This window comes from Leucoraja erinacea, chromosome 12, assembly GCF_028641065.1.
Source record: "Leucoraja erinacea ecotype New England chromosome 12, Leri_hhj_1, whole genome shotgun sequence".
NCBI lineage: Eukaryota > Metazoa > Chordata > Chondrichthyes > Rajiformes > Rajidae > Leucoraja > Leucoraja erinaceus.
In genome coordinates, this window is record NC_073388.1 from 19,953,922 (window position 1) to 20,493,715 (window position 539,794).

The 539,794-nt window shown below is 41.5% G+C and overlaps 9 protein-coding genes and 1 long non-coding RNA gene across 24 annotated transcripts; 6 read left to right on the forward strand and 4 right to left on the reverse strand.

The window, feature by feature from the left end:
* The first annotated feature begins 5,133 nt into the window (after window positions 1-5,133).
* Window positions 5,134-106,713, forward strand: LOC129702128 (protein Shroom4-like). Of its 5 annotated transcripts, none has more exons than XM_055643720.1 (10): window positions 5,301-5,802; window positions 38,101-38,252; window positions 71,265-71,396; window positions 77,280-79,695; window positions 87,093-87,157; window positions 88,500-90,437; window positions 95,112-95,630; window positions 99,493-99,670; window positions 99,878-100,150; window positions 105,707-106,713. In XM_055643720.1, exons 1-10 carry the CDS (start codon window positions 5,677-5,679, stop codon window positions 105,980-105,982), a joined length of 6,075 nt encoding a protein of 2,024 aa, XP_055499695.1. In that variant the 5' UTR covers window positions 5,301-5,676; the 3' UTR covers window positions 105,983-106,713. The 5 variants fall into 5 exon arrangements, with proteins under 5 accessions (XP_055499697.1, XP_055499695.1, XP_055499696.1 ...); XM_055643721.1 differs by having other exon boundaries at window positions 5,350-5,802; window positions 88,500-90,281; XM_055643722.1 differs by lacking the exon at window positions 38,101-38,252 and having other exon boundaries at window positions 5,134-5,802.
* LOC129702131 (uncharacterized) lies at window positions 102,403-123,103 on the reverse strand. The gene is made up of 3 exons (XR_008724333.1): window positions 122,976-123,103; window positions 105,739-105,895; window positions 102,403-104,927 (listed from the first exon to the last, which is right to left on the reverse strand). It is a non-coding gene; the product is annotated as an uncharacterized LOC129702131 (long non-coding RNA).
* Window positions 123,104-123,118: 15 nt separating this feature from the next.
* On the forward strand, window positions 123,119-188,035 carry LOC129702130 (H(+)/Cl(-) exchange transporter 5-like). Of its 4 annotated transcripts, XM_055643726.1 has the most exons (14): window positions 123,119-123,299; window positions 137,779-137,860; window positions 152,723-152,886; window positions 160,784-160,935; window positions 164,411-164,510; window positions 167,275-167,462; window positions 168,291-168,413; window positions 170,817-171,023; window positions 174,233-174,313; window positions 175,700-176,245; window positions 178,820-179,006; window positions 180,322-180,720; window positions 183,279-183,495; window positions 184,412-188,035. In XM_055643726.1, exons 3-14 carry the CDS (start codon window positions 152,739-152,741, stop codon window positions 184,500-184,502), a joined length of 2,439 nt encoding a protein of 812 aa, XP_055499701.1. In that variant the 5' UTR covers window positions 123,119-123,299; window positions 137,779-137,860; window positions 152,723-152,738; the 3' UTR covers window positions 184,503-188,035. The 4 variants fall into 4 exon arrangements, with proteins under 4 accessions (XP_055499701.1, XP_055499700.1, XP_055499702.1 ...); XM_055643725.1 differs by lacking the exon at window positions 137,779-137,860; XM_055643727.1 differs by lacking the exons at window positions 123,119-123,299; window positions 137,779-137,860 and adding an exon at window positions 123,319-123,734.
* A 1,135-nt stretch (window positions 188,036-189,170) lies between these two features.
* LOC129702132 (tumor necrosis factor ligand superfamily member 10-like) lies at window positions 189,171-214,811 on the reverse strand. The gene is made up of 5 exons (XM_055643730.1): window positions 214,500-214,811; window positions 198,327-198,482; window positions 197,056-197,092; window positions 196,862-196,972; window positions 189,171-190,879 (listed from the first exon to the last, which is right to left on the reverse strand). Exons 1-5 carry the CDS (start codon window positions 214,683-214,685, stop codon window positions 190,428-190,430), a joined length of 942 nt encoding a protein of 313 aa, XP_055499705.1. The 5' UTR covers window positions 214,686-214,811; the 3' UTR covers window positions 189,171-190,427.
* A 12,228-nt stretch (window positions 214,812-227,039) lies between these two features.
* Window positions 227,040-291,373, reverse strand: si:dkey-171c9.3 (uncharacterized). 3 transcript variants are annotated; one of them, XM_055643732.1, is made up of 8 exons: window positions 291,180-291,373; window positions 276,156-276,288; window positions 269,895-270,011; window positions 263,551-267,203; window positions 243,839-243,934; window positions 241,859-241,990; window positions 234,537-237,833; window positions 227,040-230,725 (listed from the first exon to the last, which is right to left on the reverse strand). In XM_055643732.1, exons 5-8 carry the CDS (start codon window positions 243,932-243,934, stop codon window positions 230,645-230,647), a joined length of 3,606 nt encoding a protein of 1,201 aa, XP_055499707.1. In that variant the 5' UTR covers window positions 263,551-267,203; window positions 269,895-270,011; window positions 276,156-276,288; window positions 291,180-291,373; the 3' UTR covers window positions 227,040-230,644. The 3 variants fall into 3 exon arrangements, with proteins under 3 accessions (XP_055499707.1, XP_055499708.1, XP_055499706.1); XM_055643733.1 differs by lacking the exon at window positions 291,180-291,373 and having other exon boundaries at window positions 263,551-267,200; window positions 276,156-277,233; XM_055643731.1 differs by lacking the exons at window positions 263,551-267,203; window positions 269,895-270,011; window positions 276,156-276,288; window positions 291,180-291,373 and having other exon boundaries at window positions 243,839-245,674.
* Window positions 268,503-287,335, forward strand: ccnb3 (cyclin B3). The gene is made up of 12 exons (XM_055643734.1): window positions 268,503-268,786; window positions 269,931-270,025; window positions 271,564-271,647; window positions 271,782-271,903; window positions 275,926-276,040; window positions 277,249-277,347; window positions 278,812-278,904; window positions 280,760-280,897; window positions 282,294-282,449; window positions 283,540-283,689; window positions 284,298-284,428; window positions 285,867-287,335. Exons 2-12 carry the CDS (start codon window positions 269,954-269,956, stop codon window positions 285,943-285,945), a joined length of 1,239 nt encoding a protein of 412 aa, XP_055499709.1. The 5' UTR covers window positions 268,503-268,786; window positions 269,931-269,953; the 3' UTR covers window positions 285,946-287,335.
* Window positions 291,374-291,442: 69 nt separating the features above from the next.
* mars2 (methionyl-tRNA synthetase 2, mitochondrial) lies at window positions 291,443-301,523 on the forward strand. Of its 2 annotated transcripts, XR_008724334.1 has the most exons (4): window positions 291,443-291,778; window positions 296,751-297,085; window positions 297,858-299,116; window positions 299,215-301,523. XR_008724334.1 is itself a non-coding variant. In XM_055643735.1 (3 exons), the coding sequence occupies exons 1-3, from the start codon at window positions 291,484-291,486 to the stop codon at window positions 299,058-299,060; spliced, it is 1,833 nt and encodes a 610-aa protein (XP_055499710.1). In that variant the 5' UTR covers window positions 291,443-291,483; the 3' UTR covers window positions 299,061-299,142. The 2 variants fall into 2 exon arrangements, 1 of the variants encoding a protein (XP_055499710.1); XM_055643735.1 differs by lacking the exon at window positions 299,215-301,523 and having other exon boundaries at window positions 297,858-299,142.
* Window positions 301,524-311,823: 10,300 nt separating this feature from the next.
* rab33a (RAB33A, member RAS oncogene family) lies at window positions 311,824-327,180 on the forward strand. The gene is made up of 2 exons (XM_055643737.1): window positions 311,824-312,575; window positions 324,560-327,180. Exons 1-2 carry the CDS (start codon window positions 312,321-312,323, stop codon window positions 325,001-325,003), a joined length of 699 nt encoding a protein of 232 aa, XP_055499712.1. The 5' UTR covers window positions 311,824-312,320; the 3' UTR covers window positions 325,004-327,180.
* Window positions 327,181-329,372: 2,192 nt separating this feature from the next.
* si:ch73-335m24.2 (protein eva-1 homolog C) lies at window positions 329,373-350,201 on the forward strand. Of its 3 annotated transcripts, XM_055643738.1 has the most exons (8): window positions 330,168-330,655; window positions 334,987-335,186; window positions 336,901-337,024; window positions 340,177-340,329; window positions 343,423-343,566; window positions 343,657-343,728; window positions 344,110-344,202; window positions 345,696-350,201. In XM_055643738.1, the coding sequence occupies exons 1-8, from the start codon at window positions 330,553-330,555 to the stop codon at window positions 346,061-346,063; spliced, it is 1,257 nt and encodes a 418-aa protein (XP_055499713.1). In that variant the 5' UTR covers window positions 330,168-330,552; the 3' UTR covers window positions 346,064-350,201. The 3 variants fall into 3 exon arrangements, with proteins under 3 accessions (XP_055499715.1, XP_055499713.1, XP_055499714.1); XM_055643740.1 differs by lacking the exon at window positions 343,423-343,566 and having other exon boundaries at window positions 329,373-330,655; XM_055643739.1 differs by lacking the exon at window positions 344,110-344,202 and having other exon boundaries at window positions 330,173-330,655.
* Window positions 350,202-353,816: 3,615 nt separating this feature from the next.
* Window positions 353,817-405,201, reverse strand: ocrl (OCRL inositol polyphosphate-5-phosphatase). 3 transcript variants are annotated; one of them, XM_055643743.1, is made up of 23 exons: window positions 405,044-405,201; window positions 398,619-398,698; window positions 387,367-387,458; window positions 386,065-386,103; window positions 384,305-384,412; window positions 383,306-383,422; window positions 381,424-381,532; window positions 380,122-380,286; window positions 378,990-379,091; window positions 378,745-378,859; window positions 377,845-377,961; window positions 377,397-377,584; window positions 375,972-376,083; window positions 375,067-375,176; window positions 369,641-369,776; window positions 367,379-367,489; window positions 366,834-366,999; window positions 365,944-366,179; window positions 362,279-362,395; window positions 361,032-361,116; window positions 359,099-359,226; window positions 358,083-358,194; window positions 353,817-356,825 (listed from the first exon to the last, which is right to left on the reverse strand). In XM_055643743.1, the coding sequence occupies exons 1-23, from the start codon at window positions 405,092-405,094 to the stop codon at window positions 356,707-356,709; spliced, it is 2,715 nt and encodes a 904-aa protein (XP_055499718.1). In that variant the 5' UTR covers window positions 405,095-405,201; the 3' UTR covers window positions 353,817-356,706. The 3 variants fall into 3 exon arrangements, with proteins under 3 accessions (XP_055499718.1, XP_055499717.1, XP_055499716.1); XM_055643742.1 differs by having other exon boundaries at window positions 383,315-383,422; window positions 387,367-387,479; XM_055643741.1 differs by having other exon boundaries at window positions 387,367-387,479.
* Between the last annotated feature and the right edge of the window lie 134,593 nt (window positions 405,202-539,794).

A 539,794-nucleotide genomic window follows, 5' to 3' on the forward strand; every position in this document is an offset into this window, starting at 1 on the left:
AACGTCACCTATTCCTTCTTTCCAAGGATGCTGTCTCACCCACTCTGAGCTACTCCAGCTTTTTGTGTCTATCTCCATTACCCTGCCTTCTCCCCATGACCCCTTCTTTTATTTTGCCATTGAAATGGGGTTGAGGTCACCCAGACGTTGTTTGTGAAAGTTGCAGAAAAACCAATAACTTCAACTACAGAGTTTGTGCAACATTGTGGGTTTTCCTTGTGTAACGTCACACTGAAACTGACTTGTGGTTTCAACACAGTGTTGCCCATTGATATGTTAATAAATGCCAGAGGACGGTGGGTATATGGAATGAGCTGCCAGATGAAGTAGTTAAGGCACGTACAATAACACCATTCAAAAGACATTTGGACAGCTACATGGATTTGAAAGATATAGAGGGATATGGGCCAGCTGCAGGCAATTGGGACTAGATTGTATGCGGTATCTTGGTCAACATGGGCCAACGGGAGTGTCTGCATGCTGTATGAACTTAGGACTCCATTGTAAGTTTTTGCAGATGTCAGATCAGCAGAAGTGATCTTTGCAGCCACCTCTCAAGGGCATCACAATACAAACAACACTCTTCCACCTACTAGGGAGTTTTGCAACTGAATTAATGTTGGAGGTGGATGAGGGGGAACAGGAGGAAGAGTGCTCCTAAGGACTTCACTTATGTTGTTCAATTTTCAGACAATTTGCTTCCATTTTATTATTCTCTCTTTTTCAGGGAAGGAAATGAGGCGGAGAATGATGGAGCTATACAGGCCCTTCGTCCCAACTTCTTCATGATGACCAACATGCATTCAGGACCAGTCCCATTTGCTTGTATTTGGCCCATTTCCCTCTAATCCTTCCCATCCATAAATCTGTCCAAATGTCTATCGAAAGTGGCAAATGTATCTGCTTCTGTAGCGTCCTCTTGCAGCTTGTTCCAGATACGTACTACCCTCTGAGCGAAAAAAGTTGACCCTGAGTTCAAGGGCAATTAAGATGGAAAACAAACGCCAAAAATATCACATCCCATGAATGAGAAAATTAAAAAATAACAAGACCTCCAGCAACAGACGACTTATTTTTAATTAAATTACAACATCAACAATCTTTGTTTGGATAGTGAAAATTCCAGGGGAATTACAGCCCTTTTGTCTACAGCTGGCAGTCGAGGACGATGTCCTCTGGAAGACTCCAAACCTAATTGTCTTGGTGTCATTGTGACAACGCATGTAAATCTCTCAATCGTGTTTGTTATCTTACCTCCACCAGCCCCACATCCTGACAGCAGAAACAACAGAATTGTGTCAGAAAGGTTCTGCTTCATATTATCAATGATAGTTTAGCATTCATAATACGATATACCATAGTGAAATTCTTTGTTTTGCATACCATACACAAAGCATGCAAAGAATATGCAAAAATGATGCTGACATTGTTTCAAAGCGTTCAATGTCGTCAAAATGGTCCCTCTTCGTTCTCGATGCCCCCCCCCCCTCCCACCCCCCCCCCCCCCCACCCTCCCCCCCTACAGCCCCCCAGCAGGTCACCCACGCCGGGTACCTTTATGTTCTTGGTGACACTCCCAAGTGTAATGCTGAATAACTCAAGGTGCATTGTATACAAATGACAGAGTCAAGAGTCAAGAGTGCTTTATTGTCCCATGTACCGAAACGGAACAATGAAATTCTTACATGCAGTAGCACAACAGGTTTATAACAGTACTTAATAGATAATATAATAAACTAAACATTATAAAGTTAAATAAATAAATAATCTAACATGGTGCAAAAAACCCCAAAACAAAGCCCAGTCCCTAGTGCAACAAAGGCAGTTTGTCATCGTTGGGAAGAAGCTGTTCCTGACTCTGAATGTTACAGCTTTCAGACTCTTAAAAGCTTCTTCCTGGTGACAGGAGTGAAATGAGCGCATGGCCAGGATGGTGAGGGTCTTTGATGATGCTGGCTGCCTTCTGAGACAGCACCTCCTTTATGCTGGACCTTGATGTTGGATCGGGCAGTTCACCACTTTTTATTTTCTCCTTCGTTCCTGGGCATTCAAGTTATGGACCAGGCCATAATGCAACCAGTTAATTTGCTCACACAAGGATCTTCCCAGTTTCATTTCCTGACCCATGCTATCAACCAATTTTATAAAAAGATCATTAATACTTTTGGTTTCCTCAAAATCAGGGAAGGAAATAATTTCTATTCCAAGATTTTTCAAAGCCTTTCATGTGGCATCTCTGGTTTCAACAGGATATGCGCAGCAATGCTTCTTCATGTTAGCCATATGTTTACTGAGATTCATTGTCCTGCATTCATCCTTTTTCACCCAACCTGCCCCCTTCCTGGGCACTTTCATCTGCAACTGCTGAAGATGTAACACCTGTCCCCACTCTTCCTCTCTCACTTCCATCCAAAGTCCCCAGGAGCACTTTATGAGACAGAGTGTCATGTGCATCTTCTTCAACCTTGTCTTGCATTTGATGCTCCCGATCTGGCCTGCTTTACATTGACGGGGCCAAGCCTAGACGAGGCGACTGTTTCACCAAACACTAGAGCTCTGTCCACCAAGGCCTGCTGGATCCCTTATTAATCTAAGGGCTAGATCCCTCAACTTTCCTTTCCATTCCCACACTGACCTTTCTGTCCTTGGCCTCCCCCAGTGTGAGACCACACACAAAAGGGAAGAACAGCATCTCATATTCCGCTTGGGTAACTTACAACCCAATGGCATGGACATTGAGTTATTTGAACATTAATACCCCTATCACCCCCTCTCTTCCCCATGCCTCCCTCACTCCAGTGCCCATCCATCCTCCCCACCATCACCATGATCCCCCCATCACTCATCTCCCATCCCCTTATGTCATACTTCCTTTTATTCCCTTTCCCCTCATCCCTATCCCTCCCTCTGGTTAATATTTCACTCCTCTCCCTTCAATACCTGACACCCTTTTGTCTCTGTTTCACCTTGAGCCTTTGTGTCTGCTAATCAGTCCCTTGACCTGTACCCACCTATCACTTGCCAGTCTTTGCCCTAACCCATTCTCTCTATTACAGTTTTCTCTCCCCAACTCCATCAATCTGAAGTAGGATCCCAACCCAAAATGTCATCTGTCCATTTCCTCCACAGATGCTGCTTGACCCTTTGAGTTTCTCTAGCAGTTTGTGCATTGATCAAGATTCCAGCATCTGTGGTTTCTTGTCCTACGTAGTTATAAATATGTTGTAAAATGCAGAAAATATACTGTACGTTGGATTTATTGTCCAGTTTTTCAACTTATTAGAATGAATAAATGTTTGATATTTACTTGGCAGGTCAGGAAGTATCTGTGGAAAGAAAAAATAATTCATATTTCAGGCCCAGGACACTTCAGTGAATAAAGTGTTCACTGTCTTTCCAAGAATGCTACCTGACCAGCTGAGTGTTGCCAATATTTTCAATTTTTTAATTTCAGGTTTCCAAAAAAATGTACATGTGGTTGAGAGGGAAAAATAGATCACCCATGATTGAACGGCGAAATAGACTCAATGGGCTGAATGGCCTACTTCTACTCCTTTGCCCTATGGCCTGATGCATACAACGAGCATGCGCATAGAATTTCATTGCTGAAGCCAATCTGATCTTCACCTGATATCACCTAAGCAAATTTTTTCAAATATGAGAACTAAATACTGGCCAGGAACAAGAATCCTGGCTGATTTTTCCATTCCTCTCTACCTGTGCCAAGGTTAAATCATATCATGATAGTGGTTATGCAAGCCGAGATAAATTGATTCAGTGCAGACTTGTAAATCTGGCACTAAGAGCTCAGTCGCATATTACGTGACTTACACAGTTTATACATAAACATTCTAACGCTGCTAGACAATGCAAGGGGCAATTATATTTTGAGTTCAGAAACCTATTTAGTCTTTACCAAAATTACAGAAATCCAAATATCTGCTTGAGTAATTGGATATTACTGAATAGCATGGTAATGTGAAGCTCTGACTGACCATGGAAAGAAAAAAGCGGTGGGGGGGGGGGGGTTGTAAGATGCCTTTTACTATTAATTCCTCATAGGATTTACAGAACAAAGTGCTAAGGGTTATAATATTTCATATGAGTTTATAGGGCGATCCCCATTACCCCAAACTAGTTTGAGAGTAAAAACTACATGGGCATATTGTAATGATTCACACTTTCTCACAATAAGTAAACTGGTTTGCAACAATATTTTATTGTTTTTCTAGAGTTTTCCTAATGTGCGCTGAATTCTAAACCCTTATGTGTTTTGTCAGAGGGTAAGCAGCCTATGTTTACCTATGTTAACCGATGTTTCCAGCAAGCATAACCAAAAAAGTGCAGATGCTGGAAATCTGAAATACAAAGTAAAATAAAAATTTAAACAACAGAAAATGCTGAAAATACTCAGCAAGTCTGGAGTCATATGCAGAGAGAGAAGGGTCTTCATCTTTTAATGCAAAATGCAAAAAAAAATCACATCTTTATGTGTGAAATAGAATGGCCAGATTTATTTACAAATCTATACTGGTGAAGCAGACTGATAATCATGTGACAGAGATTAGTTTGCTATTAATCCAATCTGTTTTAAAACCAGAGCCAAACATTGTACGGCCAGTAACAATATGTGTACTTTCATATACTTTATCATAATACCAAGCACTTAAAAAGTAACAGTACATTTCTTTGAAAGTACACGTCATTATTGTGTAAGCAACATCAACCACAATCTTCAGCCACAGATAAAATTGAAGAACGGCTATCTCCACTGTATGTTGTCACATTTCTTCTTGAGCTTGAGTTTAGTTTATTGTCACTTGGTTCTGCTGGAGGCTCTTTATATTTTATTCTCCACAAAGGTCCATCAGATAAATATAAATTCTAGTCTGCACAGATTGCTTCCAAAATAAATGAGTGAATAACAGCCAACATCTTCAACTCTAAAGGTTTTGGTGATATTTTTGTAGCTGGGGTAAATATTGGATGAAAACCAAATCTAGATTAGTTATGGCACTCCCTCGTCCATGCTGGAGGTTCTTGAAACATGAACAGTGTGATAAAGTAATGATTGGTGTGCCCATTCAGCACAAAGACTTCAATTTCAGAATAGGATTTTTTTTTTTAAATGCTAGGCAGTGGAACTGTTAGCCTTTTAAAGGATAGAACAGACTTGATGGGCCGACTGGCCCCATTGTGTGGCACACGGTTTCATGAAAATAAAACAAAGGTAAAACTGCAACAAAGGAAAATTCAAAGTGAGAAACCAACTCTGCGTATTTAAAGAGACAAAAAAAACTTTATAACATTTTCAAATTTGTTCTGAGATTGAAGGCACGTGCTTTTCGGTCGAAGGATTAAGCAATTTTATGAATCCGATTACTTCCAGATTTCCTTGGGACGGGTGACACGACAAACGAGTTAAAGCGGTGAAGTGGAGAAGGGCTTGCACCGGAATCCCAGACCCTTCCCTACTGCTACATTGGCTCGCCTCTCGCAGGAGGGAAGCTGATGATTTGCTGGGCTGGTTGTCAATTCCGGAGCAGGCAGTTGGGGGAGAGGGCGAGTTGTGTTCCAATGTCATTTCCGTAATGGATGTAAAGTAGTAGTTTGTAGGGGGGAAAAAAGAATAAAAAATCAATGGGAATGTGATGGAACCCCGAGCAATCACAGATTATGGAGCGCAGCAGAGAGGCGGTTAGCATCTGCCAACACATTCATGTTCAGTTACAAGGTGGAGCTCCATGGGGTTTTACCCTAAAAGGGGGACTGGAACATGGAGAGCCCCTCACCATCTCAAAGGTAAAGACAAAACTTTGAGACTTTGCTCCCGTTAGACAAAGTGTCCGTGATTTAGCTCCTTGCTGAAAGCGTGCAAGGAGTTCACTCCTGCGTTGTTCGACCACGTTTTGACTTGTCTGGGGTAGTGGAGTTCGGGGGAGGGGAGGGGATGGCGAGTTGAGAGTGGGGGATACTTTACATCGGAGTGCAAACTATGCGTAAGTGATCGGCATACATGCATGCATGGCTGTCCGCAACAGCCCGCTGTTGGAGGGGAATTTGGGGAATGCACTTTAAATTGCTTTGGAAAAGAAAAGTAATCTAATTTCTGTACAAAGTCCGCTTGTTTAAAAGGAGCAGCTAGGAAGTATGTTTTTAAAACTGACTGCATAGCTGACTTTGCTAAGGTGTATTTGCGGAGGTGGTGAAGGATGTTTCCTTTTATTGATTTGCAGGTTTTCTTCATTCTAAATGTGTTGCATTGCGGTGATATTGCAATGGGATTGTTTACCGTTTTGGTAAACTTCCTATAAGGTTTATTACTCAGCGTGGGGAGTAGAGGGGCTGGAGCTGGAGCCAGACGGCTGATGTTTTACTGTGTAAATGATTAACGATCCTTCTCCATTGAAGCTCCCCGCAGTTCCTTCACAACTAAACCAGGCAGTAAGTAAGCAAACAACGACTGTGGTTCACAGAGCAGTCAGGACACTGCTTCGCCTAATACATAAGCGATACGTTAATTCCCTCCTTTTAGTTAAACTTTCTGCTGCATTGTTGCTGATTAACCCCTTTGCCCCTCCCCCATCGCCGTGCCGTTCCAGTTGAAGTTCAGTCCCTGATGTGCGGTGATTTCATCTCGGCAGTCAAAAGCCTTTACAAGCTGTTTGAGTTAACATCCCCAGAAGATAAAACCCAATGCTGTGTAAAGGGAGAGATAATATGCCTCTATGATCTACATCGCTACATCTTGAATTAAAGAGAGGCAATTTGGTGAGAGAAAAAAACACTTTACAACCACTGACTATCGGGGGCCAAAGCGGAGTTAAATTAAAGTTTCAACTTGTTCAGAACTTTTGGCTGGATGATTTTTATGCCCCCATCCCCTCCCGAATTCATAAGCGCCTGCTGGACCTATCTGTCGGCCAATAACTTTTTCTTTTTTTTATGAGATTTGTCCATTCTTAGTCAGACCTGCATTTAATGCCCACCTCTAAATACCATTGAAAAATTGGTGGTGTGCCAACTATTCAACTGCTGAAAGACCATGTGGTGAATGAATCCCCATAGCGCAGAGATTCCAAGATTTTGACCCAGTGAACCAGTCACATCTATATGCTGCCTTGTACTTTCATTCGTTCGAGATTCAGAAAGGAAACATGCCCTTCGGCCCATCGAGTCTATGCTGACCATCAGTCCCGCATTCAAGCAAGTTCCATATTATCTCACTTTTGCATCTATTCCCTGCGCATTAGGAGCAAATTTTACAGAGGACAATTAATCTACAAACCTCGCTTGCCGGGGGAAACCGGAGCACCTAGTGGAAACACATGTGAAGATTGTGCAAACTCCATAAAGACAGTAACCGAGATAACAGGATCGAACCTGGGTCCTTGGTGCTATGAGACCGCAGCTGTGTGTCACTGTGCCAACCTAATTCAAATTAATTTGGTTATTCCATTATTGCACTTTAATTGTATTTGAATAACTTCAGATGGCACAACAGTCTTTGCACCATTCTGCTCTTTTGCATTGGCTATATTTATCATTACCATGTATGCTGTTTGCTCTGAGCATCATCTGAACAAGGAATTTCATTCCCCCGCTGGTGTGTTTGACAATAAACTAACCTGAATCTGATGACGGAAGGAGATTATGATTCCTAATCAAGTTGATCTGTGAATTGGAAAGGAACCTCAGATTGTGGTGCATGCATACATCTACCATTCTCTATCTTCAAGGCAGTAAAGATTCTGTACTTGGGAGATACTGTAACAAAAATACATTAAAGAGTCATACTGCATCATAAGACTATGTACAATGCAGTCATGGTATTCTGCAAAAGGAGGGAGTGGATGGTCAGTGCAGGGGGTGGCGTACCAATCAAGAAGTCTGTTTTATCGATGTGCCGCTGAGTATATTGGCCTTTGGTCATTTAGGCAAGTAGAAGGTATTCCACCACACACCTGGTTTGTTTTGTTAGAAATGGCTTGTAACGTCAAATTAGTGTCTGTGAGATCCCCAGTCTCTGACCTTTTAAAGCAGAGGTAGATCTTGTTAGGTTTCTGGTCAGTGGTGACACCTTGGATGTGAAGGCATGTGACAAAGATATAGCTGTACAAATGTAATGGAGACATGGTTGTCTTGGAGAGATTCTCGATCTCTTCGTATTACTATCATGCCAGGGGAACCAACCCAGAAACAATGAGTGTAGAAGGCAAGTTAGGCACAGCACCAGACTTAACTAAAAGTGAGTTGTGGTGACAATGTAGCACAAGACAACATGCAATACAGTAATTGGAGTGTGCAGTAGACAGCTGTATGACTGCGTAGCCAGTGGATCACATCAAAGCTCTGCAATCCTGGCATGCCAAGGATGCTTGTGACAATTAAACAATTGGAGGTGAGAAGGTTCCAAGAATACCCCGATCTGGCATGTGAGTACTGGAAGCTGGGATCAAGTGTATCCCTGGAGGAGTTTCAAGAATTAAGGAGCAAAGGTAAAAAGGGGCCAGGAGATGGCTCTGGTCGTTAGCATTAAGGGCAATCCCAAGATATTTTATAAATACATAAGGGTAACTAGAGAGAGGGTGGGATCCCTCAGGAACAAAGCGATCAACTTTGTGTGGAGCCACAGAAGATGAGGGCCATGAGGTCCTTAATGAGTATTTCTCCTCTATATTTACCAAGGAGAAAGACAAGAGGATGGAGGAACTTGGGACAGTTAATGGAAGTGGCTTGAGAGCAGTCGGGGTTACCGTCAATGAGGTTCTGAAAGGTACTATCGTGTATGACGTGTGTATGACTGCAGAAACCAAATTTTGTTTGAACCTCAATGAGGTTCAAATGACAACAAATAAATTGTGTCATTGTATTGTATCATTGTATGAAGGTAGACAGATCTCCAGGGTCTGATCATATATATCTGAGGACATTGTGGGAAACCAGAGCGGAAATTGAGGAAGCCCTGGTTGAAATTTACAAGTTGTCTTTAAATACAGGAGAGGTGCCAGAAGACTGGAGGGTGGCAAGTGTTGCGCCTCTATTCAAGAAGGGCTGCAGGGAAATTGCTGGGAACTATACTGCACTACTTTGACAAAAGGAAGCAACTGACAGAAAGGCGTTTTCTTGTAAATTAGGAAAATGTGTTTTTCTTTCAGCTCTGTGATGGAATTTCTTACTTCTCTGGAATAAATATTTTCAAATTGTACTTAGAGAAGACTTTGTTCACCATTGTGTAGAGCGTATCTCAAATACCCTAAAACACGCAACAAGTCAATTTTGACAAAGTTGTCAGTTGCTTCCTTTTGTCTAGTTGGGGCAGTATAGTCCAATGACCTTAACATCTGTAGTTGGAAAGTTACTGGAAAGTATTGTGAGGGATAGGATATACAGGCATTTAGAGGGACAAGGGCTGATTAAGGATAGTCACCATGGTTTTATACGTGGGAGGTTGCATCTCCCAAATCTGAGTTTTTTGAAGACCAAAAAGGTTGATGAGGGCAGAGTTGTAGATGATGTATATATGGACTTCGGCAAAGCATTCGACAAGGTTCTGCATGGCAGACTGCTCTGGAAGATTAGATCGCATGGAATTGAAGGGGAGATAGCTGAAGGAATAGAAAATTGGCAACATGGATGGAAATAGAGGGTGATGGTGGAAGGTTGCTTCTCTGACTGTTGATCTGTGACTTGTGGTGTGCCTCGGGGTTTGGTGCTGAGCCGGTTACTGTTTGTCATCTATATCAATGATTTGGATGAGAACATACACGGCAAGATTAGCAAGTTTGCAGATGTTACAAAAATGGATGGTTTTGCAGATAGTGAAGATAGTTGTGAAAAATTGCAGCAGGATCTTGATTGATTGGCCAGGTGGCCTGAGGAATGGTTGATGGAATTTAATACAGAGAAGTGTGAGGTGTTACATTTTGGAAAGTCTAACATGGGCAGGACTTGCACAGCGAATGGTAGGGCTCTGGGGAGTGTTGTAGAGCAGAGGGTTCTAGGAGTGCATGTGCATGGTTCCTTGAAAGTGGAGTCTCGGGCAGATAGGGTGGTCAAAAAGGATTTTGGTACATTGGCCTTCATCAGTCAGACTGTTAAGTATAGAAGTTGGGAGGTCATGTTGTAGTTGTATAAGACGTTGGTGAGGCCGCATTTGGACTATAGTGTTCAGCTTTTGTCACTGCTATCGGAAGGATGTTGTCGATCTAGAGCGAGTGCAGAGATGATTTACGAGGAGGTTTTGTCAGGACTTGACAGCCTGAGCTATGTGGACAGATTTGGCAAACTACGACTTTATTCCCAGGAGTACAGGAGTCTAATGGGTGATCTTACAGAGGTGTAGAAAATCATGAGGGGAATTAATAGTGTGAATATACAGAGTCTTTTAACCAAGATTGGGGAATCGGGAACCAGAGGAAGGTATCTGGAATGGAATACTTTATGGTCTCATGTGACTAGGCACAGTGAAATTCTTTGCTGCATACCCAAAATATATACAAATAGCAGCCACTTACGGCGCTGAAACAAGGAGCTGGAGTAACTCAGTGGATCAGACAACACTTCTGGAGGACATGAATAGGTGATGTTTTGAGTCAGGATCCTTCAGGCTGATTGTAGACGGGCTGGGAGTGAGATGGGGCAGGACAAAGCTTGACAGATGATAGGTGGAAACGGATGAGGAGGGGGTTTGATAGGCAGATGGTTGGGCAAAGGCGGAGATGAAAAAACAGAAGTTGTGAGACAAAAGGATTGAAGAGTTGTGAATTGTGAGAGGAAAGAATGTAGGTGGGAGGGGGGGGAAATAACTGGAGCACAGGGGTTTTCTTTTGGGGGTGGGGGATATAGTTACCTAAAATTAGAGAAATGTCTATGGGAATAGGACGAGGAGTTAAAATGTTTAGTAACCAGGAGGCCTTGGCGGATACAGCGCGTGTTTGACAAAATGGTCGCCAAGTCTACGCTTGGTCTTGCCAATGTACAGGAAGCCACATCAGGAAGATTGATTGATCAGTAGATGAGGTGCATTTGGAGTTTCATCTCACCTGGAAGGACTCCTGGGGTCCTTGGATGGAGGGGAGGGAAGAGGTATAGAAACAGGTGTTGCATCTTCTCTGGTTTGGGTGGGAAGGGGTGCATAAATCAAGGAGTGGTCTCTGTAGAAGGCAGAAAGTGGTGGGGATGGGAAGTGACTGGAGGTGGAATCGTGCTGGTGGTGATGGAAATGTCGGAGAATAATGCGTTAGATGCAAGGACTGGTGGGGTGAAACGTGAGGACCAGGATGTGGAAACTAGTGGGCCCAGAGGACATGGGTTTCAGTTGGGAGGGGAAAGATTTAATAGGAACCTGAGGGGCAACTTTTTCACTTGGGGGGGGGGGGGGGGGGGGGGGGGTGAACTGCTTGGCGCAGGTACAATGTAATAAGATTTAAAAGACACTTGGAGAGGTAAACGGGTAGGCCAAATGTGGGTACATGGGATTCACTTATATAGGGCATCTTAAATCGGCATGGACGATTTGGCTAAAGTGTTTGATTAAGAGCTGCATGACTCGATGACTGACAAAACTGGAGCTATAAAAACACAACAGTCACAACACCCATTTCCCACAATTCCACAAACACTTGAATGCTACGACTCACTTCACAGGCATTTCACTGTAGACAATCAACGTTCTGCATGTCTAAGGGACAAGGTGTTAAATTCGTGCAGACTGCACCAAGAGCTCAGGTTGCTTTTGATGGCCAGAGGGTGAATGTAATGATTTGCACCTTTGATGTCCTATTTGAACTTGAATTCAGCTACTTCCTCCTTAATTCTCTCCACCAACATTTCTTCCCCACCTGGCTGTATTCAGCTGCTGCTGATTTGTTCATCCACTCCTTTGTTGCCTCCACGCATAGCTCTGACAGTGATCTCTTGAACGGCCTCTTATATTGTACTCCATGTAAACCTGAGCTTGTGCATAATGTCACAGGGGACACATAGCCCACCGCTTGCCAATGTTTGATTGAGCTGCAGCTGAGGCAAAAGCAAGTGATGAGTTTGAATTTCTTTGTCCCCGTTTAAGAGCTTTGCCAAGAATATTGCTATTTCAATGCACCAACAACTACTTGCTGTTATAGAGCATTTTATAAAAACAGCAAAGAAGCTTTATCAGGCAGAAATTGATACAAGGACTGATGGTAAAGAGCTACCTAAAATATATTAAAAGTGGAATTTGTTTAGAATGGTAAAGAACAGAATCTTTTGATCGGAAATTATGGAACCCAGACAGTTCTGGCCACCAGTGTGGAGGAATGGAGGGAAAATCGGGGAGGTGTCAGACTTGATTGGGGGATTACAGAGATCTCGGGGATTGGAGAAGGTTATAGAGATAGGGAGGTCCAAGACCAGGAAGGGACTTGAAAAGACAGAAGGGAATTCTGAAAATGAAAATTTTTGGGAGCAGGTCAGTAAGACAGTGATGTTGGTGAGCAGGGCACCACCTGGGATTGAATAAATCTTCTCCATAATCTTTCTCCTTGTGAACCCTCTTGTCCCTTAATGGCTTTGAATAACCCCAATAATATTTAATGGTTTAGTCTGCTGCCTATGAATTTCACTTATTGAAACCATAATATAAATATTAGTGAATAATAAACAGATTTCATTAGGCCAAGCTTTGTGAACTGAGGAATTTGAAATTATGCTTTTTACTGACCCAATTTTCTTTGTTCCATCACGCGAAGCCACGTCTTTGACTGACTCAGCCCAAACATCAGAATTCCCAAACTAACTATGTGCCTCTAAACAACTTCCACTTTTTAAGATACTCTTAGTACAGTGCCCTCCATATTATTTGGGCCAAACACCCATCATTTATTTATTTATTTGCCTCTGTACTCTACAATTTGAGATTTGTAATTGAACAAATCACATGTGGTTAAAGTGCACATTGTCAGATTTTATTAAATTATTTTTACACATTTTGGTTTCACCATGTAGAAATTACAGCTGTGTTTACACATAGTTTCTCTCCCCCCATGTCAGGGCACAATAATGTTTGGGGCACATGGCTTCACAGATGTTTGTAATTGCTCAGGTGTGTTTAAATGCCTCCTTAATGCAGGTATAAGAGAGCTCTCAGCCCTAGTCTTTCCTCCAGTCTTTCCATCACCTTTGGAAACATTTATTGCTATTTATCAACACAAGGACCAAAGTTGTGACAATGAAAGTCAAAGAAGCCATTATGAGACTGAGAAACAAGAATAAAACTGTTAGAGACATCAGCCAAACCTTAGGCTTACCAAAATCAACAGTTTGAAACATCGTTAAAAAGAATGAGAGCACTAGTGAGCTTACTAACTGCAAAGGGACTGGCAGGCCAAGGAAGACCTCCACAGCTGATGACAGAAGAATTATCTCTATAATTTAAAAAAATCCCCAAACACCTGTCCGACAGATCAGAAACACTCTTCAGGGGCCGGGTGTGGATTTGCCAATGACCCCCACTGTCCGCAGAAAGCTTCATGAACAGAAATACAGAGACTACACTGCAAGATGCAAACCACTGGTTAGCCGCATAAATAGATGACCAGGTTACAATTTGCAAAAAAGTACTTAAAAGAGCAACCACAGTTCTGGAAAAAAAGGTCTTGTGGACATATGAAACAAATATTAACTTATATTAGAGTGATGGCAAAAGCAAAGTATGGAGGAGAGAAGGAACTGCCCAAGATCTAAAGCATACCACCTCATCTGTGAAACGGTGGTAGGGGTGTTATGCCCTGGGCATGTATGCTGCCCTAATTTGACAAAAGGAAGCAACTGACAAATTTGTCAAATTTGAGTTATTGCTTGTTTTAAGGTATTTGAGATATGCTCTACACAATGGCGAACAAAATAAGTCTTCTCTGAGTACAATTTGAAAATATTTATACCAGAGAAGTAAGAAATTCCATCACAGAGAGCTGAAAGAAAAGCATGTTTTCCTCATTTACAAGAAAACGTCTTTCTGTCAGTTGCTTCATTTGTCAAAGTAGGGCATGTATGGCTGCTGAAGGTACTGGCTCGCTTTCTTCATTGACGATACAACTGCTGATGGTAGTAGTATAATGAATTCTGAAGTTTATAGACACATCAAATCTGGTCAAGTTCAAACAAATGCCTCAAAACTCATTGGTCAGTGGTTCATTCTACAGCAAGACAATTATCCCAAACATACTGCTAAAGCAACAAAGAAGTTTTTCAAAGCTAAAAATATGGCAAATTCTTGAGTGGCCAAGACAATCACCAGATCTGAACCCAATTGAGCATGCCTTTTATGTGCTGAAGAGAAAACTGAAGGGGACTAGCCCCCAAAACAAGCAAAAGCTAAAGATGGCAGCAATACAGGCCTGGTAGAGCATCACCAGAGAAGATACCCAGCAACTGGTGATGTCCATGAATCGCAAACTTCAAGCAATCATTACATGCAAAGGATATGCAACAAAAAAAACTAAACATGACTACTTTCATTTACATGACATTGCTGTGGCCCAAACATTATCCTGCCCTGAAATGGGGGGAACTATGTATAAACACTGCTGTAATTTCTACATGGTGAAACCAAAATGTATAAAAATGGCCATCATTAAAATATGGCAATGTGCACTTTTTCTATTACAAATCTCAAATTGTGGAGTACAGAGGCAAATAAATAAATGATGGGTCCCAAACATTATGGAGGGCACTGTATTTAGTTCCTTTGATGAAAACTTGGTAACCTGCCCTCAAATATCCCGCATGTTATAAATCAGCACTGTTTCTCAAAACATTTCACTTTTTTATAAAACAGTGAAATAAATGCCTGTTGGATCCATAGTGGTAACGCTCGATTCTCAAAATAAATTATGAGAATCTGATGCAATTATTCCAAAAGCAAAAGCAAAGATGCTAGCAATCTACCAGCAGGATACTTTGTGGAAGATTTTACAATTAAAATGTGATGTAATTAAGGACATTGACGCTTCCCCACAGTAAGATGGAGGGAGCATTTAGGGGGAATTTTGCGGGTGCGGGGATGGGGAGAGAGAGCAGTGTTGATGATCAATTTATGGTGGAGGAGGGGAACCCCCCGTTCCCTGATAGGAGGACTTTGAGAACCATTGGCTATAGAGGATGGGAGTGTGTCCTTACTTTTTTTGGGGAGTCATTTAACATTTGAAATACTATCAAATCCTGAACTGTAAAATGGAGTTGGGGGGAAAAAAACAAATCTGTTTGAGGAGATAGACAGCAGAGCAGGCAGGCAGGCGTGCCATAAAAAAAAAGACAAGTGGAACTCCTGAATTTACACAGAATACTGTATCTGAGGAGACAAATAACTAGGTGCTGTTGAAACACTGTATGTAGTTTTGGATACGTTTGTGGGAAGGATTTGGAACATGGCAAAGCAAGGTGCAGTTTGGATCAAGCTGATGTTTACTATGGATCAGAGGAGAACGCCCTCTCTGTCGAGTCGTAAAAAAAGTATTTTCCAATAACTGGATTCCCCAGATGAAATGAAATACTTTCAGCAGTTGTCACTGTTATAATGTAGGAAATGACAGGCAATTTTGACCCAGCAAGCTTCCACAAACATCTGTGCGATAATGGCAAGGTTTTATGTTTTAGTGATTTGTTGAACATCCACAATGGCCATCGAACAGCTGAGAGAACTAACATAGCTGTGGTTTAATGTCTCCCCTAAAGGTTACACCATAAAAATGGCATTTCTAATAATGCAGTATTTCTTCAGTACAGCATTAGAAAGGCTGTATAGAAGTTTCTGCAGAAGTACCTGAATCTATAACCACTTAACTCTGGGGTGAGAGAGGTGCGGAGACTTTAAATCTCGACCGCCGGTTTGCGGCCTACACCAACTTAAAGCCGCGGTCTCCGGTGAGGAAGAGCCGATCCTGGACTGACTCTGGACTCTAGTCCTGTCCACGGGGGGGGGGGGGGGAAATGGAGGAGGACTGGCCAAATGTTGTGCCTTCCACCACAGTGATGAATGCTGTGGTGGATGTATGTGTTACATTTTTATTGTGGTTGTGTGTTCTTTATTATTGTATCGCTGCTGACAACCCAAATTCCACCGACCCTGGTTGTGTGGCAAATAAATTATATCTAAATTCGATCTTCTGAGATGGAGTCAATGGATTTGAAGGAAAATAGGTTGTTCTGGGGAGTTCCTAAATGTTAAGTTCCTCAATACTATGAAAAGTTTGAGAAAGTAAATGTAGATTAACAGGATAACAAAATGATGTGGTACAAGATTATGATGACAACAAGAAGAGTTAAACAGGAGGTTAGAAAAAGGTTATTCATCAAGTAAGGTGGCACAGTGGTGTAGCGGGTAGTGCTGCTGCCTACTGCTCTAGACCTCCATTGCTGATTGTGTGGAGTCTGCATGTTCTCCCTGTGTCTGCGTGGGTATTGCCCACAAGTTCTGTTTCCTCAAGCATCCCAAAGGCTTGCTAGTTGAAGTGTGTGCTGATTGATGCAAATTACCCCTGGAGTAGATGGCTGGTGGAGATTCAGTGTGGAACAGATGAGCATGTGAAAAAGATTAGGGTAGAAGTTAATAAATGGGGGAATTGATAGGATTGCTCAGTTGACAGACTAAATGGGCCTAATGCCCTCGTATATTGTGAAAATATGCAAACGGGCCTCATTGCAATTAACCTTTTTAAAAGAGAATTTTCACACTAAAAATATTTTAAGAAAGGAAAAAAGTATTGGGCGAGAGATTAGTGCCTGTTAATTGTGAGGAGCAGATATCGTGGTTAGATGGTGGATGGTGCTGAATTATCTACTGTAGACAATAGGTGCAGGAGAAGGCCATTTGGCCCTGCGAGCTAGCACTGCCATTCAATGTGATCATGGCTGATCATCCCCAATCAGTACCTCGTTCCTGCCTTCTCCCCATATCCCCTGACTCAGCTATTTTTACGAGCCCTATCTAGCTCTCTCTAACTGAAAGCATCCAAGCAATGAACCTGCCTCCACCGCCTCTCTGAGGCAGCCGCCGCAGAGAATTTGGCGCCACAGCGAGCTTTGCGCACTCTCTCTGAGAAAAAGGCCGGTTTTCGGAGCTTTTCGGTTTCTGGAACACCGTTCTAAAAGGCTTACTCCTTATTCTTGAACCTGTGGAGAAAGTTCTGGACTCACAGGATAACACATGATGTGGAACAAGATTATGATGCCAACAAGAAGTGTCCAAAGGAGGTTAAAAACCTTGTATGTTTGGCACAGTAGATACCGGGTAGTGCTGCTGCCTCTCTAGACCTCCTTCTAAACCTCCAGAGTGTACAAGCCCAAATTACCCCTGCTGCTCCATGTGAAAAAGATTAGGGTAGAAGTTAATAAATGGCTCTCAGCATATGACAGTACCCTCCATCCCGGGAATTAACCTTGTAAACCTATGCTGCACTCCCTCAATAGCAAAAATGTCCTTCCTCAAATTAGGGGACCAAAACTGCACACAATACTCCAGGTGTGGTCTCACTAGGGCTCTGTACAAATGCAGAAGGACCTCTTTGCTCCTATATTCGATTTTCCTCGTGTTTTAAGAAAGGAAAACATGCCATTGGCTTTCTGTCAATGCCTGCTATAGAGATCGTGGTTAGATGGTTGGTGCTTACTTTAGACAATAGACAGATGAACAAGGACCCCCTAGATCCATTCAATGTGATACTGATCCCCCAATCAGTTCCCTGCTTCTCGCCATTTCCCCTGATAGTAATCTGCCTTCCTGCCTAAAAGTGAATCGTAGATGGCAATTTTACCACTGATAACTGTGAATTTTGATAAACATTGAGTAAAATACAATACCATTTGTGCCAAACAAATGCCTGTTTAAATTATGTAATTTGCAGCTGATAGTGAACCATTGACACTCTCCGTTTAATGATTGTTGATCTCACAGGTCTACGTCTCGCTGTTCCTCTGCCAATTTCCATTTTGTTATTGCGTTTTCCAAATATATTTCTAGTTAGGTTTTCACCTAAAGAGTGGAAACTCATATCGTGTTGAATATCCTGGTGGATTAATCATGCTCCGAGATATTATTGTAGGTGAAACTACACCTGTTTGAACGTATAGAGCTGATGAACAATCTTGCCCAGATCCCTATACTTCAACTTTCCAACTTGACGCCATTTAGAGAAATCATCGAAAATAGGCCTAAAAGTGAATCGTAGAGGCAATTTTACCACTGATAACGTGAATTTTGATAAACAGCAAAATACAATACCATTTTGCCATCAATGCCTGTTTAAATGATGTAATTTGCAGCTGATAGTCAACCATGACACTCCCGTTTTAATGATTGTTGATCCCCCAGGTCTACGTCTCGCTGTTCCTCTGCCAATTTCCATTTTGTTATTGCCCCCCCCCAAATATCCCTTGAGTTATAGAGAAACCTAAAAAGTGGAAACTCATTTAAGAACATGAAATCTTTGTACATGACAATAGTAATGGATGATAAAATTCCCGGGAAGTTTGTCTGGTTTATCCCAAAATTATTTACAGCTTATTTATTTGCACCTTACAATAATTAGCCAGTTCTCCAGTTTTTTTTTTCACATAATATACCGCCACAGAAGACTGTTGTCTTCTATGCAAGTTAAGCATAGATTTAGAAATGTAGCAAACATTCAGTTTCACGTCGTTCCTGAAATGGTGAGATTACCAAGCATGTTCAGTTGTTTAGTTCATGTGAACCAAGGTACAGTACAAAGCTTTTTGTTGCATGCTAACCAGTCAGTCCATGATTACAATCAAGCTGTCCACAGTGTACAGATACACAATAAAGGGAATGATGTTTAGTGCAAGATAAAGTCCAATGAAAGATAGTTCAAGGGTTTCCAATGAAGCAGATAATAGCTCAGGACTGCTCTCTAATTATTGATAGGATGGTTCAATTGTTGGATAACAGCTGGAAAGAAACTCCCTGAATCTGGAGGTAGATACAAAATGCTGAGGTAACTCAGCAGGACAGGTAACATCTCCGGAGAGATGACCCACAATATCACCCATTCCTTCTCTTCAGAGATACTGTCTGTTGCGCTGTGCTACTCCAGCATTTTGTGTCCATCTTCGTTGTAAACCAGTATCTGCAGTTCCTTCTTGGTTCTTGGTTCTTGGTCCTCCAAAATATTCCAAATGGAATTTAAACTTCCTACACACCGAAATCTGGAGGTATGTGTTTTCACACTTCTGTACCTCTTGTCTGATGGGAGAGGAGAAGACGGAATGATCGGGGGTGAGTCTTCCTTGATTATGCTGGTGGCCTTGCCGATGCTTAAGTTTGTTAAGTTAAGTAGTGTGAAGTTTAAATGGAGTCAATTGGTTTACTTGCTTGTCGGGGTGATTAAACAAGTCCTGGTTTTATTGATTGAGTATCTTATGGTTAAACTGATATGCATAACCTTGGATCTAAAACCTCTTTACAAAGACCAAGATAGAGTGGATATGTTGTGGATATTTTCAGTAGTGGGAGAGGCTCGGACCAGAGGGCATAATCTCAGAATAAAAGGGCGTACTTTTGGATAAGAAATAGGAGGAATTTCTTTTGCCAGACAGCGGTGTGGAATTCATTGCCACAGACAGCTCTGGAGGCCAAGTAATGGGGTATTTTTAAAGCAGAGAATAATATGTTCTTGATTAGTGTGGGTGTCATAGGTTACAGGGAGAAGGCAGGAGAATGTGGTTGAGAGGAGGAAAATAGGTCCTAAATAAAAGTCTTTTATCTTTGGTACCTTTCTCTTAAATCTTCAGAATAGCTTCTCTAAGGTTATGACATCCTTTCTGAAATGTTGTGCCCACATTTGGCCAGCTAGATGTAAGCAAAGCATCCTTATTTTTGTGATCTGTAACTCTGTCTAAAGCCTGAATTTTTTGCCCACGGTTACCACTGACCAACATACCAAAAATATACTTGTGTTTTTCTGAACTGCCAATAGTGGCTTTGTGGTAAGTGTTATTCTAATTTAAAGTGGTGAGTTGGAAGATTGTGCACAGCTATTGCATAATATAATGAAGTCACATGAGAAAGGTGAAGGGGAGAATCATTCACGAGTCGAGAGTTAAATGTTTAATTTTCATATCTACTGACTGGAACAATGTTTTTACTTGCTGCAGCAGCACAGCAGGTTTGTAAACGCAATACACAGAGATAATAAATAATAACAAAAATTCAATAATTTAATAACTCCCAATATTAGCACAAAAACCCACCTCAAGGCTTCAGTACAACCAAAGACATTCTTTGGGTCATAGTTGAGGTTAGTGTTGAAGAGCCTGATGGCTGTTGAGAAGAAAGACTAATGGTCACAGTTTTCAGGCCTTCATTTCAGGCCTTCAAGTTTTCATACCTTCTTCCTGATGTTGGGGTGAAATGAGAGCATGGCCAGGGGGGGTTTATTGATAATACTGGCCATCTTTTGAGGCAGCGCCTCTTATTGATCACATCAATGGTGAGGAGGTCAATACCTGTGATTGATCGGATGTGTCTATCACCCTCTGTAATCTCCTTTGTTCCAGGCCACTCCAGTTGGTAAACCAGGCTGTGATGCAACCAGTCAATATGCTCTCTACCGTACACCGATAACAGATCAAGAAAATATTTGTTGACTCACTGAATTTCTTTAATCTTCTTACGAACTAGAGCTTTTGATGAGCTTTCTTTATGATTGCACGAATGTGCATGACCCAGGCAAGTTTTAGACGTTAGAGATGCTGCGTGGAAACAGGCCCTTCAGCCCACCGAGTCTGTGCTAAACAGCGATAATCCCGTATGCCAACACTACTCTACACACTGGGGATAACTTACAATTTTTACCAATTTTGTAGTGGGTGGAAACCGGAGCACCTGGCCAAAACCTAATCAGTCACAGGGAGAACGTATAAACTCCGTACAGGCAGCATCCGTAGTCGGGATTGAACCCAGGTCTCTGGTACTGTAAAGGGCCTGTCCCACTTGGCACCGTAATTATGTGACCTCGTGGTCGCGTTGAGGCGCGACGGTCCCACGAAGGTCGCGTGCAAATTCATTCGACCACACAGCCATCTGGAGCGCGCGACGCCATTTGAAGATGGACGCAAAATGCAGTAGTAACTCAACGGGACCGGCAGCATCTCTGGAGAGAAGGAGTGGGTGATGTTTCGTGTCGAGACTCTTCTTCAGTCTGAGAGTAGAAGTGGGGGCGGATCCAGACCATAACGGCCGTGAGCCCCAGGCCGAGCTCGGCGATCGTTTGCCTGCTTCTGCTGCTGTTGAAGGTGAGATGTTGTGTCGCGCCAGGGTCTTGGGCCTATCCCACTTTGGCCGTCAGTTCCGCAACAGGCCATTGGTGCACGAAGATTTTGTTCGCTACAAACATTTAAGAGCCCCGCGCGATGTCACGCACAACTATATACCCTTCCCCGCTTCTCAGTGGGACCGGCCCAGAGCGGCCATATGATGCATGTGCGCCTCAACGCAATCACGAGGTTGCGTAATTTGCGTGTTAAGGACACACAAGTGGGACAGGCCCTTAAGACAGCAATTCTACCATTAAATTGTTATGCATATTTTCAGAGATATGCCCTCCCATGAGAATTTTAAGTTGTTAACTCTCTCCATCGCCAACCCATTGATGAAGTTTCTGGATCCTCTGCTTTCTGCTTCTAAAGTCACCAATCAGCTCCTTGGTCTTGGTGACATTGAGAGCAAGGTTGATGTGCTGGCACCATTCAATCAGATTATCACACTCGCTCCTGCAGTCTGACTCATCATTACCGGTTATTCATTCAACAAAGGTAGTATCATCAGTGAATTTAAAGAGGATGTTGGAACTGGTTTTGGCTACATAGAAACATAGAAAATAGGTGCAGGAGTAGGCCATTCGGTCCTTCGAGCCTGCACGGCCATTCAATATGATCATGGCTGATCATCCAACTCAGTATCCTGTACCTGCCTTCTCTCCATACCCCCTGATCCCTTTAGCCACAAGGGCCACATCTAACTCTTAAATATAGCCAATGAACTGGCCTCAACTACCTTCTGTGGCAGAGAATTCCAGAGATTCACCACTCTCTTTGTGAAAGATGTTTTCCTCATCTCGGTCCTAAAGGATTTCCCCCTTATCTTTAAACTGTGACCCCTTGTTCTGGACTTCCCCAACATCGGGAACAATCTTCCTGCATCTAGCCTGTCCAACCCCTTAAGAATTTTGTAAGTTTCTATAAGATCCCCCCTCAATCTTCTAAATTTTAGCGAGTACAAGCCGAGTCTATCCAGTCTTTCTTCATATGGAAGTCCTGACATCCCAGGAATCTGTCTGGTGAACCTTCTCTGTACTCCCTCCATGACAAGAATGTCTTTCCTCAGATTAGGAGACCAAAACTGTACGCAATACTCCAGGTGTGGTCTCACCAAAACCCTGTACAACTGCAGTAGAACCTCCCTGCTCCTATACTCAAATCTTTTTGCTATGAATGCTAACACACCATTCGCTTTCTTCACTGCCTGCTGCACCTGCATGCCTACTTTCAATGACTGGTGTACCATGACACCCAGGCCTCGTTGCATCTCCCCCTTTCCTAATCAGCCACCATTCAGATAATAGTCTACTTTCCTGTTTTTGCCACCAAAGTGGATAACCTCACATGTATCCACATTATACTGCATCTGCCATGCATTTGCCCACTCACCCAGCCTATCCAAGTCACCTTGCAGCCTCCTAGCATCCTCCTCACAGCTAACACTGCCCCCCAGCTTCGTGTCATCCGCAAACTTGGAGATGTTGCATTCAATTCCCTCGTCCAAATCATTAATATATATTGTAAATAGCTGGGGTCCCAGCATTGAGCCTTGCGGTACCCCACTAGTCACTGCCTGCCATTGTGAAAAGGACCCGTTTACTCCTACTCTTTGCTTCCTGTCTGCCAGCCGTTTCCCTATCCACATCAATACTGAACCCCCAATACCGTGTGCTTTAAGTTTGTATACTAATCTCTTATATGGGACCTTGTCGAAAGCCTTCTGAAAGTCCAGATATAACACATCCACTGGTTCTCCCCTATCCACTCTACTAGTTACATCCTCAAAAAATTCTATAAGATTCGTCAGACATGATTTACCTTTCATAAATCCATGCTGACTTTGTCCAATGATTTCACCACTTTCCAAATGTGCTGCTATCCCATCTTTAATAACTGATTCTAGCAGTTTCCCCACTACCGATGTTGGACTAACTGGTCTGTAATTCCCCATTTTCTCTCTCCCTCCCTTTTTTTTAAAAGTGGGGTTACATTAGCTACCCTCCAATCCTCAGGAACTACTCCAGAATCTAAAGACTTTTGAAAAATTATCACTAATGCATCCACTATTTCTGGGGCTACTTCCTTAAGTACTCTGGTATGCAGCCTCTCTGGCCCTGGGGATTTATCGGCCTTTAATCCATTCAATTTACCTAATACCACTTCCTGGCTAACTTGGATTTCACTCAGTTCCTCCATCTCATTTGACCCCCGGTCCCCTGCTATTTCTGGCAGATTATTTATGTCTTCCTTAGTGAAGACGGAACCAAAGTAGTTATTCAATTGTTCTGCCATGTCCTTGTTCCCCATGATCAATTCACCTGTTTCTGACTGCAAGGGACCTACATTTGTTTTAACTAATCTTTTTCTCTTCACATATCTATAAAAACATCTGCAGTCAGTGTTATGTTCCCTGCCAGTTTTTTTTTTCGGTAAGCCCTTTCCGGATTAAGCGCTGTTTCCGCTGGACTCTGAATTTCTCCCACATTCGGTAGGAGCTTTTTCTGGCTAATTTGTATGCGTCATCTTTTGTTTTGATACTATCCCGATTTCCCTTGTTTTGGAGAGCACTACCAGCCAGGGGATATTCTTTTGCCAAACTGGGATGAACAAACCGGCGCTCGCCCACGGCCGTCTTTAAAGCCCCCATTGCTATCCGCGTCAACCCTTTAAGAATCGCCGACCAGGTAGGGTCTAAGACCCAAAGTTACCTTTCTTTTACAGGACCCTCGTCATCACATAGAATGAACAGAGCCACTGAGCACACAGCCCTGAATTGCTCCTGACGAACATTTATGTTGCAATTTGATTTGATTGTGGTCTGCCATGATTCCCCAGTCTCAGAAGGTGGATTGAGGCTTTTAGCCCCTGCTTCAGAACAATGTAAACTTTTTGAAGATCCGCCCTCGCTACCTTACCTAAGCATCAACATAAAAAAAAGCCAGTTATCTTCCATTGCGGATTAATTAGTCCGAAAAAAGTGTCCGACCCAATCCACCTATCAAGTTGTCTGGTCCCCAAATGTGGCTTTTTTTTTATAGTACATACGTTCTGTGAGGAATTTGGTGATGGAGCTTTGCTACAAGTAACCCAAAACTATATATCTATCTATCTATCAAAAACTGCGTCGCATTGAGTTGAAGTGCTCCTGTGTCACGAAGAAAGCCCAAACGGCTGGGCTCCACATGTCAGGCGGGCAGCATCTGTGCAGAGAGAAACAGTAAATACTTTGTGTCCATGACATTTTTTTTATCAGATCTTCTCTGAATCTTTCATAGGTCTGTTTCTCTTTCTCTGCAGCAGCTGTCTGATCTGCTGACTATTTCCAGTGTTTCCTCTTTATCCAGTGTCTGCTTAGTTTTGCTCTTTTTTTTTGTTTTGTTATTGCACCATCTCCCTCCAGTGCCATAATGGTATCTTTGATCAATACTGTCCCTCCTTACTGTTCAGCTGGTGGCACTTTCAACGGAGCTAGTTGGTTGGAAATTCAAGTCTCACTCCAGAGATTTGAGCACAAAAATCTGAATGCGTGAGAAGAAAGTTCTGATTAATCACAGGAACCCATAAAAATCCTCATTGCCAATGGGGAACTTCCGCTTGTGTCTTCTTTCAAATTCATACAATGCAGATGTCAATCCCCCTTTTCCTCTCTAGTCTTGGAACATTATGATTCACGGTAAATAGTGCACCCATCTCATTTACTTTAATGTGGCAGTTTCCATTTTTATATTTTAAAACAAAAATGTACGAAGAAGAAAAGAGCCTGTGATTTCTTGGTGGTTCTGAGGTCAATAGGTGCAGGAGTAGGCCATTCGGCCCTTCGAGCCAGCACCACCATTCACAGTGATCATGGCTGATCATCCACAATCAGTACCCCGTTCCTGCCTTCTCCCCATATCCCCTGATTCTGCGATCTTTAATAGTTCTATCTAACTCTCTCCTGAAAGCATCCAGAGAATTGGCCTCCACTGCCTTTTGAGGCAGATAATTTCACAGATTCATAACCGTCTGTGTGAAAAGGTTTTCCCTCATCTCCGTTCTAAATGGCCCACCCCTTATTCTTAAACTGTGGCCCCTGGTTCTGGACGCCCCAACATCGGAACACGTTTCCTGTCTCTAGTGTGTCCAAACCCTAAATAATCTTGTATTTCAATAAGATCCCCTTCAATAAGCCCAGCCGTTCCATTTTATTAACATATGACAGTCCCACTCTTGGGACTGCTCCCAGGTCTGCTTGACCTGAGGAGGGCCAAGTAACACCTACACCTTAATGCCAGAATATATTCACTCTGTTTATGTACAAGAGATCAGATAGATTAGGCACCATTGTATGAATGTACATAGTGTTGCAAATGAGATTAATGATCTATAGATTCAAATATTCACACGGAGCTATGAAATTGTGGCAAAAATCACAGGGATGATTTAAAGGGATCTGAGTTAATATTCTTGGATGCAAGAAGATAAAATGGAAAAGGGCTATGAGAAGAATATGCATTTTTCACAACTATCGGATATTCAAAGTACATTTGTAATGTAGGAAATGTAGCTCCATATTGAGTACAAAAAAACTAACATGAAGGGCAACCTGACAATCTGGTAATCTGATTTAACAAAAAACAATAGAGAATAATTCTCAAGATCATAACATGCTGATGATGCGTGAGAGACAATAATAAGGTAAGACATTGAGAATTATTCCCTGCTGTTTAGTAAAGGACAGTCGCAGTATATTCTCAATCTACCTGATGGGCTAGACTGGGCTCAATTGAAAGGAGCAATTCTGATGTTCCTTAATGCTGTATGGTTTCATCAACCATAGCATTTTCTTCCCAAGTCTCTGGAGTGAAACCTGTACTGATAACCATCCAACTGGGAGGTAAGCGTGCAACCAACTGAGTGATGGCTGAAACTGGTAAGCCTGCATACCTTGCCATTCCTTCTCTGCATGCAGTGCATCAGCTGTTCTACTTGGAGCTGAGAAGATTTGAAAGGGGCATTATAAAGTCCAAAACTATTTAAATGAATTACATAAAAATGAGCTAATCCTGTTTCCAGTGGCTGAACTGTGAATAACTGGAGGACAGGGATGAAAGATGATGGCAAAAAAATTTCTGAACATGCAGGCTTTCTTTGAGTAGTGAGGAGCTGTGGATGCTGGTTTATATCGAAGATAGACACAAAATGCTTGAGTAATTCAGCAGTTCAGACAGCATCTCTGGAGAAAAGGAATAGGTTTCAAAGGTCTTTTACCGTCACGTGTACCAATTAAGGTACAGTGATATGCAAATTACTGGGGTTTCCGGCCACAAGTGCCACCTATTCCTTTTCTCCAGAGATGCTGCCTGACTTGCTGAGTTATTCCAGCTTTTAATGTTTATCTGCAGACTTTCTTTTGTGGGTCAAACAATGCAGGACCATGAAACCTGACAGGATGTTGGAAACCAGGTCAGCAACATATTCGAGAAGAGAATAAGATAAATTGGAGAATGAGAGTACTGTGATTCTGATGGACAGTTGGAGACTTTAGCTAGTTGGGGTTTCTCTTCAGAAGAGCCAAGTCGGATTTAATGCCCAAATTAAAACCAAAAATTGCCAGAAATAGTCAGCAGGTTATTCAACGACTATATGGAGAGAAAGAGTTTATAATGTTTCCAGGCTCAAAGGTTCATCAGAGCTAGGAAGGAGAGAAAACAAGTTAGTTTTGAGTTACATAGAAGGTGGGAGAAAGATGGATAGGACAACAAATATGTTTGAGAGGGAGAGGCTGGGAATGCTGATGGAATAAGCAATTGATGAAGTTACCTGATTGATAGATTTATGGGGGCAGTTAAAGAGAGAGAACATGGATGTATAAACTATGAAACGAGTGCCTGTAGAAAGAAATAACACAATCAAAGGAACATGTGTAAAATTCAGAGGTAAAGGATATTCCCAGCAGGTTACAGGGAGAAAATCTGAGCCAAGATTGTACATGGATGACCTGCAGCAGAATAGACTAGTCCTGGTAAAATAGAAAGAGTGAGTTATATAAAGTTTGCAGAACATGGTATCATATCTGATAGGCTGCCCTTAATGATGATCAAGTGCTGCTCTGAGTTTTTGTTGGGCTTCGTTATAACAGTGTAAGAGGGCACAGCTATATTGCACAGAGTGCCAGTGGGCTTGAGCAGTAAGGTAACAGGCAGAACCTTGCAGAAGGCCCGGTAGCTTACATGCAGGTGCCCTTAAGGCATGATCAAGTGCTGGGCTCCTTCTTCCAGAGTTTTTTGTTTGGGCTTCCATTATAACAGTTAGTAAGAGGCTGCACAGCTATATTGCACAGAGCGCCAGTGGGCTTGAGCAGTAAGGTAACAGGCAGAACCTTGCAGAAGGCCCGGTAGCTTACATGCAGGTGCTCTGCAAAGCACTCACCAATTTGTAGGTACACAAAAATGCTGGAGAAACTCAGCGGGTGCAGCAGCATCTATGGAGCGAAGGAAATGGGCGACGTTTCAGGCCGAAACCCTTCTTCCAGCATCTGCAGTTCCTTCTTGAACACTCACCAATTTGTGTTTGATATCTCCAATGAAGATGAGACCATGTTAGCACTGAGTGCCGGGGTTGTAAACTAAATTCCACGGAAATCCAGCGAATTTGGATTGCTGCTTTGCCGCACCTGGAAGGACTGTGGTTCCCAGCGCTGGGCCCCGACTCCCGTGGTGGGAAGCGAAGAGATCGAAGAGAGTTGACAGCTCTCGTGTGGTATGGGAGCCCCCAAGTGTGACCAGAAAGAGGGGAGAGGTTGGTGGAGATTGAATTTATGCAATGGCTGGGGAGGAGGCTGCCTTTTTGGCGCTCATTCTATAAAAATACTGTAAAAAATCTTTTGAGTAAAAAGCTACTGAAAATTCTGATTCTGATGCGAAAGAGGAGTCAATCAATGCACTGACTCGTGTTTGGATATGTTTCCAAGGGATCAGGAACCATCAAGTGTTTGGCTTCAAAAATGACCGGGATCTCGTCTGTTGGAGGTAATCACAGTTATGTGCATGCTCATACATTTTACAGACAGTAGGAATGAGAATTTTGTCATTTGCATTCTTGATTTCGATATCAAAAACAATTATAGCAGGCTTATTCCAACCTGAGATCAACAAACTCGATTCAGCCCAAGGATGGAATCTTTTTTGTTTATATCTTTTGCTTAATACCGTCTTTGTTCAGACTATCCCTGCTAAAGAAGACAAGATTTTTTTTCAGTCTCATGAAGCAAATAATGGGGCATCTGTTGTAGACGCAAAAAGCTGGAGTAACTCAGCGGGACAGGCAGCGACTCCGGATAGAATGAATGGGTGATGTTTCGGTTCGAGATCCTTCTTCAGCCTAAAGTATATATTGACAAAGCTATGAAAATGGAGTTCCGAGATTGAAATAGATGTCATTGAAAATGCAGAGTTAGAATATTATTGTGGTGATAAGAGACGAGGGTTATTGTTGGGCACTCGGGCCAAGTGATAAATGATGAGGATGTTCGTAGAGATTTGAGATCTTGGAACAAGGGAAGAGAAGGTACCCACAGGGGGCAAAGGTTTTGTTGAAGTATCAGATATTTTGTTTGATCTCCCCATCTATAAATTTGTTCAAGCTAAGTTTTCAATACTGTTCACAATATGGTTGTGGATGGAGTCTGTGTGACATTCTGAAGAGAATTAATCTTGCAATGATATTCTCGTGCTCTTATTTTCCTCCCTTCAGAAACAAAGCCTTCTTAATTTTTAAGTGTTTTTGTATATAAATGAGCACAACTGTGTGTTTTATTATGCTGTTGCTACCTTGTATACCATTTATTACTTTAAAGTGAAAGTTTATTGAAATATTAGATTTTTTTTGTCGGGCTATATTCTTAGCTTCTAATTCTGATTCACCTGAATTTAGCAGAAGTAGAGATGTAATGAACACGTTTGGGTGAATCGGAGTTAGATTCCACTTTGTTGTCCCACTCGCAACAGTCCATCGCCCTTGGAGATTGAACGGTTAATAAGAAAATTCAAGATACCAAACCTGAATATTTTTTTTTCACATTTTTGAAGTATTTCACTAAACTATGTAGTGAAAATTGTTAGTTGCTCAGCAGAATCATTTTCAGGTGCCTAATTAAAAGTTGTGGGGGGGAAAAAAAGCCTTTTTAAAGAATAGTGCAACCTTCCTTTGTGAGGTGAAATAATGCAATTTCTGGCCAAAAATGCCTTTTTGTGGAAAGTGCATGTTTGATTTTACACATGTGTATCTGTGTATATCCTTACATTTTTCATTGTATTATCAGTCATTTGGATTGTTGATGGGTCTAGATTTTTGGAATGAGTAATTATGAGTGCTACTCAAATGGTAACTACCATTTATTTATTCAGTTAATCTGGTTCTTTTGCCTTGGTCTATAGTGGTGTACAAAATAACAGAATGGGTTCCATTTTGGTCACCCCATTACAGGGAGGATGTGGCGGCTTTGGAAAAGGTGCAGAGATTTACCAGAATGATGCCTGGATTAAGGGATTTTAGCTAGATGGAGAGGTTGGACAGACTTGGATTTTCTTTGTAATGCCAGAGGTTATGGGTAGATCTGATAGAAGTATATAACATTATGAGAGGCACAGAGTAGACGGTTAAAACCATTTGGCTCGGATATTGTGGACTGAAGAGCCTGTTCCTGTGCTCTACTGAGTTAGTCCAGCACTTTGTGTCTGTATTCTATGTTCTCTAAAGTAATTTGAGATAAGAGAACATTTGGGCTTTTGTCTCTACAGTCCAACTTGCTCTAATTATTTAAGGTGCACCCACTTATAGAAAAATAGGAAAAAGGAGCAGTTGTATTCCATTCGGCCCCAAGAGCCTGCTATATTATTCAGTATGATCAGAGAGAGCGTCATGAGTATTTAATTTGCATATATATCAATAATAGAACAATAAAATTCTTACATGATGGTCACTGGGAAGAAGCTATCCTTGAACCTAGTGGTCATAGTTTTTTGGACTCCTGTACCTTCTTTCTGACAGTAGTGAAATGAGAGCGTGGCCAGGGTGGTGCCTGGTTGTGCCCGCTCCTCCATCTCAATACAATATCCTTACACTTTTCTCCATATCAGGGCTCTCGCTTAACTTTTTTTCCCTGTTGCCAGCCAGGCAACCTTGACAGCTTTTCAGGTTGCCAAATGACAATTTAGGTGGTCATTAAAGACGGTTTGCATGAAGCGTGTGATAATGTGCTTGGACGAAGTGCGTAGTTACCAGTAGGAATTATGTTCAATGAAGCATTCACATATTATGTTGAAGAAGGAACTGCAGATGCTGGAAAATCGAAGGTAACCAAAAGTGCTGGAGAAACTCAGCAGGTGCAGCCGCATCTATGGAGCGAAGGAAATAGGCAACGTTTCAGGCCAAAACCCATCAGTCTGAAGAAGGGTTTCGGTCCGAAACGTTGCCCATTTCCTTCGCTCCATGGATGCTGCTGCATCCGCTGAGTTTCTCCAGCACTTTTGTCTACATTCACATATTATTTCTGCTTCAAATAAAGTCACAAACTAAACATATTCACCAATCAAGACATTATATATACCGCAATGACATGCAGCAAAATTGCAATACAATACCTCAACTCTTTTTACACATTGCAATTGATGCAAGCATGGTTTCTGTGAAGGACCGAAAATTACCGTGAAATGGCCATAGCATGGGCCGTTATTGCTATTGGCACAGAAACACTCAGCTTCCCACATAATTTATCCATAACAAAATTGCAAGGCAATTTCTAAAGGCATTTTATGATAATTGCTGTTACAACCGACTATACCCATCTGACAGGTTAAACATTACACTAACTGATAAGAGCAGGCCAAAGGACATAACTGCAGCAAATGTTCTTTTGGTAATATGTTTAAAGGTGTCAAAACAAATAATAACATTGGGTATTAAAACACATTTGATTGCATTCCGTTATCAAACATAGTCAATGTTCGCTCTGAGGACCATGAAGCACAATAGGGTCAGGGTGTGTGTGAATCAGTGCGGGGTGGATAGATGGCGGTGGGGGGGGTTTGAGAAGGCAATCGGTGTGGAATGGATGGATTGAGGCAGGTGAATTAGTATGTGTTGGTTGGAGTTTGTAAAATTGTGAGGGGAGATGTCAGTGGTGTTAAATGGGGGGTCAGTACGGAAGGATGGGGGGGGGGCAGTACAGGATGAATGGGGGTAGACAAAAATGCTGGAGAAATTCAGCGGGTGAGGCAGCATCTATGGAGCTAAGGAAATATGCAAAGTTCCGGGTCGAGGCCCTTTTTTCAAACTGTTCCCCCCCCCATTCTTCTTGAAATGGATGGTTTGGGGGGGGGGGGGGGAGTGGTCAGCACAGGTTGAATGGGGGGGGGATCATACAGGATGAATTGGGGGGGGCGGTCAGGACAGTGTGGATTGGAGGGTCTGTGCAGGATGAATGGGGGATCACTACAGGATGACTGAGGGGATCAGTATAGGATGAATGGGGGATCAGCACGGAATGAATGAGGGGATCAGTACAGGATGCATGAGGGGATCAGTACAGGATGAATAGGGGGTAAAAGATGAATGGGGGAGATCACTATAGGTTGTATGGGGGATTGGTGCAGGGTAAATGGTGGGTGGGTCAGTGCGGGATGAATGGGGGGGATCAGTGCAGTATGAATGGGGGGAGAAGTGCAGGATGGATGGGAAGGGGGTCAGTACAGGATGAATTGGGGGACCAGTGATGGATGGATGGGGTGGGGAGAAGAATCAATGAATGTAGGTAGGGTGATGAATAGATACAGGGGGGGGGGGGGGGGGTAGATGGGGGGGGGGAAATGGGGATGTCAGTGAGGACTGAATAGAGGAGGGAATGGGAATCAGTGCGTATGGAGAGGAGGGGTCCCAGGATAAGAGGGGTGGAGGGGGGTGTACGAGAGAGAGAGTCCTCAGACAACATCGCCCTGCTCCCTTGGCAGTCCCGGTCCAATGTCAAAGTGCCGCCGCCTCCACCCACCGCCTCCCGACGGATGGACCGAGCGGTGGCAGGAGCTTTAGGATCAATGCTTCAAAGGAGGCCTCCCTGGCCTCCTCTCGGCCTCGACGGGCAGGAGGGGTTGTATTGAAAGTGCCGTTGGCGGATTACCTTCGGCTGCTGCTTACAAATCCGCCAATGGCGCTTTCACAACCCCTCCCGCACGCCGAGGCCGGGAGGAGGGAGAGAGGGAGGTTCCTTCCGCCTGGCGGGGTGCGGGAGGAGGAGGCGATGGAGTCGCTGTCGCGGCCGCTGTTCTCACTGTTCGGAGCCGGTCATTCGCTCCAATCCTTCACCACCACGCACCTAGTATCTTTGCCCCACAATCAAAGATACTAGATGAATACAACAGCCGCCGCTGCCGACACGAAATGTCACGTTCCTATTCTCCAGAGATGCTGCCTGACCCGCGGAGTTACTCCAGTTTTTTGTGTCTATCGGTATAAACCAGTATGTGATTGCCAAGCCGGGCAAAATGAGTCGGCATTTAGGTTGCCCGGCTGCACTTTGGGTGGTCAATGGCACCCAGGCAACCGTTAATTTCGAGCCCTGCATATCACCTTGGTGTCTTTTGTATCTGGAAATATATTAACCTCCTTAACGATATTGGGGTCTTCGTACATACCTTGTTTACCCATTGGGTATGTCAAGAATCAGACCCATTCTTTCCCTCATTGTTTCCAGCCTGTTCACCTCTCTTGCTTCCATCGGTGGGTAATTGCCTGCCGTTAAAATTCTGATTGCTTTTAAATAAATCAAATTATAAAGACAAAGCATTGTGCCTGACAAAGGGCCATGATCAGGATGGAGCAATGAACACAAGTAAGAAAGGAAAATCTTGCTTGTGATTCTTGGGGAGGAGGTAGAGGCAGGTGCGGGACTGTGAGATTATAAAGGTAAGATCTCTTGAGGAGATGAGGTCCGTGAGAGGGAGACAATGGCATGATGTTCAACGGTGGGGTCAAGGTCCAGCTTTGTACATTTAATTATTCCCAGCTGGGATTCAACCTGATTCTGTGGATCCATAGTCCTGACTCCTGGGTGCTCCCATGCTGTGTGATTAATATACATTTCCCAATTATTCACCCTGAAATATCTATACTCCTTTGCTTTCCAAAGTGTGCACATGTTGCCATTTACTATGATAAGTAATCCAAGTATGTCCCAGAAAATGAAGACCAAGTATGGTTATAAATTTGGATTAAGTTCTGTTTGTGCGGCTTAGTCGATAGTGCCTATTCTTGAATACATGCTTCTTCAAATCAAGGCTATCCAAGACAATTTTTTCCCTTTGTGTGGGTTGAGTACATAGCAAAGATCGATTAACATTACGTCACAGCACAGGACTGTCAGCAGATCTGCTTGTGGCAACTCCATGCTGAGCAATCCAAAATTTAAACCCCACAATTTATCATCTACCCTCTATTTCAAATGTTTATCCACTTTTTTCTATTATGTCCACAGATCTGTTAACAATCCTTGCTGCAAAGAATTTTATCGTCCAATATTCCAATGTAGAAGTGACGTCATTCAGTTAATGAAAGTATTGTATTAATGAGTTTTTATCACTGATTTGCTAACCAATATTATTGGGTGTTAAGGTCATGAATAAGGGTGAATAAGGAGTAAGCTATTTAGAACGGAGACGAGGAAACACTTTTTCTCACGGAGAGTGGCGAGTCTGTGGAATTCTTTGCCTCAGAGGGTGGTGGAGACGGGTCCTCTGGATGCTTTCAAGAGAGAGCTAGATAGGGTTCTTAAAGCTAGCGAAGTCGGGGGATGTGGGGAGAACGCAGGAATGGGGTACTGATTGGGGATGATCAGCCATGATCACATTGAATGGCAGTGCTGGCTCGAAGGCTCGAAGGGCTGAATGCCCTACTCCTGCACCTATTGTCTATTGTCCAATGTCATAAGAATTAAAATCAGGAGCAGCCAATATAGCATTTCAAGGCTGCTCTATAATTCCAGAGATCTGATCTTTGGCCTTGACCCCACTTTCCTTCCCAGATTCCATAGCTCCAGATTTCAATTTAATATGACACACTGAACTAAATACAGTTTTGAAAAATATTACTTGCATTTCAAGACTTGCATGCTAATGAAAGCCATGAATGACAATTATGCTCTAGGTGTAAGAGTGAAGTTTTTTCAGCCAATATATTTTATACTAGTTCAGTTTTTCTATACTTCCCCTCCAATTTATGTTTAGATGTATATTTATGTTTCACTTATCAAGATGTCAGTGGTTGAGATGGAATACGTAAGGCAGTTTATGTTGAGAATTGTTTGTCTGAAGTTTAATTTAAAAAAAAAAGAAGCAGAACCTATGACAGACAATTCACAAGACCATCACTCAGTTGGGTGCTACTACTTTTTATTATGGCTTTGGAAACTGCGAGAAATGCAGATGAGCATGGATCCAGTAGAGATGAGGGTTCATTAGAGAAGATAGGAGGTTGTGGGGTGGGATGGAGAAAGATGGATATTGATGGAGAGGTAGCGGGTATGGGCATTTCCTCATAAAAAGTTGGGGGAAATGCCTCCGACTTGCCTGGCAGAGAATGGACGTCATGGACCACCTGCCAGTGATGCAGGTTTTGTTGGGCTCTTGAATTAAAGTTGGAAGAGGGCACAACACAACACCGCCTGCTGCAATGACTAAGCCTGTCCAGTTTGCGGGCACGTGTGCACTAGATGTTAGGGTTAGTGGTGACTATCGAGCATAGAACATTATTTGACATCAGCACACATGGGTAGGGATCATCATGCTTGTGTGCTTCCTATACACCGCACAACCCTGAGCAAAAATCTGGAACAACCTGATTAGCTTTTTGATAAAATTCTATCACATTACGTATGAAAACAATGTTCCACGTTGAGAGAGGTTGAGGGGTCAAAGCTTTCTGGTGGGTGATGATCTGAAGTGACATTGGATTGCAGTGTCATGGTCCAGAGAAAGATGAAAGGAATTGGTGGTTATTTATAGTTAGCTAAAGTTGTCGTGGGTAAATAGCAGTCCTGCTGTTATCAGCAGGATTTAATGACAACATCAGGATTTGAATAGAAAAAGGAAATCCACAGATTTAGATAGCACTATATCCGCGAATGAGAGCATATTGAGGAAACCCAGTTGAATAATTCCAAGAAATAGGTCAATGAAAGGAGTCCCAGAGAATTACTCATAATAGAAGACACAAAGTGCTGGAGTAACTCAGCAGATCAGATAGTATCCATGGACAATGTGAGTAGGACACGCCAGGAATCTTCTTCCGACTGTTGTGTGGGGTGGGGGGGGAGGAAATCTGGAAGAGTGGAGGAACAGGGCAAAGTGTAGTAGGTAATGGGGTGAGGGGCAAATTGGATAAAGGCTAGAGGACAAAACAGATGATGTAACACAAAAGGATTGAAGGATTGCGAATTGTGAGCCCTGGAGTTGGTCACAATAGTAACCGAACACTGAAATAAATTAAAAATAATAGCTTGATTTATAAAACTACCTAACAAGAAATAATGGTGGTAAGGATGACTAGTAAAGAGCTCTAGGCCAGACTGTAATTATTCAGGTTGAACTAGGGGGACAGATGTGAGAACAAGGGTCAGTGTTGCTAGAAAGGGCAGTTAACTGTGTACAGCAGAGATGGTTATTGGCTGTTGCAACAGCATTTCATGCAAAGAAAACTAGAAAATGGATGGAGCACGTGCAGCCTCCCCTCGGGAGAGAACAGCAACAGTGGCAACTAGCCAGTCTGAAAGAGACAAAAAAGAATCTCAAAGTAGAAATGTTGTTAAGGTCGTAAAGCTGGCTGATGAGAGAAACAGAATAACAGAGATAGTATGTGATTGGTTGGACGTCATTAGAAAATAACCTAGTCATCTGAAAGTTCCAAGATTAAAAAACAAAGAACGACCGATGTGTAGGAAGGAACTGCAGATGTTGGTTTAAATCGAAGTTAAACACAAAATGCTGGAGTAACTCAGTGGGACAGGCAGCATCTCTGGAGATAAAGGATAGGTGGCATTTCAAGCTGAAACATCACCTATCCTTTATTTCCAGAGATGCTGCCAGGCTCGCTGAGTTACTCTAGCACTTTGTGTCTATCTTTAGTTCCAAGATTAAATCTGGTTCTCCAATATTATGGAGTCAGTACCATGGTTGTAAACTCCTTTAGAAGTTATTGTTTAGTTTAATATACTAACTACTCTCATGTTGCGAATGTCTTAAAATTCCAGGCACTCCCTGACTTGTGTAAAGGTTGTGTTCCGTGATCCCTTACGTAAATCAGAATTTGCACAAGTAGAAATCACCATCCCCAACCTCATCTCTTGCCCGAAATAACTTACTGAACATATCAAGTCAAGTCACATTTATTTATATAGCACATTTAAAAAACAATTCTCGTTGGCCAAAGTGCTTTACATTTGTTATAAGAAACAAACTACATACATATATACATGTAGCCCTCACTCAGAGGACGTCAGGAAAGGTTTGGGAGTATAGATAAATAAGTCTTTAGTCTTGACTTAAAAGAGTCGATGGAGGGGGCAGTTCTGATGGGAAAGGGGATGCTGTTCCACAGTCTAGGGGCTGCAACCGCAAAGGTACGGTCGCCCCTGAGCTTATGTCTAGACCGTGGGATATTCAGCAACCCCAAGTCGGCCGATCTGAGGGGCCTGGAGGTGGAGTGGTGGGTGAGAAGACTTTTTATGTTGGTGGGGGCAAGCCCAATGAGGGCTTTGTAGACATGGAGGAGAATCTTGAAGTTTATACGGAACCACACAGGGAGCCAGTGGAGAGAGGCCAGGATCGGGATGATGTCCCTTTTTCGGGTGCCCGTCAGGAGTCTCGCTGCGGTGTTTTGGACCAGTTGCAGGCGGGACAGGGAAGATTGGCTGATGCCAGTGTAAAGGGAGTTGCAGTAATCTAGGCGGGAGGAGATGAATGTGTGGATGATCTTTTCCAGGTCATCAAACTGGAGGAATTTTTTTATTTTAGCTATCATCCGAAGCTGAAAGAAGCTAGCTTTTACCACGGCATTGACTTGTTTGTCAAATTTCAGTGCTGAGTCAAATATCACGCCAAGGTTTTTGACGTGAGGTTTGAGTTGTGGGGTAAGGCTTCCAAGGCTGCCTGCTATCATTTTGATTGAGTCCGAGGGGCCGAGAAGGATGACCTCAGACTTACTCTTGTTTAGTTGGAGGAAGTTTTGGGCCATCCAAAACTTTATATCCTCGAGGCAGTGGGTAAGGTTAAACGGATTTGATTGGTTTTTGGGCTTCAGGGGGAGATAGAGTTGGGTATCGTCTGCGTAGCAATGGAAGGAAATTCCGTGCCTTTCAATGACTTGGCCTAAGGGGAGCATATACAGGGAGAAGAGAATGGGGCCAAGGATGGAACCTTGTTAACTGCCTTGGAGGTGTCCGGCTACATCTGGGGCCATTCCGAATAACCACCACAGCCATTGTTGGGCTTGTGTTCCGTCTTGCCGTTGAGACACTTTCTGCAGCATGCGGCCTTCTGGGTAAGCTTGATTCCAATGTAAACTTGAGTGACCATAGTTGTGGATATTAAGAACTGCCTTGATTGCACTCGGGACTGAGAACAGAATTGTTTACGTCGATGCGAGTTTACATGAATTCGAGGAGTGTCGGTATTCAGTTGTACAGGGATTACCGCACTCTGCCAATTTTTATATTTTTGAAATTTACCACACTTATTTGGAATTTTATAATCTACTTTTTAGATTGAAGATGGAGGGAAAGCTGCTTTGTCGAAGAAGCTACAGGTCGGCGATGAAATTATAAACATCAGTGGCTCCCCACTATATGGCTCCAGGCAGGAGGCACTCATCCTTATTAAAGGATCTTTCAGAGCACTGAAGATGGTGGTGAAAAGGTTGGAATCATTCCATTAAATTAGAAATCTGATTGATATCTGCTATTCTGTTCACACTTAATTTGCGAAGTTTGAGTTTAGTTTTGGATTTTTAGAGATACAGCATTGAAACAGGCCCTTTGGCCCACCAATTCTGCGCTGACCTGTGATGATTTCCCCCCCCCCCCCCCCCCCCCCCCCCCCCCCCCCCCCCCCCCCCCCCCCCCCCACTAGCTATTGTACAGACTAGGGACAATTTTACAGAAGCCCATTAACATACAAACCTTTATGTCTTTGGAATTTGGCTGGAAACCAGAGCGCCAGAGAAAGCCCACGCGGTCACAGGGAGAACATACTAACTGCGTACAGACAGCACCCGTAGTCTGGATTGAACCCAGATTCTCTGGCAGCAACTCTACCGCTGCACCATTGTGTCGCCCTTTAATGTGGAAGTTTGCTTGTCTGTATTATAAAGCATAAAAGTAAATGATATATGTGTGTGCTAACCAGTCTAATTTTTTTTGGAGGTTTTCATTTTGGTTGCGTTTCTTTTTTAAGTCTCATTCCTCTGATGTGGCCAATAACTTTGCATGCGTTCCTATTCCAGGCAGCCCCACCCATACATCATGCATTCTGTGAATCTACAGTTGTATATGTGGTCGCTTGGTATTAACTAATACGAGATCTTCATGATGGGTCAGTCTGATATTTTCTTCTGTCATGCCCGTACTGAATTGTCCTCGGCAGGAGCCTGATGGCGGTGTTAAATGAAGGAGAGAACCAATTAGTCTTGGTAATGATGGCCAAGAAAATAGAAGATTGTTATAAAAATTCACCTCGTTTATCAATGTTGTGCGGGAGAGAAAATCTGCCATTCTTGATATTCAAAGGCATTACCTTTGTCAAATTGCCTGTCATAATATCATGGTGTAAATTATTGGCCAGGAATTCAACTAAACCATTCTGGTAAATATTCTGTCACAATAACAGATCAGAGACTGGATATCCTGTGGTGAGCAACATGCCACCACCCACAACATGCAAATAGACTGAATGATGGAATGCTCCACATGCCTGGATGAGAGCAATTCAATCAACACTGAAGAAGCTCGGCCAAAAGCTTTTGCTTGACTACCACCTCATTCATTGCACCATCTGTGTATTGTAGCTGCCATCTACAAAATGCACTGTTGCCATTCATCCAGACTATTCTGCCAACACTACCCAAATCTATAACTATAACCACGACCAAAAAGGACAAGGGCAGCAGACGCACGAAAACACTATGACTTATAGTTTCTTCTGCAAGTTGAATGTCATTTTTGACTTGGAAATATTTTGTCGCACCTTGTTCATTGTGGGGTCAACATCCCAGAAGTATAGCATCGTGAGAGAACCTTCAATGCTTCAAAAAGGTGCCTTATCATCTCGGGGATAGTGGTTATGAGCAGTAAATGCTCTGCTTACCAGTAATTCCCACATCCTGATGAGTGAATAGATGAAAATGACAGTTCAAGATCCTGGATAGACACAAAATTCTGGTTGGAGTAGCGGGTCAGGCAGTGTCTCTGGAGAAAAGGAATAGATGATATTTCGGGTCGAGACTCGTTTTCTCCAGGGATGTTGCCTGACCCGCTGAGTTACTCCAGCATTTTATGTCTATCTTTAGTGAAAACCAGGATCTCCCATTCCTTCCTATGCAGTTTGAGATCCTAGCTTACTGCTTTGATTTTTTAGAAATTGATTGTCATAGATTATTGGAGAGCATGGAGATTGCATGAGGATTGGGGATATTTTCTGATTGTGGCGGAAGGTTATTTAATGCTGTGGTCTGAAGCTCTGTGATCAGAATATCTCCTGTGAGGATTGAGTTATGGAGCACTGAGTATCTAACAGTGCCTGAAAAAGAACCTGGAGAAATAGTGTACGTTTAAGTAATGAGTAATCAATAGCCCTGTCTGAAGACAGTGAAGATGGCAGTGTGTGTGTGTGTGTGTGCACTGCTGGTAGGATAAGTGGAGAAATTGGCCAGAGAAAATAATCTGTGTTCGTGGGAATGGGCTGATAATTTATGAAAATCCATGAAGATTTTTCTCTGCAATGCCAAGATTTCTATTCATGACTTCAGTTGTCAGTAATTTTGTTCTAATAATTTTAACTGAATTGTGGGAAAGTGTAAAGATTAGTTTATATTGGGGCTGGGAGAATTATTCTCGTCTACAAGTTGTGCAACTTCTTTGAGGGGGTAGGTAGCTTTTCGTGTTGTGGCACATGTGGGTTTGCTCCAGTGATCTCTCCCTTCCTCGCACATTGCCATTCTTTGCCATGAGAAGATGGTAAACTGGACATTTGGAAGAGAGTCCTGCATCTGCTCCCTCGCAGATGATATGTGACATGAATTTGCCAATAAATAATGTTTACAATGCACTTAACTCATTGCGAACATGAGTTCCCAGCATGGCCTCTCCCAATTCTACTTCTGTAATTTTCTCCAGCTGTGCAGCCCTGTTAGCAGCCTCTGTTCTGCTGAGTCTGGCTTGCCTTGCAGTTCCTTGCCCACTCGAATGGGAAATCAGCTGCAAAATCACATTCGTAGACAACGTTTCTGAACTTTGCTGTATCGCTTATTTGTTATCCCCTCCCCTACTTTGAGTTCTTTGTACTTTGATCACTTTCAAAGTGCATTTGGTTTTGTGCAGTACAAAAGCAGATGTATGAGCAATGAGATGCATTGAGCTGCTAACAAGCCGGCTTTATGATATACTACTTGGCCATGTGTGAAGCTATTATCTACCAGCCTGCCTGATGCTGTGCATGGACGAGTTGTGCTGTAGGAAATTGATTACTAAAGGGCCTGTCCCACTTGCGTGTCCTTGGCACGCAAATTACACAACCTTGTGGTCGCGTTGAGGCGCCCAGGCATCGTATGGCCGCGTGTGGCCGGTCCCACTTAGAAACGCGGAGGGGTATGTAGTTGTGCGCGACACCGCGCGGGGCTCCGAAATATTTGTAGTGAACGAAATCTTCACGTGCCAATGGCCTGTCGCGGAACTGACGGCCAAAGTGGGACAGGCCCAAGACCCTGGCGCGACGCAACGTCTTGCCTTCAACAGCAGCAGAAGCAGGCAAACGATCGCCGAACTCGGCCTGGGGCTCACGGCCGTTGCGATCCGGATCCGCCCCCACTTCTACTCCCAGAGCGGGGCCAAGAAAATTGAAGATAGACACAAAATGCCGGAGTAACTCAGCGGTACCGGCAGCATCTCTGGAGAGAAGCATTGGGTGATGTTTCGGGTCAGGACCCTTCTTTTCAGACTGAAGAAGAGTCTCGACACAATGTCACCCATTGCTTCTCTCCAGAGATGCTGCCGGTTCCGCTGAGTTACTCCAGCTTTGTGTCCATCTTCAAATGACGTCACGGGCTCCAGACGGCTGTGCGTACGCATGAAATCGCGCCTGACTTCGCGGGACCGTCTCGGCTCAACGCAACCACGAGGCCGTGTAATTTGCTTGCCAAGGACACGTAAGTGGAATAGGCCCTTAAGGGTGTCAAAGGTTATGGGGAGAAGGCAGGAGAATGGGGTTCAGAGGGAAAGATAATTCAGCCATGATTGAATGACAGAGTAGACTCGATGGGCCAAATGGCCTAATTCTGCTCCTATGACGTATGAACTTATGAGCGTGCAGTTACTACAGCAATGATTAGCACATTTTGTGTGTGCCGAGTTAATTTTTAGTATCTTGGCTTATACACTTAATCATCAAGAGATCTGCTCGGCTTTGGTAGTAAATTGTCAACAAGAAGCTTAAAGTCTAATTAGCTCGTAAACCAGCTCTTGGGGTGAGGGTTTGATACTTTATTTGTCAGCTCAGCTGGCCACTACAAAGAGATGCCATTCGATACTTTAAAAGCCCCATGGTGATGGTGCAGAATGTTCAGCAGGGGGCCACCTATCACAACTTGAGCTGGGAAGTTGGTGACAAACCCATATTATGCAGGGCCCAGCCATGATGCTCAGTCTCTGCAATTGTTGGTGTTTTCACAGTGCTCTCAACTAATCACCAACTCTATGCTTAAGAGTTCTGTTAATAGTTACGCTGTCATTCCCACAGTGAGCTGGTGGGTAAAAGAATTGCCTCGAGGAATGGTTCTTTTCCTCTGCTGAATCGACTGATTATGGTCAAAAACAGATTTTGGCTGTTACAGCTGACTTCACTCTCCCAGCGAGAGGACTCAATCACGTTTCTCATTCCTGGAGTTTATCCAGTAATCCAGCCTGCTTTATTGCATGGTGGGCTAAAACTCGATTGGACTCAGTTGAGGTGATCCTTTGCAGTTGAAAAACTGTTTGCAGTCCTTGTCGAGGCTCACGGATGAAGGATGGCAAGTTGTGGCTGTGGAATTACACACGGCATAGAAACATAAAGTCCTTAAAGCACTTTGAGGAGAGGCGATATTTTGAAAGCGTGGCTCACAAATTACTTGGCTGCTTACGTAGCTCAGCCCGAAGTTTCGTCATATTTCATCCATGTGCGCTGTGCCAGTTGCCACAGTGATGCTAAGCTTTTAGAAGGCAAATTAGTTCCTTGAAAGAAGAGGAACGTTGGCATCTGTGGGGTGTGTGCTGAAGATGGGACAAAGGGATTTTGTGAAAAAATACTGTTATAGTGTTGAATGGCCAAGTGGCTTATTTCTCTGTTGTAAATGCCTGCAAATCTTTCTTGGGAAAACGTAACATCTGTAACGAATGACGAGTGGCTGGTAATGTTACCTCTTCAACACAGATATGATGTAAATTGAAGTGATAATGGCCTAGATTTTACTGAGTGGAGGCTGATGATGAATTGCCATTTAGATTCCCATTCAAATACTGACCTTTCTGACTCGGGCCTGCTCCACTGCCAGAATGCGACCACACATAGACTGGAGAATCCCATTCATATACTAACCTTGCAGTCCTGGGCCTCCATTACCAGGGTGAGACCACATGCAAACTGGAGGATCTCATTCCTATTTCCATACTGACCTTTCTGGCCTGGGCCCTCTTCTATTGCCAGTGTGAGGCCACACACAAACTGGAAGCCACGTGCTCTAATCTACCCTGTGCGGTGCTTAGTTTGGATTTTTACAAGTATTCATAATTTAAAAAAACAGGTCTGTAGTAGTGCAAGAGGTGATCTGTGGTGTTCCATTGCTGAGGTAGGGTTTAGTTTGTTCAAGATCCGATTGTTGTCAGAGAGTGGTAGTTCCTGAAGCTGTTGGTGTGGGACATCGGGCTTCTGTACCACTTACGGCGAAAAGAGGGCATTGCCCTGATGGTGGGGGATTCTTAATGACAGATGCTGCCTTCTTCAGACAGTGCCTCCAGCAGATGCATTCTATAGTAGGGAGGGCTGTGCCCATGATAAACCAGGCCGGGTGCACCACCCACAGAGTCTCTGGCATTCTTGTACGTTGGAATTGCCATACCAGGCCATGATGTAAGCTGTCAGGATACTTTCAACTGTGCATCTGTAGAAGTTTGGTGACATGCCCAACCTCTTTAACCTTAAGAGACGCACAAAAAGCTGGAGCAACTCGGCGGGACTGGCAGCATCTCTGGAGAGAAGGAATGGGTGACGTTTTGGGTCGAGACCCTTCCTCAGACTCTGGTTAGTTGAGGGAGACGGTGGGCCAAAGGGCTTGTTTCCACACTAAGTCCATGTCCGTCAGCGATCCCAGTACACTAGAACTATCCCACACACTAGGGACAATTTACCATTTTTTTACCAAAGCCAATTAACCTACAAACCTATACATATTTGTAGTTTGGGAGAAAACCAGAGCACCCAGGGAAAACTCACGGGGTCACAGGGAGAATGCACAAACTGCATACAGAACCCAGGTCTCTGGTGCAGTAAGGCTGCAACTCGACTGCTGCGCCACTGTGCAACCCAAATGGGAAACAGCAGAATGGTGCAAAGATTATTGTGCAATGTGCAGTAACACACCATCGTGCATTAACACAACAACGTGCAGTAACACACCATCGTGCATTAACACAACAATGTGCAGTAACACACCATCGTGCATTAACACAACAATGTGCAGTAACACACCATCGTGCATTAACACAACAATGTGCAGTAACACACCATCGTGCATTAACACAACAACCAAACATTGCACTGTGTTGTGTTACTGCACATTGCCCAACAATCTTTGCACCATTCTGCTGTTTCCCATTTGTTGCTGTATTTGTCATATCTATTATTGCGCATGTACAGTTTACTCCATGAGCTTCATGCAAGCAAGGAATGTCATTGGACCTTGCTGTATATGACAATAAACTAATCTGAAACAAAACTCAGCTCGAGTTTTTAATTTAACTTCTAGTCCATTCACCTGTCAGCCCATTATTTGCTGTCATGCACTAACTCCCAGTTAAATGCACTTCAAATTTAGCATTGGCAGCATCCAGCCGTGAAACCCTCAATAATATCAGTGAACCTTTAATCCTGTTCTCTTGCTAATTCCCAAATGTAATCATTCCACAATGGCATCTTAATCTACCTCAATATTTCTGCCTCTATGCCTCTTTCCTTCTGTAAGATTGACCTTGAGTCTATCCTCTTTGACCACACTTTTGGGACTCTCCTCTTAATATTGTGATATGTGACTTGAACTATTTTTACTTGTTCATGTATTTGTGAAGTCACGTTGAAATGTTGCTATTTTAAGGTGCTATGTAAATGCAAGTTGTTAGAGTTCAAAATCTGGAAAGTGCTTTATTTATCTTCTGTGCTCACATCTGGAAGATTTGACATCAGAGCTGTGATCCAAACTAGGATTCAATTTTTTGTTGTTTTTTAATATGGACCATAATCTTATGGCAGATGTGTTTTCACTCTTAGCCTGTCATCCCACTAAGATTGAAACAAAATTGGATCTTTACCTCTTTATTACAACTTTGGATTCAAACAAACTGCCAGCTTCACTTTGAAGTTCCACAAAATGGAATTGGGTGTTGGAAGATTTTAAGCACAAGGCATGCTTGGCTTTAAACTCTGCTTCAAAAGGCCAGAACTTGAAATCTTTGATTTAGTTGAGGAAAGGCAGGAGGGAGATGAAGTGTAGCAAAGCCTTAACATGGGCTGGTTGGGCCAAATGGCCAGTATTGTGCTGTAAATCCTATTATTCTGTAATGCTTTGGAATAGAATTGAAACCATTTAAAAATATATGCATCAAAAATCAGATGAAATAGTGGGTACACAAAAATGCTGGAGAAACTCAGCGGGTGCAGCAGCATCTATGGAGCGAAGGAAATGGGTAACGTTTCGGGCCGAAACCCTTCTTCAGACTGAAATGGTGGCTTTGGTTCGAAGTCGGCCTGGCTGGTAGTTTGTAATTGATTACAGGTGCACAACCTTTTATCCGAAGATCCAAATAACGAAAACCTCCGAGTTGCAGACATTTTTTCAGTCCTTGAAGAAAGGTCCTTGAAAACGTTCACCGAGGACGGCCCGCAGAGGTGACAGCAGAACCTCCGGTCGGTCCTCGAAGAAAGGGGAACTAAATCCCCATTCATAAAAGAGAAGGTGACGGTATATTGCGCGGGAGGGTTAATAATTGACAATCTGCTGCTGTCTGCCCGCTGAGTTTAAAAAGTTCCCACGGTAGACTCACGATACACAGTGTATCGTGAGTCTTGCGTGGGAACTTTTTAACTCAGCGGGCAGGGAGCAGCAGATTGTCGCTCCTTTCAGTTTCACCCCACCTACAGCCCTCTGCTTCCCGGCCATGTGTGTGACCCCTTCCCTCCCCTCTCCAGCTCCCCGCCCATTGCACCGGCGTGGGGGCTTTGCACTGTCTTCAAGTCGGCGATGCCAGCAGGTCAGTGCCAGTCACCGGACACGTCAGGACCAACGGGACACCGACCCCCAGGCCCACTGCAAGCACGGAGATCCCAGAGACCCACAGCCAGCAGCAGCCCAGCCCCGTTCCAACTCCAGAGGAAAACTGCAAACTAGCGAGAGACATCAGGACCACCAGAAGCCGCTCCCCGATGGGCCGCTACGGCGACAAGTGGCAGTTCGCCCACAGCCCGAGCTGTGCCCCCTCATCGGGACACCGACCCTCAGGCCCACTGCAAGCACGGAGATCCCAGATCAGCAACTCCAGCCCACCCCCAGTATGGGGCAGAAGTTGATGGTGTGCAAGGTATGTCTTGGTCTTGGGGTGGCGCAGCTCGGGCTGTGGGCGAACTGCCACTTGTCGCCGTAGCGGCCCATCGGGGAGCGGATTCCTCTGGAGTTGGAGGGGAAGGGGGGTATTGTGCTGTTTGATCGCTCCCTGCTATCCCAGGGACAGGGAGACAGGACGTTCACCGAGGGCGGCCTGCAGAGGTGACAGCGGAACCTCCGGTCGGTCCTCGACGAAAGGCGAACTAAATCCCCATTCATGAAAGAGAAGGTGAGGGTACATTGCGTGGGAGAGTAGGAATCCCGAGACAAAGGAGTGAGCGTTCACCGAGGGTGGCCCGCAGAGGTGACAGCGGAACCTCCGGTCGGTCCTGGAAGAGAAGGGAACTAAATCACCTTCATAAAAGAGAAGTGGAGCGTATATTGCCCGGGAGGGTATATCGCCTACCTGGAAGAAACCGGACATTTTTTCCAGGATGTCGTCTGCACACCAAAGCTCATGTTTGGCGCCAAACGCACGTCACCTCTGCTGTACACGGATATAAGAGTGTGAAAATGTCGCCTAAGGGCATGTAGCCCCGCTAGGGTGACATGAGTGCGAGAGGTGATTCAATGCCTCGGTCACATTTACAAATTCAGGAATTCATTCAACACACTGCATTTCATACTGACATTTATTCTGCAAGAAAAAACTACATTGAAGACTCAAACTCGCGACTGAGGAACTGCCGGGATCAAGGCGCCAACTCGCGACCTTGCGGATATGAGCCGAACACTCTACCACTGAGCCAGCCATTAAAATCTACGCTAAAAAATTTCCATTCCGAAGGCCGACAAATTCCGAATTACGAAAAGTGTCTGGTCCCAAGGCTGTCGGATAAAAGGTTGTGCACCTGTACTAATAACGAGCTTGTGACAAAGTGTTTCCGTTACTATTTTTCACCCCCTCCTTTCTCCACATCTCCTCCCTAGCCACTCGGTTCTTCACTTCTTTCCTGCCCCCAATGGTTTCTTGGAATAATTGTTGCTTTCATTTCATTGGAAAAATGCTGATTTTCTTTAGGAATGTGTTTAAATAGATGAGATTCCTGGATGCCATTCAGCAGTATTCAGATATAAAGTTACTATCATGGCAGTAAAAGCAATTTGGGTAGTATGCCTTTACATAAAAAATACTAATGCTTGAAAGACTAGGCAGTCAGGCAGCACCTACAGAGGGTCAAAGACAATGTTTCAGCTCAAAAGCCTTTCATTAAAACTCGGAAGGCTGCCAACCCAAGATATTGACTTTAGTAATTTCTCCTGTTATGCTGCCCGACCTGCTGAATATTTCCAGCATTTGTGTCTTTATTGGAGAGTCTGAAATCTGCAGTTTTTTGCTTTATTATATCCTTCACTTTTGCAACATCCCAAAGACCAGGTTTGACATTTTTCTGCGTCTCCTTATCGAATTTCCCCCCGATGTTTTTGCTTGTTGCTGGACTTCCATCTTTCTTAAAGCATTTTGTTACCAGAGCCATATCAATATTTGTTGTTGCATGAATTTTTAACGGGCACCCCTTTGGGCAATGGTGACTCTTTCATTGTAAATAATAAGAGTGTGATTGTTGAAGAATTGCTACAGTGAGACTTTCCTGTGGTAGTAATTGCAATAACCGTGTACGAGAGTAATGCGCCAGCAGGAAGTCCAGAACAGTTACACCCATTAAACAATCAGCTAATTGAGTTTGGCTGCTTCATATTAAGAAGCATTTTGCAGGGGAGAAGTTTTTCTAAGTTTGCGATTTATTTGGAGGCTTGGATTTGTGCTCGAGAGGCACTAAACCTGGGCAAAGGTGTCTCGGGTGAGTTTAATCTGTTTGAAGTTGCAGTGAGTTTCATTAACCTTTCAATGAGCATTGTTCACCCTTGAGGTAACTGTATTTAGTACCTTAATGTTCAAAATTAGCACATCGAGTTATATTTAAAAAATGTGATTTTAAACATAAAGAAATTATGACATTTTGGGGTGGAGAATAGCTTGGTTGAATCACACAGCACTGTGGTGTGAGTGAACTAGATTTTAGGAGAATAAAATGTACAGCTCAATGCCCAGACAGCGCTGTGAGAAGATCCTCTAATTCAATGAAATACCGGGGAGTATCCAGCGTTGAAGGGACAGTATGTAACGTGAGTTGGCAACAGGAGGGGAGGAAGAGAAATGCATGCTATTTAAACACTGAGTTACGCTCTAATAAGCTATTAATTTAGTCTCGAACATGTTTGGAACTAGTTTTGTTCCTTTTCCTCCCCAGCCCCCAATACTGTCTTCAATCCCCACCACACACACCTCCTCATGACTTTGTGAATTGGAATGTGTTGAAAGAGTGGAATTTAAGTCGGCAATTGGATTTTTTTTTAAATTCAGTCTTAAGGAGCTTGGGTTCTGCTTTTATGCTTTTGTTGCTTAGATTCTCAATTTAAATAGAACGGTTTAGTGTAGTCTCTCTCTTCACAATTTTTAGCACAATCAGATTAACCAATATTTTCTGTATCAGTTTCCTGTTATAAATGATGTAAAACAACCTTTAGAAGAGTATTAAGGCACAAAGCAACATTATGATTATGCCCCTCAGTTGGTACATATCCGAGTGTGAATCCACAAAATGCGGGAAATATTTAGCATATCAAGCATTGCTTTGGAGAGGGGATACACAGTTTAAGTCTTAACTCTTCAGCTTTTCACCTAAAATTCGATAACGTTTTATGTAAAGTTTCTTTTTTAAGCATAGCGTTGGGGTAGCCAGGCAGGTAGGTAAGAACTGTGGGGGCAAATCAGATAAACCAGAGTATGAACATTTAACTTCCATGTGGCCAATGAAGATTTTAAATTAATTTTTCCACCAAGAAAAATTCTGAAATAGAAACTTATTTTAATTCCTGGGGGAGAAGTGTGTAAGAGCATGCATTGTGCATGGCTGGGAGTGGCAGCTGGCAAGCTTAGGCAATTTTAACAGCTGGACAGCATGATCAAACAGCCAGGGAATTGGCATCAATAGCCGATTGCTATGAAAATTGAATACAGCCAGATTTTATCCCAGAGAACACAGGGCAGTGGGCCTGGCTCATGGTTAATGCTCTAGGATGGGAATCTAATGGAATCTGGAATAACCTGGAACCTGGATATAAATCTAGTGGAACCTTGCGTCCTGTAAGGAAAATAATATATACCTACCACCTAAAATTCCATCATCTTATTCTTCTGGTTGCTGGAAGTTGCAGGTTTTGGCTGATGGGGAATCCTCCATTGCTCCCCAAAGTGAACTTTGGATTGAAAGAGCTGATTGGGCTCTGATCATCTAATTACATCAGATATTTCAACAGGCCCTCCGAGGTTGGGATGGGTGTTCCAAATCTGAGGAAGGACATTATTGCCATAGAGGGAGTGCAGAGAAGGTTCACCAGACTGATTCCTGGGATGTCAGGACTGTCTTATGAAGAAAGACTGGATAGACTTGGTTTATACTCTCTAGAATTTAGGAGATTGAGAGGGGATCTTATAGAAACTTACAAAATTCTTAAGGGGTTGGACAGGCTAGATGCAGGAAGATTGTTCCCGATGTTGGGGAAGTCCAGGACAAGGGGTCACAGCTTGAGGATAAGGGGGAAATCCTTTGAAACCGAGATGAGGAGAACTTTTTTCACACAGAGAGTGGTGAATCTCTGGAACTCTCTGCCACAGAGGGTAGTTGAGGCCAGTTCATTGGCTATATTTAAGAGGGAGTTGGATGTGGCCCTTGTGGCCAAGGGGATCAGAGGGTATGGAGAGAAGGCAGGTACGGGATACTGAGTTGGATGATCAGCATGATCATATTGAATGGCGGTGCAGGCTCGAAGGGCCGAATGGCCTACTCCTGCACCTAATTTCTATGTTTCTATGTTTCCTGCCGCTGTAGTTTAAGATTTAAAATGGAGACTATTCTCTTATCCTGTTCTGTCAACCTTCTCTCTCCTGTTCTCTCAAGTAAATCTGTCAACCTTTTAAGGTCGGCTGCATGCATACTTCCAAATCTCCACTGATGTAGTTTATCGCCTTCTGAAGTGGCATAGAAAGCTTTATAATCGTTACAACTATAATAATGGACAGTTGTTTCAAGAAGGTGATTCCTCGCCATCATACTGGGGCAGGTAGAGTTTGGCCCTTTACTGGGGATACTAGTTGTAGAAATATTGAAGGGTGGCGAGATAAAACGGATCATTGAATTTCATATGATAAACGTATAATAAGTTTGCAGATAAGTACTGATCACATCAAATTCGTATGTTCTAAGTGAAGTGCCTTAAGGGCCTGTCCCACTTTCATGTCCCAATTCACGACCTCTGCCGAGTTTGCCCTTGACGTACTCGCAGCATGGTCGTCACGAGGGCATAGGTAGGTCGTGATGCTAGTCGTAGGTACTCGTGGCATCAAGTAGGTCGGGGCGTTTTTCTAGCCTGATGAAAAATGTCCATGAGTTAAAGGTCGTGAAAGTGGGTGGGACAGGCCCTTTAGTCTTGCAGTAGGTTCAGCTGGTTATGGTCCATCTCTTCTGATTGTCTGAATCAATGTTTTTTCTCACGGTGTGAGCCATGATTACAAGTCACAAAATGCCTTCCTGCTGACCTCACACTTCCTGTCCTCTGTGGTTTAGTCCCCCAGACTACAACCAGTAAGGAGGGATTGGATTTGGCAGAGAACAGCCTCTGTACTGAATGAGCTAATTTAATAGACCTGTGAAGAACAATGAACCTGACAGGTTTGTTTTAACCAAAAATGAAAAAATTGTCGCAATTGTTAAAATAGAGCAGCTTGCTGTGCAGAGGGCGAGCATTAGTCACTTGGTCAATGGCTTCATGCATCGCTATGAAGGGTGAATCTGAAATAAATGGTCTGTTGTCTAGACATCGCCTTCTAGAGTTAGTTCCACTTTAACCTTTTAACAGCTTTCAGCTTAGAATAGTAGCTGCAAGTGATAAATTTAAGTTTTGAGAGCTAGTTTCACAGAGATATTCATGTATCCTGCACTTGTTCTACATGGACCAAACAAGAAATTAGTGTCACGATAGCTCTGTCATTTTGAAAGGAAAGTTTATTTGTGTTATAATTATTTTTCTTTTCTAGTTTAAGATTGCATAGGCAGTTCTCTATTGCAATTGGATTTGAGTACATGAGGAGCACTGGTTTGCTCAATACGAGGAGCACTGTGAAACTGAATTGTAAGTCTAGTGCAGACATCTGGCCTTTCTACCTCAGAAGGAATATGCTTTTGATAGAGGATGTGCAATGAAGTTTACAACGTTATCATGGAGTGGCAGATTTATTGTATGAAGAGAGAATAAGCATTTTATACAGAATAGATCTTTAATGTCAGCCTCGCTGTGACCGCTGAAAACCAACGCAGAATAACTCCCTGGAGCTGGATTAACTCCCTGGAGTAACTCTTGCTTCTTTGTTTCCTGGAGCAGCCAGCATCTCTGGATAGAAGAGATTCGGTGACGTTTTGGGTAGAGACCCTTCTTTAGATTTCCTCTTTTTTTGTGTTTTTAGTTTAATTTAAAGATACAGCGTGGAAACGGGCCCTTCGGCCCACCGAGTCCACACAGACCACCCGTACACTAGTTCTATCCTAGTTCTATCCCCCACATTAGCGACGTAAGTCAGGTGTCAAGAGTGTTTTATTCTCTCATGTCCCAGTTAGAACAATGAAATCCTTACTTGCAGCAGCGCAACAGAATATGTAAACATAGTACTCTGTAAACAGTGTTATAAATGAGAAAACAAAACAGTGTATATTTATATATGAATATGTAACTATATACATATATGTGTGTATAATATATATACCCACACACACAATTTCCCTCCTGGGATTAATAAAGTTCTATCGTATAGTATCGTGTGTGTAGGGAAAACTGCAGGTGCTGGTTTAAACTGATAGACACAAAAAGCTGGAGTAACTCAACAGGTCAGACAGAATCTCTGGACAAAAGGAAAATATGCAATATTTCTCTCCCCATCATCTACCCATCCATCCCGTACTGACCCCCCCCCCCGCAATTCAACCCCCACTGACATCCCCGTGCCCTCTCTTCACAATTTTACCTACATCAACCAACACACACTAATTCCCCTACCTCAATCCATACATCCCGCATCGATTCCCTTCTCAACCCATTCTTCCCCCCCCCCCCCCCCCCCAGAAACCCTGGCTGGCCGCTGCAGAAGGCCGGGCGCTCCATTGATAAAGTTGGCGATACGTCAACTCGTTGATCGCCTGCCTGCAAACTGTCAACATAAGCAGACCCTGATAGTGTCAATACTCACATTCGGCCGGCCGGCCGCAGGTGTGAGGTGTTGCACTTTCAGAGGTTGAATGTGAGGAAGAGTATACAGTTGATGGCAAGATTCTGAACAGTATTGATGGTCAGAGGGATCTTGGAGTCCGGGTTCATAACTCGCTGAAGGTGTCAGCGCATAGAAGGGCAGGGAATAGAGGTATATGGATTATGTACAGCCAGAAGCGACAAGTTTAAGCATGCTTCATGTTTTGGCACGAACGATGTGGACAAAAGGGCTCGTTCCTGTGTTGTACTGTTCTATGTTCTAAAAGCATTTTATGGTCAAATCTCAATATTACCTTGCAAGGAAAGAATTATTTAATAGAATGGCAGATTATGCAAGCAAATATAGTGTAATTTTCTTTCTAAATTCTAAGAATGATAACTTTTTGTGTAGTTAAACCCTTTAATAATAATAATATTACATGAATATAAAGAGTGAATGGGGAAAATACTGAATGATCACCTTCAATTGCTTACAACAAGACATGGACAACACACCCAGTTTTCAATCTTCTAATTGAAATGACAATAAGAACCATTTAGACAATACAGTGAAATATATTAGTTAATTGAAATTGAGTTTTTTTTTTAGGGAAAGAGTATACTGCTATAATTATTTTTTAACTCATTTTGCGATTAACAGTAGGACATCTAAACAAGAATGGTCTAACATCATTAGACTCCAGCTGTTTCTTTTGAAAGAACACTACTTGTTCTCAGGATGAAAATTATTTAGCCTGCAGATGATTGCATCCAGTTTCAGAAAAATAATTACCAGAAGGTCTTGCAGATAAATATAGAAGAGAACCATTTATTTTAATTTGTACATTGAGAAAAATCTACCCACAAGTCGCAGCTGGTGTTTAGATCACTTCAAGGCATTCACATCCTCAACTGCATTTAGAAGTTCATCTGACATTGATTTTTAAATTTGTTATTCACCAGTCTCAATGCACAGTTTTGTACTGTTAAGATTTAACCTAAAGCATTTTTTAAGGCTGAGCTCTTTGACATTGAAGTTCTGAGGTCATTCAAACTTCATCATGATTCTGTCCTCCAGAGTTTGTATCTAGGTGACCATACTGTTGGTGTGATATTCTCCAATTTGTACTATTTTAACCTGGCAATGTTTGTTGAGGATTGTGTTGCCTTGCTGATTACAATCTGTGTCTTTAACCATTGATATAATGTATACGACAGTTTTTCATGGAGTTCCACGATCATCCATATTCAGTGCCCTGCACTTGTTTTTATTGCATTTCACCTGTAATAGACTGTCTCTTGTTTGTTAACTTTATCTTCAAGTTTAACCATTTTGCAGTGTGTGTATGATTTCCTGCCCTTCAAGTTGGTCGGGAATTTCTTTCCCCCTTGGTAAAACTGTAAATGGCAAAACTATCACTTTAAAATTTCAGTCTATTACTCAGCTCTGATAAGTTATGCATTACATAATTTATTCCTGGTCTCAGTAACAGAGGTTCGGCACAGTATTTCTATAAATAGTTGAATGTGTAATTATTCTTGAAGGGATTACTGGACATTGCATTCTTCAATTCATTGTGAGTCTGCAGCAATCATTGGGCTCAGAATATATTGAAGTATTGTCAAGATATTTAATTTTCTAATATTAACACATGACCCTTGATCCATTTTGTAGCTGTTTCCAGTTTACTTGAAAGTAAATTATTTGGCTGCTGATTTTTGGTTTTTGTTGTAATTTTAAGTAATTATTGTGGTTCCACTGTGAGAGGCAAGGTTTCTTGAATAAGATGCTCCATTTTTGGCCCTAACTGTGGTCAGGTGGACCTGAAAGATCTCTTGGGTCTATTCCAAAAATGAGATGTGGGTGTATAGGAAGGAACTGCAGATGCTGATTTAAACCGAATATTTGCATAAAAAGCTGGTGTAACTCAGTGGGTCAGACAGCATCTCTGGAGAAAAGGAATAGGTGACTTTTCGGGTCAAAATCCTTCTTCAGACCATTATCCTTGCTTGCAGCCAATATTAATGCCTCAATCAACACCATTGAAAGGTGATTACGTTTCTATTTGTGGGACCCTGTGGTATGTAATTTGGCCACTTTCTTGTATCACAACCCTGTAGACCCTCCATGAGTTGTAATTTGATTTGTAATGTCACAGTGTGAAGAAAAACCACAATAGAAGTACATATCTTTCTTTTGTTATCCGTAGCCAGTTATTGTGCTAATAATGTAAACTAACTAGTTCCTTGTGTAGGGTTGTTTTGAGTACTTTCAATGTAACTAATGATATCTAAAAGAGCTGCAAATATGTTTTAAGTTTAATTTCTTTGTTTTCTTTTGATTTGGAGAATTTTAGAACTCCAGTCTGCTGCCCTAGATTGTTCCTGAGGGCTTTGAGGAAAGGAAAGTTCTTCCCTTTCCTCCATTTGGTGTGTTTCCATAGCTTTTAATGGAGTTCTATTTTCTATTCCATTCTTTTGTCTTTTTTCATGCCTTCACATCTAAGGTTAAGAAAAATGTAAAGAAATAATATATTGTAAATAATTCCAATACACTTTGGATTGTGGATCTGAAAGTATTAATTTCATGCGATTAATAAATTGTAATTTTGATCAATTACTTTAATTAATTAAAAATATATCATGCCAAGTAGTGTGAGAAAGTGTAATTTCATCAGATGGCTCCACAAACTATATGCTGCACTCTGTATATTTTCCTTCACTGCCTATTGTACTTGGGTTTGGCTTGATTGTATTTATGTATTATTTGATTGGATAGTAAGCAAAACAAAGCTTTTCCCTGTACCTCGGTACATATGACAACAATAGGCCTAAACCTAGCCATTGCCTCGGCCTTTTCTTTATTTCATCCAGCCACGACCCATTTTGCTCTCCTTAACGCCTACCTCAAACCAACCCAACATTAACATAGAAACATAGAAAATAGTTGCAGGAGAAGGCCATTCGGCCCTTCGAGCCAGCACCACCATTAACCTTCAGCTTATCGTCTTTTCTACTCCACATGTTTAAAACTCGGCTGCTCTATTTTGTTTAACACCAAGTCTTACTGTACTACATTGGCGTCTGTCTTTGTCATCATGAGCGTCAATTGACAAGGTCACAAGACCAACTGCATTAACCATCGACTAAAGATTTGTCTTTGTACTAGTCTGCATTTCAAAAAGTAAAGGTTTCCCCAAAGCAACTCTGTGATAAATGATTAGCTTCCTGAATGTAAAAAAAAATTATGCTAACAAGTCCGATGTCTCTTTCATGCCCCATTCTGTACATTAAACTATTAATATAATTGAGTATACACCAAATCAAACTGGTGAATTTGGTAACTGGATTTGTATGAGTAAAATGCCATTAACTTCAAACTTGAGCAATTTTACTGTTCAGGTTCTGGAGATGTTGTCGCATTTATGATCAATGCCATACAATAAGAGCCAAAAATGTAATTCCAAAAGCATGATGTGAATATGATAAACAGCATAATGTGGGCTATTTATCTTTTGGCTAGGAACTAAACATGGTAATCGTCTGACTGGTTTCCATCTAATCTGATTCATCAGTAATGGGAGAAAACTACATATTAATAAGTGTGCATTTATATGGCCTCTTTAGAGAATGTCCCAGTGAGAGCGAGGATGGTGGGGGTGAGTTGCAAGGAGTGCAGGGGTAATGATATGGACATCAAAGAGATAAAGGAATGAACATCTAACTAAAGCTGCTTGGGAGTGGTTAATTGAACGCTTGGCTCTTTTTTTAAAGAAAACTTGCAGTTGGAGAGGGAAATTTCTGGAAGAATCTTCAGTACTCTGGTGGAATAATAATTGGAAGACAATAGATAGAGTTGTGGAAAAAGTCTGAACTTGGCATGCAAAAATATAAATAATATGGGAGGCAGGAAATTGTATAGTAATTTATAGAGATGGAAGGGAAGCGTTTTTCTCTTGCAAAGATAGAGGATGGTCAAATAAGGTCATAAATGATAGGAGCAGAATTAAGCCATTCGGCCCATCAAGTCTACTCTGCCGTTCAATCTTGGCTGATCTATCTCTAACTCCTAACCCCATTCTCCTGTCTTCTTCCCATAACCCATGACACCCGTACTAATCAAGTCTGAAGAAGGGTTTCGGCCCGAAACGTTACCTATTTCCTTCGCTCCATAGATGCTGCTGCACCCGCTGAGTTTCTCCAGCTTTTTTGTGTACCTAAGAATCTATCTATCTCTGCCATAAAAATTTGCATTGACTGCCTCCACACCCTTCTGTTGCAAAGAATTCCACAGAATAAGTCATCAGTTTACTAGAAAGATAAAATAGAACTAGGAGGGTTATGAGGTGTGATTGCAGGGGAAGAAAGAGGGAGGTGCAAATTCTACCGAGGCAGAGAGAAGTCTTTGTGGAAACGTGTTGGTGGGCTTGAAGAAAGGAACGTTCTGGCAGAGAGAGAGAGACACACAAAAAGTTGGAGTAACTCAGCGGAACAGGTAGCATCTCTGGAGAGAAGGAATGGGTGCCATTCAGGTCGAGACCCTTCTTCAGACTGGTTAGGGATAACGGAAAGGAGAAATATAGACGATGATGTGAGAATGACTGTGCTGTAGCGCTCGCCATGTTCAATGCATTTAGCCACTGTAGTGCCAGAGCACTGATTTAACAAGAACATTCATGTGGCACCGATCGACTGAAGAGGCTGCAAACCTTCCAACATTGACTCCTGCATTTGTCTGTAGAAACAACATGTTTTAAGAATGAAGATGGTTATTGGTTTACCATCACTCTTAACTGCTACAATTTTTGTGGTAAGATCCAATTAGCCAATGGATTTGTTAAATTCCTTCCATAGTCCTATGTTATTACTTTACAAAATCCCCACTTCCTTCCGGTATGTTCATGGTAATCTGATTAGTTTGCCATACGCATTGACATTGTATAATATTTTAGAAACTCTGGAAAAATAGAAGTTCATAAGAAATCAGAACAGGAGTAGGTCATTCCAAAATTCAAGCCTGTTTTACCCTTAAATAAAATCAAGGCTGATCAAACTTTACTGTAGCCCATTTTCCTGCCCAAAGCCCATGCCAATTGATTTCTTCCCTGATTTAAAAAAAAAAGTAGATCAGTTTTGAATAAATTATAAGATTCAATTTCCATTGCATTATGGACAAGGTATTCCAAAGACTCTCGTCCCTTTAAAATTATTTTTTCTCTCTTTGATTTTAATGGGCATTTGCTAATTAAATGACAACACAGACGGCCATACTCTCCCACGGGGAGAAATGTTCTCATGGCTGGAAAAAATAACATCCTAAGAATCTCGTGTTTCATTACGATTGTCTCCCATTCTTCTAAATTCCACTGAATGCAGAACCGATCTGTTGAGCCTTTCCTCCTGAGATTATCCTTCCTCATTTGAAGTACCTTTGATTCTCTGAACTGCATCGAGTGATAAGAACACTGACAGAAAAGAAAGGACATAGCTGACTGGTTTTCAATTCTGATAGTGCAATTAACAACTTTTAATAAAATGTTATGCTGGAATGGAGGGATATGGATCATTTGCACACAGAAATTAGTTTAACCTGGCATCATGTTCGACACATTGTGGGCTATAGGGCCAATTCCTGTGTGTTCTAATGCCTCTACCGTAGACAATATAGAAAATCCAACATGTCGCCAATGATTCTTATCAATTTCTACAGAAGGCATCAACCAGGATGCATCACAGCTTGGTATGCAAACTGCTCTGTCCAAGATCGCAAGAAATTGCAACTCAGACTGTCACTCAAACCAGCTTTTCCTTCCTCCCCCATTGACTCCATCCACACTGCACATTTCCTCAGGAAAGCAGCCAACATAATCAAGGACCACTTGTACCCTAGTCATTCTGTCTTCTCCCCCTCATCGAATGCAAAGTATGTGTTCACAATTTCCCAATCTACATCGTTGTGGCCCTTGCACTTTTTCATCTGCACTTTCTCTTTGGCTATTACATAATCTGCACTCTGTTTTCTTTCTTCTAATGTGCTACCTGTCGCACACATGTACGTCCTGATTTTTTTGCCTTTGAGGCAAAGTGGCAAAGCTTAGGTATTAAGGGCTGAGTCGCTTGCAAAGGTACCCAGCCTTTGATCTGCTCTTATCACAATGTTATTCATGTGGCTGATCCACTTGAGTTTTGATCAGATAAAAAAATGTTAGTGTAGAGATACAGTGTGGAAACAGGCCCTTTGGCCCACCGAGTTTGCGCCGACTAGTGATCCCTGCACACTTACAATATCATAGAAACATAGAAATTAGGTGCAGGAGTAGGCCATTCGGCCCTTCGAGCCTGCACCGCCATTCAATATGATCATGGCTGATCATCCAACTCAGTATCCCGTACCTGCCTTCTCTCCATACTCTGATGATCCCCTTAGCCACAAGGGCCACATCTAACTCCCTCTTAAATATAGCCAATGAACTGGCCTCGACTACCCTCTGTGGCAGAGAGTTCCAGAGATTCACCACTTTCTGTGTGAAAAAAGTTCTTCTCATCTCGGTTTTAAAGGATTTCCCCCTTATCCTTAAACTGTGACCCCTTGTCCTGGACTTCCCCAACATCGGGAACAATCTTCCTGCAACTAGCCTGTCCAAGCCCTTAAGAATTTTGTAAGTTTCTATAAGATCCCCTCTCAATCTCCTAAATTCTAGAGAGTATAAACCAAGTCTATCCAGTCTTTCTTCATAAGACAGTCCTGACATCCCAGGAATCAGTCTGGTGAACCTTCTCTGCACTCCCTCTATGGCAATAATGTCCTTCCTCATAGTTGGAGACCAAAACTGTACGCAATACTCCAGGTGTGGTCTCACCAAGACCCTGTACAACTGCAGTAGAACCTCCCTGCTCCTATACTCAAATCCTTTTGCTATGAAAGCTAACATACCATTCGCTTTCTTCACTGCCTGCTGCACCTGCATGCCTACTTTCAATGACTGGTATACCATGACACCCAGGTCTCGCTGCATCTCCCCTTTTCCTAGTCGGCCACCATTTAGATAATAGTCTGCTTTCCTGTTTTTGCCACCAAAATGGATAACCTCACATTTATCCACATTATACTGCATCTGCCAAACATTTGCCCACTCACCCAGCCTATCCAAGTCACCTTGCAGTATCCTAGCATCCTCCTCACAGCTAACACTGCCCCCCAGCTTAGTGTCATCCACAAACTTGGAGATATTGCCTTCAATTCCCTCATCCAGATCATTAATATATATTGTAAATAGCTGGGGTCCCAGCACTGAGCCTTGTGATACCCCACTAGTCACTGCCTGCCATTGTGAAAAGGACCCGTTTACTCCTACTCTTTGCTTCCTGTTTGCCAGCCAGTTCTCTATCCACATCAATACTGAACCCCCAATGCCGTGTGCTTTAAGTTTGTATACTAATCTCTTATGTGGGACCTTGTCGAAAACCTTCTGGAAGTCCAGATACCACCACAGACATGATTTACCTTTCGTAAATCCATGCTGACTTTGTCCAATGATTTCACCACTTTCCAAATGTGCTGCTATCCCATCTTTAATAACTGACTCTAGCAGTTTCCCCACAATATCCTATACACACTGCGAACTATTTACAATTGTGTGAAACCAATTAACCTGCAAACCTGTACGGCTTTGGAATATGGGAGGAAACCGGAGAAAACCCATGTAGGTCACGGGGAGAACGTACAAACTCCGTACAGACAAGCACCCGTAGTCAGGAACGAAGCAGGGTCTCTGGCGTTGTAAGGCAACAACTCTATCACTGCATTATCATGCCGCCCGTAAATGATGGGATCATGGTAATGGTAATAATAACACTGAATGTAGAAGATGGCCATTGACTGGAATATCTGTGATGTGAATGATTTGCCATTTATCAGCCCGTGTCTATATGTGTGCAGGCATGGATTACTTCATTAACAAAGGAGACAAAAATGAAATTGAGTATTGTGCAATCATTGGGGAACATTCCCACCTCTTCTGTTATGATGGAATGCCATTGATGTTGCTCAAGAAGGCTGGGCCTAGGACACAGCCTGAGGAGCTCTTGCACTGATGTCCACGAGCTATGAAGACAAACAACAGCTTTCTTTGTGAGGGGTATATTTCTAACTGTCGGAGTGTTTTTCCTTTGCCCATCAATTTTAAATCTACCTTAAATCAACACTCAGTCAAATACTGCCTTGATGTCAAAGGTAGTAATTCTTGCCCTGCCTCACCTTGTATCTTGTTCTGCTTCTGACTTGCCTTTTTACACTCATTGAACCAGGTCAATCATCTGAATTAATAGTAATGCTAGAATGAGGAATTCAGTGAACTAAGGACTTCTGTTTATTGATAACCAAAATGAGGTCGTATGCACTGAGAAGGCAGCCATTTATTCCGCTCATCAGGACTTGATTTTGCCCCAGATTCCAGGGGCAAGATGAAAGGTGATTATTCAACAGCTGTGCTGTTTTATTCTCTGGCTGTTTGGTGGATCTGTATCACAGAGCTTTGGCTTGGCAATCTTACCCAGCTGAAATAAGTGGGAAAATGCTCAATATAAACATTTTTAAGGAATTGCACAAATTTATTCCTTTTGGATATGTTTAACTGTCTTAGACCATTGAAATGTGGACTCTGTTTAGTACTTAGCAACCTAGATTTTTGGTTTGGCGAACAGCTGTGTCTATTAACTGCTAAGTCCTTGTACTGAGGAAAGCCCCTGTTTGAACAGAGTTCAAGAATGTATTCTCCATGGTTTGTATGAACTCTCATTTAATTTTGGGTTGAGTTTGATTTTCATACCCTTGGGAGAAAGAGGAAACTGAATTTCTGCCTTTTCTTGGGGCTCTGTGCAGGGTTAGGGAAGAAGCACAGATTGCTATTTGGTTTATTTATCTGTGAAGCTCAGATGTTTAATTCTGGTTTGCTTGTATATCCTACGGCCCATGATTTTTATTTCTCTATTGATCAAGTCAATTTGTTTGATGGTTGCTATTCCCCACAATTGATGGTGTTCGAAGCTTTGAAACTAATTGGGACCCTGGTTCCTGCGTTCCTGAGACACTCTCATTTTCCACGCTCCCTTAAACCTCGCGTGTTCACCAGAATATTTATTATACTACTTTATTTAATAGGATACAATGTGAAAACAGGCCCTTCGGCCCACTGACTCCACGCCAGCCATTGGTCACCTGTACACTAGTTCCATGCTGCCCCTGCACACTAGGGCCCAATAAACCTACCTAGCCGCACGTCTTTGGGACGTAGGAGGAAACCAGAGCACCCGGAGGAAGCTTGCAAGGTCACTACTCTGCTGCCCAAGTTTTTGTAATGTCATGTACTTGCTATGTAACATTTAAAACATTGAATCCATGCTTTTTAAAAAAAAAAATCGGGCACATTTATATTCTTTCTCATCTAAAGGCAACAGACTTATGACAAGGAATGATACTTTAGGCTATTTTAAATGATCTTTTCCTGGCTCTTGCACTTAAGATAAGGCAGCTAACAGATTATGGTTAAACTTGTGTAGGAAAGAACTGCAGATGCTGGTTTACACCGAAGATAGAAACACAGGGTTAAACTTGAGAGTTTATAGTTAGTACCATTTGTCTTTTGGAGTAGCAGTGATTAAAGAAGTAAATGAAACGTCCAAAATGTCTCTTTATTTCTTCACATCCATCATGTTTTAAAGTTATCTTATATTAATCTGGATGGTTGCTGTAACATTTTGAGGTAAGATGATGTTTCCTGAAGTGAACGTATTAGCTGGTTTAACTTAAGTGTTCATGTCACGGCACTTTGGGAATTATCAGGCCTTGTAAATGCAGTGGAAGAGAAGCGTGGAATGGAAGTGGAGGATTACACTGAGATCCCCATATTTAATGATGGCATGATTTAAAGTGATTTGAGTTATAGTGCGGCTGTTGCCTGTACTTTTTAAAGTAATTTTGCAGATAATACGTTGTTGAATGGAAATAAAGTTGGAATAATGGAACTATAATGAGTGAAATTAATAAATCAGAAATATGCAAGATTGCAAATGTTAGTCTAAAGGCAGCCAGCCCCCCCTCATGATTTGTGCATTTTAGTTATTTTTAAATATTCCTTTCGTTAGATCCAGACCAGGACTGCTGGCCTGGGGCCACAGCCTAATTGAACTCAAGCCTCAGTTCCTTTTGACTCTGATGACAGCAGCCCTCACCATTTCTTACATTCTTCTGGGCGACAGGAAGGGGTTGCATTTATAAAACTTTTCACGCTTAAAAAAAAATCTTTTCCGGACATTGTTTCCTTGCTTTTTCTAGCCGGGTTCCTGTATTACAATAGGAATTTACCAAAAAAAAAAGGGGCTCTAAAACGATCATTATCTGATTTGGAACCAAATGCGATGAAAGGGTGAAATGGACTCAATTTAAAAACAGTGAGGGAAACTCTTTTGTTGTATACACAATGATTGGCTGAAACAAGCTTGCAAAAAAAAACGTTGATTGTTCTGCAAGTTTCCCGTTTGCTGCCCTATGTTGTTCAAATTGAAAGACCAGTTACCCAGTCCAATTGTTGCTGCATTATTTTGCTGTTTTTATTATTCCTGTCTGGCGAGTGGTTGAACGGCTATCTCCCGAATTTGACAGCATCAGATCACACATCCTCTTGTCTTATATTGAAATCCTATCAATATAATACAATAGTTGTCGGGGTGTGAAATTCAATACGTTTCAGTGGAAAAGTGCAAGAGATAATGGCGTCTACGATTTAAGAGGCGTGTGAGTGGGTGACACAGCAAGGAACAGGCTGGAATCTTAATGGAAATTTGCTGCATTGCCACTGTAAGTAGCGCAAAAATGCCAGAGAATTTTAGTGCTAATAGCGTCCAGGTACCAACACAAAATATCAACTGTACTTCCATCTGAATTGTGTGGCTCCTATTAAGTTTTAAGATTAATATTTTCAAATTAATAAATCTAAATCTAAATGTTTTACTCACTTTTTAAAAAGCCACACAAAGCATGTTTAATGAGTTATATGCCTGAAGTATTTTAAGTTAAATGATTGCTGTCATCAGTGTGTTTGTAAGGGTTGGGTTATTTACCACTTTTCCTGCCATTGTTAACCATCTACATGTATTATTATGTACATCGTACTACAAGCCTTGGGTTGTAGCCCGATGGAGCCTTTTTCTGATGTACATTAAGGCAGTGTTCTTGCGGTAACAACTGTATCACTGGTGATGTTATTTGAAGTGATAAATTAAGGGTATCACTCACAAATGTGCACACCACTGAGGTCTATTAGTTTGTGCATTATTTCTCATTGTACAGATGCCAAGGCTTTTAATTATTTTAGCATTCTTTCGGATAAGCGGTTAACATGAACAGTTATGGTTGTCAAAAACATTGAACTCGTTGTCTGTGCTGAACTAGTCAAGAATCATAGGTAAAATAGAGTCAATATATTAGAAAAAGTTAAAAATTCTGGATAGTCAGGTGCTCTTGAAAGCACAACATTGAGTAATCCTTTCCAACAATTATGATTTTTGTACGTTCTACTTCTTTAAGAGATGAAGTGTGTGTTAGTTTTAACTTTCAATCCAATAATGGTATTGTGTGCTCTATTTTGCTCCACAATTCCTTGCTCAGAAAGAGCAAAAAATGCTGTTGATAAGAATTGATCATAGTTGATCAATGCTATTATTATAATGAAATATATTAACATAGTTTAAACCTTTTTATTAATCTTTGGAGAAAAAAGTTTGCTATACTTGTCTGGTCTATCTGCGACACCAGTCCAATAATAATGTAGTTCACTCCTAACTGTACCCTACAGAGGACTGTAAGCCTGTAACTGTATTAGAAAATATTCAAAATTAATTCCACCACCTCAGAACAGTATTGGCTTTCCAGAAATTTCACATCTTTATCAAGGATCGTAGGGTGGAATGTTTAGACCAGCCACTGTCTCATAGCACCAGAGTTCCGGATTCAGTCCTGCTCTCGGGTGCTGTATGTGTGGAGTTTGCATGTTTTTGTTTGATGCAGCAGTTTCCACTGGGTGTTCTAATTACCTTCCACATCCAAGGTTGTGCAGGTAGATAAGTTAATCAGCTGTTGTAAATTGCCCCAAATTTATAGATGTATGGCAGGATCTGAAGAAGGTGATGGAAAATGTGGGGAGAATTTTAAAAATTGAATTAATGTAGAATTTTGGTAAATAGGTGTTTAATGGTCTGCACAGACCCCGTGGGCCAAAGGGGCGTTTCCATGCTGCACTCTCTACACTCTTATGAACATCATTCAAATAAGTTGCACATTCGTTCATTATCATTGCCACCAGTAGTCTCTAGCCTTGTGTTAGAAAGTGTTTGAAGTACACAGGAGCTGCCACAAGAAAGACACAGACCTTGTTTCCCCACACATGGTTTATGATCATTTCTGTGTTGTCAGTGTAGATTGATTGTACTGCTATTTGAGATTATTGTGGCATCGTGTTGTGAAAGATTTCAATCCACAAAAGTATCAGTCTGGGCCCAATAAAATAATAATGAAACCTTTACAGTAGATTTTAATGTAATCTTTTCAACATCTGTAAATTTTTAAACCGCAACAATCTCTAAACTAGACAAGTTGATGAAAAAAAATTGCGGGATGGCATAAAGCAAGGATATTCAGGGTAATCAAAATAATGAAGTTAATCATCTTCAAGGTAATCAAGATAAAGGAACTTGATTGAACTAAATTAAATGGATTTATTGTGCGGTGTCGATGGATTGTTGATGAGGGTAGAATATTTGATGTGTATATATATTCTAGCAAGATATGTCCCACATGGCAGTTTAATCAAGAAAGTTTTTAAAAGCAAATTTCAATTTGGGGGCATAATCCTCAATGCATTTATAAAAAACCTGGATGATCATTTGCAGAGGCATAATTATAGAATCGTGGATCACGAGGTGGGAAGTGGAACTAACTTAAAGTACATTTTTTGTTAGCCTGGGCATTACAGAGTTAAATAGTTTTGTGCCATAAATTCTGAATCTAACGCATGAAACTAAACCAAGTAGTGTCAAGATCAAAATTTCTCAAGGTAATTACACTTCAGCCACTCGAGATAACCTCATGCTTTCACCAATTGCTTGTTCACAAAATAAATCTGGCAATACCACAAGTTGGGCTCACGTGACCTTTACTTTTGCTGGCATTGATATTGAAAATAATGAAATGTTAGCGGGCACCTCGCCCCTCTGGGCCTCTTTACAATTTGCAAGACGCAACCTAAGAGTGATTCTTCTTGGAGGATTTACCTCTAACAACAGACAAAAAGTTTGATGATAATCAGATCATAGCTCACTTGATCAGTGTCCCCTTCACTTCCTTAACCATTCATTCCCTTAACCGCTAGCCCATTCTAGCCACTACTTGTACCAGCCATTAAAAAAAGGCACAGCAACGTATCAAAACTGCTTCAAAGGTAGTCTTCAAATCCACGGTGTAACAGGATAAGGGTGGCAGATGTTTAGGATGACCACCATTATGTTCTTCTCCAGATCAATATCTCCCTGACTTGGGAATGTAATTTTCCCTTAATCATTGATTGAAAATATTGGAAATCCCTTTGTGATGGTTCTGTACCTTTAGCACAAGGACTGCGGAGGTGGAAGATGATGGGTCATAACTACTTTCTCAAGGGCTTTTGAGTGGTGGTCTTGACATTTCTTTTTACATGGGCATGTAAGAAATGTGAAGAAGAGTAGAAATAGTCCATTCTGCCCATTGAACCTGCTCTGTTGCTCAACAAGATTCCTGATGTAACGGGTTTTTTTCTGGCTCTGTCTACAATTCCCTTGTTTTGATTTTACTATTTTAAAATCTATCTGTTTAATTTTTGTTTGTAGCCAATGACGGAATCTTCTCTGGCCCCATCTTGTGATTTTTCTTTGCTCAGGCCAATTCCTTATTTTCACAAGTTAGTGACTTTTATTTTTGGGTATGTTTGAGATATCTGTTGGAGTTGTGGTTGATTTTCTAACTTACCATGAATTAATATCTATTGTGAAAAGTTGTGCTGACTGAGGTTTTTTTTATGCCATGCTTAATTTTCTTTCACTTTTCTTTGCGGCAAAAGAGAATTGGGCAATAAACTGTTTGCAAATAGTGTGACTAATTGGAGACACAAGAAACTAGAAATGCTGGGATCTTGAGCAAAAAAAAGGAACTGCTGGGGGGTCTCAGTGGGTCAGCCTACCCTTCAGACAGGTGGAGTTGGGTGGAAAAAGCAGGAGAAGAGAGGTAGGGCTGGGGCAAAGCCTGGTAAGGATACAGGTGATGGGGTGGTGAATGGATGTATGGAATAAATGACAAAGTCTAGAATTGAAAAGGAGGCAAAGGAATGGCAGCTAAGAAAAGAAGAGGAATAAAATGTAAAGGCAGATAGAGGGATATGGGTGGAATGGGATAGGGGGCAGGGAAAAGAGGTGGGGGATAAAAGTGAAAAAGGTATTCAGAGATGGAAGGTGAACACACTGAGGAGAGGAAAAGAACAGAATAACTGGGGTGGTGGGAGAAATAGTGGGAAGCATGACTAATTATTTGGCGTCAAATGACTTTGTAACGATTTTTTTTATCATTTCTGTACTCCTGAAGCTGCTTTAACTTGGCCTTGGGCCTGTGAATGCTGGCAGCCCCAAACTGAGTCCAGTCGATTCTCTTGATTTAGTGACTCCAATGCACCATAAAAAGGATAGTGCCACATTGTAGCTTGAGCAGTTCAAATCTTGGCATATTCATCCTCTCTCCCAACTTAATTCCCACCTCCTATCCCAGTTACCAAAGGGTCCTTAAAGGCTAATTTGGAGAAGCTCTTTTAGTCTCGATGAACAACAAGTTGGTGCCATAAGTCAAAATGTAGTTGAAACTTCACAGGCAGTGAGAAAATTACCAAGGAGAAGTAAGATTGGATGTTCTTGGGAATAGGGGGGAAAAATACTATGTCAATTTTTGTTCTTCATAACAGTTAAACGATCGACAAATAACACTGATTAAATCGGAGCAATCTGTCCCAAAATGTAAACTGCAGGGCAAATGTTTTTGTGCACACTCCCTGAGGGAGTTTAAGAATTCTTGTTATGCTGCTATTTCAACATTGATCACAAAAAAAACAATGTGCTTCTTCTTTTTATGGATAGGAGAATTACAGGAAATAGTTTGAGTTGGGCAGCTGAAATATCCTGTGCGTAAAGCTTGAAAGAGGCCAGAAACCTTCACTGTTTTCTTAAGCTTTGCATTAACATAGAACTTCCAAACTCACGCAATCTTTTCCCCAGCTTAGAGTGAGATATTCTTCCAAGGTTTTGTCTTAAAATAACATATTACTGTTGCACATCATGGGTTTTTTTTTTTTTACTGTTCCGTTAAACAATTTCAATTTTAAATGAGGCCCGATGATAGGATTGAGACATTTTATATTGAGAAATAATAGGGTTAACCTGAGCAGATGGTAATATCTCCAGCATAACTAACAATACTGATAATATAACTATCTTCTCTACTTCGCTAACTGTGGGATCATTGCACATGAATGAGGATCTATTATTCTGTCATTGGAATACAAAGACTCTTGCAGATATTACTACATCCAATAAGCTATGAAAACATGTTTAGGATGTGCATGGGCACAGTTCTTCCAAAATCTGGCAGAGGAGAATCAAATATATATTCCTTAATTTTTGCTGTGGCTGCATATAACCTTTGGAAATGACGGGGTTTTTTGAGAAAGCATTTAGTTCAGTATAAGTAAGAGGAATGGAGCACTTATGGAGGTGATGGACATTTAAAAAACTGGATAGGCTGCCCTAAGACATGGCATGCAATTCTATTTCTCCTACTTTTCAAGGGAAGTGAAGGTCTTGGAGATGAGAGCCAAGTGTGTTTAATTGTCATATATATTGACCACAGCGCAATTAAATTCTTACTTGATACAGCTTCACAGTCCTGTTAATGTAATAACACACAAATTAAAGTACAATGAATATTAATACAATGAATTAATAATCAATCATACCAGGTAACCAGACCATAATAGTGTAAAACCAAATTACACAGTGCAACCAAAACAAAGTTCAGGTTATTGACATTTAATGCAATTTTCTGAGCAAAGATGATGATCGCAATCAGTAGAGATATAGGAAAAGCTTTTACGTAAGGAATGGTTAAAACTGATTCCTGAGTTGCTGCTGAAACGTGGGTGAAACTTGCCCTGAGGCATAAATAGAAATTAACAATCCAGTTTATTTGCAATATCTGGCCCAGCAATTCTCTCCATCCGGGGCCATGTTTTATGTTGCTTTGTACAGATGTCTCAACTTTGGTTCCTTGGATTACAAGCTTTAAGCACGGAGGAAACATTAGAACTGTATTTTACAATAAATATCAAAATGGATTGTAGATTCTTCAAAATTGTGAATTTTTTTTTTAAAGTAATCGACATCAAACATTTGACCCTTTTTTAATGGCTTGTGATTGTTGCAATAAATAACTTTGAAGCTTTTTGACATATGTGCTGCCGAGCTCAATAACAACTTGTAAGCATCACCTCTTACTTGTTTACATTTATCTTCAAGAACACAAACTTCTTTGCATTTGGATATTCAGCCAATTCTTCAAATGCCTTAACGCTGTAAATTATCTATGTCTCAATTATGTCCTCCTTCATTACTAATTTGGAAGTACATTTGATGGAAACATCAAATGGAAAATACATGTTTGATATTTAGTCATTATTGCACACTATTATTTGTACTCCAATACAACACTTTGGGTTCCCATTTGGCTTAGCTAATCTTTTAATGTTTTCTAATATACATCCTTTACCTCTGTTAACATTCACTTCCACTCCAATTCATTTATAATTAGTTTGGTTGCCACTGGTATTTAAAAGCTGACACATGTATAAGTAGGCTTTTGTTTTGCTTTATTTACCTCTATCTCTTTGATCACCCAACAAACTCTGGATTTGTTTGTTGTTCCTATGCTCCTCGTTGGACTATGTATCAATTGTATGTGAATACCCTTCTTTCAAGGCAATCCATTTCTTTGCTGCTGTTTTGCTGGTCAATTACTGGTTCCAGTTGACTTTGGTCAGATCCACTCTTGTCTTTTTGAAACGGCCCTTCCTCCAAATAGTGCTTTTCCTTTTCTAGAGCTAACCTAAATCTTGTGATGTTATGACCATTATCTCCCAAGTGTTCCTCTACCGGGACTTGGTGTGCTTGACCGCTGAGTTACTCCAGCATTTTGTGTCTATCTTCGGTTTAAACCAGCATCTACAGTTCCTTCCGACACACTCCAGAAAACTATCCTGGTCAGACATTCATTATTCTGTGCTTCCAAATATAAGTTTGACAATCTACTTTTTCACATGTCTCTTTTAGCTGACACAGATATGTAACAAATTTTCTTTGTCAAGGAGATTTTGAACTGAAGGCCTGTGTATATATAAAACATTGCGAAAACTAGCCCTATTCGTGATTCATTGAACAAATGTGGTGTTGCAATATGGTACAGAGTTATGAGGATCATAAAGTTGCATGATCTCGGTGAAAGTCCTATTTGGCTCTTTTGTATGGGACAATTAACTTCAGTAGACATTGGAGAGGAGGAGGCAAAACCACTTGGGTTCCTTTCTCTAACCCTCAGTCCAGTGACTCTCAATGAAAAGTTGAGGTCCATTGCTTTAAATTCTAGAACAGTCATTAAATTGCACATGAATAATGAATCTGGGTGATGTGTCAAAGTGCCAGAGCATTCAGAGAGTTTTCAGTTGCGATGGGGTTTTTGGGAAGGTGTTAAAATTGCAGTGGACTAAAAAGTTAGTTAAGGAAACAGCATTAATACATTTTGAATGTAACTTTAAGATGTGTAGATATTACCAAAATACTTGTTGCCTGTTTAGTGTAATCTAGCTTCTGTTACATACGACACTTGGTAAACAGAATGTGTTTCCATTAATAAAGCATCTTTCTTGTTTTCAGAATGCCTTGAATTGTTCACAGTAATTTAAGTATCTTTAATGTGTAATAAGATCATGTGATAGGAGTAGAATTAGGCCATTCGGTCCATCAAGTCTACTCCGCAATTCAATCATGGCTGATCTATCTCTCCCTCCTAACCCCATTCTTCTGCCTTCTCCTTATAACCTCTCAAACCTGTACTAATCAAAAATCTATCTATCTGTGCCTTAAAAATATCCACTGGAGGGCCTCTTTTGTGGCATAGAATTCCACAGATTCACCGCCCTCTGACTAAAGAAATTTCTCCTCATCTCCTTCCTAAAAGAACATCCTTGAATTCTGAGGCTATGACCTCCAGTCCTAGACTTTCCCACTAGTGGAAACTTCATTGTTTTATAAGCAGATAGATCTACAAATACTATTGACCGTTCCATTATCTTGTAGCTACAGCTTACATTTATGCCTTTTTTTTCTTTTAGGAGAAGTGGTCCAGGGATAAGACCTTACACATGGCACCTGGCCAAGTTATCGGAGACGCAACCTGAGGCTACTATGATGCCCTATTCATCAGGGTCTTTAAGTCTGTCGTGGCATTCGGGATATGACTCCAGGTGAGTTTCTGGACTGTTATTGCATGTGGCAGTTAGCATTACTAATACGATGGGAACAAGATGTGTGAAAGGTACCAGTCAAGCTCATTTTTGTCTCGAGACATCGGAAAATCTTTAACTCGGATCAGGATCAATTCGGCTAATCCATGCTAGCATGTTTATTGAAGGACTATAGAAAACCTAAGTGCCTCTGGGCTTGTATGGGTAAAGTCATTCTGAACTTCTATTTGTGATTGACCTTTGGAGACCTATGTTATGCGTGACCATGAGAATGTTGTTTTAAGGTCAGATTAAATTTGACTATAATGACCTGCTTGGATGAAGAACATGACTTGGGTGTTGTACTGGGAGTGGCCAGCACTTGTAAAATCAAATGCTAGTATGAAACATATTTTGCAATAGAGAAGAGAAAGTCGAGTAAATATTAAAACAGCAAGAGTATGGAAGTGCTGAAAATTGCATTCTGTTCTATTGTTTGTATGTTTGTGATTTGTTCTTTGTCACTATTGCTGACCTGACAGGAATCATTGTATTTGTTGTAATTATGCTGGGCCCCTGGCGTCTACAATGTCAGTCTAGAAAAGTATTTTGCTGGAATGGATGTTGATGGACCGCTGTTAATGCTTCTGGTTTTAGCTTGTACACTACATTAAGCATTTTGAATTGACAGTGCTGTTCTTTAATATAAATAGGAGTACAATTAATTTAATTGTTTAATTTCATTCCCCCACGGTGGGTAAATATTTATTGTGCAGTTCCTTAAACAATTTTATGGTTTTATTGAGGTACTTCCAGTACTATTTTCTTTTGCGCTGGTGAGATATCGCTCTGTTTTTGGTATAGTAACACTGTAAACATACACAAGGACAGAAGAAATCACCAGCTGGTTCCTCGTATATCTCTTTCAGCAATGATAAAACATAATCAGAACTATCAACGTTCCAGCTCACAGAGGAAGAGATCGAATTGAATTTGAGGAAGGAGATTCTTGCTATTGAGGGAGTGCAGCGTAGGTTTACCAGGTTAATTCCCGGGATGGTGGGACTGTCATATGCTGAGAGAATGGAGCAGCTGGGCTTGTACACTCTGGAGTTTAGAAGGAAGAGAGGGTATCTCATTGAAGCATATAAGATTGTTAAGAGTTTGGACACGCTAGAGGCAGGAAACATGTTCCCGATGTTGGGGGAGTCCAGAACCAGGGGCCACAGTTTAAGAATAAGGAGTAAGCCATTTAGAACAGAGACGAGGAAACACATTTTCTCACAGAGAGTGGTGAGACTGTGGAATTCTCTGCCTCAGAGGGAGATGGAGGCGGGTTTTCTGAATGCTTTCAAGAGAGAGCTAGATAGGGCTCTTAAAAATAACGGAGTCAGGGGATATGGGGAGAAGGCAGGAACAGGGTATTGATTGGGGATGATCAGCCATGATCACATTGAATGCCGGTATTGGCTCGAAGGGCTGAATGGCCTACTCCTGCACCTATTGTATATTGTCTATTGAATTCTGATTATCCCAAGGCCAAAAATATAGAGGTGAACAGGATTCCACTCGCAGAATAGACTGTTTAGTCCAGCTGGTCGAATCTCCTGTCATATGCACAAGTACGGTGAAGAACAGGTACAATAAAAATCTTGCTTGCAGCAACATCATTGGCACTTAGACACGGACAAAATTAAAAAAGTCTGCAAAATCATTAATTCAGTGCTAAAAATAATTAGAGGAAACAAGTGCAAGAGGTGGTCCATGGTGTTCAGTTGCTGAAGTAAGATTAGAGTTGTAAAGGACAGACAGCATCTCTGGAGAGAAGGAATGGGTGACATTTCGGATCTCGACCCGAAAAAGTACCCATTCCTTCTCTCCAGAGATCTAAATAAATAAACTTAAATTTATTTCCTCATTGGATTTGTTCCAGGTTATTTTAAAATGTTTATAGAGAGAGTGTTTATTTGGCCGATGCACCAGAAATGGACTGGAACAATGAAATCCTTACTTGCTGCAGCATTACAGGCACATTAGCCACAACAGTAACAAAAATAAATATACAATAAAATGCCAGTTATCCTAAGTAAACACGCCATGAAAGTGCAAAACCCAAAGCATGTATCATCGAGCAACTAAACATGTACACATTCTGTAGTGGTTCAGAGTCTTTGGTAGGACGTTGCAAGGTAGTTCAAGAACCTGATAGTTGATGGAAGGAAGCTATCCCTCCCATCAACCATCAGGAGCTGATAGTTCCCAGGCTCCTGTACCATCCACATTGTGGCAGTGAGAAGAGAGTGTGGTCAGGACTGTGTGAGTCTTTGATGATATTAGCTGACCTTGTGGCTGCGCTTCCTGGAGATTCCTTCAGTGGTGGAGAGGTCAGTACTTTGGATGGACCAGGCAAAGTCCACCACTTTCTGCAGCTTCCTCCATTCTTGAGCTTTTGAATTTCCAAACCAGGTCATGATGCAAACAGTCAGCATGTTCCCCACCGTACACTTCTACAAGTTCAATAGAATATACAACTACTTGCCAAAATGCCACAAACATCTGAGGAAGTAGCATTGGTGAGCTTTCTTTATCATTGCATCATTGTACTGGGCCCATTGTGATCTCTTCATCAGAGATGTGTATGCCTGGGAACCTGAAGCCGTTGACTTTATTCACCATCATCCTGCCAATGAAGACTGGTGTAGACAAAAGTGCTGGAGAAACAGTGGGTGCAGCAGCATCTATGGAGGGAAGGAAATAGGCAACGTTTCGGGCTTCTTCAGACTGGGGTATTGACTCTCGGCTTTCCCTTCCTGAAGTCGGCAATCAGCTCCCAGGTTTTGCTATCATTGAGACTAAGATTGTTCGTTCTGGCACCACTCCACTAGATTGTCAATCTCCCTCCTGTATTCTGACTTGTCATTACCCATTTTTCATCCATTGACTATGGTGTTGTCGGCAAATGTATTTTCCCTTCAATTCCCTCTCTTATTCTCCCTGTATCTCCCTGTACCTTCCTTCCTCAGTTTTCGCTTCTTTTGACTGTAGAGATACAGTGCGGAAACAGGTCCTTCAGCCCTCCGAGTCCGCTCCAACCAGCAATCCCCGCATATTAACGCTACCTTACACACACTAGGGACAATTTACAATTATACCAAGCCAATTAACCTACAAACCTGTACGCCATTGGAGTGTGGGAGGAAACGGGAGATCCCGGAGAAAATCCACGCAGATCAAAGTGAGAACGTACAAATTCCATACAGACAAGTACCTGTAGTCCGAATCGAACCCGGGTCCCTGGAGCTATAACTCTACCGCTGCGCCACCATGCCGCTTCTTGCTAAGCAAAATTTTGTACATTGAAAAGGTGGGTTAAATCCATTGAAATTTTTTGTACATTGTAATCTTGTGCTATTCATATGGCGAGAAACATCTTTGTAAATCAATGACAAGTGTCTCAAACAGTTACTGGTGTCATAGGACATATTCTTAAATCACACCTTTTAAGTGAAGTAATGGCAATAAAGAGTTGTCCATTTAAAACACAGCTGATTCAGTTTTCTCTGCGGGAAATAAGTCTTTGGAACTCAATGGCCAGTAAAAGCAGAGATCTGGGAGATTTTTAAGGCAGAAGTAGATAAATTCTTGATACACTGCGGCTAAGAGGTGGGTAGTAGGCAAGGCTGCGAAGTTGCTTACAATAGACAATAGGTGCAGGAGTAGGCCATTCGGCCCTTCGAGCCAGCAATGACATTCAATGTGATCATTGCTGATCATCTCCAATCAGTACCCCATTCCTGCCTTCTCCCCATATCCCCTGACTCCGCTATGTTTAAGAGCCCTATCTAGCTCTCTCTTGAAAGTATCCAGAGAACTCGCCTCCACTACCATCTGAGGCAGAGAATTCCACAGACTCATCACTCCCTGTAAGAAAAAGTGTTTCCTCGTCTCCGTTCTAAATGGCTTACTCCTTATTCTTAAACTGGTGCCCCTGGTTCTGGACTCCCCCAACATCGGGAACATGTTTCCTGCCTCTAGCATATCCAGACCCTTAACAATCTTATATGTTTCAACCAAACCCTTAACAATCTTGTATGTTTACAATTGGTTCAGTCAGAACCATATTGAGCGGCAGAGGCTATATGCTTGCTCCTCCTAATTCATATGGTATGTAGATCAACTGATTATTTATTGCATGTTTATTTTTGTTATTGAACCTGATGTGCCTGTAAAGCTGCAGCAAGTAAGAATTTCATTGTTCCAGTTCCTGTCCGGCGTTTCTGAGACATAAACACTTTTGAACTATTGATGTTCATCTGTAACACCATGTACAACTTGTTCGCTATGGGAACTGGTCATCTGAACAAAATTAGATTCCATGTGCTGAAAGGAAATGCTTCAGATTGTACCGACACATCCCCTCCCCCACCACCTGTTTGGAAGGAAAGTTTTGTGGAGCTAAAGTTCATTCTGAATCTTTCCCATTTTTGAGATCTAGCAAACATCTATTTGGTGAAGCTATATATTAATGTTACATATTAGCCATTTAGCCATTGCTTGTTTAATATCTACCTAATGTAACCAAATCACCAACCTACTTGCATTTCAACTCCACATTTTTCTTTTATTGACATTTAATTAATTGACTTCTATCTTAATAGGGAGCACTTTCACATTATTATCTTTCTTCCTATTAACTACAAGAATGTTTATTCCTTCTCATTGCACAACACTGGGTCAAAATTAGCCTGTTCCTTAGGTTCAAGGATGCTTTTATTGTCTCATGTGCGAAGTGCTAACACAGTGAAATACGTTATTCTTACAAACAGTCTGGTATTGCCATAACACCAAACCTCGATTGGCAAGTGTACAAAAATAGTCCACTAAGCCCGCATGCAAGAGACGCCATGTTTTGGCACAATTTTCAAAGTCCAGTTCTTATGAGTGGTGCCTGTTCCGGGCAAGTCCCAGGCTGTTACTGGCCTCCAGCCATCTCCTTCCCAGTACGCCATGTCCCTCCTCTTGCCTGTCCACCTTTATTCCCCGGGGTTTCTTCTCGCAGCCTACCATGAAGGTAGACAAAAATGCTGGAGAAACTCAGCGGGTGAGGCAGCATCAATGGAACGAAGGAATAGGTGACGTTTCGGGTTGAGACCCGAAAGAGTCTGAAGAAGAATCTCGACCTGAAACATCACCTATTCCTTCGCTGCATAGATGCTGCCTCACCCGCTGAGCATCTCCAGCATTTTCGTCCCTCCTCGCCCATCATTGTCATTTTCAGCTGCCTCCTCCTGGTCTCTGGTCTTCATGGGATGAGCAACGGTGAACTACCCCTTTCAGGCCAGCAGTTGGCCGCGTTCAACAAGGAGGGGACCAGCTCGCGGAGTGTCCCTGAAACCGCGATTCACCGGTCCAGGCCTTGAGCTCAACCGGTCAAACAAGGCCCATGACCTCCTGGGAACCTTGAGCCATGCGCTCCTCCACGTGCTGATCTGCGAACCACTCTATGTGCACTCTATGATTTCCTGTTAATGTGGTTTGCGAATTAAATTACATTTAAATGGCCCATGATTATTTTATTATTTTTGATACAGGTGCAATGGACAATGACTTGACACCAATCTAATATCATGATTTATACTATGCTTTCTATTATTCCTTTTTTCAAAAAAAAATCCATGCTGACTGTCCTGGATTAACGTTTGCTGCTTTTGATGATGTTTAAGGTTGCATGTCCCATGAACATTTGTATACAATGGGTTAGCCTCAGGGATAAACTTTGTATCTGCAGCCATGGAGCAGAAAATGGTGATGTAAGCATACAAAATGAGGCGGGTACAAAATGCTTGTTACAAACCAAAATATAATTTTGTGGCATTTAAAAGTCCATTTTCTTCTATCTTCCAGTGACTTTCCTATGCAGTGGGATCAACTAGCTCTCCGTCACAACTTGGATCAAAGGAGCTCATTCGGAAGTATGGACAGCCTTGACCAACCTAACCAAAGTTGTGACCAAAGCACATATCCTAACAAAAGAGATTCTGCCTACAGCTCATTTTCTGCAAGTTCTAACACCTCTGACTACACTGTCTCGTCATCAATTAAGACAGATGAGTCTGCTTCCATGGACAGTATATTGCATGGTTTGGGACCATGGCTACCAACAAGGTATGGGGACACCCAGTACCAGCAAAGTGGAAGTGAGGTTGGGGAGCCACCAGCTGAGGAACAGCTATGTTCACACTGTGGGAAGGGGTCATCTGAAAGAGACAACCTACCACCATCCCATGTACGTGAAGCGAATGCTCCAGGCTCTACCAGCTCAGCCCCTCCACCACCGCCTGTTCGCAGGGAAAGTTTTGTGGCAACCAAAGCTCGCTCTGCATCTGTGTGTGTGACGAGTTCTGAGGCATTTAGAACAACAAACTTGTTGCTGCATCGTGGTAGGTGGACTTCTGAAACCTTGTTATCAACAAGGAATAGGGATTCTGTGGGAGACTGTTGTGTTCCTAATAGCTCTACTGGCACTTCCCAGCACTGTAGTAAATCCGTGTCAAGTCATTGTCCAGTAGAATGTTGCTGTCAGTTGAGGGAACAACCAAGGCACAACTGTCATCCTCACAGGCAAGGTGAAGAAATTATTTCTCATGAAAATACAACATATCCTGGAAAATCCAATCGGTCTTTAATGGGGCAGTTGGAATTATGCAACTTAATTGATCCGTCATTAGTTGCCCGTCAATACCAGAACTTAAATCAAACTGATCCGTGTGAAAGATTGACTTTGAATTTGCATAGACACAGTGCACCTGAGAAGTTATTGTCAGTGCAACTGCATTCACCAATGATTTCGGACGGTAATAAAAATGGTTTGGGAATATTGTGTAATCAGGAAAGAGGTGAATGGCCCAATAGTATGCCTTTACCTCAGGATGGATATCAGTCCAATGTTGGGCTTCCTTATAAAGCTTTGAACAAAATTGATTCGACATTTGAAAAGCGGATAAAAGAGAATCCTTTGAAGTCTGAATGCAAACTGAAGGGAAATCAACACTATGTTGGTGCCTCTACTTGCGGTCACTGTTTAGATAGTCAAGACCTTTCTTCTTGCAAGACTCAACACAGTCGAACAAGTTGCAGAGGTGTATCTGTTGGAATGATAGTACCACCAATACCATCTGATCCAATGAGTGAAGTTGGAAGTGCATCCTCAAGTAGTAATATTGTAGAAACTGAGGCAGATTTGGAAGAAATCAAGAACGAAACTGTCCGAAATGCCCGGGTATCAAGTTCCAGAGCAGCCAGAATGCGACGCAAAAGTGACCGCTTTGCCACAAATTTGCGGAATGAAATACAAATGAAGAAAGCTCAGCTCCATAAGCAATGTGGTGCTGCACTACTGCAGATGGAGGAAGCTTCCGAAGAAATGAGTGAGCCAAGTGAGAAGCCATCCACTTTCTATACTTGTATAATAGATAAGTCTGAGGCCAACGACATAGCAGAGGAAACTACTAGTATGAAGCCACAGACAACCAGTCGCAATAAAAACCTGGATAACGTGCCAGAAGATCATAATACTGGAAGTTTGCATTTCTGTTCATTGACCAGCAATTCCAATATTTCACCAGACAAATGCAAAACAGAAATAGATTCAGTATCCCAAAGCTTTGAACAGAAGACTGCACAGGAATCTTGGGGAGGTGACCTCAGGAGTTGGACATCTGAAAATAAGCTGGAGTGTCAAAGTAAGGTGATGAAGGCAAGTGGGGCAGATGAGATGAAACAGTGTACAATGGCATCGTTGCAAGAACCAGATACCTCTCCATTAATGCCCTTTGCAGAGAGGAGAAAATTCTTTGAAGAAACTAGTAAAAGCTACTCGGGATCTGATTCTTGCAATTTTATAGCTCTAAAGAATAAATCAAATTCCATAGGAAGGTCGAAAGGTCAGCATTTATACAGTAAGTTGCACATGCTTCCATGTGATGATCTGATGCAGTCTGATGAGGCCACCTTCCAAGTCTCTACAGGCAGTGTCAGCCAATGCTCTGAGAAACATCCAGCTTGTTCATCTCAAGACTCGGAACAACAAAAACACTACACTCGAGTGAAACAACGTGAACAGACATGTGAACATTTAAAGCCACTCAAACCAAATATTTCAAGCACTTTGAAAGACCATTGTGTGTCTCATATTCAACAGATGCAACCCCCCACCAAAGGTCCATCAATATGTTATCAGGATTGTCATTCAGATGATGGTCACCTCGAAGAACCTCGATCTACCACAAGACTCAAACAGGTGCCACCCACTTTACCCAAGGTAGGCCATTTATATTAATTATTAATTTAAGTGCCAATTTTTCTGCTGGAATTTTTTTTCCCAGTGTGTAAACTATCTGATTTTGTTGGTTTTGTTAACAACGATAAAACTGTTATAGAGCATGTTGAAGAAGCAAATTTATCCAGATTTTTTAACTTTTCATATGAGAAGCATTGTGCTGTTCAATCTGTTTCATTTCATGTTGAATCAAAGCTTGTTGGCTGTAAAACTGTGGACATGAGAAAAGACCAAAGTGTACAGTATTTGTGTATCTAGGAACCTATTTGACTTCCTGGTTTATTCAGGTGTTATATTTTCAACTTGGGCAGCTAAGATTAGAGGGCAGAATTCTGATGTAATCAATATTGATAATACCTGGGATATGCTGATGCCAGCCTGGTTAACACACACAAGATATCGCACATACAGTGCATTCAGAAAGTATTCAGACCCCTTCACTTTTTCCACATTTTGTTACGTTACAGCCTTATTTTAAAATGGATTCGATTCATTTCTTTTATCATCAATCTACACACAATACCCCAGAATGAAGAAGCGAAAACAGGTGTTTAGAAATTTTTGCCAAGTAATTAAAAATAAATATCACATTTGCTATGACACTAAAAATTGAGCTCGGGTTCATCCTGTTTCCATTGATTATCCTTGAGATGTTTCTACAGCTTGATTGGAGTCCACCAGTGGTAAATTAAATTGATTGGACATGATTTGGAAAGGCACACACCTGTCTATATAAGGTCCCACAGTTGACAGTGCATGTCAGAGCAAAAACCAAGCCATGAAGACGAAGGAATTGTCCATAGTCCTCCGAGACAAGAGTGTGTCGAGACACAGATCTGGGGAAGGGTATAAAACAATTTCTGCAGCATTGCAGGTCCCGAAGAGCACAGTGGCCTCCGTCATTCTTAAATGGAAGAACTTTGGAACCACCAGGACTCTTCATAGAGCTGGCCGCCCGGCCAAACTGAGCAATCGGGGGAGAAGGCCCTTGGTCAGGGAGGTGACCAAGAACCCGATGGGTCACTCTGAATGCGCTCCAGAGTTCCTCGGTGGAGATGGGAGAATCTTCCAGAAGGACTACTATATCTGCAGCACTCCACCAATCAGGCCTTTATGGTAGAGTGGCCAGACGGAAGCCACTCCTCAATAAAAGGCACATGACAGCCCGCTTGGAATTTGCCAAAAGGCACCTAAAGGACTCTCAAACCATGAGAAACAAGATTCTCTGGTCTCATGAAACCAATCTTGGACTTTGGCCTAAATGCCAAGCGTCACGTCTGGAGGAAACCAGACACCGCCCCTCACCTGGCCAATAACATACCTATGGTGAAGCATGATGGTGGCAGCATCATGCTGTGGGGATGTTTTTCAGTGGCAGGAACTGGGAGACTAGTCCGGATTGAGGGATAGATGAACAGAGCAAAAGTACAGAGAGATTCTTGATGAAAACCTGCTCCAGAGCATTCTGGACCTCAGACTGGGGAGGAGGTTCACCTTCCAACAGGACAATGACCCTAAACACACAGCCAAGATAACGCAGGAGTGGCTTTGTGACAAGTCTGTGAATGTCCTTTAGTGGCCCAGCCAGAGCCCAGACTTGAACCCGATCGAACATCACTGGAGGGACCTGAAAATAGCTGTGTATCGATGCTCCCCATCCAACCTGACAGAGCTTGAGAGGGTCTGCAGAGAAAAATGGGAGAAATTACCCAAATGCAGGTGTGCCAAGCTTGTAGCGTCATACCCAAGAAGACTTGAGACTGTAATCGCTGCCAAAGCTGCCTCAACAAAGTACTGAGTAAAGGGTCTGAATACTTATGTAAATGTGATATTTCAGTTATTTCTTTTTGCATTTATTTTGCAAAAATGTCTAAACGCATGTTTTCACTTTTTTATTATGGGGTATTGATGTGTGTAGATTGATGATAATAAAAACCTGAATTTAATTCATTTTTGAATTTGGCTGTAATGTAACAAAATGTGGAGAAAGTGAAGGGGTCTGAATACTTTCTGAATGCACTATATGTTGTTGATTAACTTTCAATTTTAAACATGGTATTGAGTTTGGTACATATTGATTAAGCCTTTCAAAGAAACAACTGCATGGGTGGCATATGTGTGACTGCATATTTCAGTTCTTTTAAAAGACGTTCAGTGTCCACTTTTACCTCTATTATTCTAATTAGTTTCCTTACCCCGATAGATAGATAGATCGAGTAATATTACTAATGCAACTATGGAGGGGTTTAGATGCAGGCCGTGATGCAACCAGTCAGTGTGCTCTCTAATATACACCTGCTGAAGTTCGATAGTATATTCAGCGACATACTAATTGTCCTCCATCTTCTAAGAAATTAAAAGCAACATGCAGGCCCACCAACTGAGCTGCTGTGGAATGAGCACCCTAAATCACAACTTGAACAAGATTTTTTTTAATTGATGCCGTTTATATTACTCTGTCTTTTGTCGATAAAATATTAATTTTTAATTGCGACTTTCTTCCATTAATGGTCCCTTTTCGTTGCTCCTCTTATTGCATCCATTTTATTTTCAGTGTTGATTCGCCATTCTCATTTTATTGCTTTAGTAGCCATATGCAATAATCCCCAAATGCTGGAATCAATCAGCAACTTGTGCAGTATCTTGAGGGAGTAAACAAAACTAACACACAATAGACAATATACAATAAACAATAGGTGCAGGAGTAGGTCATTCGGCCCTTCGAGCCAGCATTGCTATTCAATATGATCATGGCTGATCATTCACAATCAGCATCCTGTTCCTGCCTTCTCGTCATATCCCCCGACTCTGCTATCTTCAAGAGCTCTATCTAACTCTCTCTTGAAAGTATCCCGATAATTGGCCTCCACTGCCTTCTGAGGCAGATAATTCCACAGATTCACAACTCTCTGGGCGAAAACGTTTTTCCTCATCTCTGTTCCAAATGGCCCACCCCTATTCTTAAACTGTGGCCCTGGTTCTGGATTAACATTCAGATCGTCATCCTTTGTCAGACAGCATCTGATCAGTTGTCTTCCACTATAAACAACAGCTCTATTTCAGCAGCTCGGATGCTGCCTGATTTGCTGACTGCTTCCAGCTTTTACTGTTTTCAAGCCTCCTCAAAGCTAGATTGGCTCAAATAAATAGGTTCATACAGCAAAACTACAGGGAGAAATACCTCAGACCAGACAATTCAGTTATCCTTGCTCTAAATTTTGCTGCCTCCTGAGTTTCTTGACCTGCCTTGGTTGCATACCACCCCACACCAGAAGATGAACTGTTTATTAAGATTTCCTTAAAATTCATAGACGATGAATCAAAATGGATGAGGGTATTGTAACTTCCTTTACAAATGATGATTGTTAGTACATAATTCCATGTACGCTCTGTTCAATTCTGTGTCTGAATTTGAATCATTTCCTTTTCCAGTAAGTAACTCCTAGCAATGGAATGCAACTGTCGGGCCCAAAGAAAGTAAAATACGGAAAGGAAGCTATGACTGTCATGCTGAAGTCTTGCAATGTATTGCATGGATTCTAGCAAACAGAGAAATAGCATCTGAGGCAGTAATTCAGTTAAACGTTGAAAGTACTTGAACAAAATAATTGCATCAAAGTTGCTATGAGGATCTCTGGTTAATGTAATTCGCGAGTTCTTGCAAATTTGCCCACGACTCATACTCATACCATGGCCTACACAAGATCGTAGGAGGTCTTTGTAACTCTCCTTCATGCTCGAGAGTAGTCCCCGTGAACTCGAGGCCTCAGCTAGGTCGTGGCGTATTTTTCAACATGTTGAAAAATGCCCGCGGGTAAAAAAAAAAGGTTTTCATGCTACATTATTCCATCGGGTCCAACATAACTTGGGAACTCAAACAACATGCTGCATGTCAACTGAGTGAGAAATGAGTCAAATTTTGATGCATTTCTAACCCAAAAAATGAAAAAAAAAATTAATTTTGTTGCCCTTCAAGGATCTTGGCAATCCATGATCCACACATCAAAACTTATTTGCCTTAATTTCTTGGCTTCTCTAAACTTCTCCATGGTAAAAACAGATGAAAATATTCATTTAATATCTATCCTCCTCCTGTGGCCTAATGCATAGACAGCCATACTGATCTTTAGCAGGACCCATTCTCTTCTAAACCATCCTTTATTCTTCATATAGATGTAGAATCTCTTTGGATTTTCCCTTACCTTCGCTACCAGATGCGCAAACTCATGCTTTTTTTCCTTATACTCATCAAGATATTTACTTAATCCCATCTGCCTAAACCTGATGTATGCCTGCTCCTCAGTCCAAAGTCTCAATATCTCTGATGAAGCAACATGCCTTCTTAAACATGCCTGTCTTGCCCTTCACCCTAACAGGAGAATGCTGCCCCTAAACTCCTCAGCATTGTACTTTTAAAGCATCCCAGTTGCCAGACATCCCTTTAATTGCAAACAGTTTCATCCAGTTGACTTCTGCAAGTTCCCACCTATTGCTAAAGTGGATGAGAAGGTGGTGGGGGAGGTTTGAGGGGTGGTTGAGGGTAGATGAGGTGGTATGTTCCTTCTGTCATTTATGCTCGGCTTCTAGGCGGTTTTGATGCATGATCGCAAAGAGCCTAATACCATCCTTAATTGTCCTTCCCACATTGAGCAGCCTGGAATCAGAGAGATATTGTGGAATATTGAATGTCTTCAATGAGACTTAAATTATTTTTTCAGTTCACTGGTAGCATCCTCCCATATCGGAGCTTGATAGGGTGTAGGGTTGGGCATGGAACAATGTGCCACCTTGGTATTTTCAATCAAAAATAATTTGGATCTTGTTGCAGAGGATGATGGTCCAGAAGAGGATTTAAGGATTTGAGTATAGGAGCAGGGAGGTTCTACTGCAGTTGTACAGGGTCTTGGTGAGACCACACCTGGAGTATTGCGTACAGTTTTGGTCTCCAAATCTGAGGAAGGACATTATTGCTATAGAGGGAGTGCAGAGAAGGTTCACCAGACTGATTCCTGGGATGTCAGGACTGTCTTATGAAGAAAGACTGGATAGACTTGGTTTATACTCTCTAGAATTTAGGAGATTGAGAGGGGATCTTATAGAAACTTATTCTTAACATTCTTAAGGGGTTGGACAGGCTAGATGCAGGAAGATTGCTCCCGATGTTGGGGAAGTCCAGGACAAGGGGTCACAGCTTAAGGATAAGGGGGAAATCCTTTAAAACTGAGATGAGAAGAACTTTTTTCACACAGAGAGTGGTGAATCTCTGGAACTCTCTGCCACAGAGGGTAGTCGAGGCCAGTTCATTGGCTATATTTAAGAGGGAGTTAGATGTGGCCCTTGTGGCTAAGGGGATCAGAGGGTATGGAGAGAAGGCAGGTACGGGATACTGAGTTGGATGATCAGCCATGATCATATGGAATGGCGGTGCAGGCTCGAAGGGCCGAATGGCCTACTCCTGCACCTAATTTCTATGTTTCTATGCAAGAGGATATTGACATTGGTTTGTTGATCTTTTTAGTGAACGGCAGATTTTGGGGGTTTTTTGGTGTGTTGAAATGCCTGCTATAGGTGGTCAAGGTGTGAAACACTGAGTAGGTAAGCGATCATGGCTAACATCTTCAGCATCAACACAGTCATTATATTCCAATCTCTGATCTGGGAGGACATTGCCAGTAAACGTTGAATTTTGTACCTTGATCTTCAAGGACCCTTTCCTCAGTTGACCACAGACTGCACTGGCACTTTAATGATCCTCGCCTTCAATGTTTGCCTTCACTGAGAGATGGCACTCAAGAAGTGTGAAGTTGTCTTGTTTTCTAGAGTGTAGCTATGTGCCTTCTGTCACAGGTCAGTGTCATGTAATCAGAACAGGTTGGTAGAGGATCCTAGACTTGTGAATGTTGCGTGCAAGGCCCATCCCCTCATTAGCTTTGGTGAACCTATCAGTGATGTTTTGGAGCTTATTCTCCAAGTGCACACACGCAGGCATTGTCTACATCCTGTATCTACATGGCTGAGAATCAGATGACCTTGATTCTGGAATGTTTTTGCCACCAGCTCCAGGCTCAAGAGAGTTTGTTGGAGGAGAGGTGCAATATTGCAGCAAGAAAATTTGAGAAAAGTGCAGGGGCAATGACTTGGTCTTGTTTGAGTCCAACCTCACGTGGATGGTTCTGTTGTAGACCTAAAGGGACACAGTGCTGGAGTAACACGGCAGGTCAGGCAGCATCTCTGTAGAATGGATGGATGGATACAAGACCCTTCCTCAGACTCTTCAGGGACTGAAGAAGGGTGTCGGATCGAAACATCACCTATCTATGTTCTCCAGAGATGCTGCCTGACCTGCTGAGTTACGTCAGCACTTTGTGTCTTTTTGTGTATTAATCAGTATCTACAGTTCTTTGTCTTTCTATTGTAGACCTGTTAATTAGTATCTCGCATTTTTTTGTGAAGAAAATATAAGATGGAAATGAATTTCTTTCAAGCGTTAAGAGTTTTATTGTCATGTGTCCCAGATACGACGATGAAATTCTTGCTTGCTGCAGCACAACAGACTATGTAAACATAATATGATACAGGAGATAAAAGTTCAGTGTGTCTATATGCCATAGACCATATATATATACAATAAATAAATAAACAGATAAAGTGCAATAGGCTGTTATTGTTCAGAGTTCATTTGATGGCGAGTTTAATGGTCTGATAGTTGTGGGGAAGAAGCTGTTCCTGAACCTGGATATTCCAGATTTCAAGCTCCTGTGCCTTCTTCCCGATGGCAACGGAGAGATGAGTGTGTGGCCAGGATGGTGGGGTCTTTGATGCTGTTGGCAGCCTTTTTGAGGCAGCGACTGCGATAGATCCCTTTGATGGTGGGGAGATCGGAGCCGATGATGGACTGGGCAGTGGTCACAACTTTCTGCAATCTTTTCCGCTCCTGGACAGTCAAGTTACCGAACTAAGCCACGATGCAACCAGTCAGCATGTACTGTGCACCTGTAGAAGTTTGAGAGACCTATTTGTCCATGTGCATCTGAGTCGGGGTAAAATAAATAAAACTGCAATAAAGAACTTGTCCAAAAAGTAGAGGGTGACAATGCTGGAACTGAGATGCTATTCAACCGGGCAGTCATTAAATGACATGTTGGAGTATATATTTAATACAGTCCACCATTTAGTTCTGCACTGCAATGATTCTTTTTTCCAAGTTCCACAAACCCAACCCAGTCATTGTCAGGTATTTACTTTAGTTGCTAATTAAGGAAACTGGCTCCACTTGAGCTACCAAGAGTAAATCCAAGACATTGCTGATGTGTTTTCCAACTGTGCTGTAAATAGGACTGCGGATGTTTCGTTGTACTGATTGACACTCTTCGTTGCAGGGATATCCGGTGGAAAAACTGGATCTGATTGAGATAATAAACAGGAAGTTTTCTTCACCAGAAAGGTAGGAGTTAGTGACTAATTCCACAGAATGTCTTCATTCTTAGCACATGGCTTAATTTGACAATTTATACACACCGTGTTTGTGACATTGGATTTTCAGGAGTGTTGCTGAATGTCCCCTTCCTTAAGACAGACATAGTTTAATAATCAAATTGTTTGACTCGTGTACCCTCCCAGTTTTCAAGTGTCCATCATCAAAGATCCAGCACTGAGGCTAACGACTCCTGGTAATAAGCAATTAGCCGACTGATAAAACAGATACAAAATGATATACTAATCCAGGACATTTTATATTTAATTTATCACAATTGTATCATAAGCCCATGTTGTTATTTGTAAATGCAGTATCCAGCACACTTTGTGTTTTGAAAAATGCACTGTACCATTTTTGGTATCCCTCAAAGCATTTCTTCTTTTGTATTTACATTCGCCTGTTAACCTATCACGCCTGTGCCAACTCTGACCTTTCACATCCGATCCATTACCCCAATTATTTCCTGTAACCAATTTTCAATCGCATAATGTTCCCTGAATCACCTGTCCCATGTTTATACCAGTGGCAATTTTCAGCAGTCAATTAACCTACTAACCAGCACATCTTTTGAGATGTAAGAGGAAATTGGAGAAGACCCATGCAATTACAGAAAGATTCTGCAAAATTAACACAGGATTGACCCAGTCACTAGAATTGTTTAACAGCAGCACTGATGACTGAGCCAGTGGCAAACCCTTTCTTCAGCTGTTCCCATTACTAGAATTGTACTTGCTTCCTTCTCCCACTTGTTACTGTGCTACCACTTTCACAATTACTATCCCATAGCCATTCCTTAGTTACACTCTTTCTCTTATCTGTTACTAATATGGTTGAGCACATAGCCTTTCCAATTTATTGTAAACCTTTCCAATCAAATTCACAACAGGGTTAATATCTAGCTTATTGTAATTGATAAAATAAATAAAATGTACAGAGTTCAAGTGAAAGATGATAATGAAGAAGGAACCAACACAATATTAGATGGGAATAAAATGAGGGACCACAATGAATATAGAGACCTAGTTATATTACACTATTTGTGTCCTGTTACTGCACCTCTTTTAATAGGGATGTAGAATATTGCCAATCACTGATGTTTGGTTCACACTTTCCAGAGTCTCCCTCTGTCTTCTGCCCGACTGCCTTCGCTCACTCACTTATACACCCCTTTTAGTAGATTTTACCGATTATTGAACATGCATGCATGTTTTATTAAATAATAGCATGGCAAAGCAACACAAAATATGCATTGTATGTAATTCTTAAGAAAATATTTGAACACATCACATTAATATTTGGTATTTTTCAGAGAAACAAAGATACAATGTGTAAGCAGCGTGCAAGAGGCACATTCTGAATCCAAGTCAAAAGGGAATCTCAAGGATGAGTGGAATACATTGCCAAGGGAATCCAAGCAGGAAAGTTCTTTGGAGACACCCAGCCCATCTGCTGCACTGCCTTTGCCTTATCCTGCATACTCCGCACACGCTCCCCAAAGTGAAGTTGGCTGCAATTGTACCGGCCAAGATATTGATTGCGAATCACCTACTGTATTGAGAAAGTTTGAAGGAGAGAAACGTGCCTCACATGATTTTGAAGCATGTAGACATGATGATTTATCTACCAACAAAAAAAAGAAAAATCCTCCACCACTGAGACCTCCACCACCAGACCTGGAGAAATACAGATTGCAGAAACTGTCTCAGCATGAAACAATCGATTTGGGAAAACAACAGTCTCAAACACAATTGCAACATAGCACATCAGATTTGGAATCGCACCAATCTAGGAACTTGTCTCAGCATGAACTGCCATTTTCAGACAAGTTCCAATTCAAGAAACCACCTCGATGTGAATTGGAGAATTTTGAAAAGGGCAAGAAAATATCGCAATGTGAATTACCAGATTTGGAAAATTCCCAGACCAGGAAACCATCCCATCATGAATTGGAGGATTTGGAAAAGTACCAGTTCCAAAAAGTGCCCCAGCATGAGTTGTCAGATTTGGATATTTTACAGCCCCGGAAATCACCTGCACGTGAATCGACAAATGTGAATAGGTACAGATCTCGGAGTCTGGGACAACACGAATTGCCAGATACAGACAAGATTCTACCACAAAAACTGTCCCAGCACGAATTATCAGATGTGGGCAGATATCCATCCAGGAAATTGTCCCAGCACGGATTGATAGATATGGAGAGCTATCCACCCAGACAACTGTCCCAGCACGAATTGACATATCTGGACAGTTACCCACCACGGAAACTATCCCTCCATGAATTGCCGGATATAGACAGGTACCCACCCTGGAAACTATCCCAGCATGAATTGCCGGATATAGACAGGTACCCACCCAGGAAGCAGTCCCAGCATGAGTTGCAAGACATGGATAGATATCCACCTCGGAAACTGTCCTACCATGAATTGCCGGATATAGACAGATATCAATTCTGGAAACTATCTCAGCACGAATTGCCAGATATTGACAGATATGCACCCCAGAAACTGTCCCAGCATGAATTGCCAGCTGTGAACAGATATGCACCCCAGAAACTGTCCCAGTATGAATTGCCAGATGTGGACAGGTATCCAGCCAGGAAACTGTCTCAGCACGAATTACCGGATATGGACAAGCATCCAGCCCGGAAATTGTGCCAACATGAATTATCAAATGTAGGCCATATTCCACCCAGGGAACTGTGCCAACATGCATTACCAGATATGGACAAATACCAGAGCCGAAAGCTGTCAACACACGAATTGCAAGATTTACACAAATACCAGCACCGGAAGCTGTCTCTGCATGAATTGCCAGAAATGGAAAAGTACCAGTTTCGAAAACTATCTCTGCACGAATTGCCAGACTTGGATAAATATCGGTTACAGAGAGGTGCTCAGTATGAATTGGATCCTGTGTTAATCTCACAGCCCGCATCTATGATTTGGAAAAAGTCTGAACCAATCACTGAGAGGGAAACATGGACTTATTCAGACCCATCTACAAACGCTGGATCTGCTGGGAACATTGCAACACGATATTCTCATCCATCACAAATGTGTGCAGATTACTCAATGGGCTTTGAATACAGGTATCCAAGATCCAATTTCATTAATCCAAGATGTTTAGGACCTTCCACTTTAGTTCCTGTTCCAGGCGAACATATGATCTCTTCCTTGTATAATTATAAGTCAAATAGGCCAGCGATGAAATTGGCAGTGCCCCTGGAGAGTGATGTCACATCAAGGTAATTTCATAACATCTAATGGTGAACATTGCGGAAAACCGTTTGAAACTAAAGTGGACGTTTTGCCACAGAAGGATAAGATGATTATTTGTTATCAGGATATCGGAACATTACTTGTAGTCATGATATTGTCAGATGCCTGTTATTTCCACTAAAATCATCTTCTTGGAACGATAACATTCTGACATATGCATCAGTAAATCCCATTCACATTGCAAGCTTTAGCCTCTACTGCCCATTTGTTACTTTATTAAGGTCAAAAGTGGGAAATTGCAAAATTGTAGCCCCGTGCTACCATGTAGCCCTCCATTAGAAAAAAGTGCATGTTCCCACGCTTTAAGAGGCTGCCAGTTAATTGTCATGCAGGTTCTTTGATTTACAGACCAACTAATAGTGCAGATATTTCACCTGCAGAAGTTGAATAGATATCCAAATTTGAATTTCACTGGAAGTAAAAATTGGAGGGTGTGATCTTGTCTTCGTGGCTTGTTTTGTTGACCAGATGTGACAATTGTTCAGAAGCTAAGAAAAAGGCAGAATCGTCTACCTCTCCAATTTATACTGGAAAAACATTCTGGTACAGATATCCAGTGAAAACAAAACTCTGCTTGCCTATGGTACCTCACTGACAAACATTAGGACAAATAGTTATGCCCCAGTGAGTCAGTTTTAAGTGGGTGAAAATGGTTAAAAAGAGAAAGCATCTGTCTACTTTAAAAGTCCATATTTCTTTGGTGAGCAGGGATGCTACTTATCAGTACATGGCAAGTTTTAATATTTGTTGAAAAACGACATGGGCTTATGTAATCGATTTAATAAGGGGTGGCATTCCCAGAATGAGAGCTTTTAACATACACCTTTGTAACTCGTAATTTTTGAAATCTGAAGAGCAAAAGTCTCGCTTTCAGGAACAAGCAAAACATTAAGCAAAATTAAGGATTGTTCTGTATTTGTTATTCAGTTTGGAGCATCTTAAAGTAAACGCACTGGGAATTTCCCCATTATTTTAAATCCAGTTCACTCTGCTAGTCCAAAACCATTGGTTGCTGATGGGTGTGGCCTGCCAGCTGCTTAGTGACACCTTGTCCAAATCTCCAGTATTCATTTATGAAGCTTGTGTATAGTCTGTTCAAGCCTGGAACATAAAACTGCTGCATTTGGTCCTGTTCACATGCACATTTCATGACAGGAATCAGCAATTAAGAACAAAACTCAAGACTTGTTATTTTCCACTTGTTTTTCCTGCTCCCATGGATGCTCTGGCCAACTGTAGCATTCCAACTGCTTCCTTGGCAGAGATTAGTTAACTTGGGGATTTTTATGGTTTGTTTGGCCTAGTGCCACACCACATGTACATTGACTCATTCTGAACTATCAAGAGACATGAATTAGATTGGCCTTAAATGATGCTATGAAGTAGGACATTGTCTTAGCAATTCTGCGGCTGATAAGGTCTTAAAATGAATGTGCATGATGAGGCACAGAAAGTAATGCGCGCAATGTCACGTGATGTAAAAAGTGCACAATTTAATAGTGTTGCTTTTGGATGGGAAGATTTTAAATAGATGAGCTGTTCTGTTTAAAATTTCATTTGAAAGCCCATATTGCGATTATACCACAAAGAACTGGATTTTAAAAGCATTTAAACGCGACCAAGATCTGTGTTTGAAAAGTAGTTTAATGTTGAGAGCTGCTGCAATTAAAATATCTTTGCTAGTTTGAGAAACAAAGTTCCTAGCCTCCATTTCGCAGATCAATTAACTTGATATAAATTGAAATGTACTCGTTTTTAAACTTAAACAAACCACCGTGGAAGCTGGAAATCTGAAATAAATACTGAAAATGCTGTATGTCAGGAGACATGCTTGGTTAGAAGCAAAGTAAACATTTCAAATTGAACCTTCTTCAACTGATGGATGTTTCACAGATCTTATTTGTTCTGAGCTTCCCCGTCAGTAGGTCCCTAACCTCCGGCAAGCACACATGCCACACATATTCTCTGCATCCAACAACTTGATTTACCCCAATGTTTTTCTGCTTCTGACGCAACTTCAGCACTGTTTTCCTTTCCAGAGATGCAGTCTGGCCCGTTGAAAATGTTCAACATTTCCTGTTTTTACGTTGAGGATCTGTGTTATAGTCTCTTTGTAGAACTGAAAACAAGTTTTTCCTAATCTTCAGCTACAGTATCATGAATCTAGCTCCCAGAATATCACTGAGACCGACAACTAGATTGATTGCCATTCTTCATAAATGGGCCACAGCAGAGAGAGCTGTTCTTGTGGCAGCAGAGTGGTATCGTAGTTGGTGTCCAAGTGTTATTCCTGACCTTGGATGCTTTCTGTATAGAGTTTTCACGTTCCCTCTGTAGCTGTGGCTTTTCCTCCACCTGCACCCTGTTCTTCTTCCCCTCTTAAAGAGCTACAATCAATTAACCCAGAGTGTATTTTAATGGCAAAGCACCTCAAAGGGGTGTTGATGGAGAATAAAGTTCAAGGAAATTAGGAGATCTAATTGAATTCCTCCCCAGGAAGCCAGGGTGGACCCAGTGGACAAAATGGCCTCCTGTGAGGTTATAAGTGTAATGATTATGCTGTATTTGATGGTGTATTTTATACAGCATATCTAAAAGTAGAAAATATTATTCTCCAGCGAATAACTTATTTAACACGTAAAGGATAACTGATAATAATATTCAACTGCCTTTAGTGGGTATTAAGAGGACATTTAGTTGTGATAGTTTAAAATGCATTGCATGCAAAAACACAATTGGTGGTGCCACTTGTAGTCTCTGATAGGAGTGTCCAAACTCATTTAATAATGGTCACTGAAGAGATGCTATAACTAGAATTCCAAATGTTTATGCTCGGGAGTCGAGGGCTGGGGACTGGAATCGTGACTCGAGACGAGGAGAATGGGTGCCACTGACTAATGAAATGCACAATCCCATTACTGATATGTGTAGGAAAGAACTGCAGATGCTGGTTTAAATTGAAGGTAGACACAAAATGCTGGAGTAACTCAGTGGAACGGTGGGAGATGTTGCCTGCCCCACTGAGTTACTCCAGCATTTTGTGTCTACCTCCCATTACTGATATAATCTGTTTTAGTGCTGCCTGAACATACCATACTGGGAAGAAAATTAGGTCATTATTTTTCAATATAGAAGACATGGGAGGAGAGGGCATTGGAGCCCTTGCCTGGAAGAAGGTATGTGCTGCACATTCCCACGCACGTTGGCCTGATCTCGGGGCTTGGTTCCCAGAATGGGATTTAAACCCGAGTCCTTTTACTGTTACAGTGCTCCATCCTGGAACTGAGGCTGCTGGGTGGAAGTTATCCTTGCAAGTGCTTTGAAAAGTTGCACGAGGAATGGCCACTGACACACTGTTGGATGTTAATGTCCAGTGACCAAGTAGTAGGCAACTTCAAGTGTAGGGGAAGTAGGTGGTAAAGAAAGGAAAATGGCAAAGGGAAATAAAATGGGATTCCCTTTGTGGTTAAATTAGCTTCAAGATTTCCTAACCCATTTGCCCACAGTCTGCTAAGGCAGCTCAACAAAGTCCTGTTAGATATGTGCTAGATTTAGTCCATTGCTTTATGGGATAATAACAATTCTATCACATAACCATATAACAATTACAGCACGGAAACAGGCCATCTTGACCCTTCTAGTCCATGCCGAACACGTATTTTCCCCTAGTCCCATACACCTGCATTCAGACCATAACCCTCCATACCTTTCCCGTCCATGTAACTATCTAATTTATTTTTAAATGATAAAAACAAACCTGCCTCCACCACCTTCACTGGAAGCTCATTCCACACAGCCACCGCTCTCTGAGTAAAGAAGTTCCCCCTCATGTTACCCCTAAACTTCTGTCCCTTAATTCTCAAATCATGTCCCCTTGTTTGAATCTTCCCTACTCTCAGTGGGAAAAGCTTATCCACGTCAACTCTGTCTATCCCTCTCATCATTTTAAAGACCTCTATCAAGTCCCCCCCTTAACCTTCTGCGCTCCAAATAATAAAGCCCTAACTTATTCAACCTTTCTCTGTAACTTAGTTGCTGAAACCCAGGCAACATTCTAGTAAATCTCCTCTGTACTCTCTCTATTTTGTTGACATCCTTCCTATAACTAGGCGACCAAAATTGTACACCATACTCCAAAATTGGCCTCACCAATGCCTTGTACAATTTTAATATTACATCCCAACTTCTATACTCATGTATATTCAGTATATGAAGAAATACTGAGTTGGCTAGGCTAGGACTATTCTCTAAAGTTTTGGAGAATGAAAAGCAACCTCATTGAAGCATAACAAATTAATGTAGTTGACAGGCCAGATGTAGTGGTGATGTTTCCCCTGGCAGAGTAGTGTAGAACTAGGCATCACAGATTTAAAATAACAGGATAAACTATTTAGGACTGAAAAGAGGATATATTTTTTTAAATCCTCAACCTGTGGTAGCTTCATCATTGATTGCAATAAAACTGATATCAATCTTGTTATTTGACGAATTGAGGGATAGCAGCATTGGCAAAAAAAAAATAATCTTGAGATAGAAGATCAGACATGAATTTGATTTAATAGTAGAGCATATTTGAGGAACCAAATGAACCTGCTCCCGCTTCTTTAGTTAAGGTCTTAAATGTTTTTTTCTTCCTTTAGAACTCAAAAATTAATGGATTCAACGGGAGTGGGGACATCCAGCGGGGGAAGAAACTGGCCATTTGAACGAGAGCATCTCTACCACCCAGACAACATGCCATCTGCAAAGAATGAGGTGGATCTAGGCTGTCAACGATGTGGAGAGTCATACTCCAGTATTGTCAGCAGACAAGATGAAAGGTGGGAAGATTCAGAAATTTACGTTAAACCTGTCACCAAATCGCAAAGAAACATTATCCAAAGCCCCTCTTGGGATCCTGGTGAGGGAATTGAGACTGTGAGGTGCTGTCCGGATATGAAGTGCAGACCTCCCACTGAGTTCACTTCTGAGGAGTTACTGAGAGATATTGCTGGGAAAGACCAATCTCTGGCAGATATTCTGGATCCAAACTCGAAGATGAAGAGTGCTGTGGACATGATGGGTGGAATCTTTCCAGAAAGCAAAGAGGAGCTGTCACGGGCACGTGAGCGCAAGAAACGGAATCCACTACAGCTGAGCCTGAATGTTAACTCTGAGAAGTAAGTGCCTTCCTGATCTTGCTGATTCCATGTGCTTTCCTTCGAACTTGGTAAAATTCTGAGCCAATATTCTGTCTGCTGGGGTAGGTGATCCTACTTGAAATTGCTTTTTGCGCACAACAGGTCTATGAAACTGGATAACTGGGAAGAATATCAAGCTTATGAATAGTAGGTGAAGGCATATTTGGGTTAATCGGCAATTGCATTCCAATAATGGTAAAGACGTACACAGGAATTATTGCCACCAGCACAATATACCACTATGATGCTGGTGACAAGGACTCTGTATCTCAGCCAGGGTTATGATAAAGTTTTTATACGAGTGCTGACAACAGGGTGATTTACCAGCTAGGCCAAGCAATTAAATATAGAACCCAAAACAGTGCAGCACAGGAACAGGCCCTCAGGCCCACAATGACTGTGCCGAATATGTTGCTAATTTAAACAGCACATCTGCCTGCTCATGGTCCATATTCCCCACCCCATTCCCTGCCTGTTCATGTATCTGTCTAAATGCCAACTCTGCTATTGCATTTCCACCAACACCTCCTTTAGTAGCTCATTCTTGACACCGACCATTCTCTGTGTAAAACAAAAACTTGCCTCACAAATGGTCTTTACATTTCCTCCCTCTAATATTAAACCGATACCCAGTGATATGACTTCCACCCGAGGGAAAAAGATTCTGACTATCTTCCCTCTGACTCATAATATGATCTAAAAAAAATGATCAAGTTGGTCAGATATGACCTCTATGTAAAGCCATGCTCACTATCATTAATAAGTATTTGCTTTTCCAGAAGCGAGTAGAACCTATCCCTAAAAATCTTCTCCAATCATTTCCCAATTACTGATGTAAGGCTACCATCCTATAATTTTCTGATTTGTCCCCATTGACCTTAAGCGACGAAACAACACTGGCCATTCCCCAGTCCTCTGGAGCCTCGCTTGCAGGTATAGAGTAAACGTGGATCTCTGTCAGAACCCAGGTAATCTCCTCTCTTGCTTTCTCAATAAGTATTTGTGCACCAGTACAACTAGTTTAACATAGGATAAGCCACGCCAGACCCTCGACTTATCTACCTGATGTTCTTCAAGAAACCCAACAACTGGGGAAAAAGCACAGAGAATTTGACAACTATTTTATTAGGATCCCATATTCCACGTTAAGACTACATAAGCAATTTGTCATTTGATGATCTTCGATGATATATAACAATGTCCTTTATAGATTTGTAAAAGGATTATAATGGTCAGTATGGGCTTGCTTTTATTTTAATATAGTTAATAGAAATTTATTCATGAAAAACCATGTCCATGTGGATTGGTGGCGCGGTGGTAGAGCTGCAGCCTCGCAGCGTCAGACTTGGGTTCGATCCCGACCATGGGTACTGTCTGTGTTGAGTTTTCTCCGGGTGCTCTGGTTTCCTCCCACAATCCAAAGATTTGTAGGTTAATTGGCTTCTGTAAATTGCCCCTAGTGTGTAGGACATAAAACTAGTGTACAGGGGATTGATGGTCGGCATGGACCCAGAGGGCCAAAGTGTCTGTTTCCACATGGTATCTCTAAACTAAACTAAATACATACCAGCCTTGAAGCATGATTGGGAAATCCATTCAGTAGTGCATTATCCATTGTGTTGCTCTAATTATGTATCTATGTGGATAATTGTGGGAATTATTGAAGAATTGGATAATATACTGGCTTAGTGCACATATATTTTTACACCCAGAATATAAGGGGCTGACTTTGAATCTCAAGTCCTTTCAAAATCACTAACATTCTACATCATTGGATATTTGTACCTAAATACACATTGTTAAATTTGCCTTGGGTTCACTAAGTGCACCTTCAAAGAGCAGTCGCACTGCTTCCCACATTATTTAGAGCTAGACAGACTAGGCAGTCAAATCTAAAACTCCAACCACACCCAGAAGGAAATGGCTAAAAATGTGCATTTGACATCTAATGATGGCAAGCAAACACTAGAATATAACAAATGTGACAACACTTGAAAATAGTACTTCCCTGGTAGCCCACGTTGGTTGTACTGGGTCACTATCATTATGTCTGCTAAGGTCAGCATCTCCGTGCAGCTAAAGGAATTGGTAATCAGAATCTTCATCATTTTAAACTCAATTCTAAATAAATTTCCTGGTCTTGTCTGCACATGTTGTGTAAGAACAGGAGGAATCTAAATCAATTGTAGATTACTACATTTGACAGAAATAGCACGAGTAAGTTGTTAGTAAACACTAAGCCCACAACAGAAGCTTTTATGGCTCCCGGAGAATTTTTTCCTTTAATTAGTATTAAGGAAAAAGGACAAAGTAAATTAGTATTTAGTTAGTATTAAGGAAAAAGGACAAATTAAAGGAAAACATTCTCCTTGGGTTTCCTTAATACAAATTATTATTAATTTGCAATATTTCATTTATTTCTCTGCATACTTAAAAATAGTTCTCAGAAGCCAATTTTTAGACACTTCTTGACGTCCCGTTTTCTGTCCCGTATCAGTACGTGGTAAATGTGAGCCATCCCAGGTCAAACATACCAGAAGTATTCAAGGTGGAATGGTAAGATTGTGCACACACTACAAGCTGGTAACAAACACATGGCACTTGTTTTATTGGTAGTCTTTTCTTAGCTGAAGACAAAATTGGTATAAATTAGTAGGACCTTCAAAATCATGAGCTGATAGGCTGTGTTTTTTTTTGCCATTCTTAATTGGACACCTACATGTGGTGAACTGGTGAAGATCATAGAGTCACAGATGTATGCATGGCTAGGGCCTGTTTCTCTGTTTCATGCTGTAGTACCAATTTAAGATGACTTTTAAAGGGTATGGAGAGAAGGCAGGTACTGTTATTGTACACAGGCCATGATCATGATATATGAATGGCCGTGCAGGCTCGAAGGGCCGAATGGCCTACTCCTGGACCTAATTTCTATGTTTCTATGTTTCATGCTGTATACCAAGATGACTTTTAAACGCTGTTATTGTACACGCTTCCTCTTGCAACTCACTCCATAAACCCACCATCCTTCCCATCTCATCATAAATGCATGCCCTCTAGTATTAGATGCCCTTACCTAAAAACTGGGACCATCCACCTTATCTATACCCTATTCAAGTTCACCCCTCAACCTCCTATGCTCCAAGGAAAACAGTCCAAGTTTATCCAGACTTTCATTATAACTCAAGCTCTCTAGACCTTGTAACATCCTCGCAAATACCCACAAAGCACTGAGATATATTTCTAGAGCTACGGAATTCAAAAGAATGATGAAAGCTGAAGCTAGTCAGGGCCTTGTTCAGGCATAGTTGAATTTATATTTACATTCTATAAACATGGAATCACTGAGGAAGGCACAGAAAGATTTTATGAGGTATTGGGATTTTGAGATTACAGCTTTCAGGATACAAATGAAAAAAACAGGAAGAATGGAAACCTGACATGTCTTTGAAGTTTATGAATATGTTGGTTAGAGTAAATGTGAAAATTTTCAGCTTACGGCAGAATTTAAATGTAGGAGTTTAAAACCAGATGAAATTGAGAAATAAAGAGAGAGTGTGCTTAAAATATAGAGTTAGCGACCACAGAAAACAAATAGCTTGGGAATTTTAAAAAGGAATTATATGTGATAACAGAAGTTGCGTTGATAAAATGAAGTGAGTTGGATGGTATGGGATGAAATATGCATAATTTAAATCTCACCATAGATCAATTTGGACTGTTGAATTCTATGTAATGTTATGTAGTCATAGATTTTTGAGGGAAGTGCATTTAAGTCAGAATTTTAGTTCCAATTTGCTCATTGCAAAGAGGAAAGTGGTAACTGGTTCTGTATTCAATACAGGGTTTCAGTACAGGCTACGTCTCCAACTCCAACAGTTGGCTCAACGACTTGCTCCACCTACTATAGCACATCAACTGCTAAGGCCGAGCTGTTGAATAAGATGAAGGACCTTCCCAAAATGGCTGAAGAATGTTTGGAGGAGGCAGAGGAAGAAGATAATAAGTTGATGGAAAAGAAGGTAATGAACTTTTCCTTGATTTGGATTTGTCTCGGACAATGAGGAGAAGTAGATCCAATACAAGCTCTAATATAGTGAACTGCTGTTATGTTGCTTCATGTCGGTATCCATGCTGCTTTTGCTAAGGAACAACATTTGCCACTTGGACAAATTGTGTTGGGAGTATGCACTTTTCCACTCAATATTTTTTCTCCTCTATTTTCACAGCACCAATTAATCTGCAGTCTGAGCAGAAAACTTAGTGTGTTGCATGAAGCCCAGAAGAGCCTCTTGGAAGACATCAGTGCAAACTGTGCCCTGGGGGCAGAAGCTGAAAGAATGGTGAACAGTGTCTGCAAACCCAATGAATTTGATAAGTACCGTATGTTCATTGGGGATCTGGATAAGGTGGTAAATCTGTTACTGTCGCTCTCTGGTCGACTTGCAAGAGTAGAAAATGCCTTGAATAATTTGGATCCTGAGACAAATGAGGAAGAGCGGGTATGTGGTTTCAGTTAATATTAATTGCTCGTTGGGCTCTTTGTGAATATTCAAAATATTATTTGTAGAAAAGTTATGTTTGCATTACAGCTCGGCACCAATTTGCATCCATCCCCATGTGCAAGTCTAATTTTATAGCCACAACCTGTTAACCTAGCTGATGTCTACTGCAATATTACATAAGAATTAAGGGCAGTAGACCATCTCATTACAATTTTGTCTGATTTTCGACACATTTGCAATTTCCCCCCATATTCCTTAATGTCCTGAAATCTAATTATGACTCTTTTAAATAAACAAGATTGTTTTACATGCATAGCACTAATGTGGAGAATTTCAAAAAATGTCCATATTCTGAGTGAAGAATTTCATCTCTTTTCAGTCCTTAATGGCATCCCCCTTATTCTGAAATACTGACCGCTGGTTCCACACTCCTCAGCCAGGGAAACACCTTTCTTGTATCCAGCCGGCTGAGTCCTGTAAAACTATTGTAAGTTCCAATGAGATTGCCTCTCCTTCTAAGGAGAATCTAGGCTTTGCAGGGCACTCATTTTTCTGTTGCTAGCCGGGCAACCTCGGCAGCTTTTTAGGTTGCCAAATGACAGTTTAGGTGGTCATCTAAGACGGCTTGCATAACGCGTGCGATAATGTGCTCAGACGAAGTGCATAGTTACCAGTTGGAATTATACTCAATGAAGCATTCACATATTATTTCTCAAACAATCAATTTTTATTTATATAGTACATTTAAATCAACTCGTGTTGAACCAAAGAATTTGGATTGCCAAACATCCATAGAGATAAAAAGAAAAACACATCACACTATAGAATTTAACATGAACGCCCCCCCCACAGCGGACTCAACGTTTTCTACTGTGAGGGAAGGCAGTAAAAGTTCAGTCCTGCTTCAAATAAAGTCACAAACTAAACATTCACCAATCAAGACATGTTATATACCACAATGACATGTGGCAAAATTATAATACAATATCTCAACTCTTTTTACACATTGCAATGAATGCAATTTCTATTATTTCTTTCCACTTCCAAACAAAAATGTGATTGGATTATTCAGCGTATGATCAACCTCGGTGAGACCAAGAGCAGGCTTGGTGATCGCTTCGCACAACACCTCCACTCAGTTCGCATTAACCAACCTGATCCCCCTCCCATTCCAAATCCGACCTTCCTGTCCTGGGCCTCCTCCATGGCCAGAGTGAGGCCCACCTCATATTTCACTTGGGTAGTTTACACCCCAGCGGTATGAACATTGGCTTCTCCAATTTCAGGTAGTCCTTGCTTTCTCCCTCCTTCCCCTCCCATTCCCAGCTCTCCCACAGCCTACTGTCTCCGTCTCATCCTTTCTGTTTCCTGCCCCGCCCCTCTGACATCAGTTTGAAGAAGGGTCTGGACCTGAAACGTCGCCTATGCCTTCGCTCGATAGATGCTGCCTCACCTGCTGATTTTCTCCAGCGTTTTTGTCTGCCAACGGGATCCCACCACTGGCCACATCTTCCCATCTTCTCCCGTCGGCTTTCCGCAGAGACTGTTCCCTCCGTAACGCCCTGGTCAATTCGTCCCTTCCCACCCATACTACCCCCTCTCCTGGCACTATCCCTTGCAACCGCAGGAAATGCTACACTTGTCGCTTTACCTCCCTCCTTGACTCCATTCAAGGACCCAAGCAGTCATTCCAGGTGCGGCAGAAGTTCACCTGCATCTCCTTCAACCTCATCTATTGCATCCGATGCTCTAGGTGTCAGCTGCTCTACATCGGTGAGACCAAGCGTAGGCTTGGCAATCGCTTCGCCCAACACCTCCGCTCAGTTCGCAATAAACAACCTGATCTCCCGGAGGCACAGCACTTCAACTCCCCCTCCCCCCACCCCATTCCGAATCCGATCTTTCTTTCCTGGGCCTCCTCCATGGCCAGAGTGAGGCCCACCATAAATTGGAGGAGCAGCGCCTCATATTTCACTTGGGCAGTTTACACCCCAGTGGTATGAACATTGACTTCTCCAATTTCAGGTAGTCCCTGCTTTCTCCTCCCCTTCCCAGCTCTCCCTCAGCCCACTGTCTCCACCTCTCCTTCTTTTTTCTTTTTCCCCCCCCCCCCCCCCCCCCCACCCTCACATCAGTTTTGAAGAAGGGTCTCGACCCGAAACGTCGCCTATTTCCTTCGCTCCATAGATGCTGCCTCACCCGCTGAGTTTCTCCAGCATTTTTGTCTGTTTAGTTCTGTTATCCTACTTTCCTCACCCACTTCCTACATTAGGGGCAATTTTACAGATACAAGTTAACCTACAAAGCCAATGGGTCTTTGGGATGTGGGAGGACCCCATATGCTTGCAGGGAGAGTGTGCAAATTCAACACAGAGGGTGCCTGAGGACAGGATCGAACACAGATCTCTGGTGTGTGAGGCAGCACGTCTACCAGCTATGGCACAATATTTTGTTTTCCAACATACAAAAAATTATACGTTGATAACTTTGGTTACTAAAAAAAAGAAACTATCAATTTTCAGACTTAAATCTCTAAGTGACACTATGTCCCCCTTTACAGCTACTGTATGTTTAATTCAGTTCAAGACTATTGGCCATAAAGTTGCTGCGTAAAAGTGCTAGAGACCCGGAATTGATCCTGAATATTGGTGCTGTCTGTATGGATTTTGCTTCTTTTCCCTTTGATCACGTGGGTTTTCTCCGGGTGCTCTTGTTTCCTTCCATATTCCAAAGATGTGCAGGAACCTTTTTCAGACCCAACCCAAAACGTAATATTTATGTTGCTAATGTGTGGGATAGAACTAGTGTGCGGGTGGTCGGTGGTCGGCGTGGACTCGGTGGGCCGAAGGGCCTGTTTCCACACTGTATCTTTAAATTAAACTAAAAACACTAAAACCAGAGGGAGTCTAAAGAAGGGCCTCTACCCAAAACGTCATCCAATTTCTTCTATCCAGAGATGCTGGCTGCTCCATGGAGTTCCCCCGCACAATTAAAGCATGGAATAGTCTTCACCCTACCATAGTTACCCAACCAGATGCAACTAAATTTAAGGTAGCTCATTTTTTCCCCAAGAACCCTTTTTGCTTAAGTCCAAGTCAAGAGTTTTATTGTATGTGTCCCAGATAGGACAATGAAATTCTAGAACAACAGAATATGTAAACATAATACAGAACAGGAGATAAAAGTTCAGTGTGTCTATATACCATAGACCATATATATGCACAATAAATAAACAGATACAGTTCAATAGGCTGTTATTGTTTGGAGTTTGGTGGTGGATCCTTCACCACTTCCAGTTTAAATTCCATTTGGAATATTTTTGGAGTAACTCTTGCACCCTGAAGCAGGAGTTACTCCAGCTCCAGGGAGTGTTTCTGCGTTGGTTTTCAGTGGTCGCGGCGAGGTGGCGACCAGACAGCAATAGGGGCCAGATCTCCCACAATGCAAAGGGAGGGAGAAAGTGCCCGGCAACAACCAGCTGCTGTGGCAGTGCGCATGCGCGGGGCGGCCAATTATGTGCTGGCCGTGGTTGTGCGCATGTGCAGGGGGAGGATGTGCAGACCATGGCAGTGCGCATGTGCAAGGCGGCCGGCCGTGCAGGCGGATGAGGAGCAGCCGGAGAGCGGAGACCTGGCTAAAGTTCATAGAGCGGAGCCCGGAGGCCCAGACACGGATGGCGGGCGGAGACAAGAGAGATAGAGAGGGGGGCCCTGCTCAGAGTTGAATGGCAGGTGTCCCTGGTGCTTGCCAAGCCAGGCAAAATGGCACGGCTTTTAGGTTGCCTGGCAGGACTTTAGGTGGCAATTGGCACCCGGGAAACCGTTAATTATGAGCCCTGCTTAGTCTACTGGATTTCTCTTTAAATGGCAAAACCGTACACAACATTTCGGGTGTGTTTCCTGTTTCTCCCCCTCACTCCTTTTAGAAGTTTACACTAACAGAGGCTGCACTCATCTTTGATGAGATAATAAACCCAGGCATCATCAGTTGGCTTGGGTGGTTGTCAAAGATCCCATCATCATAATCAAATCATGGAACTCTGACACAGAATGTGGTCATTTTTCCCCTCAGATCCAGGCAAGCTACTTCGGAACAATTTAATCCATCCCATGCCCCCAAATCTTCTCTGTATCTCTATAAATAATTTTCCATTTAATTCGCTCAGTCTGCATATTTAAGTATTTCTTTGTTTCCTTATTCTATCTTTGCATTCGTGTCCACTGGTCCATGAACCATCACAAAGGAATAGTTTCTCTACATTCACCTTATCAAAACTCATCAGGATGTTGTACACATCCATCAAGCTGTCTTTCTTCAACCTTCCAACAAACAAACAAAGTGTCTCTCGTCTAACTTGGTATCTGAAATACCTTATCCATGGAATATTTCCTCCAACCTTGTGATGCCCTTCAACCTGTCCCAAAATTTGTTGACCAGAATTGAAGTGTTGTGGCCTGTCCATTTTTAATAATATAAACATTCAATAAAATTCCTCTGTTTTTGCTCTGTGCCCTCTTGCAGTTAACTTCTATCTTCCTCACCTACATTGAAGTATATATCAATAAAGGCAGTACGAACATTGATCCTTGCTGATCATCAATGTTTACCATGGTCTGGTCTTAAAATCAATCATTTGCCATGACTGCTTTCTTTTACCTTTCATTTTACATTTATTTTACCTTTCCTCATGAAAAAATTGCCATCAGATGCATCAGACATGATTTGCTCATTAGAAACCAAAATTGCTGGAAAGGTTCTGCAGATCAGGCAGCATCTGTGGGAAGAGAAACGGTCAATGTTTCTGGTCATAGTCTTAGAGCCATACAGGACGGAAATGTATCCTTTGGCCCAACTCCATGCAGATCAAGATGCCCCTCCTAAGCTAGTCCCATTTGCACACATTTAGCACATATCCTTCTACACCTTGTTTAAGAGGGAACTGCAGATGCTGGAGAATCGAAGGTTACACAAAAAAGCTGGAGAAACGTTGCCTATTTCCTTCGCTCCATAGATGCTGCTGCACCCGCTGAGTTTCTCCAGCTTTTTTGTGTATCCTTCTACACCTTTCTCCATGTACCTGTTCAAGTGAATTTTAATGCTTTAATATACGTGTATTCCATATACGTACCAACCTTTTAGTGAAAAAGTTGACCCTATTAAATCTTTCACCGCTCACCTTAAATCCTTCATCAGAACAACCTGTTCAGATCCCCATACGGGGAACAAAAAAATTTGATTACTAGCCCCTGATTTTACACCTTTGCCCCTGCATTTGTTTTATTACCAAGTAAACAAAGTGAAAACGAATGTGTGTAGACATTGCGCAAGAACTGATTAGTTGTGATGTACTGTATGTTATAAACGCACAGCTTGCTGGCTTTCACTGTGCATGCACACACAAATAATAATGAGACTGGAAAATGCCGAAGGATTGCTAATTTCTGTGAAGGTGTTTTCTAGCAAGATGTAGTGACTATGTAACAAAGAGAAATGCAAAAATAAAATGAAGATAGACAATTTTAACTGACCAGCACAATGCCTTTTAACTTGCAGCATGCACTGAATGAAAAGAAAAAACAACTCACAGCACAACTTGAAGAGGCTAAAGAGCTGAAAGAACATGTGGATCACAGGGAGCGAGTCGTCCATGATATTCTGGTCAAGCATTTGTCGGAAGATGAGCTCCAGGATTACACTCATTTTGTAAAGATGAAATCTGCTCTCATCATCGAGCAGCGAGAGCTGGAAGATAAAATCAAGCTTGGTGAAGAGCAGCTCAAATGTCTGAGAGAAAGCTTATCTCTCGGAGTATACAAAGACAACATCTGAAATATAGTTCACAAAATAAAATTTGGCCCATAACTAACCGCAAACCTGTCATATTCCAAAGCAATGGATTCATTATCCAAATGTGTTAATAACCAGTGGCATGAAATGCAGAATTTCTTTGTGATTGATGATTGTGAACTTCAGCCTTACTTATCATATTTGGTGCAAATAACTTGCGTGAAAATAAGGAAGTGTTAACGTTCACACAGTTGGTCATAAGTGCAACCCTGGATCACAGGGATTTAGGATGGTGCCGTGTTATTTTAGCATCTGGTATTGAATGATGTGTTTAGATAGGGCACCTTAAAGACCACAAATAGCTTAGAGTTCATAGTTGTTAGGGAGAAAGTCACCTTGGATTCCTGATTCTGATTATTATCCAGTATGGCTTCTGGAAAAAAGAAACATTGTTGGCTGAGAATCATACTGAGCTTGAGTATGATGGGTTTTTTCAGTTAGTTTGCTTGTTTAACATTTGGACTTGTATATGTAAAGTGGTGAATTGAGCAAAGCACTCTAGGGCTGCCAGTGCAATGTTAAGAAGTGTGCCTTTAGAAGAAAATTACAAGGGGATCATAATTATTTTGACAGTAAATTGAGTTGAATTTGGGATAATTCAAAATGACTCCTAGTTCAAGCTTTTAATCATTTTCTGGAGTTCAGTACTGTGTATGCTGAAAATTGCATACGAAGAATATTCGTCCTTGGTTACTATTAAAGTGAATGGTATTTGTAAAAATTATTATTATTTTTTTTTTTTACAAATTCCACTTTTGTAGTTGTTTAAATTTATTTTCTGGTTCAGTATCCACTATAAGCTGCTAAGTTAACATTGCATGGGTCACTTAGCAAATGCTTGATAAACCCAATCATGGAGACAACTTATTTATTGGGATTTATACGTTATTATTCTTGAAGGGGAATTGATGCCATTTTTTGGTGAGGGGAATAATCCAGGTTGCCCATAAAGTATTTAGTTTCAGTTTCACAGTCGGAAGCATTATAATATTGCTATATGCAAATCTCACCCAAAGCTTTGTGATGCTGCTTTAAGGCAATAAGTTAAATATATAACAATCAAATTAAAATGTTTTTAATTTATTCACATGGGTAATTAGTAAAGTCAGTGTTCAGCACACAAATGAGTAAGACAAACAATGGAACCTTTGGCTTCAGCAGGATGACAAGAAAGCGGAAAAGCATCTACGTTTTATTAGGCAGTCAGCTTTGCTGCAAGGTGTGCACGTTAGCTAGGGACAGGATTGGGTTCTACTCCATTAATTTTCCTGGGTAATGAAGCCCGTAGAGAAACAGTGGGATTTGGTCAAAATACTGTGGGCAACTCATACCCAGGGGCATAGGAAATGAGCAAAGTGAAGCTTCTGATTTAAAAAATGACACTTCTAGGTTAAAAATATGAGTGAAATTGCTAATTAATCGCAGGCAGCAGAGCCATGATTTATCTAGAAAATCATTGCAAATTTTGAAGTTCATTGGCAGATTCACAGGTTAAGATAGAATGGGAACACGATTGTCTCATCCCAAATGTCATTAACATACTTGGGAAATATAATAGAACAGTGTGCTTGTGGCATCCATAGGTTAGTGTGTTAGCATTACATTAATAATTGTTTTAATTCCCATAATAACTAAACATAGTTCTTTCAGCAACTTATTAAATGTGGTGATTAGAAATGGTCAGGTGTGCGAGTTGTGTTGTGGTTGAGTTCAGCAGATGCGGAGTAGACCGTACAGATATCAGACTAGCAGTTATTTGTCATCAATATCAATTTCTGTCACAATAAATATCAAGATATTAATTTCATTGCCAGCAGGATTTGAAGATGAAGTAAAAGGTATGTGGGGATGGATGCTTGACGGGTATTATTGGAATAAAGTAGCAGTACAAACTCTTCTTGAAAATGAATGTTATGTTAAAATTAGTAAAGCTTGCATTCAAAAACTGTAATTGTTGAATTTCTACTCAAATATATACTGTTTTTTGTACTTTTGACTGCAGTCCACAGTAGTCCATGAGACTTATTATCAGGGTGTCGCAATCAGTATTTTGTTCATTAGATAAATCTTCAGTATTGTGAAAGTGCAGATTGAATGTTTTCAGGATTTCATTTGAAATTTGGCATTGAAGCAAATTTCTTTCCTGAACGAATGGCCCTGATAGATAATCAAGGCACAGGTTACAGATTTGCCAGAGATCTGCCAAATGTATTCCTGAAGTCTGAATTTTATTGTTTCATGTTTTCCCCAACATAAGTCAACCAGACCAAAAGACATGTCAGACCATTGCTCTATGCCACAGCTTGAGTCCCATTCAGACAAATTAGGACTGATTAGTCAGGAAATTGAAGTATGCATTAATGATTGATGATTAGAAAGTTAATTGTGAGAGCAAGATGCAGGGAAGGGCATATCGGTAGCAGCGGATATGTTATTGTGGCAAGGTTTATGCTGGGCTGGGAGAAAACATTCCTATTTCCTTCAGCCACACAAAGTTAACCTGATGAAAGTTTTATGCCTTCGATCTGGGTCCAGAAATCTGGTCTGTTCATCTTAAAAAGAATCTGGATAAAAATGGAGCCTCCTGGTGTCCTTTAAAAATATGTAAGAATTCAACCACTGCCCAAGATCACATTGGTAACTCTGGCCACCACTCGGTATTCATTAAACCAGAACTGAAGCCTAATTGATGAAAGTCTTTACACACTATGAGAAGCTGAGCGACCATTTCCTGTTACTATTAGATAAATATTTAAATTGTATGCCGTTTATCAATATTTTCATTTCACCACGTTCTTTATTTTCAGTATTTCACCACGTTCTTTATTTTCAGCATTTTGTTTTGAGTAATGTGTGGGATTTCTTTGTCCTGTATGGCCTTAAAGATATCACAAAGCAGAAAAATAATGTATCTAATCCTGTGCCACTGATTACGGATTAGAAATCACCGGCAATATTACAAGGCCAGTGCTTTATATTTTAAGTTGAATTTTTTTTTTTACCCGTCTTGAATTCTAATTCAGAATGTTACCAATTTAAAGATGTTAATCCCCCAATGATGTATGAGAATACCACACAAACATTAACTTAACCAACTCTGCTCTGTCGTTCTCTTCCAATTTTCCCTCACTTTCTCTCTTCTGTTTGGTCGCAATTAAGGATGGGAGAAACTGAAGAGGCTGGATATTGAAAATCTCATTTGGGACATGTGGGGTTCCCTGGAGCAGATATTCTAAGTTGCGCACCAACCTGGGTCCATGGAGATGCTTCAGTTAAAAACTGAAGATGTCTGTAACCAACCCAGCCCATCCCAAAACGACATAATATCTCTGGTCCACCAGGTGGCGAAACTGCTCTTTTTAAGTAGCAAACTGCAAATGTACATTCCCCCTTGAGAGTACAAATGTTTTGCAAGTGCATTTCAACACCATGTTTGTGAGTAGTCTGTGGGGAAAATTTGGATCTACCGCACAGGAAAATTACACATTATAATGTCCTTTTCATTATTTAAATCGTAACTCAGAATTGTGTCCTTTTACTCATTCACCAAAGATGACTCAGAATGTTGTAGGACTTTCCAGTGTAACTACAAGAATTCTCACACCATTCATAATCTCTAAAGACAAAGAAGGAAACTATTTGACCCATTGCATCAATATCAGCTCTTGGATTTAGCCCATCAAGCCTATTTCCCCATTTGTTTCACTTTCACATGTCTATCGACTCCTAATTCTCCTGCACTGCACACTGGGGGTTATTTACAGTAACCAATTAGCACAGTTTGGAATTTGGGAGGAAACTGGGAAAACTTGTTTGTGTATTCTTACAAAATACTTAATTGCTTATTCTAAAAGCTGCACCCTCGTGCAAAAACAATGGGTTCATATCTATTTCCTGCATTTACATATTTCTTGGACTGCTGGAGATCTCTGCAATCCAGAATTTAGAGTAGCGTGGGATTAGTGGAACAGATTTCTAAAGTTGGGTACTTTCTTTGGGTTTCTATTGGAAAGCGAGCTCCTTATTGAGACATGTACCCCATTAAATCTTAATGTAAATTGAATCCTAAAATACTAAAACTATGATTGTGATAACTTAAAATAAAATGTTATTTCCACTCCGTTTCAATAATCACCTAATTTATTATTTTTCTTTCATTTTATTCTTGTCTTGTTTCATCATAAAAGCATCCTATCTAACCTATTTTTTCCTCCAAAAAGTCACTCGTTTTACTACTATTTTACTACTCTTAGCTTTGCATTTATTTAATTACAAGTATCTATTTTGAATTTAGAAACCATATTCATTAAAGCCATTAAACCTGCCATGGAGATTTTGAATCCTAGAAAATCCAAGATTTATTTAGACACAAATGGAACATGCCAAATGGACAAGGTGAAATCATGGCAGCTTGGGCAGACCCACAAGAAGATTAGTTATAGCCAGTGGACCAATGTTTAAAGGTTTGCAAACTGAATTTTGCACATTGCACTCATCAGGCTGTGATATTATTATGAAAAAAGACTGAGATTGCATTCTGCCAGTACAGAAACAAAAATCTTTCTGAATAAAGAGTGATTAAAAGACACTGTCCATTTTGTGACACACATTATTCCTGACTAGATAGGTTTTACCAATTTCATAATATTACATAATTTGCAATCCCATTGCAGCCTGATGAATTAATACGGTTTAAATTTATATATAGTGGAGCATTCCAATAATATTGCTGTGTTATTCCAATCCCCAGACCAGGGTGAAAGTCCTTCTAATCAAACCAATCTTTAGGAGTTTGACAGTTCCAAAAAGTATGTTTTTCATTATCATTTGATCAAGTTGTAGCCAGGATTTTTATTCATCAAGTGACCTCCCTTGTGAAAGTACTGTGTTTGCAGTTGATTGTGATGGGGAAGTGGCAGGACAGTGCTTTGGATTTGCTATGGATGGAGTTTGATGGTGCTAAAAAGTATTAAAGGAAATCCTTCTATTGTACATCAGCAGAACTTTCCATGACAGCTTGGAATTTGAATCATAAATTGTGGCAGCTAATCCCAGACATTTCATAAGTGAGGACCTCTAAAATGTAACTATATCTGTGCAAAATTATCCCCACCACCACCTTGTTTGGGGGGGGGGGGGGGGGATGCTGAGTAATCTTGGTATTGAAAATAGATTTTTTTTACACTGAGCATCTTCTTGCTGCTCTTTCAATTAGTGTTTTGATGCTATTGTCTTAGAAGTGTCATTGTGATGCCTTTAACCAGTTCTGAGGAAAGTTGATTTGATAGTGTTAGGACTGTGAGGGGATTCGGAATTCTGGAATACCGATTGGGATTGGTATTGCTGGGTTGTCGGCAGTGGTTGTGCAATGTATGGGATGTTGTAAAGTAGAAATATTACATCTTGTGTGGGGAGGAAATTGTAACATAAAAATCAGAGGAAAACCATTAGGTTTCAGATCAAGACTATTGGGTTGTCAGGGCTCGATACAACATGTGGGTTTGTCGAGAAGGATAGGAATAGTAAATTAAAGGTGGAATAAAAATTTGGTGCTTATAGATTGCCCAAATGCTACAGATTAAAGCCATCAAAAGAGATTATTTTGGAAAATTTGTTCATGACATTTTCTTGTAATTTATCCCAGTCCGATATCCAGTATTAATTAGGAGGCAACAAAATACACAGTTTCATGAATGTGCAGCACTGCATCATGAAGCTGAACCTTTGCACAAATCCAAAGTACATGAAGCGTTTACCAAATTAAAGCTGAAGATTGCACATCATCCAAAAGGAGAGTGCAGTGATTTTGGAATCTACTAAAAAAATATAAAGGTTTAACTGAAGAATGTATAAAAACTGTGAATAATTTATTTTTTTTACTGTATATAACAGATCCCAATTTGATTAATGAGAAATGTTTGAATAGATCTGCAATCCAAACATTTTGTTTCTTTGTATTGCTTTGAAAAACAAAAAACAAACAAAAATGTAGATAGTTGAAATAATAGAAACAAAACAGTAAATTGATAGGTCTCTGCCTCTTTATTACACATATTGGCTATTGGCAAAAATTCACGAGTCAAATGTGATGCAAATTGATTTAATCTTTGTGTGATATTTAGCTTGAGAATATCTAAATGCAATTGTAATATCTATTTTACATAAACACCTGATTAAACAGCTTTATATTGTATATACATTATGATTCATTGTGAATTGTGTTTAAACTTTTAAAACAACTTAGTAGAATATTAGTCCTCATGGAGGGAAAATGCAAATGTCAGCAAGGACAAAGATATTCATGTAGTCTTATTTAAAAGAAAAACCCAAATCTGGTATTTTTCTGTGATCCTGTTAAGATTGAACTATTCATTTGAAAAGTTAGATTTTGAATCTTTAAATGTAATTCATAACTATAAAATAGCTTACCCCTAGTTATTTTAGATAATTCCTGTTTATTTCATTCCTGCATTTATGTAGCCAAATCTATAAAACATTTAGACATGAAGAGAGTTATGTACCTTAACCTTGCTGGCTCAGAACTTAAGTTTCAATAAATGAATCCATCCTTGTTCAAAAAAGTTCTCCAAATTTCAATTACCATCTGTTCACTGGCTAATAATTTTCTCAATCAATGCCCAATTTTCCTATCTACTTAAATTCAATGTTACATTGTCTTGCTATGTACATAATAAATGGACAGAAAGTGCTTGGCAATCAAATGAACACTGGGAACTATTACTGTTAAGTACAACATTGTATCTTCAGTTTGGAGATCTTTGAACAAATTTATCGGCATAAACTGATTTCTGTCATCGACGATATCAGCAAGGTTTACTTCATGGTTCACTACATTTAAAACTTTGGTCAGAAGTGACTGAGAGCAACATTACAGAATATCATCTAAAGTATGTTTCTTCAAACATTTGATTTTGTTTTGACACTTTAACCAAATTAATTCTTTAATATGCAAATTTATGTATTTTAGTTTTGTAATTAGTTTCTTTAGAACGTTTCTTTCAAAGTAAATTTCAAGATATATGCCAATCTTGATAGGTATGAGACAAAGAAACATTATGGATATATAGTAAATAATGTACATGTACAAGCTGTCCTATGGAAGATTAAATTCTTATTTTGAAAAATTTAGTGGAACATCTTGGAATGAGCTCTGTAATTTGTGGATGTTTCCTAAATACCAATAAAATTCTGCTACATTGTTAAGCCTGTGGTTGACACACTTGTCCATATTCTTTAGAATGCATCAAAGCATGTTAAATGTTTCTTCACATATAGTTTCTTTAACAAAGTAATACGACTAGCATGTATAAAGTGCAACCCCAAATCCAAAAGGTTCATTGATGTCTGAAGTTTACCAAATGCAATTAGATTATACATTTGCTTTGATAAACAAGCTGGTCAAAATTTCCAATCTGGATGACAAATAGTAAACCAGGCATCAAATTGTCTGAATTGTAACAATAGTTTCTCTCATTTATATATATTATTTTTTTAATATATATTTTCATATTTAATTTTTTTAAATATATTTATATACTCACAAATTTGGTCCAGTTTGTCACTATTGTAACACTGTCTATTTTCAGTTTGTATACATAATACCTGTAGTTCAGTGTCCTATACCTTCAGTATAATCCCCTCTGTAGATCTTCAATCATGAGGCATCAATGTCAGAAAATCATGGAAACCACTAGGTGGCAATATGCCACCAGATGAATTATGATTTTTCAAATGAACTGCATTACTTTTGGAGATTATTTTTCTCTTAGGGAATATGTGGATTTTTAAAATTTTGAATCTGCACTAGAATTCATATCAATTATTTTAGTGACTTGGATAATAATATGAATCTTTCACTCGGGGAAATGTAACCAATTTGACAGTAGTTGCCTGATCTGCTGACTCTTTTCCATCAGGTCTTCAAAATATTAACAAGGCAGAAGGGCCAAGACCTTCTAGAATATCATAATGGGCATGATATGTAATCTACCAATGAACACAGCAGACCTTGCAACTATGCACGAGGATGTTGCCAGGACAAGAGGGTGTGAGCTACAGGGAGAGGTTGAATAGGCTTAGTCTCTATTGGTTGGAGTGCAGGAGGATGAGGGGTGATCTTATAGAGGTATAAAATCATAACTCCATAAATTCTGGTGTGATATTTTTGATATATTTACAAAATTATTCAAGATAAAACTGGAGCCTAACACTGAAATTATTATACTTGGAGTAACGGGAGACGGGAATAAATTAAACGCATTTCAAAATTCATTTTTTAATTATGGGTTAATAATAGCAAAAAAACTTATACTCAAATTTTGGAAAAACACACCCATACCAACGCTTAAAATGCGGATTATAAATATGTTGGACACAGCACATCTTGAAGAAATGCGATTCCTCCTAACAGATAAACCAGACCAATTCTTAACGAGTTGGTCTCCATTTATTGACTTCTTGGAAGCATATGGTGCAACAAAATCGTAAAAAACAATTGTTTCAGGTCTGGGTGAAAGATGGTCAAGAATATAAATACTTATAGGGTGATTTCACTAAAGGTCACTGGAGCGTAGATCCGCACCCACGTGACCAAAAATCTCAAGTGGAGGACATGCTAGACTTCCGGTACATGTTAGTGGATGGGAAAACACGCACTTTCCCACCCGTTAAAAACATAGAAAACGGCCAGGTTTTGATCTGCAATTTATTGTGCCAGTCGGGGTGACCGTGAGGCACAGCTACCTAGATTTACAGGGGAAAAAAAGATAGAAACTAAGGTAAATTAAAGAGGGAGCTGAAGGTGCCAATCCAGCGGAAGTGAACAGCGGACATTTGCCGTGGAGATTTAAAGGTCCAAAATATCGGGAATTATCGCGTTTGCTCGCTGAATTATCGCGTTTGCTCGCTGAAATTCAGCGAGCAAACGCGATAATTCGCGATATTTTGGACCTTTAAATCTCCACGGCAAATGTCCGCTGTTTACTTCCGCTGGATAGGCACCTTCAGCTCCCTCTTTAATTTACCTTCTTTTCTTTTTTTCTGTAAATCTAGGTAGCTGTGCCTCACGGTCACCCCGACTGGCACAATAAATTGCAGATCAAAACCTGGCCGTTTTCTATGTTTTTAACGGGTGGGAAAGTGCGTGTTTTCCCATCCACTAACACTAACAATTTAGCATGTCCTCCACTTGAGATTTTTGATCACGTGGGTGCGGATCTACGCTCCAGTGACCTTTAGTGAAATCACCCTATATCCTATCTCCTATTTTCTACTCTCTCTCTTTTTTACTTCTCTCCCTCACTCTCTTTTTGTTTTTTTTCTCACACACTACACATCACATGTTTTTTCTACTCTCTATTGCCTACTCTTTTTTTCTCTCTCATTTAAATAAATACATAAATAATGAGGCTGTACATAGAATGTAACATGCCAACATATATTTGGCACCTGAAAACAGGTACCACTGTATTGTACTTCTAATAAATAAAACAATAAATAAGTAAAAAGAATAAAAATAAAAATCATGAGAGGAATAGATTGGGTAGATGCATGGAGTCTCTTGCCCATAGTAGGGGAATCCAGGACATAGGGTCAAGTTATCGTGTCAGTTTCAGTTATTTCTTTTTAATGACTTTGCAAAAAGTTCTAAAGATCTGTTTTCCATTTTTTATTATGAGGTATTGTGGGTAGATTGATGATTTGAAATAAAATGATTTAATGCGTTTTAGAATAAGGCTGTAACATAACAAAATGTGGAAAAAGTGTGTGTGTGTGTGTGAGATCATGCCTATTCATTGCTCTTCCATATGTTAAATGGCGCTTCGATATTTTTATAGCTGCATTCATCAAGGCAAGTAGATGGTATTCTTTAATGCTACTGATATGTATCTTTTAAATGGCAGAAATCTTTTGGGCGTGACAGGATATCCATAGAGTTAACCATATAACCATATAACAATTACAGCACGGAAACAGGCCATCTCGACCCTTCTAGTCCGAGCCGAACACGTATTGTCCCCTAGTCCCATATACCTGCGCTCAGACCATAACCCTCCATTCCTTTCCCGTCCATATAACTATCCAATTTATTTTTAAATTTTAAAAACGAACCTGCCTCCACCACCTTCACTGGAAGCTCATTCCACACATCCATCACTCTCTGAGTAAAGAGGTTCCCCCTCATGTTACCCCTAAACTTCTGTCCCTTAATTCTCAAGTCATGTCCCCTTGTTTGAATCTTCCCTACTCTCAGTGGGGAAAAGCTTATCCATGTCAACTCTGTCTATCCCTCTCATCATTTTAAAGACCTCTATCAAGTCCCCCCTTAACCTTCTGCGCTCCAAAGAATAAAGCTTTGGAGAATAATAACTTGTTCAACCTTTCTCTGTAACTTAGTTGCTGAAACCCAGGCAACATTCTAGTAGATCTCCTCTGTACTCTCTCTATTTTGTTGACATCCTTCCTATAATTAGGCGACCAAAATTGTACACCATACTCCAGAATTGGCCTCACCAATGCCTCGTGCAATTTTAACATTACATCCCAACTTCTATACTCAATGCTCTGATTTATAAAGGCCAGCACACCAAAAACTTTCTTTACCACCCTATCTACATGAGATTCCACTTTCAGGGAACTGTGCACAGTTATTCCCAGATCCCTCTGTTCACCTGCATCCTTCAATTCCCTACCATTTACCATGTACGTCCTATTTTGATTTGTCCTGCCAAGATGTAGCAGCTCACACTTATCAGCATTAAACTCCATCTGCCATCTTTCAGCCCACTCTTCCAACTGGCATAAATCTCTCTGTAGACATTGAAAATCTACTTCATTATCCACAGCCCCACCTATCTTAGTATCATCTGCATACTTACTAATCCAATTTACCACACCATCATCCAGATCATTGATGTACGACAAACAACAGTGGACCCAATACAGATCCCTGTGGCACCACACTAGTCACTGGCCTCCAACCTGACAAACAACCATCCACCATTACTCTATGGCATCTCCCATTCAGCCACTGTTGAATCCATCTTGCTACTCCACTATTAATACCCAACAATTGAACCTTCTTAACCAACCTTCCGTGAGGAACCTTGTCAAAGGCCTTACTGAAGTCCATATATACAACATCCACTGCTTTACCCGCATCAATTTCCCGAGTAACCTCTTCAAAAAATTCAAGAAGATTAGTCAAACATGACCTTCCAGGCACAAATCCATGTTGACTGTTCCTAATCAGACCCTGTTTATCCAGATGCTTATATATATTATCTCTTAAGTATCCTTTCCATTAATTTGCCCACCACTGACGTCAAACTAACAGGTCTATAATTGCTAGGTTTACTCTTAGACCCCTTTTTAAACAATGGAACAACATGCGCAGTACGCCAATCCTCCGGCACTATTCCCGTTTCTAATGACATTTGAAATATTTCTGTCATAGCCCCTGCTATTTCTACACTAACTTCCCTCAATGCCCTAGGGAATATCCTGTCCGGACCTGGAGACTTATCCACTTTTATATTTCTCAAAAGTGTCAGTACTTCCTCTTCTTTGATCCTCATAGTTTCCATAGCTACTATACTTGTTTCCCTTACCTCACATAATTCAATATCCTTCTCCTTGGTGAATACCGAAGAAAAGAAACTGTTCAATATCTCCCCCATCTCTTTTGGCTCTGCAGATAGTTGTCCACTCTAACTCTCTAATGGACCAATTTTATCCCTCGTTATCCTTTTGCTATTAATATAGCGGTAGAAACCCTTCGGATTTACTTTTACCTTACTTGCCAAAGCAACCTCATATCTTCTTTTAGTTTTTCTAATTTCTTTCTTAAGATTCTTTTTACATTTTTTATACTCCTCAAGCACCTCATTTACTCCATGCTGCCTATAATTATTGTAGATCTCCCTCTTTTTCTGAACCAAGTGTCCAATTTCCCTTGAAAACCATGGCTCTTTACAATTTTTACGATTTCCTTTCAACCGAACAGGGACATAAAGATTCTGTACTCTTAAAATTTCACCTTTAAATGTACTCCATTTCTCTTCCACATCTTTCCCATAAAACAAACTGTCCCAATTTACTCCTTTTAAATCCTTTAGCATCTCCTCAAAGTTAGCCTTTCTCCAATCAAAAATCTCAACCCTAGGTCCAGTTTTGTCCCTCTCCATAATTATATTGAAATGTTACTTGTTACTTTCTACTTTGTAGCCCATGCTAAATTTTGTTCAGTTCTTGTTTCATGCAGGCATTGACTGCTTTATTTGCTGAGGAGCTGCAAATGGAATTGAACATTGAGCAATAATCGTTGTTAAACATTCCCAGCTCTGATCTCCCAATCTCATACCACCAGGGGGTGCCGACGATGTCTGTCTTTTCGGGGTTTTTTTGTTATTTTTAGTGTGTTTTAAAAGTTTCTGTTAATGTTCTCTGGTTTGTTTTATGTGGGGGAGGGGGAACTTTTTTCTCAATCTCTTACCTTGCAGGAAATACGATTGTTTTCCCGATCGTATCTCCAATATCGTGGAGCTGGAGGCCTTGCTTGGGACTGATTTTGAGCCCCACCGCGGGGACGTGGATTTACCATTGAAGCTCGCGATCCCTTGCCTGGGATCAACACTCCAACCGTGGCCTGTGGACTTTAACACCGAGAAGCTCGCAGTCTCGGGTAGATACCGATATCGGGAAGCTCCAATGACACAGAAGGTACGACCAGCCCTGACCCGGGGTCAGATCGCCCGGCGCGGGGGAGCTGAGTTTCCATCCCCCCCCAATGCAGGTGCTTGATCGCCCCGATGAAGAGGGCCTGACCACCGTCTACGGGGGCTAAGATCGTCTCGTCAACGGAAGGCTCGAGGTCCCCGACCGCAGGAGAATAAAGAAGAGAAGAGATTTAACTTTTTTTCGCCTTCCATCACAGTGAGGAATGTGGAGGATTCACTGTGGTGGATGTTTATGTTAAAATGTATTTTGTGTGTTAATGCTTTTTATTGGTATGACTATGGCAAATGAAATTCCACGTATGTTGCAAAACATCCTTGGCTAATATAGTATTATTATGATGCAAGAAACATGGTTGTATGGATTAAATTAAGCAGGAAGAAGTTGGGCCCAGACGCTGCTCTTAAGAAATCCTACAGCCATGCATTCCTCAGCCATCTTTGTTAGTGCAGGGTATTTGGAGTGTTTTCCCTTAGATTTGCCAATGCTGCCAAAAGGAGCAGTCACTGGCAATGGCTGAAGAGAAAATATGCTGTCTGGGCTGCCACATGACCATCTAGAGGCTAACCATAAGTCACACACCCAGGTCTGATCACACTGCGGTGGGCCTGCCTCGACTGAGGGTGTCTTGTGATAAAAGGCCGAAACACCCAGTGACGTTGAGGTACACAACTGAAGATGTGTCTGATTGGTAGCAAAATCACCTAGTGGTCATCCCCAAGAATGTCAATTGTAGTGAAAAACCTTAGGGATTGTAACATCCAGTCCTACTAATCAATCTCAATTTTACAGAGCGCTTTGATGCCACATTTCATCAAATGCTACCTTCATGTCAAGGTTCCTTAACACTGGAAGTCAGTTTTGGACCATGTTTTGACCAATACTTTGATGCAGTCATAAGTCAATTGGTCCAGACAAAACCAAAATTGGGTGTTGCTGAGCAGGTTATTGGTGAATAAACACTGCTTGATGGTAATGTCAACGAGACCTTGCTTGTACCAAAAAAAAAACTGCTGGAGGAACACACTGGTTAAGCACCATCTGTGGAAAGAAATGGTCAGACTATGTTTTGGGTTGGGACCCTTTCGGAGGAGAGGGGAGATCATTATTTGAAATGGCAAGGGGGACAGGGTGAGGCAAGAGCTACTAAGGCAAGGAGGGGCTGACTGGCAGGAGTCAGGTGAAGAAAATTTGGATAGAGATCGTTACGAAGGCTGGAGGTGCTTTGTTGATAATTGAAGGTAGAGAAATAAGCAGTAATAAGTCAATTTGGATTAAAAAGCAAAAAGTAAAGCAGAAAATCTGAATAAATCAGGAAATGTTTTAGAGAGCTCACCTGTTGGGCAGGAATAAACAGTAAATGTTTCAGTATATGACCCTTTGCCACAATTGGTAAAATTTCTTTCTTTTTTAAAAAAAAGGTATTTTTAGTTTGCAGAGCAAAGGGGTAGGGAAAATTAAGGGAATGGCTATGATGGAGTGAAGATTAAGAGAAAATAAATGATAAGAGAGTGTTGGAGTTCTGGTACTAGCAACTAATCTCTGCACAAGGGACAACAGAGAAGAAAGGAAAGAAATGCTGTACATATGACATCCAGAGCATAGTAATTGCTGGAAATCACAAAGAAAGGAGATTGCAGGGGTAGTCCGGCTGGTGATGCAGCATCCATGGGGCAAGAAAAACGTGCATCAGATCTGGCAAAACAAAAAATGGCAGGTGCTTGGAATCTGAAACTGAAACAGAAAATGTGAAAACTCTCAAAGTGCCAGACAGCGCTCACACAAATATTGAGAAAGTGTTTCTGAAATCAAGTTACTGACACCTCGGATCATTGACTCCTTTTTGGGTCATTGACACAAAATGCCGTCCTTGCCCTCTCCCCTCCATCTGTTGAACAATTCCAGCATTCCATTCTTTTGCAACAGACCTCGAGTTTTTAAGCAATCGAGTTAGGTTGGATGCTGAAAATTGTTGAATACAATGTTGAGCCCCAAGAGATGCAGAGGGCTAAATTGTAAGATGAGATATAGCACTCAAGCTTACACTGAGGTTTGTTGAAACAATGCAAGTGGTTGGACTGAGAAGGACAATAAAAGTGATAGGCAACTGGAGGTTCGGAGTCAGCTTTGTACATGGATGGAGGTCTTCTATTTCACAATTGCCACAGAGCCTTTAGCTCTACCATGTTCACCATCAAGTACTGTACCCATCTCCCATCTATCTTAACCCCATTTATCAAAGGTTTAAAGTCAGTGGGTTGGGAAAATAGATTAAATGCTGAAAGCACTGATAGCCATTTAAGGCAATTTCATAATTTATAAAGGTATGTTTTTAAGAAATAAAGACTTTCCAGGAAGAATGATCTATGCATTGATATTAAGGAAGCAATAGATTAAAACAAAGGCTATATATTTAGCAGAGCAGAAAATTGGGAACATAAGAGAAATTAGTAAAGAACTAAAAAAATAAAGAGGAAGGAAGTAAGAACAAGTTAACAAAAGATCTTTACTGGCAGTAAGAGGCTCTACAAATATTGAAGAAAGAGAAAAACAGGAAGTGCGTAGCTTAAGTAGATGTTTGTGCCCTTGAGGGTGAGATAAGGAAATTAATAATGGGAAATGAGGAAATAGCAGGCTCTGACCAAATATTTTCAATCTGTCTTCACATGAGAAACCGGAAGAATACCAATAAAAACAAATCTGAGAGTGAATGGGATGGAGGAACTTAAGGTTGTCACTGAAGAAAAGGTACTTGGGTTTAATAATGGGACTAAAGGCTGACAATGCCTAGATATGATGGTCTGCATCTCAGGTTCTTAAAATAAGTGGTTGTGAGATGGTGGATACTTTGTTCATGATCTATCAAAATTATATAGGTTCTAAAAAGGTCCCTCCAAAAGCACCCCTATTTGAGAAAGGAGGGAGACGGAAAGCGGGAAACTAAGTTAACAAGAGTCTTGGAAAAGATAAATATGGATTAGGGAGACTGCAACCTAGTTAAAGTTCATTGAGTGAGCGGAGTTTGAAAATAGTTATAATAGATAGTATACTAGAAGGGTGAAAAATGTGTTTACGTTCCCCAGAGGATAAATAACCACATTTGAAGAAGGACACAATATCTGAGAAAGCAGACAAAAGATTTAGATTACCAGAAAATGGAGTGTTTGGTGTTTTAGTAATACGAGATGGGTCTGTCTTGTGGACCAAGATTAGTTTGCATAAAATGAGGAAAATAGGAGATATTGATGGGAATCAAGAGTGGGGCTAAATATAGGATTTAGCTGGGCCTAGTGGGAGGGTGGGAAATGGTAGAGATAGTGCATAGGATAGTTTCAATCTTAGTGACAAAAAAAATGATGAGCTTCTAGCACACATTATGGAGGTGAGAGTATTGGAGGCAAGGGAGAAGAGTTTAAAACATATTTACATTAAAGAAGTCTTGGATTATCTTTAAAGTACAAAATAATCACAAAATTGTGATTATCTATATCAAGCACCTCTAGGGGTCCGCTGCCTCTGCTCGTGGTATTTTTTAACTCGATATTAGAGGCCATTCCCAAACCAAATCCACAACTCGCTGGCATGCCCAATCCTTGACTTCTGAAGCAGACAATCTACTCCAAGACAGTGGTGACATTAGCTAAAAAGACACAAAGTGCATAAGTTACTCAACGAGTCAGGCAACATTCCTGGAGAACATAAATAGATGGTGTTTCAGGTTGGGATCTTTCTTCAGAATCTGACTCCAGAGATCCTCCAGCATTGTGTAACTTTCTTTGTAAACCAGCATTCCTCGTATCTCTGTATGAGGTTAGCAGGTGGGAGGGAAATAGAGATATGGAAGGGCAAGATGTGAACATGACAGATCAAAGCTGACCATGGTCAAGGAAATTATCAAGCAATCAAATCCGAGAAGGGTCACGACCTGAAACATCACCCACTCCTTCTCTTCAGCGATGCTGCCTGTCCCTCTGAGTTATTCCAGCATTTTGTGTCTATCTTCGGTGTAAATCAGCATCTACAGTTTCTTCCTACACATCTCGGAAATGTAGAATGGTTCATTGTTGGCTGAGTGGAATGCAACAATGACAAGGCATCCAATCAGTAAAATTAATCCAGGAGGACAGTGAAACTAGTCGGAGAACTACTGTGGGGGGGGAGGGACGCAGAGAGAGGGAATGCAAGGGTTACTTGAAGTTAGACAAATCAAGAGTCATACCGCTGGGTTGTCTGCTGCCCAAGCGAAATATGAGGCGCTGTTCCTCCAGTTTGCCTGGTTTACGAGGCCCAGTAACTATGGTGATTCCGGGTGCGTTATCACTTCCGGGGCAGATAGGGGCTGTGATGTGTCAGCGCTTGAAGCCGGCGGAGGGGCTGAGTGGCAGACGTGGGGTCTCGGCCTGCGACCGCTGATCGGGCCGCAATGTACCCGCTCAACCCGCCCTCCTGGCCCGTTGACGCCGGCCTCTGAGCGCCATCCCACCCGGGGAAGAGCCGGGGCAACGGGGCAGAACAGGTTGGGAGGCTCCGGCTCAGCTGACAGGTGGGTGACTCACTTCTTTCTCACCGCCCACCTGGGATCATGTTTGCTCATTTACCTTTAATTTTTTTTAATAGATAACGGGTTTAATTCTAGTCATCTGTTGACGTGCCCGAGCTGCTTGTACGTTCGGTCGATTTAATGCGCCTGAGTCTGTATCAATAAAGGTGTAGTGGCCAGTTATATTGTTGCCTTTTAAATAAAAACTTTGTCTTATTTTCCAAAGCCTTTTTTTAAATTGATGTTTTCACCAGGAACCAACATTTGTGCAACGTATCAGTCTTTAAAGTGCTGGTCTCATATGTTAGCGTGTTATTTGAGCCGTTTAGGCAGGCAGGGAAGTGACTTGCTCAAGACTTATCATGTGATTTATTTTCTCCTGTTTTACATGGGGCATTTTGTTGATCCATATGCTGCGTTTTTGACGGCAGTGACCCAGTGAGTATAGGTCGTCTCACATGGGAATGTTACGTTTTAAGTTATTTTTAAACGGTTTTGCGATTTGATTTATGATACTTACAAGAGCTCGGTTTGGACACTTTTGAATCGGCGATCGCATTGCTGCTGTATTGTACAGAGTGAAAAGAGACGTGTTTGGCTCTTATTGGGACTCTTGATGTACCTACATTTGAGGAGGAAAGATTCCTGCTTTTGGTTTGGATAAAACTGCTGGGTAAATTGTGGAAATTTTCCTGTAAATTATTAGGAGGCTCATTCCCAGCTGGACGTGGGATAAGTATTTATTTTGATTCTCTACTGAGTTGAATTTGCCACTGATGGAATATAGCTTTTTATGTAATTGCCAAGGTTGAAGGATTTCCATTTTTACCAAGTAAGCATTATGACACAAATTTGAAAGTGTTCCTAATGAGACATTAAAAGAACCTGATAGTTTTAACTCAATTTTATGGTGAACATGTTTGGTAACAATTATGATTATGGTAGCTATTTTGGAGTCGATGTGGATGAGGCACTGCAGCACAAACCAGGCTTGACAATCCTAGCATCTGACCAAATAGAATCTTTGGTGCAGGTGCAGGTTGAGAGGTACAAGGCCAAATGGCCTTATTACTTTTTCAAAGAATAATTAAACTGATTAAAAATTAGTACAATTAGAACAATCATTTTCTTTCCTTGGTAGTTTTACCTCACCAACAAAATTATAATTGGTGATTATATAACGTATATATTAATTAACTTAAACACTAAACTCACCTCTATAAATATATATAAAACAAATTGAATTATAAGAAGGATTGGTTGAGTTAACAAAGAGAAAAATTTGAAATTCAGATGTGGTAAATTTAAGTCTGCAATAAACTCTGTTTTAAAATAATTTTTATCCAGAGAATGGTTGAATATGGAGTTACAAGGATTAGTTGAGACGAACAGCATAAAAGTATTTAAAGGGAAGCCAGTAAAACAGGAAAAAGGAACAATTCCACTTGTTGGCCAAGGTTATGGTTCTGTGATATCTCAATTCATTAGAAAGTGGTATGATGCAAATCTTCCTTTGGCCTGAATGAGGAATGTCTTGCATCTTTTCTATCCAGGTATTTGTTCAAATGTCTTTTAAATGTTGTTATTGTCCCTGTTTCAACTACTACCTCTGGTATCTGTTTCATATACCCACCAACACTTGTGTGGGGAAATAAAAAATAACCCTCGGATTCCTCGTAAATATTTCCCCTCGTCTTACACCAATATCTTCTATTTCTTGATCCCCTAACTTGGGATAAAGCTCTATTCCCCTTATGATTTTATATGCCTGTAAAATATCACTCCTCGGCCTCCTGTGCTCCAAGGAATAAAGTGCTAACCTACCCCACCGCTCACTATAGCTAAGATCCTCGAGTCCTGGCAACAGCCTCGTAAATCTTCTCTATCTTTTCATGCTTAAAGCAAATTTCCTATGGCAAGGTGACCAAAACTGAACACAATACTCCAAGTGTGGCCCTATTAATGTATTGTACACAATGTCCCAATTTCTATACCCAATTCTCTAACTGATGAAAGTCAATGTACCAAAGCCTTTTCACAACAGTACCAGCCTGTGACATCACTTTCAGTGAAATATGTATTTGTACTCCTAGATCGCTCTGCGATACAACATTCTCCAGAGGCCTACCATTCACACTGATGCCTGCCATTGTTTGACTTCCTAAAATGCAAGGCATCACACTTAATAGAATTAAGTTCCATTACTCATCCTGGGGCCCACTTCCCCAAATCGTGGGGAAGTGGTCTGCAGGATCAAGATCGTGTTGTAATTCTTGATAACCATCTACAAACATTGTCTATGATACCACCTACTTTAGTGCTCTCTGCAAATTTATTAATCATGCACTTTAAATTCTCACCGAGATCATTGATATAGATGACAAACAGCAATGGGCCAACCACTGATCCCTGGGGCACACCACTAATCAGAAGATGGGTCCCAACCCGAAACATCACCTATTCGTGTTCTCCAGGGTTTATTTCTGACCCACTTTGTTACTCCAGCATTTTGTGTCTTTCGTTGCTAAACCAGAACCTGCAGTTCCTTGTTTCTGCTAGTCACAGACCTTAAGTCTGTAAAATAATTTTCTGCCAGCTCCATTTGCTACCTTCCATGAGGCCAATTCTGTTTCCAATTAGCTAGCTCTCCTTTGATTCCATGTGATCTAACCTTCCAAAGCAACCTATCGTGTGGAGCCTTAGCGAAGGCTTTGCTAGAATCTATATATGGCTTTGCCCTTGTCAACATTTTATATTACTTTTTTTTCATTAGTGAGATATGATATATCCCACATACAAAACCATGCTGACTCTCTCTAATCAACCCCTGTCTTTCCAAATGCATGTAAACATAGAAACATAGAAAATAGGTGCAGGAGTAGGCCATTCGGCACTTCGAGCCTGCACCGCCATTCAATATGATCATGGCTGATCATACAACTCAGTATCCTGTACCTGCCTTCTCTCCATACCCCCTGATCCCTTTAGCCACAAGGGCCACATCTAACTCCCTCTTAAATATAGCCAATGAACTGGCCTCAACTACCTTCTGTGGCAAAGAATTCCAGAGATTCACCACTCTCTGTGTGAAAAATGTTTTCCTCATCTCGGTCCTAAAAGATTTCCCCCTTATCCTTAAACTGTGACCCCCTTGTTCTGAACTTCCTCAACATGGGGAACAATCTTCCTGCATCTAGCCTGTCCAACCCCTTAAGAATTTTGTACGCTTCTATAAGATCCCCCCTCAATTTTCTAAATTCTAGCGAGTACAAGCTGAGTCTATCCAGTCCTTCTTCATATGAAAGTCCTGACATCCCAGGAATCAGTCTGGTGAACCTTCTCTGTCCTCCCTCTATGGCAAGAATGTCTTTCCTCAGATTAGGAGACCAAAACTGTACGCAATGCTCCAGGTGTGGTCTCACCAAAACCCTGTACAACTGCAGTAGAACCTCCCTGCTCCTATACTCAAATCCTCTTGCTATGAATGCTAACATACCATTCGCTTTCTTCACTGCCTGCTGCACCTGCATGCCTACTTTTAATGACTGGTGTACCATGATACCCAGGTCTCGTTGCATCTCCCCTTTTCCTAATCGGCCACCATTCAGATAATAGTCTACTTTCCTGTTTTTGCCACCAAAGTGGATAACCTCACATTTATCCACATTATACTGCATCTGCCATGCATTTGCCCACTCACCCAGCTTATCCAAGTCACCTTGCAGCCTCCTAGCATCCTCCTCACAGCTAACACTGCACCTCAGCTTCATGTCATCCGCAAAGTTGGAGATGTTGCATTTAATTCCCTCATACAAATCATTAATATATATTGTAAATAGCTGGGGTCCCAGCACTGAACCTTGCGGTACCCCACTAGTCACTGCCTGCCATTGTGAGAAGGACCCGTTTACTCCTACTCTTTGCTTCCTGTCTGCCAGCCAGTTCTCTATCCACATCAATACTGAACCCCCAATACCGTGTGGTTTAAGTTTGTATACTAATCTCTTATGTGGGGCCTTGTCGAAAGCCTTCTGAAAGTCCAGATAAGTCCTTATCCACTCTCCTAGTTACATCCTCGAAGAAATTCTATAACCATAACCATATAACCATATAACAATTACAGCACAGAAACAGGCCATCTCGGCCCTACAAGTCCATGCCGAACAAATTTTTTTCCCCTTAGTCCCACCTGCCTGCACTCGTACCATAACCCTCCATTCCCTTCTCATCCATATGCCTATCCAATTTATTTTTAAATGATACCAATGAACCTGCCTCCACCACTTCCACTGGGAGCTCATTCCACACCGCCACCACTCTCTGCGTAAAGAAGTTCCCCCTCATATTACCCCTAAACTTCTGTCCCTTAATTCTGAAGTCATGTCCTCTTGTTTGAATCTTCCCTATTCTCAAAGGGAAAAGCTTGTCCACATCAACTCTGTCTATATAAGATTCGCCAGACATGATTTACCTTTCATAAATCCATGTTGACTTTATCCAATGATTTCACCACTTTCCAAATGTGCTGCTATCCCATCTTTAATAACTGATTCGAGCAGTTTCCTCACTACCGATGTTAGACTAAATGGTCTGTAATTCCCCGTTTTCTCTCTCCCTCCCTTTTTAAAAAGTGGGGTTACATTAGCTACCCTCCAATCCTCAGGAACTACTCCAGAATCTAAAGAGTTTTGAAAAATTATCACTAATGCATCCACTATTTCTGGGGCTACTTCCTTAAGTACTCTGGGATGCAGCCTCTCTGGCCCTGGGGATTTATCGGCCTTTAATGCATTCAATTTACCTAACACCACTTCCCGGCTAACCTGGATTTCACTCAGTTCCTCCATCTCATTTGACCCCGGTCCCCTGCTATTTCTGGCAGATTATTTATGCCTTCCTTAGTGAAGACAGAACCAAAGTAGTTATTCAATTGGTCTGCCATGTCCTTGTTCCCCATGATCAATTCACCTGTTTCTGACTGCAAGGGTCCTACATTTGTTTTAACTAATCTTTTTCTCTTCACATATCTATAAAAACTTTTGCAGTCAGTTTTTATGTTCCCTGCCAGTTTTCTTTCATAATCTATTTTCCCTTTCCTAATTAAGCCCTTTTTGTCCCTCTGCTGGATTCTGAATTTCTCCCAGTCCTCCCTACCAGGCTGCTTTTTCTGGCTAATTTGTATGCTTCATCTTTTGTTTTGATACTATGTAGAGTGTATGTAATTTGTATGCTTCATCTTTTGTATTGACACTATGTAGAGTTGAAAGGTGCAGTTTCACCACTGTTAGGTCCTTACCAATATGAACTATTTGATGCTATTGCAAAACTGAGATTTGCATAATTGGTAGGGACGGTCAAAGTTCTCAAAGCTTTCAACCAATGGAATTTTTTCCAGCCATTCTATGGTCTTCTGTGGTTGACGGATTGCTGTGATTTGCCAAAGCTCTATTACATGTGTACTGTGTGCTTAGTAAATAGAAGAAATAACTAGATGAACATTGGTCTTGTTCCTTTTAAAGACGTCTGTGTGCACTTTTGTAAATAAATAGTTCTTTAGCTAATATTCTTGGGTATAATACTTTTACCCTCTGAAAATGGTAGTGTTATTGGTCTATTCAGGAACTCAAAAGGAGACATTTAGTATGCATCACTCTCCTGAGCATTCTAGAAAGTTAGTGTCCGTGGGCATCATGTAAAGCTCTTGCTCGTACAATACTGGTAACCGAAGGAGAAAAATCAAGAAATACTAACTTCCAAACTATGATGCAGTTTTGTCATGATTTATAACCATATTATATATATATTTATAACCGTATTATGGAAGCTGGAACCAGGTCAAGTCCAGTCAAGTTGAGATTATTGTATATATGCACAAGTACAGTAAGGTACATATCTATCTATATACTTTTAAAACTATGTGTGTGTGTGTCATTTTGCCTGTGAAATGTATCTACTTGTATTGTGCACACTTGAATGATAAGTAGATAACAGATCAATTATTGGTTCAGAACTTCCACATTTGAACTGTCTGGGAAAAGTGTGAGGAGTAAAACTTTAAGCTAGAGGCTATCGCTTGTTTGAAGGAGGGAACAATTTAAACAGTTTGGCATTTCTGAAAATATTCTTATCACATTGAAAATACGCTTTGCAATGCCAAGCCTTAGTGTTTACTATTTAAATACTTGTTGCATCATTGTTAAATGCACCTGCGACAAATGAATTTGTTGTATTATTTTTACTACTTAAATTGGTTTTAAAATGCCCATAAGCTATATCAATGATGCATCACTGGGATATGTGGCCAGTTATCCTAGATCAAAATGCATAAACTAGATTGAAATATATCTCCATTGTTTTACATATTTTTCTTTTTCTACGCTACCGTGTTAGCACTACTGTGTCATAATTCCAGAGATCCGAGTTTGATCCTGACCTTAAGCGCTGCTGTGTGGGTTGCATGTTTTTCCCATGATTGCATTGGTTTCCACCAGTTTTGTCCTATATTCAAAAGACATAGGATGGGTTATGATGGGTAAGGTGGAAACAATTTGGTGCACATGCGAGAAATAATAAATTGCAGGGTTACAGGAAAAATAAGGGGTGGTGGGATGGGACTGATGGGTTGCTGTGTTGGGAGAGCCATGGAACTGATGATTGAATCACCTCCACAAAGTCCTAATAAGCAAAAGAGCATGGAAGAACACAGAACACCACAATCTACCTTGCCAATCTTGGTTGTATATCCTGACTTCACCCACTGTGCTATTAATGTTACGTATGGAACATTACAATAATATATAGAGTGTACATAGTGGGCTCTTTACTGTAAGCAAGAAAATTATTATTCAAGGACTGGGATAATCCATATCATCTTCAAAGGTGGAAATGAGACTTACTAAACATCTGGAAACCATAAGAATTTATTGAAACAAAATATTTTGCATTATTATAATAAAGCAGATCTTTAGTAGAGCTTTAAAACTTTTAAAAATGTCTCGCATTATCCCTTCAGATCTGTCCTTCCAAAAAGATTTGGGGTACTTTTGGAGAGAGCATTGGCAGAATGAAGCAGCAGTGACTGCCAAACTATTAATAGGAGTATTATCTCATCATGGCTGAAGAAGAATACACAAAAGCTGTTTTGAAATAATTACCTCTTGTAAAATCAATTTCCACATTCAAGATTTGATTGAAAGATACAGCATGGAAATGGCCCATTGAATCCACACTGACAGTGGCTGACATTATTTGAAAGTACTTATCTGATGACACAGCCTGGCCGATGGAAAATTTATGATTTCCTGGTTCCGTTTAAAGAGCTGGCATGTAAGATTTCAGTAGGGCTGGGACTTTCCAAGCTGAGATAAAAATGGAAATGGAAAGGTGTGCATGAAAGGGGAATTGTATCAGGTGCATTGATAAACTTGAATTTCCCGTTTTAAGGTTGCATTTCCTGCATAGTTAAGAAATAATTGAGGTGAGGTGCTGCATTTCGGGATGTCGAACAAGGGAAGGACCAACACAGTAAAGGGTAGGCCTCTGGGTAGTGTTGTAGAGCAGAGAGATCTGGGAGTACAGGTGCATGGTTCCTTGAAGGTTGAGTCGAAGGTAGATAAGGTGGTGAAAAAGGCTTTTGGCACTTTGGCCTTCATCAGTCAGAGTATTGAGTATAGAAGTTGGGAGGTCATGTTGCAGTTGTATATGACGTTGGTGAGACCACATTTAGAATATTGTGTTCAGTTCTGGGCACCATGTTACAGGAAAGATATTGTCAAGTTTGAAAGGGTTCAGAAAAGATTTACGAGGATGTTGCCAGGACTAGAGGGCGTGAACTATGGGGAGAGGTTGAGTAGGCTGGGTCTCTATTCCATGGTGCTGGAGGCGTACAAAATCATGAGAGGAATAGATCGGGCAGATGCACAGAGTCTCTTGCCCAGAGTAGGATAATCGAGGACCAGATGACATTGGTTCAAGGTCAAGTCAAGTCACTTTTATTTCTATAGCACATTTAAAAAACAACTCTCGTTGACCAAAGTGCTTTACGTTGGTGGAGGTACTAACGTTATACAACAGTGGTTCATAGATTAAGTACATACATAAATACATACATAGAGCCCTCCCTCAGAGGATATCAAGAAAGGCTTGACAGTAAAGATGAGTTTTAAGTCTCAGCTGTCGATGGAGGGGGCAGTTCTGATGGGAAGAGGGATGCTGTTCCACAGTCTAGGAGCTGCAACCACAAAGGCACGGTCGCCCCAGAGATTATGCCTAGACGCGGGATGTTCAGTAACTACGTCAGCCGATCTGAGGGACCTAGAGGTGGTGTGGCGGGTAAGCAGACTTTTGATGTAGGTGGGGGCAAGTCCGTTAAGTGCTTTCTAAACATAAAGAAGGATCTTGAAATTTATTCGGAACCGCACAGGGAGCTAGTGGAGAGAGGCTAGAATCGGGGTGATGTGGTCCCTTCTTCGGGTGCCTGTCAGAAGTCTCACTGCGGCGTTTTGGACCAGTTGCAGGCGGGACAGGGATGATTGGCTGATGCCAGTGTAAAGGGAGTTGCAGTAATCGAGGCGGGAGGAGATAAACGATTAATAGGAATCCGAGGGATAACCTTTTCACACAAAGGGCGGTGGGTGTATGGAACAAGCTGCCAGAGGAGACAGTTGAGGCTGGGACTATCCCATCGTTTAAGAGACAGTTAGACAGGTACATGGATAGGACAGGTTTGGAGGGATAGGGACCAAGCGTAGACAAGTGGGACTCGTGTAGCTGGGACAATGTTGGCCAGTGGGGGCAAGTTAGGCTGAAGGGCCTGTTTCCACACTGTATCACTCTATGACTCTAACTCAGTATCACTGGTGGAACTCGTATCAACGGCGGAACTCGTGTTTCAACACGTTGAAAGATTTCCACGAGTCAAATATACTCTTGAAGGAAAATGTTGATACTTTTAAACTCGTTGTAATACCGTAGTAGCCCGTGAGTTTACCGTGGGTTTGGCCTGAGTTAATACCGGGCGGGACGCGTGAAAAGTGACCATACTGAGGGAATTCCCACGTATATGAAGCAGAGAGAAGCGTTAGTTCTACATGGCTCTGCCCAACTTTTGAGAATGGATTCGGTGGTTTGTACCCACTCCCCCTCCCTGCCCACTCACCCACCAAGCCAGCCAGCTGGACCCCTCCTCGTTACAGCGGCGGAAGTGGCATTCCTAAGCGAATGGGGCAGAGAGCTGGGATGGGAGCAGGGCAGATGAGGCGCATCAAAGGAACAAACAAGTTGATGCCTGCAAGGGGCAGGCAGCAGAGGTCTTGTGCCCCAGCGAGGTAGACCGCTCTTCCCCCTGCTAATGCACACACATAAAGGGAGAGATGAGAGCAGAGAATGATCCCAGCCTAACCCAAGAGCCTTGTCACTCCAGACAGATGGCCATAGTGGATGTAGGATCGTGTTAATGTGCGGGGATGGCTGGTCAGCGCGGACTCGGTGGTCCGAAGGGCCTGTTTCCGCTCTGTATTTCTAAACTAAACTAAACTAACAGGGGAGAACACTGGACCTTCTTGGTCAGTTTATTATTTTACACTTATATACATTACACAGAGTGTGAAATAAAGCCGGAAGGCGAGGTCATGCAAGAAATGGAGGAAAACGGGAGACGATTTTATTCAGCAACTCCGTTCTGGCAGAACATCTATCCTGTGTTAAGAAACCTAACTTTCAGGGAATCTACATCTTGAGTTCAACTTCTACCTGAATTTAATCGATTTACAAAAGCTTTGAACTTCTCCCTGCAGTTCATTTCTGAAACACCTTTACGTTTTGCACTTTTTTTGACAGCCGAGTACTTTAAATGCCATTTATTGCATTGTAGCAATGATGGGCGACGATTTGATAAAAGGTTAAACCTGTTTTTTTGGTTTGCAAACACAGCGGTTAATTACATGACATGTCACTTACGCACAGCACCGCCCTTGGAAACAATACGAGGTATGTTACCTGTGGTTGGAGTTTGCAAACAAATGAATGGGTTGTCACAATTTGTTCATTTATGTGGGGAACGCATATGATCAGAATCTGAGAATCGAGTGGCGTCCCAGACAAGCATGCAGCTACATAAAAGACACGGAGAAGCTGATCATCGGGGCAGTCCTGTCCATGGTCATGGGAGGCTTTTTATAGTAACAAAAAACTGCATGACATTCTTTTTTAGCCTTGTGATGATTTTTCCACACGTCGGTAGTCGTTGTTGGCTCAAGAGTAACTCCGGAGAGAAACTTGGTACATCGCAGAAACGAGAAGTAAACGGCAAACTTAGACATACACGTAGGAACTCGTTTAAACTCGTGAACATAAACATAGAATCTGATAGACGACCACGAGTTTGATTTTTTTATTTCGTGGGTGGACTCGCGCCGTGAGACAGGGCTATAAAAGTGGAGGGAGCGCTTCAGGATTGGTAGGATGCATTCTTTTACTAATAGATTCAGATTTTAGTTGTCCTTTAAATTGGATAATTGAGAATAAACTTTCAAGATGTATCAATGCTCGGGTTAAAAAAATGGTTACCCATTGCCAATGAATTTCTGTGTCGCTAATTCATACTTTAGTATAGTGTTTTGTGCATTAAAGTCCACACATAGCTTGATGTACGGACGTCACAAACAAAGGTGACCATCTTCACTATGGACACACAGTCTCGACAGAGTTTCAAATCATGGCCGTTTACTTCATCTTTTTAACTGTGTCTAATTAGTCTCTTTTCATTTTCTTTGTTCACCAAGTTGAACGTCCTTGAATAAGCCTCTTTCAATTCCATTACATTTTTCAAGTAAATGGGAACTTGCAAGTGTCTTCGTTATGCATGTCTCTTTGAACACCTGGAACAGTCTGTTTCAGTCTCATTCAGACCTTCTGCTCAACTCTTTTTTTCCCCCCCATTATATTGGTGACTGGATTGGTGCTGCTTTCTGCTCTTGATTGTGCTCAATAATCTCACTGCTTTTACTGGCAGTTTCCACCTTGTTCTCTCATTCATCCAGTCCATTTTTGACTCTTCCCTTTGCTTGCTTGACATCCTTGTCTCCATCTCAGGATGGATTAACTACCATAATGTCTAACTCTCATAGTATTTTTTTCCCATCGGAAATGTCCTCATTCTTCAGGGAACGGGGGTTGCCCTCCCCTACTATAGATGAGGCTCTCACCAGGATCTCTTCAATACCCCGTAACACTGCTCTCTTTCCCCATCCTCCCACTCGCAACAAGGGCAGAGTCCCCCTAGTCCTCACCTTTCACCCCACTAGTCGTCACATACAACATCATTTACGACACCTCCAAACGTGATCCCACCACTCGCCACATCTTCCCATCTCCCCCCCTGTCTGCTTTCCGCAAAGACCGCTCCCTCCGTAACTCCCTGGTCAATTCTTCCCTTCCCTCCCGCACCACCCCCTCCCCGGGCACTTTCCCTTGCAACCGCAAGAGATGCTACACTTGTCGTTTTACCTCCCCCCTCAACTCCATTCAAGGACCCAAGCAATCGTTCCAGGTGCGACAGAGGTTCACCTGCATCTCCTCCAACCTCATCTATTGCATCTGCTGCTCTAGACATCAGCTGATCTACATCGGTGAGACCAAGCGTAGGCTTGGCGATCGTTTCGCTGAAAACCTCCGCTCGGTCCGCATTAACCAACCTGATCTCCCGGTGGCTCAGCACTTCAACTCCCCCTCCCATTCCGAATCCGACCTTTCTGTCCTGGGCCTCCTCCATGACCAGAGTGAGCACCACCGGAAATTGGAGGAGCAGCACCTCATATTGCGCTTGGGCAGAGTGCACCCTAATTGCATAAACATTGACCTCTAATTTCCGGTAGCCCTTGCTGTCTCCTCCTCTTCTCCTCCCCTTCTCAACTCTCCCTCAGCCCTCCGACTCCTCTTACTTTCTCTTTTCTTCTCTCCCCCCCCCAACAACAGTCTGAAGAAGGGTTTTGGCCCTAAACGTTGCCTATTTCCTTCGCTCCATAGATGCTATTGCACCCTCTGAGTTTCTCCAGCACTTTTGTCTACTTTTTTTCCCATCCTGTTTTCTGCAAGTACTCTAATCTATTCTCCCAGTTTTTCCACCTGTTCCATATCTGTTCTGACAATGACTTTCCACAGTGTTGTCTTTAAGATGTCCGTTTACCATAACTGTGGCTTTCCCTCAACTATAAGTAAACAGGATCTTGACTGTGACATAGAAACATAGAAAATAGGTGCAGGAGCAGGCCATTTGGCCCTTCGAGCCTGCACCGCCATTCAATATGATCATGGCTGATCATCCAACTCGGTATCCTGTACCTGCCTTCTCTCCATACCCCCTGATCCCTTTAGCCACAAGGGCCACATCTAACTCCCTCTTAAATATAGCCAATGAACTGGCCTCAACTACCTTCTGTGGCAGAGAGTTCCAAAGATTCACCACTATCTGTGTGAAAAATGCTTTTCTTATCTCGGTCCTAAAGGATTTCCCCTTTATCCTTAAACTGTGACCCCTTGTCCTGGACTTCCCCAACATTGGGAACAATCTTCCTGCATCTAGCCTGTCCAACCCCTTAAGAATTTTGTAAGTCCCTATAAGATCTCCCCTCAATCTTCTAAATTCTAGCGAGTACAAGCCAAGTCTATCCAGTCTTTTTTCATATGAAAGTCCTGACATCCCAGGAATCAGTCTGGTGAACCTTCTCTGTACAACCTCTATGGCAAGAATGTCTTTCCTCAGATTTGGAATCCTCTTTTCCCCTCCTTTTCCTGCACTTTTGTTATCTCCCAGTCAGAACAAGGATAAAGTGCCTCTCACTTTCCTCATTAGCCTCCATAATTACAGCAGGCTCCTACCACTGGACACAGTCCTCCCTTCCTCACTCATTTTCAGCATTCCGATAGAACTATTCCCTCAGTGACTCCTTTGGTTCCATCTTCCATATCTAGCACCCACTTGTTCTTATAGTGCTTTCCATTATAAATAGCAGGAGATGCAATAACTGCCCTTTTACAATGCACAAACAACATGGAGTAGGGAAAGCAGCCTTGCTGACTCCAGTTGTGATTGGGAAGCTTTCAATTTCCCATGCATTAATTTGGAATGTGCCATAATTGGATACAACTTGTAGTGTAGTTGTATCCAAATAAAACACATCATATTCTGAGATGCAAGACCTTGTGCTGAGGGACACGATGATGCTTAGTTGAGCCAGTGTAAAGGCTGTATGTGGAAACGCTACAATATAGGGTCTCCTCACCACTTGACATTGAGGAACTGGGGCCTGTGTAGTAACTGGGACTGAAAAAAATCGATGCCATGTTAAAATATGAATATAGTAAGCAAGCATAAGGACATGCTTGGTTAAGGAAATAAAGATAATGCAATCTCCTGTATATGTTATGAATAGAATATTCATTTTGGAGGGAATAAAATGTATTAGCGCTAAGAAGATGGTGGACAAACGTACATTGTTTTATAAGGAATACCGGTGGCTGGGGGGTGACCTGAAAAAAAGCTTATCAAATTATGAGGGGCATATATTGGGTAGACGGTCAGAACCTTTTTCTCAAGGTGGAAATGAAAAAGATGAGAGAAGTTTAAAGGAGCCGTGTAGGGCAAGTTTTATTACATAGAGAATGGTGGATGCCAGGAATACGCTGCCAGGGGCGGTGATGGAGGCAGTTTCAATTGTGTCATGTAAGAAGCTTTTGTATAGGGACGTGAATGTGCAGGGAATGGAGGGATATTGAATGGAGGGATATGGATATGCCCCCTGCAGCAGGCAGAGAGGATTAGTTTAACTTGGCATCATGTTTCGGTGTGGACTTTGCGCACCAAAGGCCCTGCTGGTTACAATGATAACATGCCTGGGGTATGAGAGAAATCTGTAGTTCAGGGTACTAAATATACAGAGCAAAGCTTGACCTTGTTAACTCTTGGAACAAGAATTTATTTTTTGATTATAATCACTTATACATGTAATTTCCTTTTTCAAATTGTAAGATTTCCCTACCCCCTCTTTCTTGGTGTCTGAAGCATTATACATTTGGGCATTTTCTTCATTTGTTGAATGATGACAAGCACCCTGTTTAAAGGATCAGATTGTGATGTTATTGGTTCAGGGTTATGACAATACTGGCAGATCATTAGATTATCCTATAGTAAACTGACTGTGTTAACGTGATCCTAAACCAGAAAATGAAACGGTTAACTTTTATGTCAGTCTAGCACACAAGCTTGAAGTGCTAGTACTTGCAAGGTTATATGCCGCACTTCCAAAACTATAGAAATGAGTCTATTAATCATCTACATGTTGAGTGAATAATGTTAATCACGGTGCTTGAGGAAGGCAACAACTATATAGTACTTTTCAAGGAAGTACCGAAGAAAATGAGAAGAAAAATGTATTTAACATTTTCTGGAGCATTTTCTGAATCATTGTCCCTGGGGATTTTACAGCAACAGTGACAAAGATGTGGAAGTAATTCATCGTAAAACTTGGATAAAAAAGGCAAAAGAAGAAGTTTCCTCGAACAAAGTAGTAAGTATACGTAAGTTAATAATTATCCTTGTGTAAAACTAATTAAATAATTTTCAGAAGTAAGTCAGTGCATTGGTAATTTTGATCATGAACAATGGTGCAATGAGGAAGTTAGTGGTCAGAAAATGGAAATTCCCCACTTGATAAAACTACCCCATTAACTACTAGTAAATGGTTTTGGCCATCTTGTGATCATGGAAGGAGATAAGAAAATACAATTTATTTTCTTTCGCTGATAGCTATTGTCTAAATATATGAACTTTAGTACATATTTGAACCAAAAATATACATCAAACTGATTTTGGAATTTTACATTGTATATGTTTCACTGCTATTTTGAACTCTGGATTGGTTTCATATAATTGATCACTTGGAATAAGTAAAACAAAATACTTAATGTCTAAAGTATTGTTGAAATTGTGACCACATATTTCTATGTCAATAAAATGTTCCTATGCATCTGTCCTTAAAATTGAGAAAGAGAAAAAAAACATGAAGTTAATGTTAAAGACTTGGCACAAGATGAGTTTCCATGATAATCCCTGTGTGTGAATTAGCTTTAAGTAACTTTATTTTTTCTCTATAATATGCAACAATGAACTCAAATTACAAAGACCGAAGGAACTGCAGATGCTGGAATCTTCAGCAAAGCACAAAGTTGGCAAGTCGGGCAGCATCTGTGGAGGGAATGGACAGGTGATGTTTTGAGTCAGGGTCTAAATAAGTCCGACATAAGCATCAAATGTCCTTTCCCGCCAGATGCATAACCAAATCCCTGAAAAAGTTACATTATTTTCTTGGAATTGATAGATTCTTTTATGGGGAGCATAAGCTTAGCAAAGAGTGGGTTTGAAAGAAAGCCCATTAAAATGGAGAGACAAGGAACTGCAGATGTTAGAATCATGAGCAAAAAATAAAGTGCAAGAGGGACTCGGCATGTGAGGCTGAATCTGTGGTGGGAAAGTTCAGACAATGATGAGGACTCTTCAGACTGATTTGATGACATTTCATGAATCAGTATGAAGAAAGGTTCCAACCCAAAACTCTCTCTGACTATTCCCTCCTTTGATGCTGCCTGATCTGTTGCGTTCCTCCAGCACTTTGGTATTTGCCCAGTATAAAAATATTTCATTTTCAAATATCTAAAGAGGTGAAGGTTACCTCCTTTATCAATCTGCAGTTCCCTTATGAGAAGAGTTTTTTACTCGTGAGTGGGAAGTGAATATTGTTGAGATATACCAACTGTAGCAACTTTAAATTATTAATAAGTTTTAACAATTTGTCATGGCTATTGATAACACAGTTATTAGATATTATATTTTAATTTTGGTTTTGTTTCCTCTGAGGATTAATTTGTTTTAGAATTGTTGAAATGTAAATTAAAAATGGTGCTTTAGAACTGGTAGATTACTATATTAGTTAACTTTTCTGTTAAATATAATTACCACAAAGGAACATTTTGTCTCTGACATGAGTATTTCTATCAGCTTTTCTTGAACTGAGTACACAAATGAGAGTCATGTGTCTGCCTAATGCAATATCCAAGCAATTACTCACTGTGGTTCAGTTGTAGTCCAGTCTCATGACCATTATTTTACTTTGTGTGTGAGTAATTGCCCAACACAGTGAATGGAGCAAGCACATTGCTGATTGAGATATAATTTTGGCCAAATCATTGGTTAAAAATAAACTGTAAGGAACCAACTTCTGGAGAGATCTGAATGAATCATTGCTTATTCTAATTCCTCTCCTAATGATTGTTTCGTAAGTTTCTGATTCAAAACAGTTATTTTAGATATTCCAGTATTTAAATACACCAAAGCACGATATGATATTAACACTTTGCATTTTAATTGTATTTAAATTTTAACTGCAATATCTCCTTAAATTCTGCTGATACAACATTTACTCCATGTTCGGTGGGCGGCGCGACTCTCGTCAGCAGCGGCCTCTGCAGTCCGTCTGTCTGTTTATTATTTTTGTCTTGTTTCTATGTAGTTTTTCCTCTATGTAGCTCTGAACTGAAATTTCATTGGCATGCTTTAGTGTGTAAATATTATGGAAGTTAGAATGATTGATTGGATTAGCTATTGGTTAGAATAGAACAATACCCGGAGTAAGAAATGACCTAACAGAGAAACAAAATCTATGTGCTTTATCTTCGATTTAAACCAGCATCTGCAGTTCCTTCCTGCACATTCTATATGATTTAGTTAGGAGTAGGAAAGGCTCCATCACATTACAGAAAATCAAATAATGGACTATTAGCCACAATTACGAAGGATTTCAAGACTCTACAGATAATATTACAGCAAGGATGAAATGTGGAAGTTTTCATACTGTGAAAAAATTATTTCTGATTCAAGAAGTCCAGCCAGAGGGGATGTGTTGTTAGATTTAAAATATGGAAGTGGAAGCAGTCTGCATATGAAAACTTCCAGATTTTCGTGATCATAAGTTTCATAGAATTGGAGAAATAAAGCAGAAGTTTATTTAGCCATTGGAGTAAATGCTAACTATAACAGAGAGATCCCATCAGTCACATCACACCCTTTCCTTGTAACTTTGTAATTTATTCAGATATGTCATTTCTCTTTTGAAAGCACTGATCAATTCTGTTTCTATCACCATTTCCTTGTATTCTTATTATATCTTTGGCCAAAAGTGTTAATATTTGTTCCCTGCCTTGAACTATCTGTCATATAGTCACAGTGTTACAGTGTGAAAACAGGCCCCAGTCCCACCTTGGCCCAACTTGCAGGTGCACAACCACCGAAGTTCCAACAAAACCTCCGAATAGCGACCATCCTACCCCAGAAAACGTTCCCGACCTGCCTGTGATTGTCCTCGAATAAATCCCCATTCATAACAGAGAAGGTGAGGGTATATTGCGCTAGGGTCCATAATACAATCTGTCTGCAATGTTCCCACGGTCATAACACGTTGCGATAGTAGAACCTCAGCGCAGGCTCAATTGTCGCTACACCCCACCTCATCTGGCAGCTCCTTCCCAGCTCCCCGCCATACGGCGCGGGGGGTTTGCACTGTCTACGTCGGAGCTATTTTCAGTGTGAAACGGAGTTGCCCCTCCCCCCGATTGATGGTGTGAAAGGTGCTATCTTGAAATCTTGTGACGTCTCCCCCACCCCCCTCACCTGGGAACTGTGGGGTTGTTTGCAAGAGGGAGGGGGCAAGGGCGGTACAGTGTCCTCTGGTAGACCACAAAATGACTGCAAGCAGAAAGACTCAGCGGGTCTAGGCCAGCATCTAACTCCAGAGGAACCCGAGAAAGGGGGCGCATCTGGGGCTTGAGACCCACTTGTCTTCGGCTCTAGTTCTCAATCTCCCCCCCTCTTGAGCAAGAGACTGCATGTGTACCCGATCTATTCCTCTACTGATTTTTATACACCTCTATAAGATTACCCCTCATCCTCCTGTACTCCAAGGAATAGATCGTTAGGCCGGGAGGGGACTCTGTTGGTCCTGACTGTCCCGAGACTCCACAGCCAGCAGCCCCGCTCCAACTCGTCTTCTTAGCCTGCTCAATCTCCCCATTAGCTCCCGCGTACTAAGATTATCTCTCAGAGAATGATCCCAGCCTAACCCTCCCTTTTCTCTCCGATTCTGCAAGAAAAAACTACATTGAAGACTCAAACTCGCGATCCGCAAACTCGCGACCTTGCGGATATGAGCCGAGCACTCTACCACTGAGCCAGCCATTAAAATCTACGCTAAAATATTTCCATTCCGAAGACCAACAAATTCTGAATTACGAAAAGTGTCTGGTCCCAAGCACGGATAAAATTCCAGCTAAATGTTGTGATAGTACAACAACTACCTCATCTGGCAGCTTTCCTACACCTACCACAGGTGCCCCTCCGATTTCTAAAACTGAACACAATTGTCTCTAACATGAGGAGAAACTCAACAGCATCTATGGAGAGAAGGATTATGCAACCCCTCAACAGACTGCATGTCCCAACTATCTTTACTCACCTCTATAAGCTCTGACTGATGAGGCCTGCCAATCTCCCAAAAGCCTTTTGGCAACATCCTCGTAAATCTTTGCACCACCTTGACCCCCTGATGCCCAAAACTTTCTCTAAATGAGGCCTCAAAACATTTATGTACCTCATACTTCCCAAATCCTTTTGGACAACTTTACCTACCCCTGATGCCACTCAATGGAAATAGCATTCTTCTGCTTAACCTGTTTCTGCGGTCATGATTCTGTACACCTCCATCAACCCAACTATAGGGAACTATAGGGCACCAAGGAAAACGCCACAGCCTCTCTTTTTAACCTTACAGTTAGAATCTCTCATCCCACCCATCATTCAGTAAGTATTTACTGTATTATCTGGTGGCTTCCTGTCTTTCCTAAAATGCAGTGACTTGTATTGACCATGTGCTCCAATTCTGGCTGATTTAAGAACCTCTGGATCAGACATGCTTTACTATCCACTGTCTCAATGCACCTTTCCACACTCCATAATTTATGCACTGGGTACTTTATTCCTGCACAATTTTTAGATCTGTGCAATTTTATTCTCGTGTCATATCACACTTCTCCTGTTAAATTTAATCAGCCCCGTGTCTACCGATTCAGTCAACCTATTAATGCCTTGTGTTATCTGTTCTGTTCCCCATGCAGTATAACACATTCTGAGCTTCATGTTATCCAGAAATTTGGAAACTTTACCCTATGCACCCATGATCTGCACTGTAGATGCAAAAAAGACAATGGTTCTGGCACCGACCTCTGGGATATACCACGCTACCTTCCAATCTATGGGGGGGAAAACTATCACTGCTCTCTGTTTTGCACCTTTAAGCCAACTTCATAGTCATGCTGTTGTTACCCTTTAATTTCATGAATATCAGTTTTGTTGTCCCAACAGTTTTATGTTGGAGATGCACAAAAAAAAGCTGGAGAGACTCAGCGGGTGCAGCAGTATCTATGGAGCGAAGGAAATAGGCAACATTTCGGGCCAAAACCCTTCTTCAGAACCCGTCTGAAGAAGGGTTTCAGCCCGAAACGTTGCCTATTTCCTTCGCTCCATAGATGCTGCTGCACCCGCTGAGTTTCTCCAGCTTTTTTTTGTGTACCTCCGATTTTCCAGCATCTGCAGTTCCTTCTTAAACAGTTTTATGTTGGATCTTACCAATCACTTTCTAAAAATCCACACGGACCAGTTCCAATGATTTTTTTCATTAACTTTCTTATTTATCTCTTCAAAAGTTTTAGATTGCCTAACCAATCAATTATTCTTGCCTTTAACAAATCTATGCTTGATTATCAACTTAAACTTCTCCAAATGCCTTATTAATATTTTCCTGATTTATTTTCAGAATCTTCCCATAACTAAAGTTACAGTGACTGGCCTGCATGTCCTTCCATCACTTTTATAACAAAGGTATAACTTGCCATTTTTCCATGCACTGTACCTTTCCTAGAGCAGTTTTCACCCCCTCCCTTATCTCGACTATGCCTCTTTTCTTGAAATTCTGACATGCTCTTATCTAATAAGGAATACAAAATATTATGTAGTATTGCTGCTCTGGCTTCTGTCTCTATGCCTAGATAACTTCCTTTATCTGTAATTCATCCCAACACATCTCTAGTTACCCATTTATTATTTACATTCTAGATTTTTTTTTACATTAGCTGCAATTCATTTCTCATTTTCACTTTGCTCATATCTTCTTTTTTGGTCTCTTATGAGAATGCTACATTCAGCCTGGTTTTGATTGGCACTGTTTACCCAATAGACAACTCACACTTTTTTTTTCTTCCTTCATTTGCTGCTCTATTTCCATCATCAATCGGGGACCTTCGGCTTTGATTTCACCCCATGTGAAAAGTACCTAGCCTGTCCTGAACAAATACGCCTTAAAGGTTATAGTTGTTTTGTACAGTTTTGCCTATCTTCTTATTTCTCCTTTCCCTTCTCTGTAATTAATCATGGCCTTACGATTTGATGATCACTGCTCCCCATATTATCTCCCGTTAATATGCGGTCCATTTAGTTCACATCAGTCCACAAAATCAAATGCAACAATGCTTCCTTTACAGTTGTGTCAGGAAGTTAATAATCGAGGGAGCTTTCTTGAATTTATTTGAGACATATTGCCCCTCACTTCAATATTAATTGAAATTGACCACTATTAACACTGAACTATTGCACATTTCTGTAATTTTCAAGTAAATTTTGCATCTCTCACTGCTTTTATCCCCGATGAAGATTAAAGAACCATCCGTACATTCTGCGTTGGATGTCTGTTCTAGCTGGAATGTGGGAATGGGAACCCACATTAACAGGGAGAGCATGCAAACTCAGCACAGACAGTACTAAAGGCCAGGTTTGAGCCCATGTCATTGATTTTTTTTATTATTTTGAAAAACGTTTTCTATATTTGGCAAGTAATGAAGATGATATCCCTGTCATATGGTCAAATATTAAACTGAGATTTGTGTAGGAGTTCCTTGGGAAGAGAAAGTATTCAGTTGTAAGAGGACATGAGCGATGGGTTTTCCTATTTTTTGCCTTGATAATTTCATATCTATCTTAACTCCTTTCTTAAAGATTGTAACAATGTTGGCATTTCTTTTTACCCTGTACCAGGTATGGAGAGCCTGAGGAACTTGTGCAACAAGCGGTTCTTGTTGCACATAAATTGCCCCCCCCCCCCCAACTGTAATAATTATTCTTTTGTCCCTTTTCTGAAGTACGATGGAATTCTCAAAGGAAAAGCTTGTGATCAACTCTGTCTACATTTTAAAGACCTCTATCAGGTCCCCCCTTAAATTGTGCGCTCCAGAAATAAAGACCTAACTTATTTTATCTCTGTAACTTAGTTGTTGAAACCCAGATTCTGATTCCTCTGCTTCTTTTTTTTTGACATCCTTCCTTAGGGGACCAAAATTTACTTTTGGTCTCACCAATGCCTTGTACAATTTTAACATTACATCCTTTGTTTTATTTTTCTATACTTTCTTAAAGATTTAACAATTTTTTCTTTTTTACCAGGTATGGAAGCCTGAGGAACTACAAGTTCTCTTTGCAAAAATTGCCCCCCCCCCCCCCCTCCAACTGTAAACTTTTTTTACATAGAGACCGGACTTGACGACAAACAGGGACTATAAATTCTTTACAGCCCAGATGTGATTTGCTTTTTCTAGTTTAGACACTGGAGTCATTGTTTTTTTTTTTCTTTTTAGGTTTTTTATAAATACAAGTTCTCTTTTAAACACTTAACTAAACACTTTACATAGAGACCGGGGAGGTCTATACTCAATGTGTATTTTGACACTGGACTCATATTTAGGTTATACTTGTTATTAATGTAATCCTGATCCCTATGTATCAATATCATTGTTATGTTTATCAATTTTTTGTTTTTTGTTTTTGAAATAAACTAATACAAAGATTTTAAAAGAAAATAAAGAAAGAGGTTCTCCTTCCAGACTGTCGGGGAATGCATTCAAAAGTACCATCTGTGACAATTGACTGGTGTTTCAGATAGCTTTCATCCATTTGATCCTGCTTTATTTAAATGCTACCAAATGGCACAGACAATAACGTGCACACTAATGCCGAGTTGGAGGTTTTGCTAAGATTGGACCTCGCCACATCCTTGACATCAAAGCAGAACTTGACCATGTGTGGCATCAAAGAGCCCTGAACAATTGGTTGTCAATAGGGGACCAAGGAGAAATCACTCCAATGGTGGAAGTCGTATCCTATTGCAACTAGCTATAACTGTGATTGGTGGTCATCCAGCCTCAAGATAGCATTGCAGGAGCTCCTCATGAGTGATGATTTTTGCTGTTGTTTGCCATGATAATTTCATATCTATCTTAACTCCCTTCTTAAAGATTGCAACAGTGTTGACATTTCTCAAGCACTGGACTTTTCTTGTTACACTGTACTGTATCAGATTTGAAGATTCAAACTTTGCCGAACTATTTTCAGCTACCTGAATTTGCATTATCAGTTCAAATGTTCATTATAATCACACAGAAGAGATATGCATTTGGACATACGGACATACGGGATAATCAGCATGGTTTTGTACGTGGGAGATTGTGTCATATAAATCTGTGCTTTTTAAAGAAGTAACCAAAAAGGATGACGAGGGCAAAGCTGTCGATGTCGACTTTCTAAACTTCAGTGAGGCCTTTCAGGTTCTGCAAGGTAGGCTGCCCTGGACGGTTACATTGCATGGGATCCAGGGAGAGCCTGCCAAATGGATAAAGAATTTGCTTTATGGAAGGAAGCAGAGGGGATGGTTCAGAGTATAGTCCTGTAACTAGCGGTGTGCCTCGGGGATGGTGCTAGGCCATTGCAGTTCGTGATGAGAATTTTCTGAGAATGTACAAGGCATGATTTATAAGTTTGCAGATAACACTGAAGTGGATGGTATTGTAATGAAAATGTTATCAAAAATTATAGCAAAATCTTGATGAGCTAGCCAAGTGCACTGAGGAATGGCTAATTAAGTTTATTGCAGATGAGTGTGAGGTGCTGCATTTTGGGAAGTCAAAGCAGAACAGGACCGTCACAGTTAATGGCAGGACCATGGGAAGTGTCGTAGAGCAGAGGTATCTAGGAGTGCGGGTACATAGTTCACAGGTAGATAGGGTGGTCAATAAGGCTTTAGGTATATTGGCCTCCATCAGTCAGGGTATTGTGCATAGAAGTTGGGATGTTATGTTATAGTTGTACAACACGTGGGTGAGCGTGCATTTGGAGTATTGTGTTCAGTTTTAGTCACCTTGCTACAGGAAGGATGTAAATAAGCTGGAAAGATTACAGAGGAGATTTACGAGGGTGTTGCCAGGACTCATGGGCCGGAGCTACAGGGGGAGGTTGGACTCTATTCCTCGGCGCGCATGAGCACTGAGTGGTGATGTTATAGAGGTTTATAAATGGATGCAATCTTTTCACCAGAGTAGAGGTATTAAGAACCAGAGGACAAAGGTTTAAGGGAAAATATTAAATAGGAACCTGCATGGCAACTTTTTCACTCAGAAGGTGGTAGTTATACACTGCCAGAGGAGGCATGTAGAGGCACTTGGTTGGCATGGACAAGTCAGGTCGAAGTGCCTGTTTTTTTGCTGTATGACTGATTTTACGACAAAATCTAAGCAAAGTTCTGTCTGTCTAAGCCAGTGGTGTCAAACTACAGACCCGCGAGCCGGATTCGGCCCTGCGAAGGGATCCAATCCGGCCCGCGGGATGATTTGGGGGGAAAAAAAGTATATTCACAACCATTTATCATGTATCTGTACGGCAGCCAGACGGTTGCCCCGAGCAACAGCCGTCAAAGATGCAAGATGGCGGCCGGGTGCTCCCATCCTCCAATCCGTGATTGGCCCCCGTTTGCCAAGGGGACGGTTGCCCCTGGCAACCAGTGTCAAACAGACAAGATGGCGGCGCTGAGCTCACCTTGTCCTCAGGCTGGCTGACTGACGTTCGAGCGTGCACGACTAATCCGGCCCGCATGAAGTCGCATATTGCCCAATCCAGCCCGTGACCTAAAATGAGTATGACACCCCTGGTCTAAGCATAAATAAATTTAACTAAAATTCCAACTACTGCGGGAAAAATAATCGGTTATTACTGGTTGGAACACTACCAAGATAAAAGAGAGTGGAAGGTTAATCTTGGAAGAAAAATCGATAACCGACATTGATCCATGTCCTTGTAACACAATAGAAATCCCCCTTTATGTCGAAGTAATCACATTTTGAAAGGTTTGTTTACTTGTAAAGTGCTTTGGGACTTTAGTTACTGGAAACCAAACCGACTATTCTTCAACATGATTGTATTTCACTGCATGTACTTTGTTTTAGGAACGTAATGTTCTGCCAGACGCACATCCATGTTTTAAATGATCACCTGGAGCGGATTTCTTAATATAATGTAGGTTTTATAGAGAACACAATCTGGCTAAGAGGGTGAAAACTGGACAGTAAACCTGGTTATTCCAGCTGCCTCTTAACTTTTATAAATTTCTTGGAATTGACCTGGTTTAGTTTTGCTGCGTATTGAAGTCTCATAAGAGATGTAACTCATCGTATGCTTTTGTAGTGTGCCGTCAGAAGAAAATGATCCACACTAGGTATGAGAAAGGAGTGGTTAAATAATTTTATAGCATCATATCTGAAAGGCTATCCTGAAAATTTGTGGTCTGTAGGATTTTAGATTTTTAATTAAAAGTTCTGTTCTTAATTTTAAAATGTACCAAAACATTTTATGCAGTTATCACTTATTTTAGTTTGAATGATTTTCCAAGAAATAAGAAAAGATATGTGTCGGTTTACCTCAACTTACTTCCCTTTCCTTGAGTGCTGGAATTGGCTGCTTCAGGTTCATAACCAGTGAAATCATTCTTTAAATATATGCACTGCATTGAATTACACCTGCTGCTCTAATGCAAGAGGGTATCACAGCTAAGCATAACCTCTTAATTGATAGTCTTTCAAACATATTCCTGCAAAGTCCTGCTGTCTGTGCAGTTTGAGAATATCTGGGCTAAATGTAGTTTATTGCCATTTTTTTGTAAACACATAAATCATTAAACAAACGACTGATCCCAGAATTTTTCAGGTCTACATAACCTAATGTGATGCCTCATATTGTAGTGAGCCTTGGAGACATGTGGGGGGAAGGGGGAGTTGTGTGGGGGTGGTGGTGGGGGGGGGGGGGGGGGGGGGGGGGGGGGGTGTGTGGGGGGGGGGGGGGGGGGGGGGGGGGGGGGGGGGGGGGGGGGGGGGGGGGGGGGGGGGGGGGGGGGGGGGGGGGGGGGGGGGGGGGGGGGGGGGGGGGGGGGGGAGGGGGGGGGGGGGGGGGGGGCATTGTGGAGGGGACACACGTGTGGGCAGAGGGGGTGGGGGTGAGGCGATGGGTGTTGGGGTATGGGTGGGCAGAGGGGTTTTGGGGGAGAGGGGTATGTGGACGGGGGGGTGTGGGGGGGGGGGTGTGTGGGGGGGGGGGTTGTGAGGGGGTGCGCGGTGCGGGAGGGTTTTTTGGTTTTGCGGTGTGGGGGCGGGTGGGAATTGGGGGCAGGGGGAGAGAGCTCGGAGAAAAGACGGGGGAAGAGCTTTGGGGAGAGTGCGCGGTATTACAGGGGAGGGGGGCAGGAGCCAGCGAGGGGGACCAGAGGAGAAGGGGTTGGGGTGCGATGGGGACTCACAGTGGGCGTTGTTCGCTTCACTGGTCGTTCTATACCGGGAGTCTCCGCATTCCGTTTGGCGACATCGTGCCATCTCCGACTCCCGCGCTGGCTGGGCTGGGCCAGGCCGGGTCTGATCGGGTCATCCAGAGCCTCCCGCGGCTGAAGTAAACACGCGGGGGGGGGGGGGGGGTTGTGAGAGGTTTTTGGAAGGGAGGGGTGTGTGGGAGGGAGGGGTTTGTGGGGGTTGGGGTGTGAGGGGAGGGGTGTGTGGGAGGGAGGGGTTTGGGGGGTTGGGGTGTGAGGGGGAGGGGTGTGGGGCAGGAGGGCAGAGAGCTCAGAGAAAAGACAGGGAAGAGCCATGGGGGAGTGTGTGGTATTACGGGGAGGGGGGGCAGGAGCCAGCAAGGAGGTCCAGAGGGGAAAGGGTTGGGGGTGCGATGGGGACTCACAGCGGGCGATGGTCGCTTTGCTGGGCCTTCTCCTCAGCACGGCTTGCGGACTCAATCAGCATGGCTTGTGGACTCAGCCCAGCCTCCGGGGCTTTATTCTTCTCGCCCCATCCGGTGATTAACAGCGGGTGCCGGAAGGGGCGTTACCTTCATGGTGATTGACAGGAGAGAAGGCCAATCTGCTGATCTCACGATTTTTTTAAACCTTCATAACTTTTGTTATTACTTTCGGAACAAAACATAGTGCACTTGAAACGGAGGAGAAAGGCGAGTAAGGTGGCGGAAAAATCCTAGCGATATAGGGTACCGTTTTTGCGCAAATTTTAAAAATGCGCAAATCGGAAGAGGACAACGATAGTTTTAGTAATAGTATAGATTCTGCCATGATTTTTAGGCTCTACTGTTTACTTTAAAAAATGTAAAAATTATTTGGTACAGCAGTTTTAGATGAAAATAATGTATGCATTAATGAAGGAAGGACACATTACCTTAAAAGCAGTGCCGAAAAGATTCAGTCGGTCAATTCCTTTGACAAAATTGTCTTTCGACCCAAACTGGAGTAAATTCAGAACCAAGCTTCTAGTTTCAAAGGAGAAATGATCTTCATGAAATATTCAAGATTATGAGGAGACAAAACTGATTAGAGACTAAACAAAACAAGTGCTGGAGAAACGTATTGGGTCAGGCAACATCTCTGGAGGGCATGGACAGGTGATGTTTCTTGTCGGGGCCCTTCTTCAGACTGATTGTGGTAAGGGGGGGGGGGGGGGGAAGACAGTTGGAAAAGAGGAGGGGCAGGTCAAAGCCTTGAGAGTTACAGGTGGATACAGATGAGGGAGGTTTTTAACAGGCATATGGTTGGCCAAAGACCAGAGGTGAAAGGACCAAAGGTGTGAATAAGGATAGATGAGGTGCAAATTGTACAGCCAAAGGAAGAACTACAGGTAGAAGGAAAGAGGAGAAATGGGCACAAATCTAGTTGGGGCTCTGGGAAGAGAGGTTGGGTGGAGGAGTTGGAGGTGGAGGAGGAGGTGGTTGTTGTTTGTGGGCTAGTTACCTAAACTTGGTGAATTTGAAAACTACCCAAGTGAAATGTGAGATGTTGTTTCTCCAGTTTGCATGTTTGGCAAAGGAGGAGGCGCAGGACAGAAAGGTTTATATGGATATGAGAATGGGAGTTACAGTGGTTAGTAACCAGGAGATCCAGCTGGCCTTGGCAGACTGAGTGCAAGTCTATGGTGAAACAGTCGTTGAGCCTGTGTTTGGTATCACATTGGTACCAGTAAAGAAGTTCACATTGGGAACACCAAATCCAGTAGAGGAGGTGCACGTAAACCTCTGTTTCTCCTGGAAGGAATGCTGGGGTCTCTGGATGAAGGTGAGGGAGGAGGTATAATAGACGGTTATTACATCCCCTGCAGCTGCAGGGGAATTTACTTGGGGAGAGGGTAGTTTGGGTGAATAGGGATGAGTGAACCAAGGAGTTTCAGAGGGAGCAGTCTCTGCAGAAGGCAGAAAGGATAGGGATGGGAAGGGTGTGGAATCATGTTGAAGGTGGCGGAAATGTCAGAGAATGATGTGTTGGATGCGGAAGCTAGTGAGGTTAAGGGTAAGGACAAGGGGAACTCTATCCTTGTTTCCCCTGGGGGAGGTGGAGTGAGAGCAGAAGTACAGGACACAGAGAAGACACGAGTCACAGGCTGGGCCTACCGATTCCAGCTCTTGGGTACTATAACATATTTTACCTGGTGGAGAAATGTGAAACAAGGATGTGGATCATCCACTGGTCCCAAAAATGGGAAGATGACTTTTTTATTAAATGGTGGTTGATTGAAAGTTGTAGGTTTTTAGTAGACCCCGAGTCTCCTTGTACTTGAATCACTAGAAGTTGATTCAAGTTGATAATGAAGACAAACTTTTATCCTTTATTACAAAATGAGTTAAGTACAATAATAAAGATCTGTAAGATTTATGTTTAGTTCTACGGACATACACAAAGAATATTTTGTATAGGTTGGTTTCCCTATGTAATGGATGAGATCATAATAATCCAGTAACATTCACTTAATAGATTCCTAGGATGTTTTTTTTTCCTTAATAGGGAAGTTTAAGATGGACTCTGCACTCTCTTGTGTTTAGAAGAATGAGAGGTGAACTTGTTGGACCATACCGTGCCCTCCATAACTTTTGGGACAAAGACCCATCATTTATTTATTTGTCTCTGTACTCCACAATTTGAGATTTGTAATAGAAAAAAATCGCATGTGGTTAAAGTGCACATTGTCAGATTTTATTAAAGACCATTTTTATACATTTTGGTTTTGCCATGTAGAAATTACAGCTGATTTCATACATAGTTCCCCCCCCCCCTCCATTTCAGGGCACCATAATGTTTGGGACACTTGGCTTCACAGGCATTTGTATTTGCTCCGTTGTGTTTAATTGCCTCCTTAATGCAGGTATAAGAGAGCTCTCAGCGCGTAGTCTTTCCTCCAATCTTTCCATCACCTTTGGAAACTTTATTGCTGTTTATCAACATGAGGACCAAAGTTGTGCCAATGAAAGTCAAAGAAGCCATTATGAGACTGAGAAACAAGAATAAAGCTGTTAGAGACATCAGCCAAACCTTAAGGGCCTGTCCCACTTTTATGCAATTTTTTCGGCGGCTTGCCGGCACCTGTCATAGTCGCAGCAGGTTGCCAAAAACTTTCAACATATTATAAATCTAGCGGCGACCAGAAAAAGGTACGACTCTTTGGGTGACTACTAACCACCAAACAGGTGTCACTCCATGACATGTGCAGCACCTCTCCACTCTTTCAGTCCGGGTAAAACATCGCAACCCAAAACATCAATTGTTCGCATTTGCTGCCTGGCCCACTGAGATCTTCTAGCAATTTGTCTTTTGCGCAAAACCTGAAGATCCCAGTCAAAGCAATGAAAGAACCCAACTCTGCCTGGAAATGGTTACAATCCCATTCTGCTCTGGGGGAAAAAAAATCAAATTTTCAGTTGCTCAGTGGTAAGGAAAAAGCACATTTGAGCTTCTAGGTTTATGGTGTTAAATACAATTTGGTAATGAAATTAGACTTTATCAAAAAATATAGTGAGCTGTGCAATGAAGCATAAGTATTAAGACAACGCACCAGAAATGCTTGGAAAGTAGTTTTGAAATTGTGTGCTGAAGTGTCCCTAATTGTTTTCAAATCATTAGTCTTTTGCTTTGTAGGTTTTAACAGACAAAAATGGCCAGTGAACGATTTTACCGAAGGGGGAGTATTAATAGCCTCCAGAGCAACACAAGTGATGAAGATATGGTGGAGATCGCAGGAGAACCTCTGGACTTTTCTTTGGCAGATGATGTTCCTCCACTGGACAGGGAGCCAGAAAAAGGTATTAAACTATGAAACCTGCAGATATTTCAGTGATGGCGTGTGTTGGAGACGAAGATAGACACAATGTGCAGGAGTAATTCAGCAGGACAGGCAGCATTTCTGGGGAAAAAATATGAGTGACATTTTGGGTCAGGACCCTTCTCGAGTCTGAAGAAGGGCCCCAACCTGAAATGTCACCCATCCTTCTCCTCCAGAGAAACTGCCTGACATGCAGAGTTAATTCAGCATTTTTTGTCTACCTTCTGCTTGACCACTGCTTTTTTCCAAATTTATTTGTGCCAAATTGCATCTAATCTTTCCAGTGTATTGGTGCCATTAGCCATACCTAGAGGAGAAAATGATTTTGCTCAAGTAACCACTCTTGAATACTTTCACTGGAGCAGAATTAAAGTTTAGAACGAACAATAAATTGCTAGTGACAACAGTTTACTAATCTGGAACATAAAACCATGGTGTGTTAGAAATTAGCACAGACCAGCTACACATTGAAAGAATGGTGACCTTTCTACTTCACATAAATGTTAATTCTGCTCATGTGTCTAATGGCTGCATTTGACCATGCATTACCCTTAGAAAAGTATGTCATTTTTGCAAAAGCCTATCGTGCAGGTTGTGGATATCTTTGGAGAAGTGAAGAAATTAACTTCCTGTCCTCCCTTCTCTTTTCATGTATGTTGTGTGACTTGCGGTGTGGTTCCAGTATTTTCTGTTAATATTTATAAGTTTCACCTTGTTTTATTGTTTAGGTTTAAGTTTGTAATGTCACATGTACCAAGGTACAGTGAAAAGTTTTTATTTGCATGCTATCCAATTTAATCAGATAATACTATACATGAATGTAATCAAGCCAAACACATGTACAAAGGGTAGAGCAAAGCGAAAGATACCAGAATGCAGAATATGGTTCAGCATTACAGCGTAACAGTTCCACAGATAAAGTCAATGTCTGCAATGAGATAAGTTGGAAAATTGGGACTGCACCCTAGCTTATGGAAGGATTGTTCATAAGCCTGATAACGGAGGAGAGGAAGCTGATCCTGATTAGGGCATGCTTGCAAAAGTATGCATTTGAAATACCGAAAGCAACTGGCAAATAGTCAGGAATAGTTAATGTGCAACACTGCAAAACTGCCTCAGCACATACTGAAGTAACTGGTTGTGAATGACATTGGGAAAAGTCTAGGAACTAATCAGTTACCAAAAGTCCTTATCAGTTATTTGTATTTATAGTTGTTTATTGCTAATAACTAATGTTTTTTCTCTGGGTCACCTTCAGGGAATGTTTGAGAACAGATGGTTGATGACTTGTATGAATCAGTAAAAACATTGCCCAGTATTCAAAGGCATGCTTCATTTGGTAATACTGAATTTAATTTTTAACCAGTTAATACTCCTTTAATGGCAAAGTCCAGTCTCAGTAGTATGCATTGAACTACTAAGTGGAATAGGTGTAGCTGAAAGGTGATCCCCACATGAAATGAATGAAGCAAAGACCCAGTGGCACCACAAAGATTTCAACAAGAACTGAAAATTATATCACCTGAAAAGGGTGGGGGGGGGGGGAGGAGGGGTGCCAGAAGCAACGCTGGTAAGTAAATAATTTTAAAATAAACCTACCTTAGTTATGTTTGTGCTGCCAGCCTGGAACCTGTTTAAGTGGGTTTTCCAAGTGTTTCTGATGAGTGATCTCCGTCGGAGCAATGCAAACATCAGGTAGACCCACCAAAAATTGGGTAGACAGCCCTTGAGTTGGCACCCAAAGCTTTGTGCTCAAATCTGAAGTTGGATCTGATCCTGCTACTTTCCGTCTCTACCTTAAGGGTGTCACCAACTAGTGAGGACATATTAGGATACATTTGCATATAGCTGCCAGCAGGCCCTATCTGACTGGAGACTGTCTCGTTTTAGTGTATTATTATTATTGGCATTGGCATCTAAACTGCCAAAAGGCACAGGCTCCAGCTTAGAGCACGGACATTATTTCTTGCTTCATTTCATGTCGCCGGCTGATGAGGTAAATGAACAAGTGCCCCTGCTGGGTCGCTTGCTCCTACCTGTTTTGTCTCTGTGTCTTCCACCTTCCCTCCCTCTTGCTTTTATGTTTCAAGTTCATGATCTTTAACTCTATTCCTGCCTCCACTGCTTTTGCCTGACCCACTGCATATTTGCAGCATTTTCTCCTTCTCATTAAGCCTACAGGATTTCTTTTCACTGTAGAGTCAGGCAACAGAAACAGGTTCTCAGCCCAACCTATTCCTGACAACCAAGATGTCCCATCTAAACAAGTTCGACATCCTGGTGTTTGGTCCATATCCCTCGCAATCTTTCCTATTCATGTGCCTACAGTTTTAGCTGAAAAGGACTGTTTATGCAATTTACCCTGCATAAAATTGAGATTGGAGAATATAGGGTTGAGAAGAACAGTGCCATGTAAACCAGTTTCTAAGTTGTTCTACCAAAGCAAGTTGATCCTTTCAGATTCGTTTTCGGTGACCCTATTCAAAAATGTGGATTTATGTAATGATACCTGGAGGATATAACTAAACTTTTATTAAATATGTTTTATAAATTGGAAATCAAAAGAAATTACCGTTTTAATAACATTGCAATACTTCCTCAGGAGACAAAGAAAAGCCAGGCTTATTCAAGTTGGCACCGATGGGCTCTTTCAAAAGTGCAGGAGGATGAGGGATGAGTTTATAGAGGTGTATAAAATCATAGTGGAATAGTTAGGGTAAATGCACAGAGTCTTTTACCCAGAGTAGGGGAATCAAGAACCAGAGAACATAAGGTGAGGGATGGAAAGAATTAATAGGAATTTTGAGGGGCAACTTTTTTTACACAAAGGGTGGTAGATATACGGAACGTTTAAAATACATTTGGATAGGTACATGAATAGGATATATTTAGAGGGATATGGGCCACATGCAGATAGGTGAGACTAGAGTCCCCATGCTAAATGGGCATGTTGGTCAGTGTGGGCAAGTTGGGCCGAAGGGCCTGTTTACACACTGTATGACTATGACTATTGAACTTGAAATTGAGTATAGAAGCTGGTATGTAATGTTGAAATTGTACAGGGCATTGGTGAGACCAAATCTGGGGTGTGGTGTACAATTTTGGTCGCCCAATTATGGGAGGGATGTCAGCGGAGTGGAGAGAGTACAGAGGAGATTTACTAGAGTATTGCCTGGGTTTCAACAACTAGGTTACAGAGATAGGTTGAATAAGTTAGGTCTTTATTCTCTGGAGCGCAGAAGGTTAAGGGGGGGACCTGATAGAGGTCTTTGAAATGATGAGAGGGATAGACAGAGTTGATGTGGACAAGCTTTTCCCTTTGAGAATAGGGAAGATTCAAACAAGAGGACATGACTTCAGAATTAAAGGACAGAAGTTTAGGGGTAACATGAGGGGGAACTTCTTTACCAGTGTAGCGGTGTGGAATGAGCTTCCAGTGGAAGTGGTGGCGGCAGGTTCGTTGGTAACATTTAAAAATAAATTGGATAGGCATATGGATGAGAAGGGAATGGAGGGTTATGGTATGAGTGCAGGCAGGTGGGACTAGGGGAAAAAAAAAAAAATTGTTCGGCACGGACTTGTAGGGCCGAGATGGCCTGTTTCCATGCTGTAATTGTTATATGGTTATATGGTTAAATCATAGAATGATGCAGCACAGCAATAGATCCATTGGCCGACCATGTCTGTCCATCCATTGAACCCATCTACACATATCCTAGTTACCCATATAAGTCCATTGCCTTCAATGCCTTGGAAATTGAAGTATTCACCTGGGTGTTTTTTAGATATGCTCAGACAATCTGCCTCCATCTATTTAGATGATGCGTTCCAGATTTGTGTGTGCGTGCGTGCATAAGTAAAAGGGAGAGGTGGATATTTGCCTCTCTCATCATCCCCCCCACTCCTTATCCTTTTGTATCACTAAATTCCATTCTATCTTGAGTGCCCAACAAGATGTTTCAATTGGGAGGCACCCCTATGTCTGCCTTCCGCAAAGACTGCTCCCTCCGCAACTCCCTTGTCAATTCTTCCCTTCCCTCCCGTACCACCCCCTCCCCGGGCACTTTCCGTTGCAACCGCAAGAAATGCAACACCTGTCCCTTCACCTCTCCCCTCGACTCCATTCAAGGACCCAAGCAGTCGTTCCAGGTGCTACAAAGGTTCACCTGTATCTCCTCCAACTTCATCTGCATCCGCTGCTCTAGATGTCAGCTGATTTACATCGGGGGAGACTAAGCGGAGGTTGGGCGATCGTTTCGCCGATCACCTCCGCTCAGTCCGCAATAACCTACCTGAATTCCCGGTGGCTCAGCACTTCAACTCCCCCTCGCATTCCCAATCCGATCTCTCTGTCCTGGGTCTCCCCCATTCCCAGAGTGAGCAACACCGGAAATTGGAGGAACAGCACCTCATATTCCGCCTGGGTTGCTTGCGTCCGGATGGCATGAAAGTTGAATTCTCCCAGTTTTGCTAGCCCTTGCTGTCTCCTCCCCTTCCATAACCCTCGAGCTGTCTCCTCCCATCCCCCTGCCCTCGGGCTCCTCCTCCTCCCTTTTTCCTTCCTTCTCCTCCCCACCCCCCATCAGTCTGAAGAAGGGTGTCGGCCCGAAACGGCGCCCATTTCCTTCGCTCCATAGATGCTGCTGCACCCGCTGAGTTTCTCCAGCGTTTTTGTGTACCCAAGATGTTTCAATTACTAGGAATGCCTTTGCTTATTTCACTGAAAGGGGAGTAATTTCGTAGGATTTGCAATGAGAGGTTTAGATCAATTCATTGACTGTAAAGGGATTACAGAAGCTCGATGTACAAGCAGGAGAGTAATTCTGACTTATTAACAGAACTATTGGTAAGTTATGTAATTTACTTAATTAGCCTTCATAATCATTTTGTAAGTCGCAGGAACAAGATTTCCATTAACTCCACTGGTTTAAGGATTTAATTAAAATCATGCCTAGTTTCCAGAAGAATGGTATAAATTAAAACATCCCGTACTTTATTTCCAACTGCTCCAAATTAAGGATCTTTTGGTGCCAAGCATTTGGCTTGCAAAAATGTATTTTCAAAGGGATAGAGTTGAAACACATTTGATTTCATAAAATAAGATGTATCTGCAACTAATTCACTGACAAAAATAGTTTCACATTCATTTGTCTCCCTGTTTTCTGAAGCTACATAATTAGAATGTGAACATGAAACAACATATAGATTTCAAGAGGAAATTGAAGACTGTTTTCAAATTGCTAACGTTTTTGCTGTTTTCACGTAAACTCAGCAATCAATTTTCTCTTTAGGGAAGTATGGCATAGCTTTCAATAATTGAACAGAACATATTGAAACCCTTTACACAGTACTTGACAGATTTTATGGTTTACTGAAAACAACTAATTAGTTTAATAACCAAAACTTTTTCTGATAAATAATCAAACAGCGTAATGTAATTCAAAATTTACAAGAACGTGAAAAATGTCAGAATCTTAGCTGCCTTTTCACAGATAAAGTACTTACAAATCAAAATGGCATGTGATTGTGGAAAATAATTGAATCGAGCAATGCTTCTATAAAGAGCTCAGATTAGAAAAGTATTCTGTATTTGTCTTGAAAACTGAAAGAATTGCACAAAAAAAATTAATATAGTTCAAATTCCCAGCCTGACAAAGGTGAAATGGGCAAAATGTTAGTTGTGGAGAAATGCAGAGAATGAGAGTTTTTTTTAAAACACGACATTGAATGCAAAGGCAGTGAAATCTGGATCAAGACACAAAGTGCTGGAGAAACGTAGCAGATCAGGTAGCTTCTCTGGCAAACATGGATAGGTGACATTTTGGGTTGGGATCCTCCTTTAGACCGATTGGAGGGATGGAGGAGGGGCAGGACGAAGCCTGGAAGGTAATAGATTGATACAGGTAAGGGTGATTTTTGATAGGCAGATGGTAGACAAAGGCCAGAGATGAAAAGGCAGAATGTGTGAGACAAAAGGATTGTTGGGTTGTGAGTTGTGAAGCTAGAGGAAGGAATGTAGGTGAAAGTGGAGATGGAGGGGAGAAATAGGTGAGAGTCTAGGTGGAGCATAGGTGAGGGTGGTGCAATGGAGGGGAAGGGGGAGCAGGGGGATGGTTATGTAGTTACATAAGATTAGAGAATTCTATGTTCATACTGTTTAGTTGTAAGCTACCCAAGCGGAATATAAGCTACCCAAGTGGAATATTGTTCCTCTAGTTTGTATGTGGCCTCACACTGACACTGACAATGCACGAGGTCCAGGACAGAAAGGCCAGCATGGGAATGGGAAGGGGAGTTAAAATGGTTAGCCACCAGGAGGTCGAGTAGTCTTGTGTCAGCCAAGTAGCCGAAACGGCCACTGAGACTATGCTTAGTCTCACCAATGTACAGCAGGCCACATCAGAAACACCAGATGTAGTAGATGAGGCTAGAGGAGGTGCATGTGAACCTCTATCTAACCTGGATGGACTGATGGGATCCTTGGATGGAGGTGAGGGAGGAGGTAATGGGCTGCAGATCTTTTGCAATTACAGAGGAAAGTACTTCAGGTGCCTCTCCAGTTTTGAAAGTTACAACGGAACTTGATTCTATCGGGCCTTCAGTTTGTGTGTTCCAGATTTTAACAGCTCTCTACCCAAAGAGATTTATCTCTGTTTCCAACTGTTTTCTTTGACCATTTAATTTAAATCCATGGCCTCTGGTTTCTGATTCATTTGGGTGAGAGAATGTATATTTCTGACTTCTGGCATCGGTCACATCTCAAAATTGTCTGCAAGTTTCTTCCATTTTCAGGCAGGTTCTTTTCAGCATACAAGAATGTATTCCATATGGATCGGGTAACTTGTTAACTAGGAACCTATTTAGCACCTGTCTATTTTTATCCTGCCTGTTCATTTAGCCTCCACTTCCATGTACGACTTTACTGTTATCCTCGTCTGTGAACACACACGCAAGGTACACATTTATTGTCTTCTGCCCAACAAAACTATTTCATGCCCTCAACCTCCATAATGATGTGTTACAGACATAAGATTCTTTAGGTGGAGGAAGTTTAATGCATTGGGGCTTAAGTATCCATTTGGTGTTGTTTGTGTTATTGATTCTCCATGAGCAATATCTATTATGAAGATGCTAAGGCAGGATACTGTTTCAATATTGTTTCAATGAGTTACAACAGATATACAATTACTTTCTCTAGAATTCTGCTTCTATCTGACACCAGTCACCAACCATTCCCCTCCCCCAACCCCACTTTTGCTTTAACGAGCAAGGGCTGTTCTAAGAAACCCATTATCTAAGGAATCAAGAAAGTCTAAACTCTCTGGAATGTTTTACATTTGTAAGCACTTGGATGAGAATACAGGCATTCGTGTTTGTGTGGTGGCCAGTCACTATTTATTTTATTTGTCTGTCAGTAATTTGCAATGAGAATTTTATTCAACCACAGTGAACTAGAAATGTATTAAGCCTGCACATATTGAAAAGCAAAAAACTGCTGTTGCTGGGAAACTGAAGTAACACAAAAAAAATGTCAGAAATACTCAGCAGATGAGCAATGTTTATGTGGAGAGGCAAAGTTCACACTTTAGGAACTTTGATCATAGTCATACCCTTAGTTCCTTTCCTTGCTTAACATTTGTGACATATGTTCCTAATCTTGTCTCTGCAGCCTCGTAAATTTTATCTGTGCACATCTGTATTTAGAGTAGGCCCCTTCTATCCAGGTGGCTCAGCAGTGGCATGAACCAGCACAATGCACTGAAACACTATATGGTGTAGCCAGACTGGGAAATGTAGTATCTATCTTCAAATTACAAGATTCTTTCTGCCACGGTTTTAATAATGTACACATTTTATATTCATTTGTTCCTGTACAGAACACACAATCTATAATGGAGCAGGAATGAATGGTGCAAGGAAGATAATGGATTTTTTTGATGAACCAGTTCCTGGTGTGGGGACATATGAAGATTTCAATACGATCGACTGGGTCCGTGAGAAATCCAGGGACAGAGACAGACACAGAGAGGTATGTTAAAATCTCTTCTTAAAGTCAAACAGCATATGAATCACCTAACAGTCGCTTATAATGAGATGTATTAAATTTAGAAACACTATCAGAATTTATCTTTTTTTTAAATCAGTCTTTCCTTTAATCCGTTCTTTGAGTTCCTCCCAACCAGGAGACAATATCTTTTTGGATTTTGCCATTTATTGCTGTGCAGTCAGTAATTAGGATGCAAGCTGATATTCTGTTTTGAGTATTTAATATTTCATGTGTGACATTATGACTTGGTTAGCTTAGGGAAATTATTTGTTCCTGCTCAAGAGAAATTTGTACAAAACGTGAATTTAAAGATTTATATAACCAGAATATAAAGTATCAGCCATCAGCCTGTATTTGTATGGGCTTATTTAGTTCAGTATTAGTTTTGTAAAGGAACAGCAAGAACTTTGAGAATTATATATTTAGCCCTTGTTGTTTTTAACTCTACCTCTTAAAGTGATCTGTTACAATTCTTTCCTCCCACCACAATTATTATCCACAATTTTGCCATTGCTGAAAATGCTGGATTTTTTCCTTCATTGTATCATACTGCTGAAGCCAGCAGTTTAGCTCAGATCTCACAACTGGACTTGTTTCAAAATGGCAAACTTCCTTATTTCTGTGAACCGTGAGGTAAAAAATTATTTCTGTAACCTGACAACTTGCTGTAAATTTTCTTTTGTTATGAAAACAATTCATCACTGTCTGATGCATAATGTATAATATTATCGGCACTGTTTTAATTGTTGTTATGGGAAATCAATGCGGATAGAAATTAGATCGTAAACAAATGAACCATGATTTGAAGAGTAGTGACGATATGTAATTTTTACTGGCTTGATTTGGCTCTTATTATATATGAGCCCTTTCTCCTTGTTTACTCTCAAGCTAATTGTTGACTGCCAAAGAGCTTGCCACAGCTCCTCGACAGCCAGTAGCAACGAGAAGGCAAGAATGAAACACATTGCAGTTCCAATAATTATTTCTCATGGCAAAATAATCTGTCTAGACATGAACATTTCAGAAACGGGATGAAATTTCCTTCTAGAACACATTTTACTTGTAGACACAAGGAACTTCAGATGCTGGGATCTTGATCAAAACATGGTGCTGGAGAAACTCAGGAGTCGGGCAGCATCCATGGAGGGAATGGATGGATGATGTTTTGGGTCAGGACCTTTCTTCAGACTCATTATTTGGGTTAGGCAGGGATAGCCAATGGATACCTTTTTTTTTCTCTTCAGGTAAAAGTTCGTATAGTGTGTCCCTGATTTAAGAAAAGCTAAATACCATAAATGCAAATCAAAAAGTTTTTGTTTGCACTAGCAATTTGATTACATTCTTTTAGTGCTCACCCAAGTATATTTTAGAGAGGGGAAATTTTCCGCATTCCAGAGATAAACTAGTATGAAGCCGAGAAAAGGTGCAAAATCAGTTTGCTGTTTGAAGTTCATGAGCCCTGGGGTGAAGATGTAACATTGTCAGAATTAATTTCAGCTCCAGAGGTTTTTGATACAAAGGAGGCAATGTGTTTCTTTTAAATCAGATAAGTTCCAATAACTGTACATGAGGGAATGGTAGAGGGCAAAGGAATAAAAGATGTGGAATGTGAGAGATGAAGTGTAATTATGAGGGTGAGATAGGGAAGGACGAATGTGAACAAACACATGGAGAGGAAGATTGAGAGTAAATGCAGTGTTCAAGTAAATAATAGAAACAGCATAGAATAAGTCTCATTGAGGGTGTATAATTCAAAACATATTAACAAATCTGTTAATTGTTTATGGCATTCTTGCATAATGTAACATGGCATTTAAAACTCCTAAATTAGGGAGTCGAGTATCTAATTTTTAGGATGGTCACACTTCTACTTTTAGACGAGCAAAGCCAGAATATCAATGCCATTTGAGTATAATGATTTTAGTGACTGGCCTTCCAAAAAAAATTTAAAGCATTAATTAAATGGTTGTTTTACCCAGCTAGGTATTTAATTAATCACAAGGAGTAAAATACAATTTGTTTATTGTTAAGGTAGGAAAAGGTAATTTTAACAATTAATCTAAGTGGCAGTGGACCAGATAAATTGGTGTCTCATCTCTACTGACTCCACTTTTGTGTGCATGAATCCTGTTCTTCTCCATGGATTTGATAGTATGTGTAACTTTAAACAATATTTGGAACTGAGGCTTAATTAATCAATTGAAGAATTCTTTCTGTGCTGGAGATCTCATACATTGAGCAGCATTGCAATAAACCATAATCCTAACACGTCCCACCTAAGAGGGTAACATGAATTCAATTTAGATGTTATATAGGTGTTATGCTGTAGAAGTTAGATGTACTAAAAAGTGGAGTTATGCATTTTGGAAGTAGGAATAAAGGCATAGACTGTTTTCTAAATGGGAAGAGAATCCATAATCGGAGATGCAAATGGGACTTGGGAGTGCTGGTGCAGGATTCCCCAAATTTGCAATAATTTGCAAATTGAATCGGTAGTATGGAAGGCAAACGCAATGCTAGGATTTATTTCAAGAGGACTGGGATACAAAAACAGGGATGTAATGCTGAGGCTCTATGGCGCTGGTCAGGTCACATTTGGAGTATTGTGAGCAACTTTAGGCACCATATCTGAGGAAGGATGTGCTGGCTCTAGAGAGGATCCGGAGGAGGTTTACAAGAATGATCCCAGGAATTAATGGGCTCACATGTGATGAGCATTTGATGACACTTGGCCTGTACTCGCTGTAATTTAGAAGGATGAGGGGGACCTCATTGGAACCTACCGAATGGTGAGAAGCTTGAATAGAGTAGATGTGGAGAGGATGTTTCCACTAGTGGGAGAGTCTAGGACCAGAGGTCATCACCACAGAATTAAAGGACCTTCCTTTTGGAAAGATATAAAGAAGAATATTTTTAGTCGGAGGGTGGTGAATCTGTGGAATTCATTGCCACAGAAGGCTGTGGAGGCAAATCAATGGATATTTTTTTAAAGCAGAGATGGATAAATTCTTGATTAGTATGGGTGTCAGAGGTTATGGGGAGAAAGCAGGAGTATGGGGTTAGGAGGAAGAGATAGATCAGCCATGATTGAATGGTGGAGTAGACTTGATGGGCTGAATTACTTAATTCTGCTCCTATCACTTATGACCTTATGGCCTTATGAGATGTTGGCTCAAAAGAAAAGTAAGAGACTTAGTGGATTCAGAAAAGTACTATCACAGCCAAGCGCTTCAATTTCAACCTGATAACAACAAACCATGAGTTATCTTTCATATTAACAGATTTCGACAGTTGTCCTAACATTTCCTAACAGATTCCTAACATTTGTGTTAAATTTACAAAACAAAATTACAATAGGAAGCAGGGACAACATCCATTCACATGCAGTGTCATGATTAACTTGGGTAGGAAGCTTTAAAAAAACAATTGCTTTTAATGTTTCTGCTTTTCTTTCTAGATTGCAAGCAAGAGTAAGGAATCATTGTGTGCACTCATTAAAGGCTTGAGTGATGCTTTCTCCGGTTGGCTGGTAATGCTTCTGGTTGGGCTTATGGCAGGTATAAAGAAGAATGCTTTTTTTGTTGTTGCAAATAATTACATCAAGAGGCTTTGATTATGGGATCCTTTGTTTTCTTGACACGATGGGGACTGGATCACTAGTTCTAATTAAAAGACAATTAGTTTAAAGCATCAACTGTTAGTTGGTGGATAAGTTATCTATCCTACTGATGCAAAATAATGAAAGTAATGTAAAAATATCGATACATCCAGAGCATTTAAATTATGATGTAAATTGACATGTGTAAAATTCACTTCCCTTGCATTGATAATCACTGAGCTTCCATTTTGAGCTGCTCACGATGCAGTAGTGTTCATACTCACCATTGCAATACGAATGCTTTAGAGTAGCACAATAAAAGGATCATAAGATTCACCATTCTCTATCTTATTAATTTGCAATTATTTTCATATCATTAAATGAAGCTAAATTCCAGATTCCCAAACCACCTGCTAATTCCAAAGTCTCCTAGCACCCTTTAAAAAGCTGCCTCAATATTACTATTTTATATAAACCTGCAAACACTTCAAGCAATTATCAGTTAGAATTATAACTAAAGAATGAATATATGAATGAAGTAATGTTGGAGAGTTTGCCTTGATACATCAACATTTTGTTAATTTATTTCTATCTTTATTTCGATGAACATTATTGATAACTTTTACAAATGCCTTAATTGTTCTGTATCCACCTCTACAATATCTCAGTTTGACTGAAATTCTCTTAACCTCCATTACAAACTCATCTCTTATATATCTTAGAAATCGTCTCATTATTAATCTACCTGCAGGAAGCCCTTTTATTTATTTTTATCCATTTTTCTCTTTTAGCCATTTACATTTTTTTTCTAAACATTGTATGTACTTCTGAATGTTTATGTTACTTTCCCTATAAAAATGACATTGTTTAAAATGTAATTTAAAACTTGTTTCTCCATTTATCAGTAAAATGTTAGCCTTTAAAATACTTGGAGGCCCAAGATATTGCAGATACTGAAATTTTGAGCAAAAGAACATACTGCTGGAGGAAGTCAGAGGGTCAGGCAGCTCCTGTGGAGGGAAATTGGCAGAATGTTTTGGGGGTCGGGTCCCTTATTCAGACTGACGGAGTAGAAGGGAGATAGCTGATAGAAAGAGGTGAGAGGGATGAGTGGGCCAATAGATGGATCCAGGTAAGGAGAGAAGAATTTGTAGATGTCAGGTGCGGAGCTAAACTTGATTACGGTACCAAGGCTGAAGGTGATCAGTAGATAGGACAAAAGGGTGCAAATAGTGGAATTGGATAAGAGTAGGGAATGAAATGTAGAACTGGAGGGTCGGTGAGTTTGCAGAAAACGGGTGGAGGTTGGTGATGAGAAAAAAAAAATGGGGGACGCGGAGTAGGAAGGGGTGGGTGACAAGCAGTGTACGAGCTGCGGGGGAAGGAACTTAGTGACAGGTTAGAGAGTAGAAACAAAGGTGTGCATGTATATGAGGGGTGTGGGGGGCATGCTGGGTAGGTGAGAAGATTGGGATGGACATAATTTCCTGATATTAGAGAATTCAATATTCGTGCTGTTGGATTGTAGGTTACTAAAACAGAATATGAGGTTTCTGCACGGCCTCACTCTGGCTGTGGAGGAAGCTGAGGCCAGACAGGAATTAATGTTGCCAGCAACCAGGAGCTCGAGCAGGCCCAGTGGACAGAGCACAGGTGATCGGCCAAGAGATTGTTAGTCAATGTAGAGGAAGCTATGTCAAGAGCACCAAATACAATTGACTTCACCAAATACTTGCACTCTTTCTGCCAACGCCAGCTGAAACTCCTGATTGTTAGTCACTTCGTTTTCCCTTTCCATTCCCCTCCCTACCTCTCAGTTCTCTGCCTCCTCCATTGGCAGATTGAGGCCACATGCAAACAAGAAGCACACCACCTTTTATTCCATTTGGGTGGCCAACTATCCAGTGTCATGGACATTGAATTCTCTTGTTTCAGGTAAACCACCTGCACTGTCCTCATCTAGCCATCTATCTCCCCTACCCCGTGAGCACTTTTTTCTACTAGCACCACCACTGTCGCACTGTTCCTACCCCCTCTCTATCTTCATATCACTCACCCCTCACTACTACAACCCCTAGTTTTCTTCAACCTTTCCATTCCCTTGTGACCACCATCACGCCCCCCAATTCCACATTTCACTTACATTTCTGATCAGATTCTACCATTTGCACCCTTTTGGCTTCTCCACTTATCATCTCCGGCCTCAGTTACTATCTCCATCCTTATTTCCACCACCTGACTCAACTGCCAATCATTCCCTCCTAACCTGAATTAACCCTTCCTTCTTGAATCCACCTGAATTCAGCTCTTGCCCCACCCCTTCTCCTCTTACTACCAGCAATATCCTCTCTACTCATCATTCTACTGTAGGGTACCGACCCAAAACAACATCTGTCCATTTCCCTCCACCGATGCTGCCTGACCCACTGAGTTCCTCCAGCAGTTGTGTATTTTTACCCCTTAAATGCTTAATTTCTCAGTAGCGTATTCTGGACATGCTTCATTTGATGATTAGATATTTCAATTGCTGAAGCATGATTTTTTTTTCTTCTCATTTTTGATCCATTAAATTAAAAAAAAATCCATTTAATGCTTTTCCAGTCAAATATGGTTTTCTTTCAAACTAAATTCTGAGAAACTGTATGGTGGAGGGAAGAGACTGATGAAAGAGCTAATATTAGCAGTTTCCTTAAAAGTAATCGTGTCCTCCGTTATCTTACCAGGTACCATTGCCGGTTTGATCGATATGACTTCCAACTGGATGACAGATCTAAAAGAAGGGGTCTGCCTAGTAGGATTCTGGTATAATCATGAACACTGTTGTTGGACATCTGATGAGATCACTTTTGAACAGCGAGATAAATGCCCAGAGTGGAAGACATGGTCTGAACTGTTCGTTAACCAGTCTAATGTAATTCGATATTTACTTACTTTTTTTTACTGTTATCATCCTTTGACTGTTATCCAAAGATTATTTCACCATCTAAGTTTGAGTATTTTTTTAATTTCTTTCAAAATGCCTTTAATAAATGCTCAAAGTTTCTTGGTGGTTATTGAGGAACTAGGCTAGTGGTTGGTTTTAATAATCTCTCTCCTGGGGACTAAAAGGTGATTTGGTTATCAAACTTTCTGAAACAGCCACTGTTTCTACACACAAAGACAATGCTTACAGTATTACAAATGAATGGGCAATGAAAACTAAAATAGTGTTTCTGGAGCTTACAAGTAACCCTAGTTGGCAGTGTTGTATCATAATAGAGTTGGGTCAACTCATTCTCTCAAAATTAATTCCCTAATAGACCACCTTGAGATCAAACTTTAACTCTTCATAATGTCTAGCCTCTACGTTATAAGTGATACCTGGGTGAAATAAATTATAATAATTGAAATATAATATAGAAACATTTTCTGATTGGTTAATTGGCAGTAACCAAATGTCCCATTATCCTAATAAATCTGCATGATCTTTGGGTGAATGCCAAGGAGGTTGTAATAATCAAAAATATGATGCGGCTTTTTAATTGAATGTGAATGGAAAACATCATAATTGACAAACAAATACTCCTTATTGTAATATGATTAGTGTTTATATTTTCACTTAATGAAAAGGTTATGGAAATATGTTAAATTTGATCATCATTTCTGACACTGTACTGATTTTGACATTAAATTTTTGATGATCCTGTTGAACAAATGCATGAAAAATGTAGTATTACTTACATTAATGTGTCTGTTCTAGGGGGCTGGTGCCTATATATTAAACTACTTCTTGTACGTCAGTTGGGCCCTAGCTTTCGCTTTCCTGGCTGTGTCCTTGGTGCGAGTCTTTGCACCTTATGCCTGTGGTTCTGGAATTCCAGAGGTACGTGTGAGAAGTTGACTTTCAAGAAAAAAATGTGACCTTTACCACAGTTATACAGCTCACAACTAAAATGCGTATTTAACATCATGATGTAGTTTGTCGCCCCCTTGTGAATTTCATGTGTTCTTCAACTACACTATTTGATAGAGTGACCAACCCTCTTTGAAATGCCAACACTTCCTCTGTTATTCTTTGTTTAGCTAGTTATACTTATTGATTCTTTTATTTCAGGGGAAAATAAAATCCCAAGATATCTTTACAGTTGGAGAGAGCTAGATCTCTCAATTAATGGGAAATTTGATAAAATATGAGTGTTCAATGCTAAGTGCTTACCTCATTTAAAATGTAGGGCATGTGCATTGGTTTATAATCTTTTACCATAAAAAGTAATAAACTGGTGATGTAGTCAGACAGCTTAATGCACATTGCAGCAATAAAAAAAGTTATTGATGGATGACAGAGGAAATTATAGTATCAACCTACTTAATACAAGAGAACACAAAATGATATGTTGACTTAGAGAATCTATTGAACCTTCTATCACAGAAACCATGCTGTCAGCTCACCATATCGACCATCAAATACCCATCTATACAAATCCCATTTGCCCAATTTTGATCCCTAGTCTTCTTTGCCATGCTGAATCAAGTCCTTGTCTAAATACATCTTAAATGTTGCAAGAATCCTCGTCTCCATCACTGATTCAAGCAGTGGACTCCAGATGAAATCATTATCTGGCTGGAAATATTCTTCCTCAAACCCCCTCTAAATTTCTTGTCCCTCACTAAACTTATGTCCTCTCATTTTAAGCATCTCTGCAATGGATAATATTTTCTTATTTTCACCCTATCAATGCCCCTCATACTTTGGCATACTTCTATCATGTCTACCATCGGCCATCTCTGCTCCAAGGAACACAAATCCAGCCTATCGGTTCTATCCTCCTAATTGAAATGTTCATCATAGGCAACATCCTGGTGAATTTCCTCTGCCTCCAATGCAGTTATATCCTTCCTGTAGTGTGGTGACCAGGACTGCGTACAGTAATCTAGCTGGGGCATAGGCAGTGGTTTTATAAAATTATTACATTATGTGTCCCAGCTAATGAAGGCAATTAAAGTTTTTCCTTCTTCACCACCATATATACGTGTCGGTCCCTCTGCTCCTCAAGACCCCCTAAGGCTGTAGTCTTCATTATGCATGTCTTTTCTTTATGATTCCTTCCAAAATACTTAAAATAAGCATTTTGTAGCCTTAAATTCCATCTGAAATTGGTCTATTCATCTTCCTAACTGATCAACGTCTCCCTAAAACCCTAAGACTATTCTCCTCATTGTCAACAGCGACACTAAGTTTTGTGCCATCTGTAAACTTGCTGATAGTACCTCCTTTGTTCATGTCAAGATCATTAATGGATATACCAAACAATAAACTTCCAACATTGATTCCTGTCATACACACTGGTTACCGGCTTCCAACAATCCTCCACCATCATTCTATGTCTCCAGATATTAAGCTAATTTGGGTGCATTTTGCTAACTTGCCTTGGATTTCATGGGCTCTTGTCTTTTGGGCCAGATACCATGCAGGATCTTGTCAAAGACCTTAATGAAATACACATGGACTGCATCAACAACATTACCCTCATCAATACACTTTGTTACCTGTTCAAAAAGTTCAGTCATTTGGTCAAATGGGATCTTCTCCCTAACAGAGCCACGTTGAACATTCTTGATCGTTTCCTTTCTTTCCAAGTTTTCCTCTCCCTCCATTTTTTTTCCAATAACATGCATACCTCTCATGTTAGTCATTGCACTGTAATACCAGGCTTATCCCTGCTGCCCCCCCCCCCCCCTACCCCCTTCAGTAAAGATACCATATCTGCGGTGTGGATTTCTTAAGGTGTTTGACAAGATCCTCCATTACAGGCCAGTAATTAGCTGTTGGTTAGAAAACCAAGAATCAGCCAGTGAGAAACTAAAACATGAAATGAACTTGCTGCATGCTGTTCATTAATTTCAACTAGCAGAAATTATGGAGGCCAGCTATCTAGCAGAATTTCTTTTCTAAAGGAATCTTTGTGTCTCAAAGCCTGTGACAGCAAGCTTTGCAGGGTTTACTCCTGGACAGAATATGGAGCCACAACATTTATCTGTTAGTAAGGTATCGAATAGTGTAACTGCTGATTGAATCGGTCCACTATTGAAAAGCAACAGACAATGCATTTAACTGTTTTGGGAAATGCTTCTCTGCACCGTTTATGAATTATTTAACACGTATCATTGAGGCCAGAACTTTTCACTGTACCCTGTCCAGTACATGTGACAATAATAAACTAAAGCTGAATCCTTTTGTATTTAAATTTTTAATAATGAATGCAATTATTCTGTAATTTGCTTTCAGATTAAAACCATATTAAGTGGTTTTATCATTAGAGGCTACCTAGGAAAGTGGACCTTGATTATTAAAACTATAACGCTGGTTTTGGCTGTGTCGTCAGGCCTCAGCCTTGGGAAAGAAGGTCCTCTTGTACATGTGGCCTGCTGCTGTGGCAATATTGTCTGTCATCTCTTTACGAAATATCGGAAAAATGAAGCCAAGAGGAGAGAGGTAAGCAGATTTTGTTTGTAATTGGAATTATTTCAGCAATGTTGTTCTAGTTTTCATCATTGCTGCCATAACATGAACCATAAAATGGTAACAATGACAGAGAAGTGATTTATAAACAAAACAAGTTGAAAGAAATTTAGTGGAAAAGGGGATGTGGTGAGCCAGTGGATGAAGAGGCCACAAAGGGATTTGAATGTGAGGCTGTGAGTTCCACTCATTCAGGAGCAGTGGGGGCAATTTAAGTCAACGCAATAAGAATGATTACTTAATGACAGGTGTTTCGGGGCAGAAAATGGACAATAAGTTCAAATTAGCTGGAGATTCTTTAGGATTGAAGCAAATTAGAAGATTGTTGGAAAAATTCACTGGCGAATTAAAAAGCAGTGGCAAGCCCTTGCACATACTTGCACAAAACAATGAAAATAGTTGATACGAGTTGGATAAAATTTTACTTTTCAAAGAAAATCAAAAAGAAATGTGCATGGTATGAACATTAATAAAATAGGCCCATCTTGAGATAAATAAATATAATCTCAGAGGACTCGGTCGTAAGCCATGTGATGAATGGTCATTAAGTTTGTTTTTCTCTCTTTATATCTGCCTGACCTGCTGAGTTTTGTTGCCATTTTGTCATTTTATTTAATATTTACGGCATCTTCAATTTTGTTCACCTTTTGAGTACATTACGTCGGAGATATACATTAAATAAAACCTGTTATGTTATATTTACCGGATTTTAAATCACATTTTATGAATGTTAAGGACAGTGAAAAAGGAGCCAAGAAACGCTCTCCCAAAGAGCTTCCATTAATCTCCCTGTTGTGCTCTTTACCAATAGCCCTATAATTTTCTCCTTTTGTGATTCAATCCCTTTTTGATTGCTGTTATCAAATCTGTTTTACCATGATTGCAGACAACGCATTCTAAATAATAACAGTTCACTGAATAAGGTTTGCTCATAGGCTTTTACTGATTTGTCTTTAATATGTGTCTTTTGCTGCTTGATTGTCATATTAAGGAAAATGCTTTCTTCCCATCGATCCTGACAACCCTGCTCATAATTTTGAAAACTTTAAGTTTACCTTCTCTGTTCAATAGAGAACAACCTTAGCATCTGTAGCATCTCCAGATTATTGATGCATTTTGTCTACTGTACCATTCTAGTAAGTAGGCTGTGAATTCTGCCAAAATTATGACATTCTTTATCATCTACTTGTTAGAATAGATTACAGTGCTATAGTTAAGAGCCATTGTTTCCCTGAACTTAGAGTATAAATCCATTGTCTTTGAATTGAATGGCATGATTTAACGCCAAGGATCCCATATCATTTTTTTTATCAACCAACTTCTCAATTTGTTCCGCACTTCAAAAGATAAGTGTATATTAGTTTCTGTTTGAGCACCCCTTTGTTCTTGCAGAATTAATTCTTATTGCCTTCTTCCGTAATAGATTGTTTATCACTTCATGAAATGTCGTCAACTGGGCGTTTCCCCATTTCACACCTACAGCAACCCAAAGTCTGCTGCTATTCTCCTCACTCTTTGCTATGTTGCTAAGTTTTGTGTCATTGAATCATTTCAAAATTTTGTTCTGTACTTTCGAGGCCTGGTCACTAATATTTGTTAATAAAGAGCACATGTCTAACATGCCCCGTTAGGTGTGTGTGTGTGTGTGTGTGTATATATAGCAAGTCAGCTTGTGCAGAAAGAAATAGAGTTAATCCTGCAGGTTAATGACATTTTATCAGACTTAAGAAAAGTTTAAAATGAAATCCGATTCAGCATAGCAAAGGTAGAGATGAGGTGTTGCATTTTGGGATGTCGAACAAGGGCAGGACCTACACAGTAAATGGTAGGCCTCTGAGTAGTATTTTAGAGCAGAGTGATCTCAGCGTACAGGTGCATGGTTCCTTGAATGTCGAGTCGCAGGTGGAATAGGTGGTCAAAAAGGCTTTTGCCACTTTGGAGTTCATCAGTCAGAGCATTTAGTATAGAAGTTTTGAGGTCATGTTGCAGTTGTATAAGACGTTGGCGAGACCGCATTTGGAATATTGTGTTCAGTTTTGGGCACTATGTTATAGGAAAGGCATTGCCAAGCTTGAAAAGGTTCAGAAAAGATTTGCAAGGATGTTGCTGGGACTAGAGGGTGTGAGCTATAGGGAGGGGTGGAGTAGGCTGGGTCTCTATTCCATGGAGCGCAGGTGGATGAGGGGTGATCTTATAGAGGTCCACAAAATCATGAGAGGAATAGATCAGGTAGATGAAAGAAGTCTCTTGCCCAGAGTAGGGGAATTGAGGACCAGAGGACATAGGTTCATGGTGGACATAGGTGAAGGGGAAAAGATTTAATAGGAATCTGAGGGGTGACTTTTTCACAAAAAGGGTGGTGGGAGTATGGAACAAGCTGCCAAAAGAGGTAGTTGAGGCTGGGACTATCCCATTGTTTAAGAAACAGTTAGATAGGTGCATGAATAGAACATGTTTGGAAGGATATGGACCAAGCGCAGGTAAGTGGGACTAGTGTGGCTGGGACATTGTTGGCCGGTGTGGGCAAGTTGGGCCGAAGGGCCAGTTTCCACAATGTATCATTCTTTGACTCTATGAGATAGGGAAAGAATAAAAGATGTGATGTGATAAAAAGAGTAGATGTGTGATATTGTGGAAACCAGGAGAGATTGAATGTTGAAGGAGAGTGGTAAAGGTATGTCCTGAGGAGGGATATGTAGGAGAATTCTGAAATGACTAAAGAAGTAGTGAATGACAGAAATGTAAGTTACAAAACTAGAATGACTAATTTGATTATCTGGAATTGTACAATGAAGTGTAGAGTTTTGTAAGCTGCAATGTGCCACTGGAGGTAGCCAAACTGCTGTAGCCTAAATATATGTTAAGTTTAATTAGGATTGTGTACAAAATCAATGACAAAGAATGAGATGGCCGTAAAATGACAAGAGAATCAGAAACCCCAGATCTCCAGTTACAGTTGCTTTTCATAAATCAGCTATTAGCTCCTACTATCTGCTGTCTTTTTGGCAGCCAATTTTGTACCAACTCGGTCACAACTCTTTTCACTTCAATTAAAACATCAACCATGCAACAAATCAAATGGCTTTTCATACCCCAATATATACATCTGCATTTATGAGAATGAGTGTGTTCCATTTTTTCTGTGAGTTCACACTGTTAACATGTTAAACTTTGTTTTCAAGGTACTATCAGCAGCTGCAGCAGCAGGTGTCTCTGTAGCCTTTGGTGCCCCCATTGGAGGAGTTTTATTTAGCCTTGAAGAGGTAGGAGATTTTGTTAGACCATCATTGTAATTATTGGGTCATAATAATCTTTCGTTAATAAAGAACCTGTAACAGTCAGGCAAAGTAGATTTGTACCACAATTAGGGCATAATTCAACAGTGTAATGGACAATAGACAATAGGTGCAGGAGTAGGCCATTCGGCCCTTCGAGCCAGCACCGCCATTCAATGTGATGATCATGGCTGATCATCCACAATCAGTACCCCATTCCTGCCTTCTCCCCATATCCCCTGACACAGCAGTCTTTAAGAGCCCTATCTAGCTCTTGAAAGTATCCAGAGAACCGACCTCCACTGCCCTCTGAGGCAGATAATTCCACAGCCTCATAACTCACTGTGGAAAAAGTGTTTCCTCATCTCCGTTCTAAATTTCTTACCACTTATTCTTAAACTGTGGCCCCTGGTTCTGGACTTCCCCCAATATCGGGAACATGATTCCTGCCTCTAGCGTGTCCAAACCCTTAATATTCTTATATGTTTCAATAAGATCCCCTCTCATCCTTCTAAATTCCAGAGTATACCAGCCACTCCATTCTCGCAGCATATGACAATCCCGCCATCCCGGGAATTAACCTTGTGAACCTACGCTGCACTCCCTCAGCATACAGCATGGAAACAGACCCTTTGGCCCAACTAATTCATGCCAACCAAGATGCCCCATCTAAGTTTGTCCCATTTGCCTGCATTTGGCTCTTGATCCTCTAAGTCTTTCCTATCCATGTACCTATCCAATAGTCTTTTAAAAGTTGTTATTCTTCCTGCCCCAACTACTTCCCACATGCCATCACTGTGTGATTAAGTTGCTGCTCAGGTTCCTATTAACCCTTCCATCTTAAACCTATGCCCTCTCGTTCTTGATATTCCCATAGGACAAAGACTCTGAGTATTCCCCTCGTGATTTTTTTGTACATCCATAAGATCACCCCATGGCTTTCTGTGCTCTAAACAATGAAGTCCTAACCTGCCCAGTCCCTCCTTACAGTCCATAGCTTTGAATCATGGCAATATTCTTGAAAATCTTCTCTGCACCCTTTCCAGCTTAATGGCTTCTTTCCTATTGCAGGGTAGCGAAAACTGAACATTCAAAGTGCGGCCTCACAACATCTTGTATAACTTTATAGAACACCGATCACCATACAAATCTGTCCACTAAACATATTCATCGTCACAAAGTTTTGTGTCTTTCTTATTGCTGCAAAACAACCAAAATAAACCACAGGGGTTGCTGGACCACAGAATATTGGACTAGAGACTTCCATTCTGTACTCGTAGTTGTGCATCATAGAGTAGTTATTACAGAATATTTTAATATGTGCCAATGAAATAATCCCTCCCCCCTTTGACATTGTTTATTTTTTTTTTCTAGGTCAGCTATTACTTCCCTCTCAAGACTTTATGGAGGTCATTTTTTGCTGCACTGGTCGCAGCCTTCACATTACGTTCAATAAATCCATTTCGTAATAGCGGCCTTGTGCTATTCTTTGTCGAATTCCACAGACCCTGGCATTTGTTGGAATTAATTCCATTCATACTTTTGGGAATCTTCGGAGGACTGTGGGGAGCTTTTTTTATACGTGCAAATATTGCCTGGTGCAAAAGGCGCAAGACCACTGTGTTAGGGAGGTATCCCGTTCTCGAGGTCCTTATTGTGACGGCCATCACAGGTATCATAGCTTTTCCGAATAACTTCACTAGAATGAGTACCAGTGGGCTCATTTCAGAACTATTCAATGACTGTGGACTACTGGACTCTTCACCACTCTGTGACTATGTTAATGAAGCCAACAGCACAAAAACAATTGATAACCTGCCAGATCGTGCAGCAGGTAAAGGTGTCTATGCAACAATATGGCAGCTGGCTCTAGCTCTGCTGTTTAAAATCTTCATCACAATATTCACATTTGGTATAAAGGTACGGGAAACATTTTTGCAATGTTCTTAAGATACTGAGGAAGTAATGGCACTTAAATTATTTTTTTCCTGTGTTTTGAAAATGCATCATTGTGTACAACAGCATGTACAGAATATCATGAAGGCTGGAACGTGTTTTGATTATTGCATCCAGTGAATGCACTGCTTCAGTGTGAATTGCTGTTTATTCCATTACTGGACAAATTTTTCCATGACCCAATTTTGCTACGACCCGACAGAGCTGTATCAGTACAATTTGGGAAGAAGTTACAAGGCAGCAATCCAAAGCAGCTCCACTGGATATTCCTTCTCTCTCTCCCCAAAGCCATTTTCCAATTTATGGGTGTTCAGTAAACCGAGATAAGCCAATTGAACAATCGAGTGGCCCAACTCTATTTCTGGAATGAGATATTAAATCAAGGCCATTTTCAATGCTTGCTAGATATTGAAGATCACATGGTACTATTTGACATCGAGAAGGGGAGCTTTCCTGGTGTCTATTCCAATATTAGCCCGCAAAGACCACCTCTGTGATATTGTCGTTAATGTTGCATGCAGAACCCCTCTGTTATAAATTATAGTTTATAATTTTGCATGCAGAACCCCTCTGTTATAAGTTGGGCACACAATTGGAAATCCCTTCAATCATTGATGCCCACTGGGTCAGTGTTCTTCACTGTACCTAGTGCTTCCTGAAACCTGTTGTCTATGTTTGACCTAGGGTGGGATAAGGTTATCAAAACTCATAGAGCAGCATGTAATATTACTACTAATGTAAAATAATACAAAGAACTTAACAGGATATTAGATTGACCAAAAGATTGCATGGTATAGGATTATATCAAAATGTTACAATCATAGTAAAGTACCATTCAACCCTGTAGCTTTTGTACTCAAAATCTTACACAGGTCTTCTAACAAACTAATTTCAACTCCTATTAACTTTAAATCTGATTTGGATGTTATTCGGCCTGGTGTTGACGTGGCTCGTAATGGGTCGATCAGACCTAGGTTTATTTTCAAACCACTACATTGGGCTTATAATAAAAGGGAATGACGCCCATGGCAATTATGTGATGCAGACCCATACTTTTATGATTGTCAATTGTATGCTCAGTTTATTCCTTATAAATCATGAACCCCAAATGCAGTTGGTCTTATATCTTCAATTTTTACTGAAAGATTATTGTAGTGGGGGAGAATGCTGAGCTCATCTGTGCCTGAAGTACCAATCATAAAGACATTCATTAGATAGTCAGACTGTGGACAAAACAAACAATGTAAATTGTGTCATTGAGGTAGTTGAGGCCAGTTCATTGGCTATATTTAATTAGCTTAGATGAGTTAGATGTGGCCCTTGTGGCTAAAGGGATCAGGGGGTATGGAGAGAAGGCAGGTACAGGATACTGAGTTGGATGGTCAGCCATGATCATCCAGGAGTAGGCCGAATGGCCTAATCCTGCACCTAATATCTATGTTTCTATGTCTTTGATTAAAACTTGTTTGTGATTGAAAAGGACTTTTCTTTCCAGCTTTCTTTTTCCATGTTCAACACGTTTTCTTAAAAATAGTTATTTTAAAAAGTTTCCATGATCTCTCGTAGTGTGCTGGATAAAACTTTGATTATTTTTCCCGTGCTGTCGATCAATCAGGAGTTCAGTGCACATCATTTTGAAGGCTGTGTCTGAAGCTCATATTTTAGTCTTATTAAAATCTGCTGTTTTGTCTTTGAGTGTTCTGGAATGACTATGCCACCCTTTTTTCTCATCTTCCAGCACCACTCTTCATACAAATCATCTGAAGCCAATTTGAGTGCATTTAATTTTTTGTAGCATGATTTGTATTCTTTTGGGCTCTGTGTTTTCGCAGATGTAATATTGTGAAGGGTGATTTGCTCCATAGCTTTTAAAATCTTGCTCTAACTAAATTAAGTGTGTTCATTCGCAGTATTTGAGTATTTGAGATAGGTGGTCAAAATAGGACGCGAGTTTGCAAATTAAGGTGATATGATCATATATGATCAATGTATTGTCACGAACAAAGGAGATCAAATTAAATAGAAGCAATTATTGCGTGTTAAATTAATGGAAAGGCTATTTACTGAGAATGTAATTTACATATTCAGCTGAGACATACAAAGATAATAAATAAATTATTCCTATTTCAAAAGCCTTTTTCCCATCTGGAAATCAGCTTCTGTATTTAATATATTCCCATTTATAATGTATTTATAAATGCAATACAGTTAATTTATATTTCATGAATTGAGCTTTCCATGCATTGAATCCATTAAGAACAGTAGTAGCGTGGTGGATAGAAAAAAGCAAAGATAATTAAGTGATTTTAGGTTGTAAAAGGAAAAGACCACCGTTAAAATACATTGCAAGCTTCACTGGTGCTATCAATACTTCTATTTGCTTTGATTTGATGGAAAGAAAGGTTGCTGCGTCCAACTGGAAATCTGCTGTATGATTGCAAAATGAGTTCCAATACTCAGTTGAGTCTGAAAATATAAAAGCAAGAGCTTGATGTGTTAATTCTGTATATCATAACTTATTATGCCATATTTATTCAGGTTCCCTCGGGACTCTTCATACCGAGTATGGCAGTAGGAGCGATAGCTGGAAGACTTCTAGGAGTAGGAATGGAACAACTGGCCTACTATCACCGTGACTGGGTCATCTTTAAAGGGTGGTGCAATCCTGGAGCTGACTGCATCACTCCTGGATTGTACGCCATGGTTGGTGCTGCTGCTTGTCTAGGTAAGAAAAAGAGTTTTGAAGTTGATATTTCGTAGTTAAATGATTATAGTTCTTTGCCTCCATAGCATAATAATGTACTCACTTTCCTGGTAGAATGGCTGATATTTTTAATTCCTTATAAGTAAGGTAAAATTAATTGTTGTGGTTCATTTTATTGCAAAATGTCTCATTAATTATTACTTCTGGCTTGTACGTTGTAAGTGTGTAGTTATTCAGTTCCGTATCGTGGTATAGTGCTGTGGATATTGCAGCAATTTCAAGTTCAAATTTTGACAATTGGGGGTCTTTCAACAGGCAATTCACAAAAGATCATTTTTAAACACCACACTTAAGCTCGGATCAGTTTCTAAATTCAACACTATATTAAAGACCCACAACACACTTTATGTATATGACAGCAGTAATTGTCTAACTGCAATTATGGACTAAATCACATTGCCCATAATTTCTAACATAATTCTGGTGTTACTCTTTTGGTTCCTCTCAGCCCTTACCAGTCTTTCTCACTTACAGCAAATTGACTTAATCTGTTGGTTTAGTGCTTAAAGTTTCCTCTGACAGCTCCATATCTAGAGTGAAGGATCCATTGGTGGATGTAGTGTATATTTTATACCTTCTACATGAGCTCTTCCTTACAATATGAAGGTAATGAATTAATGCTGCCTTTAGGGTTAGCATGATCTGTCCTTTTTCTTTTGGGAAAAAAAAAGATTCTTCACTCACTCTAGAATTCCTTATACCATCTGAATACAAATTGTTGTAATAATGACCAACAGAAGCATTGATTGAATCAGTGGTGGAGGCAGGTTCATTAGTATCATTTAAAAATAAATTGGATAGGCATATGGATGAGAAGGGAATGGAGGGTTATGGTACGAATGCAGGCAGGTGGGACTAAGGGGAAAAAATTTGTTCGGCATGGACTTGTAGGGCCGAGATGGCCTGTTTCCGTGCTGTAATTGTTATATGGTTATATGGTTAAATGACCTATGACCTGGGCATGCGCAATCTGAATACCAAACTCGCTTATTCTGGCATCTTTTAAGTTTATGTAGAATATTTAATGAAGGATAATAAAGACTGCTAGCAATAAAAATTGGGGGTACATGACTATATTGGAGTGCGCGTGCGGTTGGAGTAGTGATCAACATACATACCCATTCTGCACCTTATACCATCTGAATACAAATTGTTGTAATAATGACCAACAGAAGCATTGATTGAATCATAAAAATCTTGAAAAGTCATTAAGGAAGAAAATGCTGAAGTTGATTTTTAAGTGTCCTGTTTAATATCTAGAATTCTGTTTTTGCAGGTGGTGTGACCAGGATGACTGTATCCTTGGTGGTTATAATGTTTGAACTAACGGGTGGATTGGAGTATATTGTCCCATTGATGGCTGCTGCAATGACCAGTAAATGGGTGTCCGATGCAATTGGGAGAGAGGGCATCTATGAAGCACATATTCGACTGAATGGTTATCCATTCCTGGAGGCAAAAGAAGAATTTACGCATAAGACATTAGCAATGGATGTTATGAGACCTCGGCGCAATGACCCCCCTTTGACAAGTCTAACTCAGGATGGAATGAAGGTGGAAGACATAGAGGCAATTATTAATGAAACAACCTACAGTGGATTTCCTGTCATAGTGTCAAAAGAATCTCAGCGACTTGTTGGTTTTGTCCTCAGAAGAGATTTAATCATTTCAATTGGTGAGAATTTGGACGTACAAAACACTGCAATATTTGTAGGTTTTAATAAATGTTCACATTTTAAAAGGGGTAAATGAGTAAACGTTTCTGATCAATGACCTTACCAATGAAAGGTAATTGAATGAACAGTATGTCTAGATGCTGCCTGACCTGTTGAGTTTTTCCACCATGCAGTTTGATTTTGGATTTCCTGTAGGTGCAGTATCTTATATTTAAAAGAAGTACTTCAGTTCACCTTGTCTACTAACACCAGATATGGTGAATTCAGAGGGAACGGTGACATTTTAATTTTAACTTTTACAAATCAATATCAGATAGGGAATGATCGATCTATCATTTTACCAATCATACATTTTCCCCCAAAGTAGTGTTTACAAAATATTGTACAATGCCTTTTGAACAGTTATCAAGTATTGATGAAGGGCATCCTCCTAATACAGGGTATTCAGTGAGGTGGTAATTTGCTGTAGTACATCACAGTATCAGATAATACCATTGTGGAACTACATTGTATGTGTATTATCAGGCATTGATAAAACTGAGATACGTGGCATTGCATCGACTATTGAAGGGGCAATAGACAAACACAATTTTAACACATATAGCAGATTAATCTGCAGTCATGTTTACCCACTGTATTATTGATTAGTGGGGATACAGTGTGCTTATTTTTATTCAAAAGAACAATGGTCGAAAATGCACCACAGGAAATTCTCCGCCATTCGGCACCCACGGGAATGGGGGTGTAAGTTGCAGGAATATGCCAGGTACATGAGAATTGCTCAAAAAACTGTACACTACACACTAGTATTCTATGCATTTGCTTTTTCAAATAAATTGCCAAACTATGTCATATCCTTACCCTTTTAAATGACTGTTTTACATTGTAATTCTATATTTTACGGTAAAATAAGTTATTATAATTGTAGTCCACAATTTGAGATTTGTAATAGAAAAAATTACATGTGGTTAAAGTGCACATTGTTAGATTTTATTAAAGGGTATTTTTATACATTTTGACTTCACCATGTAGAAATTACATCTGTATTTAGACATAGTCCCCCCATTTCAGGACACCATAATGTTTAGGACACATGGCTTCACAGGTGTTTGTAATTGCTCAGGTGTGTTTCATTACCTCCCTAATGCAGGTATAAGAGAGCTCTCAGCACCTAGTCTTTCCATCACCTTTGGAAACTTTTATTGTTGTTTATCAACAAGAGGACCAAAGTTGTGCCAATGAAAGTCAAATAAGCCATTCTGAGACTGAGAAACAAGAGTAAAGAGACATCAGCCAAACCTTAGGTTTACCAAAATCAACTGTTTGGAACATCATTGAGAAGAAAGAGAGCACTGGTGAGCTTACTAATCGCAAAGGGACTGACAGGCCAAGGAAGACCTCCACAGCTGATGACAGAAGAATTCTCTTTATAATAAAGAAAAATCCCCAAACACCTATCTGAAACTCTTCAGGAGTCAGGTGTGGATTTGTCAAAGACCACTGTCCGCAAAAGACTTCATGAACAGAAATGCAGAAGCTAACTGTGACATACAAACCACTGGTTAGCTGCAAAAATAGGATGGCCAGGTTACAGTTTGCCAAGAAGTACTTAAAAGAGCAACCACAGTTCTGGAAAAATGTCTGTGGACAGATGAGAGTGATGGCAAGAGCAACGTATGGAGGAGAGAAGGAACTGCTCAAAATCCAAAGCATATCACCTCATCTGTGAAACATGGTGGTGGAGGGGGTTATGGCCTGGGCATGTATGGCTGCTGAAGGTACTGGCTCACTTATCTTCATTGATGATCCAACTGCTGATGGTAGTAGCACAATGAAATCCTATGTGTATAGACACATCCAATCTGCTCAAGTTCAAACAAATGCCTCAAATCACATTGGCTGGCGGTTCATTCTACAGCAAGACAATGATCCCAAACATACTGCTAATAAAGCATAAGCTAAAGATGGCTGGCCTGGCAGAGCATCACCAGAGAAGATAACCAGCAACTGGTGATGTCCATGAATCGCAGACTGCAAGCAGTCATTGCAAGCAAAGGGTATGCAACAATATACTAAACATGACTACTTTCATTTACATGACATTACTGTGTCCCGCACATTATGGTGCCCTGAAATGGAGGGATTATATATAACACTGCTGTAATTTCTACATGGTGAAACCAAAATGTATAAAAATGGTCTTTATTAAAATCTGACAATGTGCACTTTAACCACATGAGATTTTTTTCTATTACAAATCTCAAATTATATAGTACAGAGGCAAATAAATAAATGATGACTCTTTGTCCCAAACATTATGGAGGGCACTGTAGATAAATATTCTGCACCTTTTTATTTTGGTAATTTGAATACGTTTCTGGTGTTATTTTATTAAGTACAATAAATATGTGTCTATGTTCAGCATGCTATGAAACTAAAACTTTTAGATTATCTAGTTATTGCAAATCCAGATGTTGCAATTGTAACTGGTAATAGATTGATACAGAAGAAACAGGAAAAATGTCTTAACATGTTTTGGTTGTACATCTGGTTACAGAAAATGGAAGGCAGCGACAAGATGGGATTGTAAGCACGTCCATTATTTATTTTACTGAACACCCTCCTGTGCAACTTCCAGACAATCCTGCTGCACTCAAACTGCGTACCATACTAGATTTGAGTCCATTTACAGTGACGGACCATACACCTATGGAAATAGTGATTGATATATTTTGCAAGCTGGGCTTAAGACAGTGTCTTGTTACCCACAATGGGTAAGTGTTACATTTATTTTATCAAAAGGAACAAAGCACATAAGCATTCCACTGTTAAATCTGTCTCCAACAGAGGTCTTCAATTTGTATTTAAAAGAAAAGCATTTTTTGTGTCTTTTGAATACATTTCAATAAACTGCCTTCAATCAAAATTAAATAGCTTGTTTAAACAATTGCTGTGATTATATACAATTACTTTAGCAAATTGCATTAATTCTCATGTTAAACCAACACTTCCATGAATTGTTATCAAGAATATTTTGGATTTATTTAAAAAAAAAATGCTTTTGGTGAAAATATATCAGAAAATATATCCACCCACTGCATTGTCACAAATTGTGATACATTCTGATAGGATACATTATACAGGGTATCTGTAGAACGAGGTAAGAATTATTGGAGACATCGATTTATTTAGTTATCTGAGAAAGTAGAGGCATTAACGTGCTTTCTTGGGAATAGTCAATGTGATTGGACCAGGATAAATTGTTGGTTATATTTATGCCTCGGAACTTGAAGGTCTCAATATGTTATGGAACAGTACAGCACAAGAACAAGCCCATCAACCCACATTGTCTGCGTGAAACATGATGCCAAGACTATCACTTATCTACCTGCACATAATTCATTGTCCTCCATTTCCTGCATATCCATTTGTTTATCTAACTGCTATCATTATATAATATTTGTAGCTATCATTATACGACCATGAAACATAGGAGCAGAATTAAGCCATTCAACCCATTGAGTCTATTCCATCATTCAATCATGGTTGATCTATATTTCCCTTTCACCCCCATTCTTCTGTCATCTCCCCATGACTGTTGATACATTTTGACGTATTATAATAGCAACATTAAATGCAGCAATCTATCATTTTCAGGAAACAGTACTAACTGCTTCTCTTCTATTACAGACGACTCCTTGGCATTATCACCAAAAAAGATATATTGAAGCATATTGCTCAGATGGCAAACCAAGATCCGGACTCCATTATGTTTAATTAAAATAAAACTCTGTTCATACTAATGGGGATTACAGAGAGAACATTTTTATTTGTGGTAACATGCTATGACTGGTTTTGGCATCTTACCTTAATTTCCGTCTGAAGAGAGATGGTCATAGCACATGTTCAATGAGCACCTGACTTTCAATTGCACTACATGATCTACAAAATAGTCTCTGGAGTGTTTTTTTTGATCAGCACTGTGGAAGTACGTGGTAATTGAATGAAGAATTGGATTAATTGTTGTTTTACTTCTGCAGTTTGTTATTAAATTTAATTGTAACAAGGGCGTTGTCATGCCCAAGGTGCATGCATTGTTTGGGCTTTACCAGCAGAAAACCAAAATGACGAATTGTTGGATGTGCCTGAGATTAGACTATCTCAACTTTGTCTTGTATTGTAATGAAGTATGAGTATTTTGACAAACCCTGTTCTGTGAGATTAATAGAAACCATTTATCCCCTTCGAAATTATCTGAAAAACAATGGCATGTAAATGAATCGCCGATAAAATGGCATTCAATTTAAATGGCATTGCAATGAATCACCAATAAACTAATTGCACGTTATTATTGCCCACCACCCCTCACTCCAGTGCAATAGGGTAATCATGGCAGCAATCATGTGGCATCCACATGTCATCTATCTCAGTTTTAACTTAAATGTTTACATGGCTACAAAATGGGAATAGTCTCATCCTGTACAGCTAAATCTCAATTAATTAATCTGCAGGGTGTTATATGGGAAATTTCTCTAATAATCTATATGTATTAAAATAAACAGATCAGTAACTCACTGCACTTGTTTTAAGGGACTGATTTGTGTATGGGGGAAAAAACACTGATCTCCACAAAACAATCTGAATATTACAGAAAATAGAATTGTTTTGTTTGGAGGAAAGCAACTCTTTTCTTTGTTATGTAGCTGATGGAGTGGGATACCACACCTAGATTCTCCCTGTCCTAACCAAAATAGCGCTGAACTGCTAGGTTTATATTGCAATGCAATGGTTCTTTATACCCAAGTCAGTTCTCATTGATGCTTGCTTCAGGACAATGTTGACTTTGGGTGCACCTGTCTTTATTTATTTGACTTTGAGCCACCTCAGTTCTCCATTATAAGGTAACCCCCTTCCCCAATGTCCCTTTTCTCTCTCCTGGTCCACCAAGATCCAGGCTGACGTACCCTTTTCAAATTCCTCTGCTTCCCCTCCCCTTCCATCACTCATTTCATTCTCCTCCTCCACCCATTCCATGTGTCAACTACCCAGACACTCCTCCAACTGGGTCTCTTTAGCCCCCCACTGTCCCCATGTGCCCGGCCTATCTCCCTTGTTTGGTTTCTTGCTTCCTTATCTATCGGATTCCATCATCTGCAATCTTTTGTTGCCTCCACCTATCACCTCAACTGCTAATTCCTTCTCCCTCCTGATTCCATCTGCTAATCCACACCTCCTCACTGGAATCTGCCTAACCCTTCTCGACTCTTGACCCACCCCTTCCTCCTTACTCTGGCTATCTCCCCTCGGCTCCTTCACTTCAGATGAAGTGTCCAGACCTATAACGTTGACTATCCACATGCAGCTCAACCTGAGTTCCTCCAGCAGATTGCTCATGGATCCAGATTCCAGCATCTGTGTCTCCTTTACTAACTGGAAACATTGGTGTGGGAATGTATAACATAGAGCTTGTCCACATAATAAATTATTTCTGACTTCTTTGACAATGCATATTACTCGGAGCATTACAGCTGCATTAGAGGTGTAGTTAAAGGTCTGTGTAGGAATTGGTTGGGACCTGTAAAGGCACAATTAGCAGTCTGTGGCTGGCCTTTCCCCACGGATGTTGCAGCTAAGATGGGTTATAGTAAACTGGGTGGAATTAAGTGCTTTTCCACACATCCAACATGGGACAGATATTTTTGTCTGAAATCTTTGTATCTTGCAGATCTCGCATCATTTTTTCATGTATCAATTTACCAGGTTTGATGGAAACTGATCACTTTTTTGAGAATAGTTGATAAAAATTACCAACATGTTTTACAAAAACAATTTTACTTTATCTTTAGGATTTGCTTCACTTATCACGGGTTTTTCGTTGTATAATTCTAGGCTGTTATGTTTACTTCTAAAAAAGAACTGTTTAATTGAAGTAAATATCAAAACTTGCTCATCCCTATAGAGCATCCTCCAACACCAAGGACACTATGGTTATGGCGTTGTTAATATAACAGGATTTCTTCAACTGAAGCAAATTGAGAATCGTATATCTCCTATGCATCTGCTAGTGTAATATTCTTTATATCTTTCTCAGTAGGGAGATTGAAACCCAAAGTGCCACATCCAGATTGAAATATCTAGATATGGCATTTTGAAATATCTGTGCTACTAAACTGATTATTTTAAGGTAATCATTTTTCAGCCTACCAAAATGGCAATCATTGGAAGATGATTTTCAGCATTTTCAATGTAAAGTTACCAATTGAAGAAAGCTGGAAGTAAAATTGATGGGTTGAGTTTTAGTGAGGCAGTGAGGGAGGTAGATCTTGCAAGAGTACAGGATAAGGCTACCCATGATTTGGCAGTAATTGTCCAATTTGTTATTTCAAGTGGCCATCCAGATTTCTAGTGGATGCATTTGAGGCGCAGTGTTGCTGCAGTAGGGTTTGACAGTAGTTTAAGTTGGAGTGAACTTCCGGAGGATTCAAAATCACAACACGATGAACAGCATACAAAGGTAGTTTGTTCGGTTGATGGTTGTCACTCTACAAATGTAAATTTAAACCTGATGCTCAGATTCTGTCAATGAAAAAATGATAATACATAGGAGACGTGGTGCAAATGGAGATTATTTTTAGCCTTTGATGTTGACATTACAATATAAATCCAAATCTCTCTAAATGTTAGGTTTGGTACAATGGTAGCATTTCTTTTCTCTGAGTCAGTAAGTCATGAAGTCAAGTCCCATTCTGAAGATTTAAGCTCGGTCTTACCCAGGACTTGAGTGCCAGTATCATGGGAATTGTATGCTGTTACAGGTATCAAGCTTGGGATGAGAGATTAAACTCTGCTTTCCCACATCAATAACACTGTGCAATATTTAATCCAGTTCAGCCTCTGACTCGTCTCAAATTAGCAAACTGTTTTCCAGCATCCAGTCAGGTTTTACTGATAATTATATGTCAGAGAGTAAAAATGAATTCAACATTTTATGGTGTTTATCACCATTTAGTTTTCCACTCAAACCTAGCCAATTGTTTTCCAGCACATCCAGTTAAATCCCAAACTGATAAATTTGTACCATGGTCATTAAATGAAGCCAGTTGGAAATGGCCATAGAACTAGTAACTATTCTGTTTAATCTTATTTGCTTTCTAATGTATTGCCATTGCTGAGAATCTCCGAAGACTTAAATGCTGGTAATTGTAACATTGGTTCTCTGAGGTAATTTATTACATTTGTCTTTTTCACCTTTTCAAATCAAACTTAAGTAATTTCTTGTACTGGTTATATAATTGAATAAAAATTATTCTTGTATTTTGTTCAATACTTTTTTTTTTCCTGAACTGGCACAATGAAACTGACCCGAAACGTCACCCATTCATTCTCTCCAGAGATGCTGCCTGACCCGCTGAGTTACTCCAGCTTTTTGTGTCTATCTTTGGTTTAAACCAGCATCTGCAGTTCCTTCTTAATCAATGAAACTGATTGCTAACATTCATCAGTGGAAGTGTTAGGTATGTAGTAAACACAGGAGCTGATTCTGACAGATGCCATGTGAGTGATAAGCAATTAACTTAATATTTAACACCCTGCAAAGACATAGATATATGATTTTCAAAGGAAATGTAATAATTATTTTTGATACACTCAGAACCTTGACTTGAACATGCTAAATCTTTGTGAATCAAATTCAAAAATATATAATTGCCTGGTCCTATATTGATATAATAAACACAAAATACCAGAAATACTCAGTCGGAGTAGGCATCGTCAATTGAAAGAGTCCCTGCATCAAACTGTTAAATCTTATTTTTGTCAGAACTGGAAGAAGTTGGTAGGGTAGGTTTTTCAGACTGTAGGTTAAATAGGGAGCACAAAAGTCATGAAACTGGATGGGGGGGGTTGGAGGAAATCTTCAATTATGGAAACGTTTTGCCAGATGGACAGCAAATGCCCAGAGATGGATACTGGGGAAATGGAACAGAGTGATGTAAAAGCAAGTTGAGACGGTTGATGGGCATAGATATTTTTCCATAGCCCTTTTGCAGAATTAGGTGGGTAAAAGGACTGGAAGGGACCACATGAAGGAAAAGCAAGAGCAAAAATTGAAAGGTAAGGTTGGATAAATCTTCCATTTGAAGTGGAAAACAGGAACCACTAACATAGTTCTGACAGTATCAAGAAAGGGGGGGGGGGGAGAACCAAAAAAAGTTTAATCTACCCCATGAAAATGTTTCATATACCCCACGATGGGACCTACACAACAATATCTCTCAATTGATGGTTGAGAATGAGTAGATCATCTGAAAAGAATTGTGAATATTCAGCCAGAATGTTGGTGGTAGTTGGAGGATAGTTTAGATCGATTCAAGTACAATATTTGGCTCTCATTGCAGTGTGCTGCGTTATAACGAAGCAGAATGGGGAAAATAAATAAATCATTGCTGGACACAGTAAATGAGATTTATTTTATAGCAGCATACATATGTACAAATGTTTGGAAGGGAAAGCTTCCTGTTGCCATCTCAACAGTTTCTGCAATTTGGCATATTTATGTCAAAAATATTTAACAGTGCAATTATCTTATTTTTAGCCATATCCTTATCACTTTCCAGCAGTTGCAACTATGTTTTGAAGCATGTGTTTTTAACCTTCAGAGGAGTTTAGAGATACAGCATGGAAACTAGCCCTTCGGCCCACTGAGTCCATGCCAACCATCGATCAAAGGTTCACATTAGCTCAATGTCATCCCACATTCACATCCGTTCCCTACGCACTAGGGGCAATTTCCAGTGACCAATTAACCTGCTTGTCTTTGGGGTGTGGGGGGAAACCCAAAGTCACGGAGACCATGTAAACTCCAGACAGTGGAGCACCCAAGGTTAGTATCAATCCCGGGTCTCTGGCACTGTGAGGCAGCAGCTCTACCCACTGCGTTACTGTCCAACCACATCAACCCCAAGGACTGTTGCCCCATGTTCTATTCTGAATGGTGAGTTCCCCCTTTTTCCCTACTATCCACTGATAATGCCTCTGGCTCATTTGCAGTGGGAATTATCCCAATTTACCATACCAAATACGCCTGTTTTTTGAGAGTGGAAGTTTAGATGCATATCAGGAGTCTTGGCGTTTCCACAAAAGTGGGGGAGGGTATCAAACAAGAGGACATGACTTGAGAATTATGGGACAGAAGTTTAGGGGTAATATGAGAGTGAACTTCTTTACTCAGAGAGTGGTAGCAGTGTGGAATGAGCTTCCAGTGGAAGTGGTGGAGGCAGGTTCGTTGGTATCATTTAAAAATAAATTGGATAGGCATATGGATGAGAAGGGAATGGAGGGTTATGGTATGAGTGCAGGCAGGTGGGACTAAGGGGGAAAAAATTTGTTCGGCACGGACTTGTAGGGCCGAGATGGCCTGTTTCTGTGCTGTAATTGTTATATGGTTATATTCAGCTTTCTAATTGCTACAACTGAAAACTACCAGGTGTATGCTGTAGATAGCAAGCATCTTTCTCTGCTGAGGCATAGCATTCATTTAACATGTTTTACTCAACTGATGAAGTAAAGATCTTTTGGGCAATTCTCAAGCTAACTAAGGGTTAGGAGGAGTAGGGCCAATAAAACTGATTGAATAGTAATTGTTTGATACAATTAATTAATTTTGAACAGGTAGCTCTTTATAAAACTACTTACTATGTATTCTATCTCACACATCCAGTCTAAAGGATCCAAAATAGCTAGATTGCACATTATAATGTAGCAAGTTTCTGTCAGAGACGGTTACAAATATTTCATCATCAGCATCTAATTCAAAAAGTCCTCCTTGGTAGATGGAATTCAAACCATACTCTGCATTCGCTGCCCAACATTTTGTTCCCACACTTTTCATGAGCAGGATCGGTGAAGGGTAGGATGCAGACGTCTTGTATATGCATTGTACAAGTGGTTGCTCATTAGGTTTGGCAGGTTGGTCCTCAAGATCAAATGCATCTTTCTGGGGATATCTGAAGTAAGTCTGGGAATAAATGTAATATCGACCCTTTTGACTGGCTTGCAATTTTCCATGGTTGATTGTCATGTTGCGGATGTAAGATAACCCATCTCTAATACCCCATTTCACAATGTGGCGGCATGATGTGTCCAGAAAGTTGGGTAAACCTGTCAAAGAAATAATTTGAAAGATGCAGTTTCAAATAAGTTTCTTGCTTTTTCTATAATTCAGCATAGTTAATTTTAATAAAACAAGTAAATGGCAGACCAGTTAAACAGGTACTTTGTTTGTGTCTTCCTTAGTGAAGACAAAAGCAATCTCCCAGAAATACTAGGGGACGGTGGATCTAGCGTGAGGGAGGAACTGAAGGAAATTCATGATAGTCAGGAAATGATATTAGGTAAATTGTTGGGACTGAAGGCAGATAAATCCCCAGGACCTGAATCCCAGAGTGCTCAGGGAGGTGAAATCGTGGGTGCTTTGGTGATCATTTTCCAATGTTCTATAGACTCTGGATCAGTTCCTGTGGATTGGAGGGTAGCTAATGTAACCTCATGTTTTAAGAAAGGAGGGAGAGAGAAAACAGAATTAGCCTGATATTGGTAGAGGGGAAGATGTTTGAGTCGATTATTAAAGATTTAATAGCAGCGCATTTGGAAGGCAGTGACAGGATCGGTCAAAGTTAGCATGGAATTATGAAGGGGAAATCATGCTTCACTAATCTTCTGGAATTTTTTGAGGATATAATAAGTAGAATGGATAAGCGAGAGCCAGTGGATGTGGTGTATCTGGACTTTCAAAAAGCCTTTGACAATGTCCTACACGAGAGATTAGCGTGCAAAAGTAGAGCACATGGTATTGGGGATAGAGAACAGGTTGGCAGAAACTAATTAACGGGTCCTTTTCAGAATTGCAGGCAGTGACTAGTGGGGTGCCGCAAGGCTCTGTGCTGGGACCCTAGTTATTTACAATATATATTAACAATTTAGATGAAGGAATTAAAAGTAACATCTCCAAGTTTGTGGATGACACACAGCTGGGTGGCAGTGTGAGTTGTGAGGAGGATGCTATGAGGCTCCAGGGTGACTTGGATAGGTTTGGTGAATGGGCAGATGCATGGCATTTGCAGTATAATGTGGATACATGTGAGGTTATCCACTTTGGTGGCAAGAACAGGAAGGCAGATTATTATCTGGATGGTGTCGGATTAGGAAAAGGGGAAGTGCAACGACACTTGGGTGTCCTTGTACATCATTCACCGAAAGTAAGCATGCAGGTATAACAGGCAGTGAAGAAAGTTAATGGCATGTTGGCCTTCATAGCAAGAGGATTTAAATATCGGAGCAAGGAGGTCCTCCTGCAGTTGTACAGGGCCCCGGTGAGACCACACCTGGACTAATTCTGGTCTAATTTGAGGAAGGACATTCTTGCTATTGAGGGAGTGCAGTGTTGGTTAATTCCCAAGATGGCGGGACTGACATATGATGAAAGAATGGATCAACTGGGCTTATATTCACTGGACTTTAGAAGAATGAGAGGGGATCTTAAGGAAACGTGTTAAAATGATTAAGTGATTGGACAGGCTAGATGCAGGTAAAACATTCCTGATGTTGGGGGAGTCCAGAAACAGGGGGCATAGTTTAATAATAAGGGAAAGGTCATTTAGGACTGGAATGAGGAAAAACTTTTTCTCCCAGAGAGTTGTGAATCTGTAGTATTCTCTGCCACAGAAGGCAGTGGAGGCCAATTCACTGGGTGTATTCAAGATAGAGTTGGATATAGCTCTTAGGGCAAATGAAATCAAGGGATATGGAGAGAAAGCAGGAACAGGATGATCAGCCATGATCATATTGGTGGTGCTGGCTCGAAGGCCGAATGGCCTACTCCTGCACCTATTTGCTATGTTTCTATTTTAATGAACAGTTCCAGTACCAGCAGAATCTACCTAAATTTAACCGTGTGCTGAAAGTCAACACTTGTCAATTGAAGTATCGATGTAAACTTAATGCAGCAATAAGGAACTGCAGATGCTGGTTTAAATTGAAAATAAATGCAAAAAGCTGGAGTAACTCAGAGGGCCAGGCAGTATCTCTGGAGAAAAGGAATAGGTGATGTTGTGGGTGAAGACCCTTCTTCAGACAGTCAGGGAAAAGAGAAACGAGAGATATAGACAGTAATATAGAGAGATGTTAAGTATCTATGTTCTCCATAAGGTAACAAGTTCCATGCCTTGCACTACTATAAAAATCCACACTAGATTATTCGATAAACCTCTAAAGAAGGAAGAAAGTCCCTTAAAAAAATGTTGAGAGATTTTCAAATGCCAGGGAAGATATTGATGATTAATTAGTGAATGGGTGCGATGGATGTTTGGTTCAGCCTAAGCATAAAACATGCTCAAGTACTGACAATGGAGATCACTCGTAGACTAATTTCACCAAAGATTTTTTAAATTATACTATGACCTATTTTGGGGCATGGAAAAAAAAGTATTGAAAATAATAGACACATGGAACAGCAGACATTAGAATCTTGCGTAAAACACAAAGTGATGGAGTAACTTTGTTAACTCTGTGGAGAACATGGATGGGCGATGTTTCTGGTCAGGACTTGTCTTCAGACTCAGGACCAGGTCTGAAGAATGGTCCTGACCCAAAACGAGGCTTATCCATGTCCTCCAGAGATGCTGCCTGACCCGTTGAGTGTGTGCCAATGAAAATATTGGTACGGATATGCTGAGAGGTAAAAAATAAAATTGCAGCAGCAAGAAATAAATTGCAAACTATTTAGATTTTGTCCATATTTTCAATATAATATTTTAACTCTAGCAATAATCCAAAAAGGTAATTGGATTGGATTGGATTGGATTCAATTTATTGTCATTATCTCATAAGAGACAACAAAATGGATTTTCCTTACATTAAAATAATGGCAAGGGGAAAATATATATATATTTTATGCTGTGCAGGACTGCATGAGTTGTTAGGAGAACGCAGTGAAGGAGATTTAGAAGTTCTGTTTAACATTGAACAAGAGAGTAGTAATTCCAAGATCACCATTGAATGATGAGTGAAGTGAAGTGCAATAATCAGAGATATTAGCTGGTCTTCAGCTCTGGAAATTGTTTTTCACATCTGTAGTTACCTCACATTCACACATTTTATTGTTGTGAAAGCTGATAAGAAAATCTTCTGGGAACTGGAGCCAATAGAGCAGTCATTGGACCAACAACATCAACTCAGCTGGTGCATTGTAAGAGGAAGTGGTGGGGAAAGTTTGCTTTACCTACTGTCGGGTGTTGATGCGTTTCTGATGTTTGAATTGATTTGGACAGCTTCATGAGAGACGTTACATGTCTTTTACGATCAGATTAAATGAGAATGAGAGGAAGTAAGTTACCCTCAAAGGTTTGCAAAATAAAAGATTTGCATATCTACATTATTTATGCCATTACAAAATATGTATCTTCAGCCTGGCATTAATGTAACAAATTAAACAGTGCATTATTCCTTTCCTGATGTGACTAGTAGAGTGGATAGGGGAGAACCAATGGATGTGTTGTATCTGGACTTTCAGAAGGCTTTCGACAAGGTCCCACAGAGATTAGTATACAAACTTAAAGCACACGGTATTGGGGGTTCAGTATTGATGTGGATAGAGAAACTACTAAATCAAGCCTCCCTGTATATGTTGTACTGCTCCCTCGTACTGCCATACATGATCTACTGTGTGGAGGTATGGGGGAACACATATAAAACAAATACACATCCAATCTTCATCCTCCAAAAAAGAGCACTACGAATTATACATAAAACCACCTACAGACAATCAACAAAACCATTATTTATCAGACTAAAAACATTAAAATTTCAAGATCTGACAGATTATAAAACTATCCAAATTATGTTCAAAGCAGCTAATCAGCAATTGCCTTGTAATATCCAGGGGTTGTTCCAACGGAGAGAAAGCAAACACAACCTGAGAGGAACTTATATATTCGAAAAACCGGCAATAAGAACTAATGCAAAACTCCATTGTGTTACAGCAAAGGGTGTTAGTCTCTGGAATAACTGCCATGATGAGCTGAAAAAATGTAAGACTATTCAAACTAAAAACACTCTTCAGATACAAAAGATTGAATGGTTATGAGCTGGACTAGTGATTTTCTTTTCTGTTTGGTTGTTTCTTGTTTGTGGACTGTTCAACAGATTTTGGGACCATTTGTTCCCATTATTTTGTTTTTCCATGAAAATGTATAGAAAATAAGAGCGGGGTAGGACCAGAACAGGTTTCAAACTTCTTCTTACCCCTTTTGAACACGATATTATTTGTATTATTTGAGTTAACTTATTTGTTTGTTTTCCTTTGTGTTTTATTTTCTTTTTTTTATTGCTTTCAAGTTTATTTGTGTTCGTATTTTTTAACATGTTCAATAAATTAATAAAAGTAAAGTAAGTAAGAACTGGCTGGCAGACAGGAAGCAAAGAGTAGGCGTAAACGGGTTCTTTTCACAATGGCAGGCAGTGACTAGTGGGGTATCGCAAGGCTCAGTGCTGGGACCCCAGCTATTTACAATATACATTAATGATTTGGACGAGGGAATTGAATCCAACATCTCCAAGTTTGCGGATGACACTAAGCTGGGGGGCAGTGTTAGCTGTGAGGAGGATGCTAGGAGGCTGCAAGGTGACTTGGATAGGCTGGGTGAGTGGGCAAATGTACGGCAGATGCAGTATAATGTGGATAAACGTGAGGTTATCCACTTTGGTGGCAAAAGCAGGAAAGCAGACTATTATCTAAATGGTGGCCGATTAGGAAAAGGGGAGATGCAACGAGACCTGGGTGTCATAGTACACCAGTCATTGAAAGTAGGCATGCAGGTGCTGCAGGCAGTGAAGAAAGCAAATGGTATGTTAGCATTCATAGCAAAAGTATTTGAGTATAGGAGCCGGGAGGTTCTACTGCAGTTGTACAGGGTCTTGGTGAGACCACACCTGGAGTATTGCGTACAGTTTTGGTCTCCAAATCTGAGGAAGGACATTATTGCCATAGAGGGAGTGCAGAGAATGTTCACCAGACTGATTCCTGGGATGTCAGGACTTTCATATGAAGAAAGACTGGATAGACTCGGCTTGTACTCGCTAGAATTTAGGAGATTGAGGGGGGATCTTATAGAAACTTACAAAATTCTTAAGGGGTTGGACAGGCTAGATGCAGGAATGTTCCCGATGTTGGGGAAGTCCAGAACAAGGGGTCACAGCTTAAGGATAGAGGGGAAATCCTTTAAGACCGAGATGAGAAAAACATTTTTCACACAGAGAGTGGTGAATCTCTGGAACTCTCTGCCACAGAAGGTAGTTGAGGCCAGTTCATTGGCTATATTTAAGAGGGAGTTAGATGTGGCCCTTGTGGCTAAAGGGATCGGGGGGTATGGAGAGAAGGCAGGTACAGGATACTGAGTTGGATGATCAGCCATGATCATATTGAATGGCGGTGCAGGCTCGAAGGGCCGAATGGCCTACTCCTGCACCTATTATCTATGTATCTATGACTCCTATATTTGCAATCATTTTTATTTGTAGGAACTTGTTTGTTGTTTCCTCTTAAGCTCTGCGTTCGCTATGCTACTGGGAGAGTGTTGGTTTTGCATCATTTTTATGTTACGGCACTGAAACTAACCAATGAAAGATATTTAACAGAATCCATGGATAATTTGCACAATACTGTTTTCAAAAAAAGACTCTCATTCATTTCATACATTCATAAGCCATCACCGCAGCATCATACTATTGCATCCTTTAATGGATTTTATCACGATGATGCCCTTCACCAATATTTTACTGACATCTTAATAGTACTTTGATGTATTAACTTTATATGTGAATCGTGCTTGAGAAGATGAAAATCTGTTGCCCACCTTTTGTTGCCCTTGAAAAGTGAGCTACTTTCTTGAATTGCTCCAACTGTATTATCAAAATACTTCTATGATGCTATAAGGTGAGGATTCACTAAGAATAAAAGAACACTGACATATTTCCAAGTCAAGGTGATGTGCGGCTCGCAAACTGACCGCGCTTTAGTTAATCCAATCTAATCCAATTAGTTAGTTAAGTATAGTTAATCCAATGAATAGGGAGGGCTGCACTAACCAGGTAGCGAGCCATCTCGTACAGTGAGATGAGCAGAGGGACGGTATGTTGATTGGTCATCCAATTGCACTGTAGACTTGAAAACCTCTGGAGGTAAGTTGTTTATTATATCTGGAAAGGAAAACAGTTGTGTCATTTATCCAACTTTGTTGGGTCAGAGAACGTCAACGTGTAAGGACGTGAAACAAGCTCACCTTTACTGATACGCTGCTTGCTCGCTTTTTCTGTTACCTGAACAATTTATTGGGAAGAAAATTGTGAGAGTAAATTTGTGCAATCAGCTCAAAAATAATGTAAACTTCCGTAATATGTGCATGTTATGTCAAAACTCTCCCTCTTAATGCAACAATGCCAAAACAGCACTCCAGCATATCAATTGTCGTTTTTCTGACAATTGAAATAGTGTGCAATGTAGTGTGATATTTTTCAGCCAACAATCTCAGACTACAAAACCACAAGTGAACATATTAAGTACCAAATGATATGTTTTTGGTGTTCTATGTGTCAAAAGACTCGTATCCAAATTGAAAACAAGTAATTGCATATATGGAAAATCTGACAATCTTGCCATATGTCGTAATAACTCCACATTTAAAAACATTACTTTCCTTATCAAAGGCGGCACAGTGGCACAGCAGCAGTGTTGCTGCCTTACAGCATCAGAAACTCTGGTTCGATCCTGGCTACGGGTGCTCTCTGTACGGAGTTTGTACATTCTCCCTGAGACAGCGTGCATTTTCTCCAGGTGCTCTGGTTTTCTCCCATACTCCAAAGACATTCTGGTTTGTAGATTAATACACTTTGGTAAAATTGTAAATTGTCCCCAGTGGGTGTGATCACTGGTCGGCGTGAAATCGGTGAGATTAAAGCCAGTGAGATTGGCCGTCTACACTTGACCTAGATGAGTGTGGGCTCAGGAGAAGCATGGTTTGCCATTCCTGGCCGAGGGAATATGGGGGATGACGGGGAATGAGAGTACCACTATCGAAGATGTATTTATCTACTGTGATCAGTCCCTCTGAAGTCAGGGATCGGAGAGGAGGGGAGGTAAGGGGGGAAGCACAAGGGACCCAGGTTCGATCCTGACTGTCTGTATGAGTTTGTATGTTCTCCATGTGGGTTTTATCCGGGTGCTCCGGTTTCTTACCATATTCAAAAGACGTACAGGTTTGTAGGCTTTGGTAAAAATTGGAAATTGTCCCTAGTGTGTAGGATCGTGCTAGTATACAGGGATAGTGCTAGTATACAGGGATAGTGCTAGTATACAGGGATCGCTGTTCGGCACGAACTCAATGGGCCAAAGGGCCTGTTTCTGTGCTGTATCTCTAAACTAAAAATAATTCAAATTTCCATTAGGTGATTCTGTAGCTTCAAGAAAAGGAGTCAACACATTGATGCAGAAATTGCAGCTGGAGCACAACTTGACAGAAATGGAGAGAATTAACGTTGTCGTCTGTTCAATTACCTTGTTTGCAAGTAATTTAATTTTGTTAGCCAGTATCCAACAGGGATCTTCTCCGATCCGGTTGTTTATGTCTTCAGTTTCCTTCCTGAATAGTTGTTGAAGTTTGTCGGGATTAGACAGACACCATAACTCCTGGGAAGCTGTCTGATTTTTTATCTAAACAGAATAGAGAGTTCAAGTTTGTGAGTTTATTGTCAAGTGTCCCTGATAGGACAATGAAATTCTTGCTTTGCTTCAGCACACAGAACGTAGTAGGCATTTACTACAAAACAGATCAGTGTGTCCATATACCATAATATAAATATATACACACATGAATAACTAAACTGATAAGGTGCAAATAACAGATAATGGGTTATTAATAATCAGAGTTTTGTCCGAGCCAGGTTTAATAGCCTGATGGCTGTGGGGAAGTAGCTATTCCTGAAACTGGTTGTTGCAGTCTTCAGGCTCCTGTACCTTCTACCTGAAGGTAGCAGGGAGATGAGTGTGTGGCCAGGATGATGTGGGTGTTTGATGATACTGCTAGCCTTTTTGAGGCAGCGACTGCGATAAATCCCCTCGATGGAAGGAAGGTCAGAGCCAATGATGGACTGGGCAGTGTTTACTACTTTATGTAGTATTTTCCCCTCCAGGGCGCTCAAGTTGCCGAACCAAGCCAGCATGCTCTCTACTGTGCACCTGTAGAAGTTAAAGAGAGTCCTCCTTGATAAACCGACTCACCGTAATCTTCTCAGGAACTAGAGGCGCTGATGAGCTTTCTTGATAATTGCATAATTGATAAGAGCATGGACTTTGTAAGGCTGGATGTAAAGAAGATGGGCATTCATCAGTTATAATTTTACACACTAAGTAATTAAATTCCTCAACTACTCAGCAGCATTATTGCTGCTCCTGAAGCATTTCAATACTCTCACATACAATTATTTGATTCCTTTATTGTCATTCAGACCTTTCGGTCTGAACGAAATTTCATTGCCTGCTGTCATACACAATAATAATAAATAACAAAACATACAATAAACACAAATTAATATCCACCACAGTGAGTTCACCAAGCACGTCCTCACTGTGATGGAGGCAAAAGTCTTAGTCTCTGTCTCTTCCCTCCTTGTTCTCCCTCTGCACTGAGGCGATCCAGGCCGAAGATGCCGCCCTCCAGTCCAGCGGACCTCCATGGTGATGTCGCCGCTGCCGAAAGCTGGAACGCCGTCTCCGCTCCGAGTCGGCTCGCCACAGCCTCAGCTCCGAGTCCCGCTGCCTCAGCGAGTCATGCCACCGCTGCCTCAGCTCCGAGTCCCGTTGCCTCAGCTCAGAGTCCCGCTGCATCAGCTCCGAGTCCCGTTGCCTCAGCTCTGAGTCCCGCTGCCTCAGCTCCGGGCCGCTGCCGAAAGCTGGAACGCCGCATCAGCGAGTCGGGCCACCGCTGCCTCAGCCCCGAAGTCGGCCAGCCTCGCGTTGTAAGTCCTGGCTGGCTCTGCCTCCGGAGCCTCGAGGTCGGTCGCAGGTTGGAGACCGCCAGCTCCGCCATTAGGCCTCAGCGTAGACGGAGGCTGAGAAGGGGGATACGACAAAAAAAAGTCGCATTCCCCCGAAGGAAGAGACAAAAAAACATGTTTCACCCCCCCCCCCCATAACACAACCTAATAAACTAAAATTTAGCTAAACGACAAAAAAAACAACAACAAAAAAGTAAAAACAGACGGACTGCAGGCGAGCCGCAGCTGTCCAACAGTGCCGCCACTTCCGGATTAATTACTTTGAAGTGGAATTATTAATAAACTGCAGCAGTCATTATGTATAATACGATCTCACAAATGGCAATGGCAATTTCCCTGCTCAATCCTGGCTTTTTTAGTAAGTAGACAAAATGTTGGAGAAACTCAATGGGTGAGGCAGCATCTATGGAGCAAAGGAAATAGGCGACGTTTCAGGTAGAAACCCTTCTTCAGACTCGGTGACTGATTTGGTGCTTTGCCATGTGCATTAATCATTCAGCAAATAATTGAGCATCCGTTAATGTTCTGAATGGTTAGAAAAATATCTTGAGCCATACAATAAATCTGCTCACTGTGAAATGCCAGTCTGAGGCAGGAGAGCTGGAAGAGAAGAAGAAAAAAAGATGGCAAAAGAAAATGCTGGAATATAACACTAAAACGCAATGCTGGAAGAACTCGGAGTAAAAAAGTGTTAGTTGAAGTTTTGGGTCAAGACCCCCCGTGTCAAAATTGAGAGGGAACAGGAAAGATTGCCAATATGTAGCTATATGGAGGGACTGATAGGTGATGGGTAGAACAAGGGGAGGAGATGATAGACCAATTGAATCCATGATTTATGATGATATGTTAAAGTTTAATCAATGCTGAAAATTCCTGGATTCCTGAAATTTCTCTGCATTGTAAAAAGACTTGAACCTGTGCTCAACACTTTTTAAAGCAAACCTCCTAATGAGAATTGAAGTACTGATTATATAAGAAAGGTCAGCTTCTCTGAACACACCCATAGGAATTTTGTTTTCTTATTTTCATTTGTAGATGAAACTTTTTGTTTTTTTCTTTTCCAAAAGACAGTAGTACTTCACTGCAAAATCATCCTGCATTACATGCTCAATGCCTCATGTTTTTCATTAATTATCCTGTAGCTACAACCCTATTTGTCAATTCCATCGCTCTGGTAAGAGTCTTGCTGTGGAGGAATTATTTCCCCCTTTTTGCCCCAGGTGACTACTCTGCATTCCCCTTCCTTCGTCTGTCATCTGCTACCAGCATCCCCCCCCAGTAAATTTTCTACACTCCTGCATTCTTGGTTATGGTTTCATGTCTTCAGCGGGATTTTGACATTGTTACTCTTACTTGAAAATCATTAACATAGAAACATAGAAACATAGAAAGTAGGTGCGAGAGCAGACCACCAGGTCCATCGAGCCCGCACCGCCATTCGCTCATGGCTGAACACTAAACAGACACACTTACCCACAAACAGTAGACACAAGACACAGAACACAAGACACTACCCTCCCCTTTATACCGCTATCACCCCTCTCCACCCCAAGAACCTCGTGATCTCCTGGGGGAGGCAAAAAACCGGATAAAAACCCAGGTCCAATTCGGGGAAAAAAACCGGGAAATTCCTCTCCGACCCCAATCTAGGCGATCGACACTTGTCCAGGAGATCACTCAGGTCTTACTATACTAACCATACCTAGGTCCATATCCCTGCCCTCTCCCCGTAGCCCCTTATCCCCTTGGCAGCTAAAAAACCATCTATTTTAGTCTTAAATATATTTAAAGTTTCTGCTTCCACTGCTCCCTGGGGCAGTGAATTCCATAAATTAAAATCCACCCTCTGGGTGAAGAAGTTCTTCCTCATCTCAGTTTTTAAAAGAGCCCCCCCTTATTCTGCAACTATGTCCCCTAGTTCTAGTTTCCCCCCGATCATTGGGAACATCCTCGGTGCATCCACCCGATCAAGGCCCCTCACGATCTTATATGTTTTCAATGAGATCGCCTCTCGGCGCCGGAGCTTCTAAACTCCAAAGAGTAGAGTTCCAGCCTACTTAACCTTTCCTCATATGTCAATCCCCTCATTGCAGGAATTAATCTTGTAAACCTTCGCTGCACTGCCTCCAGGGGCTAGTACATCCTTTCTTAAGTATGGACCCCCAGAACTGTACACAGTATTCCAAATGTGGTCTCACTAATACTGTGTACAGCTGCAGCAAGCCCTCCGTGGTTGTATACGCAATCCCCCTAGCAATAAAGGCCAAAACTCCATTGGCCTTCCTGATTGCTTGCTGCACCTGCATACTAACTTTCAGTGATTCATGTACTACTACCCCTAGATCCCTTTGCGATGCATTACAACGCAGCTCCTCTTCATTTAGAAAATAACTTGCCCTATCATTTTTTTTTATCACACAGAGGATGGTGCCAAAGTGAATGACTTCACATTTATTAGTATTAAATTTCATCTGCCAAGTTGTTGCCCACTCACCTAGCTTATCTATATCCTTTTGCAGACTCTTCCTATCCTCCTCATCCCCTACTTTTGCTCCCATTTTTGTATCGTCCGCAAATTTTGATATATTACACTTGGTTCCCTCCTCCAAATCATTTATATAAATTCTAAACAACTTGGGTCCCAGCCCCGACCCTTACGATATCCCGCTAGTTACCGGTTGCCATCCCTAGTATGAGCCATTTATCCCCACTCTCTTCTTCCTATTTCGTAGCCAATCCTCTACCCATGCTAATATTATTACCCCCAATCCCATAATTTTTTTATTTTTTAGCAATAGTCTCTTATGTGGCACCTTGTCAAAAGCCTTTTGGAAGTCCAAGTATACCACATCCACCGGTTCCCCTTTATCCACCCGGGTTGTTACTTCCTCAAAGAATTCGAGCAGATTCGTTAAACAGGACTTCCCCTTCACAAAACCATGTTGGTTCTGTCCGATGAAGTCATGTTTATCCAAGTGCCCCGTTAGTGTTTCTTTAATAATTGTCTCTAACATTTTACCCACCACCGATGTTAGACTAACCGGTCTATAGTTACCCGCCTTCTGTTTACTTCCTTTTTTAAATATAGGTGTTACATTGGCCATTTTCCAATCCACTGGGACCGTTCCTGCCTCCAGGGAGTTTTGGAAAATTATCACCAATGCATCCACAATCCCCACCGCTATCTCCCTCAAGACCCTTGGATGTAATCCATCATGCATAGAAATCATTCATAAGCTCCTAGGACAGGCAGTTATCTGATGCATGTTGATCTTCATTACCTCAATTGAATTTTTCTACCACAATCTCTTAATATTATAGCTCAGAATTTTTCAAAACGTTTCGCAGATTCTTAAAGTGTTAATTTTATAACATTTAAAATTACCTTTTGTATGTAGAATAAGATATCTTAAAAGCTTAAGCACATTAGGTAAAAGTCTAGCAGCTGGGAAAGAGAACAAACAATTGACACCGATGATACCAGGACTGGAAGGCTTGTTGTTACTGGATAAGTTGTGTCTTTTTTCTCTGGAGACCGAGGGGTGACCTTTTTGAGGTACATAAAATTGTGAGGAGCATGGATAGTCGCAGTCTTTTTTACCAGGGTAGGGTATTTGCAAGAACGGAACTCACTATCAAAACATGGAGGGGACGGGGGACACAATTTTTTGGCAGCCGCGCGCACATGCGCACACTCACACATGCGTGCGAGGCTTCAGAGGCTCAATCCCGCGCTAAATGCAGCTCAACTCTGCCTGTCTCACCGGGTTAACCAACAGCCCTGTCTGGACTGACGGGATACCAACGCTGCTTCTCCGCGCTGGCCATATTTCCCGCAAGCCCAGGCAGGTTAACCTGGCGGGGATGTCGCCCACCTATCCGGTAGGCGGCGCGGCTCTGGCCAGCAGCGGCCTCTGCAGTCTGTCCGCGTTTTTATTATTTTCTGTCTGTGTTTTAATGTAGTTTTTTTGTTATTTTTTGTTGGGGTGTGTGTGTGTGGGGGGGTGGGGGTGGGGTGGGGGGGGGGGGGGGGAAACTTTTTAAATCTCTCCCTGCACTGGAGACCCGACCCTTTTTCCTCGTCGGGTTTCCGTTGTCGTTGAGGCCGCAACGAGGAGCGGCCTCCAACAGGAAGAAGCCGGGGACTCAGGTGCTACTCACCGTCGCCGTCGCGGGGCTGGCCGAGTCCGGAGCGGTTGGAGTGGTGGAGGAGCGCTGCTGCTGCTGAGTCGGAGGCTGCTGCTGAGTCGGAGGCTGCTGCTGCTGCTGCTGCTGCTGCCGATGCGGAGGCTGCTGCTGCGGGTCTGCGGACAGCAGCGCCGGGTGCCCGCGGATCCCTGGAGAGAGACCGGTTTTCGGGGCTCCTGCAACGGCGAATTCTCCCGCCCGAGTTGCGGGGTCGAAGAGCTCCTGGAGCGGGGCCTAACACCATTGCCCCGCGCGGCTGGAACGGCCGCGGGACTTTACGAGCGCACACCGGGGGCTCCAACACCAAGACCCGGTGTGCGACCTCGCACCACCCGGCGTGGCTTCAATGGCCGCGGGACAATCGCCATCGCCAGCCGGGGGCTTTGACTTTGACTCTGACATCGGGGGGGGGAGAGTGCAGTGGAGAGATAAGTTTTTTTTGGCCTTCCATCACAGCTATGTGATGGATGTTTATGTAAAATGTAATTATGTTGTGTCTCTGGGTCTATTTGTGTGTGTAATGTATGGCTGCAGAAACGGCATTTCGTTTGGACCTCTAGGGGTCCAAATGACAATTAAATTGACTCTTGAATTGACTCTTGACTCTTGACTCTCAAAACATGGGGGGGGGGGGGACGTGTCCCCTTTGGGCCCCCCCCGGGTTTTCCGCCCCTGGGTATTTGAGAATTAGAGAGCAGATGTTCAAGTTGAGAGGGGAAATATTTAAACTTTATCACACAGAGGATGGTGCAAATGTGGAATGAGCTGCCAGAGGACGAGGTGGTGTTGGGTACAATTACAGCATTTAAATGACTTTCAGACAGATACATGCGCAGGAAAGGTATGAAGGGACAGGAGTCAGTGCAGGGCCTGAGGGCTTGTTTCTGTGGTCTAGAACCAGGGCCGGCCTTAGGAGGTGCGGGGCCCAATTGGAAACAATTTTGGTGAGCCCCAGGTTCCCAGCCAAGGTCTGTGGATTCATAGAAATATAATTAAAGTCTATTATAGACTTTATATCTGTATGGTAGAATGGAAAGTAATCAAAATGTGCACTTAAAAAGTGCCTGCAACTTAATGGAGCAAACAGATCTAAGCTACATCTATATATTACTATAACGCTGTTCTTGACTGGTTTTGGCTTTCTGTGCTGCGGTTTCCAACAGAACGCCGCCACCTTCGGCCGTCATTTCGGCCACCTCGCTCAGAGCCCCCCTCCGCCGCACGTGTGCCGAGGATTTTTCCCGTCTATGTAAATTGACAGAGATATTAATGTTTTTACAACATTCCCCATTCTCTCTGCTGCCCCTGCTGGAGGGAGGTGGAGGGACTATAAAACCAGGAAGTGGTGTGCCTCAATCAGTCTCTGCAAGTGGTGTGCCTCAATCAGTCTCTGCAAGTGGTGTGCCTCAATCAGAGCTTTGAATGACACTAACAAATGTCTACAGCACTGCGAGTACCCTTAATTTGGTTTGAAAATTAAAATATGGTTAGAGGTAAAAAAGCACTGCCTGCAAATGGTTGTTTGGGTTTGGGTTGAAGTAAAAAGGCACTCTCTCAGCCCCCCCCCCCCCCCCCCCCCCCCCCCCCCCCCTCTCTCCTCTCCTCTCCCTCTCCTCCTCTCCCCTCTCCTTTCCTCTCTGCTCTCCTCTCCTCTCCTCTCCCCCCATCTCCCCCCTCCCCTCTCCCTCTCCCCCACACCCTCTCCTCTCCCCCTTCCCTTTCCCCTCCTCTCCCCCTCCTCCCCTCCCCCCCCTCCTCCCCCCTCTCCTCCCCTCTCCCTCTCCTCCTCCCCTCCCCCCCCTCTCCTCTCCCCCCCTCTCCTCCAATCCCCCCTCTCTCCTCCCCCCCTCCCCCCTCCCCTCTCCTCTCCCCCTCCTCTCCCCTCTCCTCTCCCCGCCCCCCTCCTCTCCTCGCCCCCCCTCTCCTCCCCCCCCTCCCAGCTCCTCTCTCCCCTCCCCCCCCCCTCCTCCCCCCCCTCCCCCCAATCCCCCCCTCTCTTCCTCCCCCCCCTCTCCTCTCCCCTCCACCTCCCCTCATCCCTCCCTCATTCCCCTCCACCAGGTCCCAGGCTTCTTTCCTTCTCTCCCCCTCTTCCCTCTCCCCTCCTCCTCCTCACTCCCCCTCTCTCTCTCTCTCTCCCTCCCTCCCCCCCCCTCTCCTCTGTTCAGGCAAAACTGGTTTTAAAGTGGCTGTCATCCATTTAATGAGAATCTTAATTGATTTCTGTGAAGATAGTTAATCACGATATATCATTGTTTTAAAGCTAATGTCTAACTGCGCAAAAATGTAACCAACAATGTGCAAACCAATACTTTATCTTGATTCAATTATTGTTACTGGGGGCTCAGCTGTTGATTCTCAGAAGTTTCCAGTTTCACTTGCAATTTACGCCAATACTTGTGTGCACACAACACTGACAATGTGTTGTGCTGTTCAAGTAAGGTATCTCAGATAGAAAGAAGCAAAACGCTGAAATAACAGTAATTTGAAGAGCCCATAAGTTAGTTCGTAGTGATCTTTAGTCAATAGTATCAGGACAAAATTGGTTGGCAGACAGGAAACAAAGAGTAGGGATAAACCGGTTCCTTTCGGAATGGCATGAAGTGACTAGTGGAGTACCACAAGGTTCGGTGCTGGGACCGCAGATATTTACAATATACATTCATGATTTAGATGAAGGGATTAAAAGTAACATTAGCAAATTTGCTGATGACAAACAGCTGGGTGGCAGGCTGAACTGTGAGGAGGATGCTTTGAGGATGCAGGGTGACTTGGACAGGTTGGGTGAGTGGGCAGATGCATGGCAGATGCAGTTTAATGTGGATAACTGTGAGGTTATCCACTTTGGTGACAAAAACAGGAAGGCAGATTATTATCTGAATGGTGTCAAGTTGGGATCTGCGGGTCCTTGTTCATCAGTCACTGAAAATAAGCATGCAGGTACAGCAGGCAGTGAAAAAAGCAAATGGCATGTTGGCCTTCATAACAAGAAGAGTTGAGTATAGGAGCAAAGAGGTCCTTCTGCAGTTGTACAGGGTCCTAGTGAGATCACACCTGGAGTATTGTGCGCAGTTTTAGTCTCCAACTTAGAGGAAGGACATTCTTGCTATTGAGAGAGTGCAGCGCAAGTTAATTAGGTTAATTCCCGGGATGGCAGGACTGTCTTATGTTGATAGAATGGAACAGCTGGGCTTGTATCCTCTGGAGTTTAGAAGGATGAGAGGCAATCTTATTTTTTACACATAAGATTATTAAGACAAAGTAAACTACAACATTTCAGTTTGTTGTCTACTTTGTTGTGTGATATCAGATCCCAGAGGTGGCAATAGGGATATGGGGCAGAATCACTGATTTGTTTCTAATATTCAAGCAGTTTCATTGTCCATACAGACTTGTAATTAGCTAAATGACAATTCCCAGCAAGCACCAAAGCCTGAAGTAAACTCAGAAATAAAATGCTTGTGAGGGCAGTCTCCTTCCACACTGATCAGATCTAATAGTTGTTGTAACATGACTCTATTATTACATTCCCGCAGTAATGTTGTCCGGGATGAAAGGTTAACACCTACACACAGAGAGAAGATTAGATTAGATTAGATTAGAATGGATCCTTTATTTGCCATTCAGACCTTTCGGCCTGAAAGAAATGTCGTTGTTTATTGGTGGGCCATATTCCATAGATACATAGACAATAGGTGCAGGAGTAGGCTATTCTGCTCTTCGAGCCAGCACCGCCATTCTATGTGATCATGGCTGATCATCCACAATCCGTATCCCATTCCTGCCTGCTCCCCTTGATTCCGCTAGCCATAAGAGCTCGATCTAACTCCCTTTTGAATGCATCCAGTGAATCGGCCTCCACTGCCTTCTGAGGCAGAGAATTCCACAAATTCACAACTCTGAGTGAATTTTTTCCTCATCTTAGTTCTAAATAGACAATAGACAGTAGGTGCAGGAGAAGGCCATTCGTCCCTTCGAGCCAGCACTGCCATTCAATGTGATCATGGCTGACATCCCCAATCAGTACCCCATTCCTGCCTTCTCCCCATATCCCCTGACTCCGCTATCTTTAAGAGCCCTATCTAGCTCTCTCTTGAAAGTATCCAGAGAACCGCCCTCTGAGGAGGAGAATTCCACAGACTCACAATTCTCTGTGTGAAAAAGTGTTTCCTCATCTCTGTTTTAAATGGCTTACCTCTTATTCTTAAACAGTGGCCCCTAGTTCTGGACTCCCCCAACATCAGGAACATGTTTCCTGCCTCTAGCGTGTCCAAGCCCTTAATAATCTTATGTTTCAACAAGATCCCCTCACATCCTTCTAAACTCCAGAGTATACAAGCCCAGCCGCTCCATTCTCTCAGCATTTGACAGTCCCGCCATCCCGGGATTTAACTTGAAAACCTACGCTGCACTCCCTCAATAGCAATAATGTCCTTCCTCAAATTAGGGGACCAAAACTGCACACAATAATCCAGGTGTGGTATCACTAGGGCCCTATATAACTGCAGAAGGACCTCTTATATTCAACTCCTCTTGTTATGAAGGCCAACATGCCATTTGCTTTCTTCACTGCCTGCTGTACCTGCATGCTTACTTTCATTGACTGATGAACAAGGACCCCCAGATCCTGTTGTACTTCCCCTTTTCCCAACTTGACACCATTTAGATGATAATCTGCCTTCCTGTTTTTGCTACCAAAGTGGATAATCTCACATTTATCCACATTAAACTGCATCTTCCCACTCACCCAACATGTCCAAGTCACCTTGCATTCTCATAGCATCTTCCTGACAGTTCACACTGCCACACAGCTTTGTGTCATCTGCAAATTTGCTAATGCTACTTTGAATCCTTTCATCAAAATCATTGATGTATATTGTAAATAGCTGCGGTCCCAGCACCAAGCCTTGCGGTACCACACTAGTCACTGCCTGCCATTCTGAAAGGGACCCGTTAATCCCTACTCTTTGTTTCCTGTCTGCCAACCACTTCTCTATCCATGTCAGTACTCTACCCCCAGTACCATGTGCCATAATTTTGCCCACTAATTTCCCATGTGGGACCTTATCAAATGCTTTCTGAAAGTCCAGGTACACTACACCACTGGCTCTCCCTTGTCCATTTTCCTAGTTACATCCTCAAAAAATTACAGAAGATTAGTCAAGCATGATTTCCCCTTCGTAAATCCATGCTGACTTGGACCAATCCTGTTACTGCGATCCAAATGTGCGGCTATTTGATCTTTTATAATTGACTCCAGCATCTTCCCCACCACCGATGTCGGGCTGACTGGTCTATAATTCCCTGTTTTCTCTCTCCCGCCTTTCTTAAAAAGTGGGATAACATTAGCTACCCTCCAATCCACAGGAACTGATCCTGAATCTATAAAACATTGGAAAATTATTACCAATACGTCCACAATTTGTCAAGCCACTTCCTTAAGTACCCTGGGATACAGACCATCAGGCCCTGGGGATTTATCAGCCTTCAGTCCCATCAGTCTACCCAACACCATTTCCTGCCTAATGTGGATTTCCTTCAGTTCCTCCATCATCCTCTGGTCACTAGTACATCAGGGAGATTGTTTGTGTCCTCCTTAGTGAAGACAGATCCAAAGTACCTGTTCAACTCATCTACCATTTCCTTGTTCCCCATAATAAATTCACCTTTTTCAATCTTCAAGGGCCCAACTAATTTTGTCTTCTTCACATACCTAAAGAAGCTATTAATATCCTCCTTTATATTCTTGACTAGCTTACCTTCGTACCTCATCTTTTCTCTCCGTATTGCCTTTCTAGTTATCGTCTATTGCTCTTTAAACATTACCCAATCCTCTTGCTCCCGCTCATCTTTGCTACATTGTACTTCTCTTTTATTTTTATACTGTCCCTGACGTCCCTTGTCACCCCTTGCTCCCCTTGGAATCTTTCTTCCTCTTTGGAATGAACTGATCATGCACCTTATGTATTATTCCCAGAAATACCTGCCCTTGTTGTTCCACTGTCATCCCTGCTAGTGTATCTTTCCAGTCAACTTTGGCCAGCTCTTCCCTCATGGCTCCATAATCCCCTTTATTCAACTAACACTGACACCTCCGATTTACCCTCCCCCCTCTCCAGTTGTAGATTAAACCTGACCATATTATAGTCACTACCTTCTAACGGCTTCTTAACTTCAAATTCCTTTATCAAATCCAGTTCATTACATAACACTAAATCCAGAATTGTCTTCTCCCTGGTAGGCTCCAATACAAGCTGCTCTAAGAATCGATCATGGAGGCACTCCACAAACTCCCTTTCTTGGGGTCCAGTACCAACCTGATTTTCCCAGTCTACCTGCATGTTGAAATCTCCCATAACAACCACAGCATTACCTTTATGACATGCCAATTTTAACTCCTGATCAAACTTGCACCCTATATAGAAACATAGAAATTAGGTGCAGGAGTAGGCCATTCGGCCCTTCGAGCCTGCACCGCCATTCAATATGATCATGGCTGATCATCCAACTCAGTATCCCGTACCTGCCTTCTCTCCATACCCCCTGATCCCCTTAGCCAGAAGGGCCACATCTAACTCCCTCTTAAATATAGCCAATGAACTGGCCTCAACTACCCTCTGTGGCAGAGTTCCAGAGATTCACCACTCTCTGTGTGAAAAAAATATCCAGGCTACTGTTTGGGGGCCTGTAGATAAATCCCATTAGTGTATTTTTACCCTTACATTTCCTTAGTTCTATCCATACTGACTCCACATCTCCTGTTTCAATGTCACCCCTTGCAAGGAACTGAATTTCATTCCTCAGCAACAGAGCAACCCCACCCCCTCTGCCCACCTGTCTGTCTTTTCGGTTGCAGGTATACCCTTGATATTCAGTTCCCAGCCCTGAGGCTCTTGCAGCCATGTCTCAGTAATTCCCACAACATCATACTTGCCAGTTTCCAACTGAGCCTCAAGCTCGTCCACTTGATTCCTTATGCTTCGCGCATTCATATATATTTGGCGTCCGTATTCACTTCCCCCCTCACACCGTTCGCAATTTGCCCTGACCTTACTCTCTTATCCCTTCTCGAACTTTCCTTCCCCCATTAATTTGGGAGCCTTTTGTGACTTTTCCTGTACTCACTTCCCCTTTAACTCCATCTTTATACTCTCAATTTGTCAATCCCTCCACCCCCACCACTATTTAGTTTAAACCCACACGTGTAGCCCTAGCAAACCTGCCTGCCAGAACGTCCGTTCCCCTCCACTTAAGATGTAACCCGTCCCATTTGTACAGGTCACCCCTACCCCAGAAGAGATCTCAGTGGTCTAGAAATCTAAATGGCCTGAAGAAAAGTTCTAAATCAGTCTGAAGGGTCTCGACCCGAAACGGCGCCTATTCCTTCTCTCCATAGATGCTGCCTCACCTGCTGAGTTTCTCCAGCATTTTTGTCTACCTTCGATTTTTCCAGCATCTGCAGTTCTTTCTTAAACATACCCCTTATTCTTAAACTGTGGCCTCGGGTTCTGGACTCAACCAACATCAGGAACTTGTTCCTGCATCTAGCGTGTCCAATCCCTTAATAATTTTATATGTTTCTACAAGATTACCTCTCATCCTTCTAAATTCAAGTGAATACAAGCCCAGCCGCTCCATTCTTTCAACATATGACAGTCAGTCCTGCCATCCAGGGAATTAACTTGGTGAACTCCCACTCCCTCAATAGCAAGAATGTCCTTCCTCAAATTCCAGCAGACGAGGATGGTAATGTCTTGCTGTCATTGTTAAGTGCACGACAAACTGCACCAAGTGTATCTTTTTCCTACTTTCTGTTTTCTGCTCGTGGCACTGTGACATTGAGGATATGTTCAAACACCTGCTGTGTACTAAGTCGATAATGGCAATATTAAGTTGGAGTATTGCGTACAGCGTACAGAATGTCTCCTTATCTGAGGAAAGACATTCCTGCCATAGAGGGAGTACAGAGAAGGTTCACCAGACTGATTCTTGGGATGTCAGGACTTTCATATGAAGTAAGACTGGATAGACTCAGCTTGCACTCGCTAGAATTTAGAAGATTGAGGGGGGGGGGGGGGAATCTAAAGGGATCAGGGGGTATGGAGAGGGCAGGTACAGGATACCGAGTTGGATGATCAGCCATGATCATATTGAATGGCGGTGCAGGCTCGAAGGGCCGAATGGCCTACTCCTGCACCCGTTTTCTACGTTTCTATGATCTTATGGAAACAAGCCAGCGCCACACGTTGTATTTATTGGAAGCAACTCCTGGCAGAAATGCAACACGGAGAAAGCCCGGTGGTGCCGAGGTTCTGGAATTACAAGTGGAATAACCGCCAGAGTAGAAACATCTTTAGTTTTTTTGTCACTTACTTTGCTCTAGTATCTTTGGTGTGTACCGTCGATAATGGCAATATTCGAATGCCGGTGGCCTGTTTTCACACTACGTGGCAGATCAGCCTGTGCTTAGTCTGTCCATTAAAACTATTTCTACACTATTTGTTTTTAGGAGTCGCTAAGAGTGGAAATGCTCTGTTGGATTTCCTCCTTCTTGGGCTGAATACTATTACCAGCATTCGTGCTGCGATCAGGCTTTAACCCAGTGCAATCTGGGGATCAAAACGGGTATTTATGTTCTTTCTCTTTTTAAGCAGCCCCGCTGGATCGAGGCTAGTCATGTGCAGGGCAACCGTGGATTTATCTACAGAAAATGCTGGAAAAGCTCAGCGAATCAGTTAGTATCTGTGGAAAGCGAAACTTAATAGGTCACATCCAGAACGCTTTATCGGTATTGAGAAAGAGTGATTCGAGTTGGTTCAGCAGAGAAGGTGGGGAGGATGGTAGATGGGGTGAAGGGAATTTCTATACTCTGGTAAAATAATGGGAGAGTTAAAATTAAACTTCTTTATCTGTGCAATGTTATTTAGTTTGAACACAAGCAAAAAAACGAGACTGACATAAAGAAAGAGCGAGTTATCTCATGTTTAGAGAATTCGACAGTCCCGCATGCCCTGTCATGAGTCTCGCTGTTGATCCCCAAACATGCATTGGGCCTTGGTGCAACAAGGGAGGATACAGACGGAGAGGTCACAGTGGGGATGAGGTGGTCAATTATAGTAGCAGCTCAGGGTCACTCTTGCGGACTGTTGGCGGGTGCGATGAAAAGCGCTCGTCATTGATCCATCTGTCCATCTCCACCATCCCAATCACCCAGACTAACGTTGCTTTGTCTGATTACTGATGAAGGTCCCTGTACCCAAAATAGGAGCTGTTCCACCTTCCACATTTGCTGACTGCTAGGAGTCTGAACAAGGGTCTCGACCCCAAGCGTCACCTATTCCTTTTCTCCAGAGATGCTGCCTGACCCGCTGTTACTCCAGCTTTTTATGTCTATACTGTTTTTCCACCGTTTTCTGTTTTTATTTCAGATTTCCAGCATCTGCCTTTCTATAATGTGTCAGTGCGTCTCTCCACTCAGTCACAGTCAAACAAAGTAAGTGCCAAAAAGGCTAAAGATGTTTCTACTCTGGCTGGCGGATATTCCACTTGTAGTTCCAGGACCTCGGCTTTCTCCGTGGTTGCATTTCTGCCAGGAGCTGCTTCCAATAATTACAACGTGTGGCGCGGGCTTGTTTCTAGCCTCCGGCTCTATATTAAATATCCATGGTGACCAAAAGTAGGTCGAATTAAATCTGCACCGAAGCTTTTCTGCTGGCATACGGTAGGCGCGCCTTCACAAACTAAAGCAACACGCCTCCCTGGAACAATATTTAAAGTGCTTTGTTTGCTAACACCACTTACTGTGTCAAAACAAATCACTGCACCTGTAACCGCAAATGCTACCATTTCACTCTTCTCCCTTTCCAGAGTGAAAGTTTGGGAGAAGAGTAAACTGCGTACTTTAATATTTATCCAGCAAACGTACAGTATTGTAATTTTAAAATGACTGTACGGGTTTGGAGTGTGAGGGGGGTGGAGTGGACTGGGGAAGATTGTTCAAATTCCTTCCGAAACCTGTATGGGTTTGTAAACGCATTTCAACACAAGCACCTCAGCACACGATGGGTTTTTAGCACGGACCCCTCTTTCAGCTCATCAACTTTTGCAGGCTCGGCACACTGCAGTGTGATTCATTTTCGCTTTCATCCCACTTTAATGTTTGCCCTTTATCAGAATTCGTATTTTGGCTCAGTCAGCCGACATGAACTAAGTTTTACACAAAGAGCTGGCGTTTAACTTCCTTTGTAAATTTCCGCCAATTATATATCACAGATAGTGACCGAACCAGTAAAAACCACAGCGGGTATGCAGTTATTTTCTGTCACATCACATTTCCCTTTCTGTTGTCATCTCGAAAGACAGAGTTGTTTTTTTTTGCAATTACTTCCCAAATCCAATTTAGCCCAGATTCTCTAGGAAATAAAATACTTGTTAACATCAACCCGACTCGTTCTGCAGATTGGTTCATCCAGGCAGCAGAGTTTACCTTTGAGATTTCTCTTGTGAAATATATAAACAATCCGGCAGTCGCACAAACTTGCACCATAAGCAACGCGACGCCTCCGGTCACTACGCCCAGAATCAGCTTGGATTTGACGGGGGTCCGGGGGTCGGGGGATAACATCTGAGCCGCAGACTCCGAGCTGCACGATCGAGAGTATTGTCCAGCCATCGCATCCCACTGATTAGTAAACGCGAATTATCTGTCTGATTGGAAGGATATAACCTTTAAAAAAAAAATCCTCTGCGAGTTGTTGTGGGAGGGTGTAAGCAGGAGGGTGTAAGTACGTTCACCCTGGCTCCCCGCCCGGCTGCTGAAAATCACTGATTAAACTGAGCCGATATAACTATCGCCGCCCACTGCTTTTCGCCTCTCCAATGTTAAAACGGTGGTATTCAAATCGACATTTAATAAAGATTTTTTCGATAAAGCATGGATTTTTTCTATATCAAGCGTGGAAATTGTCTGCAAATAAGAAATTGGCCTGCAAGCAGATAGTTTATCCAAGACTTTTTCTTCTTATAGGATTCCGGCAGTGTAGACGCTGCTAAGCGTATTACTGCCCTTCCAAGACTTCAATATGTCAAACTCCTTTCAAAGGGCATTTCATCACTTGTATCATACATCTGTTGCAGTTTAAATTAAATGCAAGGCTTAAAAGAACCAGCTATGATTGGCGAGAGTTCAAAAGGCAAGATAAAATCCAAACATTCTTAATGAAGTAATTACAAAGGACAGACGGGAAACCTCCCCTTTATCAGATGCGCCAAAGAAAATGAGACCAAGGAAGTAATGTGCAATAAACCATGGTTTCATTATGGTTGCCACGTTACGGGAAAGTTGTGATTGCACGGGGATGTCCAGAAAGTTAAGAATTAACAAAGTTTTATTGCCAAAACTGGAAAATTATAGTCTAGGTTATAGAAATGGGGTTTCCCTAACAAAGTGGTAAATATCTGGAATATAAAAACAAGGAGCTGCAGATGCTGGTGGATTAAAGCAAAGAAAGGCATAACGTGCTGAAGTAGGCATGCAGGTGCAGCAGGCAGTGAAGAAAGCGAATGGTATGTTAGCATTCATAGCAAAAGGATTTGAGTATAGGAGCAGGGAGGTTCTACTGCAGTTGTACAGGGTCTTGGTGAGACCACACCTGGAGTATTGCATACAGTTTTGGTCTCCTAATCTGAGGAAAGGCATTCTTGCCATAGAGGGAGTACAGAGAAGGTTCACCAGACTGATTCCTGGGATGTCAGGACTTTCATATGAAGAACGACTGGATAGACTCGGCTTGTACTCGCTAGAATTTGGAAAATTGAGGGGGATCTTATAGAAACTTACAAAATTCTTAAGGGGTTGGACAGGCTAGATGAAGGAAGATTGTTCCTGATGTTGGGGAAGTCCAGAACAAGGGGTCACAGTTTAAGGATTAGGGGGAAATCTTTTAGGACCGAGATGAGGAAAACATTTTTCACACAGAGTGGTGAATCTCTGGAATTCTCTGCCACAGAAGGTAGTTGAGGCCAGTTAATTGGCTATATTTAAGAGGGAGTTAGATGTGGCCCTTGTGGCTAAAGGGATCAGGGGGTATGGCGAGAAGGCAGGTACAGGATACTGAGTTGGATGATCAGCCATGATCATATTGAATGGCGGCGCAGGCTCGAAGGGCCGAATGGCCTACTCCTGCACCTATTTTCCATGTTTCTATGTTTCTAACCTGGCGGGCAAGACGGCATCTTTGGAGAAAATTGATGGATTATATCAATGTTCTCCAGAGATTCTGCCTGACCTGCTGACTTACTCCCGCGTATGCTTTTCTTTGGTAAGTATTTGGAACATGCTGTTTGAAAAAGCAGTGGAGGCAGAAACCTGGTCACATTCAATGATTTCTTGAAGTGTACTGGATTAGTTTTGAATTGGGAAAGTATATTGGACTGGGGAGCTCTTTGTTCACTGGCAGAGAAGTGATGGGCTGTGTCATGGATTTTAGGAAAAAATTAAGTAGCAAAGATAAAGTGTTCTCTCTCGGGAAGGATGTTGTTTGTCTGACAGCTTCAGTTGGAGACAAGGGACTACAGATGCTTGAGTAACTCAGCGGGTCAGGCAGCGAGTTCATGTATCTGGAGGACATTGAGCAAGTGACGTTTCAGGTCTTAGCCCTTTAGACTGATAAGGGGAAGCAAGCTGGGAAAGAGGTGGGGCAGAACAAAGCCGTGGGTGGTGACCTTGCAACAGATACGGTGGGAGGAGGTGTGGTCTGGTCCAGATAACTGTATGAGTCAGTGGATTTATAGTAAATGTCAGTCAATAATCTGTCCACTGTGATGGCAATGGAGAGATCAAGAAAGAGGAGAGAGGTGTCAGAGATTGTCCAAGTCAACTTGAGGGCAGGATAGAAGTGAGTGGTAAAGTTCGTGAAATCAATGAATTATGCACGGGTGCAGGAGGCACCCATATTGTGGAGAAAGAATTGGATGATGATACCTGTGTGCTTTGAATGAGAACTGTTCAACATTGGTGACAAAAACATAGGCATAGCTGGGGCCCTTGCGAGTGCCCATGGCTACATCGTTAACTTGAAGAACGTGGTAGGAGTCAAAGGGCATGTTGACGGCAAGGACAAGTCCTGCCAGGCAGAGGAAGGTGTTAGTTGAGGGAAACTAATTGTGTCTCCATTGCAGGAAGAACTGGAAGCCCCTGAGACCTTCATGGCATGAATGGAAATGTAAAGGGTCTGGATGTCCATGGTAGGGATGAGATAAGGGGGGGGGGGGTCTCGGAATTGAAAGTTATTGAAGCTTCAATGTTATGTTTGTTTTCAGATCTCTTAAAAACTGAATTCAAATTCTTGAACACAACTGGAGTTTTAACTTGTGCTTTCTCGATTTGTGTGACTGGAGCACTAATCCAGTTACATTACCTCAACACATTCTTCAGGTAATCCAGTCTTTGATGTTGACATTTATATTTGTTGATGTAAAGTATGCATTGCTGATAATGCCACACCTACTGCCCATCCCTAATTGCCATGAACTGATTCTGGTGGGTCGGGCATAGGCCACACCAGCTATGCTGGCAAACTCCCTCCCTGACATGCAATAGATATTTATGAAAGTTGATCATTTTAGTTCATTTTTAAACAGAACTCAGCTTAAAAAAAATTAGATTTAAGGAACTGCAGATGCTGGATTCTTGCTTACAACACAAAGTGCTGGAGTAACTCAGCAAGTCAGACAGCATCTTTGGAGGACACGGATAGGTGACATTTCAGGTGGGGACCCTTCTTCAGTCATTTCATTTATTAAATGTATTAATTAATTTATTAAATTACATTGAGTTTAAAGTCCTTGGCTGCCATGGGTGGAATCGAACTGCTATCCCCAGATCAATGTCCCGTTCATTAACAGCCATTCTGCTCATAATTGAACTATTAGATCATAAGGACATACAGCACAGAAACAGGCCTTCAGCCCAACTCTTCCATGCCATCCAAAATGTTCCATCTAAGCTAGTCCCATTTTCCCACTTTTAGTGCATACCTCTCTAAACCTTTCTTATCGAAGCACCTGTCCAAGGAAAGAGCATTCAGGTCACAGCCCTGTTTTCACCAATCATTCCACCACCATGCACAAGAAGTACAAGACAGGCACCATTGTGCAGATGCCGAGAAATGTGTCCAGCTCTGGCTGAGCAGCTTCTAATCTTGTGTGTGAACTCGATAAGAAGAAGAACCTGTCCAAATGTCTTTTGAATGTTATTACTGTACCTGCCTCAACTACCCCCCCCCCCCCCCCCCCCCCCCCCCCCCCCCCCCAGCTTATACCATATATCCACCAACTTCGGTGTGTGAAGATGTTGCCCCTCAGGTTCTCATTAAAACTTTCCCATCTTGCTATAAACCTATGCCCTCTAGTTCTTATTTCCCCAACTCTGGATTAAAGACTCCACACATTCACTCTATTTATTCCCTTCATGATTTTATACACCTCTATAAGATCACCCATCAGCCTCCTGCACTCCAAGAAATAAGGTCCTAGCCTGCTCATCCTCATCCCTATAACTCAGGCCCTAGGGACCTGGCAAGATCCTTGTAAATCTCCTCTGGATCCTTTTCAGCTTAATGTTATCTTTCCCATAGCAGGTTAATTCAAACAACACAATACAGCTAGTGCGACCTCATCAATACATAACATCCCAATTCCTATACACATTTCTTTGACTGATGATGGCCAGCATGCCAAAAGTCTTCGTCACCACCCCATCTACCTGCGATGCCACTTTCAGGGAAATATGGGCTTACACTCCTCGATCCCCCTGCTCTACAACACTCCCCTGGGCCCTACCATTCACCGTGAACGTCCCGCCCTGGTTAAATTTTCCAAAATGCCCCACACGTTCATTACCATTAGTCATTCCTCTGCCCACTTGCCCAGCTGATCAAGATTCTTCTGTAATTCTTGATAACTATTTTCACTACCTATAATACAACCTATTTTGTTATCTGCAAACTTACTAATCATGCACAGATGACAACAGCAACCAATCCCTGAGACACACCATTAGTCATAGGCCTCCAATCTGAAAAACAACCTTTCACCGCCACCCTCTACTTTCTAGCATGAAGCATATTATCATCCATTGTCAGCCAATAATGAATCTCTCAGCTCAGTTTTCATTGCAGATCTAATAATTGCATTAATATTTTTGTTTATATAAAACAGTGCATTTAAATGGAGTTAGTATAGATGGCTACTTGATAGTTACAATGGATGGAGTGGGCCAAAGGACAAGTTTCTGTACAGTATGACGCTAAAAGTAAGTAAGTAAGTAAGTAAGTTTATTGGCCAAGTATTCACATACAAGGAACTTGCCTTGGTTCTCCGCCCACCAGTAACAACATGACATACAGTGACAGCTACGAATGACTCAGAAAACACTAAACATTAATAATAATAAAACATTAATGATAAAACACCATTGATCAAGCATGTGAACCAACAAAATACTGGATCAAAGGGAGGCTACAGATTTTTGGCTGTTGAGTAGAGCAACCACTCGTGGATAAAAACAGATTTTATGTCTGACTGTGGCAGTTTTGACAGTCCGGAGTCACCTTCCAGAGGGAAGTGATTCAAAAAGTTTGTGGCCAGGGTGAGAGGGGTCAGAGATGATCTTACTCACTCGTTTCCTGGCCCTTGCAGTGTACAGTTCATCAATGGAGGGAAGGTTGCAGCCAATAACCTCTCTGCTGATCGGACGATTCGCTGCAGCCTCCAGGTGTCGTGCTTGGTGGCTGAGCCAAACCAAACCATGATGGAGAAGGTGAGAACAGACTCTACAATGGCTGTGTAGAATTGGACCATCATTGCCTGTGGCAGATTGTGCTTCCTCAGCTGCCGCAGGAAGTAAATCCTCTGTTGTGCCATTTTGACTGTGGAGTCGATGGTGGCCCCCACTTAAGGTCCCTGGAGATGATGGTTCCCAGGAACTTTAAAGACTCCACAGATGTGACTGTGGTGTTGTTGATGGTGAGTGGGGTGAGGGGAGGGGGAGCTCTCCTAAAGTCTACAACCAATTCCACTGTCTTAAGAGCATTGAGCTCTAGGTTGTTGCAACGGCACCAGGACGCCAGCTGTGACACTTCCTGCCTTTAGGCAGATTCCTCCCCATCCTGGATCAGTCCAATCAGGGTTGTGTCGTCCGCAAACTTGAGAAGCTTGGTAGAGGTGTCTGTGGAGGTGCAGTCGTTGGTGTAGAGAGAGTAGAGGAGAGAGAGAGTACGCAGCCTTGCGGTGCTCCTATGCTGAGCGTTTGCGAGTCCGAGATGTGCTTTCCCAGCCTCGCATGCTGCTTCCTGTCTGTCAGGAAGCTGGTGATCCGGGTTCAGGCACAGTCAACTCAGAAAGTTTGGAGTGTCTGGCACAATGGTGTTAAATGCAGAACTAAAAGCATCTTTACCCAAGTAAAACAATCCAAGCTATTTATTTATTTATTTATTTATTTTATTTATTCCGAACAAGTAAAGACATTAAAGACATTAATAGTAACAAAATCGAAATTATCAAACAATTGGACATTACAATCAATATTTACAAGCAATGAAAAGAACAAAAAGCAAATTTCCAATGTCCAACTCTGTGTCTGTACAAGCTCGAAAAGGAGTGAGAAGAAGAATAACTTCATGGACATTATCAGACAAAATTGTCAGCAAGCGTAAATTCTTTGAATAGTTGACTTGATCAAAGTGAAAGGTATGGAGGTGTGCCTTAAACGATGAAATAGGCAAAGAGGTGAAGAGGGTATGTGGAAGATTCTGGGTGTAAGCCATTAGTAGATGAAGACAACGTGTAGGAAGGAATTGCAGATGCTGGTTTAAACCCAAGATAGACACAAAATGCTGGAGTAACTCAGCGGGACAGGCAGCATCCCTGGATAGAAGGATTGGATGACATTTCGGGTTGAGACCCATCTTCAGACAGAGTCAGGGGAGAGGGAGGCACAGCGATAAGGAAGTGTAAGGTGTGAAAACAAGACAAAGGGGATGAAGTTCAATTAAAAATGTAGAATAGGTCATTGTTACCTAGGAGAAGGTAACAACAAAGCAAACAGAGATACAATGTAAACGAGGATAGTCAGACTGGTCGGGGAACAGAGAAGGGGGAAGGGATGGAGAGAGAGAGAGGGAAAGCAAGGGTTACTTGAAGTTAGAGAAGTCAATATTCATGAGGCTGGGGTATAAGGTGCACAAGCGAAATATGAAGTGTTGTTCCTTCAAGACACAACTATGACTGACTAATAACTGCAGGGATTAAGAGGAAAGAAAAAGAACATTAAAAAAAAAAGCCAGCAATGATGACATGCAATAGTTCAGTTTAATTTAATTTATAGATGGAAACAGGCCATTCAGCCCATCAAGTCAATGCCAACCATGGACCACCCATTCACATTAGTTTTCTGTGGTCCCACCTTCCCATCCACAGCCTGCACAGAAGGGGCAAATTTCCAAAGTCAATCAACCGACAGATTCGCACGCCTTTGGAATGTGGGAGGAAATCAGAAGCCCATGAGGAAACCCATGCAATCACAGGGAGAACATGCAGATTCCACACCGAGAGAACACAAGATACCAGATCGAACCCAGCTCTTTGGCACTATGAGACAACAGCTCTACTGTGAGATGCGCCACTGTGCAATATTTATGTTGGTGCTGAAAGGGCCAATAAACAACTCCATATCTAATTGTTCCTTTCTGATTGATGAAGGTTTATAATAAACAAAAGTTGCTACAGTATTGCTCAGTTTCCCTTTGTTGGATTGATAAGGCTTTTCACATGCTTTTATGCCGTTCTTCCAAAATGCAGAGTAGTTGATGAGGATAGAATAATCCTAATCATAGGGGCATTCAAGATATAACGAGAGGGAAAGGGGAACCTTTCCACATGTAAACGAAGAGCAGATAGAGCAGGCCTAATACTGAACTGCATTAGCACAGAGATTATTAACAGTGTTTTGTGTGTAGCTTTGGGAAATTATCTTCCTGCATATCGCACTGGGAATCCAATTGTACTGTTTGCAAACCAGTGAGTGGAGGAGATTTACCATTTTGGCTGCAAAGCACAGGATGTTTTGAGCAACACTGTTTATTTCATTGGAACTATTTCAACAGATGTTTTCAGTTTATTTCATAAAACTATTCGGGCTCAAAAAAAAATCTGAGTTTTGATCTCCAGCTGCAAATCATATTTTACGTTAACTGGTTGAATTTTCACGCCCGAGTTTGAATCAATTCTTGAGGATTCGGTAGGTTAGGAGAAAAAAATCAGTAATGTCGATAACCAGGCACTGTGGTCAGTTCCAGTGGAGCAAGACAGTTGCCAAGTGAAGGAACAATGGCTTCAGATTCTCTTTGAGAAAGGTTTCTTTCCCACTCTCTTTGATGGAGTGGGAAAGAAACAGAGGACTCGGATGTTTAAAAAGTAAGCCAAATAGCCAATACGATCTCAAGTGGATGTCAAATGAGGTGGAGGGAGTTAAACACATTGCACTGAGCCAAATAAAACACAATATTCAGAAAAATATGACTAAAGTTGGATAACAAGCAGAAACTAATAATGTAGAGTCACCACTGATCATTACATTAGGAAAAGAAAGCATCCTCTTTTTGTTTCCAACAATCTTACCTCCCCCAACCCCCATCCTCCACATTTCTGTACTTTTCTCCAGCCCTATAAATTAGAATTTATGATCTTCTTTAATACAAGAATACTAGGATCAGTCCATTCAAAATGATCCTGCCCCATCATTCAATATAAACCTGGCTGATCCATCTCAGGCCTCGTTTTCTTCAACCCCAATTTTCCAATATTTTAAATATTTACCAGTCTCCTCTTTGAATACCTCTAGTGATTTAGCTTCCACAATTCTCCAAACTTTCAGCATTATGCAAAAGAACCAGATCCCTCTGAGATCCCCACATTTACAGTCTTTCTCCATTTAGCATTTTTAACAAATGGAGTCTAATTTAGAAAGTGTCAAGTAATTCACAAAAGTAGCAGGCACCAAACTCAGTAATCTCAGTAATCTGTGACAGTAATCTGAGTGTTGGTTCCTGCTACCTTAGTGAATGACTTGACACTTTCGGAATTCAACTCCATTTGCCGTTTTTGTCCACTCGCCTGTCTGCATCCTGTTTCACATTCCAAATATTCTCACTACAACCTATTTTTGTGACAATGGCAAACTGGGATTCCATACACTGCTTTCTCCTCCAATTCATGAATACATATTGTAAATAAAGCATTAAAATATGATCCTATTTGTTGCACCCTCCCTCCCTGAATGAGGCGGAAAACGTGTAACTCGTCGAGTGGTTTCTTGCTTGTCTCTGAATGCAATTGCTCCACTGTTGGTAGTTCATCTGCCAATGTCCTAGAACAGAACGTTTTTCACTATACTTTGGTCCACTAATGGTGCAGTAAACTAAACTAAACTAAACTCCTTCACAAAACAACTCCAGCTGTCTTTTCTCCCATAAGATTTAACAAAATCTTTTTTTCTTGCATTATCATCAGCAACATTTTTGTTTGGCTCAGTATTCGCTTTTACTTGACAGTGGTTCTATAAAGTCCTTGGGAGGCTTTGTTACCATAAATATAAATAATTGTTTTAATTTAATGTTATTCTGCTTAATGTCCAATCCAGGTGCGTGAACTGTTTGCTGATAAGTTGACCTGTCTGAAAATGGCCTCTGGTAAGCCCCATGCAGTAGCAAAGTGGAGTCGGTGCTCCTGTTGTCTAATTCGCAAAAGAAGATCATTCATTTTTCAGGCATGTAAAAAACAGCAGGCTAATGAAAAAACTTTCATGTCTGTTCCCACATTATCTGAAATGGAGGATTGTTGTTGTACATGGGTCATCCTGGTATTTCCTTACCGTGGACCAAAACAAAGACATTTTGGAACGATGGGAGAGGAAGGAAAATTCAGAGGTTTTCTATCAACACAGAGGTGCAATATACTGCAATTTTTTAACGACAGGCCCAATAGCCAGAATGTTTTCTGCTGGAAATCTTCAGCAGGTCTGATAATATTCATATAAAGAAAATCAAAGCTCATGTTCCAGGTCAAAAACCCTTCATTGGAATTGGGAATCGCCTGGGTGGATCGGGATCAACGGCGAAAAGGCATCACGATTCCCCGCGATCGATAGAGGAATCGCAGGTCTCCATATACGGCAGGGCTGCCAACATTGGGTGAGTTGGGAGTGAGAAATTGTGAGATACCAAGCCCGAGAGTGCATAGCGACTAAGGTGGGGTGGGGGAGGCTGCGCCCCCCTCCCATGGCATGGAGCTTTTGCATTTTGCAGCTTGAAATTGTGCAATTTGGTGCATACTGTAGCGTGTCTTTTAACTTACACTTGACTGCAATATTTATGCTTTAAATTGGATTAGCTATGAATAAGGTTAGGCTAAATTACATTCCTAATTACATCCCACAGTAGAGACAGGCTCTGATCAACAGGTGCAGCACATGAATGATCTTAGTGTATTCATGTATGGAAATCAGATTATAATTACGCACTTGGCTCATTTTGACCAACCTGGGTCTCACTAACAGCCTGGTACTACTCCTGACACTGACTCCAGTTGCATACCTTCTCTCATTCGCATTGACCCAGTTTTGACTGCACACCTAATACTATTCCAGACCTTGACTCTGGATGCACACTTGGCCTTGCTCCCATCTCCTCTGCACTGATAATATATCTGGCCCACACATAAAGCCCCATATCTGACCCCCTCGACTTAACCTATTAGGTTCAAGTCCACAGATGCTTATCTAATGCAGTAATCTTTTATGGGGCACTTCACAAACCAAATTTTGTATAACAAAATTTGCTACATCCATTGGCTTCCTTGTTGTTAACATGCTAGTTACTTTATCAAAGTAGTCATCAATTGGTTGAACACAATTTATCATCCATAAAATTATACTCACTCAGCTGTATTATGTTACCATTTCCTTCATTTTCCTAACAAACTGTCCTGAAGTCATTTCCACCCCCAATATTTTCAGTATTTTCCTGTCTTCCTCTCAGCTGGGATTTTTCCGAAATGCAAAGTCCAATATATATTTCAGCAATAATATTCTATTTAATGTGATCTTGAGAAGCAGTGGAGCGACTGGGTGTGGGAGGGGGAGGGTGTGGGAGGGGGTTGCTTTTTGAAATTTTATGTATTAAAATCATGTTTTAGTGCATTGTAGAAGTATGATTTCAATGTTTTTTGTTTAAAGTATTCTTAAGAGGTAGCTCTTTAAGGGGCAGCTTTTTCCACACAAAGGGTGGTGGGTGTATGGAACAAGCTGCCAGAGGAGGTAGTTGAGGCAGGGACTATCCCAACATGTAAGAAACAGTTAGACTGATACATGGATAGGACAGGTTTGGAGGGTTAAGGACCAAAAGCAGGTAGTGTAGCTGGGACATGTTGGCGGGTGTGGGCAAGTTGGGCTGAAGGGCCTGTTTTCACACTGTATCACTCTATGACTTCATTATACCTCCACCATGCATGAATGATTCAAAATCAAGTGGTCGAGTTTTATTGCCAAATACTCAAGCACAGAAACATAGAAAATAGGTGCAAGAATAGGCCATTCGGCCCTTGGAGCCAGCACTGCCATTCAATATGATCATGGCTGTTCATCTAAAATCAGTACCTCTTTCCTTTTTTTTTTCCCCCATATCCTTGATTTCGCTAGCCCCAAGAGCAAAATGTAACTATCTCTTGAAAACATCCAGTGAATTGGCCTCCACTACCTTCTGTGGCAGAGAATTCCACAGATTCACAACTCTCTGGGTGAAGAAAGTTTGTCCTCATCTCAGTCCTAAATGGCCTGCCCCTAATTCTTAAACTGTGATCCCTGGTTCTGAACGCCCCCAACATCGCGAACATTTTTCCTGCAGTTACAGTAAGTGAAAATCTGGCAGGCAAGCAGGATGCTTTCTCCAACCACCCCCATTTGAAGGCCACTATCTTCCACCACTTTTACCCAGTGCTGCTACTTCTAGCAGCCACTGGTTGTCCTCCAGGAGGCACCGAGCCACAGCCTGTTCCATGCCAGTCACCAGGGCGAATTCGGCACAGAGACTCTCACGGCCGCGGTGCAATGCCTCCGAAGGCCCAGGACTCTTGCACTGAGGTTGCTCCATGTCCGGAGCTGCAGCGAGCAACTCGCCAGCCCGGGATACATTTGCCAGCCCTGGCTCCCCGTCCGCATCTGTCCCCGCTGCTGCTTCTGCTTCCATCCCTCCTTCCGCTCCGGCTCTCCAACACCCACAACCAGATTGTTCAGAGCACAGCAGCGCCTCATCCAAGGCTGGAGATATTGAAACATGTTTAGCCAAAAAAAGTGAGGCCTGCCCAGTTCCGGGGCACATGTACCTCTCTCCTGCCGCTCGCCGGCCTCTCTCATGTCAGCCGCTTCTCGCAAATCCTTAAATTCCGACTGCTGCTGGGAACAGGACATGGTCTTAATTGTTGCGCTGGGTAACACTCATTCACTGCCCGGTCCGTGTCTTTCAATGTAAATTTGCATGGGACATGCTTTGGAGGTGTGTGACAGATCCGTCAAGTGAGAATAGCAAATAAGAAATAAACGCTTCTTACAAGATGTTGGACGTGTATTCATTGTGCTGGTCACAACAGGATCATACAACATACAATACACTGCTAATGTACGGGGTGATCGCTGATCGGCGTGGACTCAGTGGATCAAAGGCCCTGCTGTATTTCTAAAGTCTAATGTAAAGTCTGAAGAATAGAGAAAAATTGAGCCAAATCATTTATGGATGACTGTCAGGAATGGTGGGTTTGATCAGGGCAGAAAGAGAGAGCGACTTAGATATTGGCAATGCGATAGAGTCTGGGAGACTGCAGCATACCCAGATGGAAGATGAGGTGTTCTTGGATTGGGCCTTGTTGTAGCAATGCAAGGGGGGCACAGAGGGAAAGATCAGAGTGGAAGCAAGAATCATGACTGAAGACATGCTACACAAGCTGTCATCCAATCTCTTTCCAGCTTTTTCTGTTTTTCTGATATCCAGCATATTCTGCAGCAAGTGGGCAGAATGTGATAACGGTGAGAGGAAGTACTGATAGTACAGTTCACTTGGAACATATATTCCAATTTATATTGACAATCATTTTAAAAAATAACTGTAAATGCAGGAAACCTGAAACACTGTTGACTTTCTCCAGCATTTTCTGGTTTGGTTCCAATACAGATTGACAAATCAAATGACCATTTTCTACCTTTGAATATAAATTAGAGTTCCATATACAAAATAAATTTACTTTTTATTTAAACATTGCAGAGCACGATTTCAAAATTTTAATACATTATGTTGGAAAATATTTTGCATTCATAGATAAAAGTATTACAAAAATACAGCTCTATTTTACAATCTCGTGAAATGAGCAACTAGACGCTCCAATCTACATCAAGGTAGAGCAATTCTTTCTCTGAGACAAAGTGCATTTTTTTTAGACAGAAGGAAGGAATGATTGGATTGTGTTCATGCTCCCACTGCTTTAACTTTACAGCAGAAATGCACATGCAAGCTTCAATTAAAACAAATATTATTGAGTCGTGGACATTTGCAGAACAAACCAAGGTAAATCCAAAATAAACAAAACCATTGTACAGAATCCAGTCTCCCTCTGGTTCCCAGCCACATTTTAAAATCTGGCTGGACAATTCTATGCTCGATCTGACAGGATTCCAAACTGATTGTTCCCTGCCCACCCAGAGATGAAATAAACACCAATTGTCAGGCTCTTCACTGAATAGCTCAGAACTTTAATGTAGGGAAGCTTTGACTGAAAAGGGGAACCCCCACACAGCATATTTAATGTAGTATGGAACAGATTGTCTTGCAGTTTAGAGCTTTCATTAGACCTTCTGGTCCAAGATCCCTGGTTTTCTTATAGTTAAGTGGGTACGGCCTATATGAATATTCCTTAAAAGTTTCATCACGTCTTATGTGGCCACCACTGAAAAAGTCCATGAGCAGAGAATTTTTGTTGCTATTCCAAAATAATGTGGAAACATTTAATTCTTCCATTTGCAGATGAAACCAACATCCAGAGCATGTTGCCTCTTCAGCGATCCCAGTACTATGCCTCCTTCAGATAAATGGATTTTCCTGTTCAATTTTATCCCCTCTGCTAAAACGTTAACATAAAGCAAGGCACGGTTCCAAAAGTATTAACAACAGATGTAAATGAGAGTATGAGAGGCATTTAAGATCTGTGCCTAAAAATTGTGATATAATAATACCGGCATGTGGTACTCTGTCTATGAATATTATTCCATTGACTTCAATGGCAAAATATAACACACTGGTGATACTGACTAGGAATAAACTTCCCGACACCGGTCTTCATCTGAGGTTCATGAGCTTACGATTTCTTGAGAGAGAGTCATAGATAATGAGGAATGCTTGTTCCTGCATAACCTAAGAATAGTGGGGTGAATGTAACACCTTGTTCCCACTAACATGGTTAAGTCTTCCAGTTCAATTCAGGGTTTTATCGGATCAGTTTATGTCCTTCATGCACTTATTCAGTGGAGGGAGCTTTGTTGAGTGATTGAATAATTTGTTTCCAAAATCAAATGGTATGAAGGCAAAAGTTGCATTTACCATTAACCTGGACAAGATCTCTCTCTTCAAGGCAGATACCAAAGCACAGTCAATAGGTTAATCTTCCAGATCCAATGAAAACATATATTTTGCACTTGTGCCTAATCCTGAAAGAGCTATACATATCCACATCCCTCCATGAATTAACAACTGCAACAAGATTGCCAAGAGTTAAAGGTGATACGCTACCAATGCATTGTGTTTGGTGGTGTTCTCTAGCGATCATTTCTCTCACCTCTCATTTCGAGACGTTGATGACAGAAACATGAATGTGCAGAGTAAATATTGCAAACTTAAGGATTCAAATCTTGGAAGTGCAGTATATAGTGAGCAGGGCAGTAAAGTCTAGAAGAAAACACAAATGGATGAGTGAAGGGCCAAACAAGTGGCATATTAAAATCAATTCAGAGAGGGATGAAGTTGCATAAATAATAGGGGTATAATATAGGCAACATGTATAATTTAAAATGTAAAACTTTAAAATTCTCAATTATGCATAGGAAGAACAATTTGGATATACAAATTTCTGAATCCTTGAAATCCATGTGGAGGCAGTAGCTAGTGGAGTATACTAGATAGACACAAAATGCTGGAATAACTCAGTCGGTCAGGCAGCACCTCTGGAGAAAATGGAGAGATGATGTTTTGGGTGGGGTCCCTTCTTCAGACCTTTGGTTTCATAAAGGCATCGTGAACATAAGCAGTGAAGTGACACTGAACCTGCACAAAATACAAATCAGATCACAAATAGAGCATTGTGTTCAATTCTGGTTGCCACACTCTAGAAAGTATATGAAGGTCCCAGAGGATGCAGAAAATATTTATTGGAAAGGTTTTGAGAATGAAGATTATAAGATCAGTAATGGAAAGGTTACAATGAAGAATTGGGGTTGTTCTCCTTGGATCACAGGAGATTGAGGCGAGATTTGATACGGGCACCCTATCACATATGAGTGGCTTGGACGTGGTAAACAGTTTCCAATACCATTGGACAAAGATTTACATTTTTGAGCAGAAGATACCAGGAGGATATGAGGATTTATTTTCCACTCAGAAAGAGGTGAGAATCTAGAACCCACTGTACGAGTTCTAGATTCAGTCCGTGCCTTTAAAAGGGAACTGGATAAGCATTTAGAGATAATAGTTGTAAGGCTGTAGGGGAAAAAACAGGAATAGGACTTGAGGTTTGCTCCTGCAGGAGCTGGCATGGACATGGCAATGGGAATAGTCCCTTCCTGTCCTGTATTCTATAGAAAACATAAATATCAGCAATAGGAATTTAAAAGCATATGGGCAATTGTCGATAAAATTATTCACTCGGCAACATCCTTCCATGGTACAGTGAAGATCCAAGAAAAAATGGTTTACAGTTTAGACGAGAGCTGGCCATGGTGTGGTGGGATAGTGGTGTGGGGTTGGTAGTGGAAGCAATGGAAGGAAAAGATGATGGGGTGAAGTGAAGTGATTTGAGAGGTAGTGAGGAGTTGATTGGATGATGAGGGCTGAGGAAATGATCAGAGAAGGAACAGTGGCATTTGATCTGCTCTCAGACCTCCCCATCTCTTGCTACAGAATAGCATCTGGTAGAGTCGGTCTTGGATCTGATCACATCCATAAACTGATTACACCATAATAATTTAAACCGTTATAAAAAATATTACACTATCTTTCAGTATAACATGTTGATCAGAAGATTGGGAAGGAATGAAAGACATAGATTATTTCCACTTTATGCCTTCTGACTTCAAATTCGGCCACATGAGTGTTGAAAACTCACTGTATCCTACTTTAGAAGAAACACCGCCAAAGGCACATGTGCATCATTTTCTCACTAACAACCAAGCTTTAACTATCGGGCCAGTCAGCCTGGATACAATGCAATGGATCAAGGAGGTGATCAAAGAGTGTCGGGCCGGCTGTTGCCTGGTTACTTTCATAGAAAGTTAGCACAGCACAGAGGAGGTCTCCCACTGTCCATTCCTCGTTCTTCAGCTAGAGTAAACAGAGTGGGGAACTGGAACAGAGAAAGAAATAACTGGCATTAGTTCATGGACAAGTGGTTTTCCAACAAGATGCTTAAAACATAATAACAAAAAACTGCAGGTGCTGGTTTATACCAAAGATAGACTCAAAACGCTGGGGTAAGTCAGTGGGGCAGGTAGCATCCCTGGAGAACATTGATGTATCGAGTCAGAACCCTTCTTCCGACCCAATACACATGCCTATCCATGTTCTTCAGGGATGCTGCCTGACCCACTCAGGAGAGTTTCCTGGAGATTGGAAGGAAAAGGAAAATATTAAATGTTCACATAACCTCAAAGTAAATACTGAATATATGAAATAACCTTTAACTCTTAAATGGACTTTCACTGACTGTGATATATAATTCATCACCTTGTTAATAAACCACAATATTTTTGGAACAGAACTATTTGGTTGGAAATAATCACATTTAATTGATGTTGACTATTTTGTTAGCATCACCGATGGGAGTAATTCTGCTCCAAAGAATCCGTCCATCACTTTTGCTGTTTGCACAGTGATTTCCCATTAAAAGTCTATCTTTGGTATAAACCATCAAAGCAAATTAATTTATTTATACTGAATTTGGCTTACTCGTTATATATGGGTTAAGGATGCAGTTGTTTGAAATGTTTCAGTAAATATGCATTTACAAAAGCAGAATGGCACAGGGTTAGGGTTAGGAGTAGCTTAGGGTTAGGGTTAGGGTTAGGGTTAGGGTTAGGGTTAGGGTTAGGGTTAGGGGTTAGGGTAAGGGTAGGGTTAGGGTTAGGGTTAGGGTTAGGGTTAGGGGTAGGGTTAGGGTTAGGGTTAGGGTTGGGGTTAGGGTTAGGGTTAGGTGCAGGGGTAGGGTTAGGGTTAGGGTTAGGGTTAGGGCCAGGGTAGGGTTAGGGTTATGGGTTAGGGTTAGGGTTAGGGTTAGGGTTAGGGTTAGGGTTAGGGTTAGGGTTAGGGTTAGGGTTAGGGGTAGGGTTAGGGTTAGGGTTGGGGTTGGGGTAAGGGTTAGGGTAAGGGTTGGGGTAGGGGTAGGGTGAGGGTATAGGGTTAGGGTTAGGGTGGGTTAGTAGGGTTAGGGTTAGGGGTAGGGTTAGGGTTAGGGTTAGGGTTAGGGTTAGGGTTAGGGTTAGGGTTAGGGTTAGGGTTAGGGTTAGGTTTAGGGTTAGGGGTTAGGGTTAGGGTTAGGGTTAGGGTTAGGGTTAGGGTTAGGGTTAGGGTTAGGGTTAGGGTTAGGGTTAGGGTTAGGGTTAGGGTTAGGGTTAGGGTCGGGTCGTAGGGTTAGGGTTAAGGTTAGGGTTAGGGTTAGGGTTAGGGTTAGGGTTAGGGTTAGGGTTAGGGTTAAGGATTAGGGTTAGGGTTAAGGGTTAGGGTTAGGGTATCCAGTCCTTTTAGGGGGTCATTAGGGTTAGGGTTAGGGTTAGGGTTAGGGTCCCAGGGTTAGGGTTTTAGGGTTAGGGTTAGAACCTTCTTGGTTAGGGTCCCTCTAGGGTTAGGGTGTCCTTCCTAGGGTTAGATTTAGGGTTAGGTTACCAAAACTGGTTAGGGTTAGGGTTAGGGTTAGGGTTAGGGTTAGTGGGTAGGGTAGTTAAGAGGGTTGGGTTAGGGTTAGGGTGCAGTAGAACCTCCCTGCTCCTATACTCAAATAGGGTTTGCTAGGGAAGCTAACATACCATTAGGGTTTAGGGTTTTTAGGTTCAGGCCTGCTGCACCTGCATGCCTACTTTCAATGACTGGTGTACCAGGACACCCAGGTCTCACTGCATCTCCCCTTTTCCCAATCCGCCACCATTTAGATAATAGTCTGCTTTCCTGTTTTTGCCGCCAAAATGGATAACCTCACATTTATCCACATTATACTGCATGTGCCAAACATTCAACTCCCTCATCCAGATATATATGGGTTAAGGATGCAGTTGTTTGAAATGTTTCAGTAAATATGCATTTACAAAAGCAGAATGGCACAAGAAAATCCAGACAGCTTTGATGATATACATTAATATATATTGTAAATAGCTGGGGTCCCAGCACCGAGCCTTGCGGTACCCCACTAGTCACTGCCTGCCATTGTGAATAGGACCCGTTTACTCCTACTCTTTGCTTCCTGTTTGCCAGCCAGTTCTCTATCCACATCAATACTGAACCCCCAATGCCGTGTACTTTAAATTAAATACTTTAAATCAAATTGAAGTTCTAATCGATATTTCTGGCTTGGTCAAATTTACTGGGTTTGGATGAAGTCCTAATCTACATTTCTGAAGATCATTCAACAAAAAGAAAAAAAGATAAAAATGTAGATGTGTCTGGGTATGTATCCTATTTCTTATCGGAGTTCATACATGATTGCTAAAAGGTTATTGATGCTGTAACAAGATGGCAAGACATCACTTCCTACACATTTGTAATATAAATTTGTGGATGTTGACAAAAGCAAAATCCACTCCTGATCCTTGTGCGTGGGAGGAAATTCTAGTTTTAGTTAGTGATCTTGGCTGAAATTAATGGAGTCAGTCCAATGTCCAGATTGAACCAAGCACCCAATGTGCTGCAACTATGAGATGCATTTACCATATACCATTCAAAGAAAGCTCTACAAGGTTCCTTAAACAGATCCGCCAGAAGGGATCAGTGTGACCCACTATTGCAAACATCAGTAGCACTTGGAAACTTATTCATATATATTTTTCTGAACACATGGTGGAACAAACTGTGAAGGCCAATTCCAGTTCCCACCACCCAAATATCTAGAACCAGGCTAGGTACTGGGTGCTGAGGAGGGTCACTAGAGGGATGATGCTTGAAGGTTTTGACGTTGCAGGTTCAGATCAGTGAGGGAGTTTTGGTTAATCAATGATAGGTGCCTAATGAAGCAAGGGTGAGGTTGGTATCAGGTGCAAATCACTTTGAGGTCCGTGATTCAACTTCTGGATTGATACAAAATAACCTGGCAATAATCATATGCAAAACTCACACTGGGGGAGGTTCATGTCTAACGATTCTGTGCTGAAATAAACATATGCTCTCAAACTTGTAGGCCTAAATAACAAACTTTCCCTATTGTTAGCAAAGTTGCCAGGTTTTGGTCTCTTCAAAATATTAAGAAAAAATAATGATCTTTTGCGATTAGATTCACTGGTGGGTTCAGACATTTTAAACAGTTGAAGGGTAAAATTAAAAATAATTTCAACTAAATGTCCTTTTAACCTTAAAGAGAACATAGTAAGACTGGGAGTCAATAAACGCAGAGAATGGTGTAACTACTTAGTGGGTCAGGTAGCATCTAACTAGATAGAATCTGGATGATTGTTCCCAGTTGATAACTATTCATCAAACCTGAGTTTTTTTCTGTACTTCATATTTCCAGCATCTACAGCATTTTGCCTTTGGATTTTTCTTGAAAGTATTCTTCCCAGCTTTGCTCAGACATTGTATTCATTTCAGATAATTAATAATCTAGTGGTGCAGCGGTAGAGTTGCTGCCTCACAGCGCCAGAGACCTGGTTTAGATCCTGACTACGGGTGCTGGCTGTATGGAGTTTGTAAGTTCTCCGTGTGACCTGCGTGGGTTTTCTCCGGAAAGCTCCGGTTTCCTCCCACATCCCAAAGACATATAAATGTAAATTGCCCCGAGTGTGTAGGATAGTGTTAGCATGCAGGGAATCGCTGGGTCGGCGCAGACTCGGTGGGCCGAAGGGCCTGTTTCCGAGTTGCATCTCGAAACTAAACAAAAACTAAATACTCTTAATTAGGTTACATAATTATGGAATAAAGGGAACGTATTCTAATAATTCCCAGTTTGCAGAACTCACCTGTGCAAAGTCCTCACTTGAATTATTTATATGAATCTTGGAGACGTTGAGCTGAGAAGCACTTGCCCATTGCAGCATTGCTTGTATCTGGGCATCAACAGTGGTGGATGCTGAGTTAAAGTTCACCAAAAAAAGTTCAATTGTCTTTGGAGCCAAGAGGTTGCAGTATTCCATTTCTTCAAAGCTTTCTAGTTCTTTACTGCACTGCTTTAAAGCAACGATGGACTCATTTGCATTCTCTTGTGGCTGTTCCGTTGATGAGTAACCTGGATATTCAATTATGTTGAGTCCTTGAAATTTAGTGTTCAGAATGAAGGGAAGTTCTTCCTTGCCCTTGCATGATTGTTCTGTCTGTATTTTCTGTTGGACCTCAAGGCTATCTTCTCCTGAGCTGCTGGAAACTGAAAGAGCGTTTCTATGCGATTCTTCAGTTTTTAGGAAATGTGGCAGTACCTCTTCTCCAGAACTGCATTGCCTATAAACCTCAGTCAAGGATGAATTCAGTATAGTCTCTGCTAAACTTTCAGCATATGTTTTGTGTAACTTTTTGCAGTCTGGATCCTTCATTATCACCTCAGACAATTTCAAGATGGAAGATTTTTTTTCATCATTAATAATGGGCTCGGAGTCAAGGTCTGGAAATGCATCCAGGTCTTTATGTTGACGTGACCCTTCCTTTGTTTGCTCATGCAAGCCCATTTTTGTTCCTGCATGAACAAAATTACTTATATTCCCTCCAGCGAGTTCCTCAGCCTTCCCCTTTACAACTGGCTGCTTGTACGGGCATGGACTGAAAAAACTTGCGTAGTTGCCACCTTTATCATATGTTTCTTCATGGGGGCTTGCAATGTTTCTGATGCCATTTCTAGACCCTTGAGTTTTTGCCATTTGTTTACACTCAGGATCAATGTCCAGATCCACAGCTTGGCTGCGTGCCACAGGTTTCATTGTTTCTAATGATGGTCTGATAAACTGCTGCTCTTCATTGTCACCAGTGAGAAAAATCTCTTCAACATTGCTGGTTGCAGTATCCGTGTTCTGAAGTAGTTCTGTTGCAGGCACAGGATGTACTTTATCCTGCAATAGATTCATAGTGCTGGCTGGCTGCAACTGATACTGGGTTTTATACACTTGGAGAGCAGACTGCACCACTCTTTTTCCCAAGTCTTCAGACATGGAATTTAACTGCCTGATGTAACATGAATGCCTACAATCTTTGTGTCCATTTCCTTTTCTCTCCCCTTCATGTTCTCCATATTCAAGCGATTCAATTTGATTCAGAAAACTGAAGACAGAACTGATGATTTCCTGTGTTAGTCTGTCGGTATATTCACAGAATTTGCTTTCTGTTAGGAGAGGAAAACTGGCTCTGTGTTTATGCCCATTGTTTCCGCTTGGAATCTTTTCCGTTTCCAAAAGGACTCCATCAGAAGGATGTGGGTTTGGCTTTTCCCAGTTCTGACTGTTCATCTGGCAATCACTGCTAAACGCAACATCGTGACATCTCTGCTCATTATGTCCTTTAGGTTCAATTGGTTCTCTTGTAATACCACAAATAACCTGTGCAGCTGAAAAGACAATATTCGACACCAAATCACTGAAATAGTCTTGAACTTTTTTCTCATCTGTGCGCAAACCTTCTATTACTTCACCTGCAGAGGATGGACATTCCTGTGGCACATTTTGTAGCTTCTCATCTTCTGGCACCTCAGAAGCCCCTGCTCTAAACTCTTGTGACAGGGATCGTAGCAACTTTCTCATAAATTCCGCCTTTTCCTCACTCCCTTCACTAGACAGGCAAAAATTGATGGTTTCCTTTGGGGTCGGTGGAGGGGGTGAAGGGAGGAATTCTTTGGCCAGTCCTCCCTTGAGCTTTCTAGTAAAACTCCTCTGACTGCCCGCAAGCTGTGGTTTCAGTGGTGTTGGTGGTGGTGCATTTGGGTAGTCCAAGGACCCCCCCTTGGTCAGCCCAAATTTATCATACACTAGATTCTCATCGTCCTGATCATCAGCTTGCTCTTTGTGCGATGCTGATAAATGCCTCTCTCTTTCTGAAAACGTTTCAACAAAAGACCATTGTGTTCCTTTAGTTAAACCTTCAACCTGTTCACTGGCTAATAACTCTGCACACAATGACCTTGGTGCGGTTCTTGCAAGATGATTATGTTCATGTGTACCAATGTGAGATGGTGACCACTGCATCTCCGAGAGGTCAAGAGGTGTATCTTGTTCCAAGTGAGCAAGGTGTGAATTCTTGCTTTCCCCTTCAAGTGCCTCTCCGTAGCGACTTATCACCTTCCATTCTGAGCTTACTCTCTTGGTGCTGTCAGAAATTATGTCCTGGGTCAGTCCCAGTGCAAAATTCTCTATTACAGGATGCATTATAGCAAATGGTTTCCCTGAAGAGCTGGTGTTTGTTGTATTTGATACATAGTCAACAAGAGGCGTTTCCCTTCCATACCCAATCTCTTGAAAGGACATCTGAATTATATTGGAAGCCTCTCTGCTTGCCATATTGGCTATGTCACGCACAGAGACATTTTCACTCCCACATTCTGATACTTCATGGTTCCTTTCCCATTCTGTTGATTTGCTTGCCATTAACTCATCTTGTGATGACATAAGAGACTCTTCAGCATTTGCAAAAGTTTGATTCAGATGGGAGTCTGGGATAATATCATGAGAAAACATCTCTGAAGAAGATTGGCCTTCACTGGAGGTCCCGATCTCCGGCTGCTTCAGATGTAAAAAAGTAGGATCACTTCCCTGATGTACACTATCCTTGTTCTCTGCACTGAGTATCTCATTCGACAACCACCCAGCAAAAGTGGATAACTTCTCCAGGAATTGTGATCCAGTGGGGGGAAGAAGATTGTGAGATGTTTCTACATCCATGTCTGTTGCATCACATGATGAATGAATGCCCTCTGGAGGATAATCTGTTGCAGGCTGTACAGATCCAGAGATACTTTGAAGTGAATGCTGATGGTACTGCAGCTCTGACGTGAGACGGGGTGGAACATCAACAGCAAGATCTGGAACATCATGAAGACAAGGTTCATCTTCTGGAGGGGGCAGGTTTATTTCTTGAGTATATAAGATATCAGGAGGAGAAACACCAGCGGTGGGAATGCATTCAGGTTTAGGGGTACTCTGAATGCTGATGTCGGCAACATTTTTGGAGATGGCATGGATTGCGTGCTGGAATCCCATGGTATATTTCCTGAGGCTGGTGAACATAGAGCTGCCGCTGGCGTGGGTAGAGGGTGAGAGACACATCACTCCTTCCGATGAACTCTGGTTTCAAAATATAACAACAAGGACCAGTTTAAAAAATAAAATCATTGTATACATATTGCTCAAACTTATAATAATAAAAAAGGAACTGCAGATGGTGGGTTATACCAAATAAAGACACAAAATGTTGGAGTAACTCAGCTGATCATGCAGCATCTCTGGAGAAAATTGATAGACAAAATGTTGGATTAACTCAGCTGGTTAGGCAGCATCTCTGGAGAAATAGATAGGTGACGTTTTGGCTCGGAACCCTTCAGACCTATCCATTTTCTCCAGAGATATCGCCCGACCCGATGAGTTAATCCAGCATTGTGTGTGTACCTTTGATCAAACTTATAACAGTGATATATATTGCAATAATACAGCTGGGCAGCACTCTTAATCTTTTGTAAATCAGCATCTGTAGTTCCTTGTTTCTACAGTAATATATACGTTGGTACTTAGAAGTGCTCCAGTTCTGCTGGTGTAACCTCTCTGCAAATTTCAACAGAAACCTAATCTAAATGCACTGACTTGCTAGGGAAGTAAAAATTGTTTGATGTATGATCACAGGTCAAGATTTTGCTTTAATAATAACAGGGAGAGTTCAATGGAGACACAAGAGGTGCTGATTTCCAAAAAAAGCCATGGTGCTGACGTAACTCAGTGGGTCAGGCAACATTTCTGGAGAACATGGATAGGTAACAATAGACAATAGACAATAGGTGCAGGAGTAGGCCATTCGGCCCTTTGAGCCAGCGCCGCCATTCAATGTGATCATGGCTGATCATCCCCAATCAGTACCCCGTTCCTGTCTTCTCCCCATATCCCCCGACTCCACTATTTTTAAGAGCCCTGTCTAGCTCTCTCTTGAAAGCACCCAGAGAACCGGCCTCCACCGCCCTCTGAGGCAAAGAATTCCACAGACTCACCACTCTCTGTGAGAAAAAGTGTTTCCTCGCTCCGTTCTAAATGGCTTACTCCTTATTCTTAAACTGTGGCCCATGGTTCTGGACTCCCCCAACATCGAGAACATGGTTCCTGCCTCTAGCGTGTCCAAGCCCTTCACAATCTAATATGTTTCAATGAGATACCCTCTCATCCTTCTAAACGTTTCAGGTCAGGACCCTTCTTCAGATTGATTGTGGTGATGGGGAGGAAGCTGTAAGTTGAAAAATCCGCCGCGACCTAGCTGCGGCCTCGAGTACACGGGGACTACTCTCCAGCATGAAGGAGAGTAACAAAGAACTCCTACAACCTTGTGTCGACCATGCTGCGAATACGAGTTGAGAGCAAACTCGCCAGAACTCGCGGATTAGGTCGCCCAAGTGGGACGGCCGTTTAGTCAGTGGAGGGAATGGACAAACGATGTTTCAGATCTGTACTCTTCTTCAGACTAATGAAGATTGGGGAGAAAGCTGGAAAAGAGAGGTAGGGTGGGCAAAGTCTGGCAAGTGATTAAAAAAAACTCAAAATGATAAAGGGTCAGGCAGCATCTGTGGAGGGAATAGACAGACGATTTGGGTCAGGACCCTTCTTCAGACTGAGGGCAGGAGGGGAGGGGGGAAAAGGGTATATGAAAACTGGAAAAGGAGGGTGGGGGTAGGAAGTCTGGCAAGTGATTAAAAACAAAGGACTCAAAGACATTGCTGGAGGGTCAGGCAGCATCTGTGGAGGGAATGGAGAGACAACCATTTGGGTCGGGACCCTAGAATAAAATGGTGGGGGCATGGCAAACTGGCAAGTGATAGGTAGATGCAGTGAGAGAGGTATGACTGGCAGATGGATAGAGCAAATGACAATGGCTACAGGTGAGGAGACAACAGGATGTCACATGGGAAAATGCAGATGCTTTTGACCTCTTGACCTGCCACAATCCTTGTTATGAAGATAGTTCGGGCCTCTGTCATTGCCAAGGTGAGACCACATGCAAACTGGAAGGACAGCATCTAACATTCCACTTAGATAGCTTACATCCCACCACTATGATCATTGAATTCTCCGTTCAAGTCCTCTTCTCTTATCCTGCTTACTACTCCATTGCACAAACTTCTCCTTCCACCTCCCCACCACCAACCTGCTCCATTCCCCATCCCTTTTCCCAGATATCCCATTGTCAGATCCCATATCCATTGTATGCGTCCCCCTCCCTCTTTGCCCTCTCCCATCCCCATTCTGTCCCTGTGGCTTTAAATTTCATTCCCCCTTCCCTCATCTGACACCCTTTTTCCTCCTTATCACCTCTAGCCTTTGTCACGTACACTGCATATTCACCCTCCCCTCCCTCACCTTTATCCATCCATCACTTGCCAGACTTTGCCCCACCCTCACCTCTCTTTTCCAGCATTCTCCCCCTACTCCAGAGTCCTGACTCAAAATGCCTCCTGCCCTTTTCCTCCACAGATGCTGCCCGAACTGCTGAGTTCCACCAACCTTTTGGGTTTTTTTTGCTCAAGATTCCTGCATCTGCAGATTTTTGAGTCTCTGATATGTAATCAATGAGTTCGGATTACACAATTCCAATTATTTTAATTTTTGACTCGCCCGATTAGATTCCAATTATGCAAACCTTTCCAAACTTGATCAAGTTCTAAGCTGCAATTTAATTCTTTCATTGTCAGGATCTGGTGATATTCAAGTTTTTCCAGTTACTGCTTAAACGAGTGAAGCATTGTGCAAGTTTACAAACTTAACTATAAGCGTTTACTGAGTCAATCTAATTTTTGAGAGCTTTTTGAGTAAAGGGAGACTGAAACAGTCAATGGCATCTATCCTGCCATTGGCTACCCGCAGTCTATTTTGAAGGAGCTAATTCAGCTAAACCAGTTCAGCTGGTTTCCTTTTAACATTTACGAGAAATAATATGATACAAGATCCAATTTCAAAATGCATCTTTAATAGTCCTACAAAAATGTATTGCAAATGAATTTGAATTTAAATGACTAGTAGAACAATTTGGTTTGAATTGGCTGCAATAGTAAAAAAAATATTTTGAATAGTTAGTGGTTGTATCATGAAGACTCTAAAATGTAGCACGTTTATGACTGCCATTTATTTGAATGTTCTGATACACACATTGGGTGCGTGTACCACTAGCTATATCAGCATTTATTGCTTATCCCTCCAGAACATAATAGCTTGCCACCCTCTTGACCTGCCACAATCCTTTGTGGTGAAGATATTCATAGGAACTTCCAAACTTCCACCACAATACTCAACAGTTAGACTCACCAACAGTGAAGGGAGAACAAGTACATGATCAATCGCAGAGGTTCCAGAGAATGGTGCAGTTCTTAAAGGCTAGTAGGGATGGGCAATACATTCTGGGTTATCAGCAGTGTCTTAATTTGACCTTTCTTGGTGGCTGAAGTTGGGGGTTTGGAAAGCACTATCAAGTGAGTCTTGGCAAGATACAGCAGCACATTTTGTAAATGACATCCACTAGAGTCAAACTAGATGGTTAGGAAAGGGGCAGAACTAAAATTTAGGATGATACAATAGGTGACAAATAAGTGAGATGATCACTCCTGGATTGTGTTGAATTTCTTAAGTGTTGCTGGAGCAACATTCATCCAGAGAAGCAGAAGGGTTTCTGTCACACACCTGGTTTGTGCCATATTTTAGTCACAGATTACTCTGGTAAATCAATTTACATTTCTGGTCAATAGTAACCATGCAGAACATTAATGGTGTGATTTATTCTGGCACAATTCCATTTTTCCATCAGCTCTTTGAAAGAAATATTCATTGTCCCATCACAAGCCATAAATCCAACATCCTCTTGCAGGAACAGAAGAAATTCCAAATGAGAGAGGTTTCCTGACTTCTCCTGATCTAGAAGTGTGGATGGGGCATGTTGGTCAGTGTGGGCAAGTTGGACCGAAGGGCCTGTTTCCACACCATATAACTCCATATAAGTAGTGATGCTGAGGAACAACAAATTGGAAAACTGCCCATCCCCGAGTTGGAGAAAATCACATCACAAATAGCTGCATAATTTGACACTTCTGTAAGGAGAGAAGCATAACAATGACTTTGAATTTTACCTGTAACTCATCTGCCGCGGTCTCAGAATGCTGCTGTAAGCCTTTGATCAAAATTACATCATCTTCTTTTAGGTGATGCGTGTGGATAGATTCCATCAGGTCGTGAAGTTCAGGGTAAGTGGTTGTCACCTCCTATGAAAGAGTACAAGCAAGATAACCTGGTCTGTGCACCAAAGACACGATGGAAACAATTATGAAATTACAATCATAGGTGAAGATTGACAGGAAAAACTGGGATAGAAATTTGGTTTTCAATATCATTTTGACTCCTATTTCATAATTGAAAAACTGAACGTTGAGAGAACTCTCACTTTTCAACCTCTTTCCATATAATATCGACATTCCAAAATGTCGATATTCCAGCCAATGATAATTCCGACATTCCAGCCAATGATGTCGTTTTGAAGTATAATTAACCTATGTATACTGTGGGAAACATGTCAACTAATCTGTAAGTAGCCAAATCCCACAAATAGCTGCATGGTGCGCTAATGGTTATTGGCCGTGTCTTCCTTGATAAATTCACCTCCATACTCAGCTTTGTGTGAGGAGGAGCTTTGGATGTAGGATGTTTGGATAGCACTGGGGAAACATTGTGCGTTACGGCCCTCAGCAAGCTAGCGAGCACCTGCGCCCTTCCTGCCCACAACCCATTCTTTTAGCTTATGTCATTCCTGCTGGACTTCACCACTTCAGGTGCCTGTACTGTAACGTCCGCTCGTGTGTGCCTATAAATGTGCTGCACGGCACCCCTGGGTGTGACCACCATTAATACCACGCAGCACAGTCTGATCTCCACTGGTCTTGCCTCCCCACTGACACTAGCTCAAGAGCTTCCTTTGTCAAGACCACGTGATAACTAGTGTCCAATGTATCCCCCATGTCGAATGAAACCATGCACAGGCAACCTCTATCTCACAATGTGAAGTTTAGAATCTAGGATGTCAGGATCTTCATGGGCAATCTCAACATTCAGTGACAGATCTGAATGCTGCTCCGCTACCATTGCTCGGGAACTCAGAAGATTTTACATTGACATTTGAAGAGGTCACAATGGAGAAGAGCTAGCCAAATCAAAGAACAGGCCAGTGGGCATGCTTTCTCGATTCATCTTCCAGCACAAGCTGGAAGAGGAATACAGTCTTCATAAGTGTGCTTCTCCATTACGAATGAACAGGAATTGTGTCTCAGTGGCTCCCCTAGTGTGGTTAGAGAATGCCTATGATGGATACAAAAAGATGGAGTAATTCAGCGGGACAGTCAGCATCTCTGGAGAAAAGGAATGGGTGATGTTTTGGGTCGAGACCCTTGTTCAGACTACAATGCCTATGATCCTTTGGCTCATTCCAACATGGAAACAATACACTATGGTCATCAGTGCTTGTGCCCCAATGCTGGAAGTTATGGATGAGGCCAACAATGATATGCTCAGTCCTTGGGGGAAATTAGCACAGCTTCACATCCCCGAGAGAAACAAACAAATCCTCCTAAGTGAAATCAACAACAGAGTGGGAAAAGGCACCACCCCAGGAGAAGTATGAATGCAAGAAAGGAATGCTGTAATGTTGGAGGAGATTGCTTTCTGTTCACATGCCCCCTTCTCTTTCTGGTTGACATTAAATATTTTGTGGCATTAGTTCAAAGTAGTGGAACCACTCTTAGTCTCTTGGCCAATGTATATTCCACAATCAATATCAACTGAAAATATGCCAGCTTCTCATCCAATTATCTTGTTCAAATTACCTGCGGCAGTTGCACCTTTACAAGGATTACCCTTCAGGAATATTTCAAAAGATGGAAAGCACTTTGGAAAACCTAAAGAAAGTACGTGGACGACACTATAAATACAAATCTTTCCTTGTTTCTCTGTCTGGGCAATACTTCACAGATGGAACTCAAATCATACAGCACACTTCCACAAGCGTTCTTAAGGGTGCTGCACATGGTAATGATGAGTTCTTGGCGGTCCGTGTCACTTACTTCCTTGACGGGTACTGGAATTCGTTGCTCACGGTTTTCAATCACCACCTGACATAGTTTCTTGGTGCTTTGCAGCCAGTAAGTTGGATCTGACATCTGAGGGGAAAAGTACATGAAAGAAAAAATGTCAGATGAACAGAAAAAGTACCTCAAACTTAAAGTTATTTGAGTGTGGATATCACAGGTAAGGATATTTCATTGTCCATCCCTTATTGCCCCCAAACTGCAGAAATAGTTGAGAGTCGTTCACATTGGTGGGTCTAGAGACACATGTAGGTCAGAAAGGGTTAAGATTGCAGACTTCCTTCCCTAAAACAAAAAATTAATGAACCAGGTGGATTTTTGCAGTAGCTCCACAACTTTAGTTTAGTTTAGATACAGTGCAGAAATAGACTCTTCAGCCCAAGCTGACCAGCGATCCCTACATATAAACACTATCCAACACCCACTAGGGACCATTTTTACATTTACCAAGCCAATTTACAGACTTGTGTTTGTAACTTGCTTTTGTTTTTTAAATTCCAGGCTTTCCATAAATAGTTCAATTTAAATTCTCCAGATGCCATTGTGGATGTGATCTCTGGATCACTAATTTAGAGCACTGGCTGTTACTTACTTAGCCACTGAATTTAGACAGCCAGTTTATCCCATTGTATCTGAAGAATAAAGAGGGTTGGGTTCAGTATTAATTGGGTTCAGTATTGATGTGGATAGAGAACTGGCTGGCAGACAGGAAGCAAAGAGTAGGAGTAAACGGGTCCTTTTCACAATGGCAGGCAATGACTAGTGGGGTACCACAAGGCTCAGTGCTGGGACCCCAGCTATTTACGATATATATTAATGATTTGGACGAGGGAATTGAATGCAACATCTCCAAGTTTGCGGATGACACGAAGATGGGGGGCAGTGTTAGCTGTGTGGAGGATGCTAGGAGGCTGCAAGGTGACTTGGGTAGGCTGGGTGAGTGGGCAAATGTTTGGCAGATGCAGTATTATGTGGATAAATGTGAGGTTATCCATTTTGGTGGCAAAAACAGGAAAGTAGACTATTATCTAAATGGTGGCCGATTGGGAAAGGGGGAGATGCAACGAGACCTGGGTGTCATGGTACACCAGTCATTGAAGGTAGGCATGCAGATGCAGCAGGCAGTGAAGAAGGCGAATGGTATGTTAGCATTCATAGCAAAAGGATTTGAGCATAGGAGCAGGGAGGTTCTACTGCAGTTGACATGGTCTTGGTGAGACCACACCTGGAGTATTGCGTACAGTTTTGGTCTCCTAATCTGAGGAAAAGCATTCTTGCCATAGAGGGAGTACAGAGAAGGTTCACCAGACTGATTCCTGGGATGACAAGACTTTCATATGAAGAAACTGGATAGACTCGGTTTGTACTCGCTAGAATTTAGAAGATTGAGGGGGGATCTTATAGAAACTTACAAAATTCTTAAGAGGTTGGACAGGCTAGATGCAGGAAGATTGTTCCCGATGTTGGGGAAGTCCAGAACAAGGGGTCACAGTTTAAGGATAAGGGGGAAATCTTTTAGGACCGAGATGCCAAAAACATTTTTCACACAGAGAGTGGTGAATCTCTGGAATTCTCTGCCACAGAAGGTAGTTGAGGCCAGTTCATTGGTTATATTTAAGAATGAGTTAGATGTGGCCCTTGTGGCTAAAGGGATCAGGGGGTATAGACAGAAGGCAGGTACAGGATACTGAGTTGGATGATCAGCCATGATCATATTGAATTGCGGTGCAGGCTCGAAGGGCCGAATGGCCTACTCCTGCACCTATTTTCTATGTTTCTATTTTGCGGCCAATAATTATCAGACAGCAAATTTAACCCTGAGACAATAGTTACTAGTGTCTTGCTAAATTGTCCAATTAGTGGGGTAAAATCATCTGGAATTAACTCAACTAACTAAAAAATATATATAGTCTGTCAGTAATCATCATATTTTGCTGCTGTGTGTACAAAAAAAGTTAATTAAGTTGTTAATCATTGCAGAATACCCATATAAATCAACACCAATACTAGGCCAGATGCCTCCAGCAGTCCAATAGCCATTCCTATTGAATCCATCATTTACACACTTGCAAAGCAGATCTCTGGCCACAAAGGATCTTATAGAAACTTACAAAATTCTTAAGGGGTTGGACAGGCTAGATGCAGGAAGATTGTTCCCGATGTTGGGGAAGTCCAGGAAAAGGGGTCACAGCTTAAGGATAAGGGGGAAATCCTTTAAAACCGAGATGAGAAGAACTTTTTTCACACAGAGAGTGGTGAATCTCTGGAACTCTCTGCCACAGAGGGTAGTTGAGGCCAGTTCATTGGCTATATTTAGAGGGAGTTAGATGTGGCCCTGTGTGGCTAAGGGGATCAGGGGGTATGGAGAGAAGGCAGGTACGGGATACTGAGTGGGAAAGCCATGATCATATTGAATGGCGGTGCAGGCTCGAAATGGCCTACTCCTGCACCTAATTTCTATGTTTCTATGTTTCTAAACTGCCATGTTACCAAACACTCAGGATTTTTAAAAAGGCACAGTGCTGGAATAACTCAGTGGGTAGGCAACATCTCCGGAGAACATGGATAAATAAAGGTTCAGGGCTGGACCCTCCTTCAGTGATTAGGGAGGAGAAAGCTGGGAAAGGAGGTGTGGTGAGACAAAGCTGATGAGTGCTGATTCATACTGAACAAGAAGTGAGTGTCACGGTGGCACAGCAGTAGAGTTGCTGTCTTACAGTGCCAGAGACACCAGTTCAATCCTGACTACGGGTGCTGTGGACTCCGTGTCTCCACACTGTGTCCCTAAAGTCTAAAGTCCAACAAGCGTGGCCCAATGATCCAAATGCCAGACTGGCCATGGATCCCTGCTGTAATACAAGGCAACTCCACCATGAGAGAGAAGAAAGAAAATAGAAATAAAGCAATGGGCAGGTTTTGTTATATCTAGCTCTGTTAAATCCGCTGCCATCATCAGTTGTACAAATTAAATGCTAATGAGCACAAACGTACACGGATCAGTCCACATATCAGCAGATATAATTAACGTCAGCTTCACATTATACCAGTTAAGGGTAACAAACCTGCAGCCCACTCAGCCCAACATAAAAGCTCATTTCAAAAGTGGAGCTGTTGCATTTTTTCCAAATGTTCTGTACTTCGTGTAAAGGCTGTGACAAGGGCAGTAATAGTTCTCGTGATCTTGCGGTCAGAAAGTTAGATTTCAATCTGTAAAGTACACTGTGGCCCGTAACAGGAAAAGCGACTGATAACACTGCTGCACCATAAACTCCTCTGCAGACAGGAAGTACTGTAGTACTTCAAGGTAATTTCTGATTAACTCGCTCACCAAAAATAAAGTTTAATTATCCAGTATGTATCATTCATAGAGGTGATGCACATTCAAATCTTAACCAATTTACTTCCCTTCTCTGGTCAAGCAGTAAAGTATGAAAATGCAGAAGAATAATAAACAGTAAGGAAAACTACATAACAGAACTTATCAAACATTATCTCTTTGGAAGACTAAATTCACAGATAAAGGATATTCTCTGTAAAAAACACCTGCATCGCCATTCAATATGATCATGGCTGATCATCGAACTCAGTATCCTGTACCTGCCTTCTCTCCATACCCCCTGATCCCTTCAGCCACAAGGGCCACATCTAACTCCCTATTAAATATAGCCAATGAACTGGCCTCAACTACCTTCTGTGGCAGAGAATTCCACAGATTCACCACTCTCTGTGTAAAAAAAATGATTTTCTCATCTCGGTCCTAAAAGATATCCCCCTTATCCTTAAACTGTGACCCCTTGTTCTGGACTTCCCCAACATCGGGAACAATCTTCCTGCATCTAACCTGTCCAACCCCTTAAGAATTTTGTAAGTTTCTATAAGATCCCCCCTCAATCTTCTAAATTCTAGCGAGTACAAGCCAAGTCTATACAGTCTTTCTTCACATGAAAGTCCTGACATCCCAGGAATCAGTCTGGCGAACCTTCTCTGTACTCCCTCTATGGCAAGAATGTCTTTCCTCAGATTAGGAGACCAAAACTGTACGCAATACTCCAGGTGTGGTCTCACCAAGACCCTGTACATCTGCAGTAGAACCTCCCTGCTCTTATACTCAAATCCTTTTGCTATGAATGCTAACATACCATTTGCTTTCTTCACTGCCTGCTGCACCTGCATGCCTACTTTCAATGACTGGTGTACCATGACACCCAGGTCTCGTTGTATCTCCCCTTTTCCTAATCGGCCACCATTCGACTCTCGGAGTCATACAGCGTGGAAACAGGCCAATTGGTCCCAATTATCCATGCATTTGGCCTACATCGCTCTAAACCTTTTCTCTCCATGCACTAGCCGAAACAACTTTTAAATATTATAATTGTACACACGTCTATAGGTTCATCTAACAACTCATTCCACATAACCATTGCCCTGTGCATGAAAAGATGCTCCCAGTTTTTTTTAAAAAATATTTCCCCTCTGATCTCACATCTCTGACCTCCAGGTTTAGACTCCCCGACCCTGGGAAAAGGGCGAGTGATTTTAAGGCTATAGCGGAGAAAGGAGGAAGAATTTTTTTTAGGGACACGTTTACTGTTTTATAGGTTTCGGCCCGAAATGTTGCCTATTTCCTTCACTCCATAGATGCTGCTGCACCCGCTGAGTTTCTCCAACATTTTTGTGTACCTTCGATTTTCGAGCATCTGCAGTTCCTTCTTAAATACTGTTTTTATATAATGGCCTTGAAATTATCATGTACTATTTTTTTCCAATATTAAAACATTTTAGCATCCTTCCTAATTCTATCCTGGAAATCTTGAAAAAGATGGCAAAAGGTGTTACCACCATTTACAAAACAGTGTTAGAGGTTCCTCTCCAGTTTCAGGAGAATGGGGTTGGAGCTTTTTAATTGAATTATTTTAGATTTTAGTTCTTAGGAAGAGCTTTGAGCTCATCTGCCAGCCCCTAAAGTGAGACCTTCACAACACCACCAACATTCCTCCACAGTCATGGCTGCTGTTGGTGTACTGGAGGGCAGGACGTATTGTGCCAGGTTCACTGCCTGGGAACTGGAGAGAGACAGTTATACCATTTGATCTAAACGAGGGACAAGCTCTGTGTGAGGGGGCAATAGAGACACACCAGGACACTGTGCAGGCACGCATTGTTGCAAGGTTGCCACTAGGGAGGTTTCCTGCATGAGCAATATTCTCCATACTGAATGGTGCTGCAAGAAATATCATGAACACAAGATTGATAGGAGTAGAATTAAGTCATCAAGTCTACTCCACCACTCAATCATGGCTAATCTATCTCTCCCTCCTAATCCCATTCTCCTGCCTTCTCCCCCATAACCTCTGACACCCGCAAGTCATAGCTTGAGACTTCTTCATTGCAGCTCTTGGTGTCACTTCCATTCACACGGGGCTAGAATCTTTCCCTCCGATTCCATAACAAACACACCAGTTTCCGCTGGTTTTCTCCCCTCTCTCCCAGTTGGCCTCCAACTATCTCCCTTGACACGTCTCTATCTCCCTTCTCTCCACAAATCCATTGATGCACCAGCCCTCCGGCATTACTTCAGCATCTTGTTCCTCACTCCATTAATTCCCCCATCATCCGTCCATATGCCGTCATTCAGTCCCATGGCCATTCCACACAAACGCTCAAGAGCACATCACATTTCATTTCACTGGGCCAATTCATTTCACTGCACCTTCGGGTGCGTGTGACGATTAAAATTGACTTTGACTTTGATTTACAGAACAACCTCTCACAACTGTTGGCAAAATAACCAGTAACCAGCATGAAGCTCTACAAACTGGGTGGGGATCAACCAGTGCTACGCTTCATAGCAATGGAGCAGAGAGTGCTTGAACTCTCCTGGGTGTGACAACTAGCCCTAGGCACCAGGAGATGTTCAATTTGATTGCAATGTGCAAAGTGCATAAATTCAACCTTTGTACACAATCGTTCATCTGTACAGGTGTCTTTTGCAGTAGGAACTGCATCTAAAAGCAGGAAGCATGGTTTATAATGAGATTGTATAATAGTGTGTCACCCTGGCTGCAGGGCCAACCAACACTCATTAATTTTCCTCTGGTGCTTTTCTAAAGGAGAAAGGGTGGCACAGTTAGTTGAGCCCTGCCTCACAGCTCCAGTGTCGAGATTCAATCCAATCTCCAGTGCTGTAGGTGTGGAGTTTGCACATTCTCCACGTAACCATGTGTTTTTTTCTCCAACTGCCCTAATTTCCTCCCACATCCCAAAGACGAAGAGGTTGGTAGCTTAGATGGCCCACTGCAAATTGCTCCTAGTATATGGGTGAAGGTACTCTGTGGGGAGTTGATGGGAATGTCAGGAGATATAACTGGAAAATTAGTGGAGGGTTGTGATTGGTTCTGTGTCTTATGGAGATAGGGATACATGGGAAGGGAAGTGTAGCCTACAACTCCTGCTCAATAAGTACTGCTTAAATCACTAGAGGTGGTGGAGGAGGAGGAGATGATGCTGGCATTGTGGGAAAAGAGGTTAGACACCTTTCATGAGGGCGACACCTACACCCTTGTGTAAATTAATTAAAGCACAAGTTGATTTTGCTATTTTTTTTAAATGATGAGTTTCTATGTCCGATATATGTTCTTATATTTTTCTGAACCCCTATAATTCTCCTCTCAATATGTTCTTCTGGCAATTTTCCATTCTCTGGGTATTAATTAGTGATTTCTGTGCAATTTGCCAAGTCAAGAGAGTTCATTGTCATGTGTCTCTGACAGGACAATGAGATTCTTGCTTTGCTTCAGCACAACAGAACATAGTAGACATTGACTACAAAACAGATCAGTGTGTCCATATACCATTATATACGTAAATACACACATGAATAAATAAACTGATAAAGTGCAAATAACAGATAATGGGCTATTAATGTTCAGAGTTTTGTCTGAGCCAAGTTTAATAGCCTGATGGCTGTGGGGAAGTAGCTATTCCTGAACCTGGTCGTTGCAGTCTTCAGGCTCCTGTACCTTCTACCTGAAGGTAGCAGGGAGATGAGTGTGTGGCCAGGATGGTGTAGGTCCTTGATGATATTGCCAGTCTTTTTGAGGCAGCGACTGCAATAGATCCCCTCGATGGAAGGGAGGTCAGAGCCGATGATGGACTGGGCAGTGTTTACTACTTTTTGTAGTCTTTTCCTTTCCAGGGTGCCTTCAGTTAAATGTGTAAAAATAATAGAATAGAATAGTTTCTTTATTGTCATTGTAACATGAACCATGTACAACGAAATTTAAAAATGTCAGCCAGTCAGTGCACCATTCAAACATTTCTAAAAGCTAACGATACATACAAGATAAAGTATTAAAAGATAAACAACTAAAATAAATATCATGAAAATAGCACGCATAAACACCCAACCCTCCATCCTTCTGTCGATTCCACAGTGTACCACAGTCCCTTAGTCTGTATCGCCCCTGCGTTCCTTGGCGACTACATTTAGTGCTTTTATAGCAGTGGGGTAAAAACTGTTTTTTAGTCTGTTCGTCCTTGTCCTTGTAGATCTGTACCGTCTGCCTGACGGCAACAGTTCAAGCAGGGAGTGTCCGGGGTGGGAAATGTCCTTTATGATACTCTGGGATTTTTTGATCAACTTCTAACTGTTGTGATGAAGATGAAATAGTACCAGTGGGCCTTAAAACATAAATATTGTACCAAAGTAGACTGTTATATGGTTATATGGTTATATGAAAGCCATTCCCTGGTTCATGGCCAACCTAGCCAACATGTTCAGAGATCGGTCGGAGAGCCGGTGAGAAAGCGCCACACCAGTTTGTCAAACATCCTGCAAAGACGATGTTCTGGGTTGCTTCAGCTGCTACGGTGTTGGTGGAATGATGAAATCACCGCAATATAACACTGTGTTGCAGAGAAGAGTGCCGGAGATTAAGATATTTCCAGATGTCTCCGTGATATTCCAGCATGAACTTGCACTGTGCTACACATCAAAGATGGTGACCAGATTTTTCTAGCAGAAGGAGATATGTGACTTGGACTGGCCCGGTAACTTGCAGGACTAGATTCCGAACAACAGAGGAGGATGACTGAACTTTAGTGCCTTCCCTCACAGTGGGAAACTTTGATCCCGCTGTGTGGGGATGTTTATCTTAAAGACTATCGTGTTCTGTGTTCTGTTTTATTCGTGTGGCTGTAAGGTGACACCAAATTTCACTGTACTAATTGGTGCATGTGACAATAAATGTCTCTTGTCTTGTCAAATGAGGTCAATTATCAAGGAGAGTCTGATAGGAAATGACTGAGACATGACACAGAAGCTCAAAGAGGCCACAATTCAACTGTAGTGTTGAGATGAAAAAGTCCTTGTAAAACTGTCAGACTTTGATTGATTCTAAGTCAAATCATGATAAAGAACCGTGGGTGAAATATACTGAAGACATAATGGTGCAATGATAATAAGTAAAGATAGACATGCAACATGTATATTGACTTTTATAGCCGGATGTATACTTGGTTCCATTAACAAGTATGGAGTATTAGTTGCCTGCAGTCAGAGAGGAGAGGGAGTGATAGCTATTGCTGGAATAATTCAGCATGTCAGGCAACATCAAGAGATCGCAGATGCTGGAATCTGGAACAAAACATAATAATAAATAAATAAATAAATAAATAGGAAAGCTTCTGGACAAACTCAGTGTATAAGGCAGCATCTGTGGATGGAAATAGACAAGTAACATTTGTGGTCAGGACCCTTTGGACTGTTGGAGTAGAAAGGGAAGCTCTGGTAAAAGAGGTGAGGGAAAGGGGTGGAATAAGAATTGGCAAGTGATAGGTGGATCTAGGCGAGGAGGGACTGATTGATAGAGAAATCAGATAGGGGAGAAAAAGGTGGAGATGATAACCAAGGCTGGCAGCGATAAGTGCAAAAAATAAAAACGGCAAATGGTTGAGTGTTAGTGGGGGAAGGTTGATGGGGGTTGAACTGTTCTTCTATATATGCCATTCATTCTTCTCCACTGTTGAATTTGGATACAGCACTTTTCATTTAGCCATTTAAAAATCTTTCTGTGCTTTGATCCCATTTGCTGTTTGACTTTGCTTTTGACTGCCTATATATTTTGCTTACTAAGTTTCCAACTTCCACTTCCTGCTTTATTTCTCTCCTTCCCAAATTCCATTTGTGGTTCCTATTCCCCTGCCAATCTCGTTTAAACCCTCCCGGCACCGCCTGAAGCAATTTAAATTCATTAATCAAGTTTCTAGTCATGTTTTAACCCTTCAGTTACTTCTGTGCAGCTCCCAATTCCAAATACAAGACGAGTGTCTGCCCATGGATGCAACTTGCACCAAATTGTCATGAATTGTAAGGGTAAAAGATCTCTTTCTAGTATGACGTTTCACCACTGGTGGAATAACCTTCGCGCAATTCCTCAAAAGACATGGCAGGAGGTCTAGCTGTATGAGATCACATCATGAGGCCAGTCAAGCTATGTTATGGAATCCAGCATCAGAGGGACGGCACAGTGGGAGAGTTGCTGTCTTACAGCACTCGAGGCCTAGGTTTGATCCTGACTATGTGTGCTGTATATATGGAGTTGGTACATTCTCCCTGTGACCACATGGGTTTTCTAAGGGTGCTCCAGTTTCCTCTCATGCTCCAGGTTTCTAGGTTAAATGGTTTTGGTAAAGATTGTAAATTGTCCCTAGTGTATAGCATAGTGCGAGTGAATGGGGTGATCGCTGGTCAGTGCCGACTCGGTGGGCGGAGTTTCCACGCTGTATATCTGAACAGAACTGAACTTATCAGAGGGTAGCCATTGTCAGGTCTTCTTACAATACAGTGATTGTATCTTAAAATTCATAGACTTCCACAGAAGGCTCAAGGATTTATGACAATCACTTACCCTGCAGGCAATGACACTGAAATGAGTGCAGAGCTCACAGCCAGGCATGGAGCCAGGTTTTTGAAAGTCTGATGATGTCAGATCAGTGGCCACAATGGCAGATGCCAGACTTCAGAACTTAATTCCATGTTTCATGGCTTTCTCCACAACATATGCCTGTTATTAAAACCTCCCATAACTGCAGGAGGCCATTCCACCCATTGAATCTATGCCCAATAGAACAATCCCATTAATATTTCCCTATAATCAATACTCCACTTGTATACATTCCCATACAATCGCCCAGATTCTGCCACTAAGCCATGTGCTCAAGAGATGTTTATAGTAGTCCATTAATCTATCAAATGGCTGTTCTTTGGAAAGTGGCAGGAAGTCAGATCGCCAAGGGAAACCTACATGGTCACAGTGGGAAATACCACACCTAGAGCATTGGAGGGCAAGATTGACCCTGGTTCACTGGAGCTGTAAGACAGCATGTTTACTATCCGTGACAGTGTTATTTGAAAAATGACAAAGAGATGTATACTAATGTGTAGGAAGGACCTGCATATGCTGGTTTAAACATCTGATGTATTCCAGAGAGTGTTAGATATAGCTCTTAAGGCTAATGGAATCAAGGGATATGGGGAGAAAGCAGGAACGGGGTACTGATTTTGGATGATCAGCCATGATCATATTAAATGGCCTTGAAGGGTAGAATGTCCTACTCCTGCACCTATTTTCTATGTTTTTAAACTGAAGATAGACACAAAAAGCTGGAGTAACCCAGCGATTCAGGCACCATCTCTGGAGAAAAGGAATAGGTGACCAGAAACGTTGCTTATTCTTTTTCTCCAGCCATGCCGTCTGAACCACTGGGTTCATCCTGCTTTATATGTCTATCGGAAAGATAAATAACTTTTTGTTTTGCTGATCCTAATGGGAGCACTTGGAGGTTCACAAAAGACTATAGCGTTTAATTTCTTGAATCCATGCAAGAGCAATCTAGATAATCTTACATTCCCATCCTTTTCCATAACCCTCCAAATTCTTTCAGATTCCTTTTGAATTTACAATTGAATGTACTTCTACTACCCCGGCTGTATATTCCAGAACCGTACCATTTCCAACATTTTTAAAAAAAAAATCCTCATGTGAGCTGCTTTGCGAGAGACTTGGCCACAATTTTATGTGAAACCATCAGATTGCTGAGCATACCTTGTTGAAATGAGAAAATGAAAATTTGTCATTATGACCTCAGTAGTTCATTGATGTAATTACACAAGGGTAATTACTTCTCACATTATTAATTAGTCCTGGAACTTTGTGAAGATCTAGTCCCAGCGTGTGAGAGTTGAGGCGGGCCTGAAATGTTTGGAAATGGGAAAGATTGCTTGCTGTCAGACAACTTAGTTGAGATTAAATCTAGATTCATGTGGCATTAGGTTTCACGTGTGAATGCAGGGTGTGTTATGAAGAATTAGATTCATATTCTTACAAGGCTGTTGATGCCAATGTGCCTTGTCCTATAAACTTATTTTTCCCTGAAAAAACTGTTATTGCAATATCTGGTCAAGACTATTAGAGATAGCTTCAGCCTGACGTGAATCTATCTCTTAGTCTTGACCAGATATTGTAAAAACAGCTTTCTCAGGTGAAAATAAGTTTATGGGATAAGGCATTGGTGCTGTCTGTGTGGAGTTTGCACATTCTCCCTCTGAGTGCATGCATTGTCTCTGGTTTGCTCTGGATGCTCCGCTTTCCTTCCACATTCTGAAGATGTCCAGGTTTGTAGGTTAATTGGCCTCTGTAAATTGCCCCTAGTGTGTGTGCAAGGTGAAAGTGGGATAATATCGAACTAATGTACGGGGTGATAAGATGGTCGGCGTGGACTTGGTGGGCCGAAGGGCCTGTTTCCACACTGCATCTCTAAACTATCCTAAGCAGTGGCAGCTGTCAATGACCAGGGATGTTGGCCCAATGCCAGTAAGATCCTGCCTTAAGTATTTTGGTTGAATAACCTCCTTTGTACCCTATCAGGATAAAATAAGAGGCAAAAGCAAGTTCCTTTTTTCTCCCTTTATTATTCCACTACTTTATTTCTCACATCATTCCATGGGCTCTGGTTCCAAGATTGCTCAACTCCTGATTACTCAAGATTCCAGCATCTGCAGTTACTTGCGTCTCCATTCTGTAGGCTCGTCCTTGCTGCTGCTGGTTTTTATTTTATGCTTCACTTCTCATTATGTTGCTGCGAGTAAATTCATTTAAATTCATTTCCATCTTCAGCCAATCCACAACAAAGAGCCCATTCCCTGTCCCAACATTGCTCTTATTCTCAAATGGTTTCACAGGAATGGAAAATAGTTGCTGCCACTTTATTATTTTAGTAAAGCTGTATTTTTAAATTGCAAGTTAAATGCCCCTCTGTTCAACCTCCACACCATATCAGCAAAAGCACATTGTAACTGGGAAGAAGTTCCACACCTAATTATAGTCAGAGAATACTGTTGGTTCTGGAGGCTGGGTGATAACTTGCCAGTGAAAGCTTCTGTATCCGGTACAGATTGTGACTGTAAAACGGGAGCAAGGCAGTGTCTCAGAAGCTCCACATCTCCTAGCAGTAAAGCAATAACCACATGAAAGATCATGCAGGAAATTCAAGTAGAGCCCACGGCCTTGCTCAGGGTGCTCAACACAACATTTCCAGTGAACAGTTTTGGTGTTATACTGCCTTCTGTTGAATAGTTGGTCATAAATGCTCCGAGTGGGTGGGGAAAGGATGCAAACAGGAAAAATGGAGCAGCCTTGCCTTGTGCATTACACACAGGTAGTCTCTTTGCTAGCTCAGAAACTGAGTTTTGGTTTGTCTTCACAGTTGGACCTGTATCAAACTTTGAACTGGAACCCTTTGAAGAAAGGTCATACAAAATTTAATGAGCTCTCTGGTCCTTTCCAGAAATTGATTTCAGAATCCTCATCAACAATATATTCAAGGGCTTGGCTTAAGGTTAGGAGATTTTTCTGCAAGGAACCGTGAACGGGCAAATATTTTACCATCCTACATTTCCAGTTTCAATTACAGAAAAATGATCCCAAACAAGATTTGGGTGAACTGGTAATACCATGAAAAGCAGATATCACCATCCTAACATAACTTAAAGGATGCATCAGGTAGACAACCTCCGAGGCCAAAGTATTTCTGGTGAGACATAGAAAAGTGGGGCAAGGACAAGGAGTTTCTATCGGGTTTGGGATCAGGTGCCATTTTAGGCAGCCTGTAACATGGGAAAATCACGACTGAATACTCAACTATTCTGCTCTCATCGTTCCACAGTACATCAACACATTTCCTTCATCCCGAAGAGTGAAGTAGGCAATTAAGAGAATATCCAGATTAATCTGGTTTTGTAAACCTGGAACTTTTAATAATTTAAAATCGTAAAACACCCATTTTGGATTCTGGATGTTAAAATTATACTCAAGATCCTACTTAAATTGTGAGATGAAGTTGCAGACAAGATAAACCAAACTGCAGAAGAATAATATTTTTATTAATAATGATAATATGCAAAGGTGACTGGGCATGTTCATTTTTGGGAGAAGATACAGTTTAAACTACTTAGACACTTTTCTAAAAACATTAAATTCATGTCATTCAAGTATTGTACTGCAGCAACTATCATTTCATACATTTCATTTGCTGTACTGCAGTTCATTGGCGAGGGCTGCAGCACCATCTCTGGATACAGACAAGTCTAGGATTGGATGGGCAGACCACAAGCTCCCACATCAGATCAGATCAGAGCAATTGGGCTGGACCCCAGTGATTTTAGAAGCCAGACCAGATGAAATGATCCAGCCCATTGCAATGGAGGCTTAATATAGTTTAATCTGACAAGTTGATATGGCCTTAATTCTGTTATTCAACCACATCACTACCCATGCTCTAAATGTATTATTTAAATGAAACCAAAATGCAGGTTTGTAGGTTAATTGGCCTCTGTAAATTGCTCCTAATGTATAGGGAGTGAATGAGAAAATGGGATAACAGAATTAGAGTGAATGAGTGATCGATTGGCCAATTTGATGGACCAATGGGCCAGTTTTGATGTGTATCCCTAAACTAAAACTCAAAATTTCAGAAAGATGAGATAATAAACAAGAAATATTTTAGATATATTATGAAACTGATTTGAAAGTTATGTCAGTGCAAGAATAGATAATCCTCAGGTAGCTTGTAGATTTTTAGATCAGCAGGAATTTGTAAAGAACAAGAAAGCGAGTCTATAAGCATATGAGTGTTGAAAGGAACTGCAGGTGCTAGTTTATACTGAAGATAGACACAAAATGCTGAAGTAACTCAGCGGTCAGATAGCATCACTGGAGAAAAAGGATGGGTGACATTTCAGTTCGGGACCCTTCTTTAAACTGGAGCATATGATCCTTGAAATTACAAAGCCATACATATGAGTTTCAGCAATACATTGAGGCAGGAGTACACCACATAGTGGTATCAAGGTCACTCTGTATTTAATTTTCAAGCATATACCCTTTCCTCCTTTATTAATTCCAGAAGAGGTTGACAATATATTCAGAGGCCAATGACTAACAATAATTAGAATTTCAGCTTTTAACTGTTGGTTACCCAATCTGATTAAAACATCTGCATCTCCACTCTTCACAATACATTGCAGAACTTCTGCTTTTCAAATTGAAGTGTTGCAAATACGATGAGGGCGGATACACACAGATTCAGCCATAAAATGCAATCTATACAAACTACCCACATAATACATACATGACATTCATTAAAAGAAATACAAGGACATGTATGACCACATACATATAGGAATACAGGAAATAGTCCATAGCTATTTTCTACCTCAGTGTTATTTTCCTGCATTATCCCAATATCCACTGATTCCCATAAAATCCAGAAATCTATGAATCTCTGTTAAGAATGAATTCATTGACTGGGCTGCCTGTATGGTGGAGAATTCTAATGCTACAACTTCCTCTGCAGGGCTCGAAATTAACGATTGCCCGGGTAGCCAATGTCCACCCAAAGTGCCGCCAGGCAACCTAAACGCCGACTCATTTTGCCCGGCTTGGCACTGCAGATACTGGTTTATACCGAAGATAGACACAAAAAAACTGGAGTAACTCAGCGGGTCAGGCAGCATCTCTGGAGAAAAGGAACGCAACGTTTCATGTCGGTGGCGGCAACAGCTGCAGTGTGGGGCAAAGATACTAAATGCGGGGTGACGAAGGGTCGGAGCGAATGACGGGCACAGCAGCAGCAGCAGCCGCGATAGCAGCTCCATCGCCTCCCGCACCCCACCCGCCCTGATAGCAGCCGCTGCTTTCAAACCCGCTAACGGCGATAACCGCTTTCAAAACAAACCCTCTCGCACGCCGAGGCCGAGAGGAGGGAGGGAGGGGGTGGCCTCCTTCCGCCATCTGAAGCAGCTGCACCAAAGATTCTATAGCTATAGGATCTTTGAGCTGCACCGCTCGGCCCCGCACCTTGCTGTTGGCTGGCGAGGAGGGGAGGCGGTGGCGAGGAGATCCCAACTGCCTCCCCCTTTGGTGGCGGCACTTGGCAGTGGACAGGGACGGCCAAGGCAGCGGGACGATGTTGTCCGAGGAGCACTGACCTTCCTTCCTCCCCACCTCCTCTGCCCCTTCTTCTCTCTCTTGTACGCAACCCTCCATCCCCCTTTATCCTGAGACCCCTCATCTCCATCCGCACTGATCCCCATTCCCGCGTCTAGTCCTCACTGACATCCCCTATGCTCCCCACTCCATCTACCTCCCCCCCCCATTCATTCTACACTGATCCCCAAATTCATCCTGTACTTACCCCCCTTCCCATCCATCCTGCACTTCTCCTCCGTTCATCCTGCACTGTAAATTTCCTTGCAACCTGTGTATTTTGTTATGGATAAATTATGTGGGAAGTGAGAGTGTTTCTGTTTCAATAGCAATAATGACCCATACTATGGCCATGTAATGGTAATTTTCAGCTTCACAGAAACATGCTTGCATCAATCTGTAGTGTGCATGGTTAAGCTTATATGTGACCATGGTCCAGGATTTATTGTCACAGGTTGATCATATGCTGAATAATCCAACCATATTTTTGTTTGGAAGTGGAAAGAACTAATAGAAATTGCATTAATTGCAATGTGTAAAAAGAGTTGAGATACTGTATAATAATGTTGCTGCATGTCATTGTGGTATATATCATGTCTTGATTGGTGAATACGTTTAGTTTGTGACATTATTTGAAGCAGAAATAATATGTGAATGCTTCATTGAGCATAATTCCGACTGGTACTACGTGCTTCGTCCGAGCACATTATCGCACGCATCATGCAAACCGTCTTAAATTACAACCTAAACTGTGATATGGCAACATAAAAAAAGCTGCGAAGGTTGCCCGGCTGGCAACAGGGAAAAAAGGTTAAGTGAGAGCCCTGCGTCTGTAAAACATTAAAATAACAATATTGGGCGGGGAAGGGAGAACTGCTGGAGAAACTCAGCGGGCGAGGCAGCATCTATGGAGCAAAGGAATAGGTGACGTTTAGGGTCGAGACCCTTCTTCAGACTCTTTTATTTATTTGCCTCTGTAGTCCACAATTTGAGATTTGTAATAGAAAAAAAAAAATCACATGTGGTTGAAGTGCACATTGTCAGATTTTTATAAAGGCCATTTTTATACATTTTGGTTTCAACATGTAGAAATTACAGCAGTGTTTCTACATAATTCCCCCCCCCCCCCCCGCCCCGCCCCATTTCAGGGCATCATAATGTTTAGGACACAGCAATGTCATGTAAATGAAAGTAGTCTTGTTTAGTATTTTGTTGCATAACCTTTGCATGCAATGACTGCTTGAAGTCTGCGATTCATGGGCATCACCAATTACTGGGTGTCTTCTCTGGTGATGCTCTACCAGGCCTGTATTGTAGCCATCTTTAGCTTATGCTTGTTTTGCGGGCTAGTCCCCTTCAGTTCTCTCTTTAGCATATAAAAGGCATGTTCAATTGGGTTCAGATCAGGTGATTGACTTGGCCACTCAAGAATTGACCATTTTTTAGCTTTGAAAACTCCTTTGTTGCTTCAGCAGCATGTTTGGGATCATAGTCTTGCTGTAGAATGAACTGCCGGCCAATGAGTTTTGAGGCATTTGTTTGAACTTGAGCAGATAGGATGGGTCTATACACTTCAGAATTCATTATGCTACTACCATCAGCAGTTGTATCATCAATGAAGATAAGTGAGCCAGTACATTCAGCAGCCATACATGCGCAGACCATAACACCCCAACCACCGTGTTTCACAGATGAGGTGGTATGCTTTGGATCTTGGGCAATTCCTTCTCTCCTCCATACTTTGCTCTTGCAATCACTCTGATATGTTAATCTTCATCTCATCTGTCCACAAGACCTTTTTCCAGAACAGTGGTTGCTCTTTTAAGTACTTCTTGGCAAACTGTAACCTGGCCATCCTAACTTTGCGGCTAACAGTGGTTTGCATCTTGCAGTGTAGCCTCTGTATTTCTGTTCATGAAGTCTTCAGCAGACAGTGATCATTGACAAATCCACACCTGACTCCTGAAGAGTGTTCATGATCTGTCGGACAGGTGTTTGGGAATTTTTTTTTATTATAGAGAGAATTCTTCTGTCATCAGCTATGGAGGTCTTCCTTGGTAGCCAGTCCCTTTGTGATTAGTAAAAGCTCACCAGTGCTCTCTTTCTTCTTAATGATGTTCCAAACAGTTGATTTTGGCAAGCCTAAGGTTTGGCTGATGTCTAACAGTTTTATTCTTGTTTCTCAGTCACATAATGGTTTCTTTGACTTTTATTGGCACAACTTTGGTCCTCATGTTGATAAACAGCAATAAAAGTTTCCAAAGGTGATGGAAAGTTTGGAGGAAAGCTCTTATACCTACATTAAGGAGGCAATTAAACACACCTGAACAATTACAAACGCCTGTGAAGCCATGTGTCCCAAACATTATGGTGCCCTGAAATGGAGGGACTATGTATAAACACAGATGTAATTTCTACATGGTGAAACCAAAATGTATAAAAATTGCCTTTAAAAAAATCTGACAATGTGCACTTTAACCACATGTGATTTTCTTCTATTACAAATCTCGAATTGGGGAGTACAAAGGCAAATAGATAAATGATGGATCTTTGCCCCACATATTATGGAGGGTGCTGTACAATGTTGGTATTATAATTTCTTACCCCGACTTAGATTTATCAACAGCTTTGCACCTCGTTCCTTTGCAACCCAATGAAAATGAATTCATATTAACCATTGATTAATATTAACTATTGCCAGCCAAAAGGATGGCATAAAGAATAGTGCAAGTGCATCCATTTAAGAGTTAACATTTTAATAAAGGTCGTTTGAAAAATCGTCAAAATTCCAATTATGCCAAAACTGTCAGACTAAATAGCATTTTGTCAACTAAGCAATCATTTTATAGATGTTAATGCATGTTCTTCACCTACTGAAGGCCGAGATAATTTATGCCCGTGAAGTGTAAAACTTCACGCAATTCTGACCACCGGGGTTTATTTGGAGGAACAGCAACGAGTATGGAAGTTCCAGCTCTCAATTATCTAAATGCCTATTGGTACTCTACATAGAGTAGCTTTTGTAACTGTATCCGCCAAAAATTACAAAATCCTTCATGTGCCTGGTTGAAATGGCACATTATGCAATTACTATGAGCATTAAGGTCAACTTCTATTATGCTGTTAACTCATGCGTGTTTATATTAAGGTTATAAATTCTCTATTACAATAGCACATCAAATTTAATTTTACTCCATTAAAATATTCTGTCTTGCTTTAGACGAAACAACAAAGCTTATACAAATGATATTCAAAATAAGTAGAAGCTCATTTTTAAAATGAGCTCCTTCCTGTGTCGCTCCACAAGATTATGAGTAACTTTCAATACAAATTTAAACTTTGTAACCCGATTAGAGTTTGTCATTTTAAGACAAATACATTTAAGTTAAAAATTTTGAAGAAATAAATAAAAAGGGGAATGGTAAAAAACAATAATTCCAGATATCACACGCAATGCAAGTATTTAAAAATATTGTTCTTTAGCATTTTATTGCTGATAGTAACAGCAATTCTCTCTTTCTCAATAGCGATAGTGCAACCTGCTACACTTAATACAGTTACCCAGTTAATGAACACCATACACATATTTCCTTCAACCAGTTACATGTTTAGTGATATAATGATTTACTTCAAGACTTTTATTGATTTAGTAAATTGGTCAATTGTCCTTAACAAATGATAAGCCACAAATGTGAACTTGGAATGGGCATGGGATGGAAAGTTTAATAAAAATGATCTTTGGACGAGAAAAATTAAGTTTTACTAAAGAGCCTTTGATGTAAACAGTGAAGGAAGATACAAGATTGTGACTCACATCCTAAGACATATTTAACATAACCGCCATCTCAGAGCAGAAGTTACTTTCAGCACCTGCATCTTGGGTTGGGTAGGGGTTGGCTCAAGCTGGTAATATCATGCTGAATGTAAACCTGTCCCTATAGATAAACAAGGCAGTAACTATGTCCGATTTTTTTAAAATAAAATAATATTAACATTGTGGTTATATAAATTATAACCTTAGATTATTAAGGTAAAACGTCATTTTCACAACCGCGGGATATGAACCACAAAAATCTGAAATTCACCTTTGAAATGAACATCAACATACATTGAGTGTGTTTACAACAGGCAGGTGACGCTTACCTCTGTAACTCTGGTGCTTTCAAGTTAGACTCTAACTGTTGGCTAAACTTTTGCTGAGGGATTTATAGATGGTCTGAGGCTGCTCTGCAGTACTGCTGAATCTTCGGCGTATCTGCAATGCTGATTGACACCCGGTTCCTGGGTTTACACCGAGATTGACGGCTGGGCAATTGCCGACTGGGGCTGTGGCAGACAAGCTTACCAATGGGAGTGGTGTTGAGGTGGGACAAACAGGATTGGAACCGCCCTCCTTCAAACCAACATCTGTGGTATCAAAACGGAACTGGTCGGTTGGAGTCGAGTGCAAATGTTGGATGTGTTTTGTTTCAGAATACTCTAGAGATCTGCACTGCGTTCATCTGTCTATATAGGATTATCACGTTTCCTGTCTGTTCTTAATGATTCATTCGTCAAAGCAAAACCTTATCTTTCACAGAGACCCAAGTAAAGGAAATGGTGAAATTATTCATAATATGTTAGCAATTGGAGAAATAACACAACCTTTTTTATATTTAAGAAAGAACTGCAGATGCTGGAAAAATCGAAGGTAGACAAAAATGCTGGAGAAACTCAGCGGGTGAGGCGACAAAAATGCTTCTTTGTAGATCTCTTTTAATTAATAGGACACATGGCCTGTGAGGCTTGATTCACCATGGCTGAATTTGCACTTCAATATTTCGATTGCCTCAAACTCAACTGATCTCACTCAAGAATATTGTGGTAGAGCATTCTGAAGTTTTGCATTACTCTGAATGAAAACATTTTGTTGTAACACCTACATGCCCATCTTCTTACATTGAGAAGCAAAAATCCTCTGAAGTCTGCTCAAGTCAAGTGTCAAGAGAGTTTATTGTCATGTGTCCCAGATAGGACAATGAAATTCTTGCTTTGCTTCAGCATAACAGAATATAGTAGGCATGAATACAGATATCAGTGAATCCATATACCATTATATAAATATATACACACATCGATAAATAAGCAGATAAAGTGCAAATAAACAGATAATGGTCTATTAATGTTCAGAGATTTGTTTCAGTTGAGTTTAATAGCCTGATGGCTGTGGGGAAGTAGCTATTTCTGAACCTGGACGTTGCAGTCTCTTTCAATACATCAAGGCTGGTGATCTAATTTGTCCACTTTGCATTCCAACTTCATATCTCTTGTGCAGGAAGGAACTGCAGATGCTGGATTACACTGAAGATAGACACAGAATGTTATAGTAACTCAGCGGGACAGACAATATCGCTGGAGAGAAGGAATGGATGACATTTCGGGTCGAGACTGATGAAGGCTCTTAACCCAAAATTTCACCCATTCCTTCTCTCCAGAGTTGCTGCCTGTCCTGCAGATTTGCTCCAGCTTTTTGTGCCTATCTTCCATATCTCTTGATTCCTTTTGTCCAAAAATCGCTCGATATCAGGCATGTATATCTTAACATAATAGTAGAGGTGACCATTCAACATACAGGGTTCGTGCTAGCCCATGGACAGCAGTTGCGTTCAACCCACCCCTCCCCCGCCCTCTGCTTATTGCCATCTCCATATCTCTAATACGTATTGATCTCTGATCCAATAACCTACACTAAGGGATAATTTACGTGCCAATAAACTACTGGATTGTCTTTGGGATGTGAGAGGAAACCAGAGCATCTGGAGGAGACCCACACCATAATGTAGATTCGAGAAATTGTTTTTATCTAAGTCCAATATGATAATCATGGTCTTTAAGAAGGAACTGCAGATGCTGGAAAATCGAAGGTACACAAAAAAGCTGGAGAAACTCAACGGGTGCAGCAGCATCTATGGAGCGAAGGAAATAGGCAACGTTTCGGGCCGAAACCCTTCTTCAGATAAACATGGTCCCTAGTTTGAGGCAATGCACTGTTTCAGAAACAATCCACCTCAATTCAAACTAACTCTGCCTTCTCATTCTTCCAAAACTCCAATGGTTATAGATCCTTCCATTAAATCTTCCACCTAATCTAAGTATTCTAGGCCTTCCCACCTCCAAGACATGCATATTCAGCGGGCCAGGCAGCATCTCTGGAAAAAAATGGATAGGTGGATGGATAGACCTTTTGGATAGGACTCTTCTTCGGACCTTTTCTACTCCCCTTATCAACTCCAGTCTCACCCCCTCAATCAAAGACTCCCTTTTTATTACTATTTCCAGTTCCTTTTTATTACTATTTCCAGTTTCTTCTCATCCTAGAACCTGTAGGCTATTAAATACTACAACCTCCAAATAGGCTCCAAACTATATAGACCTTTGGGGGCATTATTTGATGTTGCGGTATTATTGTTTATTTGTTTGCCCGTTTATGTTTATGTAGATACTGAAATTTCTTTGTGGTTTATTACTGGTTTTCCAGAGTACTATGTTTACATATCTCTGGTGCTGCAGCAAGTAAGAATTTCATTGTTCTGTTTTCGGAACATATGATAATAAAACATTCTTGACTCGTGTCTCATTAAAAAAAATAAAATACTGCTACCTATTCTGAAACACAAATGCCAAAAGTACCAGAAACACTCAGCAGGTCAGGAGCATCTCTGGAAAGAGAAACAGAGTTAATGTTTCAGGACAGGGATTTATTTCGTTGAAACATTAAATCTGTATTTTTTCCAATAGATACTGACTACATGCTGAGTGTTTCCAGCATAACCGTATTTTGGTTATGTTCCAGATTTCCAGCATCAACAGTGAACCATATAATCTGAGCACTTTCCACCTTTGTTTAAGAGAGAACTGCAGATGCTGGAAAATTGGAAGGTAGACAAAAATGCTGGAGAAACTCAGCGGGTGAGGCAGCATCTGTAAATAGCTTGTTCTAAGCTCCCCCAGTCAAGTGCTTGATTCAGTATTTTAGTGACTGAAAGTACAGTCAATAAAATACTGAATCAAGAACTTGAATGAATAAACTTTATTTTGGATAACACAACAACAGTTCCCCTATACATAACCACCGCGGGTTCGATCCTTGTATCAGCTTGGCCAAGCCCTTATAGCCTAGTGCGAGCAGAGACACTCCAAAGGGTCACGCAGTCCCAAGCATTCTCCAGAAGATCGACATCGGACCTCGTGGGAGCTACATTTTATAGGTCCCCGAACATTGAAGGGCCGAACCACATGGGGGTGGTCTCTATACAGTCCAATAACACATATTGATTAACACAGTACATGATAGACAGTTCCCTAACCCAATAACACAGTAACTAATACAGTGTATCTGGTGAAGCTTCTAGATGGAAGTTAACAGAGATGAATTATGCAACATGTGCTTTGGGATTCAGACAACCCAGCCAAAGCTCAACATCTAAACCAATCAACAACCGTCCAAATAAGGTTTTGCAACATTATTTACACTATGTATATCTGGTTTGCATTGAACCAATCAGTTACATGCAATTTACACCTTATTGTAAGAACCTGCAGATGTCTCATTCTTTCCCTGCAGCTCCTATCTTGGCCACACACAAACTGGCACCATTGAGCAGCTTGTCCCAGTTTTGAAAAAGGCACATTTAACTTGACCAAAATGGCCTAGCAGCACAGAAGCCTTTACTCAATTTTAATGTCCTGGCTGCTCCAATTTGGCCAGGATTAACACATCTATGGAGCGAAGGAATAGGTGATGTTTCGGGTATCTGCTGAAGAAAAAACAGGTGAATAAATAGCATGCATTGCAGTTCATTTACTGTGAATGTTCAATTGCATCATTGACAAAAGGAAATCATAAAATTGACCCATAGCCAGTTGGAAATGGGTGAAAGTGGTTTGCACCCAGAAACAATCTAAAAAGGGAACCAAGCATTTATAAGGGGATCTTGTGAAATCTAATACATCCTCCATCACTTTGCTACACAACATTGAATAAAGGCACTAACCCTTGAAGACACACTCTGGTGGCATCCTCACACCACTGAGCAGATAGAAAGTGCAGGAGAGAGTACAGGATACCGAGTTGGATGATCAGCCATGATCATATTGAATTGCGGTGCAGGCTCGAAGGGCCAAATGGCCTACTCCTGCACCTATTTTCTATGTTTCTATGAGAGAGGGACCTTCACTCAAAGGATCAACAAATTGTGGTCCATAAGATACATGTGAAAAAGAAAACCAAACCAAGGCCCATTATGTGAGGATGTCTTTGGGATGTTGTAATAAATGATTCTCTAAATACCTCTGACCAGTTACATAAGGTTCGAACCAAATCAAATAAGCTAACTGGAGGGAGGGAGGATGCACCAGAATAGAATTGCATTAAAAACCAGGATATCTATCTTTCCACAGAGCAGGATTAAGAATTATTGAGGTACTTGTTGTCTCAAACAAGGAACTTTATCCTAACAAGGAACTTCTAACAAGGGCCCCTGCATCTGTACACTGTGGACGTATTGATTGTAATCATGTATATGCTTTTCGCTGACTGAATAGCACATAACAAAAAACTTTTCACTGTACCTCGGTACACGTGACAATAATAAACTAAATTAGTGAACGCAATTGTTGCAGTTTTAAGTAATATCATTTGGCACTTCATCCAGTTTTCTTTTTACTTGGGGGACCTGTTCATCCTTCCCAGCTGTTAATCTGCAGTTCCCACCATTCGCTATTGTTGCCTAGATTTCCCTTTAAATAGGTGTCACCCTGGCCCCGCCCCTTTGGCCTGGCGGGTTCTATTCGAATAGGCCCCTCCCTTAGCAACTGCGGGTTAGCAACGCATCCTGACGGCGCGCTGATTGGTCAGTGCCTCGGCGCTCGCAGCCAATGGCGGAGGGGGACGCGATGATTGGTCAACGCCTCGGCATTCGCAGCCAATGGCGGAGGAGGGCGTGTTGATTGGTCAGAGTCTCGGCGCCGGCAGCCAATGAAAGAGGGGCGAAGTCTTCGGCAGATGGCGTAGGGAGGACGCGCTGATTGGCGAACGCCTCGGCCAATGGTGGAGGAGCATCGCGCAAGCCGCACTTTTCAAAAATCAATCTGCTGCGGGGCCGCGTCCGGATGTGAGAGGTTTGAGTCCGCTATAGGATCTTTGGTTTGAGTGCAGTGGCCAGCGGACTAGACCAGTCCGGACATTCGGGCTCAAGAGCCGACACCCTCACCGCCCTGTGCTCCCCTTCACCCCGAGCACGGACCGCCCGAGAACAGTGCTCGCCCCACCTTCCCCTACAGTCTGAACATTGAACCCCTGCTTTAAAGCGTTCCTCCGTCGTTCCCTGAAGCTTGCCAGGTTCGTAAATTGTTTAAATTCCTCTCGATTTTATTGCATTAGTAAACATGCATTTACTTGTAAGATGTGGAGTGAGCTCAGCTGCCAGCAGTGTGTGTGCGATATTGGGACGTTAAATCACAATGAGTGCAGGGGGCGTACTGGAAGAGCTGCAACATTAACGTTTTGTGCAGAGATACGAGATATTTGGTTTTGTGTCTTGTGCTGCGGCACGTAGCCTTTTTTTTTTAAAGAGCCCACCCCTGCTCTCCTTTACGCTATTGAGACCTAGATTGCCTTCAGTGGTTAACTCGGAGGACTGGGAAAATACCATAATTGCGGTCTCCGCAAAATCCTTCACATTCTTTGGAATATCGGCGAGCCGATGCAAGTATCTTGATTCTTGGTCCTCCAAAATATTCCAAATCTCTCAGGTCAACCAATATCCGCTGCATTAAGATCTTGGTTAAAGGCCATGTTAATTACTTGCCTGACATCAAATTCCCAAAATAGACATTCTCTTATTTGACATGGACATGGGAAGACACCAAGGATGTGTTCTAAACCTCCTTGAAAAGGAGTCCTGATTCTGATTCCTGCAATCTCTGGTCCATTGCTAATTTGCAGTTGCTAAGGGAAAATGAGTATGTGGAATGTGCTGAGAACTTTGAGGAAGGTCCTCTGGACTATCTAGAGATCACCTCAACATGTCCTTACCTGCCCCAATGGGAACAGTCTGCCACTGCAGCCACGTTAGAACCCATAAAGCCAGAGTGAAAGCAAGTAATTCTTAGTCCCTGGGACTGCCTAAGAAGACGTAGAGCAAATGCACAGTCATTGATTTCCAATATTCTCTAGATTCTGGAATTGGATTGGACTGTAGATAATGTGACCACTAGTGAGAAATGGAGGGATAGAAAAAATGAGGAATTACTGGCCTGATGCCAGTAATTGGGAAATGCTGGTCTGAAGTCAAGAACTAAGTAGCCTTGGAAAGAGTCATAGAGTCAACATAAATATTGAAACAAAAATTGTGTTTGATTATTGACTGGAGTTCTTTGGCATGATGTTGCTCTTGCGTTCTTAATGGCACACTGGATCTCTTGCTCTAGTTAATCCAAGTTGTTACCTGCTCTTCTTTCTCTCTTCACCCTTCCTTTCATAGGGGCAATTCAGGTTGTCGAAGCAATGCCTCTAGTTTCAAAGACAAAGAGCCTTCAACATGAAAAATTTGGAAAGGAGCCATCTATAATAGAAAAGGTAAGATGAATAATATAGTGAAAATACCCTTACATTTAATATAGTGAACATACAAATCAACTCAAGAGTGTTTAATTGTCATATGTATGGAATGGAGCAATGAAATTCTTGCTTGCTGTAGCTTTACAAGTTCATCAATGCAACAAAACAACACATACTAGGTTATCAGACCAGAAGAGAGTAAGCTAAAATACATGTGCAACCTATAAAAAGTCCATTGCTGAGATAGAGTTGTGGTTGGTACTATTCATAGAAACATAGAAAATAAGTGCAGGAGTAGGCCATTCAGCCCTTCGAGCCTGCACCGCCATTCAATATGATCATGGCTGATCATCCAACAGTATCCTGTACCTGCCTTCTCTCCATACCCCATGATCCCTTTAGCCACAAGGGCCACATCTAACTCCCTCTTAAATATAGCCAATGAACTGGCCTCAACTACCTTCTGTGGCAGAGAATTCCACAGATTCACCACTCTCTGTGTGAAAAATGTTTTCCTCATCTTGGTCCTAAAAGATTTCCCCCTTATCCTTAAACTGTGACCCCTTGTTCTGGACTTCCCCAACATTGGGAACAATCTTCCTGCAGCTTGCCTATCCAACCTATTAAGGATTTTGTAAGTTTCTATATGATAAACGAGAGAGAAGGAAAAGAAAAGAAAGAAGAAAGAAAATAACGGACCCCTGAGTTGACAATTAGTTTAGAGTGGATGATGGTTTTGAGTACTGAGCTGTGGTCGCTGAGTCTGTTGTGTATGTTCTTGTTGTACAAGTGATCCAGTTCTGAGTGGAGGGCCAGTGACATCACATGTCTAACTTCAGATAGCCCTTGCTTTCCCTCTCTATTCCCCCTCACCCTTCCCAGTTCTCCCACTAGTCTTACTGTCTCCGACTACATTCTATCTTTGGTCCCCACCCCCCTCCCCTGACAATAGTCTGAAGAAGGGCCTCGAGCCGTAATGTCACCCATTCCTTCTCTCCAGAGATGCTGCCTGTCCTGCTGAGTTACTCAAGCATTTTGTGTCTACCTTCGATTTAAACCAGCATCTGCAGTTCTTTCCTACACATCACATCCCTTGTTGATTTGTTGTGACGGTAGGTAAGCTGAATTGGCTCCTGGTCTTTGCTAACGCAGAAGTTGATGCGTCTCATGTCTTCTTGGGCACTGATATTATGGATGTCATTTCAACGACTAGTAACAAGAAACTGCTGATGCCAGTTCACCAAAGAAAGACACAAAATGCTGGAGTAACTCAGTGGGTCAGGAGGCATCTCTGGAGAACATGGGTGGGTGGCATTTCAGGTTTGGATCCTTCGGAAGGATTCCTTGTTACTACATTTTGACTGCTGCCACTGCAAAATCAGTCTGAGGAACCTGAGGATAGCCATGGACAGGATTAATAACCATGCAAATTGAATACCTTGGCAGTAATAAGCACATGGACATCTTGACATTTCTGTTGCATAATTCATGTGGAATATTTTAATAATCATAGCTAATGTTTTGAAATGCATAATTATGGCTTTGTTCTTCTTTAGGATGGTGATCTTCAAATCAAAAGGTCCCCCTCATCACCCCAAGGTGGTCCTAAAAAAAGATCTGCATTTGAAGACCTCACAAATGTATGTTTGCAACCATGTTCTTCTGTTACAAAATAAATGAGTGGCATCCTTTCTTTAACACAAAAAAAAGCTTCTAGAAATTTGAAAAACTGAAAGTTGTTTAAACCTGATCTTTTTCTTTGCACCCCTCATAGGCTAAGCAAAGCCAAGCACAAATCCTGATTACAAAGAGAAAAGGTGGGAAGGTGGTGAGTAAGAAAACTCAAAAGGGTTGCAGTGGACAAGAAGCACTGCAAAACATTGAGAATCAAAGAAGGTGAGTATCCTTCTCCTGTGTATTTGTGTTCATGTGTGTCTGCTTGCAATTGCACTGTATATCATGATGAAAGCTCTTTAAAAATTCTCAATGATTTGTTTTATAACTGTAGTTGGTTGCTGCAATAACGGGAATATTTTTATTTATTTTAGTTTTGTTATTGTCATGTGTACTGAGGTGCAGTGAAAAGCTTTTTTGTGTGCTATCCAGTCAGCTAAAGGACTGTACATGATTACAATCAAGCGGTCCACGGTGTAGACACGGTATATAACATTTAGGTAAAGTCCGATTAAAGACAGTTTGAAGGTCTCCAGTTGGGTAGATGGTAGGTCCAGACTGCTCTCTAGTTGGTGAAAGGATGGTTTGGTGGCCTGATAACGGGTAGGAAGAAATTGTCCCTGAATCTGGAGGTATGCGTTTTCAAACTTCTGTACCTCTTGCCAGAGGGGAGAAGAAACGGTGTTACTAGTCCTTGATTATGCTGGACCTTGCCAATGCAGCATGAAGGGTAGATGGACTCAATGGAAGGGTGGTTGGTTTGCGTGATGGACTGGGCTGCATCCACAAGTCTCAGCAATTTCTTGCGGTCTTGGATGGAGCTGTGGTTATGTTTCCTCCAAGTGGTTTGACTGGGGGAATTATTTTCCCATTTTGCAGTATGTTGTTTTAATGTTGGCATGCTTCACCACAGTTGTTTGGGATCTTGCTGTCTCAACCTGAATGCTTCAATTGCACAGTGATGCACTCTAATGTGTAAGAAGGAACTGCAGATGCTGGTTTAAACTGAAGATGGACACAAAAAGCTGGAGACGGGCAGCATCTCTGGAGAGAATGAATTGGTGACGTTTCGGGTCGAGAACCTCCTTAAGCGCTCTAATGTGTTCAAATCAATAGGCTTCTGATCTAAAAGTGTTATTTCACAGAGTATATCTTTGTTATTTCTCTAGGTTTAAGTAAATGTGTAAGTATTTTGCTGCCTCTGCAGTTTTGCCTTAATGTTCCTAGGTTCTTTGAAAACTGCACTAAAAATGAATTGAGTAACTGAACTGAGGCAGTTCTTGCAAACACACATAACTCTCCAAATTTGGTAAGCATCCATTTTGATAGTTCATTGTGCCCCAACATACCTATAACCCATCTGGGGCAGAGGTGACCTGTACAAGAGGGGTGGGTTGCATTTAACTGGAGTGGAACCAATATCCTGGTGGGCAAGTTTGCTAGTGCTGCTCGGAAAGGTTTCAACTAGAATGGAAGGTGGACGGGATCCAATGCAGTAGCAAGGCAGGTGGAGGCTACATGGGTGGAGCTGACAAATATCTCCATCTATTCCCCACATAGTTTCATACATATCTATAAGATTATCCTACTGCCTCCTGCCCTCCAAGGAATGTTGTTATAGCCTGCTCAACCTCACTCTCTAGCCCAGGACCTTGAGACCAGGCAACATTCTGGTAAATCTTCTTTGCACCTATTCCAGCTTAATAGCATCTTTCACATAGCAAGATGACCAAAACTGAACACAATACCCCCGGCCAATGTCTTGTACAGCTGTAACATAACATTCCAGCTTCTGTACTAATTTCTCGGACTGATGGAGGGCAATGTGCCAAAAGCCTTTTTCACCACCTGTGATGCCACTTTCTGGGAACTATATACTCCTAGATTCTGATCCTGAGAATACAGGGTGACTTGGACAGGTTGGGGGAGTGGGCACAGGTTTACAAGGTTACAAGGAGCAGCTGGGCTTGTACACTCTGGAGTTTAGAAGGATGAGAGGGATTCTCATTGAAACATATAAGATTGAAGGGTTTGGACACGCTAGAGGCAGGAAACGTGTCCCGATGTTGGAGTCCAGATCCAAGGGCCACAGTTTAGAATGCTGACATTTAGAACGGAGACGAGGAAACACTTTTTCTCACAGAGAGTGGTGAGTCTGTGCAATTCTCTGCCTCAGAGGGCGGTGGAGGCAGGTTCTCTGGATGCTTTCAAGAGAGCTAGATGGGGCTCTTAAAAATAACGGAGTCAGGGGATATGGGGAGAAGGCAGGAACGGGGTACTAATTGGGGATGATCAGCCATGATCACATTGAATGGCGGTGCTGGCTCGAAGGGCCGAAAGGCCTACTCAAGATACAAGATAGATTTATTCTTCACATGTGCCAGATGGCACAGTGAAATGAAATTCCCATACAGCCATACAATAAAAATAAGGGACACAACACACTATAGGGTTTGACATAAAACATCCCCACACAGCAGAATCAAAGTTTCCCACTGTGTGGGAAGTCACCAAAGTCCTGCACCTATTGTCTATTCTCTTCCACAATACTCACCAGGGAAACGTTGGACAGGCTAGAACTTTATTCCATTCATTGTCAGACCTTATAAGGAAATATCAGCAATTCTATCTTGGAACCATGAGCATTTCTCTAGGTAATTACCTCTCAGATTCAGATTCCTGTGAAAATGTAAAACTTGAGAACTTGCTGCTCTGATATTGGATTCTTCCAATGGCAGTGTCAATCAGTCCATTGAACCTGTCCCAAATGGACTTCATACAGGTTCTGCAAGGAAAGTGAGTGTTTTCTTGTTTAGTTTAGTTTAGCGATAGAGTGCGGAAACCAACAAGCGTTGGTTGCCTGCACACTAACGGCATCCTACACACACTAGCGGTGATTTACATTTTGCCGATTTGCCTACATCTTTGGAGTGTGGGAGACCAAAGATCTCTGAGAAAATCCACGCAGGTCACAGGGAGAACATACAAACAGCACCTGTAGTCAGGATTGAACCCGGGTCTCTGGCGCTGTAAGTACGTAACTCTACTGCTACGCCACCGTGCCACCCTTATTTCATGGATTTTAGTTAAATATTTGGGTCCCTGGTGATTGTAAATGTTTTGGATTTTAAATTAAGCTCCTGACATTAGATTCCATTCCAAGTTTGACAAGCTGCTCTGGAGGTGAGGTGGGTGGTGTGGGGAATTTTGCCCAGTTCCTTATGATGAGATCTTGCTGCCACTCAGGGCCTCTTGCTCTCAATCCAACCCCCCTCCTTAGGCTGACAACAGATTGCTGGAAGGCAAGTTCCTACGTGCCACTTTTGTTAGCAAGTGAGTCTGGATTGGTTGCTGCTGACATCAAGTTTGGGTCCATTGCTAAATCGCCTCCTATAATTTGTCTCTAAACAATAATTGAGATACAATAATTACAAATTACCTTTTGTTAAATACATATCCCAATAAAATTGGATTACTCTATCTTTTTTTCTCTCAATCTGAATGTACAATGTATTGAGAATGTATACTGTACTCTACCCATTGCATAAAAATATCCACTATAATTCTATTCGCCTTTATTTGCAAATGCTAATACACTTTGTGTCCGAGGATTGCTTTCTAAAATTGTTATTATTTTGTTGAGTAACTCCTAAACTTTGGCTCTCCTGGGTTTTATTCTGACCTCTGTGGAGTTTTCACCTTCTCCCTATGACCACATGAAACCACATGGGTTTACTCTGGGTGCTTTAGTTTAGTTTAGAGATACAGTGAGGAAACGGTCTTTGCAGCAACCAACTACAGTTATAAAATGTTCCCAATGTTGGGCGAGTCCAGAATCAGGTGCCACAGTCTTAGAATAAAGGGGAGGTAATTTAAGGTGAGGTGAGAAACTTTTTCACCCAGAGAGTTGTGAATTTATGGAATTCCCTGCCACAGAGGGCAGTGGAGGCCAAATCACTGGATGGATTTAAGAGAGTTACATAGAGCTCTAGGGGCCAGTGGAGTCAAGGGATATGGGGAGAAGGCAGGCACGGGTTATTGATAGGGGACGATCAGCCATGATCACAATGAATGGCGGTGCTGGCTCGTGGGGGCGAATGGCCTCCTCCTGCACCTATTTTCTATGTTTCTGGCACTAATGTTGTTGTGAGGAATCTTCCTTGTCAGATGTCACAGGCTCTATAATTAATGGCAAAGCCATGATGATGCTAAATACATCTTCCATTTCCCCTTTCTCCTTTTAGCACAGGGACCAAAGCTCCTCAGGAGCGTCTTCAAAACGCAATAGAGAAATCGCCCAAGACACCAGAAGTACCTGAGGAAAAATCGGATGCTGTTGCTAAATCAGCAGAAGTACAGGTAATCATGATGCGCGATTTTCTAGAGAATCTGTCAGCAGAAGCCACTGCCACATTACAAATTATTGGCTCCAATAAATTTAAGTGAAGTGATGGGCCATGTGGAATTCACTCACCAACAATTCTGCACCAGAAACATCTCAAACAGGCTCGGTAAAAAGGACAGTGCTGGAGTAACTCAGCGAGTCGGGCAGCATCTCTGGAGGACAATGGACCAGGTGACGTTTAGAGTCGGCACCCTTCTTCAGCCTGAATAGTAAAAGAGCAATGTTTGTGATGTGTGGCACATGTTCTACACATTAAATTTTTTTTCAAACTGTCATTGTGTGCTTTTGTTCAACATTAGATTACTTTTAAGTATGCTCTTCAGGCCCCAGAACAAAGTAAGTTGCGTTGTTGATAAAGAGTAAAAAAAAAAAAACCCCCAATGATTTAATCCTGAAGTTATTGATTTGGCCTGAACGCTATGAATAAATTCTGTATCTTACACACCATTGCTGGGTAGCATTTAAGCTTCTGGCATTCCCTCATTTGGGAGTTAACTGAATTAATTTTAAACATTTTTATTAATGATATCTAGATATCATTGAAGCATAGGTCCAGTTTCTTACCTTGGAAATTCTCGTAATCAAACTGAAGAACCAAATACCTTTTAATGCCAAAGATCAACAATATTGAGACATTTTAAAAACTCTTTAGGATGTTCTCTCATTCTGCAATTCTGACTGGCCACTAGCTTACTGAGCTTTCACATCTGCTAACAATTCCTTATGAATTTTTAGGATCAACGTCTTTTGTTCTCGGAAAGTAGTAGCACAAGTAGATAAATAAGCCACATAGTATATTTGCCTTCATCATTTGGGGCATTGAGTATAAAAGTTAGGAACTCACGATGCAACTTTATAAAATATGAGATTTATTAAAATAAAAACACAAGCAGTCAGCTGAAATGTTAGAACAAAGCATTGTCACAATAGGGTTACTCTTTATTGTAATCTAACATGATAGCCCATGTCTGAAGTTTATTGGAGTTGACAAACACATTCAGTACCCATTGAGTTAGCAGACAGTTCATAATAATTTGTAACATAACCAATGCCTGGGTTTAATGGATATTGTTACTTTTGATGGTTAATTTTGGGGAACAACTAGTGTTATGTTCTTGCCGAGTTCATGAGTGCTATCTGCTAATCTGGATTTATTTTGCAGCCTACTCCCTATGAAGACGTTGATGAGGAGAACCTGAATGATCCATTCCTAAATTCAATCTATGCAAAAGATATATTTGATTACATGAAAGAGCGGGAGGTAGGTTGTCTGCTAATATTTAGAACTTGCTGTTCCAAAAACTATTATTTTAGATTTTGTAGCAAGAATGTTAGGTTCCTGATTATACATGTAATGTTTATTTTATTGTCACGTGTACCGACGTACAGGGAAAAAAATTTGTTGCTTGCTTACCAATCATCTGAAAGACAAAACATGATTATAATCGAGCCATCCATAGTGTACAATTACATGATAAAGCTCGGTGCTCTTATTTTATCATTGAACAATAATTTTGATTTTGGAAATATGACAAAAGCACCCACAAATAGCCTCTACTCAAAAGCCCCTCAAGGGTTTAGCTACTTTTTGTTTTAACATTTGGATTTTTTTTTTAAATAAACACAATCCTGGTAAATAACTGGATTACAATATGGCTGCTGGTACTGTAGATTATGAGAGCAATCTAATCTCCTGCTTGTGACTTGCTGCGAACATGGAACATTTGTCGTACTAGATTAAATATAAGAAGTTAAACTGATGGTTGCTGGTTTAAAAAAAATATGCTGTCAACTTATTTTTGGGATGAATAAATGGATTTGTTTGAGTTTGTGACCACAACATGGTTTGTTTGTTAGATGGTGCAAATGCTCCTATGCATGGCACTTCTGCAATCCAAGCTGGTACTGTGAAGTGCTAGCCAGGATTGAGGTTTGCTGGGGTGAAAGAAATAATACATTCTGTTATCATCTATCAGTCAGGCAGTAGGAAATGACCATAAGGGAAGCGGGAATATGTTTTTCTTTTTGGATCCTTATCTGAGTTTATGTCAAAGTCTAGATTAGTTGGCAAAGTGGGCCAAGGTATGGCAATTGGATTTTAACTGACAAGTGTGAGGTGTTGCCCTGTGTCATGTCAAACCCACAGGGCAAGACTTGCACAGTCAGAGCTCTGGAGAGTGACGCACCACAGAGAACTGAGAGTACAGGTGAGTGGTTCCCTGAATGTGGCTGTTCAGATGGGTATTGTGGTGAAGAAGGCATTTGGCACAAAAAGCCAAAATGCTGGAATAACTCAGCTGGTCAGGCAGCATCTCTGGTGTACATGAAGAGGTGGCGTTTTGGGTTGGGACTCTTCAGTCTGCCACACTTGCTTCATTGAGAAGAATATTGGGTATAAAAGTTGAGGCATCGTTATGCTGCTGTGCAAGTTGTTGGTGAGACCACACTTGCAGTTCCGATCGCTCAGCTATAGGATGAATGGATGCAAAGGACATTAACCAGGATGCAACGTGGGCTTCAGTTGGGGGGAGAGGTTGAATAGGCAGGAGCTTTTTTTTTTATAGTGTAGTAGGCCGAGGGGTGATCTTATTGAAGTGTGCAAGAAATTTATGGACTGGTGCTAGGTTCACTTTTATTTACATCTTGTAAGAATTTGGTTGTGTGTGTTTAAAATGAATCATTGCTGTGATCCATTTCATGACAATACGATTTTTGTGCCTGGCAGATGAAATTTGTGCTGAAAGGCTACATGGAAAAGCAGCTTGACCTGAATATTGAGATGAGAGCCATTTTGGTGGACTGGATGGTTGAAGTACAGGTTGGTATAGCACACTTTTGGACTAAGATTCCAGTGCCAAGCTGATGAGATGCTGCTGTCTTTCAAATAAAGTGGAGGCTCCAATTGTGCTCTCGGGTATTTTTAAAACATCCAATGATAACTCCTCCTCACAGTGTTCTCCAGTGTCCTGTCCAATATTTATCTCTCAATCCACACATGGACTGCCAAGAAAAACACATCAGACCACAGCAGTTGTGGGCTCTTTTATATACATTTGACTGTAATTAGGTCACATTACTGATAAATGCAGCTTTAAAGTACTTGGGACATCTGGGAATCATGAAAGATGCCACTGCAAAACAAATCTCTATTCATTCACAAATTTGTATTGTGTAATCGGAGAGGTACAGGACCTCCCACGGTTATGAATGTCTGGTTTGTGTACAGCTCATAGATACGAGTACACATTTTGATGCCCGGTGGGATGGATTTGCCGGCTGTTGGGGTTGCAGCCATAGTCTGCTGTACGTGACTTGGTTCATGGCAATATTTGAATGGCTGAGTTAAACATCCTGTTTTTTACCATGTGTAGCCCTTGAACGGGCTACATTATTATTTAAATGTATTGCTGGGCAGCTGAATTTATGACTTGCGAACTGTTTGGGTCACGAACAGTTGGGGTGCCCTGCTTATGACATTCAATACACTTTACCCTGATGCACCATTGCTATTTAGGTAATTTGTTGCCCCTGGGCTGATCCTTGGGCGTCATCCCCGTTTCCGATTTCTTTATATCCAATAACCCTGTCTTCCACTGCCTCAACAATCATATAAATTAATAAATCCCCTGACATTTAACTTTAATTTACTAGTATGGAACTTTGTTAAATGCCTTTTTAGTAGTCCAAAGAAGCAATACCAATTGACATTCTTTGTTAAATTGGTTTTCTTGACATGACCTGTATGTATGTATGTATACACAGATTGGCTCACTCTGATCTCATCCATATATTGTCATAAACAGTCAAACAATATAAAAACAGACCCTTTAGCCCAACTTGCCCATGCTGACCAACATGCCCCATCAACATTAGTCGCACCTACCTACATTTGGCCCATATGCCTCTAAATCTATCATATCCATGTACCTGCCTAAATGTATCTTATACGTGTGATAGTAACTACCTCTGGCAGATGGGTCCATTCACCTATCACTCTTTGTGATTTAAAAAAATAAAAGTTGGCCCACAGTTCACAGTATAAAAATAAAAGTTGGCCCACTATTACAATCTTTCCCCCTCATCTTAAATCTCTGCCCTCTGTTTCTCCATTCCCCTACTCTGGGTTAAAGATCCTGTGCATTTACCCAATCTATTCCCCTCATTATCTTGTATGCCTCTGTGAGAGCACCTGTCATCCACCTGTGCTCCATGCCTAGCCATGTCAGGCCCACAAGTCCTGGCAACATCTTGTAAATCTTTTCAGCACCCTTTCCAGCTGAACAAGATCTTTCCTGTAACAGGGTGACCAAAACTGAACACAGTACTTTGAATATGGCTTGACTGATTACTTGTACAACTATAGCATGACCTCCCTAGTTCTACACCTATGGATTCCAAGAGGTTTTGAACCATGTTAGACCAACAGACCTCTTTTGCTGGTTTCTCTGACACAAGTACTTGCAATTTTATTTAGATCTGAACAAACAATTCAGTTGCTGTGGTAACTTGGTATTGTGGTCGGTTCCTTTCTTAAAATAGTACATCTGACGGTCATCTTAAGAGGTTCATTACTATCGCATACCAGGCTATGCTGTGGCAAACTGTATAATTTTGCATTGTGTTGATTACCTCCCAAAATAATTCATTGATGTGAAGCCCTTCTTTCTGTTTAGGAAAATTTTGAGTTGAATCATGAGACTCTGTACCTGGCAGTGAAGCTGGTGGATCATTTTTTGGCCAAGGCTGTGTGTATGAGGGAAACATTGCAGCTGCTTGGTTCTACAGCAATCCTTATTGCTGCGAAGTTCGACGTAAGCATACTTCATCATTTTCGTACAGATTTTGTTCTTCCTGATCCTTTTCCCTATCCTGCATAGAGCTTGGGAGAAAATGCTAATTCTTAAGAAACTGGTAGCAGGGCACCACTTCATGATATGGAAATGTGTAACAAATCTAGCTTTTCTGAAGATGTACCAAGCAGCATCGATAATGGGGATCAGTCAATGTGGTGTATTTGGATTTTCAGTTCACTTTCAAGCTCGTCAAAGACTGTGTATTGGTGTGGTTTCAGAATTGGTTAACTGAAAGAAAACTAGGAATAGCTAATTTTGTTTGGATTGGGAGACTGTGACTGCATAGTGTAGGGACCAATGCTCAGGGTGCCACTGTTCACAACTTGGGATAGAGTATATGCAAAAATATTGTTCACCAGGTGATTCCCAGGATGGGGGTGGAAGTGTTGTCCATTGAAGAGTGATGAAGCATTCTTGGCCCATACTCTAGAGTTTGCAGTACAAATGTAACACTGGCAATTGCAGATACTGGAATCTTGAACCAGAATAAGGTGCTGGAGCAACTCTGCAGGGTCAGGCAGCATTTGTAGAGGGAATGGACGATGAGCAGTTGGCATGAGGCTTTCCTTGATTAAAGCTATTATTTTCTAAGATGACAATAGTCAAATAATAATACAATTTTAATTTATTTAGATTTTCAAAAGGCCTTTGACTGAGAACACAATGATAGATATGCTTGGACTCTTAGGAGATTGGGGAGTGGCTAAACCAAAGTAGCTGAATGGCATTTTAGGAAAAAAATCAATACATTTAGTTGAGGATTCATGGAAACACATTTACCTAAATAGTGGTAGGAAATTATCACCACAGGGAGAGATTGAAGTAAATAAGGTAGGTGTGTTAAGGGGAGCCTGGACAAGCTCAAGGAATGAGGGATTTGGGGGGGGGGGGGGGGTTACGCTGATAGATTAGGATGAAGACTGAAGGAGGCTTGGTGAAACATTAGCTACTGCCTTCCCTCTCTCTCCATCCCCCTCCCCCCCCTTCCCAATTCTCTGACTAGTCTGACTGTCCTCATTTACACTTTATCTGTTTGCTTTGTTGTTACCATCCCCTAGCTAACAATGATCTATTCTACATTTCCCTTGGTCTCCATCTCCTTTGATTCATTTTCACGCCTTAACTTTCCTTATCTCTGTATCTCCCTGATTGAGTCTGAAGAAGGGTCTCGACCGGAAACATCACCCAGACCATCTATCCAGAGACACTGCCTGCCCCGCTGAGTTACTCCAGTATTTTGCCTATCTTTGGTTTAAACAAGCATCTGCATTTCCTTCCTACAACGTTAGCTACTGTGAACTGGTTGGCCTGAATGGTCTGTTACTGTGCTCTTTAAATGGTGTAATTCTTTTAGGAGCGGTGCCCTCCCTGCATGGATGACTTTCTATACATTTGTGATGATGCATACCAAAGAGAAGAGCTACTTGCAATGGAAGTGAACATTCTCCGAACTCTAAAGTTTGACATCAATGTTCCGGTGGCCTATCGATTCTTGAGGAGATATGCAAAGGTTGATTGCTTCATATCAATGAGAATGTTATTTGACCCTAAATACAATATTATTGTTTACTTATCCCCTTCTCGAGGAACTGGCTGCTTCTGGGATGTAATTGTGCAGTTACCGTGTCAAAACTATTCTTTCTATTCCCATGGTTGGGGAGCTGAGATGTAATTATTCTGAGAAGAATGACAGACGTGAAGAGTAGAGAGTCAAAGTAGGACTCGTAGATTGAGTTCCAACTGGCACCTTGGTTGATGAAGACCATTCCTGAGAATACTATATATCCCTGAGGAACTCGACTGGTCACAAAATATATTATACAAAATAAATATATATAGTCTGAAAATACTATTGTGATCATTGGAGTTCCTTGGGTATATGTGGTCTTTATAAATACAAACTTGGGCATAAATGTAGATGGTTTACTTATAAAGATTTAAACAGATTTAAGAAGGATATTGGGAGCAACCATATCACACATGAGGTAGCCCAAATCTGCAATGAGCTGCCAGAGGAAGCTAAAGAAGCATTTACAATTGTGGTAGACACACCATGCTGGAGTAACTCAGCAGGACAGGCATCATCTCTGGAGAGAAGGAATGGGTGATGTTTCGGGTTGAGACCCTTCTTCAGACTGGAGGAAGGTCTCGACCTGAAATGTCCCCTATTCCTTCTCTCCAGGGATGCTGCCTGTGTTACTGCAGCATTATGTGTCTCTTTTGGTTTAAACCAGCATCTGCAGTTCCTTCCCACGCATTTACAATTGTGACTACTAAAAGACATTTGCACAGTTACATGGATAGGGAGGGTTTTGAAGGCAACGGGACAAATGGAACTAGATCAGTATGCCAACTTAGTCAGCATGAAAAGGTGGGTCAAAGAGCCTGTTTCCAGATCTATTTGGTCTGAACATCTCTGACTTTGACACAAAGCAAATGTATGCAGCACCATTTGGGCAAATGGGCTTCCTTCCAAACCCTTTTTTTTGTTTGTTTTTGAATTGTCAAAGAATCTGCACAACTGTTTGTACTTAGTTTGTTGTACTTTGTAAGATTAATTTGTATATACCATCTCACAATCTGAATATTGATGTTTGCAGTGTGCCAGAGCCAACCTTGAGACACTGACTCTTGCCCGCTACATCTGTGAGTTAACTCTGCAGGAATATGAGTTTATTTGGGAAAGTGCTTCCAAACTGGCCTCATCCTGCCTTCTATTGGCCCTCAAGATGAAAGATCTTGGAGGATGGGTAAGTGGTGGTTATCGTTTATTATTAGTTGCAGTGTAACTTTCTGTTTCTCAACATCTTTTTTTGTTGTCATCTTTGACCAAATACATAGATCTCTTCTGTGCTTCTGTTGATTAGTGGCTCATGTTATGAGTCATGCTTTTGTAGTTGCGCCCACTAGCTTATTAGCGTCGCTGTCTACTGCACTCCGCAGTCTGAAGTGAACTCTCAAGTGAGAGCTTGTAGTTTATTCTAAATAAAGAGTGTATAACCTGACATGGTGTGAGGTCGCTATTATTACAAGGACTCCAAACCAACAGCTTCCAAGTCTCTTGATGGTCTGACGTTGGAGAGTTTGCTAGATTACATTTCCCACTTTCATTTTTTCCCTTCCCTTTCAGGAAGTGCAGTTGGCTTCTACCTTGTATTTTCCTATAATTAGTACTGTTGAAATAAACAGATTCAACACCAGGGATGTGCTATGATTCCGATGTACTACACCACCGTGTATCTGACTTGCCTGTTAGTTTTGATGTATGACTTTGAGGACAGGATAAGCTAATAAATTCACAAAATCTGCTGCAGTTTTAAAAAAACCTGTGAATTTGGAAAATGCGGCTTTGTTTCAGACTCCAACATTACAACATTACACCGGATACCAGTTCACTGATCTGCACTCGCTGATGAGGAGACTGAACCTTTTACTTTACAGTAAGCCCAATGAAAAGCTGAAGGCTGTGCGGTACAAGTATGCTCACAAGTAAGTGGTGGACATTATGCATCTCACCTGGTGATAGTCCAAGATCAAGGCATTGGTAACTCTTTCAATTAATAAAAGGTTATTATGATTTATTGCTTTATAGCTCCGGAATGAAGCCAATAAACTCACTGGGTCAATTAGATTGTGGATAATTGGTATCTTTTGGGACATTATCCAGAACCAGACTATTGACCTAGCATGCAACACAGCCTTTGTGCATGAGTGGTTCAGATCTGCACTGCCCTTTGCATGATAAAAGCTTCTCAAACTCTAGTCTGCATGGCTGTGTTCTGATAAAGGCTGTACCTCTTTATTTTAAACCATATAACCATATAACAATTACAGCACGGAAACAGGCCATCTCGACCCTTCTAGTCCGTGCCGAACACATAATCTCCCCTAGTCCCATATACCTGCGCTCAGACCATAACCCTCCATCCCCTTCCCATCCATATAACTATCCAATTTATTTTTAAATGATAAAAACGAACCTGCCTCCACCACCTTCACTGGAAGCTCATTCCACACAGCTACCACTCTCTGAGTAAAGACCTTAATTAAATTATATCTCCATCTGCTCTTATCCCCTCCTTCCCCCATATTCTCATGATGTTGCATTGCGCCTTCTTTAAAACTAATATCCTTTTTGAGATTGAATGTCCAATACCCTACGCCACATGGAGCCGATAGTGACTATTGTGAAATATACCTTCCATATTTTGACCTTGTACAAGTACAAAGTGAATTTACAGAAAACGGCTTTAATGTTGAACAGGTCAGGAGGACACATTATTGGCAACAATGCTGAATACAAGATTCAACTGTCAGTATCAATGTGTCACTGGTCATTTTGCATTTTATGTCCACCCATTGCCCTTTTGTGAATTTGGGCATCCAAATCTTAATCCTAATTTTCTCATCTTTTTTGATATTCCATTTTGTCTGTATTGGTGGCTACAAGAAATTGTAGATGCTAGTTTACAAAAAAGACAGTGCTGGAATAACTGAGCAGGTCACACAGTATCTCTAGAGAGGATGGGTAGGTGGCATTTTAGGTTTGGGCATGAAGAAGGGTCCCAATCTGAAAACTCAGTTATCCATGTTCTCTGAAGATGCTGTATGACCCGCTGAGTTACTCTAGCACTGTCTTTTTTTTTTGTTTTTGATGGTGATACCAATAAAGAATAGGTAATTGGAAGATGGCATCTGAGTCCTTTGCATTGTTACTAAAATCTGACAAAGAAAAAAATGAATACCAGTTCACAAGACCTGCCTGACTTGTGGCCCTAGCTTAAGAACTATGTTGTGAGAGTAAGTGGGGCACTGAATTGTAACTTGTTCAGGCATTTCTGAGTCTTTGTAAGATCTGTATTATTTTCCTATAAATGCATTGTCCTTGAGTGTTTTTAATTGCATTTTGATTTTTTTTTAAAATTAGGGTTTTCTTTGAAGTGGCAAAAATTCCACCCTTGGATGTTCTGAAGCTTGAAGAACAACTGAAATTGAACACCATCTAAATCGGAGATCCTGGCTATTGGGGGAAATGGTGTTGTATTTCATTGCACTTGTGTGGCTGGGTTTGCTGTGTATGTAGGTGTAAATACTTGCAGCATTTGCTTAATATTTCTTCACAATGATATCTCTGCTAAGCAGAAATAATTGTAGATAATTATTCTTATGGTAACTCAAATACAGCAAACATTGAAATACAGTATCTGAATTCTTAAATTAAGAGTAGAAAATCAGCCATTGTAAATTGTAGTAGGGTGGGGGGGGGGGGAAGCTGGGGTTGTAAACATTTTATAATCTTAAATGTGAAATATACCATAAAAAGCAACTGTATTTTTACCACAAGATCGGAAGCAATAATTAATGACCACAAAATTGATTCCCTTAATCTTGTATAACTAAATATTTTTGGAGGTAAAATAATTATTCCTAAACTTGCAGACTAAAAGAGCATATTGTTATTGAAAAAAAATATTGTTTTGTCAAAATAGGCTATTGGGGAACTTTGCTTATTTTAATAGTCTTTCCCAGAAATCTGTACTTAAAAAGTATATAACATTATGTAGGAAAACTGCATTGAAAGAAAAAAAATCCATTCTCGTAGGCAAACCTGATTCTTTTTGTTTTGCTTCCTCCATTGATTCTTGTTTATTTGGTAAAAATCCCAACTTGCAAAAGCAGCTGAATTTTGTTTTCTCAATTGGCAACAAAGTGCTGAAGATTGGGGCAAACTAATATGAACCCATTTTAATTGCTTCAGATTTTACCCAATCCTCCCCTTTGTTGTTATCTCTGTTGTTGTGAAAGTGACTTACCACAGATTTAATACATCTCAGTTGTTCCACTATCCTGTCGAACAGATCCCGGAGCTTGTGTAATTGTGTAATTTTGCCAATTGCATATGCCTTTTTATTTAAGATACACCTGATATATGCTAAATGTCATGACTTTTGTTAAGAGGGGAAAGAAGATATTGGTTTGCTACTTTGTGGGGGGGGGGGTTACTATAATTGCTAATTCTAGTTTTTTTATCTTAATTATAAACAATGGCCTGATGTTTTAGAAACTACTGTTATTAATGTACAGGAACAATATTGATCATACAGTTTTTCAATGTTGCTGTTAATTACCATTTGTAAAAATGTTTCATTTGGTATATTTGTACTTGGAACCATTTAAATTATGCTTTGGAAGCTATTTGTCAAGTATTTAAATGTTTTTAAGAATTTTGTCATGGAAAAAATGAATATGTGTATAAATATATATATGTTTGAGTACTTTTTTGATCCACACTTTGTTCTCGCTATTTTCATATCTAAGTGAGTCTAATTTCTCTTGTAAAATAAATTAAATGTATTCTTGTGGTAAATTTTATTTGTAATAAATTTCACTTTCTAACACTCGTCTAAAAATTGGTCTTTTCTTTCTCAGAGCTGATCATTGTAGGTAGTTGTGTTATAACGCAATAGTTGTATTCCGAAGATACCTATGTTTTATAAATCGTGTTTGTAAAGATGATTGTGTCAATGGGGCAAAGGGGTGCGGTCTTCGAGTTTGAGTTTGTCATAAATACTGTTTTAATCCAAAGCAGTTTTTTTTTTTTTCTGCTTGCCAATCTACAATAACTAGTGTTTTTCCTGTTTCTATTCAAAATTGTATTATAACCAATCTGACCTGTAATGCAATTGTTCCTGTAATGCAAATGTTCCCTAATTCAACACTTGCATTATATCCAATTTGTGTCATGGAAACATGTCATAGTCCCATAACGTCGCCTATTCATGTATTTCCAGAGATGCTGCCTGACCTACTGAGTTACTCCAGCACTTCATCTTTTTTGTTTTTGCAGAACCACCTGTAATCTGAAAATGATTTAAGCAGAAGAGTTAAAGATGCTTTGCCCAGTGGATTTGGTTGTTGTATAATAGATTTTGTTGAAATGTGAGGATATCAAGTTTAAATAGCTTTCTTGTGTTGGTGGCAGGCATAAATCACCCAAAGACCTCTAATCTGGCACGGCAAATCTAAAATAGAAATCCTAGATCTCTTAACAAATTTATTTTCTGAAATCATCGTTAATTTGAAGCAGGTGCAGGATGTACTCCAAATTGAATGCTAACTTTCAGACAGACTCAAACAACATTTGTGTTGTTTGAATGCTTAATATGAATATCTAGGAATAGATAAAGTAATTGCACAGTCTTTTACCTGGAATAGGGCCGGAGGACTTAGGTTTAAGGTGTCAGGGGAGTGATGTAATAGCCTGCGACCTGCGAGCGCCTGACGATGTCATTCCACTGGCCCGAGGTCGCGCACCGGTTTCAGGTCGCTGCCGCTAGAATGCCACCTCAGCCACCGGAGCACCGAGGTACATGGATAGGAAAGGTTTAGAAGGATACTAGACTAAGTGGGACCCGTTGGGAGGTCAGGTTCCCCCAACGCAACTCGTTCCCCAATGCAATATTCCAACTAAACAGGATATTTGCGTCCCAGTTAGAGTGAAGGGCAAAGCAAGAAAACATAAGGAAACTTGCCTGATGAGGGAAATTAAGGCACAGGTCAAAAACAAGAAGGATGCATGGGACAGGTATAGGCAGCTGGGATCAAATGCATCCCTGGAGGAGTTTTGGGAACTAAGGAGTAAAATGAAAAAAGAGATCAGAAGGGCAAAAAGGGGCCAGGAGATAGCTCTGGTGGATGGCATTAAGGACAATCCTAAAAGATTTGATATACATAAGGGGGACAAGGGTAACTGGAGAGTGGGACCTCTCATGAATCAAAGCAGTCACCTCTGTGTGGTCACAGGAGATGGAGCAAGGTCCTCTGAGTGTTTCTCCTCTGTATTTAGAAACATAGAAAATAGCTACAGGAGGAGGTTTCTATTCGGCCCTTCGAGCCAGCACCGCGAGAAAGACAGTAGGACGGAGGAACTTGGGGCAGTCAATGGAAGTGTTTTGAGAGCAGTCAGTGTTACCGTCGAAGTACTATTGTGTGTGAAGGTAGACAAATCTCCAGGGCCTGATCAGATATATCTGAGGACATTGTGGGAGCCCTGGTTGAAATTGACGAGTCGTCCTTAAATACAGGAGAGGTGCCGGAATACTGGAGGGTGGCAAATGTTATGCCTCGTTTCAAGAAGCGCTGCAGGGGAAATGCTGGGAACTATAACCTTAGCATCTAGTTGGAAAGTTACTGGAGAGTATTCTGAGGGATAGGATATACAGGCATTTGGATGGGCAAGGGCTGATTAGGAATAGTCAGCATGGTTTTGTACGTGGGAGGTCGTGTCTCACAAATCTGATTTTTTTTAAGACGTGACCAAAAAGGTTGATGAGGGCAGAGCTGTAGATATTGTGTTTATGGATTACAGTAAGATATTCAACAAGATTCCACATGGTAGGTTGCTCTGGAAGGTTAGATCACATGGGATCCAAGGAGAGATAGCTGAATGGATAGCAAATTAGCTCCATGAAAGGAAACGGTGATGGTGGAAGATTGCTTCTTGGACTGGAGGCCTGTGACTAGTGGTGTGCCTCAGGGTTTGGTGGTGCTGGGTTTGTTACTGTTTGTCATCTACATCAATGATTTGGATGAGAACATACAGGGCAAGATTAGCAAGTTGGCTGTTGATACAAAAGTGAATGGTTTTGCAGATAGTGAATATGGTTGTGAAAGATTGCAGTAGGATCTGGATCAATTGGCCAGGTGAGCTGAGGAATGATTGATGGAATTTAATACAGAGAAGTGTGAGGTGTTGCATTTTGGGATGTCTAACAAGGGCAGGACCTATAGTGAATGGTTGGCCTCTGGGGAATGTTGTAGAGCAGATGGATCTTAGAGTGCAGGTGCATGAGTATTGAGTATAGAAACTGGGAGGTCATGTTGCAGTTGTATAAGATGTTGATGAGACCGCATTTAGAATATTGTGTTCAGATCCGGGCACCATGTTATAGGAAAATGTTGTCGAGCTTGAAAGGGTTCAGAAAAGATTTATGAGGCTGTTGCTAGGACTAAAGAGTGTGAGCTATAGGGTGAGGTTGAGTAGGCTGGGTCTGTCTCTCTTGGAGCGCAGGAGGATGAGGAGTGATCTTATAGAGGTGAATAAAATCATGAGAGGAATAGATTGCATAGATGCACAAAGTCTCTTGCCCAGAGTAGGGGAATCGTGGACCAGAGGACATGGGTTCAAGGTGATGGAGGAAAAAATTAATAGGAATCCGAGGGGTAACTTTTTCACACAAAGGAAGGTGGGTGTATGGAGCAAGCTGCCAGAGAAGGTAGTTGAGGCTGGGACTATGCCATCATGTAAGAAACAGTTAGACAGGTAAATGGATAGGATAGGTTTGGAGGGATATGGACAAAGTCTAGAATTTAGGAGATTGAGAGGGGATCTTATAGAAACTTACAAAATGCTTAAGGGGTTGGACAGGCTAGATGCAGGAAGATTGTTCCCGATCTTGGGGAAGTCCAGGACAAGGGGTCACAGCTTAAGGATAAGGGGGAAATCCTTTAAAACCGAGATGAGGATAACTTTTTTCACACAGTGGTGAATCTCTGGAACTCTCTGCCACAGAGGGTAGTTGAGGCCAGTTCATTGGCTATATTTAAGAGGGTCAGAGGGTATGGAGAGAAGGCAGGTACGGGATACTGAGTTGGATGATCAGCCATGATCATATTGAATGGCGGTGCAGGCTCGAAGGGCCGAATGGCCTACTCCTGCACCTAATTTCTATGTTTCTATGTTAACTGCAGGCAGGAGGAACTAGTGGAGCTGGGACATGTTGGCTGAAGTGTGGGCAAGATGGGCCGAAGGGCCTGTTTCCACACTGTATCACTATAGGCAAATTCACCTACAAACCCGCACTGCCAACCTGCCTCAAGAAGGGTCCTGACATAAACGTCGCCTAGCTATGGTCTCCATGCTGCCTGACCCGAGGAACTCCAGCACTTTGTGGCTTTTTGTTTACAAAAAACCTACACAAATTTGAGATGACTGAAGGATAATGTGCGAACTCTACACAGACAGTGCCCGAGGTCAGGCTCGAACGTGGTCCCATGTGCCGTGAGGCAGCGGTTCTTACCTGCTGTGCCACCCTGTCACCGTGCTGATTGGTTTGTTTAGTTTAGAGACACAGCGTGGGCCCTTCGGCCCACCTAATCCACGCTTACCAGCGATTCCCGCACACTAACACTATCCTGTACACACTCGGGACAATTTACAGAGGTCAATTAACCTACAAACCTGTATGTCTTTGGAGAGTGGGAGGAAACCAGAGATCCCGGAGGAAACCCACGCAGTCACGGAGAAAGCGTACAAACTCCGTTCAGACAGCACCCGTGGTCAGGATCGAACCCGGGTCTCCCGCGCTGTAAGGCAGCAACTCTACCGCTGCGTCAACGTCACTCCCCCTCCCCCCTCGACATCACGCGCACGCGTACTCCGAGGGTTCGGGAGGGAGATGAGCAAGTGCGCAGGCGCGGTGACGGCCGCCTGCCCGGGGGGAGGGGAGGGGAGGGGAGGTCGCGGTGTCGGGGTCGCTCGGTCAATGTGGAGCTCCGTCAGGCCGCACCTGTCCTGCCGCCTCCCGTCTCTGGGCACCGGCTGCCTCCGGCTGGCCGCCCGGGATGGTCGGGCCTCTGGATGCCGCTTGGCCGCGGGTAAGGCGTGTGGACACAGTCCCCGCTCAGGCCCGGCGGCCGCTCCCGGCCCCGTCTTCATCACCACCCCCATCTTCTACGTGAATGCGGCTCCTCACATCGGCCATCTGTACTCGGCGGTGCTGGCCGACGCCATGTATCGGCTCAAGCTCTTACTGGGGACCGACGCAAAGTTCACAACAGGTACAGGCGGGCTGGAGCGAAAGCTCCGTAGGTCACGGTGGCGCCGCGGTAGAGTTGCTGCCTTAACTTACAGCAAAATGCAGCGCGGGTTCGATCGCGACTAAGGGCACTCTGTCTGTACGGAGTTTGTACCAAAGATCCTATAGCGGAGCTATAAGATCTTTGGTTTGTACGATCTCCCCGTGATCTTCTCCGAGATCTTCGGTTTCCTCCCACACTCCAAAGATGCACAGGAGTGTTGTAGAGCGGAGGTAGTCTAGAAGTGCAGGTACATAGTTGCTTGAAAAATAACAATACTGGACTCTTGTTTAGTAAGGAACTGCAGATGCCTGAAAATCGAAAGTATGCAAAAATGCTGGAGAAACTCAGCGGGTGAGGCAGCATCTATCATGGAGCGAAGGACCCTTCTTCAGACTTAACGCTAAGGTCGCTGGGTCAAATAATGATAAATATTGCTTCAGAGGCGTTTTCTTTTTGTATGTAAAAAACCCACTTGAGAACCATTGGCGCTTTTAACATTTTACCAGATTTATCAGTTCTGAAACGTTTTAGATGCCAAAGGAATCAAGAAAAAACACTATTGATGAAATGCAGTGAGCAAATGTGATAATTCCCAATATTTTCAATCATGATATCTGCACGGCCAATGTTCGCCAATGTTGCTGTTGTTGTTCCTTAAGCTGTCGCTTCTCTCTACCTTAATTTCTCCTCATTTTTGGAATTCTGAAGTAGGATAGGTGTGTCTCACGGTTACCCCGATTTCCACAATTATTTACAGTGCAAAAATTGACCATTTCGGTGGTTTTTAACAGGTAAGAACACGTACTTTCTTACCTGTTAAAAAACGCCGAAATTATCAATTTTTGTGCTGTAAATAATTGTGGAAGGTGACTGAACGCTCTGAACCAAATGCTCTCGTATCTTTGCTCTGAATCCGAGCAAGGTGTAAGCAGCCGAAGGAGCGAATCCCTCGGGACAGCACTCCGGGGTCAGCGCTGTCTGGCCACGGCCGGCCTCCGCCCTGCCTCCTGTGCGGCAGCACTGTCACGCGCTGTGGGTGACACACTGAACCGATCCCCCGACTGTGGGGACAGACGGCCCGGGGTCCGCGAGCGTGGAACCAAGAGTGTGGAGTCCGGATGCTGGGACAGAAGAAGGGCTGGCTGTGCTGACATTCACCGCGTGTACTCCAGTTTGCGTTGCGTGGCAACAGTACGGGTCACGGGGTCGTGCCCTCGATGCCGTACAATCTCCCTATACAAATTAATTACAGTAAACCCTCGTTATAATAGACCATGCGGGGCGGGTGTCTTTTATTGCCGATTGTCCACTATAACCGAGAACGGATTATTATTGTATAAATAGTTGGAACAAACAACTACAGTTGCGGGTTAATACACAAAAGGACACAAAGTGCTGGAGTGACTCAGCTGGACAGACAGCATCTCTGGAGAACATGAATAGGTGATGTCTTGGGTCCAGACCCTTCTTCAAACTCTCGGTCAGGAACTTTTGTCCTGGAATCCAGGTGAGTTGATGGCCGGGGAAGAGGCGAGGATCTGCGCATTTGTTGGTCGTTGCTCACAGGTAGCTGGAGTGCTATTGGTGGTGGTGGTGATTGTGGTGACTGTGGTGGTGGCGGCGGAGGCGGCTGTGATGGTCGTGGTGTCGGAGGTGATGGTGGCTCCTGCGGGAGGCAGTGGCGACGGGAGTAGCCCAGCCAGAGAGGCGGCATGGTGGTGGTGGCGGCGGCGGCGGCAGCAGCCCACCGTGGCAGTGAATGTCAGTAGGTTAGTCCACTATAACCTAAATCCATTATAAAGATGTCCGTAGAAACAAGGGTTTACTGTACTGCTTGTAGAAGACATATTGGTAAATAAATGTCGCTACTGCTTCTGACATTTCCATCACTGCTGATTGAGAATGGTAATTAGCAGTTTGGATTTCTCCTGTATTTTGAAGACAAAACATACCTGGCTGATTTTCCAGTTTGGTGGGTAGATGTGTTTTATCAATTTGTTATTAATGTGACCAAAGTCGCAGCTGGTTTGCAAATGCAGGTTTTCCATTGACATCCAGGCTGTTATCTGCTCCCTTGACTGTTGCAACATCCAATGCTCTCAGCTGGTTCCTGAAGATGGAGTAAATCAAATTTTCTTCTGTGATTACAGAGCAAAAGTCATACAGCATGGAAACTTATGTTTGCCCCAATTCCCTTTAAACCGGTTCTATCCATTTACCTGTCCAAATGTATTTTAAATGCTGTTATAGTATTGCCTCAACTATCTCCGGCAGCTCGTTCCATATTCAGATTCAGATTCAATTTTAATTGTCATTGTCAGTGTACAGTACAGAGACAACGAAATGCATTTAGCATCTCCCTGGAAGAGCGACATAGCAAATGATTTGAATAAATAATAATAAGTGTCCGGGGGGGGGTGGTGATTGGCAGTCACCGAGGTACGTTGTTGAGTAGAGTGACAGCCGCCGGGAAGAAGCTGTTCCTTGACCTGCTGGTTCGGCAACGGAGAGACCTGTAGCGCCTCCCGGATGGTAGGAGGTTAAACAGTCCATGTTTAGGGTGAGAGCAGTCCTTGGCGATGCTGAGCGGCCTCCGCAGACAATGCTTGCTTTGGACAGACTCAATGGAGGGGAGCGAGGAACCGATGATGTGTTGAGCAATTTTCACCACCCTCTGCAATGCCTTTCGGTCGGAGACAGAGCAGTTGCCATACCATACTGTGATGCAGTTGTTAAGGATGCTCTCGATGGTGCAGCGGTAGAAGTTCACCAGGATCTGAGGAGACAGATGGACCTTCTTCAGTCTACTCAGGAAGAAGAGACGCTGGTGAGCCTTCTTGATCAGAGTTGAGGTATTGTGGGTCCAAGAGAGGTCATCGGAGATGTTGACTCCCAGGAACCTGAAGCTAGAAACACGTTCCACCTTCGTCCCGTTAATGTGGATGGGGGTGTGCGTGCCGCCTCTGGACTTCCTGAAGTCTACAATGATCTCCTTGGTCTTCTTGGAGTTAAGGGCCAGGTTGTTGTCAGTGCACCATGCTGCTAAGTGCTGGACCTCCTCCCTGTAGGCCGACTCATCGTTGTTGCTGATGAGGCCAATCACCGTTGTATCATCTGCATACTTGATGATGGTGTTAGTACCATGTACAGGTGTGCAGTTGTAGGTGAAGAGGGAGTAGAGGAGGGGGCTCAGCACACAGCCCTGTGGAACGCCGGTGTTCAGGGTGAGGGTTGAAGAGGTGTGCTTGTCTAACCTAACAGACTGGGGTCTGTTGGTTAGAAAGTCCAGTATCCAGTTGCAGAGGGTGTGGTCGATGCCCAGGTTACCGAGTTTGGTGATCAGTTTTGATGGTATGATGGTGTTGAATGCTTTGCTGTAATCGATGAACAGCATTCTTACGTAAGTGTCTCTGTTGTCGAGGTGGGAGAGGGCGGAGTGAAGTGCCGTTGAGATGGCATCCTCCGTTCTGTTCTTGCGGTAGGCAAACTGATAGGGATCCAGTGTGGGGGGTAGGCAGCTTTTGAGGTGTGCCAGGACCAGCCTCTCGAAGCACTTGGTGATGATGGGGGTAAGTGCAACTGGGCGGAAGTAGTTGAGGCTTGCCGCAGTGGAGTGTTTTGGCACTGGCACGATGGAGGTGGTTTTAAGTGTTTTGGCACTGGCACGATGGAGGTGGTTTTAAGTGGTTTATATCCACCATTCTCTGTGTGAAAATATTTCCCCCTGGGTTCCTATTAAATCTTGTCGGGATTGCAAGGAGAAAACTGTTTACTTCTGAGAAATGTGCTTTGTTATGTTACTCCAAGGAACACTTGAGTGGAGACTAGTCGCTGCAGCTATTTATTTAACATTTTGCTGAAGCAGTAAAGCATTTCACTTTTTATTACCCACATTATTCTCCTTGCAGCATTGGAGCACACATTTAGCCCAGCCTATTATTTCCAATTCTGCACCTATTTTCTCTATCCTATTCCTCCATACTGTATGAACATTATTCCCTGCCCCCCCCCCCCCTTATTTCTTTAACATCTTCCTATCATTCATCTGCGCAATAGGGGAAATGTATAAAAGCCAATTAGCCTACCATGCCACTGCTATGCAATCATGTAGATGTGACCTGCATGGTGCCATTAGTGAAGCATTGTAATATTAATCACAAGTATGATTAAAATTGCAAATCTCATTGGGACATTTTAACAAATCAAGTCATCTTATGCAAGTAAAATTAGAAATTACAAATTTCCACCTTTTCTCTCCACTTGTAGGTCAACAATGTTTGTATTCTCTCGGTTCCTAACAGTTTAAGTATGGCATATTTTTTGTTAAAAGCATGCTTGCATCCTCCTCTCCCCATTGTGATTGTCATTTGTCATGTTTCACACCAATGACAAAGCAAAAGAAAATATTTAAAAAAAAACCCGACAGGTGCTGGAAATATGAAAGAATAATGGAAAATGCTCGATGCACTCAGCAGGCCAGGCTATATATGTGGAAAGTGAATTGATCTTTGCTTCAAAGGTAGACAAAAATGCTGGAGAAACTCAGCGGGTGGAGCAAAGGTATAAGTGACGTTTCGGGTCGAGACCCTTCTTCTGATCTTTGCTTCAGGTCACTCGTACTCAGTGTTTTCAATATTTGCTATTTTTGTGGCATAGTTTATCATTGCTTACACGACTGGAAGCATTGCCTATCCATTTCTTGCACAAATACTGCCTGACCCGCTGAGGGCCTCCAGCACTTTGTATTTTACTTTGTATAGCACTTGTGTGTCTTTTTTTAGATCCCCAGATCATTTATCCTGGAGTCATTGTTCTTACTGCAGTCAACTATGTCACTTGCTCATTTCTACTCTCATTTTAACTTTGTCTACTCATTTTCTAATTTCATTGAAATATTTATATTTTTGTTGTCAGATTTAATTCTATAACACAGCTGTTTCATTCATCTCAGGGACAGATGAACATGGCCTGAAGATTCAACAAGCTGCAGATGCAGCAGCTAAAAACCCATTGGAGTTCTGTGCCAGCGTGTCTGAGGAGTTCAAGAAACTGTTCCACAAGTCCCTGGTTTCATATACAGATTACATTCGAACAACAGAGGAGCGTCACAAAACTGCAGTCCAATATTTTTGGTGTGTTCTGCGTGACAAGGGCTACCTCTACCAAGCAGCATACGAGGGCTGGTATTCCACTCCAGATGAGACTTTCCTTTCTGATTCACAAGTTTTAGAAAGAAAAGACACAAATGGGAACATTATTAAAGTATCTTTGGAAAGTGGTCACAAGGTACGCCTGCATTGGGAGTGCACTTATACTATGTACAATAGTGATCAGGAGTATTAAATGTGATTAGTACCTTGAGTTAATTTTCACAATATTTGAAAAGAGCAGTAGATATGATTGCTCATAACGCTGCTGTGTGCATTATCTGAAATTTTCCATGGTGGAAAGATTAATTTGCTTGTAACAAAAATAGTAAATGCTGGTAGTACTCCAGTGAAGCAGCACACTTGGAGAAAGTTAATGTTTCAGATTATTGCTCTTTCATCAGAGTTTATAGTCCAGTAAACTGGCGCATTAACTCTTTTTTCTACGTGTTCTGTCTGTAATTCCAGCATTTTCCTTTTTTTATTTTCATCGAGTATGGGGGAAGAGAACGGGGTGGGGTTTTACATTCATCAGTGTTTTTTGTGTGCAGACTAAAGGTTAAAAAAAATTGAAATTTTGTTTTCCATTAGCACTTAGCTTAACGATGTAATGTGGTTTGCACATTAACCCTGCTGAAAGTGACCTTGTCGAACCTTTCCATCTCCTGTAGCTTGATTCAACCTCAAAAGATCACCAGCTGCTGTATTAACATATTGTCAGTATCCTATTTGGCACTGAGTATTTCCTGATAATAGCTTCACTTTTTAAAAAGTATTTTTCACTTATGCAATTATGTTGTACTTCGTGCTTTAGTAAGTATGCACTAGTTGCACACTGTAATTTTCACCTGCAGAAAATTGATGCATAACCTTTACTTTGGTTTAGTCTAAATTTGTTTTTTAACCAACAGGTAGAATGGACTAAAGAAGAAAATTACTTGTTCAAATTGTCTGAGTTTAAACCCAAGTTGTTAGAGTGGTTAAAGAAGAACCCAGAAGTAATAATCCCTGAAAAATTCTATCACATTGTTCTCCACTGGCTTCAGGAAGAAATACCAGATATATCTGTATCACGACGAAGGAGCCGTTTGAAGTGGGGTATTCCAGTTCCTGCGGATTCAACACAAACAATTTATGTGTGGTTAGATGCTTTAGTTAATTACTTGACTGTAGCAGGTTATCCAGAGGATCAAAATCTGCCTGCCCTACATCACATTATTGGGAAGGATATTCTCAAGTTCCATGCCATCTATTGGCCTGCTTTCCTGATGGCAGCTGGTTTGCAGCTACCAAAACAAATCTATGTTCACTCCCATTGGACAGTCAATGGCCAAAAAATGTCCAAGAGTCGTGGAAATGTTGTTGACCCAATGGAAAGATTTTCTGTATACACTGTTGATGGTTTCAGATATTTTTTGCTGCGGCAAGGTGTGCCAGATGCGGACTGTGACTATTATGATGATAAAGTGGTGAAAGTTTTAAATGCAGACCTTGCAGATTCATTGGGAGGTCTCCTTAACCGTTGTACAGGCACAAGCATAAATCCTGATCAAATTTACACAACATTTTTCAATCACTGCTTTCCTGAAAGACGGCCTGAAGACAACAGCCCCCTGAAAAGCAGAGCAACAACTGAAGATTATAAAATGATTCAGACAGTTGAGCAACTACCGATGAATGTTAAGGACAGCTTCGAAAATCTACAAATTTATAAGGCCTTAGAAGCCATTAATTTTTGTGTTCGATTAACAAATGGCTTTTTCCAAAGACACACTCCGTGGAAACTTGATGGAAAAATTGCTGAGGATTGCTGCTGGCTGGAAACAGTACTTCACATTACTTTAGAGTGCCTACGCATTTATGGGATCTTATTGCAACCAGTGGTCCCAACAATTGCAAATCAACTGCTTTCACGGTTAGCTGTTGGCCCACATGAACGAGACTGGGAACATTTGAACTTCTTGGCCAGATACCACAATAATATTTGCATATTTGAAGGAAGAAAGTTAGGTCCAGATACAGGAATCTTGTTTAACAGATTGGAGAGGATACATAAAGCTCCAAGCAAAACTCGAGGCAATCAGGAGATAAAGTTGCAACATATTCTGAAGTAAATCTGAGATGTTAAGTCACTCACCGTCCTGTGTGAATAATGAATCCTGAAGATATTGTACGTATTAAAGTTATTAAACAATAGATTAATAATTTTTAAATTGTTTGTACAAGTTATTTTACTTGCATTATAAATGCGTTTTTCCTCTTTTTTAGGTAATGACATCAGCTCTAACCCGAAAAATTTATGAACATTGGTTTATGACTGCTACAGGCTACATGTAACTGACCTGTATGAATTCATCTTTAAGTCTGATATAATTTCATTTACAAACTGTTCTTAATATCTAACCACCTATAGCAGTAATGTATTTTTGTACAGAATCTAATCTATTTCTAAACCAAATTCATGCTCTTTGAGTAGCAATTTAAGTTTTCAGGTTAATTTATTTTCTTGTGTCAGAATAACTGGTATGTTGTATGGGAAAATCATTCTTTTTTGCTTTTGCTTCCCTCAGTATGGTCAAGTATTTGCAGGTTTTTATTCATACAGTTTTATGAATCTGTCTCTCTTTCTCTGCAACTTAGTATGGTACATTTTGGAAATTGATTTGCTTCAAAGCTACACTCGCCCTTAGTTATGGCACATCTCTATAATGCTGCCATAATTTTGTCAGTTGTATCAAATACTAGACGACCTGTTGGGTCCCAGATATCCTCGAGACGTTCAGTTATTTGAAATTCCATCGATCTCCTGGGTCCTGCTTAGCCATCCTCCTCTGCTGTACCACTTGTCTGGCCTGTGGCTCTTGTGGGCGTGGCCCTCTTGTGGGCGTGGTCCTGGGTCGCTGGGCCTGCCAGGGCTTTGACTCAATTCGGTCCTGCGATTCTGGGGATTGCAGCGGTTCCAGGTATTCCAACATGCCCATCTGCTGCTGGTCGAAGATGCACAGCTCATCAGCGCGGGCCGCTAGCCGGATGGGATCCTCGAAGCTCTCCCCCGCGAGCTGCTTGCGGATATCTCACGGCAGCTGCTGCAGGTAGGTAAATTCAAAGCAGAGCTGGTGGTTGCCCATGAGCGTGAGCATCTCGCACATGAGGGCCGAGGACATCCGGTCGCCGAGCCCGCCCATGTTAAGGACCTGACAGGCGCGCTGCATTCGGCTCGGCCCATTGATCCGGAAAAGCAGCTCCTTGAAGCCTGTGTACTTACCCACCGCCGGCGGATTATCCAGGTAAGGAATGACCCCGACCGGCCGTCTGCTGGTCAAGGGCGCTTACCACATAGTGATAGCGAGTCTCATCGGTTGTAACACTGTGGATGTAAAATTGGGATTCGGCCTGTCGGCCTGTAAAACCTCGGCTGCGAGGTCCAAAATGTCAATTGCTTTAGGAAGACTCTGTTGAGTCCGGCCTCATCGGCCTTGTTTCCTCAAAAACTAGTCGGACACGAGTTGTGTGCATTAGACATGTTTAATCACTCTAATACAGCTCCCTACTCCTCCAAGGACACAGGCGTTGCCCGGCCTTAAATACCAAATCTGGTACTGACCCCATGACTATTGGCCTAAATTTGGTATTTGCTGGTCACTTGTGCAGCATAGAGTGTAAAAGATTCTATAACTAGCTGATAAAATATAATGCCACTATTTTGATGCCTCATTCTTTTTGATTAATTCAAGTTGACAATTTACAATTCTAGAAGGCAAAGGCTTCAACCCAATAGCTGGACTCAATTGTACTCAAATTATGATTATTTTAATCTTTAGAATGATAAAAACTATCCACCGGATGGCGCTCTGATGGCAGCCTCACCAAGAGTCGGTCCTTTTCGTCTTTGTTATATTTAGTGTGTTTTTAAAGCATGTGTTAATGTTCTCTGGTTTTATGTGGGCGGGGTGTCGGGGGAAATGTTTCTTCAGTCTCTTACCTTGCCGGAGATGCAATTGTTTTCCCGGATTGTATCTCCAGTCACTCTGCGGCCTAACATCGTGGAGGGCGAGGCCTTGCTCAGGACTGACTTTGAGCCCCACTGCGGGGCATGGACTTACCATCAGAGCCGATTCCTTGCCTGCGATTGGTGCGGACTTTAACATCAAGGAGCTCGCAGTCTTGGGTTGAGACCGACGACGGGAAGCTCCAAAAGCCACACGACGTTCGACTAGCCCCGACCCGGGGTAGATCGCCCGGCAGTGGAGAAGCTGAGATCCCCCGACCCCCCCCCCCCGATGCAGGAGCTTGATCGCTCCGATGTGGAGGCCCGCCCCGGCTACGGGAAAGATCATCCCAACAACGAAAGGTTAGAGGCCCTCGACCGCTGGAGGTCAAAGGGAGAGATTGAACTTTTTTTTGCCTTGCATCACAGTGAGGAATGCGGCAGAGTCACTGGTGGATGTTCATTTTAAAAAGTATTTTGTGTGTTCTGTTGCTTTTTATTGGTATGATGACTACGGCAAATCAAATTATTTGAACGTTGTAAAATGTACATGGCTAATAAAGTATGATTATGAAAATTAAGGTCAATAAGAAGAGTAATATAATCCTGCAGTTTAATCAAGAATTAAATGATTTCTGCACTCAATTATACAGTCAAATTGTACAGCATAAAATAAGCAAGCCTTCAGCCCACTGCATGTATGTCCACTTTATGTCTATCTATATGAATCAGTTTTCTTGCCTTAATTTCATATCTCTATGCCCTGCTCATTCAAGTGTCTGTTCAGATGCTACTGTTTGTGCCTACACCACCACCACCTCTTGACAGCTCATTTAGTTTAGTTTAATTTAGTTTATTGTCACATGTAAAGAGGTACAGTGGAAATCTTTTGTTGCATTCTAACCAGCCAACAGAAAGACTTCATGATTCCAATTAAGCTATTCACATGTACAGATACATGATAAGGGTATAACGTTTAGTGCAAGTTTAGTCCAACCAAACATAGTCCGAGGGTCCCCGATGAGGTAGTTAGTTGGTCAGGACTAGTCTGGTTGTGGTGGGATGCTTCAGTTGCCTGATAACAGCTAGGAAGAAACTGTCCCTGAATCTAGAGGTGTGCATTTTCACACGTCTTTGCCTTTTGCGCGATGGGAGAGAGAGTGGCCAGGGTGTGACTCATCCTTGATTTATGCTGCTGGCCTTGCCAAGGTGGCGTGAGGTATAAATTGAGTCAATGGAAGGGAGGTTGGTTTGTGTGATGGTCTGGGCTGCATCCGCAATTTCGAGTAGTCTTGGATGGAGCTGAACCCAAACTAAGCTGCGATGCATCCCGATAAAATGCTTTTTATGACGCATCTAGAAGTCCTCAGATATCCTTTATACCTCCTCCCTTTCAGCCTGATCATTTTGGACTCGCCAACCATGGAATACAGATTTTATCTATCCGAAAAAAGACACTGCTGGAATATCTCAACGGGTCAGGCAACATCTCTGGAGAACAATGGATAGGTGACAGTTTGAGTTGGGACCCTTCTTCAATCAATGCTTCTTCACTTACTTGACCGACACTAAAAAGGAGTCCGAGAAAGGGTCTTGACCTTCTTGTATCTCTTATGCTTGGATGCTTGTATCGCTAGAACTGACTTCAGCAGCATTTCTCAAGTCATTGCCCATGATCGTGTATGTCCTGCTCTGGGTTAATTTCCCAAAATGTTAAACTTCCTTTGCCAGCTTTTCCAGTTGATCAATAGCCTGTTATAACTTGGACAAGCTTCTTCGCTATCCACTATTTTGGTATCAGTTGCAAACTCACTGATCGTGCCAGCTTCATTCTCATCTGAATCTTTGATATAAATGACAAATAACAAAGGATCTGGGACCCACCCCAGGCCTCAGTGTGAAAATATCCCTCTTCTACCACTCTGTACCTCCTACCATCAACCCAATTTTGTATCCAGATGGCTAGCTCATCCTAGATCCCATATCCCTTAGTCTTCAGGGCCAGCCTATCATGGGGCATTGTCAAAATGTTTACTAAAATCAATCAAATGTACAGCACAGAACCAAGCCCTTCAGCCCACTGAGTCCAGTCCAATTATTTACACTAATTCTACATAATCCTAATTCTGGATTACTCCTATATGCTACCTTTGACTCACCAATTTCCCTTTATCCTTTGTACCCAGACAACACGCGGTACATAACAATGGTCAATTAATCTACCAATCTGCGTGTTGTTGGGAGTAAAATAGAGCACCCAGAGGAAACTTGTGCATCATTTGCAAACTAAACACACTCTACATAGGATTGAACATGGGTCAGGATTGAACATAGGTTTCCAGTGCCATGAGATGGTGGCACCACTAGTGCTACTGTGCCATCCCAAAGCAATTTGTGGTCATGTACCCATCAATGTAATTTCAGATCCTAATTGTTTAATATTAAAGCAGCTGTCAATGTTATGAATATTCACTTTTTTTTCAACAATTAAAATAGGAAATGTAGGGGAATTATAGTCATGAGGAAACTGTATTTGAAAATGTTAAATCTTCAGTTCTTCACTGTTCTGGTGCAAAGTCATCGTACTGAAGTAATTCTGTGCTTGACTCCATTACTGTTTCCTGAACTGTTGAGTAGCTTTCAAGTAAAGTAATAAATCAGGCCACAGGACAGATATTTTCTTCTGTGACTTGCAAGTTTTAATAGATGCAGTGTTAAGAGAGACGCAGATAAAAGCCTGAAAATGTTGGCAGTCTAGATTCATTAATGTTATCACAATGTCGGGGTCAATCAAGGTAAAATAGGGTTATGAAGTTGTGAATGTTTTGGTACAGATTGAGTTAAAGTTTGGGAATGTCTGATCTGTCATCCGGTATTATCTTGATAATAAATGTACTATATTTCTTGGATCCCTTAACTCTTGATTTCATTATAAACCTAAAATGTGGTTATTACTTTATAAATGCATTCAGTTGCTCAATCTAGGACCTCCTGAGAGAAATCCCTCTTCATTTCGGTCCAAAATGGATGACACCATATTCTGATCCCAATTCCAGATTCCTACACAAGGGGGAAACAGTCTCCTATTATCTATGACCTCCAGTCCCTTCAGAATTGTATATGATCCAACACCAAATTAATACAATGTTAAGCAAATATGGAAGAGGAGGACTTCCTGCTCATTTGGAATAATGTTTGAATTCTAACCTTCATGAAGAACCGTAGCAATGATGCTGAAGTGGCCTGATAAAAGTAAATAGAGAAAGGTATTTAAAAAGTAAGCATGGAAATAAAACAAACCAAGGTTCAAGCACAGTGGACAAATTAAGGCTGTAAATTTATTTCTCATACTTAAATAGACATGAAGTATAATTGAATTAAAACTAAGATTTCTTAAAACAAATGATTTAATTATATTTGTAACGTCTGCTGAATGCTGAGCAGCAAAACATGATTTTTTTTTTTAACAAACTCACACCGATAGAATAGCTTTCTAAGCATTCACCTTGTGATTTTATATTGAGTGGAACCATTTCAATGCAAGTTCATTGTGGGACATTATTGTTCTTTTCTCTTTCCGCATATTATCTTTCTTAAGATGTGTAAATTACATTATTAAGTTATACTATTTGAAATAATTCAATCCAGCCATAACAACTGAATGTCTAGTTTATTGTTGATCATATCAGCCTTTATTCACATTTAAGATGATGTATGCTGGACCTTCAGAAATATGTCATATTTTAAACAAATAAGACAACTATTTAGTTCAGATCTCAGGGCAATGTCTCTTGTGTCTATGGATTACATGATTGTACCAGGAGTTATTCCTTGGAGCACAGGAGTATGTGGTGATCTTATAGAGGTGTGTAAGATCATGAGGGGAATAGACAGCGTGAACACACAGTAGTTTTACCCCAAATAATGGAATCAACAACCAGATGACGTAGGTTTAAGGTGAGAGGGGAAAAATTTCATAAGAACCCGAGGAACTACTTTTTCACTCAGAGGGTCAAGTCAACTTTATTTGTCACATACGCATACAAGTTGTGCAATGAAATGAAAGTGGCAATGCCTGCGGATTGTGCAAAAATAACAAAACAAAACAGAACAGAACCAGTATTTACATTTTAGAAAAATAAAAAGACACAACACAACAGTAAATTAGTCCCTGGTGAGATAAGAGTTTACAGTCCTGATGGCCTGTGGGACAAAACTCCGTCTCATCCACTCTGTTTTCGCAGCGTGACAGCGGAGGCACTTGCCTGATCGTAGCAACTGGAACAGTCCGTTGCTGGGGTGGTATGGGTCCATCATTATCTTGCTGGCTCTGGATCTGCACCTCCAGGTGTATAGGTCCTGCAGGGGTGGTGAGTGCAGTTCCCATAGTGCGTTTGGCCAAATGCACTACTCTGTGCAGAGCCTTCCTGTCCTGAGCAGAGCTGTTCTCAAATTAGATCGAGATGTTACCGGACAGGATGCTTTCTACAGCCCCAGAGTAGAAGGACTGAAGAATCCTCAGAGAGACTGAATTTCCTCAGCTGCCTTAGATGGTAAAGGTGCTGCCTTGTCTTCCTCACCAGTGCGGCAGTGTGTGATGTTCATGTCAGATCCTCTGTGATGTGGACTCCCAGGTACGTATTTAAAGCAGCTCGCCCTATCCACAGTAGTCCCATTTATCCCCAGTGGCATGTACGTCCCCAGTTATTGTGCCCTTCTAAAGTCCACAATCAGCTTCTTAGTTTTTGTGACATTCAAGAGGAGGCTGTTGTCCCGACACCAGAGTGCCAGGTCAGCCACCTCCTCCAGGTAGGCCTTATCATCGTTATGGCCCACCACCACAGTGTCATCAGCAAACTTAATGATGGAGTTGGAGCTGAACCTGGCCACACAGTCATGTGTGTACAGGGAGTGCAGTAGAGAGCTGAGGACGTATCCCTGGGGGGGATCCTGTGTTCAGGGTGAGGGGGTTGGAGGTATGTCTCCCCATCTTAAGCACCTGGGGCCTGGTGGTGAGAAAGTTCAGGACCCAGGCACACAGAGGGGTGTTCAGCCCCAGTTCCAGCAGCTTCTCAGCAAGTCTGGTGGGGACGATGGTGTTGAAAGCTGAACTGAAATCAATGAACAGCATGCTCACATACCCTCCCTTCTGGCTGTCAAAGTGAGAGAGAGCGGTGTGCAGAACCTGGGAGACCGCATCATCCATGGATCTGTTTGGACGGTATGCGAACTGCAGCGGGTCCATGGTGCGAGGGAGGAAGCCGCAGATGCAGTTCTTGATCAGCCTCTCGAAGCATTTCATGACTACCAAGGTGAGAGCCACCAGTCGGTAGTCATTCAAGCAGGCTGGAGAGGCATTCTTAGGCACTGGTACAATGGTGGATCTTTTGAAGCAGGCAGGGACCACGGACTTGGCCAGGGAGAGGTTGAATATTGTGGTGAGCACTGGAGCAAGCTGATTAGCGCAAGACTTTAGTACTCGCCCAGATTTACCATCTGGGCGTACAGCTTTCCTCATGTTCACACACGTCAGAGCCCTCCTCACGTCGTGCTCGGACACCGAGAATGTGTGCACATCCCCAGCGGTGGACCTCCCTCCAGCCTCGCTAGCCAGCGCGCCGGCGGTGTTATAGTTAGCTGGCGAGCTAGGGGTGATGTTGCTCATCTCGAATCGTGCGTAAAAAGAGTTTAGGTCATCAGCTAAGGAGATGCCGGCACGCCCGGTCGAGGGGAGGATGCTCTGGTAGTTAGTTATAGTCCGTAGCCCCTGCCAAAGGCGCCTGGTGTCCCACTGCTCCATCTGCGACTCCATCCTGTCCCTGTACCTCCTTCTTGCGTCCTTCACCGGCCTTCGCAGTCTGTACGACTCTACCTTGTAGTCGATCATACTGCCGGATGCCAGGCCGGAGTTGTAAGCAGCGGTGTGAGCATTCAAGGCAACGCGAATGGACCTGTCCACCCAGGATTTTTGATTAGGAAAGATGTGAACCCTTACCGTGGGGCCAATGTTATCAGCTATTGTTGCAATGAAGTCCGTGACTCCTTTCGCGAACTCACTGATGTCTCTGGAACTTGATTGGAACATATTCCTGTTGACATCGCTCATTGCATCCTGCAGCATGGCCTCTGAATGGTCAGACCACTGCTTTATGTCCCTCGTCACTGCCGCTTCCCATACTATCCGTTGTTTATACTCCGGCAACAGGAAAATGGCATCATGGGCAGATTTTCCAAAAGGAGGGAGAGAAACGGCCTTATATCCTTTCCTGAACGGCGTGTAGCAGTGGTCCAAAATTCTTTCCCCCCTGGTGACACATGTGATGTGTTGACAGAAGTTAGGCATAACCTTTTTGAGATTTTCCTTATTAAAATCCCCAGCCATCAGCATAGCCGCATCAGGGTTTTTGTACTGATGCCGACATAACACATCGTGTAGGGCCAATAGTGCCACATCGGTGTCCGCATACGATGGTATGTAGATGGCTGTGATGATCACTGAGCTGAACTCATGGGGAAGGTAGAATGGACGGCATGAGATAGTCAGATGCTCCAGGTCAGGCGGGCAGAAACGAGAAAGCGTATTAATATTCCTAGGTTTGCACCAGCTATTATTGGTCATGAAGCAAACTCCTCCACCCTTTGATTTCCTGGATTCTTCCGTTCTGTCCGCACGGAAAACGGACTCGATTGGGCAAATTACTTGATCCGGCACCAGCGTTCAGCCATGTCTCGGTCAAACAGAAGATGTTGCAGTCTCTTATGTCCTGCTGGAAGATAATCCTCGCCCTGAGGTCATCCAACTTGTTCTCCAGGGTCTGGACGTTAGCCAGAAGGATGCTGGGCAGAGGTGGACGGAGGACTTGGGCTCTTAGCCTATTCTGAATACCCCCCGCTTACCTCGATGTTTTCGGTGGTTGGGTACATGGAACAAGCTGCCAGAGGAGGTAGTTGAGGCAGGTACTATGACTACATTTAAAATACATTTGAAGAGGTACACAGATAGGAAAGGTTTAGAGGGATATGGGTCAAACACGGGCAGGTGGGAGTAGCGTCGAAGAGGCAAGTTGGTCCAAAGGGCCTGTTTCCGTGCTGTATAACTCTTATTAGTGAATCAACACCCATTAAAAAAAAATGATTAGAGGAATAATTGACAAGGAGACATTACTATTGGCCGTATTCCATGACTGACTGGATCCTTTAGGTGTTCAAGGAGTCGATCTCCAGTTTAGCAGCCCGCTGGAGCGCTTTATAGTAACAAGGTATCTCCATGGGACTGCATCTCACAGCAGCCATCCATCCAGTTTATAATAATCTTCAAGCCTAATGTAACCTACTTAAATTTGCTGCTCTTCATTCTTCTGCAGGATTACTTGAACTACTGGCTGTGCTGCTCAACTGCTGTTTAACCACAAACTCCTTCATGTACTGTAAACATTGTTGTGGAAATATCTAACCAATCCTTCTGAGATCTCCCACTGTCTGACAATCTGAAACTTTAACAGTTTTATAGTATACCAGACCAACTGGCCCTGTCACACGGTACCCCAATGCAATATTCCACCACTAACCCATAGCCCCCCACGGGAGCGAAAGATTCCACAACTCCCCTGCCTCGCCCAGCACCAGACTTTAACAAAAAATCAAATTGCACTTCCCCTGCCTGCCACAGCACTTCCAATTGCAATACAAATTGACCCTCCCTCTTCTGTTCAAATTGGCAGGAGCATGAGTAAGTGCTCTATGATGGCAACATTGTTGCAAATGTCGGGTGGCGGACTGTGAGATTGCATTCAGGTGAAAACTTGGTGGAAGCACAGAATGTCCCTGGATTGCAATTTTGTATGGAAGTTTATTGCAAGCTGGGGCAGCAAGGATTTAACAGTGAAAATATCTTTAAACTTCCATCCGGCACTCAAATACACCTGGACCATTTCCGACATTTCCCTACCATTTCTTGACCTCACTATCTCCATCGCAGGTGATGGACTCCTGACCGACATCCACTATAAACCCACTGACTCCCATGGCTATCTGGACTACACTTCTTCCCACCCTGCTTCCTGTGAGGACTCCATCCCCTACTTCCAATTCCTCCGTCTACGCCGCATCTACACCCAGGATGAGGTGGTCCACACCAGAGCATTGGAGATATCCTCATTCTTCAGGGAACGGGGGTTCCCCTCTTCTACCATAGATGAGGCTCTCGCCAGGGTCTCTTCTATACCCTGTGACCCTACTCTCACTCCCCATCCCCCCCACTCGTAACAAGGGCAGAGCCCCCCTTGTCCTCACCCTACCAGCCGTCACGTACAACAAATAATCCTCTGGCATTTTTGCCACCTCCAACGTGACCCCACCGCTTGCCACATCTTTCCATCTCCTCACCTTCCTGTTTTCCGCAGAGACCGCTCCCTCCGCAACTCCCTGGTCAATTTGTTCCTTCCCACCCGAACCACCCTCTTTCCGGGCACTTTCTCTTGCAACCCCTAGAAATGCTACACTTGTTGCTTTACCTCCCCCCTTGACTCCATCCAGGGACCCAAGCAGTCTTTCCAGGTGTGGCAGAGGTTCACCTGCACCTCCTCCAACCTCATCTATTGCACCCGCTGCTCTAGATGTCAGCTGCTCTACATCGGTGAGACCAAGCGTAGGCTTGGCTCGCTTCACCGAACACCTCCGCTCGGTTCGCAATAACCAACCTGATCTCCCGGTGGCTCAGAACTTCAATTCCCCCTCCCATTCCAAATCCGACCTTTCTGTCCTCGGCCTCCTCCATGGCCAGAGTGAGGACCACCGTAAATTGAAAGAGCAGCACTTCATATTTCGCTTGGGCAGTTTGCACCCCAGCGGTATGAACATTGACTTTTCTAATTTCAGGTAGTCCTTATATTCTCCTCCCCTTCTCGGCTCTCTCTCAACCCACTGGCTCCTCCTCTTCCTTCTTCCCCCCCCCCCCCCCCTTTTTAACGTTGTGCAAAGATTTTAGCGCTACCATGTACCGTTTTGGCGTAGATGCGATCACAATCACAGACACACACACATATATAGAAACAATATTTTTAATAGTATATAGATTCATTATTTATACTTTATCAATTTATTTTGCATTTGGTTACTTGTGGAGACAGTAAATGCCAGGGAGATTAACGAATACCCTATGCAGATAACGTTTGTTGTATGAGTACATTTAAAATTTGCATAATGTGATGACCAGGCCACAAAATAAAGTATCAAAGCGACGATGTACTTCAAGCAACAATTAACTAGAGGCAGGACGTTAGGTACAAATGTGTAGGAAGGAACTGCAGATGCTGACTGCAGATGCTGGATAGACATAAAATGCTGGAGTAACTCAGCGGAACAGGCAGCATCTCTGGTGAGAAGGAATGGGTAACGTTTCGGGTCGAGACACTGCTTCAGGTCTGAAGACGGGGTTTGATCTGTAACAACACCCATTCCTTCTCTCCAGAGATGCTGCCTGTCCCATTGAGTTACTCCAGCATTTTGTGTCTATCTTCTGTATGTACAAATAATGTGCTAATGTAATATGGTACCCAAAGCAAGTGAAATGGTGGACTGCAAACAATGGAGGAGTAGCAGGTACCCTTATCACTACTGCAAAATAATGGTGAGAGTATAACGTTGGTTATGTGAAAAAAATCAAAGAAAAGTTCAGTCTGTGTAAGAAATATCAAAGGTGCTAAGGAATGGAACAGTTTGAAAAAAAAAGTAATATAACTGATAACAAGCTAAACGTGTTGTCGAGAATTGGAAATGACAACAGGTAAGATAACTTTGGCTGTTAGCTGTCATGTAAAGTCAAAGAGAAAAATCATACACACAGTAGGACCAAGAGGAAGAGAAACCACACGGCAACGCAAGAGGAGAAGAGGATGCACCGCATTAGATTGGAGGGTCACTCATGAAATCTCAAAGAGCACAATGATTAACAAAGATTATAATCACTATTTCTTTGTACTAAATATAATTCATTTAATATACCCGGATAGGCAGTGTTTTGTTGTAATAGCAAACGTCATGTTAGATTAAAGATAATTATGGGGAAAAAAACTATAATTGCCAAAGTCTTGCGGAAGAACACCAGTTTATCAGCCTGTACGATGTACATGAACTGACTGGACTCGGTGTACTTAGAATTGCATCCCAACACCAATTGGCGTTTTCATTAGGGAACTAAAATCAATATTGTTTTAAGCACCGCCTTCAGTCCTGTCATCTTCCTAATTTAAATGAAAGGACGGAAAGGGGTGGAGTGAGCGCGGCCCGAGAATGATACACAGCATAGCTTTATTCATAGCTCAAGCTTACATCACCTCCAATTTTTCGAGTCATCAGAGTATTCGGTGGATCTACGTCCGGTCATCAGCCATTCCTTTATTAGAAAACTACATTTAAAATGTAATACCATTTCCGTGTATGTTTAACTCCTGCTGTCATTATGATTTAAGTATTGTTCATAGTCTCCAGATTCAATTTACAAATAACTTGGTGGGTTAATACAATTGAAACCACGTTCTCATTGCAGTGGCCCAGAATATGTGAGGTGCATTTTTGGACAAAGCACATTGGAACCTTAAAGATACCCAAGTGTCAGAATCTTCCGGGGCTTGTTTTATCCTCTGCCGGGATTGGTTGGTCATTTTGCCATCCCACTTCCTTTTTAATATCTCTCTTTCTCGGGTTAGTGATGAGGGTAGAGGGGAGCAGAGCAGAGGTTGGAGATGTGAGCGAAGCATGATTGCTCATCCAGAATAGGCAACTCAGAGGATAAGTGGACATACTGTTTTCCTGTTGCTATTTTCATTTGAAAACCAAGTATCGAATATGCAATTCAACAATTAATTCTGATTGCTTTAGGTACAGAGAGATGTAATAGAGCGTCGGATGCACGGCTAGCTGTAATGCTGTAAGTGATCCGGTGTCTGTCTGCCTCCTTGCTGTGTAGGCTGTGCTTTGTCTTGTTGCCAGCGCTCTGCTCCCAACACTGCGTCAGTTTCACCTGATCAATCACTGCGTGGCCACATTAATCAGCACAAAAAACACACACACACACAAGGCGCCGGGAGCGAGAGGAGGGATAAAGGAGCAGCTTTCTGAAACTGGTCCCAGTTTTATCCTCAAAACCTATTCAGTCCACACAAACCGAGGAAGGAAAAATACACAAGGATCGCCCCGATTGCAAGGATGCTGATGAATACAATCTCAGCCCCGACACAAATGTTATGTGTTTAATTTTTAAGGACAATTCCTTTGACGGTCAATTCTGTTTTTTATCGATGGATGTGAGCTCCCTTTGCCCCTGAATCAATAATTTTTTTCTCCTGAAGATTGGTTGCACTTTTGTTAACACAAAGAAGATTCCAATATGGCAAATCAAGTGGCGGTGAATGGCGAGACCCGGGGCTTCACATCGAAGAAGACGACCAGGGACTACGAATCGTCTTTGGAACTGTCCGTGCAAGCGCGGATATTTAAAATCATTGTGATCGGGGACTCCAATGTCGGGAAGACGTGCCTGACCTTCAGATTCTGCGGGGGGACGTTTCCCGATAAGACTGAGGCCACCATCGGAGTGGATTTCCGAGAGAAGCCCGTGTCTATCGAAGGAGAAACGATCAAGGTAACCAGCAATGTAATAGATTGTCCAAGGTGACATTAATCGATTAATGCCGCCCCTTGCATCTACCAGTTGATACTCAAAATTGTTAAAAAAAAATAATCACCGAGTCTAGACTAGTATTCGTGCATTGGTGTCGATTCGCATCTCTGTGGGAGCAGTCACTAGCAGACATGCCAGCTTTCCCCGGGGATATCTTCATTATAACCCGCTCCCAAAATGAGGATCATTCAGTCAACGGCACCTCGCCCTGTGTAAATGCTCCAACATGTTATGCTGGCAGGTGTTGACAGTCTGCTGAACCGTGGAGAATATGGAACTGCGCCTACATCTCCAATTTTCCCACAAGGCTTCTCGGGATCATGCTCTGCTGAGAGGCCCCAGGCCAATTCCCAGCGTTGGATCCTTTTACATTGAAAACCGATTTATTCAGATCAGTAATTAATACTCTGCGCAAATTGATCCATGTGATCCAGGTTTAACTAATCCAGATGTGTGATCAAAATAATGTATTCCTGTTAAACTTGATGAATTTAGGTTCAATATTTATAATCTGATCATCTAATTTGTGGATGAGAATTTTGGGGGTCATCTCTCCTTTTCTTTTCCATATCAGACTGCTCCACTCAAACCAGAAAAAATGTAACTATAGCCCAATAACATACTGGTGTGGTTGGCATACTCGCCAGAGATGCTGCCTGACCCACTGAGTTACTCCAGCACTTTGTGTCCTTTTGTTAGAAAGGTCTTGAACCAAAATGTCAACTATCCATGTTCTCAAAAGATGCTCTGGTGAGACCACATCTGGAGTATTGTGTACAGTTTTGGTCTCCTAATTTGAGGCAGGACATCCTTGTGATTGAGGCAGTGCAGCGTAGGTTTACGAGATTGATCCCTGGGATGGCGGGACTGTCATATGAGGAAAGATTGAAAAGACTAGGCTTGTATTCACTGGAGTTTAGAAGGATGAGGGGGATCTTATAGAAACATATAAAATTATAAAAGGACTGGACAAGCTAGATGCAGGAAAAATGTTCCCAATGTTGGGCAAGTCCAGAACCAGGGGCCACAGTCTCAGAATAAAGGGGAGGTCATTTAAGACTGAGGTGAGAGAAAACGTTTTCACCCAGAGAGTTGTGAATTTATGGAATTCCCTGCCACAGAGGGGAGTGGAGGCCAAGTCACTGGATGGATTTAAGAGAGAGTTAGATAGAGCTCTAGGGGCTAGTGGAATCAAGGGATATGGGGAGAAGATAGGCACAGGTTATTGATAGGGGACGATCAGCCATGATCACAATGAATGGCGGTGCTGGTTCGAAGGGCCGAATGGCCTCCTCCTGCACCTATTTTCTATGTTTCTATGCTGCCCGACCCGCTGAGTTACTCCAGCATGTTGTGGCCACGCTGAAACTACCATGCCTTCTGGTGAAGTTACACGTTGCATTCTTTGGCAGGTATTTGTTTACTGAGATAAATAAAGGATATTTACAGCTAGGAGCCAGACAAGGCCTGATAGATGGTATCAAAGTCTTGAGTTCTGAAGAAAAATGAGAACCTAAGGCCTCTTCATTCTTGATGTGCGGAATCAAAGATATTTTAAGATAAGGAAAAATATGAAACAGAATATACATTCCATAGTAGCAGGACATGAGGGTCTGGTTGTAATTCTACTGTTAAGATGTTTCTCATCTGGCAGGTAAGTAACGCAACGTACCAACAACAACTGTTTAAGGCACAACATTGTAGACTCAACTTGCAATTCCTTCACAGTTATAAATATCAGTAGATTTAGCATAAAGATAGTAGATATCCAAACTGCTGCTCAGTACATCAGGCAGCATCTGTGGAGGGACAAAAAGAGTGATAATTTCAGATTGACGATTTTCATTACATGAAGTATTAACTCTGTTTCTTTGTCCACATACCCTACATGATCGGCTGAGTTTCCCATTTTTTCTGTTTTCTATTTCAGATTTCCAGCATGTAGTACAGAATTTCCCTTTTGGATATATAAACAGTATCGACAATAGCTTCATTCGTGTGCAGAATTTTGAGTCAATTTTTCCCATAAAGGCAACTATTATAAAGGTTCCTTAAAGATATTGTTTACTGGGATTTGATTATTTGCACGTGCACCTTGTTCTCCATAAACAGTTCTCTTTGCTGTTCTGTTATATTCTATTATTCTATTTTCAGTTGTTACAATCACTTAAAGAGAGGCTGGATGTGATTACATGCTATTACTGTTTGGTTATAGCATGGATTTTTGCTCTTCAGCACTCTATGCTTCCTGGGGGGACAGGGTAAATAGTTGGTTGCCGTCTGAGGGAGAAGCTGGAGTTTGCCAGGAATCACTGTTTGCTAACAGACGGTATACCAACAGTAGTAGACAGCGATTAGGCAGAGGCCAAACAACAAAGCCATTTTATTGAGATCATGCTGTTCTTTGAGCTTAAATGAAACTAAAATATATAGAATTGTTTTGCGATGAAAAAGTGTGATGAGATCTTGGATGGTAGTTAGGTGGAAAATTGAAAGCAAAATAAGAAAGATTTTTTTTTCAACACCTCTCAGCAATATGGAAACAAGAAATAAGAATGCCAATTGTCTGCTTGCTCTCTTATTGGAGAATCGTTCACATGGTGTACAGTCACATGAAATATGGCCACTGTTGAGTTTGCCTTCTAAATATGAACCCTTGTGGTGACTGTCGTTACTCCCGGTTGTGTGTTAGTAGGTTCCATGCAGAAAACTCTGACTGTGAGCAGCTGAAGAAAGTGCATGAGTACCTAGACAGCATGAGCACAAAGCTTTCTTGCCCCAGATTGTCAGCTGCACTGCCAGAATAGAGTTAAAGAAATGTTGATTTGAAAGATTGATGGTTGTAACCCCAGTCATATGACGTTGAATGATCATCATTAAGAGTAAACTCCATCTACACCACGCTGCCTCGGCAAGGCCGCCAGCATAACCGAGGACCAGTCTCATACTGGTCACTCACTCTTCTCCTCTCTCCCATCAGGCAAGAGGAACAGAAGTTTGAAAAACGTATACCTCCAGATTCAGGGACAGTTTCTTCCCAGTTGTTATCATACAACTGAACGGTCCTCCCATCAGCTACAGTATGGCCCTGGCCTTTCTACTTACTCGTTGGAGGCCTTTGAAATATCTTAAATCAGACTTTATTTTGCACTAAATGTTGTACCCTTTACCCTTTATCCGTGCAGTGTAGACAGCTTGATTGTATTCTTGTAGTCTTCTTTGACTGGAAAGCAGGCAAACAAAGGTTTTTCACTATACCATGATAATAATAAACTAAATTAAACAAAACTAAAATCAATTTATTTAATGAGATTGCATTATATTATAAGAAATAATTTAAATCATTTTTACACCTATTTTTACCTTTTCAACCACCTATGCTGTTACAGGGAAGGCTGCCTCTTGTGTTGTCAGCATTCGTTACCCTTGACTCTTGAGGCTGGTGTTGATGGAGCTGGCAAACCGGCACAAGGTCTGATGGAAGAAATGGCGTTTGTGGAATGAAGAGTGGTTTTCCCGGTGTTCCTGGTGACCGAGCAACCAATCTCTCTCTGGGGTTAGTTACAGGTCACCTGCGTTTGAATGGATCTGGTTGAGCGAGATCTTTGCCAGACCACCCCCATGTGTTCAATTCCCTGGAGGCTCAATAACCATCTGTTAGATTTAATTACTAACAGAAAATGCTCATCATTTGAAATGTCATTTCCTATGTTTTTGAGCAGAGAGCTGTCTCGATCATTAGTGAGAGGACTGGCTAACTAAACCTGGCAGCTGCTTTAAAGTATGTTGGACCTGCCGAATTCTGCTGAGATTTATAACTTGAATCGTTAAATACGCATTTGCTATGTTTTTGTTGTGATTTAAAAGTATTGGCTAGCCTTAGCAACAGGTATTCATTTGGAGAAACAAGGCACTGCAGATGATGGTCTACAAAATAATCACAAAGTACTCAGAGGGTCAGGCAGCATCATGGATTTGTTCCACGTTCTCCTGTGGTGCTGCCCGAGCCACTGACTTAATCCAGCATTTTGTGTCTTCTCAATGGGCTGTATTACCAAACAAAAGTGGGAAAAATTCAACTATTGTTTATTTTGAATGAAGCTGATCTGTTTTGTGGATAGAGGAAGGGCGTGGTTATTGTTGAGATCACCTTATGTCTGTGTTAAATTTACCTGGGATAATTCGAACAACACAGTTAGTATTTTGGTCAAAAGTTATTCCATTATTACACAAAGCATTTACATTGCATATTTAACATAAAACAACCTCCTGAGGTCCTGCATAGGTGCAGGATTGTGCAAGGATGATCACTAAGCACAGTACAAGGTGGCTTCCAAGGAATTCAAGAGCCAGCAGAAAAAAATGGTTTCTCTGCCTCTTGCTGATGCAGCTTAAATGCATGGCAATAGAACATAGATCATCAGATAGTACAGCACAGGAACAGACCCTTCAGCTCACAATGTCTATGCCGAACATGATGCCAAGACCAAATCCTATCTGCCTGCACATACTCCACATCCCTCCATTCTCTGCATATCCATATGTCCATATGCATATACCCTCCCACAACCCTCTACCCTGGGCTGTTTTGAAAATGTACTGAGTTCTGAAGGAGGGTCATCAACGAAATATTTCCCTCTCTACATTTGCTACTGCATCAACGTTTGCCATGATTATTCCAGATTTCCGAAGTTTATTGCTTTTTAACTGTCTGATACAGAATCTTCACTGCAGTAGATGTGATTCATTCCATCACTAAACGTTTGGATGAGATCAGCGTGCTAATTTTCTACTGATACTGGCGTTAAGTTTACTTTTTTTTTAAGTCAACAAATCAGTAGTTAATTGTGATGATACATGATAGAAACATAAGGTGCAGGAGTAGGCCATTCGGCCCTTCTTAAATTTGAAATGTTCATCCAACTCAGTAAGCCTGCCTTCTCTCCATACCCCCTGATCCCCTTAGCCACAAGGGCCACATCTAACTCCCTCTTAAATATAGCCAATGAACTGGCCTCAATATTGTTAAATTTAAAGTTTTAAGCAGTTGATCCAATAGAGCCACTAGAATATTGTGCCATTTGTTGAACTGGTAGGAATAACATCCCGGACATAGGAAAGCAGAATGTGAACCATGTGTTTGACTGAGATACTGTATGCCTTAAAACATAAAAGAACAGTACAGCACAAGAACAGGCCTTTTGGCCCACAATGTCTGTGCCAATATCATCTCTTAACTACCTGCATACAACCCATATTTGTCCATTCACTGCATAACCATATGCCTATCCAAAAGCAAGGCAACTAACATATCTGCTACAACCGCCTTCCATATAACCATATAACAATTACAGCACGGAAACAGGCCATCTCAGCCCTTCTAGTCTGTGCCGAACACTTATTCTCCCCTAGTCCCTTCTACCTGAACTCAGACCATAACCCTGCATTCCTTTCCCTGGCAATGTGTTCCAGGCACTCACCGCCCTCTGTTTAAAAAAAATACCCTGCTCATATCCTTTAAACTTTGCCCCTCTCACCTTAAAACCTTGCCATTTAGTATTTGATTCTAGTATTTAGTATTCGACTATTCACACCTGTTTAAATTTATGTTTTTGTGTATTTATGTATTTGTGTAGTTATGTGTATATATGTATTTATGTTTAAATTTTTGTTATATCTCAAATTTAAATTTAAATCATTTTATCACCATAACGATTTACTGATTTGTTGACTTGCAAAAACAAAATTAAAACATAACACAATTTTCAGTAGAAAATTAACAGGTTGATCTCAGATTCAGATTCAACAGGTTGATCTGTACAGTACAGAGACAACGATCAGATTTGGATCTGATCCAAAAGCTCAGTGATGGAACGCACCCAGCCTTGTACCGGAGACTGTGGTAAGGTACAGTTTGATATTACAGTTTGTATCTTCAGACCTCCATGCAAGCAGTTCCCCGCCTTGATTATTGAGGGGAGAGAATTGTGCAGTAAATAATTTCATCTTTTATAAATGTCTACAAGTTCAATTGTATTTGGAGAATCCAGAAAAAGAAGGACATGGGAATGGGGAGAATACTGGAATGTTAACTAACAACTCTTTGAACCAAAGCAGAGCCAAGGAGTGAATTCTGACAAAGCCAAAAGCTAATTGCTGTTACAGCAGTTTTGTCTGCAAAATCTTGACATATTGCTTCCTCTTTGGAAAACACCTCACATTTTTGTCAGTTGGACATCTTCCCTCTCACTACCACAGCACCCTGCTATCTCTCAGAGAAATGTTGGCGCAATCATTTAAGCCAAGTGACCAAAATCTCTATTTACATAACAGGATTACCCATAATGGTGGAATCTGTTGCAGTTATTAGACTGCAGTCATTTCTCAATTGCAGCGTGGGCATATATTGTACAGACTAGGTGATGTATATGGACTGCAGATGACCGAACAGCTACAGGACAGTTCAGTATCTAGTCAACTGCCTGGTAAGGCTTTTGTTTACAGTAATGCTGGCCGCTAGAATAGCGCCATGTATTCCTTCCCACCAACTTGAATTTGTTTACATTTTGCTGTAAATATGAGATTAGATTTGTCCAATTACAGAGCCAATACGAGCCCTGTATATCAGTCAAACAAGTATTGATCAGTTGTGTTCAAGAAGGAACTGCAGATGCTGGAAGATCGAAGGTACACAAAAATGCTGGAGAAACTCAGCGGGTGCAGTAGCATCTATGGAGCGAAGGAAATAGGTGACGTTTCGGGCCGAAACCCTTCTTCAGATTGATCAGTTGATGGCATGTTACTTACCATTTCCAGTAGCTCTGTCAGGAGGCAGCTTTTCTGCAGCTAGTCAAAGACTGAGCCATGACTAGGTTTAAGCTGTATGTGAACATATAGTTCTGATCCCATCGTGCTTTTTCAAAACAACACCATTCAAAGTTCAGAGTTCAAGGGAACTGCAACAGAGGGATTTAAAAAAATTGTTTTTTTGGCTTCGCTGTTGGCAAATATTGGACTCAATTGCTCTGGCGAATAAATCCACTTTACTACTCCTTTCACCTTTTAGTTTAGTTTAGAGATACAGCATGAAAACAGGTTTTACAGCCCACCGAGACCACGCCGATTAGCGATCACTCATACTTTAGTTCTATCCAACCCAATAGGGATATTTACAGAAGCCAATCAACCTACAAACCTGCATGTCTTTGGAGTGTGGGAGGAAACCGGAGCACTCTGAGAAAACCAACGCGGTCATAGGGCGAACTTACAGACATATCCCCGTGGTCAGGATCGAACCCGGGTGTCTGGCGCTGTAAGGCAGTAACTTTAACATAGCGCTATTCTGCCGCCCCTGTTGTGTACAAAAATTATTCTAAGCAACAATGACTCAGGCGTTGGAAGCTGCAGAACCTAGCACATTATTTTTGTTGTAAGCATAAAACGTTTTGACACTGGTTTATACGAAGCAGCTCAGCATCTCAAACCATCTATGGCCAGATGGCGTGATTCTATTTATATTTAAATGATGTGGTCAGTGTTCATTTTTCTTAGTGAGGCCACAAAATGCTGGAGTAACTCAATGAGCCAGGCAGCATCAGTGGAGAACATGGATAGGTGATGCTTCAGGTTGGGACCCTTCTTCAGACTGTTCAGCCTGAAGAAGGACCCCGACCCTAAACATGGCCTATCCATGTTTTCCAGAGATGCTGCCCAACCGGCTGAATTACTCCATCACTTTGTGGCTTTTTTGTAAAATAGCATCTGCAGATCCTTGCTTCTCCATTCTTCAGTTTTCTTAGATTGCTCTTGGTGCCTTGAGCAGGATTAATATAATGGTTACTGTAGAATGCAGGCATTATTGATGACAATAGTGGCTCAAAACCATTCATCAGACTCCATTTATCCTCTATAACATTGGTTTATTTAATATAATCCCACCCACCACATTTCTGTGCAGTATGAAATCATGTCGTCATACAGGCCTTTCAACCCAAAATGTAGTGGACTTCAATAAAGCCTTTGACAAGGAAGTGTTAGAGCCCATGAGACCCAAACAAGTTGGAAAATTGGGCTTGGGTAGAAATAGGAGGAAGAGGGGTGATGAATGGGAGCCACTTTTGTGATACAAGCTAGTGACCGACAGAGTACCACTAGGATGAGTGCTGGGACTATCTGATTTTTCATGTACATCAATTAATAAGAAGTGCAAAAAGAAGTACCTACAATTATGTGGCTTATCCCTGTTCCCTTCTTGAATAAAGATACCATGTTTGATGTCCTCCAGTTATCTGATATCTCATTTGTGTTCAGTAAGGATTTAAATATTTCCATCAAGACCTCAGCAAGACCTCTTGCTTTCCAAAACTGCCTGTGATACATCTCATTGGGCTCTGAGGATTTATACCTGTTTTTTTAATCTTAGCTTGCCCTCAAATGTCACTGTACTAACTGGAATTTCCAGCCTCAATGTATTTTTTTCATATTGAAAGCAGATGAACAGTATTCATTTCTGAGCTGTGTAGAAAGGATCTGAAGATGCTGGTTTAAACCAAAGATAGACACAACATGCTGTAGTAACTCAGCGGGACAGGCAGCATCTCTGGAGAGAAGGAATGGGTGACGTTTCGGGTTGAGACCCTTCTTAATTTCTGAACTTTTCCACATCCTCTGGCTCCACACATAGATTACACTGTTTGTTGCTAATCAATCCCACTCTTTCTCCAGCTACTATATTGCTCTTAATGTATTCACAAAATGCCTTGGGATCTTCCTTATTTCCTACTCCTCGTAAATTTCCTTTTTAAGTGCCCCCCCTCCACACACGCACGCACGCACGAGCGCGCACACACACACACACCCACACCCACACCCACACACTCTTTATATTCTGTTTTCTGCGCTCAGTATCCACCATCTTACACTTTAGACTTCAGAGTTACAGCATGGAAACAGGCCCTTCGGCCCACTGAGTATACGCCGTCCACCGATCATCCCATACACTAGAACTATCCTACACACTAGAGACAATTTACATAAGCCAATTAATCTACAAACCTGTACTTCTTTGGAATGCGGGAGGAAACTTGAGCACCTGGAGAAAACCCACGCAGTCACAGGGAGAAGGTACAGCACCTGTAGTCAGGATCGAACCCTGATCACTGGCGCTGGAAGGCAGCAACGCTACTGCTGCGCCATCGTGCCACCCTATGTTTCACTTAAAAAAAATTATATTCAGCATTCCTTGGACCTCCTGTCCTTATGTTTCATCCTAATGGAACACGTTCACCCTGAACTTTCACTGTTTTAATTTTAAAAGATTCCTGCTTCACAAATGTAGATATAATGTAGATTCCTAGCACAAAGAATCAAATCCATTTGGCACTTAATACAGAAATTCTCCATATACGAATGACTTTTAAAACTAAACCAACAACCTAAATACTACAATGCAATAAATTCTAAGTGCTAAGGCTTAAGATTTGAAAAATTGTTTGAATGACATTTAGCTACAAAACATAGAATATAGAACAGGCCCTTCAGCCCACAATGTCCATTCCAAACGTAATGCCAAGCTAAGCTGATCTGTTCTGCTGACTCTCAGAATACCTCTCATAATTTTATATACATACCAGGTCTCCCCTCAACTAATATCCATATCCCTCCATTCCCTGCATAACCATATGCATATCTAAAGTCCTCTTAAATGGCATTATTGTATCTGCCCGCAGTCACCCACCACTCTCTGTGCTAAAACCTTTCAGCAGGCAGCATGGAAACAGGCTCTTCATCCCAGTGCTGACCAACCTGCCTGAACATTTCCTTTAAACTGTGTCCCTCTCATCTTAAAGCGATCCGCTCTAATCCTTGACATTTCCACTCTGGGGAAAATATTCTGACTGTCTACTCTACCAATGCGTATCATAATTTTATATACTTACCAGTATATCAGATATCCTCTCAACCTGCAACATTGCAAAGAAAATTATCCAAATGGGTCAGATGAAATTTTGTACCCTTGTTCCTATGGTTCGATTGATCTCTTTGGACATTGTGCTTTATGTGCTGAATCATTGACAAATTCCATTTAAAAAAATAATATTTGATGAGCTGATGGTCAGAATGGCAGCAATAATTTCAAAAGGAATAGTGTAACAATGAAAAAAGGATTAATTGCAGGGTTGGAGTACAGGATGAAGGCTGTATAGTTAATTCAATAACCTAGAGAATAGCGGTATTGTAGTATTTTTCTGTTCAAAGCCCTTGAATTAAACATGGGGATCTTTCAATTACCCTTTTGAAATAATATAAGGCTTTTAAGAGACGATGCTCCTAATCACTCAATATATAAATGTCATGGATGGTGCAGAACAGATAATGTGTACACCCTCCTTAAATGTCATTGGTGAACCTGTCATCGGCCTCTTCATCTTGCGGGATCTCTTAAAGATAATCATTCATCTGACTCAATGCTGTCTTGATGCATGACAGGGTATTCAGATTTTGCTTTGGCAATTCTTCAATGAAACTTGTACCAACTTCTATTCTCTATAATTGCATTAAGTTAATGATTGCTCATCACTGATGCGCTCTGAAGAGTTAACACCCATTCTCCATTAAATCCAGCAACACTTCTTTTCTCATTAAATGTGCATTTTTTGTTCCTGTATTGGAAAAGGTTCTCATATCTTAAGTCATTCCTTATATATTTATGTTTTCTATTGATGCCACTCTGTTAATTTTTTGTCAGGCACACAGTTGCTTTAATACCTTGCTATAATAGAGTGTAAGAACTGTACAAGACACTCCAAAAGTAATGTATCATTGCTTTTACCATAGATCTATATATTATATTTTATTGCTTTTATGGCGCTAATCTTCAAGGATTTCCAGTAAAGACAGTATGGATTCCAGCTGTTGGAAGGTCATAATCGTTGCTTTGAAACAACAACAAAAATAATTCACAATATAGGGAAGGTCACATTTTGATCTTCTCTCTGTGCTATGTTTATTATTCTGATGGAGGGTGACAAACAATAGGGTTTTTATTGGTTTATCCACTAGCTATTTCTAAGCCAGTACCAATAAAGGTATTTCTGACATTTATTGGCTCAACATTTGCTTAAAAGCTGTTTTCCCCAACATCTTCCTGTTCTGATGCCAGGTTATTGCTAAACAATATGAAGGGCCTCAACCCGAAACATCACCCATTCCTTCTCTCCGGAGATGCTGCCCGTCCTGCTGAGTTACTCCAACATTTTGTGTCTATCTTCTATTGATATACAATGTTAATTCTGTTTCTCCCTTTGTAAATGGTGACTGACGCCCACTATTTTCAGCATCATCTATCTTAATGCCACCTCATTGCTCTTTTGTAGAGTCTTTATGAAGTGTAAAATAACTGCTATCTTTTCTTACTTAACCGCCATTAACTTTCAAAATCATTTGATTTTACATTCTTCGAGCAGTTTTGGAGATGCATTTGGACTTGATTTTTTTCCCGTTGACATGTTTTTTGTTATATTTCATCTCTCTCACCCTGGTCAGTAAGGATAAATCAGTAAAAGTGCTTGTGCATTTATAGAGTCCGTCTCTATATGCTACACATCATTTATTTTTATGGTGGAAATTGACTGATTCTTCATTAGTATGGGTGTCAGGGGTAATGGGGAGAAGGCAGGGAATGGGGTTGAGAAGGAAAGATAGATCAGCCATGATTGAATGGCGGAGTAGACTTGATGGGGCGAATGGCCTAATTCTGTTTCTATAATTTATGAACTTATGAACTGACCCCACCAGCATCTTCTTCCATACATTCACATCTGCTACTAGAAGATTTCTGTGGAAATGAAACACTTCTTTCAAAAGAGGAGAGAACATTGTAGCAGTGAAATATATAACATTACTCCCACCATCATTTCCTATAACTTCTTTCTTCTTCTGTTCAGATTCAGGTCTGGGATACCGCGGGACAAGAACGATTCAGGAAAAGTATGGTACAACACTACTACAGAAATGTACACGCTGTGGTATTTGTGTACGATGTAACAAAACAAAACTCCTTTGAAAACCTGAAAGCTTGGATTCAAGAATGCAACAACCACTCAGTGTCACCCAGTGTGCCACGGGTGCTGGTCGGTAACAAATGCGATCTCACCAACGAGATCCAGGTATCTTCCAATGTCGCGCTCCGCTTTGCAGATGCCAACAACATGCTTTTGTTTGAGACGTCAGCTAAAGATCCAAAAGAAAGCGACCACGTGGAATCCATTTTTATGTCTCTTGCATGCAAGCTGAAGGCACAAAAAACATTGACTTTCCAAGCGGTGCAGAAAAAAGATAGTAAAGTTCAGGTTTCACAGTCAAATGCTCGCAGTACGTGTCCATGTTGAGTGTTTAGCGTGCGGTGGTGAGAATGGAAGCTATTAGACTGTGCCTCTGTCAGTTTATTAAAACTGTTTGCTTGTACTTTAATGTATACAACATTTGAGACAACAAATTTGGAGTTCCTGAGACCAAACGATTTCAATTAAGTAAATTTGTTTTATAACATATCTATAACCTTTCAATGATTTAAGCTAATTTTCAAATAAACATTGCTATTTGGAAAGTATCTTGTGAAATACTGCCAAGTTTGTAAATATGCAGTGATGTGCAAGTTGATGGGTTGCCTTCACAATTGTATTGTTAAAGTTCTGGATGCATGAAATATAAGGGCTATTCCCATAATTGTAAGCTATCTATGGAAAATTACATTTAAAGGGTATACAGGTTAGAGATAAGGCAATAACATTGCAGCCCTGAAGTTTCAATCTGTGCTCCCAGTCGGGTGCATTGTATTGTGGAATTAGCGCAAGTCTATGCTTTCATGATGCCAATGGTTAGAGGTTTGATGCTGTTCGAAGAACAGGAATTCTTGATTCTCGCGCAATTCATGTGGATAAATGTTGAAATCAGTTGATCATTTTTTAGTTTTATATTAAAATGCTTTTTCACAAGGGTATTTTATCTGTGGAAGTCCCTCAGGGATCTCTGGTGAGATTTCTAACTTTGAGTTATTTTCAATCTCTCAGATTAAGCTTCTTCTATTGATTTGTAGAAGCCTGGACCAAATGCGTAGGAAAATTCGAATAGACCATGAGTGAAGCAAAAGCTACTAAAGATAGACATGATAATGAAGGAGGTATTTCATAGGTCTAATCTTGAATTTGACAAACTTAGAAAATAAATTATAATCTCAATAAATGCAAATGCTTTTGCATAATATTTGACTGAAAGGCAGTGATCAGATTATTACTGGTGATAGCAATTCACGGTAATCCGAGCTGTGACTGAATGAGACATTGCAAAAGAATGTCTCACGTTTTAGCTTTGTTGGGAATTCTAAAACTCAAGAGAGCTTCTGTCACAGAAAACTGGGGATGGAGCATAAGGAAGGGGAAAAATTATCCAAGAACAATTTGATTCCAGCTTTTTATAAAATTCAAGAAGAGAATTCAAGGCATGGTACCCAGTTCTCTTAACAAATGCCTGGACTCAACACTTTTGCACGAGTCACAAGCTTCCCTTCCTCTTGTGTGTTAAAGTAATATTTGCTAGCGCAAGGCCTGTTGGATTTAATCCAGCAGTTACTTTTCTCTTTAGAATCAAGCGTTAAATCTCTGAAAAGCATAACGCACCACTAATCTATTCTGGGAACACACAATTGACTGGTGAATTTAGAAGAGCAGTGGGAGTTTTTCTCTTCTATAGTCCCCTGTTCCCCAAAACCCATGCATGTTTGCAGACTATTTCAACTGCTGGTGTGAAATATATCTTTACATTTCAGTGCTAATTTACCAATATTTTGCAACATGTCAAGAAGATGCATTAGACTGTACATGGATTAGACCAAACAGGACTGCTATTTACTGAAGACTTGGGACAGACGATGGTGCTGGAACTGAATCTAAAGTACATGTTAGGGATGTTGTGCTGATGAAAGTATTGTACTGTAGTTTGTGGAAATTCTTTATTACTGATATGCACTGTGAAAGCAGCGTGTAAATTTTCTTGTAACTTAATACAATGTAATCTGTTTCTAATATAAAAGAAAATTAAGAATTAAGAAAATAAAATATAATACAATTATTTTGAAAATCTTCTTCAGTCTTGGGGATGAGGAAATAATCATGGTAAGAGCTGTAATGGAAAGTGTTCCCAGATGGGAAATTCCCCCACTTACAGGTACCACTATGTCACATACTATCTATAAATGGAAACATAATGCAGACCCATTGCCATTATTTGTCAAAACACTGAAAGACTCCATTTAACAACACAGTAGAAATATTTTCGCTCTAGTAGGTTGACAAAGTAGTTTGTGTTCCCAAAGACATTTAGAACAAACATTATATGCTGACCTTGTCAATGGCATTCAGAGTAAGCATCTAAGAGGAGGGTTTCTCAATTTATTTTTGAAAATGATGCCTAGAAATAGACATTGCATAAAGCTACACTGCACCTTACTACATAGTTTCTTCATTAGGTTACATCCACCCCACAATATGAGGGCAACATTACACACAACGCTTCACAACGCTTCAAGAAGGATGCCGAGAGGTGGTCTCCGTTTAACTGTTGAAATGGTATTCTTAACCATATAACCATATAACCATATAACAATTACAGCACGGAAACAGGCCATGTTTCCTTGCAAATATACTACATCGTTTTGATATTGTTTGAGTTAGGAGTCACCATTTTACCCTCCCTCTTTTGCTAAATGGGGAAAGAAGACAGAAGGATGCCGAGAGGTGGTCTCCGTTTAACTGTTGAAATGGTATTCTTAAATGTTGACATTACATTTTAAAGTTATTTTTGTGTGGCAAAGAATATCCTTCTTTTGAGAGTTATCCACATGGCCTGATTGAAAATGGAATCTCCTTATATGTGGCAATCCCGTGTGTTCACTTGTTTGATCAATTGCAGTCTGAAGAAGGTCTCGACCTGAAATGTCACCCATCCTTTTTCTCCAAAGATTCTACCTGAGTTACTCCAGCACTTTGTGTCAGTTAGATCAATATGTTGCACTTGTTCTCGTTTTCACCCAACAAACAGCTAACAATGGCATGTTTCCTTTATCATCATTACTTTTTTGCATATCTTTCATTCATTGTTCTTTATCGCTCTGCACCAAAGTCTATATCTCTTGTTTCCCTTATCCCTATCTAGTCTGAAGAAAGGTCTCGACCCAAATTGTCACCCATTCCTTCTCTCCAGAGATGCTGCCTGTCCCTCTAAGTTACTCCAGCATTTTGTGTCTATCTTCAATTTAAACCAACATCTGCAGTTCCTTCCTACACACTGGTCCGAAGGTGGAATTCTCTGATGTCAATCATCATATATGTAGCCATCAATTGAAAGTTAGTAACAAAGAATTGTAGCTTTGATTTAAGGATTTAGTGCCCAGTCTTGGTACAATTAATCAACCTTATAGTGCAGTGGGACATTGTTGTGCTTTTGCTAATTATTTGAGAAAGCCATCCAATTTTAATCTCACACATCTAAACTAAAACCATTGCAATGCAGCTATTTTTTTTAAACTTCCCTATATTTATCCAAATTTTCAGTAAATTACTTTTGAATGTTCTTTCATCATCATTGAGAAGATCATCCCAGAACATAACATGCTGCTTATTATCTCCTCATGTCAATGCTAACTCTTTGGTATTTACTGTAAAGCTATGTTCCTTGGCTCCTGAGCAAATCACAAAGTGCTGGAGGAATTCAGCAGGTCAGGTAGCATCTGTGGAGGGAACGGATATGCGACTGTCCAAGGCAGTCCTTCTTCAGACTGATGGACTGGGGGCAGGAGCTGGAAAAGTCAAGTGGGTTGTGATAAAGCCGGGCATGCGATAGGTGAATTATCTTTTTCCAAATTCCCTTTTGTAAATGGCATGCTTCTTTTGGCTAGACTAAATACACATTTTTGAGGTTGAAGGACTAGGGTGCTTACATGGCTGAGTATGGATTTAGCTGGGTACATTCCTAAACGCAGTAACGTACTAAACACAATGAAGATGGGGATTTGGGTAGAGTGGAAATTCAATGGTAAGCACCTCGTATCAATATAAAATGCAATATGCAATTATTCCTCGGTAAGACTAATTTCTACAAGTTATCTATCAAATTCCTGACTTCGCAAAGTTGCTGTTGGGTAAAAGGCTTAATGGTTTAAAGTAGCCGACCTATCCAGGATCCAGTTCAATAAATGCCTGTTGTAAGCCATTATATGATGCTTGATCAGCATATTAGTTTGTCAAATCATAATTTACAGGAGATTACTCTTGGGAGATTGTGTCCACAATATTACCAAGCTTTCTCATAGTTCATTTCCTTTACAGCACAGGATATTGTTGTATTAAGTGATGGATGTCACAAAACAAGGTTTCCGTGCAGTTCCCGGAGGTTGCAAGTGGTTGCCAGAGGTTGCAGGTAGTGGAAGCAGATAGGGAGACTGACAAAAACCTCCGGGAATCGCTCGGAAACCTTGGGTGGGGCACAAAGTCTCCAGAGGTTTCCGTTCAGGTTTCCTAAGTGGGACAGGGGCATTACAGCGCCAGAGACCTAGGTTCAATCCTGACTACAGGTGCTGGCTGTATGGAGTTTGTACATTCTTTCCTGTGACCACGTGGGATTTCTCCAGGTGCTCCGGTTTCCTCCAACATTCTAAAACCTGCAGATTTGTGGATGTTTTGTTTTTTTTTTTGCTTCTCTAAATTGTCCCTAGTGTAAGATAGAACTAGTATATGGGTGATTGCTGGTCAGCATGAGCTCGGTGGGCTGATGGGTCTGTTTCTACACTGAACCTCTAAGAAAATAATTAGATAACTGGACACAGAGAGACTGCATATGCTACATTCTTGCACAAAAGCAAACTTCTCGGGAAACTCAATGGCTCAGGCAGCATCTGTGGAAGGAAATGGATCACAAGCTGTTCTCCCACTCATTTCCTCGCCTTTTTCTATCAGCTATCTCTAATGTACTCTATCAGTATGAAGAAGGGTCCCAATCTGAAATGTTGAAGGTCCATTTCCCTCCCCTGACCCACTGACAGACCCACTGAGTTCCTCCAACAATTTGATCTAGTGTTAATAACGAGTCATTGAACTTTGTTCTGCTTTACTCTCTTTCCTTGGATTCACCAGGAGTTCTGGGCTCAGCTACATTCGTAGATTACCTGGGCTTGCGAGGACCTAATACTTGACCTTTATACAGCTCAGAGCCTCAGGAGCATTTACAGCAGATTGGGAATCTAGGATAGCTTGAAATCTGTCACAATTGTGGGTACAAGAATTAGAAGAAAACTCCGAGAAGATGCGAGAAAAAGAAAAGAAAAATCACACAAATAGAAAATAGTGGCTCTTCTGCACTCATAGTGTTCCATGTTATTCATCACCCATCACATTGAATTAGCTGTGATTACAGATGTTTAAAAAAAACCATATGAACATTTAGCATTTAGGAGGGGAGGGGTGGGGTGGTAGTGGGGGATGTGAATAGTGAGGTACCACGGCTCAGTTATTCCTCTTTATGATTAAGTAGCAGCTAATGCTGACGATCACACAGAAAGAAGCTCAGTGTACATGAGGATTGCCTTTGTCCATTGTACTATTTCCCAGGGAGAAGGAGTGCCTTCAGGAAAGGGCTGCACCAAATGTGTTTGCACAACTGCCTTGTGACAATCTTTATCAACAGCTGCCATTATTTAATATCTAACAAAAAGTCAGTGTTGAATCTAATGTGCAGCCCTTGCCATAGAAGGCTGCCAACTCATCAGCTTACCCGTGATCACATCGCATCTGCCGGGAGTCAGACACCAAATGTGATAGAAAAACTGGAATGATTATTCACCGGTCAGAATGAACATTTACCTGCTCTCTCTGACCAAGCCTTCGGTATGATTGCATTGAAACGCTTTAGATGTGACGTGGGATTTTCATTTGCCACAGTGGTTTGGTTGTACCTTTGGCCTCAGTTTGAAGCTGCTCCAGATTTCTCAGGTAAGTGTTTGCTTAGAATATGAACATTACAATTTTGTTTGATTGTGGATATTTCTCTTTAGATCTTACACCAGGTAAGGTAGTTATCTGCATCCTTAAAGAAAGGTGCCTCAGGGGATCCTTGGAGGTGAATGACATGGTTAAAATGATAGTGCAGGCAAATCCGGTACTTCCTGAAAGGTCAGCCTAGTTCATGGATGAGAAGGGAAAGTTCCTGATCAGTGACTGTATTCCCAGACTTCACGTGAAAGGGTTAACAATAGTTGGAAGAGGCTCCTTAGAAGATAGTTGACATTAGAAAACTGGACACATTGCTGTGATAAGGCAACGAGCTGAAACGCTTGCATTTGAAACATTGATCAATTTTGTAGTTTGTTTCCAGTCCTTGGGATGCCATTAGAATTTACAGCATAAATGTGACAGCTTTTGGAGGAGCGCTTTAAGCAGAAACTTGGTCTGCATACACGTTTGCGTATGTCCCTGAATAATTATTGGGATGGGGAGGGGAAAGTTCAGGATGGGACACACCTTGCTGTGCACATCCCTGAGATTAATATGGGAAGTTTATAAGGTCAGAAGGAATAGTAGTAGAATCCAATTATGGCTGGTCAATCTCTCCCTCCTAACCCCATTCTCCTGCCTTTCCCCATAACCTCTGACACATGTACTTCTTTAGTCATCAGCGTCTGATTAAAGAAATGTCTCCTCATCTCCTTCCTAAAAGAACATCCTTTAATTCTGAGGCTATGACCTCTAGTCCTAGACTTTCCCGCTAGTAGAAACGTCCTCTCCACATCCACTCTATCCAAGTCTTTCACTATTCTGTATGTTTCAATGAGGTCCCCCCTCATTCTTCTAATCTCCAGTGAATATCGGCCCAACGTTCATCATAGATTAACCTACTAATTCCTGGGATCATTCTTGTAAAGCTCTTCTGGACCCTCTCCAGAACCAGCATATCCTTCCTCAGATATGGTGCCCAAAATTGCTCACAATTTTCCAAATTCGGTCTTACCAGCACCTGATAGAGCCTCAGCATTACATCCCTGTTTTTGTATAGAAGTCCTCTTGGAATAAATGTTAGCATTGAGTTTGCTTTCTGAAGAAGGGTCTCGACCCGAAACGTCACCCATTCCTTTTATCCAGAGATGCTGCCTGTCCTGCTGAATTACTCCAGCATTTGTGTCTATCCAGGGTATTGAGTATGGAAGTTGGGATGTTATGTTACAGTTGTAAAACATGTTGGTGAGACCACATTTTGAGGATCAGGTTTGTCCAGGTTTGGTCACCCTGCTATAGGAAGGATGTCATTAAGCTGGCAAGCATGCAGAGAAGACTTACGAGAATGTTTGCAGGACTAGAGGGCCTGAGATATAGGGAGAGGTTGGACAGGCTAGGCTTTCATTCCTTGGAGTGCGGGAAGCTGACACGTGATCTTACAGAGGTACAGTATATAAAATCATGAGGGGAATAGATAGAGTGAATGGACAAGGTCTTTTAAGAACTAAAGGCGCAGTGGTAGAGTTGCAAGTAGCGTAGTGGTAGAGTGGCTGCCTTACAGCGCTTATCACACCAGAGACCCGGGTTCGATCCTGACTACGGATGCTGTCTGTATGGAGTTTGTAAGTTCTCCCCTTGACCACGTGGTTTTCAGTTTCCTCCCACACTCCAGACTTACAGGTATCTAGGTATAAAAGTTTAAATTGTCCATAGCGTGTGTAGGATAGTGTTAATGTACGGGGTTTGCTGGTCAGTGCGGATTCAGTGGGCCAAAGGGCCTGTTTCAGTGCTGTATCTCTAAACTAGACTAGAGGACATAGTTTTAAGGAGAGAGGGAAAAGATTTAATAGGAACCTGAGGTACAAAGTTTTCACATGGATAGGAAAGGTTTAGCTGACTGTGGGCCAAGCACGGGTAGGTGGGACTAGCGTAGATGGAGCTTCTTTGTCAGCATGGACACATTGTGCTAAAGGACCTATTTCCGTGCTGTATAATGAATACATTTATTAATTTCTCTCAGAATGGAATACAGAGCTGGGCTTACAATCTGATCTGCCATGATCTTATTAAAAGTAGGGAATGCTTTAGTCGCCAAATATAGAAACATAGAAACATAGAAAATAGGTGGAGGAGGAGGCCATTTGGCCCTTCGAGCCAGCACCGCCATTCATTGTGATCATGGCTGATCATCCCCTATCAATAACCCGTGCCTGCCTTCTCCTCATATCTCTTGACTCCACTAGCCCCTAGAGCTCTATCTAACTCTCTCTTAAATCCATCCAGTGACTTGGCCTCCACTGCCCTCTGTGGCAGGGAATTCCATAAATTCACAACTCTCTGGGTGAAAACGTTTTTTCTCACCTCAGTCTTAAATGACCTCCCCTTTATTCTAAGACTGTGGCCCCTGGTTCTGGACTCGCCCAACATTGGGACAATTTTTCCTACATCTAGCTTGTCCAGTCCTTTTATAATTGTATATTTTTCTATAATATCCCCCGTATCCTTCTAAACTCCAGTGAATACAAGCCTAGTCTTTTCAATCTTTCCTCATATGACAGTCCAGCCATCCCAGGGATCAATCTCGTGAACCTACTTCAATCACAAGGATGTCCTTCCTCAAATTAGGAGACCAAAACTGTACACAATACTCCAAACGTTGTCTCACCAGAGTCCCTATACAACTGCAGAAGAACCTCTTTACTCCTATACTGAAATCCTCTTGTTATGAAGGCCAACATTCCATTAGCTTTCTTCACTGCCTGGGGAATGGGCGATTCCTGTTCCTAATTCATATAAAGTACTTTTATGCAGCATGTAGACCTAAAAAATGTGTTCAAATCCTTGAAAAGCTTTGGGAGAATAAAATAGAGCGATTATTTTTACTGGTGATCAAATCTAAATAAAGTGGTTTCCCACCATTATCCTTTTCTACAGAGATGCTGCGTGATCTGCTGAGTTACTCTATGTCTATCTTCATTATAAACCAGCATCTGCATTTCCTTCCTACATAATAACGAGGTATCACTGTAGGATTAGGACCAGAAGCAAAGACAAGTTAGAAGGGATTTCATGTGTGAGACTTAAGGGGAATGCAGAAAGCAATGCAAACAGTGGAAAGTAAGTTAATCGTTTTTAAGGAAATATGTTAAAGAATTAGTGACAGAACTAGTGAGTGAACTTAGAGGAGGGCAGACAGAGGGTAGATGATCTTCCGAGAGTAACATTTATGGTAGATGGATCAGCAAGATGGAAATTAAAAAGAAAGTAAGTCCTGGGCAGATATCAGATTACTGCCACATATCCACCAGTAGGCAGATCTGGGCACAAATGTCCACTGTCCCCAGATGGCTGGCACAGCAGAGTGCGTTTGCTTGAGAACAACACGAGGCAGCTGCAACTGCTCAGAGAATGAAAGGCAAACATTGTGTGGCAGAGGATGAGAGCTTTCTCCTGTAATATGCTGGCTTCAGTGGGACCACTATATATGTGCTTGGCACTCATTTAACGCCATTTCCATACCTTGTTGATCTAGAAGCATCAACATTGTGCAAGTCTAGGGGCAGGGGAATTAAAAGTTCAAGGTCTGCTAGCTAAGTACAGCAATTAATTTCATATACTGCTTAAATTCATATGTTGACAGTCAGAACGTTTTTACAAAATGCACACTAGAGGGCATAGCTATAAGGTGAGAGGGGGAAAGTTTACTGGAGATGTGCTGGGAGAGAAGTGGGAGCCTGGAACACATTGTAGTGGAGGCAGATATGATAGAGGTGTTTAAGAGGCTTTTAAAAAAGCCCATGGAAATGCGGGAACAGAGGGATATTGATCACGTACAGACAGATGAGATCAGTTTAACTTAGCATCATGTTCGGCACAAACATTGTTGGCCAAAGGGCCTGTTGCTGAGCTGCACTGTTCTCTGTTTATTGTTCTCTCTCTATATTCTATCTTCCATGTTGTACATCTAAGTTCTATCATCTATGTTAGCTTTGTAAAGACCATTGCTTAGTAGTTTTTGTCCTGTTAAATAAACATATCTGTGTGGGAAGAAAAACAGATCCATCTGTAACTGTAATAATTGAACAACTCTTCCATGACTTACAGCAAGTGTTAGTTTCTGAGGGACATAGGGTTGTTCAAAATTGTTACTTAATTGATGTATGTACAAATGTGTAAGAGGTACAGTTGGGAGATGTTTGGGGAACTTAGATTGAGGCCGTTATATACTGAAAGATGACTTTTGTTGAAGAATAATATTTATGACAGGCTTTTCAAAGGTTCAAAGGTAAGACGTGCTCTCAATCCTTCAGTGATCTGCTTCCATTAACCAGGTTACCTCCTGAAGATTCTGCAAAACCACACAGTGCACGCTTGTGACGGGGATCGCTTCTCAATAAGCTGCCCGCCTCACACATCCATCAGCATTCTGTCAGCCTTCTACGGTCGCCGAGTTTCCAGTGAACATTTGTGCCCAAGTGGGTTGAACACATCAGCTGAAAGCATCAACTGTGCGGCTCTCACAGCTGTTCCGGTACGTGAGTCCCACCCTGCTTGGCCATGCGACAGATCAAAAGGATGCTTCAGTACAGTTTATGTACTGCACACGCGGTTACTGAGTTAGGGGCCTGTCCCACTTAGGAAACCTGAACGGAAACCTCTGGAGACTTTGCGCCCCACCCAAGGTTTCCGTGCGGTTCCCGGAGGTTGCAGGTGGTTGCCAGAGGTTGCAGGTAGTGGAAGCAGGTAGGGAGAGTGACAAAAACCTCCGGGAACTGCATGGAAACCTTGGGTGGGGCGCAAAGTCACCAGAGGTTTCCGTTCAGGTTTCCTAAGTGGGACAGGGGCATTATATTATATCTGTGCAAGACTACCTTTTACACAGTGGAAGGGAGTTTGCACTGTGACATTTTTTTGTTTAAAAAGGTTAAATGTATTTGTTGTGTAAGAAGGAACTGCAGATGCCGGTCTAAACCGACGATAGACACAAAAAGCTGGAGTAACTCAGCAGGACAGGCAGCATCTCTGTAGAAAATGGATTAGTGAAATTTCAGATCGGGATAATCAGCACTTGATTCCATATTCACCAGAGATGGTGCCTGACCCGCTGAGTTATTCCAGTAGTTCATTCATTTTTTTATAAATCAGCAGTTCCATGTTTCTATTTTTACTTGTTTGCAGCTGTGCCTCAAACACAGGGCAGGTAAATGGAATTATATTTGCCAGGTTGTCTGGCTCCAGGTTTGACGTGCTCACTGTCAGGTGCCAGGAGGTGGCGACGTGGGGGAGTGTGGGGAGATAGGATTGTGGATTGTGCAAACTGGCTCTGTTTTAGTTTTAGAGATACAGTGCGGAAACAGGCCCTTCGGCCCATTGATTCTGCACTGACTAGCGATCACCGCGCACTAACACTATCTTACAAACACTAGGGACAATTTACACATACACCAAGCCAATTAACCTACAAATCTGTACGTCTTTGGGGTGTGGGAGGAGTCCGAAGATCTCGGAGTAAACCTACAAACTCCGTACAAACAGCACCAGTAGTCGGGATCAAACCCGGGTCTCTGACGCTGCAAGCGCTGTAAGGTAGCAACTCTACCGCTGTGCCACCGTACCACCCGTTAACCACGACGCCCCCCTGCCGCCCTCTAGAGGGCTTCTCCTGTTCCTTACAAGTCCGCAAAACTGTGCTAAATCTCTTATATCCCTTACTTGGTCCTGACGCCATGTCTCATTAATGGCTTGTCAGCGAGTCATAAAGTCACATAGCATGTAAACAGGCCCTCGGTCCCAACTCATGCTCCATGCTGACCAACCAAGATGTCCCAACTAAGATAGTCCCAAGTGTTGGGATGCAAGGTGCCTCTGAGTATGAGTTCAATTCTTGTAGAAACCAATATTTTCCAGCAATATTTGGCCATTTACAAACATTATAATCTCAGGTGCACATTAGAGTTATTATAAGGGGTATTACATTTAAAAAAAAATCTAATGCATTAGCTCAGTCTTACCAACTTGCTAAGATACCTCAGAATGTGCAGGATTCTCCCGAGGACTCAGACAACATAATCTAACAAAGAAAGACATGGATTCATATGCTTCACTAATGTGGTCTGATTTACTGCAGCAGGGAACTTAGGAAAAGGAGAACTTGAGAAATATCTATTTTAGAGCATTCCAATTGGAGCTTCGTGCATGAGGATTAGATTTGTTTTCCAACATTAATTCTATTTTTTTTTTAACAGAAAGTATATGATGAGTGTCAAGAACAGCACTCATGCCAGTTTTCAGTCAACAGGCGGGTTTTTGGTCCTGATCCTTGCCCTGGGACCAGTAAATATCTAATTGTTTCATTCAAGTGCAAACCTGGTGAGTGGATAACCAATGTTTGGGTGGGTGATTCTGTCTGATTTCACATCCATCCACCCTAGGATTCATTGTGTCATGTGTAACATTGGTTAGCGATAATTCCTGCAATAATGTCATCATTTTACAAAATGTGTGCAAATGTTCTGTTGCCAGTGTCTGTTGAAAATTATAGACAGTCTATATGGGAGTAAGCCACACTAGAAGCAGTTGTCTGCCACTGTATTCAAGTAGAAACAAAGAACTGCAGATGCTGGTTTGTACCAAAGATAAACACACAGTACTGGCATAACTCCACGGGTCAAGCAGCATCTCTGAAGAAAAAGGATGGGTGACGTGTCAGGTATGTGGACATAGATGAAGAAGGGGGAGCCTAACCCGAAACATCACCCATCCATTTTCTCCAAAGATGCTGCCTGAGTCACTGAGTTACTCCAGCATTTTGTGTCTATCTACTGTATTTAAGTTTCTTTGTTAGTTTACACAACCAGCTATTATCCAGTATCTTATAGAGGTGCTGAGAAATCCTGAGTGTTGCTTGAGGTCAAATTAATATTTAAATACTGTGTTTGGAACAGCAATAATGAAAACTGGGTGTAGTTTCTGCCAACTAAGATAATATGTGGACATTCACCAAGGGACATTGAGAGTTAATGATTCAGTGAATAAAGATTTCCCATCAAAACAACAGGAGAGAGTGCAGAGTCCACACTGTACATTGAGTTTGCTTTGGAAGATAGGCCAGAGTAGATGAACATGATTTTGACAAAAGTCATGGAATCTTCTGGATCACAAAGGGAGTGATTATACCTCACCGTAAAACTTTCTGTTGAGATCCTGGAGAAGACACAAGATGCATCACAAATGTGTTGCAATGAGCTTAGAAATGAAACAGTTGAACGTTACCATTTTTAACACTTAACTAACAGCATGTAGTTTCGCAACAGATTGTGAGCAAATAGTTGCAATTTTTGCAAATTTGATGGACTTCCTTACCAGAAGTTAGATTATTTGTGGAGACATGAGAAGCTGCAGATGCTGGGAAATACAAATTGCTGGAGGAAGAGCAGATGATCTGTGGAGGGAATGGACAGACGCCACTTCTGGTTGGGATCCTATTTCACACTGATGGAGTAAGAGGGGAGAAAAGTGAAAGAAAGAGATAGGAGTGCGGTAGAGCCTGGCGAGTGATAGGTGGATACAGATGAGGTGGGGGGGGGGGGGGGGTGACCGCCCGCGTAAGAGACAAAGGCTAGAGTCAAGTACATGTGGTGAAGTTTGAGACCAAAGTTAGAACCGGTAAAGTATTGCCATGGTTGCTTAGATGTTGGAAGCTGTGGAATGCCACAGGAGCAGAGTTTTTTTTTAAAGCCCTGTTTATGTGGATTGGAAAATCATTGAAGGGGACATTGGGTATTCATGGAGTGGATGAGATGAACTTAGCTGGGCCAGTGACAGGGTCAGGGTCAGGGTCAGGTTCAGCTAACCAGTTGAACACAATTTAAATTATTTACATTTGAGGGATATCTTGTTTGGCTTTTCTTACATGTGCCTTTCCCCTTCTTGATGCTGTTTCTCACTCAGGGGATGAAAGATGAAATTTAGCAACAGCAATTGCTATTAATATAGTACAATCAAACCCTACAAAAGTATTTTTCTGGGCTACAAAAATAAATGATATTCCATTAGTGTAGCTAGTGAAAGATTTAAAGATAAAAAATGTAGATATCTTAAATTAAAGAAGAGAGGTGGATGTTTTGAGAGATACTTCTCAAACTCAAGACCTTGAAAATCAAAGGCTTAGCTGCTAATGTGAACTGATTCAATTCAGGAGTTTACTGTTAGAAGGTCAGTTGGCTTCTATAAATTGTCCATCGAATGTAGGATTGAACTAGTGTATGGGCGATTGTTGGTCAGTGCGGACTCGGTGGATCGAAGGGCATGGTTTCCACGCTGTATCTCTAAATTTAAAAAAAGGCTGGATTTGTGCAATGTTACTGACTGTGAACATACTGATTGATTTTCCATTGATCATCAGTGACTGGGCATCAGAGGTAATAATTGGGGCTAAAGTTAATGGCTTGGTTGGTCACCCAATAGACAAACATTACTGCTCATCCTGCACTAAATGCCAAATCAACCAAATGTGCTATTTAGAAGGATGAATGGTAATGGTATTGTAGCTGGTTGTCATCGATACACATGTGCTGGCACACGGCATGTCGATGAGAAACTGGCAGGTACTAATGATAGGATACCAAAGGTAATTATTACCTGGGAGGAGGAGCCAATGCAGATGCTCCAAGGGGGATATAAGGGGTCCGTCCATTCCTGAGAACTGTCTGTAAGTCTATTTTTCTGTAAAGCTCTAACATTCATTTTTCATAGTCTACCATGTCATATTACTCTGCATGCACTCCCTAAAATACCAATTTCATTGAATATTCACCCTAGCACTACTCATAATTAAACTATGCAATATATATGTTGTATTCAGTTTTTAACAAATACCACAAAACATTGTATTATGTTTATTTTCTTGAAAATGTCTTTAAAATTTATGGGCGGAATAGCGCAAAGTTGGTCAATAAAGGAGCCCATTCACTGTTATTCCTTAGCAATGACGGGTTGGATAAATTCACCAGCTCCTTCATCATTGCCGTGACTGGTTCAGTTTTAAAGTTAATAAGGAAACTATGGAGTGAGGTGAAGCCATTTGACAGTTCTGCGTAATTCTTTCACAAGATGCCTGAAAACCATTTTCCATTGAGATTGACTGGGCTCATTTTTCTTGCCCGATAAGAAAGATTTGGATTTATTTGCACCTTCATGGTATTTCACAATGAATGCAGTATTGTGCAAAACAGATCAACCATATTGTCAGCTGATTATAAGAAAAAAGTCTTGATTTCATGTTTTTTGGTTGAGGACTGATGGGACCTCCTTCTTCTGTTTCAGAACAGAACCATGAAACAATTTGGCCCTTATCCCACTAAACCTTTTCTATCCATGGAGATGCAGATCTTTTAACATTCACAACATTGTTTTGGTGCATCTGGATGACAGACCCACTACTTCTGCTACTGAAAAGGGGCTTAGATCACTTGCAGAACATCTTCAGATCCTTAATGTTGTTTAGTGTGATTATTTTTCAGACGGACACCAGAGCAATCTAGTATGTGAGAATGAGACGTTACACCTCCAGTGTAAGAACCAAACTGTCCTTGTCATTTACACGGCAAGTTATGGACGAGCCCTTTATGGGAATATGGAGTGTCCCTCAATGAACAGCTCAACACCAGATATTGGTGAGTCTACAGTCAGAAGATGAAATTCAACAACTACTTCCGAGCATCATTGGTTTCTGTTTCTGATTCCCATCACGTGCAGAATTTTAGTTCCATTTTAGTTTAGTTTTTCACAATCACTTTCTAGTAGAAAAATTATCCAATGTTGATCAGGATTATTTGGCTCTGTTGCCATCCTTACTTTAGACTATAGAGATACAGTGTGGAGACAGGCTCTTCGTCCCACTGAGCCCGTGCCGATCAGCAATCACCTGGTACACCAGCACTATCCTACACACTAGGGACAATTTACAGAAGCAATTAACTGGTGCTGTAAGGCAGCAACTCTACCGCTGCCCCACCGTGCCAGCCCTCACTAAGACTAGTTATCACAACAGGCTTGGAGGGCAGAGTCTCGGAGTTCTTCTGATCCATTGCCGATATTTACCCACAGGGTCATTGGAGAGTTGATCGATTTTCAGAAGAGCAATTAAACATTTTAATTAAAATTCAGTCTTTAATTATTTTGTTGCTTCATATCATATCTGGTGGCTGTAATGCCGGGCAATGAAATAGATGTGCAATTAAACAGAGGGTCTCTCACTGACATGTACTAACAGTAGTTATAAAGAGTGTGTCAGACGAGGTGAGTGTGAATAAGGACAGTATTCTGTGAGAATGAACAAGCTGTTTACACATCATTGCCAGTGAGATAATCTGCTAATTCAGTATTGCTACGACATTCATCCTGTCCGTTCAGAGAGTGGAGATCCACAGAAATGTAGAAAAGAGGATCAGGAGCAGGCCATTTAGTCCTTCAAGCCTGTTCTGCTGCTCAACATGATGACCATGGCTGATCACCCAAATTTACAAACCCACTGACTCACACAACGATCTGCACTACACTTCTTCCCACGTTGCTTCCTGCAAAGACTCTATCCCCTACTCCCAAATCCTCCATCTATGCCATATCTGCGCCCAAGATGAAGTGTTCCACACCAAGACATCTGAGACATCCTCATTCTTTAGGGAACGGCGGTTCCTCTGTCCCATCATAGACAAAGCCCTCACTCGTGTCTCCTCAGTACCACGCAGCTCCACCCTTGCTCCCCCTCCCCCTAATCACAACATGGACAGAGTGCCCCCAGTCCTTACCTTTCACCCCAATCATCCGTCGCATACAACACATAATCCTCCGACATTTTCGCCACCTCCAATGGGATCCCAACACTAGTCACATCTTCCCATCTCCACCCCTTTCTGCGTTCCGCAGAGACTGTTCCCTCTGCAACTCCCTGGTTAACTTATTCCTCCCCACCACACCACCCACACCCCAGGTACCTTCCTCTGCAACCGCAGGAGATGCAACACCTACCCCTATACCTTCTCCCTCGACTCTGTCCAGGGACCCCGACAATCCTTTCAGGTTAGGCAGAGGTTCACTTGCACCACCTCCAACCTCATCTACTGTATCCGTTGTAAGGCAGCAACTCTACCGCTGTGGACTCTTATATATCGGTGAGACCAAATGTAGACTGGGCGATCATTTTGCTGAACACCTTCGTTCAGTCCACCTGAACCAACCTGATCTCCCAGTTACGGGACACTTTAATTGTCCACACTGACCTATCTGTTCTAGGTCTCCTCCATTGTCAGTGTGATGCTAAACGCAAATTGGAGTCTCATATTTTGCTTGGGCAGCCCACAGCCCAGTGCTATGATTATTGATTTCCCTAACTTCAAGTAACCCAGCATTTCCTCTCTCTGCCACTGAAGGCAGTGGAGGCTGATTCATTGGATGTTTTCAAGAGAGAATTAGATATAGCTCTTAGGGCTAATGGAATCAAGGGATATGGGGAGAAAGCAGGAACGGGGTACTGATTTTGGATGATCAGCCGTGATCATATTGAGTGACGGTGCTGACTCGAAGGACCGAATGGCCTACTCCTGCACCTATTTTCTATGTTTCTAAATATCCAAGGCTAAGGAATAAGTAAAGAAACAATAATAAATCTATTATCCATTGATCTTTGCTGCAAAATCTACTTGTCTGGATTTTGCTTGAGAATAATGCAAATCATCTTTGTCTTTATTTTGGTTTGATTCATGTTCCTTTAATCGAAACACTCAAAAAATATATGGATTTGCACAGTAATCATAGTACAGAGATCTAATGTAATATCTCAGTGATTAAATATTGTATCCTCAGGCAATTAACATTGGTAAGAAAGTAAACTATCTAATTCAAACACAAATGCGCTGCTTCAGATCTGTGATTAGTCAACAGTGAACTGTGTACATTTACAAAGCCCTGACAACTGTTTGAAAAGGGTTTGTTGGCTTGCACTTTTTAAATCAATTCATGTCTTTGTTAGCCTTTAAAGGCTTCTTGGTTTCTGAAGAATTAATGATACTGGACAGAGCATGTAACCCCAGCATTTTGTGTTGATCTTCAGTTTAAACCAGCATCTGCAGTTCCTTCATTCACAGAGCATGTAATAACATTTTCTTGACAATGGCTTTGTCAATGATTTACTGGACAAGGTATTGCTGCCTTACAGCGCCAGAAACCCAGGTTAGATCCTGACAACGGGTGCTATCTGTATGGAGTGTGCACGATCTCCGTGACCGCGTGGGTTTTCTCTGGGTGCTCTGGTTTCCTCCCACATTCCAAAGATGTGCAGGTTTGTAGGTCAATTGGTTTCGGTAAAATTGTAAATTGTCCCTAGTGTGTCAGATAGTGCTGGTGTACGGGATGATCGCTGGTCGGCAAGGACTCGGTGGACTGAAGGGCCTGTTTCCCCGCTGTATATCAAAAGTCTAAGCTCTAAAGGGAGGTAGAATTAATCTGTGAGATACTGAAAGAGATATATTAAATATAGTGATCCGTGGATGTTGTAGATGGGTTTAGTATTTCTACTCAATCACTATCACCACACAGCTTGCAAATATCACTTTGTAAGATTCACATGTGAAGTTGCTCAGTGCAAATAGTGGGACTTGGCTGGGACTTGTGGAATGTCATGGGGAGAGATGATAAGGAGGAAGGAGGTGTGGAAGTGGGGCGGATTAAACAGCTGGCACAATGCTTTGAATAACTTCCTTTCCTTTCAGAGTGTTTATCGCCCACAACTCTAAGAATCGTCTCCTCAAGCTGCCACAGCAAAGCAAACTGTTCGATCACTGCCAGTGTTTTGAGCTTTGGTGACCCCTGCATCCCTGGAATCCGTAAACAACTCAATGTTTCATATACATGTGGTAACTAAATCACAGAATGATCATTTTAATTAGTGACACTGAGTGAAAGATTTCAAATTTCTATAATAATGTGCATTTTTTTAATTTCAGTTCCGAAGAAGCTCTTTGAGGAGGCTGGTCAAGGACCAGTCAAGCCCTTCTTAATATCAGATTATACTCACGGTAGGGTTTCTAACGTTTGTCTTTGTCGACCCAACTGAGTGAAGGGAATCCTTTGCTAGCTAATTTAGTTGTTGCATTTGGAAGAAATGTCCAAATTCTCTTAACCCACTGCCTTTAAAACTAAGGCTGATGTGCTAGTAATGTCCACCAGAAAGAACAAATGAACCCATTCATATTATATTTATTATAATGCTTTTTTACATTGCAGATGTATACACTAACATATTTATGAAGAGCATAATTTCATGCATTTTCTTCTACCATTTTTCTGAATCTTCATTCTAAAATTTGCCTGAGGCTCACTCTTGAGGCTTTGTGTAGTACAGGAAAAATAGTCAGTTTTGAAAGAACTCTCAGTTAGTTTGTCCTTATTTGCTGCAGGTGGCTGGTATAATGGTCCAAGAATGTCCATGCTTTACGCCAAAGATGTCGCCATTATTAGCAGTTCCCTGGCCACTCTTGCTCACATTAGGGGTACGTCTCTGCATGCTGCCAATGTACCTCTAATATTGTTGTAAATGAAAAGACTAAACATATTCAATAAGAAGTATCATTTGGCAACAATTTGGGTGGTTCAACTCACACCAACTCACACTAACTCACTCTTATTTCATTAAAAAAAAAAAAATCCCACTTATTAACCAAATTCACAACTGTTTTGCTGTCGTCTCATTAAAGCCATGTTCAATACAAAAGGTAACATTTGAAGTAACTAGATTGTAATCTCATAGGGATAAACTTTGCTGCTGTTTGAATTCTTACTCTCATGAGCTAAGAGGACATAATAGCTTCATGCTTCCTAGTAATAATGCACTGGGTCTGCTTTGATCGTTTTCATTGTTGCTGGGTCAAATGAAGCAAGGATCTTAATTATTAATGACATTTTAGTCCCTATTATTTAAGAGCGACGGGAGACATCTTTGGATATTTGAATCTGCAAAGATCCTCTTGGTCCCTTGTTACTGTAGGACCTGAAGAACATTTGGTGCACAAATGTCCTTCTTGTGAAGAAATTACTACCTTTACCAAGTCTGGTCCACATGTGATTGTAAATCACCAGTTGACTCCTACCTGCCATGTGAATTGTGAGCAGTCAGAGGAAGACATTAAATGCTGGTATTGCCAGTGATGTCCACATCTTGTGGATGGTGTCTCTCTCTCCCAGATGCAGACCAAGAGGTCTGAAAAAGGGTTTTGGCCCGAAACGTTGCCTATTTCATTCGCTCTATAGATGCTGCTGCACCCGCTGAGTTTCTCCAGCACTTTTGTCTAGCTGCAGACCAAGAGGCTGGCTGCCCCCATTGAGCTATAAAGCCATCAGTGACAAGCTCAAGTTGGGAAGTGGAGAGGAGGAAGTAAAGAGCCAAAAGAGGTTGGGGGTTGCTGCTGGGAATGTGTGGGGATGGAGGAAGGATTAGTAAGATGTTGGAAGGGATGGGTAGAGATCAGGGGACTGCATGGAGGATAGCAGAGCAGGGGCAGGAACATTGTAGACAGAGTAGGTGGAGGATCTGACACCTGATTCAGGAGTTGCACTTTGGACTGTGGTGTGCTGGCCACCTGGCCTTGGCTACCCCTGCATTACCTGTTGAGGACAAGAAAGGCTTGCAGCAATCGGAGGATCTTATTTATGCCAGGATTTCAAGTGTTGAGGAAAGCTAGCTGGCTATGAGGCAAGTAGCTTCTTCATTTAAATGCTTCAGCCGAGCCCTGTACTACATAATATGAGAAAATGAGCATCTGCGAGACATTGAGGTGGGGTTATCATTTTAACATCATATCCTGGAGAAATCCATACATTTGTTGGGATGCAGTTGGGCGTGGGGATTTAAAACTACTCCTTCCCTAGATCTCAGCTTGCTCTATGGTTTATGTCTTAGAAAATTCAAATAAAGCCACACAAAACAGGCTGGCGGTCATCCTGTTTCCAGATTGATTAAATTTGTGTCCGATCTGTTTCCTCTCAGGTCTCCCAGAGAAAGTGGCCCTGTTCTTCTTGTCTGGCGTATGTTCTGGCTTAGTGTTTATCCTCTGCACTTTTGGATTTCACATGTTACTGAGACAAGACATCAGCAAGCTACAAAGCGAGGCAGAAGACAACCAAGAAAGTGAAAATGGGCACATCAAGATTTCAGACGATGAGGATGATGGCTCCTCTGACATCTCATTTCGACAGTTGACCAGACAGTATAGGGCATCAGATAATATCTTCAGCCCAGAGATGGCAGCTGTGATAGTAGACAGAGGGGAACAGAATGATCTACGAGACAGGGAAATGTGGCTGAACAAGGAGCCCAGCCCCTATGCAATCCAGAACCTGAATCATCATCAGTAATAAGGTCAGAGTAATAAAATAAAAAGATTAAAAGGTTGAAATCAAATTGATGTAAAGGTTGAGTGCACTATACAAAGGGAAATGGGTTGAATGAGGAGGTATATGGAAACCAAGGGAAAATTCCTGTTGCCTGTAAAACAGAAGTGAATTCACTGGGAAAGGAAGCAAAGAAACCACATCAGGACATCTGCCAACCAGATTCTGACTGCGGGTGCTGTCTGTATAGAGTGCTGTCTGTATAGAGTTTGTACGTTCTCATTGTGATCGCGTGGGATTTCTCCGGGTGCCCTGGTTTCCTCCCACACTCCAAAGACACATTTTGTAGGTCAAATGGCTTCTGTAAATTGTTCTTAATGTGTAGGATAAATTAGTGTACGGGTGATCGTTGGTCGGTGGACTCAGTGGTCCAAAGAGCCCGTTTCCACACTGTAAATGAAACTAAAATTAAACTAAACTGTGTTGCTCTTTACTGCCAAGTCCGTTTCTTTCACGGGTACAAGGAGCATTTGCTTCTCTATTAGGTCTTGCTCTCTTTTCCGCTTATTTTATTCTTTGTTTACGTGCCAATTCTGCCTGTCCAAAGCGAATTTCCAACCCTCTCCATCTGCAGCAGAAATTTCAGCTAAGATTGAAAATATTCTTGGTGTTATACGATCAACACCCACCTCACCATGTGTGCTCATTAATATAGTAGGTGTAAACAGAAAATTGAAAAATAAACCCAGCTTTATAACTTTTTTTTGTTGCAGAGTTGCCTACCGTTGTGTTCTGCTGATTAATCTTTAATTTCAGGTCCCACCAGAACAACCCTGAAGGGCAGGAAACCCAGACGCAGAGTGGCCATATTTGTTGCAATTATACTTTTACAGTAATTTATCCAAAAATGCACCCATTACTGTCCCACTGGAGAATTTAACACGATGATTCAGTGCAGCATTAATATCATTGGCATTGGAATCCTACATCGAAATGTAACTCTTACAATTAAGTTCCAACATTGAAATGTCAGGGGTCAATAAATGGGAGGTCATACTTGGCTGAAATCACTTTTACTAATACAATTGAGTAACATGGGAATAATGCAGAAAGAGGAGCTGAAGGCAAGAACAAAACTAGCGGCATTAATATTCTATGCATCGCCTGAATGTATGGCATTGGATATTAAACCAAAAATGGTGATCATATTCTTTTGGAAAATAAATCTCCCCTTTTACTTGGAGTGAAGACAAACAATTTATTGATTTAGTTAAATCTGCTAATTGCCTTTTGTAATTAGCATGTAGATAAGGAAAAAATGATTGCACTTTCTCCACCTGGTGATTGTTGAGGATGCTGCATTTTGACGATTTTTGTTTGGGATTCACCGGCCATTTAAAATCAGACTGTTTAAAGGGATGCATGACTAAATCTGGATCTAGGATCTAGAGATCTCTACGGCTAATGAATTGGCTTGAAAGCATGGGGCCTGCCTTGCACATTTAGTGGTTAAAATGGTCCTATTTGATTCTTCATTCCAGCATTCTGTAATATAAACAAGTGTCTGTTACCTGCTTTTGGAGATGAAATATCCATTCATGAATAATATGAATTATATACGGTCTCAAATGCATAATGCTTATGATTTAAAATTTAAATTGCACCTTGGTAATATCTGAAGGGTCTCGACCCGAAACGTCACCTATTCCTTCGCTCCATAGATGCTGCCTCACCAGCTGAGTTTCTCCAGCATTTTTATCTACCTTTGGTAATATTCCCTGTAATTTATCCCAATGCATTCTGAAAACACACGAGAAAGGTTTTCAATAAATCTTAATGTTGACCTTCTGAATGACTCATTACATAGACAGAACTCATTACATGGTTCACATGTGCTGAGTTTGAGATAATTCACAGGTTCTCAGATTAAATGTCACTAAATCAATATTAAATATGGCTTTACTCTTTCTATTGTTAATGCACGGGCTAAGTCTTCATTCTTGATGATTCTTCAAGTGTGAAAGGCCGACTCCATCTCTCATTGTGACAAGGGTATAGGTCAGCACTTTACATTGGTCTCAATGAGCACCCGGCTCAGACAGAAATCAAAGCTTCTAAACCAGCCTTTCTTTCCTTGAAAAAAGGAATGTTTTATGAACTTCATTAATATATGACTAATACCCGAGGGGGTTACAGATTCTAAATCATTGGTTTTGTAAAGACCTTTTCCCACCAAAACCTTTAACTAGGAATTTCAAGAGGTATCAATCACACTGTTTGAACATAACACTTCAGTTCTATGCATTATTTTTAGCGTTGTATCCAGCACTTTAACCTTATCATGATTATCAAACATGTCAAGCCTCATAGCCAAGAAACTTGGGTATATATTCACTAACATACACCAGGGTATATGATGCAGAACTAATTGTAGTCTGTACATTACAAATCAAACCATATTTTAACTTTGTCTATGGTTCAATTTATTATATTTGCTTAAGAGCCAAAAAGTGTTCAAACTGCACTTCCAAAATGCATGTATATTAAATAACAGTTATTAAAGTGAGCTACATTAGGATGAGGTGATCAAGTAAAAACCCTGCCTAGCAACTCTGGGAGATATGCCATGTGCACCAATATTCACCTTGGCCAAAATAAGTTAACCGTTCACTCACCATACTGTTGTTTGTGCGAGTGGCAATCATGATGTGTGTTGCGTGTTTGGACACATTTTTGTGAAACATTGCATAAATTCTTTCTCTTTTAAATAAAGCATTTATGTCTGATATTGTTTTTGCCAATGAACAGCCAAGTTCTGGTTTATTTAAACACGAATGAAAGTTTACACCCCACAATTTGATTGTAATCGTTTCTGTCGACTCTATTTGATATAGTTTCTGATGACTCCATTTGATAAGAGGAAAAAAAAACATTTATGTGCTCAACTGATCCGTTCCAAATTAAGTACGTAGGAAAGAACTGTAGATGCTGGTTTAAATCGAAGGTAGACACAAAATGGTGGAGTAACACAGCATGCTGCCTGTCTCCCTGAGTTACTCCAGCATTGTGTTTGTCTTCGATTTTGTGTCGACCTTTCCAAATGAATATGTGGGCTGTTTTTAATCTGTTAACCATTGCACTAATTCTTGAGCAAATGTTTCTTGAGTCAACATCAGCTTTTCAGGGGACTCGGTTTCTCCAATATCCTTTAGATATAAACTCTTTGCAGGGTACAGTTTAATGCTGCTTGTGTGTTTACTGCTTAATCTAACAGGTTATTATTTATTGGAACTTAATATGAACTAGGTTACTTAATTGTCAGGGATGAGGATCAAACTAATTAACACAAACGTATCTGTTAGAAATTACGAGAGATTTGTGGTAAGAAACATAGAAATTAGGTGCAGGTGTAGGCCATTCGGCCCTTCGAGCCTGCACCGCCATTCAATATGATCATGGCTGATCATCCAACTCAATATCCCATACCTGCCTTCTCTCCATACCCTCTGATCCCCTTAGCCACAAGGGCCACATCTAACTCCCTCTTAAATATAGCCAATGAACTGGCCTCGACTACCCTCTGTGGCAGAGAGTTCCAGAGAACCATAGCAGCAGCAAACTAAACCATAGAAAATTTTCTTGCTGTTTCTCCAATTTGTGTGTGGTCTCACTCTGGCAATGGAGGTGGCCCAGATCAGAAAAGTCAGTAGTTTAGTTTAGAGCTGCAGTGCGGAAACAGGCCCTTCGGCCCACCAGGACTCGCCGACCAGCAATTTCTGCATATTAACACGAAGGACAAATTTTACATTTACCAAGCCAATTAACCTACAAACCTGTCCATCTTTAGCTTGTGGGAGAAAATCAAAGATCACTGGAAATGTTTTTATTTCCTACCGACCTACCTATCCAGAGGGTGTTGGGTGCCTGGAACTTGCTGCCAAGGATGGTGAATGGCGCAATCAGACCACTGGCATTTAAGAGGCTTTTAGATGGGTACATGTACATGCAGGGAATGGAGGGGTATGGACCATGTTCAGGTAGATGAGATTTAGCTTGGCATCATGTTCAGCACAAACATTGTGGACCATAGGGCTTGTTCCTATGTTCTATTTTATATAGAGAGCAAAATTAAATTTGTAAATACAACCATAATTATGAATTGCTCCATAATTCAGCAGCACACATTTTATTATCCTAATATGTTTTGTACAAAGCATCATCATGATGAACCCTCTCAGCTAACATTAATTCATTCAATGTTATCACCTGGGTGCTGTTTGTCACTTTTAAAAATCTGCTTTCCGTTGTTAACTGCTGTTTGTCCTGTGAATTACACTCTTACGTGCAATAACACTTTCTATCAAAGCCCTCATCGTATCAAAAAAATATTGTCTCTTTTCTTCCCCCTTGGTGAGAAGATGACAGAGCAGTCAATTAAAAGGCTCAACTGGATAAACGCCAAGTGGTTGTCGTGGAGTCAAGGAAACCAATTTGTTAAGATTCCTCTTCAAATTTGAGAGAAAGTATGGGCACAATTAACCCCTCCCTGCCTGTTCATTGCATTGCAGACAAATAAACTTACATTGCCTGCAGTTTTTCCTGATTGCGGTGTGCACTCTTTGGCTGCATGTACCACAGGGGCCAAGTGCCATTTAAACACTGCAAGACTCTCAAAGGAAAATTGTACTGCTGCTGCAATTAGTGATGGGAGACACTTCAGAAGTAGACTAAAGTGCTGAAGTTTCTCAGCAGGTCAGGCAGCATGTCTGGAGAACGTGGATAAGTGACATTTTGGCTGGGGACTCTTCTTCAGACAGAGTGTAGTAGTGGGGGGGGGGGGGGGGGGGGGGGGGGGGAAAGCTAGGATGAGAGGTGGGGGGGTGGGACAAAGCCTGGCAGGTGGATACAGGCGAGGGAGGAGTTTAATTGGCATATAGCTGGACAAAGGGTGGAGATGAAAAGATAAAAAGGTAGTGATACAAGGAGAGAAGAGGTGAAAAATTGAAGAATTCAGCATTCAGACTATTGGGCTGTAACCTATCCAAATGGAATGTGAGGTGCTATTTCTCTAGTTTGCGTGTGGCCTCACTCAGGCAATAGAGGAAGCACAAGACAAAGGTCAGTATGGGAATGGGAAGAAGATAAAGGTGGCCACATTGGGAGCACAGCATGTAGGTGAGACTAGAGGAGTTAGAGGAGTCCAGCCTCAACAATTCAAAGGTTTAAAGGTCAGTTTATGGTCACGTGTACCAATTATGGTACCATGAAACTCAAAACTATTGTGGCCTCCTTTACATTGGTGAGACCAAGGGGAGACTGGATGATTGTTTTGCCGAACAACTACAAAGTGTCTGCCAAGGCCTGCTGGATCTCCCGGTAGCAAACCATTTGAACTTCCCTTCCCATTCCCATATTGATTTCCCTGTCCAGCGCCTCCTCCATTACTAGTGAAGCCACATGCAAACTGGAGGAACAGCACCTCATATTCCACTTGGGTAGCTGACTTATTGACTTAAATGTACACATTTTCTCAAAAGTTAAAAATAAATTCAGCAACAGTGGAACCCCATTACAAAAAAAAAATCAGTAAACTGTTAAAACAATAGAATTTATTAATAATGAATGCAGTTCATTAATAATACGGACATAATTCTTTAACAATAAGCAACAGACTGCACAAGGCCAAACACAAATTTCTAACAAAGTCCTGAAGGCAGCGTCCACAGTGATATCTTGCATTGGAACTGAAGCTCAATGCCTAGAAGTATGCAAATTTGGTTCTCAGCTCTGTGCATTTCTAAGTTAGCAGAGGTTGTAGTGCAAAGAGGAAGGGATAATGATATGGAAGGGTGATACATTTGGGTGTCAGTGAAAGCACTTGGCAGACAACTGATGCCTGGCCACCGATCATGCCTTTCCAATGAAAAAGACAGTTTAAATAATTTACCAAGTATAGAACAAACTGAAAGCAACTCCCCACCAATTAAAATAAAAGGCAAGCCAGAAATACTGTGAAACACAGCTGCACCCATTTGAGTCTTAACTAATTGTTATGCCATGAATTGAGGGGAATCCTCTGCATTCAGCATGCCGGATATTGTGAAAAATATATTATGAAAATGAAATATTGGATGGCTTTAGATTTTAGGATAATTAATAAATGTGTCAAGTTTAAAGCACACTGCAAAATTCCATCTACAGTCGATACGTCTTCTACTTTGACAGCCTTGGATCAGATCACAAATGGTTCAATTGCTTCAGAGACGGCCAAAACACTTCATAAGCTGATTGTGATCTCTTCAAAATGTTTACACCAGAACTAGAAGCACATAACCCTAATTACCCATGCTTTTAATATGAAGCAATGTAAAAGTTGTGCTTTAGGATCGGGAAGTGATTAAATGCTATTAATACGAACTATGTTCAACTAGAAAAAAGACAACGGTATACTCTATACTTGTTGCCCTGAAGTGATCATTGCCATCTGATTTAAGTAACATCTCAGTTTAGATTATTTACATGATACAGCGTAGTTGCGAAATTATTTAAACCTGACATAATAATGTGTACTTGATATTTAAGTTTAAAACCTATGAAACAAATCTCTCAACACAGCTCCAAAATTCCACAATACATACTAGACAACTAAATGATGACCCACTGGTACTGTGAGGACTCAGGACATTAAGGAGAGCTAGTTAGTACAGGATCAAAATGCCATTGCTAGATGGGCCATTATTAGGAACAAATAAATCTGATTTTAACATGCAATTAAAAGCTTAAATGTAGACCAATGAAAACAAAAATACCATTTCAAAGATCAAATATCAGAAGTGAACAGAAGCCTCTTTTATTGCCTAAACCACAGTCAGTAAGTTGCATTTGGCAATAAAGCTCACATGAATGCTTTGAACAACTGCAATACACAGAATCCAGTATTAACAATCCAATGAATCCAAAAATAATAACCACGGTTTTAATGTGTAAAAGTATTATACAAGTGACAGTTCTTTTGGTCCAATGTTAAAATTGATGTTGTTGAAGAGACCAAGCATACAGGATTGGTATAATGACCTAGCTGCTGGTATCACAGGACAGGCTAACCTGAACAATATTGTGGTGCCAGACTGGCAAATGATCCAGACTATATCCCAACGCACTTAATTCAATTAGAGAAGTTCCAAATGAAGTTTCTAGAGTGCACAGGAACCAGGAGCTGGTGAGCCTGATGCCAAACCATCAACATTTCCAAGTCAAAGTTTTACTGTAGTTTAGATCAGAGATACTGCGCGGAAACAAACTCTTCAGCCCACCAAGTCCGCACCGACCAGCGATCCCCGCACATTAACACAAGCCCACACACACTAGGGACAATTTACACTTTTCCAAGTATACAAACCCAAGCCAATTAACCTACAAACCTGTACGTCTTTGGAGTATGGGAAAAAACGAAGATCTCGGAGAAAACCCATGTAGGTCACGGGGAGAACGTACAAACTTCGTACAGACAGCACCCGTAGTCGGGATCGAACCCCGGTCTCCGACGCTGCAAGTCAGCAACACGACCGCGCCGCCCAAACTAAAGTAGCTACACAAACACCAACATTGCATATAAATACACACAATAGCTACAACACAATACAGGAATAGATCGGAATCACAATCTGACAGAAGCTTAATTGTCACAACTAAAAAGATTATGCAAAACACAGATGCCCCAAGAACCCAGAAACCAAAAATAATACATTTAAAAATAAATGACAATGAAATTTGGATAGAATTAAATGGATTTAATTGAAAAAATGTAACTATTAAGATAATGAAATAAACCAGAGACCAAAATATACATTGTAGTCTATTAGACAGCAATTATGAACCATAGTCTGATATCTAATCATTTTAATTTCTTACCACATCAATGACATTGAATAATTGTGTCAGGTCCTTTAAATTATATCTTTAAGAAATGTATCATGTTATTTGAGTTACAACTGGCATAACTGATAAAACAATGAAGATAAAAACTTTAAATAACAGAAGGCTTTTCAATCAATCAACACATTCTTGGACTGGAACTTAGTATTTTCATTTCTTCCTGGTTTCAATGTATATTCATTGTTCAGCACAGGCCGACTAAAAAAAAGGTCAAATATTCACCCAACTGCTGCTTCTGCTTTTCTTGGTACCAGTAAACTTCTAAATCAAACTGCTTGATTATATATTTATCTTTAAATTGTGTATAATCTGGATTATTTAACTTTTTTTAAAATGTTCAATTCATGCTAAATTGTATTAAAAATTGTGTAAAAGTACATTATTTTGTTCATTTAGGCAGTCTGACCTGAAGGGAACACATCATTTAAAATTGCAAAAAGATCTTTAGTGTTGGCATTGTTAACTGAGTGAGGAGGTTCAATACAAGATGCTTTTACAGATATTTTGAAGCACGTCTTATCAGGAGAGGTTGTGGTTTATGTAAAAATGATTTCTGTACCCTACCTAGGAGCATACATTATATTGAAAATACTCTGTTCTACACAAATTGAATGCCATAGTTTTCTTTTAAATATATTTACATACACATACGTCTCCCCATGGGCTGGGATGTGGCAAGAATAAATCATTCAGAACGGGTCACATGGCTTTTAGTAGTGATCGAATAATACAAGAATTCAACCCAACAATTCCAGAAGAATAAAAACATTAAACTGACATTTCACTGCCATGTCTCTCATCTTGTAATTTGTACAATACTGATTGAACTACATGCTGGTTCTGCAGTGCTGCAATACAGGAAACTCTTGTTTAACGGAACCTTTTATAATGGATTTCAGATAGAACAGACAAACAGATCACACTGTCTCCCTAACCATTTAGAGCCTCGGCTTCCAACCCCACTCCCGACATAAGGTACACCAGCCAGTTCTTCTTCACCCATTGCAGTCTGATGCAATGGTTGTTGTTGTGGCTCACGATATAGCCCCTAGCGACAGCGCTTTCTTTGGGCAGTTGCCACTCAGTCATCGTGGGGCTCCCTCCCTTCTCACTAGTTGCTGCTTCTTGCTGTCGGTGGCTGCTTTGTCACCTCCCTATTCGACTGCCACCTCTTCCCGTCGCGCTGTCCACTCGGCCTCTTTCCCTCTTCCCCCCCCACCGCTACCTTTCCCAGAGTCGGCGACATCCTCCACCATGGAAGCTGTAGCAGGCGAGGGGAGAGAGCCTCACAGTGACCGAGCTCGCACTGTCGTTGGCAGCAGCCTGAGGAAAGAGTCCTTTCGGGGGCTAGAACATGAGCCGCAACAATAGCCGCAGCGGCAGGTGAATAAGGACCGAGTCTGAAAGAGGGTCCCAACATCATTTACCCGTGTTCTCCAGCGATATTGCATGACCCGCTGAGTTACTCCAGCACTTGTGTATTCTTTGTCTCAACTACATACAATGATAATACCTTGGTCTGTTTTAACAATAGTCAAGAACGGACACGATTCACCCCGCATATTGCAGCATAACTGGCTGATGGGTAGCAATTCTGGAAAGTCAGCTAGCTGCAGCCCCACATCAAAGCAAGACAAAACTGAATTGAATCCCAATGCACTGGAGAGAACGTAGTGGCTCCACAACTGGAGCGTATTATTGCATGAGCACTGGTGCTTCTCCTTTACATAACATTAACTTGTACGTTATCACATAAACTAGAATGTACAGCAATAGCATACATGTATAATAAAATGGTTTGTAGAACAAATCTAATCTTTAATAAATACAAGAAAATTGAAAACTTTGTAGCATCACGTGAATAAAATTTTGCAACATGTACAATATAATTTGAATTAATTCAGTACACAAACTGTATTGGTGATCTAATTATGTTTGGATCATCTAGAACTATAGCAATTTTGAAGTTTAGTCATAATATTTCAGATAACTAGTAATTTTGTTTTGCCGCATCCATGAATCTGCCCATTGCACTGTGCGACGCTAGTCAAATCCACTGTCTCTCCTATTTTCATTGGTAATCTGGGCAAACAAATTTCAGAAGTAGAACACTTATAAGTGATACCCTTTTCTGAAACTAGCCAGGAAACTCAACTGGCTTGAGTAAACACGTTCCATCACAATTGTAGGACCTGAAAATACATCTACTGAATAGAAAACAAGTCACTGCTCATTTACTCCACTACGGTTCAGTTATTTCAATTATAATTTTACAATTTGCTTAAATGGTAGGTATTTGAGAGAGATTAGTGGATATTCCATACTGTGATACATCATTGGATTTTCTAGTCAATTTGATGAAAGTGCCTTCTCAGTATCAACTTGTCATGCGTTAATATACGTATAAAACGAGTCCAACCTACATCAATCTGGTAATGAAAACAGACTTTGCGTACATTGCAGAAAAATTTCATGCAATAATTGGTAAATACAAATTTGGATCAAAAACACGTACAACGGATGGAAGTGTATATGGTCACATGGAGCCAGTCTGTGACAAGCATTCTTAGCTATTTGGCAAGAAAGACTTTGGGACCTACTATTATTCAAGTGGATACTAACAAATACTGGAAATAGGCTCAAGTATCTGTACCTATCGATCACCATTTCGATGCAACATTTGCAATACAGTCACAGTGCAGTGAAGAAATTATCAGAAGTATGTCCAAAAATTAGTTGTCTTCTAATAGGAAGCCATAGATAAAGGTCACAGCACGTTGTCTATCGTTCTGGGTTTGCCGCCCAACTAGGTTTGGTGGTGGTCTCAAAAGCAGACTTGCAAAGAGAGTAGCTGTGGATTACAGAAAAAAGATTTATGCATGCAACGGAAATGAAATGCCAATTTCTCTAGACATGTTTGCTTCAATTAGTTAAAAACCAGGTCTGTAAACATACAAGTAGCAACTATTATCAACGTTAAATAAATAATTATCTACACATTAGAATACTCTGGAAAAATTATACCGTTTTGTAACTTTCTGGAGAAAAAAAAAACTATTTTAAAAATAAAAATCTTCTACATTCTCATTTAGTTAACAATCAATTAGGATCTCTAGACATAAAGCAGTCAGTGGAAGCAGCCCCATTACATGCAAGTGCTCACCCCACTGCCCTTTACCATTTCAAACTACACTGACAATTCCATCCTGCCCTTTAGTTATTAAAAAAATAGTTTTACCTACAAGATTTTCTAAAATATGTATTTTTAATTTGCAATAACAAAAATAAAGACACTATTTTACATTGTTTAATAGAGGCTTAATTGCACAAGTTTTCTGTTATTTGCACTTGATCAGTTCATTTATTCGTGTGTGTATATATTTATATTGTGGTATATGGACACACTTATCTGTTTTGTAGTAAATGCCTACTATGTTCTGTGTGCTGAAGCAAATCAAGAATTTCATTGTCCTATACAGGGACGCATGACAATAAACTCACGAGCTTGAAGTGCCAATAGAAGCGATTGCTTGTCAATTTCTATGGTCACCCACAGTAGAGGCTGTGCTCTTGAGACAATGGTGTCAAACTGTTGTGGGTAAGTTACATAGAAGCAGCCCCCAGGCAGTTATTATGTTTGCATATTTCCAAAATGGTTTTCTAGTTCCCACTCAAATTTGCGCTACATCCCAATTTGGCCTGTGTAATACAGATACATTCCCTTAATTTATCAATCGTGTTACATCCAATTTGCGTTAATGAAATACTCGTTAGAACAAAACTACAAAACAAGGTGTCCTTGAGACTCTTGCAAGGCGCCCATAAATAAAATGTATTATTATTATTATTACCTGAAACACACATTAATTAAAATACATAAATTAATGAAAACATTTCCGGTTAGATCAAATGCAGATTAAATATATCAAGAGATTGCAGTTATCTTCATCTAGAATACAATCTTTTAAAATACTGTTAAAACTGATGCAACAACCTCAAAGTAAAAAATCTTCCTAATACCATTCATCCTGTTGAGGGAAATGCATTCTGGATATCTATGATATTACTAAGGAGGAAATGTTGAAACAAAATGATGCAAGGTTCTTACCTAACATCTTGGCATCAAGCTTGTTGTCTTCCGAATATTTCAGCAATTCCCGCAAAAATGACATCAAGTACCGAAACACATTTCTGTGACTCCGAGGCAGTTGGGATATCAACTAGTGAGAAAGAAAGAAATGTTTTGGTCAAAGATTGTTCAATTTGATAGCTTGATTGCGTGAATGCTGCCACGTGTGGTATAGTGCAAAACACTAAAACAACAAAACATTGTTCATCAGAGACACAAAGGTTTGCAGATCTGCAATCTTGAATAAGGCTGCAGCCTCAGAGCCAGTGATCCGGGTGCGATCGAGATCTTGGGTGCTTTTTCCGTGTAGTTTGCACGTTCTCCCAGTGACCATGTTGGTTTCCTCTGGGTGCTCTGGGTTCCACCCACATTCCAAAGACGTGTGGTTTTGTAGGATAATAGGCCTCTGTAAATTGTCCCTACTGTGTAGGGAGTAATGCAAAAGTGGGATAATTTTTGAGTAGTGTGAACGGATGATCAATCGTTAGTGTGGACTCGGAAGGCCAAATGGGAATGGGGATTAAAGAGGATCACAATTTTGAGTTGGTCCAGCCAGATCTAGACCAGATACCAGAGCTGGCTCTTTGCTCAGAGAATGGTACACCTCTGGAACATGTTGATATCTTGTGAAATGTATTCAAATTTGCTAAACCCTTTTAAGCAGGAGCTGAATCAGTTTGAGATTAGACCGACATCCCTTATGCAAGATTTGGAAAATTTGGGTCGGAATGATCTTTGGGATTTTGACTGCATAGAGAGTTTTCCTGTAATTTACCTCCAAAATTGCACTAAGACCTTTCCCACAATATCAAATTATTTTGGTGTGATGCATAGCACAACTGAGGAACAGGATAATGTGTACGGATAGACACAAAAAGCTGGAGTAACTCAGCGGGACAGGCAGCATCTCTGGATAGAAGGAATGGTGACGTTTCGAGTCGAGATTCTTCTTCAGACATATGTAAATGGATAATGAATTTACAAGCAATTCTTACATGTTGACAGTTGCGGTGATCATATGAAGTTTCTAAACAACGTTGATGAAGCTCATAACATATCACAGGCTCTGGGAGGGCTTCAAGGAAGATGAGTAGAGCTTCAGCCACTGAATGATTGCTGCCAGCTAGTGCTCATAATCAGGAAAATGTCAAATGGAGTATAAAACAATAGGTGGCTCGTTGACTTTACATGCACCCAGCTGATTTTCACTTATACAGTTGAGTTGCACTGATTATTTCATATAATATGACCAATAGTGCAACATGTGCAGTACCTGATTTTACATTTACATTCTCGCATCTTGCACAGCGCTCAGGATATATTCCCAGGAATAAGAGTGTTCATCACCACTAGAAATCATTACAAAGTTATATATACTTGAATGTAGATGATTTGCTGATAGCACTGCTGGGCTGGGAATCGGACACAAGCTGGAATGTGCGGTGCATTTGTTCAGCTGTAGCCTGGCTGGCATGACAAGTTGGGCATTGCTGGGGACTGCAGTACCCGGTCCTTGTGCGGCCAGATAACTATGGTCTCTGACTTGGAAATGATATGCCATTTCTCCCTTTCTTGGTTTCTCTGCGGTGACAAGCTCAACACCTTGCAACCACCATTAAAGGTTTTAATAAAACTATTAATCCCCATATTTTCTTTCAATATTCCTTTGCTATCAAATATTGGTGCCATGTGTTGATCCCATATTTAATTGGAAGTTAATGCCTTTGTAGTTATAACTTGTAAAGCATTTCTCAGGAGTCTACATGTACCAGGGTTCTCCTGGTTCAATGGTAAATGGAAAAATAACAACATTTTCAGGAAAGCTGCAAATTACTTTAGGAATTCATTCTACTGATGCTTATTTTCCAATAAGCTCTCGAACTTCATGAAAGCAACATAACCATTTGACTGTGCATTTAAAAATAATCTACACTTGGATGCAACACCTTCCAAAGTACCAAGCTCCTTAAACCTACTGTTACCTGACAGCTATGCTTCCAGTGGGCGGCGCGACTCACGTCGCAGCGGCCTCTGCAGTCCGTCTACCTTTTTGTTATTTTTTGTCCCGTTTTAATGTAGTTTTTATTTTTTTGATGGGGTATGTGTGTGTGTGGGGGGCGGGGGGTGGGAAACTTTTAAAACTTTTCCCCTGCACGCAGAACCCGACCTTTCCCTGTCGGGTCTCCGTTGTCGTTGGGGCTGCACCGTGGAGCAGCCTCCAGCAGGAACGTCCTGAGGCTCCAGTCATGGAGCTGCGGACCTACTCACCATCACGGAGCTTGCCGAGTTCGGAGCGGTGGTGGCGCGCTGCTGCGACCCGACCCTCGGAGATTCGGAGGCTTACCGCAGGTCTGGTGGACAGTGACACCGGGAGCCCGCGGGTCCCTGCTGGGAGACCGCTTTTCGGGGCTTCCGCAATGGCGATTTCTCCCGCCTGAGTAGCGGGGTCGAGGATGACCTGGAGCGGGGCCTTACATCATCGCCCGGCGTGGCTTCAACGGCTGCGGGACTTTGCCAGCGCCCGCCCGGGGCTCCAACAACAAGACCCGGAGCGCGGCCTTGCATCACCCGGCGCGGCGTTAATGGCCGCGGGACAATTGTTATCGCCCGCCGGGGGCTCTGACATCGGGGGGAGAGGGAAGTGCAGGGGAGAGATACGTTTTTTTTGCCTTCCATCACAGCGAGGTGGAGATGCGCTGTGATGGATGTCTATGTAAATTGTGTTGTGTCTTGGGTCTTTTTTTTTGCTTGTATGTATGACTGCAGAAACAACATTTCACTTGAGCCTCTATGAGGTTCAAGTGACAAATAAATTGTATTGTATTGCATCTCAAACTAGAGAAGCTCAAATTTTTGAGCCAGTTCTGTTCTCTGCCTGTGAAACCAAAGTGCAATTTGTTTTGACTCCATTTATACTGCAAAGGATACGAATAGTTTGTGGTATACTTGTGTCCAAGCTGTCAAAAATCTGTTGAAGTTCTTCCTGCATTCCAGGAGTCTGAAATAGGTCCTCCTTCAAAAAGATCAAAAGGATGAAATGAAGACCTCAACATTTTATTTTCTCAGCAATAATGGCAATTCACTTTTCTATTTAATATTAGGTACCGTTGCTTAGAAATCGGAGCAGAATTATTTTTGAGTAAAAAAGGGTGTCACAAGATTTTACAGTGTAATAATCTGCCCATGTTCCAAATCCACAACAGCAGCTACGCATTATACTGATTCTAAGGTTCAATGTCATTGGAGCCAATCCCCAGAAGTACAGTACACAGTTACTCAAACATTACTTGTTAAGTGAAAGCATTAATATTTCACTTCAGGCCTCTTAAAGTGGATTATCTCCAGGAATGCCATAGTGGTGCAGTTGCTGTCCCAGATATCCAGCAACCCTTCAACCCTGACCGCTAATGGTATCTGTTCAGGATTTGCAGTCTTTCTATGACCACATGGGCTCTTTGGCTGCTCCAGTTTCTCCCCCACATCCCAATAACATGTGGGTTGACAGGTTAATTGATTGCTGTAAATTGCTCCTAGTGTGTGGATGACAGGTATAATCGAGGGGTGAGTTAATGGGAATAAGGGTGAGAATGCAATGGGTTAGGGGAGGGATTAGTGTAAAAGGTGCCTAATGGTGAGTGCAGATTCAGTTGGCTGAAGGGCCTGTTTTGTGTCTCTGGGATGTTGGGTAGTCACTGAACCAGGGTGAGTAACGTATATGCATTAGTGGGTACTAGATTCAACTCCCCACCCACTTAGTAGAGTTAGAAAATGGGGATTGATGCTGGAAAATCTGTAACAGATTCTCAATTCTGACTCCCTCCTGTTTCCCCTTGTGGTGTGCAAATAGGATCAAGATGAAGGATGACTATGGGATCCTTTGCAGTCTCATTTCCTGACAACAGTGCATGGGTTCTTAAGATTGATTAGCGGCACATGGAATCACATCACAGCAATCAATGGTTAACATTGCCAGAATCAGTTTTGCCAATTTAGTTTTTAATATAGAATTCTTCTTATTGGCCAAAATAAGCATTCATATTCTTTGCACGTCATCAATGCAATCTGCAAGGTCACTTTCTTAACTCATTAGTCGAGTGCTGTCTGCTGTGAAATTAGGGAAGAATTATGTGATTCATATTTAGCAGGTGAAACAAAAGAAAATTTAGTACAATTACCTGATGGCTTGCATTTTTAAAGAGATGATCAACTAACAACCAAATTTCCTTTGGAATTTGCAGAGGTTGTTTGTCAGTTCCTATATTATCCACGACAAGATCTAATCGTGATTTCTCCTGTTGAACATATTGAGAAATTAGGTGAAACAGAAAGATTTTATTACATTCTTTCTAATTGGACAACTCAAAGCCCAAACCAGATACTTAAGAGTCTATTGATAAAATACAGTGCATCAGTTTATTTTTTTGAAATAATTATATCAATGATTTGCTTGAAATTCAAATGTTTGGGAATAGGAGTGGTTCAATTTTGGAGAAAAGCATAGTAACTGAAGTAAACAAACCCCCAAAGCCAAGTTTCTGATACTGGAAGATAATGGCAATCTTAGGCAGAATGCCATATTCAGAAATTGTGCTAATAGTTACTGTCTGTAAAAGGCTTTGATAAAGCACTACCTCTTCAAACTATCCCTGGCACTTGGGCCAGATCAATTGTTTGCAGGATGCCGATCAACCTGTAGAGCGACAGTGGATCCAAGCAGAAGATCCATATATAGGATATCCTTCCATCGGAATACTTTGATCCGATTGCTTTCACTACACGGCACCCAGGATTCAACAAAGGCTCAGTTCTACATTAGAACAAGATTGTCCAATCCCAGATCTGCTTGGAAAGGTCCCCATTCCCCACCTGATTATTGGACAGTACTAATACCACCTGTGCAGAGCAGCTGTATTGAATTATAGAGTCCCTCCTCCAAACCTCATTTTGGAGAGGACTTTCATCACGTACGTTTAGAATATTCTATCAAATGGCCTTAACCTGCCCAAAGCTCATAGGGCAAATGCTCATCAGCACTCCCATACCAAGGGAACCATATCCACAGGTACTACAAGGTTGTCGGAGATCTTTGTACCAGGTATGGTGCAAGTCCAATGCAGATCAATGACCTGTCCCAGAGCAGACTCGACACAATTAGCAATGTCCTCTAACGAGTATTTTACAATTGAGATGGATTGCCAATTTCTGATCTTGTCTCCTACTCCCTTCTGCCTTTGCAGGAGAATAATGCTGCCTTCCATATCCCTTGAATTTCCATATCCCTTGAATTTCCATATCCTTACTACTGTGTCATCTGCTTAAGGCTGCCAACCACTAAGCTTCCTCCGTGAAGTTTTTTGGGAGAGGAAGGGCAAGCCCGTTTCATATTATTCTATGGAGTGGATCCTGGATAGAGGATGATCTTGGGGTACTTTGAGCAGACAGCAAGATTTGCTGGCTCTCAATTAGAGCAAATGATTAAACAGACCAAACCATGAGAAATAATATAAATGTGTACATATAAAACGATTTGTTAACAGAGTATCATATTAAAGAACAAAGAGTTCAGCGCAGTTAAATTGTTAGAACAAATGGTCACAGCACTTAGTCAACCAACCTGTGATATTTCAGATGATAAATTTGATATTCTTTTGTGAAATGGTAACATTAAGCCATAAATACATACTTATTAGCTGATACTATTGGATCCCATGCAATCAAAATAGAAATATTCCATTTTTAAAATTTCACAAGGTAAGACTACAGCAGTATTATTTGCTCATTACTGGTGAACTGAATTCATGTACTCTGCAGATATATTTTACTAAGGACTTGTATTGCACCTTATTGTGCACTGCAATGCCTACGAAGCTCCTCTAAAAAAAACAAAAGGCAAAAATCCATGCCGTTAACCGATTGCAGCCAGAGCAGTAATTGTAACTGGCTTCAATTTTTCAGGTAATAAGGTCAATCAATCCTCACTCTGTAGATGTCTGAACATCAGGCAAGTACAAAAATGGGCTAAGATCGTATGCTTTCCATTATCATTTATCCTGCCAACATGCAGTACATATTCACAGATTAATATTTATTTCCTCCAGGCACCACCAGCGGAAGCACCATTTATATTCGAGGAGGATAAAGCATGTTTGGATAGGTTCCAAGTTAGCATTCATTTAAATACACAATCCAATTTTTAAAAAAAGTTTTGTAATGGCATTTTGAAGCACTGTGATTAATTTTTTGAAAAATGGAATTGCACTACGGATTTGACTGAAACTGGCAATTCACGACCCCCCACCTAATTTTACGCTTGAGAGCCAGAACTGATTGTTACTAATTTTATGCAAGGAAGAGAAGAACTGTTTCAGCTCTTAAGATATCTTTCCATCAGGAGATGATAATGATGGATGCTTTTCAGCTTACATTTACTCTTTCAGGCAAATATATGAGAATCCAAGGATAGAAGTCCAAGTAGAAAAATTGAGTTAGATCATTACATCACAGCAATCAAAGTATATTAAGGCCTGAGAACAGAAATGATGTATTCAGCTGGCAAAGAGAGATGATGTTGATGATACATTGGAGATAAAATTTCAAAATATGGACTCAACAGAAATCAGTAATCAGGACCAAGAATCGCAGCTGTCTTGAAACCATTATAGACAATAGATGCAGGAGTGGGCTATTCGGCCCTTCGAGCTAGCACCGCTATTCAATGTGATCATGGCTGATCATCCCCAATCAGTATCCCGTTCCTGCCTTTTCCCCATATCCCCCGACACCACTACCTTTAAGAGCCCTATCTAGCTCTCTTGAAAGTATCCAGAGAACCGGCCTCCACCACCCTCTGAGGCAGAGAATTCCACAGACTCACAGCTCTCTGTGAGAAAAAGTGTTTCCTCGTGTCCGTTCTAAATGGCTTACCCCTTAATGGCTTACCCCATTAATCAAGCATACTGTACTACAAGAGCCACTCACTGTCAAATGAATGCACAAATAGGCACACTGTGTCCTCAAACCAGTGGAAGGATCACCTTCAACCTGGAAGTGAAATCTAAGAACGACAGCAGGGTAGAGAGAACCAACTCAGTAATTTAGTAATCAAGACGGGTATTTTCTTTGCATCATTTAATTAATCACACCAGTGACTTTATGCATAAGGTAAATGTTAAACACTCCTAAACATCACAATCTATGATTTATTTGAGGGATTAAAAGGTAGTCTGAGATTGTTAGTCTAACTTTCCGAATGCACTATTACCTTTGCAAACAAGCAGTCATCATCCTGAACAAAGCAGAAGAGGAGAAAGAAATGGGGAAAAATACCATCAGACAGAGAAAGATTTGTGAAAAATAAGTCACATGCAGAAACAACAGAATCAAGATCATTGACGATAATTATTCCATCCCTTGGAATACTGTTCAAGTTTAAAAACATGACCCTTTTCAAATTGAAAAAAGAACCAATGCAATTTGGTAACTACAAGATGCAATTAATTTTTAAAAAGTGCATTCAGAAATAGAAAATTCAAGCACCCCTCAAGTGTGATCAAAGAATCATTTTTTTCTATTTTCAAAAAAAAAATTCAGCTCCAGTCGAGAAAATATTTTCTCTTTCACCATTATTAGAATTAGAAGAGTTTCCATCTGCCAACTCTAACCGATTATCTAAAACCATGTGCAAATATAATGAAGATTACAATATCTTTAACTTTCATATGTTGATCAAAGTGACGAATGTTAAGATTTGAAACTGTCTTTGACACACAAAGCACATTCTCACTGTGTCACTCTTCTTTCCATATCTAAACTATACAGGAACAGCTGGTCAAATTCTTACCAGGTCAATAAGTTTAGTGATAGGCACATCCCTGATTGGCTTTTTCATTCGACAGAGTGTGTCAAGTGATGTCCCAAAGCAGCTTGGCAGGTAATTCCCCCCGATTGTAAGAAAATAGTCCTTTCCTCGATCCAGATGCAAGACCAAGATATCTTCAATCTTGTCTTCGGCAGAGTTTAATAATGTCACACTGCCCTTGCTAACATAAACTTCCAGTGCAATATCCACAGATTCATCTGAAAGGGAAAGAGTATTCTCAAACCTTTTAAATAGAAACAGTCAGATAGAAACTGCAGCATTAATTGTGGTGCCTTTCTTTTTCTTTAATCCCCAAAGGCAATATTTCTAAGGATTACAAATTCAATATGTTCGGTAAGCAATCAGAATGTGGCATGGCAGCTGAAAGCAGCATTTTAAATAAAATCAGAACAGAAATCAGGTCAGGTTGTTCCTGTGCATAACATCGACATTCAAAGCGTATATTTTTGTCATCAGAACTCAAGTTGCTGGGTGATAAAACAAGTCTTGCAGAACAGCAAAATGGCGGAGGAGGTAGGAGAACATGTAAAATCTGTCTGATCCCCTGGTTCTGGAGGGTGGAGTGTGAAGGAGAAAGGTGGAGATGTCGCATTGGAACTTATATGGATATTTGTGGAGGTAAATGAGTGAACCAAAACAACCTATAGCATTGGGTTCCTCTAGAATGCTGAAAAGGGAGGCTATCTACTTGGTGGTGGGATTACTATATATATTAATATCACAAAAATAATGCAATGTTGGGTGAAGGATCCAAGGACAAAAGCAAAATGACCTCAAGGCAGAAATCAAGTCAATGATCTGTGACAACACCATTAATATAGTACATGGTTTGTTAACTTTAATTTACTTACCGGGTTCGAGATATCCTTCACAAGGTTCTGCCCGTAGCCACTGCTTGCTGTAATGGCTATCATTCAATTTAGGAATAAAGGAGAAATGACATGGAACCTGTCCATCATTAGTAATCTGAAACAATTTCTTTTGTAGCTGTCGGAACTTAACATCCTCAAAAGTGAACTGTAAGTAAATAGAAGCAGATTGTTTATTCCCTATTTTCATACAATTATTCTGAAGCATTCTTAAAAATTAAACTTGGAACAACAATATTAATTAGCTCAAAGATACTGTATAAATTGCATTGTAGGCTCATCAGCTAATTGTCCTATTTGCTTTCACATAACCATTTCGGTATTTTGTGAAGTGGCTAACTATTAATATTCTAACTTACGGTCTATTGTTGCAGCACTGATAACCAGCGTAAGAGTGTATGCATTTACAATAATAAAGGAAAGGTAAAATCATGTGACAAAAATCAAGTGTTAGGTTAGAACATTGTCAATTGCAGTATTGTATTTTTAAGGCAATGTCCGAATCAGAAAGGTCGCAATGCACTTACATCTCTCCCACTAAGAGATAAAGAAGGCAAGAACTCATTTTCCATTCGATCCATCACCCGAACGATATCTTCGAATACTTTCTTGTACCGACGCTCATCTACAATTTTCACCTATTGGAGAATGAAATTAACAATTTCATCTTTCACTTGGAAACAAAATCTATATGCATTGTATACTAATCCTGAAGAACAAACTTTCAGTTACATATATCCTTTTCAACCTCAATATTTTGCAGCCAATCCAGTATAATTAAAACACGATCTGGTTTACAGTGATATTTTACATCCACAGAGATGACTATACATAAATATAAATCACAGGGAGATCTCTCGTTCTCATGCAAATGCATGGCAGATGCAGTATAATGGCAAATGCATGGCAGATACAGTATAATGTGGATAAATGTGAGGTTATCCACTTTGGTGGCAAAAACAGGAAAGTAGACTATTATCTGAATGGTGGCCGATTAGGAAAAGGGGAGATGCAACGAGACCTGTGTGTCATGGTACACCAGTCATTGAAAGTAGGTATGCAGGTGCAGCAGGCAGTGAAGAAAGCGAATGGTATGTTAGCATTCATAGCAAAATAGTTTGAGTATAGGAGCAGGGAGGTTCTACTGCAGTTGTACAGGGTCTTGGTGAGACCACACATGGAGTATTGCGTACAGTTTTGGTCTCCTAATCTGAGGAAAGACATTCTTGCCATAGAGGGAGTACAGAGAAGGTTCACCAGACTGATTCCTGGGATGTCAGGACTTTCATATGAAGAAAGACTGGATAGACTCGGCTTGTACCTGCTAGAATTTAGAAGATTGAGGGGGGGATCTTATAGAAACTTACAAAATTCTTAAGGGATTGGACAGGTTAGATGCAGGAAGATTGTTCCCGATGTTGGGTAAGTCCAGAACAAGGGGTCACAGTTTAAGGATAAGGGGGAAATCTTTTAGGACCGAGATGAGAAAAACATTTTTCACACAGAGAGTGGTGAATCTCTGGAATTCTCTGCCACAAAACGTAGTTGAGGCCAGTTCATTGGCTATATTTAAGAGGGAGTTAGATGTGACCCTTGTGGCTAAAGGTATAAGGGGGTATGGGGAGAAGGCAGGTACAGGATACTGCGTTGGATGATCAGCCATGATCACATTGAATGGCAGTGCAGACTCGAAGGGCTGAATGGCCTACTCCTGCACCTATTTTCTATGTTACTTCAAAAGCAAGATTCCCGATTGGGCAGATGTCTCATCTACACAAGATCAAGACTTCCAGTGTAGAGCTATGTACAGAACCAGACTGAGAACTGCATGGGAACACAGAAAGCAGCTACAGATAGATCTGTGTTGGAACTGGTGCTCCATTTTTTAATAATAATCACGATATAGGTGTTGGGAACACAGTCAGTAAATGTAAAAGGATACCATAATATGCATGTGCAAGCAAATGTGCAATCTCTTTAGAGAGAAAAAAGCCATAAAAGTTTGGTTAGGCCATATTTAGCGTATTGCGCAAAAAAAAAAAAACCCCGCTGGAGGAAAAACACAGCAAGTCAGTCGACATCCATGGAGGGAAATGGAAGATAGCATTTTGATTCAAGACTCTTCTTCAATCTGAAGGGTCCAGAATCAAACATCACCTGTGCAGTCTGAAGAAAGTCCCAACTCAAAGTATTGTCCATTCATTTCCCACTTGATCCACCAAATTCCTCCAGCAGTTGGATTTTTGCTCATTCCATAATCTGCAATCACCTGTGATTCAATATTTGGAGTATTGTGTGGAGTTCTAGTCAACCCATTACAAGAAAGCTTTAGAGAGGGTGAGGAAGTGGTTGATTCGGATGCTGCCTGGATTGTTGCGCATCAGTTCGGAGGAGGTTGGACAAACATGGATTACTTTCTCTCGAGCAGAGGCAAAGGAGAGAATCAACAGAGGTTTATAAAATTATGAAATGCATAGAATTGAGTAGACAGTTAGAATCTATTCCCTGCAGTAGGGGACATAGGTTCTAAATGAGAAGGAAACTTAAAAAAAAAAAACTGCAGTGGTGCCTGGAGCATGCTGGTACTGGTGATGAAAGCAGATACAGTGGCATCTAAGAGAATTTTTAGATGGTTTAAGATAGGCAAAAACACAGAGAATGGGGGGGCATGGAACATAATTCAGACAAAAGAGATTAGTTTTGGTTGTCATCATAATCAGCACAGACATTGGGGGCCAAAGAGCCTGTGCATGTTCTATGTTAAGTACTGTAAGAACAAAAGGTCATACCCCAATATCCAAGAGCGAGCTGACAGGTTTGTGATCACTGGTTCGAAGCTCCATATGACTTCGATAACATTTTTGCTGAACACTTTCACCTCTCCAGAGAACTCGATCACACCATGCTGGGACACGGCATTTGCCACTGCCAGGATGAAACAGTGAACATGATAAGGCTGTGTAATAGCAATGTAATAAAATACAAGATATAATAATCAAAGGGAACATTCAAAGTGATCACCTTTACCTATCTGTTTCATTACACTTTGATGATTCTGCTGCCCATAGTTTTATTGTGTATTTATTTGCAAGTAGTGCAAATCAGGAAGAGATGAATAAATAGAATGCTAATTTATTGGCAAAGTCCGGAAAGATCAATTTAAAGATTTAAAAGCTTTTCTAAAATTGGCAAAACCCAGTTATGGCACAATTTTTAACTCCACATAAACTGCAGGGTCTTTGCACAGTTGAGGGAAAAACACCTGAACGGAGTTCAACCGTAATTAGGAATTATTCAACATCATTTCCTTTTAGTGGAGGACAATGACAAAAGTGGATGGAAACAGGTAATTAAACAGGAATATAACTAAAAATGTTAGTTATATGCATTTGCAAAACCTACATAAAATTATTTTTTGCTAAATAGAATATCTGCTGAGATTTGCACTAAATGTGATATTTTCTTCAATGAGCACACAATAGCACATCCATGGGCAGCACAGTGGTAGAATTGCTGCCTTAGAGACCCACATTTAATCCTGCTGTCTGTACGGAGTTTGTACGTTCTCCCTATGACCGCGTGGGTCTTCTCCGAGCGTTCCGGGTTAGTCCCATACACTCCAAAGGCTTACAGGTTTGAAGGTCAATTGGCTTTGTTAAAATTGTAAATTGACGCTGGTGCGTAGGATAATTCTAGTGTTCAGTGTGATCATTGGTCGGCGAAGACCTGGTGGGCCAAAGGACCAGTTCCTGTGCTCTTATCTCTAACATCTAAAGTCTAAAATAAAAATTCACTACTTCTATGTATGGATAATATAAAGCAATAGAACATTGCAAGTATGTAGCTGAGTATCATACTGAAGCCCATGAAGCCACCAAATCATGGGCTATGGCAGGTGGACCCAGACAGGGGCCTGTGTTTGAGCACAAGAAGCTCACTAATGTAAGGTGTGCTGTTCGCTTCATCTGTAAAAATGAGCAAGCTATGAGGGCTGATTCCATGGCTAAGAAGCTGCTAAGTAACAATGCTACAGATTTTTGGAAGGAAGTGAGAGCTCTTAGCAGTTGCAAAACATCTCTACCATGCACTGTAGATGGAATCTCTGGAACAGCTAATATCGCGGAGTTATGGCGACAACATTATAGCACTTTATTCAACTGTGGCCAAGGTGACTTGTATAGGGTGGACAATATTGAGAGTAATGACTCGATGGCGATTATGTCACATGAGGTGTATCATGCCATGAACAAGCTGTCCAACAACAAAGCAAGTGGCTTGGATCATGTCTCTGCTGAAAATCTTAAGTATGCGAGTATGAGGATAGCTCCTCTCCTAGCTATTTGTTTTACTGGCTTTATGATTCATGGCTTGTTACCAGACTCAATGTTGTCTGGCCTGTTAGTGCCAGTCAGTAAGGACAAAGCTGGTAATGTAGGCAGCCTAAATAATTACAGGCCCATAGCTTTAGCCAGCATATTGTCAAAAGTTTTAGAAAGAGTTCTGCTGGATAGAATAAATGAGTTTGTTAACTCCACAGATAACCAGTTTGGCTTTAAAGCTAAACATGGCACTGACTAATGCATATATGCCCTAAAGGAGATTGTAAACAAATATAGAGGCAAAAACTCTTCAATCCTTATGCGCTTTATTGATGCTTCCAAAGCCTTTGACCGTGTTAAGCACAGAAAGCTGTTTGGTAAAATGCGTCAAAGAGGGGTGCCTAAATACATTGTTAGAATTCTGGCCTACTGGTATGCACACCAGATTATGCAAATAAAATGGGACAAAAGGGTCTCAGCCCCATTTGGGGTTAGCAATGGTGTTAGACAAGGGGGAATTTTGTCCCCAGTCCTTTTTAATCTATATATTGATGATCTGTCTAAACAATTGAAAACCTGTAACACTGGGTGCGTGATTGGTAATATTTTAGTGAACCATATTATGTATGCAGATGATCTTGTGGTCTTTAGTCCATCTAGCGCTGGTCTCCAGCAGCTCCTTACTATACGTTCCATGTATGGTGTGGAACATGACATTAAATATAATGCTAGTAAGAGTGCTGTTATGGTCTGTAGAACCAAAGAGGATAAATGCCTAAAATATCCTGTTTTTAAATTGTCTGACAACAATCTTAGTGTCTGTAATAAGATAAAATATCTAGGGCATATTATTACAGAACAAATGACAGATGATGAGGATATTTATAGGCAACGACGCATGCTGTATGTACAGGCAAATATCCTCTTGCGTAAATTTGGTGCGTGTGCAGATGTGGTGAAGATGTCGCTATTTAGAGCATACTGCACACCACTCTACACTGCGCACCTGTGGTCGAACTATTTAAAGACAAGTATGCAGAGACTAAAGGTGGCATATAACGATGCCATGAGAACACTGCTAAGGCAACCTAGATGGTGTAGTGCCAGTAATATGTTTGTGGCTGCAGGAGTCAGTACTTTAGAAGCTATCCTAAGACACCACATGTATAAATTCATTTGCAGGATAAATGACTCTAAAAATGTGCTTATTGTGGCCTTGACAAACATAAGGGTTAGCACTAGCACCCAGTTGTGGACACGCTACGAGGACATCCCAGTTGTGGAGACACCATGGTATCGTTGAACAAATTTTTTTTTCCCCTTAGTCCCCAGCCTGCACATTGATCATCCCTTTCATCCATATCTGGAATTTATTTTTAAATGATACAAGGATTGTGGTCATTTTTCTGAGTAAAGAAGTTAAATTATAAAATTATGATGTTTTTTATGTGATATACCATGATTTTTATATATTATATTATGATATTTGATATGCAATGCATTTTTAATTTAATGTTGCCCCTTGTCTGGACCTTGAGTCCGTAATAAAGTTTATTATTAAAGCTAAGAAACACTACCTGAGAATTCAGGAAGTTATATCCTTTTGAGAATTATTTCCTCTTGCTTTTTATCTTCTCAAAGTGAGAGAAAATAACTAACTTTTAATTAATAGCTCACGTTGTAGGACTCGGGTTAAAACTCATATCATTTCAATTCAATTTCTATTGTAGTAGTTAGGAATGAAAATATCACTAGAGTGCAGGATATTATCAGGGCGATAGATTTATGAGAAGCCAAGCTTGAATTGCAAAAGGGAAAAATGGCGGGCAGCAGTTTGTTTGGTGGCAATGAATTTCAAGTAATTCCTGTAACCTTCCGACTAGTTTAAAAATGTTCAAGCAGCAGGCCTTAACTGAAATTAATACTACCAGATTAATCACCAAGGTGAGTTTCCACATAAAGTGATCATTGTACATCATGTACATAATTAAGCTTGTTTTAAAGTTTTTCAAAGATTATGAATTAACCAAAGAAGATTATTGTATATTATTCTGTCTAGTTTAGTTCCTTAATCTCCGCTCTTTATTCCATCAGAAATTCCACTAACAGATAGTACCAGGACAAACTTGAATCCCAGTAGAATCACTTTGACATCTGCCGACTGTGGCAAGGCCCAAATATTGTAAATAACTGCAAAGTTAAGTTGGGCAGGCTGGTGATAGTGCGGCCCGCCCTGATCAATTAATGCTTTCTATGATCGCTTTGAGCAGAAGATCAACAGGCCGGTGACATCCATCCCATCAGATTAGTGTGTGGGTTTCCACAGGGTCACCATTGCAGTAGTTGAACCCATGGAAAACAACTGGTCTGGACGAGTCCTTGGCTGCGTCCTTTGGAGCTGCACTAGTGAGAATGGTCACGGACATCTTTAATCTCTTCCTGTTCAAGAAGGAACTGCAGATGCTGGAAGATCGAAGGTACACAAAATTGCTGGAGAAACTCAGCGGGTGCAGCAGCATCTATGGAGCGAAGGAAATAGGCGACGTTATGGGCCAAAACCCTTCTTCAGACTGATGGGGGGTGGGGGGGGGGAGAAGGAAGGAAAAAGGGAGGAGGAGGAGCCCGGGGGGGAGGGGATGGGGGGGGGGGGGGATGGGTGGAGACAGCTCGAGGGTTAAGGAAGGGGAGGAGACAGCAAGGGCTAGCAAAATTGGGAGAATTCAACGTTAATGCCATCAGGATGCAAACTGCCCAGGCGGAATGTGAGGTGCTGTTCCTCCAATTTCTGGTGTTGCTCACTCTGGCAATGGAGGAGACCCAGGACAGAGGTCGGATTGGGAATGGGAGGGGGAGTTGAAGTGCTGAGCCACCGCGAGGTCAGGTTGGTTATTGCGGACTGAGCGGAGGTGTTCGGCGAAACGATCGCCCAACCTACGCTTAGTCTCCCCGATGTAGATCAGCTGACATCTAGAGCAGCGGATGCAGTAGATGAGGTTGGAGGACCTCCTATTTTGTCGCCTATTTCCTTTGCTCCATAGATGCTGCTGCACCCGCTGAGTTTCTCCAGCAATTTTGTGTACCTTTAATCTCTCCCTGTTCTGTTAGGAGGTACTCTCCTGCTTCAAGATGAACACTATCATCCCAATGCCATAGAAAAGCAAGAACGTATGCGTGAATCACTATTGTCCAGTGCCCCTTACATCCACCATCATGAAGTGCTTAGAGGCATTGGTTATGGCATACATTAAATCCAGCCTACCAAGCAACTAGCATATCCCCAACAACCTTTACCAACTTCTACAGATACATCGTAGAAAGCCTTTTATCAGGATGCATCACAGAATGGTTTGGGAACAACTCCATCCAGAGTGCAGACTTGACCACCCATCTACTTCACTGGAGACCTTTGAACTATCTTTAATTGGACTTTATCTTGCACTAAATGTTATACCCATAATCCTGTATCTATGGGTGGCTTGATTGCAATCATGTATAGTGCTTTCATTGACTGGATAACACACAACAAAAAGATTTTCACTCTACCTTGGTAAATGTGACAATAATAAACAAAGCTTTATTTAGAACATGACACCATGATAAACTAATCTTGAGCTCTAGTAGTCAAACTGTAGTAAACACCATTTTTGTTTAGTAAATTTTGCATTTTAAAAATATTCTAAACATCTACCCAATTGGATTGGTTTACAGAAGGTCAGTGCCAGTTGTAAAAAAAAATGTATGTGGAAACAACCAATGTACTTCTTAAAATTAACTCAATATGCATCCAGATGAAAATTGCAGGCTACAACAATTAACCAATGCTCCATAAAGTTTTGCATGAAAAACACCATTTGTACATATTTCCATTAATAAATTCATTTATCAAGGTTATTTACCTCGAGTCCCATCGGTCTGATTTAGTATCATATTTGTAAGTGGGTCTGAAATGAATTTCCCCCTCATTAAAGTCTGCAAAGGCTTTTTTAGTAACGCGTTGAATATTCAGCTGAAAATAAGATAGAAACCAATTGAATAATAATCAAATATTATCCATATTTTAAAAATCACATTTCTGAAGAAAGCCAAAATGAGTTATGCACATAACACACTGGTAAAATATTGAACTTCACAACTATATGCCAAGAAACATATCTAGAGTTTCTGTTCAGGGAAACGATAAAGATTTAATAGTGCTTTGTCAAATGGGCTTCTCCCGTAAATCCCTAAAAATGTATACAAGTTCTTGGAGCAACCTAGGAAACAATTAGACAATCACACAAAGTATTAAAAACTTAAATTTTTCACAGCACGTGGTTGATTTTAGTTCTTCCCATAGTTTAATCAAAAGTTTTTCCTTTGTTCTTATTCTTGTTAGACCAAAATGCTATCTTGACAAAGTTCCAAATGTATCTCTTAGTTCTCATAGCTAACATAAAACAAATTTTCTAAACCCAAAAAGATTAACATTGAAATACTCAGGAGGCAAAAATATAATAACCTCCATTGAGACTGAATATGATCATACTCAAATTTGAAAATAATTTATAACTGCCAAACGTTAACTTTTCTATTTATACTCCAAATACCTCATTTAAACATTGAAATTGCTTGTAGTGCAGCCCCACCCCCTTACCATGTTATTTTTGTAGTGTGTACATGTAATATTATTGGTACCAAACAAAATAAGAACCTATTAAAATACCACAAAATTAAAGGTTTGTTGATTCACTGAAATTAGATTTAAAGGAAAGCATTCAACTTGTTTTCACATAATGAATAGCAGGTACAAGTATTTTCCAACCTGGTCAAATTCCAATAGTTTCCTTAAATCTTGCCTGTCTATCAATGCCTTCACTTCACTGGCATCTGGGAGGCAGAGTCTGTAATTCAGGTCACCAAGCCAAAGAACAACACTAACAGAAATGTGAACAAAGTGAGAAAGGTTAGAAAACATTGCAACTGCTTTGGGAAGATGTGGAAATATTACCTATAAACATTTTCCTTACTGCACAGGGTAACCTTATAACCACCATAAAAGGAGTGTTAGATTCAAAGACAAAACTGGTTTGTATTAATTATGGGGATATAGTAATCACCAGCAAGCTCAGCATTTATTGTCCATCCATAATGGTATTGAGAAGATAACATCCCAAGGTGAAAGCACTGAAAGTTCTAGTTGACAGGTAACAGCAGGATTTTGATTTAGTACTGAAGAAGCATTTCTGTGTCTGACTTGGAGGGGAACTAACAAGTGGTAGTGTTTCACATGGTTGCTTATTATGTCATTTTGGGCAGTAGAGATCACAGTTTAGTAAGCACCAAAGCAGCCTTGGTAAGTTACTGTTACACATCTTGTATATGGTCCATAGTGGGGATTGAAGATTTACGACAGTGAATAGTGTGGCATCTAGACACGTGCTTTATGATGTTTGCACAGAAATTCAGGGTGGTCTGACCTGCACTATTAATAGAGAGGATTCATCACACAATGTGCTTTGATGGAAAACCTTGATGATAAAATTTGAGTAAACATGGATCAGTTACTCCCCACATCACTAATCTGTTCTCTTAGCCATAATTTTAGGCAGCAATTGCTGGCTGAGTTTCTGATCAATGGTGAACTGAGACGTTGATAGTGGGGATTTGACATGATGGCGTCTGAATGAGAATCTTAAACGCATCTAATGTTTAGCTTCCAGCAATCAGACTGCTTCATTGCATGCGAAATTGTGAATAGAACTTCATAAGACCAAAAGTTGCAAAAAGGATCTGGAAACCCAGAAAGTAAATGTTTGTTTTTTCAGTTGTCTGCATTCTATGAACATTACAAAGTATATTTAAGTGAGTGATTATGGAAGCAGAATTGTGCTAAATGCAAAACAACCTAATTAAAACAATTAAAAACTATTTAATTAGTTAAAACGAAAAGTACACAATTTTTTCAACTGTTAATTCTAAAATGACGAAAAAGAAATCCATTTTAAAAATCCTCTGGTCCTAAAATAGAACCAGCTTTGGGCAGTGTCATTCCAGTTTTCAGTGGAAGCAGTGTAAATTAGCAACAAAAATCCGAGAAATTAGTGCAATAAATGTAATGGAGATAATAGAGTATGCATATCTCATCCAGCTCACACAGAGACAGACTGTTTTTTACACTACCAGACAGCATAGGATTAATCAACACCGCCACTTAGCCTGCATTCCCCAAGTCCTCTTCCATACTCACTCATGTTTACTAATGTTTATTGAAGGCTGATTATGTTCAGATCCTTGGAAACTCATGCGAGCACATATATCTTTATAATCCTGATTCCTTCTCTCAAAGTCCTCCACGTGAGCAGCAAGGTGAGAGTTCACAATGCAGAAACTTGTGTGGTGAAAGACAAACCGGACTGCTACTCCGCCTTTATTACCCTGTGAATTTGGACACAAATAATGCTTTGTACAGAGCTTGATACCACAAGGAAAACCTTTTGGCCATGTTATTAATTATTTTATAAACTGCTAGTATGCATTGCATCCATTAAACTCCATCTAAAACATCTTCTCTAAGTGATAAAATAACAAAAAAATGTGAATATGTACTCTTTACAAACAAAATTGTTTTCATTGGAGTGTAGCTGGAGAAAAGACAAGCTGTGTATCTTCTCGGATACTGTCAACTTTGTTCTTACCATCTTTCCCATAATTCCCGTTCCTACAGACTCTGCTGCCACATCTTTTATGTGCTTTTCGTGTTCCTTTTTCACAAACACAATCATCATCATTCCAACTAATCGAATCAGTTTTACCTAAAAAGGGAATATCATCAAAAGAACCAAATGTGTTAACTTTATACAACCAATAGTTGCATGATCTGAAATGCAAAGTCAACAGAAGTAACTAAAATAATTTGTAGGGATAATCAAAAAAGCAAGGCAGTGGGACCATGTGGATTGCTTTTCTCTAGAACTACAGGATCTTGACAGGCCAAATGGCCTCAATTCATGCTACAATATTTCTGCAGTTTTCTTACCATGCTGATTTGTGTTATGTCAATTCAAAATTTTAATCAGTCATAAAATACTTAAAAAAAGCTCTGCACATTGATATTCTCAGTCATACAGTGTGGAAACAGGTCATATGGTCCAACTTGTCGCCCATACGGACTAAAATGCCCCATCTAAACTAGTCCCACCTGCCTGCATTTGGCCCATATCCCTCTAAACCTACTCTATCCATGTACCTGTCTAAATGTTTCTTAAACGTTGCGATAGTACCTGCCTCAACTACCTCCTCCGGTAGCTTGTTCCACACATCCACCATCCTTTGTGTAAAAAAAAACGTACTTATTTAAATTTTTAAAAAATATTAATAATTTAAACAACTTCACTGCCGTTGACTTTCAAGGATGCTCTTTACAACTTATTTGGTAACAATGGATCAACAGAAAATAAAGGACCTGTTTCACCCCAAATGTCAGCCATACTCCAAAGATTGAGGTTTACAAAGTCTGATAGTGGATAATCAGAGTTTTACTGTACACCCATTTGAAACATAAACAGGCGTCCAATTTTATGAAGGTATTAACTTACTTTGCAATATTTAGATTTATGATGCAAACTTTTTTCTGCTGCACTCAACCATTCATTCTCCTTCCCAGAATCCATGTAAAAGAAGGCTTCAGTACTGAGATCCAACTCCTGAAAGCTGAACATCAATTTAAACAGTAATTCAAGTTAACAACCCAATCAAAATCAATTAATCAAGTTATAGTAACTTTTGTTTTTATTTAGAAGTTGCAAGAAGGATTGTGATAATTGAGTTAGACATCTCTTACCCCAGGCAGTACACATCAGGTGGATGTGCATCAGCAGATAACCAGGGATCCAGACTACAATCTGGAGACTGTCCATTTACATTCCAGGTACCAACAAAAAACCTGCAGTCAGATAACCATTCACAGCATTCTCAGTTAAAATGTACAAGCGAACTTCCCAAATGGGAATTTGATGTTTTGTTTCAAAATAAACGATTCTTTCACCATACTGAAGCTTGTGATAGTTAAATCCTCAAGTTTTAAATATGGCTAAGATACTAAGATTCTGAATTATGTTAAAGCCTAATAAGTCTTAAAACATTTTTACTAAACCAGTTTAAAGGTTACTAAGGTGAGATTTGCAAAAAGATATTATAGCTCTATAAATGTTGTGCCAAATTTATGCATTTCAAACTTTAAGGTTAGGATAGATAGGAAGACCAAACAATAGATTCAGATTCAGATTCAATTTTAATTGTCATTGTCAGTGTACAGTACAGAGACAACGAAATGCATTTAGCATCTCCCTTGAAGAGCGACATAGCAAACGATTTGAATAATTAAAAAAAAAAAAAAAAAGAATAGAACACTGTTTGGGAATAAAAGCATTAAACATTAAAGACAATGAGTTAGTACACTACTGGACTGTGTAGGAAGTTTCTACTTAGAGAAAGGTCCTGCAAAATTTAGAATAAATTAAGAATCAAGAGCCTACAGCTGATTAAATATAGAATTCTCATGAAAAGGAATTAAAATACTGTTCCATGAAGGATTAAGATTGCTATTAAGGCCCTGAATCCTTATGAAAGTACAAAACCAATGTTTTTATTCAATGGCTGAGTTAACAGGAACATGGTGCCATAGAAAGAAATCAATTAATATTAGCTGGACCAAAGAGTCTTCTTTAACAACATTTGGTTGAATGCTTTCCTTCAAATCAAATTTGTTTGACTGCGATTTCTCACTTCCCAAGATAATAAACATGAAACGTTAGTTTGCTCGAGTTCTCAAAAGAAAACAAACCTAAATTAGTGGGATAAAAATCTACACACCACAATGAACATTAGGGAAATGGACTGGAATTATCTAGCCAACTCTGAACTTGTGCATTAACAACCTTACAATTCCATATGATAAGGTGATTTGTACAGACCTAAAATCCTGAAAGTCGACAAAGTCTTTTTCACGTTTTGCTAGACAATGTTTAATCAGACCTTCTCTGGCTAACGACTGATTACTTGGTTCAAATAGCTTCCGTATTGTGTTGGATACTCTTGGTTGTCCATTCCGTGACCCATCTTTTTCAGATAATGGTTTGCTACATTAAAAAAAAGATAAGTGCTGTTTTAAAGTGCAGGTGGGAAACACCAAGAACAGATAATAGGGAGCAACAGCTGTCAACAGCAGTTAACAAATGCTTCCTTCAGAAATATTGTCATGTGGAAAAAAAATTAGGAATTTGTATCCTGAGATCATACAAGCTTTAACATTATTGCCTATTGGGAATATGTTTTTTTTCAATGACAGGAATCTTTATTTCTTTATATGTAAACACAATAATGGAGTTAATTTAAAAATACTTAAATACAACCTAAATGAATTGAAGTAATCATAGCGAACTAATTGCTTTAGAACATAGAATAGTACAGCACAGGCACGGGCTCTTTGGCCCACCATGTTTGTGCTGAACATGATGCCTAGCTGAACTGATCTCATTTTGCCTGCACATGATCCATATCCCTTTATACCCTGCACTTCCACGTGCCTGTTCAAAAGTCTCTCAAACTTCACTATTTTATCTATCTCCATAACAACCCCCACCACCCTCTGTGTAAACGGAAACTGTGAAGAAATAGACTAGAAATGGCTTTATGATAGTGTCGGCATGCCAAGAAAATCTGACAAAACTAATCCAGAACCGGCATGATGGATCAACGATCCCTCACGCAATTCTTCACTCAATTTCTGTTGGATGGCACAGAAAGTGTTATGACTGCTCACAGTCCCTTTTTGCTGCAGAGAGCTGGTTATGATGCAAGAGCTGATAAAAAACTCCAATAACCTAAAAATCTTGGAAAAATATCAATTCTTTTTTGAAAGTGTATAGAATTGTTTTTATCTTTTCTTGTTTTCAGTTGACCACTGACAATCACATTTTCTGCTCAGGCACGAACAGCTGCCAGAAGCAAGACATCATATGTTGATCAGCTGATGCAGCTGCAAGGAGCCAAGAATTTCAGGTGTCGGAGGAAGAAATTTGCTTGATTTTTTAAAATTCCTAACAATATAAATTGTGGTTGAATTTGATTTAATTCTCTTACAACAACACGACAACAGCATGAACTCCTAGTTGATTTCTCTTCTCACCCTAGTCCAATTATGCCAAAATCAATGTTTGTAGGTCAACTATTGCTCCAATTAATCTCAGTGGTCAATTAATAAATTAGTTATTTACTTGGTACGAGCTGAGACTGCCACAGGTGCAACTTTGTTTCCAGCTTGATTCTGTTGATTCTTCTTTTCCAGATTTAAAACATCACTGAAATCATCATCAAACCCAAACTCTATGGAGAAGAAAATGGCAATGTAAACTATTTTTAAAGTTATCCTTAAACACTCACACATGTTTACCAATGTTTCTAGAAAGCTGTGAGAATCTGGCAGATTTAACCAAGGTGGTTAATGACCATGATATGTTGAGCAAGCAAGAGATCATAATTATAGCCAGGAAACCTGGAAATGCCAAAACACTAAATGATTGCAGATTTTAAAAAATGTCAATTGGATCCTGATATTATTCTGTTTTATGTCTGGCAACTGAGAGGCTGGTTGACTGCAGAGGAAATAAGTCATCAGACAACTGCAGTGGAGTTAATCGCCAAAGAAGATTAAGGTACAGTAGATTGGAGATTGGTGTAAAACTCACGAGCAAACCACAAAGGGCTGGAGGAACTCTGCAGGTCAGGTAGCATCTGTGGAGGAAATAGACAGATGGCGTTTCGGGTCGGGAGACTTCTTCAGATTGATTGGACTAGTGAGGAGAAAGCTAGAAAAGAGGCAAGGCTGGACAAAGCTTGATAGGTGGATGCAGGTGAGAATTGGTTGACAGATGGGTAGAATACGTGACATTGGCTGGAGGTGAAAAGGAGACAAAAGGGCATAAGATATGAATAGGGGAGTGCAGCATAAAGCCAGAGGGAGGGATATAGTTGAAAGTGGATAGGAGGTTGGGAAGGGGGATGAAAGAGGTTGCATAGAGGGGAATTGGGGGTCTCGGACATGGGAGACCACCACTGGAAGGAGGAGAAAGGAGGAGACTGGGAGGGTGGGAGAAATGTTTGCACTTTGCAGTTAGGGGAGGTATTACTTGGAAATTGGAGACTTCATTATTCAAACTGTTGGGTTGTAAGTTAACCACATGGATATGATGTGCTGTTCCTCCAGTTTGTTTGTGGCCTCATTCTGGAAATGGAGGAGACCAAGGACATAAAGTTTAGTATGGGTATGGGAAGGGAGTTAGCAATGGTGAAATGGTGCAAACCCCATTCGTAGCTATTCAGATTCCTTTCATTTACCACGTTTCATTTGTCTTCCACTCGGTCACTCTCCCTAAAAATGGCCCTGATTCTGCTGGTTGGAACAGCTAGTATTTTCAAATAGCAGCACATACAATGGTCACTGAAGTCCAAAAATTACTTACCATTAGTTGGACCATATGTTTAAACAGTCTCTGTTGCTGGACTTCCCATTCATCAGCAGAACAGGATCTTGTTGAGATTGAAACCATCTCATGGATCCAACATAACGTTAAGACTGGTTACCCCACTAATTTTAAACGGGGAGAGTGGAGTAGTGGAGTTGCAGGAAGTATGGCTGCAAATCTGTTGTTGCAAATTATTTCTTTGGTTTGATGCATTTAATTATTGAAGTGTTTTAATTCATTTCAGTGTAAAAACATTTAGTTCATTTTCAGCAGTTTTCAAATCTTTCTGGAAGCCAGATATATTTGTTGCTCACAAAGGGTGCTTTGAAGGTGGAACTTCCCCATTTCACTGTTCAATACATGATCAACCAACATTGAGCATTTGCCTTATTTATTTTTGAACATTAACCTTCGATTTGAGTATGTACATGAAGGCAACTGAAAAGCTAAAATATTTAACTTCCGTTTGGCATTAGCAACAAAACAACAAACAATTCTTAAATTAAATTAGAACATCCAGCTATTTAAGCTTTTCCCTTCCAATTAATCTGAGAAGATATGTTCAGATTCTACACTGGTACTTAACCAACCCTGTATTTTCTAGACATTTGCCTAATAGAAACTTGGACTTTACCTGATTTACCTGCTCCGCTTCCTTTGCTATTTAGCATGCCAATCTGGGGCCAATTAGTTGATTCCATCCCAAATGGATCCATCATTACTTTATCCACACCAGTGTTTTTAAATGTAGCTGTATTTGAATAGAGGAAGAAAAAAATACCAACAGAAGTGTCAACCGTTTCATAAAACTCAAATTACCTTCTTAAATCATTCATTCTCATCATCAGTGAAATAGTGAAGGCCATTTCTGCATTCATTACTAACAGCTCTCATATTAAACTTTGCAAATATCACCCGAACACGCAACAAAAGTATTCCAACACATAGCTGCTTGCCATTAACTGTTCACCTTTAGCAATACTACTTTAAACCAAACAACAAATTAATACATGTACTTCATAAGCTGAGATAGTCACATCAAATTTACCTGAAAAAAATTAAAACACATTTTCAAATTCCTTTTAAGTCTGCCGCAATCTGTTTTGTTTATAACTAAATGCTAAGTGAAATCATTAATTTTAACTTAAATTGTGCATCTGAAAGGCAAGGAATATGGTCTCTTCGAGCATTACCCCAAAACCCTTTCTAATGAACTGCAACAGCCTGACTGCAACAGGGAAGTACTATGATTACCAAGACGTTACACAATGCACAAAATAAATATGTAGTGTGACACCAATCACATAAAGATTATAACTACAAGGAAGTTATAAAACAGCAGGCTGGTCAAAGTACAACAATAGGGACAGGGCCGAGGCATAGAATACCTAATTTAGAAAACAAAAGCAATTTAATTTCTATCACTCACAAGTTAGGACCATTATAATAGAGCAAAAAACAAACTGGTGGAAGAAGCAAGTCATTATAATATCTTCTTGACAATTACATCTTACATTTAAACAGATCTTTCGAGCATTTTACTAGACTGTTCACTGTGGGGTAAAAAAGGGTCTTCATCTGTAAAAAAAAGATTTTTTTCCTTTCTTTGATTTAAAATTCAAAGCTCGTCTACCTTGCTGAATCCTTTTTACTTCAGTGAGAAAGTTGAGGCAGAACTCGTCATCTGGTAGTTCAAAGTTGCAATTAGCCTGATCACCTTGTACACGGATCCTACATAAGCCTAAAACAATACAATGCATTAATATTAGGCATTGTTGACACAGTATAATAAAACTTTAAAGATATTTAAATTTGGGAGGCTAACAAAGTTAGCATTTGCAAAATTGGATTTGTAGATACCAAAAACACGTTGTGGCTGTAATGGCAGTAAGATAGTGAGCGGTTCTGTAGGAAGCATTATACAAAGTCTGATGTAATCTACAAACGGAAATTAAGTTACTTTGGTGTAAATGCAGAAGATACAGCACCTACTCTGACTTTATTGCTTCCCACCTATATAGGGACTATCTGGCGATGCAACAATTCACTTTCATTTATTCCAATCTAGTATATTGCATTCAGAACTTTGTTTAACAATCTACTCTACCCCGGAGAAACCAAATGCAGATTGAGTGATGTCTTTGCAGAGCACCTGCACTCAGTCTGCAGGGGCAACCCATTGAGTCCAATTGCCCATTATTTTAATTCTCAATCTGACATGTAACTTCCTGCACTGTTCTAAGAAAGGCTTAGACAAGCTCAAGAAAGATGAGATTCTGTGTCTTGGGTCCAAACCTTGAATGCAACAATTTCAGTTAATTAATTCTCACTGTTGGTATCATAACTGGCTGTTTTGCTGCAAGTTATCCTTCAGTAATATGAACTCAACTTTTCACTGAACTAGCAATTAAATGCGTATAGGGTCTTCCAAGCACACTTCAACCGTGTGACTTGGACCATAAGCCTAAATTACACACTTAAGTCCTCAACTGCAAAGTTTTAAATCACAACCGAACTACACTTCCCAAGGAAGCAAGCTGACTCTGATGAATGACATGGCAAGAATTCCCCATGCAATTGCAATCAAGTGCTTTATCCTAGGAAAACTGGAAAAACATTAATAGAAGGAAAATGTATATAAATGGAAGGTAGACACAAAATGCTGGAGTAACTCAGCGGGACATGCAGCATCTCTGGCGAGAAGGAATGGGTGACATTCCGGGTCGAGACCCTTCTTCCGACATTGATATAAATGTATCAGCTAAATTAGCAGCATGCTTACAGGAAAATGGAAATAATTTTTCTTCTAACTTATGGAAAATCAATCCACCTTAGTTGGAAACCCTGTCTCCTTTCCCCACAGATAGGAGCATTTCAACGTTCAGATTAACCAAAATCTTCACAACATCTTCTCCAGAGGAAAGAGGATGCCTTGAATACTTCAGTGTGGCTGAATTTTCACTATTTTGCTAAAGCTAAATCAGTTGCCAAGAATGACCAAGGCAAGCATTCAGATATTCTGATTTAGAGAACCAGCCATGGTAATCCCCGAGAGAAAAAAAAAAGGTTACACTGCATTATCTTATAAAATAATGGGAAGTTGAGCATTCAGAGAAGCTTCTTAACCCAGAAGAAACTTAAAGAATTGAGCTTTCATGTTTCAATATTCTTTACCCTTGATGGGAACATAAACACACGCAGAAGGTGCAAGAGGGAGCTAGCACTGGTAGGTTAACAGATGAACAAAAACCATGAAATCCTCTAGAAATTAACTGGGCAAATGAGGGATATCTGCCTCCCAAGTCTATTCCAATATTTACTTGCTAGAAATTGCAAGGATTATTAATTCAACCAATGGCCATTCTTACGATGAAACAAAAAATAGGAACTCACGTGTAAAAGGATCATCAATCAAAAGAGCCTCTTCAGCCTCTGAAAGTGAAACATTCTCAGGTTATGAAGAATAATCTGAAAGTTTGCAGCATTAGAGTCAAATTCTTCTAATGTAGTAATGTACAGTGACAACTGTTTAAACTACAAAAAGTGCTTGTGGATGGATATCACTGATACATGAAGAAATGTGGCAGGGACAGAATGTTTATACTCCAGTGCATTGAGGACCAGGAGTCAAGGTAAGTCAATTAACAAATACGTCTTGGGAGAATTGAAGGAAGAGTGGCAGTGGAGTTTCCTGGAGTTAATCGAGGTATCGGTGTGTGGAGCACAACAAAGGAATTAAAAAAATAAAAAAAGAAATGTGGCAGGGACAGAATGTTTATACTCCAGTGCATTGATGACCAGGAGTCAAGGTAAGTCAATGAACAAATATGTCTTGGGAGAATTGAATAACAGATGTTTGTCTAGGTAGCAAAAACTCTGTTTTACTCTTCCTGATTTCCAATTCAAGACCTTATGACTCATTTGTAAAAAACACATAAAACATTCATAACAAGTAGTCTATTAACAAATACAATGCTTGGGTTAAGAGTAAAGTTCATATTATCAACCTGATTCCATGATGCAGAAAGAGGTAGCCTGGAGATGACGAGATTAAGAAAAGCCACCATGCCAACTGCTTAGTAGCGTATAAAAGCTGAATTACATAGGTGCAGCTCAAGAACAATGGAAGAAAATGCAGAAAACATCATGGACAATAAAAGGACAATTCACCGTGGACAAAATCAGGCACAGCAGAAAACAAGAAAGTGAACATAATACTTTGAGAGAGCTTGGAAATGTCAAACTATCAGATTTAGGCTGATGGTCAAAGTGAACATAGATGACATTAGATTTTCTGAAGAGAGCCATGACAGAGTTGTTTTAAAAGGAAAGGTGTTAGCTATACTCAAATAAATCTTCCTTTCAGCTGAAATATTATGATAGTTGTAGGATCTAAAGTGGCGGTCCGTTGCCACTAAAAAAAAATATTTTCCTTTTTACTGATGGTCAGGGTTTGGTTTTTGCGCCACAGCTACTCAACAACTTAGCTGAAGCCAAGATAGCTCATTTTGTATTTCTCCACATCAGGGTACACAGCATCATACAAATAACACAATTCCCAATATTTTAAAATTTTAGAATGTTATAGAACAGAGTCAAGCTCATCAAAATTATTAGAGATATTAATTGTATAAATATCCAAATGTAAAAGGAACATGCAATATAAAGAGGTCTCGCGGTTTATACTTTTTATACCTTGAATAATGCGGAACTGGTTATTAATGGGGATCACAGTATGGCAACTGATTGTCCCAGCATTTCCTTCCGGAATTGTAGAGATGGATAAACTGTAATAACAACATTCACCACTAAATAAATTAATTAATAACTACGATCATTAGAGAAAACAAATGTACAGTAATCAAATGACAAGTTTTTAAATTCCAATACGAGAACGTCTATTGATCACCCTCTTAATTGCATTTAATATAATTTTCTAATTCATAATATCTTGATAGTGTATCACAAAATGAACTGGCATCCCACTTCAGCAATATGGTTTTTATATTGTGATATCCAAGTGCACTCAAAATTATTATAGATATTCCTCATCGATAAGATTAAATCGTACAATAAAAAGTGGTACAATGATCTCCAAGCAATTCATGCTCAAAGGAGTGTCTTGAGAGCATATAGCCAAATGGAAGATGTAAAATACCAATTACATTGAACATACAATTGCTGCATGTTAGATAGGCCGTGAAGCTTTGCATACAGGCAATTCAATAATATGATAGATTCGTTTCTAAGAATCAGAGAAAATTGTGTTATAGAAACATTTGCGCCAATGGAAGAAAGGGGCTTCAGGGTTAGAGATTTCAAACTCACAAGCACAAAGTTATGTTTCTGCACTATTATCAAAAACAAAAGTCTTTTCAATAGCAACACATTTATTATTGTAAGTTAAATATACTAAAGGCTGCATTTTACATTGTTTAACAAGTGTCGGAGGAGTTTGCGTGCAAATTTCAATAGCCATAACCAAATTGCAGCTTATGAAACAATGGTTTCCAATTATTGTGGGGAAGTTGCATGGAAACATTGACAGCTTTTTTGTATGTCAATTTTCAAAGCAACTTTTAGATGATTCTCTAGTTCCTTATGGAAGTACTACTATAACCAATTTAGCCCTCTTAATGCAGAGAGCCTTCCTAAATTTGCTACTCACATTAGATCCAATTAGCCTTACAGAAACACAGTGAAACACGAAGAACTACCAATTTACTTGGGCCTCCTCTATAGCCAGAGTGAGGACAACCGTAAATTGGAGTAGCAGCACCTCATATTTCGCTTGGGCACTTTACACCCCAGCGGTATGAACATTGACTTCTCTAATTTCAGGTAGTCCCTGCTTTCTCCTTCACTTCTCAGCTCTTCCTCAGCCCACTGTCTCCGCCTCTTCCTTTCTTCTTCCCGCCCCCACCCCCCCCCCCCCCCCCCTCGCACCAGTCAGAAGAAGGGTCTTGAACCGAAACGTTGCCCATTTCCTTTGCTCCATAGATGCTGCCTCACCCGCTGAGTTTTGCCAGCATTTTTGTCGACCAATTTACTTTGTTCGCTTCTAGTGATGGTGGACAAAGCTTTACAAATGTAAACTGTTAACTAGCAATTGAGTTACTTCTGTGTTATTTGTCAAAAATGACTTGAATCAGTGACCTTTGCTTCTTCGAGCACCAATTCCAGTTTGTCCCAAGAACCTGGAACAAAAGGAATCAAATTACCTCCATAAAGTTACAGCCATCCGTATCTGTCAACACATCGGGCTTGTCAAATTGACACTACTAAAAACAAGAAATAATTAGAAATATGTCTTGTTTATATAATGAACAGAACTGTACTGTCAAGGAGAAAGATGTGCCGACTTTGAAGAGGGTGCAGATTAGGTTCACCAGCATGTTTCCTGGATTAAAGAGTATTAGCAAAAAACAGAGGATGGACAAATTTAGATAGATTTCTCTAGAGCATCAGAGACTGATGGCTGACTTGATAGAAAGTACCACAAAATTATGAGAGGCATGGATAGCCTAGCCAGTTTTATTTCCCCAGGGTTGAAATGTTAAATACAAGACATAGATTTAAAGCGAGAGAGGGAAGGTTTAAAGGAGATTTCACAAGGATCATTTTTGTTTTTTACAGCGAGTGTTAGGTGCCTGAAAAGTTTTGCCAGGGGAGGTGGCAGAAACAGATACATCAGCAATGATTGAATGGCAGTTAGACAGGCACATGAACAGGCAGGCAATGGAAGGATGTTGACCATGTGTAGATGGATGGGATTAGTTTAGATTGGCATCATGGTCAGCACAAACAACATGGGCTACTTAAACTATTTTTGACAAGCACTATTTTTTGTTTTATTAACTACTTCAGTGTTCCAAAATGCAACCAAAGCGAAGCTCAAAATAAGCAATGTGAATGATACTTAAAGAAAAGATGAGGATAAAATGTAACTACCATTAAAGTCACCATTTCAATGTAAAGTTATTTTGTTCCTTTATTTGGCCACAATTCAAATAATGGAATATCTAATTTGGAAGCATAAATTTTCACTGCAAAACTATTTTTGAGCTACAGAAATTGTCAGAAAAATTTTAAATCTCGAAATGTTTACAACCAACAGCATGGATTGCCATTGACCTGGATGTAATTTACCTCAAAATTATTACCTTCCAGGATTATCATAGGATCATAGATATTTGAGGCGCAGGAGAAAGCCATTTGCCCCACGACATCCATACTGGTTGAATAAGTTATCTGTTCATTTGAATATCAGCATTTCCAATCTCTCACCATTTTTTACTTTTTGTGCCAAAGCGGATATGTTTTTTTTCACATTATATTGCATTTATCATGTTCCAGATCGCTAACTCAGCATGTCTACATAGCCATGAAGCCTTTTTACATCCTGCCCCTATGAGGTCTTCATCATCAGCAAACGTGAAAACTCGATACTTGATCCCCTCATCAACTATTGTCATAGATCACAAGCTGCTAGGGCCCACGCATTGATCCCTGCTCCAATTATCTTAAATCTATGCCCCAAAGGAAATAAATACCGCTTCAATCCGCCTTACCTAAACAAAGCATTTATTTATTGTTTTAAACACCCCTCAGTCTCCTTTCTGCTGGAAATCTCCAATACGTATTCTTAGAAGACCTCCCTGGCAATATTCTCACACTTGGCACTAAAACCCTTTTTTGTAAGCACTGGCCAGAATTGCATTCCGTATTCTTTAAATTACATTGTATTTCCAGTATGATCTCATCCATGTCTAAGCTTAACAAGGGAACGTGGCCAAATACACAAATGCATTACTATCTCTAGATTGAGCCTTATTTATCATTTTCATAACAAGACTGAGATTTTACTACTTTCTTATTATCATCCAGCAACTTGTTTCATTTCCGATTTCTCATATCTGCAGTATTTTGATTTGGAACTCTTAAATTTAAGCATATCAATTGTCTATTGCATGAAAATTAATGATTGATAATGCTGAGATACAATACTTATCAGATTACCTCTAAAGAGATTAGATTCAGTTGCTAATCAGCAGAATGAAATGATTATGCAAAATTTGTGGTTATATTTTTAAAAACACTAACATTATCCAAGTAGGAGATACAACAAAACCTACAAAATATCTAAGTTTGTTTGAATATTTCTTTTTCATCAAGTTAACTATGGAGGTAAAGAAATAACATGCAACTTGCATGAAAAAAATCACTATACCTTACCCATGGAGTTGGTGGGTTAATGTTAGAAATCTTTGCAAGGTTTCCTCAGAAAGGCAGACTTATCAGCCACCAACCCAAGCTGGGAAAATCACTTGTTGCCAGAGAATCCAGATGTTTGAATGAAATTTAACAAGGCAATTGTCTGTACCCTGCAACTAGAAAGCAGATAGAAGGGGCCAGAAAGTTCTAGATCCTGCAGAAAAAGACAGGGTGTGGGAAGAGAGAAAGAGTGAGAGACAGGTGAAGGAGAAAACAGAATAAAAAGAATTGCAGTTTTCACAGTGTTCCAATGGAACCATAAACCCATGCTGACTGAAATATGGATAGAAACCTTTTTTTAGGCAGGAATCAAGTTGGCAAATTCCACCAGGTGGCGCTGTCAGCGATGGCAGCCTCGGCAACAGTCTATCTTTTCATTTTTTTTTTTGTTATTTTCAGTGTTTTAAAAAGTATGTGTTAAAGTTCTCTGGTTTGTTTTATGTGGGGGAGGGGTCGGGGGAAACTTTTCTCAATCTCTTACCTTGCTGGAGATGTTTTCCGGATCATATCTCTGCAGCCTAACATCATGGAGCTGGCAGCCTTGCTCCAGACTGACTTTGAGCCCCATCGCGGGGCCGTGGACTTACCATCGGAGCCTGCAATCCCTTGCTTGGGATAGACACTCCAACCGCGGCCTGCAGATTTCAACATCGAGTAGCTCGCAGTCTCAGGTAGAGACTGATGTTGGGAAGCTCCAAAGTCGCAGGAGGTTTGACTAGCCCCGACCCAGGGTCCAATCGCCCAGCGCGGAGGAGCTGAGATCCTCCCGATATGGGAGCTTGATCGCCCCGACGTGGAAGGCTCGACCGCTGGTTGCGTGAGCCAAGATCGCCCTGACAACGGAAGGCTCGAGTTCCCCGACCACGGGAGAACAAAGAAGGGAAGAAGATTGAACTTTTTTTTTGCCTTCCATCGCAGTGAGGAATGTGGGGGAGTCGCTGTGGTGGATGTTCATGTTAAAAATTTATTTGGGTGTCTTGTTGCTCTTCACTGGTATGACTATGGCAAATTAAATTCCTCATACGTCATAGACAATAGACCATAGGAGCAGGAGTAGGACATTCGGCCCCTCGAGCCAGCACCGCCATTCAATGTGATCTTGTCTGATCATCCACAATCAGTACCCTGTTCCTGCCTTCTCCCCACATCACCCGAGCCCTATCTAGCTCTCTTGAAAGTATCCAGAGAACCTGCCTCTGAGGCAGAGAATTCCACACTCACAACTATGTGAAAAAGTGTTTCCTCATCTCCGTTCTAAATGGCTTACTCCTTATTCTTAAACTGTGGCCCCTGTTTCTGGACCCCGCCAACATCGTGAACAAGATTCCTGCCTCTAGCGTGCCCAAACCCTTAATAATCTTATATGTTTCAATAAGATTTCCTCTCATCCTTCTAAATTCCAGAGTATACAAGCCCAGCGCTCCATTCTCTCAGCATATGACAGTCCTGCCATCCCGGGAATTAACCTTGTGAACCAATGCTACTCTCCCTCAATTCCACTTGAGGAAAAGAGCATAACTAAAGGTCATCAATATAGGACAGCCATCAAGAAATTGTTCATAAGAACATTATGATTTTCACCCTTTTCTAGTTTAAATATTTCCATATTCTGTTTCAACATTAGAACACATTTCTGCTTTGCACTTCTGCCATGAGTATTCTTACCAACATTGTGGATAGGTGGGAAAATGCAGCCGTTGTTGGAACACAACTGAAACCAATCGCCACATGTAAACACATGCGACGGATTAACAGTGCACTGCTGTGTCAAAGACTGATGGGAACCAGCAAATGAACAAAATTGCATCGGATCCCAGCTTGCCAAATTCAAATTTAAGATTCTGAAAATGTTAAAAACAGTTTAATTTCTTAGAAAATGTGTCCAGCTGCATGACAATCCAGACACACAAATACCAGTAAAGGAGAGCTTACCATATTATGCATTTTTCTGCGAATGCTCAAAATACGTAGTTCGTTAACGAACTGCATATTTTGAGCATTTGTAGAAAATGCATAGACATATCTAAAACCCACACATTTTTCTATTCGAATATTCAACATACAGGACTTGAATGAAATAGGGAACATAGCATCGAACCCACAGGATCCATAACATCTAGAAATACAGGAACAGTTGGGGGATAACGTCATGCCAATAACAATTGAAGTGTATAGATGTGTTACCACTAAGTCACCTACCCCTCTTTCTACCGAATCTATAACTTCTGAAGAATGAGGTTTACATCAAGCAAAGCCTCCTGCTTTGCTTGGATCCTGTCATATTAAGAATGCATTATTTTCCTCTTGAACTAGAATTAATACAGCATAAGTTTCTACAGAATCAAAACAGTCATATTTTTAAATACTAGTAACTAAACTGGATATTAAAATCACATCCTAAATATCTACTATAGAGTTCTGAACCAATGATCAAGAGGCATGAATGTGAATCCCACCATTTCATCTTCAGAATTTAAATTCAATTAATTAAATGAGAATTTAAAAAGCCAGTCTCAATAATAATCATTATGAAATCACTAGATAGATGGAAAATGTCATCCTGTCATGCTGATGTCCTTCTTAATCCCATCTGTTTTATAAAGGAAGAAATGCGCTATCCTTAGTTCACATGCGACTCCAATGTGTCAACTTTTAAATGATTACTGAAATGGCTTAGCAAAGGGCTCGCAGCTGTATCATAACAACTGCACTGAACAGATACAACAGATACAATTTTTGCCCAGTGACTTTTGATATATCACATATCAAACGCCTTCTGCAAATAAGCATAGTACATCCACTGGATCCTTTTGATTCAGATCATATTGATAGATGGGTGGTACGGTGGTGCAGCAGGCAGTGCTGTTGCCTCGCAGCTCCGGTTTCCTTTTTACATTCTACAGAAGTTGGTTGGCAGTTAATAGGTAAAATGTAAATTAGCTTGCAAAAATTCTTGACTGGAGAATTAAGGAAGGAAATGACAAAACCAAAATAATCGCACCTAATTCTAAATACCCATCGAATTAGCCTTTAATAGTTGCCTCTGTGGCCTGTGGCTGCCTCCTTTTTAATCTCCCTCCTTTTTCAACTCGTTACATTTGCTATTTTTCAATCGATAGGAACCTTCCACAAACCAAGATAATTTTAGAAAATTCGATTCAACATATTAACCATCACACTAGACTTGCATTTACAATACTACCAAACTTGAACTCATTCTTCTCTTTCTAGGGTAGCTTTCACTGTGACCATTAATTAATGGCATCTCTGCACAAACCAGGTATTGTAAGGCCCACGGTGTGTTTGTCTCAAGAACTCAATGTTTTATTAGGACCCAAGTACATTAGACCACAACTTCGACCAACAGTTTTCTTAATTCCTTTTTCCAATTCCTAATTTATATCTACATCTGGGATGTCATTTGTATTCTCTGCAGTGAACATTAATGTAAAAATACATGTTTCATTCATTTATCATCCCATTATTTTTCAATATTAATTTACTAAACATGTTTTCTAAGGACTAATGCTGAATTTCAATATTTAAAATATATCTTTCGTGATTCTAACCATCTGTTTTTACATTTGTCCAACTTTGTCGTGCTCAATATTCCTTCCTTTTAAATTTTTTAGTTGTGATTTCTCTGTTAATATTCTGTATAATCTTTCTGAACAGCCATTCTGCCTTGTTGTATTTAGACTGAGCCAACAGTCTCAGAGGGACTCCCATTTTACTTCTCAAAACTCCCACTTATTACAGTAATGGGCCAGTCCCACTTAGGCGATTTTTTGGGGACTACAGGCGAGTGCCACAAAATTTTCACCATGTTGAAAATTTTTCAGCGACAGTGGCGACAAATTTTGTTGCCGTAGTTGATATTGTAGGTGAATTCCATTAAAATTAGTCCCTGGCAGTTGCCGAAAGAGTCGCCATTATTTTATGTCTGATTGGTGCATGACTACTCTGTGTATTCTGAAGGATTCCCCTAACGGTCAGCCTCGCATCACCAATCCTTTAACCTTACTTGTCAGGTTATTTCTAGTTCTATTTGAATGCTTTCATACTCAGCTACAGGTTTAAAATATCAGACACAAATTAATTCTTCTCTTCCTCCAAAGCAGCTTTAGTTACCACAATGTGGTCATTAATTAATCCTAACAAATTGTGCAATATCAGGTCTCTTAAACCTTGTTGCATTCTTGACGTGAGAACTTGCCATTCTAAGAAAATTCCCAAAGCACTACAAATTCCTCATCCAGGCAATCTTTGCCTATACTATGTTAAAAAAAAAACTTTCTTGCTATGATACATAGATGAGGAACTCTACTGAGACTTCCTAAATTTATTTGAGAAATGGCTCAGGTTACAAAAAACACTCCTCATAATCCCAGCAAAAATACACCACAAATCAGCTTTATTCTGTTTTCAATATTTTACTGCCGACTCCTGAAATATCATGGCAGGCAGAAGCCATTTTGTGTTACATAGCTACTAATTAATGCTGGTAGGCCTATAAGTATTTTATTATAATCACTTCATACGTTAGTTGATTGGAGGACAGTAGTTTATAATCTTGACAATGAACTATTTGCATATTCTAGGTGACATTAATATAATTTATGAAATTAGTACATGAAAACAGAATGGAAAACTATCAAAAACTTAATATTAGAAATTTAAAATGTTTGAAATGAAATACACTTATCTACAGAGTTGGGAAAGAAATTAAATGGTACTCAATAATATACATCATCATCAGTACAAGTATTACATTCAGATCAAATCTTCCCTTCAATGTTTTCAATTGAGTATAAAACCAAGATGAAAAAAAATCAGTCAATTTTGGAAAATCTGAAGTAATCTACTATTGCTAATAATTTGTAATCGAAAGCAATCCAGATAGCTATTCCATAATTTAAATGCAAATTGCAGAGTTTTAAAAAATATTTTAACTTCCTTTGTTTGTCTTTAGTAAACTACTGTAACATCAGTAACAGTGTACACATTAAACAATCTAAAAAATACAAAAGACTAGAAATGCACCTTGGCAGCCTAGTCCAGACATTGTGATGGTCCCGTTCACTCTGCATCAATACCCAATCCTCTTCTCGTGGCACCTCCTTGTGCAACCATAAAATACAATATATAGAACAGTGCAGCACAGCTCATCCACACACAATGATGCCAATCTACCTAATCCCATCTGAGGTTCCAGAAAAATATAGTCAACGTTTGTCCAACCTCTCCTTCACGTTGACACTCTCCAGTCCAGGCAACATCCTGGTGAAACTCTTTTGCAACGTCTCCAAAGCCTCCACGTTCTGTCCACCACGTGTGGCCACAGCTCACACAAATCTCCACATGTGGCCTAATTAAAGTTTTATTCAGTTGCAACACAACTTGGGGACTTTTATCCTCTATGTCTTGGCTGATGAAAGCAAGCATGTCATATGCATTTTTACCACCCCATCCACTTGCATTGCCATTTTCAGGGGGCTGTCAATTTGCACCTCAAGATCCCTCTTTACATCACAATACATTGTCCCTTCCAGTCATTCAGGGACCCTTTCAGGTATAGCAATGATTTTATTTTTACTCTATCTCATTTAGCATATAGAGCTTGATGCTCATCATACAATCCCTTCTAACACAGTTTGCGTAACTGTTTTGCAAAACATCTCTATTCACGATGATCCCTAGCTTCCACCTACCCCTAAATGTCCATCCCTGTGATTTGCATCTTTGTGTTCTTACATTATTCCAACAAATCTTAATATGATCTTGAGGAATGGTATTGTCTTGTCTAACAGGTTATAATATCTCATCTAATGCAGATGAAGACAGATTAAGTAAATAGTCAAAGATGTGATATATGAAGTGAAATCTGAACATCTTTAATTGCCCATTTTGGGAGGAAGAATGAAAAAAGCACATTATCCAGATGGGAAGAGATTGCAGAACACTGAGATGCGTGTATGTGAGCCTTCATGTTTCACAAAGTGCTCATTTTCAAGTAGAGCGAGCTATTAGGAAAGCTAGCAGAATATTTTTTAATTTAAATCAAAAGACAGAAGGTTTATGCTTCATTTATATAGGGAATCGATAAAACCACATCTGGAGTACACGGTAAAGCAAGGATCTCTTTATTTAAGCATAAATTGATGTGTTGGAAGCCGCTCAGAGGAGATTTGATAGACTCATGTCTGAAATGGGAGAGAAGCTTGTATAGGCTAGGTTTGTATCTACCTGAATTTAGACATGCAAGGTGAAATCTTCTCTCAGAAGGTTTGGAGCCTTTGGAATTCTCTTCCTCAGATGATGGTGGAAATAGAATCCACAAATATTTAAAAAACAGTGGTACGTAGCTACTGAATGGGATAAAAGACAGCTGCAGGTGGTCGGGAATGTGGAGTCAAGATTAAAATCAGATCAGCCAAGACTTTAGTAAATGGCACAGCAGGCTTGAGGTGCCCAGTGGCTTACTCCTGCTCTCAATTTCTACATCATCGCCATCACAATTCAACAATGAATTCTTCAGGTAACCATCCAATCTACAATCAAATGTCACATTCAGTTATTCAGACAACACTCACCTTCACATGCACATAACCCATCTTAACTTTTTTTTCCTTACAAGGTCAATTATTATTTGAAAATCATATTATCTAAACTGGAACAAACAGAAAAAACTATTGGCCAAATTACTTAATGGTCATCTTAAGCCATCAATTTTCATATTGTAACTAGAACAGCTCAAGTGATGATTAATTTGTAAAATGTAATTAGTCTTCAATGTTGTAGAAGTAAATTAAAGAAACAAACCATAATGAATTACATTTGTACTGTAACAATCTGAAGAAAGCATGTTGCAAATAGTAACCTTAACATGACTGAATTTTATCTCAGTATTCTGAGAGAGAAAAACAAACCATGTATTAGTAATTAGTAATAATATTCCAAAACACCGCCGATTCTGAAGGGAAGTAAATGTATTTCAGAGAGGGAAAAAATAGACCGATGGGCTATTTAACATGACATTTATTGTTGAGAAAAGTTGCAATCCTTTAATAAGGATGGTAATACAGCATTAAAAAATAACCACACTACATAATTGGGCAAAGCTAACTTGGTTTCTCGAAGGCAAGACTATTTAATAAATTTTCATAGGTTTTCTGCAGATGTAAATAACAAGGTAGTTGAAGGCAAAATAAGTAAATATGGTATATGTGAATTTTCAAAGGGCAATTGATATTATGCAAACGATTGTCACATACAATTAGAGCTTGATAATACAGCCCAGCGTGAACGTGAGTATAGTCAGAGGATTAGCTAAAGGACGAAAAGCTGGAAAGATTGATGGCCTGTTGTGCTGTTGCCATTGGCATCAACCCTGCTTCCTCTTCCATTTACAATCTAAATTAATGACTTACATGAAAAGTATGTAATGCACATACTTTTCATGTAAGTCATCCTTGCTTGAAAGGAATTAAAATAGGAATTTCAGTGACAATAGGATTCAAACACCAACTCCAAATGTTAAACTCACTGCAGAAAATAAATTTCTCTTTATAATCACATCTCAGCAGAAGATGCTTCTGTTGAAAGGTGCAAACAAAACAAATGTCAATGTTTCAGCAAACACACAAAATCAAGTAAAAGCACGCAATACTTACTTATAGTCACCGTTGTTTTCATTCAGGTACAAAACTATTGGCACTTTCTGTCCATCTTTTAATTCAGAGCCTTTGACAGCTTTTCAAATTGTTAAGGAACAAGATGACAAAGGTAAACATAAACACTGACATAAATGTTCGTAATTGGGGAACAATCCTTGATTAACAACCTTTTGAATGAAGGGTTCACCTGTTTACAATTGCACTCCCCCACCAACAAATACCCCAAGACTACAGTGACTGTTCATTTTAGTTACCGGTCTATGGTGCAAGTCATCCTCAGCTTACCCAACTTCAGTACAACCCACACCGAACTTCAGTACAACCCACACATACGAATGAACATTAGGGATATTGGCCTGCAAGTTTACAGACATTATTTGCAACAAATCAATACTAGCTTTTCTAATCAATCCACACTTGTCCAAGTAACTGTTAACTCCATCCCAATTACTGTTTGTAGAACTTTCCTCACCAAAATGGCTGGTGTGGTTACTAGGTTTATTCCAACAAGTTTGCTTGTGTGATGTTTTATCAATTTTCCACTTCTCAAAAACACCATACAAGATTATATAGATGTTTGGAATATCACGGTCATCACTTCTACAATTTTGCCCCTTATTCTCAAAGCAAATTTAGATTTTTCCCACTTGATCAATGACTAAGTGCTGCTTGCCTTTCCAGTACATCCTCTTATCGATTTCTTATCTCAATTAAATGGAGACTGACAATGGATACAGAATCACTAACAATATAGTTGTAACTTTAAATCAACTTTATCATATATTAAGCAGTGAAAGTATATCTGATACTTGTATAGACAGTAATACTAATTTGTGTGCGCCTGAAAATTGTAACAGTGCACAGTGGTCTGACTGGATTTTTAGTTTGTAGTCTAACTTTATGCAGACTTTACAGGGTATGTAGGGTGTGAAAGGAATATAAGACTCTAGCCAACCATATTTAGTGTGTGTGTGTGTGTGTGTGTGCGCGCAGTTCTACTCGCCTCACTACAAGAAGGATGTAGAGGCTTTTGAGAAGGTGCAGAAGTGGTTCGCCACAATGTTGTCTGGATTAGGGGGTTACGTGAAGATTACGGAGAGAAGTAAAAGTATAATAAAAGAGGCATAGATAGGGTAGATAGAATCTTTTCCTCAGGGTGGCAATGTCAAGGATTACTGAGCATAGCTTTGGAATGAGGGGCAAAGATTAAAGGAAATATACTGGGCAGGTTTCTCTCCCAGAGGGTGGTGGGTGCCTAGAACGCACGGGTTGAGGCAGATGCAATAGTGCTGGTTAAGAAGTTTTTAAGAAAAGCACAGTGATGTGCAGGGAATTGATCATGTGCCGGTTAGTTCATTTTGGCAGCATGTTCAGCACATTGTGGGCCAAAGGGCCTGTTCCTGCTGTCCTTTTCTATGTTCCATGGTGGGAAAGGCTAAACTTACCAGCACTGGAAAAGTGAGAGAACAAGCATATTTTTAGAGATAAAGGAATAAAGAGAACAGAGGCAATATCTGTGATAAGATAGAGACTCAAGTTGTCAAAATGGTAATTATTTTTTAAATTGGCAGTCAGAGACAAATTATGAGAGAACGAATTGTGACAGAAAAATACAGTCATTTCTGTGGGGAAAAGTGTTGCTAAATTAATTCCTGTCTATTCAATCTTCTATCAGGTATCGTTTGACCAGTGTAGGAGATCAAGGCGTCCGAAGATCTGTCAGAGTGAGAGTGGGATAGAGAATTTTTTTTTTTCCGTTTTGTTTTGTTTTGTTTATTTTATTAGCAATTAATACAGTACAAAACAATAAAGTGGAACCTAATTTTAGGTGCCAACTATGTCATACCGTAATCCATTCTATGTACGACCTCTAGTTATGATTTGAAAAGGAAGCAAGCAAGACAAGAAAAAGAAAACAATAGAAAGGGGAAAAAGAGGAAAAATAGATGGTAGAGAATAGAAAAACGTGAAGTGTGTATATATAAAAAAGAAAAAGTGGAAAGTAGAAATAGGAGAGAAGGCCCCTTAAAAGAGAAATTTTCAAATCTTTATTCGGAGATGTAATCTATCCACGGCATGAACTGAAATCAGCAATCTTTACGGTACCGATGCATCACATGATTCCAAAAAGTCGATGAAAGGAGCCCAACTCCTTAAGAATTGGTCATATTTATCTATTAATCGGAGTCTCATTTCTTCAAGGCATGCTATGTCCATCATATTCCTAATCCACATTTTTACAGTTGGTATAGCTGTATTTTTCCAAAATTTAAGTATCAATTTCTTTCCAATTATTAACCCATAATTAAAAAAAACATTTTGGTCTTTATTTAAATTGATATCTTCTACTATTATTCCAAATATAATCCATTCCGTTTTAGGTTCTATTCTTGACTTGAAAAGCTTTGTAAATATATCAAATATATCGCTCCAAAATTTATTCAACGTTGTACATTCTACAAATGAATGTGTTATATTAGCTTTTTTCACAGAGAGTGGTGAATCTCTGGAACTCTCTGCCACACAGAGGGTAGTTGAAGCCAGTTCATTGGCTATATTTAAGAGGGAGTTAGATGTGACCCTTGTGGCTAAGGGGATCAGGAGGTATGGAGAGAAGGCAGGTACGGGATACTGAGTTGGATGATCAGCCATGACCATATTGAATGGCGGTGCAGGCTCGAAGGGCCGAATGGCCTACTCCTGCACATAATTTCTATGTTTCTATGAAACAAACATTTATCGCATCTGGGAGAGACGTTTGGGTAAAATTTATTCAACCTCGTTTTTGAATAATATAGTCTATGTAATAATTTGAATTGAATTAAATTATGTCTTGCATTAATGGAACAATTATGTGTGTTCATCAGATACTTTTCCCATCTATCCTTCGAGATCTTTATCATTAGCTCATGTTCCCAATCTTCTCTTAGTGCTTCTGTTGAGGGTAATTCTCTATTTAATATATTATTATAAAAGTATGATATTAGTTTTTGTGAATCAGCCTTAATATTCATTGCTTCTTCTAAAGGGTCTAAAAATATAGTTTGAAATCTATGTGTATATCTTCATAAAGTCACATATCTGTATATATTTAAAATATTGATTATCCTTCAGTTTAAATTTTAATTTTAAATGTTGAAATGATAACAGTTTGCCCAATTCATACATATCTCCTACTTTCCTAATCCCCAGTCTATCCCATTGTTGATATGTTTTGTCGATGAGAGATGGTTTGAATGCGGGGTTGTTCAATAGTGGGGTTAGTACTGAAAGATTATTTAATTTCAAGGATACTTTTATTTGTTTCCAAATTCTTATTGTATTGTGAATAATTGGATTATTCTTATATATTATACTATTCAATTTTATCGGTGAGAGCAAGATCGTTCCTATATCGTATGGATGGCTCTCCTCTTTCTCCATCCTTATCCACTCCAACTGATATGGGACAGAGAATTAAAGTGACAGATGAGGATTTTCCTTTGCACACTAAACTGAGGTGCTCGGCAAAGTAGTCACCCAAATAATTTCTTCAAGAAAGGGCAGATTATTTTAAGAGGATCGAAGGTTTAGTTTGAGAGATACAGCACGGAAAACGGCCCTTCGGCCCACGCCGACCAGCAATCCCCGCACAGTAACACCATCCTACACCCACTAGGGACAATTTTTACATTTACCAAGCCAATTAACCTGTACGTCTTTGGAATGTGGGAGGAAACCGAAGATCTCTGAGAAAACCCGCGCAGGTCACGGGGAGAACGTACAAACTCCTTACAGACAGCACCCGTAATCAGGATCGAACCCGGGTCTCCGGCGCTGTTTTCGCTGTAAGGCAGCAACTCTACTGCTGCACCACCGTGACTGCAGGGGGAAGCTGGAGATTGCAGGGGGAAGCTGGAGATTGCAGGGGGAACTATTGCAGGTGGAAGCTGGAGATTGACAGATTCTTGATTAGTAAAGGTAAAACACTAAATTGGTAGTAGTGCAAATGACTACAACATGTATTGCATCTTTCTGCACAGGAAATGTTTGTTAGAGGTGAATAATAAATCAAGTAGTAGAAGTAATGGTCTCTTTGCAATGCTCTAAGAGGGAAGGGGAAGATGTTCCTGCTGGTGGAATCCCAATGGAGGTGGTAGAATTTATGAACAGTTTGATGCTTATGATAACACATATTCCCAGTAAAAGCGGATGTTGAGAACAAGGAGAATTCTATTATTATTCCTTGGGAACTATTGCAGGGGGAAGCTGGAGATTGACAGATTATTGATTAGTAAAGATTAGTGAGAGTGTCAGGGGTTATGGGGAGAAGGCACGAGAATGAGGTTGAGAGGGAGAGATAGATCAGCCATGATTGAATGGTGGAGTAGACTTGATTGGTCAAATGGCCTCATTCTGGTCCTAGAATTTATGAATACATTGCAAAGGAAAACTCAGACATCTTAAAAAGCATTGAACGTTCCATTGAGCAGATATGATGGTGGAGAAACTAGAAGAAATTAATAGAGTCCTTACAGAAAGCAGAGGCATTTTTCTATGGCTTCCCAAAGAACTAGAAGCAGCACCTGTAATGGTAGATAGGCACAAGGTTTTGGAGTGACTAAGTGGGACAGGCAGCATCTCTGGAGAAAAAGGATGGGTGATGTTTGTGTTGTGGTGGAGGACATCAGACCAGTTCAAATGCATGTTGGATGGTACTGGTCAAAGGGGGAGAAAGTAGACAAGAATTGATTCTTGGGAAGGCTGAAAAAATGCGTCTACCGTTGTAATGACAGAGTACTCCTATTCTTGTGTGTATGCTTATATCAAGTTTGGGGATCAATACTTTCTCTTCCATTTGACCCATTGAGTATTTTCCAACGTGTGTTTCAGATTTCTAACATCTGCATGATTTACTCCATATGCATTTAATACAACAGGGAAGTTTCTTGACTTTCAAATAACTTTGCAGCATTTAAGGACATGTGGTTAAGAGCAGCTATAACACTGCGCAACCAAAACCAAAGCAAACAAAACATCTACAAAAAGTTCGAACACCCAAGAAACAATGGATCATAATGCGATCTACTGATATGAAACCATTTTCAATGACACTGTTCGCTCCAGTTTACTCACACAGTTCCTTCTGTGGTTTTCTGCCTCGTATAATGATGCCCCTTGTAATTTTATGGGGAATGCACAAGTGTACAAAAGCTGTGAAATACATGGTAGCTACATAACAACTCATTTGCACCTTGAGTAATTGAAAACAATTTTGCTTGAGTGCAAAAATGTTTTGTTTCAAAAGCATTTAATACATTTCCAATATTTAATTTGTAAAATGGAATGGCTTCAAAGCCTAATGTTTATCTTAAAAATATTCACATGCAGTTTACCCCTGCAAGAACTGTATAACAAAATCTTAAATGTCAGAATTACTTAGAAATCTTTGATCTGAACATATTGACAAAATTACATTAAAATGGAATGCATAAACTCCTGTCCCGGATTTCTTATCCATATCTCTCCCCAGTAGCAAACATGTACCATTCATGTTATCAGCTCCAAGGTGACACAGTATTTAGAAGAGTATAATTGGTCTCAACACTTTTGTTATTGTGGTAAGGACGGAAAAAGAACGCGAAGGGAATCCCAATTATGTTCCCTTTCCACTGTATCCAAACATACATGCTAACATCAAGCGAAGACTCGTTCTAACTAATACGGATCAATGGGCTACTTGGGCTCGCATAATGAATTGTCATCCTGTGCGGCAACGGAGCTGATCTACCCCTTATAGTAAATAATTGTATCAGGAGTGGAATCCAGCGCATTTGTCTTGTACATAGTATGCAAATTCACATTGATGTCAACAGCACAATTTGGTTATATACGTGTTTAGAAATCGAGCTAGGAAATATCTGTTTCACCTTGGGCAGATTGATACATGCATGTTATTACAATCAACACAAGTTAATCAACATCAAGTTCATTCACATCAACTCCTTGAAAAGGGTAGACTCCAACTGAAATAAAACATTCGTTTAAAACAAATGTTTCTTACATAATGTGCAAGCTTAGCATTCCCTGTAATGATAAACTTGCAATAAGTCGTTCCAACAAATCTAGATGTTGCTTAAACAAGCAGAGAACAAAAAACAGACCAAGAGCGACAAGATGGGACCGTCTCGGCACGTCTCACAAGGCGGGCAAGGCGGGCAAGTGACAACGGTGTAGGTCTAGGGCCTGTTCGGGGCTCCGCGCAGTCGAGCGGCAGGAGATCCCTGGCTGGGCTGGGCTGGGCCGGGCCGGACTTTAGCCAGCGGACTAACCGGTCCATCCTCTGCCCCGGGTGTGGTGCTGTGATTCTCGGTTGCCAGGATCCCAGCCCCATCCTACACCCGCTTGTCAGTTTGTCTCCTGTCTCCGGGTTAAAAGGATATTATCGTAGACTTCTCAGCGACGCCCTTCGCGCTCTCTGCCGTATTGTCCATGGAGGCGATAGAACGATTCACTGTTGAACAGTTGCTGCTGTTGTACAGCGCCCTACCTTCACCTCGGCGCCATCACTTCGCTCGGCCCGACGTCACGCGAGGACGCCCCGCCCACCGCAGCGCTACGCAACGAGCATTACGTTGCCTTGCCCCGCCCCCGGCAACGTAGCTCTTAGCGCAGCACAGCCCCGCCCCCTTTGACGGCAACGTAACCCCGGCATCACAACCCCGCCCATTTATATAATCCCGCCCCTTTCACAGAAGCGCGACAGAAACATAGCCCCGCCCCCCGGCAACAACATATAGAAACATAGAAAATAGGTGCAGGAGTAGGCCATTCGGCCCTTCGAGCCTGCACCGCCATTCAATATGATCATGGTTGATCATCCAACTAGTATCCCATACCTGCCTTCTCTCCATACCCCCTGATCCCTTTAGCCACAAGGGCAACATCTAACTCCCTCTTAAATATAGCCAATGAACTGACCTCAACTACCTTCTGTGGCAGAGAGGTCCAGAGATTCACCACTCTGTGTGAAAAATGTTTTCCTCATCGCGGTCCTAATTTTGTAAGTTTCTATAAGATCCCCCCTCAATCTTCTAAATTCTAGCGAGTACAAACTGAGTCTATCCAGTCTTTCTTCATATGAAAGTCCTGACATCCCAGGAATCAGTCTGGTGAACCTTCGCTGTACTCCCCCTATGGCAAGAATGTCTTTCCTCAGATTAGGAGACCAAAACTGTATGCAATACTCCAGGTGTGGTCTCACCAGGACCCTGTACAACTGCACGGTTGTCCACGGCCCCTACGTCATAGCCCCGCCTCCTATGTCGGCAGCGTAGCCCCGCCCTTTGGCAATACGACCCTGTCCCACCATCTCTCCTTTGTTGACAGCGTAGCCCCGCCCTCCTTTATTGACAGCGCGGCCCCGCCCACGCCTCCGCCGCTGGCAGCATAGCCCCGCCCTCCGACTACGACCGCGCCCCCGGCAACATGGCCCCACCCTCCGGCAGAATAACCCCGCCCCCCCAGAACCATGGCCCTGCCCTCAGAAAGAATAGCCTCGCCCCCAGCGGGCGGCAGCACGACGACCCCTGGCCTCGCCTTGCCGTGGGAGCGCTAGCGGTTGTCAACGCAGTAACCAAGGCGATTGCAGCTCCAGCTGACTGAATAGCCGTTAAGGCCAAAGATCTTTGGTTAAGACTGCAAAAAGCTCACGACACCCTTCAATTACGTGACAAGAAAGACGTTCGCCAGCTGAAACTTTTGTTCCTCTGCATGGATGATGCCTGACTTTAGAGATACAGTGTAGAAATAAGCCCTTCGGCCCACCGAGTCCCTGCTGTCCAGCGATCCCTGTACACTAGCTTTATGGGACCCCCGGGGATAATTTATAGAAGCCAATTAGCCTGCATAGTTGCCGTCTTTAGAGTGTGGAAGGAAACAGGAGCACCCGGAGAAAACTCACGTGGTCACAGGAAGAACATGCAAACTCCTTGTAGACAACACCTGCAGTCAGGATCGAATCGGGGTCTCCACCATAGTACCGACCGAACAGTGTTTCCAATGTTTTCTCTGATTGATTTCCAATTACTCGTTATAATGTGTGGTGCTTTACTACATGTTTCTCACAATGAACAGTCTGTCACTGCGTGCTACGAAGCATTTAATTAATTTGATGAGGCCATGCCTCATAGACTTGCATCCTCGTAGACTGCGAGTGTTATCAGCTAAAAAAATACAAACAATGTGCTGTTTAGAGTGGTAGAACTGATAATGTCCAAATTGTAAAAAATATTTTCTGTACACAAGTAATCTTACAGGAAGGTACTGGCAGACACCACATGCCATTTTTATAGGGGCACCCTGGTCTGGATCAGGCCACAGAAGAGTGAGCAACCACCCTTAGACTTTATCCAACTTTGATGTGACCAGACCCACATTAGATCCGTGAGAAGGATTCCTCAAGTCGGGAAACCTGTCAGGATACTGTGAATCAACCAGATTGAAACAAAGTCAGAATTTAATGGATAGCTACTTCAAATAATGCAACAAATAACGCAAGCTCTCATATTCCTAACAACTGAAAAAGTTCAGGTGATCCAGGATTTAGTGAAATGGCTGATATTGTAGTTTGTTAGAATTGTTCCAATGCAACACTCTTCATGTTGGACCTCAAATGTGTGGACAGCCCAGTGATTAGAGTTGGCTCTTTTGCCCGATGCTAAATCAATAAGGGTGATGATGGATTCCAAACATTTGTTTACTACTAAAACAAAATTGGAACTCTTGATAATGTTAAGAAATAATAATTCCACAATACAGGATACAAAGATTGAATAATATGAATACAAGAGCTTAAGAAAGATGAGTAGGAGTAAGCCTCTTTGAGCCTGTTCCGTCATTCAATCAGAACGTGGTTAATCCGATCTCTGTCTCGGTTCCTATTTTTTGCCTGTTCCCTTTTCACTGATTCGCTTACAAGCCAACAATCTGTTTTGACAATGATTCAATTGTTCATGGTAATATTTTAGCCTCTACATCTCTAAAGAGTGTAGAGACTGAATTATGAACGATTCATGATTCTCGGAAAGAAGACATTTTTTCTGACCATTTTAGGTAATCCATATTGATATAGGCAAAATATATTGTGAAACTATGCCCAACATTTCTAGATTCTCTAGATACTGTAGTGTAAGGCTTGGATAGGGTGGATGTGGAGAGGATGTTTCCACTAGTGGGAGACCAGATGTCATAACCTCAGGATTAAAGCATGTTGCTTTAGGAAGGAGATGAGGAGGAATTTTTTTTAGTCAGAGGCTGGTGAAACTGGAATTCTTTGCCATAGAAGGCTGTGGAGGCCTAGTCAATAGATATTTTTTAAGGCAGATAGATTCTTGATTAGTACGGGTGTCAGAGGTTATGGGGAGAAGGCAGTAGAATGGGATTAGGTGGGAGAGATAGATCAGACATGATTGAATGGCAGAGTGGACTTGATGACCTAATTCTGCTATCACTTATTCTGACATTAGAGAGAACAATCTCCAGCATTCAACTCATCAAGGCCCTCAGAATCTTAATTTTTATATCATCTTTCATTCTGCTAAAATTAGTTTATGGCAAAATTATGCAGCATCTCCTCAGAAAATAAGCCGTTCATTCCACGAATCAACCTGCTGAGCTGTCTTACTTGCAAGTATCCCTCCTCTTAAATAAAAAGCAAAATTGTACAGAGTGCTCTGATTGTACTTCCAAAAAGATCCAAATTGTAGCAAGACTTGCTTGCTTTTTTCTCCTTTTTTTTGCGGTGGTTAGCAACCGAGAGATCCAGTATGCCTTGGCTGATTGAGTGCAAGTGTTTGGTGAAACGGTCACTGAATTTACTCTTGATCTTGCTTGATGTACAGGAAGCCACATGGGGAATACAGGATGCATTACATGAGGTTAGAGGCGGTGCAGTGAACCACTGTCTCACTTGGAAGAACTGGGGTCCCTGGATGGAGGTGATGTAGGACGTGCAGGGGCAAGTGTTATATCTCCTGCGGTTGCAGGGGAATGTACCTGGGGAGGGGGTGGTTTGGGTGGGAAGAGATGAGTGAACCAAGGAGTTAAGGAGAGAGCAGACTGCAGAAGGCAGAAAGGGGTGTGAATGTGAAGTTAACCTATTTCTCCCCTCCACCTACATTACTTTCTCTAGCTTCATAATTTGCAACTTCAATCTTTTTGACTCACACTTCTGTCTTTTCATCTCTGACTTTTGTCCAACTATCTGCCTGTCAAAAAATCCCCTCTGAACAGGTCTGACAAGCCATGCAGTTCAAGGGCCATTGCAGGTGGATAATAAATTCTTAAGATAGACATAAAATGCAGGAGTAACTCAGCGGGTCAGCCAGCACCTCTGGAGAAAATTGATCCGTATGAAGAAGGATCCCAACCCAAAGCATCACATATCCATTCTCTCCAGAGATGCTGCCTGATCCGCTGAGTTACTCCAGCATTTCGTGTCTATCTTTTGTATAAAACAGCTTTTGCAGTTCCTTTTTATTTCTTTTTATTTTTATATCCTTCATCCTTCGAATGATTTTTCAAAATGGGTTCATTCATTTTCAAACCATTTTGATTTTCTCAAATTAATTTTTTGAATTCCGTGTTGCTGTATTTTGTGGGTTAAACTGAGTGGTTACATTTTGAAAGATTGGTCACTGAAGCAAAATTAGGTTGTTTATAAAGCTACTTATCGCACATCTTTAAATACATTGAAGTGATTCACATAAAGTAACAATTTTTGCGTAGTTTTTTTTGTATGCAGCTGGGCTTGAGAAACAACAATGGAATGCATTACCAATTAATCTATCTTTTGCAGTGAAAAGTCACCCTGGACTCCCTGTTCTTCTTTGGATGTATACTAGAATAAGCAAAACATGTGGACAGGGCCTTGGGTTAATATCTCATCTGAAGGCCACACTTCCAAAAATGCAGCATTTCTTGTTTAGTTGAAATGTTTCAACGATTCCTTTGCAATCTGTGCCTCAAGTAAACTTTTATTTTGGCATGTTGACTGATACACCAGTGTGTTGATTACGTTTTTTTGTTTGCTTCACTATAAATTCACACTGTCTGTGGCAATATGCTACCTGCATCTGATGTTATTTCCTTCAGATTCAACACTATATACTATCAACCACATTCACTTTCATTGTCTCTAGCCTCCAGAACTTATTCTGCACCCTTTTGATAACTCACAATGGGAAGGAGAGCTGGGAAGGGGGAGGAGGAAGAAAACAAGGGCTATCTAAAATTAGAGAATTCAATGTTGATATCGCTGGGGTGTAGACTACCCAAGCGAAATACCCAAGCTTGTCTCCTCACTACATTTATTGCTGGCTCCAGTCGCAAATCTGAGTTTTCGAGTGATCTGTGCAAGGCATTCATTGATGCTGGAATTCCACTGTGGAAATTGGATAACAAATCTCTGAGGTTTTTTAGAAAAATACACAGAGGAACATATACCAAGCAAGTCATCATTACACAAAAATTATGTTGACAGCAACTTCAGCATTGTTGTGCAGAAAATTAGAGATGAAGTTGTACGCACCAAAATATGGATCTCAATAGACGAGACAACCGATGCAGTGGGGAGATATGTTGCCAATGTGGTCATCGGTACACTGGAGGCAGGTCAACCATCAAAGGAGTATTTGTTGACATTGGAAGTATTGGAGAAGTCAAAAAGCTCAACTATTGCTCAGTTGTTTATATCTTCAGTTGCTGTACTTTGGCCAGAAGGTATAAAACACGAGAATGTTCTTCTGTTTGTGACTTAAAGTTTTATTCCCCAAAATGTTGGATTTGACATGCTTAGCTCAAAGACTTCATAGAATTGCCAAGCACATGCATAGCTTGTTTCCAAATGTCAATCACCTAGTTTCCAATGTCAAGAAAATCTTCCTCAAAGCACCGTCACGTGTGCAGTCGTTCAAGGAAATGCACCCGAGATTCCGCTACCTCCTCAGCCCGTTTTGACAAGGTGGGGTACATGGCTCTCTGCTGTACTCTACTATGCTGCAAATTTTGAAAAGATAAATGAATTTGTCAACTGTTTTGAGGAAGAAGAATCTGCTGCAGTCAGGATCGTCAGTGAAATCATGCAGAAAATGTCTCCCCACTGCGATCTTGTGTTTATTGTTTCAAGTTTTGCAAACTTCCCACAAGTTATCACTTACCTTCAGAAATGTGGCGAAACATTAGTGAATAACTTGCAGGTTTTCAACAAAGTACCTGATGATTTTCGTAAAGTTCCTGGCGATGTCGGTAAAGACATACAAGGGAAATGTGAGAGTGATTTTAGCTAACCAAGATCTTGAAAAAATACAAAACATGGTTAAAGTTCTCAAAGGTAGTTGTAATGCACAAGATATCATCATGAATATAGAGTCTGTAGCTTGTTTCGGGTATGCACCAGTGACCTTAGCTGAGGTGGGAAGAGGTTTTTCACAACTGAAACATATTCTGTCTGACAGACCGCATAGTTTAACACCAGATAATTTGAAAAAAATGATAGTAATTATGTGCAACCAGGCAACTGTGGTAATGTAATGTAGTTTACCTTTATATTATCATTTTTTACCATATTTTGGTAGTGGAAATAAATGGCTTTTTATTCCTTTTTTGTCAATAAATGCCTTTTTTGTAATTTTATTGTGCCTTTTTGCCTGCCTATTTAGTGCCTAAACATCCTGGCTCTAGTGATAAGAATAGAGAGATCTGAAATAAATGTGCATGTGATTAGGATCTGGAATGCTCTGCTGAGTAGCAGCGGAGGCACATTCAGTTATAACATTCAAAAAGGAGCTGGCTATGTATCTGAAATACAAGAATTGTCGTGACTTTGGTTGTAGAGTCATAGAGTGATCTAGTGTGGAAACAGGCCCCCCAGTCAGTGGAAATGTCCGCAGGCACCACAAAACTGACCAACATGTTTTGGCAAGTCGAGACAGTTGAGTAAAGTAAAATTCTTTAATTTAAACGACAATAAAGCGATTTCCTCAAATGCGTATTGAGCAGCCAAAAATACGAAGATTCTTCTAACAGGGTGGAGCTTGAATGAATACCTTACCAAAAGCCCACGTGAACACTCCCATGATCACGTGACAGCGCCAACCAATAGCGAGTGTTTGTGACTTCCCAGGCCACCACTAGGTGCCGCTATAGGACTCCCCCCAGAACCCGACGTTCGGAACTGAGCAGGAGACCGGACCCGGCGACCGACTGAGTGGAAACAAGGGACGGGACGGGCGATACAAATGGGACTGGTGAAACAGAGCCAGGAAATGGTAACAGTGCAGTGGTAACAGGTGCAAAGGGTGAAGGGGAGACAGGCACAACAGGTGCCACCGGAACGACCGGCCCTAACACCGGGGTTGAGCCGCCACCACCACTGGGCTATCGACATCCAGGTGGGCGGGCTTAAGGCGAGTGACTGAGACGATATCCTCCTTGCCCCCGCCATCCAAAAGGAAAGTCACGACGCCGGGGTGCAACACCCGGAAAGGACCCTCATAAATCCGCTGCAGAGGTGACCAGTGCGAGTCCCTGCGGAGGAAAACAAACAGGCAGTTCTTAATGTCCGGCGGCACATACACTGGGGCTGTCCCATGCCGCGAGGTGGGAACAGGAGCCAGGCCGCTCACTATCTTCTGGAGACTCGCCAAAACGGCCGAGGCAGGCTCCGGTTGCCCCCGAGCCGCAGGAAGGAAATCCCCGGGTACCCGCAATGGAGAGCCGTACACCAGCTCAGCGGATGACTTGTCCAGGTCCGCTTTAGGGGTCGTACAGATGCCCAACAACATCCAAGGCAACTGGTCGACCAAGTCCGGACCAGTGAGCTGTGCCTTCAGTGGCGATTTCAGATGCCGATGGAAACGTTCCATTAACCCGTTGGCCTGAGGGTGATAGGCGGTGGTGTGGTGCAACTGCGCCCCGTACAGCTGCACCAGAGCCGCCCACAAAGCGGAAGTTAACCGAGTCCCCCCGGTCAGTGGAAATGTCCGCAGGCACCCCAAAACGAGCAATCCAATGGGCTGCGAAAGCCCGAGAACAGGACGAGGCGGAGGTGTCCATTAGCGGTATAGTCTCAGGTCATCTCGTAAAATAATCCATGATGGTGAATAGATGCGTGGCACTGCGAGACAGTGGTCGTGAACCCAACAAATCCATGTGGATGTGCTGGAAACGGCCAGAGGGAGCCACAAAATCTTGTACCGGTGCCTGCACATGACGGTGGACCTTCGACGTCTGGCAGGGGATGCAGTGTCTGTGCCAAACCGCGACCTGCTTACAGAAGCCCTGGCAGACGAATTTGTCCACCACCAGCGCAGAAGTTGCCCGGATTGAAGGGTGGGCCAGGCCATGGATGACGTCGAATACCTGGCACCGCCAACCCACGGGGACAATACGGTGTGGTCTCCCAGTGGACACATCACAGAGGACCGACACTCACGTTGAGCCGAAACGGACGTTGGCCAACCGCAATTCGGAAGTGACCGTCCTGTAACTATCCATCTCATCACCCGTGTGCTGTGCCTCAGCGAGCCCCGCATAATCCACGCCAGGGTCCACGGCCGTCACCGCCGGGAGGGCAGGGCAGGACAGAGCATCGGCAACCATGTTGAGCTTACCGGCCACATGCTGAACATCCGTGGTAAATTCGGACACGAACGCCGGGTGCCGTTGCTGCCGGGGGGACCAGGGGTCGGACACCTTGGCCAAGGCGAACGTCAGGGGCTTGTGGTCAGTGAAAGCCGTGAACGGTCTGCCCTCCAGAAAATACCGAAAATGTTGGATAGCCAGATGTAGGGCGAGGAGCTCCCGGTTGAAGGCGCTGGAGCTGCGCTCTGGGGCCCGCAGATGACGGCTGAAAAATGTCAGCGGCCATCGATGAACTGCTCGAGCACCCCTTCAACAGCCGTATCAGAGGCAAATACCATGAGGGCAGTCGAGGCAGCGGCCCGCGGGTGCACCAGCATGGTGGCTTTGGCCAGCGCCTCCTTCACACCATCGAACACAGCTACAGTCTCGGCGGTCCACACGAGGTCCCGTGGTTTACCGGCGAGGTACTGAAACAGAGGGAGCATGATCCTGGCAGCCGCCGGCACGAAGCGATGGTAAAAGTTCACCATGCCGACAAACTCCTGCAGCCCCTGGACGGTGAGCAGCCAAGGGAACTACCGGATGGCCTCCACCTTGGTGGGTAACGGGGTCGAGCCCTGCGAGGTGACATGATGCACCAGGAAGGAAATGGAGCGGAGGCCGAACTGGCACTTAGCGGGGTTGATTACCAGTCCGTGGTCCTGGAGCCTCTGGAACATGGACTGTAGTGTTCCTGTTGGGAGCGGCTGGCGACCAGAATGTCATCTAGGTAGATGAATATGAACTCTAACCCTCGACCCACCATGAGCCATTGGAAAGCCTGCGTGGCATTCTTTAATCCAAACGGCATGCGCAGCCACTCGAAAAGGTGACATTCGAGATGGTGGCAGTCTTAGGCACGTCGTTAGGGTGAACAGAAATCTGTTGGTAGCCGCGGACCAGGTCCACCTTGCAAAAAAAGATGGGTTTTCGCGGTCGTAATGGTGTTCAAGTGCCGATAATCCCCGCACGGTGTCCACCCCCTAGATGCTTTAGGGACCATATGCAATGGGGATGCCCATGGGCTATCAGAGCACCACACGATTCCCATGTCCTCCATCTGTCTGAACTCCTCCTTCGCAATCCGCAGCTTGTCGGGCAGGAGCCTGCGTGCCCGTGCATGCAGTGGAGGGCCCGCGGTGGGAATATGGTGTACCACTCCGTGCTTAAGGGCAGTCGCACAAAAACGGGAGGTGAGAAGCCCTGGGAACTCGGTGAGCAGAGAGGCATACGAGCCCCCTCCATCGGTTACCGCGCTCAGCTGCTGGCTGGGAGGTTCTGCGGGCCGCGGTAGAATGATAGCACACCGGTAGAAAGAGGCGCCTGTCTCGCACGTCCACCAGAAGTGAAAAGGCCTGGAGGAATTCGGTGTCCAACAACGGTTGGGCCAATTCCGCGACGGTAAAAGTCCAGGAATACGGGCGGAAGTCAAAAATGAGGGAAAGAGTCCACGTGCCATACGTGCGTAAGGTGCTACGGTTGATGGCGGTCAGGATGGGGCCTCGTTTGCCAGCTCGGGTGTCCAGTCCAGTTGGGGGGAGGATGCTCACGATAGCCCCGGAGTCCACTAGGATACGAAGTCCGGAACGGCCGTCCTGAACATAGAGGCGGTGATACCCGAGCGCAATGGCCTCTACTGACGATCGGCCGTCCATATAGAGCAGGCGAGCGGTGCGATTGCGGCGGCTGAGCCCAAAAGTGCGGAGCAGCAGGGCCTTGAGGCCCTCGTACTTGCCGATTGCTGGAGGATCCTGCAGGTAGGGCAGCAAACGGGTGGTCGTCTCCTGGCTAAGCGCCCCGACCACTTAGAAATATCGGGTGGCATCTGCGACGATATTTCTGAGGTGGAATTGGGCCTCAATGTGGGTGAACCACACTTGAGGCTGCTCCGCCAAGAAAACGTGCAGTTTCAGGCCCACGCCGTTTTGTTGGGGCGTTGGGGTTAGCGGCGGCTTGCATGATTGAAGTCCGAATAAACGATCGGACTGACGGGGTCACCACTTTGGCGAGTCGAGACGGTTGAGTAAAGTAAAATTATTTATTTTAAATGACAATAAAGCGATTTACTCAAACGCGTTTTGAACAGCCAAAATTACGAAGCTCCTTCTAACAGGGTGGAGCTTGAATGAATGCCTTACCAAAGGCCCGTGAAAACACTCCTGCGATCAAGTGATTGTGCCAGCCAATAGCGAGGGTTTGTGATTCCCCAAGCCACCACTAGGTGCCGCTACAATGTCCCACCTGACTGCATTGCCCCATACCCCTCTAAGCCTGTCCTATCCATATTTCCAAATATTTATTAAATGTTGCGATACTATCTGCCTTAACTACCTCTTACTACCTGCCTCAACTACCTCCTGGTATAGCAGGGAATTAGATCATTCAGCCTTTCAAATATGTAGCCTCTCCATGTACGAGGAATCCACTCCCTTGCTGCCAAGGCCAAGTTTTTCATCACATGCACAAGTATGGTGAGGTACAAGTATAATGAAACAAATATTGTCATTGTACCCAGGCCTTAACGAGCTTGTACACATGCCTGTACTTAAATTTGATGCCAGGGGAGTAGATTCCTCTTACATGGAGACGCCATCGATTTGATGAGCTAAATTATCTTGTTTCATGCCACAACCATTCTGTGAATCTGGGGACATGGAAATCTCTCTGGAAGTTGCATGGGTTTTACAGAGCTGTGATTATGTGAACATCAGAAGAACTGTGTGCTACTGGCATGCAGATTTAAGGTCATAATATCTATCAAACTTGTGAAGCCATCAGGGGCATTGCTGTCTGCGGGCAGCAATTTATATCAGCGAGGGATAATGAAACGATTTCAAGTTAATGTATACTTCTCAGTGTACAGGTGCAGGAATATTTTGGCAAAGAACAGGGACTCGGCTGTTTGGCTGTCCTCTTGCCCATGGTATGCAGCAAACACGAGTAAAAAAAAAAGAAGTGGTTTTCCCACTAAACTAAAAGGAACCCAATTTCAGGTACTGACGATATTGAACAAGTTCAAAATAAATATTTCTTTGGAAAGGTTTGATTATGTTGCTGACTATAGCCACTCAGAAAAGCCACATATTTCCAGTTTCAGCCATGCTTTAATACATTGTTTGGCTACTACCATAACATTTTTGGCCAGAGTGAGTCCCACTGTAAATCGGAAGAGCAGCATCTCATATTTTGCTTGGGTAGTCTCCACCCCAGTGGCATGAACATTGATTTCTCAAATTTCAGGTAGTCTTTGCTTTCTCCCTCTTTCCCCTCCCCTTCACAGCTCTCCCACTGCCCACTGACTCCGCCTCTCCTTTTCTTCTTCCCGCCCCCTCCCTCCCCCACATTAGTCTGAAGAAGGGTCTCAATCCGAAACGTCACCTATTCCTTCGCTCTATTGATGCTGCATCACCCGCTGAGTTTCTCCAGCATTTTTATCGACCTTCGATTTTTCCAGCATCTGCAGTTCCTTCTTAAACATAACAATTTTGGTGGGAACTTGTTTTTTTCTGCCCATGAGATAAAAGAGCTAAAACTAATGCTGCCAATGCAGCTGTTCAACTAAATGTTACAAAAGATATTGCAATAGCTGACGATAAAAGCAGAGAATCGTTAAAATAAATATATTTTGACATGATGTTATACTTTATTACAAACAATGTTTTATAAATTCAAATCATTTTGTATCTTGGCCAAGAATTAGACAGCAAAAGGTTTAATTTCTTTGGTCCTGGTAATAAGGTACTTTTCGAAAACCATAGAAAAATAGGTGCAGGTGTAAGCCATTCGGCCCTTCGAGCCCGCACCGCCATTCAATACAATCATGGTTGATCATCTAAAATCACTACCCCATTCCTGCCTTTTCCCCATATGCCTTGATTCCTTTAGCCCTAAGAGCTAAATCTTTACTCTCTCTTGTGAACACAACCAGTGTATTGGTTTCCACTGCTTTCTGTGGTTGAGAATTCCACAGATTCACAACTCTCTGGGTGAAAAAGTGTTCCTTCATCTCAGTCCTAAATGACCTACCTCTTATTCGTGACACCTAGTTCTGGACTCCCCTAACATTGGGAACAATTTTCCTGCATCTAGCCTGTCCAATCCTTTCAGAATTTTATATCTATACTATTACTAAAACTCTCATATTGACAGTTGTAAATAAATTTGTGCAAAAACTCTACCCTATATCGCTATGATTTTTTTGCCATCTTACTCACTGTTCTCATATACTCCAAGACACCAAGTTTTGTTCCGATCGGTCAAATAATAGAAAGGTTATGAAGGTTTAAAAAATCATGAGATTGGCAGATTGGTCTGCTCGCCTGTCAGTCACCATGAAGGTAACGGCCCTTCTGGGGGCCAGGAGAATAAAGCCTCGGAGGCCTGGAAGACCATGAGTGAGAATTGAGTCCAGAACTGTGAGTCTACACCATGCTGACTGAACTGTGAGTCCATGCCTTGCTGACTGAACTGTGAGTCCACACCGTGAGTGACTGAACTGTGAGCCTATACCATGAATGACTGAACTGTGAGTCCAAGAGTCCATTCGGCCCACAATGTGCTTACTAGCCCTCTGGAAACCAGTCCCTTCGGCCCACAACACCCATCCTAGCGCTCCAGAAAGCCCCTCCCCCACTGGCCACCAATATTGGAATTGGTGGAGAGGTGGAATATTATGTTGGGGGACCAGCCTTCCCGTGTGAGAATGGGACCCAACGTGTCCCACTTAGTCTAGTGTTTCTCTAAGAATCCTCTCATCCTTCTAAATTCCAGTGAATACAAGCCCAGTCGACCCATTCTTTCATCATACATCAGTCCCGCCATCCCAGGAATTAACCTGGTGAACCTATGCTGCATTCCTTCAATAGCAATAATGTCCTTACTCAAATTAGGAGACCAAAATTGCACACAATACTTCAGGTGCGGTCTCATTAGGGACCAGTACAACTGCAGTAGGACCTCAGGTACACAAAAAAGCTGGAGAAACTCAGCGGGTGCAGCAGCATCTATGGAGCGAAAGAAATAGGCAACGTTTCGGGCCGAAACCCTTCTTCAGACTGATCGGGGGCGGGGGTGGGCTGGGACCTCCTCAATAGTCAATAGTCAATAGTCTATTTAATTGTCATTTGGACCCCTGGAGGTCCAAATGAAATGCCGTTTCTGCAGCCATACATTACACACAAATAGACCCCAGACACAACATAATTACATTTTACATAAACATCCATCACATAGCTGTGATGGAAGGCCAAAAAAAAGCTTATCTCTCCACTGCACTCTCCCCCCCCCCGATGTCAGAGTCAAAGTCAAAGCCCCCGGCTGGCGATGGCGATTGTCCCGCGGCCATTAAAGCCACGCCGGGTGGTGCGAGGTCGCACACCGGGTCTTGGTGTTAAAGACCCCGGTGTGCGCTCGCAGAGTCCCGCGGCCATTCCAAGCCGCGCGGGGCAGTGGTGTTAGGCCCCGCTCCAGGAGCTCTTCGACCCCACAACTCGGGCGGGAGAAGTCGCCGTTGCAGGAGCCCCGAAAAGCGGTCTCCCTCCAGGGATCCGCGGGCTCCCGGTGCCGCCGTCCGCAGACCCGCAGTAGCAGCCTCCGCATCAGCAGCAGCAGCAGCAGCAGCAGCAGCGCTCCTCCACCGCTCCACCCGCTCCGGTCTCGGCCAGCTCCGCGACGGTGAGTCGTAGCACCAGAGTCCCCGGCTTCTTCCTGTTGGAGGCCGCTCCTTGTTGCGGCCCCAACGACAACTGAGACCCGACGAGAAAAATTCGGGTCTCCAGTGCAGGGAGAGATTCAAAAGTTGCACCTCCCTTTTCCTAATCTGGCACCATTCTGATAATAAGCTGCCTTCCTGTTCTTGCCACCAAGGTGGATAACCTCACATTTATCCACATTATATTGCCATGCATCTGCCCACTCACTCAACCTATCTAAGTCACCCTGCAGCCTCATTGTATCCTCATCACAGTTCACACTGCCACCCAACTTTGTTTCATCCGCAAACTTGGAGATATCACATTTAATGCCTCATCTAAATCGTTAATCTATATTACTAAAAGTCTGATCTTGACCACTTCCTGTTGTACTGTATATTGATTTTAGAAAAAACACTGCCACTTGCGCCTGTGATTTTTGGCCATCTTACTCAGAGTCCTACTGTGCAGGAAAAGAGGATTTTTCCCATCAATGAAAAATAAGAGAGTTATTAGTGTTTAAAAAATGTTGAGATTCTCTCTCCTGATTGACATATCCCTCTCAACCTTTCCTATCCATGTGCCTCTCCAAATGTCTTTTATTGTAACTGCCTCATGCACTTTCTCTGGCAGCTTGCTCCACATACCCGGTAATGAAATTGCCCCTCATGTGCCTTTTAAGTCTCTACCCAACTTATCCATGTAACTCAGGCCCTGGGTTCCTGGCAACATTGTCATAAATCAATGCCTTGACTGATGAAGGCCAGCGGGCTGAATGCTTTCTTCATCACCTCGTCCACCATTAATTCCAACATTCAGGCAACAATGCATTTGTACTACTAGATTGCTCTATCCTGCAATACTCCTCAGGACCCTAGTGAAATTCCTACCCTGGTGTGACTTCTCAAAAAGCTACACCTCACACTTACTGAATTGAATGCCATTTACCAATCCTTGGCCTGTTTATCTATCATTGCGAGACACTTCTCTAGATTCTCGCTGCTCATCCTTGGCACCACCTGTGACTGATTGCAGCAGGGATATCCATGATCTCAGATTATCAAAGTAGCTTGGATCTTTATTATCATAAACCTCACCGGCAACTCACCGCTGCTTCCCCTTCCTCTTACTCCTGTTAGGAAGCTGCATGCTACATTTATGCTTGTTTACCTTTATTAAAATTACATTGCTGGATGAAGAGAGAAGAAACTTTCAAATCTTATGCCCAGCTTGTACTGTGCCCCATAAAGGACCGTGCATGATTTTGCAAGGGAATCAGCTGTTGGTTCAATGAATGCCCCACCATTGTGGAGGCAGTCTGCTGCCTGGCAAATTTAGCGAGGGGGATGTATCTTGTGTGCCTTAATGTTATACTTGAATTTGTGTTTATTGAGGGTTGCCTACAGGATACATGCATAGAATTTTGTAAATTAATATAGGACTGTATCATTACCACTGTTGTGTGGTAAATGTGGTAACTATGTAGTGTGGTAATTATGTTCTAAACATTTTTGAAGAGTGTGGTAACTATGTTGTAAACTTGTTTGAGAATAAGGTCACACCTTCACATATCTGGACACATTGTGAAATTCTTTCAACATTGAATCATAGGCCCGGAAATTGCAGAGCATGGTGATAGTTCTCTTGCTACCATGTCTCGGGCACTTCTGCAAAAGGCTCTGCTCTGTCTCCTCTTACACAAAGTAGACTTTCATTGACTTGCACGCACTATCTCCATGCTCCTTGGTCCCAGTGTTGCACCATGAAACACACAATATTTGCTTTGACCTATTTGCCGATGTTGGGAGTGTTGGAGCTGCAGTTCATGCTGTTTCACTGCTTTACCAGAGCTGATATCAGAAAGGTCACACATATTCAGTCATATGCAGTCTGAAGAAGGGTATCGACCCAAACCGCCACCTATTCCTTTCCGCCAGATATGGTATGGTACTTTATTTGTCACATGTACCGATGTTTTTGTACATGGTTCAGTACAAGTATCATTATACATGAGCATTTAAGCACCTCAGATAAGCAGCTCAGATACAGTACAAGCATACTGTTTCAGTAGTACACTGAGACAGTATACAGAGTTGTCAGATGCTGCCTGGCCTGCTGAGTTACTCCAGCTTTTTGTGTCTATCTTCATTGTAAACCAGCATCTGCAGCTCCTTCCGTCACATTTTGACTACTCCACTGCAACATCTCCTCAAGGTATGCCTATTTTGAAGAAGTTTGCCTCCTCTCTCTGACGAGAGTTCTGCTACATTATCTCTTGTTTCACCCCCTCTGTGATTCCTCATGCTCTACAGCTCTATGGCCATATTTTAACCCAGACTCCCTACCATAGCCTTGAGGAGTCTGAAGAAGGGTCTCGACTTGAAACATCACCTACTCCTTTTCTCCAGCATTTTGTGTCTACACATATTCATTGTGCTATTTCCCATATGAGGCAATATTTGCCATTTCAAACCTTACAACTTAGTTGTTACCTGGTGGGAATTGGATATTGCAATGAAAGCAATAATTTTCATAATTAGTGCATGAGAAAATCATTATGGTGTTTTAATGATGTTTCTTCAGCTGTTTCCAATGTAGAGTTGGTCGAGCTACCCAACCTTGGAATTAATTCTGCTGGGTGCATGTCAACACAATTGAAATACTGACAGCTGTTATGAAATTTCACTACCATCTGGTGCCTGGAAATGAGGCTATTGGATTTGTGCCTTCAGCCCTCAGAAATCCCACAATGTGCAACATCACCATTCATATATGTGTGACTAAACAAGATCATTCTTAGACACAGCAGGTCCCGTGGCATCTGTGGAGGGATAGACACAAAATGCTGGAGTAACTCAGCGGGTCAGGCTGCATCTCAGCATCTGTGGAGGGAAATGGACAAAATGTAGAAACAAAGAACTGCAGACATTGGTTTGTGCCAAAGATAGACAGAAAGTGCTGGAGTAACTCAGCGGGTCAGGCTGCATCTCTGGAGAAAAATGATGGGTGCCATTATAGGACAGGATCCTTCCCCAGACTAGGAAGGGTCCTGACCCAAAATGTCACCCATCCTTTTTCTCCAGCGATGCTGCCTGACCTGATGAATTATTCCAGCAGCTTACGTTTATCTGAGGAAAATGGACAGGTAGCATTTCAGGTCGGGACCCTTCTTCAGACTGATAATTCAAAGGCCTGTTTCATTCTCTTCCACTGAAACTGGGTTATGATATCCAGTATACAATTCTTCATTTTTTTCAGGTAGATTCAGAGCTTGTACAGGTGCACAACCTTTTATCCGACGATCCAAATAACGAAAACCTCCGAATAGCGACATTTTTTTCGGTCCTTGAAGAAAGGTCCTTGAAAACGTTCACCGAGGGCGGCCCGCAGAGGTGACAGCGGAACCTCCGGTCGGTCCTCGAAGAAAGGGGAACTAAATCCCCATTCATAAAAGAGAAGGTGAGGGTATATTGCGCGGGAGGGTTAATAATTGACAATCTGCTGCTGCCTGCCCGCTGAGTTAAAAAGTTCCCACGGTAGACTCACGATACACAGTGTATCGTGAGTCTTGCGTGGGAACACGCTCCCCGTAGGGATCGAAGCTGATGGTGTGCAAGGTGCGTCTTGGTCTTGAGGTTGCGGATGAGGGGGCGCAGCTCGGGCTGTGACGTCTCCGGCCACCCCCCTGTACAGGAGCTGAGACTGGGAACTGTGGGGTTGTTTGCAGTTGCAGAGGGAGGGGGCAAGGGCGGTAAAGTTCCCAGTCTCAGCTCCATTCCAGGGAGGTGGCCGGAGACGTCAGGACCAACGGGACACCGACTGCAAGCACGGAGATCCCAGAGACTAGCAGCCAGCAGCAACTCTAGCCCAGCCCCGCTCCAACTCCAGAGGAACCCGGGTTGCGGATGAGGGGGCGCAGCTCGGGCTGTGGGCGAACTGCCACTTGTCGCTGTAGCGGCGCATCGGGGAGCGGGTTCTTGTTGGTCCTGATGTCTCCGGCCACCCCGCTGGACAGGAGCTGAGAGACGTCAGGACCACCACAAGCCGCTCCCCGATGCGCCGCTACAGCGACAAGTGGCAGTTCGCCCACGGCCCGAGCTGCGCTCCTTCATCGGGACACCGACCCCCAGGCCCACTGCAAGCACGGAGACCCCAGAGACTCACAGCCAGCAACAACTCTAGCCCAGCCCCGCTCCAACTCGAGTTGCGGATGAGGGGGCGCAGCTCGGACTGTGGGCGAACTGCAACTTGTCGCCGTAGCGGCGCATCGGGGAGCGGCTTCCTCTGGAGTTGGAGGGACAGGGAGACACAGCGGCTTTTGAGAATGGTGGGCAATCTCTTCCAAAGTTCTACCCACACAGTCAGTACACCTCTCCTACACTTGTCTCCCGCACTAAGATCATCTCGCAGAGAATGATCCCAGCCTAACCCTCCCTCTCTCTCCTATTCTGCAAGTAAAAACTACATTGAACTCAAACTCGCGATTGAGTAACTGCCGGGATCAAGGCGCAAACTCGCGACCTTGCGGATATGAGCCGAGCACTCTGCCACTGCGCCAGCCGTTAAAATCTACGCTAAAAAATCTTCCATTCCGAAAGCCGAAAAATTCTGAATTACGAAAAGTGTCCGGTCCCAAGGCTTTCGGATAAAAGGTTGTGCACCTGTAATACTTATTTTATTGCTTATAATTCAGCCACAACTATTTAGATACATTGCATTATCTTATTAAAATGCTCAAATTTGTTCAAATCTGTTGTTTTTGATATCAGGGAGACACTAATAATATTTCAAAATACCAGGACATATTTTGGAATACAAGGTATACAAAATTCCTGGAGAAACTCAGCGGGTGCAGCAGCATCTATGGAGCGAAGGAAATAGGCAACGTTTCGGGCCGAAACCCTTCTTCAGACAAGGTACATTTCTGATAGTTAAATGCTTTTCTCATCTAAAATATTGCCTTTGCTTTCTATCCCATTCATGTTACCATTGTCAATGCTGCTTTGAACTTAACTGTGGTGCTTTCTAGATGTTGCCTTGCCTTCTCTTCCTACTCTCTGAATCTTCCTTGTGTTCAAGTCAAAGTTTAATGCACTGTGGATTACACTCATTCATTCCTCACTTGAATTCAAAGTTGAATTCGAGGAAAATAAAGTTTTGTGAAGGATTAAAAAGGGTTCATTATTAACAATTACTTGCATATGGGTTGTATCCAAATATGTGCAAGAAGAAGGAGAGGAATTTAGGAAAAGGTGAAGTGAAATGTGGGGAGGTCATATTAGATTAGAAATACATTTATTTAAACCTGACTACAAAATGGGATAAATCTAACCTAGTCGATTCCCTTTTCATAACCTGCAAACATTTGTGCCTTACTACTACTTATTTTTGGTAAGAAAAGAAGAAATAGGTAGAAAATAATATATAGGAAAAAATTGAATATTGAAGTCAAACATGTAATCTGTATATAACTAAAAGTCTTTGTCTTGTTTGTGCCCATGATGTGCCCACGATGTGTCAATATGGTTTTCTTATCTTCTTCCAAAAACTAGGCCACAGCCTTCCCATTTTCACACATCCTACTCACATTCTCCCCTCATGGCGATAAACATCTTCCCGTCGCATTCCCACCTATATTTCTGGTTAAACCTTTAAATTTGGAAAAACTCACCCATTTTGGAAAAAAGAAATCTGAGTGACATCACAATGCACTCGCAAGGCAGGACGGGACACTCTGGGAGGGAAGGGCACTCCAGTGTTCGTTAAAGATGTTTCTTGTAAAGATGTACTATTCCATATGGATGGGGAAAGGTAAAAGTTGGGACAGGTGGAGATGGTAGTGTGGAGCAGGCAAGGATGCAATGGGGGAAGGGTGTTCTGATCTGCTCAAACTTCAGAAGATTGTGTAAAATCTGTAAAATTGTACTAAAATGTTCTGTTGTTTCTGTCTGATCAACCTCCAAAATTGTTGTAGAAATTCACTGAACCTCAAGGAAATTATGCACATAATATAGATTTGAAATGGTGACCGTTTAAATTATTTTAACCTTGTTAAAGTGATTTGCTTAGCCTTTGAGTTGCCATGTGAAATAATGTCAAGTACAAGGCGACATTGCTAAATGTGATTTGGTGGGTTTCTTTTATATTAGTAAAATCAAAATGACTGCAGATTTTACTATTCGCATAGAAAAGAAGAAGTTTTCTCATAAAGGGCACAATGAAACCGTTGATTTCTAAATGAATCTTGGATTCAAACCTCTTGGCTGGAAATACATAGTTATTTAGATGGATGTGAGAGTTACAAGCCATATTTAAAACTACTCTACCATTAAGGTCACTTCATTTAATTTTTGGTTTTGTAGACTTTACAGTCATGCTGCAGATATATTTCTGATTCTAGCCTGTACACAAATGCAGCTATTAATTATTCACTCAGGAATAATGCTGATTGCTGTGCTAAATAGTTTATAAAGTTTAAATATTAGCCTTTGTTTATCATTCTTAAGAAATGTCAGCAATTTTCCTGCAACCAAAGCTGGAAGCAAAATCTGCTACTTGTTTGGATGGTGCATTTTATTGTTCTTTGGTTTTCTTCATGTGATGCATTATTTATCAAGCAAATGATTTCCAGACATGTTACACTATCTGTGTTAATACTTGTCGAAAGCCCATCTCCATGATTCAATGGTTCAATGGCGCTTTTATTGTCACGTGAGATGTGCGAACACAGTGATATTTTTTATTCATGCAAACGGTCCAGTAGAGTATTGCCATACCCCCAATCCATGATTAGAAGTTGTACAGAAATAGTCTACTGAGCCCACATGTAAAAGGCACCATGATCTGCCGCTATCTTCAAAGCCCACGCCCTAGTTCTTATGAATGGTGACTATTCTAGGCAAGTCCCAGGATGTCCAACCATCTCCTTCCTCGGACATCACATCCCTCTCCTCGCCCCTCTACCTTTGTTCCCCACCGGTGCCTCCCGCTGCCGACCACGAGGGCGCCGTAGGCCCTACCCCGGTTCCCTCTCTTCTATCCGCTTTGCTCCTCACCCGCTGCATCTAGCATCACTGGCTCCAATCTCCCGGTCTCTACACTTCAGGGCACGAGCAGGGGCTGGCACATTGGGTCCCCCCTCCCTGGCTGACGGTCTGCAGGGTCCAATGAACAGGGGTTCCCCCTGAAGCCACGATCTTCTGGGCCTTGTGTTTGGCCATGGGGGACCAGCTCAGCCCATGGTATGTTAAAGCAATGGCCAACTAATTTGATTAATCTGGTGAAGCATTTAAGAGTTGATAACATCTGGAGTGCCAGGAGTAAGATTCATGATGTGATAGATTAGTTTAGATATACAGCGCTGAAACTTACCCTTTGGCTCACCGAGTCCGCTCCGACCAGCAATCCCCTTAACACTACCCTACACACATTAGGGACAATTTCACATTTCTATATATATACCAAGCCAATTAACCTATAGATCTGTATGTCTTATGTGTGTGGAAGAAAACCGAAGATCTCAGAGACTCTGTACAGACAACCACAAACTCTGTACAGACAACCACCCGTAGTCAGGATCAGATCAGGGGTCGCTACCGCTATGCCACCGTGCCGTCCAGATAGCATTATGTCATAAAATCACACAGGCATACAGAGATACATTTCAGAAACAAGCCGTTCAGCCCATCAAATGCACCAACCATCAACCACCAATTTTACCCCAATCGTACATTGAATTGAAAAGGTAATAGTACAGAAATAGAGAAACTGCAGATGCTGGTTCATGCCGAACATAATAATAATAATAATAATTTTTTTTTATGGGCGCCTTTCAAGAGTCTCAAGAACACCTTACAAAAATTTAGCAGGTAGAGGAAAAACATGTAAGGGGAATGAAATAAATAGTAGAGACATGACTAGTACACAAAGTAAAGACAGAATACAATTCAAAACACAATATGAGGCAATTACTGCACAGATGAAAAGGGAGGGGGACGTGGGGCTAAGGATAGGCAGAGGTGAAGAGATGGGTCTTGAGGCGGGACTGGAAGATGGTGAGGGACACGGAATTGCGGATCAGTTGGGGGAGGGAGTTCCAGAGCCTGGGAGCTGCCCTGGGGAAGGCTCTGACCCCAAAACTGCGGAGGTTGGACTTGTGGATGGAGAGGAGACCAGCTGATGTGGATCTGAGGGACCGTGAGGGTTGGTAGGGGGAGAGGAGGTCAGTGAGATATGGGGGGGGGGGCAGATGTTGGAGGGCTTTGTAGGTGATGATCAGGATTTTGTAGGTGATCCGGTGGGAGATGGGAAGCCAGTGAAGTTGTTTGAGGACTGGAGTGATTTGATGCCAGGATTTGGTGTGGGTGGTGAGTCGGGCGGCTGCGTTCTGGACCAGTTGGAGTCGGTTGATGTAGGTGGAGCTGATGCCAAGGAGAAGTGAGTTGCAATAGTCCAGTCGGGAGGAGATGAAGGCATGGATGAGTCTTTCAGCAGCGGGAGGTGTGAGAGAGGGTCTGAGTTTGGCGATGTTGCGGAGATGAAAGAAGGAGGTTTTAATGACATGGCGGATGTGAGGCTCAAGGGAGAGGGTGGAATCAAAGATCACGCCAAGGTTGCGGGCCTTGGGAGATGGGGAGACAGTGGTGCCGTCAATGGTGAGAGTGGGGTTATTGATTTTGCTGAGTGTGGCTTTGGAGCCTATGAGGAGGAATTCTGTCTTATCGCTGTTGAGTTCACTGTACATAGACACAAAGTGTTGGGGTAACTCAGTTAAATAGAATGGGGCCAGAGGTTCACCAGTAAACATGACTGTATTGATAAGAAAGGCCTCTGCACTCACTGGCTTTGACTGAATAGATGGTGCTAAGACAACAACCTTTCTCTCAATGTCAGCTAGACAAAGGAGATAATGACAAACTTCAGGAAGCATAGAAGTACACCTACCCTGGTATACCTTGACGGTATCAAGGTAGAGGTGGTTGAAAGCTTCAGGTTCCTATGAGTAAATATCACCTGCAACCTGGCAGGAACTAGCCAATTTGAAGTAATGGCCAAGAAAACACATCAACGCCTCTTCTTCCTTAGAAGACTTAAGGGCCTGTTCCACTTTGCGATTTTTTGTCGGCGACTGCCGGCGTCATATCAGTGTTGCCAAAAGATTTTGAACACTTCAAAATCCAGCGGCAACAAAAAAAATGTTGCGACACTTGAAAAAACACCGCGCGTCATACATCATCACGCAGTGTCACGCCGCAAATTTTTCAGTGACCTGAGACGTCAGTCAATGTTGCGGCAGTCACCGAAAAAATCGCCAAGTGGGACAACCTTTAAGGAAGCCAACAACTCTCACCAATTTCTACAGATGCGCCATAGAAAGCATTTTATCAGGATGCATCATGGCATGGTTTGAGAACAGCTCCATCCAAGACCGCAAGAAAGTGCAGAGAATTGTGGATGCAGCCGAGATTATCTTGCAAACCAACCTTCCTTCCATTGAATCCATCTACACTTCACACCGCCTCCATAGGGCCACCAGCACAATCAAGGACAAGTCTCACCCCAGTCACTCCCTCTTCTCCCCTCTCCCTTCAGGCAAGAGGACAGAAGTATGACAACGCATACCTCCAGATTCCTGTTGTATCGAGTCAAGTCGTCAATGTGACGGAGGTAGAGGTCAGGGATGGGGCCCTGGTACGTATTGAACAAGGATTGTTCAACGTACCCGACAAAGAGGCAGGCATAGCTGGGGCCCATGCGTGTGCCCATAGCCCATAGGAAGAACCTCCAGATTCCTGGACAGGTTCTTCCCAGCTGTTATCAGGCAACTGAACTATCCTATCACCGACTAAAAAGCAGTCCTGACCTACCATCTACCTCATTGGAGACTCTCAGTTTATCTTTAATCAGACTTTTCTGAACTTTATCTTGCAGTAAATAGAAACATAGAAACATAGAAATTAGGTGCAGGAGTAGGCCATTCGGCCCTTCGAGCCTGCACCACCATTCAATATGATCATGGCTGATCATCCAACTCAGTATCCCGTACCTGCCTTCTCTCCATACCCTCTGATCCCCTTAGCCACAAGGGTCACATCTAACTCCCTTTTAAATATAGCTCCCTCTTAAAATGTTATTCTCTTTATTCTGTATCTGTACACTGTGGACGGCTTGATTGTAATCATGTATTGTATAGTCTTTCCACTGACTGGATAGCAAGCAACAAAAACGCTTTTTACTGTATCTTGGTAAATGTAACAATAAACTAAAATAAGGTAAAGTAAACTAAGCCAAGCAAAAGTTTGTAGAGGATGGTCTTTTCAGTCAAGACAATAATAGAACCTATTTACAATTTTTTACATATTTTTGAGATCATTGCACCTCTTAAATGTATTCTTTCCTGACTGCAAATTGAGAAGAGAGAATAGGTTTTTGTTTCAGTTTTAATAATCTTGATATAATCCAAAGGAGCAGAGAAATTGACTGTGGTTACAGATGACAAGATAGATATGGATGTGAAATGATCATTTAGGCTGTTTGGATAAAACTGACAATCACTCCAAAATATCAGCCAGTTGGGCTTTTACTTACAAACAGTAAACATTTTGAATTCCTGCTTATGCATCGTGCAGAGTATTCAGTCAGTTCGATGTTCTGCATTCTTCATTTAGGTTTAAATTCAGTTCTTATATTAATCTTTTACATTTATTTATAATTTTATTAAAGGTCCTGGTCCTGTCTCATTTTGTAAATGAAGATCCACGTTTCTCTAATACATACTTTCTCAAACTTTAGTCAGCCAGTTTCCAAGAGCTTTTCTCAGTAATATCACCAGGAATGTCAACTTGGTGTCAGATTGGTCAATAGAGAAGGTAAAAAAAGACTGAAAATGATGTTGGTGCCATGCTGCTTTGCCTCATGCATGGCATTTAAAGAACAGCAGGAACATAGTATTGAAGAATTTGGGTAATTTGCCAATAATTTTAATATGACATTTCAAAATGACAGAGTCCACATCTATATATGCATTGTTCCTTACAGACTGATGGCAAATGCAGGCTAGGAGTGTCTCACGGGACAATATGATAACCAGGGAGGGGTAGAAATTGACTTCACAAGCACAGGTTATGAACTGGGAGCACACTGTTTGCCAATCCTTTTAACTGGGAAAATATGTATCATATCAGGTGAAAGTGTGAAAATGGGTGTGTTGGATGGGCTTCAAATTAAATAAGTTATAAAAGTTAATGTAAGGATGATTAACATTAAACATTGCCCATCGGCCTGGACTATGTGGTCAATGGGGAATTGAAAGTACTCCATATTAATAATCTGCAGGGTTTCTCTCAGATTTTTCATGGATTTGTTTGAGGGAATGTGGAAATAATCAATCTATTTCTCCAAACACATTTGGGGTGTATATTAACTAAGCATGTGTCCCTTTAAGTAATGCGATTGAATAATCCTTACTGAGACACACTTATCTTTAATATTCACAAACTAGGCATCGCTGACAACTGCATTACTTAATATTTACCTGTAAATGGTCTTAGAAGAGATGTTGACAAACAGCTGTCTTTAACTGCTGTAGTCGACATCTCACTATAGAAAAATATATGAATTGATGTCAGGGGTGACTTTTCGATAAGGACCCCCTTTAACTAGTAGGTTATGGTCAACAGCTAATTAAATGGATAATTCCGAGAAGAATTTCTGAACCACAAGATTTGTTTTCAGCTTTGAGCATCAGAAATATAATGAAAAATGAATATTTAATTGCTGGGAAGAGCTTGTACTATTTATTGTTGGTTTAAATCTGATTTTAAACCACCAGGTGGCGATACTGCCCCAATATTGAAGACAAGAGGAAGCCTTCAATTTAGACAAATCTATCCTTCTGTACAAGGGAAATCTGCAAATTAATACGTCTTGCTACCTGGAATTGTACTGCATAATTTGCTGGGAATTACTCAATTTTTCCAAATAATACGGAATTATCAAAAAGCATTCAGGAGACCCAATTAGGTAATTGTCTTTGATCTTGGTCTCCGTCCTTGAGTTTGGAAAGAACAAAAAATGGATTTGTTGTTAGTGAGTAATAGCAGTCATGGTTGCCTTCACGTCCCTGAAGGATCCTAGAACAATGCACTGACTCATGGAGAGCAGCGCCCAGTGCAAATTTGCATTACAAGAGATCTAGTCAGACTAATGAAGAATGACCAAACTAGTTGCTCGTCATCTATGTTTGTTATGCAGTTTGAAGAAATAAAGTGGGGGCCGTACAGAGTATTGGATGGAAGAAAATTATTTTTCCCCCCAGAGATAAGGACATTAAAGGGGAACGTGATTGGTTTGATCAACAGCTGTTGTGGCAAATTTAAGAATTGTAGAATGATAACACAAAGAGGGAGACCATTGTGCTCATCATACTTATTGTGCCCATCATACCTATATACCAGTCATGAACTAGGCATGTGGGAGTATGAAAGTATAATGGGTCACATGGATTTAGGCTCAAACTCATCATAAGGTCATCTGATATGCAAAACATAGCTATTTTAGCTTACCGAGTCTTGCATTGACTCGGTAAACTCCTATTAGAACTAAAGAAAAAGAGGCAGGAGAAGGCCACTTGGGTCTTGAACTTGCTCAATAACAGTGGTACTATTGATGAATTCTGGTTTTCTCCTGATCCCATTTTCCCCATTTTCCCCTTTCCCCTCATATCCTCATTCTGGAATAACCAGAGTGACGGAACATCAATGGACTGCTGAAGTAGGGAATTCCAAAGGTTCACAACCCTCATTAATGTGATTATATTTCTCCCACTTCATTAATTTAAGACCACTCTTTTATTGAGACTCTGGCTTCTAATCCTAGTTTAAGGTAACAGATTTTCAGTATCATCGCTGTAAATTGCCCCCAGAACCTTCTATTTTTTGATTAGATTATCAACCACACAACCACACTCTTCTTTACGCTATCAGTTACAATATATTTTAAAAAATGAATAGATTTGCAAAGCATGACTTTCCTTTCATAAAATAATGTTAACTTTGCCTAATCATGCTACATCGCATTCTGATCATTTCCCCCAAGGGGTCTCCTGCAATTACTAATGAATCCTGTTTCACAAGATAAACCCCAAAACAGCTTATTTTCATGTTAGCTCTATAACGTATTTCTCCCGTAATCTGTTCTGAATTGTTTCCATAAACTGGCTGTGGAGAGTTGGAATTGAATTCACACCTAGACCACTCAACCAGGATGAAACTAAATATCCAAACAGTGGATCAACACAAAAAAATTTCAGTACTATCTATTACCAACAGAATTACACTATCTATATACACCCGCTGAGTTTCTCCAGTAATTTAGTCTATCTTCGATTTTCCAGCATCTGCAGTTCCTTCTTGAACATACACTATCTATATCTTGGGGGACAGAGCCAGCCAAATTAGCTATTTAATGCAGTTCAATTGACAATTTAGAACTACATTCAGGCCAAAATGTTGGAAAATGCTATTGTAATTAATTTACAATGAATTGTGGTGTATTACATGCATAGATGCATTTTACTTTCAAAATTCTATTGTTTGAACTTTTTTGAAACATGAAACGTAACTTCTGATAGTTATGGTGTAAAGTCTTTATAATTATGAGCTACAGTGAACACACCAACAGGCTGTATACATGTGTATGTAAGGTCATAAGGTCATAATGAATAGGAGTAGAATTGAGCCATTCTGCCCATCAAGTCTATCCCGCCATTCAATCAAGTCTACTCCGCCATGGCTGATCTTCCCCTCCCTCCTAGCCTCATTCTCCTGCCTTCTGCCCATAACTGACACCTGTACTAATCAAGAATCTATCTATCTCTGCCATAAATTTATCCACTGACTTGGCCTCCACAGCCTTTGTGGCAAAGAATTCCACAGATTCACCACTTTCTGACTATGGATTTTTTTCCTCATCTCCTTCCTAAAAGAACGTACTTTAATTCTGAGGCTATGGCCTCTAGTTGACTCTCCCACTAGTGGAACCATCTTCTTCACATCCACTCTATCCAAGCCTTTCACTATTCTGTATGTTTAATGAGGCCCCCCCCTCATTCTTCTAACCTCCAGCGAGTACAGGTCCAGTACCGACAAACACTCATCATAGGTTAATCTACTCATTCCTGGGATCATTTCTGTAAACCTCCTCTGGACCCGCTCCAGAGCTAGCACATCCTTCCTCAAATATGGTGCCCAAAATTGCTCACAATATTCCAAATGCGGTCTTACAAGCGGCTTATACAGCCTCAACGTTACACCCCTAGATCAGCATAAGATGTTTAGAGACATTTTTGACGTCCATTTGATTGCATTTGTGTATTTAGCGCACTTTCAGCTCCTTAAAGGAATATCTGTTTACATTTTTGTCTGCATATCAATATATTTTTGGAGTCACAGAGTTTTAGTTTGTGAGTGCGTGGGTGAATGTGTGCAATTGTGTGTGTGTGTGGGCGAGCATTCAGTCTGTGTATATGTGTGTGTGTGCGCACAAAGTGCTGTTAAGTAAAAGTCAGTTCTCTCAGGACTATGTACAGTATTCAGTTCTATTATATGGTATTAGTACTCAGGAAGGGATCAACAATATCTGGAAATATTAAAAGTAATTGAATCTCTTGAGAATGGAGTGGTTTCATATTTATTTTATATATTTTAAGTATTAAATCCATTTTCCTAAAATAGAACATTGAGGTATTGGAATGCAACCAAGATGTGCCTTTGTTTGTTTTAAGATGGAAATGTTATATTTTGTTTTCATTAAAGTGGGATCATTGCAGGACCAATGTATTACGGAACAATCCAAAAATGTGAAGAAACTGAAGAACCAGGTGCAGATGTTCAGGAGTGACTGAGGAAAGTGGGAGATGGGGTTGCAGGGTGGTTTGGTGAACCAATCTCCCTCTGCCTCCTTCTTTCCGGTAATGTGAGTAACAGCTACCCACTTGGTTACAAACCCTGCAATCCCATGTCTTCTGCAGAGTTTGAAATAACTATATCTGTAATACACAGTATTATGGTAAGCAAGTGCAGATTTAGAACAGATTTAGTTTAGTTTTGTTTAATTTGGTTTAGAGATACAGTGTGGAAACAGGCCCTTCGACTCACTGAGTCCACTCCGACCGGTGGTCTAGCCGATGTACACTAGAACCATTCTACACACGAAGGACAATTTACTGAAGCCAATTCACCTACAAATCTGTACATCTTTGGGGTGTGGAAGGAATCTGGAGCACATGGACAAAACCCATGCGGTCACAGGGAGAACGTACAACCTCCGTACGGACAGCACCCGTGGTTAGCATCGAACCCGGGTCACTGACGCTGAAAGGCAGCAACTCTATTGCTGTGCCACTGTGCCGCCATTGTAATATATATTAATAAACTAAGCAAAGCGTGATTGAATCGGGATAATTTCTTGTAATATTTTGTCAAGCTGTGGAGAAGTCACGCCTTTGCACTAAATATAATTTTTCTAAACTAGCTGTCTTTGATTTGTTACATTACATTGTTACATTACATTCCTTATTTAACAACAATGACACCAAACTGTGCTCCTTTGTTGGTATAAGAGAGGGAAAAGGAAAAGATGAATTGACCAGGGTTCCAGCAGTTTATTCCCACTTGATGGCAGGTTGCTAAAGGGGCCTGTCCCACTTGGACGACCTAATCCACGAGTTTAGAAGACCCTAGACAAGACATAAAATGTCAAGGTCGTGTTGACTCGTCGAAGTAAAAGACCTCCTATGACCTGCTACGACTCCGACGACTATGTCCACGACCTCCTACGACCCCCCTCGATCTCAGTCTTCCACACCTAAGACCAACTACGACTAGCTACGAGTGGAAATGATCACGTAATAAAATGCTGTCATGTTTGCATTTTTTTTTCTTGGGCCAGTTACCGACCTACGACTATCGACTACTACCTACGACTACCATCACAACCTACTACAACCTACCTGCGACCTACCTACGAGTAAAAAGTATCAATTTTTTCCATGCCAACCTTTTTTTTACTCGTGGACATTTTTTATCAGGCTGGAAAAAACGCTGCGACCTACTTGAGGCCATGAGTACACGGAGACCACTCACGAACATGAGGAAGAGTGACCTATGACCTCCTACGACCTTGTGGCGAACATGCTGCGAGTATGAGTCAAGGGCAAACTCGACAGAGGTCGCCAATTAGGTTATGAAAGTGGGACAGGGGCTTCAAATGTATATCCTGTGTGGTTGAATTGAATGGTTGAATATGATTCAACACAAGGAATGATTAGCTGGAAAAGAAAAGCATACATTCCCTGTGCAAATAAGGAATACATTGAGAAGGATCAACAGAAAAGGGATAGAGGTGGATTGATTTTTTTTAAAGAGCATTGCACAATCTATAATATATGAAGAATGTTGGGTGGGTCAGAAATTTCTTTCTTGCAAAATGCTGATAAAAGTTTCAGGCTACATCAATTAAAATACCCTTTTTAAAAAATCGTTACCCAAAAAAGCTGCAATTGTTATTTATTGATAATTTGATCCCTGTGCTATGACAGTTTGGATAATGGACAGATGACCTGCCTTAGCATTCTGGAAAATCACGATATGGACCATTTTTAAGGAACGAAACCCTTGTAACGTAGGGGAAACCTGTAACGTTGGAGAACTGTGAAAATGTAGAAATACAACGATCCATGTTCTCCAGACATGCTGCCTAACCCACTGAGTTACTCCATCATGTCGCTAGTTAAAGATCCTGCAACTTGATCTTATCACCAAACTAATTTCCGACCCGAAATGTCGTCGGTCCATTCCCTGCACAGATGGCTCCTGACCCACCAGCTCAACTTGTTTTGCACAATATTCTAGCATCTCTAGTTTCTTGTGTCTCCGTCTTAATTTTTACAGTAATATTTAAAGTTAAGCAGTTCTCCTAATATTCACCAGGTGGCAATGCAGGATAGATGTTTGGAAAGAGGAGACACTCCCTTTTGCAGCAGAGCTGAGGCCAGGAATAGAGCCGAGACTTCAAGTCAAGTCAAGTCAAGTTTATTTGTCACATACACATACGAGATGTGCAGTTAAATGAAAGTGGCAATGCTCGCGGACTTTTGTGCAAAAGATAAACAACCAAACAAACTATAAACACAATCATAACACACATATTCTTTTACATAATAAATAATGGAAGGAAAAACGTTCAGTTAGTCCCTAGTGAGATAGGCGTTTACAGTCCGAATGGCCTCTGGGAAGAAACTCCTTCTCAACCTCTCCGTTCTCACCGCATGGCAACGGAGGCGTTTGCTTGACCGTAGCAGCTGGAACAGTCCGTTGCAGGGGTGGAAGGGGTCTCTCATGATATTTTTGGCTCTGGAGTTGCACCTCCTGATGTATAGCTCCTGCAGGGGGGAAAGTGAAGTTCCCATAGTGCGTTCGGCCGAACGCACTACTCTCTGCAGAGCCTTCTTGTCCTTGGCAGAGCAATTCCCAAACCAGATGGTAATGTTCCCGGACAAGATGCTTTCCACTGCCGCTGCGTAGACGCACTGGAGGATCCTCGGAGACACTCAGAATTTCCTCAATTGCCTGAGGTGGTAAAGGCGCTGCCTTGCCTTACTCACGAGTGCTGAGGCGTGTGATGCCCATGTCATATCCTCGGAGATGTGGACTCCCAGATATTTAAAACAGTTCACCCTATCCACAGAAGCCCCATTTATACTCAATGGAGTGTACGTCCTCAGATGATGTGCCCTCCTAAAGTCCATGATCAGCTCCTTCATTTTTTTGATGTTCAAGAGGAGGCTGTTATCCTGGCACCAGAGTGCTAGACCAGCCACCTCCTCCCGGTAGGCCTTCTCGTCGTTGTCTGAGATCAGGCCCACCACCACAGTGTCATCAGCAAACTTAATTATTGAGTTGGAGCTGAACCTAGCCACACAGTCATGTGTGTACAGGGAGTACAATAGGGAGCTGAGGACGCAACCCTGGGGCGATTCTGTGCTCAGGGTGAGGGACTTCGATGTATTCCCTCCCATCTTGACTACCTAGGGCCTGGCGGTGAGAAAGTCCAGGACCCAGGCACACAGGGAGGTGTTGAGCCCCAATTCCATTAGCTTCCTGGCCAGTCTGGTGGGGACTATCATGTTGAAGGCTGAACTGTAGTCTATGAACAGCATCCTCACGTAGCCCCCCTTCTGGCTGTCCAGATGAGAGAGAGCGGTGTGCAAGACCTGGGAGACCGCATCGTCCGTGGATCTGTTCGGATGGTATGCGAACTGCAACGGGTCCATGTTCCGAGGGAGGAAGACGCAGATGTGTTTCTTCACCAGCCTCTCAAAGCATTTCATGACTACCGAGGTAAGGGCCACCGGACGGTAGTCTTTCAGACAGGCTGGGGAGGCTCACTTGGTGGGTCAAAGGACTTATTGCCTTCAATTCGAATCATTTGGCAATGATCACACTTTTACAAAGAAAACTACACCTGGAATTGTCACTGTCCCACATAAACCAATCTATCTACCTTCCTGCACATCCCAACCAAAAATCGGCTTTGGACTTCTAACTATTTGTAGTTCTGGTGTAAGGGACACAGAAAATGATGGTGGAGCTGATAGTGAGTAGAATATTCTTTGGAGTAACACCAGAGTTGTCCAATTTAGAGAGCATAGATTCAAGATGAATTTTAGATGGAATTTGAGGAAGAATATTTTTACCCAGAGGATGGATGAAGTCTGGTACGCACGTCTGAGAAAGTGATGAGGGCAGGCACTCTCACAAAGTTTAAGAAGTATCTTGATGTATTTGAATCACCAAGGCATGGAAGGCTATAGACCAATAGGTAAATTGAATTAGCCTAAGATAGGTACTTGATAGCTGGCACGGACTTGGTGGGTCAAAGGACCTGTTTCTGTGCAATATGAATATATGTATCCGCAGCATATCCTGTAGTGCTATTCTTTCCAGGTGTCTGCCCCCTACTGAAATAGGGTCCTGACCTGAAACGTCGTCTGCCCATTCCTTCCATAGATGCTGCCTGACCTGTTGAGTTCCTCCAGCACTTTATATTTTGCAGTTGACCTCCCTTTCTTTGTTGATGAAATTGCATACAATATTCCAGCTGTGGCGTGGGCAATGTTTAATAAATTGATGCTTTATCAACAGCATTTCTGTGGCAATTGTTTTCTTTATTACTTCTCATTCTCCCTCTATCACTAAGTCACATTTTGTGCAGGTGAAATCTCATAACTTCCTAACCTTTATTTCCTCTCCTAATCTATTCATCATTTTCAGACAGGAGGCTCTTTGTTCTAAAGAAGTATGTTAGCTATGATCATTCTAGCCTTGAAAACCAATCATATTTACTGCATGGGTGGAGGCTATTTTGGTCCATTGTGCCTATGCCGGCTCAGAGAGCAATCCTGTCCTATTAATTTTCCTTGTAACTTATCCTCTCCCCACTCCCAAACTCTCCCTCTGGATTCTACCACTCGCCAACACATACAGGCATTTACAATAGGAATGGAATGGAATGGAATACTATAATGTCACACGTGACAAGGCACAGTGAAATTCCTTGCTTGCATAACCAAGGTTTGCAAATAGTCACCACTTCATTGGCACTGACAAATTTACAAAGTACCCCACACCGGGTCCTCCATTGTTCATTGTTCTTCCCCCTCCCTCATGTCGGTCACCCCACACTGGGTCCATTAACCTACCAACGAGTGTTACTCTTGGTTGTGGGAGTAAATTGGACCAGTTGGAGGGAACCCATAGAAGTGTAGGGAGAACATGCAAACTCCTCACAGGCAGCACCAAGGTCAGAATCCCAAACCAGCCCCTGGAGGTCTGAGGCACCAATAGCTATGACATTGTGCTGCCCCAACAACACCAGTTTTTTTTTCCCTTGATGATGTTAAACCTGGCTTTTATAAAAATGCAATTATAAATGCATTGCAAGGTAACAATAAAATCTGAATGTTGGCTGTTCAGGTATGAACTGGAAACCAGCCTGAAGGAGAGTCTCGACCCGAAACGTCACCCATTCCTTTCCTGCCTGTCCCGCTGAGTTACACAGCTTTTCGTGTCTATCTTTGGTTTAAACCAGCAACTGCAATTCCTTCCTACTCAAACAATGCCCAGCTGATTTTACTGTGTAAAATTGGCTGCACCCACTGAATCTTCACAGGGTCTGTCCCTTGCTGGAAACCCCTATACTAGCTTACATCCCCAACATCCTCCACCCTTTTGCAGTCCTAGTATACCCCTCATCTCCTGGGAATAGCATCGTATTCATAGACTCCTGATAGGAATTCCAACTCTACATGAGCTGGATAAAGTGCAGCAATAGTTTATAAGTGACTGCCCCCCACCTCCCCCACCCACTTCAGAAGAATGCCAGGCCCTTCTGATCCAAATAGCGATTGGACTTGGCACAATGCCAAGTGTAATACTGATGCCTGCACTTTGCGCTTCTCAGTAACTAGTCTCCTACCAGCGGTTCAGTGCAGCGACAGAATGATCACAAGATCCTGCTCACAGATTTTAATGAAATTTCATTTTGAAACTGCCTTATGTTAGAAACACACCCAAAATGCGATGAAGATAAGCAAAATGGTTTAAAGGCTTGAAATAAATTTTGAATTTCAGTTAACTGAAACTTGTTTTTAAGCACATTTCAGCTCAGGATATTGACAGCAGAAATTCACCCTGATGTTTCATTTTGACAGCAGGACATGTACTGATATTTGTTCTCATGTTCTCATATTTGCTGCAGAGTTTCAAAATTATTACAGTTATAACCAACATACCTATGGAAAGTGGAATTAAAAAAAGAACATTCCAGAGGCAACTTGTTTTTTTTTCCCAAAGGAATGATTTGGAAGAGTAATTAAGGGATTTCAGTTAGTGTTCAGACAGAGATTAAGCACTTTGCTTGTTGAATTCCATTGAAAAGGGAGGTACATTCCGCTGGTTTTTGAAGGGAAACAATAAGAGCAAGCACTCAGATCTTCATTGGAACCCAGAAATAGTTTATTTTTGATTTGGGACCATGGAAAGCTCTCACTATCTATGCCGTTCACTACCAATAAGTTTTGTTTTACACCCAACTGATAAAACAGCAAACAGAACTTCTCACATTTCATAATTTGCTGCTGAAAGTTACATCATTGAAAACGCGTTAAATAAAAGCAAATGTCTAGAAATTGGATTGCTCCTTAAATGCAAAGCTTGGTTCATGTGTTCAATGATCTTCTTCATTATATAGAAGGCATATTGAATGAATTCAAAACTGTGAACATCGTCCATTGAAGTCTACAGACTAACTGATGTGAGGCATGGGTATCTGAAACAGCACTAGACACTATTCAAGAGCTCTTCGTAGACAATCTCTGGAGCTTCCTATGAATATATTTCAAAGTCGGTCAATTTTATTCGTCAAATGCACCCGAAGGTGCAGTGAAATGAATTTGCCAGCAGCGATACACTTAAAAAGTACACACAATACACAATAGAATTGAACACAAGCATCCACCACAGCATTCTTCACTGTGGTGGAAGGCAACAAAGTTCAGTCAGTCCTCCTCCTTTGTTCACCCGTGGTCGGGGCCTTGAGCCCTCTGTAGTCGCTGCTACGGATGGCCTGATGTACAGGCCCTCTCGTCAGGATGATCAAACCCCCAACGTCGGGACGGTCAAACACACTCCGCGGCTTGGAGTGCCCGAATCGGCACTTTTCTACCGGAGACCAAGGCTTCAGGATATTATAGGCTGCAGGCCAGCGGTCAGTGCTCTTCTCTGGCAATCCCCGACAAGGGATCCCGGAATCCGGATGGTAAGTCCACGCTGCACCCGCGGCTAGAAGCTCCGCAGACCACAGCCTCATGATGCCAAAGTCATTAGGCCGATCGATCGTTTGCCTGCTCCCCCCTGAAAATGTGTTTACAGACCTGTTATGCTGTTACATGTAAGAATGTCATTGCTCTGTTTTGGTGTACATGGCAATTAAACACTCTTGATTCTCTTGACTCTTGGGCCTTAATTTAATTGTTGATGAAACAAAATCAACAGCGTTGTAAGGACCAACAGAAATGTTAGATTATCCTCAGAAATGATACAGCACAGAGCATCCTTATGGTAGTAGGCTTGTTAAAATGAATCTCCACTATGCTAGGTGTAGGATGGAGGCAGGTGAAGTACACGGCATTGGGGGTTCAGTATTGATGTGGATAGGGAACTGGCTGGCAAACAGGAAGCAAAGAGTAGGAGTAAACGGGTCCTTTTCACAATGGCAGGCAGTGAATAGTGGGGTACCGCAAGGCTCAGTGCTGGGACCCCAGCTATTTACAATATATATTAATGATCTGGATGAGGGAATTGAAGGCAATATCTCCAAGTTTGCGGATGACACTAAGCTGGGGGGCAGTGTTAGCTGTGAGGAGGATGCTAGGAGACTGCAAGGTGACTTGGATAGGCTGGGTGAGTGGGCAAATGTTTGGCAGATGCAGTATAATGTGGATAAATGTGAGGTTATCCATTTTGGTGGCAAAAACGGGAAAGCAGACTATTATCTAAATGGTGGCCGATTGGGAAAGGGGGAGATGCAGCAAGACCTGGGTGTCATGGTACACCAGTCATTGAAGGTAGGCATGCAGGTGCAGCAGGCAGTAAAGAAAGCGAATGGTATGTTAGCTTTCATTGCAAAAGGATTTGAGTATAGGAGCAGGGAGGTTCTACTGCAGTTGTACAGGGTCTTGGTGAGACCACACCTGGAGTATTGCGTACAGTTTTGGTCTCCAAATCTGAGGAAGGACATTATTGCCATAGAGGGAGTGCAGAGACGGTTCACCAGACTGATTCCTGGGATGTCAGGACTGTCTTATGAAGAAAGACTGGATAGACTTGGTTTATACTCTCTAGAATTTAGGAGATTGAGAGGGGATCTTATAGAAACTTACAAAATTCTTAAGGGGTTGGACAGGCTAGATGCAGGAAGATTGTTCCCGATGTTAGGGAAGTCCAGGACAAGGGGTCACGGCTTAAGGATAAGGGGGAAATCCTTTAAAACCGAGATGAGAAGAACTTTTTTCACACAGAGAGTGGTGAATCTCTGGACCTCTCTGCCACAGAGGGTAGTTGAGGCCAGTTCATTGGCTATATTTAAGAGGGAGTTAGATGTGGCCCTTGTGGCTAAGGGGATCAGGGGGTATGGAGAAAAGGCAGGTACGGGATACTGAGTTGGATGATCAGCCATGATCATATTGAATGGCGGTGCAGGCTTGAAGGGCCGAATGGCCTACTCCTGCACCTAATTTCTATGTTTCTATGTTTCTATGTCTGAATTGGCATACTATTGTTGAGAGGTGGGGAAAGGGAATTGTTGATCATCCAGCATGATCATTTAATAATTTCCATATATCACCAATTACTGTTATACTTTCTTCTATATACCATATCCTTCCAGTTTGTTCAGCTCTTTGTCTACCAGTGCTTTTAGTGCATACAATACCTGTTTAGCTTTACAACAGATGTTTGATGTTAGTTTTGAAATTGTGTGCAATTTGTGTTCTTCAATGCCCATGGTTGTGTTTTCATGCTCAATGCATTTTTCCAATCCATTCTCAACACTTTCATCCAATCTCTAATCAGTAGCAGAGCCTTTTGTACATTCCATTTCTCCTTTCTCAGGATCATGCCAGATTATGTTTTCAGCTTTAATGCGTCCGGCTAATGCCACCTCCTTGGATTCCTGGTTATATGCATCTTTTCTCATAACTGAGCAGTCTATGTCAAGCTGCATGAATATTCATATTCAGGTCTTGATTATTAATCTTTGATTTGAAAATTAAAGATTTTATTTTTATGTGCTCTTCTCTTTGGTCATAAAAACATAGACATAGAAACATTGAAAATAGGTGCAGGAGTAGACCATTCGGCCCTTCGAGCCTGCACCGCCATTCAATATGATCATGGCTGATCATTATGATCAATATGATCATGGCTGATCATACTCTTCAATGTTTTGTAAACCACCTCCTTGATGGTTGTCTACCCATATTTTTAACTCCTCTACTGGAATAATATCTGATTGCTTGCTATGCTGTTTAGTTGTGCAAACAGAGCCAGTTTCTACTGTGTACAAGTGCACAGTATTTTTGCTCTGAACTGAAATATTGTATTGATTGATTCTCATTGCAATTGTAACAGGGTTGCGTGTCAGGGTGATTCTTGTGGCATTCATGCTCACACAATATCCCACCATATTCTATTTAAGAAAGAAGGGAGGCTGAAAGCAGGAGCTGTTTGTGCCACATTTGCATATGGGAAACTGTTGGAATTCATTCGAGTGAAAATAGAAACAGGACGTTGCGAAAACTGAAACTCAACAGAGACAACATGGTTTAAGGTAGTTTATTTCATATATAATGTATATATAATATAGTCAGAGCTTTAAAGATTTAATAAGCAGGATGGATAAAGGAGCACCTGTAGATGTAAAGAGCTCATGACATAGAAAAATAGAAACATAGAAAATAGGTGCAGGAGGAGGCCTTTTGGGAGGAGGACATGTCAGATAATTAGTGTAGTATATTAGTTTTGAGAAAGTTAGGTCTGCCGACTAACTAACAGAAAACAGAAACCCAGGATAAATAGATTGTTTTCCTATTGGGCAAGCTAAAACCAATGAGATGCCTCAGAGGTCAGTGATGAAGTCTCACCTATTTACAATTTACAATGATGGCTTGGCTGAAGTGACCAACAATATTGTAGTCAAATATGTCGATGATACAAAGATAGTTGGGAAAGCAAATTATGAGGAGGAAAAAGTCTGCAAAGGGAATAGATGTGTTAAATGACTGAGCAAACATGGGCGTAATGTGGGGAAATCAACAACTTTAACAAAATGAATAAAAAAGCAGAGCGTTATTTGAAAGGGATTGCAGAATCCCATGGTACAGAAGGATTACACGAGGCTTTTATTGTAAGGCGGACTGAGTACAAAGGAAGAGAAATCTTGACAATTATATATGTCAATGTTAAGAACTCAGCTGGAAAATGCATTGACTTTTACTCTCCTCGTTAAGAGTGGACATTCTCCTATGGAAGGCAGTTCAGAGTGATCTTATCGAAATATAGGCTTCTCAAGAAACTGGACAGGGCAGATATTGGGAGGATTTTGTGTCTATCTTTGATTTAAATCAGTATCTGCAGTTCCATCCTACAGATATTGGGATGATATTTCCCTTCAGAGTAACCTAGAAATAGGGGCCATAATTTCAGAATAAAAAAGCGTCCATTTCAGATGAAGATGAGGAGGAATTTATTTTCTCAGAGAATTGTGAATTCTTTGGAATTTTCCCTCCCAGAGAGCTTAAGTGACTGAATCATTGAATATACTCAAGACTGTGATGGACAGATTTTTGGACTGGAGGGGAGTCAAGAGTATTGAGGGACAAGCAGGAATGTGGAGTCGAGGCCAAGTTTTGATCAGCCATTACTGAATGGTAGAGCAGGCATGAGGGGCACAACTTACCCCTGTTCCTATTACTTAAATTCTTATGTAAAGTTAAAATGCAAAAATGTTCTCCATAAGGAAGACCTTAAAATATTCTATTTAAGGCAAAGGATGTGTTTAGGTGAATTGCAGATTTACATTACTCCATATTTCAACCGAAACCTTTTACTCAAGTGGTTTGAGTCAAGCTGTTATAGTACATAAAGTGATACTAATTTCAAATAAAATAAGAAACTTTGTGATAAATAGCTATTCCAAGCCCTGTGGAATTCATTTTGTTTTTTTTATCTACCCAACACAATTGATTTGCCACAAACCACTGCAGTTCGACAATCAGCATCAAGCTGCTGTGCACTGGTGCCTAGCAACAGGCGGCCAAGGGTAACCATAGCAACTTTGACTGGAGAACATCTACTGAATTCTCTGTACAAACCAGGGCACAACTGACTCAAAGGCAGCTTTAAGTGTCCAAAACTGCTGTTACTATTATGCAAGCTATGTGGAATAGCATGAGTTGAACATAATTAAGCAATCCCACAACGAATGGATCAAATCAAAGCTTTATAGTCCAACCATATCCAACTGTGAATGTTGGTGGAAATGCTAACTGCTAATGAGAGCAGGTGCTGTCCTGAATAATACCAGAACTCTACACATGACAGTTAAAGTCAAATCTGAAATGTATTCAATCCTCTTCAGCCTCTTCAGTGAAAATATTCATCTTGGCCTTCCAAAGTTGCACCATCACCAAAGACAGTTTTCAGCTAATTTGATTCACTCCAGGTGATATCCACACACATCTGAATGTGTTGAATCCATTATCGCATTACTGAAGTATTGCTCCAGATTTATCCAACACTACAATCAAATCTTTGACAATGGCACATACTCAACAAAGAGAAAAAATGCCAAAGTATGATATACTCACAAAATAGCCAAGTGAATCCAGTCTGGATGATTTCCATCCTTCAACCTAGTTTCAATCACCAGACTAGTCTGCAGGATGGGACTATTTACAGTGCTATCAATTAGCACCAATAACTCTCTCATTAAAGTGATCTGCTTTGTGTGAAGACTGCTAAGTTTGAGATCTCTTTGCAGCTTCCTCCCTCCATCATCTACAATTCAGAACATAATGTAATAATCCCGACAAGCAGCTCCAACATCATTCAAGAATCTTGACGTCGTGTGGGACAGAGTAATCAAATTTATTGTTTCCATTCCACCAACTCCTTCATTTACTCTCTTCACTGTGGCTGAAGTATGCATACTCTGCAAAATGCACTGCAACACTTCATCAAGGTTTCTTTGACAAAATCTCCTATGGAAATTATTCCATTATGTTCTGAATTGTGCCTTGGAGTTCATGGAAGAGCTGCGAAGTGACCTCAAAATTAACAGTCTTTACACAAAGCAATTTCTAATACCAAGGACAATGGCAGCAAACACATGGGTAATCCACAGACTACGTTCCCTCCCTCCCTCCTTCCTGGGGCCCCCTTCGGTCATGGCTGACCATGGGTGTCTCCAGGGTGCTCTTCTCTATATGGAGGACGCCTGTGCGTGAGTTTGTTTAACGTGGGGAGATTAGTGCACAGTCAGCCACCCCATGGTCCTTGACAGATCTGGGACAGGATTCAGTGGCATGGAATCCAAGACGACCGGAGACCCTTTTCTGCTGCAGCCTTCATCCGCCTTCCCAGCCGTTGTGACTCTCCACTAAGGTCAGCCATCGTCCTCCGCATGTTCCACCGTTGAGGTCTTGGTTCTACTGCTCTTGGTCAGGGAACTCCCCCTCGACCTTACCGCCATGAGTGGCCCTACCAGGAGCATAGCACCAGACTGCATTGCTCTCAGGATCTCAGGTCCACACAAGCTTCTCCACCACGACAAGGTGACAACCCACGGAGAAGTCCATCCCTCCCCACCCTAGCAATTCATACAGCATCTTGACTTGGAAAAAGATTGCAGATGCATCAACTTATTGGGTCAAAATACTGCAACGCCTGTTTGACAGCATTGAGAATATTTTCATCACCAGGCCTGAGGCAGTTTAAGAAGCAGTGTAATTAAAATGGGTAATAGATACTGGCCTTGACAGAGACACACACAGGCTCCGAATGAATACATAAATTTAACCCAAGAGGAACAAATCGTACATAAGGAGTAAACATACTATAAAAACATTTCAGTTTAACAGATATATGGACAATTAGAAAATGGCAGGTAAAGCCAATTAACATGTCTTTTTTAAAATGTCCCTGTATTTTCCATCTCCCCTCTTTATTGTACTGGTTGATGTACCATAGCCCTCCAGCACACTCTGAAATGTTCATTGTTCACAAATGGACCAAAAACTGGTTCAGGAATAGACCCAGGTCAGTAAAATATAAGAGTATGTCAGCCAAACAAATGTTGTTCTTTTTGAAATGTGTATCACATCTGGGAGTCACCAAAATGACAGCCAGAGGAAGGAACCCTAGGTCCCGGGACAGGGATTAAAAATTAGAATGTCATTGAATGATGGAGTCAGAGTCTTTCAGCATAGAAACAGGTCCATTGTCCCAACGTCTCCAAACCGACAAAGCTGACCAAGATGCCCCGCCTGATCTAGTCCCATTTGCCTGTGTTTGTCACATATCCCGCTAAATCCCTCCTATCCATGTAACCATATAACCATATAACAATTACAGCACGGAAACAGGCCATCTCGGCCCTACAAGTCCGTGCCGAACAAAATTTTTTTTCCCCTTAGTCCCACCTGCCTGCACTCATACCATAACCCTCCATTCCCTTCTCATCCATATGCCTATCCAATTTATTTTTAAATGATACCAATGAACCTGCCTTTATAGTGTAGAAGGAATCCTGACGAAAACCAACGAGGTCACAGTGAGAACGTACAGACAGAACCCTTATTTAGGATTAAACCTGGGTCTCTGATGCTGTAAAGCAGCAACTCTACTGCTGGGCCATTGTGCTGCCCATGTACCATTACCCATTACCCATTACCCATTAGCATGTAACAATACATAAGACTGAATCTGAATCTATATTTTTCAGACAAAAGTAAAATAAGCAGGTCTGGAAATCTGAAATATAAAAACAATAACTGCTAAAAATACGTCCCTAAATCTCGTCAAGCGTGAGAGAAATTGAGTTAATGCATATGATTTTGCATCAAAATTAGCTGTTGAAAGCTCATTGACATGAAGTGATAAATCACTTAACTTTGCTTTGGTCTTTTTAATGCGTAGGTTATTCCATTGTCATCAATGAATTCATGTTATTAATAGCTTTGTGAGCATATTTGTTTCTTTACAAGGTGTCACAATCCACACAGAACACCTCAGTTTAAAATTAATCGTTATAAAATATCAACATATCCCAAATTAGATAAAGGTGTCACAAGATGCTTTTTCAAATGGTATCCAACGACCTCGCAATGTCATCTTCTACCTTCATGTTCTTTCCATCTGCTGTGATAAATCAAAAGCAATTCGAGGCTAGAGACCCACAGCAGCTTGTTGAACAGCAACGGGAGTCACTTTTATTTCTTTTAGCGTTAAAATAGTTAGGAAAGGTTTGTTGGCTGATTCCAGGACTCATGAAAATGCGGGTCTCTGGTGTCATTGAGATTAGAAAAGTTCACTAACATCAGTATCCAATGCGATTGCTAATAATAACATTTATTCCTTTGAACTATTTCTTTATCATTTGAGGAAAACTTCTGGAACTCCCTCTTTAACCACCATGTGCAGCACATTAAGGTTGAAGACGCAGTGCTAATATTATTTTAGGATCACAAGGAATGCACAATAAATACCTGTGCTGTTCAGTACATCCTGAGAACATGGGGAAAATGTGGGGGGGGGGGGGGGGGGGGGGGGGGGGAAATTGAGTTAATGCATATGATTTTGGCTGTTGAAAGCTCATTGAGGGTGACTGTGCTGTGCTTATTTAATTTTTGTTTTTTTTGTCAAGATTTATCTGTGATAATGGTTTTGTAAATCTATCAAACACCATGCTGGCCATAAAATGTATCCAGCCTCCAACATAACAGTAGATGTGGCAAGTGGTGGGGTCACGTTGGAGGTGGCGGAAATGGCGGAGGATTATTTGTTGTATTTGCCGGCTGGTGGGGTGAAAGGTGAGGACTAGGGGGACTCTGCCCTTGTTGCGAGTGCGGGGATGGGGAGAGAGAGCAGTGTTGCGGGGTATGGATGAGACCCTGGTGCGAGCCTCATCTATGGTGGTGGAGGGGAATCCCCGTTCCCTGAAGAACGAGGACATTTCCGATGCCCTGGTGTGGAACGTCTCATCCTGGGAACAGATGCGGCGTAGGCGGAGGAATTGGGAGTAAGGGATGGAGTCTTTACAGGGGGCAGGGTGGGAAGATGTGTAGTCCAGATAGCCATGTGAGCCGTACATAACAGTAGCAGAACAGTGTACAGCTGTATTATCCCCCAGTTTTAAATAGCTCAAATGTGATCCAGGCATTGCAATCACTACTATAATTTGTCTGTTCAATGTGTTTCACATTTTAAAATGAGCTTGATTTGACAAATTCACACATTCACAGCTAAGAATTCCTGAAATTCCTGCACTCTCAATGGTAGAGTTAATCTTTCATATTTGTTAAAGTAGCTGAGTTAGTAGTTAATGCTAGGATAGAAGGGAAATAACAACAAATAAAGAGGACATTGTTTTCAATAAGGTAAATAGATAATTTCACAACAGTGCTTCATGTATGTAACTGGAAAAGGAGCTAAGCAATTATAAATAAACCCAATCAGCTTTTAGATATAGCCTTGAATGACGGCTTTTCACACATACTATGTAATGCTGTTCTCACAGAGTACTGAGTGTTAGTGCCCGTTTCACACTTCTGCATAAATGGATTTACTTGCAGATTTATTTTCTAATTTTCCATAAAAATTAAGAGGTATTAAATTCAAAATTAGTTGAATACAATTAACACCAACCAAAGGGAAATGTAGGCATTTTGGGTCACTGAGTATATTTTATATAATTTGCATTTCACACATTGTGGTGCTGTAATTTAGCAGAGCAGATGCCAGTGTTACTTTTATGGCTGTGGGCATGAATATCAGCACTTAACAGGATTCTAAATTTTAAAAACAAAGACTGGTGCATCGCACCTGTGAGGGGGTGCGTGTCCTAGTTTTTCTTCTCCCGAGGCATTTGTATGTCCCAGGAAACTCCATAAACAAAACATAATCCTTATGCTCCTGCTCTTGTTCCTGGGCCTGGTATGATCCCTGGCCGGGTGTAATGCTCCTGGTGGGCCTGGTATGATCCCTGGCCGGGTGTAACCAAGAGGAAGATTGCTTATTTGTCACATGCACCAATATGAACGAAAAATGAAATTACTACTTGCTACAGTATTGCAGACACACTCGACACAACTATGACAATAATCAATATGCAATTAATTATCAGTAATTCTAAGTAAACTAGACCATCATTGTGCAAATACCTTATTACATAGAACATGTAGTGGTTCAGTAGGATTGAGGTGGGGTTGTGGTATGGGCTGTGCAGGGTGGTTTAAGAATCTGATTATTCATAGGAAGAAGCTGGAAGTAACAGTTCTTGGGATCCTGTACTGTCTTCCCGATAGCAGCAGCGAGGAGAACGTGGGTTGGGTGGTATGGGATTTAAATATTAGTTGCCTTCTTGAGGCAGCACTGCCAGTAGATTCCTTCGATGGTGTGGGGAAGTTAATACCAGTGATGGACTGGGCAATGTCCATCACTTTCTACAGCCTCCTTCGTTCTTGAGCATTTGAATTGTCAAACTAAGCTGTGGTGGAATGAGTCATAATGGTCTCCACCACATATACATAGAACTTTTATTGATTATTTGGTGACATGCTGAGTTTCCTCAAACTGCTGAGGAAATAGAATCAATGTTGAGTTTCCTTTGTGATTACATCAATTTGCTGGTCCCAGAATGGACGATCAGAGATGGAGCTGTATCTTGCTTCACAGTCATAGGTATAGAGAGCGTAGAACAGGGGACTGAACCCACAACCTTAAATTAACGGTCAGTAAGGAGGAGGAGTTGTTGCCAATCCAAAATGACTGAGGTCGGCGGATCAGGAAGTCAAGGATCCAGTTGCATAGGGAGGAGAAATGACCAAGTTCTCCGAGTTTGATGGTGAGTTTCGAAGGGATGATGTTGAATGCTAAGCTATTTATTATAAGTCGGTCTCCAGAAAAAGGCTGCTAACTTCTCGATGTTAGGCCGCCGTGCGGACGGAGATGCGATTTGGAAAAAATTGCATCTCCGTCGAGGTAAGAGATTAGAAAAAGTTTCCCCCAACTCCCCCCCCCCCATAAAACAAGCTTAAGAACACTAAAAACATACATTAAACACATACAAACAAACAACAAAGCAGGAAGGGACAGTCAGAATGTTGGCGAGGCAGCTATTGCTGGCATCACCCAGTGGAAAAAGAAGCCACATAAGAGATTGATAACCTCGAATTGCATTTGATTCCAATTTACTTCCTTTGATTTATAAAAAAGAATAATTGCCTATTGCTGATAGTTAATATACTTGCCCTGCAAGTTGTATTTGGAGGATTATGTTACAATGCAACAGAACCCTACAATTCATTTACTGAGAAACTAAGATTAAGTTTAGAACATCTGCAAGATTTTCATTCGTTTTCTTGGTCCTTTCTTGATTCTTACAAATCTTGAAGTAGACATTTTTTAATAACGAGACGTTGTAATGTGTTCAAATGTGTGTTAATGCAAATAAGTTAATTACTTAACAGCATATCAATGCAATATGAGAACAGAGGACAAGGTTACAGTTACTGAATGAATTCCATGCTTGTCGATTAATTAGTGTGGGCACTTTTCAACCAATTACTCACTGGCATGCTTGCTATAGAGCAAATTGAGTTTACGGTGCTCCCAATGCATGGCCAAGGGAGAACGTGATGCAAGGCGACTGAATGTGGTCTACCAATCCAGGAATGTTAAACCACTGAATGATATCTGGAATGTTAAACCACTATATTCCAAAATACAGACAGAACTAACCCTTGCTGCTACCTCCAGACGGCACACGCGAGAATTGCTCTTTTAGGCTGGAGTTGTGTCTTTAGCTATTCCCATGCCCATCTTCCCTACATGATTATTTATTTCAACAGTCACTTCAGGTTAATGGGCTTCTCCATTATGTTATTTCTTATCATGCATTCATATCTTGTTACTTGAACAGTACTTGAAGGTAGTTGAGGCCAGTTCATTGGCTATATTTAAGAGAGAGTTAGTTGTGGCCCTTGTGGCTAAAGGGATCAGGGGGTATGGAGAGAAGGCAGGTACAGGATACTGCGTTGGATGATCAGCTATGATCACATTGAATGGTGGTGCAGGCTCGAAGGGCCGAATGGCCTACTCCTGCACCTATTTTCTATGTTTCTATGTATGGTACCTGTAACAAAAGATTTGTTAAGATTAATAATCCCATAGATTAATAATCCCGTAAATAATCAAGTAAATTATTTTGCCCTCATTATCAATACAGTAATTTTGTTACAATCGCATGTATAAAGATAGGGGGAGGAGGGTTGTGGGGGGTGTGGGGGAAGGGGTTGGGGAGGGGAGGGGTGTGGGGAAGGGCGATGTGGGGAAGGGCGATGTGGGGAAGGGGGATGTGGGGAGGGGGAATGTGGAGAGGGGGGTGTGTGGGGGAGGGGAGTGTGGGGGAGGGAGGGAATGGAATGTGGGGGGGGGGGGGGGTAGGGGTGCTTGAAATGATATGAAATTGCATTTGGATTTGGCGGCCTGCATTCTGCTTGAAATGGTATGAGATTGAATTTGGTGGCCTCCACTCTGTTTGAAATGGAATTTCAAGGAATAGCCGTGAGTGAACTGCTAGCCCACCAGCCCTGAGTGACTGAGCTGCCAGTCCACCAGGCCCGAGTGACTGAAATGCCAGCCCAATAATCCATTTGGCCCACAATGTCCATACTAGCCCTCTGGAAACCAGTCCCTTCGGCCCACAACACCCATACTAGCACCCCAGAAAGATAAACAAGTACTTTGGTGTTTATAAGTTGTTGTCATATTATTAACTACAAGATGAAAGATGAATCAGTCATTCTGGAAATACCAAAGTCTCTAACTTATTCCCAATGTTGGATACAACTGGTTTAATGCAGTACATAAACAATTGTATCATCAAAAGTCACATAGCTTTGTCAGCAACTGCAGCAGAAATGTTATTGTTCAGTTACGACCCCCCAATGTCGGAATTAGATGGGAACGTACACTATAGTGGTTTGCGGATTCACCTGTATACAAACAAAAACAGGAAGTTTATAGTGACGCATGTATCATGTCTGCCTCTTGAAACACAGCTGCAGAAGAAAAATAACTTCCTTCATTTTTGTGAGGCATATAATTGTGAAGCTGAAAATAATAATTTGGGTCAATGGACAGCAGGTGGACTGAGAAGGTTCAGGAGAGATGTCATTAGTTAGTCACTTCACTGCACTTGCTGGGGCAGACCCCTGACTGGATGGAATGAACCAAGATAATTGAAGTTATAATTAACTGAGGACTAACAAATTCTTTAAACCCACAAGTGGCATACTGCAGTTAATTGTACATTTAGACTCACTATTTTCTTGAGATCCTTTCATTCTGTAATAATCTCAAAACTGAATTCTGGAAACATGCAACGGTCCAGGCTAAGAATATATAAGCATTTGTGAAAAAGATGAACTGTTAATGCTTCAGTTTCGTTTAGATTTTTCATTGATGCTTCCTAACTTGCCCAATGATTCCAACATTTTCTATCTTACTGTGGTATAGCTTTAGTCTTGATATATAGCACAAAATATATATTGATATATAGCACCAAGTCTGGGCCGACCAGTGATCATCCATACACTAGTTCTATCCTACGCACTAGGGACAATATACTGACATAATTTTCAAAACCTGCACGTCTTTGGAATGTGGGAGGGAACCAGAGCACACAGAGAAAACCCACTCGGTCACATGGAGAACGAACAAACTCCGTACAAACAGCACCTGAAGACAGGATTAAACATGGGTCTCCGATGCTGTAAGGCAGCAAGTCTACGGTGGTACCCCTTGTTTCAGGTTTTCAGAGTCAGCATTTCATTATGATTTGAATTACTCTTGATTGCAGGAATTTACACTGTCAATCTAATCAGATTAATAATCTGTAGGATAATTGAGAAATTGTTGAAAGGTTGATCAGAAGTACTTTTTCTTTACCTGAATAATTATTGCACAAAATTGCCTCCTATGTGAAGTAATGAAGACTAAACCATATCCAAACCAATCAAAGGAGAAAAGAAGCATACATGGGGAGCCAGATATTGTTATGTTATATGTAACACTTATTTTGTGGGTTGGGAGGGTTCTGAAGGACATTCAGCTGTGAGGTGAGGGCTGCTGACTGCTTTCTGGAAAGATAAATTAAGATGACCCAAATGGGCTTCATCATTTGCATATAAGTTATTAACTGTAAGAAATAAAACTGGAATGATTTCAATTCTCAGATGGAGTCACGTGACCGATTATTGATTAGAAAGGGGTTTTACCACCAGTTAATCTCAATGATAATTTAATCCTGTAATCTGGCAGAAGCAAGACAGTGTCTAATGGTTTATAATTTCTAAAACATAATATTTCATTTTCCTTTGTAACAATGGATCTCTCCATCCATTTTTACCCTGCATCTTGTACCTTCCACTCTGTAAACTCTCCACCACAAACACATGCACACACACACACACACACAAAGTGTAGAAACAAGGAACTGCAGAAGCTGGTTTACCAGGGAAAGACACACAATTCTGGCATAATTCAGCAGGTCAGGCAGCAACCCTGAGAGCATGGATAGGTGACATTTCAGATCTGAAGAGTCTCGACCTGTGATGTCACCTATCCACGCTCTCCTGGGATGCTGCCTGACCTGCTAAGTTACTCCAGCATTTTATGTCTTGCCTTGCACATACACAAAACTACCCTACCCAGTTTACATCATTGCTATCACTGGAGGTTCTGAGTAGTCCCTGTTGCATTTTCCTCTCAAAATTCTTTTAAGTATTTCCAGAGGCTTGGTTATTTTTTTTTTTAGTTAATCTGATTGCCCAGGAATTTATCACCACTAAGCTGTGAAGCACACTGATGGTATGCTTTCTATGATGCACCTGATGAGACAGGGACTTCCTTCGTTTCCTAAGGAAGTAGAGTGGAATACATAGACCTTGGAAATATTTATGCAACAATTGCGTACCATGAGCTCAGATTATAGACATTTCTAATGGAAGTGCGAAAATACATTGATTGTCATTCATCTTGTGTATTAATTTTATAATATAATTGTTGTAGATAATAATAACAAGAAAGATATGTAAATCTTTTCACATTTTCTCATTACACTAATTAGTATGGACATCGGTGGATAAAATAATTGATGATGCTAGTATATTGGGATTTATTTATTTTGCAAAGTTTCCATACATCTATTAAATTATTCAGTTTGTCTAAAAAATTCAGAGTGCTCAATGTCGATATAGCAGAAAGAACTAAGGGCCCAGTTAACAAGACCACTTGTGTTCCAGGGTCAGTAGTAAGTCACTATACTTAATTAGGGATATTTTTCAATCATGTTCATTCCTGTTCGAATGAGAAGTACAAGTTAAGATTCTATTCTTCTGCTCCAAAGGCAAGATAAAATGTGTGACATTTACAGACATACACTTTAAATTAGAATGTTTAAATGTAACAGGCATATTTTGTGAACATTCTTCATGCTACAAATGTAAAACCTGTTGCAATTGAACGTACGTGTCTGGTAGAGTTAATAATGTCTTAAATTGGCATATCAGCTTTGGTAAATGTTTTTCCTCTTCAATATGTTTAATACGATTTAAATTCAACAGCTCTAAATCCTTAAAAATCTTCGCATGCCAGTAATTCCATCCAAAAGATTCCTAGTCCTGAAATCTACATTTTCTTTCATTGTGAGACTGGTTCTGGGATTAGCACACAAGTCGAGATGAATCTTTGCATTTCTGCTGATAATGCTTCGACTTCATGGTGCCACCATTAATAAACCCCATAATCAGCCTTAGGTGCTGATATCTATTAGCATTAGCATTTTTAACAATAGTAGGTTGTTAATAATATTTTATAATTATTTAATTCTTCAATGTAGAAATGATGACATGACTTTGATCCGGGCGTGAATATATCATGAAAGAATAATATTGGGAGGAGATAGAAAAGAGGAATGTTTCAGTCTGGAAATTCCTTCACACTCTTCCAGGAATGCAGAGGCACTGGATTGTGCCACTGAAATGAAGCAATTTTTTATACATTTCTGTGTATCTTAATGATAATTATGAAATTGATTTTTTAATTTCTCATTGAGATTTTCATTCTTCCAAACACTATATTTTCCTGCACAAAACTCCCCCAAATGACCTCAATTGTCTCAGTGCGTTTTGGAAAAAAAAATTCACATTCCTCTGAAAAGTGCTACTTTTTACTTACTTACAGAAGTTTACTCAGAGTCAATACTCAGACAGTGTTTTCTCTTCACTGAGATCCATATCTCCTATAATTTCAAATACAACCTCATACATGTGTTTTAATGCCTTTCCCATTGAGGATAACGTCACCATCATTCTTGGCTTGCTATCTTGGCTTGCTATCCTCCAGACTGCTGATCTTTGCCACATCTCATATCTTTCTACTTACTGGCACTTTAGGAAGGTTATCAAATTCTATACTCAGGGAAAGGGGAGTTTACCTACTTTTCCTCCAGTCCATAGGAGCAGGCAGAGTGTATCCATTGCAGGATTTTAGAACATGCAGACATTCAAAGACTGCACTAGTTTGTTACCTTTGCAATTTTTTGACCAGTGTTTCTGGCAGTTGATGTTACTATGAGGGGGTTTTATGCCATGAAAAAATCCTAAGAAGAATGAAAATCCCAGTGAAGAATGAAGAGATAAATATCACGAATGGCAGAAATATATGCAAAATTGCTTTACTTCCGAATGGGCTGATTTTTCACAGAACTATGCTGTTTCTACTGTACTCGTGTGAATTAATTTGTTTTTTAAAAAATTCTAATAAAAGAATAATCTTTAAAATAATTCTATAATGGGTCACTGTGGTTGCAGACTTCTTAGAGGTCCTGCTTTCTGCCAGCCTGACCAGGTTCCTCAGACTTCCCCAGCAGCACGCTTCCACCACCACCTATTAGTGCAACATCCATGCATTCAATGGAAATACACCCCTGTATCTGGAAAAGTTTTGTGTGTACTGTGGTATTTGTCTTCAGGAGCTGGCCATACAGGTCGAACCCGGATGGCTGAATTCTGACAACTTGCAACACCTCGAATGGGAAGACTGTGCTGAAGAATTTCAGCCTGCCATGACAAAGGGAAACTAGGCAGTGCTGTTTTATGAACTACCAAGAAGCTCTCACTTTTTAAGCACAAAGTGTTACTGTGATCCACACAATGCATAGTTATTCTATATTATTATTATTCTATTATTCACGTGTGGCTAAGTACTTTCTAATTTGGCATTGACTGTACAATTTACATAATTGTACATTGATGAGCTGCATTTGGACCATTGTACATATTATTTTTCTCTCTTTTAATGCAAATACTCAGAATGATGTAATTTGGCTATAGTTGAGTTAATCAATATTTAGCTAGCAATCTGCATGATTGTAATAGAATTAATATTAATACAGATGTCACTTTGATGATGAAAAAATGTCTACGTCCTCACAAAATGACAATAAAACATGGAAAGAGTTAATAAGCTGATAACCAGATTTTGTTTGTGACATATTAGCCATTAGATTTCTCAGCTTCGTGCCTTCAGCAGGTGCCAGGAAATTCCAGAAATATTCTGGAATGTGTTGACAAATCTTTTTTTAGGATGCAAAACATCCATTGCCAGTACATAGAGTGGAAAACTGGGTTTATGCGCTGTTTCGATTTAATTTTTATTAACACGACTTAGCTACAAAATGACCTAATTTAATGCAATACTCACCCGTTATCAAATTAAAACCAATTTGTTGCATCAGCAGGAAATTGGGACCCAGCTGAAAGTATTATTAGTTTTTTTCAGAGATACAGCACAGAAACAGGCCGTTCGGCCCACTGGGTCGGCACCGACCAGCGATCCCCGCACATTAACACTATCCTACATACACCAGGGACAATTTTTACATTTACCAAGCCAATTAACCGACAAACCTGTACGTCTTTGGAGTGTGGGAGGATACCAAAAATCTCGGAGAAAACCCATGAGGTCACGGGGAGAACGGACAAACTCCGTACAGACAGCACACATAGTCAGGATCTGACCTGGGTCTCCGACGCTGCAAGCGCTGTAAGGCAGCAACTCTACCGCTGCACCACCGTGCCGCCCTATTCTGAAATCTTTGTGTTGAACACATTGGACATTGAGAAGTGCATCTGATCTAATATATGAACAATTTAACAAGAAATTGAAGAGAAAGAAAAGATTTCCTCTTGGCCACAAAATGGTAAAAATAACATTGGTGTAAAGGTAACATTCATGACTGCACTATGCTATAATGAGAATACCTTCCCAAGGAATAACTACTATATTCTGCAATCTAATTGAAACTTTCCTAAACTATGAAAGAAATTGAATAGTTTAAGATGTTGCCCGGGCATTTCTCCAAGGTAAATTCCCAGAAGCAGCCTGACTTCCCTGGTAAACCAAACCAAGATCATTATAAACATTGTGAACAGGCGAGCTGCCATACCTGGACATTCATGTCACAACTAGTTTTTTATAGCTCCATTCCACACTTACACCCCATTAATCCAAAAAACATACTTACTTTCCATACTTTCTCACCCCCTGCCATGATACCACCGTTATTAGTTTAAGACTCAACCTCTCAACAGTCCTGGGTTATGACCATCGACCCTTTGATTGCCCCAGTTCCAACTCGTGAGTTCTCGATTGATCTGGGGGCTAACACCCCATCACAAAGGAAAACCTGTAACAGAAGTTTGAGTGGTACTACTGAAGTTTGCTGCAGTGAACCCAAAAAACATTTGGGTTTCAGGTCAATGACCTTCAATCAGACCCTCAGAGAAACTCTGATGAATGGTCATCAACCGAGAGTGTTAACTCGACACAGCTGTTGCATGACCCGTTTCGTGTTTCAATACTATTTCAGATTCGCCACATCCGTATTGTGAGTTTGGACTAGGCTAATCCTGTCCTCACCTGACATCCTCATTTTCAGGTTAGTTTGCTGGCTACAATAAGGAAATTCTGGTTGTTTATTTACTTCCTTTCCCCAGGAATGCAGCATCTAAGTATATCACATCTCCCACTGCTTTGGCTGAAATTTGTAGCACAGAGATATCTGGCCCTTTCCTTGCCAATACCACAGTAATAATTCCATGATCATCCTAATGCTGCCAATTTCCATCTGTTCTTCAAGTCTTTATGAGTAGGAAGCAGGTAATCTTAAACTGGTGATATTGCCAATTGCTAATCACAAACCCCTCTCACCTGTATCCACTTGCCAGGCTTTGTTCTGCCCCCATCTCTCTTCCAGTTTTCTCTTCACCCTCCACCACAATCAGTCTGAAGAAGGGTCCCGGACTGAAATGTTCCCTACTATAATACATAGTGACACCTTAACTGATGCATTTTTTTGTCTTTTTTTGTAAACCAACATCTGCAGTTCCTTGTGTCTTCAATCCTAAACTGCTGCTGAATGACAATTATTTTATCAATCCTCCTCACTTCTTGTGCTCAAATCTTTGATCTGTTTCTTGACAGTGACATGCCAGCACTTAAAATAGTCCTGTTCATTAGTTCATGAGCACGTGCTTATCACAGTTTAATGAAACATAGTCATATGCTCCAACTCCAGTGCTTTAGTGCATTGATTAATAACATATATTGCAGAGGTAAATTCATAGCTACCATCAATTGTTCATTATTGTAGACTATCAGAGGGATTTGCGGCACCACTTCTGCAAAGAGGGAAGAATAAATCATCGTTAATTCCAAAATTGTATGTTTAGTGCCATTTAATGCCTTTTCTAAACACAAAGTGATCCTCTATGTGTATACGTTTTATGATCCCAGATGGTAACACAAACTGAACTGCACAGCCCTGTCAGTGCAACAACAAATACACAAAAACTACTCAAATCTTGTGAGGTCCCATGAAGTTAGCCCACACAGGGAATACAGTACGACAGCCTTTTTACAGAGGAAATTTGAGTCTCAGAAATATCAAGAATTGGATTTGTAAAAATCTAAACCTGGATTTATACGGTGCATGAGGTGAGATGGATACTTGGACTAGTTTGGAAGATTCCAAAGGAGCCAAAGGCCTTTTCATTAATCCTCCATGTTTTGCACAATAGCTTAGAGGAAAATCTCATAGCCATGAAAGTCAGATTAGTGAAAGAGCAGGTGAAACATAAATCTGTAATGAGAACACCAGAGGAATGTAACAGTTATATTAGAATCATAAAATTCATGACACTGCTGCAAATTAAACCAGCTCTAAAATTACTTTCAGGGCACAGAGTGAGAGCTGATGCTTGATGCTTTATCAATTATCAGTGAAGTTGTAGTCAAGAAAAAGTTCTTAAATCTATCCTTCATTGTAGGCTGAGAGGTCATTATCAGGTAAAGAATTCCAATGCCTTTGGAAGATAACATTTCCACCAATACGAACTGACTGTGGTCTGTGAATGAGGAAGTCGAGGATCCAATTGCAGAGGGATGCGCAGAAACCCAGTTCTGCGAGTTTGGTAACCAGCTTGGAGGGGATGATTGTATTAAATGCTGAGCTGTAATCAATGAATAACAGCCTGACATATGAGTTTTTGTTGTCCAAGTGGTCAAGAGCGGAGTGGAGGGCCAGCGAGATTGCATCCACCATTGATCTGTTGTGGTGGTAAGCGAACTGCAGTGGGTCCAGGTTTTTGTCGAGGTAGGAGTTGATTTGCGCCATGATCAACCTCTCAAAGCACTTCATCACCACAGACTCCAAACAGTACTGGAGTTGTTCCTCTGTTGATTTTAAACTGATCATCCCTGTTGTTAAATTTCATAATCTGCTCTCTCACTTTCTCTGTAACCTCTTCCAGCTCTGCAACCACTAACATAGCTGTGCTCCTCCAACCATCCCTTGCCCATTGATGTTATACCTTCACTATTGTAGCCCATGCCTTTCACTATCTTGTTCTTAAAATTTCTCCCTAAATCAACATATTACTGCTGTTTATTAAGAAATAAACCTAACTACTTAGACAAAACATTTGTTGATTTATCCCACCAACTCTTTAAGTGGTTGTAGCTCTCTGTTCCATAACATTCCTCTGAGGTGCCTTGGGACATTTTATCATCTTGTGCAGGCTATATAAATCCAAGCTGTTTGTTTTGTTGATTCTTTCCCTGCCATGGAGTGTTGTATCTTAATCCTACATAGAATTCTTGACATTTGGACTTTCCACCTACCTTATGGATAAACAGGAAGTTTACAATTAGGCTAACATTTTTCCCAGCATTTGAAGAAGTAGCTGCACAAAGGTGTACCTTGAGGAACGTGATGAAAATTGAAGTCAATGCCAAAACAAGTATAATTTATTTTCCATACAAGTAAACAAGAGGAAATCTCCAGATTTATGCATCATAATGAAATACTCTAGCAATGTTAACATCCTCCTGATGAATATAATTTCCTGATAAAAAACATTGACGTTTTACAGCCAATATCGACATGAAATACTTGAGATTATTTAATGTATCCATATGAAAGGAAACAGTCATTTTTAGTATATTCTTTGTTACAGAATAATTCATTTATTTTTATTATCAGGATTGAGAACAAAGAAACCTTCAAACACAAATCTAAAGTACAAAGTTTTATTTGATCTATGACGGTGGGTGTTTGAGCTACAAATTTTGCACTACTTTACATTTCTGTTTTACTTTACATTTTTTTCCTTCATTGGCCCGATGTGACCATTTGAATTTTCAAATAGTGGGGGCGCAGTAGCCTATAGTATGAGTAGAAACAAGATTTTCACTGAAATATTGCAGTTCTACTGTTGCTTCTATTTTGATTGATGAATTGTATACATACGTAAGCTATATTTTAATATTCAGTTAGCAGCATGGACATTTTTTTCCCATTACATTTATTGGAAGGCATGAGAAGTGAATAGTGAAAATTGTATAGAGAATTCCAAACGGCCAGAACGAAACATAAAAGATTGGATTGGTGACATGGATGGTTCTAAAGGGTGGAACAGCCTTTCAACACACAAGAGACTGCAGATGCTGGAATCCATAGCATATGTAGCGGGTTAGGGAGTAACTATTGAGGAAAATTAGTAGTCAACATGTTGGATTAAGACCTTCATCTAGACTGAGAGTTCAGGAGAGTAGCAAGTTTAAATAGGTGTATGTGTGTGTGGGGGTAGGTCATAGGGCAAAAGCTAGCAAATGATAAAGGATCAGTGGGTGGTTGGAGATATGAGAATTGGGGAGGTTGGTGGAGCCGTGAAGGAGTGGGGCCACTGGGATCTTGCGACTATGGTGTGTGGTGAGAGTACAGATTGGTGTGGCTGGTGCTGATGAATAAAAGACAATTATGGAGTTCCCCTATTGTGATCCCAGCACCATATGTGATGGACTAGTTGTCACTCCCATGTTAATTTGATCCAAGATAAACACAAAATGCTGCCGTATTTCAGCAGGACAGGTAGCAGCTCTGGATAGAAGGAATGAGTGATGTTTCGGGTCGAGTCCCTTCTTCAGAAGAAGGGTCTCGACTCGAAATGTCAGCCATTTCTTCTATCCACTCCAGCTGCCTGTCCCGCTGAGTTACTCCAGAATTTTGTATCTATCTTCGGTGTAAAGCAGCATCTGCAGTTCCTTCCTACACATTTCAACCTGATCCAAGTTCCCTTCAATACTCCAGGGACATGTAATTTGTAATGTGTTTCATTTAGGCCAGATGCTGGGGAATGCTTTGTCAAATTTCCTGAGTGATAGATATAGTTATTATCACACTTTGTTGCCGAATATATTTTCAATCATGTGGCTCTGAAATAGACTGTTCCAATGTGATCAAATTTCTTGGCAATGGTTGGTATTGTTATTCTTCGAAATTGATACAATTTTTTGCTGTGTTAGATGCAGTAATACTAAAGCTATTGCCTCTGATTTACTGCTCCTCTGGGAAATGGGCTATTGCAGTCTTATTGAGGAAATGAACACAAAATCATTGGGGTGCATTGCTAGCAACTCTTCAAACTAACACTTAGCTAATTTTATGGCAATAAGTGAAAGACTCACTAGTATTTTTAATTCTACAGCTAAACACACACCCCAAACTCTTACTTGAGCACTACTGATGTGACATTGATTGCCTCGATTTACCTGCTGCCCTTACCCATTCCAACCTACCTGCTTCTGAATGTGTAGCACTCTGCCCACTACGAACCAAACCAGTCAGTGACGCTGCACCAAGCAAGATGTTCATTGCACCTATATCTCGCCATACTTGTGCATATGACAAGAAACTCGACTTGACTTAACTTGATTTGTTTGGATAACTCAGATTGTTTCCCATGAAACTTAAGAGCTGAGGAGAGACTTAATGGGAATGTGTAAAATTATGGTGATGGCACTGAATCCAGGCAGAATAAATACAAAGGACCTATTTTGATTATCGTTGAGGATAAAACAGACTTAAAGTGTTAAATAAAAGATTTAGATGCAAGGTGAGAAAATATTTTTTATCTGGGAAATGGCAGGCCCTGGAATCCACTGCTTGAATGGATAGTCAAAGCAGAAATCAGCATCACGATTGAATGGCATTTAGATGTTTAGTTGAAGATCCATGACTGGCAGCTCTCAACTTGTTGAGCTCTGGGTCAAGTTGTGAGAAGGTGAAATTTGATAGGGTAGCACTTTATTGGCAAGCCTGGATATGATGCATGTATCTGTACGCTGTGGATGGCTTGATTGCAATCATGCATAGTCTTTCCGCAGACTGTTTAGCATACCACAAAAGCTTTTCACTGTACACGTGACAATAAACTAAACTAAACTAAACTAAACTGAATAGCCTCTTCTGCTGCATATTTCCATGGTTATAACTACAAAGATTGGACCATTCTATATAAATCCTTGATTTTCAAAGAAAGATCTTGTATGTGGTTTCCATGGTGGTTCACAATACCACTTAGACAGCACTGTTTTTGATTTTGCTGCTGAATGTTTGAATTAAATCTCGCTTTGTTGCCTTTTCCTATATTAACCAATATTATTGCGAGAAATGAATTCTGTTTACTAAAAAGAAAACACTTGATTTGCCTGCCATCTAGATCACAGCTTTTCTTGCTATACTGAACTCAGTTGCATCCTATCAACATCTTGTCCATTAGGAACTTTGGTGCGTGATAAGCCATTGCAGTAAGAGGCATTCATTGTTGATGATGCAATCCACAACAGCTGGTTAGGATATGTTTCCTGTTAACTTTAAATGTATTTACTGTGTATAAAATAAGGCGGATAGCAAAAGGAAAAGACACTGCACACAATGATAATGATGCAGCAAGCAGCAATCCTTTACCAATTCCCAACGGATATTAGGGACTTCGATATTTTTAGTGAGGCCAACATGCTTGACTACAAAGGAAGGAATTGTAAGAATTTCCTGTTAAAAGTAGCATTTTAGAATACTAATTAATACTCAGCTGGAAGTCATGAATATACATGTCTGCTTGCTCAGTCCCCTAGAATGTAAAAAACATCACAGTCTGGTTGATAGCTCACATATTATTATTAAAATTCTTAAAATCTCTTTCACTGTCACACTGTAGGGGAATATCTTAGGACTGTCTCACTTACACGTGGAACACAATCCATTGAAACATTTTGTCAGGAGGAAATACTATTTGTCAATGCAGTTTAGTAACTTTTTAAAAAGTAATTAAGAATTGAGAAGACTCGAAAGAAAATTAGTAGGAGGAGGAGAGCAAATGGGGAAAATCATTTGCAGAATGTTATATTTTACAATGAGACTTCAGATGCTGTAGGCTCATTATGATCAGTCTTTCCTCAAAGGATAACCTCTCATTCCCAGCAATAATCTAGTGAGCCTTAGCTGCATTGTATTTAAGAATATCCTCCAATAAATGAAACTAAAATTGTGCACAGCATTCCAGATGCAGTCTCATCGAGGCCCTATTTAAAAAAAAGCAAGATGTTTTTAATTGGGAATATGAATGCCACTAACAGTTTTTATTATCTAATCCTAATCACTCTAGAGAAGGTGATGTCGATTCATCTTCTTGAACTATTGTATTCCTTCTGGTCAAAGTGCCCCAGAATGTTTTGGATATGAAATTCAGGATGCAGATGCAGCAACACTGGAGAATACTTTACCCCAGCCTTCTTGCATAAACAGCCATTGCATTAGTTATCATAAAGTTGATGTGCGTGCAAAGTAGTTTCCTGTGTTTTTCATACAAGGACCCCCAGGTGGAGTCACAGAGTCATAGAATTATAGATTAATACAGCAGTCACTTCTGGTAGCCCCGGCATTACCCCTCTCTTTATTCCACCTCCACCCAAGTCGCACTAGCTTCAGGTTTTCACCCAACAAACAGCTAACAATGGCCTGTTTCCTTTATCATCGTTACTTGTTTGCATATCTTTTATTCATTGTTCTTTATCTCTCTCTCTACATCATCATCTACATCTCTCGTTTCCCTTATCCTTGACCAGTCTGAAGAAGGGTCTCAACCCAAAACATCACCCATTCCTTCTCTCCAGTGATGCTGCATGTCCCGCTGAGTTACTCCAGCTTTTTGTGTCTACCTTCAATCACTGCTGCCCAAGTTGTCCAACTGAACAAGTTGCCCATGTTCCTACACCTGGTCCATATCCCTCCATACCTTTTCTATCCATGTATCTGTCCACATGTCCTTTAAATATCTTAATTGTAGCCCCCTTTACCACTTCCTCTGGCAGCTTGTACCATATGTGCACCACATTCTGAATGAAAGATTTGCCCCTCCAGTCACTTTTAAAATATTACCCTTTCACCTAAACCCTGTGCCCTCAAGTTTTAATCTCCCCTATATTTGGGAAAAGACTATGGCTATTCACCTTATTTATGCCCCTAATGATTTTCTAATATAGATCTTTAAGGTTCCTCTTCCTATGCTCCAGCAAAAAAGAACCAGCCTGTGCTGCTCATGCTTATAACTCAAACCCTTCAGACCCATAGACATCCTCCCACATCTCTTTACACCCTTACCAGTTAAATAACACATTTCAAAGGTTCAATGGTCAGTTTATTGTCACATGTACCAATTAAGGCACAGTGAAGCTCGAATTACATATTTCTGAATATTGACGATTAAGTGTCCCATATTTTAAAATAAGATTTTACTTTTCTATTCATTCTTTTGCTAAATCTTCAATCTTCAATCAATGTCCAGTTCTTATTATTATTGTGGAGATCCATATCAAGCTTTCACTGTGAACTTTGAGATAGTCCTATCTTCACGGATGGCTCCTCACTCATTTTCTCTCTCAGTGACATAAAGCATGGAAAGAGTTGTGCAAATGTGTGAATAGATGGGAACAGGGAAAAGGGCAGGGAGCATACATAAATGACATTCCACACCAATGTGCAATGTTTATTGTGTCGGCAACCTACAGCATGTCAGTATAAAGCCTAAGACTGAAAACTGCACATTGACATATGTCAACTTTACTTTAGAGATACAGTGCGCAAACAGGCCCTTCGGCCCACCGCTTCGACACCGACCAGCAATCCCCGCATATTAACACTATCCTACACACACTAGGGACAACATTACATTCATACCAAGCCAATTAAGCTACAACCCTGTACATCTTTGGAGTGTGGGAGGAAACCGAAGATCTCTGAGAAAACGCACGCAGATCACGGGGAGAAGGTAAAACTCCATACAGACAAGCACCCGTAGTCAGGATCGAACCCGGGCGCTGCAAGGCGCTAACTCTACGCTACACACCATGTCACCCTATACTGTGAATAACATCCTGAATGAGGAATAACACCAAGAACTGGGGAGGCAGAGATAAATAGATTCTTAAACTGGGTGAAAGGTTACACAGCCAGATTAACTCCCTTCCACCATTACCCTCTGTTCAATGGGTAAGCAAGTTCTGTAATCAAACTGCCACATTACCGTAGATCTCATGCATCTTTATCATCAGCCGACCATGAGAGATTTTACTGAATATTTTACTAAACTCCATGTCAATAGCATCCACTACACTACCATGTTCAAGGTTCCTCAGCAGACCTGAATAGAAGCGCCACAGTCATCACCAAATTAATTAAATGTATGAATGAGTATGTACCTACAAAAACCTTGCAAGTCTTCCCCAATCAGTAGCCTTGGATCAACTAGGAAATTCATAATAATTGTGAAAACTAGATCTGCAGCATGTCAGACAGACCCAGTCATATAGTAAGTCCACGTATGAGATTCTGAAGGTCATTGTGAGCATGAAGAGACAATTATGGACTAAAGTGCAGTCATAGACGGGTGCTTGACAGCTGTGGTAGGGCTTGCACATTATCACTTCCTACAAGACAAAACTGGGCAGCATAAGGTAGCAATTATGCATCAGTTCCGGCGGAACTCAATGCATTTTATGCACGCTTTGAAAAGTAGAAAATAACACACCTACATGAACCCCCACAGCTCCTAATGCCCCTGTGATCTCAGTCTCTGAGGTCGAGGTCAGATTATCCTTAAAGAGTATGAATCCACGCAAAGTGTCTGGCCCAGATGGCGTGCCTAGCTGAATGCTAAAGAGGTATGCGCTCTTGTCTGGGGTAATCAAATATATCTTTAATCTCTCACTTGCATGATTTGAGGTTCCCATCTGCTTCAAATGGGCATCCATTGCACTAGTTTAGAATCCACAAACATGTTTTCATCAACAACTTCAAGTTCCTGGGCGTTGTATATCTCTGAAGAGCTGTCCTGGACCCAGCTCATTGATGCAATCATAATGAAAAGCCATCCATGTCTTTACTTCCCCAGAATATTGAGGCGATTCCATATGTCGATGAATACTCTCATAGAATTGTACAAGAGTATGGTAGAGAGCATATTGACTGGTCACATTACAGCCTGGTTCAGCAACTCGAATGTCCAGGAATGAAAGAGATTATAAAATCCACGCCCCATGGTGGGGCTCAAAGTCAGTCCAGTCCGAAGAGGCCTCTAGCTCCATCGATGGTAGGCCGCAGAGCGACAGGAGATGCGATCCGGATAACAATTTAATCTCCGTCAAGGTAAGAAACTGAAAAAAAGTTTCCTCCCCGACCCCCTCACCTCCCCCCACATAAAACAAACTGAGAACACTTACACAGACTTTTAAAACCCACTAAAAATGTAAAAGATACGATGAAAAAACAAACAGACTGTTGGCGGGGCTGCCAATTGTGCGGCGCCCCTGGTGGACTGTTCCATATGACAATGAAACACTCTTGACTTGAATTAACTCTGGAACCCAAGAACAGCACAGGGACCGACCTCAATAAATACCATTTAGTAGCACCTCTGTCCCACCATCATGAAGTGCTTAAAGAGTTGGGTTATCGTGCAAATCAACTCCGGCCTCAAAAATGATTTGGATCCACTTCAAGGAGATTGGGGCTACAGCTGATTGGGGCTACAGCTGATTGGTGCTACTGTATACAGCAGATTGGAGCTACACAGATTGGGACTACAGCAGATTGGAGCTACACATTGGCGCAGTTGGTAGAACTGCTGCCTCACAGCACCAGAGTCCTGGTTTAAATCCTGACCAAGGGTGCTGTCTGTGTTGAGTTTGCACATTCTTCCTGTCATTGCCTGTATTTGCTCTGGGTGATCTGGTTTCTTCCCACATCCCAAATACCTGCAGGTTTGTTGGTTAATTGGCCTCTGTAAATTGCCCCTAATGTGTAGAGAGCAGATGCAAAAGTGTGCTGATGTAGAAGTAATGTGAATGGGTGTTCAATGGTCATTGTGGACTCGGTGGGCGGAAGAACCTGTTTCCATGCTGTATCTTTCAATCCATCAATCAAGCAGATACTGGTTCATTGGTTCTCCACTCTTCTCTTCACCATTTGGATAACAGAAACACATGTAAACCAGGCTGCTGTACAGCTTGGCTTTCAACACAATCATGCCCTCCAAACGCATCACCGAGCTCCAAGACCTGTCTCTGAACCTCCCTTGGTAAATGGATCCTTGACTTCCTCATCAGCAGACCTCAATCAGTGCATATGACAATAAATTATTGACTTCATCTTGGATTGATTCATCTTTGATGGAATTGATTCAGTATTCCATCAAAATAATACTCCACCCGTACCTTCCTTAAAAATGCCTCCCTTACTAGACCATGGGATCTGATTGCTATACTGCTCTCAAGCCCCAAGCTACACAACAAGTTCAGAGGCTTCACCATATACATTACAACTCTGCTTTGGAATCGACTTCAGGCCATTAGATACCTCCAGTAATATTCCTGTAATTCAAGCAGATGCATAATAAACACCCTGACCCCTATCGTGATTGAGTTCAATAATTATGCAGTCAAAATTGGAAGGTCAGACTTGAAGAACCAGAGCAAAGTTCCATCACGTTACGTTTCCATCCTGCTGATGCCACTGTCAGAATTGTTTTTTTAACAATCTTCAGTTCTATGTTTTGATAGAAGGGATAGGTCACTGAAGGGAGGAGAGCAGGTTAGCAAATGGTTTCCTCTCATTCTAACGTCTTATTTTTCTTCCCAGCAATCTACCTTCCCCACCACTTAGAGTCACCGACATGCATTATTCATTGTATATTCTGTTCCAGAACGGTTTTAATCCTGACCATGAAAATAAAAATCATTAAAATGCCCTTCTGCCAGATTCCTGAAGTATCTAATGTCAACTTTGTCTAGGAATCTAATCTCAATAGTGTTTGTGGCAAACTCATATTGCTCCTGTGAGCAGGAACGACAGTTCTTGTTTTCGTCATGGGCTTGAGACATAATATTTCTCATGTATCCTGAAGGTATCAGAGATCATTATATTCACACTCTGCTGGAGGATTGTGAATGTCAAACCATCTCATTTAAATTCTCATCCTATGATGTAAACGATAAAAGTAATTTTTAAAATTCTGGCAGGTAATAATTCCATTATTCAAGCAGGAGTGTTCACATTCCCTAGCAAACTGTATTATTATTATTATTGTTATTATTATTATTACATTTCCATTGCATCTCCATATATCTATGCTGAAGCTCAAATTTAATATTATTATAACCTGCTGTGCGTCTCTACATTATTAAGTAGGAATTTGACAGGAAGGAGGCCATATTTTCATTGCATGAAAGCAAAGAAAATGCAGGTGGTGGAAATTTGAAATAAAAACCAAAATGCAGTAAGTACTCAGCAAACCATTCAGCATCTATTGTGGGGACTAGGATGAATGCTTCCACCATTGAACTTAGTTTGTTATTGGCATGAAACATGATGAAAAAAGGATGTAAATCTAATATTCTTTCACAGTGTTTCTGGAGGAGAAAGCACAGTAATTGGGAAATATAGTATCACATTGAAGGTGATTTAAATTCTAATTTAGATAATGTCCAGCTGACACACTGTCTATATACAGGATGTAAATCAATTCACTGTTGTTGGAGAATGACACATGGGGAGGGGGAAACCATTGTGCTGTGTATATGTCATTCGTTCCTCAAACATTTTTATTAAAGTTATCTCTTTGTATCCACTGCTATAAATTATTTAAGCTATTTAATTTTTGTTTTGAAGAAGTGGGACCAATGTGCACTTAAAATAGGAATCCCTCTACCAGAGATATTTGGAAGAGATATTTGGAAGAACAAGAATCATAAAGGCATGCAGGACATTTGAAATTCTGTAAAATGCCACCTCATGCCTCCCTTTCAGTATCTACAGGGCCTGTCCCACTATGGCAAACTTATTTGCGGAGAGTTTGCGCTCGCCACAAGCTCGCAGCATGGTCGACATGTGGTCGTAGGTGGTCACTGGTAAGTCTCCTTCATGGTCGAGAGGAGCTCCCGCATAGTGGTTACTACTCGTAACCACTATTTTTCACGACCAGTTTGGTCGTGAAAAAATTTCAACAAGCTGAAATATTTTCTGCGAGTAAAAGTTGGTCGGCATGGAGAAAATCGATAGTTTTGAACTCGCAACGCAGTGGTAGTGCGGTTGCCATGTTGTTGAAGGTAGTCGAGGTAGCCGTAGGTAATATCCTTTGCTGACCAGGCATTTTAATTGGCTCACTAGGGAAAGAAAACGTAAGCACCACGTAAGAAACGTTTTTAGAGCCAAGGAAAACCGACCGGTAATGTTAAATGCCCGCTAAACTTCACATCTGTGTATCTCTAAACTTATTAAAAGTTGTCTGGCTTTTTAAAAGTGTCTCCACTCCTTCTCCCCCCCCCCCCCCCCCCCCCCCCCCCCCCCCCCCCCCCTTCTCTCCCCTTCTCCCTCCTTCTCCACTAGATAGGGCTCTTAAAAATAGCAGTCAGGGGATATGGGGAGAAGGCAGGGACGGGGTACTGATTGGGGATGATTAGCCATGATCACATTGAATGGCGGTGCTGGCTCGAAGTGCCAAATGGCCTACTACCGCGCCTATTGTCTATTGTCTATTCTCCCCCCCCACTCTTTAAAGGACTCCCCTCCCCCACCCCCCCCCCCCCCCCACTCTTTTAAAGGGCTTACCGTACACTGTGCCAGCCGTCTTTAACCTTCCTGTTCATCGCGGGTATCACCTTGGCTTTGCACCATGTGAATTCAAGTAAATATCCTCACATTCTCTTACACCTGCAGTGCTCAACATTTTCTTGGTGAAATAGTCCACATGCATTTACTTTCTGTTCCATTCTTCCCGAGCATCGCCTCATTGGAAAACCTACTGTTTTACCTGGCATTTATTTAAATTGAGACTAGCTGAGGATGTAGTGTTATCCCTATGGGACACCACTATAAAAAATAAAATTTATCAAAAGTTTGCAAGTTTCAAGACAACCCTTTCAATGTTTTCTGTTTCTTTTATCCAACCGTATTCCAATGATAATACATAATTCCCAAGCCTTATTTTATGTTACAGTATTTTGTTTGATAACTTGTCAAAAACCCTTTGAAAATTCTGATGTACTTTATCTATAGCATTAGTTACATCCAAAAGATCTTTGTAAAATTGTCACATACGATTTTTCCTTTGTGACATTATGATGACTTTATTAATCATATCATGATTTTCTTGGATCTTCTAAGTGCCTTGTTTTCATTTCTCAGCATCCTAAGAGGCTTCATTGGATCTTTCATCAGCTGAAAGGTGTTGCAAGTATCTTTCAGTCTATTTGAAGTGCTGAAAACTTATGGGACAATTTTAAAGCAGTCTGGAAACCTGCCTAGGCAAATCTTAAAGGGCACCCATCCTTGCCACTAGTTGTCAATGGAGTTTTGTACCTCGAACAGACTGCAGGCAGGTGCCCTTTATGCCCCTGTCCCACTTAGGAAACCTGAACGGGAAACCTATGGAGACTTTGAGCCCCTCCCAAGGTTCCCGTGCAATTCCCAGAGGTTCCCGGAGGTTTTTGTCAATCTCCCTACCCGCTTCCACTACCTGCAACCTCCGGCAACCACCTGCAACCTCCGGGAACTGCACGGAAACCTTGGGTGGAGCGCAAAGTCTCCAGAGGTTTCCGTTCAGGTTTCCTAAGTGGGACAGGGGCATTAAGAACTTGCACGTTTCTGCAGGCCTGCTCTAGATCCCTCCACATTGTACCCTGACCAATTTGGAAGCCTGTGCCTTCCTCCCACAGTTGAGTTTTCCCCCGATGGTTTGTGCCACCTTGGCTTTGGTTTTATATTTAATCATCATCAAATCACAACAATTGTTCAGTTACCTACTCCCCTGAGCCAAAATGGCTTCTCTTTGAATTGAAGAATGAATTGTTGCTTGTGACCTTTGCTCCTTGCAAATCTTCGATCTGTTCAGCTCGGCAAGATCACAACAATGTATTACTGGCAACTTTCTCTGGTCACACCAACAACCCTACAGTTTGGGTTGGGACTAACTCTTTCTCCAGCAGTTATTTGAGCGGAATGTCTTGAGGAATGCACTTTCTTCTTAAAGCAACATGCCACCTACGTGTAACCTATCACATTGCTTTATTTATGTTAAGTGCATGTTGTTTCTTAGTCCTTTCTCTGAAATAAAAGAGTGTTGGAAAGTAGTGGCAAGAACATTAAAAGTGTCAATCTTGCACATGTGAAGTTGATTCATTGTTAATATAACATAATCAGGGCAAATTCAGTCCAACAGCAACTGATTTTCATTGTGGGGTTGTATTCAAAGACTTGAATTCTTTGGTAGCTATTGTAGCTCCCTCCTCAGCATGCAGCAGTAGCCCTGCGAACATGACGATACAGCTTATCTTTTGTTCTGTTTGTGCAATTTCATGCCTCTGTGACTTTCTGTGTATGGATTCAACGTGAGTATTTCAGAAGAGGTACTGTCAGTAACTGTCAGACTAAAAATAGCGTTCAGTAGCTATATGAATAAGAGCCAAAGATTACTCTGAGGACTTCTGCAGCCACTGTGAGAGTTAAATGGTTCTGATGGCTTTAGAAATACGTCATCTTTCTTTCATTCTAAAATTTTAAAAATCAAGTGCCTTTCAAATCAGACTCGGTTCTGAACCAATCAAAGATGTCTTTGATGATATTCTGCAATGGATTCATATTAATGCCTCTCAAATGAAAAGTTGTTAGGCTGAGTCTCTGAAGTATCCATCTGGTTAAATCTGGAAGTATCTGGGTAAAGAAACTGTGGAATCTCTCTTACATTTGTAACAGTTGCGACAGAGGCAAATTAAGAGCATTTGCCATCTTAAATTTCAGCAAACTTTATTTGCAGTGCAGTCATTGTTTGCCAGAAGTCTATTACAAGGTTACATAAGGGTTAAATATCCATCCACTCCCCCTCTACCTTATGCATTTTCATTTCCCCTTTTAAATGGAACTACTGGCACAGGCTGTGATACCTTTCATCCAGTTTTTGGTACACATGCCAGGTGGCAGGCAGCATGAAATAAAGCTGTCTGGATAGGGATGGCTGGCAGGTTTTAGATGTAAAAATAGCATGATAACTAAACCTGCTTCAGTCCTTGTATGGCACCAATATGCATCCTTTTGCCAGCATTCACTCTTACTATTTTCTCCCTGCCTTCTCTGCTCTCTTCATGCCTTCTAACTGCTTCCTTTCTGATTTAATCTGGTTTTAGTAGTTTAGAACCCAAAGCTGGCATACATGTAAAAGCATGGGAAGTTGGCACTGCATCAGAAGGGAGATAAGTTGCACAAGTTTTGTGCGAAGGCTTTCAACATTCCACCACATTTAAGACGCAGCACACCATGCGGGATAGAACAGGGTGATACACCTTTTGCTTATAAAGCACTGGCAGGGTCATGAACAAGAGAGGGGGTAGGGGTCGCTGAACCGTGAGGAGATGATGTTTGATTGGGGGCAGGAATGGAATTCAAGATTGTGCTTACATCAGGAAATGGGATAGATCAGAGAGAGGATTGGGTTGGAGTCAAGAACTAGGGTTGTTGGCCATTGTTGAAGTTTAAATAGTTGAAGTGAGGAAGGTTGGACTGAAAGACATTTAAAAGATGAAGGAACGCACCTGGACTGAGAAGTAATCAGGAGCCATTGCAATATCAGTAAGAAAATTCAATTAAGAACAAATACTAAAAAAAATCACAATCTTATTATGATCTTAAGATAATTGATATCTTTGATTCATTGGCATCAGATTAGGTCAGAATTCAGGAATATATTAAAGCAGTTCTTACCCTCCAGTTAATATCTAGAAAGCGAATTCTGTTTCAAAGTCATGTAAGATGAGAAAAAATGGTCCACTATTTGCTGGGAAAACATCTATCAATGCATGAATGTATAAATCCCAAACTTGCTGCCCATTTTAACATGTCATGGATTCATGCATGAATACATAAACCCTAAACATGCTGCCCTTTCTTTGCTCATTCTCCAATCATTCTCTGACTTTGGATTCTTGTTGCCGATTAGGTTGATGCTGGAATAGGGAATCCATTTAACTAAGGATAGGTGTGTAACAAAGAACTGCAGATACTGGTTTAAATCAAAGGTAGACACAAAATGTTGGAGTAACTCAGCGGGTGAGGCAGCATCTCTGGAGTGAAGGAATGGGCGACGTTTTGGGTCGAGACCCTTCTTCAGACCCTTCTTCTGAAGAAGGGTCTCGACCCGAAACGTTGCCCGTTCTGTCTCTCCAGAGATGCTGCCTCACCTGCTGAGTTACTCCAGCACTTTCTGTCTAAGTAAGGATAGGGATGGCTGCAAGGGATCTGGTGAAGTAAGGAATTTAATTTTTCTTGAATTTATTCAGTTTGCTTTAATGTTTTTGTTTACTTTATTTGCAAGTGTTTTTATATGCATTTATATGTTTTAACATTTTAATTTCCTTAAAACGTTCAATACTTTTTATGGTTTTAATTATTTTATTGACTTTAATGAATGTTTATGTACTTCGGAATATTCAGACAGCATTAATACCCACATTACACAATTATGCCCGGAGATATGGAATAACTGTCTGTTAAAGATCTATTCTGCTGCTTGTGAAGTGGATCTTCTTCTAACATGGTCTTGTGATGACACAAAGCTTTACAGTTTGCGATTGGGACAAATCTGAACAGCATGTCATCACGCGTAGAACCAAAAATGGTTAGTCTGCATTAAGCAATAAGTGGATGAAGGAAGCTCTTTGCCAGCAAGCTCTGGCTCAACAATGTGTAGGTGATGCCAGAACATGCGGCGTGTGCTGTGTAATGTCATATTTGGATGGTCTCTGTATACGTGAATGTCATTTGTACGGGGAGTAATTGTCTAATTTCTGGAAGTCCACGACAAGCTCACTGGGTATCTGAGTGCAATTGACAATTGAGTTTAGAATAAAATTCAATTGCATGTCAACTTTATCTATGAGGCTGGAGTATGTGTGGGTGCCTTCAGATTATTCTCCTGCAGTACTAAGATGTCCAGAGAGATATTACAACACTGTGAAGTTAATTTCCCTGTTCCACATGCCCCTGTCCCACTTAAGAAACCTGAACGGAAACCTCTGGAGACTTTGCGCTCCACCCAAGGTTTCCGTGCGGTTCCCGGAGGTTCCCAAAGGTTTTTGTCAGCCTCCCTACCTGCTTCCACTACCTGCAACCTCCGGGAACCGCACAGAAACCTTGGGTGGGGCGCAAAGTCTCTAGAGGTTTCCGTTCAGGTTTCCTAAGTGGGACAGGGGCATTAAGTAATTATATGCTATTCATAATGTGAAGATGAATTTGTAGAAATGTTAATATTTCTGACATTGGAACGTGTGAAATTGATTCTTTGACAGATTTGTTGAAGTGATTTCAGGAACTGAGTCAATTCTCCCAAATCTCTTATATTGGCGCATTAAAGAAATAATAAAGGATAGGGATTCAAGAATTCTCTTGAATGGGATGAAGAAGAAGTGATAGAAGCAGAGAAGAGAAATTGGGAGGTGTAAGAAGTAGTGGAGAGGGGAGAGGAGATTAAAAGCGAAGGGAGATGAGAGTAGGGTAGGGGATGGGAGTAGAAGGGAAAGGAGAAGTGAAAAGGAGGGGGAAATGAGAGGGGCAGGGAGAAACAGGAAAAGAGAGTGATAGTCTAATGAAACAGTTGGTGAAGCAAATAGTGGAGGGAGAAAAATGGAAGACAGTGGTGGGCAAGTTGGGGAAAGAAAAGAAGAGAGCAACATGTGAAAGATGGAAGAGTCGAAGAGAAGCAGAGGTGCCAATTTGGCAGAGAGAAAGGCAGGTAATGGGAAGAGTAAAGTGATAAGATAAATGTAGCTGCAAACTTGTGGTAAGCCAACTCATCTTCCAGCTGAACACATTGCGGTCTTTGGGACTCAAAATCTAATTCTCCATCGTCACCTTTTCTATCGTTGGTCAACCATCTATGATATTGGTTGAGGTCATTTCTCTCCATTGGTACAAGCTGATATGCTGGGCATGTCCCCATAGATCTGCGTTTTGCAATGCATTATGTTCCTTGTCTGTATCACACGGTAACTGTCCCCATTTCCCGATAATGGTTATATTTGTACAAGATGACCCTGACAACTTAACCATTGCACACTTGGGCCTATCACATATATCCTCTGCTACTTATTCATCCATCCTACCATCTTCTTCAACATTTGAAACAAGCTTTTTTAAAAATCTCTCTTTCCCATGTTCTGAAAGAAATGTTAATTTCAGACCAGAAATATTAATTCGGTTTCTCTTTTCACAGCAGCTGTCTGACCTGCTGAGTGTTGCTAGCATTTTCTACTTTAGTTTTGGCTTATCCCTCATGTTAGTTCACTCACTACCTTCTATGCACACAGTCTGGTAACTATACTGCTCAGGACATAGCCAGGCTGTTCAGGGGTATTACTATTATACCACATTAGGTGATGCTCTTTAACCATTCAGAAAAAAATCTGCACTTCTTCCACATGTTCAACATGAAGTTACCCTGATTCACCAGCTGAGGGAGGATGGATGGTAGGTTGTCATCAAGAGGACATTATTTGCACAGGTCTGACGTGCTTCATAGCTGTTGCCCTTTGCTGTTGATACAATTATGATATTTGTTGCACTTTTGTTACTTCATAGCATAGTGTGCTAATATCTATTTTATTACCAAATCTATGGACACAAAGTGTTGGAGTACCTCAATGATCAGGCATAATATCTGGGAGAACATGGATAGGTGACGTTTCGGGCCAGGAGACTGAGTCTGAAGAAGGGTCCCATACCAAAATATCACCTATCCATGTTCTCCAGAGATGCTGCTATCTTCTATTGAGTTACTCCAGCAATTTGAGTCCTTTTTTTGTAAACCAGTATCTGCAGTTCCTTGTTTCTACCAAATCTATGGGGTTGTCAAACGAGCCACCATGGCAGACTAACATGCTTTGAAAGACAGGGGCATCATTTTTTTTTTAAACGATTTCTCTGAATAGAAAGGAGGCTTTTTGCTCATTTTCCTTTCTGGTGTTTTGTCTGATGGCTAGAATCGTCCCATAGAAGGCAGACTATCTGCCAGGGTTGATGTGTCTTTGTCACTGTTGCAAGACTGCTAAGCATCTTGTATCTGCACTACCCTTGTGTCTACCCTGCCATTAGAACACAAGAACACAAGATGGGCTAAGCCACCAGGCTCGCAGGCCTAAGCCACCTGGCCCTCAAGTCTGCCCCCCTCTTTCAATGTGATCACGGCTGATCTATGCTGACTTTGGCTCTTCCTCTTCTGTGCTGGTTCCCCATAACCCTCAGTGCTTCTAAGAAACAGTTTGAGGCACTATGGTGATGATGAGTGAAGATAATTGTATCAGGAGCAATTTAAGTTTACAACGAGCTTATTAACAATGGCCCCAGAGAAAAGAAAAATAAATCTTTGTTCTGAACTGATTCCCCACAATTCATACCAAAAAGAAATTTATGTAAAATTGCTTTTACATTCATTGTGATGCTAAGTGGAAGATATTCCCTTGGGTCTGGTATAGCTGATCGCTGAGACATAGGTCTAAATACAAATATAACAATTATGCATTTATACTACTCAAGTCTATAATGTACCATTTCTTTTATCATTACCATTCTTTTACCATTTCTTATAATCATAAATATTGAATTAATTTAAAATGTTTTCTCTCACTCTCTTCCCCTTTGCTGATGCTCCCAATATAATTTTTTAAGGGTAAATCTGTTTTTCTATTCTCCAGCTATCCTTATTCTTTCACATCATACACAAATTACATTCAAGATGGCAAATGTATGCTTTGTCCCTCTCAGTGTCACATTGACCTTGCAGTCTTCTATAGGAATTAACTTTGGCTTGAGTTTTAACTGTGACCTATCTTTCTTTTGGGAAGCCTTCTCACTTCACCTTGACTGTCAGCTATTGTCAGTGGCCTATCTCTCAACATCCATTCTCCCTCACCTACATTCTGTACAGATGCTGCCTTAAGGGCCTGTCCCACGAGCATGCGACCTGCATGCGGCAAGCGCGACCTAATGTGGTCGCTTGAGCCGTACGGCATGCGGCAAGCGCGACCAAACCAGAAGCGGGAGCCGCGCGGAGGTTGAGTGAGTGACACGGTGTTGAGGCGGCTGCGGGCCGGCCGGCCGTTGCCGCGTGGAATTTTTAAACACGGTCAGTTTTTCGGAGCCCCACGCGATGTCGGGACCAGCTCAGCACAACTCGACACTTCTGGCGATCGAAGTGGGGCCGTACGCCTCAAGCGACCACGTTAGGTCTGCTGGTGGGACCGGCCCTTTAGGTCGCGCTTGCCGCATGCAGGCAGGCGCATGCTCGTGGGACCAGGCCCTTTACTAGCTGAGCTCCTCCAACAGATTTTAGTTGCTCCAGATTCCAGCATCTGCTTTCTCGAGTAGACTTTTTGCCAAGGATCTCTGAGCTACGGAATTCCTCAGCTCTGCCAATCTTCTACAATCAAAATGGTGTTAAATCCCCTGGTATGATGCACCCTAACCACTGTTTTGGGACTCTATTGTACTCATTCCAGCGTTGGTTGTGTCCTCTATTAAGTTTGTTGTCCTTAAACACTCTTTTGTCAAATGAAAATGCCTGTGATGGCAAGCTTGCTCTCTAATGTACCTTCCCGTTACACTGGCCCTCATCCATTCCTCTGTAGGATGAGCTATTAAAGTATTTCAGAGGTAAACAGATAACTCCATTCAATATTTGAACACACATAGACTGCTTGTTGCAACAGTGGCATCAGTGCCATGGACCATGTTTATTTAAAGCAATGTTGTTAATATTGGCAGTGAAACTAAACTTTCAGGTTTCTGAGAATAAAAATGGATCATTGTCAAATTGTGGATGTTTTCAAGCTCAGTAGCAATACCATTCCGTTTAACAGTTTATTTAGAAGATGTTTACTGTTTGGCTTCAAGTCGCTGTCTACTTTGCTACTGTTAGGGGTTAAAGTACACAATTGGAGCTCACCAGCAATGTGATTAACACCAATTATACTTGAGGAAATGTTAATTCACTTTTTTTCATTCATCAGTACTGAGAAAGGGGGCAGTTCATGCACTCAGTGCCAACATGAGGACATGCAGTTCTTGACGAAAGGGGAAGCATTTAAAAAAGAAAGTTAACTTTCTCTCACTACGCCTTCATGGCCTGTACTGCTTGAGCAGCCAAGCACACAGCCCAGCTTTAAAACTTTGTCTTCTCCAAATGACATCATCGGGCACTGGCTTTTGAATGTTTAGTGTTGTTTTGTTTAGTCTAGTTTATTGTCATATGTACCAAGGTGCAGTGAAAAGCTTTTGTTGAGTGGAACCAGTCAGCAGAAAGACGATGGATTTTTACAAACGAACCATCCACAGTGTACAGATACATGATAAAGGACATAACGTAAATATCGTTCAGTGCAAGATAGAGTCAAGTTAATGTCCAATTAAAGATAGACAAAGATTCTCCAATGAAGTAGATAGTAGCTCACAAATGCTCTCGAGTTGTTGGTAGGGATGGTTCCTTTGTCTGATAACAGCTGGGAAGAAAGTGTGCCTGAATGTGAAGGCGTGTGTTTTCACACATCCATGCCTCATGCCTGATGATAGAGGGGAGAAGAGGAGGTGGCCTTGCTGAGGCATTCCACCAGAATGTCACAAGCCTGTTGCAAGACTGGTGCAAGGGATTCGTTGTCTATAGAAAACATACCTTGTACACTAATTCGGAAAACAGAGAGCTGGAAAAATGGGTCCTTTTCAGACTGGATGGATACAACTTGGGAAGAGTCGCAGGGATTTGTTCTTGACTCTCAGTTATTTACAGTTTATATTAATGATGGAGGAAGGGCAAAATGTAAAGTATCCAAAGGGCTTATGAGTCTCAGGTTATGAGTCTGCAAAAAAGACACAGATAGATTAAACGAATGGGAGAAAATTGGCAAATGGAGTTTTTATGTGAGAAAAGTGTGGTCAAATGCATGACTAGGTGGCGCCAACGATGGCTCGCTCGTCAATGGTCTGTCTCGTCTTTTTCCTTCTTTGTTGTTTTTAGTTTGTTGTAAAATGTATGTTTTAGTGTACTTTTGGTTTTGTATTATGTGGGGGGTGGGGTAGTGCGAGAAACTTTTTATCTCTTTCCTCGACGGAGATGCGACGTTTTCCGCGCCGTGTCTCCGTCCGCACTGTGGCCTAACATCGTGGAGCTGGCAGCTTCTTACTGGGACTGACTTTGGGATCTCCAACCGTGGGAGCCTACGGACTTAATACCATGGAGCTTGTGATCCCTTTGTCAGGGATTGACTTCGGGAGTTCCAACCGCAGGAGCTTTGACCGTGTTCCCTTGGTTAGGGATTGTCTTCGGGAGTTCCAACCGCAGGAGCTTCGACCGCCCCGATCACGGGAGCTTAGATCGTCCCCATGCGGGAGCTTCGATCGCCGGCTGCGCGAGCTTCGATCGCCCCGACTGCAGATGGTTTGACTCCCTCGACCGCGGGAGAAAAAGGAGGTAAGAAGATAAGACTTTATTGCCTTCCATCACACTGAGGAATGTAGAGGAGCCGCTGTGGTGGATGTTTATGTCAAATTTTATATAGTTGTGTGTCTTGTTGCCCTTTTGCTTTGACTGTAAGGCAAATCAAATTTCTCGTATTTTGCAAAATGGCTAATAAATTACGATTATTATGATTGACAAGTAGAATCAAAAGACAAATTAATACCAAAATGGAAAAAGGTTTGCTGATGAGTGAAGTAGAAAGAGAGCTAAGTGCTCTTGTAACTGGATTTCAAAAACTTAGCAAGTAGTTAAGAGCACAAATTACAGATTGGCCTTTATTTCAAAGGAGGTGAAGTTTAGAGATAGGGAAGTTTTTGTTACAGGATATTGGTAAGGCCACATCTGGAATATGTCACACAATTTTAGTCACCTTACCTAAGGAAGGATATAGGAGCATTAGAGGTAGTCCCAAAGAGATTTACCAGACAAATTCCTGGGATAAGAGGATTGTCTTTTCCTGAGTGGCTGAACAAATTGAGTCTGTATTCTTTGGAGTTTAGAAGAATGAGGGGTGATTCTACTGAAAGAAATAAGATTCTAAGCAAGCATGACAGGATGAATGTCTAATTTATTTCACGAGCAGCAGAATCTTGTATAAGGGAAAGGTAAAGGAGCAGACATTTAATCGTGGTTATGTTAAAGTGTCATTCTCATGAGGTGGTGATTCACTGGATTTCTTGCCCCATGAGTATTTAAGGGGAAGGTAGATAAATATTTGAAGGTTGGGGGAATTCAGAGCTATGCGCATCTAGCACCAAGGAGGGGCTGAGGCCTGGGAAAAATCTTTAGACTTTAGAGGAACAGCGTGGAAACAGACCGTTCAGACCAAAGATCCTATAGCAAGCAAGATAGATCACTCGATGAAAAAGACATAGTACGGTCACGGGCAGATTCATGGGTAATTTAAGGCCCCATTTCCGTAACCGGCTTCCGTCTCCACACCAAATATCCCATAGGATAATAGTGCGGAGACGGAAGCCGGTTACGGAAACATCCTCGTAAAAATCTTCTCTGCATTTTCAGTATTTTAATTTATTAACGCAAACTGTTCCCCCGCAACGTTGATTACACTGCAAGTCGGGTCGGGTCGGGTTATGGAAATGGATGAAAAAAAGGCCCCCATTCCGTTCCTTTGCATACTACACGTCAGCCCATTGCATTTAGAAGGAGTGATCTATCTTGCTCCGCTATAGGATTTTTGGTTCAGACCACCGAGTCCGCGCCGACCACGATCACCTCGTACACTAGCATTATCCTCCACCAGGGACAATTTACAATTTACAGAAACAAATTAACCTACAAACTTACGTGTCCTTGGAGTGTAGGAGGAAACCGGAGCACATGGAGAAAACCACGTGATCACAGAGAGAACAATAATAATAATAATAATAAATTTTATTTTTGGGCGCCTTTCAGAAATCTCAAGTATACCTTACAGAGATTAACAGGAATAAAAAACATATAATCAGAATAAAATAAATAATAAAGACATCACAGAAACACAAATTAAAAACAGAATTCAGGCCAAAAACAAAAAATCAAAAACACAGTGTGAAAAGAGAGCAGCGGCAGCTAAAGCGTGCCAGCGTCCACTCTCCCTTCCGACAGCCATCTTGGACAAAGACTAACAGGATTACTTGCAGACAAAAAAAAAATCATCCCCCCACAATGGATACCACTGTGGGGGAAGGCACAATGTCCAGTCCCCAACCCCAAGTTCACCCAAAGTCAGGCCTATTGAGGCCACCGCAATTGCCTCTACGGAGGCCCGATGTTCCAGGCCGTTCTCACCGGGTGATCTTGCCCCGGCGTCGGGAGAGTCCTCTCAGTGGTTGGGCCACCTGGAACGGCCGCTTCCTAGCTGGAGACCGCGGCTACCGAAGCCGACAAGGCCGCGCCGGCCTGGAGCTCCCAGGCTCCCGATGTTGAAATCGGCGCCGCCCGCTCCGCTCCGCAGACCCACAGCCCGGAGGTGTCGAACACGGCGGACACAGCTCACCAGAGCTCCAGCGCGTCGATCCAGCGCAAGGACCCAGGCAAGCCATCGCCCCGCCCTCCGCGACAGCACCCCAGCGCTGCGCGCCACCGAGGCCGAGGTGCTGGGCGGTCCCCGCCAGGAAACGGCGCTCCAAGCCCGCTGGTAGGCCACGAGGACGGGTCGACGGGCAGCCCGGAGAAAAAGCTGCCTCACCGACCAGGTAGGGACCTAGAAGTAAAATTGCCCCCTACCCCCCACATTAAAAAGTCCATTTCTCCAACGGACGAAACACAGGACTTACTAAAAACTTTTTAAAAAAGCGAAGTAAACGGACGGCTGCTGGTTAGCTGCAGCTCCCCAAGATGGCTCCTCCTCCTGAAATGTTTTCCTTGGAACGTTTCAAAGCCAGTGACAGCATCTGTAGTCAGGATCGAACCCGGGTCTCTGGCACTGCAAGGCAGCAACTCTACCGCTGCACCACTGTGCCACCAATCAGCCATGATATAATGATTGGTGGGACAGTATTGAGGGGCCTGATGGCCTGCCCCTGCTCCATTTTTCTCGTGCCCTTATGTTCTTGTGGAAATATAGAGCATTCTGTGTGGCGTGAAAAGGGCAGGTGATAAGGTCACGCTGAGCCATTTAAAACTGCCCGCTACCCTGCTCTCATGGGGATGGAACAGCTTACATTGAAAGCACAGAAATTGCAACACACTTCTGAAACAATTTTGGAATATTTTCTCAATATTATCAAAGATCCAATATTATCAAAGATTTTTGTTTAACCACCTGCTAGGAGCAAATCTTGTAAAATTTTGTTTTGAAAATGAAGCTTCACATCATTCAGGCTGAATTTCCTGCAGCCTTTGACTGAAGTGCATCTGCATCAAGTGGGACGCCCGTGCAATATGGAGTTGTGACTGAATAAATAGCCTTTGGATAGATTACAATTTGGAAACGTGCTCCGTGGCATCTGCCAGGGAGATGAGCCAAGTTGAAGGTTGTGGTTTAGAGTGGCAGTCTAAAATGTCTCTTACAATGGGCAGCTGCAGGCAGTCTCCACACAACTGTCTGAAATGACAATCTCACTCATTAAAACGTTCTGCCTTCCCTTCATTCTCTGTGAAGCTGGTCTGTGATTGCAATTATAAATGTCCTTACTGGTATTGAAGAATCTGACTTTCGTGACTGGGTGGACATGAGGTGTTTGTAGTGATTGGCAAGGGCTGTTCCATAACATCTGGTATTGTCAGCCGAGATGGGTCACAATCACTATGTTGTTCTCAGGCACTTTTCCAGCTTCTTGTCATACAAGGCCTGATTTAGGACTTGGCAAAAATCCGAAATATGAGTCTCTAATGCTTTAAATAACAATTACATGTGTTTCTATTGTATATTTAAAAACTGAAATAAAAATATACTTTATTTCATATAAGATCCCAACTTGCAAACCTACTAACAATTAATTTGAACTTCTTTGATGGATCTCTATATGTATATATTGCACATGTATGCTTGCTGGCCATGTACAAAATTCAGTCACAATATTTGCGGAATATTCCCAGAGATTTCTTCAGGGCATCAAAAGCACCTGTTGGCCAGACCTAAAATTAACCCAGGAGTCTTTCCTCTCACATTCCTAAATGTTTTCAGTGTTCCCAGATCTCTCTGTACCAACTGTAGGTATTTCTGGAGAAAAGAAATGGGAGATTTTCTGGGTCAGGACCCGTTTCATCTGAAGATGGTTCCAAACTGAAACGCCACCAATTCCTTTTCTCCAGAGATGCTGCCTGGCCCGCTGAGTTACTCTAGCATTTTGCATCTATCTTCGGTATGAACCAGCATCTGCATTTCTTTCCTACACTGTAGGGATTTTCTCAGTACATTAAGCCAGGAGTTTCTAGGAAAACATGTTTTAAATTAGTCTCTTAAGGAGATTACTTTCAATGTTAACAAAATAAACCCAATATGCCTCATCACGATGAATCCTTGGAGTTTCCTATTTGACAGTCAGCCTTAAATAAATCATCTACTTTGAAGCAGGCCTGTGTGCGCTGAAAGATTGCAGTTGTTACCGTCTGTATTTAAGGTACTTTTGGGTTCACTGCACTCAAGTTTCAGTGTAACTCAACAATGTGCGAAATCCTTGTAAGTGACCAGATCCTCCAGGAGTTCGTTATACAATTTAGTGAAGATAGACACAAAATGCTGGAGTAACTCAACGCGACAGGCTACATTTCCGGAGAGAGGAATGGGTGACATTTCTAATCGAGACCATTCTTCAAACCTTCTTCAGTCCGCTGAGTTACTCCAGCAATTTGTGTCTATCATCGGTGTAAACCAGCATCTGCAGTTCCTTCCTACATAATTTAATGATGTGGCTTTTCATTGCGCCCAGGGATCTGCAGATAATGCTGCTGAACTTGCCTTGAACAATCTACACAGGGATGCCCTGGTTACTTCATTTTACATATCACAAACTCTGAAATATTTTCGTATTTCATAATCGCAAACCTAAAGTTATTGTTCGATTATCATTTCCATTTGTCCCTTGTTCTTAATATTTCACAATTATTTGTTTTCACGTCACAATACTTGCAACAAATGTTTCCTGCCGCTTGGTGGCATTGCAATAATCTAGTCATTTATATCATCTTAACGTTTCAAAATGTTTGATCCATCAATACATTATTTTTAACACCATGTTAAAATTGTTGACAATTGACATCCTGAACTCAGACCCCAGTCATGAACCTATAAGGAGATACCTGCTTGAATTTTGAATTGAGTATAAGCATTAAATGAGGATAACTGGCCATAATGCTGTTTTAGAGTATATTGGACTGCAATCTCTAAAGTCTGTAGTACTTCATTAAGCTGCAAAATATTCCATGTCAAATCTCTTAAGAGTTTAAACGTTTCAAAATGTTTTTATTTTTAAACCATGTTAAAATTGTTGACAATTGACATCCTGAACTCAGACCCCAGTCATGAATTTTGAATTGAGTATAAGCATTACATGAGGATAACTGGCCATAATGCTGTTTTAGAGTATATTGGACTGCAACCTCTAAAGTCTGTAGCACGTCATTAAGCTGCAAAATATTTCATGTCAAATCTCTTAAGAGTTTAATTTTTGTTGGAGATTAAAAAAAATTTTTTAGGGCTTGTTTATTTCCTTTACTTCACCTCACCTTTCATACTCTTCCTGTGCATGATGTTGAAAGATGTACAGGTTTGTAGGTTAATTGGCTTGGTATAAATGTAAAAACATTGTCCCTAATGTGTATAGGTCAGTGTTAATGTGCGGGGATCGCTGGTCGGTGCGGACTTAGTGCGCCGAATGGCTTGTTTCCATGCTGTATCTCTAAACTAAAAAACGAAAACTAAATAGTTATTATATCAATCCTGTGTTGCATCTTCAATCTGCTTGAAAAAAATGTCTTTGACCTTCCTGCTCACAAAACTAAAGGGCCTGCCCCACTTGGGCGTCATTTGCGCATCACGCAGGTGCCCCGTGAAAATTTTGTGAATCCCAAAATCCTGGGGTGCCGCACGTGACCGCACGTCACTGCCTTCGCCACCATGCCTCACCACGCGCCATGCACGCGTAATGCACGCCATGTGCGCATCACGTGCAAATCACGATGCGTGCGTTGTGACGTGGAAATTATGTCGCGTAAATAACGCGCAAATGACGCCCAAGTGGGACAGGCCCTTTAAGGTCCTAGCTTTAAAGGTTGTTGGTACTATTCGTATAAATGTGGTGCACTGGAAATATCATGAACAACAAGCCTCTGGAAGTCAAATCTGGACAGTTATTACCGTGCTTCACTTAAACTCTGGAACTATTCAAGTGAAATATTAAATTAGTCCCATATATTAACCTAATCCCATAGCCATTAGACACATCTCTAATCTTCTGCATTAATTCCCTGGATAATACCTTGGCTTGCTGTGTATAGTGGTCGTGGAATACCTGATATGAATATTATTAATCCAGTATTTGGCAGTTATTTCTTTGAGTTTTGTTGGATTCTGTCTGTGTATCTACTTATCTGAGAAAGGAGAAAGCAGTTCACGTTAACCTTCACAAAATGTTTATATTTCTTCTGTTTCCTCTGCCTCTACTTAAATTTATATTAACATAGGCCCCAAAGCGATCAATGTATCCTCTCAATCAGTTTATTGCTAAGATAAACAAGGTTAGCACTGTGCGCTCCTATCTTCATTAACATTATGTTTTTATTTGAAGTCTTGCATCTCAATCATATCTTTTTGAAGTTGAGGGTCTAAATATTTTAAATGGAGCCTTATTAATTGCATCGTAACTCTACATTGTTTATATTTTAAAAACATTGCCTGCAATAAGAGTTGCAAGTGATTTTCTTTCTACTCAATCAATGGGGCACTCATAGTATACTTTACTTTCACAATTGTTGTACATTTATTCACAATCAACTAATTTCTCACTTCTTATCTGATAAACTTAATGTTCTGCCATCATGAGATCATATTCTGGGCTAACAATAACACATTTGCTGAAAATATTCAGCAGTTCCAAAATTAATATAGTGTAACTTCCAGAAATTTGAAATTTAAACATAATATGCTGGAAATATTTGGCATATTTCCAGTTTCTGGAATGTTTTGCTTTTATCATACTTGCTGACTTTCTTTGCATCATTCACAAATACATTAAAACATTATGTTGGACAGGCTGCAACGTTGAAAAATGATAATTTTCTTATTAAACTCTGGCTTTAATCACTCCAGCTTATTTCCATTGATACCACTGGACTTACTTATCCTTTAAGTTTTCTTCTCCATTTGCTAAGCTTGGAATTTATGCACAGTCTTATAAGCCTTGAGCAAAACACAAAATGCTGGAGGAACTCGGCAGGTCAAGCAGCATCTGTGGAGGGAATGGATAAACAATATTTTGGGTTGGGACACTTCTACAGGAGAACTTCTGCAAACATAGAAACATAGAAAATAGGTGTAGGAGTAGGCCATTCGGCCCTTCGAGCCTGCACCGCCATTCAATATGATCAGGTCTGATCATCCAACTCAGTATCCTGTACCTGCCTTCTCTCCATACCCCCTGATACCTTTAGTCACAAGGGCCACATCTAACTCCCTCTTAAATATAGCCAATGAACTGGCCTCAACTACCTTCTGTGGCAGAGAATTCCACAGATTCACCACTCTCTGTGTGAAAAATGTTTTTCTCATCTCGGTCCTAAAAGATTTCCCCCTTATCCTTAAACTGTGACCCCCTTGTTCTGGACTTCCCCAACATCGGGAACAATCTTCCTGCATCTAGCCTGTCCAACATCTTAAGAATTTTGTAATTTTCTATAAGATCTCCCCTCAATCTTCTAAATTCTAGCGAGTGCAAGCCGAGTCTATCCAGTCTATAGAATTGGCCAAAGCAGCCATACCTTGTGGATATTTCACAGTGGAGCAGTAAAATGGAGATACAGGGGACTGCAGATGCTGGTACCTTGAACAAAGCAAAATGCTGGAGGAACTCAGCAGATCAAGTAGCATCTGTAGCCTTTCTCCTCCTTGGATCCTCACTTGACATAATCAAGTTTTGTTGCACAATTGACCAACCCAGCTCTATACCTGTAGTAAATTCTTTAAACTCTTTGTTTTCTCTTTCTTCATAAACTTCAGGGGTTAGTTTATGAATGTTGCCCTGAACTTTCTGGGGATCTGGGTCCAAGGGACCAAGATGTACAAGAACATTGGCAGCAGTGGGCATGTGAGATAAAACAAAGATTGGGACTGTGAGAGCAGTGCTCCCTCTCGATAACCCATGAAACCTGGTTGTCAGGGGTAAGATGCTCTCAGGGCTGCTGTACTTGCTACAGGTATGGCCCGACCCCACTCCACCACCCGGATGATCAACTGGGAATCAAAGATGGAACGGATCAAGTGGGTCATAATGCACAAATCCAGAGACAACTGGGACGCAAGTATTGAACATTGCCCTCATCTTGATGACAACCCTAATCGGTGGATGCGCAGGGCTGTGTGTAGAGCATAGGGCACAAAGTGTCACTGTGTGCTGAGGTTCTACCTGTCCCCAGTGTTGCCAAGGCTGGGACTGGCAAAGATACTGTGCATCAGTCAGCTCGACATTGCGGCACTACTTATCTTTTATGGGCAATTCTTCCACATTAACCCCTTTGGCCACAGGCTATTGGACAGCGGTCAGCATGGAACATCCTATCCAAACTGCGGGAGAAGGGGGTCAATGGATCCTGTGGGGTGTTCACCTGAGAAGACTGCCCAGATTGTTTGGTGGAATGCCTCATCTCCAGAACTCACCAATATGCACCAAGACATCGCTTGGCTGGTGGTGATAGCGAACCTCCCAGTCAGATTATTCATGTACCATCAATGTTTCACCCCTAATACACGCTGCCCTTTGGAATACCGCTATGGTGAGGAGATGCTTGTCCACCTCTTTGCAAGTTATGGATTTCTAAGAGGGTCTGGAGAAAGATGCACTGTTCATCCTGAGCAGCTGTGTAACGGGACCCTCTGATTTATGGGTTGTTCCCGGGGACACACTTGGAGATGGACATCAAGTACTGCTGGAAGACCATCAATTCAGTGAAAGGTGCTCTTTGGCTGCCCGAAACTTGCTGATCTTCCAGTGAGATGTCTGGTAAGGAATGTTGCCGACTGGCCCATTGCAGATGGCAAGAGTGCATGCTGAGAGATGCACTGAAGCTTGGCGCAGCCAATGTGAATTTCTGCGGGAGAAGACCACAGTCTGGGGTCCTTCCGCTACTGGGTAGTGAGGGGTTGAGTCCAGTGCGGACACCTCTCAAACAAGGGAAAGAATATCACCCTAGGGGGGCACATGAGTGACAATGGTGTTGCATGTTAAGAGAAGTGCTAACATTACTAGGTACAATACTAGCAATATTGAATTGTATAGCGACACAAAAAAATGTATGAAGATATGTTTTAATGGGGTGTTTGCTCGCATTTCCAAGCTCTATGTTCTTAATGCATAATATTCTAAAACAACCTGAAAATGACCTTGCACAATCATTATCATTTTTTTGATTTCCAGTGGCATTTCACGTTCCTGCTGGCTAACTAATTTTCTGTTAAATGCAGTAATTTCTTCCCTTCTTTTATAACCCTTCCAAGCATGCACTCCCAATATACCTTCTGGAATTGTATCTGCCCGTTTAACCAAATTTAATTACTTCATCAAAGAATTCCAGTAGTTTTGCGAGGCATGACCTATTCCTTTCAAAGCTCAAATGGCCTCCATTCCTTTCAGATCGACTGTGTAATGCTCTCAATCAACCTTGCACCACAAATTTAAACTTAATGGTAACTAAGCTCTAGATTCATATCTCCCCAGAATTCATTTGCGATGCTCCAGCCCTTAGTTTCCGCTGGATATCACCAAAATGTTACAAGGAGCCTTACCAATTTCTTTGCTCATTTTGATATTCAAGGCAGCATTTTATTTAGTCTTCAATGCATCACTTTTCATCTCTACATTCATCATTTCAGTTTTTGAACCCATGTGATTAAATCCTAACTCAGAACAGGGAGTAGTTGAGTATTAAATGTGCAGTGTGTGGTGGTGCAATGCAATGGCTTGTCTCTGCAACATTTGATTGCAAATTCTATTGCTCATAAAGCCTTGGGTGTTGGGTGCCACAGAATACATCTAACACATTTATTGCACTCAAATGCCTCCCTCTGTCATTGCAGCAGAGAAAAAAAACATGTGGGTTGCAGAATCTATGTATATATTTATTTATGTTTTTTATGTGTCGTCTAAGTCTGTAGGCAAGATTTTCATTGTAGTCTGTAGCTCACTGCACCTGTGCTTGTGTCAATAAATTTTACTTGACATGACTCGTGGGTCTGTCTTGTGCATTGTGGTGGAAAGTAATGAGGCTGAGATGGGGTGGGATGATCAGGATGTAAATCAGAAGACTTTGGGACCTTGGCAGTTGAGTCAGTGCTGGGAGTTAACAGGGAGTGCTTATAGTCAGCAACTGTGTGGTGGTCAGTGGTGTGATCAGTTGGTGGGTGGAGTTGGTGGCTGAGTTAATGGAGGGGGAACTGTGCTGAGAGCCAAGTCTTTAACTTAAACAACAGCAGCCTATTGCTGTTTTTCGGTGACAGATTCCATGGATTATAATTATTATCAATGTTTTCTCTGTCCAGGCATCCCATTGGGATTGGCATGCACATGGACTTTCCCTGAAGTGGTTGTTGGATACAAATCTGCATATCTGGCACTTGTCTAGTTAACACATCACACGGAAGGGGGCTTGGAACAATTTTGAGAGTTTTGAAATCAAAGTGGCAAGGCTTGCTGGTGTCTCAGATGAAACACACACACAAACATGGTACTATTTGACAGAATTGCTAAGCCCGTGTAATTTCTACCATCACCAATTGTGAAAGTTCATAACTTCATAAGTTATAGGAGTAGAATTGGCCCTTGGCCCATCAAGTCTACTCTGCCATTCATTCATGGTTGATCTATCTTTCCCTCTCAACCCCCTTTTCCCGCCTTCTCCCCATAACCCTGACACCCTCACACATCAAAAATCTGTAAATCTCCACCGTAAAAATATTAATTGACCACCTCCACAGCTGTCCATGGCAATGAATTCCACAAATTAAAGTTCAAAGTTCAAATCACCACCCTTTGACTAAAGAGATTCGTCCTCATCTCCTTTCTAAAGGTACGTCCTTTTATTCTGAGGCTGAGTCCTCTAATCCTGGACATTCCCACAAGTGGGAACATCCTCTCCACATTCACTCTATCCAGGCCTTTCACTATTCCGTAAGTTTCAATCCTTCTAAACTCTAAAGTTGATCTGAGGAATTAGTTTAAACTTTCCAAATATTTCTGACAAACATTTTATAATATCTGTATTGCCACCCACCCAGTACTTAGCTGAGAAGATTGGATTTGTTTTGCAATCTACCACTTTTATTCGTATTAGTCTCTAGCTTCTTCAAATAGTCACAGCAGCCCTTTGTCTAATCCTGTTTGTTTACTCGTGTCTCTTCAATTTGTACTCAGTATTTGAGTTGCTTTGAACCTCATAAATCTTTGATGTGTTTTTGACCTCTTTACTCAGCTGAGGTAGAACTGCCTTTTCAATAAAATGTAGGCCAGAAGCTCTGTTCTGCTGTGGATTGCTTTTTGCGTGCTACACAATAGATTTAAAGAGGAAAATTAATCATGGGAGACGCTGGGCACTTTTGTGGACACAATAGGAAATCTTTTTGTATTCCTCTGTGTGATGTGCAGGTATATGAAGCCAGCTGGGGTAATGTGCGAAACATGTCTGGCTAGCTGTAGTGACAGGACAGACTTGCAAACGTGCCACATGAACCACATGGACCGTAACAGGAAAAAGAAGGACTGTTTGATCATAAAGAGTTTTGTCTTTACCTAAATGATTGTCACTACTCTCACAGGTGAGAGTCAACCTTCAGATTCTTGCCCCAGGTGTAGGACCTATTTTTGGGGGGGGGGGGGGGGGGGGGGGGGGGGGGGGGGGGGGGGGGGGGGGGGGGGGGGGGGGGGGTGGGGGCATGAAGTTCTATCTCACATCAATCCAGTGTTGAAGCCAAAGCTGCCCCATTGCTTGGAGTGTCATTTACCATTGAGAACTATGGCTTTATGAGTTCCTGCTTTAGTGACAGATTGTATTTTTAAGCGTGCATATCTAATACATCTTCACAAGGGCGTCAAGAGTCAGGCTCTTACCTGGGACACAAGTGTGACATGAACTTGCTTCATTTTGAAATTAAAACGCAGTTACTGCAGAAAACCATACCTGTAATTTCAATACATATATGCAAAATACATTGGCTATTGTTTACAGTGATGGTGAATAATCACAATCCAGCTTGATCCTGGCATGGGTCTCTTGATCAGAGCTATTTTAGCAATCATTTTCAAACAATTCTGTTTTTCCTCAATTGTTTTTTTCAAATGTCCATTTTATTTCTGAATATGGTGGAATCATGATTCACACTGAATAGCTCGACATGAGTGCTAACAGTTACTAATTCTGACTAAAATTTCCAAATATATCCAAATAGTCCCACTGTAGGATGCAATGTTTTTGGCTTCATCATTCCCTGCCAATGCTGAGAATAAATGCCACTGATACAGATAATACAACAGCCACGTGCAAGTGCTCAATATTCCTCAGCATATGGACAATAAGGTGTAGGAATGAACTGCAGATGCTGGAGAAAAGGAATAGGTGATGTTTTGGTTTAAAGAAGGGTTCCAAGCCGAAATGTCACCTATCCTTTTCCCATACAAATAATACTGATGTTTAATAATTAATGTTGTAGCTGTTGCCAGGGCAACTCACAGGAGGTCATTCCTTGGCTTATTTGTTCCACTGGAATTTTCTGATGGTTAATTAGGATAAGCTAAACATTCGCCCAGCAATTGACACAAATAACGCTCGATGTTTATGTCAGTTTGCAAGACTTAGAATCATGGGCATTAACATGACCACTAGTTCAACAGTGAAGCTGACACTCTCTTTGGTTTACTTTCCATCTTAATAATTTCTCATATGAATCTTATTTTATTTGAAAGAATGTAACCTACTAAACTAGAATGGTGAATTGTGTAGATTGTGGTTATCCCTTGTTAACAAAATAACATATCTTTCAGCTTTGTAAATGTTGCTGTTGATGTTTGTGCATTATATATCTCTATCATTCCAAATAGGCCTTCATAAAATGTTAATACGTAAAATTTAGCTAAATTAAATTAATGGATAAAGGAACAGTCTAAAATTAAATTAGAAACAGCATGACATTTGCAAAAATATGCATTAATAAAGATACTTTTACAACCTAGGGACAATCTGAGAAGCTTTACAACCTATGAAGTGTGATCATTATTGTACAGCTACAACTCTGGCACTCAATTTCTGTTCAGAAGGATCCAACAAACAAAAAATTGGTAATGATTGGTTTAATGATGTTGGTAGTGGGATGAGTTATTGGTTAGGATACCAATGATAACTGCCATGCACATCATTGAGCAATAGGATTTTTTCATATACAGCTGAAAGGCGGAGATGGTCAGGTATCTAATACATCTTCACAAGGGCATCAAGAGTCAGGCTCTTACCTGGGACACAAGTGTGACATTAATTCATTCTTAAAAATTATTAAACATCTCATTGTTTCATTAGCGGCCATGGAGATCTAAATCTGCATAGTTTTAACTGCCTGTACCTTCCTGACCTTGCAAAATGTATTAGATTGTGATTTTGGAACAAGGGTCATCATTAATTGGGATTAAAAAATGAATATCCACATTTAACATTCTTCATAATAGCATACTACTGAGAACAATAGAGAAGGAATAAGAGAATTATTGAGAGGTCTTATTAATAAAGAATACACATGCAGCCACAAAAATTGTAGTGACCACATGTTGTCAAAAGCTATTCCTTCTTAAATAGTACTTGGCAAAAGTGGACTGAAAGGAGCTAGTGTGGGCCTGTCTGCAGGCAACGTGGGATGCATTCAAAAAAACAATACCGAGCATCCAGGGCCAGTGTGCATCTGTAACTTTGAAGGATAAGGTCATCATTCCAAGGATCCTGGATGCCAAGAGACATTGAAGGTTGGTTAAGAAAAATATAGGTAGCAATGGCTGTTTTACAGCATTAAAAACAAGTAAAGCCCCAGAGGAGTGTAGGAGGTATTTAAGCTATCATTATGAGTCTGGCAAAGAGTTACAAAATGACATTGGTAGGCAAAATTAAAGAAAATATCAAAGCAATTTCTAAGTTTATCAAGGGTAAGTGGCTAAACGAGGAAAGAGTATGACCTATAGGAATCAAAGTGCCATGGAGTAGGAAAACTTAGAAATGATCTTAAATGAATACTTCTCATTCTGTATTTACAATTATTCACAATGGGGAAGGACATCATCGATCAAAACTTCAGGAAGGAGAATTCAGGAATAGACTTTTGAACAAATGACTATTGAAAATGAGAAGGCATTAGAAGTCACGACAGGCTTAAAGGTGGATTAGAACACCAGTCCATCTGAAGAGATGGCTGTTGTAGAAGGCAAATGTTGCACCTATATTCATGAAGGGCAGCAGATGTGAACTAAGCAATTCCATATCAGCAACACCAACATCAGTGAGATATAGAGATTTAGAGATACAGCATGGAAATTCGTCCTTTCGGCCTATCGAGTCCGCGCTGACCAGCGATCACCCCGTACACTAACAGTATCCGACACACTAGGGACAATTTATAACTTTACCAAAGCCAATTAACCTACAAAGTCTTTGAGGTGTGGGAGGAAACAGGAGCACCCAGAGAAAATCTGTGTGGTCACAGGGAGACCATACATACTCCGTACAGACAGCACCTGTAGTCAGGATCAAACCCGGGTCTCTGTGACTGTAAGGCAGCAGCTCTGCTTTTGCTCCTGGGCCTGGCCAAGCTGGCCATCCGCGATTCACAGCGCCAGGCAGAAGAGGGCTCTGCCTGAGCCAGCTGCCTGCCCCTTTTCCAGGGTTACGTCCACACTTGGATGGTACTAGAAAGCGACTACACGCTGTCCACAGGGCACCCTGGGAAATTTCCAGGACCGTTGGGCACCGAGGGGGGTTGAATGTATCCTGGACAAGGATTGTAATATAGTTGTTTAGTAGTTTACTTAGTATATTTGTTTGTCTTGTACTATGGTGGTGGGTTCCATTTTGTTTTATTGTGTTTTAAATACTATTTTAATATTTGAATACATATTTTTGATTTTTCTTTTAAACTGTGCCGCCCAATGGTAGAGAAGTTATTGGTTAAAACCTCTGAGGAAGAAGATTAATCTGCGCTTGGAGAGGCAGTGGCTGATAAAGTGATAGATGTATGGCTTTGCTAAGGGGAATGTCCATGTGTCTCATTTGATTGAATTTGTCAATGGATTTATTTTCTTTAGAGCTCTGAAGACTGAGGGGTGATCTGATTTAACTACACAGGATTATGTGGGGCATAGATAGGGTTGAGTGGGAGAACCGTTACCCCTTAGTACAGATGGCAAAGATTTAAGATAGATTATGATATCAGATTCCATGGATAGACTGCTGAGATTTTTAAACTATTTTATAGTGTTATAGCACCAGTAATATATATTTTAAATATCCTCAGTAGAATCTCCTGTATTACGATGTCAATAATGTGGAATTCTGTGGCACATCTAATTTTGTGTAATGAACCGTGGCGATTGACATAGGGGAACATTTAGGAAATAATGACCACAATCCAATTAGGCTTTCACAGAAAATAGATAAAAGGAAATAAAAATCCAAATGTAGGTCACCTGATAGCCACTCAGCATCTTCTCACCCACCAATCTCCTCCCAACAACTTCACTCAAATTTGAATTTCAATCTCTCTCAGCCATTGCTGACTCAATTTAACTTCTCCACGCCAATTTACCTAATGGCTGACTCGACACATGCCCTCCCTATCGGTTAACATGATCACTAATGTAACAAAAAATGCTCCATCAACATACCCAATGGCCAACTCTTCCCAAATATTCACATCAACCTAAGTAATCACTGACTTGACCATCTTCTCCATCACCTGGTAAGTTTACGACCCCATCACCGACCCAACTGCTTTCAATCAAACCGCTGACTCGATCTTAACCTCCATCCTCCTCAGGCCAACTATTTGATTGTCGACCCAACTCCAGGCAATGTTTGAACCAATGCTGTCAGCCATCATACTCCACCTAATGCGCAGTCAGTATGCTTGCAGCAACGGTGGGAACCCCATCACCAAAAGGACTGTTTGCAATGCTGATGCCTGGACCATCTGACATGCCCATAGGATGCACTAGAACTTTCAGACCAGAGGTTAACTAATGTATTTTGATGTCCATGGGAAACAAATGCACCACAGTTAAACAGAGTAATTCAAGAATGAAGGCTAGAATAAATTCTAAAGAACTGGAGATTTATTTTAGATATATTTGTATTTTTGACCAAAAAGGATAATTTTTGTCTTAACCCAAAACAGTGCAAAACCCATCGAAGAATTCCGACATACATTAAAGTATTGTTGTCAGCTTATACCAATTCAGGGTTTCTTTTTTTGAGTTATTTATTGGAATTTGATCTGTTTGGGTTGCTCATGAGAAATAAGCCAAAATAGTTGGTGAACTGTGACCTTTGAACTCTACCCATGACATCTGCAGTGACCATACTTTTTGAATGGAGCCTTAGATTCAGATGTGTTTGTTAGTGTTTCTCAAAGGAGCCCTTTAAAATAGTGCTTTAAGTCTCGGGTAACAAGCATGTTTTAACACAAAGTGAATCAATAAACTTTAGTTGCACCTCAAGTAAAACTACCATTCATCATCCCTTTTCAGTGGTGACTTCTTGCCGCGATATGTTGTTCGACTGTCATTCACAAGCAGTTCATGGGTTGTGTTGAAGTATATTTGCTGTGAAATCTCTGTAATAGCATACCCCTTTTATTGTATGCAGAGCGTTCAGGAGCGTGAGACCAGAACAGAATTCATGTAGCTCTCTCCTGCATTTACAATTCCTTTATATCCACCTTCACTTCACTATACTATGTAAATGATTTGGAAAGCTGGTAATTTTTTTCCTGTGCATGTACTTGTGTGTGGCTTGATTGTACTCCTGTATAATATGATTTGACAGGTTAGCATGCAAACAAAGTATATTTCGGTACACGTGACAAAAATAAATCAATACCATTACAACTGGTAAGAAGCAGGACAACAGAAATAAAGAATGACTTTAAAAAAATCAACTTAGGAGAATAATTAGTGAATTATCCCTATAAATTGTGCATTCCAACATCAAAATGCAGTATTACAGCATATCATCATGCATAGTACATTTAATAACTGAAACTGATCAAAATGTCATTGCTTTTGAGTTGTCCATAGGTATTCCCACTATCTGCCATTAAAAATACTGAATTGGAAATCAATGTCAACATAAATGGAGACAAAGTAAAATCTACATAAACTAAAGTAACGTAGCCTAACTTTGTGTATTTGTTCACTAAGAAGTCAGTGGAGTAGTAGAAAAATACTGGAGAGATAGCATGAAGGAATGGAAAACAAAATCTTAGTTGTTCTCTGGTTTGTTTTATGTGCGGGATGGGGGAGGGGGGTCAGGGGGAAACTTTTTTTCAATCTCTTACCTTGCCGGAGATGCGATTGTTTTCTGGATCATATCTCTGCTCGCTCTGCGGCCTAATATCATGAAGATAGGAGGCCTTGCTCGAGACTGACTTTGAGCCCCACCGCGGGGCCGTTGACATACCATCGGAGCCTGCAATCCCTTGCCTCGGGACTGCGGGACAACAAAGAAGGGACAGATTGGACTTTTTTTTCGCCTTCCATCACAGTGAGGAATGTGGAGGAGTCACTGTGGTGGATGTTTATGTTAAAATGTATTTTGTGTTTATTGTTGATTTTTATTGGTATGACTGTATGGCAAATGAAATTCCTCATCGTTGCAAATCGTACTTGGCAAATAAAGTATGATTTTGATTATGATTATGATTAGTTTCGCTTGCAGAATTCTATGTCAAGCTAGAACTGGTTAAGGCTTCTGCGATTGGAAATATCTAATGGAAAGTCTTGGATAGACGTTATATCAGGACTAAAGCTCCCTCACAATCACAATCACAATAACACTTTATTAGCCAAGTATGTTTTGCAACATACGAGGAATTTTATTTGTCAAGTCAGTCATACAAATAAAAAGCAACGGAACACACAAATTACATTTTAACATAAACACCCACCACAGTGACTCCTCCACATTCCTCACTGTGATGGAAGGCGAAAAAAAGTTCAAATCTCATCCCTTCTGTGCTCTCCCACGGTCGGGGGCCTCGAACCCTACATTGACGGGATGATCTTGACTCCCGTAGCCAGCGGTCGGCCCACCCCATCGGGGCGATCAGCTCCCGCATTGGGGGGATGTCAGCTATCCCACGCTGGCGATCGGACCCCGCATCGGGGCTGGTCGGGCCACTACATTTTTGGAGCTCCCAACCAGCCTCTCCCGAGACTGCGAGCCTTTGATGATAAGGTCTGCAGGCCGCGGTTGGAGCGATCTCAGGCAAGGGATCGGTTCCGATGTTAAGTCCACGCCCCGCGTTGGGGCTCGAAGTCAGTCCGAGGATACCTCCAGCTCCATCGATGGTTGGCCGCAGAGCGACTGGAGATGCGACCCGGAAAACAATCGCATCTCCGGCAAGGTAAGAAACTGAGAAAAAACATTTCCCCCGACCCTGAAGGGCAGAAAGGTCGGATTCGGAATGGGAGGGGGAGTTGAAGTGCTGAGCCACCGGTAGATCAGGTTGGTTATTGCGAACTAAGCAGAGGTGTTGGGCGAAGCTATCGCTAAGCCTACGCTTGGTCTCACCGATGTACAGCAGCTGACACCTAGAGCAGCGGATGCAATAGATGAGATTGGAGGAGGTGCAGGTGAACCTCTGCCACACCTGGAAAGACTGTTTACGTCCTTGGATGGGGTCAAGTGGGGAGGGAAAGTGACGTGTAGCATTTCTTGCAGTTGTAAGGGAAAGTACCAGGGGAGGGGAGAGTTTGGGTGGGAAGGGAAGAAATGGTCCGGAGGAAAAACCGAAAGGAGAGGAGATGGGAAGATGTGGCCAGTGATGGGATCCTGTTGGTGGTGGCGAAAATGTCGGAGGATTATCTATTATATGTGATGGCTGGTAGGGTGGAAGGTGAGGACGAGGGGGACTCTGGCCTTGTTACAAGTGGGGGGATGGAGAGTGAGAGCAGAGTTGTGGGGTATAGAAGAGACCCTGGTGAGTGCCTCATCTATAGTTGAAGAGGGGAACCCCATTCCCTAAAGAATGAGGACATCTGGTTTGAATGCCATTGCCCCTTTCATCTCACTTCTCGTCTTCATAAATTGTACATCTTGAATATGTAGCATTTTGGTCTAGGCAAAAGTTTTAGGCATTAATAATGGTGTTGGTTTTTCCCAGTTTGTTTAGCTTGTCAGGTAACAGAGGGCTCATGTTTAGATCATTGGGGTTGATGCATTGAGCCAAGTCAGACCCTCTGAAATTCATTGAAATCTCCTGACCCAAGATCTAACTACATATGTGTGTGTTCTCATTAATCAAATATAATTCTGTGCTGTTTGCTCTTCCACTGACACCATGATATAATGTGTCTGGTCAGTGCAATCTTTCTGCCTCCTGGAATTTGTTGTATTGGTTACTTCACTCACTGGATTACTCTGCTGTACCCAGAGTAAAGAATAGAATTTCAATTGCTTGCAATAATCAGATATCTACCATTATTTAGTGCTGGACATTTCAAAATAGACATTTATACAAAGTTATAATTGAATGAATAAATAATTGCTGCCAGGGAGATAAGAATCTATTGGGAAAGGCAGAGCATATTTATTAGGTTTTGATGTGATGTGTAGATGCTCCAGGGTCAACAGTGTTGGTAAACCTGTGTAGGCACCAGTAGGTATGCAAATAGGAGAGAAGAGTAGGGGCAGTGGCAGTGGCAGTCTCTACCAACAGAAAGCCAGACAGCATTAGTCTGTCAAGTGGCAGGAAACCCTGATTACAAGGGAATCAAAGGCACAGACTTGAGTGCAGCAGCATTAGAACTGATGGAAACAGGACATAATGACAACCCAATTGCAGACAGGTAGCTGGGTGGAGTAGTTTACAAACAAGCTTGTGAATCATTCACAAACAATATGGAAAAGAAGAGAAGAATGTTTTAACGGCAAAACAATATTCTAGGGAGGTAGGAGATCATGACGAGGAGTTGCGAGAAATTAACACTGTAGTGATGGGGTGCAAGTGCCTGTAAGTGATTTTACTGACAGAGCTCTGTCTGCAGGTTTCCTAATCAGGTAGCTTGGCAGCAAGCCAAATAAGTCCTATCAATGAGATGGTATGGAAGTTGGAAGAATACTTTAACATGTTAGCATTTGATATAATAGAGGGCGACAATTTGGCAAATAGGAATCGGTACAGAGGACAATCCTTGGTTGGCTGAGTTGAGAGATCTCACGAGACATCACAGCTTTGGAACATTTTCAGATGATGTGTATGGATCAGGGGCAGAAACCCTGGGGGGGGCCAGAGGGGACATGTCCCCCCCATGTTTTGAGAGGTGGGGGACATCCCCCCCAAGTATTTGTAATCCGGATCTTAAAACCCAGGGAAATCTCCACTTTCCGCGAGACAGTGGGGGTGGGACTGATGATCGAGAGCGCCGATTGGACGAGAGAGACGTCGGTCAGCAGGCAATGGGGGAGGGACATGATGATTCAGCGCGATGATTGGAGGAGGGAGGAGTGGGGGGGTGGGACTGAGGATAGAGTGCGGTGATTGGAGGAGTGAGATGTGGCATAGACCTGCGCCTCATCAGCAACCAGGATCGATCCCGGCCGGGTCATCGGCGCTGTCCCAAGTGCCCCCCCCACCCATGGGTGGCCAGAGAGGTCGGCAGCAAACATCCTCCGCTATAGGATCTTTGGTCGGGAGTCAGACGGGCATGATGCCCCCAGCAGCGCTAAACCCAGCTCAACTCTGCTTGTCCCACCAGGTGAGCCTACAGCCCAGCCTGGACTTGCGGGAAATATGGCCAGCGCGGAGAAGCAGCCCTGGTATCCTGTCAGTCCAGACAGGGCTGTAGTTAACCCGGCGAGACGGGCAGAGTTGAGCTGCAATTAGCGCTGGATTGAGCCTCCGAAGCCTCGTGTGTGTGTGTGTGTGTGCGTGTGTGTGCGTGTGTGTGTGTGTGCATGTGTGTGTCAGTGTGCGCATGCGCATGTGGCAGCCAAACAATTGTGTCCCCCGGTCCCCTCCATGTTTTGATAGCGAGTTCCGCTCTTGGTATGTCCAATAGATATGTACAATACATACTCTTAACCCCAAAAGGGACAATCTCAAGACATATCTGTTGCAGTTCTGAAAGTATTGGGACAAATGTAATGTTTTGGTGTATTGCAGCAGCCAGTGACAAATTGCTATAACCGACCAACATTACATGTCAAGGATTAATGAACAAATGTGTTTATTCTCCTGTCTACGCTTTATCAGGACATATGAAATCATTAATGTGGATAAAGGTGAGGTTATTCACTTTGGTATCAAAAACAGGAAGGCAGATTACTATCTAAATGGTGTCAGTCTATGAAAGTAAGCATGCAGGTACAGCAGGCAGTGAAGAAAGCGAATGGCATGTTGGCCTTGATAACAAGAGGAGTCGAGTATAGGAGCAAAGAGGCCCTTCTGCAGTTGTACAGTGAGACCACGCCTGGAGTATTGTGTGCAGTTTTGGTCCCCTAATTTGAGGAAGGACATTCTTGCTATTGAGGGAGTGCAGCGTAGGTTTACAAGGTTAATTCCCGGGATGGTGGGACTGTCATATGCTGAGAGAATGGAGCGGCTGAGCTTGTACACTCTGGATTTTAGAAGGATGAGAGGGGATCTTATTGAGATATATAAGATTGTTAAGGGTTTGGACACATTAGAGGTGGGAAACATGTTCCCGATGTTGGGGTAGTCCAGAACCAGGGGCCACAGTTTAAGAATAAGGAGTAAGCCATTTTGAACGGAGACGAGGAAACACTTTTTCTCACAGAGAGTTGTGAATCTGGAATTCTCTGCCTCAGAGGGCGGTGGAGGCCAGTTCTCTGGATATTTCAAGAGAGAGCTAGATAGGGCTCTTAAAGATAGCGGAGTTAGGAGATATGGGGAGAAGGCAGGAACGAGGTACTGATTGGGGACGACCAGCCCTGGTCACATTGAATGGCGGTGCTGGCTCAAAGGGCTGAATGGCCTACTCCTGCACCTATTGTCTATTGTCTATTAATGGGGGTGGCAAAAGCACATTTTTTAAAGTTACAATTGATAGATTATGATTTTCCAGTCACACCTGCAGAAACTGCTCAAACAATACAGCACGCTGTGCTTCTGAAACAGGTCTGAGGCAATCGACCCAGAGGTTGGACCAGTTTGGAATTAGAAACATAGAAAATAGGTGCAGGAGTAGGCCATTCAGCCCTTTGAGTCAGCACCGCCACTCAATATGATCATGGCTGATCATCTAAAATCAATACCCTGTTCCTGATTTTTTTCTCCATTTCCCTTATTTCCGCTAGTCCTAAGAGCTCTTGAAAACATCCAGTGAACTGGCCTCCACTGCCTTCTGTGGCAGAGAATTCCATAGATTCACAATTCTCTGGGTGAAAAAGTTTTTCCTCATCTCAGTCCTAAATGGCCTACCCCTTATTCTTAAACTGTGATCCCTGGTTCTGAACTCCCCCAACACTGGGAACATTTTCCTGCATCTAGCCTGTCCAATCCCTTCAGAATTGTATATGTTTCTATAAGATCCCCTCTCATCATTCTAAATTCCAGTGAATACAAGCCCAGTCAGCCCATTCTTTCTTCATATATCAGTCACACCATCCCGGGAATTAACCTGCTGCACTCCCTCAATAACAATTCTGCAGTGTAGCCATTTCGCAACTGATGGCTTGAGTCCAAAGCTATTTGAAGTGGGACGTATTGCTGTGTCACCATTGTTTTGGTTGAGCTACAAATTAAACATACGGGCATGGCAAACATGATAGTTTTTAACAGAAGTTTTAGATACTGGCCAATTATTGATCAGGATCTTCTAGAGGTCAATGTTTCCATTTTGCCTGTGGTATTTTGTAGCACCAGTGAAGTTGCCAGTACAGACATGGCAATCACCGACAGAACCTTCTTTGGGGAACACTCCAATTTCTTGTTGGAAAGCCAACAACAGCTTTTTTTTTTTTATAACACAAAGGAATTTGTTTGGAGTGCGGGTTCTTGTACAGACATGATGTGCACAATGAAGGAGCTGAAACTGATCTTTGTGACACTTGGAAGACCTAAGAATTAACATCAGTCAATGAAAAAATGTGCTATAATGTTATGGAGATGCAGCATTGAAATCACTGAATTTATAATCCAGGTTATAACCCTGAACTCATATTCCCGGGACTAGAGTTCAAATTTTACCACGAGAGCTGTGGAATAGTGACGTTTTTTAAAGCAGAACATGTAATTAGATGTCGGTAGACACAAAATGCTGGAGTAACTCAGCAGGACAGGCAGCATCTCTAGAGAGAAGGAGTGGGTGACGTTTCGGGTCGAGATCCTTCCTCAGTCTGAGGAGAGGTCTTCACCCGAAACTTCACCCATTCCTTCTCTTCAGAGATGCTGCCAGCCCCGCTGAAATACTCCAGCATTTTGCGACTACCTTGGATTTAAACCAGTATCTGCAGTTCTTTCCTATATATGTAATTAGATGTCAATTATACCACTGAACGCCAGATCCTGAAAAAACTCTAAATTAAATAATTGGGTAATATTGAGTGTTGGAGTGTCATCATTCACAGCGTTGCTCTCTTTATCATTTCCATTCCTTAATCCTACTTCAATGGATGCCAAGCAACATGTTTGTCTTGTTTGAAGAAGCCATTCCTTAACATGATACACCTCAGTGTTGACTTCATTTTTGGATTGTCCTCTACTATTGGCAAGTAAGACTCAGGCCATTGCTCTGTCACAACATCAGGTAAAGAAATTCAACTTGGTCAAAGTTTCAGTTTTAGTAATGTCGCTAATCTTTCTCTAGCTAAACTCTATTGATTGTGACTCCTAGAAATCTTGATGACTCCAATCTTCTTTAACTGAAGGTCAGTACTGGTTTAATTTGGAAAGTAGAATACTGTGTCAACATGGAGAAGGATGGAAATCTTGAAATTTGGACAGTTATCAACAATGATTGATATACTTCCACACTGATCTCATAATCTTCCTGTTTGGAGATCAAATACAGTCCTCAAAGATTTTAGAAATACTGAATGAGGTGGTAAGTCATAACTCCAGGATGTCTTGAATATTTTCATTGCATCAGAGGTGAAAGCTGCGCAGGTTCATCCGTAATGGTGCCCAGCAAAAAGGTTATGTGTGCTTTGCTCAGTTTCCTATTTGTGTATATCCTGTTACAAAAGGTGTGAGACCCCATGGGCAGATGCTTCCCGAAAAGTTCCGTTTTACAGAGATTGAACACATGACAATGCCAGCATAGTGAGGTAATGCAGGAAGAGTTGACGAAAGCTTCAGGTGTGACATCCCCTGATTTCTCATACCATTGTCTCAAGATGACAGCAGGAACTTCTCCCTTATCCATTGCAGATTGTCTGTAAGTGATTACTAAACCTGATTTCTTCTGCCTGTTCTTTGTAAATTTTGCTGGTAATTCCCTGATTGACATCATTTCTATTTGCTGTTCAGTCAATAACTTATAACCTATGGCAGTTATTGTAATAGATGCTGGGAGTGTTAACAGTTCCCTTGCAATACTGTATCCCACATTTTAAGAGAAATGGGATTATAAGTTCAGGTTCATCAGTAGTTGTGTCAAACTGTCATTAAAATGTGTACATGCAGTGAAAGCACCAGTTATGCAACAAGAGAGAAAAATAACTATCCTTTGATGGAGTGTTCTTCACATCCAGAAAAAGTCCTGAAATTGAAAGGTTAATGTATTGACAGAGAGCTGCACCCATCAAGAATGATAGAAAAAGAAGATATACATGTGAAAGCTTTTATTCAGTAATTTTCAGACGATAACAGGTTTAGTGTTATATCCCACTGAGATCTTTCACTGAGTTTTATGAGTCAGTGGTTCAGTTTTTAATCCAGTATTTCACACAATTGATCCAATGAAATTTTGTGCATATGAAATAACTGTGGTATAATAATTAGATAAAATAAAATTGATTGTAACATTTGGGTATGTAGTATACTCAGTTGTTTAGCACAAAGTACATGTAGTTCAGTTGTAGCACAATAGTTGTGTTCCTAAACATCATGTTATAGAAAATCACTTTATGAGAACAATTCATAATCGTCATAATCATACTTTATTAGCCAAGTGCGTTTTGCAACATACGAGGAATTTCATTTGCCAGCCAGTCATACCAATAAAAAGCAATAGAACACACAAATTACATTTTAACATAAACATCCACCACAGTGACTCCTCCACATTCCTCACTGTGGTGGAAGGCGAAAAAAAGTTCAATCTCTTCCCTTTTTTGTTCTCACGCGGTCGGAGGCCGCAAGCCTTCAGTTGACGGGGCGATCTTGATTCCCGTAGCCGGCGGTGTTTGGGCCTCTGCGTCCGGGCTATCAGGCTCCTGCATCGGGGGGAGGGAATCTCAGCTCCCCGCACCAGGCGATCTGACCCCGGCTGGGCGAAACCTTCTGCATCGTTTGGGGCTTCCCAACATCGGTCTCTACCCGAGACTGCGAGCTCCTCGATGGTGAAATCTGCAAACCCCGTTTTAACCCCGCCCCACCCCCTCAAACGTGCCAAAATCACGCACATGGCCAGTGGCAGAATTGCAGCGCCGCTGAAGGTAAGTTTTGTAATATACCTACTAGGAGGTCTTTGTGCCTTTCCTCGACACCCTTCGTCTCTCTCCGAGACGCAGGGAGGCGTGTCCTGTACAGACTCCTCCTCCAAACCCTGCACTTCCTCGCCCTGGTCCACCGTCCAGACACCAAGTGGTGGTCGGTGTTGCCTTCCGGTCGCGAGGGGGGCCCCCTGTGGGGGTCTCTCTATGCAGGGATTCTCCCCCTCTACATTGGGGACCTGGGGTGGAGGGTACTGCACCAAGGTGTTCCCTGCAACCTGTTTCTCTCGCGGTTCACAGACTCGCCAGCCGCCTGCCACTTTTGCGGGCTGGAAGAGTCTGTGTACCACGTGTACTTGGAGTGCGTGAGGCTGCAGCCACTGTTTGAATATCTAAAGGGGCTGCTCCTTGCCTTCTGGCTGCATTTTTCATCCACCATCCTCATCTTTGGACACCCATAGTAGGGGGTGGCATGTTGTTCTGGTGCGTAGGGGAGATGGAGTAGGGCTATGAAGAGGAGTCCTGGTTGGGTCTCCTAAACTCTTCTCCTGGTCGCCGCAGTGGCCCCCTTTAGCAACTGGCCAATTGCGTTCCCTACCCGTTACAGCCAATTAGGGCTCTACCCGGAGCCACATGTTCCTGCCCTGCCCCTTTTCTGCAAAGGGGCATTATGTCCGTGCATCCTACAGGGTGCGGATAGAAAGGGGTAATACATTAGACGCCTCAGATGAGGGAGAGTTCCACGACCGCTGGGCTACTGCGAGGGGGGATTTTCTGTTCTTGTGTCGATGGCTCCTGGGACAAGGATTGCAATATAAGGCAGCCCAGCAGAATGTTTACGTTTTAGCAGTTGCTTAGCATTGGAGAGGGTGTGTAAGGTTTATTTTGGTGATTGCAGTGAGAATATTTTTGGTGGTGTTTTAGTTTTATTGTTTATTGTAAATAGACTATTTTAATATTTGAATAAATATTTTTGATTAAAAAAAAAAGAAAGAAAAAAAAGGAGGTCTTTGTAACTCTCCTTCATGCTAGAGAGTAGTCCCCATGTTCACGTGGCCTCAGCTAGGTCGCGGCGTATTTTTCACCATGCCGAAAAATACCCGTGAGTAAAAAAAGTCTGTAATCAAATTCACTTCCTGTGCAAAAAATCAATATTTTTTTTACTCGTAGGTTTAGTCGAAGTAGGTCATAGTAGGGGATTGCATGTCAGTTCATATTCATAGGTAAGATCAAGGGTAACAAAATTTTTTAAACGGTAAAATATTAAAATTGTTCAGTCATCAGGTACTTGGCGTAGATAGTCTTTTCTAACATAGTCGAAGGGAGATTAAAAAGGAGGTCGTCTTCAATCACCTGTCCACTATTCGGTGTATAGTGAATGAATTTAATGCATTTCTTTATAACTATTCCAAGCTAGAGCGAAAAGAGGGATGCAACTTCTCACAAAGGAAGAGCTTTGGCCATCTCATCAGGGCGATGCAGAACCTTGTGTAATTTTTTCCCTACCTTGAAAATAAAATTAATAACATGTAAAATTAGATTGATATAAGCATCGCATTTTCTAAAATTATTATTGCCGAAATAAAACTGTCAAAAGCAGATCAAAATCTTCACTTGTTTTAAATGCATGCTATCCTACTTTAAACTAAACTAATCCTTGCGCTATCTGTTTGCAATGTCCATTGGTCCTGTGCTGCCCCCGTTCAGCTAGGTCACAGAATCGGGTTCCGATTTGACATCCGTGTCCGATGAGATAAGGCGTGTGGGAGCTGGAGATGGACGCAGCTGGGGTAGGGCAAATGACCGCACTGGGTAAAGTGAGTCAATTAGTTAACAAACAACAGCATATCCTCACATTGTCCGTGCCTGCCTCACTCAAACAGACAAGCTTGCCCAGTATCAGAGGCCTTTGTCACACACAGGTGAGGGCTTCATCAAGGGGCAAGATTTGAGATCCGTTAATGACATTCGGACCCATTGTTATTCTAACCCTAACTACATGCAGTGAAATTGAATATAAAATGTATGGGCTTGGAAGCTAAATCACCAAATATTCTTCCACACAGGTATTTTTTGAAATGTCTTTCTTGAACCTTACTCTTGTGCTAGACAAAGCCATTCATTGCACCTCATCTATTTCCCACATCTCTGCTCTCACTCCCTCGCCCCCTGCATTCCCTACAGGTGCCTCTGAAATGTCTTCATTTCTCCTAAAATGTAAAGTCCCCACTGTCATAGAAAACAGAGCCATTGATTGCATCTTGCGTTTTCCTGCAACTCTGTCCTCACCCTCCCTTCCCCTGCACAGAGGTAGGAACATCTTCAAAGGTTCAAAGGTATTTTATTGTCACGTGTACCAATTAAGGTACAGTGAAACTCCATTCGCCATACAGCCATACTAGAAAAAGCAACAAGACATACAACTACATAAAAGTTAATATAAACATCCACAACAGCCAGCGATCGAAGCCCCCACATCTGGGTGGTCGAAGCCCCCACATCGGGGTGGTCGAAGCCCCCACATCGGGGTGGTCGAAGCCCCCACATCGGGGTGGTTGAAGCTCCTGCGACCTGGTGATCCCAAAGTCGATCCCTAGCCATGGGACCGCGAGCTCCAAGATGTTAAAGTCCGCAAGATCCCGCGGTTAGAGCTTTGAGGTCGATCTCCAGCAAAGGCCGGCAGCTCCTCAATAATCAGTGTGGACGGAGATACAATACGGAAAAAAATTGCATCTCCGTCGAGGTAAGAGATTGAAAAAAGTCTCTTAAATGCCACTATTGGATCTGCCTCCACCACTACCCACCGCAGTGTGTCCCAGACACTTACCGCCCTTTATGTAAAAAAACATGCCCTCCACATATGCTTTAATCTTTGTCCCTCTCACCTTAAAGCTATGCTCCTTTATGTTTGATATTTTCATACCGGGGAAAATGTCCTGACTCTCGACACCATCCATTCCTCTCACAATTTCATCACGTGTCCCCTCAACCTCCAGCATTCCAGAAAAAAACATTCTTTAAAAAAAAAAATTTCTTTATTAATTTTTCGAAACAAAAAGGTAATAACCAACATAACAATGATCTTGATACATAGGGATTAGGAAAGGACAGAAATAAATCCAGTCAGAATACACATTGGGTTAGACGGTATGTAACTATAGTCAAGGTTAAAAGAGCAGCATATCAAAACCAAAGGAAAAAAGAAAAAAGAGGAAAAAAAGAAGAAACACAAACCCCCTAAACTATTTATGAGCAAAACAAAAAAAAAAAAACCCAAAGAAAAAGTGGGCTGCAAAGATTTTCAACCGTTTAGTTCCCTGTTTGTCGTCAACTCCGCTCCCCCGTATAAAGTGGAAAGGATTGCTATAGTGGTTGAGAAAAAAAACATTCTAAGTTGGTCAACCCTCTCCTTGTAGCTAATACTCTCAAATCCAGTCATCATTCTGGTAAATATTCTTAAAGGTGCAGAGGAGGTTTACCAGGCTTTCTCTGTCTACATTAGGATCATTAACTGTAAAGCATATTTCGGTCTAGACTATCAGAAGTCAGTTATACAAGAAAGTAAGAGAGCAATTGTTTATCTGTATTGTGTTGTGTTCTGTAGTCTACTGTACATCTTTTGTTGAAGACCAGAATTTTTAATTTTCGGAAAGTTTGATGAACTATTAATGGCATTTACCTTGCTTAGAGAGTCGTGCTTTGTTTTTATTCTCAAAGTAGCTCTTGTTTCCATGTTCCAGAAAAACCAAATAATTCAGTTTCAGTCCTCCATTCCCATAGGACATAGTCTGTAAAGCAAATTCACATTCCTGACATTTAATATGTTCAACTCACTTGCACACATGGGCCATTTTACCATGCCACAACCTACTAACCAAGATTTTAATAACCTACCTAACAATAAAATAATTTTATCCAATGGCATGTCCCAAATTTGTCATCACAAACTTGGAACTGACTCTTTTAATCTTTGGTTGCAGATATCTAAACTTCTTCATTCAACTCCTCTATGAAGGATGAAAAGTCTAATTGTTCCTCGTTCATTTGCCTAAAGATCTCCAGATCTGCTAACAAAATTTTTGGTTGGGTCCCCTTACATTGATGATTGCAAGGATGGAATTATATTGGCATGAATTTCAAGTTATACAGGAGTAACATTTTGGCATCAGCAATCAATATGGATACTTGGCTTCACGTCCTCTTTTATTGGAAGCTTTGTTGTTTTTTTGATGTTTTCTATTCTCCAATTATTACAGCAATGAACAGCAATTAACAGCTGTTTCAGTTTGTCTGAAAGTCTACATTAATTATCTTAAAAGTTAATCTTAAATCTTCAAAAAAACATTTGTGAGGAATAAGAGTATTTTGAACAGTTATTAACTTCTTTATAAGGCAACACCAGTACTGCAATGTACTAAAATATCTTAATATATTGGCAGAATGGTTAAATTATTGGTTGGTAATCCAAAGGCGTAGATGAATGCTCTAATTGATCCGAGTTGAAATCCCAAATGACAGATGTGTATTTTCATTTGCAAAGAAAATAAATCTATTTTATTATTATTTTTAAAAGAAATTGCTGACATTTAACTGCTTTTTGAACTAGTTCAGTGAGCCACTAAGTTGAAGTGTAAGTAGCCAACAATGCCCAGGTGAATAACACAATTCCCAAAGCACACTTTAAGTAACTTAAGAGAATAATTCCACATAAAGATAATTTTTTGTTCAGGCCTGGTAAGTATAAAACTTTTATAACCATTTCTATTTTCATGGCATAATTTTTAATTAAGATGTGAAACAGACTGCTGTTTGCAAAATACTGATTATAGAATCTAGTACCGTATTTCCCGGTGTCGAAGACGCTATTTTTTTACCCTAAAATAAGGCCCAAAAATTACCTGTGTCTTGGAGGCCGAAGGTTAGGTTGTTCATAGGTCTCTAGGAAGCATTTTGATACTATACGGCAATCCAATCATTTGTTTTGACAAGAAGCGACAACATGTGGTCGCGAACGGTTGATTTTCGACACTTTAAACTCCTGGTCTAAGTAGGAACTCTGTAAATTCTGTTTAAATTGTTTAACACTAAATTGTTTAACACTGCCCATATTATGGCGTCTGCAAAAAAAAGGCGTTCTTACGCCATTGGCTACAAGTTGCAAGCTTTTGAATATGCGAAAGAACATGGCATAGGGATGGATGGATGGGGATGGAACAAAGCTATGGTTAGGTAAGGTCTGGTCACGGCATCCTAGTGGCCCTCTTAAAAAAACATCCCTACTTGTGTGGGACCTAGCTACGGCTACTAAAGAAAGGGTAAAGAGAGTGGTCGAAATTTGCAGTTATCCCCGGTTGATTAACTTGCCAACTTCAGCCTTTGGACGTATCCATCAACAAACCCTTTAAATCATTCATAAAAAAGGAATGGAAACAGTGGATGAGGAGCACAGACCATGATCTAACACCGACAGGTCGTTTGAAAAGGCCAACCACTGCTCAGGTGTGCAAGTGGGTTTTAAAATCGTGGAACCGTGTTAAGACTGAAATTATCGTCAAAGCTTTTTAAAAATGTGGCATCAGTAACGCGTTAGATGGCTCAGGAGACGACATTCTATTTGATGATGGTGACATTTCGAACAGCAGTGATGACCCTGATTAATTATCATGCTTTGAAGATTTGGATGATAGTAGCAAATTTTTTTGATTTGAAGATTAGAATGATGTGAGTGAGTGAGCGGCCTAGTGAGCGAAGTGCCCTGTGAGAAAAGTGTGAGTCTTTGGCTCGAGAGTCTTCGGAGAGGAGACCACGCAATACGCTTGAGAGGCTAAGGATTCTGGGAGAGGCAAAGAGGTTTGCCACGCACTGCAAGGGAGCAGTGGACCAGACAGGAAGAGCGGACGGAATTACCACTAGACAGCCAAACCAGTAGGTAATTTACGGCTGGGGTGAGTACTTTCCCATTTATAGGAGGTAGGATTATATAAATAAGGGGTGTATCAATACAGTAGGGGATTCTTAAATAGGACCAGTTAATTACTTATATAAGATGGGCGGTCAGGAGATGTGCCAATACTGCGAGATGTGGGAATTTGTCGACACCATTGATGTAGAAGATCCCTACAGCTGCAGTAAGTGTTTGAGGCTAGAGGAACTCCAGCTCCGCATTGATGAGCTGGAGACCCAACTTCATACGCTGCGGTACATCAGGGAGGGGGAGTATTACCTGGATGTTTTGTGCCAGGGGATGGTCACACCGACCAGTTTAACTAATTCAGTAGGCAGTGAGCAAGGAAAGGAAGGTGTGGCCATAAGCGAGGCAGGTAGGGGGAACCAGGAGGAGATGCGGCAGGAGCCACAGCCCTTGTCCCTGACGAGCATGACCGAGGCTCTTACTCAATGTAAGGACGGGATCAGGGGCTGTGGGAGGGATGAGCAACCTGGCTGCAGCACCGTGGATCAGGAGGCCATTCAAGAGGGGGGAGTTAGAAGAAATGCCGTAGTGATAGGGGATAGTATTATTCGGGGGGTAGATAAGGTTCTCTGCGGCCAGCAGAACATGTCCCGAAGGCTGTGTTGCCTACCCGGTGCTAGGGTTAAGGATATCTCTGCGATGCTGGAGAGAAATTTGCAGTGGGAGGGGGAGGATCCAGTGGTCGTGGTCCATGTGGGGACCAATGACATAGGAAGGACGAGGAAGGAGGATCTGCTGAAGGAGTTTGAGCAGTTAGGGAATAAATTAAAAAGCAGAACCTCGAGGGTACTGATCTCCGGATTGCTACCTGAGCCACGGGCCAAATCGGCGAGGGTACGTAAAATTAAGAAGCTAAATGCGTGGCTCAAAGACTGGTGTGGGAATAATGGGTTTGGTTTCTTGGGCCACTGGCACCAGTACTGGGACAGGGGGGATCTGTTCTGTAAGGACGGACTTCACCTGAACGGTGCTGGGACTGGGGTCCTGGCAAATCATATAACTAGGGCAGTAGAGAGGTCTTTAAACTAAGTAGCGGGGGGGAGGTATCAAGGGGGGTAATAACGGCAGGGGTAGAGGAAATAGAGCAGGGTATCAGTGGGGAAGCGGAAAGTCAAAATGTGACAGGAGACAGAATGTGTGAAGATAAAGCTTTAGATGTAAAAGGGGCAAAAACGGAAAGGAAGGGTAGTAAAAATCATCTGAAAGTGATTTATCTAAATGCACGGAGTATTCGTAATAAGATAAATGAATTAACGGTGCAATTAAGTATATATAGTTATGATATCGTGGCCATTACGGAGACATGGCTGCAAGGGGATCAGGACTGGGAGTTAAATATAGAGGGGTACTCGACAATTAGGAAAGATAGACAGGAAAGAAAGGGAGGAGGGGTGGCCCTTTTAATAAGGGAGGGAATAACGGCAATAGAGAGGAAGGATATTGCGTTGAAGGATCAGGATAGTGAAACAGCTTGGGTACAGATAGAGAATAATAAGGGGAAAAAAACACTAGTGGGTGTAATTTATAGACCTCCAAATAGCTGTGACGCTGTTAGTCAGAACATAAATCTGCAAATAGTTGACGCATGTAAAAAGGGAACTGCTGTAATCATGGGGGACTTCAATTTTCATATTAATTGGGCAAACCAAACTGGGCAGGGTAGACTAGAGGAAGAGTTTATAGAATGTATTAGAGACGGGTTCCTAGAACAGTATGTCACAGAACCGACAAGGGGGGAGGCAATCTTGGATCTGGTCCTGTGTAATGAAGCAGGATTAATTAAAAATGTCATAGTTAGGGACTCGTTGGGAACAAGTGACCACAATATGGTCGAATTCCATATTCAAATAGAAGGGGAGCAGGTTGAAACTCAGGCTAGGGTGCTTAGTCTAAATAAGGGGGATTATGAAGGTATGAGGACTGAGCTGATCAAAGTTGACTGGGATAGCAGACTCAAGAATAAGACGGTACATGAGCAGTGGTGTACGTTTAAGGGTATACTGTATAACCTTCAAGAAAAATTTATTCCTATGAAGAAAAAAAGGGGTAAGGGTAAGAACAGTCAGCCATGGCTCAGTAAAACTATAAAGGATAGTATTCGGCTGAAGGCAAGGGCATATAAGGTAGCCAGAGATAGTGGGAGGGTAGAGGATTGGGAAGCATTTAAAGGTCAGCAAAAAATAACTAAGAGATTAATTAAGACGGGGAAAATAGACTATGAAAGGAATTTAGCGAACAACATAAAAACTAATAGTAAGAGTTTTTATAGCTATATAAAAAGAAAAAGGGTGGCTAAGGTGAACGTTGGTCCATTGGAGGGTGAGACTGGAGAGTTGTTGGTGGGGAACATGGAAATGGCAAAGGCATTAAACGAGTATTTTGTATCAGTCTTCACCATAGAAGACACAAAAAATATTCCAACGCTGGATAAACAGGGGGCGGTAGGAATGGAGGAGCTAAATACTATTAAGATCACCAAGGAGGTGGTATTAGGGAAATTAATGAGACTGAAGGAGGATAAATCCCCTGGGCCTGATGGATTACATCCAAGGGTCTTGAGGGAGATAGCGGTGGGGATTGTGGATGCATTGGTGATAATTTTCCAAAACTCCCTGGAGGCAGGAACGGTCCCAGTGGATTGGAAAATGGCCAATGTAACACCTATATTTAAAAAAGGAAGTAAACAGAAGGCAGGTAACTATAGACCGGTTAGTCTAACATCGGTGGTGGGTAAAATGTTAGAGACAATTATTAAAGAAACACTAACGGGGCACTTGGATAAACATGACTTCATCGGACAGAACCAACATGGTTTTGTGAAGGGGAAGTCCTGTTTAACGAATCTGCTCGAATTCTTTGAGGAAGTAACAACCCGGGTGGATAAAGGGGATGTGGTATACTTGGACTTCCAAAAGGCTTTTGACAAGGTGCCACATAAGAGACTATTGCTAAAAATAAAAAATTATGGGATTGGGGGTAATATATTAGCATGGGTAGAGGATTGGCTAACAAATAGGAAGCAGAGAGTGGGGATAAATGGTTCATACTCGGGATGGCAACCGGTAACTAGCGGGGTTCCGCAAGGGTCGGTGCTGGGACCCCAGTTGTTCACAATTTATATAAATGATTTGGAGGAGGGAACCAAGTGTAATATATCAAAATTTGCGGACGATACAAAAATGGGAGGAAAAGTAGGGGATGAGGAGGATAGGAAGAGTCTGCAAAAGGATATAGATAAGCTAGGTGAGTGGGCAACAACTTGGCAGATGAAATTTAATACTAATAAATGTGAAGTCATTCACTTTGGGAAAAAAAATGATAGGGCAAGTTATTTTCTAAATGAGGAGGAGCTGCGTTGTAATGCAACGCAAAGGGATCTAGGGGTATTAGTACATGAATCACTGAAAGTTAGTATGCAGGTGCAGCAAGCAATCAGGAAGGCCAATGGAGTTTTGGCCTTTATTGCTAGGGGGATTGAGTATAAAAACACGGAGGTCTTGCTGCAGCTGTACACAGTATTAGTGAGACCACATTTGGAATACTGTGTACAGTTCTGGGGTCCATACTTAAGAAAGGATGTACTAGCCCTGGAGGCAGTGCAGCGAAGGTTTACAAGATTAATTCCTGCAATGAGGGGATTGACATATGAGGAAAGGTTAAGTAGGCTGGAACTCTACTCTTTGGAGTTTAGAAGAATGAGAGGCGATCTCATTGAAACATATAAGATCGTGAGGGGCCTTGATCGGGTGGATGCACCGAGGATGTTCCCAATGATCGGGGAAACTAGAACTAGGGGACATAGTTGCAGAATAAGGGGGGGCTCTTTTAAAACTGAGATGAGGAAGAACTTCTTCACCCAGAGGGTGGTTAATTTATGGAATTCACTGCCCCAGGGAGCAGTGGAAGCAGAAACTTTAAATATATTTAAGACTAAAATAGATGGTTTTTTAGCTGCCAAGGGGATAAGGGGCTACGGGGAGAGGGCAGGGATATGGACCTAGGTATGGTTAGTATAGTAAGACCTGAGTGATCTCCTGGACAAGTGTCGATCGCCTAGATTGGGGTCGGAGAGGAATTTCCCGGATTTTTTTCCCGAATTGGACCTGGGTTTTTATCCGGTTTTTTGCCTCCCCCAGGAGATCACGAGGTTCTTGGGGTGGAGAGGGGTGATAGCGGTATAAAGGGGAGGGTAGTGTCTTGTGTTCTGTGTCTTGTGTCTACTGTTTGTGGGTAAGTGTGTCTGTTTAGTGTTCAGCCATGAGCGAATGGCGGTGCGGGCTCGATGGACCTGGTGGTCTGCTCTCGCACCTACTTTCTATGTTTCTATGTTTCTAGAAATGTTTTTCATTTTTGTGATCTTTGTTTCGTGCGCAATAAAATGTTATTTTATTCCAAATGCTGTATTTTTTGTATTACCGGTATATACATTATCTTTGTTTTATATGAAAACAATACGCAATGCAGAACAACATGCAATGCAAATGGCCACCACCATGGTGAATGTTTTTTTTTCCAAAATTAGCAACTCACAATGGGGATGCGTCTTTGTCGCGAGGAAATACAGTAGCTCTCAATTTCTATGCTGTGTGATTGAAAATTTGAGATTTCTTGGAATGAAATATGCTAACAACCATACCCATATTGTCTCACGTTAGTTTGAAATTTTGATTAGACTTTTATGTCATGTCTTTTACATCTGATAGGAATTATTTGTCTCATTTGCACCAGATGATATAATTGAACATGTGCTGTGACATATTCAACTAAAATGTCATCTAGGAGTATTGAGCACGGACCTCACAATGCACACTCCCACCAATTATTCAATGTATCCTGATAAGTTCTGGCCCCAAATCCTAAGTCACCAAATCCTACTCACTTTTGGTCCTGATCCGCTAACTGCATCTGTCCCTGATTCTCTGATTTCCCTGGCTCTAACTCATTATCCACCCCTTCACTATCCTGATCCTAACTCACTTTGGTCTCTTAACTGCCAATCCCCTGAACTTCTCCACAAAGGCCATATTGACCAAACACAACCTTCTGTTGTCAATAACCAGCCAGTTGATCCTTCCCTCAGACCTAGTCCTGGCTTTGAGCAGATCTCCAACAACCAAATTCTAACTCCCCCGGCCTCCATCAATCAGTTGAAGCACTCCTCCCTGTTAGATCACAGGTAAGTCTCCAATGGTCAATATCCCACCCCACCCACCATGAAGCCTCAACTAAAGTGCAGACTATCCCTGAACCATCAGAACTACACTTTGTTAATTAGTACATGAGGGAAAACTTATAACACTGATATAAGTGCTATAACAATATTTTAAAGACATGTGTGCAGGTACATGGATAGGAAAGGTTTAGAGGGATATGGGTCAAATGTGGGCATGTAGGACTAGTGTAGATGGGGCATCTTGGTTGGCATGGGCAAGTTGGGCTGCAGGGCCTGTTTCTGTGCTCCATGCCTCTATGATTATAACTGATGCAGTAGCACCAAGGTCTACCTTCGATTTTCCAGCATCTGCAGTTCCTTCTTAAACACACTAGCACAAAGGACTTGGGAGAGCTTCAGATGCCGTATTTCAACTGGCATAATAACATTTCTAGGCCATGTGGGCATTGGTGAAAGGAAAAATTGGGGCTGACGCAGGTAGTTCATTTCACAGCAGTAAAATCAATGCTGAAATTTGACTTCTGTAGAGATTAACGGAAGAATATTCCGGATATTTAAGAACTAGCAGAATGATGAAGTGGCAGACTTTTGATTATTTTATAATGAATGATCAGATTGTGTGTTTAAGAAGGAACTGAAGATGCTGTGATGGAGGGTGGGGGGGGGGGGATTTGTGAGTTTGAAATTTTCCCCTTCAAAGGTCAGTGGAAGCAGAGTCTTTGAATATTTTAAAAGGCAGAGACAGATAGATTCTTGATAAGCAAGGGAGTAAAAGGTTACCATGGATAGAAAGGAATGTGGAGTTGAAGCACCAGTCAAATCAGCCATGTTCTTATTGAATGGTAGAGAAAGTAGAGTACTGAGTCGTGCTCTTAATTCATATATTTGTATTTCATTAGTTGCCTCGATAGGGCGCTAGAAGTGAGAAGCCAGTTGGATCATCTGAGGGGCAGTTGAAGGTCAATTTTTTCAGTGTGAGTCTTAAGTAACATATAAGCCAGAAAGGGTATGGAGGGAAGGCTATTTTTCCTCATAGATATGAGCAAATAAGTCCAATTTTCAACAGTTTATGATTATTTTACTGCTACCAGTTATTGTTTTCAAATGTTTTTAAACTGAATACTCTTTGTATTTGAATTTTACTAAATTAAATCAATGTTAACACCATTTAAAAACATGTAGCAGAATTCCATTGTCTTAGAATAATAACAATAGCAACTCAGCAGAGACAAAACAAATGAAACACGTGCTACTATATCAGAAAGAGTATGGCAGTAACGGCGGAGACGTAAGCCTGGGGATTTCTTTCAGCCTAAAGCATTAGCACTAATAGGAATTGTGTTATGGGTCAATCGCATACCATATATTTCCCAATATAAACAACATGGCTAGGACCCAGTAATATAGTATAGCAATTATATGTTTAAATTGGCTTCAGTTGGATATTAAATGGGGTTGGACATTGTTACTGCAATGTGCATTTCTGTTCCAATTTGTTAATCATGCCCATATGGAACAGTCTTTACTGAGGCTGTAAATTACCTGAAGCAAAAACATTAATCACAAGATGTGTTGTTAGTCGGAATGAGGAACCTTTTCAAGCTTTATACATATTCGTTATTTTTTCATTTCGAAACTTTCTCAGCCAGGAGGCCCAGGTAGTAAACAGTAAATTTGTTGGGTTACAACTTGAACCAGGAGAGCATAAAAAAGAAATGTAAAACTTAGAACAAATACAAGCACGTTTGTAATATCATGACATTAGTAATGTGATAGATATTGGATACATGAGAAATGAGGACAGAATGAAGCATAATGGGAAGTAACTGACTGCCATCTGCACACATTCACTGACATATCTCAATGCAAGCATTTAAACATCCTTTTCAGTGAGGAATATTTTGGAAACTCATGTCACAGCCTTTCCATTTGATTGGGGTTGTTGTGAAAGTGTTTGGCTTGTGAAGATGAGGAATAAGAAGTATTCTCCTGACCCTTCTTGTAGCCGAGGCTCTTCACTCATTGCTATTCCTCTGAAAATAAGGTAAAACTGCGGTGCTGGGACCTGCTGCCAGGAAAGGGAACATTGTATGTTGGTGTACAGCAAATACTGCAAAGGTTCCTGCCTCTGGCAACAAGACAATTGTAACTTGTTGCTTTATCAGATGTTTTCTGCTAGTTACGAGGTGGAGACATGTTTTTCATTGAACACTTAAAGCATGAGAGGTGTTCTTTACTTTCAGATAATTCTGTTAAAACCTATGTAAACATGTCAGATCTATGTGTAGTTTAGGAGAAGTAGGTTTAAGAAGTTTTAATGAGTGTCTTTTTTAGTTATTATCATGACTGTAATCTCCGTGACATCCAAATGCATGTAACACAATTCTGCAGGTATTAGGATTTAATACTTTGCTTATGATGGATGGTAGATGTCTGCCTGGTTAAATGTTTGCTTAAACGGGTAATAATGAGTTCTCAGAGTCGATTACAAGGCAGTAATCGCACCGAGGAGCTCAGGTGACACTGGAGACCATAAGAGCTTAGTCTGAGTGGCAAACAGTTGCAAGAATCCCAAGATGAGAATAACATCCTGAACACACTCCGAGTACATGGTACAATGTGGGTGACAATGGAGACTGCTAAAAAATATTGGAAGTTTGTGAGCTAAAAGCAAAGGGAGCAATTACATTGCAATGAGGGGGTTTCCTTATCTGGATGTTCCTGCTTCCTGTGATCAGTTTGGTTGTGGCTGAACTGATAAGCAGCCACAGGCTCTATCAATAGGGTTGTGGAATTCTAAAAATACCATTGTTGTCATTAATTCACATCACCAATTAAGCTAATGCAGTAATGTTGAAAACGATTATTAAGAAATTGGGAAAGTATACATGGAAAATTATAATAGGATTGGGTCGTGGGTTTACAAAAGGAGAATCATATTGGACTGATGATTTTTTTAAATGTGGTAATTAGCAGAAGAACTAAGGGCAAACCAGTTAATGTGGTATATTTAGACTTTCAAAAGTGCTTTGGTAAGATGCCACACAAGAGATTATTAAGTGTATTTAGAGCATGTAGTTTGGGGATAATATATTTGCATGATTAAATGTGAACAAGAAATAACCATCAGAAATAAACGTGCCATTGTTAGATTGGGGAGGTCAACCAAAGGGATTTATTTTTTCCTGATGAACTGGGATGAATTTTAAAAGTAGAGGTATTTTATTTAGTATTATTTTCTTCATTATTCTATTCATAAAAGCCCTTCCTTTCTTCGAGTGTTTTGTTTTGGAATATTTATGTGTATTTTTATTTTCCCAGTCACCTCCCACAGTGTGTTTTAACTCCCATTGAAGTTGTCATTGATGCAGCACTAGCCGAGATTATATTCTCCCAAAATAATGGTCTTCCAATGGACTTGTGTGTTTGCCATGTCCAGATTCACTAGTATGTCTATATTAAAAATTATTAATGTGGTTCTGGAAAATATCAGGACACCCTCAGTAGCATGAAATATTTCATCCAAAACCATAATTTGCCCAGAATATTTACCTATGATTCATACTGAATTTTTCCTTCTAGTGAGACAAAATCTTCCTTTCTCTGGAATCTGTTTTGGCGATTTCAATGTGAATTCAAAGCAAGGTTTTCTTTTATAAAAATCTGTTATGTTTGTAGGAAAGTTTGTCTATTCCACTGCGTGGAAATTTGTTTATTACAACTTCCTTGATATATACAATTTGGTTTTGACAAATTGAATGTGCCATGTCAGCTTAAATGCCAGCAACGAGTCCTTGGATTGATTCCTTCTGTAAAATCAGGTCTTCAGCTAAGGAAACCTAAGGAGAGAACAGTCTCACAACAGTGTCTCTCAAGAATGGAAACAGGCCCTTCAGCCCAACTTGCTCATGCCGACTAAAATGCCCCCATCTAAGCTAGTTCCACTTGCATGCATTTTCCTTCAGCAATTTCTGGGACTTTTTCTGTGATTTTTGTCAAAAATGTCATTGATTGGACCATATTTTTCTGTCAAACCAAAGACTGCTACTTTTTACTGTGACATGTGACCTGCAGCTGCAGGCAAAGGAGAGATGCATGTTTAAATGTCAATTTCCAAACGGGTGCCTTAGTTGAGCTAGCTGAGCTACTGTACCATTAACTCTGTGAAACTGTCTCACCATTGATTGCATTGAAGGTTAGTCAAGGGCATGCTATGCAATCATAGGATCGTATGCTGACTGTAAAGTGTGTATTCTTGTAAGACCTTCGCACAGCGACCTGCAGAGTGCACGAAGAAACACGTTGGGAACATGTATTTACATACATAAGTGTGTGAGGATATTTCCATGATGGACTACCAGATGCACACTTCAATTCTGTCCAGACACTACACTTGTTCTTTTTACCGATCTGGAAGCAGGGTCTGCCATCAGAGGTTGAGGAATGGGACTCAGTAGGCTGGGAGGTTGAGGCCAGTCCTGTGGTTGACTTGGTGGCAGGACTTCTGTCACCCAAGGATCTGTCAATGAGGAAACTGCTTTAGATATCGGAAAATCAGAGACTGGAGGTGCCAGCCATTGGGCCGTGGGGAGGGGGACGGGGTCTTGCAGTGCATTAATTGGATTGGATGTAAAGTGAGTGGATGGCATGCATTAGTATTGTGAGGAATGTCTCAAATAATCAAAGATAAATAATGTGACTTGCTGTAAAGCATTCCAGTCCAGTTCATCGCTGTTAATGGTTAGTTGTTCTGTAAGTGATCCACACAATTATTCTCAGAACTACATGGTCAATTTAGGAAAGCAAATAGAACGTTCGTCTTTGCAAGTTGATTTGTGATAGGAGCAGAATTAGGCCATTCGGCCAATCAAGTCTACTCTGTCATTTAGTAATGGCTGATCTATCTCTTCCTCTCAACCCCATTCTCCTGCCTTCTCCCCATAAATTATTATGAGAATATTTAAAAACAAGAAGAAATCGCACTAGGCCATACATGGAGTATGGAGTCGTTTTGGCCTGCAAAGAACTGTTGCAAAGATACATTAAACCTGTTCCAAGGGTAGGGGAAGGTATGATGTATGAAGACTGTGTTCCCAAGAGTTTGAGCATGAGATGAGATCTCATCAAAACCCACTAAATTCATACAAGACTGAACAGGCTTGTGCTGGGAGTGTTCCCTCACCCCCAATTTAAAAGTCTAGAATCAAGTGTCAGTTTGAGAATAGGAGGTTGCCTGATTAGGATTGGAATAAGGAGAGTTTATTTTGTTCACAGGATGGTAATTCTTTGGAATTGACAACTCTGAGTGGTGTGGATGCTCAGACTAAGTTCATGCAAGATGGAGATCAATAGGTTTCTAGTAGCTGTGATCAATGAAGAGTGTGATAGTGCTGGAAAATGATACTGAGATAGCAGATCAGCCATGATTGATGAATGGTAGTACAGACATCGTGGGACTGGATGGCTCAATTTTGTTCCTATTTCTTCTTCTTATGTAACTTTGGACAAAGAGTGAAATTGTTTGATGTGAGCCTGGTACGTAAATCACCTCAGACTCACAAGCGTGACTCCTGCCTGATCAAATTTCCAAATTATCCTGAAGTAACTGGAATTGCTTTTTGATATATCAGATTTCGCTCCAGGGAATGTCAATTTTTAATTGTGTAGTGTTGAAATAAACAGAACTGCTTGGTCAAATTTCTGGGCGGGTGCATTTCCATGCAAGATACAAGATATGCCTGGAGATGCAATTACGTGCACAAGTAACTTTAATGTTGTGGGAATGACTGTTTGCCAACCTTCCTGATACTGATAGTTAACTATCATAAACATGATGTTGCAGTCCTTCATATTGTGATTTACTATGAATATCATAAAAATGTAAACGTTAACATGTCTTAGTTTTAAAGATACAGTAGGCCCTTTGGCGCATTGAGTCCAAGCTGACTAGTGATTCCCATACAGTGGTTCTATCCAGCAGATTAGAGACATGTTCCAGAAGGCAATAAACCTACACATCTGCATGTCTTTGGAGTGTGGGAGGAAACTGGAGAACCTGGAAAAAACCTGCGCGATCATAGGGAAAACGTACAAACTCTGTATAGGCAGCACCCACAGTCACCTGAGTCTCTGGCGCTGTAAGGTAGCAGCTCTACCGCTGCACCACTGTGCTGGCCTTCTCTTTGGCTCCTTTTTCTCTCCCATTATAAGTCTGAACTATTATTCTACATTTTCTTTCCTTATTTATCATAATTCTGAAATTAGTGATGATAGTAGACCATAGAGAAGCCATCAGCATCTGCCGTCAAGGCACCAGGGAATCGACAGCAACTTTTGGGGAATGGACATATGAGCACATTTGTAATGATCCAGATGCTGCAGCTGTTAATTCCTTGTTCTTCCACAAAGCTGCTTGTTTTAGCTGCCTTTCCTAATGTTATTGGCCATAACAACGTACAAACAGGAATCTGAAATATTTATATTCCATTCCCACAGTTAAAGCAATTGCCTATAAATATTACGATTTTCTACATGAGGTGTACTGTAAGTGAATTTTATTTTTGTACTGCCATCATTACCACTCAGAACATAGAACAATGAAAGTACTGCACAGGAACGGGCCCCTCAGCCCACAATGTTTGTGCAGAACACGGTGCCAAGTTAAACTAATGTCATCTGCCTGTACGAGATCTATATCCCTCTATTCCTTGGACTTCCAGGTGCCTTTCTAAACAACTCATATGTGCTTTCACCATCATGCCAGGCAATGCATTCCAGACCCCCACCACTCTCTGGAAAAAAAACTTGCCCTACACATCTCCATTAAACTCTTATCCCCCTGTAATCTTATTGCTATGCCTTCCAGTGTTGAACATTTCCATCTGGGAAAAAAGTTCTGAATATCTACCTTAACTATGCCTCGCATAATTTTATAAATTTCTATCAAGTCTACCCTCAACCTCTGACGTTCCAGAGAAACCAATCCAGGTTTATCCAACGTCTTCTTGTAGCTGAAAGCCTATAATCCAGGTTGCATTCTGGTAAACCTCCTCTGCACCCTCAATAAAGCCTTCACATCCTCCCTGCAATTGGACAACCAAAACTGCATGCAATACTTCAAATGTGGCCTAACCAAAGTCTTATAGGTTGTATCAAGACTCCCTGACTCTTAAACTCAATGCCTCTAGCAATTAAGGCAAGTATACCATACACCTTCTTTACCACCCTATCTACTTGTGTTGTTGCCATCAATGAGCTACGGTTTCGAGTGGGGGCGCTGTCGAGTATGGCTGCCCAGCCTGCAGCTGTCCGTCCTTTCACCCTTTTAAAAACAATTTTTTTAGCATGTTAAAAACTTTGTTGGAAGTCTAATCTTTTTTTATGGGGGCGTGGGGGCGTGGGGGGTGGGGTGGGGGGGGGGGAGGGGGAAACTGCAGTTCTCAGTCCCTACCTGGTCGGAGATGCGGTTTTTCTCCGAGCCGTATCTTCGCCCCTTCCTCGCTGCCTACCAGCGGGTATGGAGCCGCGTTTCCTGCCGGGACCAGATGGCCAGAACTTCAGCTTCGGCGGCAGTGCAGCGCTGAAGGACCATCGCAGAGCGGGCCATGCCTTACCCGGGTCGCCGTATGGTAAACTCCGGAGTGCTGAGACCGCCGACTCCAACATCGCGGAGCTGCGGGGTCTGCGGAGCGTCCAGCTGCAGCGGCGCTGAACATTAAACACGATGGAGCCTGGGATCTCTCGCCGAGATTGCCAGTGTCGGAGCTCCGACCAGCGCGGCCTGTGGACGTCGGGAGCCGCAGTCTCCGGTGGGGGAGGCAGCCATTCCAGATGCTCCAGGCCGCTGAGGAGTGTTCTCCCGACGTTGGAGTTCCATCATCCGGCGGGAGGGCCTGAAACATAGGCCTCAAATAGGCCCCGACTACGGGCTGAACAAGAGGAAAAGGACTGGACTTTGCTGCCTTCCCTCACAGTGGGAACTATTGTGGGGGGATGCTTTTATGTTTTATGTTAAATTCTTCTTTAATGTGGTGTGCTGCAAGTGGCAACTCAAATTTCACTACACCAGAAATGGTGTATGTGACAATAAATGTCCTTTGTCCTTTGTCCTATGAACTTGGAGTCCAAGATCCCTCTGCCCATTAATGCAGTTAAGGGTCTTGCCATTTCCTTTGTAAAATTGTAAATCGTCCCTAGCACGTGTAGGATATGTTAGCGTGTGGGGATAGCAGGTCGGCACAGACACGGTGGGCCGAAGGGCCTGTTTCCGTACTATATCTCTAAACTAAACTAACCTAAACTAAACCACACTAGCCTAAACTAAATAGCAGAGGTTCTAGCACAATTACCTGCGGAAATCCACTGGTCACACCCGCCAGCCAGAAATTCTTCCTTCCAAAACAACCCTCTGTTTTATATGAAGAAGCCAACTCTGAATCCATACGACTAAGTCACTGCGAATCCCATGCATCTTAATTTTACACAACACTTTTTATGCTTCAGACAACTAATTTGTATCAGTGAATTGTCATTTCTCATATATATCTTTTTCAATATATAATTAATTATACAATAATATTATTCATATTTTCAACATTTTAATTATGGTTCAACTTCTACCATCATCACATATGTGTATGTAAGTTCTGCTCTGTAAAATGTTTAGTAAAATTGTGCTATTTAAGGTCGGTTGCTGTCTGTGAAAATTATTCAGTAGTGTTACCTATGGAGTTTGTTGATGAAGTCTGTCTTGCTGGATTCCACAGATCCCTTTGAGATGACAACAGCAGCAGCTAAAATTATGAAAGTGAAACTCATGATGCAGAGATTGTCATGGGAATCCAAGAATACAAGAAGCTGAACTGGACAGAACAGATGGTAATCAAGAGATACAGGTGAATGAATCAGCAAAGACAATATTGCAGCTCAGAAAAAAAAAGTTAAATGCTAACAAATCACTGAGATTTATTTCTAAGGGGTGTGTAATTCAAAATTTGTGAAGGTAAGTCTTTAGTCCGGCTGCACCTAATGCAGTGTTCACAGCTGTGGCCTGCTGTCTCTACATGCAGTCAATGGGTAACATATGGATTCCAGTCAATAAGCCATTTTTTCTGCGTCAGATACATCAATTTCCTATATCTACACATTTTCAATTCATTCCTAATCTTACCCAGAATCTAATGGAATATGATATATATTCAGCCATTAATGACTACTATAAACATTTTATTATTGTTATTATTAACTTGAGAAACATTTTGAAAATGTATGACAGAGTTTGTGTAAAGTCCTATTTTTGTAAGACATGTCATTTAGTGTCGGAGTCCCTGTACATTGCTGCCCTGTTTGGTATTGCCCCACACATCAAACTTTGCCTTTCTCACCATATAGCTATGATCTCCAGCATTGGCTTTTTCCAATATGACAGGGTAGCTCAGGAGAAAATGTCTCCTTTTAGGGGAGAATCCAAGAAAGCGGCCAAAATCACAATATATTTGCAAATAAACAAAATAAGGAAAAAAGGAAGCATTTCTTGACTCGGAGTAATTTTAAATGTTGAATATTCCTCCACAGGAAGTGTTGGAGACAAATAGCTCAAATGCTCTCAGAAAAGAAACAAGGTGAGTAGAGAAGGAAAAGAAAACATGCTAAGACTGGGATAAGGTAATGGAATGGCAGGAGACTTGAATGGACTGTAAACTGTACGACAGACAAACTGGGCTGTATGTTACAAGTAATGTTGTATAAACTACATTCTTAGAAATACTTAGTAGATCAATATCCATAGTGGCAGAATCAGATTTAACATTTCAATTCAATAATCTCACATCGGAAGTTATATTTATATCTAGGATTTGAACCAAATGAGGATGACTTAGAGCAAGTAGCCTGTTCAAATTTGCAAGAATAAGACTCAAAATAACAATCTGAAGGAACTTGAATAAACAAAACATACCATCGTTTCCTCCAGAGTTTACAAAACATACTTAATCTTATCATGATCCAATTTCTTGTGCTAGAGTGCCAATCTTTCCTGTCGGCTTCATAATCAACCTTCCGAAAAGGTTAACTTTTATGGCAATTCAGTAGCCAAAGACATCTGAAAACTTTAGTTCTATAAAAACAAACGCACATTGTTTTCAAATGATTTCTAATGGTCATTATCTAGAATACTTTGATCTGGATGGTTAAACTCAAATACTGGCACAAATTAAAATGGACTAATAATGGCAGTTTGCAAAATAATATTTGTACTGAATTGATATGCATTTCAGAGCAGTTTACAAATGTGAGGTTAATTGAAGTAACTTACATGCATAAGCAGGCAACTTCAAAAGAGTCAACATCAAATTATTTTCTGTGTTTGTGCTATTTTAATGCAATGTGAACTCATTTTAAATGAGGCCTCAATGAATTGCAGTTTGTGATTTGACTTCAGATCTGTTTGTTTGCAACCTATTAACCAGACATTGAACAAAAGAGTTGGTGTCCAGACTGGGAGTTAATTCTCTAATGGTTTAGTTCAAGTGCTAGCATGTAGAGATCCTTCTCTAAACTTGAAAATTAATTATTCTAATAATATAAATACTATGAATTTTCAGTATAACAAAGCCAGATTTCATGTTATTGGCATTAAACTGCAGTGTGCTTGTTTTTATATGCTGAAATCTGGCTTGATGTATAACTTATGATGTCCCCCCTGTCCAATATAAAAATGGAATCACTGGTCGTTGTGTATACAACAAGCCTGTGCACAATGACTCTGTGTGATGCAACTACTGTAGTAGAGCCACTGGCTCACAGTGCCAGCAGCCCAGGTTCAATCCCCACCTCGGGTGATGTAGTTGTGGAGTTTCTGCATGTGCCTCCTCTAGGTGCTCTGGTTCCTACCCACATCGTAAAGGCATGTGGGTTGATTGGCCATTATAAATTGCTCCTGGTGTGCAGGTGAGTGGTAGAATATGTGGGGGTTATAGGGAATGTGGGGAGAAAAAAAAGCTGACCCTTGGTCCGCTCGGCAGCAGCACCACCTCACCTCTATTTCCGAGTTCACCACGGACATTGCTGGAAAAAATAACCTGGTCGCGGACGCCTTGTCCCGCATGGCTGCTATGGCCATGTCGACGCGTCCCCAGGAATCGATTACTCGGTTTTGGCAACGGCACAGCTAGCGGACGAGGAGATGAGGGCAACCGAACTGCCATCACAGGGCTAGTGCTCGAGGACGTGCCTTTGGGTTCCGCTGGCATCACCGTCCTGTGTGACGTCTTCACGGGGCAGCCGCGGCCGATTGTTCCAGCGGCCTGGCGTCGTCGGGTTTTTGACGCCATTCATGGTTTGGCCCACCCACCCATCTGGGCGACGGTGGCATTGGTTGCTGCAAGACTCGTATGACACGGATTGTGGAAGCAGATCGGTCATTGGGCCCGGACGTGCATTCCCTGTCAAACATCGAAGGTTCAGCGCCAGTTCAAGACTTTGCGGTGCCTCGTCGAAGTTTCGACCACGTCCACGTGGATATCGTGGGGCCACTGCCTCCATCCAAAGGAATTTCACACTAGCTTACGGCGGTGCACCGTTTCATCCAGTGGCCGGAGACCATCCCGCTTGTCGATACCTCGACCATGTCATGCACGCGTGCCCTGGTAGCCTATTGGGTTGCACGCTTCAGGATACCGCTGGACATCTCGCCCAACTGGGGTTCCCAATTCACGCCGGAGCTGTGGTCAGGAATGACTCACCTGTTGGGGGCTCAGCTCCACCACTGAATGGCCTATCACCCCCAGGTGAATGGGTTGGTGGAACGTTTCCACCGCCGGCTTAAGGACGCTTTGAAGACTCACCTCACCGGTCCCGGTTGGATGGACGAGTTGCCGTGGGTCCTGCTCTGAATTCGCAACACCCCAAAGGAGGACTTGCAGGCTTCATCAGCCGAGTTGGTTTACGGCGTTCCACTGACCGTGCCCGGGGAGTTTATCCCAACTGCTGGCGGCCCCCAGCAGTCGCCGTCATCCATGTTGGTCCGACTGCGGGAGACGGTCAGCGCCCTGTCTCTTGTCCCAACATCTCGGTATGGTGTCCCTCCATCTCACATGCTGCCGGCTCTTGCGGACTGCCAGTATGTCTTCCTCCGTCGTGACGCCCACAGGTCGACATTGCAGCGCCCTTACGAAGGCCCTTTTCGGGTGGTACAGCACGGGCCCACGACTTTTGAATTGGACAAGGGGGGTCGGGGGGACACGTGTCGGTGGCTCATTTGAAGCCGGCCCATTTTGACCTGAGTGAGCTAGTCCAGGTAGCCCAGCCTCGCCGTCGAGGGTGTACGCCATCTCGGGTCCCACCTAGTTCGTCCTTACCAGAAAATAATCCTTTGCGTGGGGACGTACGTGAGAGGTTCGGCCGCCTCGTTCGGCTGCCCGTCCGTTTTTGTGCCTCGGGTTCTGGTGGTGGGGGGGGGGGGGGGGGGCGTGTAATGTGGCGGCACTGGGTGATGGGCCACGCACTGTACATAACCTTCGGCTCTTGGGGGGGGGTCACGTGTCCCGATGACGAGGGATAGGGGTCACGGTTTGGTTGCCCCTGGGGAGTATTTAAGGGTAAATCGCACGCACACAGGGTTGGTGAGTGAGGAGAGTTAGTGTAGAATAAAGAACCAGTATTTCGGACAAACTTCGTGTCTGCCTTGTTCTTTAACGGACAACTCCGCGTCCGCTACAAAGTGCCAGCTTCGATCCCGTGCATTTAAAGCAGGAACATCAGATTGCATTGCGTAAACTGGTCACCTGTGCCCCCCCACCCCCACGTGCACTCACATGCTACTCCTCATTGACGACAACTGTATAAAAAAAACCACAGATGGTTCACAGGCATTCTGATCGATTTAGTAATTATTAAGCTCTCTCCCCTGGATTCAAAGGTTATCATGGTACCACTGACTCACGATCTTGGATGAAATAAATTTAACTTTTGCTCACATCAGCAAATTAGAAGCTATTAGCACTGATCAGCATCACAGTCCTTCTGGAAGTTAAAAAAAAAATCAATTGTTCTTGCTGACCTTTCAGCCATAATCAAACGTTTTTCAGTCTTAGTTTCTAAATTAATCTAAATTTCCTGCAATATGGGCATAACAATTTCTCCACCAGCCACGCCCCACTCCCACCTCTGCCCCCATCCTAACCCACTTCGCCATAATTAAAGTCTGGACAAACTTCTGGATGTCGACTTAAAATGTTTCCATTTCTTAAGCAAACAAACCAATTAATGCAAATCTCTGCAGCGTTAATTTTATTAAATGGTGGATCAGTCTTTTGGGACCAACTAACTTGCTCCAACTGCTAATTTGTCTAATACCATTTACAACAGATCCTGTAATTTCATTAGGGCCGGTACTTCCTGGCTCTTTTCTCATTACATCAAAATCTCTGTCTTCATTTCCAAAGGCTCCTTGCCTCATTCTCTAAGTATGTGGACATCCCATGACATTTCTGGATGTACCATCCACTGATTCACTTAATTATCCTCATGCCATCTGCTTCACCATTGATGATGCACCTTTGGCCACTAACTCCCAACAATAGTGTTCTGAAACCATCAATTATAGCAAGTTTCTCTCCTAAAGCTTTTACATCTGCCTTATTTAATCTGTCCGTCACTTTATAATTGGTCCAGGAGACCAATTGGTGTGTGAACAACGTCATATATGTTTTTATAGTTCAGCTATAGACACATATACAGAGATACAAACCACAATTGCTGCTTATTAGGTTTTAAGAATAATATTAGGTTATTTGGAAATGTCAACAATTAGATTATCAACTGTCTCCCGCATGAAGCTTTCCCTTAGAGTATTCTTCATCAATGTCATGTTTTTGATTCATATTAAACACTCCACATCCAAACCTAGGATATTTTCCTAACTGTAGGCTAGCAAATTGTCTAAGTAAACAACTAAAATAAATAGACACAAAAGGCTAGATTAACTCTGCGGGTCAGACAGCATCTCTGGAGAGAAGGAATAGGCAACGTTTCGCGATTCCCTCTGGAGATGCTGTCTGACCCATTAAGTTACTCCAGCTTTTTGTGTCTATCTTCGATTTAAACTAGCATCTGCAATTCATTCCCACACAACTAAGGGCGGCACGGTGGCACAGCGGTAGAGTTGCTGCCTTTCAGCACTTGCAATGCCAGAGACTGGGTTCTATCCCGTCTATGGGTGCTGTCTGTATGGAGTTTGTACGTTCTCCCCGTGACCTGCGTGGGTTTTCTCCAAGATCTTCGGTTTCCTTCCACATTCCAAAAACATACAGGTTTGTAGGTTGATTGGCTTGGTATAAATGTTAAAACGTCCCTAGTGTGAGTAGGGTAGTGTTAATGTGTGGGGATCGCTGGTCGGTGTGGACTCAGTGAACCGAAGGGTCTGTTTCCACTAAACTAATCTAAAATCTTAAATCCTCTTTGAATCTAATTTTTAGATACTAAATGACATTTAATTAAAGCTGACCACTTTTTGTTTAACTCTCTTTTATGTTGCGTACAAATAAAAAGTCTTCTTATCAGGATATACATCTGCTTTCAATTCTGCAACCTCTACTTTTCACACCCACCACTGTTTGTCCCGTTTTCTCACCCATCACTTGCTTAAACAATGTCCAGTGTTCATAATTGAAAGTAGGTCGGAATAACAATCTCCCTCTCTTCACCTACAACATGTACATCACAACAAAAATGGTCTCTGCTCTTTCATATCTGTTTATAAATCTATCTTGTAAATTACTTCAGTCTTATTGTCGCACTGTGATTTTTGTTTCAATCTAAAAAGAGCCAGCTGAATATTTTGAGGGAAAAGTAATTGGCATGTTTACAAAGGTGTACAGCTACCGCAAGAGACATCCTCCTTAAAGAGGGGGAAGGGCACCATTGACAAAAGCACAGCAGTCTGCTAAAGCTGTAGAAGTTAATATTATCATATGATAGCTCAGAATCTTTTGAACAGATTTAAAAAAAAACCAGATTGTTCCAATTAAACCAACCATAGAATATTTTTGGCAAACTATTTATATCCGCATTTGTATTCTTCGATCATTGCATCCAGAAGAATCAAGAGTCAATAGTGTTATATTGTCATATGTACCAGAAATGAACAATGAAACTCTTATGGGCCTGTCCCACTTAGGCGACTTCTTAGGTGACTGCAGAAGACCATGAAGTCGCCACATGGTCACCACATGTTCGCGGGTGGTTGCCGGGGAGTCGCCTTCATGGTCATGAGGAGCTCCCGCATTCTGGGAACTAGTCGCGGCCTCATTATAGTCTCCGCAAATTTTTCAACATGTTGAAAAATTAGCGGCGACCAAAATGAAGCCGCCATGGAGAGTAGCGAGAATTCTCGTGCCGTAGGTGGGTCGCAAGGAGGTCCTAGTGGGTTGCCAGGAGGTCGAAGGTTCTCTTAAGTTCTCGTAGGTTGTAGCCGGTGCTGACTGGTGAATTTCATTGGCTCATTGGGGAAAAAAAACGTAAACAGTAGTTTTCAGAACCAAGGATAATCGACCAGTAATGTTAAATGCCTGCCGAGCTTCACAGCCGTGTATCTCTGGCTTTGTAAATGTTGTCTGGCTTCTTAAAAGTTGTCCTCACTCCTCCTCCCTCCTCCTCCCTCCTCCTCCTCCCCCCCCCCCCCCACTCTTTAGCCGTCTTAATTACAGCGCCAACCTTCCTGTTCATCGCGGTGTGTGTCTATATCACATTGGTTTTGCACCAATTTCAGGCAGCGCTCCCCCCGCTTGCCCTTTCCCCGCCTTTGCGATATGTTTGTGTGTGTGTTCCACTCTGACAGTCGCCGTTCCAGTTGCCGGTTTTTCACGCGACTGCCAACAACTTGACAGTCGCTGGCAGACGCCTGCAAAAATTGCCTAAGTGGGACAGGCCCATTACTTACAGCAGCAGCACTCTAGGTTTGTAAACACAGTACTCAATAGATAATTTAATAACAAGCAAAACAAAAGTTCAATAAATATAGAACTCAATATAGTGCAAAAAACACAACAACTCCCAAAGTCCCGACTGCAACCAAGGCAGTTTGTAGGTTGGAGATTTGTTGGAGTTCATAGTGTACAATATGTTGATGGTTGTTGCGAAGAAGCTGTTCCTGAACCAGGACTTTGCTGTCTTTTGAGCCCGTACCTCCTTTCTGATGGCAGGAGTGAAATGGAGTGAAAGACTGTTGCCGCTATGGTATGGGTCCTTGACGATGCTTGTTGCCTTTGTGAGACAGCACCTCTTACAGATCTCTTCGATGGTGGGGAGCTCAATACCAGTGATGGTACAAATTATACAAACAATAGAGCCCAAAATACGGTAAAGTAGTCTAAGGCATCCTTCTTACAATCCCTAAAACTAGTGAAGAGCTGACTTCATCCAAACACCGAGACTGGCTCAGGCCTTTATCTTTTCTATTTAAAGTGTGAAATTCCAGGCATAAAACATACAATTTATTGCCCATTAATAACTGAATACTAACCTCAAAATTACTTTGTTACATAATAATCACCAACTTGGTTATTTTCCATTCAATTCCCTTCTCTCCTATATGAGGCAGACATTTAAAATGACCAAAAAACAGGATCATTTTAACTTCTGAATATCTAAATTTATCAATAAACTTCTTATCTTTACTGATTTTAATAATAATTATAACATGCCGGTAAGCTTTACTTTCAAGGATTTTTAAGGGAGAGGAAAATTTTTTGCAGCGACCACATTGACTCATGTTTACAGGCTGTGCAGTGATAAACAGATTAGATTTCAATTGGATTTGTACTGAGTACTGGTAAGATTTTAGAAGGCAGACAAAAATGCTGGAGAAACTCAGCGGGTGAGGCAGCATCTACGGAGCGAAGGAAATAGGCGACTCTTCGGGTTGAGACGCTTCTTCAGACCGGTTTAGAGGTGTATTTGTACCCCAGTGATAATTCAGGAGAGAGAATGGGATTCATTTTGTAAATGTTACGGTGCATGTACAAAAAGTCTTAAAACATTAATAAAACACACGTCCGGGAAGTGATTTATTGCACAGATTCCAGATAAACCTACTATTTTTATTAATGCATGGTTTCCTACTGAAGGTTAATTGTCATTTTGTAATGGCTGGGATGACAGAAGCCCGCAATCACCAACCTATCATTTGTGTTGGATGCTCCACTAATTTGGCGAAGTTATTAATGGGCCTGTCCCACTTAGGCAATTTTTTAGGTGACTACAGGCGATTAGGCTGTGGTGTTGCCTGTATGGTCCCCTCAGTCACATAAAGAGTCATACATGTTTTCTGATAGCTGCTGGATTTTGAAATGTTCAAAACTTTTTGGCGGCAGTCGGCGTCCGTGAGCTTGACGTCAACGATCGTAGCCTGACGTAGGTGCTGTCACCAGGATGACGTAGGTTGGCGCCAGGATGACTTTGGTGAATTCCATTGGCAACTACCTACTTCAACCTTTGTCAACCGGCGACAGGTACTGGCGATTGAATTGTCTTACCTTGTCGTAGCTTGTTGAGGGTGGACGTAGGTGCGGTCGCAGGTGTGGTCGCAGGTGGATGTCCTAATGGGTCGCCAGTTGACGGTAGCTTGCCGTAGCTTGACGTCGACTAGGAGGTATGTTGGTGTAGACATTATCGTAGACTTTATCATAGGGGCGGTCCAGTCGTAGGTTTTTCGGTGACCTGCTACGACAATGACAGTCGTCGGCAATCGCCGAAAATATCGTGGGACAGGCCCATAATGCCCCTGTCCCACTTAGGAAACCTGAACGGAAACCTCTGGAGACTTTGCGCCCCACCCAAGGTTTCCGTGCAGTTCCCAGAGGTTGCAGGTGGTTGCCGGAGGTTGCAGGTAGTGGAAGCAGAAACCTCCGGGAACCTCCGAGAACTGCACGGAAACATTGGGTGGGGCGCAAAGTCTCCAGAGGTTTCCGTTCAGGTTTGCTAAGTGGGACAGGGGCATAAGTCATACAATAAATTGAGGAAAACCAAAAGGGATCACAGTTTAAGGACTGAGATGAGGAAAAACGTCTTCACCCAGAGAGTTGTGAATCTGTGGAATTCTCAGCCACAAAAGGCAGTGGAGGCCAATTCACTGGATGTTTTCAAGAGTGAGTTAGATTTAGCTCTTAGGGCTGAAGGAATCAAGGGACATGAGGAAAAAGCAGGAACGGTGTACTGATTTTAGATTATCAGCCATGATCATATTGAATGGCGGTGCTGTCTCGAAGGGCCGAATGGCCTACTCCTGCGCCTATTTTTCTATGTTTCTATGTTCGATGATTCTAAAATTGGGTGGAAGGCAAGGAGGATGTTGCACCGAAAGGAACAATGGGAATTTAAATTTATTTCCAAATATTTTGAAACAGATGAGCCATTAGGGAGAGGAGATGTTCTTATTCTGTATTAGAGAAACCAGTATCAATCTTGCAGCAAAAGCCCAGGTAAATTACATCAGCAGCTGTCATGCAGATCAGATTGTAATCTCCACCCATCCTTACTACTATGTGTAAAAGTTCTAAAACAAGATGTGTGGCGGCAAAATTAATTTGTATTTACAAAACGAAGCGTGACCATAGCCCGGAAATTAAAAATTTGCTACCTTACAGTGCTTGCAGTGCCAGAGACCCAGGTTCGATCCCGACTACAGGTGCTGTCTGTACGGAGTTTGTACGTTGTCCCCATGACCGTGTGGGATTTCTCTGAGATCTTCAGTTTGCTCCCACACTCCAAAGACGTACAGGTATGTAGGTTAATTGGCTTGGTGTATGTGTAAATCATCTCTAGTGTGGGCTGGATAGTGTTAATGTGCGGGGATCGCTGGTCGGCGCAGACCCGGTGGGCCAAAAGGCCTTTTTCCGTACTGTATCTCTAAACTGAACTAAACTAAACTAAAATAAATGCAATTTCTTTTCCAAGAATTTCAATCAGTAAGTGAAATGGGGAAAGTCCCAATGCAAAGTATGCCCGGCATGTAAAGTATGCCTGGGGGCCACCTGTGTGACTGTTTATTCATGCAGAAGCAGACCTTCACTAGGCAGTTGTGCCATCGTATGTGTAAAGTAATCTGAGCAAGTTCCAGCCTTTGGAGGCTTTGGGAAATGGCTCCTCTTGAGGCCACTTTAATTTGAAAGCTTAGCCTTGGTGCCATCTCTTTCTTGGTTTCCCTCAGCAATCTCACCTGAATCACAACCCCTACCTCCCAACTTGACTGCAACCCAGTATATCAACAGCTAATAGTCTCCTCACTCTTGTGCTGCACATTGAACCAGGTTATCTTGATTTTACCCCCCAAAAATTGTCTTCCCCCCTGTCCAATCTCCCCTGCACCCTCACCCAAATCCACGACCTGAATCTGCAACTTCCTATTTTATTTCTGATTGATAAATTGCATTCTTTAAGGGAATTTGCATGAAATGCCCTCAGTCATTTGTGAGATTTGGATAACCGCAGGCCTTTAAATATCCTAATATTAAACCCATTAAGGAAGGTTGTGCATAGTTAGCAACCGCAGATGCTGGATTTTGAACAGAAAAACAAACTGCTGGTACAGCTCAGCTGGGCCAGGCTGCATTTGTGAAGGGAATGGACAGAGGTGCTTTAGTTGAGGGCCCTTCTTCAGACTGATGGAGTTGTGGGGGTGAAAACTGGAATAGAGAGGTTGGGGTGAGGCAAAGCCTGGCAAGTGATGTGGGAAATAGACACAAAATGCTGTAGTAACACAGCAGGACAGGCAGCGTCTCTGGAGAGAATGAATGGGTGACGTTTCGGGTCGAGACACTTCTTCAGACTGAGAGTCAGGGGAGGGGGGGATACAGAGATTTCTATATCTCCCTCTCCCCTGACTCAGTCTGAAGCAAGGTCTTGACCCGAAACGTCACCCATTCATTCTCTCCTGAGACGCTGCCTGTCCTGCTGTGTTACTACAGCATTTTGTATCTATCTTCGGTTTAAACCAGCATCTACAGTTCCTTCCTATACAAGTGATAAGCTGACACTAGTGAGAGGGAATGGTTGGCAGATGGATGGAGTAAATGGCAAAAGGTGGAAATGAGACAAAAGGATGTCAGATAACAGATGGGGAGGGAAGAAAAGAGCTTTGCACTTTAAAGCCAATTCTGTATTGGTTTTAATATAGTCATTTACAATTAGTATTCTGGTCTCGCCAGTACAAACATGTCACATTTCATGCGTTTTCTAAACTAAAGTGTTTGTTTAATTAATACCAAAACCTAAATTATGCTTGGTATTTTTGAAATAACGTGCTCAAATTTACGCATGTTTTAACGTTTAAATTTATTTGTTTAATATATGCGTTTTTGAATCACACACTGCTTTTCAGGAACATAATCCTCGTATTAAACACGAGGTGTCAGTTAAAAATACTTTGAGCAATTAAATTGAGGAAACCAACCTTCATGCAGAATGTAAACAAATCTCAGCAATGTTGGTTTAAGAATTGTTAACACACATGTTAAATTTACTTCATGGCCTGATTAACAGAGGGATTAGCTGTTATTGTTATTAATAATTGTCTAATTTGTGGTGGCTTACTCTCCTGTGAAAATTTGGAGGTTCTTAAGAATGTAAGTTGCTATCAGTTAAAACAGACCTTGGGACATGGGTCATTGAGAGCTGAATGAGCAAAGAGAGACGTTTAGGATGACCAAAGGTTAATTAATGTCACAAGCTGGAGCTTAATTCATCTTGCACTGCTTTGAACCCTATACATTTACAAACATGCTTCCAGGTCTCATTATATTCAGAGGCCAATCGGGTGACCTCCATGTGAGATTATTTGTACCAGAAAGTATAAAGGGGTAAACCACATGGTAAAGATTAGGTTATTATCATTATAAATTTAATATACATTTAATGGCCATGAGCTCCAGGTTTTAATACAGACCACCTAATTGTTCATCATTTTGTGTGCTCTTATGTTGTCAATTCAAGGACGTTCTATTAATCCCATCCTTCATCAATTACATTTGTGTATTTTTCTTTTCTTGTTCGGTAGGCATTTTAACAATGCATTATTAAATGAGTGTTTTGTTGTGCTTGTGGATTTCAGCCAGTTTTTAAACCAGCATAAAGTAGTGTGTGGGCTGATGAATAAAGAATTAAACAAATCACCCAGTTTAGAAAATGCCTAACTTTCACTTTACCTGGTAATCATAATATAAATGCATTTATAAGTCTTTCTATCAGAGAAAGATCTCTATTTTTAGCAATATTTTGTTAAGTTATGATCCTACAAATACATCTATGATTATATGCTCATTCGCTATATAGGCCACCTTGGAGCTTTGTAAGTAAAAGTAAATGCACCTGGAGGACTGCAAGTAAAGGCATGGTATTGTAAGTGTCTGCAAATCATGCATTAATTTGTACATGTTGGGACTGACTGCTCAGATTGTGATTTTGGTCAAAGGTGTTTTTGAATGATGTTCAAAACTATGCTCAATTTGGTTCTGTGTTGTTTTTCTTTTTGCTAGCAATGCAAGAATTGATTACTTCTTTAGTGATCAATAAAATAAAAACAACCTTGCTACAGTTAAAATGACATTAGTTGAAATATCATGAAGTTATCATGAGCTGCACAGGAGAATATAAGAAAAAGAATGTAAGCAGCAAGCTAAAGTTGTCTTATGGTTATGATGCTAAAGGACGTGATGTTATATCGTAGAAACTTGCCAGGTAATATAGCTGAAGCCAGCCATTTTG

What these genes read in the sequence shown, in the direction of transcription:
- rab33a (XM_055643737.1), top strand. Translation starts at nt 312,321, where the DNA reads ATGGCAAATCAAGTGGCGGTGAATGGCGAGACCCGGGGCTTCACATCG. An exon ending in TCGAAGGAGAAACGATCAAG is followed by an intron (nt 312,576 to 324,559) that starts GTAACCAGCAAT and finishes TCTTCTGTTCAG; the next exon opens with ATTCAGGTCTGGGATACCGC.
- ccnb3 (XM_055643734.1), top strand. Translation starts at nt 269,954, where the DNA reads ATGCCTCTAGTTTCAAAGACAAAGAGCCTTCAACATGAAAAATTTGGA. An exon ending in CATTTGAAGACCTCACAAAT is followed by an intron (nt 271,648 to 271,781) that starts GTATGTTTGCAA and finishes CACCCCTCATAG; the next exon opens with GCTAAGCAAAGCCAAGCACA. An exon ending in AACATTGAGAATCAAAGAAG is followed by an intron (nt 271,904 to 275,925) that starts GTGAGTATCCTT and finishes TTCTCCTTTTAG; the next exon opens with CACAGGGACCAAAGCTCCTC.
- LOC129702132 (XM_055643730.1), bottom strand. Translation starts at nt 214,685, where the DNA reads ATGGCTGGACAATACTCTCGATCGTGCAGCTCGGAGTCTGCGGCTCAG. An exon ending in TCACAAGAGAAATCTCAAAG is followed by an intron (nt 198,483 to 214,499) that starts GTAAACTCTGCT and finishes TATTCTGTTTAG; the next exon opens with ATAAAAAATCAGACAGCTTC. An exon ending in TTAAATTACTTGCAAACAAG is followed by an intron (nt 197,093 to 198,326) that starts GTAATTGAACAG and finishes TAAATTGTTCAG; the next exon opens with GTAACAGAAAAAGCGAGCAA.
- mars2 (XM_055643735.1), top strand. Translation starts at nt 291,484, where the DNA reads ATGTGGAGCTCCGTCAGGCCGCACCTGTCCTGCCGCCTCCCGTCTCTG. An exon ending in CGACGCAAAGTTCACAACAG is followed by an intron (nt 291,779 to 296,750) that starts GTACAGGCGGGC and finishes CATTCATCTCAG; the next exon opens with GGACAGATGAACATGGCCTG. An exon ending in CTTTGGAAAGTGGTCACAAG is followed by an intron (nt 297,086 to 297,857) that starts GTACGCCTGCAT and finishes TTTAACCAACAG; the next exon opens with GTAGAATGGACTAAAGAAGA.
- LOC129702130 (XM_055643726.1), top strand. Translation starts at nt 152,739, where the DNA reads ATGGCCAGTGAACGATTTTACCGAAGGGGGAGTATTAATAGCCTCCAG. An exon ending in ACAGAGACAGACACAGAGAG is followed by an intron (nt 160,936 to 164,410) that starts GTATGTTAAAAT and finishes TTTTCTTTCTAG; the next exon opens with ATTGCAAGCAAGAGTAAGGA. An exon ending in TGGTGCTGCTGCTTGTCTAG is followed by an intron (nt 179,007 to 180,321) that starts GTAAGAAAAAGA and finishes CTGTTTTTGCAG; the next exon opens with GTGGTGTGACCAGGATGACT.
- si:dkey-171c9.3 (XM_055643731.1), bottom strand. Translation starts at nt 243,952, where the DNA reads ATGTACTTTTCCCCTCAGATGTCAGATCCAACTTACTGGCTGCAAAGC. An exon ending in CCGCGGCAGATGAGTTACAG is followed by an intron (nt 237,834 to 241,858) that starts GTAAAATTCAAA and finishes TTTTGAAACCAG; the next exon opens with AGTTCATCGGAAGGAGTGAT. An exon ending in CAAGTGAGGACTTTGCACAG is followed by an intron (nt 230,726 to 234,536) that starts GTGAGTTCTGCA and finishes TCTCTGTTCCAG; the next exon opens with TTCCCCACTCTGTTTACTCT.
- si:ch73-335m24.2 (XM_055643738.1), top strand. Translation starts at nt 330,553, where the DNA reads ATGATTGCATTGAAACGCTTTAGATGTGACGTGGGATTTTCATTTGCC. An exon ending in CAATGTTTCATATACATGTG is followed by an intron (nt 343,567 to 343,656) that starts GTAACTAAATCA and finishes TTTTAATTTCAG; the next exon opens with TTCCGAAGAAGCTCTTTGAG. An exon ending in CACTCTTGCTCACATTAGGG is followed by an intron (nt 344,203 to 345,695) that starts GTACGTCTCTGC and finishes GTTTCCTCTCAG; the next exon opens with GTCTCCCAGAGAAAGTGGCC.
- LOC129702128 (XM_055643720.1), top strand. Translation starts at nt 5,677, where the DNA reads ATGGAGCGCAGCAGAGAGGCGGTTAGCATCTGCCAACACATTCATGTT. An exon ending in AGCCCCTCACCATCTCAAAG is followed by an intron (nt 5,803 to 38,100) that starts GTAAAGACAAAA and finishes TCTACTTTTTAG; the next exon opens with ATTGAAGATGGAGGGAAAGC. An exon ending in AGACAAATGAGGAAGAGCGG is followed by an intron (nt 100,151 to 105,706) that starts GTATGTGGTTTC and finishes TTTAACTTGCAG; the next exon opens with CATGCACTGAATGAAAAGAA.
- ocrl (XM_055643741.1), bottom strand. Translation starts at nt 405,094, where the DNA reads ATGGACAATACGGCAGAGAGCGCGAAGGGCGTCGCTGAGAAGTCTACG. An exon ending in AACTATTGGAATTTGACCAG is followed by an intron (nt 375,177 to 375,971) that starts GTTGGAAAATAC and finishes TCTTATTTTCAG; the next exon opens with CTGAATATTCAACGCGTTAC. An exon ending in AAGTATACCACAAACTATTC is followed by an intron (nt 359,227 to 361,031) that starts GTATCCTTTGCA and finishes TATGAGCACTAG; the next exon opens with CTGGCAGCAATCATTCAGTG.